The 576,716-nt window shown below is 47.3% G+C and overlaps 7 protein-coding genes, 6 long non-coding RNA genes and 1 other non-coding gene across 31 annotated transcripts; 7 read left to right on the top strand and 7 right to left on the bottom strand.

Moving 5' to 3' along the window:
* Positions 1–1,757: 1,757 nt before the first annotated feature.
* On the top strand, positions 1,758–5,969 carry LOC128083054 (uncharacterized). 2 transcript variants are annotated; one of them, XR_008207940.1, is made up of 3 exons: positions 1,758–1,859; positions 2,766–2,874; positions 3,375–5,969. It is a non-coding gene; the product is annotated as an uncharacterized LOC128083054 (long non-coding RNA). The 2 variants fall into 2 exon arrangements; XR_008207939.1 differs by having other exon boundaries at positions 1,764–2,115.
* A 16,941-nt stretch (positions 5,970–22,910) lies between these two features.
* Positions 22,911–26,017, top strand: LOC128083147 (uncharacterized). The gene is made up of 3 exons (XR_008207967.1): positions 22,911–23,245; positions 25,241–25,289; positions 25,873–26,017. It is a non-coding gene; the product is annotated as an uncharacterized LOC128083147 (long non-coding RNA).
* Positions 23,345–23,513, top strand: LOC128083310 (small Cajal body-specific RNA 16). The gene has a single exon (XR_008208031.1). It is a non-coding gene; the product is annotated as a small Cajal body-specific RNA 16 (non-coding RNA).
* An 11,161-nt stretch (positions 26,018–37,178) lies between the features above and the next one.
* Positions 37,179–74,002, top strand: SEC14L1 (SEC14 like lipid binding 1). 2 transcript variants are annotated; one of them, XM_052687935.1, is made up of 16 exons: positions 37,179–37,308; positions 38,241–38,331; positions 57,861–58,010; positions 58,095–58,226; positions 59,676–59,804; positions 60,057–60,291; positions 60,952–61,061; positions 61,511–61,700; positions 64,289–64,377; positions 65,281–65,351; positions 66,013–66,184; positions 66,451–66,585; positions 68,682–68,816; positions 69,255–69,506; positions 70,505–70,683; positions 71,212–74,002. In XM_052687935.1, exons 2-16 carry the CDS (start codon positions 38,269–38,271, stop codon positions 71,315–71,317), a joined length of 2,148 nt encoding a protein of 715 aa, XP_052543895.1. In that variant the 5' UTR covers positions 37,179–37,308; positions 38,241–38,268; the 3' UTR covers positions 71,318–74,002. The 2 variants fall into 2 exon arrangements, with proteins under 2 accessions (XP_052543895.1, XP_052543896.1); XM_052687936.1 differs by lacking the exon at positions 37,179–37,308 and adding an exon at positions 52,101–52,190 and having other exon boundaries at positions 38,274–38,331.
* A 9,018-nt stretch (positions 74,003–83,020) lies between these two features.
* LOC128083055 (GTP-binding protein Rhes-like) lies at positions 83,021–84,827 on the top strand. Its single transcript, XM_052687934.1, has one exon. It carries the CDS (start codon positions 83,719–83,721, stop codon positions 84,343–84,345), a length of 627 nt encoding a protein of 208 aa, XP_052543894.1. The 5' UTR covers positions 83,021–83,718; the 3' UTR covers positions 84,346–84,827.
* A 4,899-nt stretch (positions 84,828–89,726) lies between these two features.
* Positions 89,727–178,301, bottom strand: TNRC6C (trinucleotide repeat containing adaptor 6C). Of its 9 annotated transcripts, none has more exons than XM_052687747.1 (23): positions 177,284–178,300; positions 163,026–163,125; positions 162,218–162,239; positions 140,624–140,947; positions 122,869–125,460; positions 116,651–116,860; positions 115,258–115,424; positions 114,281–114,361; positions 113,509–113,566; positions 113,157–113,302; positions 108,448–108,621; positions 107,053–107,199; positions 106,510–106,629; positions 105,184–105,267; positions 104,634–104,865; positions 102,866–103,033; positions 101,478–101,669; positions 101,186–101,329; positions 98,453–98,569; positions 96,285–96,479; positions 95,527–95,597; positions 94,711–94,850; positions 89,727–93,080 (listed from the first exon to the last, which is right to left on the bottom strand). In XM_052687747.1, the coding sequence occupies exons 2-23, from the start codon at positions 163,086–163,088 to the stop codon at positions 92,723–92,725; spliced, it is 5,805 nt and encodes a 1,934-aa protein (XP_052543707.1). In that variant the 5' UTR covers positions 163,089–163,125; positions 177,284–178,300; the 3' UTR covers positions 89,727–92,722. The 9 variants fall into 9 exon arrangements, with proteins under 9 accessions (XP_052543707.1, XP_052543709.1, XP_052543708.1 ...); XM_052687749.1 differs by having other exon boundaries at positions 108,448–108,597; XM_052687748.1 differs by having other exon boundaries at positions 116,651–116,857.
* A 100,928-nt stretch (positions 178,302–279,229) lies between these two features.
* Positions 279,230–302,163, bottom strand: LOC128082973 (uncharacterized). Its single transcript, XR_008207913.1, has 3 exons — positions 302,094–302,163; positions 286,278–286,340; positions 279,230–279,842 (listed from the first exon to the last, which is right to left on the bottom strand). It is a non-coding gene; the product is annotated as an uncharacterized LOC128082973 (long non-coding RNA).
* Positions 302,164–316,906: 14,743 nt separating this feature from the next.
* Positions 316,907–412,027, bottom strand: SEPTIN9 (septin 9). 5 transcript variants are annotated; one of them, XM_052687715.1, is made up of 12 exons: positions 411,612–412,027; positions 393,428–393,484; positions 352,404–353,063; positions 328,454–328,645; positions 326,927–327,055; positions 326,519–326,600; positions 325,885–326,022; positions 321,348–321,465; positions 320,474–320,569; positions 320,194–320,290; positions 319,292–319,343; positions 316,907–318,925 (listed from the first exon to the last, which is right to left on the bottom strand). In XM_052687715.1, exons 1-12 carry the CDS (start codon positions 411,631–411,633, stop codon positions 318,790–318,792), a joined length of 1,779 nt encoding a protein of 592 aa, XP_052543675.1. In that variant the 5' UTR covers positions 411,634–412,027; the 3' UTR covers positions 316,907–318,789. The 5 variants fall into 5 exon arrangements, with proteins under 5 accessions (XP_052543675.1, XP_052543677.1, XP_052543679.1 ...); XM_052687717.1 differs by lacking the exon at positions 393,428–393,484; XM_052687719.1 differs by lacking the exons at positions 393,428–393,484; positions 411,612–412,027 and adding an exon at positions 384,267–384,922.
* Positions 372,117–573,477, top strand: LOC128082974 (uncharacterized). Its single transcript, XR_008207914.1, has 2 exons — positions 372,117–373,066; positions 573,336–573,477. It is a non-coding gene; the product is annotated as an uncharacterized LOC128082974 (long non-coding RNA).
* LOC128082972 (uncharacterized) lies at positions 423,168–435,092 on the bottom strand. Of its 2 annotated transcripts, XR_008207912.1 has the most exons (3): positions 435,023–435,068; positions 424,033–424,149; positions 423,168–423,902 (listed from the first exon to the last, which is right to left on the bottom strand). It is a non-coding gene; the product is annotated as an uncharacterized LOC128082972 (long non-coding RNA). The 2 variants fall into 2 exon arrangements; XR_008207911.1 differs by lacking the exon at positions 424,033–424,149 and having other exon boundaries at positions 435,023–435,092.
* CD7 (CD7 molecule) lies at positions 435,975–443,695 on the bottom strand. The gene is made up of 5 exons (XM_052687725.1): positions 443,244–443,695; positions 440,991–441,338; positions 439,465–439,809; positions 438,627–438,739; positions 435,975–437,760 (listed from the first exon to the last, which is right to left on the bottom strand). Exons 1-5 carry the CDS (start codon positions 443,302–443,304, stop codon positions 437,647–437,649), a joined length of 981 nt encoding a protein of 326 aa, XP_052543685.1. The 5' UTR covers positions 443,305–443,695; the 3' UTR covers positions 435,975–437,646.
* LOC128082968 (uncharacterized) lies at positions 444,409–478,548 on the bottom strand. Of its 3 annotated transcripts, none has more exons than XM_052687724.1 (7): positions 478,468–478,548; positions 449,191–449,324; positions 448,089–448,400; positions 447,847–447,972; positions 446,987–447,118; positions 446,665–446,697; positions 444,409–446,154 (listed from the first exon to the last, which is right to left on the bottom strand). In XM_052687724.1, exons 2-7 carry the CDS (start codon positions 449,252–449,254, stop codon positions 446,129–446,131), a joined length of 693 nt encoding a protein of 230 aa, XP_052543684.1. In that variant the 5' UTR covers positions 449,255–449,324; positions 478,468–478,548; the 3' UTR covers positions 444,409–446,128. The 3 variants fall into 3 exon arrangements, with proteins under 3 accessions (XP_052543684.1, XP_052543683.1, XP_052543682.1); XM_052687723.1 differs by lacking the exon at positions 478,468–478,548 and adding an exon at positions 456,195–456,322; XM_052687722.1 differs by lacking the exon at positions 478,468–478,548 and adding an exon at positions 452,401–452,571.
* Positions 486,420–490,783, top strand: LOC128082967 (urotensin-2 receptor-like). Its single transcript, XM_052687721.1, has 2 exons — positions 486,420–486,633; positions 489,071–490,783. The coding sequence occupies exon 2, from the start codon at positions 489,215–489,217 to the stop codon at positions 490,361–490,363; it is 1,149 nt and encodes a 382-aa protein (XP_052543681.1). The 5' UTR covers positions 486,420–486,633; positions 489,071–489,214; the 3' UTR covers positions 490,364–490,783.
* Positions 569,573–574,112, bottom strand: LOC128082970 (uncharacterized). The gene is made up of 4 exons (XR_008207910.1): positions 573,974–574,112; positions 573,778–573,845; positions 573,219–573,472; positions 569,573–571,895 (listed from the first exon to the last, which is right to left on the bottom strand). It is a non-coding gene; the product is annotated as an uncharacterized LOC128082970 (long non-coding RNA).
* Between the last annotated feature and the right edge of the window lie 2,604 nt (positions 574,113–576,716).

Here is a 576,716-nt window from a genome sequence, read left to right as displayed (position 1 = left end):
ATGCTGCCTGGATCAGCTCTGCCCTTTGTCATCAGAAAATCATGATAAAAAGTTCCAAATCGAAAGCAATAGGGTTGTGTGAGTGCACAGCAGGGTGCTCATGTGCAAGGTGGATTCTTTTATTCCCCATCTTCTGCTCTTTTGTATCTTTGGATGGGTTTTGAAAGCAAGCTGGTAGATTCAGGCACTGGGTTTCCTAATGGGAAATGTTATTGTGTGGTGGTGCCAAACTTACTCCTGCTGCCTGGGACAAGCCACAGGACACTGAAATCCATGTCCTAGGGTTCTGCTTTTTAGAATTGTAGAACACCTTGTGTTGGAAGGGACCCAAAAGGAGCATCAGGTCCAGCCCCTGGCCCCACACAGCAGCACCCAAACCCTATGGTTGGGAGCAGGGTCCCAGCACTCCCTCAGCTCCAGCAGCTCAGAGCTGTGCCTGCTGCCTTGGTCTGTGCCTGCTGCCCTTGGGGCAGAGCCCTTCCCAGATGCAGCTTCATGCGTTCCCTCATTGTTAGCTTTGTACGTCCAGGACATGCAGCACAGAACAATGATGGGATGGCAGAGCTTCCTGCTTCCTTGCAGCTCAGTTCTCACCTCTCACTGCGGAGGTCTGGGGGGAGACCCACAGTGGGTGGGAAAACAAAATAGTGGTGATGTCAAAAGCAAAAGTTGAGTCTGCTGTGCTGATTTCCCAGGTGAGATCTCTGCCAACATTTAGGAAGGATAAATGGGGCGAATGCATTAATTAGAGGCATGCCAGCTCCAGCTGGATCCTGAGTGGAATGATGGAGGGGCTGAGGTGGGAATTGAGTAATGAAGGATTAAAAAGGAATCAGATCAGTAAATAAAAGCAAAGGCATGAATATCTGCCAACAGGTCTAAAGACAGCAGATCTCACAAAAAGAGTTATTTGCTGGCTGCTTTGGAGAGATGTCCAGGTACCCGTAGCTCCAACACATCCCATTACCCATGGGGGTGCTGCTGGCTCAATTCAAGCCCATCTGTAAGAAAAAGCCAGGAAACCCAGTTATAAGGTGGCAGGAGAAAAGCAGACCCCACATATGTGTGGCTCTGCCCTATTCATCACATTGTCACCTGTCCCCTGGCTTCTCCTGGACTCCAGCAGCCGGGCAGAGGTGTAATGTCCGTGCAGGATCCGGCCCTGAGCTGGCTGCCGTGCTGCCTCTCTTTCCAGTTGCCATAGGAACAGACAAAGGCCTCTAAAGCATCACGGTGGGGTGCACGTCTAGGTCATGCTGTGGAGCAGGCAACCATTTTATAGTGATAATAAATTCAGGGAATTGGGAATTTGGCCGAAGTAGCGCGTGAGAAAAGGACTTGAAAAGGCAGAATGGAGATAAATGAACGAAAATAATTTTATGACAAATGACCATAGTATGTGCCAGACCTAGACGAAATCCCTCTCTGGAGTACAGTCAAGAGGGTGTGGGAACACAGACTGTAAGGAATGATTTGTCCTCAAAGCATGAAGATAGAAAGGCAAAGGCAGTGCCTTAAAGTGTTTAGGGACTGTTGGATTTCAAAACCCTCATTACCTTCAGTCCCTGTGACACCTGGATGAGAATTGTTGCTAGCCAAAAATTTACTGTCCTGCTATTTGCATGCTGGAGTTGGCCGAGAGAGGCAGCCTGCTGAAGGTCTGGGTGCTCTCTGTGAGTTCTGGGCATATTTTGGGTGGGCTGGTGCTGGGCAGGGCTGGCGGAAGGCTGCTTTCAGGAGCACTCATCCACGTGTTCGTGTTCTCCTGCACGGTGTGGAGATGTTCCTCATCAGCACAGGTGGTCTTCATTCATTGCCAAACCTATGCAGCAACTTCCCTGCTTGGTTTCCTACATCAGGTGAAGCAAAAGCAAACTGTTTGCTGAAATGTTCTTCACCACCAGCTCAGAGCATCACCCTTCTGGACTCCCTCTGCTCCAACAGCAGCTTCCTTGGGTTTCTTTAGCAAGAGTTTGCAAGCAGGAGAACATGCTGGCAGCAGTGTGGGAGCTGATGGCAGTGGTTCTCCAGCGCTGGCATCCCTTCGCTGCAGTGTCCTTGCATGCCCTAATGTCTTTTTAGGGCATGAAAAATGGGTGAAACCATGCACATTAGGTAATCTTTGTGTTTTCCCAACCCTGGGAGTGCTAATGAGGGTGGCTGGGCTGTGGATCCATTCAGATTCACTGCTGGCACGGCACAGCACGATTAACAAAGCCTGCCTGTCTCCCTCCCGAAACCCCGTTCTGTCCTTCCTCTAATTGCAGCGGGGGTTTGCAGCGTGCTTTAAATCGCCGTGTCCTGTTGGCTCCGAGAAGCAGAATTTCTCACGCTGATTTAATCACCTCATTATGTCAAACAAGTTAGAGTTATTTTGAGGCTGGCTAATAGGTGCCAATTTATACCCCTTGGCAGCATGGGGCTGCACTTAGCCTTAGCACTTGTTTATTGTCGAGACAAAGGAAGCCTGGAGCTGGCTGCTTTCTGGTGTAGACAAAGCTCACCCGGGACCCAGGACATCTGTTGCTGGTGCTTTGCAAACACGCTTCTGCTACGGCTTTCTTTCTGATCGTTCCCTATTTGGTTTAACAAGGAGATGGTGGAAATAGCTGAGCACTGAGTGTGGGCATCGCAGGCTGCTGGGACGTGAGGTGATACCTCTGCTGGGAGCAGGAGGATGGTGGTGTCTGAGGCGGAGGATGAAGGGCTGGCTTGCAGAAGGCTGGGATAATCTCCTTGCTGCTAGCTTGTGCAATGCTTTTTAGGTTGAGCCATCTTCCAAGGCTTTGGGCTCATAGGAAAGAAGGATTTTTACCTCAGCATCCTTGGTTTCACCCATTTTCCCACTGAAGCATCACTCCACAGGCTGCTGAGGTTGGTTGAGTTTGATCCCAGTCCTTTTCTTTCCTCCCTTCTTCCTCCCAGCTCAGATTTGGGCATTTTTCTCAAGCAACAAACTGGAAAGGGCAAATGTGGCAAACCCCCAGCAGGGCTGCTTTCCTCCAACTAACTGTGCAGTGGAGAGGTTTCAAGCAACTGAGACCCAGCAATCACCCTTGAGCTAATCCTATCCTGGGGATTCCCTCTGCATGAGCTGCAGATCCCCAGGCATCATCCTGCTCCATCCAAAAGGACAATTGCTGGGGGCAGCTCAAAAGTTGGAGGAAGAGTTCGAGGTGCTGCTGCTCAGGGCTGGGTGGGATGCTGTTGCAGCACTGCCTCCATCATTGCACTGAGGGATGGGAGGTTTGGATGGGATGATATTTGGACCAGACGATCTTAGAGGTCTCTTCCTACATTAATGATTCTGTGATTCTGCAGTTCTATGACCCTGAGCTGATGCTTTGTTTTTCTGCCATGGTCCAAATGGAAAGGAATGCTGACCATCATAAGGTTTGTGGGAATGCAATGCTGGGGAACCCGATGATGGGGCACCAAGGCAGGGCTGTGGCAGTAGCAGAGATGCGCCCTCCCCTCAGCTGCCAAACAGAGCCAGCAGCAGCCGGACCTGTCAGCCACCAGCAGCAGATGTTTTCCTCCCACAGCCAGGCTAATGATTGGCAGATGTTGCTCCCAGAGGAAACAAGGATATTTTCAGCATCTCTCTCTAACAAGGGCTCAGATGGAGCCCCTGGGCAGCAGAGACTGCCTCTTGCTCAGACCCAGCACTCTGCAAATTCCCTTTTCCATCTCGCTCCATCAGCTCTTGGAGGGTTCAAAGCCACCGGGGCTGGGAACTTTGTGCAATGCCTTGCAGCACTTCCTTTCCATGGGATGGGGAAGGAATGAGTCTGCTCTGCTCCAGGTTTTGCTTTGTTCTTGACAGCATCTCCAGCTGCACATGAAGTCCGCTGCTATTTCGAGGTCCCTCTCCTTCCCCTCCATCCCCAGGGGCTTCGAGCTGAGCAGCAGAATAGAAAACGACAGATTATTGCTGCATCTCGCTGAGCCTCTGTCTTGCACGTAAAAGATGGTCCGTTCTGCTCACAAGCATTTTGAAAGGGAGTCAGCACAGGAAGGAACTGCACTTTTTCCAACCCTTTGTGCTTTTTGCTGCCCTGGTATCTCCCCAGGATGCCGCCTTGGCTGCAGTGCCCCAGGTCCCACTCAAGTCCCACACATCCCCCTGGACATTTCCTATCTATTCCCCGGAGCCTGAGAGCAGCACAAAGAGCTGTGAGCCCTGGTAGCATCCTGCTTGGTCTGCTTACCAGCTCTAATCTTGCTTCTCATTCATACGTCTTATTTGTTCCTCTTGGGTGACAACCATTAATCTGCAGCTGTACTTCTTTTACCCTACACTTGGCAACCTTTTTTTGGCTGAACGGGTGCAAGTTTACTTAGGCAGTTACGCTGCTGGATGTGTATTTACAGGGATTCTTCATTTCTACATTTGATTATGTTGTGTTATAGGGAATGATGCATTTCTTTTTTGTGAGAGTCTTATTAATTTTAGACTCGCAACTCGCGTCGTGGTCCATTTGGACTGAAATTGGTTTTCAATTTAAAACAGCTAAAAACCAGCATCAAAGATGGCTTTTATTAGTTAAATAAAACCATTTAAAACGCGCTAACTACGGAGGAAAATAGAATCCTATCTGAGCAAGCATTTGGAACTGATTTCCTAAACAAGATAAGTGCTCTCTGCAATGAGGGAGCTGAGTTCCTTGTACCAAACTTTCATATTCTGTATGTTTTCAAATGAATGTATTACAGTGGTTTTATTCGCGGGTAGGGAAAGGAGAATGAGGCTTTCCAGTTTTGGCTGGTGGGGCTGAGGTGGTGGGGAATGCCAGTGCAGGTTTTGCACCCAAACATCCCTTTTGCAGGGAGGATCCTGGCAGAAGAGCTGCACACGTAGCACAGCTGCTCTTTGCTTTGTGCAGTGGATTTTCCCTTCCAACCACACAAGCAGAAACCCAACATTACGGTGCAACAGCCACAGCTGGCAGCAGGCAGCCCATCATCTCTCTCAACGTAGAAATTGTTATTATTTGCCTTGCCACAGCACCGAATCCAGTCCATAACTTGTCTCTCTCCCTCCTAGCAAGGGTAATTTTTTCCTATTTGCAGGTCCTATCTGACAGTAATTGGCCACCGCTGCCTGGCTGCTGTTTTCACTTTAACAATACGGCACCAAATAAATGGCCCCGTGTTGCTATCAGTGGTTTTCTGCACGCTGAGTCCGGTGTGGGTCACGTTATCTCGTGAAAATGAATTCTGCAGGCTGCACATAAAGAGGGACAATGCTGCCCTAATAAGAAATGGGAATCATTAGCACCACGCTAATGAAAACGTCCTATCGGTGGGGAAGCTCTCAGCCTTTTTGGAGAGCTTGGGCACATCGAGCTGCGTTCCTAGAAGGCAGCAATGCTGGAGCAGAGTGGGGGAATTATGTGGGTTTTCTAGGGGCTGCAGACCCTCCGAGCTTGGGGACCAAAGGCACCAACGATGCATACCTGTGTGCTTTCAATTCTCTGGCAACTGGCAGCAGTTTAATGTGCATACATCACCAGCGCAATTTTATGAGCTCCGGTCCCACTGGCATCATTTTATTTTTCTTTTTTAAATCCCTTTTCCAGTGTAATTGCTGTTTGTTTTGTCATTTCTCAGTGGACAATTACAGTTCAAAAACAAGAGAGCTTTTGAAGATGGCAAGCGGAGGCTGTGGGCTTCATTAATGTGCCTTTAATACACTATGGAAACACACTTGAACTCACCTGCCCGAGGCCTCAGACGTGGGAATCTGGCTCTGCAAAGCACTGATTATTTGATCTATTTAAAATACTTCCAGTATTAGCCTGGTCTCCTGGATACATTTCAACGTCAGCAGTTTGGGAGGCTGTCATACCTCCTCCAGGCCATTCTGCCATTCTCTAATTTGTAGGAAATGGAGCCTCAGTGTTGGAAATGCCACTGTTTGAACCACCTGGCCTCTTTTTGACACCTACTTGTGACCGATTTGGGAATAAAGCAATAGGAAGACTAGAAAGTTGTTTGATTCAAGCTGCTTCCTCAGGCAAGCAGTTGGGACTGCACTACTGAGCCTGCCAGGCACTTTTTAAATGCTAAATTTGATACCAAAAACAAAAAGCGAGAGAGAGAGGAAAAAAGCCAGTTTCCCAGATAGTTTAGTTTTACTATTTCTACTGTAAGAGAGCATTTGGCCTGATAAATCAAGGGAGCTGTGGTACTCACCACGTGGCCACCCATCCATCCTTGTATTCATCCATCCATCCACCCATTCGTTCATCCATTCATCTGTCTATCAATCCATCCATCCTTCTATCCATCAATCCATCCATGCACTAACCTCTGAGGAGTGGAAACGCCTCCTATCACAGCCCTTCTATTTGTGTTTGGAGTTTGGGCAGGGGACACCCAGTGGACAGTTGCAGCTGAGCTGCAAGACCACCAGGATGGGCAGCACTGCTTTGTTCCTATCGTTGGTTAGGACAAATACGTACATCTGAGGCACGGTTATGTGTTTCATTGCTCATCAAGATGATGTTCCTTCAGCTCATCGTTAGTCAGTATGCGCTATCTATTCAGAGCTGGGAAGCACCTGTGGGCAGCTGGCCTCTGCTGCATCGCATCCTGCTGCATCTGATTGCATTGAACCCACCCTGCTCCATCCCATCCCACTGTGCAGGCTGCTGGGGGCCCGGTGTAGAAGCTCTGAGGCTCGGAGGAAGATGAGATAGCTGGAGCTGAGCGTGCAGCAGCAGCTCCACAGGGCATTGGATTGTCTTGTTTTTCATTCCTTCAGGCTGAAGCCTTTAAAAATGCAGGAGACGCCCCAGGCAAGCTGAACTCTGCATCAACAGTTTTAGCCCTGAATATACCACTTGTTGTTGCTGTTTTCTTTAATAAAGAAGAAATAGACTTTTGGAGAGTAAATCTCCTGCAGTGATTGCACAGGTTTGTGAGCAGAGGAGCTGCAGGTGCTCATTAGCAGGGAGATGCCTCCAGGTCCACCCCAATACTTCCAGGTGTGCAGTCTCCCCTTGGCCTCTCATCCCTGTATTTGGAGATGCTGAGAGTTCCAGATCCCTTTGCAAAATGTGGGTGTTTTTCCTTAGACTTTACAGCAGTAATTTCTCATATCCGCAGTGTTTCCCTTGAACCCTTTCTTATGGATGAGGCTGTTGCTCAGGAGCCCTTGAGCCCTGTGGGGCAGACACTGGCTTTGGGCAATCTGTGCTCAGAGCTTGGGCAAGGTTTAATTGCTCCCAGGTCTCAGAGCAGCTTTCCAGGAAAGGCAGCAGTTTCTGTGTTCGTGTTGAACAAGCACCTTGTGCTTTTGTAATGCTCTTTTTAAAAGAGGGAATTGAGCATGATTTGGGAACCTTTTGTTCAAGCAGCTCTAAATGTGGCCTCCACTATCACCCACCACTCCTCTGAGAACTTGGAAATGTCAGGATGCTCTAAATACACCAGTAATAACTGAAAAAACCTGCTCACGTTGCCACACTGACCTCCAGCCCCAGTGGAGTGCTTGGAGGATTAAAATCTGTATTAATGCTGCAAACGTGGCTCTTGACCTCTGTCCCAAGGCAAAGGGCTTTTTCCCAACGAAAAGAACATTTTCTTCCTCCTCTGCAGAAAGGAGCAATGCCCTGGCGCTGCAGGGAACGTGCCCAAGTCCTGAGACCAACAGGGACCAGGGGATGATGCACACAGGGCAGCCTAGGAGGGAGCTGCTGCAGCCCTAAACCTAAAATCCTTCCTCCAGTCAACCTGGTGAGGCTCGAGAGGCTGTGTCTAACAGGGAGGCAAGCAGCCCTGGAATTACAGCACAGTAATTGCTTGGTACTTAAAGTCCAGGTCTAGAAGATCTCCAAGTAATAACTCATTGGAAAGATATTGAGCTCTCATCACAAAGAGGAAATATGGTCTCTAAACAGGCAGCTAATGGCATGCCATTTATCTGATGGCAAATCAGCCACATTCATTACTCTCTGCAGCGCAGCCAGAAAGAGAAATACAGAATTAGCTGCACTGGAGGGGAGCAGGATGGGGGGAGGACGTGGTTCCTTACAGCACTGCTCCAAGGGCACCTCCTGCAGCCTGTGCCAGGGGCGATGGCAGCTTCCTTCCTGCCTGCAGGCACAGAAACAATCCCCATTATCATTTTTGCACTGATCAGGGCTCTTCCTGAGCAAACCCCTAATGTTATTCAAGGAAAAGCTAAGACCGGTGGAATCTTTATTGTTTTTGCCCACCTCTGCCAGAACAGCAGCTCTGGGAGCCAACAAATGTGCTTTTATTCCTTTCCAACCTCTGTACTGAGGCTTTGAATGCTTAGTGCTTCCTCTGCTTTATACCTTCCTTCCTCCCCACTCCTTTTGCTCTCTTCCAGGTATTTCTGGTTGGGAAATGCCTTCCTGGCTGTATGCAATGAGCAGCAATGGGGACCCAGGGATGGGCAGACTGTGGACACATCCCTGCTACCTCGCAGTGATGCTCAGAGCTCAGCGCAGCAGATTTGGAACATCCTCCATTCATGCACAGCTGCTGCTGGAGCATCTGAAGGACTGAACCTGCTCCCCCTACCCACATACCCCCAGTGCAGCCTCCCAGAGGCTTCTGAGTATTTTCAGGTTGTGTGCACTCAAAGGAAAAAGCCTTGCTAATTGTAGACTGCATTTCTGTGTAGTAGAGCGAGTGCTTCCACAGAAAGAGGCCCCTTCATCAATTAATAATCCTTCATCCCGGAGTTTTGGAGAAGGGTTTCCTTTGAGCATTACAGAAAACAATACAGAAACAAAGCGAAATGGTCTTTCCTCTTTGTCATCTACAGATTACGTCTGAGTCAGTGCTCAGTTTTGACCGTGGCTGGAAATATTTCTCATCTTAATGGGATTTGGGATCTGGCTGAGGTGCTGAGCTGCCACCAGCAGGGCTGGGGCTGGTCCCCATGGGACATCCCTATGTCTGTGTTTTACCCCAAGCTCAAGGCTCTCCAGGGCAGGTGGGCCATGCTCACCCCAGGAGCAGTCCTTTGCACAGTGTGTACCAAGGCAGGAGCATCACATAAATCACTCATCGCTGGGAAGATGGTAATAACAGGAGCCTCCGGGGAAATCTGCAGTACTGAATAGTGGATTCTCTTTTTTTTCTTCCTTTTCACTTGAAGTCACTTAACGAACCCTCATGAAATCTTCAGAAAGACTCACCTTAGGGGGTATTGGAAAATATTGGTAAATACACTTGGCACTTCTGAGGCTCTCAGCAAGTGGTACAGATGCTGTTGCAGCAGTCGAACTGGAGGTGTAGGAATAGAGCAGGGGAGTTCAGCATCCCCTATGCATCCTCTGCTCTTGTTTCCTGCCTGTCCCTACAGTCTGACTCCAGGGAAGGTACTGCCATCCCCACAGAACCACGTCTTTAATCCCAAACTTTCCCAAGAAGCAATCTATTAGCTGTAAAGCAGTTTCTTCACTTTATTTGCTGGTAATTTACAGCCCACACTGTGAGACTGTGTAATATTTGCAAGCAATTAAACAGAGGATGACTCAACAACAGCCACCTCGGGTCAGATTTTCAAGTGTTCATCGTTCATAATTAAGATGGAGCTTTCGACAGCAGCGGGGCCTGGGGCTGCCGTGCCACCTTCCCCTGCTCCAGCAGTGGGCTCAGTGTTGGAGGCGAAGGAGATTTGTTGAAGGGAGGGGAAAATCCTCCAGGAGCTGTGCACAGGGCTTGGAGCCGCTGCACAGCGCTGCTCCTGCCCTCCCTCTAGGTATGGGTTTGCTGTCAGCCCTAATTAGCATCTGATCTTCCCAGGAGAGGGAAAGAAGAAATGTTTGACTTGGATTTACACCTCTCTGCAGACAGCCTCGCTGCGCTGTGGATGTCTGACATGGAACTGCCGCTGCTGTTGGAGAATTAGGTTAGATACGGCACGTGCGTGGGGAAACTAAGGCACAGCACATCACCAACCAGAGCTCTGTAGCCACTGCAGCATCCCAGACTGGATGTCACCAGAGCTGGGTCCCTCCAAAGCTCCCAGCACAGCAGTTTTCCTGCTGATGATAGCTGCTGTATGTAGTGATGAAGAGCTGCCCCATCCCGTGGCACACTGTACCTCCCTCCCCTGCCTGCTGCATCCCCCTGGCTCCCCGATCCTTTTGTAAAACAGGGCCAAACAACAGCAATTCCTTTTGCCTTACCACTTACTTGGGAAAGCATTGCCACTGGTAGCAGACAGAAATGCCCCCAGTAGTGGTAGGAGGGCTGAAAGGGAAAGAAATGGAATAGGACCAACACCTGGGTGACAGCTCTAACACGTGTCCCCTGCATGGGTAGGCAGATATGGACCAGCAGGCAGCAAAGGATTAATGGCCCAGTGCTCAGGTGCTATAAGTAGTGAAACACAAGTGGGTTCCCACCACGTGGGGAAATAGAGTTGGGTGCTTGGGAGCTGTTCCATTCCCAGTGATGCCACCAGAGCTACCGCTGTCCCTGGCACTAAGAGGTACGTGATGGTTGCCCACTGCCACCCCTTGAGGAGACACAGTGCTACTCCCACCCCAACCCTTGCTTGATACCTCCCAATGACTGAACAAAGGCATGGGACTGGGCTTGTTGCAAGCTGCTGAATGATCAGTTTTACCATAAACCACTCTTCATTATCTGTGTTTCGCCAGATAGCCCAGACCCTGCTGAAAAAGTACTGTTTCTTCTGCAGTCAGCTGTATTTTAATAAGTTGTGTTATGGGTAAAATATCCCCCAGAGATAATCCTAGCATCGTTCCATTTATCAGCCATGTAAAGTTCAGAATAAGAATATTCAAGGTGAGGTAATGGACTGTAACATTGTGCAAATTAATTTATGAAAGAATTAACTGTGTTTAGTAGGAGTGAGGAAAGAGCCGCCTTCTCCAGCCAGCGCTGGAGCAGTGCTACAACAAAACGTAAGGAGGAAATGATTTTCTGCAAGTGCTGAGTTCTGTGCAAGTTTGAAGTGCTAAACGTGCAATAAGCAAAACGAGGGATGCAGTGGGACTGAAGCTCCCCGGGTGCAGGAAACTGCTGTGTTTGGCAAATCCCATCAGCTGGAACACAGCCACACTGCCCAAAGTCCTAGTGACCACTGATTAATTGCTGCTAATGAGGGCTCTGGGATGCTAGAAGCTATCGAGCACTTGGTCATGCAATAGCTGTGCTGGTAGCTTTGGATCTGGGTGCATGAAGCACTTTTTGTACCCAGTCCTGCACCTGGAGCTTCCCCTGGTGCCACAGGCTATGATGACAAGGGACCCTACAGGGTTCCAAATGAATGTTTGCAAACAGTTTCTTCCCCTTATCTGGCAACTTTCAAATCTGTTGCGAAAGAAGTGAGGAGTCTATTTAGCAGCTATTTTTTAATATAATGATTTATAATAGACCAAGAAAATTAAACCGCTGGAGCAAGAGCGCAAGTTGGGCGCTCTGATGGCCTAATGGAGTCCCATCAGCGTTTCGTTTGTTGTCAGCTATTAATTCAGCCTCTGATTCAGTCCCCAAATTACTTTGCCTAGAACTGAATCTAAATATGAAAATCAATTAGGAAGGGAACTGGTAGCTCCGTGTGGGAGAGGGGAGAGGAGGGGGATACAATGCCAAACTGAGCTGCTCCCTCCAAGCACGCAAATTAACATTTAGAGTGTGTTGTGAGGAAGGGGAGCTGGGAAGCCCTGCTTCACAGAAACCACCAGATCAATTTTCCAAGCCTGAGTGCTTGAGATTCTTCAAAGTTACCGAAGGCTCTGGCTCAGGATAAAAATATAAAAAAGACAAGAAATCAATGCTGATAATTAATTTAACAGCGTCTATTCGTTCTCTCTTCTTCCAGTCAACGTGAAGAGAAAATCACACAGTAGCTGAATTTTACATTTCCATAGAGGTTGTGCTGGGACAAAATGAATAAGTGGTCATAAATGACTTCAAAAGCTTGTCTGCGTTGTGGGGAGTGGGGTTACTTAATTAATAGGAGGAAGTTGTCATCACTTCCCCCGCTGACAAACCATCACATCAACATCTTTGGGCAGCGCAGCCCTTGGGAGGCAACGCAACCGCAGGTCAGGACCTGGGAGTCGATGGGCCGCGTTGATGGGGAGTTCTTTGGGGGCTGATTTCCAATGGGGCTGATTTCCAATGAGGCTGATTTCCAATGGGGCTGATTTCTTTTGGGGCTGATTTCCCATGGGGGTGGTTTCATTTGGGGGTGCTTTCTTTTTTTAGCGCTCTTTTCACCAGGTGCTCATTTTGATGTGCATCTCTTGAGCATTATGCCAAGAGGAGGAGCTGGGTGGGTTTTGCAGCGTTCCCAAAGAGCTCAGGTCCTGCAGGGTCACTGAGCAGCACTGAGCTCAGCCCTCGCTTTGGCCACAGGCAGCGCACAGAGAGGAGCCGCCTTTAATTATTCAGAGCTCATCTTTCCCTCCTGTTAAAAACAAATGGGAAGCGGATGGATTTTAGTAATGAATCCCCAGAAGGGTACTTAGGTTTAGAGCAAAATCTGTCCAGTTAAATGTATCCTGTGGAAACTGATTTGATTGCTCTCATCTTCCAACTTCAATTTGGTGGCAGCGTTAGCATATTGCCAGACATACGGGCTGTGCGGGGAATATGAAAGATAGAAAATAGGAAAGAAAAATGATTTGGGGTGGGAGACTCCCTCCATGCCTGGAGGCTGGGCTGGAACGGGCGGGGAAGCACCATGGGGGATGTGTTAATGTGCTTCTAGGAGGGAAATGGGATTCCAATAGATCCTGTGCAGACAGAACTTCTGTTTGTTGCAAGCAGGACGATTTATTCCCCCCAGGGCAAAATCCTAACGCTTCCTGCAGCAGTTTAGGGATGCTGGGTTGTTCCTCCGGATCCTGGCTCATTGGTTAACTTGCTAATACACAGGAATGGATAACATGCAATATCAGCATCTGGAGCCCAGTCTATAGGATGCAACTTGAAGGCACGAAGAAACTTTTTAAATGCCTCCAAACAGTGCTTGGAGCAGTTCAGCATTTAGCTGAGTGATGAGCAGCAGTCTGCCTGCCCTGTGTGCTCACAAGTTCCCCTCCCTCCACAAAAAGAAAAAAAGAGAAAAAAAAAAGAAAGCAAAAAGAAAAAACAACCTCCTTTGTAAGGATCCTGACTGCAGAGAGCTGCTGACATCAGAGCCAGACACTTTGCACTGTGCTGGAAGCAGCAATGTGCTGAGAAGGAGAGAAAACTCACCCAGTGCTCAGGAGTAACAGCAGGCTGCTGGAGCAGGAAGAGCAGCAAGGAAGGGTTGCATTTGTTATCCTTGCTGTGCCTTTCATTAATGAAATTACAGAGCGGGCATTTTTCTCCCCTTCTCACTGTTTCCCTGTATGAGACCTCATGTTTCTCTTTGCTGTGGGGCTTGGCCAGCCCCAGCGGAGCCCACTATGTGGTATCAAAGGGGGAAATCGTGTTAATTATCCAAAACTGATGGTTTTGGTGATGCGTGGAGTGATGGGTGCTGCATGGAGAGCTGAAAAGGGACAGTGACCATGTTCAGCCCCTTCTGTCCTAGGGCTGTCCCCAGTGTGTGGTGTGGCCTGGCTGCTCTCCATAGTCTCCCCACTCCCAGCAGAGCTGAGCTGGGCACCGGCTCCTCTTCCCCTGTGAACAAATAAATCTCTTGGCAGATGATGCTTCTGTGATGGATATTGGCCGTGATCCGAGTAGGGCAGGCGATCATGTTCAATTATTTCATTAGCAAGCTGTGGTTCATCACCAGGGCTCAGGTCGGTGTTGTCACTGCTCTCGGCCTGTGGATGGGCTTGGGGCTGGGCTGGGTGCCTGCTGCTGGCCATGGCCACCTGGCAGCTGCTTACAATGAGGCAATTTCTTCTTTTCTTTATGTTAAACACAATGTAAATGCTACAGTCGAAACACATAAATTGAAGGTTATGCATTTGTTGGGAAGTTGCTCTCCCTGCATTTGGAGTTTTTGCCAAGTTCCTGCCCCCAATTTTATTAGCAGCACCCCCTGCACATTTGTCACAGGGAAGGAAAGAGAACACAAGTGACATTTTTAGGCCAGGGCCAAGGATCTCACTTGTCAGACAGCTCCACCGCTGCCTCCTTGCATTTGCTGCAGAGGAGCTCGGGGGGCAGAGCCTCCTACATGTGCTAAGTGGGGGGAGAACCCCAGAACCATCAGTCACTGCCTTTCTGCCCTGTTTGTCTGATCACCTCTCTCCCAGACAACCTGCAGCAGCCTGCAGGGCTCTCAGACACAAATTCCTCCATCCCGGTGGTGTTCACTCCGTCCCTCAGGAGGTGCTGCAGGGCAATGCAGGAGCAAAGTGTTTGCCAAAGAGCTCGGAGGCTGTGCATGCTCTGCAGCCCGAGCAGTGATGGAAACACATCTGCAGGCACAGTGAGATCATGTTCTGCTTGCTTTGCACACAAAGCCAAGGGATAAGGGAATCCATGTGGGGCTGGGGCTGGCAGGACCCACTGGGACCTTATATGGGGGGTAGCGGGCTCCCCACCCAGCCCTGCTCCATCTGTTCATCCTGCAGTGTGCAGCCCAGGGGCTCACACAAAGCACTTCTGGTTTCCTGCCACCCTTAAATGAAGCTGGGACAGAGCTGAGCATCTTCCAAGGGAGCAATTGAAGTGGGGAAGGGAGCATGTAGAGGTCCTTAATGCTGCCCAAAGACAAGCAGCTCGGAGGAGAAGATGAAATCCACACCATTAGCAGAGTGGGTGCTACACATCAGGCAGCACAGTACCCTGAAAGAGGGTTTTAAATTAAAAAGGCATGTGTCAGGCTCAATAGCATCAGATGGAGAGGCACCCACATAGACAGTTCATGGTGATGGTGTGGAGCAGGGAGAGTGTTTTGCAGGCAAGGAAGCTTCTAAAATAAGAGATGTGGAGAGATGTGGTGAGAGTGAAGGCCTGAGGACCCTCTACTCCCTGTAGCTGCAAGGAGGAGGAATCCCTCTGCCAAACCCTGGGGGTGGCCACTGCAGTCCCCAAGTGAGACTGGGGCTGTCCCAGTGCCAGGGTGCCCACAGCGATCACTGCTCTGCCACCTCCACCCCAGCTCCACAGCCCTCTCCTTCTGCACACGCTGGGATTGAAATTGCTCAGCCCTCCTCCATCTCCAGGCTGCAGAAGAGAAAAATTGTCTGCTGGCTGAAGTGGCCCAGCACTAATAGAGTAAGCGATTCTCTGTGCCATCAGGACACGGGGTCAGGTGGGAGCGCTGGCCGTGCAGATCATTATCGGAGCACAACGATGCCACGTGCATGACCTCCCTGCTGGCAGGGCTCCGCACGTCCCTCTCTTTCTGCTCCATTTGAGTGTTGCTCTTCACTCTCCCAGTGCCTGATGTCCACTTACGGCCATGGAAGGCTGCAGCACTGCCCCCGATGCCCCACGGGGTGCCCAGCAGCTCAGCTTCATGCATCCAGCACAGCCCATGCTAGGCGCCTTCGCTCTGCACTGAGGCTTCAGCAGGGCGGTATGGAGGGGAGAGGCTGGAGCAGTGCCTGGGGTCTCTCAGGTAGAGCTCTGCTGCCGAGGGCAGAGGATGTGCTCATTAAGCCAAGCTAATCTTTATTTCCAAGACTATTTGCTGTGATTGGGCAGTTTATTCTCCGCTCCAGCTCATCTCCTTTGTCAGGTGCAGCGTGAGTCCAACTGTGCTGTGTGAGCTGCGCGGATACGGGGGGAGAACTTCCTTATTTGCTGGGTACATTTCTTTGTCCAATATCATTCGGGGAAAAAAAAAGGAAAGATTTTTCTCCAAATGAAATCTGCATGGGCTCTCGTGGGGATAGAAGAGCCGGTGTGAATGGGGAGCTGAGACTGGGGGTTTTGTTCTGCTTTCTGCTTCTTCCTTTATTTCCATGAGGGGTAAAGCAGCAGCGTCGCAGCCACAAAGGCAGCGGTTTCCTGGAGCAGAGCCAGGCTGGTTTGACACTGTGTTCCCCTGAATGAGGAGAATCAAAATGGTAAAAAAAAAAAAAAGAAAAAAGAAAAATTCCAGCAGCCACCACTCCTGCTCCAGCATCGCTAATCCAACAGCTGAGGGTTTATTTGTACTGAGTAAGCTGAAGCGAGCAACTTAATTCTCCTCTAATTCTCTTCTGAAGGCCTCAGAAAAGCTTAATAGCTGTTTTCCTGCATTAAATTAACTCTGACTCAGCCTCCAGCTTTCCTGGGCTCTGTGGGTTTGGGGGGGCCACGTCCCATTTCTCCTTCCCTGTAATAGGGTCACCCCACCTGGGACAGCCAGCACTCACCCACAAGGTTCTTTGGAGCCTCTCAGAGCCCCTGCAGCTCTGTGTGGTTCAACACACCACAAACCCATCCATTATTTACGGCAGCAATGTGAGTTATCCCACCCCATCCCTGCCCTGCTGGGTGCAGGCTGGCTCTTCCCAGCTGATGAAATGAAATATCTTTTAATCAGTGGGGACCTCGGGGTTGATTTATGGGTGTCAGCACCGCAGAGCTCTTCTACATTTCAGACACTGTTCATTAGGATAGAAATGGGCTGGGAATGGCGCTGGTTGTGCGTGAGGAATGGAGCACAACGTGGCTGGGGTTGTGAGAAAAGGAAGACCCAAATTCCGTTGAGGTTGTTTGGCAGGAGAATGGTGTTTTAACCCTCCTCTAATTAGTATATCTCACGTGGACCTCCAACCCTACAGCTAGTGGCATTTGATTGGTAATTTGACATAAAGTGCCATTATTATTAACTAAGAAATGGCAGCTATAGGAGTTATTTGCAGGGAAAACAGCTGGTCTTGATGGGTTTTGGTGAGAGAAGTTGGGGAGTCAATTCGAGCCGGGGCCCTAGGGAGCTGGGGGTGGGGGGGTGGGGGTGGTTATCTCTCCAAGGCAGCAGCAGCCTCCACTGACACCTAGCGGCTGCTCAGGGGACGAGGAATTCGTGTTTGGTCTTCTTAGCCCTGCGATTTGGAAATACAGAGGCACACCTTCGGTGGCTGCGGGGTATCGCTCCTCTCCCTGTCTCCCTGCTCCTCCAGCAGCACACCTGCACAGCAGAGGCTGTGGTTCACAGGCCTGGGGCTGTTCGGGTTTCTCTACCGAAATGACCAAACGTGGTTCGCTTTGTCACTGCTGAGCCCTGGTTCTGTCTCTTTTTGTTTGGCTTTTCTTTCTCAGTCGACACATTTCTGAACTTTCCTCTTGGAGTGACACAAGACCTGACGCAGACGCCATGCTGCTGAACATTATTTATGCTGTAAGATGCTATTTAACAGGAATCTTGCTGATTTTTTTCTTCCCACTGAGTGCTCTTAACATTGCCCAGGGTGATGTGTGTGTGCTCCTTTGCTCCCATCTCCAGCACCTGCTGGACGTGAGATCAACCCATGGACCCCAGAGGCTCTCACTGCTTCTAGTTGTGTTGGGATTACAAAAGGTGAAGCTCCCCGAGGAGCTGACACCTGCCCAGGCAGCCCAGGAGCTCCTGCCCCATATCCCCATGTCTCCATTTCAGGGGTTGGCCATCCCCCAAAGACCACAACCCCTCTTTCTGCGTCTGCTCTGGCACTTGGAATTCAGCTCTCCACCATCAACCACACAGCAGATGACAAACCCCTGATCTACAGGGCTGATTTTCAAGCAGATTAACTCTGGAGTGGGTCTGAAGCCAAGTGCTAAAAGATTTCTGCACTCACAGAAGAGGGAAGAGTTTGCCAAGGAAGTTGGAGCCAGCAGCAACTGGCAGGCGTGTTCCCATCGCTCATTGTGTCAGAGCCTGGCACCCTAGTGCCCAAGGTGACCAAAGCTTGAAGACAAATGCTGTTTTCATGGGATAACACAGCTGTGGTATTGATCTGGGTCTTGTGCTTTCCAGGGGCTGTTTTTATTCCTAGTTCTCTTTTTCTCCTTACCACTGGGATGAAGAAAATAAATCTTCAGCTGATGGTAGCAGGAGAGAGAACCTCAGTGCCTCCCAAGTTCTGATGGGGCAATTCCCTTTTCTCAGCTCATCTCTACCTCCAGGTCCCATTATGGGATATGGGAGGCACAGAGCACTGCTGTCCCATTCCTCCCAGTGCCCAAGGGCACGCTGTCCTGAGCAGTGTCACATGCTAAACCTCATCCTGCCCCACAAGGCATGGATGGCTACTGCCATAACCCATCCTGGCACAAGCACTGCTGGAAAGGCTGAGCATGAAGAAAGCGATATTCCCCATCTCTTCAGGTGTCGTCGTAGCTTTCAGTGCTAATTACTGCATGCTTTAATTCATCCGTAATTGATATAATCTTCAAAGCTTCAATATATCTTGATCTGATGCTTCTGCTGTTGTTCCCTTTTCCTTTGAACTGCTGTGAGGAGCCTCCGGGACCCCCCAGCTATTGCTGTATGTTTGCTTTTCATCCGCTCGCTTCTCTTCCCAGAAACAAACAATACCTCAACATTTTCTTCTTGAAAATTCTGAGAAGAGAAGGGGAAAGGGTTATTTGTCAAAGGCCAAATTCCTCAGTGTCTTTCTTCCTTTTGATCTTCTCAGAGTGATGCCAGGGATGTCAGTGCAATGCCCCTACAGGTGTTGGCCATGCCAGGCGATGCTGCAGTGGCACAGCACCAACCCCATGCCCCGCACCTGTAGGGAAAAGCAGTGACTTTGGGATCATTTTTTTGCTTCTCATCTTTGCTCCCTGCTGGAGCTGATTTATCCCTGCAGCTTGTGCAGTTACATCCGAGCAGGGCATGTCTCGCTGTTGTATTACAGCAGATTGCTGTAAATTATCAGCTTCTTGGTGTCAGCCCAAGCCCAACACAGCCCATAAAGCTTCCTGGCCGTGATACTGCACCACAGCACGGCAAGGCCAATGGGAGAGGCTTTCAGCTCAAGGGGGATTTAACCCAGAGTGCCCCATCCGTGTCCCTGGGACCCCCAATGGGCCCTGAGCATATCTGTCCAACAAGACATGGCCATGAGGGGACAGATCCATCCCAGCTGCCACCATCCTCAAGCCAGCTCCAACACCCATGGGTGGGCAAAGTGCCCTGCAGTGTGCTTGGTGCCTGAGGCTAGAAGGATTATTACCAGTATTATTATTTAGTAATGATTATCCCCGAGCATAAAATCAGCAAGATGAAAATTCAGAGGTCTCGGGGCGAAAGCACGGCCTGTTCCATATATAATCTGTAAGTGATGTGTGCACCAGTGTGGAGCGCGAGCAGAAGGGGATCTCACGAGAGCCACAAACACCGGACTTTTAATTTAAAACTATCCTTCACTGACTCGAGCCTCTCTCCCACCAGCCCATTTTTTATCTCCCCCTGTGCAACAGTAATCAGGAGGTAACAAGGGAGAAGGGGAACGGATCGTCTTCCAGCGCTATCTGGCTGATTCCAGGGCTGTAAATTATAGATATATATGGTACAAAGGAGTACTGGGATATTAATTTCTGTTGTTGAAAATCACAGCTCCTCTGCTTTAATTTACTGCTAAATAATAAATGACATTGTGAGATACTCAGCAAAGATAAAGACGCCGAAGTAAATCAAAGAGCTCATAAGCACTTACGGATTGGTCTATCGGTGTCGTTAAGTGGCTTATATTGTTCTCACCAAGCAGGCGTTTAACCGATGTTATCTGCCACAGTAAAGGATGAACCCGTGAATCAAATGGTTTCCTGCAAATGGCCATTTGCATCGGCAGGATTAGATGAAGATGGGTGTTATCCCCAACATTTGTAAGCATACTTGGTGCTTGCTGTCAGCCTGCAATGATTGCAGGACAGGGTGAGTAAGGGCTGGTGCTGTCATCCTGCCCTGCAGGCACACCTACAGCCAAGAGCCGTCAGCTCTGTATCCAGCTGTGCTGCTGGGAGGCATTGGCACCTGTAGCATGCTGTGGAGCTGTGCCCCTGCAGGTGGGCTGGTTGAGCAGTGGGTGGGGGACCCATTGTGCTTTGGGGTCGGTGTCAGCTCCTGAAGGTGTCTTCGTGCTGGGTATCCTGATGATGTGAGCTATCACGATGCCCACCAGCACCCTCTCCCCACAGCGCATGCTGGCACTGGGATCTGTGCTGGACACATCTTCCAAATGAGAGATGGGTGAGGGCATCTCTGAGCATGGCTCCTGCCCCAGGTCATGTTGAGGGTGGAAGATGTACCTGGAGTGAGCATCTCTGAGGGCCTGGCAGAGCTGTGCACTGACAGCCTTGGAGAACATAGGAGAGGCCAAAAGGAATTTTAAGGCATGCTTCTGTACTGAAATGTTCCTCCCCTTCACAAATCATCTGGAAAAGCCCCAGTAGCAGCAAACCCCATGGCAGCTTTTTCCCAGTGCCTGCTGACCTACAGATAAGCTTCAAACCCCTTCAAACAGATGGTGGTTTCCAAGTGCTCGAAATCTGCTCCTAAAGAGGCCAGAAAGCAGCGAGTCCCTATTTGCAGGCACCCCATGCTCCTCGTCATGGAGCTGACAATCACGTGTCCCAAGGTACATCTTGCACTGGGATGAGAGACGGTCCCCATCCTTGGGAGTCACAGTGCTGTGTCCCATCTCTATTTGCTGTGCTGCAAACTAGGAGGACTTGACCCAGGCTCCTGCTGTTTCTCTTTGCTAACATTGTTGAAAGACAAGGCAGCTCCAATTTGCCTGAAGCCATTCCGTTACAACATAGCACTGCAGGGAAGGTCTGTACAGAAAACCATGTTTGACAGTGAAAGCATTTTGCTGGAGTACAGCATGTGAAAAACAAATTACTGTGGCATAAACGAGCAAATCTATCATCAGAAGGAAGAGGAAGAGAGAATTACTTTAAGGATCCACGTACAAGACTGTGACAGTAATCATATAAAGGCCCTTTGAATGTCAAGGGGGATGAACATGGTTTAATAGTAACCGAAATGCTGCCAAGCTGGGAGACGTGTAACAGAGCAGATGGATGGATAGATCTACCTATTGTCTGCTCCCTGGAAGAAAAGGAGGGGGAGATAATTCAGCTTTATGCTTGATCTAGTGTGTAAATCTCAGAGAGGTAATGTTTTCTTTTACCAAAGGGAAAAACAAAACAAACAAACAAACAAAACCAGAAAGAATGTTTGTTTTCAGAACCAGACAACACTGGTTCAGATATACAAGGAGATGTATAACATTTTGAGGAGGCTGCAGCCCTAGTGGTGTTACATTGAGGGATAGTGGCCTTTATCTAAAAGGTAGCAATAAGAAAAAAACAGATGGACCCTTCAGCAGGGTCTATTGTGATAGGACAAGGGGAAATGGTTTCAAACGTAAAGAGGGGAGACATAGATTGGATATAAGGAAGGAGTTTTTACACTACAAGCAGTGAGGCAGTGGCACAGGTTGCTCATAGAGGAGGTGGTGCCCCATCCCTGCAGACAGCCAAGGTCAGGGGATGGGCTGTGAGCACTGATGGAGCTGTGGGTGTCCCTGCTCAGGGCAGGGGTGGCACCAGATGGCCTTTAGGGTCCATTCCAACTTAAACTGTCCTACGATTCCAAAATTCTATGAAAATGAAAGCACAGGGCGAGGAAGCTGTCACTCAGAGCCAGGCAGCAGTGGGCTTCATTCAGCAGCAAAGAGAAAAGGTGAGGAGGTGTGCCCTGCTCTCAGCTTTGACCAGACGTGGGTTGGGCAATGGAGGTTCTGTCTGTATGGAGCAGTGTCCAACCAGTGCACCTCGCTGCCAGCACCGGGCGTTTGCCTCTGCCGAAAACCAAAGGTGCATTTTTGAGTAATTAAAATGAAATCAGCTGAACAGACCATTTGTTCCTGCCTTCACCCCCCTTCACATTGCTGCAGGTGTAACAGAATGCGGTCAGTCCTGGTGGTGAAGCTCAGAGCCCTTTGACGCGGCTGGAAAAGCCCATCCATGCAGCGAGGATGCCAGGCTGTGAGTAAATGGCATGATTGAGGAACCTCAAGCTGTGCTGGAAGGCTGCTCTCATTCAGCCCCGATTGGAGCTGTCAGAGCCACTGAAAGGGAAGCACAACTCACCATAAACAGGGCCTCACAAGCCATAAGCACGAAATCAGATCTAAATATTGATTTACTCCACACAAATATATGTGCAATTCCAGCTTCTGAGCACAAGGAGATTTAATGCTTTTTCAGAAGCCCAAGACTGAAACCAAAGCCGTGTTGCAATGCTGATCACATCCTATGCTTTGTGTTTACCTGAGCAAGTCCCCCCTTTTGGAGCTCTCCTCCTTCACCCTGTGGGGCAGGTTGGAGCTCCCTGCGCTCCCTCTGCGTTGGTTTCCCCCTCCCGTGTTTTTCGAGCCCACCCTTAGGCCTCACTCAGGCCTGCATCGGGCCTGCGCGTTGCCATAGCGACGAGGAGCTGGCTGCCTACCCCTTTAAGAGCGTTCCTGGAGGCCGGAAGTGGCTCCGTGCGGCGCTCTGGTTTTCACTTCGTCTCTCTGGTTTTCCTGCCTTTCTGTTTCCGGTGGCGGGCATTGCGAGGGGCGGCGTGGCAGGGGTCCGGGCCTGGGGTGGTCATAGGCGGAGCTGGGGGTCATATTGAGGGCTGGGCATGAGAATATGGGAGCTGGATTAGTCACTGTGGGGATGAGGGTGTAAAGGTTTGGGAAGGAGGGGTCATATAGGGGCATGGGGTTAGGGTATGGGTATGGGAGGAGGAGGAGGGAGAAGGCGGAGGGGTTGTATTGCGGTCTGGGGTCAGGGTATGGGGCGGTGGAGAGTCGTATTTTGGGCTGGAGATGAAGATACAGGGGTTTGAGATGGTCGTGCGGTGAGCTCGAGTTAAGGGTGGAGGTAAGGGCTGGAGTAGAACTAGAGAGTTCAAATTGGGGTCTGCCAGTCAGGGTAGGGGATGTTCAGAGGGTCATATTGGGGCTTGGGGTCACGGAATGGGGGCCTGGGGTAATACTGGGGCCTACAGGTGAAGGTGCAGGGGCTGAGGGGGTTTGTGTTGGGCTGAGGGGCAGGGCGTGAAGTGGGGAGAGGAAGGCTTGAGCAGGGCTGGGGTATCATTTTGCAGGCTGGGGATCAGGGTTCATGAGGCTGGAAGGGAGCACAGTGGGCACTGAGGGGCAGCAGGGCACTGTGAGTAGCGGGGCTGAGGGGAGTAGGGACTATGAGGGGAGGTTATGGGATGCAAATGGACAGGGAGCGTCCCTTGAGTGTCATGTGTCATGGGATCTGTGGTGGAGGTTGTTTCCAGAAGAAATACAGCTCCAACTCATGGCAGAAGATCACTAGGTCTTCTTGGGAAGCCAGCATTCATCAGGTGAGTGCGACTGAGGCAAGGCCAGTGACTCATGCACTCTCCCTGGGTGGGCAGCAGCCACTCAGGAGCCTTTCATGCCCACTGGTGCCACGTAGGCTGAGGGCCTGGGGATGGCTGTTGGCGGCTGTGTCTCAGCCTAGTGCCTGCTGGCCTCACCCGTGGCCCAGATCAACCCCCAGAGGTTCCCCTGCTGGGTTCCTCCTATGCAGTAACAGGTGTGAGCATCCATGCAGCATTCTGATGGTCATGTATGATACTGCACACAATGAGTTGCTGTCTTCAGCTAAAGGAAAGTTCTCTTTACAGCTTGAGGATTAATTTTGTGATGTGTACTGCATCTTTTAAAAGCTGTCTTGTGCTATTAAGCTGTCATTGCTCTTCCTTTACAGGCAGGTTTTACATGTGGAAGGTAGAATTTAGGTACATGGGTGATCATTATTTTCCCCTTGATTTATCACAGGTACTATCTAATTCCCAAACTTTATTTCATGTAATAGGGAGTACCGATAGGCTGGGTCTTTATTTGAACAAACCAAGGTTCTGTTGAAAGCTGTGTACTTTGCCCTCCTGTTGCATCTGTGCTTTTCTTTAGTGTTGACTTTTTTTTCTACAGCCAAGGAGTTCAGCTGAGGTCCCAGCTAAGGCCCTTGTGTGCTCTCGCAGGTGTGGGGCAGGCCTGGATTGGCAACTGGCACCCAAACAGCCCAGACTGCTGGGGTTAAAAAAAAAAATCATTCGCCACCACTAAAAAGGCACTTAATTGTTAATTTTTGGTGTCTGGCAGCTGTGTGTGGTCAGAATGCTATAGGAAAGGATTTTAAAACAAGCAGGGGGTGGGGTGCTGTTTTTATGGATTGTTTTGGTTGATGCTGGTGCACAGAAGACAGGTCTGTGTGGGGCAGTGGTCTCCAGCTTTAGCTGGCTTTCTTGCTAAAACCCTGACTGGGTAATGGGCTCTGTTTGAAAAACACTGCACAGCGCTTAGGAAATCTCCATTTTAATTTGCTTTCGTGTGGCAGTAAAGCAGTGCTAAGGGGTTTCTCTGAGGCTTACTGTGTATGAGCTGGAGCCTTTTGGGCTTTTGCAGGAAGCTTGCCTGGGGTCACGAGAGGAGCTGAAGTGTAGCTGTCATTGCTATTACCAGCCAACAGCAGGGAGGGCCAAGTTCAGCACGACTGAGATGATAAAAGTCTAATGCTCATCTCATTTTTCTTTAAGGGATTTGAACAGAGCTGCCAGATGTTTAGCAGGGCTCAGGCAAAGGGAACAGCAGACATTACTGGGTGCCTGCAGACGTGGGGCACTTCCAGTTAAATCTGCCCAGTTGCCAGCAGCTATTTGAACACATGGGGCTATCCTTATTGGCCATGCCCAGGGGAAGGTCCTACTTCAAGATGGAGACAGACATCAGGTCCTCTGGTCCTCCTCCACAGCAGGGTTGAAATCAAAGCTTGTATAGATTTGTGAGGTGATAAAGTAACTGCCTTCTTAAATGACACCTTTGGCAAAGTGTTTGTTTCATCATTGTCAGGCAGACACGTGTTCAGAATAACCTTGCTTCAGAGTGAGCCAGGCTGCCTGCAGCTTGCAAGGTACTTGTAGATAAAGCATGGTGCTTCCCAGTACCGCATTCAGCTGATGGGCTGAATGCTTATTGCTTTTTCTCACCTATGTCAACTCTGTTTTTCTTGCAGCCCTCACCTAACATAGCAAGTATTGTACCTGATGTAAAACTGTAGCAGTGATGCAGTTTAACGTCACCCTTCTGGTCCTCTGTGGACTGTAAGGTGAATTTTGCTGCCTTTTGACTTCAGCCAACAGTGACAGTTGTGCTTGGATTCAAGTCCATGGTGGCTCAATGAGGATGGGGTTTCTTTTGGGAGGGAGGCTGGCACCTGAGCTGCTGCCTGGGCTCTTGTTTGAGGCTTAGAAGCAGCAGCTTGCAGTGTACACATCACTAATTACTGTGCTTAATGCTTGCTGCTCTTTATGTAGGTGTTCCTGCTGACCATGGAGTGGCTGCTGAATCTGCACCCTCGCCAAGGTAACTGAGCTAAGCTGTGCTCTCTGCACACCAGATGCAAACTGTGTGCTTGGAATTTGAAGCCAATCCTCCCTTTGTCTTCTAATGTTAAATTCACCTGGGCAGAACTGTCTGGCAGTGTCAGGCTGCAGTTAGAAAACATTTCACTTTTGTGCTGCTGCAGACTGACACCCTTTGTTCAGCTTATTACTGGAACAAGCATTTCCATTTCCCTTTCCCTTCACTAATGCCACTCTTGCCTGGGTTACAAATTGGTATTTTCTATCACCTGGGCTTCAGGACAAAGCACGTGGGACCCTAGGTAGAGTGATTGCAAATAACCTGATCTCTGTTGCACCTGGGAAAAGTTATTTGTCTGAGTGAGGATTTTCCTGTCAAGCAACTTTTAAATGACAGAGTATTTCCTCATTTCAATGAATGTGCAGCATAACCATTTGCAAGAGGGCTCTGGGTTGCAGGCTGCTCGTGGAACACTTATTTGCTCTGGTGCCTTGGCTCGCACGCTGAGCAGCCCTGACATCTGTGTGCAGCTTTCCCTGCAGTATGCTTGTTCTGCTTGAATGTCCTGGTCATTTCTTTTCAGGTGGCTGAACCGAAGATCTGTCTGCGTTATGGTGAGAGTTCTGCCCCTGCAGTTCCATTTGTTTATACCTGTGTGGTCTCTTTAGGCTGTAGAAGGTACTTTTGCCAAAGTAGATGGTAAATGTGAATAAATTCCAATTCTTCAAGCTGACTGTTTTTCTTTCTTATTTAATCCCTGCTACTGTGAATAATGTAGGAAGGATTTTAACATGCTGGAGGTGTGCATTTAGGCAAGGAGGCACGTAAAGCTTTCTCCTGTGCTGACACCTGTGTCCAGGGCAGCCATGCTGGAGGGTCGTGGTGCTTTCAAGATCTGAAGGAGTGATTCATTCCTGACAGTTGCTAAAGCAATCCTGAAAAACGTGAGAGCATGTTTGCAGTGTGCCAAGCTCTAGTCTCCGCTAGAGGGTGCGAATGTCTGCAAGAACAGTTGTGTTTCATTGAAACTGGGAGACTTTGTTTCATCAGATGTGCAGGCAGTCAGACTGTGGCAGGATTATGTTCCAGTTGAAAAACTGCTCTCTGTGTTGGCAGCAGCCCAAGTTACATCTGCTTTATGTAACCCATCAGCTGCACTGGCTGTGAAGCCCATGTGATGCTCAGCCCTTGCCATCGTGCATCCTGTCATGCTCTTGAGCAATGTGTGTGTGTGTCCGGGGGGAGGCAGCTCTGCTCTGCGTTTGGTGCTGCTTCCAAGTTCCCTTTCCTTTCATCTGAACAGTAACATCTACCCTTGCTAAGCAAGCAGCAAACAGTAAGTTTTCATTTGCACTGCAAAGAGCCTGGCTTTTGGGTTTCTTCTCGTAGGGGGAATTTTCACTGAATTTGCAGTATTCCCAATGCAAATAAAGCCTGAGGCTGGTGTGCTTTGGAACCGTGCTAGCTGCTGAGCTGATACAGCCTGTGTGTGTGCTTCCCCCGTGCTTGGTGCTTATGCAGAGCTCATCTCACAGTGGACACACTGCTCCTTAACTCCTTTTGCTTCTGCAAAAATAGTAACGCTCTCTCTGGAGGTTTTAATTCGGAGTAGGTCAGCAAGAAGTTGGTCAGTGTTTTTTCCCATCTGCTGGGAGCTGCTGTGTCACAGTCAAGTGCACGGACTGCTGAGAATGGCCCCCAGCTCACCCAGGTTCTTGCTGCAAAAGCAGTGCGGGGCTGAAGCTGATGGATTGCACTGAAGTGCTGCTCTGGTAAAAAGCCTCTTTGTGCAGCTTGCACAGGGGTCTCTGCCTCCAATGTGGAGAGTGGATTAGAGATTGCAAACATCCTTAATTTGAGGAAAGCGCAATGGAGTTGGGAGAAGTGGGTCACTTGTGTATTTGGGGCTCTGGAAACTGCAAATCATGCTTAAGGGTCTTAGTTGGTCATCAGCTGAAGTGACTCTCAAACTGCACTGTAAAAGTGGCGTATGGGGGTCAGGAGCAGTGAGTGCTGTAGCCCTGCTGTCTGAAGGCCCACGTGCCCTGGGAGAATGGATGCACCATGTTAGTCACTGTGTGGCTTCCCTCCAGCTGCTGTGAGCTTCCTTGGGAGAAAATGAGGCAGCTCGCACTGTGCAGGTGGAGCACAGGGGCCCCGAATGGGCTGGAGTCCTGCAGATGAGTGAGGGCATTGCACTGAATGCCTGCCACGTTGGCTCTGCAGACAGGGTGTTTTTTTTTCAAGCCAAGACATTCACTTCAGGATCTTGTCAACCCTTCTTCCTGGAGGACCTTAGATTGGGCTGGGCATCCCTTTGGGTGCACCTCTGCCCCTGATCCAAGCACAGCCCCAAAGCAGTACCCCAGCCTGACTCTCCAAGCACACCCTGTTTATTTCTCTTCCCCAGTCATGAAGGAAGCTGTGAGCAAAGTGCTTTGGTCACCCCGTAGCTCAGGGTCTGTAGGCACAGCCCCACCACCTGAGCGTGATGCAGTGTTGGCAGAGCCCTGGCTGCAGCACATGCCCTGTTGAGCCATGCCCTTGCTTGTGCAGACTGCAGGACGTTCCTCCCTGAGCTCAACGTAGGTCTCTGAAGCAATGAGTTATGCTTGGATGTGCTCCTTGCTTGGAAACAGCTCCAAGATCTGCAGCAGCTCTAAGCCCTTGCATATGTGAGTGGTGCAGCGTCCCCCTGAGTCCCCCAGCCCTGGCAGCTCTGCCTGGCTCTGCTCTGCTCCTTCTGTGCCGTTAGGTCCCAGGGCAATGCCAACACATCCAATTATTTTCTCACTGTGCCCTACTGCAGCTCCTCCTGCCACTGCAGGGATTGGAGCTGCTGCATTGCTGGGGCTGCCTCCTCCAGCACTGCTCAGTCCCTCCATGTTTGAGCAGTGAGGTCATGCTCTCCTCATCCCTTGGCTTGAAAAAGCTGTACCATTGTGCATTGTGTTTTTGCATGGAAATTGGGCTCGATTGTCAGCTCTCCTGCAAAGTGAACCCAAGCACAGAGGCTCGTTGCAATCTCCTCTCGTGTTTCTGACCACAGAGCTAGGTTTTCCCATGACTTCTTGGTGGTTCTGAATGCAGGATACCACGTGCTCTCAGCCACGTGGCAGCATCCATAGGGAAGTGCTTGACTTCTCAGCCCATCCAGATAGCAAGCTGCTCTGGGGAAAAGTAAAACTCCAGGATGGGACTCTTGGACTATGTAACTTCTCTACAGTAACTTTTCTTCTGACACAGAAGGAAGAAGGAAAAAAAAGCCCTATCTACTGGAGGGATCTGTCTGTAACAGCAGCCATACCTTTCTGCTGTGCTGGCAGACACCGATAACCGACTGTGCCACAACAGCTCTGCCATCCTCTTGCAGGGCTTGAGGCTTGATAAGGTTTGTGTTGGGTCAAGTCTGTGTGATCTGCTGGACCAGAGCTCCCATGTTCTGGTCCTAGTGGGAGGTATTGGGATCTGTGAAGTGGAAAAGGAGGAAAATGCTGGAGAGCTGGAATGGGCAGTTGGCTTTTCCCAGAGCTGACCGTGAGCCCAGTGGGTTTTGTTGGCTGAAGCAGTCCGCAGGGTTCCCAGCCGTTGGGGTTGGAGATGTCTTCAGAACTGGGAACCCAGCTTGAACTGAGTGAGAGGCAGCCTCCTTCCCTGATGTTCCATACCCAGTCATCCTCCTGGCAGGGCTTTAGGAGGTCGTTCTCATTGTCAGCATGAGTGCTCTCCTCTTAAATGACAAATCCAGGCTGCAGAGCCTGGGACTGACTCCCTCCTGCATCCCTGGGCAGAAGGAAGCTATTTGGGAGCGGCAGGGTTGGGATGTCAAAATACTGAGCGTTCCTTAGCCTTGATTCTGCTTCCAGTGCTCTAGAATTACAGCTCCTTCCTTCTTACAGCGTGCCCAGGTGGTTCTGCTTCCACCTCAGCTGCCACAGGAGCAGGTTAATCCCACTGGTGCGTTACACAAGCAGTTGGACTTTGCATCCTAGAAAAGGAAATGTCTACTTTTTGCTTGGAGCTACAGGAAGTGCACAGAGAGCTAGGGCTGCTCCTTGGGGCAAGCAGCACCACCTGCTTTGCTCCTTTCCTCCCTCTCCATCCCCATTGAGAAGCTTTGGCTGCTCCCTTAAGGTACACATCTGGGAAGAGGGTTAGTAAGTGCTGCCCTGGGCCAGAACTCTTTCCTCTCAATCATTAGCTGAGGTTTCACCTTTGCTGACATCTGTCTGTGCTGTTGCACTGGGCCCTGGGCAGGAACTGGTGCAGCACAAGGATCACAAGCTGGGCTGAGTTCAGTCAGTTTAAAAACTGTTCTCTAAGGTCTGGAGTTAAGAAATCTGCCCTGGCTCCAAATTCTGGACTATCCAGACAGAGGTGATCAGGCTTAATCTGACAGCTATTTCTTAAATATTTTAAAAGCTACCTGGAATAAACTGAATGCTTCCGAGTAGTGACCTAAATTCCACTTGCTGTAAATTTCATTAGAAAGTGGATTTGTGTGCCTGCCAGCAGCAAGCTGCTCTGCAGCTCCATTGATCCGACCAAACCATGTGCTGTGCAAGCGCCTTCCTCAGCAGATTTGTAGGGAGCTCACTGCTGCGTGCTGCCATTCTAAATGTTGCTCCTCGCCGCCTTCTTCCTTTCCTCTCATTTCTGTCTTCCTGGTGCAAATGCATCATCTGTTTATTAATCACTTGCATCGTTAACTGTGCATCCTTCAGCTAGCTCACTGTTGCTGCTTCACATCCCGTAGCAGGCAGGCAGTCCTGTGGGGTGCATGGGCTGCCCAGGGATGCTGCAGGGAGGGCACCTGCAGCTCTGACACCCCTTAGAGAAGCCTCCTCTCCTTCTGCTGCCCCGAAGAGCTGTTTATCCTTGTGCAACCACGACTTGGCGCTTTGCGGGAGGTGTGACGGCAGCACAGATGGCACACAGTGAGAACTGATAAGGAAAAGTGCCTGGGGACACCTGGTGCTGCCAGAGCTGCAAGCTCGTGTCCCCAGGCAGGGGCACACAACTCATTGCAGCCCACATGCCCTGACCCCAAGGGGCCCTGCTGCCTCTCCCACCTCTGTGCTGCTGTGGGAGATGCTCAGGACCTAGCTGTCCTCTTCCCAGCCCGTGCACCAGCAAGAGGTGCTGCTTTGCCACAGCAGTGACTGATTTTTCAGAAGTGAAACCTAAGGCTGGAGTCGAGGGGCCGATGTCCCTGAGCACGGACCTTCATAGTGCGGCACTGCTGCCCCCGTGAAGGCCCTGTGGAAGGGCTGTGGCAGAGCAGTGTGTTTTTCAGTGCTGGGCACATCACCACGGCAGCACTTGTCCTCTGCAGCCGACGAGGGGGTTAAGCAAAAGATGAAATTTTTCTCTGTCTCCTCCTTGTTCTTTCTGATCTCCGCCAACAGAGCTAAAGATGAGGGAGGATTTTTTATCTATATTTAGGTTTGGAGAAATTGCTATAACTAATCGGCTTTAGGATATAGGGCTCTCTCTTCTATTTTATCTCTTTTTTTGTCAGTAGGACCTTGTCGTGTGGCTGTGGGCTGCTCAGAGTTTTCCGGGCTCCTTTTTTTTTCGGTGGAGTCAATGAGTAACCCACCAAAATAACACCTCCAGCTGTTCCTCCTGCAGCTGCTGGGCTGAAGACTAATTACCAGGTCCTGCTCCAAATGCTGCTTTGCATACAGAAGTGCCAGTGAATGGCAACAGGGGGAGGAGGTGGCAAAGCAAGAAAAAGAGTGTGGTTTGGGGAGCTGTTTTTAGTCTTTGCAAGCCAAATGTAAAAGGACCCTTAGGCTGCTGGTGTCCTGCTGAATCTGATCATATGCACAGTGTTGTTCCCATGGCACACTGCAGCACCACTGTGGGCTGGGCAGCTTTTTCTTGGCTGTTCATTTGCCTATGTTTAAAATCTCTGATGTTTGAGCAAAGCTGTGGTGATGTGTCTTACATCCATGTACTGATGGGTTTGGGAGCTGCCTGTGTCTCTGTGTTGCTGGATGTGCCCATGCTGCATGTTTGCTTGGAGTGGTGGCATAGGGCTGCCCAAAATGTCCTTCCCCACTGATTGAGAGACAAAGTGGGTTTGCCAGTCCATGTTTTGCAGCACTGGGAAGGGGGGCTTTGTTGCTGGGCTCTGCTCATGGAGCTGCACTGTGACATATGGACCCTTTTGTTTGATTCAGACACAGGCTGGTTGTGACCAGAAGCAAAGAAAAGGGCAGCTGTTCATTAGCGAATTTGAAATACTTAGTGGTCACACATCAGTCTGCAGCTACCAGCTTGAAACCACGACTGCAAACAGGCTTTGTGTGCTGGAGACCATTGCCCTTCATTAAACCAGGTTATTTTGAGGCTGTTGTTGGGAAGCTGCCCCAGAAAAAACTCCACATCTCACTGCAGTTCCACCTCTTCCCTCCCTGCTGGGGCTCCCCTGCCCAATGCTGACAGCTACAGCCACAGTGAAGCAGAGCAGTGTGCTGCTCCCTGGGATGGAAATCTCTGGGGCCAGTGGCACAGAGCAATGGGAAGGCACAGCTCCAAATCCCACTCCCCATCCAGGCTCTCTCTGCTGCAGGAGGGTGATGTTTTATGTGTCTCCTTGCTTTCTCCCAAGCACAGGCACGCTGTGGAGCACAGGAAGGTTCCTCCCCCATGACAAGGAAAAAGAAATTAGCAAGCAGATTGAGCGTGGATAGCAAATAATGAGATTGCCTTGGATACAGGGCTGGAATTCATGCAAAGAATTCTGCTGATCGGAGGAGATAAGCAGCATTTCTATGGGCTGTGAGCAGTGCTGTGAAGCTCTTTTCTCAAGTGTTTTCTTCTCAGTGTGCTTGGATGAAGGCTGCCAGCAGAGGATCGATCCATGCATAGGCTGTGCTGCTTTAGCTTTTACACTCAGGAGCGTGGTCTAAAACAACCCAAACCCTGGAATAGCCATCCAGGTAGGTATTTTGGTGTGGAAGTGCTTCATAATGACACACCTCGTTTTCCTCAGGCATGGAAATAAACTTTACAGATATAAGCACCTTCATACCAGCAGTGCAGCATCCACAAAGCAGGCTTGTGCTGACCCTGACCCTGTGAAAGGGCTCAGTGTTCACACACAGGGAGCAGACCGTGCTCTGGTGCAGTGCATGCTTTGAAAGGAGCTGGGTTTGCAGAGAACTTTTAATAACGAGTAATTGTTTCTTATTACTCCTCTGGTGTTATTAAAATAAATACGTAATAATCAGAGCATTTTACAGGCAAAGAAAGACAGCGTGTAGCTAGTGAACAACCAGTAACTTTACACTGTGAGACTCATTTGAAGGAGGGATATTACTTTGTTTTTATCTGTGTAGGAAATTTGCATTTGCTGTGCCTCTTAGTCAAGATTGATATTTTGTGAGTACGGAGAAGTGTCATTAATGAATGGATCAGATCCAGGTGGCCCTGCAAGTCACTTGAGGAGATGACTCCTAGCGGGAGTCCCAGCAGGCGTCAGGGCAGCGGCAGATGGGCTCAAGTGGCATTTCCAAAGGCTCTTAGGAAAGCTAAGCGTTCCCAAAAGCCCACTAAACCCTTCCTTGCTTGCAGTTCCAGCTTCCTGTGCCGCAAACACGACTGCATCTCTGCCAATAGTAAATAAATTATCATCCAAGTGTTTTTACGCTGACAAAAAGGGGAGCGTGTTCCCTTTGGCAGTGTGGCCCTCCCATGGCACCTCATGTCTCGGGGATAAAATCATCTTGGGGGTCCCAAAGGCTGCCTCCCCCTCCCCACATTCCCTAAGAGGTCTGTGCTGTCAGCCTCCTGATGTTACAAACATCCAGCACAGGCATTGAGATAAGCACTGGGTCTGATGCTTCACTTGGTACACACGCTCTGCTAGCTCTCCTCAAGCTTTAATTATCCCTTACCAGCAGCCCCCACCCCTGCACACCCGCTCACTGCTCTAACAGTGCTTACAGGCAGCAGAACCACGCAGGAAGCACTGTATGGTTACAGGCTTCGCGAGAGAGGATGTGAATAAGGGCTGGGATGCTTTCACATGCTCACCCCGATTCATATATCTGATGAATCACAACTCAGTCCTATTTGCTGATGCTTGTCTACGTAGCTTTTAATGTCATTGGCAGCCATGCTCTGATGTCAGCTGCTGCAGCCCAAGTTTTGGCAGCTGGTGTTTCTGACAGCTCCTAGCCTAGAATTCAATTTTTTATCAGTCCCTTCAGAAGAAAGGGAAAGAAAAACAACCAACAAACCATGTTTCTGCCTGTTCGTGGCATCAAAACATAAAGGGCTGCAGGGTACAAGTTCATTTATGGCTGTTCTGCACTGTGACACTTGGGAAAGCTCAGATAAATGGAATAACAGTGTAAAGCTACATCCTCATTTATACTGCACCGCACTACTGCTCACTCAAGCCAGCTCAACCCTAAGTGAACATCACTGCACAGGTTTCACATCTCTTAGGTTTTGTACATTAACAGCATCCTCCTGGACACAGAGATGTTTTACTCCATTCCTAATTTTGTCAAGGGTGGAAAAGTACCACAGGCTAAAAGGCAGCAGCATGTGGGAATGAAGGCATCACCGTGGAGCACAGAGCTCTGGTCTGCTTCGACGCTGACTCACTGCATTACTTTCTGTGGGGCATTTTCTGAGCCTCTGCTTACGTCTGTATGTTGGGATGGATAATATATTCCCTAACATTGCAAAGGGTGTGAAGATCTCCAGAGATACGTGAGCGTTATCCTCTTCCTGTGCAGTGTTTCCACAGCACGTGCCGTGCAGGGAGCTTTCAAACACACATCAGCTGTTACACAGATGAGCACATCCAGATATGTCTGGAGGACCCAACTTGGATGTCACAGCTGCTTTGGTTATAAGAGTGAAGGGCTGAAGGGATTCAGAGTAGCTGATAGCCTAGAAAGGGAAGAAAGAATTGTGACACCCAGCTAAGTACACGTAATGTGCTTAATAAGAAGTGTGTGTAAGGCAGAATCGTATGTCTGCGGGGCACTGTTCTGCCCTACCAACTGCCTGCCAGTTATCTTGCTTGTTTTATGTGCAAACACGACTGTTTAGAAGCTTTTTCGTGGTTTCAGATGTTTAGGAAGCAGCAGGCATTTATTTCAATTTAGCCAGGGGTACATAAAATTCCACTGAGTCAGGCATAACTGATTTATTAGGGAATTACTCTGGAAGAACTTCATTATATCTGAACTCAAAATCTTACCCCTTCTGGAACATTTAACGTGCTTAGTGCTTAGCAGCAAGAACTTGAATGAAGGCATTCCTGGTTTGTCGCCAGCTCCTAACAATCTCCTCAGTACAAAAGCTATGAAGATGAGACCAGCTGGACAGAAAGAAGCAATGACAGCTTCACCTTTACCAGCACTCCTTGGGATGCAAACAGAAGAGAGCAAGACGAGTTCCTGCCTGCTGGATGCCACAGCCCTGCACCCACTCACAGCAAGGCCAGGAGGCATTCTGTGTGCGTGTGCATCAGCCCCATACTGCTCCCAGGCAATTGCACTTTGATTTAGCTGATATTAATAATAAAGGATTGGCCGCCAATCGCTCTCATTTCCATGGGAATATTGCCCCAAAACAGGAAAAATGTCCGGGCTTTGAGTTGTGTAACCAGAATGACCAGAATTCATAATGGGAAGGAAGGAAGGCCAGAAAAAAACGCTCACGTGCTGGGCAGTGACTGGCCTTGCATGACCTCCGTCAGGCCTGCTTCCCTCCCTGTCTGGCGTTCCTCATGCCTTATTTTCTGAAAATATCAGTCTGTACTTGCAGCCTTTGCCCCTTGGGCTTCAAATCTCAGCGCCTCTCACTGCATTCCTTGAGCTTTTCACCCACTCCTTCATTAATTCATATTCTACTTAGTGATGCCACGCTGGAGCTTCCATAGGAGAAGATGTAACAGGAATGCAAACAATAGAAAAATTTAAGAGCGTTCTACTTTCCTCTGCTGCGTCTATCTTGTTAAGATTATTTCTACAGCAAAAAGCCAAGACATCTCCTGCGACCCATTTGGACATTAAATCATGCACCGATAACGCCCTCACTTTATCCATACATTTCTGAGCCTTCACAGAGCTTTTCTGGCCTGGCTATCTGGTTAAATGCAGCAGTGGCAGCTAATCAGATTTCCCAGTCTCAAAATGGAGAAGTGTTATGAACAAAGAGGAATCTGAGTGGGCGTACATTCCTCACCCCTGCTACGTCGGTAGGATTATATCTCAGGCTTTCAGAGCAGGAAAAGGATGTTGCAGGCGTAATGGCAGGCAATATCAATCAGATAACTCCATCTAATTACAAAGGTACTAGATTAACTAGTTAACCTCGCTTACATGAGTGCAACTGGCCAAATACCACCACAGAAAACCGATTTAGAGGAACAATTGCTCAACACGTTAAACAACGTCTTGTAAGGACAGGTTTCGGATCAGACAACAGACTTTTATTGACTAAGACAAGTGGTTTGTGTAAGAGAGAGCTGCTGCTGAATCACTAATTACTAGTAACCACAAATTTAGCCTTCCTAGAAACAGAATTGCACCAAAAGGTCTGGGTAATGACTCTAAATTTCAGTGGATTTATTTTTCGGAGCCAGCAATCAAACACATTTAGGGTGAAAGAATTGCTTTAATGGAGTCTCTGGAGAGAACAGAGGCATTTGCCCCTAATTTTCAAGTCCTTATTTTAACACAGACTGCTGCATGAAGCATGGTTGTACTTCTTGCTTCCAGCACATCGTGGTGTGACTGTGTAGCAGGAAAGAATGCTTTTGGACACCTGTGAGCACCCTGGTTGAGGGCTGTGTGCGTTCCCCTCAGGTGAGTAACCCAGCTGGGGTTGTGACTGAAACACTTCAGTACTCTCACTCAGAAGATACCATCAGTTACATCAGGCTTCAGCCTTCCACCTTTCATGCCCCAGGCAGGCTTCTGGGGCAGTTCCTTGTCCTCACTTGTCTCCTCCTGCCCAGCGGTCCTCCTGAGGCATCCCGTGATGCTATCAGGGCTGCTGCTGATGCTCTCAGCATGGACCTATGCTGCGTACCCAGAACAGAAGTGCCTCTGGAGCTCAGCACCATCACTGAGCTTGGACCTCTTGGACCACCACATCCAACCCCACCGTGCCCACTGACCACATCCCTCAGTGCCACATCTCCATAACTCCTGATCACCTCCAGGGATGGTGACTCCACCATCTCCATGGGCAGCTGTGCCACTGCATCACAACCCTTAGGAAGAAGAAATTTTTCCTGATATCCAACCTGACCCTTCCCTAGTGCAACTTGAGTCCATCACCTCTCATCTTATCGCTGTTACTGGGAGTAGAGCCTGATCCCCACCTCACCACAACCTCCTGCCATGGAGATGCAGTGATGAGGAATCCCCTGAGCCTACTCTTCTCCAGGTTGACCCGTCCCACAGTCCTTTCATCCACTGCCTTGAGGATGTGTGCCTGAGACCCGGCACAGGTCTCACACTCAGGTGTCCCACCATCATGCCTCACACCCAACCTCTCCATCTAACCTTACAACCCACACTTTGAACCCTGAGGAGCTGCAGAGATACAGCTTTGCCTCCTATGAGTAACACAGGCCCCACGTTGAGAGGAGTGACGGAGGACTTAAGACCAGCTGGAAGAAACTGGGCGAACAGAGCCCACAGCTCCACGAGGAGCAGCCCCCCCAAACCGACACACAAAGCCATGGACCGCACTGCGCATGCGCACCCCCGCACCAGCGAGCCGCAACGCGCAGGCGCAACAACAACAGCGCGAAGCGAAGGCTCCCGCCCCTCCCTTCCTCCTCCGCCGTTGCGCCATCACGCATGCGTCGAGCTGGCCGGCGGCCAAGCTCCGCCCCCCCGCCCCGTCACCACTAACAACGGGCGGCGCTGCGCTCCTCCTCCTCCTGTGCCGGAACCGGCGGCGGCGCTGCCCCGCACCGACATGAGGAGAGCGGAGAGCGGCCGGGCGGCGTGACGGCGGGCTGTAATAAGCGGTAAGCGGCTGTCCTGCGCGCGGCCCCACGCACCCAGCCCGCTTCACCCTCAGCTCCTCTCCTCGTTGCGTTGGCGGGGAGCCCTCGGCCCCGCGATCCCCAACAGGTGCCCGGTGCGGGGCGGCAGCGCCGCTTTGTTGCGCGGCTCTTTTGTTCGCGGTGCCGCCGCTCCGTGAGCCGGGCTGAGCTCTGCTCGAAGGGCTGCGGGATCGCGCTGAGAGACCAAAGTGCCGCGAAGTTGTTGTGTGAAAGCCGTTTCTCGTTCAGATGAGCCTGGCGGTGTGTTGCTGTACAGCCAGTCGAAGCGATCGCGTTGGGGTGAGGTTGGGTCCGGTGCCGGTGGGTTCCTCTTTGGCTGTGCGTTGGAATGTCTGGGGAGGAAATGAACCTTAGGGAGGAACTACAGACGGACATTGTTGAAGTTTTTTTTTTTTCTGAGGAGCGCTGGTTCTGCTCGTTTGGAAGCAATATCTGAAGGCGTTGTGTCTGTTTGCAGTGATCTCGTTTTTGCTTTCATTCCGAAAGCGAAGGGTTTTCACGTTGGGGATGCTTTTACTTCTCCCGTTCCTCTTGACGCCGGTCCCAAACGGCTCCAAGCAGCCCCGTGCTGGCAGCCCAGCAGCGCTCCGCCCTGAGGTGCTCCCGCTGTCCCAGCAGCGGCGCAGGGGATGAGCAGCAGCCACAACGTGTGCTGAAACTTTGTCACTAAAACCGGGCAGAAATCGTGGTATTTGGTGCCTTTTTTTAGAACGGCAGCTCGTTTCTAACAAAAACACTCACAGTTCTTCAGGGGCTCATTGAGAAGTCTTGGTGGAGCTGTGAAAGGAGAACTGCAAGTAATGCTGTTACATTATGCTGGAGTTGCTGTCTGAGGAGGAGTCTAAAACTGGCTTCTTGCATCTGACAAATGGTTTTGAATGTTTCTTTTTCAGGTTGGAGCTGCCCTTCATAACCGCAGCCATGGTGCAGAAGTATCAGTCACCCATACGGGTGTATAAGCACCCCTTTGAGTTGATTATGGCTGTAAGTATCAATTTTTTGCTTAAATTCTCTTACTTGGTAGCTCCGTGTGTTGCTCAGTACGAGCTGGGCACCACTGATAGGTGCTGAGGAACACGCAAGTCTGAGCTGATGTACCAAATATGGGAGATGTGTGTTTTGACTGTTTCCTTTTTCCTCAGAGTATTTTTATATAACACATCCTCTTCCCTACGCGTTTCAATACAGCTCACAGACTGTTCTGTTTTAAACTTACAGCACAAGTTGCTTTGAAGTGTGCTTTCATGTTGATTATGTTCTTCATAGAGAGAGTGGTGAGGTGCTGGAACAGCTGCTCAGAGAGGCTGTGGATGCCCTGTCCATCCCTGAGGGTGTTCAGGGTCAGATTGGATGGGGCCCTGGGCTGTCTGGTCTAGCATTAAAAGTGGAGGTTGGTGGCCCTGCATGTGATGGGGGCTTGGAGCTTCATGATCCTTGAAGTCCTTTCCAACCCAAATCATTCTATGATCTTTGGGACCAATCTATTCCAGGCTGGGCGAAAGCATCAAGTGCACTGATGAAAGGCTTATTGTGGTGGCTTCTTTGTTCATTTGGGCTGTAACAGAATAGAAAACACAGAAGAAGCCATGAAAGCAGGGTTAAGTGTGAACAGAGAGGAAGAAGCACTGGGAGCAGGGGCACTACCATGTGGGGAGGGGAAAAAAAATAGGCTAGAGAGATAGCCAAAAGCTTCTTGGCTGTGTGACTGCTGGTTTGTATGCTAGTATTAAAACTAACAAAAAAAAAAGCTTGGGTTCTCTCTTTCTCTGCCTCTTCCCCTTTCTTTTTTTTTTCCTTTTAGAAAATGAAGAGGAAGTCAGTCTTTGACATTTTAAAGTCTATTCAGCCAAAACCACAACTGTGGTTCTTGTGAGTTAGGAAGGGCACTTGTGGGGGAGCAGTCAGGTCAGCATCTACCAGATAAGAACAGTTAAAATGTAAATAGTCTAAAATAACTCCTATTGCTTCACTTGCTGAAAAAGCTGTGTTTAATGGCTCTGGGGGAGAGTTTTAATGGTGCTCGTTGTGTAAATATTTAGATAGATCGCATGGGCTGAGGTGCAGAGCTCCTTGTGGAAGTGATCCTTTGCAGTCACAGGGCAAAAAATGGATTAAATCACGCCAGGTGAAATCCTTCAATTTCTATCATATTCCTGAAACTGCCCCCACTGTACACCTGCAGGTTTTGCTCTTGCAAACAGTTCAAGTCAGGGGGTGGTTATTTTCATAAGAATCTGTGCTACGTTGAAGATGTTTGAATACCTTGTATATCTAAGCTAAGTGGCTTTGTAGAATTTAAATCTGTGTACGCAGCTCTTTATCCTTCAGTAAAGTAAACTGGCCTTAGTTCTAAAAACACTGAACAGAGTTAAATGTCTTGAACACAGTTCTGCAGGTTTTGCTGCACTGAGGAGCCTTTACCTGGCTGCTGAGAGGGAGGCACAGTTTCTTCTTTTAAGAAAGCTTCCAGGATATTTTAAGCTGAAGCACTGAGCTGACCTCAGGATTGTTCACAGTGCTTAATTGGGTGTAATTGGGAACACTTCAGACTATTGAGTTCTCAAGCTGTTCTGTATCTGGGGGATTACAAAGCTTCCAGGATAATTTTTAGCAAATATTTAGCCTTTTTTTACATAGAAGATTTTTTTTCTTCTCCTGTAAAGGGAAGGAAGCTATACTGCATATGCAGCTTTAGGGAAAAGAACCATCAGTGAAAGATTAAAACAGTGAACACAGAGGAGAAGAATGTTTATAAAGAAGAAGGTCAGTTGGATTGATACTTGCTGAGCCCGGAAGTCAGGATTAGTGATAATACTTATTTTATTTATGTTGGGCCGCAAGTTCCTATTTGAGCTTGTTCAGAATGTGTTCACTGGGTGACCATCCTTCTGCCATGTTGCTTCTGTTACCTTTTTGGTTTGTAGTGGATGTGGTAATCTACCCAAACTGCTAATGTATCTCCTGAAGAGTGCAAAAGAGTCTCCGTGAGCCCAGTTATTCCAAGAATATGAACAGTATCTGATAGTTGGATGCTTTTTGGTACTGTTTCCCTTTGGTTCAGGATCAGTAAGCCTCCTACTTGCCTACTTTGCCCATCACGGATTTCGAAGAGGTTCTTGAGGGGAGAATGAAGTACAGTTAGCACTCAGTTCACATTGCTCTCATGTGGGGAGCTTTCTTCTCTCTCTGAAGGATGAGCCCAGTTACATTAAGACCAAAAACTGGATTGAATTCCCCTTGGACCTAGACAAAGATTGACAAGTGTTTTGCAGACAGTTATGATAGGAAGGCTTCAAAATGTGGGCATCCTTTCCCTTTCTTAATTCTTTATGACAGTGTTTCTCTTCTGCTCCTCCGCTGAAATCCAAGAATCAGCTACTGAACCTAATGTCTGTCTGGCAGTGTTCTTCAAGGCACAGATCCTCATCTCTCCAGTCTGGAATTGGTGAAGCACAGTTGTAGGAAATGACTGGGGAGATGCATTACTTTGAGCTTCTTGCCTTCCTTTAACATTAAAGGCAAGCCACGTAAAATTTAACATGAGCCACTTCCGTGAAGACGACTTATTTTTACTGATGAGCTGCGTGGTTTTGGATAATATCTAAGCTGCTTTGAAAACGGTAACAACAGGATGCAAATCTTTTAATGAAGCATCTCCTGGGCTTGGAAAGCTTCTAGAATCACCGACCAGAAGTTACCATGTTGTCTGACATGCCTGGTGCTGGCAGCACAACTTCACCAGTGGTTCTGCGTTGTGACGTGATGGTTTTGGCAGCTCTGTGGCATATGTCATAATCAGTGCCTTGAACACTGCGTGTGTATAGATGTGTATTTCTCTATATGAACACTTGCACAGATGTTTATAGAATCTAAGCTTATTTGTCCCTGTTTAAATTTACTTAGTACTGAAAGCAGCTGAAATGTGGAAAAATGACAGTTTAAATTTACAGTTTCCAACTTTGGTAACTTGACAAAAGTTTGATGTTGTCTTAAAGGAGTTTGCATTTAATAATGTAGTGCCTTCAGCCAATAAGTTCATGTTAAAAGCCAGTTAAGAGGTTGAATGTTGAAGACCTCTTAACTCACACAAGGCTGAAATTAACCTTGGAGATTCACAGCTTGTTTTTGGTCAGGCACGCATTAAGTAATTCTCCTTGAGTTTAATTACCGTAGTAAATTCAAGTAACAAATTATCTGCTATCATGGGGTTTCATGCAAATAGAAAATAAGATTATTGAGAAAATAACACCAAAAAAAACAAAAAAAACCCACAACAAAACAACTCACACTGAATGTCCTGAGAGCTGCAGGCTTTTCTGAGAGGTTCTGGAAGCCCCATGGAAAATATCTTGCTCTTACAGCCCACTTAGAAAACGTCTTATTTGCAGCCCCAAATTACTTAGTTTCAGATGCAAGTGTGACTAGCACCATGACTGAACACAGCAAGTGTGCATTAAACTATTAAATAATAAGTGTTATGTTTAGTCAAATTAATGTGCATTGTAAGAGCTTGTTGCTTTGTGATAGCTGAGGTTTCCAGATCTGCCTGTGGCAGGGACAAACTTTAGAATCATAGGATAATAGAAGGGCCTGGGTTGCAAAGGAGCACAGTGCTCACCCAGCTCCAACCCTGCTGTGTGCAGGTCTCCAACCAGCAGCCCAGGCTGCCCAGAGCCACATCCAGCCTGGCCTTGGATGCCTGCAGGGATGGGGCACCCACAGCCTCCTTGGGCAACCTGTGCCAGTGCCTCACCACCTTCTGGGTGAAAAACTTCCTCCTAATATCCAACCTAAACCTCCTCATCTCAGTTTAAAACCATTCCCCCTTGTCTTATCACTACCCACCTTTGTAAACAGCCATTCCCCCTCCTGTTTATATGCTCCCTTCAAGTATTGGAAGAACACAGTGAGGTCTTCCCTGAACCTTCTTTTCTCCAGAAGGTGATTTCAGAGGTGGTCTTCAGAGGTGGTGATTTCAGTTGCTGTCTTTTGAATACCTAAAATGATGTTTCCACTCTGTTAAAATACCTGGTGTTGGAGCCACACAAGGGAGTTAGGAATGCGGTCTGGACTTTACCATTGTCAAGTAATTTCTTTAATTTTAGGATTAGGCTCAGCTCTTTTCCCTTCCTTTGTAAGACTCCCAGGCCCTCATTTGCTTTGCTTCCTGGCTTTGTTGAAAATTCAGCCCTATTTGCTGTTGGAAATGCATCAGTGAGAGAGCTGTGGAACAGCACCTTGTATGGATGTACTGAGTTTGGAATCATTGTCTGCAGCTCAACTGCTGTTTGATGCCATTGCTGATGGTCTCTTGTGTTTGCAATGTGCTGTATGAACAAATTAGGTTTTGGCCACTTATTTGGAATGAGCTGTAGTTAATAAACATAAGAGTTAACCAAAGCACTAGGGAAAAATATTGACTTAGCAGCCTGCTTACTGTGCAATTTACATATTATTTCATGGCATGCCTAGATATTTCCATGGCTAGCAGTTTCCTGTTCTCTGTGGGCAAGCACATGACCCAGCTGTAGCTGACAGCTGCACTTTTCTCCACCCATTGCTTTTAGTCAGGTTTTCTTGGCAGTTCTTTTATGCCTTAAAAGCTAAAACACTGCTACTGTCAAACTCTGAAAGGTGTCAATGGAAGAAAAATCAGTGTCAGTCCTGGTCTTGTTCTGAAAGCACTCAATTCCACACTTTGCAGCCATTCTGTGTCTGAACTGCTGTGAAGTGCTGCTCTACGTCTAATGATCAACCAAGGAACGTTTGGAGTTGAAAATATGTTGAATGCATGGGAGAAAGGAAATGGTTGGTATGTTCTGCAGAGTCCTGGGCGCTCCTGGTACCACGGTTAGGATCTGTATGTTTGTAATTCAATCTGCAATGAGCCTTAAGAAGCACGCGTACAAGCTTTTAAAATCCTGTGGATCAAAGATATGGTGTATTTGTAGGTTCTAAAATCACATCCAGTGAGCAGACGGGTTAATTTAGAGATCACAAACATCAACTGCAGACGTGGGCTGAGGTATTTCCATATGGTGTGCCCTGTTATGTGCACCTCCAGCTTCAATGATCTGCATTTCCTCTTCCTGCTGCGAGTTGAAGGAGCTGCAGACAGATCTGAGCTCACATGCTCAGAAGAAACAAGTACACAATGAAAGATGGGATAGGAGAGCCTCAGGGGCTGGAAGCAGTCCCTCGGGACTTTCAACAAGTCACATTAAATCAGAGTCCAGATCTTGGAACACAGAATTTAGGGGTACGTTGTGATTTTTCATAACCAGGATTGATGTTTTTGCTTTGCACTCACTTGAAATTCAGTATGTTTCTGAAAGGAGGAAGGCGACGTGATCTTAAAGCTCTTGTGTTCTGAATATAGAATGAATCTTCTGGGGAATTTACAGGGAAATCTGTTAATTAGCTTAAGTAAAAATTAATTACAGGTTAGTCTTAAATGGTCTGTTTTCTCCCAAGTGAGCTCCTCTTCATTTTTTATCATGCAGTTTGAAATTACTTTGTGTATATTTTAAATGAGGAATTAGGCTGTTAAGCTGAATTACTCTTTTCATCTGATTTTTATGATGTAGTTAAGACAGGTAACATTAGCAGCCCAGGTAAAACATTAAGTGGGACTTATTACAAGGAATTTAATCATTCTGCTTTCTCATAATCTGCGTGCTGCTTGTTGCAGTTGTCATCAATATACTTGAGGTGTGTTGTGCCTAGAAGCATGCAGAGGCAACATGGTCCAAAGTCTGCATTGCAAGGGCTGTCTGACACCACCTGAATCTGCTGCAGTGTGGAGCAGGGTTCCTACAAAGCTATAAGCAAGCACAGGCCTTCAAAATCTGAGATCAGGTGCTAAGCTTTTTCTTCTCTCTGCACCCCTTTTGCTCAGTAATGGTGATTTCACCCCAATCCACAGAGGTTATCAGTTTGTGGTTCATGGGCTTTCTCTTCTAGGGGTCAGAGATAGAAGAAACATGTGGTTTCTCGTTACAGCCAAGTCAGCATACCAGGTTGTTCTCAATACTTTCTTGCAAACGATGCTGCAGTTCATCCGCAAGCCAGTTTGGGGTGATAAGCTGCTCAAAATGCCATCTTGGAACAAAGAGTCAATGATTTTGTCTGCCTGGCTGCCACAACAGGCGCACTTGAGGCTGGTGGGCACCCTGTGGGAGCAGCTGCTCTTTCCCTCCTGTGCTGTTGCTGAGATGATGGCAGCTGCCATGAGAAAGCACAAGTCAGCATGGCATTGTGAGGGAGCCCTGATTCCGTGGGGAATCATTAGGGATCTGCAGCCTGAAACGTGCAGAAGTGAGGAGTCTATGTATCAGCAAACTTGAAAATAGAAGTCTCAGAAGGCATTGCTGCATGCCAGCTTCAGTTCTGGTGATAGCACGGGAACTGTGGGAAGGGGCAAGGAAAAGCTTGTTGTATCCAATTGGGTTCTTTAAAATCAGTACATCAAGACTTTGTCATGGTCAGACTTCTAAAGTTAAGCCCTAAATTATCATTATTTTTTGTAGCTACAGCAGTGTTTTCATTCTGATATTATGTGTAGTCTCACCACGTAAGTATAGGTGGTTTGGTGCAGATCATTCTGTGTAACATTTGGAAGTTATACTGCAGAATTCCCTTACCACCTCGGTCTCTCTGGCTAGGAACCTTCTGCCTTGCTTACTGCTGCTGTAATCCTTCATATTGCAGTGGTACCAAGGGACCTCACTGTGTGGAACAAGAACATTTCTGCAGTGATGGTGAGGATGGTGATGGGTCCTATTTATATTTGTTCATGCCACAGTAGAAGGGGAACCATTTGTTTCCTGATGAAAGCACTTCCTTCCTTGAGTGTACCGTGCTTTTTTGTTTATAAATGTGAATGCTATAAATGTTGTTCCGGTTCAGGAGCATCAATCAGTGCAGTACTTTCCAGAGGATGTTATGGCTATTCCATACAGCGTACAAATTCTGCTTCTTAATTAGCAAAACTCTCTCTTTGCTGTACAATGCATTGGTCTGTGGATAAATTCTTCGTTACTGAACTCGTGGCTCTGTGAAATTACTTACTGAAGTGTTTCATGGTCTGCGTGGTGCAGCTACTGACGCTGCAGTGAACAGGGCTTAATGCAATTTCACTTGAACTTTTGTTCTGTTTCAACTAAACTGATTCCACCTTTAGTCTGCCTTTCCTTGCTCTGAAGGAGGGTGAGGAACAAAGCAGTGATTATGATCTATGATTTTAATTCTTTTTTTTAGGAAATGAATGGAAGGGATCTCGATTGTTCTTTAGCTGCTTTGCCTTTTGAAGCTGGTGGCATCTCTCTCATTTTATTGGTGAGCAGATGTGGGGTGCAGAGGCTGCACCACCCCCACTGCCAGAGATGGCACCTAGCAGTGGTATTAGCTGGTTATTGGCAGGCATGGCACCTAGCAGTGGTGTTTTGATGAGCAGCTTAAGTCCTACTTAGGTAGTGCAGCATCCCTCTAGAGAAGAGGATAGGGATGAGAGAAACAAGTGCTAATGCTGTCTCTGATACATTTTCAATCTACAGCTGTGTCTTGACAGCCCTTCTAGTCCAGAAAGTGCCTGTTGTGTGTAATAGCACCATATGTGGTTGGCTTCCTGTGCTCACCCAATTCTTTTCTGGAACAAAGCGAGCTCTCTATCATGACACCCTCCAGCAGGTGGCTGTGCTTCATGACACATTCTGTCAAGAGAGATATCCTTTATCTGGAGCCTGGCTCGGCTGCACACCACCTGCTCTGTGCTCACATTCATCATGCTCCTTGCTCGTTAGATAGCTGCGTGTTACCTCCCTCAGACCTCAAGTTCTTATTGTGGTGATGAGTCCCACTCTATTCCATATGAGACATAGCTGTTCCATACTGTTATCTTCCATCTTTGAACATTTCTGAGCCTTTTCCTGGGAAGTCAGATGTGTAAGGTTAGAATACATGTTTGCAATGTTGCATTTAACTTTCTAGCTTGAGGTAACTTTTTTTTCTTCATGCAGGTCCCAGACCCTATCATACTGTGTTCTGGTGACATTACTTTGACATTAGTGAGTGGCTACGATGTAATTGATGCAGTTAATAGTTTTATTGGTTTGCTTAACGGAGTATATCTGACTTGTTTTACCTAGAAGCTGATATTTTGGTCCAAAAACCAGATCCAGACAGCTGATCTACACTGCTCACCTTGAATTCTGCCTTCTTGCCAAAGGTTACTGTAGTGGTTGCACTCCTGGTAGAGCAGTCAGTGTTGCTGGGAGGCCAAAAGGAAACCTGGTGGGTGCAGTCTGACAATGAAGCCAAACCTGTTTGGCTGAACCTCTGCAAGGGGTGGCAAGGAACTGGGGCTGATCAGCATGCAGATCAGCAGACTTGGGTCTCTGTGGCAGTAAGAGGCTCTGGCCCTTCTGTTAATATTTCACAGAGAAATTCTGGGCCTGTAGCAACACTGCAGCCATCTTCCCTCTCCCACCATTAAACTAGATTTTTGTCTAAATAGTAATAATTTTATAAAGGAGATATATATATATATTCCATATGTTCAGTGTGTCTTAATAGGGCTGCTTGGTGAAAGTGTCTGTGATTCTAAGACAAAAACAACCCTGCTGAATAGCAATTCTGGCATCCAGGAGAGTAAGCCTGAAATATGGAAGAAGCACTCGGTAAGGATGTGTGGCAGTTCCAAAAATAAACCCTCAGTGGACACATTAGAATTGCAGTGGAATTCTCAAGTAAAACTGACTGCGGAGGATCCAGACAAATTCTGTTAATGGGAGGAATGGGGAAATTAAATCCTGAAATCAGCATATCAGTGTGGCTGTCTGCTGTACATGAGGGGATGCCTGTTGGCATCGCTGAACAAACGGAGTTGTCACTGTTCAGCTGCTGTAAGACATACTGTGGTTATTTGCAAGCAATAGAAAGACAAGGTTTTAATGGCTTGCAGTCCTTCCATGTGTGTTTCTTAATCTCAAAGATATGTTTCTGGGCTGTGGAAAGGCTTAGATATTGCCACTGCTGCGGAGAAGTAGGAAGTGCTTGAGAATAGCTGACATTCCCCGGTAATCGCGGCGGTCTCAGAGCATTTCAGCTTTCACTGGCCTGTGGCCAGCTTTCCTGTGATGCTTTTTTGGAGGTCAGCCTCTTTGCCAGAGCACTCTAACCTTGAACCAGAGCAGCCGTGTCCTGTGCAATTGGGGTCAGAAGCCAAGTTTCCTCTCCCAGCAGCTAGTGAGGCTGATGCTAATTGCAAGGCGCATTCTGTCAAACCGAGTGCTGTGCTCAGAGCTACGTGGCTTCTGAGCCAGAACTGATTTCCATCTGTCTTGCCTGGAACACGGACAGAGCAAACACTCATTTTCTCTGTAGAATGGTTTTGCACATTTAATACAAACATGTTAAAGTGGAATTGCAAGTCAATCTCACACTATTACCCCCACTAGGGCAATGAAGGTCGGTGTGTAATAGTGACATATATCAGTGTCACTGTATTTGCTGTCCTTGATGTTCCATATTAACTCAGACCACAACTATGTCAGGTTTTTTTTTTCTTTGGTGTTTTTTTTTCTTTCTTCCTTTCCAACCAGCATTTTACTGTTGGTCTCCCAGTCACCAGCCAGCCTAACCTGAGTGAGCAGGCTCTCCTTGCTTACTCCAAAGGACAATGGAAATGGCTTGATTTATATTCAGCCTCTTGGGGTTTTCTGTCCTCAGTCTTTTTTCCTAGAGGAAGAAACTTGCAAACTTGCCCAGTGTTTGTTTTTTTTTTTTTTAAACTTCTTGTTTTAGAGATTCATGTCTTGAGACTGCAGTAGCTCTAATGAAGTTGTAAGCTGTTAGAGTTGCTGTTTAGTGGAGTAGTGCTGTGCCCTGGGCTCTTTCAGGCTCTCCAGACTTCTCAAAGGGAGGGAAAGAATGAACGCTCTCCTTGTAAGTATCTCTGAGGCAAGCAGGTGTAATTCTGAATTTCTCTCAGCGGCCACCCACTTTCTCCTCAGATCTGCCCTATTCATTCATGTGTTCTCTGGAGGTGGACATTCAGGTTCTCACAGGTAGGAACGTGTATTACACAGTTTCAGGTGTGCAAATTTATTCAAGCGAACCACAAGAGGCTTGTATCTGTTATAAAGAAACCACTCTTCCAATTAGAGCTCCGCTGAGGCATGCCTGTGGTGGTTGGAGATTTTTGCAGATAAAAGACAACGTTAGTCCTTGTGTCAAGGTCAGACTCTCTATTTTTTTTATTATTATTATTTTTTTTTCTTGCTTGCTAAATCTTGAGTTTTTAGAGCTGGAATAAAGGTGCAAGTTATGGAAGAGCTGGAATAAAGGGCAAGTTTATTTTTTTTTCTATCTGGAAGGAAAGTGTGTTTGCATGTGGCAAAATGTTTTAGGTAGTTATGCGACAGTTCCCTTTCAGTTTCATTATATGCATCCATATGGAGCAATCACACCACTATTCTTCTGCTGGTAAAGCTTCTCAGATTAGTTTTCTGAAATGGAAACGACCAACTGATGAACAGCACCCATGCAGGAGGGGATCAGGAGTTATCCATGCATGTACCGAGGGGCTAAAGCACAGTGCTGTACTGAAAGAGCTTGTGTTGGTGATGCGACTTCTCCTTAGAACAGAGCTTTTCTGTGCCTGCCCGTCTCTTCCAGTGCTGCCAGCTGGTAAGTTGGTTACCACAGTTGTGTAACTCAGCAGCGAGTTACCAGGAAAATTCCACTAATCCAGACGATTGCTTCATAGCCTCTTTTGATTCTCTTGCTTTATTTATAAGGTCTAAATAATATTAATGAGATATTAAAATATTAAAGTAACCCTGGTTTCTGAAACTGGTTCAATGCCTCTCTAGCCTTCACATCACTGCACATTCTGATACAGAGGAAGCTTTCTGCAGTTTCCCTTCAGTTTCCTGCAGTTTTTCCTTCTATTCCCCACCTTGCTTTTGCTTTGGGATGGTCTTAAGCAAATATGCAATGTTTTTTTAGTATAATTCAGATTTATCAAGAATGCTTTATGAGTTTGAGCAAATAATAAGCGCAGAGTCCTTTAAAACCTTTGGATTTCTGGCTCAAGGTAAAGAACTGAGTACTTCAGTGATGATTCCTCACTGATCTGCTCAGCTTTGGTGATTGCTTTTACAAACGATCGGGGTGATACAATAAGCAGTATGCTTGGTAACTTCTCAGGAGTGAACACAACGTGCTATTTAAGTGCATTATGCCTTAGACTCTGGGCTGGCTCACAAGAGCTGGCCTGCAGGGTAGTTATTAGGGCTGTTTAAAATGCCAAGCTGTGCATTTGATCTATATTTGGAATGTATTTAAAGCCAGTAGTGATCAACACTGTAACCATGGAAATGCTGCTTGAAGGAAGGTGACCAGAAACACCACTGCTGGTCAGTGCTATTGCTTTCATTTGGGAGTGCTTTGTAGCAGTGTTAACACGTGAAAAGGTCCTGTTGTCAGAAATCCAGGTGGTGTGGGACGTGTTGTGTCAGCAGCTCTAATGGCAAGCTATTGCAATTATTTCTAATACCACCTCAGTTGTGTTTCCTGATAGCTGATGGCAGTGTATAAACTGTTGTTGTACCTGAAAGCCTGCAGAAGACATCTGAGACATTAAGTGGGTGGTGAAGTAGCCTGGACTGTGTCTACAGAGGTGTGTAAAGTGTTGGTGCTTCCTGGTATGTGTAATGGAGCTTTGTTCCTTGTGCAAAAGCCACAGTGCCTCTGTCTGTGAAGGTTCCTCTGCTTTCACTGCATGCATCCCACGTGTTTTAGGTAAGCGCTGTTTGGGGTGATGGTGATCTAAAAGCAAGCAGGCAATTACCTCTAGACAGCAGCAACAAAATGTGATGGGATGTTGGTGGGAAGCTGGAACCTCTGCCTCCGTGCTACCGCCATCACCTCTGAAGCTGAGGGCACTGTAAGAAAATAGGAGATATTACTTCAGTGCAGTCCTCATGGTATTGCACAGCAGCTGCTGAATCTGTGTGCTGGGTTACTTTGTCCTGTCTTCTTTGTTTCCAGATACTTTCAGCTTTCTATTTCAGGAATTTCTGGAATGGATGTGAAAATCCAAAGCTTTCTCACTGTCTTTTCAATTGAAGCAGAGAATTTCGGTGCCAGTTTTTCATGTGACGGGCCTCTTAAATCTACTGAGTAGAACAAATACACAGTGTTTATTCTTTGGTGACATCAACAAGATTGCTTTAATAGCTTTTCGGTGGCTGTGTTCATGTTGCCTAGGAGTAGGATATATTTGAGACCTGCAAGAAACAGAGCTGGGTAGTTATTTAAAATACGACAGTCTTCTGAAGCAGCTGAATGTGAAAATGGACAGAACAGTTCTGTTGTCTTCAAACGCAGCAATGAAACTAAAGGCTTTACACAGTTGGACTAAGGTGTGAATTTAAATGTACTGGAATAAATCTCCCCTCTCCTCCGTCGTATTTCAGTGTGGATGTTTGCACAGGTCTAAGTGGGTCATTCATAGCCATGTAGGATTTTAGATCCTTTTCAGTTGAACCTGATTAAATCAGAAGGGCTCCTTTAAACAACTATCAGAGCATCAGAAGAAGACAAGGTGTGTTAGGGATTACACTCTTTTGTACATATAATAAAAACTTTTCTTCCATACCCAGCTCCCAAGTGACAAGAGGAGCTGTCAGCAGTGAGAATGTAATGGTTTGATGTGTGCCAGGAAAAGAAACATTTTCTCGTCCAGCTCTGCTTATAGCAGGCATCAATTCCCTCAGCTCTCTGTTTCCTGGAGAATGTCTCAGTAATTCCTATTCCTCTGAAGGAGATGGGAGCTAACAAAGCTCAGTTTATTGGCTTGGCTGTTTTCAACACTTCTCCAGAGACAAGAGGACTGCAAATAAGAGGGCATCTTAGCACTTCCTACTCTAACAAGTGAATCCCTGGTGTTGCTAATGAAATGAGTGTGAAATGCAGTGCTGTTCAGTGTAGGTAGGGGCATACAGGCTGTGAGGAGTGCAGGTTGCTCCATGCCTGTGGGTGTTGGGAGCACAGTTACAGTTTGTAATGCTATAAGCATCACAGCACCCTTTATGAACATTTTAGACTGACTCCATCTCAGAACTTCAATACTGGGATGCACATCAGTGAAATAGATGGCAGCTGGGCTGTCTGCATTACGTAGGGAATGCTTTGCTTTGGTGCATGGTCTGGGAGCAGTGCAATTACTGCTTGCTCCAGTGGTGTGGGCTTCCTCTCTACATACACTAATGAGCATTTAATCAGGAAGTCCCAGGTCAATAATGCTCTGTACTTGTGTGTAATAAACAAGAAGTTTTTAGCCTCTTAAAATAAGCAGAATGCTTGTTTGATTGATATCAACTTGTCTTACTGATTTTACTGTGTAACTTATAGGAGAGTTATTTTATCTCAGATACACTTAATAGCTATCATTAATACCTAAAGGCCAAATTTCATCTGGTACGAAGGAACAGTGCATGAATACAGTGTTCCTATTCCTCAGTAACAGGGCAGAATGAACTGGGCTGGGGGGAGGATGGAAGAGGGATGAAGAAGGAAAGGACGAGATGCAGCTGCCACTTTAGTAAGGCATGATGGAGTTACTGGGCAATGCCTTGTGCCTGCAGGTTGGAGTTTGGGGCTTTTCAGGTACCCACATGTGCCAGGTGAATGTCAGCCAGTTCTTGTTAGAAGAAATACACCAAAATACATCCCACCTTCCTTTGCAGCTGTGGGTCATTGCAGCAGTACGTTAAAAACCTGACTGGTTGTGTTGGTGGTGAAGACTGGGCTAAGACTTAAAACAAGTGAAAAATAAGGTTGGTTCAACTACCTCCTATTTGTCAGGGACTAGAAGCATGCGCATGGATAACTTCAGTTTAAATGCTATTCCCTAATTCATTCTTTGGTCTGAATTTGCCTCTTTCATGCTCAGTGGGTTGTCTGTAGTCCTGTAGAAACCTCATTTGTAGTCTTGTGTAATTAAAGCCTTCCTGGTCTTTTCCAAAGAAAGTGAGTTCTGAGTATTGAGTCACTGCCAAGCTGCCTTTGTTTCTCAGAAAGAAGAAAATCACTTTTGGTAAATGAGTGCATTTAATGAACTAAAAATGCAACGAGGAAGGAAAAAACACTTAAACTTGCTTTTTTTTTTTTTTTACGAGTGGGGGGCCATGTTGATCAGAAAAGCTAACTGCCCAAAGTTTAGCAGTGCTGCTTGCGTGATATCAGGGTCTGACTTGCAGGAGGGGAATTTTGGAGCTCTGTTTGTCCTTACCGAGCTTGCTTCACAGCAGGGCTCTTTTCTAAAGGGCTGGCTACTGCGTTAAAGATTTTGCTTCCCAAGCTGCACTCTAGTTCTGCTGACTGGAATACTAACTTAGCTTGAAGCCATTTCTGGACCTTCTTGAGGTATATATATTCTTTTCTTCCCATCCACTTTCTTCCTCTCAACTCCAATTGAAAACTGATGTATGAACTAGCGTGCATGAAATACACTGGTGCTGAGATATGCACCATGTTTGTAGAAGTATGATGATTTTTAAATTCATGTTTGACGTACAGAGAGGTATGAACAGCAGTGCATTCTGGATGAGAAGGCATTTGCTGATTTGTGACAGCTAATCCAAAGTTGTTTCGTTTCAAATGCAGCTGCCAGGAATTTGCAGCCTCTTGGTTGGCCTCCAACAAGCCGGCGTTTTTTCTATTGATCTGCAGGGGAGGAAGGGGGCCTGGTGATACCAGGAGTGATGGAGCTGCTGGAATGCAGGCTGTCAGGCTGGTGCTCCAGTGACCCTTCTTACGTGTTTATAAACAACTCGCATTCCACACGCTTGCAGCGGGTAGAAGAGCGTGGTGGATGTTGGTGCGCGTCTGCAGATTAGCAGCCAAACATGGTCAGGTATTTATTGCAGGAAGAATGTTTGTGTGTGGCACACTCATAGCAGAGGAGAGGGTTCAGTTAGCAGCATGAGCCGGCCTCTCTTGGGATGCCCTTGTGGAATGCTGTGCTACTTTTAAAGGGCCGCTTCTCTTGTCGTTTTGAACAGTGACCAAAGAGAAATGCAGCATCTTTGCCTGTTCCATTTAATTAGCTCTGAAGAAAATAATCAGCATGCTTAATTTCCTGAGTGATGTCTAAAATTCCTACTTATTTATCAGATTTACATTTTTATTTGGAGGGATTGGGTACTATAAGAATAACGGGATAGCAAAAGGTTGCTTGCAAGCTCTTGACAGATTTTCTTCTTTGTGTGTGTGTAGAAGTATTTTTGATCCATTTAATGAACAAACTGAATGATCTGTATCCTTTAAGACAGGAGACCAGGACCTGGGTATGGGAGGCTAATATATTCAACAGGGAATATTAATCTGGCCGGAGAAGCTGAGTAACTTGTATATAAATAACTGATGTTTCCCAGAGGGCTGAGCACATTCCTGTTCTCAGATGGTCAGGACCTCTTTGTTAGCCTCAGGTGTGCTTTGAGAAGCAAAAAGTCAAAGCACCGTCTTCAGTCTTCCTGAAAACTGGGTTGGGATCATCCCTAACTGATCTGAGGTTGATATTTTGGGAGCATCCTGCTATTGCTAACACTGCAATCCTGAAATGTAAGGCTAGCAGGAGCAAGTGCAGTTTGCTTGGGTGTGAGGTTTAAAACAGTGTCACTTCTGAATTGCCTTCATGTCATTAAGCACAGCTAAATGATGAAAGTAAGCTGTTATTTCGACTCTGAAGAGGAGTTGCTAAGGGAAGCAGTTGGAGAACAGGCTTTCAATACGGTGCTATTTTGGTGGAAATTATGCTTGTCAATTTTCTTACTGTTACACGCATAAAGAAAGTAGGAGTTTATATAATGGGCCCATGAAATCTGAAGTTTGGGCAGTATATTTCTGAATACACCATGCTGCCTTTTAGTAAATAGGAGCATACAAATGTTTGAGGCTGCTGGGAAATCTTAATTTTGGGATGATTTAGGAACAGCAGCATTGCAGGCTTGAAAGCTCTGCCCATCCACCTCTGCCCTGCCCAGAGGGCGTTTGTGTCCCGCACCAATTGCAGACCATGTGCTCCCCTGCTCTCCTTACTTCTGCTACGTGCAGAGATTTCCACTTAACCTCTCTGTTAAAGGTGACAGAACAGAAGGGTACGATGCATGCATTTAGTCCCAGAGCAGACTGCAAGCACAGTGCAGCAATATTGCCTCAGCTGCTTTGCTTTTGAGGAAATAATTGGCTTTTGTGATTGAATCTGTACAGTGCAGTTGCAGTGCTGAGGGGAAGGTGTGTAGCACCTAATGATTTTCTTTGTAAAGAGAGGCCTGTCATTGAGGGAAAACTCATGTGGCATCCTATAATGTACACCCTGCTTTATCAGGCTGCTAAAGAAGTATTGGATGACACAATTTGGTTATTTCCTGCCCACAAAGCTGGACTTGAGATCATTTCTTTTTTAAAACAAATCAGTTCTATTACAAGCAGAGAAGCAGCATTTGGTATATTTTATGTTCTCTTGCTCTTCTAATAGCTCCAGTTCTGGCAATGCACGTGCTGCTTTGACCAACGTCTCTTATTGGTTGCTGTGCCATTCTTACACTGCAGGTTTTCTTCTCATGCAGTGTTGGTCTGTGGTGCAAAGGAAGATCCTTCAGTATCCCATAGTCTGTACAGCTTTTCCTGTCTGCTCTGCACTGTGAAAGAACTGTTTGCCACGTGTGGAAGGGAGACAGTGCTTAAATCAGATAGAAAACGTTGATGTGGCTGCAGTTTGCTGTAATTGCACATGTAATCACACTGTAATCATTCTCAAACGATGCTGTGCTGAGGAATGATGCATTACAAGAGCTGGTACTCTGGTGGCACACAGCTCGAATAGAACCAGCCTGACTTCAGAGCCCAATGGAACCGACTGTGAGCAGTTCTCAATACTGTGTGCATTCTTTAGGGGAGAGAGGCTCTGGGCTTGCTGTCAGTCTCTTTGAAACTTTCAAGTGCTTTGTTGCTGTAAGCACCGAGCTTGCCAACTTCTGACGTTAATTATTTTGTTCTCTTCCAAACTGAATGCGTTCAGCTCAGTCCTGCCTTTCAGAACAACAAATTCTTGGGCTTTTTTTTTTCTTTTTTTTTTCTTGCAGTTCAATAAACCCTTCCAGCGGGTAATGTTGCAATTTGCAAGTGTTCACAGGGCAAATGAGCTTTCTGAGGACTGAGATGAGAAATGCATCAATATGTGCAATCAATGAGACAGCAAAGGCTTATAGGGGCTCCTCAGTGGGGATGTTTCATTGTCTTATATAGTAGCAACAAACAAAAATAGAGAGAAATGCTAGATATTTCATAAGCTGAGGAAGAAGTGCCTAATTGTTGTTACCGAGTCCTCAAATAGGATCACAGAACAGAATCATGGCCTGGGTTGCAAAGGACCACGATGCTCATCCAGTTCCAACCCCCTGCTGTGTGCAGGTCGCCAACCAGCAGCCCAGGCTGCCCAGAGCCACATCCAGCCTGGCCTAGAAAATAATCTACAAATCCATGTAGTTGCAGTAGTGATTAAATTAATTCTGAATGTTGGGGCTTTGTTATTCAGTGAGAGGGCTGAGGCGTTCCTGTGCGACTGCAGAAACACCCGGGCTTTGCTCAGAACAGCACCTTCATCACACACACAAGCAAACTCTTGTGTTTGAACAGGACCAGTCCTCCCTTACAACTGTACAAGGTTTTTGCTCCATGCTGTAGCTGCTGTGTTGCAGCATTCACCCTCTGCCACTTCTGTCACGCGCGTCTCTGAGCTCAGGAGTTATTTCTCTTCCTTAAGCAAAACCAGCTGTGCACAAATGAGAGGTTGGAAGAAAGGCGTGTGTGTGTGTGTGTGTGTGTGTGTGTGTGTATTCATTCTGGTTGCATTTAGAGTAAGTTACAGAGGAGCTTTATGAACTCGGGGCGGTCTTACTGCAAAAATGGTTTACAAAATATTAATGAAGAGGAGAAAAGCTGGCATTGTTTCAGTGCATTGCACTGCTGTCACCACAGCAACGCTGCTACAGTTGAACTCTGGTAGCAAACTAAGCATTTTTATTCTTATAAAAGGAGAATTAAGAGACCTTTTCTCTGCCAGGGCCGTGGCTGCATGCTTTCTGCAGCTGCTGCTTGTTTTCTTCCACACCCTCTCCCTGCTGATGCTGTTCCTGTGCTGCTGTGCAGCTATATTAAGAGCAGTTAAGAAGCTTTAGAAGGACAAAGTGCATATTTTAGCTCTTTTTAAAGGCTTTTGTTTCACGTTTGGCTCTCAGATTTCTGCACTGGGGCACCTTGCACATCCTACCTATTTACCAGAGCCAAGGTTTTGAGTCTAATGGCAAAGAGATGGAAAGAACTCAGTGTTTGGAAAAGAGGGTAAAACATTGGTGATATCACTGCCCTTCACGAGAGGGAAGCAGAGAGATAGCAGTGACTGTGAAAAGGAGAAGATAACAGTGATGTTGTATCGTCCAGTCATGGTTGACTCTAAAACTAAAATTCAGCAGCGTTCTTAATGCAGATAACTCCTTTTTTTTTAAACCTGTGTTACTGATTCTAGATATTAAACTATATCTGAACGTGCCTAATTTAGTTCTGTCTTCTGTATGTGTGAGAAGTATTTAAGGGATCAACTCATCTATATGACTCTGTCCTGTAACTGGAGGCACAGCTATTGCTGTCTGGCATGGTGACAAAAAGTTCCAATTGCCGAAAGTGTGACGTGGCCTTGTCTTATTGGAAAGGCTCATCATATGTTGTAACATAACTGCAAGCTGATAAACAAATCAGCATTTTGCCCAGAGAGGCTGTGATGCCCCGTCCATCCCTGCAGGTGCTCAAGGCCAGGTTGGATGGGGCGCTGGGCAGCCTGGGCTGCTGTGAAATGTGGAGGTTGGTGGCCCTGCATTGGTGGGGGGTTGGAGCTTCGTGATCCTTGAGGTCCCTTCCAACCCAATCCAGTCTGTGATCGTGAATACGCCATGCGTAGGGAACTTGAGAGCTCCATTAGCTTAAGAAATAGGCTCTGAAATGCTTTTATTAGACCTTTGGGAGCTGTGTGGAAAACCCTGTAGACAGCTTGGTGAAACACCAATAATTAACATGTGGGGTTTTCTAATCCAACATGTAATTGTTCTTGTCTTGTGGTATTTTAGAACTAGAGAGTCTCATTTTCCTGTTATTGCTGACAAGTGGGCTGTCGTTATGTGCAACAGGCAGTTTCCTTTTGGGGGGAAGGCTGGGGAAGGGCTATGTTTTTGTGTTGTTCTACTCAAGGAGGGCTACGTTAAGAACATCTTAAATGCTTTGCTTGGAATGAACTCTTTCAACTATAACACATATATATATGCCAGGAAGGATCCCTTCTGCAAAAGGAATCAGTGGTCTTTTGCCTTCAGATGCTGGTGATGTCAGCGAAGGAACCCTGTCCACTCCCTCAAGACTTAGCTGTGATGACAGCTTTTCTTTTTCTGTTGCAGGCTTATGAGAGGAGGTTTCCTACATGCCCCCTGATTCCTATGTTTGTAGCCAGCGACACTGTGAGTGAGTATAAGAGTGAGGATGGAGCCATCCACGTGATCGAACGGCGCTGTAAGCTGGATATCGATGCGCCACGGCTGTTGAAAAAGGTGATTTGAAGTGCCTGTCCTGACAATATTCATGTGAAATTATATCATAAAGCACATTGACAGAATCTGTGGCATCTTCCTCAGATCGCAGGAGTGGATTACGTCTACTTTGTCCAGAAGAATTCTCTGAACAGGCGGGAAAGGACTTTGCATATAGAAGCCTACAATGAAACCTTCTCTAACAGAGTCATTATTAATGAGCACTGCTCTTACACAGTGAGTAACAGGCTCTTGGTGGGGCTGCAGATGGAACTAAGTCAGTGTTTAGATTTCAGAACTCAAACAGGAGTTAGGTTGTTCTTGGCTTTTGCCTTGCAAAAAGAAATAACCAACGTACCAGCATGAGTGATAATTGTTGTTAGTGTTAAATGTAACATGCTTGCTTGAAGAACCGAAACAAGTTTGGCACCCTCTTGCTTGAGCATCTTCTCAGTAGCAGAACACAACATAATTTGCTGTGTTTGACAGCTCTGTTTAGGCAGATCTGTGGTCTGTAATAGCAGTGTGAGCCTTGTCAAGGCTGTTGATACCCTGACAGAACTGCTAAAGGAAACTTCAACATAGCTTCATTTGCCTTCTGCTCAGCTCAAATGTTCATCATCAGCAGTGTTTTCACCTAACTCCTTCACTAGTGCCTGGCTTTGGTCTTCAGTGCAGATGTTTTCTGATACAGAGCAGTGTGGTGGCTTCCTTGCTGCTGTTCTGCTCATGTTTTTTCTTAGCAGCTTAGGAAGTACTCATAGGCTGATACAGCACATATTCATAGAAGTAAAACTTCAAATAGACTTTAAAGGTTAAATGCAAGCTAGCAAATGTAACCCTCTTATTTGCACTGTAGTTTTTTTAATGTGCAGCTAATATTTTTTCAGTTTTTTACAGAAATGGAGTTGAAATGTCACTAGAATTCAAAACCACTTGCCACCATTACTTTATTATTATTACTATTACTGTGTTGTTAGTTCTCCATTGTTTCCATTAAAAATACTCCTCAGTCTGCAGTTTTTGCTGTGGAAGATGCTCAAAATTTTAAAAGGCAAGATGGTAGCAAAAGCCTCCCTGATGGTTTGCTCAGCCAAATGAGAAGCTTACATTTTCTGTAGCATTACCATAGGAGAACAAAGTAAAATATTTCTCTACCTTGGTACTTTGTAGGTCAAGGAAGGAGCAACCTTGCACTTGTGTCTGTTGCAAACATGTCTAGATGGCAGTGCTGGGCACTGCTTACCCTGTGCTTGCTGCAGTCCTTAAGCTGCCTGGCCTGGTCTGTCAGCCCAGCCTGCAGGAACAGAAAGTTCACTGTGGAGTATTTTACTTTGTTCCACGGCTACACTGCAGTCTCAACTCACATCTGCAGTGAGATATTGTTAATTATTTAAACCTGCTGCTCTCTTGTACCTTGGCTCGTGCACTAGGATTTCTCCACCCTTCCCTTTGTCGTTAGGAACACGTTCTGTTCCAGCAGTGGGGCTTACAGGAGGGCTTCTCAGCCAATTGTTCTTTAGTGTTGTCTTTTCCTGTCTGTATTTTGCAAATGAAGCAAAAGGCTGCAGATTCCTCTTGTGTATTTTTGACTCTGTGAACCTGATGAAGAGTCATCTGAAGCACTGTGAGGAAAAAGAATACCAAATATATAACTAGATTGTATGACCTCCTTTTAAATATTAGGTTCATCCTGACAATGAAGACTGGACCTGTTTTGAACAGTCAGCAAGTCTGGATATAAAATCTTTTTTTGGTTTTGAAAGCACAGTGGAAAAGATTGCCATGAAGCAGTACACCAGCAATATCAAAAAGGTGAGCTTGCAGCCATGAATTTGGTGCCTGGCTCTAAGTTATGGAAAGATAGTGTAACTGCTGCTAAGTCACAGGCTGCTGTGGTCAGAAAGCTGGGCCGTTTGCTCTGTAGCCTAGGGCAGGGTGTGTGTGTAGGTCTGTATTTGGAAGTGGAATCCTTAGAGAGGTCTGGCCGCATAAAAAGTTTCCAGACCAATCCTTTTTGTGTCTAAAGGTATTTTTAGTAGCTGAAGTAAAGTCTCCTTTTTAAAGGGAAAGGAAATAATAGAGTACTACCTGAAGCAGCTGGAGGAAGAAGGAATAACCTTTGTTCCTCGTTGGACTCCTCCTGTTGCATGTAAATTGGAGAGCAGCACATCCCACACCAGACGACCAGTTTCACCTGCTATTAATGTGCCAGATTCTGCCACAAAGGAGGGCTTGAACAATAAGGAGATCCTCAACACCTCAAGCAGCCCCTCAGAGCTTACAGCAGGAACACCTGATGGTATGGTGGTTTGACTTGTTTTAGTGGGATTCTTTGTACTTAGAGGCTCTTGGCAGCACTGTGCTACTTATCCAGGGTAGCTGAAAACTTGAACATCAGCTTGAAGAGCTGTTATCAGCTTGTCTGTTTAGTGAATGAAGATCAGAAGAGTGGAGAAGCTTTTCTCTTTGTTCATTAGGTTGCAGATCAGTAGCTGGCATTTTGCCCAGAAATTCTGGGACGGGTTTTAACTGCAGCAGTAATGAGGAGGAAAGTTCCCTGGTCACTGTATTCTGTTCTGTCTTTCTGCTGTCAGTAATGGAATTTGGGAAAATTTTTGCACTGGAAGGTTTAGGTCAGAGCTTCTCTAGTATTTCCAGAAGAATCGAGCCCTATGATTGCTGACTGACATGTCTGAATATACTGTGGGGGAAAAAAAACCTTTTATAAATGCCTATTTTCACTTCTTTCTTAGTTGCAGAAGAGTGAGTCTTCTCAGTTTAACATGAAGATAACTCTCATTTCTTTGCTCATCTTTTCATTGACTCGGGCAAATTTCATTCAGCTCCACAGAGAACACAAAGCCACCACTTCTGTCTCAGATATCAGCACATAAGATCAGTTGCTGTTTAGGTTAGGTCAGTTCAGGACCACTTTAATCGCATGTACATCTCTCTTTAGACAAGCTGGATGCAGACTACATCAAACGTTATCTGGGCGACTTGACACCCATGCAGGAAAGCTGCCTCATTCGGCTTAGGCAGTGGCTCCAAGAGACACACAAGGGCAAAGTAAGTTCCTGTTTATTTCTTGTGAGAAAACCTCACAGGAGGAAATCTCTTGTGAGAGAAAACCTGAGGGTTTTCCAGTTGCTTCTGACTTGCTTATCTGTCTCGGTTTCCAGGCCTTCCTGTTAACTTAGCAATGAGATGCAGTCTGTGTTTTGCCGCTACGTTCATTTAAATTGGACTAACTTATGGTCACACAGATGTAAACCACTGTAAGAGTTCATGAAATGTTTATATCCTTCAAATGATAGCAATTGCAATATCTGACAGGGCTTAGGTTTAGTTGCAAAAGAGTCTCATTTCCTGGATTAACTTTGTGTGTTCTATACCATCCTCTTGCCTTGGTGCTAGGCTTTTTCAGCTCCTCTTGTTCATCCTTCTGTTCTGCTAGTTTCAAACCTCGAGTACAAAGTTGTGGTGTTTGGTTTTGTTGTTTGTGTCCTTTGTAACAGATCCCAAAGGATGAGCACATCTTAAGATTCCTCCGTGCGCGGGATTTCAACATTGATAAAGCAAGAGAGATCCTCTGCCAGTCTCTGACGTGGCGTAAGCAGCACCAGGTGGACTATATTCTAGATACCTGGAATCCTCCTCAAGTACTCCAGGATTACTATGCAGGAGGCTGGCATCATCATGACAAAGGTATGATGATCTCTGCTGTGGTTGTAGACCAGCCTTTTTATGTTCTGTGTGAAAGGTTGCAATGGTTCCTCTGTTAGCTAGAGGTGGCTAGAAAGCTGGATAGGTTTTCTCCATTACTTTGTACTGAACGTATTTAAATTCGTGTTGCCAGCCTGTTAGGTGCTGGGAGCAGATTCCTAGGTCTTAATCTTTGACTAACACCAACATGTTTAACTCTGCTAATGTCATTACCTTCAAAAAACAATGTCATTGCACTTCTCTGCTGCTCCGAGTTGCTTAGAATGGTGTTATGCAAATGCTGAGTGTTCTATTGTGGTGATTAAGAGATGTTTGTAAATAAATGTTTTTTCTAATCAACTCATTTCTGATGTTGGGTGAGGCTGCTCATGGCATAAATGCTTATTTGGCATTACAGTCAGCTTAATGAAGAGAAGTGGGATGTTGCAGAAACACCAGATAGAGCGGATTTATTTAAGATGGGAGGAAACTCAGGTTGAATTTGTATTTGTATGTATGTATTTGGCATGGGCAAATGGAGGACAATACATGATATGCTCCCTTGCCCCTCGGCTGCCTTTATTGTGCACTGGTCTTGTTGCCAGTACATGCACAGTAATGAAATGTTTTGGAACTCATTGCTTGAGGCATGCTGGGCTCTGTAGATAAGGAAATGGCTCTTACTGGAGCTATCTCTGTCCTTCTGCTGTACTCCTTTCCCCATTAGGCACCATTGTTTCTGCCAATTCTTCCTGCTACAGAGAAGATAACAGGAAGCTGTCTGCAGTCCTGGCCAGGAGGACACAGCAGAAGCTTTATTGCTGTAAAGAGCCTGAATGGCTCTGCCCTGCTGCTCTGGGTTGGGCAGACTCGAACTTAGAAAGTGGAAATTGAGAATACGATCGTAAAGATTGTAGGAAAAAGAATTGTGAATCCATTCCCCCTTTCTGTCACTCCTTGTCCTTGCTCTCCAGACGTAACAGGCTGCTGCCAGTGAGCAGGAAGCTGCAAAACACACCTGAGTTGTTACTGTTCTTCTAAACGGATCTTCAGCATTGTGAACTTTGTGTGCTTCTCCCTTTCTCCTCACATTCTTTGTCCTTTTCTGGCCGTTCCCTTAAATGTACCAGGGCTGTCAATATTGGAAACAGACTTTGTAAACCGAGCAATTCTCTACAATTTAAAACTTTAATGGGCAGCTTTTAAAAAAATCCTCTTTTCCAGTATTGCTCCTTCCCTCCCACATGAGCAAGATGTGCCAAACTTAAGCTAGCAGAATTCTGCATAGTTCTTAGTGCTAAAACAGAGGCAACAGAGGTATAAAGTGTGCAAAGTCTGTCTCCAAGAAGCTGTCAGTGCAAAAGTTACTATCTTGGCTTTCAGTTAGCACAGTGTTTCTTTACATGAGTGGCTTTTAGAGTGTCAAGAGTGCTTCAGTCAAATGTTTATTTAAATGATTAGGCTTGAATTAAACATCCAGCACTGTCAATCGAATTCATGTGTCATTTGGGTGGAGCAGGGTTAGTAAGCTGTTTAGTTTTGCATGCGTGTGCATCTGTGCGGAGGGGCACCTACCAGGAAGCTCAGCTGCTGCTTGGTGTGGCGTTTCAAACACCAACCAAGATCAGCGTGTGCTGGGTTAAAGCAATATTGTTTTTCAGACCATCTGATTGAATATCAGCTGACCCTGTGAACTGTCCTGCAGCAGTGTCCTTGCTAAAGCAGCAACGTGCTTTGGCTCTGCAATTTGTTTTTAGTATTGCATATCCTGATGGTTTCTTTCCTCGACTCCCGAAGGACTTCATGATAATTTGCTCTTCTGTTTGCAGTTGTTGAGCGATAGAAACACACATACAGACTTGAGGGAGATTTTTACGGAGAAAGCTGCCTTTTATTGCTGATTTCCTTTTTTTTCTTAATAGCATATTTAGTTCTATAAGTTGGTGGTTATTAGCTTGTGTACTAGAATAGGTGGAGCAAAGCTGAACAAATACATCAGGTCTTTGGAGGAGGATGGAAAGTAGTTCGGACAACCAGCTCCTATTATAAAGAACCAGCAACCTTTCTTAAGTTCAGATAATGCAGCTGTTAAACTTAGTGCCACTGCATCCTGGGACAGAGCAGCATGCTGTGGCAAGAGGACTGTGAAAAGGCAACCTCTTGCATACAGAGAATCACCTGAAGCTGATCCCTGGATCGAAGTCTGTGTTCTCCAGGCTCAGAATGCATAAAGGGAGGCTGTGTGCCAGTTCCACACAATGTCGTGATACAGCTGAGAGGTGTGACTTCAGCAAACACTCAGAAAGCAAAACTGGAGGCTAACATTTTGTTTCTTTAGTTCTTAGCACTTAGTGCAGTGTCTGTCCAAAGTGATTGCTGTAAGCAGATCATTGACTGGTGATCTTGTGGTATAACTGGGCAGGGTTAAGCTCTTATTGCCATCTATTCCAGGTACTCCTCCTTCCACTTGTACAACAAAGTTAGAACTGAACATGGCTCGTTTCCATTTGGATTTTTAGCATAAAGCTGCCTCGCTCTTGTATTTCTTACTGTAAAAATGTTATGTTGATGTGATTGTCCTTGCTGTTCAGATGGCCGCCCGCTGTACGTGCTGAGGCTGGGACAGATGGACACCAAAGGCTTAGTGAGGGCCCTTGGGGAAGAGGCCTTGCTTCGATACGTAAGTATTTTTGGAGCCAGCCAGTTGCTAACAATGTGATATTTTCATTCAGAAACTTCCTTTTCTGCCAGAACATCCATCACACTGGGTGTTCTGATGTACTCCCTGTCCGTCTGTTTTCAGTTTGAATGCATCTGAAAGCTCCTGGTCTTCTGCATTCTTTCCAACTGCAATCTGATGGTGGACAGGCGTAGTTCTTGGCAGCTCCTGCAGGCTCTGGTTAGCACTCTTGTAGATTCTTCTGCAGTTTGTGTGCTGCTTCGAACTGAAGTCTCTGCATTTGTGCAGAAGAGAAAAAATAACATGCTCAGACTTGCAGGCTTTATCACTTGGATTAGAATAAGCTATTTTTAAAGGCAGAATACTTTTAATGTTACCTTTCCTAAAGGCAGCACTCGTACTGTTAGTGTGGATTTTCTGTTCCTAGGCAGAAAGCTTGCAGAATTCCAGGTTTTCAATAGTAATGACAGTCATAGCCATAGTAACCTCTAGGTACAGGGGTTGGATTTCATTTTTCTTCTCCAGCAGCTTTTCCGGGCACATTGTTCACCTGTTCCTGGTTTTAAGGAAAGGCACTTTTATTTTAGCAAGATCAACCAGTGAAGTGAACACAGTAATCACTAGTTCACTCACTGGAGTTAGGTGGGCAGTTGGACTGGCTGACCTTAGAGCTCTTTTCCAACCTTGGTGTTCTTTGATTCTTTGGAGGGGAAAAAATGATGCCAAGTTAAGTACTACATGTTTGTGTAATTTTTCAGGAAAATCAATCATGTTATAATTTTTTCACTTAAGTTTGTGCTGGTTTGAGCTTGTAGTTTTAATTAGACATTTTTTTCTTTATCCTACCTACTGAGTGTTCTCAGTGTCTCCTGACTGCCTTCTCATGGCAATTTTCTTGTGCAGGTTCTCTCCATAAATGAAGAAGGTCTGAGGCGATGTGAGGAGAATACAAAAGTGTTTGGCAGACCAATAAGGTAAAAGGCATCCATTATAGATCTGCTTTTCAGGAATTACCAGTGTCACTGTGGGGGCGAGGAGGGTGGGATGACATTGTGCATTGCAGTGCTACTGAGTTCCATTTATTAAATGGGCCAAGCAAAGGGCAGTCTGTGTTTCACACACAGATATAAGCACAGCTACTGTTTACTGAGACCTGCCCTCATTACCACTTGAGTGACTTCCAAGCCTGATGGAAGCACAGCACTTGCTGAAGGGCTACATGTGAAACAGCAAATGCTTCTTTCATTCTAACATGGCACATGGTTTCGTGGGTGCGAGCTGGTACAGCACAGCTGTACGTCTTGAGTCTGTGCCCAGGGTGAGACCAGAGCTTGGAAAATAAACAAAGCATATGCTAAAGCTCAGTATTTTGTCTGAAGAACACATTTAATCCTATACAAAAGCTTCTCTTCCTGAGATCTCATAGCAGAACTAGCTTTGAGCTGCAGTCACGCTTTTACATGCAGTGGAGTCCAGGGTACTGGATGTGTGTGTAGGACACGTGAAATAGGTATAAATCAGTGCATCTCATCTGCCCCTGTGCAGGCTGAAATCTGTCTTCCCACCTGAACCAACAAGTAGAATATTTTTTCTTCCATGCGAGATTTATTTTCCCTTTCTGTCTCTAAAATTCAGCTCTTGGACCTGCCTGGTAGATCTAGAAGGCTTAAACATGCGGCATTTATGGAGGCCTGGTGTCAAAGCATTGCTAAGAATCATTGAGGTGGTAGAAGCGAATTACCCTGAGACTTTGGGTCGTCTTCTTATCCTGAGAGCACCTCGAGTATTCCCAGTTCTTTGGACACTGGTATGTTTTTAATTCAAGATCTTTCTCAACGCTCTCAGTACTCTGCTCTGCATTTTGTAAAAGCACTTTTGGGCTTTATAGGCAGTAAATGTTTCCTTTGGATGTGTCTCTTTCATAGGATTCTCGGGATGGATTTAGAACTCCAACCTAAAAACTTTATTATATAGCCAGTGAATTGAGCTGAACAGCTGTGGTGTGAATTTTCATAACGAAGGTGGTAATGCTTTCTTGGGAACCTGATCTATTCTATTTTTCTTCATTTATAGGTTAGTCCATTCATTGATGACAACACTAGAAAGAAATTCCTTATTTATGCTGGAAATGACTACCAGGGTCCTGGGGGATTGCTGGATTACATCGATAAGGAAATTATTCCTGACTTTCTTGGTGGAGAGTGCATGGTAAGAATTTAAACCAGTGCATATGGAGGCTTGGGTTGGGTTGGGTTGGGTTTTTTCCCCTCACTCTAAACAAAGAAGCCTGTTGGTTTTGGTCAGAATTCAAAAGGAAGCCTTTGAAGAGCAGAACTGAATTGCAAGCTGTGGAGCCACGGTGGCTGACTGTGGCCATTGTGTGACCACAGTTCTTGACCTTAGCATTTGTTGTGTGCAATATAGGTGCCTGGAGCTGTGCGTGGTTCTGTTGTTTGCATCTTTGTGAGGGCATAAGATGCAGTGTAAGGTCTTTTATTTCCTCGTTGTGGCAGCAAGATGAAAGGTTAGCTATAGCCAGTGTGCTACACCATGCCATTTTATGGTCTGCCATCACGCCAAGATTTCAGATGTTCTGGAGATTCAGAAATATCCTTACCAGTCTGCTAGAGGAGCAAAAGCTCCATTGTCACCATCGGTAGCCAAATCATACCACGGATTAAACATGCCAAAATGATTCTGTGCCCATCTAGGAGTTGTTCATTTCTTTTCTCACTTAACAGTGTATCAATAGTGGTCTCAACTGTCCAAGAAAAGTTGATGGTCAGGGAAGATTCTGACATGCATGGGTCCAATTGAAAACATTTCATTGTAACTACCAGATCTCACTGGCTGTGTCACTGCCAACTCATCAGAAAAGCCTGCATCCTCTGAACAAACTGATACCATAAGGAGCACCAGGAGGTGGCCCAGCTGCTAGCAGGGTTTAGCAAACAGCTGAGTCTCATATGTGCAATATGTTGGGATCTGTGCTGACCACACCAAACCAAAAACAGTGTTTTGCTGGAGTGTAGTGCAATTTCTCAGTCTCATGTCACGTGCCTTAACAGCTGCTTCCTGCCTGGGCTGTAGGTGTCAGTCAGATCCACCAACAGAACATGCAACATAGAACAGTGCTGTAAGATTTTTTTTGCTCCATGATGTTTCTGACTGCCAACTTGTTTGTTTCACTGCAACTCAGGCACTTTCTGAAGCTTCCATCACCATAACATTTTGGTTAGCTTTTTGTACTCAGCTGTGTTGAAACATGATAATTCCAGGCTTGCTTATTAAGCCCCTGCTAACATTTTCTAGATTCATTTCTGTACTGTTCTGGAGAATGCATCTAGTTCTTTTCAGTTGCAGTCTCATACTGCAGTGGAGCACTGCTAGATGTTTTACAGTAGCTCATATGTTTATGTTCAGTGGGCTGCCTTTTATAGCAGCAGTAGCTTTCAGTGCAGAGTTTGTACCGTGTAATTCAGAGCTCGGGAAGTGGGTAAAATCTACTGCCTGAGTAAACAGAAGTGAAGGTTACCAGAAAGCAAATTGCTGCAATACTTCCTGCTGGTGGCAGGCAATCACAGGGTCTTTTTCTTCTTTACTTTGGACGTTTGGACGAAAATGACTTCTCGAAGGTTCTTCCAATTCTCTCCTGTAATTCAGTTATGGAATATTTCTGCTGCCCCAAACACTTCTATGGAACCTGTTCCTGAGCAGAGTGTTGTCAAACTTTGTTGCTGGAGGCTTCTTAATAAAGAACTGTGCTTCAGGATGTTGTGTAATCAGTTCCAGTACTCAACTGTCAAGACTGTAACTTGAAAACTGTTACCTTCACTGCAATATCTTTCTTGCCTTGTTTGGAAACTTGCTGTATCTCTCCTCCATCTTTAGTTCTTGGATTCAGCTGCATCAGTTCCTTCAGGACTCTGGGCTCAATTTTTTCAATTCTGAGTTGCTGTAACTGTGATTTTTAAGTGGCTCCTGCATGTCTTCAGCATAGGGCAGCCTAAGTGATGACAATGCCATTTGCACAGTCATTTTCTGTAAAGGCAGCTCTTGTGTATAAAGTAAAGCTGCTCCTCTGGCATTGGATTCTGCAAATTTATGCAAGCTAGATATTTATTTTAGTGGCTTGTGCAAAATGTAGATGCATACGATGTGCAAACTCTGACATTCCTTTTAAATTCTGTTCATCTCATTCTTCAAACACTTGCTGGCTGCGAGTCGTTTCTGAAACCAGCAGGCAGAGAGAGCAAGGTGGGCGTGCAGAGGGGGTGCTGCCTAATGGCTATCTGTATTTTCAGTGTGAAGTACCAGAGGGTGGGCTGGTTCCCAAGTCCCTCTACCGGACAGCAGAAGAGCTGGAAAATGAAGACATAAAGCTCTGGACTGAAACAATCTACCAGTCTGCAAGTGTCTTCAAAGGAGCTCCCCATGAGGTATGGCTGCAGCCTGCGCTTCCATCTCAGCTCTCTGCTTTGGAGTCTGTCTCCTGAATTGAAAGTGGTCCAGAATGAGATTATTTAGTTGTCCTGCATTCACCTTGTTGTTCTGTAGCTCTGATATGTTGTAATACTTAGCACCTGAAGTTTGTGGCCATTTCTGGTATCATCTTGTTGCCATTTAGAAGATATCACTGCTTAGAAGGACACGGCTCTGGATGGAATGAGCAGCAAAGGCAAATAATGTTCTCAGAAGCTACTCAAGAGTTTCTGAAGGTTGTGTGTTAAAATAAGGACACTCCAGCAGAAGGAAACTTCTATTTAGAATGCCTTCTGACAGTCTAAATTAAGCCCAGCAATAAAAAGCTCTCTTCTGGTAAGAGTTTCTTACCAACCAAACTGCTAGTGTCTAATACGACTCTTCTCCTGTCCCAGGTTCTCATTCAGATTGTGGATGCCTCATCTGTGATCACATGGGATTTTGATGTGTGTAAAGGCGACATTGTTTTTAACATCTTCCATTCCAAGAGGGCTCCACAGCCTCCTAAAAAAGACTCTCTGGGAGCTCACAGTATCACATCTCCTGGTGGGAACAACGTCCAATTGATAGACAAAGTCTGGCAGCTGGGCCGCGATTACAGCATGGTGGAATCTCCTCTTATCTGCAAGGAAGGGGAAAGCGTGCAGGTGAGGCTACTGAATTGTTGTGTGGAAACAGATTGAAGTAGCTCCAAACCTGCATGTTCTCATTCCCAGGCATTATGATGGCTGAGTGGTGATTCAGCTCCAGACTGTCTGCTCGATTTTGGCTGACATTTCAGCTTCTGTTCTGAGCTGCACGCTTCGTGGAAGGGAGGGTAGTATTTACATGGGATCTGATGGAAGGGCAGCTTGCATCAGTCTGATAGTGATCGAGACTGATCAGCAAGGAGCAGAGGAAAGTTACCCAGAACAGTGCATGTGCAGAGCATACCCAGGTGTGCTTTGTGCTGTAAAACTATGAGGCAAACATTCTGAAGGATACGCTGGTGTCTTCTCTCAGAGATGAGAGAAGCCTGGAAAAAGAAGACTGAGTTGTGTGTTTGTTTCTGTAACGACAGAACAGGGAGGAGCCTGTGGCCAAGGTCCCCAAAAGGCTCCGTTACTTCTTTTAATGGCATTTGCAGCCTTATTTATGAAACATGCTTCCACATGAGGCATGTTTACAGTCATCCTCTGCCACCGCTACTCCTTACGGCTTGAAATGAGAGTTGAACAGCCTTACTGCAATCGAAGGTGTTGCACCCTTGGAAGTATGGACAGTGACTTCTTGAACTACGCTTTCCCGTTCTGTGAGGCAGAACCTTTTGCTCTTTGCACAGCCTCCAAAGGACAGCCACTGATGAAAATAAATGGGGGGGGAAAAGATTGCTTTAACCAAGGAGTTTGTACTTTCAAGTGAATATAAACCCTTGTCGCTGTAAGGAGGGGGTGTGTGTGAAAAAAGGCACCTCTGATATTCTGTTATAAATGTATTCCATGTTCAGAGATCCCAGCTGACCACTGCTGGTTGGGTGAGCAGCTGAAATACTGGCACTGGGGGAACAAAATAAGGGCGTATTATGGGCAGTCTTTCTAAGCTGGGAAAACAAATTGCAAATGTACAGATCTGTGTGTTAACCAAGTTTGGCTGTGGCTGCTTCTAGGGATCGCATGTGACCAGGTGGCCTGGCTTCTATATTCTCCAGTGGAAATTCCATAGCATGCCTGCCTGTGCTGCAACCAACCTGCCTCGTGTGGACGATGTGCTGGCATCTCTGCAGGTCTCCTCTCACAAATGCAAAGTGATGTACTATACTGAAGTGATAGGATCTGAAGATTTCAGGTACGTCTGGCCAGGGATCGTGAAGGGCAGCCCATGTCAAACCCTTTTGGTGCTACTATCAAGTCCACTGAAGTAGAAATAAATTGTAAGGGCTTGTATTTCTTAATGGAGCGTCGTTAGTGTCATAAAGCTAAATAACCTTTAGTTGGCATTGGGGGAAAAAAAAGGTTAGCAATAGGAGCACAAAAAAGGGACCAATCAGTTATCTTTCTAATCATCATTTGTTACTTTGCTCTTCTTGGAAGTACTGTGAGCTGCAGGGCTTGGCAGGTTGTCGTGCTGACACAGATGCAGCTCAGCATGGAGCTGAGTTGGTTCAGTTGTCTGCCTGTTGAGGTACCTGCTGAAACTCAGCCTTTTTAAGCAGCATCTCTTCTTTGCAAGGCTTTCTGCCATTACATGGTAAAGCAGGAAAGCTTTTAAGCCCCTGCACCAAAATGATTTTTATTCAGCGTGCAAAGAAATACAATGCAGGAAACCAAATCTTGTATGTTCAGAAGCATACAACTACTTGGGTTTTCATTGCAGAGGATCTATGACCAGCCTTGAATCAAGCCACAGCGGATTCTCTCAGCTCAGTGCTGCCACCACCTCTTCCAGCCAGTCCCACTCCAGCTCCATGATTTCCAGGTAGTGCCACAACAGACGAAAATGATGATGGCCGGACCTTCGCCTGTGGCAGCTGACTGCAATACAACTGGCAATTGTGCAAAAAACAACCACCCCTACCCCCACAGAAGCCTTTTGTAGATAGTAAAGTAGCTGTTTGAATTTTAAACTTAGTGGGTTTTGGTCCTTGTAAGATCCAGCCTCCTGTCTCTTAACCCGAACCTTTTTCCTAACTCAGCCATAAATATTTTTAAGCGTGCTTGCACGAATCCTAACTCTCAACATAAGGGCTCTCCTGGAAGGAAAAATGATCAGTGCATCAGTTAAGATTATTTTTTTAAATTGTATAAATGTTAAAGAGAAAAAAAAAAAAAAGAGGATAACCCTACCAAAAACGCTCCATAATGCATTAGAAATTAACTGCGAATCTCCTGTCAGGACATCTCTTGCCATCTTAAATCCCCCGTGATCTTCCAGTGCTGCAAACTGTTCTCCATTGCCACTAAGTGATGTCCGAGACAAAGGAAAGCAGTTGCTGGATACTTGACTTTGTGAGTCCATTTTTTTCAGGGCATGCCCACAGTGCTGCGGGCAGGCAGGGAACACTAATAATGCCTTTTGTATGAGCTCTTCTGGGGGAATCTGAGCTCTGGGTGTCGATGGGCTAAAGCAGTTCATTCTTTCCTCGGATTTGTGCTTGAAGCACTACAGTGAGAGGCAGAGAGCAGGCTCTCCCTTGCTGATCTAGAATTGGCCTGAGGATTTGTTTCCAGTTCTGTGCTGGAGCCTCACCCCGCTTCCTTCGTACGCTCCCCACGAACTCATCTTACTGCAGCTTTGCTATTGTGAGGAATTCATGCAGAGTTTGTTTGCTGCTTAAATCAGCCGAGAGGAGGTATGGGTTACATCCTTCCCCGTGCACTTCCCTCTCTCTCCTGCCTCCCCTCCTTTTTGGAGTACGTCAGAAGCAGAGCACTTTAGTTCTAAGCAGCAGAAGCCCTAAAGCAGGCAGGGAGCACAGGGACCTTCGTGCTGTGTTACAGTGGCAGACACTCCGATCGGGGCCTGCTCAACCATCCTCGCTGCTGCTGCTGCCAGCAATGAATTGCCATGTTGGATTCTGCCCCTGTTCTACCCGCACCCCAGCAATCCTACCTGAACTCTTGTGGCTCAAGTTGGTTCAGGTGTTCTCCAACTTTGGGCTGTGTGTCCCAAGCACAGTGAAAGGCACAGAAGTGCTGAGCAAAGGGCTGTCAGCAGGTGGCTACAGACCACAGCTGGCAGATTTTTGCATGGAACACAGCAGCGTTTACTTGCTCAGACCCTGCCTGGTCTGTCTGTTTGAGAGCTAAACTATTCATCCAGGCAAAAAGGAGCTTCTGTGCTGCTGAAGTCCTTGCTAGGAGGCTGGGTTGGCTCTATTAAGTCTTGGGGAGTCGAGGGCATGTGGTAGAGGAGCGTACTGAAAACTTGCACTTTGAAAACAGAACTCAAGATAAGAATTCACTGAAGATACTGAATGCCCTGCCTGAGGAAAACTGGTTCTGAGCTGAGTATAAATGTTTTTATCCTTTTATTATTATTTTTAATATATATAACTCAGAACTTCTGAGAGGTGGCTCCTGATCTGTAACGAGGAGCACCTTTCCTGCAGAGCAGTTCTGGCAGTGCAACCCATCGGAGCTAGCCTATGTATTTTACTAATGAATTTTGATGTGTTGAGGTGCTGGTCTCCTTACAAGGAACCAAACTGCTCCAGTTTGTCTTTTTATGAACTCAGAAGTTGAGGATGGAGGTTAGACTCGTCGCTTAAGCTGCCGGAGCTGCTGCTGTGTGAGATGGACACCGCTGTGTTGTCACACCGCTCACAGCCTGGGCCTGCACACAGCCTCTCCCGCGGCTCTCACCCCGCTGTGTGATGTGAGCAGCCTGCCTGCAAGGAGCCCAGCTTCCCGCAGAGGTGGTTTGATTTGTGATGTGCAGGACCCAGAATTCCCAGTGCAGCAGTGAGGTCAACTTCATGGCTCTTTGCAAATGCCACTTCCCATCTGCCAGGCTGTAAGGGTAACGATGGTCCCCTTCCTTCCTCCTTCCTTCCTTCTTTCCTTCCTCTTCCCCTCTTTCTCCCTCTCAGATGATGGTTTTGCTGACAACTGTAAGGAAACTGCTCCATTAACACTCCCCATGTCTCCAGAGGTGTCTGGCTTTGCGGACCCTTTTTGAGTTGCAGTCACTTTTCAAGTCTGAAGATCTGTTCTGTTTTTCACTTGAGCTGGCTCAAAAGTGACACTCTGGGTTTTTCCTGCTGTAAATCTTAACACTTCTTTTAGAGCTCAAAGCACACAGCAGCACAAAGAGCTGGAGGGGATAAAATGCCAGGCAGACCATAGTTAATCCTCCTCTAAGCAAAGTGCTGTGGCAATATGACTTGATCATCGCAGTCTGACTAATTAATTTCCCATCCCCTGCTCTTTTCTTGTGTGATATTGTTGTTTTACTTCCTCCTCTCAGCCAATGGCTCTTCTGTTGTCTTTTTTCTCTGTTACCTGTGTCCATCTGCACTTACCTGTCCATACTCATGAACTGCATATCAAATTCTGTAAATGTTTTGTATACATAATACCTCATTCTTGGTAATAAAATACAGATAGTCTTTAAAAGATTTTTTTTTTAATTGTTACCAATAATAAATGTGAACTGTTTGGAAGAAGGGGGGCCTGAGCTCTTTTATTTTGTTCCTCTGCCTGCAACGATTCCAGGGCATTAAAGGGAAAGCAAAGCTGTGTTGCTGGGGGAGGCAGGAGGCATAAAGTCTTTGCTGGAAATGGAGACCTGAGCAGGTACAAGGGCTGAGGAAATGCAGGGCTGGAGGGAAAGCTATCCCTGCTGGCACCATGTAACAACATCTCATCAGCCCTGTGCACAGGTGCAAGTTTGTTTTCTTTGCTAGCAGCACAGAATTGCTCAGGTTGGAAAAGAACTTCAAGATCATCACATCTAACTGCACCCTAACCGTCCTACACTAACAACCCTCTGCTCATTCATGTTCCTGAGCACCACATCCAAATGGGCTTTAAACACGTTCAGGTGACTCAGCCACCTCCCTGCGGAGCCCAAACAGCCCTGTCTGTAAAGAAATTTTTCCTCATCCAACCTAAACCTCCCTTGGCACAACTTGAGGCCGTTTCCCCTCGTCCTGTCACCAGTGAGAAGAGCGCAGCCCTGCCCTGCTGTAACCACCTTCCAGGTGCTGTAAGAGAGCAATCAGGACTCCCCTCAGCCTCCTCTTCCCCAGGCTAAACAGCCCCAGTTCCTTCAATCTCTCCTCATAGGCCATACTCTCCAAGCCCTTCCCCAGCACTGCTGCCCTTCTTTGGGCCTGCTCCAGCACCTCCATGTCCTTTCTGTACTGAGGTGCCCCAAACTGAACGCAGCACTTGAGGTGGGGCTTCACCAGTGCCAGTACAGGGGCACGATGACTTCCCTGCTCCTGCTCACCTCCCCTGATCCAAGCCAGGATGCCACTGGCCAGCCGGGCGCACTGCTGGCTCATATGGCTGCTCTGACCGCCCACTGCCCCCTGCTCGGCTGGGAGGCTGCGGCTCACACGTGGAGCTCTGCTCTCCGACCCGCAGCCAAAGCTGCGCTGCTTTTAAAGCAGCAGCCGGTAAAATGTCAGCCTGCGGGTTTTACAACGGCAGCAGTGGGAGCGGCGCCGGAACACCCATTTACAGCTGCTTTTATCCGAGCTGTAAGGCTGCTAAAAGAGAACCCTGAGCCGGTTGGGGTGCAGGCACTGAGAAATAAAAGCTTGGCGTTTTCCACATTCAGCCGCTTTCTCTCCATCCCCCACCCCGGAAAAGAGAAACGAACAAAACGCACCACAGCTTCCAACTCACCCCCCCCCCCCTTTTCCCGCCCCTCGTTTCCCGCCGCCTTTTGCACCCGGCCCGCTGCCGAGCGCCGCGGCCAGATCCTGCGCAGCCGCAGTAGAGCGGGGCGGAGCCAGTGGGCGCCGTGCGGACCGGCTCAGCGCGGTACCGCGCCACGCCGCAAGGGGGCGCCAAAAGCCTGCGTACTGCGCCGGCCCGGCGGTGAGCGCGGAGCAGCGAGGCGGGGACGCAGCACGAGGTCACTGCGAGAGCGGGGCTGCGGCCGCTGCTGCGCCCTGTAGGAACCTGCGGCGAGCCGTGTGCGCCCGGCCCAGGGGGTCTTTCCGTCGGAGGCCGAAAAGTAGCACTGCACGGCACGGAATGGCTGCAGTACCTTCTGGTTCCCCAACTTAATGCCCCGACTCTGATTTTTGGGAAGCGTTTGGCAAATGAGACACGAGCGGGTGGATGAATGCGGATGTGGCCACGCTGGGTAAAGCCGCCCGGGGCACGCAGGGTGTTCTGTTGGTCAGTCCCTGCAGTAATACAGCCTCGCAGCTCCCTGGGGCTGGCTGAGCTGGAAGGGGGCAGCAGCTCCTGTCCGCCCTCAGCCCCGCACGGAGGTGCCCGCAGGCAGCGGCGCCATTCGGCACCCCGGCTCCGCTTCATTAGCGCTGTTGATTCTTTTCTTTTTGCATAGAGAGCCGCAGCCTGTGCAGAAAGGCAAACGGCGGTTCCCATGGTGAGGCCCCAGTCTGGGTGACAGAGCACACCCTTAAATGAGCCTGGAAAGGATGCAAGATAAGCTGCTTTTCCATATTTCTCTTTCTGCTTTGGGGCTTTTATGGCTATGATGCAGCGGCTCTTCCTGGAGAAGAACAGCAAGGAGGTGAGCGCTGGGCACAGCGAGGCCATCAGGGACCCCTGGGAAATGATTTGGGAGCAGGGCGCTGTGGTTGCTGCCCGCTGGGTGCTGCTGAGGCCCAGCACCCCAAAACAAAGCCAGTGTGAGTTGAAGGTGGCACTCAGGACAGTGGCCCCCGTCCCATGACAGGCTACAAAGCCACCACCGGGAATCTTTGAGCTGCAGACCGGCTGTGGGGTGAGAGCTGGGGCAGCCCCAGCCCTGCAGTGGGGCTGCACTTGAGGTCCCCAGCACAGCCTTCATACAAAGCCACGTGTTCCCAGCAAGGCACCATCCCCTCCGCAGCAATCTGGCTGCGTGCCGTGCCGCTCTTTGTTTCTGAAGATCAAATAGGACACATTGCATGCTAGCACTGATGCCGTGAGCCAGCTCCGGGCGGCCGCCTGCCTCTGTTTGTCCTTCACGAGAACCAAAAGCAGCAGCAGAAGATGGCTGTGAGCCCCGGGGCTGCTCTGTCCGCTGGCCGCATTGGGACAAGGCGGTGGGGCTGGGAAGCTGCTCTGCACCACCACCACCGTCATCATCCTCCTTTCCGAGCGCAGAGCTCCCCATGCCAGCAGCTGCAATCAGCAAGTCTCTTTGAAGATATTTCATGCTCTGCTGTGCCACAGAGAGAAATAAGCCTGTTTTCTGCCCGCCTCTCTCCCGAGACCCTGAATGCTGTTCAGCCTCCAAGGAACTGCACAGGGAAGCAGGAGAGCGGCAGAATCTCACATGCTGGGACGAGCAGGAGCTTTCCTCCCCCTGGGATGCTGCTGCTGCTGCTGCCCGTAGGGCTCATGCAGGGTAATCCCAGCTCTGAGCAGTGTCAGCTGCAGCACTGCAGGAGATCGGGACAGCACCCACAAATGGCCCCAGAAGCTCAGTGGGTGCAGGGCAGCTCAGCGCATTGCCCTCAATGGCTCGAGATGCAGCCTCCTGCTTCAGGGAGGGCAAACCTGCCTACCATTGCGCAGCAAATACTGCCAGAAACATGCTGAGGGCAGGGAGGGCACAAACCTGCAGCCAGCACGGCCCAGAGGAGCCTTCCACCTCTTCATCACCTCCGCCCCTCCATCCCACTCTGTCCCAGCCGTGCTGGGGTGCAGAGGACAGAGCCGATGTCCCTTTGCAAAGTGCCTCATGGTGCCTGGGTCCGTGCCAGGTCACCCCGCACCTCTGGCACTCCATAAACAGACACAGGACAAACCTCCTCCACGCCTTTGTTTTCTCTTCTTTGGCACCACGAGCGGTCTGGGTTTGTAGGGCAGCAGCTTGGGAACACGAACTCACCGTAGGGTGATTTTGTCTTCATGCTGAACTCTTCCTGGAGATGTCAGCTGCCAGAACGCGTCGTTTCTGCTTCATGGGACTGCCTGAGTGCTCCGTGGGCACAACACAGTGACAAGGAGGGAAGGGACACTGGGAGGAATGCTTCGTTCTGAACAGCTCTGCTGACAGCTGCTGGGCTGAGCTGCTCCTTGTGAGGCCCTGAGTGATGGAGGACAGCGTGGGGTGGCTGTGGGGGGCAGAGCCACCGCTAGGTGATGGCTCACATGGACACAGATATGGGAGAGGATCCTGGGACCCTGCAGCCATACACAGCTCGAGGCAGAGGGATTTGGCAGCTATTGGCCCCCTTCTGTTCTGACATTCACATATACGGTAGGGATGGCTGTCTCCTCCGCTGCCTGTGCTAAGCTGGGGGTGTCTGAGAGGCAGGAGGGCTGATGTGTGCCATGCAGCCATGAGGAGTGACTTTCAGAAGCTGCATCGTGGCCTTACCCAGGGCTCTGCCCCCAGCTGGGGGCTGCTTTCTGCCCAGGGGGTCTGAGCTCAGTGTTTTCCACCTGTTCCTTTGGAATCCCTGTGCATGCACAGAAGGGATGCGATGCTGGGGATGACTCTTTTGCCTGTAAGGAGGTGCAGGGAGTGCACAGCTGCTTTGGTTTCTGGCACATTGTTGCCTTGCCTTGGTTTACTTGGTAAAACCCATTGGTTTATCCCCTTGCAGCTGCTCCAAGGGAGGTTCTCGGCAGCAGGGAGCAGAGCCCGGGCTGTGGGCTGAGACCTTCCTCTTTCCCACGTCCCTGTGGTGCAACAAGCAGGAACCGAGCCCCATCCATCAGCCCACAGACAATGGCTTCAAACGCTGTTGGAAGGGCTATGAATCACATTGCACACACACACACACACACACGGGTCACTGCACACTCGAAACAAAGGCAGTGCACCTGGCACAGGTGGCTGTGACCCTGTCTGCTCCAATAGCGCCGCTGGGGTCACCATCCCAGGGGGTGAGCCAGAACCGTGGGGATACGGCACTGCGGGGTGGGCAGTGGGACGGTGGGGGTGGGATTGAGGTCTTTTCCAAGCCGAGTGACTCTGTGAGCTGAGCACAGCGCTCCACACACTGGCTTTGGCTCAGCACCCCCTCCCACTGCTGCTGGGCGGAGATGAGACCTGACCTTCCCCAAACCCAGCGCAGGGCCGTGGTGCAGCTCCCCGCAAAGCAAAGCCGGAGGCAGAGGTTGGGTGGCAGCCGTTGGATGAGTGCTGCTGCCAGCACTGCGGGGTCACACGCTGCTGCTGCTGCTGCTGCTGCTGCTGCTGCTGCTCACCGACAGAACGCATTTTGGGGACGTGGGGATGAGGCGCTCTGACAGGCGGCAGTGCCCCGGCGTGCACGGAGCCGGCAGATCTCCTGCAGCGCTGTCAGCAGCACTCAGGGTGATCTGCTTGGCTCGGGGTTAAAGCTCCCCCTGCGCACGCCTGCAGCAGGAAGGAGTTTGCTCACAGACATGGCAGCAGAAGCAAGGAGCGAGGCATATGGGCCAACGCTGACGTCGTTTTTTTGTTGCGGTGATGCAAAGGGTTTTTGGCTTCTGAAGGACAAGGGGATGTTGAGGCCGTGGTGGCCCAAGGAATTGTGGCTGTATGGTCAGAGGGACTGCGGGTAATGGCAGCGTCACCGGGGGGTGTTTACAGTGTGACATTTCCATGCAGTCTGAAAAAAGAAAGCGCTCGGCTTTCAGGGCAAGAGCAGCACATCTCCCTGCTGCTGGAGGGGGCACGGAGCAGAGCGCTGCGATGGGGCAAGGCACAGTGGGATGGGAGCCTGGAGGTCAGGGGGACACATCCTGCACCTGCATCCTGACCGGGACAGCAAAAACTTCTTTGGGGTGTTAGTGTCAGCCATGGCATCAGCCATACAGCCGCCTCACCTCTGGGCTGCAGCCCCTGCGTGGGGGAGAATCTCAGCCCATGAGGATGCTCAGCTCCAAGATGGAGCCCTGTGCTTCTGGCTAGAGGGATCACATCATGCTCCAGTGCTTTGTGTCCTTCCCCAGTGCCACTGCAGTGGGCAAAGCTAAGCAGAGGTGGCTGCTGGGAGCACTGGGATCATTGGGAGCACTGGCAGCCTGCAGCACATTCCCTGTCTGCACAGAGCATGGGAAGGGGCCAGGCTGCACCCCTGCACACAAGGGACATGGATCCCAGGACACCCAGTGCCACAGCTGTCACCTGCTGATGACCCCATAGCACTGCTGCACAGCCTCACCCGGCATCACCTTAGGAAATGCCGTGTCGGTGGCCCAGAGAGAGGCAAGCTTCTCTCTGCCGCTGCTAATCCTGGCTGGAGCGAGATAAGAGATGCTATAGAAACTCCTCTGAGCCTGAGAACAGCTGTGCTAAATCCCTTTAGTCCTAACAAGAGGTGTTTCCAGGCAGCCCGGCTCCCATTACCCCGCTGGTACATGCTGTCCGCACCTCTTCTGTCCTGCACATGGCTCCCACTGGATCAGCAGGTGCTGTGTGGGGCTGAGCAGGGAGGATGCCCTCGAGCAGTGCCCTCAAAGCAGTTGGTGCCCCCAGCAGTGATGTCCACACCAGGGCATCTCATTCCCATCTCCATTCCCATCCTAACCCATCCTCATACCTTTCCCACATCTACATCCCCATTTCCATCTTGATCCCTGTCCCCACCCAACCCATGCTCATCTCCGTCCCCATCACCATTTTCCATTCTCATCTCCATCCCCATCCCCATCTCCATCCTCATCCCAACCCATCCTCATCCCTGTCCCCACCCCCATCCCCATTCTCATCTCCATCCCTGTCCTTATTCTCATTCCCATTCCCATCTCCATCCCATCTCCAACCCCATCCTCTTCTCAACCCCAGCCCCATAACCTTCCCATCCCCACCCCATAACCTTCCCATCCCCATCCCCACCCCCATCCCCACACAGTACTCGCTCCACTGATGCCTGGCCAGGAACACAGGCAAGCCCCAGCCCTGGTGCCACCCCGCAATTAGAGCCTTTAATTAATCACCAACCCCATCCGGCTGTGGGGTCACCGTACGGCCGAGCCCTCCCCGTCGGGGCAGCACGTACCCAAGAACAGGGAACAGGATCCTCCACAACACGCTGTTCCAGACGGTGACACGGAGCACATATAGCGTCGGTACATCTATGCATCAGGGGCTGCAGAAAATGTATGGAGTTTCAGATTTCTCCTCTCACCTGTTGCTAAAGCAAAGGCCATTCGGATTTAATCTCCTGCTGGGGAACGGGTGGCTTTAACCCCCTCCTGTGTGGCTGTGGGTCGTGCTGGGGGTGCTGGCTGCCTGCTGGGGGCACTGGGAGCACTGGGGGCAATGGGTGCAATGGAAGCACTGGAGTCATTGGGAGAACTGAGGGCAGTGGGGTCACTGGGGGCACTGGGGGTGCAGGGAGCACTGAGGCCACTGGGAACACTGGGGGCAGTGGGGTCACTGGGGGCAGTGGGGGCAATGGGAGCACTGGAGCCATGGCACCACTAAGACTGCAGCTGCAGCGCATCCACTGCCCATTCCCCATCCCTCACCCTGCTGATGCCTGGTCGACCTCAGCCCTTGTACCACCTTGCAATTAGAGCCTTTAATTAATTCCAGCCCCATTCAGATGCCTGATCTTCTCCTGTTTTTGCCACATCTCCAACTCAGGACTCAGTTCCAGAGGGAGAAATAATGCCTCTCACCCCAGACCCCCACCAGACTTCTGCCTGCAGAAATGGGAGCTCAGGATGCTCTCGCTGGGGTTTCTCATTGCCACCCCGCTCCTGTCTCGGTTGGAACAGCAGCACACGCAGCTGCCCTCACGTACACCATGAATTTATCCATGGGCAGAAACAGGAGGCAAAGCAGGCAGTGTGGGGTGGGAGCTGGGTTGTCTGGCAGGTGACAGCCTCCGCTGTCCAAATGCTGCCACGGAGCACATGCTGAAGCCAGAAGAGATGGGCAGCAGAGCAAGCTCAGCATGAAGGCACTGCTAGTTGTTCCCATACCTGACCCATCCGAGCTAAAATGTCACATTTAGGCTGGACACAAAAGGCTGCAATGGCAGCAGAGCTGCTCTCCCCCCTCCCTTGATGCAGGGTCCCCCCGCTCTCCTGCCAGCAGCCATCAGCTAAAGCGTAGAATCGTGCAAAGGGCCTTTGGAAATATTCATTGCTCATCTCTTAACGAGATTACTTCCGAAATCCTCCGTTGCTTTGAGGGAGATTTAGAACCTTTCAGGCTCTTGGTAACCATGGCAGCGCAGATGTGAAAACGCACAGTAGACAGCTGATGTGAGAAGTGATGGGAGATGCAAAGAAGCACGAACAGAATTCCTTCCTGATGAAAAGAAATGTATCTATTTTTGGCTTCAAACTGTTCACAAAGCTGGGCTAAGGTTACGCGTTGTGCCCTGCTGACATACCATCTTTGGTTCAGCTGATGGCACCAAGATGTGGTCACTGTGTCAGCTACATGCACCCTTTGCCCAAAGCTGGCACTCCCCGTGGTTCCATCCCTCCTCCCAGGTTTTGACTCACCGAGCTCCTATGGTGTCTGCTGCACCTCAGCTTCACTGTGGGTGAATCCTGGGTGTCGCCTTTGGGACATTATCTGGGCAGAGCACAGCGTGAGCAAAGTGCTGAGTGCCAGAGAGTCGGGCACCAGGGCCTCCCTTGGGGACCCAACGCTCCCCTTGCCCAGAACAGACTGCTGAGGAGGGCTGCTCACCTCAGTGAAGCTCTTGGCTGTTGCCACAATGGATAGGGTGAGGCATGAAGAGGAGGGAGAGGAGGGAGACCCTTCCTTCTTGTGGAAGGGACTTTCCAAATCAGCAGACAAATTCAGCCAAAACTGAAGGGCAATTTGCAGTGGAAAGAAAATCGATTGCATTAATATTACAAAAGCTAAGTCCAAAGCTAAGGAAAGAACCCACGAACACAAAATCATGCTTGTCCTGCCTTTTCAACAGGTGTCCTCTGGACTTCCATCTTTCAGAAACCAACTTCATGATTTATGACTCTACCTTGAAAAGAAGAAGTGACCACCGAGACCATGCACTCAATCCATGTGCTGATGAACAACCCTCATCCTCCCAACACAGTGAACACAGGATCTTGGAACCACAGCATTGGTTGGATTGGGTTGGGTTGGGTTGGTTGGAAGGGACCTCAATGTCCACCTACTGCCACCCCTGCTGTGGGTTGGCTGCCCCCAGCTCAGGCTGCCCAGGGTCCTCGAGCACCTCGAGGGATGGGGTACAAACACTGAGCACCCTCTCCTCCACTGTTTGCCCAGGACAGCAGCGAGCTTCACAACCATTTCCCAGTGCTGAAGGTCTGTGCCCATCGCCCTGGCACTGCTCCAGCTCTGACCCAGTTTTTCTGTGCCACTGCCTAAGAACGTGGCCCACATCCAAACTTTCTCTCCACAGCTGATGCCAGGAACACGCAGTGCTGCCCATGGTCGCTGTGTTCACAGCTGTGTGCCGTGCCCCAGTGCTCCAGGTACCAGCAGGGACGCGGGTCACAGCGTGGCTGTGGTCAGGGCAGCATTTGCAACGCACCACCCAGCATTGGCTCGCAGAGGTGACAGGGTGCTGTTTGTGGGCAGATTTTGTTTTTCCCTCAGGATAAATATTTTATGAAACCACCACATAACTGACAGTTGGACATGAAGGCTCCGACGTGTGGTTTTCAGCAAGCTCTCACCATTCCCCTCCGGTCAATTATCTCAGCGCAGCACAGAGCGGTTGAGCCCATCCACAGCGATTTGATGTGCAACCGAGCTCCAGGACGCACACAGGGACGAGAAAAGCTACAGATGCCAGCGGGCATCCCCTGCCACGTCTGCCCATGAGCCACCCAAGCGGAGGCTGAGCCCCCATGGCTCCCTGCCCAGCAGCCCATGCCAAGAAGCCAGAGCAGATCTCCCAGCGCAGCGATGCTGCCAGCTCCCGGCGCTGCCGGCAGCGGTGAGAGTTACACACGCATTGCGCAACGCAGCGCGGTGCTCTCCAGGGCCGCAGTAGCTTTCCTGGACTGCGCGGCGCGGATTGGCCCGCAGCACCCTGCTCTCCTCCCTCCCTGCCCTCCCTTTCTTCAGCACCCTAAACACACAGAGATTGGACAGCCGGGTGCCACATGGCAGATTGGAACCAGGATAAAAGATGAACAGCGTCTGCGGGGAGTTTGCAAAGAGGTGGCACCAAACTTTGCAGAACGGGGAGCAGAGACGGACAGACAGACGGACAGCAGAGCTGCAGCCGCCCAGGGACGCTCAAACATTGAGCGGCAGTTGTAGAGCAGCCAGTGCCCTCTGCTCCCAGTCATGTCCCTGGTAGGGAAGGAGAAGAGCCACGTGCGCTTGGTCTTCTTAGGTGCGGCCGGCGTGGGCAAGACGGCCCTGATCCGCCGCTTCCTGCTGGACACCTTCGAGCCCAAGCACCGGCGCACGGTGGAGGAGCTGCACAGCAAGGAGTACGAGGTGAGCGGGGCCACCGTGACGCTGGAGATCCTGGACACCAGCGGCAGTTACTCCTTCCCAGCCATGAGGAAGCTCTCCATCCAGAACAGCGACGCCTTCGCTTTGGTCTATGCCGTCGACAACGCCGAATCCTTTGAGAGCGTCAAGAGTCTGCGGGAGGAGATCCTGGAGGTGAAGGAGGACAAATTCCCTCCCATCGTGGTGGTGGGCAACAAGGCGGAGAGCGGCGGTGAGCGGCAGGTGCCTGCAGAGGATGCGCTGTCACTGGTGGAGCTGGACTGGAACAGCCGCTTCGTGGAGACGTCAGCCAAGGACAACGAAAACGTGCTGGAGGTCTTCAGGGAGCTGCTGCAGCAAGCCCGGCTGCCTGGGCGGCTCGGCCCCGCGCTCTGCAGGAGGAGGGAGACCTTCCCCAACGAGCACGGGCTGCGGCCCCCCATGAACAAAACCAACAGCTGCTCCGTGTGCTGAGCCCAGCGGGATGCAGGTGGGCTGCCGGCCAGGACCCCGCTCCTCCCCACCCTTCCCTCCTCTCCCGGCACTGTGGGGTCAGCGGAGCGCGGGGAGGGAGGCGGATGGGATGGTGCCGCTTTGGTTTGGTTGGGAAGGTGTGGGGAGAGGGCAGGATCCCAAAAAAGGGGGGTGCCCATCTGGGATGCAGAAGGCACTCAGCTGTGCTTGCAAGAAGGGGACAGACAGTAGGACGTGGGCTGCATGCAGCCGAATGCATCTCTGTGGGCACTGTGCCACCAGCACCACTGCGTCCCCTCCGGGTTCTGTGCCCCAATGCCCACACATGCAGTGTCCTGGTGCAGTTTGTGGTTATGATGAGTGTCTGAGGTAGCTGTGTTTGGATAGGTGCGTAGAGCATGTGATAGGGCAGCCTATGCATCTCTTCAGTTTTCTGTTTGTTTTTTTAAGCATACCCAATAAACACGGTGATTCAAAACGGAGCTGGAAAACGTGTGGGTTTCTTCCTAACTGTACAGATAGGTTTGTGCTCAGACCCTTATCGCTGCCTCTGCTTTCCCTGCTCTGGTCTCTGCCCTTATCTCAGTGTCCTGGCACTGCCCTACTCGCAGCCCCAGCAGCATCGCTGCACTCTGTGGGGCCACTGTCCCCATAACCCCCCCAGGACAGCTTTTACCAAGCAGTGAGCAACGGAAAATACAACAGCTCATCCCACATCTGAGTACAGAAATAACAACAGCCCTTAAAAGGCACCATAATAAAAATCATAAACACCGTCATGGGGCTGCTGGTACCTTGCGCTCACACAGCCCTGGCTCCAGCACTGCAAAAAGCACTCGAGCCTTTGCATTCTTACACTCAAATCAAGAGGATGGGAGGCCCCCTGATGGCCCCCTCTACTCATAATGTTAAGTAACCCCAACCCCTTGGCTGTCCCATGCTTGGCACAGCACCCAGCGCCATTGTCCAACCCCAGCTCTGGGCCCCCCTGGGCAGCAGGAAGGGGTCGTGGCCCAGTGCAAGGCTTGGGGTTGTGGTGCTGAGATGCAATCCTGAAGTGTGAGTCGTGTCAATGGGGTTGGGCACAGCCACAGCCCCTGGGAATTGGAGTTTGCAGTGGTGGCCGCGCAGGGTGAGGTTACAGACCAGGATGTCCCACATCTGTTTGGCTCTTTGTTTTAGGAGAAAAATGTGCTTGCAGTGCAATGAGGTGAAGAAGCAAAGCTCATGTTCTTCCCCCAGCAGCAACAAGGGATGTGGATTTTCCTTCCCTACTGCTGAGTGCAGCTGTGGGATCCAGCACAGGGATCCCCGTGTGTTCACTTCATTAAGTGGCTGTGGCTTAAGTTAGATCTGGGCTTTCATAGGCAGTCTGTTACAGAGTCCCTGAGGTTGAGGAAGTCCTCTAAGGTCACCAAATCCACCCCTACTGTGCCTGCTGCCTACCTACCTCCCCCAGTGCCACACCTTATAGGAGTCGTCCTGAACCATGGGGGTGGCACGAAGAATCACAGATGCTCTGGGTTGAAAAGGACCACAATACTCATCCAGCTCCAACCCCCTGCTGTGTGCAGGTCGCCAACCAGCAGCCCAGGCTGCCCAGAGCCACATCCAGCCTGGCCTTGGATGCCTGCAGGGATGGGGCATCCACAGCCTCCTTGGACAACCTGTGCCAGTGCCTCACCACCTTCTGGGTGAAAAACTTCCTCCTAATATCCAACCTAAACCTCCCGTCTCAGTTTAAAACCATTCCCCTTGTCCTATCACCACCCACCCTGGTAAACAGCCGATCCCCCTCCTGTTCACATGCTCCCTTCAAGCACTTCCCTTCAAGAATGAAGGCTGCTCTCCCCATCCCCAAAACATCGCCATGACCCTGAGCATCTCTCCATGGAAACTCTCCGTCCCCACCTGGTCCAGTGACCCCAGAGCATTCCCAGCCCCTTCCATCCTCCCCCGCAGCGCAGCGTGCCGTTCCACATGACGAAGCACATCCCACAGAGATGCTCCGCTCCATTTACAGACACAAACAACCAGGGACCATCACAGCACTGCCTGCGAGAGCTGCACGGCACTGGGAGGGGCTCAGCTGCGGCAGCGCTGCGCCCAATGGGTGCTGCTGTGATGGATGGAGGGACGCAGAGCATGCACTGAAACCGGGGGCACCCAGCCAGAAAGCCAAACAGTGTAAAAGGGAGAAGCAATACGTGCTTGTGGAGGGTGTAATTAGCAGTGTTTGTCTATGGGGCCAATGCTCAGGGTGAGCACCCTGCAAAGGGCCGAGCAGCACTGCGCCTTCCACTCGAAATCAGAGGAAATAATGCCTGCTCTGATTTCTCCTATCCCGGGGCACAGGCAGTGAAACGCAACCATGAGCGCTGCACCCAAATTCACAACACTGCAAACAGAACCAGAACTGCTCCTTTCCACTGCTGTTGGTACACGCCATGTTTTCTCCAATATAAATGTAGATTGAGCAAAGAATGGGAGAGGTGGGACCACAGAGAGGTAAGGGTCTGCTCTGGATCTGACCATTTCCTTCCCCCTGAGCAAAAGGGACAATGGAAGAGTTAACATGCAACTTCCAACATTGGGTAGAGGAGGCGTCGGGCAGAGGGGGGTCTCAGCATCACCAGCAGCACCATGGCAAGCCACCTTTACTAGCAATAGTACTTATGAAAGGCAAAGGAACCTTCTGGCTCATTGTAACATTTTAATAGCCTTGACATCATGGCTGCTCTGGGACCACGTTCCCATCAGTGTACAAGCAACTTGTTTTCAATGCATCAGTCAGTAAAAAACGAGCAGCGGCAGCACCATCATCACTTCCAACCTCCATCGGAGAGAGCGGTGGCAGTGCAGAAGTTAAGAGGGTCAGTTCTGCTGTCTGCAAGGGCTGGATGGGCCGTAATGCAGCTGGGCAGTTTGCAACATGAGCTGCTGACCTGAGGTTGGTGTGTAGCAGACGCCATGCGGGCAGTCAGTCTGTGCTCCCTCAGGAAAGCTACAGTGGATGGGCAGGCAGTGCAGGTGCCTCCCCCAACCCCAAGAGCACAACACGGCTGGAAGAGACCCTGGGGATAAGGGAGAGGGCAGAGGCTGCTCCCAGGGCCATCAGGGTTTTGTGGGTACGCCATCACTGCAAAGCCACCTGTGGGTACAGCAGCCCGTGTCCTATGGGATCTGCACATGGGCACAGGCTCTGCTGTGAGACCTCAGGGCAGAGCACAGCGTCTCCCCCTCGCCAGCACCGTGCAGGGCTGGGCTGCCGTTACCTGGGGCTGCGCGCCATCCACGCTCACGCTTTGCTGTGCATCCAACGTTCAGAACTCCCTTTCCCCGAAGCTGGCTGTGCAGATCATCATCTGCATCATACAGAGCATTCGTTCAGCATCGTACAGACGTACAGCCGGTGCAGCTAACGGACACTTGGCAGCAGCTCATGCACAAGGGCGCTGGGCGACCCACAGCTCATACAGCAATCTGCGGCCTGGGGCCACCACAGCTGCCCACAACCCCTACCTCAAGGTACGTCACGTCCACATTCCTCCAGCTCCAATAACTCTTACCATATACAGATGTCCATATACATTTTTAATTAAAACGCTCCTTCACATACACAATCATATACTGAATTATCAAGAACAATAATAATATATATATATTTGGAGCAGAAGTAGCAAAACAATCTGCTCTGCCAGTGCCACCCACAAACTAGACATGAACTAAAGGGGGGATTGACAGATTTGGAGCACAGAGGGAATGCTCTTGGCCTAAAAATGGGGCAGCCATGCAGCAACAGTGCGATGGAAGGTACAGCCAAAGCAACACGGGAAAAACAGCAGTTTGTGAAAAGGTCCTTTCGTAAAGATTCTTGAGACCTAAGGCCCATCCTCAGCATCAGCAGCAACCTTCATTTCATTAACGGTTGACCTCACCAAAGCAGAAAAAGAGCACGAAGCAGAAAATGTAAGTTATACAAAACACCAACAGGTGGATTTTGGCCAAAAGCTCAATTTCTCTCTGCACACCAGGGAGGATGCTAAGTTTTAAGTGTATCAGATACACAAAAAGGTGTTTTTGCTCAACTGTAGGGATGACAAAAGCTCGCATTAGCTCAAGATGAAAGGGATGCTGAGGTCTGGGCAAAGAGAACTCGAGAAGGCTGACACTGAAAACCTCTTTATAAAAGAGAAGGCAGCTCTGTTCCAAGAGTTTCAACATCATACCCAAAGAGGAAAAAGAAACAGAGGAAAGGGGAAGCAGTTCCAAGTAAGAAACAACTGAGATGATAACTGGGCAGTATTGTGGCAGTGCTGGCCCTGAAATCCAACAGGCTGCAGACTGGAAATTGTAGCTCTGTAACAGAATGCACCCCAAAATCCAGGTCTGAGCTCTTGTGACCACATTCACCTGCCAGCAAATGCACTCCTATGGGCAGCCTGGCTTGCCCACTGGCCAGGGCTTGCTGTGACACACGTGCAATCTCTGGCAATGCAGTTAAAGCCTTGAGGGCAGAAACCCAACTGCAGAGCACTGCCCGGGTGTTTGATGCTCTGCTCCAGCTCTTTGCATTGGTCTCTCTCAATGAAGCACAGTTGCCCTGCACACTCAGCCACTATGGATCTCAGATAAACCCATGCTGTGGGCATCCATCACCAGAATGGCCCCAGAAAGGGAAGAGCTGGCGTTACGGAGGTGGGAGGACATAAGGCTCACCTACGCAAGAGGCCATAGAATCACAGCATCACCAAGGTTGGAAAAGACCTACAAGATGACCCAGCCCACCTGTCACCAACAGCTCTCACTGCCACGTCCCTCAACACAGCGCCTGAATGCTCCTTGAACGCCTGCAAGCTCGGTGACTGCGCCGCCTCCCTGCCAGCCCACCCCCCATCACCACACAGCGGGCTGCCATCCTTCCCACCTGCTGCTATGGGCATCCTTACCTCCCTCACTTCAAAGCCTGAAAGGCCAAACACAAACCCATCGGTGCTCCTGTCTCGGGGCTGCTGGCTCACCTCTTGCAACTCAGCGCCATCAGCAATCTTTATCTAGAGCACCCAGGTCCCAACGTGGGGACGGATGGGCAGAGCTGGAGGAGCCCTCGGCCTCTGAGCCCAAAAGTGCATTCAGAACTCATCACAGCCCTGCTGGAGTCACAGATACAGGTGGGGGGCAGCTCTCCAACAGCCACCACAGCCGCCCCCTGCATCCGCCGGCATGCAACACGCGCTCACTGCACTTACAGGAACCTGCTCCCTCCACGCATCAAACTCTGCTTTTTATTTTCTCCTTTAGCATCCCCTGCACAAAAGAAAAACGCACGTTATTTCAACAGCCAAGGAGGAGGAAAAAAAAAGAAAAAAAAAAAAAAAAACCCAAAAAACCAACTGCGATTTATTTAGTTTTCAAAGAATCTTCGTACTCTTGAAAGCAACTTTCGGTGCATGTTCTTCAACAATCACATTCTATGAGGAGATAACATTGAAAGCCATGTGTTTTGTTGTTTTGTTTCTTAAGTTTTTTTTTGTTTTCCTTTTTTTCTCATTTAATCTCAGTTACAGACATCTTTAACCCGAAAGGAAAGGCCAAAAAAAAAAAAAACAACCAACAAAAACCAAACAACAAAACCAAAAGCCCCCAAATCAAAGCCCCACAGCCCCCCCACCCCCGCCAACAGAAACATTCCTTCCCCGTTTCAAAATACCACGAGTTCTACAACTCAATGCTAAATTCAGCATGGAAAGTCGTACGTCAGCGCGCACAGACACACAGACATCTCTTATATGAGCGTGGACAGAGATATAAAATAGCTGTGCATGGCGCGGGCGCGCGGTGGCAATGAGATGCAATGACTCTGAGGAAAGGTAACAGAGCTAAATACACTACGGAACCTCGAGAACGAAAGAACAAGTCTTGAACCCAGTTTGTGCATAGTTCGTGATCCGCTATAAAACCAGCTTTTGTTAATTTTGCAATCTCGCAGGACCCCTTTTAACATCGGATAAAACCATTCAAAAGCTCAGCTTCCAAAATAAAAATCGAAATAAAAATAAACCAAAAAGAAAGGGAAAGGAAATTGAATGTAATGCACAAGTTTCCTGACCCAAGCAGGCAGGAGCACAACGTCCGTGCCACTCGGGACACGCCAGCCGGATGCCGCTCATTGTCTTTCTTCCTTTCAAAACAATCAAAAACATCTTTTTTTTTTTCTTTTTTTTTTTGTTAAACATAAAGCAATTTGTTTTTGTTTTTGTTTTTAATATATAAAGCACTCTTCAAACATCTATTTCTTTTTTGAGTCCATTATTTGGTAAATATGTAACTGCTACACATTAGATTAGGTATTTTTTTCTTTCTTACTGTCTTTTTTTTTTTTTTTTTAATTTTTTTTTAATTATTTTTTTTTTAATTATTTTTTAATAATATCTTCAGTGCTAGGAGTTGGGTTTTAAAAATACATGAAATGGTGTGGAGTTGCTCCTCGGGAAACCCGGCTTTCCTGAGACATCTTCCACCATGTGCAAGAGAGTGACCACAACGCCTCGCCGCGCCGACGGAGAGGAGGAAAACAACAACAAGAACAGTACACAGCAATGGCCAAAGAAAAGAATCATACAACAACACTGTTCAATCCCAGAGCTCTGAAGTAGCATATCTTCATTCTGAAAATAAGTTTTCTTTACGATGGAAGTCTCTTTTTTTTTTTTAAAGTTCCTTTTTTTTTTTTTAATTTTTTTTTAATTTTTTTTTTATTATTATTATTTTTAAAGTTTGAAGGAGGAAAAAAAAAAAAAAAAAAAAAGAAAAAAGAAAAAAAAAAAAAAGGTCTGTAAACAGGTGAGAGCCGAACGCCGGCTCCTCCAAAAGCAGTCAAACCCCATGTCCAAGTGCTTGTTTCTGTTCCTGCTTGCAAGGGAACCATCCGCTCTTTACAATTATCTATGGCCACAGTTCAAGGAGAGGATTTTTTCTTCAGCTTTAGATCCCAAATGGAACAACGGTGCAATACTCCGGGAATCGTTTCCTTGCATTAGTCCACAATAAAAAGCCGCCCAAGGTAGATATACATATTATTCTCCAGAGATACACACTGTCATTTTTAAAACGCGATAAGAGTCCTTGAGTAAACATTTACACGTGAATTGTCGCCGGCCCCTTCTATCAGTTTCTTTCTTTTTTTTTTTTCTTTTTTTTTTTTCTTTACATTATAGGATGAGCTACAAGAAGGGCTGCGGACACTCAGTGCAAAGTTAGAAGCTAATAACAATTAAACATTTGACCAATGAGCAACTCAAAAGCATATACTGGATAAAAGGAGAACACGCTTTTAGTTCAGCCACGCGCGGGCACTCACTCTCACTCTCACTCACACACTCACACTCACATCTCAAACAAAAACAGAACGTCCGAACCTTGAAAAACAAATCCTTAGAGCCTGTTGTCTCGGTGTACTGATGCCAACCTGGAAGTGTAATCATCAGATGTAGCGAGTGTTCACATTTTGTTATTGGCCTGCTGGATTCAAGTATTTGCATGTTTGATATGTTCTTTTTTTTTCGTTTTGTTTTGTTTTTGTTTTTTTTTTTTTTAAACATTTTCTGTTTTGTCCTTTTTTTTTTTTTTCCTTTTTTTTTTTTTTTCCTTTTTTTTTTTGGAGGGGGGGGGAGAGGTTAACAAAAACGACATGAAAAAGTAATGAAACGAGGGTAATGTGCATAGGCAGATCCATGGGAGTAGTGGACACAGATACCCCAGCCCGCCCCCCTCCCCATTCAACCTGTACAGTCCATAGTTACCATTCAGATTCATCTCTTGTCTGTACCAATGGTAAATATCACACTTCACCCTTTCTGATTATTGGGTCCGCCTCTGGTAATGTGCATAATAGTCACAGGCTCATTTTAAATAGGCTTTCATTTCCCCTTCCCCCCCCCCCCCCGCCCCCCCCCCCCCCAAGCTGATAAAATAACCCTTTCCAGCCCAAATTCTGAAAAGTGCCCTTCATGATAGACCTATTCTAAGCAGCTTTTATAGTTTGTTTTTTAAAATCACCATACAAACATAAAAAGACGACATAAAACAAAAAGCCATGAAAAAAAAAAAATATAACCTGTCGTTAGCATGTGACACTGACCAAAAGGAGCCCATACTGTTGCATTAACAGTTCACAAGGACTTCTGCAGTTTCATAGTCGATATTGGACAGAGGTACTAAAAAAAATAAAAATTCAAAACAATAAAATAAAATAAGGGCTGCCAGTCTGATCGGTTAAAGCTGGATTCTTCATCAAGCCCGGGACTGGAAAGGGTTACAACTTTATATTTCCTTTAGTGCTGATGATTGTGATTTCCACTCGGTTCCTCTCCGCTTCCTAGATGGACTCCCCGCTGAGAAGATCCCCCGGAAGAAGAGTATTCAGAGGCGTGGGGCTCCCGATCACTCGCCCGTCGTCGGCGCTGGGGGGTCCCCAGAGGCTGCTGGAGTACTGGGGCACGCCGCCCCACAGCAGCTCGCTGCTGCCCTTGCCCCCCAGGCAGGGGCTGTTCCAGTGCCCAGCGTCGCCCCTCACCAGCCCGTGGGAGCCGGCTGAGCCCAGGCGCGGCTGCGAGCTGCCGGCGTTGGATTGCCAGCTGGAGGTGGGAGGCAGCGGCTGGCCCTGCGCCAGGAAGCGGTTCACCTCCTCCTCGCCGGCGAACTCGGCCAGGATGGTAGTGTTACCCAGGACACACCTAGGGAGGAGAACAGAAGGCGGGGTGATGTGAGACTCGGAATGGTGGAGTATCGCGGTGGGGACTCGTGAGGATCAACCACTGAATGGACCAGCGCGGGTTTCTGGAAATATCTCAGGTTTCTGTAAATCACCGAATCGCAGAGGTTGGACAGGAGCTCAAGAGATCACTGAGTGCAGCCCCCTGCTTACAGAGGGCTCCCTGCAGTCACACAGGTCAGCATCCAGACGGGCCTTGAAGATCTCCAAAGGAGACTCCGCCACCTCTCTGGGCGACCTGTCCCAGTGCTCCATCACCCCTACCATAAAGAGTACAGAACTGCTTCTGTTCAAGTTGGAGGCCATTGCTCCTTGTCCCGTCGCTACGCCATCTTCTCTCTCCTGTCTCCTATTTAGCTGTCTAACCCAGGCAAACGCATGTGGATGCTCCATCCCTGAAGGTGTGCGAGGCCAGGTTGGATGGGGCCCTGGGCAGCCTGGTCTAATATAAAAAGTGGAGGTTGGTGGCCCTGAATGGGGCAGGGGGTTGGAGCTTGATGACCTCTGAGGTCCCTTCCAACCCAAGCCATTCTATGACTCTATGAAACACAAAGCCAGCTGTGCGGTGCCCACCTCAGTTATCCAACATCCTCCACAGGAGGCAGTCTGCACTCTACTTAAGGAATGATTTTTCACAGAATTTAAAATCCGTTTTGAAGAAGTATTTATTCACTGCTGATCCTCACTTCAAAAACAAAGCTAAGCACATAACTGGGGATGGAGTGAGCAAACCGTCCCATGTCTAATCCAATGGCAGAGATCAATCTGAGCCTGCCCACCCTGTGATGGACCTTCCAGCCCACAGCAGGGGTTGGAACAAGATAATCTTTAAGGCCCCTTCCAATCCAACAATTCTATATTTCTATAATTCTATGGCACCTTTTGGCACCCCAATACCGACTTGCTGGCTTCCAAAAATCCCACTGTATTTTGCCACTGTCACCCTGACAGCAAACCAACTGCACAGACTGCTAAGCCCCTGTCACTCAGAAAGGGCAGGCCTGTCCTTGCCAGCAGGATAACCATAGGTATGCCATAGCCTATTAGAAACACAATTACATGGAAGTCTTCCAAATCACTGATAATATAAGGACCTTACTGTATGTATTTTTAATATAAGCACTCATCTTCAAAATCAGCTATCAATTTTGCCACTGGCATCATTTCTCTTACCTGATGCACACATCTAAACTGATAGAACTAAGATGGGGTGATGTTACTTCTCTGATTACGGAATGCAGCTTCGTAACATTTCATTAAGGAAAAGGTCATCCCTTATCATTTGGTCATGGAGCAAATGATATTTCCTCTACAATCAGTGCTTTTAATCAAACTTGTGCTACAAACTGTTGATAAAGAAAATTCCCTTCTAACTCTAAGCACATAAGTGTTCTTTTGAAACATCAGTCTTTGTATTCTTCCTATTTTTAATCCTCCTTAATGCCACTGATTATATCACTCAAATTCTCCAACTCTTGCATCCTGTATCTATTAGTCCCATACCGCTAAAGAAGCCCGTTTTCTTGCTTAAAAAAGTGGGTTCCTAGATAAAACAGGCTTTGTAACAGAAGAAAAACAGAACAGAAACATACATATGCAGAGACTTTTGGGCCTTGGCTGCTTCTTCCTTGGAACTGTATCGGACCACAGCATTCCCTTGTGTCAGGTTCAGGTGGAATGTTATCAGAGGGCCATGCTGCAAACACAGCGTCCGCAGTGTGGAACCATCAATCTGGTCAGAGAGAAGGGGAAAAGGTTACCTGTGGTTTTGTGATCTCACTTTAAATGCCTGCTGGCTGAACAAGTTTGTAAGCTAAGAGTAAGCAGATGTGAAAGGAAGTTTGTCCTCCGTAAGAAGAATTTCACGAGAGACTTCTCACTTCTGAAGACTTGCCTGAAGTCCAGTGCACAGCACTTCCCCATTCGTGTGATACAAACTATAGCTATCATTAGAAGTCTACCAGTGAGTTAAAGGAAAAACCACACGGCTCATAAATTAAACCAATTTTCCCCAAGATCATTTTGGATGCTTTGTAGCTCACGTCCTTCCTTGTGAATGATACCATGGGGAAGACCGGAGGGTTTGACTGATTCAGAAGAAAGACGAAACCCCACAGGAGATGCAGATTTCACACCTCTGAATCTGCCTTAAGACATCATTCACCCCCAAACTTACACATACAGAGACGGTGCACGCTGAACGGCTAATTGCAGAGCTTAAAGCTCTTACTTCATTTGACAGCACTTTAAAAACCTAACAGACTCCCTACAGAAGACAGGAAATTGTAACATACACAGAATAATTATTTTCCCTTCAAATGAACCAAATCAGCCCAAGTGATAAACCTTATTGTCTCCTGCACACGGCAAGTTGCTTTGCACATCTCACTGCATGCAGTTCCATTCACCTGAGGCGTGAGGTTACGAAGAACCAGCCAGCTGCTTGTCCTCCCTGAGCTGTCAGTACTCCATGCAGAACCTGCAACACAAATTCCACAACAAAACATTTCACCACCATGCAGTAAGCATATACAGCAAGGAAACTGATGGTGAATCACAACAAGCACTGGTTGTGCTCCAATTGAAGATACAAGAGCATAACCAGCAGCAAAATCTGCTCTCCCAGCTTCAGCATGGTGTGTTCTACAGTGAGAAACTGGACAAGCTGGATGTTTATTGGTGGCGTTTGGGAAACTGCAGTACTTGTGTAGCCACATGGGTGAGCAGTGTTCAGAGGGAGCTGTGGCACTAACAGTGCCTGACCACCAGGTGGGGTTTTGGCGAAGAAAATGGGCAAAATAAATGGTAAGAAGAGGGAAGAACATTTAATTTCCAGCTTACTGGAAACAGATCAATAAAATAGTCAGCTAGATATATTAGGTGCAACACTTACTTTTGAAGCTGTCAATATTTCACTAATAAACATGATGTGCATGCTTCTATCGCTAAGATCACTGTTTCTCATTGTATTTAAGCAAGACAATAAAAAAAAGTCTGCACAAAATACTACAGCTCCTTGAGGGCTCTGCAATGCCATCAGGCCCTACACGGCTCACACGTGCCATGCACCACCCATGGGGCATTTCACCACAGTGAGACAGAAAACCAACCAACAATTACAAAAGGAAGCTGCCGTGGTGCTATGAAAGACAGAAGCCAGGAGTACCAGAGGAGTAAGAGCTGGTCCAGCCCAGGGGACTGGCACCCCACGTCGACGATGGCTTGGTGTTGGTTAAGCCCGGAGGTGGTCTGGTAGGAGCAGTAGTGTTTCTGGGTACCTTCCATAGTTCATGGGACAGAGAGGCTTGTGTGTGGGAGATTGGGCCGGAGGACCACGTAGACTTGATGTCTGACAGTTTACCTGCAACAGAAAATAAGAGATTTGTGTGTTTTCAATTAGCATCAATGAATGGTTAAACCAAACAGTAATCAAGCTTCTGCACTGCTGTATTACTCCCACTTTCCAAGAGATGAAACAGCACTCTGTTGCCAACTCACTGCTACAAATCCTGCACACATATAACCTCCTTACACTGGGATTTACATTTTCAAAGAATTTTCTATTTGCTGATTTAACATCACCTATGTGCACAATTCCCCTTTTAAGAATACCTGTCTTGCTTTTCAGTAAAAGATGACGTGACTAAAAAAAAAGAACCCCAAAAACAGAAAATGGGCTTAAGTATCTGAAATCTCATTTCATCAAAATTACAATGAAAGCCTTAAAGATTATCTTTCAAAGGTTTAACAGAACGTAACCACTTTCTTTTTCTGTGCAACTCATTTTATATACTGTAAAACAGCATTTCCATACGTTCTTCTCATATGCTATGAACATTTCAAAGATCAAAGACCAATACAAATTGTGTCTCTGAACATTCAAATAACATACATAATGTGAAAGCCTCCAGGAGAGTGGAGCAGATCACAATCTGTAACTTCTCACTGCTTAGTTTACATCTCCTATCAGTTTTTAAACTACTTCAGTACCATTCCTGTCCCATCAGAGCTTTATAAAGTCATTAAAACAAAGCTAAGAATAAGCAGTCGTGTTCAGCAGTGAGTTGCACAAACCTGACTGAAGATGAAGATGCTGAACCAAAATCCCTTATTCACCTGTGTGGCAGGTAGTTGTAGAAGCTTTTGTGTTAGGAGCCCTAGCACCAATTTACCAGTCACCAAATCACAGCCTCTGTTACATACAATCTCAAAACTGCCTCTGTTTATCATCCAGCTCCATGATTTCATATTGAATCACAGGAATTCAAGTGGAAGAGTAAGCACACTCCCACTTCTTGCGAGTTGTAGCGACAAAAATAATTGAACCATGCTGATGGTGACATTAACAAGGGGGGAAAAATGTGGTGGTTAAGGAGGAAAGTCTGAGTTTTAGAACTCAGAGCAGCTCAGCCTGCAACACAGCACACGATGCATGCACAGGTTAGATGTTGCTATGTCACTAATTCTCATAGGGTTAACACAAAGATTAGATGAGACTGCAAAAAATACAAGTAAACAGAGCAGGAATGCATGGCACATACAAGAAAGCAAGCCATCCCTTTTCCTTTCAGTGAAGCAAAGCATTTCAAACAGAACTTTCCTTGCTTTGCAACCTGCATGATGCCTTGGGAGGCTGCGGCTTCGTTTGCTCAAAGGAGATTCTTCACTAATTAGACATGAAAATGGTAATACCATCCATGCAATGGACCCTACACGGTTTTATAATGGAACAAATAGGATATTTACATAGCCAGTTTTCTATTATTTGCATGGAGAAAAAGCTCAGAATGTATTACTTGTTTATTTCTCCTTAAGGAAGAGAACACATTAAGAGCATTTACTCTTGAGGAAGCTTTCCTCGACAGACAGAGCCCCAACTCCAACCCCCATTCCCAGGCAGAGCATCCTCCTTGAGGTACAACCAAACATTCTCCCGAGCTGAAGATATTTTACAGTTAGCAGCAATTTTGTGAACAAAAAAATCACGTCAGCTCTCACTGAAGGGTGTAGGACCTTGGCAGTAACTCTGTTGCTGGAGAACAGAATGTTTCTCTGCAAAGTTGCAATGGAAATAGATTAAGACACCTGAATGCCAACACAGAGCAATGGCATTTGGCATCAAGTGGAACAAATACATTTTCCTTAGCACACCTCCAGGCATACCATACAGTGCCCCCCATCTGAGCCTCCAGAAATGCTGCCTACCTCGCGCGGGACTACAAAGCGTGCTTCTGCCTATAGCAGCACTACTGTAATACCACAGACAGCACTTTCTAGGGCCTTTTTTTTCTCAGAATGCAGAGAAATGTGAAAGTAGAAAGGCCATTTTCGTACCTGCAATGCTAGGTGCGGATGCAATGCTGCTGAAAGAGCTACTGTAGCCGGAGGCACTAAGCGGCCAGGCACTCGATGAAGGCAGCGTGGCATTCTGAGATGATGTTGGGGATGACCCTGCAGAACCAGCAGAGAAGCAACTAAGAAAGATGGGCATAATGGTGTTTGGTGTGACATAAGCAAATCTATTATGTGCAAATACAAACCATGCAAGGCATTTTCCTTAATCAGCCTGGTCTCTGAAGTCTAGGAATGAAATGTTACAGAAAGCATGAGAAAGGGAAGCAGAAGTCTTTAGTAGAAGAGAAAAGAAAGCTGGCACGGCAGTACACGTATTAGTGCCTGTGCAGAAGATAAATTCTGCATTTCCTTTAAGACACACAACTAAAAAGAAAATCAGCATTAAAATGTTCAGACTCGAGGAACAGGCTCCATTTATGAGGGTGCTTCACTGGCTGACTTGAGCAATGACAACTACAGATGAACATAAATGTACATGATAAACTAACCTCTTACCACGGGTGATTCGTCCTAAATTACTTGAGGTAAGCACTTCTCCTATATTCTAATGCCCACAAACATCTTTAGATTTTTGCAGACTTTCAGTAAAGCAAGGATATATTTTAGCAAACTCTTCTCAAACTAATAACATTAAACAAAATAGCCTGAAACCATCTTGGTAAATCATTTACAATCTGAGCAGCTATCTAAGCATACACACAATTTCCTTCCTGGCAGTAAATGAAAGAAACTGAACATAAAATAAAATATGTTCATTATAAAGACCAGAAGAAGTGCAGATATTCTCTCTAGCCAGCAACAAAATTAAGTATGTATCCCAGGTGACTTATCATTCCTGACATATGCAGGTGCACTGTGAAACTGAAACATCTTTACCTGACTAAGAAAGACAGGAGAGCTCTTTGGAAGAAGACAAAGTGGTCCACTGGGGCACAACAGAGGAAATTAAAGGGCAATCTTGACCCTCACAGATCAACCAAAGTCCAAAGGGCTACGAATACTCAACTGGAACAGAAACCAATGCAACCTCACCTTATCCAGACTCACTGTGCTCCTTGAGATGGACATACAGACATCAGACTCATGCAAAATGACTCCCTGTTAAGACCCTCTCTGGAAATAATCTACTCCCCACACAGACATCCCTGAGGAAGGCTGGGGGTCAAGAAATTACACTACATTCAGAGCCCCATATGCCCAAAGAGCTGAAAGCAGCCCTGGCTGCCCATGACTAAAGCATCATTAAAAACCAGGGCAAAACAACCACCAAACCCAACACTTTGGTGTTGCCTAACTGTTCAGTGTAGCAGCCACAGTCTAACCCTGTGTAGGGATTTCAGCTCTATTCATACAAGCTGTGAACGCCACATCCAAGATGCAGAACTCCAAGAGCCTTTTCCTGGCAGGATGTCATGAAAATCCTCATTTTGTTTGAAGGAGTACCAGCAAGGGCAGAAACAAACACCCAGGTTACGTGAGCATAAAGAAACAAACTCAGCAATTACACTTTGCATTAAAATTATATTATTCATTATTTAGCAAGATAAAAACCAACAGGGTAAGGAAGCATATTATGGACCCCCAGCAGCTACTGCTTTTCATGGGGTTTTGTCTCCCAACAGACTGTTATTCTGCAAAGACCATCTATATTGACCCTCTACAAGTGGAGCAACTATTTCTTCATTCCACAGACAGATTATATACAGACTTATATACTTATATACAGACAGAGGTGATGTACACCTACATTCTGTAAAGACGACCTGCATAAGGAACATCTCAGAGGCAACACAAAATCACTCAAGGCCGTGGAAAACCCTCCTCCCTCGTATTTCACATCCCTTCACTTGAGCTAACACATTCCAGAGCTGGAAACCAGTTTCTGACTGAATTCTGACTTAGGAGCTTTGCAGGTATCACAGACCTAGCTATCCACCATAACCAAATCCTGACAGCTCCTTCTTGACAGCCTGATTATAATACTCCTGTCCATAATAGTGTTTATTTTAATAGAGCATACAGAACTTGCCTATTAAGGCACACTGATCACAATTAAACCGAGCCATCTTTCCTACAATCCCCTTCCAGTACATCCAGCTAGTAAGTTGCATAGTCCCAGTGGTTTATTGTTCTCTTACAGAATACTTCTAGTTCTGTCTGCCAAGACAAAGCGAATGGAAATAGCACTGAGAAATTGTAGTTTACAAGTTAATCCTGTTGGTTTCTTTTTTCCCCTTCTCTTTGTCTTTGATGGTTTTGGGGATAGAACAGCTCTAATTTATGTTCCCGAGCGATCTCCTAACAAAGCCACAATTACATGTGACAGAAGCCTGCTGCCTCCACAGCTGTGGAACTTTTTTATTGTGACTTCTTAAGTGTTTCCTGAAGTGCAGGGGCTTGGTCAGAAGGGAGAGAAGAATCTTGTTCAAAACAAATTGGTAGGAATTATATATGTTATAAAAACTTCCAGTGACCACAAAAGTTTATGTTACATCTTGCAGCCCTTCTCAACATAAAAATATTTGCATTCCCAAGGAAAAGCAGGAACGTCACATTCCCATACAGTGTGTTTGTGGATTGTGAGTGAAAGTTCAGAGCAGAGGCTTCTGTAGATAAGGATTACATGCAAAAAACATCCTACACTCATATTATAGTCAACTTTGTTGGAAAGAAGAAAGTAAATACAGATGTGAAAGTAATGCGTGTGTTTACCTCCACTCTTGAGAAGATAGCGATTAACATCCTGTATCGTGGTGTTTATGGTAGGCCCTGTTGGAACACTTCCAGGAGTAACATCAGGGTCATTTTCAGGATCAATATTCTGTAGTCCTTTCCATGGCACTCCTGGATGAAATTCTGTTCCAAATATAATAAAAACAAGACATAAAGTCACAGTTCTCCCAAGTTTAATTCTTCCTATCAGCAGGCACAGGGATTCAATAAATGCAATGCAGAATGCACTTCATTGACATCAGATGAACACAAACGCTCTGCATTTTGTTACCTGGTGGCCAGTTTATGCTGGAGCCATTGGAGATCTTATCACTATCAGTTTTGGCACGTGACCAGCTGTGAGGAACAGCTACAGGTGGGCTGGCAGGCGACTCACTGTTCTGAATCAGATCGTAGCGGCCATAAGAGTCATCAATGGAGGACTTTCCCGGAGGACCAATGCTCAAACCTCCAGGAATAGCACCTGTAGTGAATGAAATGGAAAGGCTTTGGTTAGGAGTTGGACTAATTTGGGGGACAGGATTTCACCAGTAAGTAATAAAATATAAACACAATAAGCAACAGCCTCTGAAACCTAAGCATTATACCTATGAAGTACACGGCTGGTAAGATCCAGACTCTCAAGCTAGCCAAGGGAACTCGGGTTACTGCCAGAAGGAGAGTAAGTAATTCAAATAATCATAGTGATGGTAAATAGGAATTTGCTGAGGCAGCATGTTACAGAATATCACTGCAGGCACGTCCCCTTCTTGTCACTTTCCAGGTGTTTGCTACTGACAGCACAGCAGAGCAATGCCCTGCTGGTCAAACCAAGGGATAAGGAGAAGTACAGGCAGTTGAAGCAGGGATGGGTTGATGGTCATCACAGAGCTCTGGTCAACAGCTCTGTGTCCAAGTGGAGGCCAGCCACAAGTGGGGACCCGCAGGGAACCATCTTGAGACTGCTGCTCTTCAACATCTCTGTGGGATCAAGTGCACCCTCAGCACTTTGCTGATGACACCAAGCTGAGTGGTGTGGCTGACACAATAGAAAGGAAGAGTTACCACTCAGAGGGACCTGAGCAGGCTTGGAAAGTGGGCATATGAGAACCTAATGAGGTTCAACAAGGCCATGTGCAAAGGTGCTGCTGCACTTGGCTCGGGGCAATCCCAGATGTGCCGACAGTGGGAGAAGAACTAGAAGATCTTTAGGGCCCATTCAAACCTAAGCCATTCCATGTTTCTGTGATTTGAAATATCGACAACTGGGCATAAGCAGTAGAGTATCTACAGTTTATTTTTTGCAAAAGAAGAAACTGCTGTGAAAGAGCAATAATTCACACTGCTTATAATAAAAAACAGGATACGAGAGAGTTAACAGAGCATCGTGTTCTAACATAATACTTGCACATGCTGCAAACACTAATGGCTTGTTTTATTCGAACTCCAAGTTCCCAGCAATAAAATTCCCTGAATGAAAGAACCAGAAAGGTCTGCCTGTAAGAAGTTCTATGTGCAAAAATTTCAACGTGGCTACAGAAATCTTAAAAATGTCTTAAAGGGTGCTCTGTACCACATACCAGCACTCAAAGAAATGAGCAAAATGGGAAAAGATTGATAATTGCAGTGTGACTCAAATCCCAAAAAGCCAAACCGACCTAGGAACTGAACGGGACATACCGTGCTTGCTGGAGTTCTGGTCAAGAGAAGAAGCAGCACTAGACAGATTATCCATTGAGTTGGGATGTGTCCACTGAGGAAGGCGAGACTGGGACTGAGAAGTGTCCTTCACTGACAAACCACCAGTAATGTCCATGTTATTTACATTCATGTTCGGGTTCAGTCCAGCTGAAGGAAAACAGGTCGTTAGACATCCCTGATACACTGGAGGATTTAAGGTCTCTCTGCTTACCAATCCAGCTAAAGGAATTATTAAATATGTCTTTTTAGACATTTATACAGAGATTCAATATTCATGTTTTTAATCTGCTCCCAGAACATTAATTTAGAATAACATCCCTAAGAATTCAGAAAATATTAAAGTATTGCTAAAAAGAAAAAAAACCAAAAAGGTAGGGATATATTTTCTATCTGTTGGTATTTCTACTTGCAGTCTCTCTCCTTGTCCCACAAAAGGCATTCTCAAAGAATGCACTGGAATGCTAAGTTTAAACCAGTGAAGAATTTGCAACATTCCACTGCTGAGCCAAAGTATCCGAATGTCTCACCAGCGTCCTCCTGTGATGTCTGCTGCTCTGTTTTGCTAGCAACGTTTAAAAGATCTTCAAGTAATTGACTCAAAGGTAACACAGAGGGCTGCTACTTGACGGAGCAGGTATTCACATATTCACAGAAGTAGATTGAAAAAAACCAGCCCAATGGTTTTCAGAAGGTATATGTGTAATGTATAAGTAGGGAATCATTTTAATCTGTTTCAGTGACACAGATCTGGACCCTTTTTGATACACAATCCTGCATGCTAGCAGATCTCAGGAAGCTGATACGGTAAGAACCTCTCACACTCTGCAAATTCTTCTGCCTTCTGATGCTCCCTGCTGTAACAGCTCCCCATAGTGGTACTAACCACCTTCTTAACTTCTGAATGGAAGATAAAGCTTGGCAATTCTACCATATACAGCATAAACAGAGGCACAAAGAGATTATTACATTAATTCCCCTACTTCATAAAGTCCATGGCATGCACAAACAGTCATGAAGAACAGGTCTTGGGTTTTTCTGTCACCACCTCAAGGCTCTGAGTACATTTCTTTTGACACAGATCTGTGTATCACCTACCACAAAATGCCCAGTGAAGATTTCACAAACCTCCTGGACAATTTTCTTCCAGTATCCTACTTCCCATGGAGCAAATAAATGATTCTTAATGTTTAAGGATCTCTTTTCATCCAACACAAGTTGATTATTTCTTGCATTAACAACGTGCACATACCACTTCGTGGAAGCTAGCTGTTATATTTTTGAAGATGTCTCTTGAATCATGCCTTTAAATTGGCCAAACAATTGCATTTTAAACTCAGCAGCCATGTTTTCAAAACACCCAATCATCTCCACAACACTGCATTCCATCAAACCCATCTGGATCTGTCTTGAAATACACTGACCAAAGCTGATGATTCACCAGTGCTGATTAGAGTGGAAAGGAGATTTCAAGTGACTGTTCGTAGATAATATTTGTTCATTTTAGATTTTAGTATTAAATTCACATTCAGGGCTATGTACCTAGATAAGTAATTAGCAAATCTTCTGTTCTGCAAAGCATACAGATCACTGGTATCAAAGCCACAATTTTGTGTAGGCATTTCAACAATATTTAATACACATTTATTTTGTATTTATTATACTGTAGAGCTCATGCTGGAGGATAAAATAATGACAAACACTCCCTCTGCCTTCTGCATACGGAACTGCTTTGAGGAGTAACACATACCAAGGGGGTAAGGAGCAAAGGTGTTCGGTGAAGACTGTTGCTCTTTGGTCTGCAGGTCAGGAAGGCCGGGAGCCTGGGGATGGGGTGAAAAGCTATCCATGGCTGATTTGCCTGCAGAGGGGTGCAAAGATAGATGTGGAGGGGGAGGCTGCTGCTTCATAAGCAGGGCCTGGGCCAGCTGGCGCTGGTGCTGCTGGATCTGCTGCTGCATGTTATTGATTGTACGTGCAACCTGGCAACAAAAGAGAACAGATCAGTAACTGCTCAATTCGCAATGACTTAAGATTTCTTATGCCTTTCTCTACCCTTAGATAGATCTCTTTACAAATAAAAATTGACTGAATTAAGTGCTGAAGAGCTTTCCTCCAACAATTGAGTGCTGTGAAGTAAGTAGCTTTATCCCCCCAGCACTCTTCACCTCCCAGTACTCAAACCATGCACTATATTACTGTTCCTAAGGAAGCTCTAACTGGTTTGGTATCATGTTCAATCTCTTTAAGCTTTTCAAGCCAAACTCTGATGATGGAATTGAATTGGCAGTCAAACCTACTTGCTGCTCCTGTTGTCTCATGGGTCCGGAAACATTACGCTGAGCCTGTAACATCTGCTGCTGGATTTGTAAACGTTGGTACGCCTACGGGACGGAAACCAGAGGTCAGAGACTCCAACATATACAAGAACCCTAACAACCTTGCCTGAGCTGATCTGGTATGACACACAGTAGGGAAGAAGCATTGGAGTTTTCTGAAAACACACAACGAAGCAAATGTAACGATCTTGTTAAGAATGTTTTACACAATGCATTTAAGTTCAGCACTGTTTCTCTTTAAATCAAACAGGCTACTCAGTAAGTTCACCAGCAATATGGATTCATTCAACATAGGAACGTGCTTTCCTTCTGAAAAATGTGCCAAACAAAGGACAAAATAAAAGATTCTAAAGTTATCCAAATTGGGTAAATATCAACAGTTATTTTGTATTAGTCTTTTTATTCTGATAGCACACTGCATTTCATCAGCTGTGTGACTTTACTCCAGAAAAATCCCATAACTTTAATGGCATTCACTGGGCAAGGTATAATTTCCCTGAATCATCTGAATTCGAAATCCAAAGGAGTTCTGTACAGGTATTTCCCAGGTAGCTTTGTACTGTCCAACCCACGTCATGGCATGAGATCAGAGCTGTGCTTCTCAAAACTGGGACATATGGTCAGACATGAAATACCAAATCTTGTTACTAAGAGAAGAGTTAGACTAGCACATGACATCAGCAATGAAGGTGGTCTGTCAACCACAATTTTATATATTTAATACAAGCAAACACTAACGAACTGCTGGCACAGAATATAAATTTTAAAGAGACCTATAATACGTGATTAAATAAAACATATATTTGCAAATGTAGCAAAGATACACAACTTTCCAAAAGCAAGCAGTCCTTGCAGCGTGATCAACGTTCATACCATTAATAACAAGAAATGCACCACGCACTTTATTGTTTACTGAGGTAATGAATGCAGTTCTTACATAACTCAGGTGACTGGCACTGCCAAGCTTTCTGTCTTGTTATGCTGTGACACTAATTTCCCAGTTGGTCAATGAGTTGCACATGTTTGACTGTAACAGGCAGATTTAGTGCTGTTTGATAATATACAGTTGCAACAAGACACTTTAGTTCCCCTGATATGCTGTAAAGGATAATTATTCCACAAAGCCTGAGGCAAAAACCATGGTTTTGTTTCTTTTCCAAGGAAATCACTATCTAATTGCTTTAAATATCTGCCATGTCCATTTAAAGATTTAGTTGCTATTCTCCCATTTTACCTTCATGCCTTCCATTCACATTTAGAGCTTACTTGCCAGGTTTTCACACTTACCAGCTGCAGCTGATAGAGCTGGTTCAACATCGTCATATGCTGAGGATTAATTGGCGAGGTTAATAGTGCAGGGTTGAGACCAATGTTTTTTGCTGCAAACTGCAAAAGCTGTGCTTGAACCTAAAGAAGAGCAGTGTATTAAGCACTGTATATTCACTTTTAACACTGGTAGCTGTGTAAGATGTAAGAAAGTGTCACAAGGCATCAGGTGAATAATATTACTATTGTATAATTGTGTAATAAATCATTAAAAAAATTACCAATAGGCTCTAAGTAGGTTTTAGTAACAACACTCACACGTGCATTTACAGAAAGTAAAAGAAAAAAGAGAATGAAGTCCTCAGCTTTCTAGGAACACTGCCTTTTGCAAAAAGGAGCGAGAGAATCTGCATACACAGATAACAGAGCACCCAGGGAAGAACATTTCACCATGTAACGTGCTTAATGGCTGCAGAGCCTCAGGATCACCACAGAGTGTGCAGGGGAGAAAGCACGCAGAATTCCAGGAAAAGGGAGAACATAAGACTGGAAGTTCCATCTCACCTGAGGGGATAGAAACTGAGGCACTTGAGCACGAAGACTAGGCTGGGATGAATTAAGAGGTTGCACTGGCGGTTGCTGCGGCTGTTGCATGGTCCTGGCTTGTGCTGCTCCGCTATTGCCAAACATACCCAGATTGCCACTCGGTATCTGAACGGGACAAGAAAGACATCGGCCCTGAAACGCTTCACTCAACACAGAAGCTCAGAGTTCCTTATCCGTGCAGCCTTTATCCCCAGCGGCTGTGACTGGCACAGATAAAGAATCCAGGACTGTTCTGGGAGAAGCCTTGCTGATAATAAGGCTCAGGATCAGGCAGTGAAAGCACTGCCATACATCCAACAACACCCCAAACCTGCCAGAACTTTGTACAGGTGTCAGAACAAAAGGCAGCTGAAGGTGAAGATCTCTTTTATAAGGATGCATAAGGCTGGAGGTCACAAGATGAAGAGTGAAAAGTACTCACAAAAATATTTGTATTTATGCAAGAAAACAGGATAATGAAGTAATTGAACTCACATTCTAACCATTACGTTATCCAGAAGTTTTTATACATATTCATTTTACAAACCCACTGATAATAGATGTGCTATTAGAGCTGCCTCCTCTTCCGATATGCGTAATGGGTTGTAAGTGCTGAACAAGTACTGCCTTTAGAAAACTAACTTAGAATATGCATAATAGAAGCCACAACAGAACAATATATGTATATATATATATTTTTTTCCTTATTGTAACTAGTACTTCAATTTATATGGCAAAATTAACTTCCACACAAACAAGAGCAGTCCATGACCTCTCCATCTCGTTGTGTTTACGAATCTTCCCCTTCACCTCCTCTCCCTTCTCCTGTCCTTTCAGTTCTATCCAGGGGCCAAAACTTCCCTCCTGCACGATGCTGCATTTGACCAGAGAAAGCTCGGCTCCTTTCCTACCACCTGTCAAAGCTGTGAGCTGCCTTGACATTTATGACATGAATAAATAAAACCGCATCACTTCTCACCCATCTCATCACTGAATAATTACTCCAGCCAGGAGGGATGAATCAGAGCAATGTCTCTGTCTTAAAGTCTGTGACAATTAGCAGTGCCTCAAAAAAGAAACCTCACATCAATCAAGGCTGAGCTACATCAGGGTTTGCTGGTATAAATCCATAACACTACAGCGTCTTCTCAATGCATGCGTGTAATTAGTAGGCTAATTACAACCAAGCAGTTGTTTTATGTCCAATAACATGAAATGTTTACACAGCAGGTAGCTTCTTCACTGGTATTTCAAGTGAACAAAGAGTTTGTGTGCATTTTCAGTTCAAAGCCCCATTTCCAAGGGGAAGGGACAGGTGCAAGCTGCGAGTCTGAGCGCTGCAACTCAAGCTGTGACCTCTCTGAACAGCCTTACCTGTCGAGAAGAATTCAAGTTTTGCATGCCCAGCCCTGAGGCAATCCCGCCCAGGGTCTGATTAGGGAGTGCACTGTTTGAAAGGGGGAGCTTCAGGCTTGGTGAAGGCAAAAATGGTGAAGTAGTGGGCTCTTCCACTAGGCCGCCATCCTGATTGGAGAAAGAAAGGGTGAGCTGCGTGCAGTGCCCAGGAGTGAGCAGCACACAGAACAGTTGCCCATGAGAATATAAAGGGGCGTGGATGAGTAAAAAAAAACAAAAATGGGTGTATATTAAAAAAAAAAAAAAAAGAGGTATGAATGATGGGAATGAAAAGCATGGGGTGAAGGAAGAAGAGAAAGAGAAACAGCATTAAGGTACTGTTTTTCTTTACTTTGTCGCACTTAATCCACAAATGCACAACCACCCTCTTCCACCTCCCAGCAGGAAAGGAGGCTCGAGCCATCCAGAGCCCCAGGCAGCCCCTCGCTAGCGCTGGGATGGGGAGAGACCTCACAGGATTTGGGGAGGTCTGCATTAAAAGCAGAGCACAGACAGGCAGTGCAATGCTCCTGCTAACCCTGATAGGCTCAGTACGTGAATCTGACACCAGCCTGCATTTGGTTCCACATCACAGCTCTGCTTGTAAGAAAACATTTTTGCATTAATCCCCTTTCCTAACTCAGACACATGAGCCTCTTTTAATATTCTCAGAGCGGTGACTTATTAATATCCACTCTGAAACTCTACCGCACCCACAGAGCACAGATACTTAAAACCAATGCTGACAATGTTGTCTGTGTGGCCGTGCTGGGAAAGCCATGAAGGCACTGCCCAAACCCCCTGGAGGAGGCACATAAGGAGCCCCTTTCCTAACGGGGCTGCAGGGAACCAGGGCTGAACACGGGTGTGATGCACATAAAGCAGCCCCCGTGGGGGGCAGACAGCACAGCAGAAAATACAGCACATCCCATCACCCCCAGTCTAGCGGGTAGCACTGTGGGCAGCACTGTGGTGGGGCACTCAGCTCTCTCTCATGCTGGGCTTTGATGTGTGGGCAGCCTGCAGCAGGCACCATCAAACAGTGCTGGTGTACAAAGCACGGCTCCAAAAGCAGGCAGAGGGCAAAGCCCTTTCATTTGCAGTGTACCAGACTGGTGTTTTTCAAGCAATGTTTTCAGTGCAAAGAAAGGCCTTTGTACAGGTGGGGAGTTAGGTTAGATCAGTCGTTAAATCCAATCCTCCTTTGTTAGCAAAGCAGCCCTGTCCTCATAGCAGATACCCAAACAAACGACCTCATGCAGCACAGATCTCAGGAAATTTCACTTCCTAAGATAATCTTGAGAAATGCATTTTCAACAGTTCTCCTTTGATGCAAAGAAAGTTTCTCTGCTATCAGGCACACTGACACTTGACATGCTATCTGACTGTCCTAGGGGGACACTGATATTTTCTAATGATATCCCCAAGGCCTTTCAGCTCAAGATATTTTACATTCTACTGGACATCAGTCACACTCTACAAACAACTGCAGCCTGCATGACAGTAACAGGTTCAAGGATTTCTGCTCTGATCACAGACATGTGTTTCCAATTCTGCCCCTCTCTCTTTAAAGTGAAAACCTTTTCAAGCTCTGTGTGCACTCTCTTCCAGGTGCCATTGTTTCCTTTGTGAACAGAACTACTGACCAAAAGAGACCAATGCAATCCCTTCCCATGCCCCAGATTACTCAAATATTGTCCCACTGATATTCTTTTTCCTCCTTCTGGAATGAGGCACTGCTCGGGGAGGTGGAGAACAGCCATGCTAGAGATTTGGGCATCTGATTTCTGCTCTGTTCTGCTCTAGACCACCGTCACCTTGAGCGTGTTCTCTGGCTGACCTACAGCTCGTGTCTTTGGTTTTGTTTCTAACACACTGTTTGCATTCACTCGGGTTTGATTTTCTGAATTTAACTTAATGCAAGAGGCAGACTGCTGCACAACTCTGTGCCCTACAGCTGGGGCCGAAATCAATTCATTTCACATCAAGTATTCAGCCACTCTCAATCCAGACCAGGTGATACCTTCACTGCATTTAGCTTCATGGAAAGGACTTGACACAGCTGCACAATGCTACCAGAGGCAGTATTTCCTTCTACATTTATTGAACAAAATGCACCATCCTTATGCCCAACAAAACACTACTTTCAGGACACTGGAAGGTCTCTCACAACAGTTCCATGTACTAGATATGACAGAATGCAAGCACTGTTAAGACATTTTGGTGCTACGAGCCATGGACAATTTAGCAGAGGATTCCTGGGTCCCTGGGCAGTAATGTGCCTACAATAACTGTCACCTCATGAATGAAGGACCTCAAAAAGCAGTCCTGTGTAAGGATGAAGTACCTCATCTGTTATCCCAAAGGCAAAAAAACTGACTTTTGGGAACGGCAAGCGGGACCAGAATGTGAGGAACTGGCTGGAAAAAAATCCAACACTATATTTGTATTAGAAACAAGAGAACAGTGCAGGCAAGTAGAGTGTTTGTGGAAAACCATGATGGCAGTGAACAACCACCAAGACTTTTACACCTCAACAGCAGAGAATAAAAGCAGACTGAAGACCAAAACAACAGTGGAAGAGGGGCTTAATTTTTAAGGAGAGGATTTCCTACATGCTCAAGAATTTGGGAGGATATTTGCAAGCAGCATCAGGCCAAGGAAGACGGGATTTTATGCTGGTGATATGTGGGAAAGCATAAAAAAAAAAAAGAAGGTAGAGGATCAAAGTAAATGACAAAATAAAACACACCAAACTTGAGTTCTAGTGCTCCAGAGCAGTACCTGAGCCCAGACAGTTTCAGAAAAGAGCCAATGAAACACACGAGGCTCATTTCTGCTGTCCTCCAGGATGCTGCCAGGAACACCTTACATGCATTTCTTACAAATCTGATGTCTCCAGAAGACATCACACAACATCTTCAAGCAAACCTGATGCCTAAGCACAGCATGCTTGCCACCAAGTATAAGGTAATACGGTTGAGATCACGTATCGGGGTACTGCTAGGCTGGATGTTTGTTTTCTCAAAGCCACTGGATTTTCTCCTTTCTCTTTTTATGGTGTTACAGAGCAAGATAAGATAATATCCTGAAAAAGCAATGCAATTAACAAAGCACTGTGTGCCAAAGACTGACACAGAATAAAGAATACATGAGTTAAGTGCTGACACAATCAGCTGACTGAGGCAGCAGTGAGCACAGTAACCTAGCTTACAACTTCCTGAAGAAGAACCCTGCATAACTCATGGAAGACTAAAGCTGAGGAAAAGGATAAGGGCAAGACAATAGGTAAAATGAGGAATGTCAGCCAGATTGCTTTGTGCAGCTGTGGCACCAACCACGGAAACGATGACCTGATCAGAAAGAGAGGCAGCTCCAGGTTTGTGCTCTGAAGCATTAACCTGAAGGACAAAAAGGCTCTGGAGAAGAGCTACTCCAATGTCATGAGATGTAAATACAGAGAGAATATCATAGGGAAAAAAATCTGTTCTTAGTGAAGAAGCCGTTATTTGTTTAATTCACTTAGCAAGTTGCTCAACACTAACAAATACAGTTTGGGATTATTTCCTCTGTCATATTGAAGTACTGTGACAGATTATGCCTAGACTGACAGATTTTACTTGCTGTATGAATACTAATCATTCTAGTACTCCCTTCTCAATACCTGTGTTTAACATATGTTTCCATAATTATGTGTTACACTGCACATAACACACCCCTCCCTTCTGCAATAAATTTACTGCACAAGACATTGCTATTCAAGAGAAGAAAAGGCTAGCTGGCATGCATGCACTAATTCTGTGACCTCCATGATGAGAGGGATCTTTCAATTAACACATTCATTGAGGCTGGACACAAACAAATGGTTATTGTTAAGGATGAATTTCAAGTGGCAGGAAGAGAAGAAGAGCCAGGTAAAGCCTGATGTTAGGGAGCAAGGCTATGATGGACACACAGTGATGCCTAGTGTCCTAGTGCACTGCTGTGCTGATTTTCTTAATACAGTACATGGGATCTGTCACAGCCCACATCTTAACTTCAACCATAATGCTATACTTAAGACTGTAAGAAGGGTGGACAATTGGAAAGAATGATTATTCCTGGTCAATAAAGTTTTTAATAGAGTCTGTTAACAAGAGTAGGTATCATTCCTGTCTCACATCCTCTAAATAGCTTATGTAAAATGAGCTGCTTTCAGCACAGCTCGTAAAAAAGGCACTGCTTTCTGCAACTGAAAAATAAAATAATATAAACTTCTACAGACATTTCAAATAACTCATGAAATAAAGACTGGCAGCACAGAATGCTCACTCCTGATGAACAGTTTTGGGTGGGAGGTGTTTTGGTGAGTTATTCGCAGGGCATTGCGTCAGGCTGTCACTCCCATTTCCTACTGAAGATCTGGCTGCACTTTTCCCTACATTCTGTTCTTTAGGCACTTTGAATCTTGGACACCACTAACGCCTGAACCTCCTCATTCATTGCACAGTGCTGGAAAATTTGTATGTGACCACAGGAAAGGAAGCTCATCTGAGAAGCTGTTTACGACTGTCTGCTCTTTGACTTAAAAATACCTCAGCTCCTCATTGCTGACTTCTCTAAAACCCTGCAGCATTCAGTAGCACTCAATGGTATTTCTCCAGTGTACAGCCTTAACCTGTGTACCACACTCACACTTCTGAACCTACCTTGTCAAGGAAGGTGGGGCGGTCCATGGAAGACTCTTTGGAGATTGGTGGTGGGCGGCAGCCAAGGGGTTTGGTGACCATTCCATTATAGTCGGTCACTCCCATTCCACGCTTGTCCATTTCCACCTTCTTTTCCAGCAGAGCACCTTCAGAGAAAAGGAAAACGGATTCAAGAAGGTGGCACAAAGGCAGTGAATTTGCCAGCATCAGTGCTTCCTTTTACAAAAGCAAAAACCCTCAGTAAAAACACGTCATCGAGCTGAACTGGACAAGATCAAATTCTCAGAATCATGAATTTGGGGTATTTTTTTTCATTAAAGGGAAAAAAAAAATCAGTTGCAGAGACACTTACTCATGGCCTGATCGAGATTCATATTGTTGCTCTTCAAGGCCTCTTCCGCTGGTTCTCTCTGTCAAAAATACAGGTCACGTTAAGGCAAGAACTCATCGTGCTTATAAGATTTCAAAGAAAACTGAGAAAACACATCATAGTTCTGGATTTAGTATTTACTCAGTGACACAAACGTCTGCATGTATTTTTCTTCTGCTTTGACCAATTCTCACAGCAGTTCAGTTTGTTAGCTGTGTACCATGAAGCCATGGTCTTCTGTTATTCCAATTTCTTCCTGTTTTCTATGGTTAACTTCAACATTACTACTCTGTGCCCATCCTTAAAAATACAGCTTTACTCTCGTTTCATCTATTTAATAAGGAATTATCACCAAATTTCAAAGTAACACCATAAAACTCTCGGTTTCCTAAGTTCTATAAATATCATCAAGCAATCTCAGAGAGCACTCTGCTGGCTTATGGCAGATTCCTGAAATTGAAGTAAATTTCTAATTGTGTAACAGAACTGCTTCCCAGTCTGAACACGGCATCATCTTTCTGTAGTTACAGTTTGAAACACTGAAAAACAAGGAGTTCAAGCTCCCCATCCCTGCAGGCATTCAAGGCCAGGCTGGATGTGGCTCTGGGCAGCCTGGGCTGCTGGTTGGTGACCCTGCACACAGCAGGGGGTTGAAAGCAGATGATCATTGTGCTCCTTTTCAAACCAGGCCATTCCATGACTCTACCATTCTAACAACAGCTCAGCTCCGTGCTGAGCTGTGAGCACTACTCACAGGGAAGCCCATATCTGTGAGCTGTTTTATCAGGCGGTTCATGATCCAGGCCTCATCTTGCTTGCTAGATGTCTTCATGCCCTTGGTAAACAAGCAGAAGATTCCATTAACGGTTGGCTTCCCATACCCGTACCAATGAGATGTAAATCAAGTACACAAGCAGTTTTTCTTGTTAATAATGCATACTATTGCAAGATATATCAGTACATTAATTTAAGAAGTATTCAGAACCCTACAATCATTGCAACTTTTTTTTTCCCTTCCCCTACAAATTATCCAAACTCTACAATCATCATCAAACTCCACCTCTGTTCAACAGGTGCTCCATGTGCCACTTCCTATTTGACTGGATGACCACTGAATTAAAGCCACCTTTGAATTTAAGTATTTCATGGTAATCTTTGGCAGAGAACCACAATGAAATAAAAAATCTGACAAGCTTGACTAAATCATTACGCTGATCACATCTGTGTTGGGTAATGGAGTAGTAAGCAGACTGATTAAATGCATCCCCCATTTCTGCAAGTTCCAGGCTTCCCTTGTCCTGGAATGAGGTACACACAACAGAAGACATTCTAATGTAACTGGGTATGGCCTTGCTTAAGCGTGCCATCAGTACAGAACTGCTTCCTTCTCATACCTATACAAACCTTAAAGTTATCTACTTGTTTCTCCATACAGAAAATAGTTATTTTTTGCTGGACTACTCCATCACAAACTACTGTTTGTTTTCTAGCACCACACAAAGTGGCTGAAGGCCTCATAACAGTTTTCCCATTGGCACATCACCATTTCTTCAGACTTGCCCTGGAAACAAGGTAAGCTGTACTCCAATATGGAAGCAGTGAGCTGCGTTGGTGTTCTGGTGCAGGGGTGTATTTATTGCCAGATGTAATGCAAGAGAACATTTCTAACAACGAATTCCAGAAATGCTGCACTTCTACTCATTCCCAGAGACCATCTTTATTTTTTCTCACCTTTTGAAGTCCTTTCTTTGGGGCATTCCCCCAGGAATTACAGGAGGAGCTGCTTTCTTGTGAAGCAGTATTATTCCACATATCTCCTTCTTCATCTTCCCACTGACTAGTACTGAGATTCACTTCATCCCCACCACTGCCCCAGCCTTCTTGCATAGATTTTGAAGCTGGAGGGAAAGAGGGAGAAAAAAATCAGACTCAATTTTATGCAAATTTTACAGAAATAGACTTTTATACCATAGCCTACATGCTAACGTTTAAGTATTTTCAAGAGATATAGAGGTTCATCAAATAGCTTAATTGGCATTAAATGATAAGGACTCCTCCTTTGAAGCTAACAAAAAAGAGAAGTGCTCTAAATAGAGCTACAGAAGGAAAAAGTCCAGCAATGGCAAATCTTCCTTTCTCCTAAGCAAGAGAGATCTGCGACCCTTCCCGCCTCCTAGGAACAAGGAGCCAGAAGTATGACCACACACTTGTGTACAATTTTGCTTTCACTGAATCTCACAATTTCAGCCACCACATTCTTCCACTGAACAAAACCAAACTGCAAGGTTACTAATGGCCAGAAATGCATTCACATCATAGAAGAATGAGGTCTGAAAGGAGCAAGCAGGCTGCAAGGAACACTGTACAGTAAATGACAAGGCTGCGTCAGCTCAATCTGTTTTATTGTTTCTTCTGCTTAAAGTAGGGATTACTCATTCTAAGACCTCTCGTTCTTCTTTTCAGGTTTTCTGGGACTTTTAACTGTCTCTCACTGCAGCATTTAGCAGCAGTAAGACTTAAAGATTACCACAACCTGAACGTTAGTTTAAAGCCAGACCTGCAGCCTTCAGGGCAGTTGGAGACTTAAGATTTTTATCAAATAACTTTTGTTAGAAATCAAGAACCAGAAAGCAGCTCATGGTGCTCCTGAGCCTGTGAGCAGCCATAACAGCTGAAGCACATATCCAGTCTTTCAGTTTAATGGATGAGTAACATCATGGCCAGTCACTTTCATGTGCTTCTTCCCTTACCAAAGTTGATCCTATCTCGACTGAGCTCAGTTTCTTCTCTCCCTAGTACAGGTTTCCTTCAGTCCTGCAGTTTCCTTTTTTCCTATGCCTGTTATTTACACTGTACTGTCCTTAAAGAATGCATAAAATACCCTTAAGGAACGCACTTAAATTTATTGGACGAGTTTGTTAAATTCATGCTTTTAAATGAATCTGGTATCTGGTATCAGAATCCGATATCAGAATGTTTCGAGAGACCTACAAGAGTTCCGAAAATGAAATTAGGAAATTCCGAATTAAACACACAAGAGAACGAGAAGCCCTGCCTGCCGATGCCGGCAGCAGCAAACACCTTTGCCTTCTTTTATCCCCAGCCCCTGATGCCCACCACGTACCTGGTTTGCACAGTGCCGGGGCAGCAGCTGGAGCGGCTGTTCTGCCGTAGGTCCCCGCTGGCTCTGCAGGGCTCTCTCCCCACCCCGTCCCACTGCTGGGGGGTTTCCCCCACGCCGACGTGCCGTTATCGACTGCAGCAGAAGGGGAGGATGGCTCTCCCCAAGAAGCTTCGCTCTTCGTGTGGACGTTAGGCATTTCTCCCCAGCCTGCTGGAACGAGGCAAGGAGGAAAAGTGATGAGGTTTCTTTTGTCAGTCATTACAAAGTCGGACATTTTATTCGAGCCTTTAACTGGAAAGAGCATGAAACTAATAGGGTAACTACAACTAGTTACTCTAACTATAATTAGTAACTCTCCTATGAAGAAAGGCTGAGGGAACTGGGATTGTTTAGCTTGGAAAAGAGAAGGCTCCGGGGAGACCTCATTGTGGCCTTCTAATACTTGAATAAATAGGGGGAACGGCTGTTTACCAGGGTGGGTGGTGATAGGACAAGGGGGAATGGTTTTAAACTGAGACAGGGGAGGTTTAGGTTGGATATTAGGAGGAAGTTTTTCACACAGGATGGTGACGCACTGGCACAGGTTGCCCAAGGAGGCTGTGGATGCCCCATCCCTGCAGGCATTCAAGGCCAGGCTGGATGTGGCTCTGGGCAGCCTGGGCTGCTGGTTGGTGACCCTGCACAAAGCAGGGGGTTGGAGCTGGATGAGCACTGTTGGTCCTTTTCAACCCAGGCCATTCTATGAGTCTATAATAAAATAGATTTTAAAATCTCCTTGGTTTAGTCTCGAAAGTCCCTTCTCTTTTCTCACACTTGTATGCAAGACATTATTTACTTGCTAACACTTTCAACAGAGATTACATATGTAGATAACATTCCCTAAAGCTCTTATTACAGCTTGTGGCTGACTGTGTTCACTGCCAGCCCCTTCTCTGAGGCTCTGTGCAATAATCAATTTTATATATATATATACATATATATACATATATATATATATTTTTTTTTTTTTTTTTTAAATATTTTTATTTTTATTTTTTTACAGCAGAACTAGACAAGACTGCAATTAGAATGAGGACTGGCAGGTAGCAGCCCCTGCCTTCCTGCAGAGTATTACTTTAACTCATTAAAGCCACTATAAAGAAGCTACCATATACACACAAGCTGCTATAAAGAAGCTGCCTCAGTCTGCCTTGAACGTAATGCGCTTAAATCCATGTGCCACTGAGCTTAGTGCTGGAGCTGTGTGTGCCAGGAACTGCTTCTGCAACCTACAGAGTGACACACAGCAATGCAACAGAATTGGAATTGGAATTTAATGCGTCCCTTACCTCTTACAAAAAGGGGTTTTTTGTCCCAACGTTTTGTGTTCTGTTTTTTTTTAACCTTTCTTTTGTTGCACTCGGGAGTTCAGTGGTTTTGTTGAACAGCAGCACTTGAGAAAAGCGTTTTTGGAGCTGAATGTTATTTAAGTGCGTGTGTTTTATTCCAATGAATGAAGGCCCTGCCCATCTGTAGCTTCTGGCTCACAAAATGGAAACAGGACTCGTTAAGAAGGAAACACTTCAGCTCCCAAAATCAGCCTTAAACCAGAACTCATGTATGAGAAAGGCAAAGTGTAATAAGCTGTAGACTGTAAATCCCAAAGAATTGGTCCTGCTGCTGCTCTTTAATCTACTGAATTTCGAGTGCAGACCATGGCCATGCAATGTCCAAGTTAAGTTCTTTAAATGCACTGAGAAGTAATATGGGATTACAAACACCGAGGGAGCCAGGCTTCATTGAAAGATCATGCTTGAAGGCACCCAACACCAAACAAAATGTATTAAATGGAAGTTTTCAGTGTCACACCAAATCAAGTTCAGTGCAGGAACTAAACAAATACAAGCTGAAGGATGCTGAGTGCTGCAAAGACGTGCCAATTCCAGCTCCATTTTCCCCTCTGAGGTAAGGACCCCTCTGCTCACATCACTGTCTGCGTTGCCTTTGTATGGCTCTGCTTTACAAACTTAACAAGGAAGGTAAGGTTACATATTCAAGCAGATGCTAAATCCTGAAGTGGAAAGAAGATACTTGCTTTGCAGCCTCCAGAAGAGTGATTTGTTAATGAGGTTTTTCCTGGATTTTTACAACATCTAGCATGAGTTGTATCTGAAACAGACATAAGTTCAAAGAGCCTGCGGTCCCAGTGCAGCAGATCCCAAATGTTATTGCAGAGGGCTGAAGCAACACACAAAGCTACTTCTAAGCTCCCTTACACAGCCCTAGGGAAGCAAAACACCTTCGTAACTGTCTCAAATCTGAGCTAGTCTTCCACTTTCAAAAATTCTTACTATTTTCCTCTCTGAAAACAACACACATGTAGGCTTTTCTAAGAAAAAGCCCCATGCTTTTAAAACAAAAAATAAAACTACAAACAAATGTCTCTGCATGAATGCTGTTTTGCAACAGCATAACCTCTGCTGAAGGGCTCCTTGGCAAGAAAGTGAAGCATTAATACTGCACTTTTTCAACTGTTAGAATTGCAAGAAACAAAGAGATCACAGTGAGTAATGAATACGGCCACATTGGCAGAGTTTTGTTTTATAGAAATAAAAACATAATTAACATTGGGCCTCAGCCAGCAGGAAATCCTCAAGGGAAAGTGAAATGTTAACTGAGTTATGGCAGGATGCAGTTGTTTTCCCTCAAAATAACCCTATAGCCATTTAGATGATAGAAACTGTTCTCCTTGAAGTCGTTTGGTCTGTGATACATAGCAGAGCGTATGACTACAGTGAGGCAAACTGAAGTATGAGAGCCTTATGCAGATGGAGATGGAGGAGATTTAGGAGAAAAAAAGATAGTGTATCATTAGTCTCACGCAGCGAATAAACAAGCTGCAGCACTGTACACCCATGTGTGCAGCCACAGGAAGGTTCCTGCACCCTTTAACCTCAGGTCCCATCTCCTGCTAGCTTCATGCAGTGGGGCTCAGTGCCTTCTTGCATGGCTCGGCACTGGGGAAGCTCTTAGTTGGCTCTCAGCAAAGTCATGGCTGCAAGAAAGCAGAGGTCAGGTTTCTCAGCAACACCTGGCCATCTCCCAGAACAGAACTGTCAGGGAGCTGAGTACCCACAACTGGATTTTAGGTTCTAAATGAGCGCCCTGAAGGAGTGGATGGAAGTTCAAAGGATGATGCACTGCTCCCATCTTTTGCTCCATGGAAATCACAGACTGTAAGTGGCACTGGAGCTGCTCCCAGCAGAACAGCAGGAGATTGCAGAAGCAGCAGAAGAATTCAGACTTCATTTAGATTTTTCCAAAGTTGAGCTGCTCGTTCTCTAGGCTCTGATTTTCAACATGAAATCTCTATAGCAAAGCCTGTGTTATCTTCGACTGGCTTCCTTGCTCAGATGGAGGCCTGGCTGCTGGAATCCTGTCAGTCTGCCTACCCAGTATCTCCCCTCTCACAGGGGAGCATCCAGCCCTTCCTAGCATTTGCAGGAAAGATCTCTCACTGCTTGGGATCCAAAAATCTCTTTCTCACTCATCCCTGTTTTGTCACTTTGTCTTTCTAAACAACCCACCGCTGGCTTGGGAGGGAGCTCCTACAACCAGAAAGGAGTACATCTATCACATTTATCTATCCTGGTTTTTGTGTGCATTTATCTACAACACAAAAAGAAACTTCTCTCAGAGCACAATGCGTTTCATGAAGTGAGTACCAACATCTGCTTCCCATCAACAGCTTTTAAGCTCTGCAAAGAATGTTGAGAATTTCTGAGGATGGGTGACAACTCGAATAACAAGGCTGTAACTTGGCCTGCATTTCTGAGCTAACACAGCATAAACTTCTATTTCAAAAGGAACTGCTACTCTTTTATGAATCATTACCTAGTTCTGTACAGCAAAATCACGAGCCACCTCTTGGTTGTCAGCGTGTGACTGCGCCATCCTACAGCTACACAATGGGCTTCCCTACTGAGACAGGAACAGAACGGGGATTCCTTATTCCCTGAGCCATTCCCTGCAATAAATGATAACCATGACTGGCAAAGCACATCACGATCCGTGTGGAAGACCAAATTCCAGTGGTAACTACTCAGTTCAAATGCTGGAAGATCTCAGATGAGCACTTACCTATGCCCTAAGGCACAGCCTTTAATTATACAATCAAGCTCTGCACAGAAATAATGGACATGTTGGAAAAATGTGCCTTTGGTTCACAGAAGTGTCCTGGCTACAGGACTTGTTTCCCCTGCTGCACAGGTTGGAAAGGGATATTCCTCATCAATTGGAAGGGTAATTGGGGTTAAAAAAAATAGCATTACATGGTATGACAGCACCCTGCATCTCACTGCTGTCTGTGAGGAAGGAAAATCACTCATTACTTACTTCTTTTTTTTCTTTTTAATCCTTTTTTCTTGCATTCTATCTTCATTACATTCTGAAAGTTGCTCTGGCTTAGTATCTTAGAACACCTTATTTCTAATGAAAATCTTTGCAAGATGCAAAATGCGGTCACTTTAACCAAGTCGTGTGGCATCCTGAGTGGGTGGCTTCAAATTAATATGCATTTCTGACTGCACAACCACACTGCTTCCAAGAAACCCTTCCTTTGCTACCATCTCTGAGAGGCACCGCTGCACAGCAAGAGTTTTAGAAACACATGGAATCATCCAAAAATCAGCTTATGGGGGGAGAACCAACCAACCAACCAACCCACGCTAAGAAAGGACACCTGCGCTATAATGCATAAATGGTAGATCTCAGTTTCATGGCTGAAGGTCTCAATACAGATGAAATAAGTTTAAGGTAAATGGTGAATGGAGCGTGGCCACGTACAAACCTCTTACGAGATTCCTCTTTCTGGAGCCCATTATTTGACAAAAACAGACATCCTCAACTGTTAAAATATTTGACCGGAGTAAGGAACATGAGACTACTTTTATAGAGACATTACATTAAGTTGGAATTATTTCACAACATCAAAGACAAAAAAAATGATGGCAATAAAAGGAGGAGAACAAATCTCACTTGGAGAGAAACACAGTTAGAAAGCCAATATTTAGGCATGGCCAAGACAAAACAAAAACTTGGACACAAAATCAAACGAGAAATATTAAAGAGCACTGCAAGATTGGATTTGAGATGTCTGTGGTTGAGACACAGAGCAGGGCTTCCAGTGACATTTATTTAAATACCTGTCCTCTAAACAATTTTTTCTCTGTACCTCCCCCCTACTTTTATTCTTTGCTGCTCGTCTACAACAGCACCTTCTCTTCCATTAGAAAAAATCCCAAGCTCTTTTCAGACAAACAACACTTAAAACCTTGTCTCTGGAACAGAACTGGAGTGGAATGGCTTTTTTCAGCCACCCTGAATATTAACATCTTTAACCAATCCAGCTTTACGAGAACCTCATAAAAGCCCAGGCTACAGTCCATGCTTGAGACCTGAAGGATGGAAGAGAACCATTTCTCCACAAATGACAGCAAACAGAAGAAACAGCACCAGGCTGGATTCATGCAACAGCCAAAAAAACATCTGCTGCCAAGAGATAGGGTTTGTGGAAAAGAAACAGATGCTCAGCGTCTAAACAAGAATAAAGACTGAGTAATAGTAAGAGAAGACAAATAACAGAAGAGAGGTTAGCAAAAAGACATCCAGCTCTCCAAGAGCAGACTGTGCTAATGAATGGTGAAAGACCTTACAATGAAAATATGGACCAACGTGCCAAGGACCCAGAGCTTCAGTGGCCTGATACTGGCTAGAGCTGCTCTGACTTTCCCTGCACAGCCAGCCAGCCTTCTCTCTGGTGCTACTCCTCCAAAAAAATCTCTACAGCACAAAGGTAAAGCCAGCGGGTTCACCCAGACACACAGCTCAGGAAATGGCTCACCAGGACGGGCTGCAAGCACACTGCAACTATTCTCAGATTCATCGGAGCAGCGCTGCCAAAAAGATGACGGCAGGCAGTAGAAATTGGCAGAAACACAAAATACCATGCCTGTGTCTAGAAAGAACTGGAAATAAGGAGTTTGGACTTTGGAAACGTGTCTGCCAGGTTCTATGGGTTCTGTACTCAAGGCAAGCAGCTCATACCGCTGCTTCAGAGTACATACAAACATTTATGCTATGATACGAACAGAGCATTCCTATCTTTACCACTCAGTTACGCAGGGAGCATTCAGTAACGCTGGTACCAGTAAATGGAGCTTACAAAAGTGCTGTCATACCTGGGCCAAGCAGCGGGGACCGGTTCGGCTGGGCACTTGACTGGTGCGATGGCTGAGGTTCAACCATGTTTGTGTTGATAATGGTGCTAGTGGTGGTGGTATTGGTTGTGGTACTGCTCTGAATGATAGGATTATTTCTATCCCACATGTTTACAGTCTTGTTGTTGTTGTAATTTGGGTCGCCCCAAGCCGAGGTACCATCATCGATCTCCATCTTGCGGCGAATGGACGGTGGAGATGGCTCTTCCCAGCCAGTTGCCTCACAGTTCTCTTTTTGTTTGGCTGGCACTGGCCCACCAACCCACCCCGACCCCGTCTGTTTTACAGAAGCAGCTCCACCCCAGTTACTCACACTGTTGTCCTGGGGTTTATTAGCCCAATTTTGTTGGGGGCCTGGCTTTAAAGATTCCCCCCAACTTGTACCTGTATTAGCCTTGCTGTTTGTGCCATTTCCCCACCCACTGGTCCCAGACCTCGTGGAATCATTCCATCCAGACCCTGACCTATTGTCAGAATCCCACCCAGATCCATTCTTCTTCCCATCACCCAAGTGTCCAGGAACAGACGATGAATCTGTCCAATCTCCACCTCCTGAAGTCCAGCTCGGATTTGATTTCTGTCCGTCTCCCCAGTTTTGAGATTTGGGTTTCTGAGGTTCACCCCAGGTAGGTGATTTGTCCTCCTGATTTGCGGTCCCACTCCAAGTGTGGCCGCTTTTGGCAGCAGCAGCATTATTAACAGTAGTAGAGCTTGCTGACTCTCCCCACCCCCCTGGGCCATTTGGTGCTTTGTTGTTATTGTCTCCCCAACCTGTATTTGTTGGAACAGCTGCAGGTGGAGAGTTGACCCACCCAGATACTGAAGAGGTATTTGTACTGTTCATGATGGACCCATCGTTCTTCCCCCCTGAGTTTGAAGATTGAGTAGCTGCACAACCCCAGGCCTCCGTTCCATTGTCATTCTTTCGTTCAGACCTCGGGGACTCTTCAAATTCCCAGGCAGTGTTTTGCTTTACAGGGGTCTGTCCCCACCCTGTATTGGACAGGACCCTGGGGTCAAGGTCATTTCTTGGCAACTGAACTTGCCCTTGGTCTATCATCCCTTTGTCTCTCCTCCTGCCTTCTGCAGCCCCCTCCCTCCCAGTACTGCCTTCATTTTGACTTCCACCGCTGTCATTGCTTCCTTCGCTAGCTGTGGTGCCAGATGCTGCAGCTTTGGCCCAAGAGTTTATTTGTTCGTTGCCCTGCTGCATGGCAGGATTCGGACTGGTAACACTAGAGCTATCCCACCCCGTTGATCCTTTCCCATTGATGTCGCTATTGGAATGCTGGTTTGGGGGCTTGACCCATTCACCATTGACACCGTTACTGGCGTTACGGTTGGGGTGGCCCCAAGCTCCAGAATGCACACTACCAACACCGCTGTTGCCGCTGCTCCTGCCCCACGCCAGTACCCCAGGACCAGACGGAGGCCCTGAATCCCAAGCGCTCGCTCCGTTTCCTTCCTTTTGCACAGCACTGCTGGATCCATTTTGTTTAGCACTTAATGCTGAGTTCACAGTGTCTCCATTCCCCTGACTGAACCCAGAATTGCTGTTTCCTGCGGCAGGATTACCCGGGGACATCCCCCAAACTGAACTGCCCATTCCTTCACCACTGCCCCCACTGACTTGAGAAACTGATGTTCCATTAGCACCAGGAAGGCCTTGCAGGTGGGGCGGGATGATGGCCCCCATACCAACAGCCATCCCCCAGTTCGGCAGTCCATTTGTCTGCATTGCATTGATAGGGTTTGGTGAAGAGTTCATGGGGTTAGTGTTATTTGGTCCATCAGTGTTAAGGTTCTGAGGTTGTACGCTGAAAGACACATTCTGAGAAGTGGACGTTTGTGGTTCTGTGCTCTCTTGCGGCAGCAAGTTTCCCCAAGCACCTAAGGTGCCTGTCGGGTTCCCATTCTGGTTGCCCATGTTCTGACCTATGGCACTGACCGGACTGCAAATACTGGAAGGGTTGCCTGCTCCCACAGTTCCCTCATGTCCAAGTACAGGCCAGGCAGCTGGATTGGCATTAGGGTTAAGGTTAAGATTAATGCCAGCATTTGAGTTGGAAGCACCCCAGCAGTTTTGACTTCTACCATCTCCAATCATGTTGTCCATCTTGCCATCCCCACCGCTGGCAGAGCAGTGAGCTAGGCCAGAGCCAGAGCCTGCAGCCATGCCCCACACTCTGGCCGAGCTGCCGTTACCATTGGCTCCACCAGCTCCAAGGGCACTCTGGTTAGAAGTGCTTTGGACGAGTGCTCCGTTGGCGCCATTATTGCCATTAGTTTTCTTTGTATGTCCAGTGAAGTTGCCTTGGGCACTCCCTGTAGCCATGCTACTGTTCTCTGAGCCACAGTTGGAGGCAGAGTCAGTGTCTGTAGTACATTCTGAGGCAGATTCAGTCTCAGCTCCTGTGATGGAAGGCCACGCTTCCTTGTCAGTCCTGTCTATTATCACTTTATCCCAGCTGCAGTTGCCTTCACTCCTGAAAGTGGGCTGCTGTCCCCAGTGGGAATTTTCATAATGGTCTCCCAATCCACTGTGACTGAGATCTGAAAGGATCCAAAAAGGTTGAAAATGAGTGCATGGTTCAAGCACCACAAAAACACAGTTATCTACAGTTTTACATCACTAGCTATAGTGCTGTGCTCCGCACTGAGATGTAACGTGTCCTAAGATTCCAAGCGTGTCTTCTAACATGATACAGCAATTTTCTTCAGTACAACTAAATACTAAGTTCATGTTTCGACTTTTTGTGTTGTTGCTGTTTGTTTTTTTGTTGTTTTTTTTTAAATTAAAATTCTCAATTAAAATGGAATAATTCCATTCTAGAAGACACAAAAACATTTCACATTAAAATAATAATACACACCATAAATAAAGACAGCAAACACAATGACCTCCATGAAAAAAATCTAAGAAGCAAATTTGTGAAAAATGCAGAAGATGATCTGTGAAATTTATTTTTTGACTCAGTTCTCAGAGCACCCAGTAGAAAAATGTAAAACGTCCTCCTGCCATTACACACATTGCAGCCTCAACAGCATCCACACGCTCCATTCACACTTCATTTACATTCTCAGCCCTTCCTGTAAATAAAGGAACAAACACTGACAGCCATCTTCACTACACAGCATCAATTATGCATTCCAACACTGCTACTGTAACTTTTACATTATAGCAGAGAACACATAGGCGTTTCACAGTAACAGTTTGGTCAAGAAAATCAGCTCTTAAAGGATTTACAAGGGATTTAGATGTGCTTTTTAGCTGCACATATCATCCAAAGTACGTCCAAAGTCCACCCCCCACCCAATGAAACTAATGCTGCATTGCACAGATATTCAGAAGGCAGTCTTCAGAGCACGTACCTCATGTAATACACACCTCATACCTATGCTCAAACAAAGATGCTAATCAAACAATTTCTAAAGAAGCTCTTGAACCTCCAATTGCTTGCTAGGGTGCAAAATGACACTGAAAGACACAACCATTTTCACACTAAGGACTCCAGCTTAGTCCAGTTTTTGCTTTCACTTTCCATCCCAATCGCTTTGGTAGAGATTTCTCCTTTTAGTTTCTTTTAATGGGAACCTCACAGCAAGTAATTCAGTCCCATCCTGGGGATACATGGTGGAGGCCACCTGCACAACACTTCTTCCAACTGCTGATCTAAAGAAAGCAGCTATATGTTACACATTTTGGATGCCAATTATTTTTACTTGTCGTAAATCTGTACTAACACAACTTTGATTTTTACAACCAATTAATCTACATCAGATTTGAGTAAGAAGTGCAAGACTGTTCTGAGGGTAAGATGTATACAACAAACCTCCCAAATAAGCTGTTTAACAGTGGATGACTAATATGCATTGATTTGAATCACAAATATTTTGGTGTGATTAGCTCCTCCAACTGCTTCCAATTAAAGGTACTCCTCCAACACTGTGAAAAAATTATTCCAAGAATAGAAAAAGCTCTCCTGAACAGAGTCTCATTATTCACACATTTCACCTGTGGCTTTGCAAGCGAGAGCTGTGATTATTAAGCTGCCTCACGCAGGTTATCGGGATACAGAACGAACACACTAACCCAGGACAGACTGCATCTCATCTCAAAACCAACTGGAGACACTTTAAAGCAAGGATGGGAACACAGCCTCAGCTCACTGCCTGTCTGCTCACAATGCCACGACATGCCTGGTGTTCTCAGAAAGACCCAAACAACGGGCATTTACAGGACAAACTGACAAGAGAATATGAAGCAGCTGGTTAGACAATGCGGATTATTGCCCCCACATGCAATGGCCAGCAAGAAGGAAAGCATCACGTTACACCTGCACGAAACTGACCGCTTACAGAGCTGAGGAAGAAGGCAGAAAATTTACCTGATAATCTACGAAGGTGTTAAACAGAGCCCAGAATCCCAGATAAGGCAGGGAAGGAGAAAGGAAGCTTGCAAAATGACCCAAACTGGGTTGACGGGGTCAAAAATATGAGCCAAGCAGCATTCGGAGCAGAGCAGAAACAAACAAAGGAAAAAAGCTGCAGCAGCCAAGGCCAGCAGATAAGAAGTTGAGGTAACCAAGGAATCAGATAAGAGGAGTTGTGTGTGATTTTTTTTCAGCACAGTGGGTGGTGAGCTTCAGCAGTGTGTTTCTGGCATGTCAAGAAGATTTAAAAGCAGCTAGAAATACAGCTTCAATAAAAAGGTCTCACAAAAGCTGAACCTGAAGCTCCACCTGCGAGTGCAGGAGCAGAGCGGCGCTGCGCAGGGCAGGCTGAGCGAAAGGGCACAGCACCTGCAGGGCTCCCCGTGCACACGGATGGCAGGAAGAACAAGAAAACAGCTGCCAAAGATTCCTCAGCAGGGAGCAAAATGGTTCATTGCATGAGTAGTGGGATTTGGAAGAGCAGCCAGAGAAACAGACAAACCAAAGAAGGGGGAGAATTACACAGAGTAAGAGCTGACCATTCCAGAACGGTCAGGTACTGCAGCTGGGCTGAGCACACTGCTGGGGCAGCATCACACGCCTGGCTCCAGAAAGCAGCACGCATGCAGCTCAGAAACATTCCACTTTCAGAGGGCTTGCAAATCAGTATTTGCTCCTTTCCAAAAGCGTGGTTGCCAGGATTCAGATTATGGCCTCAACAACAGCAACCACTGACTAATCTGAAAGAGGTTCCTTCGATAAGGATTGTGCTAATTCCAGTGCACAGCACACAGTGCTCCCACTAACAGCAGCTCTAACGCTACCCTCCGCTGCTCGCTCCCTGCTCTGGATTCGGCAGGGATTCAGGCTGGCAGCTCTCACAAGGAACATGCTCAAAAAACAAAGTGGTCAAATCTAAATCCAGCCCTTCCCAGTGTGACGTGTGCTGCAGCAGGGTTATCAAATTAAAAACAACAACAACAAAACAATGACAGAAAAATGCACTCAGGGATGGTTCCTTGCAGATTCCAGACAGAAGCTGCTCCCAAAAGCTATGAGCAACAAGCTCTGCCTGCTTCCCTTCAGCTTCTGGGGTCTGAACCTCTGCTTTCACATCTGTTACAACACGAGGGCAGCTAGCAGAGACCTGACGACCTGCCTTAACAAACGAGCTGCAGGAGCTGCTGGGAAGTTACAGCTTTCTTCCAGCCCCAGACAGGCAACATTTTCCAGAGACAGCAGCTTCACAGCCTCCCAAAAGGTACTGCAGCAATTGCTTTTAACGCCGAGCGCTGCTATAAAAACAGTAAGAAAGGGACAGATTAAAAACCCACAAAATAAACAGCAAGTTGCAAGAGCTGTTACTTTGCTGCTAAACAAAGATAACGCACTTCCAGCACAGAACAAGCTCCCAAAAAAGTGTTCTTATACAAGGCTTCCAGAAGCAAACATCCAAAGGACGTTTTTCCATTTTCTCTAACCTAAAAGCAGTTCAATCCTACAAAGCAAATAACCCGAGAGCAGCAAAGTTACACTTAGCCCACAAGGATTTTACACCAACAGGAAAAATAATGAAAGGAAAATATTTTTATACGATTAAATCTTGGGGTAACTTTTTTGTTGTTTGTTCGGGGTTTCCTTTGAACACAAAAATCTCCTCTGACTCTCTAGGAAACCACGTCTCCACAAAAACTGCCATGGCTTTATTTTATAAGCTGTTAAGGCTGGAATGGGAAAACCAATAAAACGCCAGTACTTAAAAAGCAGTTCCTCTTTACTCCTGCAAAGCTCTGAAGTAAAGCACCCAGCCTGCCAGGAGCATCACCATCCTTCCTGGGAGCTGCCATTGCGAGCAGAGCAGTAGGAGATGGGAAGCACACACTTCATGTCAGCACTGCTGCTGCACCGCCAGGTCCAACCCCTGTTACCACCAATACTTTGTGCCTGGAAATCTTCACTACACGTCCTTTGTGAAATACAGTTCTCTTGGCTAACAAAACCTCCAGTAATCAGGAAAGAAAACTAACATAACGCTGAGATTAACAGCACTTCTTGTTAATTAAAAACTGAAACAACAACAAAATACGCAAAACACAACCAAAACTCACAACAAATTGAGTCAAACTCCTGGCATGCTGGCTACCAGAAAATCGCACGGCTATTTCTATTAATATATATATTAATAGAATATATATTGGTAGCACAATATTAGAATAGCATTGGTAGCACAAATTAATAGAATATTCTATATTGGTAGCACAGGGCTACCAGTAAGCAGCAGGTGACTGAGTTTTGTTTTTGCAATGTAACAGGGCAGGAAGAGATCCCTGCTATTAAGCACTGCAGCTGGCTGGGTTTCACACACTGCAGTTCAGAAAATGTTTCTCCTTATGTTAACATAAACACAATAACTCCAAAATCAGGTAACTGCTTACATAGTCTGCAAATGTAAAGTGCGAGCAGAGCAAAAGGTGAGGAGCTGTTGCATGCATTTCTCTAAAAGCAAAGTGCACGGCTTGCAGGAAGGCAAACACTTTTATCTGAAAACACTGTTTGCAATCATATTCCTCGCTGCTGTTTTGTTGCTGTTTTTAGCTCTATCTTTATAACTTCCATCGCAGTAATTACTTTGAACAACACGCAACACAATTACACACCTTCAACTATAATTTAACATTCAGCTGATTTATGAACCGAAGTAAGAGGGAGGTGCAAAATGGCACCACCTCGGATAAATTTTTAATGAGAATCTTATTAATAAGAACAGATTTGATTTAAAGCAGAACAAACAAAACAGATTCCCCTCTTCTTACTCCTGGCTGTATTTCTCAATGCACGTTAGTCAGCACAATAGCCCTGGGTTCACAGGCTCCCGGTTACCTGCCACATCCAGCCCTGCCATTCCCTGCCCGGGGCTGAGGGCAGATCTGGAAGCTGTCCTCTACCTGACGCACCTTGCTGTCCCCTAAATGCCAACAAGCTGAACTCCTGAGACCCATACATCATGTGTTAAGGCAGACAAAAGATGGAAGCACCAAACACAACAGCTTGACTTTAAAACGAAGCCCAGCTACGCACACAAGTGGGAAAGCCCGACAGCACGTTCCAATTCTCTGCACTACGACACAAACACGTCGCTCATTTCCTCTGATGCCAGACCCTTTCAAACACATTCACGACAACAAGCACGAAACACGCAGCGCTGTGCGCAGGATGGCACAGCACACGGCTCAGCTCGGAGCTCTGCCCGGCGCACGGCTCGCTGCGGAGACGCCATTTTATCAAACCTGAAACGCAGCCAAGAGCTGAGCACGCCGCGCTGCTGCTGCTGCCTCCCTGAAACGTTATGTAATAAATTGATTTAACAGCAGCAGATGCTGTTTTCTCAGGGTTAGGGTTCCGTTTTTTTGTTGTTGTTTTGTTTTCCTCTCCCCCTTTGGCTCTAAGAAGGGCTGACGGGTAACGAAATACCTGAAGCAAGGAGCCGCCCAACCATCCTAGGAGTCGCTACATTGCGTGCAGAGCTGCTCCTGATCTACGTCCTGCGCTGCAATATGTCGGCTGTGTGCAGCCTGAGCCTCATCCTGTAGCGCTGCCAGGAGTCGCGCCGCGCTGGGCCTGCCTGCAGGTTGGGCCCGGCCCCAGCCGAACGGTGCTTCTGAGCTTTGATTATCTAATTGCAGCTGACACTAAACCGATCTTCCTTCCTCTTTAAATTCTTGCAACTGTCACAAAACATTTTCACTTCAGGATCCGGCTACAATTAGCGCTCCGGCCGCTTTTCTTCTGGTTTTTTGAAAGTCAGCCAAAAGCGCGGGCGTGCGGTGCCAGCGCTGCCTCCCGCCTTCCTCCTCCTCCTCCTCCTCCATTCCTCCTCCCGCTCAGAACAAGTCCCATATGTGTATTGGCCCGCCGCCAGGCTCTTAATTACTTCCCTGCCTCTATCTCGCAGCGATGCAGGCAGCAAACAGCAGGGCATATTAATCACAGCCCCGGCTGTTTGTACGCTGCCCAGACAATGCAGCTCGGCCGCGGGAGGGGAACGGCAGCAGCCGCCCTGCTCGTCTTTGCCCATATGAACGCAGCACATAAAGGGGAGGGCGCAGCCAACATAACATCACACGTTATATAAGAGCAGCGTGGAGATCTTCTGCACAAAAATCCACACGGCTCATTTACACACAGCGTTCCAGCGCACTTCACCATTATTCCCCCTCCCTGTTTCCCTTCTCTTCCTCCGCTCTGTCCCAAATCCATACTAATTGCACAGCACGCTGTAAATCTGCCGCTTCCATTCCTGTCAGGTGTTTGTCAGAAGGCTCTCGGTTCGCGCTGGGTCGCACACAACCGATGGCTCTTTAAGGGTTTGGCTCTGCGCTCTGAATTGCTGCCACTTCACCACCACAGCACAATCGCTGCTGCTATTCCTGGCTGCAGAGCTGCTCCGCTGAAGCACTCCTGAAAATAGCCAGGCTCCCCATGAAGACATTTGCTCCCTGCTTCTGTGCAGCGCTGTCTGAATGCTGGATGGGTTCGACTTCATTTTAAAAACAACTGATGAACACCAATGAAATCTCTCTGCTTCACCCAGAAACGCTCTCAAATGGAATGGGAAGAGAAGCCTAAGAGTCAATCTTGCAACCACCTTAAAGGTCAAAATTCTGTGGTGAATGGTTATATTCTCTTAACAGCAGCAGCTACACCTGCTAGAAATTTTCCTTAGTTAAAATATTTTACACCTGAGGAGAACGTAAGGCACATTTTTGTAGGCCTTGTAATTTTCCTCAAAAATATAGCGAATCTTTTCCTACAATCTCCTTCAAGTGATGGAGGCAGTCCTTATCAATGGTACCAACTCATGGGGCAGGGAGCAGTAAGGCCATGCAGAACCCAAGGACACCCCTGTGTCCCAACTCCCAACACATCCTGTAGCGCCAGGAGTCACTATGGGCACCCAAAGGAAAAACTGAAGATGTGAGAGGTTATGACCTCCTATAACTGAGCTAAGCAACGATTCCCACAGACATCAAATGATGTCTCTTCAACCTACCAGTGAAGCCCATGAACATCAGACTGCAGAACCCCAGCTATTCCATCTCACTTTTTGAGACAGCTTTTGCACTGGCCGGTTTTTCCTAATGTGTATCCCTAATCTTCCTTGCTGAAATCTAAGCCCGTTATTTCTCATCTGATGGTCCACAGCCATACAGAACATACCATTTTTGTCCTTGCAGCGGTCAGTTAGGAATTCCTGCATTCTTAACTCCACTGCTTTCTCTAGGCTTAGCCGTCCCAGTTGCCTCACTGCTTGCAAATCTTGTTCCCGAGCTCTTCTCACTCCTACTGCATTCCTCTACTCTTTCTCCAGCGGGTTCACCTCCGACTGCACAGCATCCCAGCCTGGACTCGCTGTCCCACTCCTCAAGGCTGAGCACACGTGCCTCCTGGAGCCAGACCTCAGCACGCTGCGTCTTCCCTTCAGTCTGTGATACTCTCCGTCAGGTTCACCTCCTGTGACCAACTCCAGATCTATTTCTGCAGCACATTTCTCACGTAATCGTATTTCCGTACCCAGCTGTTCCTGTGAAAATAAAGAACCTTCCCCTTTTCTTTGCTTCTTATTTGATTGCACAATTTTGTCACCGCTGTTTTGTCTTCCGGTTGTCTCACATTCTTCTCCGGTTTGGCATCATTCAAAAACTTAATGAAGGCTGTTGTTCACAGCCAAATGACTGATGCAAATACCAGAGAGGACAAATTTTCTATCTCAAAACTTAATTTTGTCAGTTTAGGGCTGATAGCTACTCTGTGCCTGCACCCTTCTGAGCAGCTATCACCGATCTTACAGTAATTTAATCTTATACTTCTCACTTATTTACAACAGCACACATCCATCATGCCAAAGCCTTCTGAGGCACTGTCAAAAGCCAGACACAGACTTTATGACATTATTCCCTCCTGTTTTGCAACGCCTGTTGCTCGGCTCTGACAGCGAACTGCTCTCCTCTGACATGATTTGCTCTCAATAAACCCATGCTGGCTCTGCTCTTGCTTCTCTGTGATGTTCTACATGTATTGAAATAGCTGCTTTGGTTATTTTTTCTAGTTCTGTCCTAGAGGACTGCACCGACATCTCTATAATTCCTCTTTTTGTGCTTTTAAAAAGTGTTTATTTCATTTTTCTGTTCTGTAGTCCTCAAACACTCAAAGAGCCAGTGAGACAACACTGCTCCAACACATCCTCACTGTATTCTCAGCGATTGATTTCATCTGTTCCATACAATCTGAAGCACTTAGTAAGCATTCTAACTCACTACAGCCTTAGTTTTAAGCCACATATCACCTTACAGATGAGGGAGAAGACACAAAGTATTCTTGATGCCCTCTATTAACGGGTCTCCCTATTGAACATCACACCAGTTCCTTAGCCTTCCTTGTATTATTTAATAAAATGCTGTCTTTTTGTCCATTTTTTCCCCCAATACCCACAAACTGCTTTGCTAAGTTTGTTTCTTGCAGTATTTTTTCCTGAGCTGCACGAATTCACCTCTCCATCACTTTCCACATGACGTTACTTTCTCCCTGCTCCTTCCCCAGGACCACATTCCCATTCCCTGCTCAGTCTGACCTCAGTAGTTGCTTTCTGCCCTTTGCTTATCCTGCAGCTCGGTCTCTCGACATGCTTTGTCAGGAAACTGCCATCTGCACATTACAGAAACCTGCCAGACTCTTTGTCTCTCCATGTTCTTTCCCAACAGACACTTGGACAGTTTATTTATCTGACTACCACTAAATCACAGCTTTCTACAAGAAAACTACAGATAGGGTACAGACCTACTGATTTAAAGCGAATGTGTTGGCCTTTTGATTCATGATGTTTTTGCACAGCCGTGTTCTTTGAAAAGGAGGGCAGCAAAACATAAAGGTGTTTCAGTTATTCATCCCTTTTACAGATTTCTATTTCTCCTTCTCCCGGTGAAAAATTCCAATCACTGTCAATTGATTTGAAACAGCAGATTTATTTTTCATGCTCTGCTGCCCGGTGTCAGAGAACATACACAACACAGAAAAATTCATTCCAAAGATTAGTTTGCTGATGAGTTTTAGCCATCATTTTTCATTCATAAGGCCCATATTTATGCTACACTAAGCCTGCTGCTTTTCCATTGGCACTGAAGGCATTGTATGGATTTTAGGAAAATTTACATGGGAGACAAAAACCTTTGCTAGCTGTGACTCAGTCCCCACAGACCTTCCCATCACTGTATTTCAGAAGATATTAACCACTTGGGACTAAATCCCAGACAGCACCTACTGGCTGGATCCCACCTCCATGTCAACTGCGTGTTTTCCTCTTGCACCATGTTTTTAAGCTTCCTTTGGCCTAAACATACACCTGACACAAGTGAGCTTGGACAACATGGAGTGAAGCACTGCTGAATGCTGAACGCCTTGAGGAGCAAAACTAGAAGGAAGCACAGCCACCATTCCTGCAGCCTGCTCAGGTACCTGTGCATCCTTTTACCATGCTAACTAAATGACATTACCAACAAAAGGATTAATTAAAAAAAAAAAAAAAGGTGGTTTCTGTTTTCTCAACTAACATCAGAACATAAAATTTCACCACTCTAATAGAAAAACTTTTAACTGTAGTGTGATTAACTTGTGAATGAGTTGCACAAGGAACTGTTCTGCAAATTACAACCAACACCTCATCAAGTGATGCAAAACCAAAAGTATTTGTAAATAAGCATCACGTATTTGCTATACACAGTTGTCTTTCACAGAAATAAGGATGAAGAAAGAAGAAACAGCCAAATGTGGAGCTTACATCCTCTGAGTAAACTTCTTCCTCACATCTCACCTACACCTCCCCTTTCTGTTTAAACCCATCACCCCTGCTCTGTCACCACACACTGCAGCCAAGACTCCCTCCCCAGCTCTCCTGCAGGCCTTTATCTGATCCTTTACAAAGGATCCAGAAAAAGAAAACCAATTTTTGAAAAATGTTTATTTTTATTCCAGTAACTTGCCAACGAGAAGCAAAGACAGTTTTGCCAACAGAGGTATTCTGCTAACAAAATTACAGAATGTGGGTCCATAAAGTTCAGCTAATCATTTCCATAGAGGCAGTTTTCACATGTGCACTTTTCATTAAAAACCAAACTCTTTGCCAAGCCTCCCGGAAACCAAGCTGAATCTAATTTCAAACTTGAAATGATCCTTTCTTCACATGCTCCAAAACTAGTGCACACACGCCTTACCTGCAGTGAGCACCAAGTACAAAAAGCTGAACTGAGCTCAAACTCATGCTTAGTTTGAAGGTCCCTATTGCTTTGCCTGATCTGATGATACAGCTGTATACCAAAGCTTATCTGTGTTTCCCAGCTACACAGACTGCTTTTAGGCAGGATGGTACCTTTCCCTAAAACACCTCTCCAAATTTCATGTGACTGCCTTACATGATCGCTGTTAGAAGGAATTCTGGAGCAACCCACAGTTAAAGCACAGGATGTCACATCAGGGCAGGATGGAAGTGGATCCATCAGACCTGGATCTGCACAGTAATAGTTGGTTCTTTCCTCCTGCTTCCTCAAAGTTACATAAAGGCAAAGCTAACACCAACATGCCAACAAGAAGAATTACCCTGCCTCGTGACGGCATCTGGCAGCTCCCAGCTGCCCACAGTACTTACTGGACATGCACACACCGTGCTACAGGAAGGAATACACAAACTGCAGCTAAAGAAATGTTAGAACAGGAAATAAGTCTTCTCTCTTCAGAGGAGAAAAAAGAAAAGAAGAAAAAACTTTAATGTAGAATCCAGCATCAGATCCTGCTAGGAAAATACATTAACAGCTCTCAAATTCTCACCTCCCAGAAAACAACAGAGCACAACTCTTCAGCTTTCACAATGCTTCTTGTGGGTTGCATCTCATTTTGACTGCTCTATGAATTACTTGCTTTCATTTCTTTTAAGACTCTGCAAACACATGTTATGGATCAGTTCCACAAATCCTCTGCTTGCCAGCACAAAAGCAGTGCAGAAGTTTCACTGCAGCTCCCAACTCCTGCAGGACACAGCATTTTTCTCTGGAGGAGATGGATGTTGGTCTAATGCTGCTGAACTGCAGAAAAGTGAAAGGCATCTTCAAGAGAACCTGATTACTTCTTTTGATCTTTGCTCTTACCACCATCAAATGCACAGGGGATGCCTGGAGATTCCTTTACAAACTTCATCACTTGCAAAGAAACAAAGGAGGGTGCATCACTTGTTGTTTTCATTCTCCTGTGACAGCTTCCAGAAATTACCTTAACTTCATTAGGTAACATGGCAGAAGGGCCGTTCCAGTGATGGCTCGTACCTTCACAAGGGAGATGGCTGCTCAGCACATACAGAGCTAGCTGCCCGAGTGGGGAGGGAAGAGATAAAAAGCAGCAGCACCTTTAAGTAGAAATAGCAGAGCGGATATTAGAATACTGCCCGTAAATTGCACCAATAGCTTTCCCTGCTGTAATCTTGGAAAGGATTACAGAAGCAGTATGAGGAGAACAGGCTTTGTTGCTTCAGATAAAAGTTCTGGAAGAATTACTACGCTACAGAAAATGCTCTTACCGAACACAGTTTCATAATAGTTAACAATGAATTAAAGACTGTTTCAAAGGATAAGATATCTCAAATATTTTATGTCATTTGAAATGTTTCAGTATCTTCTCCTAGCAGTTTGCTTAGTTAATGTTTCACAGATTACCTTAAAAGGGAAACAAAAAATCAGCACTCTCATCCACTTTACTGATATTTCCAAATGATAAATCTGACAAAGAATATATTAGTGGTCATTAATTTCCACTTCCCTTACATTGGCAGAACATCCTTTTTAATTCACGACGTTGCAGTTAGAGTTCTGATAAGTGTCTTGGATAGGCCAAGGCAGCAGATAACAGAGACTGATGATAAGAGAATAAAGAGATAAAATAGGGCAATTTTCACAGAGAAGAGGCTGGCAGTGCCTCTCTAACAGCTTTCCCTGTATCTCCATAGCTATAAATAGGTCCTGGAAAGAACGTGGTTGCATAATTTCAAGTTAACTCTGAAGGAATACGACGCTGTAAAAATAAAAACTACAGGCATGAATTTATATTCAGCATCTTTTGGATACAAGATGCTAGCTTACAGCAGTCCTGGCTCTCTGATTAATACCAGGTCATCCGTCAAAAGATATCCACTACTGCTCAGTGTAAGCATAAAAAAGCCACATACAGAGACTTGCTTGGACTGAATCCAGCCCGTGTCTAACCAGCTCTGCTCAGGCAATCAGGCTCTGAGGGCCCTCAGCAATGGATGTTCCACTGACTGCCTCTCAGAGAAGCAGCAACGCTTGTGAAGCGCCCTCCCTGCTACAATGCAGGTGATACTCAGGTAGACCAAATCCCCATTCCCAGTGCATCAGACATCTGTGCTCACCTGCACCTTGCATTATGTTGTTCCTTCCCTTCCTCTGAAAACTTTTACTTCCAAAGCCTTCAGTAAATGAAACATCCCAGTTTCATTTACACAGACAGACAAAGGAACACAGTCCTCAGTGACAACAAAACATGCAGGAAAGCTTCCAGCTGACAAACGCACTCAAGAATGCTCACTTTAAAAAATCTTTACTTTCATATTCACAAAAATGTGAGCCAGTTTTAATTGAATTTCATGCAAAACTCGTAGTTAACAGCTGGAGTTTTTCACAATATCAAATCCTAAAATATTTCCAATCCTAACAGCTGAAATGAAAAGGTTTAGGCCTTCCCTGAATACTCCTCACTTCTTTTGTCTTTGTGTTCATCTCAGCATGGAGAAGCAGCCATTCAGACAGACCAGGTTTGAATAAGACAGTCAAGATGCAAAGAATTTCGTGGCTACAAAGGTCTCTTGGGAATGAGACACTACTCCTATCCCAGCCTTGCAAAGAAGCCAGGTGCACAGCTGCTGGTGCTATGAACTGAGCTGCATTTTTCCCTCCTGTAACTGCTCCCAGTGGATGAACTGATGCTCCACCTGCTGGAAAGAGACATAAACGAGCTCTGAATTCAGCAAGTGTTTTCTGAGAGGAAGATGGAGCCATTTATATCTCACAACATGAAACCCTGCTGTCAGCAGAGGGAAAAAGACCCAACAAAACAAAAGTGAGCCAAGCACGTAGCTTTTGTGAGAATTCCTTCCCTGCTCCAGGAACTGCTGCAGAACTTCTCCGGTGCCCTGTAAAGCTTTTGGTTTGACTTAACATAGAAAACAACCTGACAGTTCTGCCCTGTGCACTCATCACAGCCTGCTGACAACAGATCAGCGTTTCCCAGTCATACTTCTGCAAAGAATTTGATGTCAATGAACACATTTAGTGCAATATGAAATATAACAGGATGCAGAAATGCTACTGCATTCCTCCCCTTGTACTACTTGTTACTGCTGAACTGACCCAAAAGTTGACGCAGAAGTAGCAGAAACACAAGAAAACAAACTAATTCAACAGTATAAACATCTGCTGACAGTTGCCAGGCTGAGAAACAGCAGAATTAAATGTTCATTTTATACAGCAAGTTGAAATAGGAGCCAGGAAAAGAAGTCTAAAACCTCACAGAGCAAATGCATCTGGCAAGATCAAAGGCAGAGAGCAAGCATTGCCCTCCTACCAGGCAAGTTCTTTCATGGATTACGTTGTGATTTAGAGTGGACTTTGTTCCGTCAGACGTGGTGTGCTCCTTCAAGATCAAAGAAAGAAATTTGGGATACATCTCTGCTGATGCTCGGAGCGGAACCACCGAGCCAGCACTGATCCTCAGCCAGCCTGAGCCACTCGGGTTCCTCACCCTGTCTCCACCGCATCAACAGCTACACCTCCAAAAAACACAACAAACAGGTACATATCAAACTAACACAGAAGATGAGTGTGGCAGTTAGGAAACATCTCCATTTCGAACAGAAGCCATGAACGCCTGCCAGCTTCCCTGCTGAATGTGACTTGTACAGAGGATGAGAACGCTGCTGGAAGTTGTAGGAACCGACCACCTTTTGTGTCACTAAAGCCAAATAGTCCAGCATTCAGGAACAGAACCTCTTCCTCACTCTAAAAATTAAATATTTGCAACCACTTTATGTAAATACACAGTTGTTTTGTTTTTGGTTTGTGCTTCCAGGGAGTAGTGGAATCATATTTTCAAGTGCATCCATAAAGCTGCATTTCTGAAAGAGATTATTTCTTTATCTGACCAAAACTTCTAAGGACAATACTGAATCATTTTCACTGCTGGAGTTCAGCATCACAGGCAGCAAAACTTGTGAAACATTCCCTAATGCCCAGAGGGGAAAACTGCAGACAGCTCAGATCAAAATTTTGTGATGTCTGACACCATTAGTGAGTGATAATGAGCAGCTCTCGAGATCATGCAGAAATTACTAATATTCAATTCTAAAAACAAAAAACACAAAACAAAACAAAAACCTCCTTGTGGCTTAGTCCAGCTAAGTTTCTCTATGCCATGGACAACTGCAGCTCAGAGTGCTCCTGCTTTGCCTAACACTGCACACACAGCAGTGATGACAAATCCGTACCACCTTCTGACAGAGCTCCTCTCCATCTGGCAGCTACCTGGTCCCCAGCACAGAGGGACAATTGAGCAGAAGGTGCCTCTTGTTTCCTTGTCAGCAGCTGCAGAGAAGAGAAAGGCAGCTGAGAGCCTTGCTTACAGTGCTCCAGTCAATGGCCAAAAGGAGGTTGAGACATCTGCCAGAGGAGAGAACCAAGTGGCAGAAAAGGCCTGGGACACTGAACTACCTTTCCCAAAAAGCTACTCTCCCTACATGAAAATAACATTGAGAGCATAAGCATATAGAGGCACCGAAGTGTCCCAGCACAACACATAAGCAAAGTTCCCAATTTTTATTTACATACGCAAAACTCTTTAAAGATCATTAGAATTGCCAAGAGGATATTCAAAAGCTTGGAAAAACCCAAATTAACAGTGCTTGTGAGGGTCGGTCACCAGAAATATTGTCATGTTGTGGAGAACACAGCCAGTACAAGGACCAAAAACAAATCTGGAAAAAGACCCCATAGGTCTGAGCATCCAAAGTAAACCTACAGAACCGGGTATGAGGGATGAGAACATTCATTCGTAACTGCGAAAGAAAGAAGAGGATCAGCACACGCTTCACTTCAAACCCTGATCTTCTCAGACACATCGCGCACCCTTCAGCTCCCACGTCACAGTGATGGCGGGTCCCGGCTCTCGGCTCTTACCTGCTTGGGTCTTACTGGGATGATGCTGTCCTCCCGCCCCTGGCTGTGGGGGAGGACTCGCCCCTGCTGGCCCAGTGCCTTGCGCCGGGCTGCTGCTCAGAGTCCCGGTGGGCAGCGGCTGCCCTCTCTTTAAGAGCTGCTTCTGTTCTTGCTGGCGGAAGCGTGGAGGCACCTCGCGGGGCAGGTAGCGGGACGCGGCTGGCTGCTGCCCGTTAGCAGATGCACGCTTGCCATTGCTGCTGTTGGTGATAGTGCTGGTGGAAGTACTGGTACCGGTACCGGCAGGTTGGGGCTGGCTTAAACTGGTCTTAATAGGTTCTGGCACTGTGGAAGAAAATAATAATAATATCATCATTTAACATCGGGGAAAAATAGTTTTTCTAAGATTTGGGATGACCTCATGGCAGCCCTTCAGTACTTAAAGGGAGCCTGCAAACAGGAGGGGAATCAACTCTTTGAAAGGGTTGATAACTGCAGGGCAAGGGGAAATGGTTTGAAGTTGAGAAAGGGAAGATTGAGGTTGGATGTCAGGGGGAAGTTCTGTCCTGTGTGAGCGGTGAGGTGCTGGAACAGCTGCCCAGAGAGGCTGTGGATGCCCCATCTGTGGAGGTGTTTGAGGCCAGACTGGATGGGGCCCTGGGCAGCCTGGTCTAGCATTAAATGTGGAGGTTGGTGGCCCTGCATGTGGCAGGGGTTGGAGATTCATGATCCTTGAGGCTCCTTCCAACCCAAAGCATTCTGTGATTTCTAAGGTGTCTAACAGTACTTACCCCAAAAGAGGAAATAGGAACCCAACAAACAAGAGGATGATAGAAAAGGCTGCTGCTGCTCTCAAGCCACGTAAGGAAAATCAATTATTGAATGAGATCTGGGCTCACAGGGCTCTTTTTTTTAAAGCTGAGAGGGATGGAGATGGTGAAGCAGCAGCACACTGGGAAATGCGAAGTTTAGAACGTGAATTGAAAAGAAGCGTGCACTACAGCAGGGGGAATTCTAGGTAGTAAAAGCCAAGATTGATCTTCAGGATTAATTTTCTTTACTTCTGCTTTACTCCATGTAGATTCAGACAGATGTGCACATACTCTGTGACTATACTGATGCGTCAATCTGTTCTATTCAAGAATTATAATGGCAAGTACAAAATATGTCATCATACTTAAAGATGCGGGGTGCATGTTTTCAAAAGGTACGATTAAAAATCTGATCATAATTATTTCCTTTAATTAGAAAGAGTGACTAAGCAGCACAACTCCCATGCTACAACAGCTCTATTTCTGGAGGATCCTCCCTCATCCTGTCTCACAGAAGACCATCAGGGTCTGCACCACCCTGAGGAGCAGGAGCATCACCCCTGTGTGCTGCTATGCAGCACAACACCTGCTTCTCTGCAACAACACTTCCCATTTCTAACCTGATACTGACAAATCCAACCACATCTCAGCACTTTATTCGAGCTGCACACGTGCACCAATGCAGGTGACTGTGCACAAGGACAAGCACCCTGCAGCATCGCTTCCCCACGTATCACAAGTGACCAAAGGCAGGCCATCTCATCTACACTGAGCAACGCTCAGCTTATGTTTGCAAAATGGATTCAGAAGTGTCAAACATGAATGTTATTTCTAACAGTCAGCACTACTTCTCCAAGACAAATTCTTTCCCATCGTTACTTGCAGTGCCAACTCCTCGTGGTGCAACCACAGGCTGAGCAGTGCAGGGGGCAGGCTGAAATGAGGCACTCGTGAGCCAGGTTTACATTGCAGAGAAATAAATGTATGCAGCTGTCTGTAGGTACTTCAGCACAAGATTAACGCAAGCTTTTCTGCAATCTTTTAAGCTTTAAACCTCTAAACATGCTACATACTGTCTTAACTACTCCATTTCCACAGTTTTAACCTCTACTTTACTACCAGGGCAACATACAATGTCCAATAAGCACCACTGGAACTAAAACAGCATTTAGTTTTAAAAACGAGGATAAATCCTGGTTATTCTCTACTTGTGCAAGGCACGTTGCCTGTTGCAGTGCTGGAACCTTTTACTCCTTGCTGTAACAAATTTCTGGGTGGGTTAAAGCAGGTGGAGAAGGGCAGAGATGCAACAAGTACTGATGGAGCAGAGCTCCTTTAACACATCACCTCTGCAGCACCCACTGCCCTTTGGTTTTACACTTTGAGCTGCCAGGTTGCAAACATTAACCCTCTGAAGTACCTATGGGCACTATGAACTCTATGAAGCATCACTGCCTGCCAGCACAGCCGGCCCTCAGACAACTGTGCCAGGAACCAAAGCTGGCGTGTGGTTCAGGACCCAAATCCCTGCTTCCCCAATGCCCGCTCCTGCTTTGTTTGCCTTGCTTTGATGAATCAAAGGGATCACTGATAGAGAACTGCTTTTTATGTCGGTGAACAAAGCAACATCCCCGTTTCATTTGGGAGATGGAGAACGCAAACAGAGAAATGAGAGCTGGGGGCTATTTGTTTATGTATTCTGAGACATCAGTGTTTACCAACACCGAAATCTCACGTGCTCAGTCCTCCTGAAAGACAAATGTGTGCTCCCAGGATGCTGGGGAGAAAACAGCCCCACGGCAAAGGTGGGAGAGCGGTGCCTGCTCTGCCCTTTAGTCAGCGGAATTAAAACCATTACGTGACACAACGCCAACAGCAGAGCCCGAATTCGCCTGGCCGTGGATTTTCTTAAGGGATATTAATGAATTGGATACGCATTTGGAAGATGGAGAAGGACTGGTTTTTATGAAGTATTATATTCTTAGTGCCATAGGGAGAAATGCCAGCTGATAACTCCAAATAGCCGCATATATAAAACACATCTCCAATCCAAGCCACAGAAGACGTGCCAATTTTTGTTTTAACATGAACTGAAGTTGTTTCACCACAGAGGTGTGGCCAGAGAAACCCAGTTTCAGCCTCACAATGTTTCCCTCTCAATATCTGAATGGAGATGAGAGAACAAAGACAATCCAAGTACCAAGCAAGCCCTACGCTACAGAACGACATCCCTGCCTGTTAATGGCACTGGCTTTTCTAAGCAGCTCAGCAAAGTGCTTTTGCTCCATGCACCAAAATCCCTGTCAGCCTGGTGAGTTGGAAGGCACCCCTGCAAGAACCCCATGCACACAATGGTGGTCGCTGGAAAGGAACTGCTGGATGACCCCAGCAGCAGGAAATAAAGCACCAACAATGCAGAAAAGGCTCTGTTCCATATTCCTGCTTCAGATCAGCCTGTTCACATGATATAATATATGAAGAGTATCTGTTACAAAGACAATGCAATGACTGTACTCCTCCAAAAAACTCTGTGCGTATTTATAAGCCATCTCTCCAGCAATGTTTAAGCAGCAATTTCCATTCGACATGCATTGAGAAACACCGACTGCTCAAAGCACCCATACAGATTTACTAATTATTAATTGCCACGAGGCGTTTGCTGCTCTGAGAGCTCCCCTACAAACACAGACACCTCCCTTCCTGCAGGCTGTGCTGAGGAGGGCTGCCCCGCACCCAACACAGCCCCATGCACACAGTGCTGTGCATGCAGGCATCTCGGCACCCTGCAGGGCCGCCCCTCTGCTGCTCACCTGGCAGCAATGCACTGCAACCACTGGTGTGACGGGCAGCTGCTGGGAAGCTGGGAACTGCAAGGCTGGGTTGGTCGGAAGGCTAAAAATGTTATTTTGAGGAGATGGCAGAAAGGAGTGAAAGCAAAGTGACTTTTTTTTCCCGCCCCCATTAGAAGCACACAGTCAAAGAGCCAAAAGACCGAGCTGTAGAAACAATCTTGCCAAAATACAGTGAAAGGCATCAAATGAAAGCCTCCGAACCGCTTGCTGTCCCCATGTTTGTGATGGCTATCTGCTCATTCTGCAGCCGGAGAGCTGTACATACGCTAAACAATGGGCTTGCTTGTAATAATTATCAGTACTTAATGGTATCTAAACTTCTTAATCCAATTTTACCCAAACAAATCCAATAATTACTCCGCATGCTTTCTGATGATTACAATCTCGGGAATCCCGACCGCATAAAAAATTGTTATGTGCAATTGTAGGTGGATTTTATTAATATAATGAATAGGATCAGTCTAACAGATTTCAATTACAACAATAGCTTTTAAGTACGTTTCTGTGACATAAGAAAAGAACATGCATAAATGAAAGAAACTGGTTAAGCCACATAATACTGATTTACGGCAGCTTTTTCCTTTCATTCCCCTCATTAACATCTCTCTGCATTTCTGAATCCCGCTCTCCAGCTCCATCAAACTTGCATTTCTAAGGGCTTCCAGGAGCAGACATTCCAGAAGAGAAACGGTTAAGCCAGAAATGCATTCTTGGCTGCTACTGTGACAGGATTTATTTACAGCTTCTATTAAACACAGCAGCTCCATTACAAAGTGCTGCATGTGAGAAGAATTTTTGATTATACAATGCCAATGCCTCACTGCGTTAAACATATCATGCCAGCGTATTATTTTTTTTTTTTCCTTCAGCAATTCGTTCAGGTCATTGTTTGATGGGTTTATGAATTCATTACAGGAAACAGATGGATCCCATAATTCAGAGCTATTCTCCCAGCCAATCATGTGGGCAATTTTTTTTTCCTCATCTCGCTCCCCCCTCCAAATCAACCTTAATGAAGCCACTTCCTCCATGCCCCATTCCCTGCACACAGCCGCTGCTGTGAGCTCTGCTGCTTCTTGGAGCAGCACCCAGACAGAGATGCACGGAGCACAGCGTCGAGCAGCAGAGCAGGCAGCCCTGCTCAAGTCAGACAGAAAGGCACAACTTACCCAACTGGGGGGGAGGCAAACAGAAAGCACTGAATGGTGCTGGGCAGAAACGGGCGTCCGACTGGTGAGAAATCCATTTTTACCTGATTCAAAAGGTCTTTTTGTTGTTGTTTTCAGAAGGAAAAAAAACAAAAAAAAATGTTGCCCCCCAATCTACTTTCAAAGGATGAATTTTCATTTAGCAAATTACCTCCTTTGTCTACTAAGCACTGGCATTTTTCATCCACAGTGACATCTACTGGCAAAAGCAAAGGTATTTCAGAAAACTTGCAGAAAACCTAATGCTTCTTAACATTTCTACACAAAAGTGGGCCCTTTCATGCTGTGCTCTTCCCCTCCCCCAGCATACAAACTTCTGGGAAAAAAAAGAAACAAGACAAACTGCAGAGCACGGCCCAATGCCAAAAGAAGCAGCAGAACCTGCAGAAAGGCCAGAAGCAGAAGCTGCAGTCTGACAACCGAGCTCACAGCTGGGGTAAAAGGAAAAAGGTGCCGCCTTATTAAGGCTCAGAACTTTAAGATTATTTCAGTTTAGAACTACTTCCTGAACACAACACTTATTACATGCTAAGGAGAAATGAATGAAGTCTTTCAGGTGTAATTTCACCCCCCTCCCATTTTGTCTCCCTGCTGAGTGTTGCACACCTCCTCCCACTTCACAGCATTCCTTCTCCCCTTCCTTCTGGGTTTAGCAGTGCTCCATTCCTCCCTTCTTATTCCTTCATCAGATTTTTTGTTTAAAACAGGAAATTCTAGAGTCAGGATGGAAATTAACATGGAGAACATCTCTACCAACTGTTAGGGTTTCATCCTCAGTAACTCAGTTGTGCTCAGCATGCTGGTAGCATGTTACCAAGGAAGCTCCATAGAGAGAACAGCTGTCCCATCCCTCGCCCTGCTTTAGGCAGAGGAACACCAGGCTGGGTATCAGGAAACGTTTCTTCCCAAGGATGCACTGCCAGGGTGTTCCAGAACCATGGAGATGTGGCACAGCAGGCTGGGGATCTTAAAGGTCTTTTCCAACCTTGGTTATTCCATGACGCAGCGGTGCTGAGCATCCAGAAAGCAGCTGCAGCTCTACCATAGCTTGTATAATAAGCGCAACGGAACAAAAATGACTGTGAAGTTACCCAAGTCCCTCTTGCACACAGCGTGCTTTACTAGAACAGACAGAGCTTACAATCCTGGAAAAGACAAAGAAATCAAAGCTCTGAACACACTGCTGACGGAGCTCTCCAGCCTTAAGGAACGGCGTTTGGCTTTGCTGAGGTCTCTGCTTTGGATGAATTCAAAAGCTCTGCAGCTCCGATTCTTTGCAGCTGATCTGTTCATCTGAGCGCATTTCACAGGCTCCATCAAGATAGGAGCATAATTTATTCTAAAGCTATATTCAGACACAGAATCGTTGCGTCAAGTTAGCAGATAACTACCCACCATAAATTGATAGATATTAAATGCTGAAATGTATTTGTTATCTATTCAGTGGATTTCAATTCAGTCAAAAATTAATTCCTAATATAGATGCTGGAAAACCTCCTTTGAAAATATGTCATCCAGAAAGATTTTACAACCATCTGTGGGAAATCAATATTTTATGAGGGAATCATAATAACTTATAGGGCCCACAGTGACAAGCCGGTCGCAAATCACCTTCCCAAGAGTGAACTTCCATATTACTTCTTATAAATTAAAGGTTTTATTTTAATCTTCATTCCTGGATCAGCTAGAACCATATAAATATTAAAGCAAGCTGGAAAGCATATTCCATTTGGTTGTATTTTGTGAGTTTTGAAGAACTAAACAGTCTTTTCTTAAAGATATATTGGCATTAGCAGTACTGTGGTTTGTTCCACACCTCCGGCACGCAGGGCAACCTGCACAGATCCACTGTGCTCATGTTAAGGATGTGCTGTGAGGGCTGAGCAGATGGGACAGGGAAGAAATGGCACCCATCAGCCTCTGTCCTGCACCCAGCTGCACATCTCAATGGTGTTTGTGCCTCGTGTGGTCAGAATCCAACACAATTTCTTAAGCTTTAAGTGGGAAGACCAACACGACCCAACCTCATCAGTCTCGTTCCCTTAGGAAACCTGACGAAAAGCACACGCAGCACAATTCAATGAGAGCATTTTTCCCCACAGTTGTACATAAAATGCCTCCAAAAAGATGAATTTCTGCTGTTTTTGTAGAAGTTAATATTGATAAACTTCATACCGGTGAAGAGTGGGGCAATCTTTTTGGAAACTAAACTCTAACCATTAAATAAATGATGGCTTCAACCTTCCTTCTGGTGCGTCACCATCAACCCCAACTGCACGTCTCAACTTTGTAATGGCTTCTGACATGGAATTATTATGTGATGCTGTCATAAGCAAATTGGAGAAATGTGAGCTAAATGCAAAATTGGCTGAAATATTCTCTGGGAGAATCAATGGTTTGCTGTCAAAACGAAAGCGTATTTCAGACAAGATTCCATCGGGACTTGATCTGAGCCTACGCTGCTCAACATTTCCATTAACAACGGCATGATGGACTAGAGAATATCCTTATTAAATCTGCAAATGGCACTAAGCTAGGGAGAAACAACATGGGGGTGATGAGATTGCTGTGGGACAGGATCAGAATTCTGATAAACTGCCGAGAAATCAGTGATAAACTGGAGAAGTGCTGTGAAAGAAAGCAGCTGCAATTTGGTAAGGAGAGCCACATTATCAAGCAGGAAGATTTAAATGCAGAACAGCGGGCATCTGACCCGTAGCAGATCTGCAGAAAAATACATTTAGGCAGATCACAGACTAAACTGAAGTTAAAAGGTCAGGCTTGTAGGAAAACAAGCACTGTAACTGCATAAATACCAAGCTACAAGGCTCAAAGTAACCCCTCCACATCTGTGGCACGTTACAGCCCTCACTAAGCAGTGCCAGTACTCGTGGTCAACCATCTCCATTCAAAGGAGAGCTCCAAGGTCTGGAAGTGGCACAAAGAAACAGTCTGAAACCTGGAGACACCGACTGCCATGGCACTGCATGAGGGCAGCTGCTCAGTTTAGCAGACACTGTGCACACACTGCAAAAAATAAATACAGAGGAAGAAATAACTTGTTTCATCACATGGTGAATAGGACAAGACTTGCTGGGTTTTAATTGCAGCCACAAAGGGTAAGGATTACATTGCTATCAACAAGGATCATGAAGGATACCTGCAGACTTGCTGCAGGCGCGGTGCAGGAAGCTCCTAATAAAAGCATGCATCCTTGCAAACCTCTGCACTCCAATACCAAACTTTGTTTCACTTCCTTACTCAGCACCTACACACTTTGCTTTCATATCAGTATGCAGAGCGTGCCAAATATTTCTCTCAAGATACAAAATCTATTTGTTTTATTGCTAGAAACGTGCATTTTTTAAAGCCTTTTTTTCCAACCCCACTCTACACTATTCTGGTTTGGCTGTGCATGCAGCACTCTTAGGAAGAATACTCACACTTTTAAGAGCTCCCAAGACTTCCCTTACTGCTCTCCTCCACGTTAGCACTGATTACAATTTTAATTTTAAATTCATGATTAATTAGCCGTGCCATTAAAAACGGTACAGCTAATTAGGTTGATACACTGTCACCAACAATAGATTGATAATCCAAAGCAAATACAATGCTATTTAGCATCAGATTCTTTCATGGCAAGACAAATCCTCGAGTGTTTATTGTAGGTTCTGAGTGCACACGCATGGTTTACCATGGCCTGGCTGATGAATGGATATTGGATCATATACATCAAGCCTCAAATTTAGAAGTCCAAGCCATGAATCAAAACCGAGTAATGGAACAGTTAAATTATCACAGCTACATTTCTTCAGGATGTGAACTGATAACAGATGGTAACTTTCAAGGCTTAACACTTGGTCTGCTTTCTTTCAAACAATATTTCTCCAATTTGCAGGCGACGTTAAGCAGTATTTATGGATTCACATAACTCCCAATTCCAGTACTCATCATGTCCATCTCTCTACTCTTGGATTTGCTCACGGGAAAGCAAAGACAAATCAGTAAACAGATGCAGGGTGCCAGAAGCTGCTTCCCAGCCTGCTGTTCATCCCAAAGAGCAAGCCCCCAGCACAAGCATGCTTCACCCAGCACATCAGCATGCACTGACCTGGAATTCAGACTGCTGCAAACTCAATGCCCACCCAGAGATCAGCACCATGTACGCTCTTCTCTCCCAACAACACACTGACTTTACAAAGCCAGCTCGTCTACCTGGCTCTGTCTGTCCATCTCATCCATCTATGGCACTGCAGCCCCATCCGTAATGGCAGTCATGGGCAGCCATCAGCTCAAAGATGAATGACACAGTGCTAACCCCACTGCCAGTGCTGCTGGGAGAATCCCAGCCTTGTAATAACACATTAAATAGCTCCATACAGAGCTGCATAAGAATTCTGGGCACAAGTGGGAACTCGATCCTTCAATTTTAAGCTGTGTGCATTTAATCTTATTAGACAATGTTTTACATACAGTTTTCATATTTAAAGGATTTTTAAAAAGCAAATTTACAAAAGGTGCAAAGTCATCACACCAGTAACATTCTTCCTTAATTCAATCACAGCCACTCCCAGACTGAATGGTAAATATCTTTTGCAGGAGCAATCTGCTCGTGGTTGTATCATTTGTACTAATAGATAACTAGGACAATTTATAGTAACTGGTATATTTCTAAGTAATTAACAGCTGGAATAATCTCCAAATTGATCAGTTCTCTGTACACAGGAGCCTAAAATTTCATTTCTATCTACAGTTCCCATGACCAAACCCTGAGTCCTGCTAAAAGCCAAGCAGAAAGCAGGGCAACGTGGTGGGCTGCCTGCTGCAAGTCAACATGTAGTCTGTGAACTAAGTAAGCTGAGGCAAAAATCTTCAAATTAAATTAAATTTGGATGCTCATGTTGTGTCACAAAGGCTGGATACGTTATAATATGTTATATTATCCATAAAGACAAGCTTGTATCAAATCTGGTGTGTCTTTCACAGCACAGGCCACTATACGCATGCACACACTTCTGTTTTGCAAACTAGGAGTACAACTTCTCCAACGACTTATACTTTAGAGGCTGGAAGCATGAGGAAGGAGCTGCACTGGCATTTAGCTCCTTTTACAGAATCACAGAATCACAGAATCACCTGGGTTGGAAGGGACCTCAAGGATCATGTAGTTCCAACCCCCCTGCCCAGCAGGGCCACCAAACTTTTAGGCATTTCCATGTAGGCAGTTATCAACAGCTGCAGATCAGGTATCTGAGGATGAGAGTTCAGCATGGCCAGGACATGACGTGTCGTTTTTATTGACACTGGCTGTGCTGCTGGAATCATGGGACTCTGCACACATGTCAGCCTGACTGTGTAAACACAAAGCTTTGGCTCTGCTGTCATGGACATTTATGGTACCAAATAAATATCTTAAGAGCTATACTAAAATAGTAACAAATTCGTGGGCGAGAGCAGTGTTTTAAATAAACCAGTAAAAAGACTCTGTAAGTTTGGCATAACCCTTTAAGTCCGTGTTTTATCACAAGAGAAGGCTTAAGAATAGCTCATGCTCCAGCCCTGGGGACAGCCAGGACCACCCAAACCATCACAGCACTGCACTGACATCTTCACCAAGGACTGTGTGCAGCCAACACAATGAAAGACCAAAGTGACAGCAATATACTTGACCAAATGTCATGGATTTTATTCCTAGAGAAACATCTGAGGTTCCATATCCTACTTTGGATGCAGTCCCCAGTATTGGAAATGCAAGAGGTCTTGGGGAATTGCTACTCTTGTGGCTTTCCCAAGTGATCAGATGAAAACAACCTGGACCCAAAAATGATTCCTTAGTCAGATAAGCCCAATTTAAAGCCCTGCTCTAAAGAAAAAACCAAACACCTCTGAAGTCAGATTTCCAGCGTACAGACCCAGACACAAAAAACACACTGGCATGAAGTGTGCATTTCAGCTCTTTTGATAGCTCCCCTTCCCAGTCTAAACACGGTTTCAAACACGCAGCTGTGAGCTTCCCAAAGGCAGCCCTGCATGGGAAGCATTCTGCTCCGAACTGAGGGCTCACCCATCTGACTGCAGCAGCTCAGGACACAGAGCAGACCCTACGCTGATGCTGCTCAAGCTGAACAGCTCTTTTGTGTCTTTCCAGGGCCATCGTGCATTAATCTCATATAAGAGAAACTGGATTTAAATTATTGAAAAACAAAGAAAGTAGTTTTCAGACTTTTTTTTTTCCCCCCAAAATCTACAGGAAAATGCCCTAAATAAAAGCCAACCAAGTTCTGATTGGGATTCTGCTGTCATTTTACAGCAGCCAAGACGAAGCCAAGAAAAGCTCCGTTCAATTTGTTGAACACAGTGAGACAGAAAACCTCCTTTGTGAGAAGGCTGCAGCAGGGCCAGTAATGACCAGGCATTCCCAAGGAAGCTTTTCAGTCCTTGCAATGCAAGTTGGGCGTCTCTAAAGATGGAAGCAGCCAAGTTCACTGAAAGGGCTACGAGCAGAAGGAAGCAGGGAGCAGTGCTGCTCCATCTGGCAGTGTTTACCTCCCACAGCAGCGGTGTCACTGCACAAAGTGCTGCGTTGGTTGGGGCAGATGACAGCTCGGGTGATGGGGCTGTCACCATAGCAACTTCCAGCAAGAACTCACAATGCACCCAAACGAACTTGGAGCTAAATTAACTTATTGCATGTCACCAGTGAGAAATGACTGTTCAGAGGTAATTTTCTGTACTAATATGTAATAGAGTTAACTCTCTAAATTGAATTAAATTAATTAAATGCCACTCCCAGTAAATCAGATTCTATTACATGAATGTTAAAAGAAATTAAAGATGTTTTAATAAAGATTACTAATAATAATTTTATATTATTACTTCAATTCAAAATTTTCGCTCAGTTTATTTTAGGCACATGTCTTCCTCTCACCAGGAAGGAGCACCTAATTACTCCACTTTCACTGCACATATTTATATCAGGTAGAACAGATGTAGCCAAAGGAAACCACAGCAGCATTGTAAGGGCTGCTCATCAGTGAAATACTGCTTGGTTTAACATGTGAAAGCCCAAGATTTTCTTTCACCACACACGCTTTGGTGATGTCAGTAACTTTGGACCATTTCCCAAGCCTTCTAAGATTGTGCCCAGCTTCCACTGCAGAGGAAGAGGAAAATCCCAGAGCTGCCTAAGCAGACTGCAAAAATAACAACTTCATAATGGCTTTACAGAGACCTAACTTAGTAACTTTGGGTTTTAATACAGCATTCCTTGCACATCAGAGCAAGACAGCCAGCTGGGAGATGCACCTAAGCCGCCTACATTGTCCAGCGCCAATAGGGGCAGGCTGCCATTGCCAGCTAACAGCACTGCATCACCCTGACTTCACAGCTCATATTAAACTCAGCCAACACTTCAGGCCCAAGTGGGCCCCACCTCACCCCCATCATCCCCTGGAGTTATCATCCACCTCTGAGATGAGGCGGTGACAGCAGGGAGAGCACACAGCCACTGCAGTGACAGCAGCACCAGCCGTGGGTGACCCAAAGAAGGAACACTGTGCCACAAACACTGCGTATTTCAAAACATGCCCTGAATCACAAAAAACAGGCCTACATCAAATGTGCAAAGCACAGGTGCAGTAATGCAGTGAGGATGTAATGGACTGGAATGTCGTAACCTTCAGCTGCCTAGATCCCAGCTAGCAGTGAGATGAGATTGTGGTTTGAAGTTTTCGTTGCTGTTATGTATCTGATTGATTATCCAGAAATTCTATGGTAGAATTACATATTTTTCAAGTCCTCGTAGCCATAATGAGTTATCAGATAATAACGTCTCACCACTCAAAAGCATATTTCAGTATTCAAGAAACAATCTGAAGAAATACTGCATTATTTCCTTCCTGTCTCATCCAGAAGACTTCCTCCTGTAGAGGAAAGAGCCCCTGGTGGGTGCCAGCCAGGAAGGAGTCGGGTCTGCCCCACACCTACACAGAAAAGAACTGGAGTGGAGGGGATTTGGGGGTCGGGGGTCAGCCTCACCTCCTGCACCACCAGGAGGTTTTCTCATCTTCTGCCAATCAGATGCAAACAACTGCAGCGGAAACTGGTAAGGAATTAAAGCAAACGTTATATCTAAACGTCTGCTTCAGAGGACTCCCAGCAGAGAGAAAATGGTTAGTGAATGAAAAGGAGAAAGGGGGAAAGGAGAGTTAGAAGAAGAAACGCTGCACGATCAATTCAGGGGGTTTGTGGCATTGGAGAAGAGCCCATCTGAAACTGGGAAGCTCCTTAAAGCAAGCTGCATTCAGAGAGAAATAAATGAGCTAACATAACCAAATTAGAAGAATCAGCAGCAGCACTGCTATGAGCACATTGCAGAGCTGTACACTGGACTCAGCCTGAAAGACACAAAAAAGCCTCAGACTGTACTTACAAACAGCAATAGTAAAATTACACAGGTTAACTCAAAACATTACTTAATAATCATTACATTACTGGAAGGATTTCTACAGGAGAGAAACAAAAACTATGGTTTGGAAAACGGTTTGAAAGCAGCAGCACGAAGTCAGACAGATGGAGCTGCTAAGTAAAGAAGATCAACAAAGTGCTGCTGCAGAGAAGGGCAGCTCTCCACATATCAGACAAGAACGGGCTTAAATTACAGGAAGGACTGCTCAGGCTGAGTAGGAGACTGCTCTCCAACAACAAACAAAATGCCTTTCACGAATATCTGTTGGATCCGTCTGACAGCTTGGAGATGGACACGACAATCTCCTCTCGTTAGCCAAAAGGGCTACGTGCAATGTCCTGAGCCCAGAGCTTCAGTGTGGCATCCAGAGCTTTTAAAGGAGTTGAGGTCTTGTTGATTCTGGAGCTCAGTGACTTGTCAGCTTCACATCACACATCCTGGAGAGGCCAAAGGTCTGGCTCCATGAAGACTGCTGGAAAAAGAGACAGCAAAGCAGCCAAATCCAAAGCGATGCCAGAAGTGCTAAGGGCATCCTGATACAGGAGGGGAATCTTCAGGAAGCTCTGTGTGACAGAGGAAAATGACTACTGCCAACAAGGGAAGAGGCAATCAAGAGACTGAGCTGCACCTCGGGTACAGATGTTCCTCCTGGGCAAACAGGGATGGATGCTGACATGCCCCGTGCAGCTGAGAAGTGCCAGAAGTATTCTGTGTAGCTGTTAAACGCACGTCCCACAACTGTGCTTAGCATGAGCCACTGCAGCCAGACCACAAAAGCTGGGACAGGATGCTTACAAGGAACATCACCTCCTGTCCTAGTGATTCTGGCCCTGCAATCAGCCCTGTGAGTAACCATCCTTAGGAAGCAAACACACTGCACTGCCTCAACCAGGTCAGGGAGAACCAGAAGGGTCGGTCAGCTGCATGCTGCCATCACAGCCAGCAGCTCAGAGAGCGAGCTAGTTAACTCGCACTGCAAGTATGCCTGCAGAATTTGCTGTCATTAAGTACAGGCTACCATCTTTAACAACTCAGGAAAAGCATTAACTTAATCTTACAAAGGAAGTAAGGAGGCTGACCAGATTCTCAAAGCAGAGGAATGCCAACAGCAGGTCCCAACACAAGGTCCCTCAAGCAAAGGCTCCACACTGTGTCAGGACATCAGAACGCTTTTTCATTTCCTTTGTTTCCCCAAAATAACACTCCACAATCTGTAGAGTCACTACCTGAGGAATGTGCAGAGTGTCACTCCAAGGAACGGGTCAAGCAATGCTACAAAGCTGGCATGCACCTCAAACCCACCCAGCATCCCATGCTCCAAACCAAGCCTATGTTTGTCCCTTGCCCAATGAACCTCTCCTTCAAGCTTATGGTTTGCAGCTCTTACAGACATCATATTTACATGGGATACAAGCCTCCTGCAGGCAGTAACACAATAACCTACCAATGGAGAGCATTCATCACAAGGCAGGTAAAAGAAAGCTGAGAGCTTCTAACGGAGACGGCATCACAGCAGCAGTGTTTCCCATAAAAGGATGACCTCATAAGGCAGTCCTTAAGTTAGACAGAAATGTACATGTAAGGCCAACGACAACCAGAAACAAAGCTCAGAACGTAAAGGAGAACCAAACTGATGGAATCAGTTAGCTGTGCATAATGCCATGTGCAACAAAAGCAACCTGCTGGGAGGGTTAAACTCCAAGCTGAGGGTCCCAGTCCATCCTTCTCAGCAAATACAGAACACTGTGATGGCAAGCTAGCAAAGAAAGCCTTCTCTGCTCTATAGCACGAGAACACCTATCTCAGGTGGACAGGAAATATCAGACAACATTCCATTTCTCACTGGTAAGTAGTTATTAGATAAGTGGACTGAAGAACAGGACACACGCTACTGTCCAAACTGCTGTGACACCAGAAGAGGCAGCAGTTTGACCATTTCAGTCCACACGTTTAAACACACTGCGTTAGGCAATGCCTGTTACTGAGAAAGAGACCTATTGCTGAGTATGAAAGCACACACTGTGGGCAGATAAATAACCATAAAACAGCATGCAGTCTGATCTTAACAGCCACTATTATCATTGTGTAGCTGTGCTAAAATTTATATTCTATAATATACAGTTGTCAACAACTGTATTGGCAGTTGTTGTGTTTCCAGAATGCAAGTCGGGGATTTTTATCCGAGAGGCATCAGCACCAAGGGGCACACAGAGAATTAGGGCTAGAAAAGCCAAACTGGTGTTATCTCATCTGTTCTTATTCTCCTCACCGAGTGCTCCTGTAGAGATAATGTCAGGACGTATTTATTAGACAGTGGACAATGTAAAGAGACACCTGATGGAAGCATGCAGTCTGACTGCCTTCAAACAGGACAACATTTAAAGCATTTGACAAATACTTCTCATTGTTTCTCGTACAGGAAAGCTCACGTTTTCACCCTGTTTTAAAAATAAATACACTTGGAGCTGTTACCATCCTAAATCTGGAAAGCCCAGATCACCTCCCAACTGAGGAGACTGAACAAGGCAAGCTACGAGGAAGAGCAGAGCAATATTCTCTGTGCACTTACAAGTACACATCTAAACTTCCATGATGGGCAGCTACTGCAAGCTGTCACTAAGGGCTTCGTGAAAGGAATGAAGAGGAACTCAAAAACTTTAACGAGGCACAGAGGGAACAGAATTGGAGGTGCCTGCATGAGCTGTAAGGAAAAACAGCACCTCTGTGCAAAGAAGCTGAAGCATTTTTCTACTTCTTTAAGGATCAGCTGCCCTGTAAACCCTGCTCAGGACAGGAGCACATCAAGAATATTGTTTCTGTTCCATTCTCAAATAATCCTGGAGTGAAATGTTTCTATGTGCTGTTGTTTTGTTGTTGTTGCTGTTTTTTTAAGACAAATATTTTTATCAACAACAAAAAAACCATCTACAGTACTTGTTTTGATGCCTAATTATCTGAAAACGTTCATCTGAAGGCTCAGGTGTCCACAGCTTCACAAGAGCTACGGAAGACTTCAATCTTCAAAACCAGCAGCCCCCACTTGCAGGGCTCAGGATGCCCAGCTCTCTTCTGCCAAAATCCACCAATGCTTACACACAATTGGCCTCTCAATGGACTGTGATTAGAAAACCAACAGGACCCAAACAAAAGAACACAGAACAGGAGTTGTAGGAAAAGATATCCGTACACTTACTTGCCACCCTAATTTTTTCTCCTTCACTTCAGTATGAGAGGGTTGAACTGAAGATACTCATAATGTTGCCTACACTTGTGAGAAGAAAAGGTGTATTAAGCAGCACTGAGCTGTGGTCACTAGAAACTCCAGTTGGGTTGTCACAGCCATCCCACATTTGACAGCATGCAGGAAACCAAAGTGTCTCTACCAGTTAACTCCAAGCAACCTGGGCTCATCTGTCATCTTCCACATCCAAATTTCTCCTCTACGTGTGCTGTCCCACCTTTATGCCACCTTCTTCTCTTTCTGACCAATGTTACGGATGGAATCTATGAAATATCTTCACATTCTATTCTTTTAGATTACAAAATTGTAATTACTTCTCCTGTTAGAGAAGTGATGTATCAGCCAGCTGTGAATGAAACACATGCAACTTGTTTAAAGACTCTTGTAATAGCAAAACAACACGAAGATAAGGTTTGTCAGAAAGAAAACATTTGTGTTACAAAGCCTTCACACATGGCAGTGGGTTATCACTAGGTTATCACATGACTACATATTATGACCTAATTGAAGAACTTAGCACAGCATTTGCCTTCCTCCTGCAATGATGATTTGTGGCACATTTTGTCACCACACTGTTGAACTGCTCTGTGCAAACACAGCACTGAACTAATAGCAGGGGGGCTGGAACTAGGTGATATTAAAGGTCTCTACCAACCCAAACCACTCTAGGATGTTATGGTTTCTCCTACTTGGGGCCCTGGGGAAGACCACAGAATTCTAAGTTTATGTCTGCAATCAGAAACCAAGAGAGCCTACTCCAGTTTGGAGGTCACAGTGAGACACATAAACTGGATTAACGGTAATCCATCAGTAGTAAAGAGATACCAGAACCCAAATACCAGCCAGTGTCTCTTACTTCCTCCAACTGAAATGTAAGAATCTTCTCCACTCTACATCTGCAGAACCACAAGGGCAGGAAGCGACCTCTGGAGATCATCATATCCAACCCCCTGTGCCAGCAGGGCACAGAAGAAAGCATCCAGGTGGCTTTTGATTGTCCCCAGACAAGGAGAGTCCCAAAACATCTACGAGCAGCCTGTTCCAGTGCTCTGTAATCCCCACAGCAAGGAAGTTCTTCCTCATGCCCCAGTGGAACTCACTGTGCTCTTATTTATGCCCACTGCCCTTTGTCCTGCTGTTGGGCACAACTAAAAAGAGCCTGGCATCATCTCTAAAGTGACAGTTGAACAGTTCACATTTGTAACCTCTCAGTCTGCAGATATGCAACCTTCCTGCCTCTGCAAGCTGCACATTAACATCATGATGTTACGATAGGGATTCCTAAGAGACACGGCACAGACAGCCAGGGGGAGCAGAAAGCTCCAGAAGCAGACAACAAGCAGAGGGGAATGATGCTGCCCCACCACCCCATCATAGGGCAGTGCTGACAGGCTGCTGGGTCCCACATTCACTGCAGCTGTTCCAGCCATTGTAACCTTGCCTCATCCTGCAAGCTGAGAGCTGAAGGTCCCGTTTTTCCATTTGACAGCCATCATCCCTTTTCCTGGTCATATGCCAGGAATACACAACCCTGCACACATCATGAAGTAAAAGGGACAGATTGGCCCCCTATGCTTTACAGTGAAGGAAAAAAATGTTCTGCAGACTACCTCAATCAAAGAGTTAGGAAAGAATGTTCTATGGCCAACTAAAAATGGTAGTTAACTCTTTTCACCTGTGCATTTGGAGATTCAACAATTACCTTCACTGTAGATGATGCTGGAGAATGGGGTACCTACATTGCAAGGGTAGATGCTTCAGTAACAGTATTATCACTTCAGCTACTTTATATTTAGCACCTGAGCTTCAATTTAGACAAAGCAAGTAGAATTCAGCTGGGATGGGAGCAAAGCTGTTGGAGCCAGGGACTTGGGCACCTCTGTGCTCCCTGTATCTGCAGTGAGACAGCTGGACAAACAGCAGCAGCAAAATGCCTTCACCTCACAGCGTTTGTCACAAGCACAGCTCTCCACAAAGTCTCCTGTAGTTATGAAGTAACAGCCGCTTCCTGCGGTGGGAACTGCGTACTGTGCAGCACCAAGCTCTTCCTGGTAGTTACAGCTAAATGCTTTCATTACAAAAGCCTTTATGTATATGTAAAGTTTCTTCATCAAGCGCACAGAAAGCAGCCAGAGTTTACACATCTGAAATAAACACTAATGGGCTGTGCTCAATGGTGCTGCTCTCAAAAAATTACCATAAGGCAGCAACATGGGAGCACAGCGTGCGATGGGAACGTGTTCATTTCCCACCTCATCTCATTCTGCAGCGCTTCTCTCCGGCTTAACAGGAAGACTAATTTGTTTTCAAGTAATTGAGAAACAGCTCCTTATCAGTTCTTCAAATGTCTTTTTTCCTTTCACACATAGCCCAGAACTGTTGCCAACAGCGTACTCGTAAGAGATTCAGCCTAGAAGAAAAATGCCAAACAATGCTGCAGAAAAAAATTACAAACTGAAGAAGCTGCTAAGCAGACAAGACTTAAAAGAGCTGGTTCTTCATTTAAACAACAAAAATAATTTGTTTAAATAGACACGAGAGCAACACGAGGGAGCACTTCCTACCCCTGCACCAGTGACTTCAGAGGCAGCCACATGCCTTCCCTCTATTGGTGGAAGCACATGTTTATTTTGGAAGGCTTTGTGCTGCACACACAAATGCAAACACCCAGCCTGCTCCGAGCTGACAGCACACCATGCTCACACCCACAGGAAACCTCTTTCCTCCTTCCTGAGGCCTCACCAGAGACCAAACATGAAACAGCTTCCAACGAGCCACAACCACACACACGGAGCTAAGAATTAATTGCTAATGGAACAGCATCCGCTTTTTTTTTTTTGACTGCTCTAAGAAAAAGTGAGAAATGCAATATTTATGAAAATTTTAGAAGCCTCTTTCTCACAGCATTGGTTTCCAGCACACAATAAGCCAACCAGAAAAGAAACCCTTCTCCACTGCTCCAGTCCTGCAGCTTCTCCCATTCCAGTTACTTCCAAGAACTGCCTTCTCCTTCACAAATATAGCCAGGAGTTAATAAGAAACAGCATAAACATGTTGTCCCAACCAGCTGAAAAACAGAAACTGAAAACTGTCTCCCTATGCCATCTTTGTATGATTTTCTTCAGCCTTCTCCAACAGAACCCAAGTGGTGGGAATACCTCCCACTGCCACAGCCACCCACAGCTGCACAACAGAGCCATGCCTGCACCAACAAAAGGAATCTGTGCTCCCCTGCCAAGCTGGCACCTTCTGACACAGCTTCCCCTGCACACCCAGGCTGGTCTCAGTCATTGGAAAGATCACAGCAGAGAAAGTAACATCTATGCTGCAAGCAGCTCTGCTACGTCACACCTTACCTGCCCCAAATCCAGATGCAGTCATGCTCTGCAGAAGGTTCAGCCCCCATTTGGCTTTAATCTTTGATTTAAAACACCCTGTATATGCAGTATATGCTGGTGCAGGCAGCTCACCCAGCTACAGTGTCATTCTGCCTTTACAATGAATTTAATTGCTTTCTCCCAGATATGAAATAAAATAATTTGGTGTTAATCCCTGTGTCACCTTTAGTTCTAGGGGCTGTTGTCATTCAACCTTGGAAACAAAATAAAGTATGGGCACCAAAGAGACGAAGATAAGGGACAAGTACTGAACTCACAGAAACGCAGTCCCTACATTTAAAAGAAATTAACTCAGGTGCTCGTGAACAAAACCTGGATCCATACCACCACCCTCATAAAACCTTACGTCACACCTGATGGTATCAAACACACATACAAAGTTATCACAGCAAAGACAAAAACCACGCTGTGCCACACAGAAAAGGAGATGGCACTGTGGCTCCGTGCTATCAGGAATCAAGGCCCATTAGTTATGTAAAAACGAACATAATTAGTTACTCTGACAAGAAAAACATCTGCTACTGAGATAGGATATTAAAGTCATTGTAGCACTGAATCCTTTTCGCACAGAAATGAGTTGACAAAAAGTATTACATATTTTGGAAACTAAACTAATTCTTAGATAGAAATCGTACCTTAATTCCAAATGTCTCACATGCTTAAGATTCTGAGAGGAAAGGTCCCAGCTATTGCTACCTTCCTCACTGCTATGAACCACAGGGCAGATGCAACACAATTCAGATTGAAGCTTTCTGATTTCACACGTTTCTCATGGGAAAAAAATTGGGGGGAAAAAAGTGTACTGATCAATTTATCCTAGTTTCCCCACTGTGTACTTAGAAGATTGTTTTTCAGAATTCAGTATTACTGAAGAGAGAATTAATTCCTGCTATATAAATACATAAAAAGCATTTGAAACATAAGTTGTTTTGTCAATCCCATATGCTAGACTTGGCTCTTTTCTAATTCCCAGCCTTTGGAATTTGAGAAGCTGTACTTGCCAGTCTGCCACCTAATTACACAGCAATAAACGTGCATTAACCAGTTCAACACCAAGCTGCAGCCCTGACTGCTGTGTGGTGACAAACAACCCAAGGCACAGAGCAGGTGGCAAAAGGCAGCAGCTGCAAAGAAAGGCATCACACCTGTCTCACTTCCACACCTTCGGTGAGGCCGCAGCTTCACCACCATTTCCTCCATCCAGGCTTCTCATGAGCTCAAGGAACTGAATTTACTCACTACACTGAGTTGATTTGGGGGTGAAGGAAGCAGAGATGTACATTTTTTGGTGGCAATTAAATTTTCTTTGAAATAATAACAGCTAGAAACTAAATTGAAAACATCTGTCCTGATATGAGGGGAAAATGATAACATACAGTGTGTTACGTTCCAGTTATTTCATCTATGCATTCCTACCAAAAAGGAGCCACGTGACACCCAACGTAGAAACTTACTCTGAGAATCCAGCGTGAACAGTCGGCTCCTGCAGCAAGGATTCAGGAACACGAGATATTGCCCCCTCATTAGAAAGGAACATGAAGAACAGGACACACACACACACACACACACACACACACACACTTTTAAACAAACTTAAAACACCACGTGTTTCACCAAATGAATAAACATAAATTTACCTTTGGTTTTTTGTTCAGCAGCCTGAAAGAAGAACAGAACAACAGAAAAAAGAAATCAACTATTTGTCAATCTTCAAAGGGATACCTAATAATTGCAGAGCTGCAGCCCTGACCTTTTGCAGACAACGCTTACATAAAGCGGGCATTAGGTCTAATTAATGATAGGAACATTTTAATTCAACTCCGTGTACAGGGAACATAAGAATGGCTATCTTTGTCTGACAACAGCCCAAAGCTGCTGCTTAACCACAGTAAGAAGCACAGCAAGCACCAGCCCCCACCCAGCCTTCCACACCCAGGACTCAGAGATGCCCTGAACCAAGCAGGTCTACAAAACACTCAACAAGTTCAGTTCCATCAATTTGCCCTGTTTCAGTTCTACCCACTTTTCTTTTTATTTGAGGTAGCTTTTGTAACTACCAAGCAAGAGAGCAGTTCCTACCTACACCCTCAAGCCCACATACGATTAAAACTAACTTCATACACAGACAGTAACAGTAATAATAAAAAGGCAAGAAAATGCAAACCACAGAAAAGATGAAGTGGCCTTGGAATCCACAGCCACTCCAGCATCAATTTAGGGTAAGTGCACTGATGCTGACAAGGAGCATGCACACCACGCAGCACTGGAAGCAGTCACCACCACCCATGGATGGCCAGCAGCTCAGGGCTTGCTAATGAACTGTCACAACTGCTTCACTGAGACCACAGCCTCTGATGGGGCTGCTGACTTGTGTCAGAATTAGTCAAAGTGAAGGTTACAGAGCTGTATCTGTATGATGCAAATAAATGAATACAAAAAGCAAACCTTTTTCTGAGCACCTTCCTTCTTTTTCTTTTCTTCCTGCTTTTTCTTTTTCTTTTCTTCCATCAAATGTTCCTCTTCTTGTGTTTCTTCCTCTTTCTCCCTGAGGGAATAAAGGCCGGAGAGAGCTTTTCAGTAAGATCAATTTTACCTGGGAAGGCAAATAATCCTTACTAATGTTGTTAGCTTTCTAATTCGCATGTCTAAAAGGGCTGCTTCTAATGCTGGAAAGAAAACATTACAAAAAAAAGCACTTCAAACCAAAATGAGCAACAACTGAAACAGTCGGGGATGGAAACTCTGAAATAACAGATTTGGAACCTCTCCTTCATTACTACTTAATACTACAACGCTGTATGGAAAGAAGACTTAAAGCAAGGAAATAAAAGAACCAAACCAACTAATTAACGCTGACTTCCTAATGCTGATTCACAATGTACCTTAAAGATTATGCCCGGGTACATTACTTCTGAAGTATTTTGTTTCATTTTGTTTTTTGTTTTTTAAATCAGATGCTTGTTTTCCTCAGATGCATCAATTTTGCTCTCCAGAGGAAAAAAAAAGAATCATAAAGTCTGGATTAATTCAAACTATCCTATTTTCTGTTTATCCTATAAATTCAAGCTGAAGGATTTGCATAGCTGTACACCACTTTTCCACAGGCACCTTGGTTAAAGATGCCAACTTCAGCCAAGCCTGAACCTCCCCCTCTGTGCCCTCTTTGTCCATCACTGCACTGAACAGCCCTAACAAGGAATCCCCCGCAACGCCCTGCCAAGCAAATACCAACAAGCAGTAAAAGAATTATTTGCACTAACTGTTTTATCTTCCTTGTCAGCTCTTCAAAGCCCGATCATTTATCAGCCTTACAGATCTTCTGAAAAGACTCCGTTTCTGATCGGCTGAAACTATTGCTGCTATTATTGGATTAGAGCTTCTGAGGCATGATTTGATTTTCAGCTTTTCCAGTTGCCTGACAATACAGGCTGTGGCCATTGCAGACATGAAGTGCTTGCAGAGCTGCACAGCGCTCCCAACATCCAGAAGCAGCTTTCCTATCCGCATCACCCCAACACCAAGCATCCCAGCGCCAGTTCCCAGCTCTGAGCACACCTCTCACACACAGCAGGGCACTCCAAGCACTTCCAGGAAGGACAGGTACGGCCACAGCACAGCAGTGAGGTCAGCACAGCTGGAGGCAGGACCTGAAGCACCTCAAACCACATCTCACGTCACCACAAACTCGGTGCCCATATTTACACCAGCTCCCAAGGGCCACGTTCCAAACACTGCACAGTCCATGCTTCAGAACACTTGCAAGAGCTGCAGCTAGGAATCAGCACGGCGCATTCAGCATCGCGCCTGAGATGGGTATTTGAAATGGCAGCTTTAAACAGACTCTCATAGGACTTTGCAAAAAATGACGACTTACACCGCCAAAAGAAACACAGTTGAAACAGTAACGGCTGTGACTTTCTTCCTGTTGGTTCAGTAGAACAGAAGTCCCCCGGATTTCAGTGACTACAAAGCAGCTGCATCCACTCCCTGCACTTCCAGCGCTCCCTAACGAAGTCCTACCACACTCTACAAAGCCCACACCTCCAAGTGATCAATGCCAGGCTTCCACCAAGGGAAGTTCCAGCCCTTCTCCTGTGTTAAAGCAGGTGACTGAAGCAAGCCAAGCGGGAAACAGTTTGGTCTCCTGCTAGTACTTAAGCAAACCAGTGATGTGATAGCAACTCCAGAAAACCACAATTACAGTTAAATCCCTTCTAATAATCAGTGCAGTGTTTGAAAAGGCAGGAAAAAATAATCAAAAAAACAACCTTAATTTCGAGTTCCCTTCCAACTATGAAATTACATGCTTCCCAACTTTACTGTTAGGTCTTTTTCCCCCATTAAGTTCCTTGAGTCAGGCTGCACTCAGTGGCACCTCTCTGCTCCCACCCTGCTGCTCTGAGCCTCCCAAGCACCACAGTGTGCCATTCCCTCCCCTCCACCCCTAATACACCATATCAGAGGATTTTCTAAATCAAAGGACAGCAAACATGTTGCTTCATTAAAAATACAGTGTATTTTATTACCGTATTATCATATCAATTACAACATAAGAGGTAGAAGTGCCACTCCTAGCAGAAACCTGTTTTTTTATTTCATTTCTGAGTTTCAAATAGCCTCAAATTAACTCGGAAAACGATACCATAATTTTTAATGGAGTTCAATTTTCAGAACTGATTTACATAATGACACTTCTGAATACATATGCTTTAAATATGCTTAAAATAGAAATAAAGCTCCAAGTGGCCTCTGGGATGGCAACGCTCGCTGTCACTTCTAGGCAGAAATTAGTCATCCCCGAGCAAAACAACAGGAAAACAATAAAAACATTGCTATATAAAGTTTGATTACATTGTCAAAAGCCATGTGCTGTAGTTTTACTTCCCGAGTGACGATTCAATCTTTATTACAGGAAGTATGCTAAAGAAAAGGGAATACAGAGCTCATGATTTAAAGCAGAAGCATCTCAGGGTGTATTTGCACGAGCTTGCCTTTTTCATAGCAACAGATCCAAAATATCAAAGCCAAGGAAGATTTTTTATGAGCAAAACTCAGTTTTACTTTGGTGCTGTTTTTAAAGAATGCAATTATCTCATTAAATCTGAGCCTAAATCCAGGCTTTCAGCAAAGCATTCAAGCTGAGGAGGCTGTCCTGCAGTAGGAAGGTGAGCTGGCAGGTCAGTGTCAGTACAGCCTGGAAGAACTGCGGTTACTTTCTGTCAGTCTGTGCCCATTACAAAAGTCTTCTTTTTCCCTTAAAAAAAAAAAGGAAACCAATCTAGGTTGATTTTTTTTAAGCCCAATGAAAACAATTTTCTAGTTGGCATCAGGCACCGGATCGCTTTCATGTCTGAAAGCACAGCTGGCATTCTGCATTGCTCCAACCTGACATCCTAACGGGATTCTGCAAGAAGCCTTTTGGGAATACAGCATTCTGATGCAAACTTCAAGGGCTGATCCGTGTCACTGCATGTAAGCTTATACCCATCCTATGCCTCATCCAGAAGCACTGCAATGGCCAGCCATGGGACAGAGGTACATCCCTGTCTGTGCCTCCATGTGCCACAGCTCCAGTCTGAGGGGTTTGGGCAGCACAGACACAAAACACAAAATAACCATTCAGAAGGTTCTCTAAGATCTGGTTCCAAATGGCAGCGATGAAACAGGGAAAGAATACATAAAATAAGCAGCAACGAGTACTGGAAAGGCAGAATGCAACAATTCAGGACAACTGAGAAATGCTGCTGCAGAAGAAAAGAGCCAGGTGCTGTTTCTTGGAAATGACAAATCCAACAGAGAATGCAGACACCCCAGGCCAGAGGAGGAATGCTGCCAGAGCCCCACGCCACCAGCAGCCCTGGTTTCAGAGGGATAAAGCAAGGCTCCTATCAGCCCCTTGCTCACGCTGCTTCCTCCCTCCTCCTCGCTCTGCCCAGCCCTCTGTGACCTGTCTGCAGCTGATCCCAGCAGAAGGCATAGAGCTGGCAAGAGCTTAACCAGCAGCAGGCCTCCTTGATACCAAGGCTCAGTCATTAAGTGGGAAGTCAGACCGGTCCCAATGACCAGCTCTCCAATCACCTCAAAGAAGAAAGAAATCCATAAAACCAGGCCAATTGAGAATGAACACAAAACCAGAACAAACACAGGTTAAAAAAATGAAAGTCAATAATCAATTAGCAGTGACAACAAAGCTAAGCGCTTTGGGAGCAAGCAAGAGGAAGAATTTGTTTCAGTGCTTCATGGCACAGCTTGCCCAGGGACAGGTAAAGAGCAGGCAGCATCTGGGCACATGCTATGTGGTGCCAGCAGCATCCCCTGCTGCTTTCCTGGCCATTCATAGCCAGAGAACACAGCCCCAAGCAAGGATCCCACAGCCTGGTCCTTCAGTGCCTGCTTCCCAGTCCTGGGGAGACAGCTCACTTCTGAAGCGAGCTCCCACAGACTGGCAGAAGGTGGAAATACATGGGGCAGCAAAAGTAAGAACAGCTTTAAACGTCTTTCAGAGAAATCAGATGGCTTTCCCCGCTCTCTGGGCCTGATGTAACTTAGCACAGGACAACTGCATCCAAGTCATCCTGATTACCTGGAAGGATCTGCAGAAGGGCAGCACCCCAGAAGACTTGCAAAGAGGCAAAGATTGCACCTACACCTTAAAAGGGGAAGGGACAGCAACATCACTAACCAGGATTTGTAAAGAGAAGCTACATCAAATCAGCTTGTTGTTTTCCCTATGGCACAGCTACAAGCACTTTTAACAGGGAAGAAAGAAGATGCAACAGATGTAATTTATTGACTTTTCAAGCAAAATGTACAGGTTTTTTTTTTTAAAAAAAGAAAGAAAAAACACTGTGCTTTAGTCGTTGTCTAAGAACAGGGTAGGGAAACACAAGCTGAGTGACACTACGGCACAGTCAGCACTTCCCCTTCCAAGCAGGCAGAGATCCCATGGATTTGGTTGCAGTACATCACCCATATCCAGCAGCATTCAGTACTTCTATTAATCACTTCATTGCTGGAAGAATGTGTGCACTGAGCTTCCAGAACACATCAAGTCATGAGGCTGCAAAACTCAGCCAGACAGAATTCAGGAGAAGCAGATACACCCAGGATGTGGTCTGAATAACAGCAGAGTGCAATTCAGCAACAGCACAGGGTACCATGTTCAGCATCAGTGCTGCAGGAATTAACTGGGAAACCATCCTCAGCTACACCACTGAGGGCAAGGTAAGCTGATCAGTGTGTTTTATGCACAGGTATGAACATTCAGCTTGAAACTAAACCCTGTAATTTGAAAGTCTGGGTGCAAAACGTGTCCCTACAGGGAATCATAAATGAAGCTTGAGGAGCATTTGTTTGACCTCAATTTATGATTTATTAATCCCATGCTTTGGGGCTTCTGACTGTTAAATTATGTCCCTGTCCTGCATTTGTCACTACTTAGTACATAATTTGACTTGACAGGATTTCTCCCTTCATGTGAAACATCAAAATATCATCCTCTGCTAACTGTGGGTCTGGTACTTTGCTTTTCCCTGTATCTGGTCAACCAATCTCGAAGCATGCAAGACAAAACCAATCATTACCAGCAACAGGACCCTGGCTTCTGAAGCCACAGAAACCCCATCAAGAACCCTGTACATAAACCACGACAGCCCTTGGTCTTCCATGGGCCGCGCAATGCAGCTTCAGCTCTAAGGCATCCTGGTGTGCATTTGGTTTTGTCTGCTGATTTGTGTGCAAGGTACTGGTGGGTGTCTCCAGGCCCCTGCTGCTCTCTGGAGCCTCCTCAACAGCTGCCAAAAATTGTGAGGGGTTACACTCGATTCCTACACATCTGACTTGGGGCTTTCTTGAAATCACAGCCCACTTTACTAAGGTGGCCAGACAGGCACAGACAACCAACTTCACTGCTGAAATTTAAGCAGAACGGAGCTGCCATTTAAAGACAACAAACACTACAGGTTTAGATGAGAACAGGATGTGAAAAGCATCACATTCAATTAAAATATCTTACTGAAACTATGGGAGATTATTGGTCGCCCAAGAGACTGAGTTAATAATCCTGCTCTTAAAACCTTTACAATAGAAATCCCATCATCAGGTGAAAAAAAAAGAAAGCTTGCCTAAGACATGTCAACCTCCAGCAGCTGGTGTCCCCAGCAGTGCCATTTTGGATCATTGGTTAAAGAGCATCTCCACTGCGACAGCACCTCGAGGACAGTGCCAAGTGCTATTTACTGCAAGACCCTTTCAGTTTCCAGTTCACTCAACAATAACTTTTGGTGACCCTACTTCATACACACATAATAGAAGCAACCATCACAGCAAATTAAATTTGAATAAAAATAATGTGGACTCAACAGAAATTACCCTTCAATTAGAGATTAAAAACAAAGTAACAGAACAAACCATGGAGCAACCTGGCCCTGTTTTAGCTTCTACTAGCCAGCACAGGGGAAATCTCAAAGAGGAAGGCTTTCCTGACCAAGAATGCAGACTGACCACAAGGAGCAGGTCAGATGCCTGAGGTCTGACCACCATCAGCACTGCTCAGTCCCAGTGCACAGCTGTGGGCTTTGGGGTTTTGCTTTTCATTCACAGGCTGCCTTTCTCACTTTCTTGAGGATCATTGCCAGAGTTCTAATGAGAATGTTCCAACAGACGTGTTAGGTCTTTATTACTGAGGATTGCACAGAAACACTAGTGAAGTTGTACAGCGTAACTGTGGTGCAGAGGACATGGCAGCAACACATCCAACCTAAACTAAGGCTCGCTCACACTGCATTCACCACCCAAAGCAGGTGATCAGCAGCTGAAAACATGTTGGAACAGTTCCTCTTGCCCAGCAAACGACAGAAACTCACTTCTTGAAAAATTAAGCTCTAGACTGCGCAGCGAGGTTGACTAGATTTAGCCTCACAGCGCTGCCTCCCAGCCAGGCCTGCTACCTACCAGCAGACCAAGCACATCATGGGGCAGAGCTGCCCTCCCTACCGCCCCCCCCCCCCCCCCCCCCCCCCCCATTCTCCTGGGCCGTAATGCACAATGGAGAACAGCTTGGCAATCCAGCAGCAGAGCAGCATGTGCTCATCTCTTCAGGTACTGTGTTTGTCTTCTGCAAACACTTGAGAAGAGCTCAGTGACAAGAGACAAAGCCCCCACAGCAGCCAGCTGCTCAAATAAACATCACCCATCAACTGGCCAAGCAGCAGAGGCAACCCGTGGACAAGCTGCTGCTCAGATGTTTGGCAGGACCTGAAGAACACATCAGAGCAGCGCACTTCCAGCATAGCACACATGGACACAGCTGAGCAGAGGTCAGGGAACGGAACAGGAGCAGCAGATCTCCTGCTCCAGGCTCTGTGAGCTGATCTCTGCCTAGCAGGGCTGGAGCAGCCAGGCAGCACGTCACTGCATCACCAGGCTTCGGTGACAGAGTGAAGGGGACCATAAACAGTCAGAAAGAAGCTTCTATGCAGGACTCCCTCATGCAAACACAGCTAAAAGAGATGACAGGTAAGCTTGCACAGCTAACACGATGCATCATTTTGCCCGTAAGGTTTCCAGTGCCCTCAGCTCTCCTTTCCATCACAGCCACACAGCAGCACTCAGCTATGTACCCATGTCACCTGACTCAGCTGTTGCCCATCTGTGATCCCCAGAGGCCCTTTCCACTCCTGTGACATTAAAACCACTGCACAGATGAGCCACAGGAGCCTACAGAAGGCAGCCCTGGGAGACGGCATCCTGCACCTCTGCCTTGCCCAGTTGAAAGAAGAGACAGAGCTGGCATGTGGCACCAGGACAGCAGGCAGGGCTGATGGGGGACCACGAAGACAGAGCACACTCAGGACCTCAAGATCTGGGGTTCAGAAATAAACAACTATGCCACCCTGCATGCAGTAGGGCTCCAAATGGTACAACAACACAAGGATCACCAGCACGAGATGAGATGAAAAAAGGAAAACGGGCATCAACAGCACCCCTTCTTGTAGAAGCCAAGACCAAAGGGAACACAAAGACAGAGCTCTATGCTCTCATAACATGTTTATTCCTCTAAAAGATTTCAGACTGCAAGCCCTCAATTTCCTCCTTCTGCATTTTCACACTTGTTGGGAGAGCTCATTGAACATTCAAGTTGTTGTCTCCGAGTTTTCCAAATACCATTCTATTTAAAGGCTCTGTGAATAGGGAATTCAATTTATCAAGTGAATGAAAGAAGAATTCTTAGCAGGAACCCTGGTGAGCTAATCAAGAGTCACAATAAAATGTCAGGGGTCCTGGAATTCTCCGCAGGAGGTTAACACCAAATCTGATCTGAGCAGAGGAAGACAAAACACACTACAGGCTAATGAACTGTGCTCAAAAACTGCACGCTGCAAATACGTGGGATCACAAATGAAAAAAAATTACTTGTTTTTGCATTAATACAACCCTAGCATTTAACTACAAAAAACCAAAACATTGCCCTCCGTCACTGTTTTGCTCAACTTAAATACATTTTGAATCAGTTTAGCTGCTGTTCCACTGCATCTTCAGTTGCAGCACGTTGCTGAGCAAGTAATCCTTCTTGCCATTAAGCTTAGAAGTTCTCTGTTCCACCACTTTCCACAATAAAAGCATCCGGATACCAATTCCTGCCAGTGATAAATCTATCAAGTACTCAATTAACAGCTGAACTCTGCATTTTTATTATATACTGGAATATCAGACCCATCATCAGAACGGATTATCACCATGCTTCAACCAGCAAATGAACGGCCTCTCCACTGGGGAACCAAACTGTTCCCAGTTGCAGTAAACACCACTTTGGAAATCAATTTATAGTGAATCATCATCTCTGCAATGACCATTTCGTGCCTTCAGCTAGTCTATAAAATGCCCAAGGGAACAAATATTCTCAGAAACGCATAGGTTGCTCCAAAAGTAATGCTCCCTATTTATTTCCATGGAAACTGTAGCAGATCCAAAGAACACGAAAGCAGTATTTGGCAGAGCAAATTCTCAGCTACTGTTTTGCAACACCATCACCACCATCAGCTGTGTGCTTTCACCAATGATGAATAAGAGCCTGCATGCCACACTCAGGGGAGGTGACCACTGTCACCACTGCCAAAATGCATCACTGCCTGGCTGTGCTCACACCCACTCCATTCATCAAGCTCAATGGCAGTGGGTGCCATTTTTTCTTCACAGAAGAATTCCACGTTTGCTTCACATGCTTCCATGTTAGATGGTAGATTGCTCCTCCACTGCCATCTGTCACACAGCAGTAAAACATAATGGGTTACAGGTGGGAAGGTTCAACTTCTACTGTCCTACCACCAACATGTGCTTCCAACAGCGTGGGCCAACATCAAGCAGTAGGAGGCATTACTTTCAGAGCAGCCCTCCCATAAGGTCTGTATATTACCTGATCAGTAGACAGAACTCCAGAAAGATGAGCTGCTGCTTGTTTGGATGCTGACAGAGGGGACAATTTCAGTGCAGCTGGACTGTCAGAGCATCAGATCACCAGGTAGCACAGACCAACAGCTATCACCTATCTCACCTGCTTCCAAACACACGGGGTTTTGTCACCTTAATAGTTCTTCCACCAGTGTGTGGAAAACGTTTTATAAATGTAATTAGGAATAAAAAGATGATTTTATTAAGCAAATTGCAATGGATCCACCCAGTAATACAGCCATTGCTTTATTCAAATATAATGCTTCAGTGTAGCAGTATAATATGAAAAGCAACGTGCTCTTGGTGTCCAGTGAGACGAGACTTAGGATTGCTGTTTTCAAAAGCAAAGGACTTCAAAAAGTTTGACTAAAGAAGAACTACTGGAGAAGTAATTACATCATACTTTCAGTAAGCTCTTCTATTCTGCTATTTATACAGAGCCTTCTCTTGACTGCAGCAACCACAGACCACATCTAGTTCTACACCTGGACTGGACACCCACACCTGATGATCAGCATACTACAAAATATTCAGCAGCATTTAGATTGCCACAAGTAGGCTCTTCTCCTGTATCACAACATGCTATAGCTTTTAAATGGCTTAAGACAACAAACCTCTTCGCTAAATATATCAGCTAACACCACAAAGAGAAACCAAACTGTTTCACAAGCAGGAAAATGAAGAGGTACATTATAGACAGATGTGATGAGCATTCTTAGGCCAGGGGGTTATTTTGAATTAACAGGAAGTTTCTGCAGCATCACAGATCAAGACCAGGACAGAACACAGCGGAAGACAGAGACAAGAAGGACTAAACATGCAGACATGGGGTACTTTGCAGCCTGGGTAGAAAAGAAGCTGTCGAGTGAAACATCCATTCCAAAGCTGAAAATGGGGCAGAAAGCAAGCTATGCCTTTTAGAAACAATTCTCCTGCATCAGGCAAGCTTGTAACTCATTAGAAATACCGAGAGAAGAGGAAAGTTGAGACCTGCAGGTGGACAGAATGACAGCAGAGGAAGGCTAAGAAGGCATCCTGCAGGCTGGCCTTTCCAACATGCGGCACCTGCAGGGTTACAAAGCTTTCCAACACCTCCTAACTTCATACCAACACGTACACCAAGAAGAACATCTACTCTTAGTTACTCTTCAAACACATCCTGAGCTCTACCAGAAGCACTACAAGCAACACCAAAAACCTGCTCTGGTTTTCTGTCAATGGCACAGGAACAGGGCACAGCAAAACGGCAGGCAGCACTGACCATCCTGCAGCTGCTCTTCTCAGCACTACTGAGCTGCTTCCTGTTCCTGCAGTGGTTTGCAACGAAGCACCGCACTGCTGCTCTGCTGTTCACCAATAACCACTGCTTGAAAACATCCCCGCTGTCAGCATCTGAAATTAGCATCAGCCATAGAAACCTTTTGGGATTCTGAGGAACTAAGAGCCCCAGTCAGACCACGCACAGCATCAGGCTGAGCTTAAAATAGAGCAGGCAGTTTGAACTCATTATTGATAGGAGCACACGCTGACCATACAGAGCAGCATCCAGGGCACAGCCAGCACTACGTCCATCCCAGATAGAAGTTCTGCCTCTCTGCTGCACTGCTGAAAAAGCGTGAATTTCCAGCAGAAACAGGCAGGCTGAACACATGAAGGGGAAGAGGAGAAGGGCAGTGCAGCTAAGGAGAACCAGACATGCCATTTGGGGGGGGAATTTCCTTGACCAGATCCTAACAAAGCCGCTCCCTGCGATGCCTTTGGAAAGTCACTATGGGAAAATACACACAAACCTCACTAACAAGAAACCAAGGAAAATTCAGGATGGCTCTGCCTGCAGAAGATGCCTGTGGGCACACACTAAGCACTCCATAGCCCAAGGTGGTTTTTCTTCCCTTGGGGTGAGGGCTCTCTTCCTCCAGCTGGTAGTCGCATGATAACTATTTTGAGACCTATAAACACATTTTTATCTGGGGCTTAATTATACAAAGAGATGCCAACCGACTTGACAAGTCCATCTCCCTCCCAAATGAAAGAAAAGTCTCCATCAATTCAGTGCTTACTACTAAGAAGGCAAACACACACTGCCATGGATAAAAATCAGCTATTTTAACGCAAGGCAAAAAAGCAACCATTCCCATTTCATAGAATCACAGAACGGCTTGGGTTAAAAAGAACCATAAAGACAGTTTAATTTCAACCCCCTGCTGTGTGCAGGGTCATCAACCACCAGACCAGGCTGCCTAGAGCCACATCCAGCCTGGCCTTGAATGCCTCCAGGGATGGGGCATCCACAAAAGTGAATTCTCATAAGCGAGCTTCTGAAACAGAATCTCCTGATTGAAATCTAAGTCAATGCGAATGTAGCTCTCAATCCTTTAAACGAATGTGCGTTTCAGAAGCAAACTGCAGAGAGCTGTTTATTACAAACGACTTCCACCTCCACAGCCCTCAAAGGCAAACCATAAAGCTGTGTGCAAAGCTAGACAATCTGGGCACCCAGCCATAAGCCAGCACTGCTGCAGCACAGATAACTGTTCTCACTCTCGAGCCATCCTTGGCTGCAAACCCATGGGGAAGACATCCAGAACGCAGCCCTCGCTGCCGCCAAAGCTTCTAATGTTTTATGAGCTTGAATTGCAACTACGGCTGGGAATACAGCACTGAGAAATTACGATGCTGGTTCACGTCCAGAGCTAAGAGCAAAACCAACTCCGATGTCGATTGCCGCTGCTCTGAAGGGAAGACTGAAAGCACATCGAGCCATCTCACAGATGTCTGCGGTGAAATTTAGTGCCCCTGCACGAAGAAAGTGATGTCACACTTCAGAAAACGACAAAAGAATCAGCAGCGCGTTCTGAACTGCCGCTGCACTCTCAGCAAATGATACCATCTTTGATATAGTCTGAACCTGCCCTGTAAGCACTCTGTGCACGAGAAGGCAGTTTGTTACTGTGACCAAACTCAGACATTCTTATCCCGTGCAGCAGACATTAAAATGCAGTAGTGCCAAAGCAGGCAACTGCACACCGAGGTTTCTCAAAACGCAGAGCTGTTCGTTGGAATGCAAGTGATGTTAACCACAATTAAGCAGTGATAACAGAAGCAAAGGTCTATCTACATCCAGTAATTAAGATGTAAAACTAAGCTGCGTCTTTGGTAGACGTTTTTCATAAATAGCTCAGAATCCTAAAGCAAGATCAAATAATACTTTGATTCCTCTGCTTTCACACATTAAGAACCATCTTTCATTGTACCACCAGCACTGCCCAATGAAGAGACCGTGCAAAGCACACAGACGCTATTTACTGTCACTTCTAGATCACCTTCCCATTCAATAAAGTGTATTTCTCTTCTAAACACTATTTGCTGTGGCTGATATCTTCATAACACAGCTGAACACCCCAAGCCATTATCACTAGAAGGCATCAGCTGATGCTAAATTGGCTCGACTGCAGCGTCACAGGCATTTAAGAGGTTTCCTTATCATTCATCTTTAATACCAAAGGATCGACAGGCTCCTACCTGCAGCTTCTAGGCCAAAGGGAAACCTTCTAATGGTATTACCATTATCTTGTCATCTGAATTTTAAACAATTAAAACAATAGCCCTTGTGTTGCGCATCTCCACTGTAACCAAAGATGATAAATGTTTAATCACTCACTTCTCATGTTCAAAGTCTTACATACTGCACTGATTATTTAACAAAACAGGCAACGTGAATTCTACCTTCAAGCTGCTATACCTTCCAACAGCAGCAGCACATGCATTAAGAGATGAGTAACAGACTGCTTCACTTCGTCAAGGTTTGAGCGTTTTATTTTTAAAGCTGCAGCTCTGCTAGCCAACACTATCCAGCAATTCTTTCCAAATGAAAGCCTCTTTTTACTAAAGCAAAGGATGGCTCCACCCCTGACCTCCTCCTTCAGCTTGTTTTGGAAAAGGGCCAGATGACAGCATTTGGAAAAGCGCTTGTTTATCTCGGCGAGGCCAGCTGCTAGGAGGAAATAAATGTAAGTTAACATATTACCCGTTCCCACATACACGGCTCTTGGTTAAGGCTTCGCAGCTCAAACCGAAACCAAACCCTTCTGCTGGGTTTTAATACCAAATGGCCACTGAGGAGAGGAGCTGCACCTCGCTGTGAACCAACAGGGAATCGTAGGTCAGCCCGAGCTGACAGCAGGCAGCAAATCCCTACCGGGATGAAGAGTCCTTTCTGAAAGGAACCAAAAGCATAAATAAAATCCTTCTTTCCTATCCTTCTAGTCTGCTGTAACTCTACGCTTTCTGTAAGGTCAAGGCTAACCAACAGTTTGAGACACGGGAAGATGCTCTGCCTGGCAAAGCCTTCAGCCTAACCCCGGTTCGCTGCTACTGCCTGACAAAGTACGGAACTTGGAAGCTCCGGGTCTCCACCTTAGAAGCACTTCTGTGCCCAATTACGCTTTCACGCTTAGGCAATGTCAAAGTCTTTGAAGGCCCAAGTACAAAACGCCAGGATTGCTTCCTTTAAGGATAAACAAAAGACGATGGAAGCCAGGAAAAGCACAAGTTGTTTCATTAATAGGAAAGACCCATCGCAGAAGTGAATAAAACCTAAAATGAAGACAAACGGCAGGTTTTCCAACGACCATTCCACCCGGCAGGCTCCGGGCAGCCCCATCCCAGCCGGGGCCGAACGTTCCTCCTCGGGGCCGGGCCGGGAGCGTCCGCGTGGTGCGCAGCTCCGCACCGCGGCGAAGCGATGCCCGGGGCTGCACCGCAGCACAGCGCTACGCGGGCGGCGTAACCGCGCTACGCGGATGGCGTAAATCCGTCCGTACGCGCAGTGCTACGCGCCCGGCGTAACCCCTCCGAGGCGGACGGCTGCGGGAGGGAGGGAGAATTCCGCAGCAGAAAGGCCATGACGTAATAAGGATTACGGCTAAATTTAAACAGGCCGTGGTGCTGCGGGACGAGCGGCCTCGCAGCCGCACGCTGATCAAGTAGCCAGGAAGTACGACTAGCAGCGTATGCAGAGAAAAACACAGCACTCTAAGGTTAGCAATTAATTCCCATAACCAGCCCTGCAACACATCAGGGGATCAGCCTGCGATACAAGCCAACGCGACGATCGCAACCCCCGGGGCTCCGTCACCGAGCCCAGGATTCGAACCCGCGGCCCCCAAGCCGCACACAGCGCACCGCAACAACGCTCCGTCCGCCGCAGTCAGAGCGCTGAGCCCCGCGGGTCCCGCACAGCCCGGCGCCCTCACCTTGTAGTCTGCTCTGTGCGGGGCTCTTTGGCAGCTTTCGGTTCGGTCTCGCTGTGAGGAAAAGAGCAGGGATGTCGTCTATGGTGGAGGGGTCTCACTGACGCGTTCCTTTCTTATTTTAAACGTTGTTTGTTGTGTTGGTGGTGGTTGGTTTGTTGTTTGTCTTTTTTTCCCTCTCTTTCTGTAATTGTACCCGTAATTTCACGAATCGATGCGAAAAAAATCTCACACGGCCAAAAATAATAATTAAAAAAAATTAAGTTTTTTTGTTGTTGTTGTTGTCGTCGCCGTTTGTCGACACCCCCTCAAAGAAAAAAAAGTAAAAGAAAAAACAACGGCACAGAGGAGGACGCGCACAGAGACGCAGGGCAGCGGCGGTTCCCGGCGGAGCGCAGCGCGGCTCAGTCCGTGCCTGGCGCGCACGGTCCGCGCTGCAGCGAAGATCCGAACCGGGTCGGGAGGGGCTCTGCCGCGTCCCGGTGGGTTCAGTCCGCGTGGACGGGCATCTGAGGAGGCGAAAAGTGCAAATCAAAAAAAATAAACCAGGAGAATCAAATCAGCGAAATAAAGCGCGGCCCGCCGGGGCACGGTCCCGCAAAAGGACCCCCCCCCGCACAACGCCCGGAGCGGCGTTCGCTGCGCCCTCCCGGGACAATCCGCACCGCGGGGCCGCCCCGCAGGAAGCAGCGGGAGGGGAGGATCCGGCGGAGTCCCTCCGGAGGGGGGGGGGGGGGGGGGGGGGGCGAACGCAGCGGAGGTGCCCCCGGGGCGGGGGTTCGGGCCGGGCTGCAGCAGCGGGTGGGGGCCGCTCTCCGCCGCTCGCTCTCGGTGTCCGCTCAGTGCTGTTGAGCCGGGCCCCCGCTGCTCCTCCGCGCCGCCGATTCGGACGCCACCTCCGCTGCTGCCGCCGCCGTCCTCGGGAGCACAGCTGCTGCCGCCGCGGCCATTTTGTTGCTAACTGACAAGAGCCGCGCCGGGCAGCGCGAGAGCGCGGGGAGGCTCCGCCGCGCTCCCCGCCCCGCCCAGCGCCGCTCTCAAACAGGAAGTGCGCCCCCCTCCCGCTCCCCTCAGCGGGCCCCGATCCTCCGCCCCGCGCGCAGCCACGTGACAGGGGAGCCCCCGCCACATGCAAATGAGCGCCGCGGCCGCAGCCAAAGAGCGGCGCGAGCGGATGGCTTCGCCCCACCCCTCCCCCCCCGCGCTCAGCTCCTGCCCGTGGGGTGGGGGGAGGGGGGCAGGAGCCGCGCGGTCCGTGCGAGCGGCGGCGGTGCGATGTGCGCAGCTTCTTGCACCCCCCCGCCCCGCAGTACAAACGGCTCTCGGTACGTGCACAGCCCCCGCCGTGCAAATTAAGGTTGGTGTTGCACGGCAGGCCACACCCCTCCCCCCCCCCCCCCCGTTCAAACAGACATCGGGACAAGTGGGTAGCAGTGCTTTTATAGCACCCCCTTCTCTCCCCCCACCTCCCCCTCACCCCCTCCTCCACCGTGCAGAGGCAGTGGTGCGTTCGCGTACCTCTCCCCGTGCAAACAGCGGCTGTGCCAACGGGTACAGCGCATTCATAACAACCAGCGGTCTGTGCATTCATCCCCTCTCCTCCCACCCCGGTGCATTAACGCTCCATGCAAATTGGCTTTTGTGCCCATTTATATATTAAAAATATAAATATTTCAAGCAGGCATTGGTGCAACACACACCCCCCAACAAGCAGCACGTTGGAAAAAGTGGGAGGGTTGCACCGAGTGCTGTTTGGGGTGGGGGTGGTGGGAGGGGTGATGCTTGGGCCCGTTGCACCCCGGAGCTGCAGGGAGCGACACGCACACAGCTGGCACTGAGCAGCTGGAGCCGTGTGTGCACGGATCTGCATGCATCTGCAGCTCCGTTCCATACATGCACAGCATAGCTGTTACATACACATACATGCACTTTAAGCATATGTGCACCGTGCACCGGCCATGCACCGCACACACCTATGCATGCACAGCACTGCTCGGGGCTGTTCTGCACTCCCTCAGCCCCTCTCTCTGCACGGTCCCTACAGGGCTGGCACCGGGCACCCCGGGGCTGTCCCACGGCCGCTGGAGGGAGCCCACATGGTGCCAGCAGCAGCGCCAGCACCGAGCAGCATTGCACAGTGGGCTCATGCTGCTCACATGCACCGGTATCTCCCAGCACAAGAGAATGCAGACCCTGCATCGGCAGAGCAGAGCAAACCTGAGAGTGATTTATGCACCAATACATTTGCGTGGCTCTGGCACAATCACCAGAAGTGTGACATGACCTCACCTGCTGACACAGCACCCACTGGTCCCAATGCACCATGGCCCCAAAATACTATCTGTAAAAGTTCTCTCTAGTAATACAGTTACCTTACTAAACACAGAGCTCTGTGCTACATTTCCCTGCTTTGCTCTCCTGGCAGTGCTTTCACCCGTTTTTGCAATCTGGGCACATTTACATGGGTGCCCATTGGCAACGTGCCCTGTGCTGAGCCCTGAAAACCTGCTGCCCCAAAACAAGGGGCATCAGTCTGAGCAAAAATCCCATAGGCTGATACACATTTTTTTGTAAGGTTTACATGGCTGAAGCAGTTTACTTCACCACACGCTTTTGATTTCTGTATTCTTCTGTTGAAATTTGGAGTTGGTCTGTATTTTGGGGTAAGAGATAAAAGCATAACAAACACAAACACGCACCTACATTTTCTCTATGCACCTGGACGTGAAGGTACCTACGTACACTACCACTTCTGCACAAAAACCCATTGCTGCCCAGCAGTGCAACATCTGGATTCAATCCCTCCCCCCTCAACCCCAGAGGCTCCAACCTGCATTTCCCATGGGGAGATGTAGCACGATGCTAAACAGCATCTGGGAAGGGGAAAACAAGGTATGTTTTATTCCTGCTCTTGGAGCAGAGCTATTGTATAAACAAGAACATGAATGTCCCCAGGCCAAGCAGCGAGCAAGGAGAGCACAGCTCTCCCCTTCTTGCTGTGGCACACAGCAGCTGTGATAACACGTTCTGCCTGTTATCCATCACTGCTTAACATCACACACAGCGTGCTCTGAATGGAGGGGCAGAGCCCCAGCTCTAGAGAGTGCTCTGGAGGAAAGGAACCTCCTTCAGATAACTGGGTTCTGTCTCTGTCCCATAGAACCTCATGTGTGCACAGGGAGCACAGGAGATTTTTCCTGATGTGTTCATTGCTCTCCTTAGGGCAGATGCTGCTTTGCAATGGGATTTTACAGCAGGGCCCCATCAATGACCTGGATAACTGACCTCAGAAGGCAGCAATGAACCAGCCCATTCATCCACCCCCGTGCTCTGCTCCTTTTTACACCAGGTGCTGAAAGGTGCCAAAGTGGCAGTGCTCAATGCTGAGCAATTGTTGGGTCCCTGCATTCATGTCCAGGGCAAACAGGAGTTAGTATGGCCTAATGACTTGGGGGAGACAAAAAATAAGATCATTCGACCATTTGAGTTGGAAGGGACCTTTGGAGGTCATCAGATGAACTCTCCAACAACTCCCTGCATTTTCAGCTGCCCATAACACCCATTTCTTCCCTTCTTTGATTAAATTAGAGACAGAGTTTGCTTTGCTGGCAAAGGACATTTGGGGGGGTGATACCAATACAATGATTCTGTGGTTCTAGTGTCCACTTTTGGCATGCCTTGGGATCTCAGGGTGAAAATACTCTACTATTGGGATGACTGTGCTGCACAGATTTCCCAGTATTTGGGGTAGGATTGCACCTGGGGTGTCTTCTGCCTTTCTGATAGGATATCTTCCTGGGGTAGAAGTGAGACAGAGAGAACTGTGTGAGACAGACACTAGCTGTATTGTTTAACAAAGCTCTATAGGGTGCTCAAGGAAATGGGATGGGGTCACACCAGGGAAGGTCGCAGTGCTGATAGGCACAGCCCTAAGCCAGGACTCAGCTGCTCCTTGGAATCCATCTCTGCTCCCTACACCACTCACAGAGCCACTGGGATGGCAAAGAATTTATCACCACCCACCCACCATCCCTAAAGTTTTATGGCAGTGTAGATCCATTAGAAATCCATTTTACAGAGGTATTAAAATAATGAAGGTGAGAATTAAGAGAGCAGCATGTTCCTTTGAAAACCTGCTGATCATAATATACGGCTTTAAAGAAAGTTATCATGCAGTCCCCTTAAAGAAAGTTATCAATTAGTCACCGTATCCGACATTGGAAAATTGTTCCCTGAAGAGGATTTTAGGAGAAAAGCCATTGCCTAAGTGATGAATTCATCACTGGAGGTGCCATAGCTAAGATGGCATGGAGAGAAATCAGAATCTTGGTAGCTCCTGGTAGGACTGGAACTGGGATTGGGACTGGAAAGGCTCCTCATCCTGTATGGTCACAGAAAGGCTGGGGATGTTTCTCAAACCTGGAGAAAGCCCGAAATTGGGATAAACCTGCAAAATACTTTGTTTTGACCCAAAAGTGCCTTTTTTGCTGCAGCACAAGGAGGCTGCGTGGCCAGGGGATTGTTATAGGCCATGGGGCTGACATAGCTGTGGGGCTGCATGGCCGCAGGTCTGTATGGCCATGGGGTTGGTATGGCCATAGAGTTGTTGTGGCCATGGTGTTGTTATGGCCATGGGATTAGCATGACCATAGAGTTGGTATTGCCATGGGGTTGTTATGGCCACAGAGTCGTTATGGCCTTGGTTGGCATGACCATGGGGTTGGTATGGCCATGGGGTTGATATGGCCATGGAGTTGGTATGGCCATGGGGCTGCATGGCTGCAGGGCACCCACTTGTCTCAGCTGGGATGCACAGTGCAGCCCTGACACATTGCTGGGCTCTCCTGAGATCAACCAAACAAAAATATTTGTGTTTACTTTGGGGATTTGTCTGTGCATAATTATGCATTAGTCATTACGAGGACTACAGGAGACTTTTACACATGTAAATATGTTCCACTAATTAGACAGGGCTGGCGTGGGTTGGGTTCTCTCTGCAGCCCGATCCCAAACTCTGCAGAGCAGAGCTGCCTGAGCCCGGACTGTGCTGAGAAACATTAAACCAACCCTTGTGGCTTTGTGCTGGGGCCCCACTGCGCTCAGTGCACAAGGCAGCAAGGCAGCCTTCGGCTGCTCCCTCCTGCACCTGCCCCTGTGGGCAGAGATTCTCTGCAGATCACATTCATAAGGCATTATTTCCTCCCAAAACATTTGAAGTGCAGCAGCTTTCAGTAATCTTCCAGCATCTTCTCCTAGTGTGACAGCCTATTAATGCCATTTGCATGAGAAGTACACAATAAATCATCCAAGCACGGTTTAGGACAGGTTATGTGTAGCAGCCTCACGGTGATGGCTGGAAGGAAACACAGTGGCTCTTCGCTGGATGGAAATCTGCAGCCCTCCATCACAGCTATCCAAATGGGTGCAAGGGAAAGCACTGAGCACCAAATCCATCACCCCCATGCCAGCTGCATGGGGTGCAGTCAGCCCAGGGCTGAAGCTGCATGGCTCTGCTGGTTGCAGAGGTGCTCTGTGCCCTCTGAACTACCATTGAGTAGCTCTGGTTACTCAGAAATCAGTCTGAAATCCAAGCTGCTGTGTCCAGAACCTCTGCTTTTCTGCAGGAGTGGCTGTGCATGGAACCAGCACAAATGATTTCCTTGTTCCTGATTTACCAGACATCTCAGGCTCCTGTGCCCTTAACACCTTCTTCCCGCTGACCTTCACTTGGTTTGGGAAACAACATTTACCATAGCAGGATGCAAAGCTCCTGCAGGATCTGCACATACTGGGAAAGAAGACAGGAGTGTTCTGCAATGCACGGCACCACCAGGCAGCACCGGGCTGCTCTGCACGGCCCCATCACCACCACTGCTCACCCAAATGCCACGGCCGTGCAGAAGGACAGCTTCTCATGTGCTCATCTCCAGTGTGACAGCTGAGATCCGTGCTTGTTGCTCACCTGTGTGTGATCTCTGTGGGGGAGCACCTTCTGAGAGCTGATCACGCCAAAGTCACACATTCCCAGGCTGCTGTTTGATGCTCGTAACGAACGTCATTCTGAATGCGCTGCCTAAACAAGAATTAATTGTGTTCAAAATTCAGGTTAACGAATGCTGTAAGAAGCTGTCTTGAGGGAAATAAAAGAAAAAAAGCTAACACGGGCGCGCTAATGATCAGAGCAAAGCCCCGACGTTGGGAGGACTGGGTCTCTGTGGAAGCAGGTTACTCATCATTTCCAGCAGATACATGCCCGCATTGCAAAATGTTTATTTTGTACTCTCTGAAGTGGTTAATCTACATGTGGAGCAATGGAAAGGTGGCTTATTAGGCTAATTGCTAATAATAATAATAATAATAATAATAATAATAATAATAATAATAAACCCTAACCTGAACTACTGTGAGCAAATATTTAAAAACAGGCACAGAGGGCGGTGAAAACAAACAGCATCTCAGTTTTGCATGGGGTTTTCCCACCAGAAATCAGGCGGTTCGAATGGTTCACAGGGCACCTCTGGGCGCCGGGCTGTTCATTACCACCACGTAGCTCCACCATGCAGAACTGGATGGATGGAAAGGTGACTGGGAAGGTGCCCAGGGACGTGCTAATGATCCACAGAGATGTCCCTTCCACCAGGACCCGGTGCCACGTTGTCACTGGGAAACGCTTTGCAGAGGGGAAGGAGATGTCATTGCCGAGCGGTGCCGCAATGGCGAAGCCCGAGATGGAAAAATAATTGCATGCATGTTTTTTAATACAACAGGATTCCCCCAAGCTCATTAAAGCAGATGGAAGTTTTCGAACCTGTATTACTTTAAAAATTAATTTACAGCTGTGGGGCTCGGTGGCCCAGAGAACATTAAAATGATAAATCCGGAAAGGTGATGTGAGCAGAAGGGAGGATTGCGTCGGTCACGACATGGCTCGGTGTGAGGCACGGAGATGTCAGGTTTTGTTTGAGCCCCTCCACAGTTCCCTCCGTGCTGTTGTTTCCAGGCTTAACCCAGATTCCAAACCACTGTAGCAAATTATTAAGATTTCCTCCCTAATGACGTGTGATCTCAAAACCGTGCTGGTGGCTCTGCTGTATCTGAGCCGGGCTACAGGACAAGGGGATGCGATGCTGAACGTCCGTGGGGCAGCAGCAGGATGTGCTCTGGGCAGGTCCGTGCCGTGGGGCTGCAGCTGGACACTGAGCAAAGTGAGCCCAGCCCTAGGGATGCACCTGCTCTTCTTCCTGCAGCTCTGCTCGTACATTTACTGCCATGTACAGCTGGTTTCCTCCCCATACCCACCAAATTAACTTCCCCACCAAATTAACACCATTCCTTTACTGCCCTGCCCGGAGCAAAGCGCACTCTCTGTGGTGTGTGGGGCTGCAGGCTCCCATTGAGGACTCAGGGCAAACAAAGCCCCCATTCAGTGCCTGGCCCCTCTGCCATCCCTTTGAGCCCGGGCTGCTTTCTTTTTATTCTTTTCCCCAACATTGTTGGTTAATTTCATTGACAAAATTCATAACTCAGGGCTGGAGAGCTCGCTGCTATTCAGCTGCTGGGGGTTTTGTTTCGCTTTTCCACGCTCCCATCCCACCCTGCTCCCACCTCCCCCCCAGTGCCATGCAGGGGATGGAGCCCTGCACGCAGCGTTTGGAGGTTTTCAGCTTTTGAATGGAGAAGGAAAAGCAATCAGGCAGAATGGGAACCCAAACCGTGAGTGCAGGAGGGCTGGAATCACACACCACAACCAAGTGTTACAGGTACCGAACTCAGGAGCTTTTCGGGCACCACTGAAGGACCTGCAACACTTTTATATATGCACATAGTTGCATTTGTAGCCATCAAAGCAGCGCACTCAGCTGGCACCTAAAGCAAGGCTCATAATGGTGTGTGAGGCAGCAATTCCTGCATTTTCTTTGCACAGCCCCTGCATGGAGTTGGCAGTGCTGGTTTGCAGGCTCAAGGCAGGATCCGGGTGCTTTGCAATGATGCTGAAACAGAGAGAAATCCCTCCCAGTGCTTCAAACACTGGGAGCATCTCAGCTGTGGGGTCAGCGTGTTTGTGGTGCTCCCAGCACAGAATGGGGCCACATCCCAATATGTGGGGACTCTGCAGCTCTGATCCCACAACCACCCAAAGGCTGCAGTCCCCACACTGAACCAACTGAATCCCTACTCCAGAACCAACAAGAGGCATGTGCTTATCCCCAAAGGGCAGTTTACCGCGTAACCTACTTTTGAGACCTCCTTCTCCTTTCATACAAAAGATTGGAAAAGACCTCTAAGATCATCTAGATCATCAACCCACCCCAGCCATGACCACTGAATCATGTCTCCTTGCTCAGTGTCACTTCCACAATCTGCTCTGCCACTGCTACCCCAAACATTGGTCCCCTCCAATGGCACTGAGCCACCTCCTGCTCTCAGGGCTCAATGAATGACCCAAAGGGTGCTCTCCCAGATGCCCTTCACTGCCTGGGTGCCCCATAGATGGGACCAGCACCTCCCTGCTTTCTGTGGCCACATCCCTAAGCACCGCCAGCCCCTTCTGCCACATACAGATTGCACTGCATTGAGTCTTATTATATACCAGAATACTTTCCTCCCTCATCAAAGGTCAAACTTAGATCCAATTTCAGCCAGGAGGGAGACGTCTGTCAGACAAGCACTAATCACTGTTTAGTATTCATATTCACCTATTAGAAGCTCTGTGCTGTAAACATGTCTATGAATTAACAAGGCATCTGGCCTCTCTTGTACAATATGAGCAGCTTGGAGCATGAAGTGTCTGCAGAAAAGAAGAAGTGCCTTCCATCTGTCTCTCCCAAATATCTCTGCCATCACCAAAGCAAACAGAGCCACCTCCCAGCACATGCTGCTGGGGGGAAGGCAGAAGGAGGAATGGAAAATGTGGGGTTGGTTTTCTGCAAATGGTTCAGGTTTGTCCCACTGGGGGCACCCGTGACCAAAGGGAGGTGTCAGTGCCACCATTCAGGCTCCTTCTGCTGCAGAAAAGCTGTTGGAAAGCAGTTTTGGGTTCCTTGCTGGGGGTTTGGCCTGGGCAAAATCAATGGGGAGCACTGTCCTCATCCCCAGGGGGATTGGGTGGGGGGGGGGGGTCAGTGGGCTCTGCATGCACCAGGAAACCCTTCAAGCATGAAAGCTCATTTACCAGGATCTCATCTCCTTGTGTTCGGAGATACAGAGCACAGAAAAAGCAGGACAGATTTGGGTGTATTTTGACCGAATAACGGCCCATCAGGGGCTAGGCAAAGACCACAGACTTTCCCTTCCCATTGAGGCCAAGGGATGGAGCTGGGTTTCACAGGATGGCTCCCATCTGCATCTTCCCATCTTCCCTCCCTCGGTGGAGGTGCACACGGAGCCCAAACAAAAGCTGTGTCCGTTTGCTCGGTTGGCAGTGAGTGCAGCAGAGCCGCAGCCGCGCACAGCAAAACGCAGCTCCGTTCTCTGTTCAAAATATGCTGTTTAATTGATTTTTTTAAAAAATCTATTATGCTGCTCTCGGCTCGGCTATTGATCCGCAGCGCTGGAGAAGTAATGAAGAAGCCTTCAAATCAATAAGGCCAAAGTATATCTCAAACTGTATCTGCTCCAGCAGCACAGCGGGGACGTGGCTGGGCAAATTCCCCAGACGGGGCCACGGGAGTGAGCAAAACCTCCTGATGGCGGCCGAGATTTATTTCTATTGGCATAAACATAACTAATGAAACCCCGACGACTCTTCCCTTCCGTGAAAGCTGATAATATATCGCAGTGCTCACAATGAAACGAGCAAGAACACATTTGCAAAGCAAAAAAAAAAAAAAAAAAAAGAAAGAAAGAAAGAAAGAAAAAAAGAAAGAAAAAAGAAAAAAAACCTCCATCAACCAATTTTCTTCCTGCTGCCCTTGGCTCTCCTCCAGCCCTTCCCCACCAGGATAATATTTCTCCTTGGAGCTGCCCGTGGCTTTCTGTGAGGCTTTCAGAACTCTCTGAAGCTGAGTTTGAGTTCTTCTTTCATCCCTTGCTGTCAGCACAGGGCGGGTTGGCAGCTAAACTTAACTGTTAGTATTGTTTGGGGCTAACAGCCTTATCTTATCTTGGTTGTATTATTCATATTACCTTCGATAAGCCACCTGGGGCTGCACACAAGCAAGGCTCAAGGCAGTGCCCTCGTTTAAGTTCAACACCTATCTGCTGTAATGAGAGCAGCACTGAGCTGTGAGCGCGGCTGGCACCTTGCATCTGGGACCTCTCAGCAGCAGCATTAAACACTACCATCACTTCCCCCCCTAAACTCACAGTCCTACAGCAGCATTCTGGTTTGTGGAACTCTGCTGCTCCTGCTGAAGATCACAGAATCATTATGGCTGGAAAAAAGCTCCCAGTCCCAACTGCAGCCCACCGCTGTGCCCACTGCCCACGTCCCTCAGTGCCACATCTCCACATCTCTTGGACACCCCCAGGGATGGTGACCCCACCACCCCCCTGTGCAGCTGTGCCAACGACGACCCCAAATGCAGGAGAGCAGCAACCAGCAGCCAGCACTGCAATTCCTACTGCAGTTCCTGCTGAGCGCTGCTGGTTGTGCTTTCCTAACCCAGAAGGCCCCCAGCACCACACAGACCCTGTGCTGGAGCCTCTGAGCACTTCATGCACTCCAAGCCAGCAAATTAATCTCCTTTATTTTTTTTTTCTTTTTTTCTTTTCTTTTTTTGAAAAAAAAAAAAAAAAAAGAAGAACCTCCGAAGTTTAAAAATATGGTAATGCAATTAGTGGCTTTGGCAGGCTAATGAAGCCACTTTAAGCCCCTGCAAAAATACCATTAAAAGAGAATGCTTAAGAGCCTCTTCAAACTTTCCAACATGAGAGGTACGTTCATATGCAGAAGATGCCAATCTAGTCTCCTTTCTCCAAGGTTCGAGATTAATTAGGGACTTGTTTAGTGCATGAATGAGGAAACAAATGAACTCTTGGATGGCAGAGCACTGGAACCAATTTTTTAATCTTTTTTTTTTTTCTTTACAATTACATTCCTATCAAGAAGATCTTCATTTGACTTTCTGTCACAGGGCCACATCATGCCAGGTAACCACTACGAGTGCTCGGCTTTCACCCAGAGACTGAACAATACACTTACTTAACACAGCACTAATGCATTAAAATGCTGCTGTGTTTTCATAATAACCACACATAACCCTTTCTTCGAGACTCCCTCAAAACAAACGACTTAGAAACGACCAACAGTATCTTCCCCAGCACAAAGCCAGGCTGGGTATTTAAAGATTACCTTCGAGAAATGTATTAATGCCTGAGAGAAGAAGCGCCATACAATGGCATGAGATTACCAAGGTAAGCAATAATAGATAGGAAGAGAGCGAATATGTTTGAGACTAATTGTTAAAGAATGGGTTTTGCATGTTTAATGGAGGAGAAAGGAGAAAGGAAGCTGCTCTGCGTGGTCGATGAGGGCTGGGTTTGGCTCAGTTTTGGCTGCAGACCATCCCCATCTCAGCCCTGTGCTGGGGAAGGGATGGGAAACACATAACGATGACTGGCAGCTCTGCTCACTCCTTCACATTAGCACCCATTTATCATTAGGCAGACCTCTGCCAGGGCGAACTGATAATGTTTTCCTAAGTGGGAAGGCAAGGGTATAATTTTCATAGCTGATTTGTTCGTTTCTCTCTCTCCCGTGTCCTCTGAGCAATTGTGAATCAGACCTGTGCTTCCCAGGACACATTTCTGTGGGCATTTATGAATAAAGGATCACGTCACCTCTTGACCACACTCCCTAACCTTGGCAGCGTAATAAAGTCCCCGCAATGGATACTCCTGATGGAGAGGGCAGGCCGAGCAGTGATTGTGCTCATTACTTCCTTTGCATTAGCAAAATTGTAAGATAGATGGGGAGGAGGGGGTTTTACTCCAATCCACATCCCAACGGCTTGCCGGTCGCTATAGGAGCTCGTTGGGCATGCATAAAGCAATGCCACCTCTGTCATAAAGCCTGGCATGTCAGGAGGAACAGGGAACGATGGTGCTGCAATAATGACACTTCATTAGCCAGGAGAGGCCACGTTTTCAAAGGAGCAGAAGAATACAGAGAAACGCCTACAGCTGGACTCTAAATAACCAGGTTAACTGCTGGCTGCACACACAAACCCCGCTGCCCTGAACCCTGCTGCTCTGATGGAGTTTTAATAGCTCCTGCAATAAAAAGCAGTGAGTCCCAGCGGAGGGCTCTCCATTTACTCAGAAGGATGGTGGGCAATTCCTGCACGCAATGCTTCTGCTGCAACGTGTGCTGCTCCTTCCTGCAGCTGGGGAAAGGCAGGGCACAGCATCACCCGTGTTCAGATGTGCAGTGCAATGGCACAGGAGCTGCAGTGCACAGAGCAGGGTTAAACCACACGCAGGTCCCTGCACACACTGTGCCTTCTGTTCAGCATCTCAGTGCTGCTCTCAGCCCTGGTGGTCATTCTTCCTTTTCCCCTTTCACTTCTCACCTCCCCTTTCCATGACATTTCCATGAATTAATGCAGCACTGTGTTTTTTCTGCTTTGCAAATGCAGGCTGGAAAAAAAAACCACCAACCTTTCCTATTTAAATAGAGCCGCGTGGCAGCTGACATGCCTTGAAAACACTTTGAATCACACGAAGCTTTGTAGATCCTCTCGTTTTCTTCACAGAGTGGTTAAAAGTGTGCGTGCTGCACCAGCCTGGGGACAAAAGGGGACAGAGGGACATTGGTGGCTTCAGGCTCTGTCCCAAGCGTGCCACAACCACAGCAACACAGCAACAGGTCTCGTTGCTTCTAACCAACGTGGGGGCTGGGAGAGCAGAGCAGCAGGAAGAGCGGAGCGAAGCAGTGAACCGTGCAAAGGATTTCTTTTTGTTTGCTGCCTGCACTCAGCTGCAATCTGTGCCTCTGCGCCAGCAGCAGGCACTGCTCCGTGGGCTGTGCTTTGTGCAGGTGATGGTGGCAGCGAGGGTAGGTGGGTGTTGTCCTGTTGTACCTGCACACACAATGAAAATATCACTGCTGATCCAAACCTATCCATGTTGCACATGGCCGAGCTCGCTCGACAAGTGAAAGAAATACAGCATTGCACGCACTGGGTTTCCTAAATTGCCTCCCACTGCTATCACGGGGACCTACTGCGTGGGGGCAGACTCTGGTTCCCCCCAGTGCCCTGCTTTGCTCCCAGTTTCTGAAGAACATCCCACCATTTGCCATTTGGGTGTGTGTGGATGGCACCAGGAGGGCAGATATTTGTTTCCTTTTGGTTGCCTGCCTAGGTCACCCCTTCCCAGGATAAAAGCTGTGTTCACAAACAAGGTGGTGGGGATGAGTCCCAGACAGGGCAATGCAGCGGGCACCAGGAACAGTGAGAAGTGGTAGGATCCTGTTCCATATCCTTCCAAGATGTATGTGGGGGCTCTTCTGATCCTGAGGCAGGCTGGGGTGCAGCACAGAGCTCTGACACCCTCCCAAGAGATCTGGCTGCAGAGGAGGGGGCCAGCAATGTGACTCCTAAAATGCAGCCCCCAGGCTGGGTATCACAGCTGGCAGCAGACATGGTGCAGTGGGGTGAGGGATGCTGCTCTGCCGCTTTGCTGCAAACTCCCTCCTTCTACAGGAGCACTTCTTGCACTACAGTGCTGTGCAGCCCCATGCAAGGCTAAGGTACACCTTCCCATGTTCTTCTTCCAGTGGACAAATCATCCCTCCCCATCACTGCACCTATTGCACCACACAATTTGTGGCATCTCTGCCAGCATCACACCCACTGTAGGCTAAAATCTCTTTGCATGATGCCAGCCTAGCAGGGGCAGACCAAGGCAGCCCCAGCTCCCTGCATGCCTAGTGCCTGGTGCTGGCATCAATGGCAGCACTACATGGACATAGCTTCAAACCCAGTTTTCCAATGGGAGCCAATTACAAATAAAAGCATCAGCAAAACTGTTCAACAGGTGGTGAAAAATCATCGTGCAATGACCTTCCAAGCAAAGATGTCACCTTCCTGTGTGACAGCCAACTTCGGTGGGCATCAGAGAGGAATACACAATTGGCATTGGACTGGGAGTGGGCTGCTAAAGAAGCAAGCTGCAGCAGGGCTGCCCCACTGAGCAGCCAGCGCAGTTCAGCAGGGACCAATGGGGACCTGTGGGGTTTCATCTCCCCAGCAGAGCTCTGTGTACACAGGGCTGAAGCAGTGAAGATGTTCCTGCTCCCATTCAACTGAGCCAGAACCGTGCGTTGGGCATTGGAGAACTGGGACAGGGTGGGAAGAAGCACAATGAGCTCCTTGCAGCTCCTCACAGGATGTCTGGGGACAAAGGTGTGCCCTGGCAAGTGTAGGGTGGGTGGGAGGAGCAGGTGTTAGAACAGGGAGCAGCCAGCATCCAATCTGCCACCACGTCACCTCCCACCCACAGAATCCCAGTGACAGCACCATATCCCCAGGTGAACCCAGAGCTGCTCCCAAGGAGGCAACTGATGGAGAAAAAGGCATTTTAACAGAGCTAAAGGGCTTCCAGCCACTTAAAATCTCTTGGCTTGGAAGAGCTGCACGGGCACAGCCTGACCCCTCCATCTTCTGTGCAAAATCACATCTGACAAATCTAAAGCAAGAGAAAACCGAGGCCTGACTATGAAGGACAACATCAGGCCGAGCCTGTTAAATTATCTCCCCACTTCCTGTCATGTCTTGTTTGCTCCTGAGCTATCAGATCCCACCCCTCATTGCCGGCTCCATCGCCCTGCGCTCCATCTTCCACCTCCTGCTGTCTCCCTACCCATCAGCAGGGTTCCCCATGCATATCCCAATATCTCCCACCCTGCCCAAATGCCACATCCCAGCTGCAGAGGCTGCAGACTACAAACGTTGCTCAGGGTTGGCAGTCTGAGCAGACCAATGCCCCAGTGAGCTTCTGCTCCAAATCAGTTGAGCACTGCTTGTTCTGAATCTTCCACACAGGAAAATGGGTTGCGGACCGTTTCAGAAGCAAACCGTCTGCATGCGATAGCAATCACGTTTCCTAATGTTAATTTCTTATCTCACCTCTCCAAAGCACTTTGCAAGGTTTTATCCTGTTGGAGGGAGAAAATCCATCCCCCTGATTTTCCCAGGCTTACAGAGAGGCAAAGAGAAGTATTGATCCTAATGAGAAAACGCCTACAAGAAAACATCAAGAGCCGCTCCTGTTTAGCTTGCACTCTGCATTCATCTGGTGGGAAAACCAGATGGTTATCAATTACGCATGCAAATGGGAGATGTCCAGTGATACCCATGGTGGCCTCCTAGTTCCAGCCACGTCTGGGTTCACATCCCATTTTGCTCTTTCAAGTAAATAAGGCAGAAATCTGTCTCTTACTCAACCTGCATCATAGAACCACCACCACTTTCATATCAAGAGAACGTCTGGTGGCATTTTAATCTCGAGAGGTAATGTGGACATTTGTCCCCCCCCATCTCCCCTTTCTGCTACTCTCCATGGTGCCAGGAGCCGTGAAATTGCTGCTGCTGGGGAGCACACCGGGGCCAGGTTGGGTTTGGAACACAGTTAGAGGGCAGTACTGGTGGTAAGGGGACTGGTGATCTTAGAGGTCTTTTCCTTAATGATTCTATGATTTGAGGCTGACACTACAGCCCCGTGTTAGCAGGTGGCAAAACCCACATGCGAGCAGATTGCTTCTCATTTACTTTGCCTTTCATGCTGCTTTCTCATCTATAAAAGGGGAACCGGGGGGAAAAGAAAGGGAAGAAAAAGGCACACGAACACCTGAACGTCTTTTTCATATACCTGCCACTGCTGCCACTCAGTGCTGGATCTGAATAGAAGCGGATGGGAGGGAGGTGGGGAAGAATGAATAGCATTTCATGCCCTGTAGTCAAACATCATTGCAGGTGGGAGCTGAGCAGAGCTGGGCGGCACATCCTGCTGGAGCTGTGCTTTGAAGGCTGGGCTCTAATTTCTAGGCTGCAATTACTGCACTGGAAATAGTCTATCAGGAAATGGGGTCACCCAATGAGAGCGCGATGGAAGGGCTGTCCTGGGGTCCCAGTAGGGGATGGTCTGGGGGCTCATGGTTGGGTCTGGCTGGGGTTGTCCCACTGCCATTGCCACCAGTCTGTGACAGCAACAGGGCCTGAGGGAACAGCATGGAGCTGCGTCAGGGGAGGGTCAGGTAGGGCTGAGGAAAGGGCTCTGCCTCCGAGGGCAATGGGCATGGAGCAGCTCCCCAGGGCAATGGGCACAGTCCCAAGCTGCTGGAGCTCAGGGAGCTCTAGGACACTGCTCTCTGACACGGTTTGTGTGGTACTGTGTGGGGCAGGAGTTGGACTCAGTGATCCTTGTGGGTCCTTTCCAACTTGGGATATCCTGTGATTCAATGACTTGGACCTCTGGTAACATGAAGCAATGATTGTTACGGGAAAGATTCCCGAGAAGCACAGCACAGCAGTCTCTTTTGAAAGTCTGCTGATGCTATCCAACAGAACCATGATCACGGCTTGGGGAAGAATTGGGACCCCTCTTTCTACCTCCCCCATGGCTGTTGTGTTCTGAGAATGGGTGACATACAACCCATACCACTGCCTCCAGGTGGGATGTGCTGTACTTCTAAACCTGCACACAGGCAGCCAGCAAGAGCTGCAAAAGCAAACCTGTTTAGGTGCTTTGGGAAATTCCTTTGGGGATTTAATTGAATTTGAAACTTCCTACAACAAGTGAGTGTTGCAGCTGCAGAGGAGTGGCTGATGGCAGAAGCCTACAAGCCAAGGTAGGGGAGCACATGTGGGAGCTACTCTACGTGCCACGGGAGCCTGAGGAGGGGGAACCCCACCTCTCCACCTCTTTATTCCCATTTTCCTTGGTCAGGGCTCTCTGTGCCCTCCAGCCCAGCTCCTTTCCTCTCACCTCGCTGCGCTGCCATATCCATAGCAAATTCATCCTTCTCCACTCCGAGAGCTGCCCGCACTTCATTAAATATCTTAAAGGTGCTAATGACTTTTTAAAAAAGACCCAAACTGTCTGATGTTTTTCCAGCTCATTTCCTGCTGCTATCTCCCCAAATCCAGTGGACAGTAATGACACGTCTGAGGCAGAAAATGGGATTATGATGAACAGAGCGAACACCGCTGATATGTGGACAGCATTAAACATTTGCAGCCTTTCTTCTCTACCTTCCTTTCTGCAGGTACGAGTGATCCCACTGCATCCTCTTGCATTGACTCTGCTGAGCTGTGGCTCATAAGGAAGGGATGCAAAGCTTTTTGGCACTGTGTAGGAGTGGGATTTTCACCAGGGAAGCACTGTTTATCTGTCCAGAAGCAAACTGGTAGATAAAGCCACGTTATTTTTCCTCTCTGTAAAATGCTGTTGGGATGCTTGTAGCTTGCCTTGGGACAGACATTACCAACTCTCATAAGAGAGAGGAACCACCTGGGCCTGGTACTTCAGACCCACAGGTTTGGTGTTTCTGTAAGGAAATGCAGCATGGAGATGGGAGAAGAATATTGGGAAGAAACGAAGTGCTTGGGTGACTTGCATAAACCTACCCAGCTGAAAGGGAATTCAACCAAGATCTTCCAGTTGATGGAAACAAATTTCACACTGTGCAACTTTTGCTCCAAATCTCAGAAAAACAGTGCTTTTCAGAGAGGAAGAACAGGCAACAAGTTCATTTAGTGAGCAGGTACTTTTGCTGCCTATGAGTGGCTATGATGGAAGAGGAGGATTTTTCTGGACTTCTCCTTTCCCCTGTGATTGTGTCTGTGTAGGGAGGGATCGAGAAAACAGAGGGAAGTTCAGATCAGAGAATATCCTGAGCACAGTAAGCATGTGACTGTCAGAGGTCCATGGTACAGCCAAATCAAACCTGATTTCTTACAGAGCAATGAGAAGCATTTCCAAGTGAAGGCTCTTCCCAGCCCAAGATTTGTCTTTGGAAAATAAAGCAATAAAAGAAAATAACTTCTTTTGTTGTCCTTGGTAATGCCAGACAGTGATCTTACACAAATCTTCCAATGATTCAGTGCTGTACCCAAATCTCAGCCCAACACTGCTCCAGGACATCAGCATGGGCAAGGTGTCCATCGCCCTGCCTGGGGCCAGCCATGCCTGCAGCCTACCTGGTTTTAGCAGTGATTCCCAGCTCACTGCATGCCCAGCTCATGGCAGAGACCTAAATCCACGCCAGAGCTGGAGGAAACCTGGTCATGAATCCCAACAAGGAGAAGCCACCAGGTTTCCCATCACTGTGGGAGTCAAGGTCCTTTCAAATGCATAAACCATGGGAAACTGGGAAAGTCCCTTCCAACTCAAATAATTCTACGATTCCATGATTCTATGATTCTACAATTCCATGATCCTATGATCCTATGATTCTACGATTCCATGATCCCATGATTCCATGATCCTATGATTCTATAATTCCGTGATTCTATCATTCTCTGATTCTGTAGTTCCATGATCCTACAATTCAGTGCAGGGTGTGCCACAAGATGCCTCAAAACCAAAAGCATGAAAAGGACTACGAGATGCCCCAAAACCCAAAGCCATGAAAAGGACTACAGAGAGCTCAGCTGAGGTATGCACATGGCAACCTGCTCGTGCTCCTAGAGCTGGTACATGCTCAGGAGATGAGTATTTCTGCTAAAAACTGGATGTGAGCCCTATGCTGTGATGACACCCACAGTCCCCCACCACCACCATTGCCAAGCCATTCCTTGGGGGAAAATGGAACCAATGCCCCCAGTTTTGCCATGGTGGGCAAATGAGTTGGAGTTAAACTAAAGGCTGCTTCTACCCTGCTGCTCGCTCCCCTCCCCGCAGATCCCACCAAGATTGCTGTTCTAAAAAGCACTCACTTAAATGTGGGAGGAAGATTGCCTGAGCTTTCATGCGTTCACTGCTGGATTGTATTGTTGCTGCTTTTAACATGTTTCGCTCAGTTAAATAGCAACTGATGACAGCTCCGCGCTGAAATCCTTTGGTGTTTTTATCGTGGATTTTTTATATATATCTCTTATAAAGAACAGCACACTGCAAGGCCTCTTACCATATCAAAAACAACAAAAGAAAGCCCCCTATTTTTGTGTAAAGTATCAAAGCAGTAACGTGTGCCCGTGCAGCGCAGGCAGCCTATCAGAGGTTGATCGGGTTTTATTGGCCTTGGGCAACTCTGCGCACGACGGTCTTTAGAGTGACATGGAATTTATTAAACTTTTCCACAGCCTGACAGTCTTCTCCCAGCTTGCCCCCACCCCCAAGCTCTTTTCTTTTGAAAAATGATTTCTGCCAATCTTGTGCTTTTAACGTTTGGTTGGGTTTGGGTTGTGGTTTTTTGTTTTTTTTTCCTCCTCTCTTTTTTCTTTCTTCTTTTTAATCGCTGGACGCTGAGTGCGGCTCTTTAACGTCTGTTTAAAGCGGCCCATTAAGATCCCACTGCAACAACAACAACAAGACACCAGAGAGAGAAGCAAAAAAAAGCAGCCACGCAGCCCATTACTGCCTGGTTCAGCCTTATTGCACTACATTACCCGATATGACAAGCTCTGCATACATAAAACACACACCAAGGGTTTGGTTTTTTTTTTTCCCTTCTCCTGGATAGCCTAATTTGGGCTTTGCACAGTGCCCTGCAATAAATTTCCTCTTGCAGACAATAGCCTGTCGCTGTCAGCTGTTTGCCCTGCTCATAACCCAGTGCTGCTCAAAGCATCGCTCCGCTTGCACCCACTGCGCCTTCAGGGGATGCCAGCCTTGCTGTGTGCACCTCATGCATGCACGCTCATTAGCACAAGCATCCAGCTCTATGGTCAGCAGAGGGAACAGCCATGCTTTTGTTGTGTTTCCTAGGTGTGAGCTACACTTGTGTAGCAGCTCAGGGATGCGGCACAGCCACTGGACCTATGATCAGAGAACGCAGCATGGTTGGGGTTGGAAGAGACCTGAAAGATCATAGAACTGTAGAATGGTTTGGGTTGCAAAAGACCTTAAAAATCATTGAATTGTACAATGGTTTGGGCTGGAAGAAACCTCTAAGACCACCGAGTCCAACCCCAACCCACCCCCACCACGTCCACTAACCACGTCCCTCAGTGCCACATCTCCACACCTCCTCCACGGGTGGTGACCCCACCAATTCCCTGTCTGATGATCTTGTTCCCACCCCCTGCCATGGCAGGGGTGCTCATGCAATGCGTTAAGCTCAAACAGCACTGAAATCAGGGTGTGGGGCTCTTCAGATGAATTGCTTCACACAAAACACACAAATCTGGCTTTTCTGCACAATTTTCCCATCTGCTGATACAGAAATTTGGGATCTGAGATTGAAACCTGCCAAATTAAGATGCATTTGCTTATAATGACATTCACTGACATGGGTATCTTCAAAATTATTCCATTTCCCTTCTTCTTTCCTAAGGAAAAAGAAGAAAGGATTGCCTCTCTTAGCTGGTAATTAGGATTAAAATAGTTCCACAAGCTGTGTAGAAACAGCAGAAATCATCCCAAATCTTTTGAAGCAGATAAACATGGGTTATGGGACCATGGATGTAGGGAGGTACTCAGTGGCTGCAGGATTGGGTGAGGGTGGGAGCCTGGAGTTGGGGGGCACAGTGCTCTGCCACCCCCCCCAGCACCTCCTTCACTGAAGGCAAAGATGAACGACAAAGCTCTCCATAAAGGTTGGCCAAAGGAATGGGAGAAGGGGAACAAACGATGATAACCATCACTGTTCATCACCAGCGTGCTCACAACGCCAGTGTGATGCCATAGGTGAGTTCACTCCCAGAATGGGGATCCATTCTCACAATGGGGATCCCAAGCCCCTTCGGTTGGTTATTCCCAAATAAATATTACAAGTACAAAGCCCCAGTTCCCTTTGAATCAAAAAGCAAATGGAGAAATGACAGTGATGCTGAAGAATTTGCACAAAACCATAAAGCAGAGGGTACTCCTGAGGGCTCATCTTCCTGCAGAAGAAAACATATGGTGCTCAGATGGGTAGCCAGGCAAAAAAGAAAAAGAAAAAAAAAAAAAGAAAAAAAGAAAGTGGCATCATTAGGATATAAATAAGGTGAAGGAGTCAGTGCATAGCCGCCTAGGAGCAGCTTTGAGTGAAGATCACACATTTTTCACCAACCTCCAAAACAAAATTTATTAATTAATTAATGGAAGGATGGAAGGAAGGAAGGGAGGGAGGGGGGGAGAGAGGAAGGAAAGCAATCATAAAATAAAGCCCCCATGTGTGTGCCATTGAAGGCACGCAGCAGCATCCCACTGCCAGGCACACTGTTCACTGGGTGAGGGGACATACCCCTACAGCCTCCATCCACCTTCCCATGCTTGGTTGGGCTCTAGGGCAGGATGGAGCCCTATAAAGCTGAGCACTCGTGCTGGGTAGGACGAGGAACCCCTGGGGAGGGGCAGTGCTGGTGGAAGGACCCTCGGGTCCCCACGGATCCCAGTCCTACCCATCCCACAGTGTCCCTTCCCAGAACCAGTGCCACCGAGCTGTCTCCATGTCTCACAGATCTTCTCTGCTATGCTTCTCTTTATTAAATAAAGAAAAAATCCGGCATCTCTTTGCCCTGGAGAAGCTTTCAATAAGATGGATAAATATATATAATTAGCCAAGGAGAGAGCAAACTCCATGAATACAATACACCCTGCAAGACAACCCTCCATTAAAAGCCTCCTTGTTTAGACTTCAATATTTTAGCAACAGTGACAGAGAAACACGGAGGAAAGCATTTATACTTCACTTTCCCTTCCAACAGGTTCATCGGATAATTCCCTGCCAACCTCACGCCTTGCCTGTCCTGCTCCTTCCCCAAAATATATGCTTTCTCAGCGTTCCTTTCAAGCCCCAAATGCCTGCTAATTTAAACCTATGAGCTCCTGCTCAGTTCTGCATGCTAGAAAATAGCCTTTGCCTTTTTGACCAGCACGAAATGCAGATATGTGACAGTGCTGTGGTTCTGGGGTCTGTCACGGCTCACGGGTGCAATGCCTCCCTGCACCTCTCCCATCTTCTGCTGCCCCATTTGGGAACTGCTGTGCGTGGAAAAAGGGAATGCTTGGCCATTCTGGATCTCAAAGTAGGTTGCAGTGGCCACAGTGAAGCAGAAGGCTGAGCACTGAGGTTGGTCCCAGCTCACAGTCAGCGCCTCCTCTCTTTTGTCTTATTCTTCACTTGGGAGAAGTGAACCCAGCGAGGCACAGCACACCTCACCAGCCCTCCATCAGATGGTTTTCCCGTTTAGTTCAGCTTCCATTCTGAAGGGTTTTCACTAAGTTGCACTGCAACTGCTGCTGTTCCCACCGTGGTTTATTGCTGTTACACCGCTGTCGCAATTACCTGCCATTACACTCAAATTTATATCAGAACAGGAAAAAAATGGTTCCTTAGAAATTAAACAGCACTCCCTGGTGGGATAATTCCTTCCCCCAAACTTCCCAGTAATGAAAGCTGTAATTAATTTGCCGTAATTCAGGGTACAGAGGACCATCTACCATTAAACCAAAGTCTAATGCTCGTAATAGGACAACACCTCGACGTTCAGGAGGAAATTCCCATGGGGCTCTGAAGCTCTGAGTGGGTTCCTACACGCTGTTAAAACATCTCCTGGCACCTGGCAGATGAGGAACTTCCATAAATTCCTCCAAAGCTTAGAATCATAATATGGCTTGGGTTGGAAAGGACCTGAAAGATCAGTCAATCCAACTCCATCTGCAGGCTGGGTGCCCCCAGCTCAGGCTGCCCAGGGCCCATCCATGGCCTCGGGCACCTCCAGGGGAAGGCAATCAGCAGCTTTTTGTAGGTTATAAATGCTTCTGACAAAGTGACACCTGTGGCCAATGGTGCTGATACCCGGGGGAACCTTTGTGCCTTTTGGTGCCATCAACATCCCCCTGGCTCCCTTCCCACAGGACAGGGTGGCTGTCAGCCCCTGATTTACCTCCCCTGCACAATTTACTGCTGACTTCTTTATGTGCACGGATCATATCCCCTCGTATTTATCTCATCTTTAAAATAAATGTTCCCCCAACCCCTGCAGCCTCCCCTCCTGTGGAAGCCTTTCTGTGTCTCCAATCATTTTTGTTGCCTATCTCCTGACCCCTTCTGTTCCTGCTATATCATTTTGAAGAGGATTGACCAGAGGGGAGCACACCATTCCAGGCAAGTCTGCAGCACTGATTTATGTGCTGGCACTATAATGCTCTCAGCAATATTTTTAATGTCATTCTTCCCCGAATTTTTGTCAGATATCTGCTGGTGGTTATTCAAAACCAGCAGAGTTTTGCTCACTGTCGGTGCTGCTGTCCCCTTTTCAAGTGGTCCCAATCCATTTAGAACCAGCACTGTGCTCCCATTGCTCCTTTTTCGTACAGCACAGGGCTTTGCCTCCCTGCCCACCCGTATCCAGGCAAAGTTTTCCACCTCTTTCCTTGACCAGCCCAAGGAAATCTATGGCACTTGCAATTTTTGCTACTGTTTATTCTCAGATCAATAAAGAGTGCCCTACACGGGACCAGGTCCATACGCATCCCTGTAATCTCAGGAAACACTTGAAGGCTTTTCTGTCCTCTCCAGGATAAAGTAGTTGAGGCAAAGCAACTGCACAGGATGAGATGCTGGGAATACCATGCAGGGAGCTGGGCTGGAGCTCCAGTTTCCCCAGACAGTAAGACCACAGCAAGAGGGCAGAATGGTATGGATAGGAAATAAGATTGCAGCCACCTGGGGCCAAATAAACTCTCTGTTTTTGAGAAGAACCCTTCAGCACAACCCATAAGGACATCATGCTGCTCCACACCAAATGCAGTCCCCAAATGTCCTGGGTGAAGAGATGGGTGCAGACGGGGAGGCGTCTCTGAGCCAAACCCTCTGCATCTCAGCACTGGGGCTGCTCTCCCTCTCACCATCTTCCTATTCAAATCACTATCAGCCATTCTGCAAGATATTTGCCTTCCTGCATTCATTTTCCAATAACAAAGCTGTCCTCTGCTCTTTAGAGCCGGTATTTTTATTTTATTTAGTTAATATTTTTAAACATTACTACCACTGTAATAAATGTTAACTATTTCCGCAGAGCTCCCGGTGCCTTGGCAGGGGCCTTTATACGTGCAAAATAACAGCAAATCATAATAAATAATAAATTATTATGGTTGATTACAGGGGAAGGCGCTACATTTTTATAAGCTCCAGACCACCTACAGCTCACAAAATATAATGGGAAACATTAAGCCTTTAACTGGTTTTATCCATTCCCTTCCCCCGCTTCCACTCCCTGTGTTCTGTAATAGATTTACAAACAGTGTAAAGAGAGAGAGAAAAAAAATCTTCCCTTATAAGAATAGCATCAAAATTCTCCTCAGCTTTCCAGCTGCTGAGTGTTTCTGAAGCCTTCAGTGAAATGCAATTAGTATCTTTTACCGCCTGCCTTCTGGGGATACTGACATTATTATCTTATTGCAGGTTCACCTTGACATGCAGATCACAAGGCAGAGAGCTGGGTTGTGTCTGGAGCAGCCTGGAATGGGGGCATTGCCACAGATGGCTCGGGGACGTGGGGAGGAGGCAGAGCCCTTGGCTCACCTCTGGAACTCAGCTCTCAGAAAGCATGAGAAATAAAGGGACACGGGAGGGGACAGCCCCATGTAGGGTGTGTGCCTCCATCCCTGCAGTTTGCTGGGGGGACAGCTGGAGTCATAGAATCACTGAAGCAGGAAAAGAGCTCTAAGGTCGCCGACCTCAAGCTCACCCACCAAACCCACTGACCACGTCCCTCAGTGCCACATTTCCATGGTTCTTGGGCACCTCCAGGGATGCTGACTCGCCCACCTCCCTGTGCAGTGCATCACCCCTTAGGGGTCTTCTCCAGCATTCATGATTCTGTGAACCTAAAAGGCTGCACTGTTGCAAGCCTTCTTTTGGGAAGGGGACGTCCGTCCAACCAGAGCGGGAACCCCATGGTGACACTGTCACAGCACATGGCCACGGCGTCCCAGCACAGAGCCATCCCCAAGGGCAGCATTCCCTGCAGCCCTGCTCCTGCTGCCAGCACGTGGATGTGCCACGCTGCAGAAGGACCCAGCTGCTACCAGAGACTGTTACTTTCAAGATTCTAGAAGAGGATCAAATGAAGGAGAAAATTAAATTAAACAAGCAGCACTTAATTACGTAGGCTGCTTTTGTACTCTCCCCTTCCTCTGTGTAGTAGTTTTCACCTGAAAGTCCTGAAGTGCATTAGAGGCAGTAATTAAATCTCAGAACTACTGCAGAGCAGGATGCGGGGGGAAGCGCCCGCCACCTGCTTGATCTCCTCAGTGTGATTATGCATTAACTTTGCATCTCTGCAGCCCTCTGCTCTGCCAGGACACTCCTGGTGAGTGAACCCAAGGACTGCAGGTGCTCGTTATCGTGTAATTGCATTCTTGCAGCAAGGAGTCCACTGAACGGAGCCCCGGGGGATCTCTCTGGGCACACTGCCACATCAACACCTACTGTGCTCCATGGGTACCCAACCATTATGTGTGCCAAACCTGACATGGTAATGTCAGCTTCGGAAGCCATACCCCCTCTGATACTCTATTTGGGATGTTTGAAACCAACAACATAAATGTGGGGGCCACCAAGAGCCAACTCCATCCTCCCCAAGCAATCCTTGTAGGACAACACCCAGGAATAGCCATGGCCATGCTGGTTGGGTGCACCATTCAGCAAACCTGAGCAGTTCAGCACAGCGTGGTTTCACAAATCCAATTTCTGCAGTGTCTGGGCTCCCATTGCTCTGTGACTCCCAAACCTGGTTCATTTATGATGCACGCAGTTCAGGTCAGCCTCCCGTGCCTTGGTGACATTTGCATGATTTTGGTTTTGGTTGATAAGACCTTTGATTTTAAGCACTCGTGACTGTGAGCAAATATGGGAAGCAGAGAGCTCTTATTTGCCAGGGCATTTATTGTGGTGTGGATGGACGTCACTTTTCCTCCACGCAAGGTACCCAGCAACAGAACCATACATAGCAAAGATTTAATCACTCCCATCCAAAAGACATTCCTCTCTTTAACATCCAGCAGTGCCACCCGGGAGATATTTCAGCACAATCGCAGCTCTCATCCTGCACCTCCACTACAGACGTCCCAAAGTCCCCCCTTGCCCTTCCTTTCCTGAGGAGCACATCCGACTCGCACAAATCCCCCAGCGACCCCAAGCCCTGCTGTTCCCCAGGAGTCTCCTGCTATGCTGAGCGCAATGGATGAAAACAACCCAATTTTTCTTCAATTTATGCCCCCAAATCCAGCAGCAGAGGGCTGCCAGTCCCTGGCAGTGCCCGTTCCCCATTTCTTGTCCTGCTCCAGGAGACCGGGATGGGCCAGAGGAAACGGTGCTGATGGGAGATAAGGAGGTTTTTCCTATGCAAAACAGCAGCCCAGCTGGCGGAGATGGAGGCTCATTTCAGCCTTTGTGTTTCCAATGCCAGGCAAACCCATGACAATGCGTGGAGCCACCCCTGACCTGCGGTGTGAATGGGGAAGAGCCCCAAGTACGGCTTCCAGAGCACGGGTCTTCAGCTGGGAGATGAATAGGAAATGCCCGGTGCTTGCCAGAGAGAAAGGGAAGCGATGGGGCTGGAAACAGGTGTGAAGCAGCCCGCATCCAAAGGCCATCAGAAGAGCCACAGTCTTGCAAATCCTAAGATCTGTAAGATAATGGGGCTCATCGGGGAGATAAGATCTGCATCCCTCCGCACCGCGGCTGCGGGAGCAGCGCTCGTTGCCCAGCACAGCTTTGCGAAATGCATCACAAAGGGACAGCCGAGCAGCAGCTCTCGTTTCCAACACGGCAACGTGTGTTCAGCCGACACGAACACCGCTCCGAATGCAGTTAGGAGCTCTGCTCGTTTGCTCTGAAATCAGCCCTTCGCTCCGGCACGCTGATTACCTGCCTTTCTGAGTTTGGTCGTGAGCTTTTTTTCCCCTTTGCAGGAAGATCTGTTCATCTTAAAGCCAAATAAATGCCAAGGAACTCACACCACCCACCGTATTTAAGACCATAATCACCATTTCTTTTGATAAGTTCGAGCGGTGACAATGGCCTGGAGATCACTCAGTGCCAAGTGCCTTCTGTGATTCCTTCCTCAAAAAAAACCGTGCTTTTTTTTCTTTTTTTTTTCCTTTATAAGTAGGTACTTCTCAATGGAGGTAATTTGGACTACAAACTCCTGAAAACACATTTTTTTAAAAATTATTTTTATTTTATTTTATTTTTGCACCTGTACATACGGTTCCTTAAGCTCAAGTTCTGAAACACCAACAGGTAAGAACGCCTTTGGTGGTTTGATTTCTGTAGAGCACACGGGCTTCCTCACATCCATGCGCAGGCAGTGCTCTACTTTAGCAGACAGGGTTGAATGATACAGAGCCTGAAGCGTGGGATCACCAGACCCTGAAGTTCCTAAGGTTTGCCAGAACTCCTCATTGGAGGGTGAGTCTATCTGAGCTATTTGCTGTAAAGTATCAGAGGGAAAACACCTTCTGTCACCTTGCCAGCTTCCCCCTAAGAATTGAAGCCATCTGCTGGGCCCTTGTTGTTCAGGTTCCAGGACTGTGATCTCTTCATTCTCTAAATGAACTGAGATGTGATCACCCGTTATTTTGACTTTACTGGGGGAAATCTCCTCTGGTGAAAATGCCATCTGTATACTGACACACTTTCACCCTTTGCTCTGGTGGAACTTGTTCTAATTCATCCTCCAGAGCCTGATGTGACAACGCAGGGCGATGTTTGAATTCCTGGGGTAACCAGTGTACTGCATTCTGCCCAGATAAAAGCAAATCTCCATCCTCAGCTGGGAGTGGGACCATGAAAAATAGACTCTCCTTGTCCATGGCAACCATCCACAGATACACAGCTTCTTCTTCTACTGCAAAAATAAGATTTGTAAGAGAGGAAAAAGCGATATGTAAGGGTCTGCTATTTTTCATTGCCAAGTCATTCCACAAAGGGCAAGGAGACCCAGACTGACATTACCCCAAATGCTGGCTCTGTAGGCTCCAGGTTACACAGATCGTTCTGTATAGGAAAACTAAGATAACGTTCATCCTAAGGAGTCCATCCCAACTGGGGATGGGGCCCGGCCCTAACAAGTACCTCACCTCCTTGTCTTCTGAAACAGTGGGGAGGTCGGTGATGGAGTCGGACCCTGTAGGGTTAGGGAGAAGCAGTTTGGGATCACCCAAGCACAGGGTGGTAAAGCCATACCCACGGGCCCAGCTCTGACAACCAAAATAGGTGTTTTCCCCCATTAGGCACCCATCTGTGTCAGCCAGCTCTAATTAAGCATCTGCTCTCCAAGAGGCTAACAAGTCCTTTTGCTGATAATCCCGACCAGCTTGGCAGCATTATTTATAATGCAGCACAGTGAGCCCCGGCTCTGCTCAGAGTCACTTCATTGTTAGAATAAGATGTAACTATATCATTATTTTAGGAGACATCTAAAATATAATCCAATTATATGGTGGATACGTGGAATTCCCAATGATTTGAGAGCACGCCACTGTACTCAGGGTGGGGGAAAAGATTTAAAGAGACAGATTGTCACCGAGCATCAAAGGATTTGGAATGATATTTAGGATAACAGTTTATAGACACGGAGCAAATCCTATTATAATGCCACATGGCCGTCAGGCTGTCACGGAGGCAGGTATGCTGTGTGTCTGAGCAGGGATGCCAGCCCAGAGCACGGTCAGATGGGAGCTGTTGTGAGCTGCAGCAGGGATATGGGATGTTCTATGTGCTGGCAGCCAAAGCACAAAGCCAGTGTCTGGGCTTTCCCAGTAAAGGGTCAGGGAAAGGCATGCAAATGCAACCAGATGTGAGGAAATGGGGTTTTCCCAAAGCATTTTCTCTGGGTCCCAGTGTTGTGACCCCTTGGCATGGCCCTGAACTTCCTTTGCAGTGGGGCTGATGCAAGCCAGTGGACAATGAGCCCTCCTGTGCACTGAGCTCTGGCAAAAATCTGCAGTGTCCTCGGCTGGGTGACTCCTGGGGCTGATTCTCTACCAGTGGCTGTTCCTCCTGCAAGTGGCTCTGCAAAGGGAGATGTGGGCGAGCCCAGTGCATCCAAACACAGAAACAACCCTGCACAGATCCACAGAGAGTGCACAGGGCTGCAGTGCAGGCGGGTGGAGCGCAGCTGCCGGATGGGCCCAATAAAAGGCTCATTACACCTCCATTTCAGATCACTGGGTGAAACCCCTTGGTAAGTATCATTGTTATGGTGCTCTCAATCAAATCGAGCAGCTTTATGACAAAATCAAAAGTTGTGATCCAAGGAGGAAAAGGATGGGGCGAGCAGCCTGTTCATTGTGCTTTGGGTTCACAGTGGGGACCCGGCGAGCTTGGAAATCATTGCAGCCCTCTGCCCTCAGAGCTCAAAGCATCTCGGAACCCACAGTGAGGTTATACCAGTTCACAGCTCAGAAATATCCATTGTTACTGCAGGTAACCCAAACAGCTAATGGGTGCATGGCTACTGCATGTAACCCGACCAAGTAATAGGTGCATGGTTACTGTAAGTAACTCAGCATTGAGGTCATCCTGTCCTCCATCTCCATCGCATGGCTCTGGGTCACTCACATCAGCCCTTCCCCCCAGATAGGAGCTGTGGCTTTGGAGAGGACCAGCTCTCCTTCCTCGTGTGCATCTCCATCACTGCTGGCATCACCTTGGAGTTGGAGAGTTGTGGCAGGGGGCTGCTGGCTGGCAGGGAGGGAAGGAGATCAGAAGATTGCTCTCTGAAGAATTAAGATCTTAATCTGCCTTAAGCTGCTGAGCGAGGGCTGGGCCCTCCTGAGCAGCATCTTATCATCCAGGGTGAGTAGCGAGGTGCAGGCATGGGGCACCCAGCCACAGAACTGCCTCACAAAGACAAGATCAAGCTGTAATTAGACTTTGTCCTTCATTACCTAAGGTTACTGCTGCCCTCGCTCAAGAAAAGCCAGTGGAAAGGAGCTGCGGGTAGGAGACAACATCAGAGGGATTATACAAAGCAGAGCTGTGCGAGGACCAGGCATCCCTCTGCAGCATCAGGCACAAGGGACAAAGTCTCTTCCTGCCACCAGACCCACAGTGCTCTTCCCTTTGCACAGCATCCGCAGCCCCAGCAGAACAGCACAACCCAGGGGAGTCCTTAGCCCTGGGGGACTTGGAATTTCCCTTTTGCTTACAAGCATGAGGGGGAACAACTTTTTAGACAGTGATGGTGAGAGGACAAGGGGGAATGGCTTTACACTGAAAGAGAGGAGATTTAGATAAGATGTAAGGAGGAGCTCCTTTGCTCAGGGCAGTGAGGCTGCTCAGAGCTGTGGGTGCCCCATCCCTGGAGGTGTCTGAGGGCCCTGGGCAACCTGAGATGGGGGCACACAGCCCATGGCAGGGGGTGGAACTGAATGGTCTTAAAGTGCCCTCCAACCTGAGCCATTCTATGATTCCATGAATATTGCAGCATTGCTGAGTTTCCTCACTTGTTCCCACATCCCAGGCAGCAGCTGGGAATGTTCCAAAGGTTTTGGTTTGTCCCAGCCCTGAGAAATATGAATAGTTACAAATGCATCTGCTCCTCCTGCTAGGCAGCAGCAGGGGATGCAGATGAATTCTCCAGTGCAACAGAGAGGAGGAATATCCCAGCTCTTTTCCCAGGGCATCTCTGGGAGAGCCTGCTTGCATTCTGCCCCATTAACCAGGGAAAAACAATGAGTGTATTTGCAGTTTCCCTCTTGTGCAGAGGCACACACACACACAAATCTCTGTGCCTGATGAGCTCCTGCTGGCACTGCAAGGCTGGCACAAGCACCGGGACCACAAAGCAGCAACGCTCCAACCAGGTCTGTGAAACCGAGGGGGGAAAGAAGCCTAAACCCCATCCTCAGTGTGAAACACTGCAATCCATTGCAGGTGGGACGAAACCAACCCTGTACAACACTGTCCAGTGCAGCTGGCGGCCCTGCATTATTCCCAGCTTGCATTAAGTAGCTCTGTAGTGTTAGCGCTGTTCTGGAAAGATAACTTCACCTTTCACCCCTTAAGCTCTGAGATACTCCTAAAAGTACCAGCACGTTATTATGAACAGGAGAGCGGTGTTAATGCTGAAATGCTCTATCCTTTTCTCCTCCCTTCTTGTCACTGCTGGATATTAAAACACGGCGTTATTAGCAGGAAAATGTATGCTGGGAATGGCGCATCCCGCTCTGCATAGCCACTGCCATCCCCAGACAGCAAAGCCTTTGGGGGCAGGAACACGCTGTAATCTGTGTTTGTCAAGTGCCATGTAAATGGTGAGCTAAATGTGTTTGTTTTCAACTGCTTATTTGTTTTCCAAAGAGGTTGTTACAGGGGAGCGTGCAGCTGAATAAGCAAGTGTGTGCACAGAGCCTGGTGGAAGGCAGCGATGGTTGGTTGGGTGAAGGCAGTGATGGATGGGTGAAGGCACTCTGTGCAGGTGCCACCAGATGGTGTACCCTCCTGTCCCCAGCTTTACATTTGGGATGGGCTGGGGTTAGCCTCAAGGACAATGTCACTGCCCCAAAGTCATCTCCCAGCTCCTAAAGACAACCCCACAACCCCAAAGTCAGTTCCACTGCATCAAAGTACAAAGTACAACCCAAAGACAACTCCACACCCCAAAGATAACCCCAAAGTCAACGCTACAGCTCCAAATTCAACCCCACAGCCCCAAAGACAACCCTACAGCCCCAAAGTCAATTCTACAGCTCCACAGTCAATCCCACTACCCCAAAGACAACCCCATAACCCCAAAGACAACCCCACAGCTCCAAAGACAACCCTATAGCTCCAAAGACAGTCCTACAGCCCAAAGACAGCCCCACTATCTCAAAGACAACCCCCAATTCATCAGCAGCAGATCCCTGGTGCGTGTCCAGGCACTGGCTTCCATGGGGGATTTGCTCCTGCAATGTCACCATTGTCACTGCTTTTCATCATAGCTTTACACTCTCCCTGTTTTTTTTGTTTTCTCCCTGATAGTTCCATGCACGATGCTGAATCGGGCCCCTCCTGTGGCTCTTCCTCTCCCACCCAGCTCTTAAGGTAATGAAATTGTAATCACTGCCATAGGGGCATCTGCAGTGCGTCGAGTGCAGAACTGAGCTGGTCCATCAGAAAACAGCCTGATTAAAATGGAGTTTGGGGAGGGGGCAGTTTGCCTGAGGCTGACACCGTCTCTTACACTTGAAATGAAATGTGTCTGTGTTGAAGAGCAGCAAAGAAAACAGAAAGATCTTCAGCCCCTCCAGAGGTTCATAAGCCCTTAGGCTGTTGGCCACTGGGTTCATGTATCAGTTTCAAATGGAAGTGCCTAAAAAAGCAAGGAACTGCTGTGTGGTGGACTGGAAAATCTCCCCTCACCTGCCATGCACCGACAAGGATATCATGTCATAGAGTGAGCAGCAGTATCGTGCAAGGTAAAGATGCTTCTTTGCATATATTAAAGGCAGCCTGAGCCTTAAATGCACCCTAAAGAAGATGGATCTCCTTAGGAGGCTGAGATCTATTCATCACAATCTGATTTATAAGTGTCAATTAATCTTACTGCTCCTGTGTTGTTCCCCAGCCCTGACACATCCCTCACTGTCCCTGACTTGGAAGAGTAATGGGAGACAGTGGTTGAGTATATAAAAGATAATTAATAGAAAATATCCTGCCTTTAAAGAACAACAACCGAACCAACCCTTTGGAATAATAGGTCTTTCTTCTGACACCCTTTCCCACAGACACAATTGGCCTTTGAGGAATGTTAACTGCCCAACAAGAAACTTGGGTAGTTTTAAAAGGGAGAGAGTCATCCTGCAAAACTATGCAACCAATACAAAAGAAGTGGTGATTTTTTAAGCATCTATTGTTCTCCTCCCCAACTCTTCCAGGGCTCTTGCTCTGAGACTGCAAAAAGCCCTTTGTTTGGCAAGATGCATCTTCAGCTTCTAAGACCACAGCAAATTAGTATAGATGTGAGGCTTAGGAACACCTGATCCAGAAAAGTAATTGACCCATAGAAAAACGTGTTCCTAGACATCTTCACTGAGTCATTAAATCACAGAATCAGTAAGGTTGAAAAGACCTCTAAGATCATCTAGTCCAACCGTCCACCTACCACCAACACTGCTCACTGACCATGTCCCTAAGTACTGCATCTACCCTTTCATTAAACACATCCAGGGATGGGGACTCCACCAGCTCTCTGGGCAGCTTGTGCCAATGCCTCACTGTTCTTCCTGAGAATAAATTCTTCCTAATATACAACCTGAGTCTTTTGGGTTCCTGTGCTGGATCTCTCCTGGCTTCATTCGGGTTTGCCAAGTGTCACCAATCTGTGAAAACAGGTTGTGAGTTCTGGCATTTCAGGTTTCTCCTAGGATTCCATCATCTCTGCTCCAAACCCCACCCGACAGTGCAGAAAATGCAGAAGTGAAACCTAATTAAGTCTAAATATTAACTTCCATGTTCTGAGGCTTAGTGAAGGTTTGATTTACATTTCTGGCAAAGGTTCATGCAAGCAATGCCTTGTATTGGTGCAGGTACTCCTGTAAATACTCTGTAGGGCGCTATCAACAGAGCAACTATGGCAGAGGAAGAAGTGTAAGAGTTCTGAGCCAACTGCTGGGAGAAGCTTTTGCCCAATGCTCCTGCAAGGTCTGCAGCTCAGTCACATTGAGGATACTGCCAAAATTAAAACCTTCTCTACAGGCAAAATGGGAGGATGGATCCCATTTGCAGCTCTTTTCCTGCAGGATGGCTGTGTCCCCTCCCCTTCCTTCACCTCTTCTGCTCTGTTGCCAGTTCCCAACAACCCATCAGAAAGTCATTGACTCAAAGGGCAAGATCTTGCTCCCCTTCAGACAGTGGGCAGAATGCTGAGAGCAGCGCAGAGCTGAGTTAATAAATACTGTTGTAACAATCCTCTTAAAATATCCCAAGGATTATTTCATTACGCCATCACACCGCAGGAGTGCACTGTGCAGAGGCTCTCACACAGGGACTCCCCCAGAGCTGAGAATGCACCAGAGAACCAGGGACACAGGCTGTGTTCAGCCCAGTGCTATGGGAAGACCAAACCTCTGAGTCTGCCCCTGGAAACACTCTCCAATTTCCCACTGGGCAGCTCAGTCACCCCAGAACCTGATGGCTCCATGAGCCGTATTTCCAGAAGCGGGGCAAGCAATGGTATTTTACCATCTAACCTCATATCATTGTTGGCTCAACTTTTATTCTGGCTTTCTTACACAGCGAGAAATTCTGCGTATCCTTTCAGCAGCTCAGGCAATCACTCACTGCTCACAGTGCTGAGAGTGCGGGGCTGTGAGCACTTGGTAAGGATTATGACATTTAGAATGGAGTAAATAGCAAGCACCTCCACTCAGGCAGGGATTAACTCCACATTCCTCTGCTCTGAAAATAAATATTTTGACTCGATGAGAACAAACTAATGAACTCTTCCATGCCGGCATTCCTACACCAGGGAAACACAGCCCACATATGGCCATGACCAGAGAAGAAAGTCTATGAAAAGCAGTCTGATCTGCTTAACAACTCAATATAAATGAAAGACGGGAAAAAGAGAGTCCAGTCACTTAGACCAGATCAGAATCATAGAATCACAGTATCTTTAAGGTTGGAAAAGACCACAAGGATCATCCAGTCCAACCATCAACCCACCATGCTTGCTAAACGGATGCAAATCTATGTGAAAAATCAAAAGTTTAATGAAAATAAACTTAGGAGGTAGAATCACAGAATGGCCAGGGTTGGAACGGACCTCAAGGATCATGAATCTCCAGCCCCCCCTGCCACATGCAGGGCCACCAACCTCCTCATTTAATACCAGCCCAGGCTGCCCAGGGCCCCATCCAACCTAGCCTTGAACACCTCCAGGGATGGACAGGGCATCCACAACCTCTCTGGGCAGCTGTTCCAGCACCTCACCACTCTCTCTGGAACAAACCTGATGGATAGAAGATAGAGTAGATTCTGAAGTGTTGGCATGGCGTATTTTTATGAAGATATCTCATAACTTCAGCAGAAGCTGTGGATTTGGCAGAGGTGTTTTGGACAGTGCTTGGGGTCAGGTGAGCCTGTGCAGCGCACATGCTCCCATGGTGCTCCCTACATTGGTCCCATTGCTGCTTTAGGACCTTTAGCATCCCATGGGAAAGGGATGCTTTAGTGCTAAGGCAGAGAATCAAGAACTGGGATAAGACAGAAAATAGTAATAATAATAAAAACATACATCGGATCCTTCCTTCCTCTTTGTCACCACATCTGGGACGCTGGCACTGCTGCACAGAGCCCCACGTCCAACCAGCTGCAGACTGATGCGACCTCGGATATTTATGCAAACCAGGAGGCACGGCAGGATCTCACAGCAGGAGGACAAATTCATTTTGTAAAAGGTATTTATATAGTTCAATAGGTGTGTGCACTGCTTTAGAGGTATAAAACACGAGATCCCTGCCCTGAGGGGCTTATAATCTAATAACATATACTAGGTAAATTAAAACATACATCACGGCCGCGCCGCATGCCCGCCCCAGCCCAGGCGGAGGGCAGTTGAGCCATATGACAAGGCAGAACTCAATTTTCATTTTAGATTTGTAGTTTGCCTTTAAACAGGCAGCGCTCCCTAACCCCCAAGCGAGGGAGAAATTTATCAGCATTACATCTGGGGGTAGGGAGGGCTCCGGTGCGGGATCATTTATTAATTGTTATTTATTATCTGTTAAACAAGGACAGCGTGTGCAGCAATAGCATTCCTTTTTCTGGATTAATTGTCGCCGCGCGATTCCAAGGTTTTATATTTTTAGCAGCCCTGTTCTGGTGTAACCCACTGAAAGGGGGGGGAAACGGAACAGGCACTCACACAATTAGTGTAATGAGAGTAATTAATTTGAAAATAATACCCAGGGGGTGGGAGGGTTAAGGCTTTCTTTTTAAGGAAATAAAAGTCGAACCAAAGCTCCCACGTCCCCCAGGACTCCCCGCTACACTGACTGCACTCGTTATGTGCGCATTTGAATACTCATTCGAGCACATTTCTCATGCTGTTATTTCACCACTTCCTCAGCCTTGCATAATAGATGTAGTCATTGCCACTAAAGAGCCAACATTTACCCACAGAGGTAAGGAAGAACGCCATAAAGCAGGCGGGAGATGGAAATAAAACTCTATACATCAGGGCTCTCCTTGGGGCTCGCGAGGAAAAATAAATAAAATCGGAAAGCAAACAGCTCAAACTCCAGGCAATGAGCTCTCGGGATCCTCGCCTGTGCCCATCCTGGAGGAGAGAAGCAAATCTGCTTCTCATGCAGCACCCAAAAGCATGGGAGGGATGGATGGAAACCAACCTCAACTTGCCCAGAGAGGCGGTGCTGCCCCATCCCTGCAGACAGCCAAAGTCAGATGGGCTGTGAGCACTGATGGAGCTGTGGGTGTCCCTGCTCAGTGCAGGGGTGGCACCAGATGGCCTTTAAGGCTCCCCTGCAATTCCAACCATTTGCATGTACTATGATAAACCTGGCACCCAAATCTCTGAGCCTCCACCCAGTGCAATTATTGCTGAAAGCTCAACATTTGGCAAAGATGCAGCTTTTGGTTTGGGATGTTGGTGAGGTTGTGCTATGCTGCACCTGAGCTGTGACAAATATCTGAAACATATTCTGAATGCACATCGAGTGAAGTCAAATAATAAAGCCAAAGTCCCTGAAGGTTTTGCTGCATGTAAGCACTTCCAGGAGCAAAAGAAATAAATTTTCATTGAATATACAGTAATCACATTGGTCATACTGCCTCGGTGTAAGAGAGAGGGATTTCTGTCTTCATTTAGAGCTGTTGTAGAAGAGAACCAGGGGTGTGCAGTGCCCCAAGGAGCCCGGCTCTGCACTGAGATCTGGATGGAGGAATGAGGAGTTAAGGGGCCATGGAAGATGCTTCAAGATGGGATGCAGATGATTTGCCCTGAGTCCACCACAGACTGAATGCGTGCTTTCATGGAATCACAGAATCATTAGAGTTGGAAAATAACTCTAAAATCTTCCAGCCCAACCCCAACCCACCCCTACCGTGCCCACTGACCATATCCCCCAGTGCCACATCTCCACGGTTCTTGAACACCCCCAGGGACGATGACTCCACCACCTCCCTGCACCGACACGTCACCCCTCTTCAAGGGCAGAAATCTTTCCTAATCTTCAGCCGCAAGGATGATGAGCCCTGGGGGATGCACCAGGTGGGCCCCGTACGTCTTCCCTTTCCTTTACCAGCACAGCAGCTCGGTGGTGCATTTTGTTCAGGCTTTAACTTTGTTGCTTTTTTTTTTTTGCTTTTTTTTTTTTCCTTTGCCTTTCCCTGGCGTTCGTTAGCAGAAGTGACATTTCTGCGGACGGGCAGGCGATGACGGCAGCTAATGGCTCCCGGGCCCTCTCTGCAGTTTCCTTAGCAACTGCGTGAAGGGAAAACAGAACCTGTCAGATGGAAAATGTCAATTACGGCAGATGCGGAGGGGAGCGATGCTGCGAGCCGGGGAGGCGCGTGGCGGCGGGGGGAGCACCCAGCAGAGTGGCCCCGATGGGCAGCATCATGGTGACAATGTGTGGCAGCAGATGAGGGCTGTGGGGCAGCGACTGCACTGTTTCAGGAATGATTTTGCTATGCTGAGCCCATGGCCAACCGGGATCATCCTCCATGGCCAACCGGGATCAGCCTTTATGGCCAATTGGGATTGACCTTTGTGGTCAACTCTGGTTACCTCCCCAGCCAGAGGAGATGCCCTGCAGTGGAAGGAAGTGTATGGAAGATATAAATGGGATAAATAAATGAGGGGGAGGGATAAAGGAAAGGTGAGCTGTGCCCACATTTTGCCTGTTGATCTGCCTCCCTTGGTGGACTCAATGCTGGAGAAGAAGCTTTGTGTTGATTGTGGGCAGGGAGGTGGCAACTCAGTGTTGATGCTCACCAACACGGGCAGCACCTGGGGGGCACAGACCCCAGCCTGATCCCTGCAGCATCACCAAAGAGTGATACCTGAGCCACCAGCCACGGTGCATCCCTCACCTTGGTTAATGGCTTGCACAGACCGAGTGCTTTCTCTTAATGCAATTCCCCATCTCCACCTTGCCCACAACTCCAAAAATAAATCTATTTGAAAAACTAAAAGGGAAAAAAGAAAAGTAGCCCGTGATGCGCACATCCATGGCTCTTGCTGCAGCAGCAAGTGCAGCTCGAGGACTGATGCCTGCTTGCCTGTTCCATGCCTCGTTCCCACCAAGGGCACCGGATAAGTCTGAGCTCTCTCTCCTAAACCACTGCCTGAAGCAGGAGGGATTCAGACCCCTTGTCCTGGCTGACATCTGTGTCCCAGTGGGAGGGAACCAGATGGTGGCTCAAGGACCAAGAAGGAGAAAGTGAGGAGAATGAAGGACAGTCATTGCCTTGGGAAAGCACTCACCTCTCTTCAGCTAGGAGAATGAGTTTTATTCAGGTGCCTGTGTTGTTTAGTCGGATGGGCAGCCTCATACTCCAGAGCTCTGCTTACTGTTCTCCCATGGCACAGCTCTCGCATGCTGGCCGCCCGGCCCCTCCCTCTACCAAATAGGAAACCCTCTGGCCCCACTGCTATAAAGCAAACTTCCACCCACTGCCCTACAATCCCCAAAGGGCCTCACTTTGTAGGGCTGTTCTTCTACCCCCCAAAGCCCACTGTCTCCCCCATTTGCTTTGCATTCTGGGCTCAAAACCCCTCCAAAGCAGAACATAACTAACACCACAGGCAGTTCTCCCTGCTCTATTTGCTTTATTCCCTTCTGTTTCCCACCCCTTTCGAGTCCACACAATTGCACCATTAGGCTCCCATAATCTGCAATGAGCACCCACTGGGAGTTCCCCAGCACAGACTGGGACGCACTGGGATCCTACTGGAGCAGCAGCGGCCGCACACACCCGTTCCTCCCACACTTCCCTTCTCCTGGGTTATTTTTACACTTTCCCTTACATAACCAGGTCAGGCTGTGCCCTGCTTTCTGCTTCTGGCTGAATCCAAAGAAATAAAACCCACCACGAATTCAAGCAACAACCTTCAGCGCATCTCCCGCTGCCCCTGCTCCGTACCCCCGCCCGGACTGCAGCAGGGCTGTAAATATCAATTGCTCTAACCCCTTTAGAGCCTAATGGGCTCAGCAATATCTACTGAGGAAAGGGCCTGACCCCGCTCGTCAGCAGTCATGACATGCAGCGGCTACAGCATGTTCGGGGTATGCAAAAGGCTTAAATGCACATCTAATGGTTGTCAGGGAGCAGCTCCTATTAATATAAAGACAGCCACGTCCCAGGGCTATGGAAAAGAGCTGAAAAGCCCAGATGAAAAATGAATTTATTTCAATGGATGCTTGCAGGATCGAGAAATGATTCAAAAGCCCAAGCCTTTCTGCTGGTGGAGGAGACTGCGAGATTGAGGGTTTGATAATGAGTGCAAAAGTTTCCTTGTCCATGTGACTCAGCTCTTCAATTACTGACATTTTAGTTCGTTACCGTGTATGCACATTATTTATGTTTTGCCCAGGAAAAAGCAGCACAACTCCAGCAGAACATTTGTTGTTGTTTCCCATATCTGTTTCCCATCATTAAACTGTGTATCTTCTCCATACAAACCCAACCAAACCCCCAGCACCCTCCCACCATCATGAATACCATCACCACCAGACACCAAAAAATCACTCCCTATACCCACAGCTCCTCCCTTCCCCAAATTTTAACCAAAGCAGCTCCCACAGAGTGGAATCCTTCCCTAGCTGGACTGATTTTGGTGAGGGATCAGTAGTGGGGGTGAATGGGGAGAACAGCTCCCAGACTCAGCTTTTAAACCACTGGGAGCAAAGCACCAGCTGATTCCAGCTGAAGATGGCCACGGAGAGAAAGCAGTTGGCTTGAGCAGTGTGTCCTGCTCACCATGGGTACAGGATGAGAGCCTGGATTCCCAGCTCCCCTGGCTGCCCCTTCTGGAGCTGAAGGTGCCCTGTCCCTTTCTTGCCTGCCAAGCAGTGGAACATGGAGCCATAGAACCATTAAGGTTGGAAAGACCATTAAGATCAGATAGTCCAACCATTTACCCATCCCCACCACACAGAGAACACCCCAACAGCTCCCACCCAGCCCTTGGGAGCAGCCCTGAGAGTGCACATCAGGAGATTTCCTTCCATTTCTTTAATTACCCCTCTCTCCACATCATCCAGCTCCCTCCTTCCTCATCACGCTCTTAGCTGCACGTTGTCTGCTTAGCAGAACAAATGGCCGTGCCCCCAGCACGCAGCCCTGCCAATGCCCTCCCATTGCAGTGCAGCAGACGTGGGGTTAAGCACATCCCACCCGCTGCACTGCTGCAGGCAGTGCTCAAGCAGTGACTGCACGGCTGCACAGTGGGGATGTCTCCAGCCTAGAAAGCTTCCCCGGCAGTGATCTCTTCGTACTCTGAACCCATCTGCAAGCTACTCAAAGTGCAAATTCACACTGAGGTATCCTGGGGTGCAGCCCCATCCCTGCCTGCTGGGCACCGCAACAGAGCCGTGGCACCCCTGGTGCCAGCTCACAGGGTGAGGGTGATAACAGCTTCCTGAGCACAAGGGGGCTGTAAGGATTAATTAAAGTTGAAAAGCACTCCAAGCACTTCAGCAAGAGCTGTTTTAAATAAGGGATGCTTTAATAACAAGTCGGTTGCGGCACAGAGGAGCCTTGTGGAGCTGGTGATGGCAACTAGGGGCACTGGGGTGGCAGACAGAGGGCACCAGGACTGTCCACAGCACTGAGGTGACATTGCCCTGTCTGTGCCAGCCGAGGCACCTCTCACCTCACCACTCCATGCCAATTCTCTGCATCCAGTCTGGGCTCCTATCATCCACACCTCTGTCCTGCAGTGCTGCTCTTCAGGTCCCAGCCACGGGATGCTGCTATCTGTGCTCTCCTCCTGTATCCTTAAGATAAACATGTCCTTCACTCTAGTCACCTACTCCATCATACACTCCTATCAAATGAGCCTTGCTAGCTCGTAAATTACTGTGCAAACCATTCCAAACAATAAAGGCAATTTTACTTACTGAACCATTAAATTTACATACTTAAATTAGACTCAACCAGACGTTGAGAGGGGACGTCTTGCAGCCAGACAAACAATGAATTTAGGAAAGCGCTGCCGTGTACTTCCCCACCTCTCACATGAAATTAATGAGGTGCTTCAATTTAATCATCATTAAAATTACATCTTTATTTAGTTACTTAGCAGAGTTTGACTCACCGCGTTGTATGGAGCAAGAATGCCTCCAGCACCAACCCACAGGCAGAGGGAAGACATTGAGGAGCTTTATGTCCCCAAAATGTCCCTTGCACCCCTATGCAGCCAGAATGGGTCTGAGGAACAAACTATCACTAAGGCAAAAAAACAAGGGAAAAGAAAGTGGAGGTACATTGGGAAAATGGGGTTTGGGATTACTGTAAGACATTTTTGAGATGCGCAGACAGAGAAGCACAGCTGCCATCAGTGGCCCCACCAAATGGGAGGACGATCAGCGTGGAAGTTCCACACACGTGGAACAGAGAGGCTCATTAGAAAAGCAAAGAGTTGGAAATAAAAGCATGCAGTGATACAGAGACAAAGAGACGAGACATGCCTGGTCTCACGTGCGTCTGCAGTTTGTTTTGCATTTGCTCCCACATGCACATAATTTATTCATCTCAAGATGCTCCAGTGTGGTCGCAGGGGAGGTGGTGGGAGAGGCCGTGGGGAGCAGAAGACAGAAAGCAGAAGGCATTCCTGAGATTGTGGAAGTGGCATAAAGGAAATCAGTCCCTACAGCGTCAGGCAGAACATCTGCAAGTACTAAGAGAGGGAGTGGTAAAAAGTTCTGCTGACGGTCAGGTGAATGGGAGCAGTGCCCTGCGACAGAGGTGCTTCTGGTGCACCTGAGGTGATGCCAATGGGCTGCAGAAACACAGACCTTTTTGTTGGTCTGAAACCATTTTCATCCCAACAGCCCAATTCTCTGCTCCTGCTACCCAGCCACCTTGGTGCCCTTCCTCCTGTTTGATGAGCATATGCAGGACTAAGCATTAATAAGTTAAGTGTCCAGGCATGAAATGCAGGGAATCCCTCTTCCCCCATGGATATGCATGGGTTTGTATGGACACAGTACATCCATTTTTCCACTGGAAAGTCTTCACTGCCCTTAGGCTCATTTAATTCGTTCTTGCTCCAGCAGCAAACACATTGCACACACATGCATGCCACCTCCAAATGCATTGCACACACGTGCATGTCATCTCCAAACACATTGCATGCACACACATACTGCCTAGTGCATTCCACATGCATATGTGCTGCCTCAAAATGCACTGCACATACAGAAGGTAAATTGAAATACACTTTGGAAGTAAAAGCTTCCAAATCATAGCACGCAATATGCAATCAAGACATGAAGAGTGGAGATGGCAGTAGAGGGGAGGACCAGAGCCAGAGCTACAGTTTGTCTACATTAAAAATGCAACATCAGCAGAGGTGTCTGAAAGAGTCATTTATCAACTCCTGGATTAGAGAAACATCTTAAAGTAAGTGCACCATTTATACACACACATGCACAAAGTGTCTGCTGGGGAAGGGGAGGGAACAGCAGCGTTGTGCCTTGGAAGTTTCTCCCTGTTCCTCTGGCTAAATGTGGGGCCAGAAGGACATCAAGCATTGAAATAGGAACCTTGCTCAATGTAACAGGGTACAATTCATGTGAGCAGCAGGGATGGAAAGTAATCTAATGCTGCAATTTTCAGAGAAACAATATAGAGTCACTCACATACATCATGATTAATGGCTGGATACCATGGTGTGAAAACCATTTAAAAAATGGCATTTTTGTCACTGACAATGTTACACATATAGTAAAGGTCATACATGATAAGAGCATTATCCATATTTCTTCTGCAAACATGCTTAACCTTGTAGAGCACCATTCCCTGGAAGATTGGTGATCCATCTCCAGCTGCAGACCGCGCTCCTCAGAACGCATGAAGGCCGACTTTGCATTTCAATTGCTCACACCCACACTGGGGGGCTCTGGGCAACCCGCACTGCTCCGAACCAGAGAGGAGCAGAGCTGTTTGAGCCTTTTTCCCCTCACCATGCTGTCACCTCGCACTGCTACCTGCAGACAGCACCCACCAGGGGATGATCACCTTGCAGAGAGAGCTTGGCCGAGTCCAGAAGCCGGACTTCTGCTTTTTGAGAGCTGCATTGAAATCGCTCCCATCCCTTCCAAAGGGTCTGTTCTGTGCACAACAGAGCTCTCTGTTGTTTCAAGTCAAAGCCCATCACCACTTGCCTGACCATCCGATCTTGCTGAAAACCCGTGGGCACTGGTGCCACTCTGCTGGGAACTTGGGCATGTTGGCTGAGATCTGGAGGAGCAACAAGCTTCACACTCCTTTGCAGCAGGTTATGTGACTAGAATTTAAAAAATTCTAGAATTTTTTCAGTACACAATCACATCCACCCACAATTGTGCAAGTGTTTGCTGCTTGGCCACACCATGCTCTGCCCATCTCAGGTCCTATTTTCTGTTGGCACTGAACTCTCTGGATTAACCTCAGATGTTCAGCTGCAGCTCCAACCCATCCCATCATGTCCACTGACCACATCCCTCAGTGCCACATCTCCATGGTCCCTAAAAACTTCCAGGGATGGTGACTCCTCACCTCCCTGGGCAGCTGTGCATCACTGCTCTTTCTGAGAATAAATTGTTCCTGATATTCAACCTGATGTGACAGACCACCTAAGCAGCTCATGATGCTCGCCTGCTGCATTCACCAAGCCACCATCAGCAGCAGTGCAGCCCCCCACTTCTCCCTGCTGAGTGCTGGCTAACAAACACGCGTCACAATGGAATGTGCAGAGATTCTGCTGTGCTTTGCAAGAGCTGGGGCTGCAGGAGCTCTGCGGGCAGGGGCTCTGCATGTGATCTCACTCAGAAGGAATTTCCTCTCTGGTAGACGCTGTGCAGTGATGGGACCTCAGCGCCTCTCTCCTGGAGCACCCTGCATTGCCACCCAAAGGGGCTGCAGGTGACTCCAGACCCCCCTGAGAGTCTCCATGTGCCCCCAGTCTGTTGGTGTGAAGATGCAGGAAGCCTGAGGCTGCATGCAGGGACATTTCCAGGCTGGTGCTCACAGCTTGTCAGTTTGGCTTGTGCTTTCCTATATGAGTAGCACAGCGAGAGCTTCCTGCTGCACGCGGGTGGGAAGCTTTTCCCCAGAGTGGTTTGCAAAGGCTGCCTGGACCACATTATTCTTCTCATCATGAATGCTTCTGTCTGAGCCACCTTACCCATGCAAATACTCCAGTGCTATTAATATGAATGAATGCATCTTGTCTCGGGGTGCCTCATGGCAGGAGCTGTTTCAGAAGCGCTGTGGGAGGGCGGAGGGGACGGGGAAAGGCAATTGAGCAGCCCTACCTGCATCCATCCTATCCCTCAGCAGACAATTTCTCTCTCCCAGGAGTGCCACAGACCAGAGGCACTCGTAGATTATACATCAGCTTCACAAAATTAGCTTTCTTAGGAAGGAAACAAAGGATGTGCTGTGTTGGATCAGGACACTGATACATCTGCTGGCTGCCAAGCTCCGTCCAGCTCTTCAGCAGGACACGGTGCTCCTCCATCACATGGGCCGTGTCCCCACGTGCACAGCCAGAGATTGCTTCCAGATTGCCACAGAAATTCATCTTCTGGGTAGCAGGGAGTTTAACTTCTCCCCTAATTTTGTCATCTTCTGTACTCGACGTTATCGAGTCCTTTTAAAAACTCAACAAAAGCATTTATCTCAATAAGCACCTTCAGTGCTGCTCTCCATACAGTCAACTGCACGCCACATGAAAAGATGGTTTCTTTTGACCGGTTCAGGATTTATTACCCTGGATGCTTTCCTTCACTTAACACAACGAGCTTTTTGCATGGTGCTGGGGATCAGGAGCTGGCAGAAGGCAGAGATACCAGGCTGATGCGGGGGTGATGGGAAGGCCAGGGCTGGGGGCATGCTTCATGGCAGGGATGAGCAGCTGGGGAACTGAAGTATCCCCAGGATACACTCCCCTTGACCCCACCTCAGCACCAGCACCTTGTAATCCTGCCCCTCTTATGCACACTGAGATGGGGATGAAGGAGGCTACGTGGCTGGGCAAAGCCCAGCTCCTCATAGACCCAATGCAAAGGAATTGTAGCTGCAAATTAGTCTTAGTTTGGAGAAGACCTCCAAGATCATCCAGTTAAAACCCAACCCATCCTCATCATGGCCACTGACCACGTCCCTCAGTGTCACATCTCCACAGCTCTTGAACACCCCCAGGGATGGTGATTCCACCACTTCTCTGGGCAGCTGTGCCACTGCAACACCACTCTTCTTGAGAAGAAGTAGTTCCTAGCTTTCAACCTGAATCTCTCTCGCTGCGACACAAAGCCAGTGAAAACTCCAAAGCAAAGCAAAGCCCCATGTCTGCAAACAGAGGCATCTAAGAGGGCATTTAGGATGTGGTAAGGGTATTCGTGTCCCCATGCTGTGTACACATCCAGTCATGCACCTCTACACAGATTCATATGGGAACATCACCGTGTTGCTGGGCTACAGCTGTGCTCACACAGCACTGAGGGCATGCCTTGGTTTAGGGGTGCATGGACAAACACGTTTCCATCAGCCCTGGCCCCCATAAGACCCCAGGTTGCTGACGAACGCTCCCTGCCATCTTCTGAGCTGGGAACACTGCACACATCATTATTGTTGCTAATTACCAGGAAACATCAAACAAGACAAGCGCTTTACTCTTCATCACTGAATTTTGTTATGCTAATTAAAGTTGTATAAGCTGTTGCTATTAAACCTGGAGAGTCAGAAAAACATTTGCATTAATACTCTCAAAGCTGCATCAAAACCTGGTTATTAGTATTTCAATGAGGTTCGAGTTACAGGGAAGCTGCTGCCATTTCAGGGGCTGGTTTGTTGTTTTTAAGTCCCGTTGCGAGCGAAAATATAAATAAATGCAGGGTGAGGCCTCATGCAGACAGTGCTTCTTTTAAGGGGGGAATGAAAAACCAAAGGGAACTTTGATCAGGAGCAGATCTGTAGGAGCAGGGAGCGCAGCACACGGAGCTCTGCAGTTGCAGAGGGCTCAGAGCCCAACACAGACACTTTGCTTGGAGGATTCCTGAGCTGCCCCTGCAACACGAGGCACAGAACTCCCTTTGCCTGGTGTTTACGTCTCACTACAGTGCAGACCCTATTTGCAGCTGGCTGCGGTTTAAATAGTACATCCCCAGCTCTCTCCATAACCCACAGGGCTGCTCTGCTGGTGGGGCTCCAGGTTATCTGTTTGTAACAGACCATTTGTCACCGATTCCTGGAGCAGGAGAGCCGTTCTCTCGCTAACTACATTTCTGAAAAGGAAAGGGATTTGTTTCACTTTCTTCATGCAGTGGAGACATGCGGTGAGTGTGCAGGAAGAGGTGTTCCTATAGGTGGGTGATGGCAGTGATATCACGTGCTGCATCGTGTCAGGAGAAGATTCTCCTCTGGAAGAGCAGTGATGCATTGGCACAGACTGCCCGGGGGGGTGGGATTACTGTCCCTGGAGGTGGTCCAGAACCACGGAGCTGTGGCACTGTGGGATGCGGTCAGTGGGCATGGTGCAGATGGGCTGGGGTTGGGCTTGCTTATCCAAGAGGTCTTTTCCAACCTTGGTGATTCCATGACTCCGCAATTTGGGCACGTGCAACCCCCAGCCTGGACCACGGAGCCGTGGCTCACTGTGCATCCCCACCCTCCATTTCAGAACCTCAGAGCATCGTTGCCTCCATAATCCAACATTAAGGTCTCAGCCCTCTGCCTTCATAGAGATGCCACCCAACAGGGGCTGCTCTGTTGCTCCCTCCTCCCTAATCACTGCAGATTAAAAAAAATCCCCATCAGCCACGCTCTGGTAAGGAGAACTCTAAGAAGGATGAGGGAAATGAAGACACTGTGAAATGCAATAGATGTCAACTTCTACTTATTTTTTAATTTCATCTCTTACAAGCTTTTTGGAGGCTAACATGATTAAGTTCTTCACACAATTTATTAGCATCGTGTTGGAAATCCAGCAGTATATTACACTGTCTGAGTAATCCAATTAGTAAAATGTATTTATTTAACCAGAATATTAGCTGCACACAATCCCAAATGAAGCAAAGTCCCTGATCCTGCGGTTCCTTGCACTTCTCGGAATTCATTTACCAGCTACAGAAAGGTTTAGTCTAATGAAATAAATAGCAGAGAGATGTTTTTGGACTAATACAAGAAAAGCAATCTCTGCGCACAGCTAACAGCCTTCTGGATGGTTTTGTTTTTCCTCTTTTGCAGCAGACACGGATGGTACAACGTTTCACAGCACTGCAGCACACAACGCCTTCTGGCTTTGCCATCTTCCTCTCCACCAAAGCCCCCAAATTTGCCATTGCTACCGGGATTCCCACTCTTTAAAACCACTGAACAGTTCCCCAAATTATGAACGTTTTTCCCCTCGTTTCGCAACCCAAAAGCAAAACCAACCTTCGCATCCACTCTCCCCTGATTTGCAACAGCTTTGAAATGAAATCGCTGTGGGAAGCGGAGGCTCCCAAGCACTTTTTTCCTCCTAATGAAGGAGCTGAGTGACAGCCCCTGAGGCTGCCAGCGGCCCGCCACGCTCACACCAGAAGTACATATTGCTGCGCTGGAATTTGGGGAGAATCTGGTGGGGGGGGGGGGGGGGGATTATTTATTGATGCTTTAAATCGTAAGCGCACACACAGCAGTGAGGACAGGAGAGCGCTGCGGGGGCAGAGCACTGCGCCCACCCCAGGGAGCAGCTCGCTGTTGACCGATGGTATTTTTCCAAAGCTGCTACTCTAATTTATCTTCATTAGCGAGATTAATGCATTATTTTCCCCTGTGAATGGTGGCGGGAGCTTTGGATGAGAGCAGCAGCAAGCACAGGCTGCTGCTGGGAACCAATGGGGCATTTCCTCTGGGTTTGGGGTCTGGACATGAGGAGAGCTGTGGACTTAGGGCAGGCAGCCTCAGCCATTTGTTTTGACATTTGTCTTCTCCCATCCGGACAGGCTGCTGCAGTGAGGAACCTGCAGTGCTTCAGTGAAGCACAGGAACAGGCTGTCAGAGAGGTGGGCAATCCCCTCATCCCTGGAAACACTCAAGGTCAGACTGAGCACTGATGGAGCTGTGGGTGTCTCTGCTGATTGCTGGGAGGTTGGATCAATGGACACTAAGGGTCCCTTCCAATTCCAACCATTCTGTGATTCTGTAACATGGCATCCTGGGATACGCACTGCAGGAATGCAAAATGGGGGATTTTGGGAAGCACGTGTGTGCCACATGCCAGCAAGCAGATGCACAGCAGGGATGGCTTTGCCTTACTTGCTCAGAATCCATTTTTCTCCTCCTCTAGGAGCAGGATCACATTTTCCACCTCCCTCCCTGTGCTGCAGCAACAACACTTGTAACCCCGCACCTTGCTGCTGGACCCACAGTGACAAACCAAAGGAGGAAGGGACTAATGGGCAGAGGTGACAACAGGCAGCAGTGCAGTGGGCCCCTCCCAGATATGGAGAAAAAATGGAACATCCCGAGGGAAAGGGTCTATTTTGTGTTTTCTTTTTGATCTTCTGTTGAGCACCATTGCTGCTGGAGAGCTTGGAGTACAAGTGATGCCCATTAACATACAGACAATTTGAGAGATCCTCCCATTAAAACAAAGAGGAATTATCTGTGTAATCCAGGGGTTAGCAGAGCCCTCAAAATTATTTACATTTCCCAAATGAGGGAAACTGCAGCAAGTGGGTAAGTCAGAGATAGGGAGCCGAGATGTGGGAGGGGGACTGCTGCAGGAAACCACTGGGAACATCAGGAAGGGCTGTCAGAGTTGGCACAAGGTATGAGGGGGCCTCATCCACCAAAAGCAGCAGCACTGGGACCCTTGCAGTGCCATCACCCCCCAAAACTCCCCACGTATCACCGCCAGCTGCCTCCGCCCCTTGCACTGCAGTTGGTGTTGAGTCAAACTCCATTTCCAAACTAAGACATCTCACGCGCTGTTCTCCCTCCCCTCCAGACTAATAGCTGACAATGTATGCCTTCCACATTAATGATAAGGGTTCAAGGGGAAAGAGACTGCTCTCCCGTTTCGCTGACATTACACTCTCCTATGTACCCACCAACATACCCTAAGGCAACAGAACTAGTAATAGGTTCCTCTAACTGCCTCCTGCATCAAATTTGACACCGGGTGCTTTCTTCTCCTTTCCCATCGCTCACCTTATAACTCTGTCATCATCATTGATTTTGACTTAAGGAAAAAGAAAGGAAGAAAGAAAAAAAAAAAGCCCTCGCCCCCTGTTAGCGGGGTGGGAAGGCTCAGCTGCAGGGGGACTTGGGGCAGGGTGGATGCAGGCTTTATTTTGTGCCTCAGTTGGGGAGGGATGCAGGCAGCTCTTGCAGCCCTGGGACATTCCTGAGAGTGGAGGGATGCTTAGTTGGAGAACAGGAGGTTTGGTCATTAATATATTGTATTGATCACTATTGCTAAGCCAGCCTACAGCAATGGTACCAGTTGGGTGGTTTTTTGTGCTGGGCTCATCCCTTTGAGGCAGCAGTCCTTTCTCCTCCCTCTTCCAAAGAGCTGCAACCATCTTTACCTCCCTCTAGACATCACTCTATGCGCCAGAAAACCCATTACCTCCCACTTCCCCACATCACCATCTGCCCTGGAGGTGATGTCCAGTTCCCCAGCAATCCTTGGTAGCAGCACTGTGTCCAGCACAGAAACAGCCAGCTCCTGTTCCCCACACCTCAGCACAGCCCTGGCAGCCAGCCCTCTGCTGACCCTCAGCTGGTGTTTGCTTTGATTTATGTCAGAGCCTATTTATGTCCTCCACTTAAAACAATCCAGTTTGTGTCAGCGGTAAATGAAACCAGGTGCCATCCAGCAGCTGTTGGGCTGCTACTTGAAATGAGCTTCGCTCCAGTTCTTATCAAGAAGCAATTCTTTTATCATCCAAACTGCCACCAGCACATTGGAGCCACAATGGCACGGAGCTGTAATGGGGAGAGGTGAGCTGTGTGCCTGGGGTGTGATGCCCCATCTCTGGAGGCATTCAAAACCCAGTTGGATGGGGCCTTGGGAAGTCTGCTCTGGTGGCTGGCAATCAGCACAGGGCAGAGGGTTGGAACTGGACGATCTCTAAGGTCCCCTCCAACCCAAGCCATTCTGCAATTCCATGATTCTATGACATGGCCACGCTTAACATGCTGCCTGCAAGCCAAGAGCAATCTGAGGGAATTATATGGAAATAATTCTAAATAATGAATGAACGTAGAAAACTGCAAGCTGTTTACAGATAACTCACCAGCCAAAAAGAGCTGAATGTGCCGAGTAGATGATTCACTATTGATTATTTCTCCAGCTCTAGCTGCAACCTTATTTAAAGCATTAATTAAGACAAGCCTCCATAGTTCAGCATATTCTAATCCATTGCATGGGGAGCTCCTAAGAGCTCAGTGCTGTCCTCTGGGGGGGAAGCAGGAGAGCCCAGAACCCAGCCATGACTCTGGCAACCGATGCAACACTGCAGTGGGTCTGGGAGCACTGGGTGCACTGGGGAGGAGCAGACTCACCTGGCTGTGGGCTGCATTCCCAGCAGCCAGCTGACTCCTGAGATAAACCCCTTAAAGGCAGCTGAGGCAATCTGCCTGCCCTCAGGTGACCCCGAGCCAGGTCTGCTCCCACCACAATACCCAGACACATGCACTAAAACACTCTCTGGAGTGATGCTCTCTGGACCTAGCCCATCTTTGACAGCCCCAATGCCAGCTCATGTAACCCACAGGATGTCCTCATTTACACAGGTCTGGTTTGCCAGAGGAACCATTGGGATCCCTATTAGCACTGTTCGATGTGGGGCTCCTTCGGCATCATGTTGTGGGCAAGCTGTCATCAGCTGCTGGCCTACACGGCTCTTATTTGTCCCCATTTATCCAGAGATTAAAGCAAGATCCAGTGTGAGCCCCTTCCTCCCCATCAGCCGCAATCAGCCACACGCTGTTTGTCGCAGGGCTGAGCCTGGAGGTGAGGTTGAATTGACCACTAACCAAGGAAAAGCTGGCGGGAGATGAATTAAAAATTCAAATACAATGGGCACAATCACTTGAATTTCAGCAGCGTGTTCAGGTCTATTTTTTTTGTTGTCGTTAACAATGTCACTGCTTCCGCAGACTGTTTTGTGCACATAATGAAAATTGCTTCAGATCGTCATGGCAAGAAAGCCTTGCCAGGACTGCAAACATTTGGGAAACCATTTGCACAACACATGGCACAGCATTCCATTTCTCCTAATGCAAGTGCAGCCTTAATCCTTCAATGTTACCACACTTCTACACTGCTCACAGCACCACGAGTGTTGCATACAACACCATGGGACAAAACATATTTCCCTGTCCACTGTCTGCATCACAAACATGCAAAAAGAAGAAAAGCAGAATCCCTATTTGCTCTTGACTCCTTCAAAGGCTGCTTTCTGCAAAAGACTTATCTGATGGTTCACTCTTTGCTGAAAGACAGAAGAAAAGGACAGAAAGAACAAAAGATTGTCAAGCAGCAGTTTGGGGAGGAAGGATGAAGTGTTCCTACGTAGGGAGAAAAGATGCATTTCGTAGTAACTTTTGTTACTTTCCATTTCTTGCCACTCACTTACAAACTCACATAATGCTCTGTCAGTTTGTTTTTCCATTCAGTAAACACTTCTTTCACCATGAGCAAGCATACTGCTAATTAGCTCTGAGAAACAGATTAAGTTAAAGTAAGCAGCTCTCCTCGTCTCTCTCCAAGCTCAGAGTCCCACTAACAAAGACAGCTACAAACAACGCCAGGCAATGAAACCATTGCACATGGGTTTTCTGCACGGGAGCAGCCCAGAGAAAGCTGCTCTGGCTTCTGGTTGAGGACCATCCCCACCATCCCCAGTGCCACACGACGCCCCAGGTCAGCACAACTGCATCGTTTGGGGCCTAAAAGCCCCAGTGAAACAAATACTTTGGCAAGGGAGTGAGCTTTTTGCACCAGATGGACCCCCTGGTATTTTTGAAAATCCTGTTCTTAGGCTTTGCCACAAAGAGGCTTAAAATTAATTAGCAAGGTTTTTTGTGTTTTTTTTTTTGTGTGTGGGGTTTTTTTTTTTTTTTTTTTTTTTTTTTTTTTGTTCTGTTTGTTTGTTTTTTAGAAAGAGAGAGAGAGGAGAGTTATGCATACAAGGAGTATGGGAGAAAGGACATTCATTAAGAGCTTTTCAGTACGTATAGACCTAGGCAAGGAATTACAGTTTGTGAGAGAGTTGCTTTCCTAATGATCAAGTCCAAATTGCTGCAGGTTACAGAGATGCTTTGAAAGATGAAAACATTTTCCCCGCCAGGTGGGCAGGAAGGGGAGCTCCCAGACCTTCTGAAGTGATCACTTTTACCAAAAACCATCTTTCTCCTTTCACCTCCATTTTCAGAGACCAAAGCTGCATTGGCTGTGCCACTATTGAGCAAGCCTCCACCACTTCAGGCTTGGCTTGAGTTAGGGAATTTAAATCTTGCTTTTACATCGTTAGAGAGATAAACCATGTCTTCCAGACTTGGCATTTGGAAAGCCATCTACCTGTTGGCATGGCCAAGCTGGTTCCTGGGATGGAAATGGAGCTCTGCCTACCGCCAAGCCCTAGGAAAAATTCTGGGGAACGCTTACAGCGATGTGCAGCATCAAAACCACTCCACTGACCCAGTTCTTATTCTTGATTTTCTGTTCTATCCTAATAAAGGTGGATTTCATGTACAATAATCTGAGGATAGCAGAGGTGAGGTATTTGCTATAAGGAAAGCGTAAGAAAAATAACATTACCAGCTTAGACTGCGTACAATTTTAACTGCTCAAGTATTAAACCCATTTTTCACCATCAAGGGTGATGTCTAACAGTGCGAGAAACACGAGGCGGGAGTAAATAGTCTCAAGTGAAGGAACTGATGGTCAAAGCCTGAAAGTTTGGTAAAATGCTTTTCCACTTCATGTCCTGGTAGCTGTCAGCACTACGATGGAAGACTGCAGATGGGTAATTGCAAAGGACACTTCTTTCTTATGCTGTCTCTGTCTGTAAGGCAGGAGGATGGCAAGTTAATTAATTATCTCCAGCATCAGTTTACTTGAAGATCTTTTCTTTCCAGCAGCGAGCACATCAAAGGAGACTGATAGAAGCCTTGATTAGAGGGATAATGAAGGAAATCTCTAATAGATTATATAATTTCTTGCCCTTCTGCAGCCATTCTTAAACTGGTTGCTTCACCGTGCTGGGACTCACAACTGGAAAATATCACAAGCATGTAAATCTAGCTCAAATGCAAAATTTATGGGAAAATTCATATAACTGCATGCTTACCCTATTTCTGTCAATGGTCGGAAAAAAGATACCAGACCATTTGAATGCTATAGAACTGAGGTTTCTCAGGTGTCCTCTTAGTTTCTCTCAGTCCACAGAGATAATCCATATTTTGGACTGAGAAGAAACCTGTCAGGTCAGGAAGAGAGCACCCATGGGCGTAGGGCGAGATGGGCAATTGATGTCTCCCTTGTCACCTGCCCCATGAAGCCTCTTTGCTGACAGTGCCCATTCACAGAGGCCATAGATGAGGACCCCTCAGAGAGCAAACTTTGTTCCCATCTCTCCTGGCCCTGTCACAGCAGAGCCCCATGACTTGCCTCCATACAGGAAGTCCCTTGGGGATTTTAATGCCATTTCCCTCTTACCCAGCCCGTGAGTGTGCTGCCAAAGCTAATAGCAAGGAGAAATGAAGTGTCAGGTTCTGATACACCAACGCACAGTGCTGATTTCTATCTCACTCAGATAAACCCCCAAGCCATTCCAATAAGTCCCGGTGGCACATTTAAGTAATCTATTTCTTTTAAGATGAGACTCAAGATTCTGCTCTTCTGGGATTTGGTCCTTAATAAACTTATTGGTGGCACCGGCTGTGCTGATTCCGGGGTGATGGGGCAACCTGATGCCAGCATTTGGAGTGAGAGTTTGAAAACGTACTAACGAAGGAGTGATTAGTGTCCTAAATGAAGCACCCATCCCCACTTGCCCATCCTGCCCTTGTCCACCGATGGGTGGCACAAGGTGAGGCTCTGTCCCTGCTGTCCTTCATAGCCACTGAGGACAAAAGCAGAAGGAAGGGAGCACAAGTAGAGGTAGAGGGGAGCAAGAAGTGTTTTATGGGGTTAAACGTCCCAGTCTGAAGTAAAGCAATTTCCTTCGGTCTCCTGCCATTTCCTCGTGGAGGCTTATCATCTCCAGCTGGGACAATATAAAGGCCCATTTAATCGAGATCCATTTAACACTGAATCACGCTAACAAGATTACTTAGCCAGGGCTAATTCTGCATTTGCTGAAGTGCAGTATCCAGGGTGAGTAATCTCTGTGTGCTGGTGGCAGGTTCAGAGACAGGTTAGCCACAGCCTTTGCACCCCAGACAAAACATGGAAAGTGCTTGGAAGAGCACAGCAATGAAATCACAGCCAGTTTGGCCCATTGGGCTATTTCCTTCCCCTTTCTCAGTGTTAAGTGAGATCAGTACCAAGGGTTTCCTCATTACCCCCATAGAATCCTAAAAGAGGAATTATTTTCTTTGTCCTCACAAGCAGCTGAGCAGGCAATACAGCAAAATCCTCTTCAGTCATTATCTGTTAAGTGCATGGCATCCTTTTGTGAGTTAAATGACACAGTATTTCTTGCATGGGACTGAATTCAAAAGGTTTTGCCTTCCATCAGGAGATAACTCAAGATTTGAGTGCTAATTGAATACATTTATATGCATACAAGTGATAGGCATTCATACAGTTTCTTAAAGTAGATTCTCACCATTCAGTCATTTAAAAATACAGCACTAAAGGCTCCATTATTTATGATTATTAAATCACAAATCTGAGTAGCAAAATACTTCACTCAGGGAAAGTGTGAAGAGGCGGTTTCAGAGGGAGATCTTTTCAGAACACACCAAACACCATAGCATCACATGATGACACTGATAGCTAACACTGTTTTACATCTATAGATCTCAACGTTGTTTACCCAGGTAAAAGGGTTCATCTCAATAACAGAGTCACAGAATTGCTCAGGTTGGAAAAGACCTTCAAGATCATCGAGTCCAACCACAACCTAACCATACTATCCTAACTCTAACAGCCCTCTGCTAAATCATGCCCCTGAGCACCACATCCAAACAGCTTTTAAACACATCCAGGGACGGTGGCTCAACCACCTCCCTGGGGAGCCTATTCCAAAAGGAATGAAATAGGAAGGAATATCTCCCCTTCCAATGTTCCCAAATCCTCCAAGCAGACAGAGGTTGAAGTGTTCTGGTGCTCAGGGTGCTGGTGGGGACAGGAGCCAGCAGCCAGCCCTTCAGATCTGAGGGCAGGTTTTGAGCTCTGGGGAGGTTTTGAGATATATTAATAATAAGAAAAAAAACAAAACAAAACCATAGGTGCTTGTAGGACACGACAGGAGCTGGGTGAAAGCCATCAGTTGGATAATTCGCATACAGATTTCTAAGCCCACTTGAAGCTAGCCTACATTCCATTCTCAAAGAGTGACTGACGTGCTCAGGAAAGTGACCATGGCTCAGACATAAAAAGCATGCAAGTATGTAATGCCACTTATTGTGCCCAATATATCCAGAACTCAGGACAAGATCACGTGCATACATCAGAGCTGGAACCAAACCGTGTGTGATTCTGGCCAAGTGCTGAGATCACTTATAAAAGAAGGATTTCTGCTGAGATTTTTTTCTCACAGTCTGAACTCAAACAAGCACATCTGTACCCTTCTCCCACTAAACTCAGGTACTGAAACTGTGACCGTGGTGTCTGTGCACTAGGAAGGCAGCTTGCTGCTCAACTTTACACAACTTACGTGTATGTTTGATGCCCAGCACCATTACCAAGGTGCCTAGAAATCAGCCAGCAGATTTTGCAGTTTGTCAGGGAAGCAGGGGGTACACTCATGGAACACAACCACGTGAGTCTTGTCACATGGGGAATCTCTGCTCTGACAAAACTCTCAGTACATTTTTCAGCTGCCCTTAAGACTTCATCCACAATGTGAAAGCGTGAAAGTCTTTAACTGTGAAAGGGGAGTCAAAATCAGCATAAAAATAGATCATTTCACACTGGGAATTTGAGGGACTCCATTAAGCAAGTGTACAAGGGTCTGCAACCACACAATCCCTGTCTCATTTGTATTTCTTCAAGCAGTGGCTGCCCAACCAAGGAGTGTGTGCCAACAGCAGTGCCTGTGCCTTGGGCACTGTGGAGCTGGAAGTCCTGCGCTGCATTTTTGATGAGATGGTGTATGATCTCAACAATCTCCTTGTCATCTGGTTTTGATGTAATAACATTGTCTTTAATTGATGGGGTATAAGGGCTTCCAAGACACCAAGCCCTGCCCATGTTTGTGGCTGCACAATGGCCATTGTGGCCAGGACAGAGCACGGCACCTTGTCCTAAGCAGTGGGACCACCATGGGAGCTGTTATTAACTTAGCTCTAATTAAAAACTTGTTTTCTCCTGTATAGCCAGCAATTTCAGTGCTCAGTGCAAACCATAAGGAATCACAGACTGATGGAATCATTTGAGTTGGAAGGGACTCTTAAAGGTCGCTTCTGGGGACCTGCAGTGAAAAAGAACATATCGTGGCCAGAGCAAAAGAAGCATCAGCAAATAGACAAAACTCAGAGTTTCAAAAGAGAGTAGTAGTTTTAAATGCCTCAAATACAAACAATCTGAGAAATTCTTTTCAAGCTTAACATCCTCGTTTACTTTCCAACTAAATATTCTATATTAAGGCTGATCTAATTTTACCAAGTTACAGGGAAGACCTAGCAGGTCTTTATAATAGGAACTGGTTGCACCTAACATATGCAAAGGCTCCCACCTCTCCATAAGCTGGAGGTTGCTCATTGGTTCGGGCGCTGCTGAAGCCGTATTTAGCAGCTGACGGATTGCAGCGGGAACTGGGGGAGCATGAAGGCTTATTAGCAGCAAGGTTTTCCCAGCTGAGGCTTAGACACGCACTGATTGGCAATTCAGATCACGGAGCCTATCCCGGCGGAGCCTCCATATGCTTCTTCCCCTGGAGGAGCGATGAATGTCAATTCACCCCTTGGGGTGCGTCATGTGAAAACCCTCCCGAGGGTGAAACGAGAGCTGACAGCAACCAGCCACAGGTGCCTGGTCAAACTTCTCAGCCTCGGCCAGTTTTGTGACAAGCCAGGAGGAGCAAAGTTTGTTGCATTGGCGGCGGTATGCACTTCCCTTTCAAAATTAGCTGTGTGGAAACAGAAGAGTAACACAAGCTCGGCTACAATACCATAAGAAAGTACAGTTTATGCTGGTAGCCCGTCAGCACGCTCAGAGTTCCTCAGCTCATGGCTGTCACCCAAAGCCATGACCCAGTGACCCAGTGCCAGCACAGAGGACTGCAGCTCCACCTGGCCAATCCCACGCAGTGCATCCCGCTGCTCATGGCGGCCATGGAGCCCAAATCTCCATCACAGTGCTCTGCCAGTGGCTCCTGACAGCCTTGCCAGACCTTAATTAAGCTTCAAGATAACTCTGTGAAGTTGACTAATATAATTGAGTCTTCCAGATGGATAAGGTAAGGAGGGACGAGATCAAGCAGCAAGATGATGGAGGCAAAGGAGTTTACAGGGCTCAGAGACCCCACTCTGTTGTGTTACAGAAGTCACTGCCTTCTGCCCACACATCTGTAGTTTATCATGTCCAATATACTCCTGCAAAGGCTGCTTTGGACCCTTGTCTTAAACAGAAAATGCAACTTTTGTCAAGGGGACATCAAGGTAGAGCTACCATCTTTATCAGTGTGACCCAGGGATGTTAATTTCAAGTACCAAGAACAGTTGTGCAGGTAGGTGCAACAGTATTTATCATGTTTAATTAGAGAGAGAGGAAGCTGTAGTCCAGTGACTTATTTCAAATACACTTTCCAGTGGTTTCTTTCAGACATATTTTCTGAATTTATGGTAGTTACATGGATACACTGAAATAATTCAATGACTGTATCTCCTAAAACTGATCTCCTACAAAATTTTTTAAATTCCAAAGTGAACTGGAAGAATGATTCAAAAGAACAGCAGTCTAGGGTCTGAGTCTTGCTAAGATGTGAAGCCTGTCTTGTCTTATAACTTTAAAAGAATTACCATGGACTAAAAGATGAATGTGTACCCAAATCTTCCCCTGGCTAGGACCTTACTTAAGAAGAATCATAGAATTGTTTGGAAGGGAACCTTAAAGGTCATCTGGTCCAACTCCCTGGCAATGAGCAGAGACATCCACAACCCCATCAGTGCTCAGAGCCTCATCCAGTCTGACCTTGGGTGTCTGCAGGGACATTTGCTCGTGCTGCTTTCCTGGACATGGATGTTTAGAATTAAATTATAAAATATTAGGGTGCAACAGGTAAAAAAAAATGCAAGATTCCGCACTTGGAGTTGGGATGGATCTGTGAGGTGTCACCCTTTTCTCCTTCAAAGGAGCATTTCTCAAGCAGCTCAGCAGCTTCTCAGTGCTTAAAGAGCTCTTGCAAAGCGCTCGCTTCCTTAAGCATCTGCATCAAGATGAGATTGTGCTGCTACACCCAGAGCACTTTGGCCACCCGTCGCTTAGGAGCCTCAACCTTTGGAGGCACAGATTCCAACATCAGCTTCATCCAACATCACCTTCAATTCCAAAGTTCAGCAGCAGCAGCACTCAAGCAATCACACGCTTGCCGATTAGCCTGGAATCCGTGCAGGGCTGATGCAAGGCTCCTGTCATGAGCCTTATGGTTGCCAGGGAGCAATGGGACCACTCATCCCAGCTCCTCACCCTGCCAGCTTCTTCTTTTCCCACCTGGGAGCTGGTGACAGCATCACCCAGCACCTTGCTGAGCCTGCTGGAGGGGACAGCACCGTGCAGCCGTGCAAAACTCCAGGTGACACCACTTCTCCTTGCAGCTGCTGCTCCCTGGGGCTGGGGCTCCGCGTTGTGGGAAGCGATAAAGTGATGGCAGCTCCTGGGACTCGAGCCACGCTGAGGTTTTTTGTTTTGCTTCATCTGTTTCTTTATACTTCTCCACGTCCCAGGTGACTCCGACATAGGAATTCCTGCTTTTCATTTTTCTGCTGTACAAGATGTCAGCGGATAACAATCCATGCTTCATTGGTGCCGTTCCGTAATTGAAAGAGCCAGCAATATATCAGGCTTGCAGGCTGCAGACCTCATCAATAAGAACTCTATTACTGGGGCATAATTTTCCACCACCCCTCAGATGAGACTTAGGGTTATATCACCGAACCCACACTTTAGTGCACGCTGTTGAAGGTAATGTCTGCTAAACTATTGCCTATTGTCACAAATTAGTTTCTCAGACAACCAGAGTCTAGCAAAAATGTACTTAATATGCAAAGCTGCCTGTTCACATCTACCTGCCTCCCAGTAAACCTACCTCAGGGAAAAGAGAACGGTACTCCAAAATAACTGCACAGGTTTCTTTCCAAGTCAACATACACAGATCGACACTTTACTCCAAAAAGGAATTTTTCCTGTGTCACAAAAGTTGTTTTTTGTTTGACTTCTCCTGCCCTTTTGGCACACAGCAAAGACCTTAATGGCTTCTGCAGCACTCAGCACTCCTGCTGTGGGAAGGCAGCAGGAAACTTGCCTGGCCTCTCTTTTTAGATTTAATTCTCTGAGCTTCCCCATCACACACTAAGAATCAGCTTCCTGGTCCATTTCAACAAAATTCTATCAAGTCCCAAGAGCTTCCCCTTTCGATAAATACCAGAGGTTTGAGTTTTAATTACTTTCTGCAGAATCCCCTTATCAGCAGCAGCCTTGGCAGGTGCAGGCTATCTGCTATCTGGAAGCAGAACTAAGATCTCCAACTATTTCCATGCCTTTGGATTCTTGAAGCTTGTCTCATCCCCTTTGCACATCACACCTAGCACTGCTGCCAGAGCATGGGCTCAGATGGACGGGTGACTCCTTCCCTCCACAACTTATCATCCAAGATGGCCCTCCCTTCTCTTCTTACTTGCACAAATAAATTGTCAATAATTCCATCATACATATGCCTATCTGCATATCAGACATATCCAAAACAAAGTGTTACTTGTTGCATAGAATCACATTTGTATTCACTTTTCATCCGTCAGCTTTGGGGCTCTACAAACTTCCCTGAAATCTGCAGCTCCAAGGAAGCAACCCACACAAACAGACTGACCACCCACTACTCCAGGAACTCCCTCTCAAAACCTAGAGGGAACACATTTCACCCCAAATCCTCTCAAATCTCAGTCTCCTGTATAACAGGCATCACATCTATCCACTATATCACAAGGCTATCACAAGGATATTACAGAGTTATTTCTCTCGAGTGTGATGTGTTGCACATCTCACTGAGAAGCCATGTTTGGGTTTTCCATCTCACTATAGCCAGAAGCATGTATATTCCTAATTTGCTATTTTCAAAGGCTCAGAGAACTCAGTTCCTGATCATGTTGATACCTGAACTCTGACCACAGTTCATGGTTGCTGCATTTCTGCATAGCAGAGTGTTGCCTTCCATGGAGGTCATGCACCTCCTGCCCTTCTGCCACATTAGTAGCTCTGAGCAGCTTCAATTTGCCTTCATGCCAGGAACCAGGCAGGCAGCCTTCATACCAGTGAGAACAAAAGCAGGCAGCAGAGCAGCCTGAGTGCAAAAGGAAACATAAAAGCATGTTAAACCTCACGGTTCAACACATAAACGTTCAATGCAGAACGTAGGGAGGACCTCCCAGAGCCCCACGCCTGAATCCAATAACCATCCATAACCACCCCTAAGGATAGTTTCTAAAGAGGGTAGAGCAATAAACAGCATTTCCCCTCTTCATTACACAACTCCAGCAATAACTATGATGAATGACAATGAACAACTAGGTTTCATTGCTGGATTTCCAGGCTGTGGTGTCCAACAATAGGAGCATAATAAAGATAGATGGCTCTGGATTAACTCCTCTTGCAATGCAGCTCAATGCACTCATCCCAACCCAAGAGCAGGCACAGCCTCTTTGCAGCCATGAGACACATCCAGAGGTTTTGATTCAGACCACAGAGCAGTGCTGAGCAATATGTGCTGATTCTGGGTTTTGTTTTGAAGCATGGCATTAAAATACACAGAAAACTCAGAAGAAACTGGATTTTCCACAGAGCATTTAGCTTAAATTGATTGCCTTTTTAATTCAGAATTCTCGAAGGGAAAAAAACACTGGAATCATTGCTGCTTTCATGCAAAAAAGATTGCTTTTTTAAAGGTATTACAATTTCCTTTCTGGTTTTGCCCAGTTAGCACAAATAATGATTATTTTGCATTCTGTTTTGGTAGGTTTAATGCGGCCCTAGCAGGTGCACACTTGCCATCATGTTAACCTTACAAGGAAGTCTGAGGTCAGCTCAAACAGCAGAAAGAAATAGGGCCTGGAAGTTGAAGAAATAGGACTGGGGAGGGAGAAGAGCTATGCTGTGCACACAGCTCTGGCTCTCCTTTGTTGCATGCTAATACAAGGAATTACTGTAAGCATCAAACTGGTGCATACGCTGCCAAAATTACAGATCTCACCCCAAGCAACTGGGTTTGCAAAGTGTTTGGAGACCTTCGGATGGATGTTGCTAAACCAAGTGTGTTACTTTTGCATAAGCGAAACTGCCAAGCAAAGATTCTTCCATCAGGTCATTGCAAATTCAGGTCTTCTGCTTGCAAGTCCACCGTAACAGAGCCTAATTTCTGCATATGCAAGAGCATTTATTTGCCTGTTTGAGTAACCTCCAGGCGGAGTTTTTGGGCAGCATGTTTGACTTGCCTATTCATTAGCTGTTATTCCGGATGTGCGACGGGCTACATGAGGCTGCATGCTGCTGCTTCCACTTGCTGACTGGCAGAAAGTTTGCTAGGCAGGAGAATAATGAATAACCAATCATGAATACTCTTGTTTTCATGTGAAAACAGATGAGCATGTGAAAAGCTGTGGCTCTCCTCATTTCTCACCATTTCTCCTTTTCTCAATGATATTCTCTACTGGGAAAAAGCACGTGAATGCTTGATTCACTCCAATACCTGGTGATGCACAAGTTTCAGTTTTCCTGTCTTACCAAAACTACCTCCACATCTGTTTGAAATACAGATTTTGCCATTGGGGGTTGAGTCGCTGTCAAAGAGGGGACAATAATAATAGTAATAATAATAATGTCCTCATGTCTACATTGAGTGTTGACCAGCTACATAGTACTTTGGTTTTCTTGGTCTTTTCTGGTCACTGGCAATTCCTCCTTGCAAGGCAGGATCCCTTCTTCTCTTCTGGGTGCTTCCCTCATCCTGTTGTACTGGTTTGGTCAGTGGGACTTCTGCAGACCCCCGCTGCTCTGTCCCATCTCTGCTCTGGAGCAAACGCCAAAGGCTGATCTCATCAACCACAGTAGAATCATAGAATCATTATGGTTGGAAAAGACCATTAAGGTCATCAAGTCCAACCACCATGCCCTCTAAACATCTCCCTCACCAACAACATCTCCATGTGGTTCTTGAACACTTCCAGGGATGGGGACTCTACTACTTCTCTGCGCAGCCTGTTCCAGAAACTCTCATCACTCCTTCAGAGACCATATTCTTCTTAATATCCAATCTGACCCTCCCCATGAAGCCATATCCCCAAAACCCTCCTCCCTGTTGAATGGCAGTAAGCACAGATTTACACTGAACTCTTTCCTCGTTCCTGTTTTTGCTGATTGTGTGGCTCCCAGTTGCATGTAATTATTTTGGTATGCTGGTGTTAATGATGTGTCCAGTTCACTTAGCCTGTTCATCAGTATTGCTGGCCATTTGCTGGTTCTTTGTTTCTTGCCTCCCCAAAGGTCACCACATCATCAGCAAAAGCAAGCACAACTCATCCATTATTTAGCAGGGCGAGTTTACTGCTCACCTGTCCCTGATTTCAAGGCCGTGCTCCATCCTACTTCTAAAACCTGCATGCACCTCCAACTCATGCTCATGGCATGAAGCCCCTACTGCCTAAAGCATTTATTAAGCAGAAATTATTGTCTGCTGTGTTGCATAGAGGGATTTTGTAGCATTTTAAACATCCTGCATTTCTCAGCCTCAGCTCTCAGGTCCCTCTCCTGCTTTGCCTCCTATTAACTGAGCAAATACTTGTAAGTAAATCTAAGCAATGGAAGACCTGCCTTCAGCTATTTGGCCCAAAGTACGGCCTTTTTTAACCCTCTGTCAGCAATGGTAGCCTCCATCTGCTATTTTCTTTCCCTAACCAGTCTCTGAGTGCTCATTGGGGTTCCCTCCAGGCAGCCCAATTGCATTATTGACTATCTTCCTCTGGAGCAGTATCATTGAAAAATGCTCCTGGGGGAAAACACCCTGATGCTGCTGAACACTTTGTGCAAACCAAGGATCAGCACACTCCCTGCCTCCCAATTGCATCCATCATGGCCTCAGAACAAGAGGAAACATCCCATTGAGCTGCAGAAGAGCTGTAATCAATGTCTTCACAGATCCTGGTTATTCTAAGAATAGCCAAGTTCATCCCAGTTCCTTCACTCCCCTTCAGGGCTTGGCTGTGGGCATTTCTCCCATCCATGGCTCACAACTAGGCTGGGGAGCACCCACACATAGGGAAGAAGGGCAGGGAGCAGCCACCTCTATTTGTCCTGGCTATCCACTGGAAAAGACCAATTACCCACTTTCCAACCACCAGCTCCTGCCAACAAAGGATGAGAAGCACATTTATTTCTTTTAAGTGAGATCTTTTTGTGACACATAAGGACCCTTGTATACATGACAATTACTTGTAAAAAATGTCTCTCTGTCTACTGCACATCTGTAAATGGATTTAAGCCCATATAAAGAATGTAAAAATGGCTATAACCGTCCCAGTGCAGCTCCCTGGAAGCTCTCAGTGGTGTTTTTTCCACATATATAAAAGCCCACACAGAACAAAAAAGCCTGTCAGCAAAGAAAGGTAGGCTGCTTTCCCTCACCTAACTAGGGAAACTTAATTTTATTTATTTTTATTGACAATTCCAACAACTGTTTCTCAATCATAAAAGTAAAAAGCCTGGGCTCGGCTAGTCAGCCCATCATTCCTATTTAGCTTTTTATTTGTGCTAGGAACTCTTCGGAGACGCAATATCTTGTTTGCAGAGACACCCTAGTGGCAACACAACATCACTCACAACACCCACTGCTGCTTCATGCTGCGGCTCTCACAACATCCCCCTGTGGCCACAGGTTTCCAACTTTGACACTCAAGGGAGAGCGAGCAAAGCTTCGTGTAAAAAGCAATGCTGTCATTGTCTGGTGGGTAATTATTGACTGCTGCATCTTGTTATTATGATTTTTTATGGTTTATTTTTCGCCCGCTGCTCCCTGGGGTTCTGACATTGGCCACAGACAGCACTACACGGGCAGCAGGATCAATCACCGCCCCAGTCGCTGTCACGTTGCTGATCCTCATTTCTAAGGGCACAAGCCACAGGGAGCCAAAGGATGCACAGAGCAAAGGAAGGAAGGCAGTGGGTTTTACCAGCAGAGCAGTCTGGATCCCGAATCCCAGTGCTGTTATGGGGAGCTGGCACCAACTTGCAGACCTGGTGGGAGATTCCATCTCTAGATGGGCAGAGCAAGCCTCACCACAGGGGTCAAATCCTCTGACTCCAACAGCAACGGGAAGCAGAGGCTTGCAGAGCTGTATTGCTTGGGGGCAAAGCTGCTCCAAATTTCCTTGCTAAGTCCACCTGGCCACATCCCGCACGGCAGATAACAAATCAGCGCTGTGCCATCCGGCATCTGTGCTCCCACACAGAAGCAAGAAGGGCTCTTTGCACTATTACCCTAACAGCAGCCGGGTGTCAGGTGGCTGCGAGCTGAAGGCTTCCCTGTCTGTGCCACGATATTAAAAGCATATGCAATGAGCCTGCACCTTCTGTTCACACTCTGTCAGTAATCCCGCGCAGGCAGGTTTGCTGTTAACCTTCCTAATGGAAAGTCTGTTCGGTGGCTTGCTGGCTCTGCCTCAGCTAAGTATTATCTGCAAAGATGCAGACTGTTGATTTGTGGGCATCTCCTAAAGTGAGCTGCAGAGGCTCAAAGGAAATGGATGCAGCCAGCAACACAAGATGATTTTTGCCCAAATACCTTCTTATTTTTTATAAAATAGAACAACTGCAAGAACCTTACAAATACATGTATATATATACACACACACACACACACTATATATATATAACTCCTATAGAAGAAATAACTTGCTTTAACTGTGTTGAAAAGAAAGGGAAAAAAGAACTTCACTTAATTACAAAAGTACTTATTTCTCTTTCCCTTTTCTTTCTCTTTTCCCACCCCTGCCCCTCACCCCCCATAGAATGAGGGTAAAAAGCCCTGCAAATGGCAATATCCAATATTCATTAGTGGCTTGTGAGAGAGTCAGAGAGACACAACTCATTACTGGGTTCTTCACCTTTACCCTTGACAATGGTTATTTACATAATAACCTGACCCTTAGGTTACTCTTCATTAACAAACACATGTGCAAACATAGAAGCAGCTGGCTACAACTCATAAATATATATTGTTAACCTTGGTTTAGAAGACTTACTTTCACTTACTAAAGAAAAAAAAAGAAGAAAGAAAAGAGAAACTGTTTTGCACAGCCATTGTTACAGCTGAGAGAAAGGCCAGGACTCAGCCCTGTTCTGCTGCTTACTGGAGCTCATGGTGACCACCGTGGGTCAACCTCATTCATTTGAGCCTGTGGGCAATAGCTTCCCAAACATTCAGCAGGAGGTTCCCTGAGACTTTGGTTCATTCTTAAGGTTGTTTTTTTTTTTCTCCCCAGTATTTGCTGAATGCCTCAGACATCACCAGGAAAATGAGGTGCTACCAAGACCTCAAAGCAAAGAGCTTTCGTGTTAGCCATGGCTTCATACACGTCCACCCAGAGGAGGCCATGCAGAGCGTTTCAATAAAATAAATATTTTCATCAAAGTTTTGATTTTTTTTCCCCTCAAAATAACAGAGGTTGTTGGAAGAACCTCATCTTCCCCACCCTCCAGTACCCATAGAAGGGGCAGGGCAGGGCTGGAGGTAGGTAGGTGCCCCCCCCCCCCCCATCTTCTCCCAGGTTTATGATTGCCCCATGTTGGAAGGGTATTGGTCATCTGAGAGCATTACAGCTCCTTTAGGCTGGATTTCTCTTTTCCAGGTTTTGTCCCCTTCCAGCCCAGATGCTATCTTAGTGGAGTCGGAGTTAGAATAGTAGCAAGGGTCTGACATTTGGGAAACAAAGGCATTCCTTAACGGGAACTGTAATGATGATAAGGCGCAGTTGAAATAGAATTAGAATCTAGTGTTTGCAGAGTATAAATGTTAATTGTGTTTACTTATCAAAACCCAAAATTAACAACTCATGCTGCAAAACCCTGCAAGAAAGCCAAATTCCGTTCCAGGCAGACTGTATTATCCAGCACAGATCGCTCAGAAGCCCTTTTACCTATTCACTCTGTATTTCCAAACCAATTACTAGCTTACCGATTGCAAAGCAGGCTGACACCTGGGGTTTCAGGCAGGGACTTCCTTCAGTCCCACTACCAATCCAACTATGTTTTAATTTAGTGAAGAGGGAAAGCATATAATTTTTTAGCTCCAGGGAAGCCAGAGGCAATCACAAATATCCCTTGAGCTGAGTCAAGTTCTTCAGTTTAAAGAAGCAGCCCATTCTATTGCAATAATTGGACTTTAGTGTCCCTTTCATTTAAAGAAACAATAGCTGATCTGGAAAGCTGATCGCTTGGACACAGGGCTTTTCACCTCTGGGACCCCAGTCACAGACCTAACTATAATTGGATGAACCCAGAATGGTGAGTGCCTCACTCGCATGGCAGCAATAATAATAATAAAAGAGCAAGCAGACCGGCGCACCAGAGACCTTCCTTTTGGGATCTTTTTGGCATTCATCATATGGAGGGTGTTACACCAAGACAGAGATGGGAGAAACATGGTAAAGGGGCGAAGGAGATGGGCTGCAGGTGGAGCTTTGGGATAGGGCAAGAGCTGCTGTGGCCACTGGCAAAGCTTGATGATGCATCCAGGCCTGGGTCCCCAGCACAAGAAGAATGTGGAGCTGTTGGTCCAGAGGAGCTAACGAAGATGGGCAGATTTTTGGAGCACACCAGGATGTACCCCAGCGGGGTGGCCTTGCCTGGTGGTCCCCAGCAACCCTGCTTCCCCCAGCAAATGTCAGCCCAAAATTAGATAGCCCAGCAGTACTTATAAATCCAAGTTAGAAAATGCCATCATGTATTTTTAATCCGACCGCCTCGTCACCGCATAATAAAACGAAAGGATTGCTGAGTTTGACTGGCATTTGTAAGTAGCATGTGAAAGGGGCTAATAGAGGGAGAAAATTAGCTGCATTTATCATCTTAACTACATTCATATTGCACTCACGATCCAATTGTTTAAAAATTGGGCTTTTAGAGCAGGTCCTTTTGAAAGTTTAAGCATTCCAAACAACTGCGATTTATTCTCAGAACAAACATCACCTTAAAAAGATTGATTCTGGAGCTGCTGTGAATGGTGAAAGAAATGGACTTTACCACTCAGGCTCCTGGTAAGTGCGGTCAATGAGCACAGCCATCACAACAGACCGCCTTACACCTGGTGCTGAAAAAGTGGAATCAGAACCCATTGATGCTTGAGAAATACCCACAGAAATATGCCCTCTGAAAAACCCTTCCTTTAACCAAAATTCCAAAATGTTTACGTTCCGAGGTGCCATTTTCCCAGTATGTTTTGGTCTTCTTTTATAATAATTTCACTTGATTGAGTAGTGTTGATGTAACAGAGGTGAGCGGCATGTTTTAATGACATATTCCAATATAGGATTTATAGTGTATATTTTTAAATGGTCAGATCAGATGCTACCAGCCCTGGCTGAAAACCCATCAGTTCACAGGGATCCCCATTTACAGTGCAATGAAAACTTGCCAGTGAAAGAAAACATGAAATTCAAGCAAACGAAGGGATGCACCAACACCACCATGGCACAACAGAGAAAAACTCATCTAGAGAAGCAGATCTCTCCAGCAGTACTACATTCCAGCGTCCAATAAATGACTGGACAATAACATGAACAAAATACCCAGGTCTCAGTTCAAAACACCCACAACATATGGGTACCAACCCTAGGGAGCCTCTGCCACTGCTTCATTGAATAGCCCTACAGAAAACACCCTGCAATAGGAAGCATCCACATGAGATTTCCACTTCTGGAGCCCTGCCTGCCATTTCCCCCAACCTGTCCCTGGGGCAGCTTCCTCCCCAATTAGTTTTCATCATTCCTTTTGATCCCAGAATGACCTGAGAATTTATTCTGCTGCTGAGATACCTCCTGTGCAGGAGATGGAGGTGGAACTGAAGTTTCCCTGCCTGCTCACTAATATGAACTCTGGGGAGGTGGGGGTTGGTTTTCTCCAGGAGAGAACAACAATCTGCAATTTCAATCAGCCGTGGACAGTGCACCTTGACACTGCCAGGATGCTCAGGAGCAGGTCAGGGGTGCTGATATTAGAGCCAGGGCTCCATCAGCACAGTGACCTATTGGTGTCTGGGCACTCTGGGGGGGAAAATATCACCAGCATCATGGTGGGGCACCTCCAGTGAGACTGCTGCAATTTGGGAAATACATTACTGCAGGCAAGATCAAAGCCCTACAGACATCCTGAGACATCCTGAGGTTTTCTGGCCAAGCAGGGATGGTGCAATCTGCCTGTGATGGTGGTAAGGAGCCTTTTGGTTCCCCATGCTCACTGCTGGGGGACAGCACAGCTTGGCAACATCCCCCTTCACCCTGTCCCAACCATCCCAATCACAGCTCCACATTCATGCTTTGAGGGACCAACGTAGTTTCTAATTAAGCCCACAGCACACACCCCTGCGATACTGAAGGAGCACAATTAGCCCTGAGTCATCGTTTGCATTCATTTCCTGGCTGCAGGATAGAGATGTTGTGCTGGGCACTGCGCTTCGTGGGGCTGCCAGGGAGGAGCTGCTGACCCATGCACTAATTACTCATGCTAACAGCTTAACTAACATGCAAATTCCTGCACTGACTGACAGGTAAACAGCACCCGGGCCTTCCGTGAGCTGGGGGGTGGGTAGCAAGGGGGAGAAAGTGAGGGGATGGGTAACAGGGGTGTAGGAACTTGTGATGGCTCCAGATCCAATGTGGTGATGCATTTGCTTGTTTTATGGCCATTCAGGCTGAGCTTCTCCACTGGTATGGACATTGCACCATGGGGATGTTGGAAACTTCATGGGGCACCTGGCCAGGCACCTCCCTGCCACTTTTGCTGTGCCAAACCTGAGCTGCTCACGGGAGCTTGGAGCTGCTCCTCTGCAGCATCCCATCCTGCAGGCAAACTACCCTGCAGGACAGGGTAGTCCCCTGTCCTGCAAAACACACCATCCCCGCTCTCTGCATCCTGTGTTTTGCTGTTCAAGCCATGTGAAAGCAGCAAAGAAAGGAGGCTGGAAAAGGTTCCCAACTTTGCTCACTCTGACCCTTGCAGCTGTGCACGACCCCATGCCCACAGCTCTTCCTACCAGCATCCCATGTGCTGTGTCTGGTGCTTCTGAACCAGAGCCATCTCTGCTCTGACCAAGCAGCCAGAGATGCACGGTGTGGGGACCACTGCTCCCTGCATCCCCTCCCCACGTATTTACGTCTTTTAACATAATATCATGTCACAGCCACCTGCTGGGTGAGGGGACAGGGAAGGGCTGGGGCTGTCCTGCTCGTTGCAATAGCCATCTTCATCACCACGTTATTTATTTATTTTGGTGAAAACCTCCGGCGTCAGCGCTCTGCACAGAGCCCGCCCACAGCTCCAAAAAGCGCCTCTATTATTCTCAGGCCATTTGGTAGCGGTTGCCATGGAGATCAAAAGCAAAATGGCATGCAAATCAACACAAGCCCCGGCGTTCAATAACAACGCTAAAAGGGCAGCCAGATAAGACGAGAAAAAAACACTTGAAATGCTTCAACCTGCATTGCTGGCTGTGATTAGATCTTGAAGGCAAGAAAAATACCCTAATGGATTACGGCGAGCAGGGGGAAAGGACATGAAAACACAACTCTGCCACGGCCTGCGGGGTGGTTTCAGCATCACCCCCCCATGCACACGCATGTCCACATACACATACCGAAGCGGAGCAAATAATTTAGAGTGAATAATTGATGTTGTGATCCCCCCTCTCTCCTTTTGCTCTTTGCAGAGTGTCCACCAGCGGCCACCATGTCCCGATGCTCCCTATAGCAGGCAGCAGTGCTGCGCTGGAGCCACACATCACCCAGCTCTGCCCCAGGTATGTCCCATTCTTTCTTACAGCCCTCCTTCAGATACTGAGGGCCGCCCTCAGCTCTCACCAGAGCCCTCCCTTCTCCAGGCTGCACAGCCCCAGCCCTCAAGCTTGTCCTCATAGGGCTGTTCCATCCCTGGGAGCATTTCTGGGCTCCTCTTCTCAACAGGTCTGTATCTCTCCTGAGATATCTCTATATCTCTGTGCTGAGAACTCCACATCTGGATGCAGTGCTCCAGGCAAGGTCTCACAGAGCAGAGCAGAGGGGTGAATCCCCTTCCTGGCCTGCTGGTCACACTGCTTTGGGTGCAGTCCAGGATCTCTTTTCGCTCTGCGTTTTGTTTTCCTCTTGCTGCTAACAGCAGCACCTCAGCCCTGCCCGGAAGGCAGAGTTACTCATTTTTCACAGCCCTGCCCACAGCTTCCAGTGCTTCAGAAACATGAATGAGTGCAATATACAATATATATATACAATGCAATATACACCACAGCAGACAATAGTAATACTGCAGACCTCATCTCCAAGCAGCAGGCAGTGATGCCCCATGCCCAAGAGTCTTTGGGTGAGCCATGTGTATGGTCATTATTTCAAAGGTGTCAAACTCAGCCTAGCAAAAGCCAATGTTCTTCTGTAAGAGCCAGCTCCTGCCAAATTCCAGGAAGCCCATCCAAAATATTTTGGCCATGTGAATGCACAAGGACCCCAGGGGGTGCTGGATGTGATGGGCTGCAATTTAGCCCTGCAAAGAAGGGCCTAATTTCTCCTCTTTGGCTGAAAGCCTTTCTGAAAGAAAACAGTGCAAAGGACAGGGAAGGATTAAGGACAAATGAATCCTGAGGACAGGGGGCTGACATCCAAGTCCTGGGTGCTGCTGGGTGTCATCGTGACACCACTGAATGCATCTGGGGGAGGGCTGTGCCCTGGTTGCCTGCACACATCCATTGGCTCTGGAAACTGAGCTCAACAGAGAAAAACTCGGTCTCAAGCTATGCTAAACTTTCCCTCCATTCTGAGATTGGGACATACGTTTTAAAGCTGCCAAAGCTTTTAAGCTTTCATTGTGCTTCCCTCTGCACTGAAGACTCCCAGTATTGCACTTCCCTCACGCCCCACCACAGCACCTCTCTGCCTCTTTGGGGATGTCTGGAATCTCAGCCCATGCCTCACTCATCACACCTCCATAGTCCACAGGAGCTAATTGGGATCCGGCTCCTTCGCCTCTCCACCACTGCAGCCCCTTGCTGAAGCACACACCTTCCTAATTACATTTATTCACAGAAATCAAAAGGAGAGGGAAGCAGTTGAGTAAAGGTCACATTAATAATACAGTCTGGAAGTCGGTGGGCATATATTTTTCATTAAAGACACATTTGACTGAAGGGGACGGTTCGTTTTTGGATTGACAGTGTTTCCCTGGGAGGCCATCAATACAGCTGGGGAGATTTAGCTATTTTTCTTGTCACAGCTCGCTGTCTGCTGGAAATCTGCCTCCTTATGAAGAAATGCCAATGCCTCTGCATGCACTCCGCCTCTTCCACTGCCAAGGAAGGAGGCATTTCTGCTGCATTCATAGCTGGGAAATTCAGGCCAACCTCTGCCTCTGCAACATCCCCATACCCAGCTCCAGCACCCGTGCTGGGTATGGTTGGACAAGGTGATCTTACAGCTCTTTTCCATCCTCAACAATGCTCTGATTCTGTACAGCCAGCACTGAGCTGGATGTCTGCCACCGGGATGGGCACCTGCTGCAGGAGCTCTGGCAGGGAAAGCAGGACACCGTGTATCCAGTTGCCAGGTCCATGCCCAAACCTTGAGTCTATCAGCTTTGTTGCCATCTTTGCAATCAACCAATCCTAAAACTAGAGGGAACTGAGAGAACCAAGGAGACCTGAGCTACAAGAGGTCACTCCAGGTCCCTTTTCTAAGCACAAGATGGCCATTAGCTGAGATATAAGAACCTAATTGTTGGATTTGGGTGGTGGGTACTCATTATTGCCAATGGGAACCTGGTGGTCAGCTCCGGCCCAACTGCCTGTGCTGTCCATGCATTTCAAACATACTTAGTACTCCCTTACCTCCTTCCTTTTCTGCTTGATCCCTTATTGCTCAAAGCAATTTCCCCTCAGGACCACTCCACGTGCAATCCTGAGCTGCTGGGAGGCTCTCAGCCATTGCAGTGCTGGCAGCTTGCAGGAGCCACGCACCCCAGCACACACCATCAGCTCTGCCACAGCTGTCTGAGTAATGCATTTGCCAATGAAGTTAATACAATCCAAATCCCTCGCATTCACCAGAAAGGGCAGAGCAAATCCAGGTGAAAGGGAGTGGGATGGTACCAGTCTCCTAATGCATCATCTAGCAGAAGAACAAAGGAAAAGGGAAAAACAGGGAAATCCACAACTAATTTCCACCAGTTATTGGGGAACTCCTTGTACCTGGGTGTGCAGCTCTGCCATGGAGCAGCGCCAGCTCAGTGGCATTTTGGGCAGGGAAGGGGGTGAGCAGTGCTGAGCTCAGGGCATCCCAGGGTGCAGCACAGGGCTGTGAATTTGAGGCTGTTTGATCCTTAGGGATAAAGCCTGCTCCTGAAGCCCCCAAAAAGGGAATTAATAGAGGGAAATTTCTCCTCTAAAGTGAAATGCTTCTGGAGGAGACTGGAGGAGCAGTCCTTCAACCCTCACTTGCTTTTTCCAACTACACCAGTTAATATAAAAATAAATGTGTTTGTCCTTCTCACACACCCCACGTCTGTCCTGGTCTGTATTAGGATTAGGTGCAACCTCACTGTCTGGCATTAAGCATGTCTGAAACAAATATAAATAAAAACAACTGTCCACCTCCAGTGCGCAGGGAGGGCTGGGGCAGGGGATGTCCTCTTTTCCATATCAGAGCACTCTGAATAGAATGCAGGCCCCTCTCCCTCTCCCTCTCCCCTCCCCTCCCCTCCCCTCCCCTCCCCTCCTCTCCTCTCCTCTCCTCTCCTCTCCTCTCCTCTCCTCTCCTCTCCTCTCCTCTCCTCTCCTCTCCTCTCCTCTCCTCTCCTCTCCTCTCCTCTCCTCTCCTCTCCTCTCCTCTCTTCTCCTCTCCTCTCCTCCCCTCCCCTCCCCTCCCCTCCCCTCCATTAAGGTTTGGTATGTAAGATGCTGAGGGGATGGATAACCCAGGCTGCTGTAATGAACCATAGATTCATAGAATATCCAAAGCTGTGAGGCACCTATAAGGATCATCTAGATCCTTGCTCCATGTGGACCACACTGTGACAGACAACAGTTTCCTGTGTTCCTCGAGGCATCACGAAGCCATCAGCGCAAACAAAGGAGGACATAGGGGAAAAATGCATATACTGAACTAATTTTCACCTGTATTCTAATTATATTTAGTATATGTAATGCACTTTCACATGTACATTATCGATATAATTAATATATATAATTAATAAATGCAAAATACTTTTTGATATCTAGGTACGAACAATGAATACGGTGCTGAGAGCATCTCTAGAGGATGAGATTTATGCTAACACAAAGCAGAAAGCTCTGCCCTGTCCCAACCCAGGCCCTGCTCCTGCCTCCCTGTTTTTTCATTTCTTGCCATGCCACCTGTGCATCAACCCCAGGTGCAAAGAGTGAAGATGCAGGAAGCAGGGTGAAATTACACAGGTTGGGGCAAACCAGAGCTCAAGCACTGAGGTGAAGTTTGCCACCTGCTGCTGCTGAGCAGCAGTGGAGATGTTCCCTTCCCTGGAACAAGGTACAGTAAGGAATGGAGGCAGAACGCTCAGGGAGGGGGAACGTTTTGATAAAATCTCACCAACCAAATGGAAAACTGAAATTAAATGATTGAGGAGGACCAAAGCGTAGGATGTGTCTATAAGAGCATAAGGGCTTTTCCCAGCAGGGTTTAGCACAGCCCTGCCCCAGCTCCCTGAGCTCTGTGCTTGTCCTCCAGCACTCCTCATTACTACCAGTGAGTTCTGATTGTACGCTGAAGGCCTTTAACAACAGCCATCTCCTCTGCCACAAACTGAGAGCAAACCTCTCAAACAAGATTCACGCCACAGAGTTTCACTTCTGCCTGCAAGGTGCAGCTTTCTCAAGCTTCATCAACATTTCCCACAACGCTTTATGCAAATGCTGCACAGCCCAGCACCACTTTGCAATCTGTGCCTTGCACCTCCCCGGCTGCTTCTGTGCACACTGCTTGGCATGAAGGTTCTCATACTGCAATTTATGTGGCTCTGTCCCTCACAGCCTGCATTGAGAGTCCCAGCATTGTCACCTTCCTGTGCAGGGCTGCAGGATGACAGCAGCAGAACCCCACAGAGACGCAAATAGGGGCAAAGGGAACTTTGTTTCCCAGTTGCAGAGCAGGATGAAGCCACCATCAACTGCTGCATCAGGTGGTGTTGGCAGCTGGGCTGGGGCTGCTGTAGATCTCCCCAAACCCACCCCGTGTTTGTGCCACCTTTTAGAAGCAGCTCTCCCACACCCTCAACAAATATCACGCTCACACCAGCAATATCAAATTAATTCAATTGGATTAATAACAGTAATTAATTCATGCATATTAGCATAACGCTGTGCATCATAGACGGAGGCTAATAAATGCAATACTGATTTTCTTAATTGACTTCTTCAGCTGCCATGCATCTTAGTCAAAGGGACTAAGTCATAAGGCCTTCCCCTATTTTCTGTACACAGTTAAAGAAAATAGAAAAACACTAAAGGGTCCCATTCCTCATCCCTGTCCTTCTGCAACGACACCAGTGGGCTGTGAGCAAGGGACCTGGGCAGGTTATGCCCATGTAACAGGGATACTGACCTGAAAGCAGGAACAGGAGTGACCATGGGCACCAACCATGCTAATGATCACATATCTGGGCGTTATTTTCTCCCCTCACAGCTGGTTATTAAGAGCTGATGCAGGTCTTAAAGCTAGAACCTTTTGCTCTGGGAAAATTACATGTGACACTTTACATACGGATTAGATAATTAATGTATGTCCTGATTTCTTCCACCATAACATAAAAAGGGAGAAGGCAGTGCTGTAATTTCAGATAATTGAAGAGCGATGGAGTTACAGAGCTTCCACCATGCTGGGAGTGCTGCACCAGAGCACACTCCCCATCCTCCACACCTCACTGCTCCCTGGGGCCACCAGCACCACAGCTCTATCACTGCCTGGTCCCTAAAGCTGTGATGGGTTTGAGGACTTGGGGAAGTGGAGGGGCTGGAACATGCCACTGCCCTATGGGATCACAGTGCAGCTGTGTTCCAGCACAGGGCAGCAGATTGAGGCCATAGAGATGCAGCAGAGCAAGATAGATCCCTGTTAGCAGCAAGAGGTATCCAATGCTTGCACCCAACCACAGCTGCAATGAAGCCAAAAGCCAGTGAAGCTGCACAGAAGGTAAATTTTTGTTTCCAGCAAGGCAGTGAGATGTGTTCATTCATTGCAGCCCTTTCTGATCACAGGATTCCCACAAACTGCAGCTCTTCACAAGCTGCTCTAATGTGGGTCCATACGACAAAGGGTAATGGTTGTAATTTTAAAAGGGGAGATTTAGGTTAGATATTAGGAAAAAGTCTTTGCTCCGAGGACAGTGAGGCACTGAAAGAGGTCATATAGAGAAATTGTGGATGCCCCATCCTTGGAAGTGTTCAAGGCCAGGTTGGACAGGGCTTATGGCAATATGGCCTTGTGGAAGGTATCCCAGCTCACACAAGTAGGGCTGGAACAAGATGATCTTTAAGGTCTCTTCCTAACCAAGTCTATGTAAGAAAAACATGTCAGTGCATGGGCACAGAGCATCATCTGAAACCCATGCAGGACCTGGTCCTCTGCCTGCTGCCATCAAATATTAACACCTAGAACTGGGCCAAACAGATCCCAAACGATGCGTTCCCATTGGTGCAGCATGCTGCACTCAGCTTGAGCCCCCACAGCATGGTGCTTCCCATTCGCTCAGCACAAGGCCTGCTGTTAGCCTGGTGCAGCCTTTTGCAGGTCTGGACACTTTAAGGGCTTTCCCACAAGAGGGGGAAAACCCAAGCAAAGACACAGTGCAGCCCCATGCACACTGTGTGGGCTGCAGGACAGCGTCTCTGGGTCAGACCTCCCCTTCCTGTGCAGCTGAGCTGCATTCCCAGAACAAACAGCAAAACAAAAAGACAAAAAAAAAAAACAAAACCACACAAAGCCAACCACCACAACAAAACACTCCCACAGCAGAAGAGCTCTCAGGCGTACTCAGCTCATCTGCTGTGAGCACAAGCTGTGGAGAGAAAAGTGCAGGTGAATGCTTTCCTCTCCAGGCTCTGCGCTATGGCACCGTGCTGCTTTCTGCAGCTTTTGTTGCCCAGTGGGGTCTTCTCCAGCACATCCCAGCCCCTCTGCAGCCCCACATCTCAGCTATTTTGCGTTTGAGGTACAATCCTTCAGAAGCAGCCACGTTATTGTTCCTCCTGCTGGCTCTCCCAAGGCTGCAGAGGTCTCGCACGTCTGACCGCGAGGCTGACAGATAAATGCTCGCCTTCAGCTGTGCACTTCCTTGTACCACCTTTGAAATATGTATGCACATGTTATGCAGTGCGGACGCATATCAATGCCATATCTACCTTTGCATATTAAATCATCGCCACATCTTCTCTGGCAGTAAAATATGCAGAGCATATGCTAAGGAAAGAGCTGCCCTCCCCCAGCGCTGCCCACCCCAGGTAGCTCAGCCCCTGTCCTTTGTTCTTCTTGAAAAGCCTTTTCTTTTTTTTTTTTCCTTCCTGCACACTGCTTTTGTGCTTCTGAGGACCTCACCTCACATCTCACAGATCACCAGGGCTGATGCCCTAACTTCTCTCCCCTGTCAGAGAAGGGGGAGGATATTGGGGTACTTCAGTAGCAAGGCAGCAGCACTGTGGTGTGGCATTGCACAGCTCTGGGGGAAATGCAGCTGTAGGTTTCAGATGGCCTAAAGCCTGGCCAACACAACGCCCCATCTCCTGTTAGAGCTGAGCAGTCAGACCTGACCAGTCTGAGAGTCAGGTCACAAAGCAGGGAGTGGGGTGTTTCTGCTGACCAGTGGGATAAAGGCTAGAAATTGGAATAAACCATTTGGGGCACCAGCCCAAGCAGTGAAGCTGGGCATCCCCAAGGACAGGATACAGCTTTTGCATGCCTGTCCATGGTAGAGCTCTCCTGGTGCATCAGCAGCAGCAAGGTGCACCCCTGCCCCCACAGAGCATCCTTTGCCTCCTTCTCTCTCAACAAACAAGGCCAAGGTTCCCCATTCTCAACACATTGCCAGTATTTTGCCATCACGCAGCCAAGCTTGCTAACTACTAACCCTTACACTTTCTCATCTGCTGACTCTCCTCTCCTACCTGTAGGTTTCTATGTTTTTCAGGCATTTCTCTCCAAGCCTTGCTTTCTATTTCCTCCCCCCACTTTTTGCTCACTCTAATTTTGCAGACTTCAGAAAAGCAGTGAGGAAAGCTGTCACTCTCAGAGGCATCTCTCACAGCACGAGTCCTTCATTTCTCAGCGAGGTGTTAGAAGAAACAGGGTGAGCAAAAAGTGCTTTCTCCCAGGGGGCTGCATCCTCCTGTGGATACCAACCTGCCCACTCCACGGCAGGATGCAAAGTCCTCCAGGAGCTTTGCAAGAGGACATGCAGAGCCTTAAGTCTCACCCCCAGCTCTCCAATGGCACTGTCAGCTCCAGAAAGCAGAGCAGGGCCCTTGGGATATGCCCTAGCCCTCTGGCTATGACCATCCAACCGATTCTTCATCCACAACAATAATAATAATAAAACACGACCAATTGGGAAAATTAGGGGAGAAGAAAATCTGTGCCCAGTGATCTTGCTACGCCCACATGGTCCCCATGCTTCCCCTCGACAGGGCACAGCCCCCTGTGCCCCCCTGCTCCGGCTTCCCTCGATCAGGTCCCTTGCCCCCCAGTGGGCTTTTTTTTGCCTATTTTTTAGGGGTGGGATTTTCCATGAGCACTTGTGTTCCTCTCCGTCTTTCCGGATGAATCGTTGCTGTTTTAAGCACACAGCAAAAGATTTATGCGGTAATAGATGTGGGGAATAGCTGTGGCTCGGGGGTCTCAGAACAATAATACATAATTCAGAAATTAATACAGGGTAGCAAAGACAATGGGATTTGAAATGAACATTATCGGCCAAAGCAAAAGGAAAACTCCACAGGCTCATCATGTGCAGATGTCTCTGCTATCCACACACCCAATTATAACTTTAGCTCTTACAAAGGGAACTGACTTAAACCGTTAAATCTTTATTATTTTTTTTTCCCCACGGTGGGAGGGGGAGTGGGAGTGCAGATTCCTTAAAGATAGAGAGTTTAAATTAAGCTTTAAAACTGTGACTGAGCAAGATTTAATACTGACAATTAGCCTGGACAAACAGTTAATCGTCCTGCAGGCATAATTTATATATTCTCTGTGCAACAGGGAGAGAATGTCAGCACATCGCACTGCAAATTAGTGCAATAAAAGAATCTCATAACCTCTAACAGCTCGGCTGTCTGACAAAGAGGGATCATTCCTTGGCTCCCTGCACGGTTGCCTGGCCACGCTCCCATCGTGCTGTGCCCACTGCCTGGCCCCGAGCCCTGCCAGGTGCCTGGGATGCGGCTGCAGGTTTGAAGAGAAAATGCTAAAAAAAATAACGAGCACATTGCAGGACGTGGTGATAAATCAGGTGTGGAATGAGCAGATGCACGAGGTTGGTGGTAAGGATGGGTTTGGGGCTGCACTCTGTGGTCAGACACTGGTTTTCCAAGCTGGGCAGCAGCAAGTTCCAATGTGAGCTTTATTTCATATGAAACATGCAATCCAGGTCAATGGCAGTGCAGACATTACAATTTGCCTGATGGTGATTTGAAGAACGCTGCCAAAGCTCACACATGTGTGCCAGATTCTGTGCTGAGTGACAAAACTCACCCACAACGATCTGCTTTTATTTGGCAGTGACACAAACAAGAGTGCTCCACCGCAGCCCATTGCCGTGTCATAGAATCATAGAGCCATGGAATCATTCAGGTTGGGAAAGACCTTCAAGACCATCCAGTCCAACCATCAACCCACCCCACCATGCCCACTGACCACGTCCCTCAGTGCCACATCCCACAGTTCTTGGACACCCCCAGGGACTGTGACTCTCCCACCCCAGGGCAGCTGTGCCACTGCATCACTGCTCTTTCCAAGAAGAAATCATTCTAATATCCAACCTCTCTCTCATTCTTCATCTTCTGATACCCAATAAGAAATTCAGATATATATTCCATCTTCTCTGTTTGTTCTAATGCTATCATTACAACCTTTATGTTTTATCGCGACAGAAAAAGCCCACAACACGAAGAGGAGGAAGAAATCTGATCCTGAAAAATATGTTCCATACCCAATATCATTATTTCTATAATATTTCAGTAGATGCTTTTGTAATGACTTACAGACCTACACTCAAGGATCTTGACCCACCCTTGAAGGCATTGTCCCATCCCCTGAGGTACCCAAGGCCATGTTTGGATCCTGGGCAGCCTGAGCTGGTGGGGAGCAGCCAGCCAAAGGCAGGGGATTGGAACCAGATCATCTTTAAGGTCCTTTCCAACCCAACATATTCTATGATTCTATGATGAAACACCACTGCCGTGACTCCAGTGGAACAGATGAAGTACTCCAGCAGTGGCTGCAAATCACTGGTACATATATTAAACGCTCTGCAAATTTGTTGAGGAACTTTTACAAGACGGCTGCAGAAAATTAAATTAATTATTAATAGCAACCGGCAATATCTTTTCCCTCCTTGCCTACCAATGCCTTCCAGGAGGCCTGCACTGCCAGACTTCTATGCAGAATTCTTTTTTGTCACTGAAATGCATTGCCTTTCTGAGCTAAAGGAGCCTGTGGGAGGCTGCTGTATGCAAAGAATTTGTTTTAAGAAAGGCGTGATGTTAGATCCCTCAGAATTTGCTACTAGCCAGTGGGAGACACTGAGATACTGGCAAAAAAAAAATAAAAATCCTCTTATTCTTAATAATATTCTTATTTCCTGTGAAATTAAATTTGCATTTCTTTTGGGGTAGGAGAGAAAGGAAGTGGGGAATTAAAGTCCAGAGAAAGCAGCGTAGGGATAAAATACAAAACTCTACTGGGACTTCCAGCTCTTAGCACAGCAGGAAACTCAATACAGATTTACTTAAAATAGGTTAACAAGGCGGTTTGCCATCATCTCCTCTTAGCACTAGAGGACTCTGCTTTCGAAGGACACAATTAAAGGAAAGGAAGAGGAATCAGAGCTCAGCAGCGCTCCTTTGCCATGCACACAGTAAAGGACTTTTCTGCTTCATTTCCTCTCTTAAAAAACAAGAAGATAAGAGGGCACCAGGGCAAAGCAGCACGGCCCTGGGCTCCTATATCTGCTCTGACATCCGCCTGCAGAACTCAGGGCATGGGCAGGATCTGCTTGCCATGCTCCCAGCAGAACCATGCCAGGAGGCAAAGGGCAAAGACCTCAGACCTCAACGCTGCCTTCAGCACAGCCTGATGTCATATCACCCTGTTCTCTCCCGGTGCATTTGCCAGGGCTGAGCAGCAAAAAAGATGCAGCACTGAACACCAGACTCTTCCCAGGATGGGTTTTAAGAGATGCAGACGACGCAGACTAATTACCTGGCATCAGGATGCATTAGGAGTGAGGAGCCACACAAATGCTGCCTTCCTGCAGATTTATGCTACGTGACATGCTATTCAGTGCAAGACAATGTGTTTGCATAAAATGCTGAAAACACAACAGGTTTCCAATGCCACTGCTCTAAAGACAGCAATAGCTCACTCCAAAGCACATCTGCACAAACCCAAATGCGCACACACACATACAACCTGTGTTGGCTCAGGTCTGTCTGTCCTTAAAAACATGTTGAAATGCATACTTTAAAATGAAATATTTAAAAGTAATTAGGGGGAAGAGAAACAAAAAGCACTTTTCAGGAGGTTCTTTGTATATCCTAATGTCATAGAATCATTTGGGTTGGAAGGGACCCTAAAGGCCATCTGGTGCCACCCCTGCATTGAGCAGAGGCACCCACAGCTCCATCAGTGCTCACAGCCCATCCCCTGACCTTGGCTGTCTGCAGGGATGGGCATCACCATGTCCCTGGGCAACCTGCACCACTGCTTTGCTGCCCTTATTATGATGGCATTGATTTTATGTTTTTATTTTTTGCAACCAAAATGGTAGATTTGCTGTAAGCTTGATCCAAAGCACTTCAACCTCTGTACTGAGAACTTATTGAAGCCAATTTGAGAAAAGGAATTCAGTTTGCTTTTTTACTCATCTCTTGGCCTTCCCCTCAAGCACCAAGAGCTTCACAGGAGTACATTGCCCATACAAGAGCTCAACTTCAGCATCTACCCAGAGGAACTCTCATTTTGCTTCCAACATCAAAACAGCCACTTCCACACAGAGCTCGTACAATATAACCAAGCACAAGGTGGTTCTGAGAGTTTCCCAACCCACAGTTTGTTGGCTGCTGCATGCCCACAGAAGATGGGTGAACAGCCCTTGCAGTCACAGCAGCTCCATAGCAGAAGGAGACTGGCTGTGGGGTGTGCAGAGCCCTGGGGTCACAGTGCAGTGCAGATTTCTTTGCTGGAGGCACAAGCAGTGAGTTGCCTGCCTGTCCCATTGATGCTGGGGACACCAAGCAGGGACTCAGCCAGGAGCTGCTCCGAGTAACACCAATGCTGGAGCCCACGCTGTTGGGTCTGTAACATGTTTGGGCAACCCCACACACAGCACTTCAGCCTCCTTTTTGCTAAAAATAAGCAGGTCTGGTGCATGAACAGAACAGCAGAACCCAACTTTAACAAACAGCTCCGCAGCAACAGCCAGCTTCTGGGGGCAGAAGGGGGAGCAGCTCTGCTCTGCCCTCCAGACCGCACTGCAGACTGCCTCTAGGATTGCAGGAGGAGAAAAGACAGGAAGGAAAGCAATCACTGAAAAATATTACTGACAAATTTCACATGAAATTACGGCATTTTGCAAAGCCTTCTGTGTAAGAACAATCTGAAATGTCAATGCAACAAGCCCTGCATTCTCATATTTATGATAATTGTGCACTACTTTGTCTATTGTGACTAGTGTTAACCTACCAAAATACGAAGCGAAGCACTACTTCTTATTTGCTATTTTTTAAAGTAATGCAACCTACTGAACACCGATCAAAACATCTTATCTTCTGGGAGGAATAGTACCTGCTGCAAGACATCTGCTGATTTGACACTGCATGAAAGAGAGCAATGGGAGATCATAATAAAAGCATAAAGCAATCAACAGGAATGTTCACAGGATTCCAAAATTTCATTTCTGTTTTTAAAACAGAAATTTCTCAGAATTGAGGTTTCCCGAGGAACTTTGGGGAAAAAAAAAAAATACTTTTCAGCAAGCGGGTAAATTAATGAATAAATAGAACGACGTTTGGAAACAGCTCGATTTCTAGTGAGAAGGACGGTCGTAGCTTCAGAGCAACAAGACTTGGAAGATCTCTCAATCCTACTTTGTCGCCATGAATGACCAACTCCTTTCACAGCCCTTTGCTGCTCCTCATGGACCAAAGCCGGCACCCGTCCCTCAAAGCACCTGATCAACACCTGCCAGCACGCAGAGCATGGATGTGGCTCTGCTAATGAAGCCCAGAAGCACAGCCTGGATGTGCACAGCACAGAGGCAGCGCCTTTCACACCTCGTCAGCCGGCGTTTTTTCCGACAAAATTAGCCCCTAATCGCCCGTTTTGGTGAACGAGGTTTCATATTAGTCATCCCCAGAATAGAAGTCAGTGAATGGTCTTTATCCTCTTAACGAGGGTGGCAATCGCTTTATCCCGAAGGGTACAGTCTGCAGCCCACAAACACACTTTGTGGCATTTATTCACGTTCTAACTTCCAGCTTGGTTTAACGAGCTCCAAGAGTAACTTTTGTAGAGGGACAGAGCTGGTTTAACCACCTTTACTTCACTTAACGTATGCTGTAATTCTGTTCAAATCTAAAACTAAAATCGGTTGCACAAACACTTCCTGCCCCTTGTAGCTGCTGCTGGTTTGCTGCTATTTGACATATCTGGAAAAATTGCATTTTGCTGGTCCCAAATCACAACACTAAATGGCAGGCAAAGCTGGGGGAAAGGCCGTGCTCATTTACCACCCATTTTGTGAAATCATTCATAGAATCTTTAAGGTAGGAAAAGACCACTAAGATCATCAAGTCCAACTGACAACCTATCCCCACCATGCCCGCTAACCATGCCCCCACGGTGCCATATCTACCCTTTTTCTTTGTTAATAAATCAAAGGTTTCTTGATTTTGCTTTGTCTGTGATACAGCATTGGACCCATTTTAGGGCAGCTTCTTTCTTTTGCTCATGTAGCCATGATTTTTGAGGGGGTACACACAGATTAATGACAAGGAATTTGTAAGAAAACATAACAAAGTGGGGTCTTATTGGCCATGTTTTAGGCTTACTAGAGGTGCCCCTTTAAGAAGTTAGTGCTAACGAGCCAGAAAATCATTGTGATTGAACCAAGAGTAGCCCCTCGGTTCTGCAGATCCAGAGAGCCAATCTGGGAGTGCCCAAGTGGAAAATGATGCTGTTGGTGGAGGTCAGTGCTTCAGGTCGGTGTTTGCAAGGGCCGCCCATGACCTCCAGCACTTCCCACAAATCCATCGCTGCACCACAGGGTGCAACCCTTGCAGATTGAAATTGCAGGGAGATGGGCTGGTGATGGCAGAGAACTTTGCACAGGGCTCTGTTGGGATCCTGCTAACAACCGTTAACCTATCTGGATGCAATGTGCAGCGGAGATCCAACCAACCCCAGCAAATGCACAGGAAAAGGCAAAAAAGATTTTGCATGAATTTCCCAATGAGTGCCTCTAAAGGGAGAGCTGGGAATGGAGCCGTCTGCTAACGCACAGTGCTGGTCTCTGCACTGCTTTGCTCCACTCTGATTTGCTGCTCATTAGAGCATATCCATCACAGTGTTTTTACTCATTAGTGTTTCACACCCCTCTGAAAATCCATATTTTGTGCTGGCTGTCTCACTGTTTTGTCTCTTGCGTTTTCCAGACTGAGTTTTCTGCTCGCTGCCCATCTTGTTAGCTCTCCTCTATTTCTCCATCTGCCCCAGCTTACAAAGAACCTCTGAACCCAGACACAGCCCCCAGGAAGGAGGAGGGCTGGCGGGAGCACGGCAACAGTTAGCACAGATGCAACCCAATGAGTGACATGGGAGGAAATGACTTCTGGCTGAAGGATCGATGCCTATAGCCTGAGCTGTGGGCAGCTCTGTGAGTTCCACCACCAGCTCCCCAGCACATCAGAGGTGCCTTAGGAAAAAAGGAGCAAAGAGAAACTCCTTTCCAAAGCGCAGGAGGCCATGGAACATTTGCATTATTTCTCACCACAAGAAAGGAGGAAGTGTTATAATGCGAACTGAGATACAATAAATTACCTGCTAACTGAAAACAAAAGACCTTCTGCTCCCAATATCCAGCCTTGTTTAATTATAGGTGTCTGGAGCTGGGAAGGCTGCGTGTTGGCTGAGGGGAAGGAGGTGGTAACAGGCAGCTCGCTGCAATCCTGCCTCCAGCCTCCCCATACCTGTGTCTGTTATGTGCACGGAGCATGAAGAAGGGCTCTGGATTACAAAGAGAGACCTCCCCCTCACCTTGTAATTACCAAATTAACACATTCTAATGGGTGAAGTACTCCAGCAGCAGACTATGATTAATGCACAAGTCCAATTAGCTGCAGATTCTTTCCCTCTAATTTTAGCCCACTTAAATAGCATGAGACAATCTGTAATGTCTCTGGGGTGAACCTCCCCTCCGCACAAGCTCCCTCCTCTGCCATTTAATGAAATCTCTGGTGCTTAATGTGAGAGGCAGCTCCACTCTGCCACCACTGGAAACCCTGCTCCAGTATAGGCACAGGCAGGGAAAGCCATCGGAGACAAAGAAGCTCAAAGCCATCAACTGCTACTGGCTCATGTGCCATCACATCAGATGGGAGGCATGGGTGGTGACAGCAAAACCATGTGAGCTTCCTAAGGAGGCTGCTCACATCTCCAAACCATGCATCCATACCAGCTAGCAGCAACCAGAATGTTTCTGAAAACGACAGATCAGCCATGAGGGCTTCCAGCCTGGCCCTAGAATTTAAACACAAGTCCATTACTCTAATAGCTCCGTAGCTACACCAGTCATTAAGGCACTCATTTCTGTCATTTCTTTAACAAGAATACATGGTTACATTTACATTGAAAGAGAAGCTGGACAGATTCCACAAAAATACCCTTTTTGAGTCCCCAGTGTAACTGGCCCCATATTGATTCCCTTGTTTGGTACTCAAAGATCCAACGGAGAGCAGATGCCAGGTTCCCCCTCCCCTCAGTGCCCACCTCTCATCTTATCACTGTTATGTGGGAGCAGAGGCCGACCCCCCTCTCACCACCACCTCTTGTCAGGGAGATGTAGAGAGGAATAAGGTCTCCTCTGAGCCTCCCCTTCTCCAGACCAACTCATCCCCTTCCCTCAGCCACTCCCATAAGATTTGTGCCCCAGACCCCCCACAGCTCCACTGCCCATCTCTGGACACACTCCAAAGCCTCAATGCCTTTCTTCTAGTGAGAGGCCCAACACTGAACACAGCACTTGAGGTGCAGAGCACGGAGGCACAGTCACCTCCTGCTCTGCTATCTGCACTGTTCCTGATACAAGCCAGAACCACCCTCTTTTATGTTTATTTTTTGCTATCGCTTTCTTTTTGTAAGATGTAAAGAAACATAGCGAAGCTTTCTAAGCAGGAGATGTTGTGTACAAAATGTTAATGCTGCTTATCCCTAAATTGATATTTCTTTGAAGACTTCTAATAAAGCCCAGTTCCTCCAGAGCCCTAACCATGACAAACGTCAATAAATGTTATGAGTCCCTGAGGCTGAATTTTAAAGGAGCATTAAAGATTAAAGAATGCACAGGTCAATTACTGAAACAAGCAAATGACTTTAGGAGTAATTACATATAATTTTGCCTTGTTTATTTTGCATTAGTTATAAGTGTCCATAATCCCATGTCCCCCCCCGGGGTCTCTTATGGTTTGGGTTGAAAAATTCCTTCATCTCATTTGATTTTATGCACAGTTGCTAAGGCCAAAAAGTGGCTTTAGAAATGATGTTACGGTATGTCCTAGATAGATATCTCATGGATGTGGTTTGTATTTGTGTGTCTGCTTGCTCACCTATATCTCTCTTGGCACAACTCATCCCGATGCACGTCTCTTACCTATGGGAATGGCCAACCATGCTCAACCATTGGCCAAACCAAGGAGAACACCAAGTCCAGACCCAGCACAGCGACTCTGGAGGGGCAGACGCTGCCAAACAGGGCCAGAAGGGCTCGTGTTGGGCTTCTTCCCACTCCTCATGTCTTTGTGTTCTCACACGGTACGAGATGAGCAGACTATTTACATACCCCTTATGAAGTGCATTTGATGTTCAGGGCAGACTCAGCATCTCTCATGTGGCTGTTCTGCCTCTAATGTCATTTTACAGCGTGCCTGCTTATAACAAGGGTAATAAAATAAAGTTTGGGGCGGGGGGCTGAAGAACACATTATGCAGGAATCCGGACCTCTCTGCACCCAGCAGTGAGAAGAAGCTCAGTAATGGACATGTCATAATCTTTCTGTGCCAGTTAATATACGTCCAGCCTTACACTGATGTTTTATTGCACTCCACACATTCAGCAGAAGCCCATTTCTTTTAAGTGATTTTGATAAGCTGATTGATGCAGCGCCTGTTTTTCTCATACGTGTGTGTTTGTAAGAACCCGTCTGCCTGATGCCATGGGCTTCTATCTAATAAAGGACCTATAATGTACTTATTTTCCTCGACCATGACTTTCCTCCACTTTCCCCTGCAATTTACTACTTTAGAGAAATTTAATCTGCTGCTGAAATTCACTGTATTATTAATGGAGAGTCAGTGCACAGCCTCACTGTAATTAAACTACACACCAAGAAAAAAAAATCCCAACCCACCCAGCGTTCAGAGAGCACCAAGGGTCTGCAGCCAAGAACTGCAAAGCTGGGTGGAACAGCTCTGTCCCTGAAGTGCTGACACACGTACCAGCCTTACAAACCTAAAAAAAAGGTTTGAAATCACCAGGAAAAGAAATCATTAAAAAATAATAATAATAATAATAAAAAAACATATATATATATAAATAGAAAGATACTCTCCTGCCTCATTTGGTGCCACTTGCGAGGCAAGCTCCATGCACCTCAAAAATTGGAAGGGTGAAAGTAGCATCTTCCAAGTAAAGCTAGACCAAGATTGGCAGCAACAGAGCCAGCCATGCATCACTCTCAGAAGCACAAACACTCTCCTGAGTACTCAGAGGACACTGAAACAACGCCAAAACATGGCACCAAACTCAAGCAGGTGAAAGCTGAAAGGGTTACTGCTATAAATGGCCAGTTGTCTCAATTTGGCTTGACAAAGGAAGATGTTGCACCTCTGAAAGCAGCCTCCTGGCTGTGCAGTGGCTTCCTCTCCCTATTTATTCACCAGGCTCCATCCCTGTGCTTCTCTCACTCATTGGGAAGATTTTGTAGAGCGTATTTGTGCGGGATGATTGACTACAGGGAGTCTTTGTTGTACTATCTGCTGTAATTATTTTAATTCAAACACATTCCCTTATAGGACTGACATCATAAACGCTGTTTTCTATAACAAATAGCTGTCAAGGCTGTCAAGCAGATCTGCTTACTGTTTTATATCATTACGATATTTAATTTCAACTCGGTGTTCTTTGTCAAATGTTCTCAAGATTTCCTTTCCCTGGGAGCAGCTCAGGCAGACGCCTTCAGTTTCCAGCAGCTCACGTTGGAGGCTGAGGTCAGGGAGAGATGGGAGGAACTGACTGCAGGGCATGCATATCCCAGTGGGAACTTGGGGCCATTCCCAGCTTCCCAAGGCCAGGTTGGATGGGCAGCCTGGTCTGGTGCCTGATGGAGTGGTTGCCATCCCTGCCTGTGGCTGAGGCTTGCAATGGGATGGTCTTTGAGGTCCCTTCCAAACCAAACCACTCTAGGATTCTGAGATCCCTGCAGCACATTGCTGTGTGAATAGGTGTTATTAACTGCCAGGCTGCCTTGGTTTTGCAACATGTTCAGACTCAACCCTTCTTAGCAGTAAGATCACTGAGAAGCCTGTCTTATATTGGGCTTTAAACAGGACCAGGAACTGATGGAAATAGGCAGCACTTAATTCCCAGCTCCTTCCTGCATTTCTCATTTATCTGACTTCCAGCCTTCCTCAGTCAATGAAAAGCCATGGTTCAGAAACAAACACTTCAACATCCCCAAAGGAGAAAGGCTGTGGCACAGCCTGGAGCACCATCACAGCTGAATTACGAGGGCATTTGAAGGCTCTGCCTTCGAATGCAGCGTGTTTTGCTCAGAAAAAGGCAATTTCCCATCTCTTTTTCCTGTCTGTTCTCCTTCCTGACCCACAGGCCTGGAAAGCACACTGCTAGGAGCTCCCCAAAAGCCATTCCCCTGCTCCTCCTATGGGGCAGAGCCCCAGTGGCAGTGAGCTGTGGGACACGCAGGGACCCCACATCCATCAAAAGGCCGAGGTGAGCCACGTCCTCACCCTGCCCTGCACTAAGAATGGGAATTTGAGGCAGCAGGTAAGGGAATGAGGAAGAGGAAGACAACCTCCCAAAGGAGGAATGTAGCAGCATCCTCCTGGCGCGCTGCACCAGCACAGACAGAGATGGTGCTTCTCCTCCTCCCCTCTCCCCCATCCTCTGTGCCTGACGTGCTCTGCTCTACAATACTGTAACCTTGCTTTCCAGCACAAAAAAAAATATGATATAACCATCAATAAATTTTACTGACTTTCCAGTGACCTTCACGAGGATGGGAAGAGCCACATCTCCCACCAAAGATGGAGCTGTAAATATTTTATCTGTGCAGTAAACACAGTGCCGACAGCAGCAGCTCACTCATGTCCCAGGGATGGCTCTGTGAGCGTCGTCACAGCGCTGTGCTGGAGATTTATCTGCTGCTTTGGGACGAACCTGGCCATGGAGGCAGAGCACCTTAAAGAAGCTGTCTTATTTCATGCAGCTTCATGTCACCCAGCAGGGGCTGTCACCTGGTCACAGAGCCATTCCCAGCCCTGCAGAACAGGCACAAGGTCTGGTACCCCAATGCAGAGGATGGGGTTTGGCACGGAGATGTTCCCTGGATGCTGTAGTTTATGGCACCCAGGGATTGGCTTCTACAAAGCCCAAGAACAGCTGAAAGTGAGGATAGCAGCAAACCCTTCCCTGACTGACCTCCCTGCAAGGGTGAGGGGCATCTCACAGGGTCAACCCAGCTCTGTGACTTCAGAGAGGGCTCAGGGTTTCATCCTGTCCCAGGAAATAGGGCTTCTTATGGCCTTACCACCTCTCTGAAGGACGGCGCTCGAGCAGAGAAGTGCTGAGAGCACAGGACCCCTCAGGGATCCCAAATTCAATCTGTATCTTCGCTATTCCCCACCACCACTCTGACCCAAAGCCCTCTCACCAACCATCCCACACGCAATGCACAACCCAGCCACGTTGTTGTTCCATAATATTCCTTAAGGCAAAAACACTTCTTCCAGAAAATCCCCAAGGATACACCCCTTTGTTTTCCAGCGCCCGCTGCCAGGAAACTCTCACGTGAGATGCCTGCTGTGATAATTGCACTCAGAACCAGCAAACCTCCCAGGGCGCAGCCAACCGCCTGCACAGCTTCTCCAGCTCCATCACCCGCTGCCAGGCTGGGAGCACTGGGAAGCATCCCAAGGGATGTTGGGGGAAGAGGGGCTGCCCCCACCTCCTGTCCTCAGATGTCCTTCCTTATTTTGCTGGCTGCTCCATAGTAACCCAGCTTGCCCTGGCATGGCCCTGCTGCTTAGGATCATCCTTCCCATCTACCCTGGGGAAAGATCCCAGCTCTCCCTCCTATTAAATACGCCTCCAGCAGCATCAGAGATCAGGGCCAGCCCAATCTTCCACCTCATGAAGCCTTTGCTTGGCAAGCATCAGCAAATAGTCCTGAGCCATTCCCCCGTGGACACAAAGCCCCAATGCTCCCATAGATGTGCTCACTGCAGTTGATAAAGGGTTAGCTCCATTTGCAAAGGGTTAGTTTTGTCTGGCAAATGCTCCCAACCACCACCCCCATCCCGATTTATTTCTGCAATTGTAATTAAGGCCCTGACAAAGTGGTTTAGCTGCCTGAGTCTTTTGTTCAATTTATTGATTAGCTATTTCTCAGAAGTTCATTACCATCCAGAGGCTGGGAATTGGGAATTGGGTCTATGTGGTTTTTCAAGGCTTCATCTCTGCTTCAGATGATTAAATGCAGCCACAACACATCCATCCTGCATTGAACAGCTCTGCCCAAGGTCAAACATTCATGCAAAACAGGAGTGCATATCTGCATGTCTAAATATCATCTGCATGAATTTCCAAGAGGATGTTTTTAAAGCCTTCTCAGCAAGAAAAAAAAAATGGAAGTAATGGAGGTAAGGCAGGTCATATCTTAATGCTCTCAATACAGAATCCTTTAATTATAAACTAATACATAAAAGAAGAAAAAAATCACAAGACCAACTCTCGGCAAGCAGGAACGGGGGAGGTAGGAAATGGGGATTGACATAACCTGGCAGCTTCTGCTGGGGAGGGTGGGCTGAACGCTGCAGTGGAGGGCCCTGCAAAGCAGGAGGTATGATGCTGGGACACCAGGAAGCACTGGGAGCCACCACCCAGGTTGTGTTGGGAGAAACAAAGGGTTGCAGTGTGCTGAGGTGTCCATCAGCAGCCTTCATTACGCTCAGTATTTATCACAAGGACAACCTCCCCCTCCAAACCCCATCTCTTTCCAAGAAGCACAACCTGCTGTCTGAGAGATTTTTCAGGCAAATGAGATGCAGCAGGTTTCACTCAGATTCCCATAGAGCATTTGTCACAAGCTATAAGCTAGAGGAGACAGGATTCAACAGGGGCACAGCACTGGGGGGAAGGAAATCCCTGATGAAGATCCCTAAGAATTCATCTCATTTTGAGGGAGTTGACCACAACATAAGAAAAGCAAAGCCTTGCCATGGCAGCAGGGAGCAGGAGATGGCACAGAATGAATGAGAAGAACTCAGGGCTGGGGTGGGAAGCTGGCTCAAAGCTCCACTGGAGACAAGCTTGGGTGTTGGACGTGGGATGCACTGCACAAAACCCAACAATTTCTGATGGTAATTTTGCCTCTTGGAAGTGGCAGAAGGTGTGAAAGACTGCCGTGATGCCTGAAAGGCATCAGGTATTTCCAGCAGAGCCATGTGGCCCCGCTGCTCATGGGGAATATCCCAACGATCCTCACATCTTGTGTCCAGTAAAATCACACTAACTTTCAAGGCTACAAAGAGAGCAGAAATTGAGACAAAGGAGAAGAACAGAAGATATAATTTCTGTTTATAAATATATGCATCAGGGACGAAGGTTTATAACCAGTTCGTATGCACAGCACTGCCCTGCTCCTCAAAGGACTGCCATAGGATTTTTCCCCTGCCCAGTAAGAAGACCAGGCTCCAGCTTTGCTCACACTGAATACCCGAGCTGCCTTCCACAGCCCAGCAATGAAACACATTGAAGCAATGAAGCAAGGAGCAAGCCCAGCCCTGGAGCCAGCAATGCATCCTCAGCAGCCATACTGACCAACAGCGTTCAGCCATGGGTGCCAAGAGAGAAGGAGAAATAACAAACCCCACAAAAGTCATATGAATTTCTAGAGAAACAGCTTCTCATCTCAGCGCGCTGCTCTCTGATGTTGTGCTTTTCAAACTTGCCCAGGTGCAAAAGCCTCTCTGAACAAAATACAATCATTTTCACCTCAAGGATGGGAGATGAGCACTTGACTCATTTCAGTTTCTTTTCAACCAGATGCATTGTTTCCCTCTCCAGTTTAAAACAAAACCAAATGCCACCTATATGCAGACAATACCATTTCCTGCTCCCCTTTTGAGTCACAGTTTGCAGCACTACAATTGCTTCAGCAGTGTGATCTCCACTGCCCCTGTGATGGGTGGGATCCCAGCTGGAGCACAGAGGAACCACACAGACCTTCATGTAGGGATAAAGTGCTGCTTATTGGTAACGAGGAAGGTGAAATAGAGGCAGCAGTGCTTTTCCCCTCCACCTCATGAGTCTTCCTTTCTGAAGATTTTGTCTCCAATTTCCTCCCCTTGCCTTGGGGTCCCTTTCAAGGGATGTAATTGATATAGTCACTGAAAATAATGGAATTTATAGCCCAGACTCAACACTATAAATTTAGCTATTACGTTCCTGATGGGAAAATGAAGAACAAAATGAATTGAGACAGAATATTTGTCTTAATAATTGTCTCTTCTCTATGCTGTATGTGTTTAATACGTCTGTGTGTATATACTTATGAACACAGACATACATATAAACCATATTTAGCAAAGAGGGTTATTTTTTTCCCTCCCCCTCTCTTCTTAAATGACCACATCAGCAGGAGCGTGTGGCCATGCAGACAGCATTAAGAACCCATCTGCAGCAAAGCAACAAGGCAAATTTCCAATCCCGGAGCTCTTTGACGGGGGAAAGCCAAACCCTGCACAACCCAAGCGTGCTCCCAGCACAGTGCTCCACATTGCAAGGAGTAGGTGGTGGCTGCTCGAGGCTGTTTTTCAGATTTATTTCATTTTTAGCCAGCAACGCAAGAGCTGAGCCAGCATTGCTCTGCTCAGAGCCATTGCCTTGAGCCTCCAATGAGGCTGATGGTTGGACTACATGATCTCAGTGGTCTTTTGCAACCTTAATGATTCCCACTGAAGCTTTCCCTTTTTCCCCTCTCCTCCTTTTCCACTCACTCCAACGTGTGCTGTTTTGGGTTGGATCATAGTCATCTCCATCCCACCACAAAACAAGGTACGTGTCCAGGCTGCTATCATTTGTCATTTAGATAGGCTCTATGATATGAACCATGGCAAACACTGTAATGACTAATTTCAAACATTTATTACAATACTTGAGAGACTTGAAAGCTCTCCCTGCTCTTGATTTTAATAAATGCAGTCTTGAAGCAGCCGCTTATCAAAGTGACACAAATTGTGTGGTAAATAGATTATGGCACAGCTGAAATACTGGAAAATGAGATCAGAAATGCTACTATCTTCCATTTAAGGCTTTGCAAGATGCTGCGATCAAGCAGATTCCAGAAAAGTGGCACGAGCAGAGCTGGCGGGATGGGAAGCAGCCAAAATGCCAGGGGACAAACGCAGGGCCAACCTGGCTGCTTATCGCTGCCTGTCTGTCAATGTGCCATTCCCTGCAGCAAAGGACTGGGGAGAGATACCAATAAAGCCTTCAGTACCAAATGGAGACAGAGGAAAGGCCCCAGTGGGAAGAAGGTATCACAGCAGCACCAAGGCTCTCCTGTGCTGTTCTGTGCCCCTCCATCACTGTCCTCATGGAATAAAACCAACGCTAATCAAAACTCACCAACAGCACCAGAAAGGGAGATAAGGCTGCTCATCAGCAGCAATTTCAATATGCAGATACTTTAAAGCAGATTTCCCCTCCAAGTTCTAAAGGTTAAGGTATGAGATGGAGAGGAGATGTACCACAATCCCTGTTTTTCAGCCAGTCCCACAAGGGCTTTCTAGGTCAGCTGGTAAGGAAACTTAAATGTGGAAGACTGGAAAAATAGACGGGGGCAGTGAGAACCTTTCACCACGTGGGGATTCTCTTCACAACAGCTAGTTTTTCTAAGGTACCAAGAGAAAAGTATCAAGTATCTGGCAATACAGGATTTTTCCATCAGTATGGTAAACACTGCGGGTCATATCACAGCTGTATTTACAGCCCTCTCTTCCTACTGAAGGCACTGCATCACAGTGACACACGAAGCAAGCACTTCCAGCTCCAGCAGAATGGGAAGGGTGAGAACACAGGGTTCAACTCGGGGAATAAGAACTGTCTGTAGAGGCTCCATCAGCCACAGCAGATGCCTAAATTTGGAGCACAGGCACCTAACCTAGATGATTTAAATCTGATGAAGAAAACAACCCCCACTGTGCTAATTTTGGAAGATCTCTGCCTAAATCCCCCAGGCAAAAAATATATAATTTTTTTTACCTCTTTACGGTCCATCCCTTTGAATAGACGCTGCCTAAGAATAAGGCTGTGAGTTTTGAATATGCAAAGCAGGAATATTCCCCATCAGATATTCCTTTGCTTTATTCAAATGATTGAAACTCCTGCTATGGTTCTTGCAAATCCAAGGAAATGTGTTTACAGTCTCATCAGCTGAAAAGAATTGGATTCCCACGTTGTGGCTCAGGGGATTTTCTGGGGTTACTATCAAACACAGTAACTCTGGCAGCAAAAGGCCACTTTAATAAGCACCTATATTGCAGTTTCATGTTAGAATATGCCATTAAAAGAGGAAAGAATACACATATTCCTAATCTCCCTTTAGGAAAACCTCCAGAAATCTGTGAGGAAAGCAAACAGATTCCTCCCAGTCACCCTAAGAGCACTGCTGTCTTGTGTCCTGTTTGGGAACAGTACAGGTGAGGTAAGGATGGCACAGGACCAGGCAGCTGAGCCCATTTAACATTTGGCCTTCTGGCAAAGTCCTCCCTTCCTAACTGATCAGTGAGCATGAGAACAGGACCACATACACAGGATGTGCTCACCCTGAGCACTGGATAGGCCTGAAGGACCAAGGTTGAACCGGGCACACCAAGAGATGGCACACAGCCCAGTGCAGTGGCTGGGCTCGTTCTCAGTCACTTTCCCCAAAAGAACCTGCGTTCAGTGGGAATGACTGGAAAAAAGATGAACCTTAGAACAAAACAGGGACCCATCTGATGCTGCAAGCATCCCACGGGATGCCAATGGGGTTTTAAAGCTGAGCTTTGCTCCAGTTGTCCTCCTGCAGAGTTCTGGCAGCCCCATCCCCTCTTCCCAACCCAGCACAAAGGCTGTTGCCATTTCCAGCTGTGCCATACTGAGATTTTCACCCCACGTTATAGGGTTTACAGAGGACTGGTAGTGAGCTTGGGCACACTGGTTGGTACATCTCCCCAGACACACCTTGCTGCTTTGGGAACTCTCCTCTCAGGGTCAGGCTGGATGGGGCTCTGGACACCACAGGAGCTGTGGTTATCCCTGCTCATTGCAGGGGACTTGGATCGGATGGCCTTCAAGGCTCCCTTCCAAATCAAACGATCCTATGATTCTTTCATTCTGCTTTACAGCCTGTAAACAGAGCAGGCATCCGGGGGGACACAACAACAGCTATTACCATGTTCATTCCCCTCTCTCTCCCCTCTTCTATTTTTCTATTTAAGGCACCTTTGGCAGCAGCTCCCTACCAAGCAGCTCGCTGGCTGCTTGCTGCCATGCAGGGCTGCAGCCCGGGGCCGCCCACATGCAGGCAGCGACCCTGGCAGCAGCAATGGCTTTGGGATATGGAGAGATGCTCGCACTGAGACGTAGCCATGGCAACGTGCTTGTGCAGAGCAGGAGGCATATCTGCCAAGGCTCAGAGATTTGCCATTTGATCGCACGGATTTCCATGCTCTGGATGCGATCACATCACACAAAATCCAGGTCAGGCTTGATGCCTTGAATAATTCTTTACCCTCAGGGGCACAGAACTGATGTAGGAAGCTGCGTCTCATAGAGGATGTGGTAGGATTAAGCAGATTACCTTTCTGGCCAAAAATAAAGGTGAGCTGTGCAAATGGAGAGACACTCACTTGGGTTTTTACAGCAGGGGAGGCTGCAGAGCCCCCGAGGTGTGTGCTGCCATCCATGTCTCCTAACAGGAGATGCAGGAGAAGGCCCCAGAAGCAGGGTATGAGCCTTGAAATAAAAATCCCTTCCTGTCATCCTTGTCACCATTATCTGCAGGTGGGGTAACAATGCTCCCAAAATCACAGCAGCGGTTCTGAGCTTTTTGCACAATGTGGTCATACGATTGCAGCCCCACACTGCCCTCATCCCATGGGGCAGCCCCTTCTGCTAACCGCACAGAAACTGGGACCAACACAGAGCACAGAGAGATGACAGAGGGATAGCAAGGAGAACACGATGTCCTAAGAGAAAAAGGCAAAGAGAGAGGAAAAACCTCAAACTCTTCGGGGCATTTATAGCAAAGCCTGGGACAAAAGAGTTCTGACTGGGTTCTGCCCCTGGACCAGCTCTGCTCACTCTGAGAGCTGCATTTGCTCTGAGTCTGGCAAGAACATAAGGCTGAAGAACAAACAGCACGGAGCAAGTAAAGGATGTGCCAAGCACTTGAATTCAGGGCTTGCAAAAAAACGTCTGCAAACTCTACGCTCTTCAACTGGGAGAAAGGAGGGAAGGATGCAGGCACAACTCAGCCTTCCTCTCCCCACAGTGCTGTCACGCAGGGCAGGGCAGTGCCAGTGGAAACCACTGCCCTGCAGCAGAGCTTCACTGCGGCTGCTGTCACCTGTGCACTCAGCTCTGCAACACAGAGAGAAAGTCTATGGGAGAACACCAAACCTGAGCAGAAATAGAAGCCTCCGAACTAGAGCTCATCTATGTTAGAAAAATACATTTTTTAAAGTGATGAGACCAGTGGCTGATTTCACATTTTGAAGGTTTTTTCCCCTCCCTTTTATGTTTGCCAGCTTGAATCTGCTAGAAATCTTAAAACATTCTCCACCAGTGCCTTTTAACAGTGTCCCCATCCCTCAGTAGCTCCTAGGCTTTAACCTTTTGAAAACAACAGGTCCTGAGACCTTGAAAAGAAAGGGCAGCGAGGCAGAGATCACCTCCATTAGAGCAAGGACGGGGAGGGAGGGGGGTGTACCCAAATAACACAGACCTTTCAGGGAGGTTTAATTCACTCCTGTGTCAGGTCCTTCCCTGCCCACCCCGCTCTCTCTGAACCAGTCTCTTGCTTTTCACCTCTGTAGGTCTGAGCATGTGATAAACATGCCCTAATTATTTCCATCTTGCACAGCTGAGCCCTGCAGCCCTTCATTTCCTTACCTGAATGCTCTCGCTTCTAGTGGGTTATATACGACAAAGGCTTTCGAGTAGATTTGTTGTGCAGCGGAACTCGGGTGTCACACAGGCAGCTCAAAGCTCTCTTTCCTTGGCACAGACTAATAAGGGATGGGAATTACTGAGACTTCTCACAGTCCAGAGGGCTGAAAGACTGAGGTAGGGAAGGAATAGGGTCGCAGAACCTCTCTCCTCTCCACAGATTGCATGGGTACCACACCAGTCTGCAGAAATTAGAATTTGCCTACAGCTGGCGCTGGGAGATGAAAGGCTTGGCTGCATTGTGACTGACTGCACAACCACAACATCCTGCACCTCGGCAGTGCTGCTCTGCTCAGGGCAAGGAGCAGCAGGAGCAGCCATGTCCCATGTCACCATGACATTCTGCTGCCCCATGGGTGCCCCAGCAAAGCCTGGCTTTGCTCTGGGCCAAGCAAGTCCCACAGAGCTGGGCAGTGCAAGGAACAGTGGTGCTTTGTGTTGTTTCTCATGTTGTTCTCAGTGTGCTTTTCCAAGCGATGAGTTGCAAAGCGTTCAACCACAGCTGCTGCCTCACTGTACAAGCAGCACAAAGACCCACCAGCTAACACCATCCCTACTTGCACATGCAAATACCAAAGGCAGCACAAGACAGGAAGAAGTGGCGAAGGTCAGACATCAATACCTCACTCCTTGCTGATAAAATATATCAGGGAAGACCTTCACGTAGAATATCAAGGTCTTTTAATCAGCGCTCTATCTGTATTATACATACAGAATACACTAAGACCAGATTGCTGGTCAACACAACCCCTTCAAAATTCACAGTGCTCCTCAAAACCAGCTCCATCTGCCTCGCCTGCTTGCACTGGGTGAGAACACAAAAATCTTCCACAGCAACTCCCTGAGCCCTCCCATCTCCTCACGGAGATCTGTTTCCAAATCACATCATCTGCTGAGGTGTCTGGGGATGGTGCACCAAGGACCTGGGTGGGAGCAGGGAGGTCCCATCCATACCTCAGGACAGGGACAGCAGTACGTGGGAATGGCCATGCCTGGCCTTATCCAGCTCTCCCACAGCTCCTGTAGGGATCTTCTGAACTGTTCAGCTTTCAGGCTTTTTTTTAAACCCATCACCCTCAGCTCTGCTTCCAGATCACCCCCCTCCCCTCCCCCACCAATGTCCCATTTCTCCCAACATTAGGGAGATTCTGCTGCATGGCTTGTAAGATCAAAAAGGTTGGCCAGGCTCTGGCTCAGCTCCATCTCCGCTTTGAAGCTCTAATTACTTTGCTAATTCTGAGCCTGGCATTAAGATGCTCTGAGCACACCTAAAGCCTTCCTCACAAAAATCAAGCTGCAAAATGTCTCCACGGATCAAATCCCTAGTGAGAAACGCTCTAACCTCTCTCAGTAACCAAGAGTAGAGCTTGTCTAGTCATTTGCAATTAAGTTCCTGAGTTAATGAAGCTGCTTTAAAAAAAGAAAAAGAAAAAAACCCTCAACAACCTCAGGTCAGTCTAATTAAGAAATGTTGTACCTTGCAGTCCCAGTGTATCTTGTGGCAAACAGCTGTACATGCTTTCAGCTTTGACAGCAGAATAAGTGTGATTATTTATTTATTATGTGGATGTGAGGAAGCTTCAGGAGTATCAGCATTGTGCTGCAAGAGAGCTGGGACTACAGGAGAAAAGAGACGACATTCAGTAATGAGAAGGGGGATACTGACCATATAAAACACAATTCTGTAATGAATACTTAAGCACTGCCTTTTCTTTGGGATTAAAAGTATGCAATTGAATCAAGGCCAAAGCAGAGCTTGCCCTCAAGGAGAGACAGTTTGGAAGACAAATGCAATTACACCTTTGCTATTTGCAATGCTGTGGGAAGTGGTGAGGAAATCTCATGCAAAAAAGTTTGGAAACAATCATGCACTTGGACTTGAATCACCCTCAGCTCTTTGGGACCCCACCTGCTTGCACAGAGCTGGGATCTCAGATCCCAAGTGCCCACTGAGCCACAGGCACGTCACCAGTGGCCGGGATGCTGACCCCTGAGCTCACTGCCTCTTACCCAACAAGCAGGCAGTGACAAGGTGTTAAGCAAAAGAAGTCATATTTCTGCCTCGTTTTCCTTTTTTAGCCAATTAGATCAATTTCACTATCTGCAGAGATGCCGAGGTTAGGGGGCAGCTGCCAGCACTGCTCAGGCACCACTCATCTCAAGCAGTTATTAAAATTCTGCTCGTTAGCTGGGGAGGAGAGACACATCAGAGTGACCCCACACTGCCAAGAACCCATCGCATCACTTCCATGTACAGAATCTCCCCACCAAAAAGAAAAACAAAACAGATCGTTCACAGCTGCACTTAATGGAGGGGCACCTTGGGTTCCTGGTTAGAGCTTTCTGTGAACAAACACAAGGATGCTGGGTTTGCAGCAAAGACGCACAGCAGTGCTCTATCATCAGAGCCATGAGCATCGACTGTGGACACTGGCTGGAGCCATTGGGCGATGCTGGTGACAAATCACTGTGCTGCACTCAGATGGGGAGAAAACAGCCCCACACCACACCTCTGGCCATCATAACCTTCAGCCTGAGTTGTCCTACAACCTGAGAGCTCAGGAGAAACCCTAGAACATACGATCTGTTTGCACAAAGGGGCTGGCGGGGGAGAAGGGAGGAATTGCAGGCAGAGGACGGGCTCCTAAAACCATGGGGGCTGGGAGAGAGGAGAAAAAATAGAGGTTAGAGAGAGAGGAGAAGCAGCTAAACGTGGGAAACAGGAGGGAAGAGGGGGAAAAAGCTTTCAAGAGTATCCACTTGAGCTCTGAATTGCCTGGCTTTGTCTCTGCTCTGCACAATGGAAACGTACAGTAGCAACAGACAGATGCTGAGAGCTGGTTTGCTTCTCATCTGCAATTCCAAACACCCTGTCAGGAACAAATATTTGAAAAGACATCTTATCCAACCATTAACGGATCTAGTGGGGCATTTTTTTCCCCTTTTCTTTACAAAAGAAAAATAACACTGCATTCACCAGAGATGTTCACACACAGCAATGCCAGCAGAGACACCCAGGGATGGGCAAAGGGCTGAGGACAGCTATTGAGCCAAGAAGGTGCAGCTGGTGAACTATGAGCTGTGCAGGGAAAGGAGGAGGGGAAAAAAAAAAACAGACAGCTGTATTTTTAACTGATCATGTGCTTGCTTCTGTTTCGTGAGATTTATTCCCTCATTAATCACTGCCCTCCCTTCATTCATGTTAAATATAAAAATGATTAGGAAAGATCCTCATCATGGTTAAAAAAATAATTAGCTGCTACATCATGTTGCACACATTCAGACAGAAAGGAGTGATTAAATTAGGAATATTAAAACCCCATTAATCTGTGCTCAACTTAAGCTCTGCTTGTTCATCTCACTGTGGCACTTATTATTTCTGACACTGAAAGATACTTGAATTACTCGCTGAAACAAGGTCACTATCAGAAAGATGTCAGGTCAGCAATTAGTCAAAGGTGGGAGAAGCAACCAGAGCTGAGCTGTGTTTGACATGGCACAACCGTGTCACCAAGTGTCCCATTCCCAGTGGCACTTGGATGAGTGGGTCAATGCCAGGAGCGCAGTGAGTGTGGGTCAGGAGCAGGGACACCCAGCGCACACTGCGCCAGCAGAAGTGCAGGCTGGATATTAGGAAGAAATTGCCACAGGTGGAGCCAGGGGCTCCATGGTAGAGAGCTTTGATGCACTTGCTGCATTCGCCCTCGTTTAGAGGAAAGCAAACAAATTCTCATCCGCAGATCTCCTAAAGCTTTTCTTAAGCACGACGTTGCAGTATGCAAACTATTTACTGTGTATTTCTTCCAGCACTGACAGACCTACCTCTGAGCCTCTATAAAAAGGAAACAGATAATAAAACAGCTAACAAGCCAGCACTCTAATTGACAACACAGAAAGGAGGGGAAAGTGCTGCAACTGCCAGCAGAACTTTGGGGAAGCAGTGTATAATTAATCGAGGTGGGATTTCACCAAGATCCCCCGGTCTTACAAACAATACTGCAAGACATTTAATGACCACAGGTGAGGAGAGTCTTGGCTTTATTGCTCATTTGAAACTAAGCATGGAGAATACAAAGTGATCCAAAAAGCCGCAACAAAACAAACCTCAAAACCCCACAAATACAAACAAATTGCCCCAAAAACGCTCCTTCCACTTTGCCTTTGGACACCCTGCAGCTCCATGTGCTGCAGAGCCTTCTGGAGCAGGAAGAGCAGAACTGCACCATGCAAACCCTCCAGGAACTACTTGGGGAAAATTAGACAATATATCCCTCCACCATTTCATTCTTACATCTCTATGGAGGAATGCAGCTGGGATGGGAAGAAATGTCATCAAAGCAACCAAAAGATCTTTGCTAAAATATTTATTTCCTATCCATACTTCAGACCAGGCTTTGTTTAGGCAACAGGCACAATGCACCTGCAAAGCATCCGGGTGCATCACACTGTGGGGGGGGGTTTAGCTGCACACAACAGCAGCTCATTGTGAGCCCTGGAGGCAGGCTGAGGTTTGTCACTGACTTCACCAAGAGAAAAGCTGAGCCAGCAGAGCCGTGTTGGAAAATCCTCCCTCCTCGTAGTGGTGTAGGCACCATGGGGTTGTGGAGTATTTAGTGGGCAAGACCCACTGTGTTGGAAATTAGTAGTCACCTGTGTGAAAAACATCATACACAGCTCCTGCAGACCTGCAGCAATCCTGAATTATCTCCATCAGGGAACTCTACTTTTAAGGAAAAAAGGAGCAAACTCAGGAACTCTGCTGGAACACAGGGGATGGGAAGTTGGGTGGCCAGAAGTAGAGGCTGAATGCTGTGACTGAACTCTCTTGGCAAGTGCCCCTGCCCTTCATCCACTCATGGCTGCACTTAAAAACCTTTTTGTACCAAAACACTGCTCTCAGGTCAGAGTGGGACAGAGCAAATCCACCAATTTAGGCATCCATTTACTCAAGGCCTCTGTAGTTGGTAGCTTGGTACTACATTGTGTCCACTTCGTTGTTCCTATTGCACCATTAAAGCTTAAAAAAACAAATACCAATACCCATGAAATACCAATAGCTGGGAAGATTTTAAGAACGCTCCCAAATAATAGCAGTGCTACTGTGGACACCAAGAGGTGAGCAAGCCCTCCCCGGCCCCAAGCTCTTTTAAGACACTCTTAAATCCCTGTCCTGCAGAAATAAAAGAGGCTTTAAATATAACCTGCCCTAGCACTTCATATAGCAGCAGAACAGTGGAGAAAAGGACAAACATGATTGCTGAAGTCAAACAGAGAAAATTGCAGGTAAATACCAGCTAGGTGCTGCTCCAAAACCTCCCAAAGGTTGTGATGGCTCAGTGGGTAACGCCCAGGGAAGGAGTTGATGCATGCATAGGTCAAACAGAGGAGGAAAAGGCACAGCTAAATGCACAGTAACTCGTTAGTCAGAGCCTTGCTGTTAGGACTGTGTGGCTGGGTGAGTTTTTGTACAGCTTTGGCACTTTAAATGGTGTTAGGAAATGAAGAGTGTGCCAGCTCTGTGGGAGCTCAGCCAGCACAATGAGTGGCAGTTGTAGCGCCTCTTCCAGCATCCTGGAGCAACAGCCCACTATGCATTCACACCATCACCCCCTAGCAGGGATGTGGAGGCAGAAACCTGCAGGAGAAGGGGTTCAAAATGCCAGATCTGGTGAGAAGGAAACCAGGCAGAGATGGGTTCAGAAGATGGGAAAAAAATATGAATTGAAAATATCCTTAAAAGACCACACCAATGTTCCTCTCTGCCTTCCAGCCCAGCTCTGTTTGATGTCAAACATCCCCACTGCCACCACGCAGCCCTACAAGCAGAGCAGCTCACAGGGGTACCTCTGGGAAGGGTGATCCTGGAGCAGTCGCACTGTGAGAACTTGGTGTTGCCAGGGAAACAGCTTACTGGGTGATGGAAGGAGCGTTCTGGAGTTGTTGTTTTTCTCCTTGTGGGTGCTGTGTACCCTCACAGCATCAGCTAACAGCCCAGCACCAGCCGTGGGATATGGGGTAACACGCTGCAGAGTCTGGCACAGGGCGAGCAGGGAAGGGAAGAGTGCACACCAGCACTGGAGGCAGCGAGCTTTTATCTTTAATAAGTAAAGAGCTGCCTAATACTATCAAATGAATCCTCATTAATCAATAATATGAAATCGGGCAGTATTCTTAATGACCAAATCAGCTCTTAAGTCCAGCTCCTCACAACCAAACACGTTCCACACCCTGCTCTCCTATCCCAAAGAAAGGAAAAGTTTTGGCATCCTTCTCCCAGCACCTGTCCATCCTGTTTGCTTCACACTAATAGAGATGCCAGCACATTCACACTGCTCTGAATGCATTACTCATGTTTAATCACGATGCTCAGCCTAAGCCTCAACAAAGTGCAAGTCCTCCATGGGGAGCTACCAGGGCTGGGAGCTGCACCAGCATGAGGAAACAGCAGCATCTTCATCTGAGCAAGGGGAGCCACCAGCAGCCTACTCCACTAGAAGTGCCTAAGAAAGTGCTAAGTCTGATTTCTCAGTCACATCCCAGTCTGATCCCTGCAAAGCTCCCCATTCTGTAGGCTCAAAGGGGCTCCTCATGGAGATGCTCGTGTGAGCATCCAGGCACCCTGCAGCGCAGCAACCAGCTGGCGCACAGGTGGCCCTTTGATAAATACCATCTGAGAAGGTAAAAAGAGAGAATGGGGAAAATTCACCCGTGTTTTCTGATGTCTTCCTCACTGCAGAAAATCTCCCAGTTTTAAGACTCGGGATTTGCTATTCTGGGGGTTGGTTGAAGCGAGTACTTTTTCGCAGGAGGCCACATTCAAGGGGATTTCCAGAGTATTTCAGCTGGGGCCTCTCAAAGCAAGGGACAGGAAGCTCTCCATGCTCCTTCAGCCCTCCCAGATAAAGAAGTATAGAGCAGCAACCCTCCGCCCTTCCCCCCCCACTCACACACACACATGCACCCAGCACACAAGTGGCTCATCATGAGGCCCTAGGAAGGAGGTGACCACATCCTGGCAGCATGATGCAGACACTACAACAACAGGAAGGGACTGGGGGTGCAGGGTGAATCCCTCAGCACAGCAGGATGGGGCAGGGAGGGGTGGGAGGGCAAGGAGCAGCACAGAGCCCCTCCAAAGAAATGCAGCTCTGGGGGGGGGGGGAGGTCCTCCCAGCCGCAGTGGAAGCAGAATGCAGAGCAGCATCACCAGCTCTATGTCATTTCACTATCAAACATGTGAAGTCTGTGCCACTGACTTTGCTTATGTTCCCATGGGCTCCTGCCCCCCAGAAACACCAAACAGCACAGATCTGCACTTCCACTGAAGCAAGGCAGCTTTCCTCCCTCATCTGCTTTATTCCCCAACCGGAAGAGCTCCATACTTTGGGGGAATCGAATTCCGCTTTCTGGATTATTAACAGGAAAAAAAAAAAGTCACTCCTCTCCTTCAGCCGCATGAACAACAGCTGTTGTTTTACAGCTTACGGGGAGGGAGCAAGCTGAATTTTCTTGCGGTGACTTTCATTCCTTAAGACCTTCTCACCATAGAGGAAAGCCCCAGGCAGGGGGACCTGCAGCACGTGGGGAGGGTCGGGTACTCAGAGAATGGAAGCACAACACCATATTGCCACCAAACCACTGGGAGTAAATAAAACAGCACTGAAGAATGAAGCATCCTAACCCGAATCACCTTCTAGAGTATCAGTAGCATAGAACCGCGGGATGGTTGGATTGGAAGGGACCCTAAAGGCCACCTGGTGCCACCCCTGCCCTGAGCAGGGACACCCACAGCTCCATCAGTGCTCACAGCCCATCCCTGCCCTTGGCTGTCTGCAGGGATGGGGCACCACCGCCGCTCTGGGCAACCTGTGTTGCAGAGCCTCAGTGCAGCTCTCGCGGCTCTGCGGAACGGAGGAGATGACTCCCCACCTCTCACCCAGGCGGAGGTCCCGACACGTTATTTATTTCTCTTCCTCAGGCCCAAATTTCTGAAATCACGACTTTTATTAAAGCCCAGCGCGGTGCGGATCACAGCCATAATTCTTCTTCCCCCCACCTTCCCACCACAAATCCATTCAAAGTGAGTGACATTTGCAAAGTGTATTTTCACGGCCCTCCGTAATCCCTTCAGAATATTAAGACTGCATTACTTTGTCTTTGGTTACATTAACTTCAATTTTCCTTATGAGTAAGTATTTGGCTAAAAATTAATATAGTGAAGTTGAAAAGAATCTTATGATAGGAAAAAGACTAATTTCATCTCTGGCTGCTCAGATACCAGAGTACACTGGGGTTAATGTAATTAACTTACAATTTTAGCCTAGGTTGTGTACATACACTGAATCTCCCTGCTGGAAACAAGATTAGATTTTATTACACTATATATCCTGGTTATCTTCACCATGCCTCCAATATTACTTCCCTCAATGACTTCAAGGCTCTCTGCTGCAATGAAAATGCAGAACCATCTGGTTTTGAGCCCATGCAGTTTATTTAAGGATTTAATTAAATGCTCTAAATGGAGAGCTTCTTTGAATTAACATTTTAAATGTGACTTATTGCAGGTTTAATATTGTCTTAATGCCAACCTGGGAAACTCCATAGCCAAGTTGTTGACGTTTAAATTGAATTCATTTGGGTGGCTCCAGGGGGACTCATTAATTAATCTAAACAACTAATGGGGATTGGTTCTGACTTTTGATGAAGATTATTTACAGAGACAATTTGCAGTGAATAAAGAGTCACAGTAGGCAAATGTTTAATTGAATTTAAAAAAAAAAAAAAAAAAAAAAAAAGGACATCTCATTGTGTTCAATATCAAGGATGCATCTTGTAAGAAAGCTTTGAAATACCAAGAAAGGGCCGATAGCTCGGAGCTTCCTAGCTGCACACTAATAACAAAGAGAATGGGTAATTACATTTGCCTGCGTAATTTAAAGCCTGTAAGAGGACAACAGGTCTGTCTGGTTTACAGTACACACAGAGACTCCAACATAAAATATTCTGTTTTGATGACAAAGTTACCCCACTCACTTTTACTTACGTAGCAGAAAATGCCATTTTCCAGCCAATCACCAGCTGGAAAAATAGAGTCAAGCCCTCCCTGTTGCATTTGCAAACACCTGGGGTAACTGCAAGGAGCTCAGCAGAGCTGCTTCAATTTATAACAGCTTAATTTCTAACATCCAGTCTTCCCTTATTCTTTGATTATATTCACTTTGGTAGCAGTTTTTTGTCCTCTGAGCATCCCATGAGCCCAACAGCAGCACTGAGATACGTGGCTTGTTCCCTGTAAGCCACAGCAAAACACGACCTGCCTCTCTGTGCTTCTGTGCTCATCAAGGCAACTCATCCCTCAGCGTTTTTCCACTGTTATCATCATTATCACAGCTTATCCCAAAGCCTGCAGTAACACCAAAGGTTGCCACCAACATAAGGCACTGTGGTGCTGAGGCTCCATTGCCCAGTGCTTCTCCCAGGTGACTTCTGCTCATAAAAAGTTCCTTAAACTGTAGCCTGGGAATGCCATCAGATCAGACAAAACCACAGTGGCATCGCCTCATCCCAGAGCCATGGCCAGGCCTGCAGTGCTGAACCCAGCCCAGCCATGATTTTAGTTTCAGATAATATCACAAACCTCGCCTGAAATGAAGAGCCTCCAAACTTCGTTTCTTTCTAGGCTGGACACATCCTGAATGCTAATTTAAGAGCCAATTGAGGGGGAGGGTACATTAAGAAAATGCACATAACCATTAAGCCAGGGAGACTAAAGCATCCTGCCTGGCTCAGCACTGCTGGATACTGTCTAGAGCATCGCCAGCTGCTCTCAGATACCTATAGTGGAGCTCTTTTATGCAAACACCTCCAGTAACAGCTTTTGTGGATCTGACAGCCAGAGTGGTTAAAAATTAGGCATTCAGTGGGTATCCAGTGGAGAGACATTGTACAGCACATCTGAAGAGGGGAGGCACACTCGGAGAGGAAATTCTGAATTGCCTGCAGGGGGAAGGGCTGCTCGAGCAGGCAGGACAGAGCCCAGCAGTGGGCAAAGCTGTGCTGTGAGTGCTGAGCATCACTGGGGCATTGATCCTACAGCCCACGGTCCCTGGGGGCTGCAGCTCCAGGGAATGGGGTGGGCAGACAAGAAGGGGGTCGCATCCCAAAAGCAGCAGCAAAGATGGGCGTTCTGCAGGAGTTGGTGTTTTCCTCATCATATCCCAGGATTTCCTAAAGAACCCTACCTGCCTGAGTTTGACATGCATAGGATGCAGATGCAAGAACTTCTCTTTCCAAGGCTGTTAAACAAAGCCAAACTTCAATAGATTCAATAGATTGGGCAACAACCACTGAAAGCATCTGACCAGGAACATGGGCTGGAGAGCTGGCAGGTGTGGGGCTGCCACTTAGGTTATGACAACATAAAATTCTGGCCAAAATGCACATATATGTGTGTATATACATATGCAAACGCACACACAAGATGTTATAACAGTACATATGCATGTAAACAGAACTAAATCTGGAAGCGGGCTGATAGAACACACATTTTTATCTGCTGGTTCCTCTCTCATTCTCATTTCCACTGTTTGGATTAAAATGCATCATTTCCCCATCCCACATGCAAATGGAATATAAACTGTAAAAGCGGAACATTTAAACAAATATTTGCAGGGCGGGTTTGTTTGTTTTTGAACACTTGCCCTACTCCAGAAGGAATCTGCAGATCACACCAAGTGTCATAGAACGCCTCCCCTTTGTTCCCCACAAAAAGGCAGTGGGGTCAGAGATCTGGACGAGTGCAGGATCTCCTGCAGGATTTGCACCCTCAGGCTCACACAAACCAATCTGCCTTGATCTGCCTCCATATCTGACACCAAATTGCTTCACACAGAGCTCGTGCCCATCCTGAAACTGAGTTCCAAGTCAAAAACATCAGCCTGGTCTGGTACCTTTTCCATAACACATCTCAGCAACGATAAGGATTCATTTTTGCAAAACAGGGCGTGCAGAAGGTGTGGACACAATCAGTGTGAGCAGCACAATTTAGTTATTCATTTAAAAAACAATTAAATCCAAGAGACTGACCTGTCTGTCACTGACATCTCGACTGTCTTCAGGTTTAAATTCAGAGCCAGAAGCTTCCATGTCCTGAGAAAACAAAAACATTGAATTTGTGTTATTCTCAAATCTCACTCCTGTGCTTGTACCATTGGTTGTTGTAGGATAGAGCACAGATGGCTTCAGCTCTTTGTGCTATAGGAAATCCTTCAGGCCCAGTGGCCCAAGTCCCAAAGGCAGCAGCAGGAATGAAAAGACGCTGAGGAATTGATACTTCCCTAACAGTACCACCTCCAGCAGAGAGTCAGGATGGTGCTAAAGCCAGAGTTTCACATCATTACCTAGAACAAGAAATAACATCCCTACGGCAGGCTGCAGGCTAGTGAGGTGTAACAAAGAGTCATGAATGGGACATCCAACACTACCCAGATGTGTTTCAATAAGGCTGAGCAATACGTGGATGGACACTGATGTCACAGATGGGGCTGTATGCCTGCACGCACACAGGGTTTATGCATGGGATTTCCCCTTGCTTTCCTGACAAATACTAATTAATAGGACAGCAGATATTCACTGGCTATTTAAATCTAAGATGTACAACAGCAAGAGAATCTCTACACGACAAGCAAGCAATCTATGTCCCACTTTGGCATGCAAACAACAAAACCTCTGCGTTCAATACTGGGATGCAAGGAACAGGGCTGGCTCAGAGCAGCCTGGGCCAGCAGCTGGGAAAACCCAACTAGAAAGTCCTGTTCCATGCACACACAGGATCTCATCACAGGTTCATGGTGATGTTTGGTAACCAGGTTGCTGCAGGCTGCCTTTGCAGCCTTCCACACTGAGCTTTGCAGGGCAGCAGGTGAAAAAGAAACAACAAAGCAGCAAAGCGTGTTTGTGGAGAAGCAAACTGAAAGGCAGGGAGGCGGAATTTGAAAGATGCAGTTCTAAGAAACAAAGCATGCCTGTTATCCAGCAGAGTGCTCTACTTTCCAAGCTGCACACATCACTTAGATTCATTTTCTGAAAGAAAACAGGCTGTCTCAACAGCAGCCTTATGGTCTCAGCAATTCGCTTCACAATTAGTCACTAAACTACCTTGATTTAATTATTCGAGAAGAATCTCACCGCTACTGATAACTGCTTAATTAAAAACACAACTTCAGAGCAATAAAAGAGTCACGTTATGTTGGAGTTGAAAGAGCTTTCAGGCTGCAAGCAGTTGCTGTTCATTTTACCCAGCTCAATGCCCAACGTATGCAGAATCCCAAGGATTTTAAGAGTGACTCAAACAACAAACAGCGCTCCTACGTTGGTTGTTCTTCAGAGCCAACACAATTCCAGCAAAACCTAATTAAAAGAAGCATCACCACAGTGGAGCTAGAGGAAGAGCAGCCATCCCATATGCATGGAGGGAAACACCTCAGCTGCTCCAGGCTGGAGACTTTTGCCTGAGGACAGTGGCCCAAGAGCCACTCCTTTGGGAGAGCCTCCAAACTGCCAGCACGCCATTGCCTATGTGGTCATTCCAAACCCCTCTCCTTTGCTGGTGCCAACTCCTTTGGTTTTAATGTGCTTTTGGGATAGCTGAAACTATACATCTATTTATATACCAAAAAAAAAAAAAAGAAGAATTAAATGACTGCCTTCTTGACTATTATCTTCCTGGTTTATTGTGTGCCCTCTCTCCCCTTCTCTTCCCAGAGAGAGCAACCATCACATGAAAATGCTTTTCATCATCTGTAAAATTTGATGCCCAAAATAGCCCCACGGTTGCCCTAGCAACTAGCATTTATTCCCCCTCCCCCAGCAGCCCCCCCTTTGCATATTGCTGCATATTTCTATCATCTCTTTCCAGGCACAGTTCATAAACACGGCTGCATAATAAAGAATGTTATCACCAATGACTTACAGCCCAGCTGCTGCAAATAAGATATGAAGTGGCAGGGAAATACAATTTCATGCAGCTAGGACAACAGATTGATTGGGTGCCCTTCAAATTTGATGCCACTTCTTTAAGTCTGTCCAAATTCAAAAAAAAAAAAAAAAAAAAAAAAAAAGTTAGTTTCCCCACCTCCCCATCTTTCCATGGTAGCAACAGACAATAAAAGTGGGAGATAATTCACTAGGACACTCATTATGTCTGCAGCAACCTTGCCCTGAGAGATTGACAATTTAAAGAGATGCGCTGCTTTTCCCTGCCACCTCCTCTACTTTTTCCCAAGCCACTCTCCTTCATCAGAAGTCTTATTCCTGCAGTTTTGTTGCCTGTTTAATTCAATCATCTTCCCCTTTGAGTTATTATTTCTATTCAGATTGCTAGCCAGAAGGTTGGTATAGGCAGAGACAAAAAAAAAAATCCTTGGTTTCATTGCCACCACCTCCAAAATTTTATCCTTACTTGTATTTAGATATGAAAAACCTCCCATAGCATTTCTATCAAAGATCATCCCAGCAAGGACAGGAGGCGTGCTTCTAAATTCTTCTTCCCCCTTGTCACTTCTGACAGCTCGACCTTCAACGACCGAGAGCTGTGCTCTGGGAGCTGATCTGACCCTGCAGAGATCACCTGGTGGCACGGAGGTGCAACGCAGCACGTCGAGGACCAGAGGGGCTGTGCTGTTGCACACATTGTGCTTCTGCTTGCTCAGGAGAGAAGTGGGTGCACACAGAGGCAATCCCTGCACATCGTTGTAGTTTCCCCTCCCCACCCCCTCTGCTGCTACAGGGGCTCACTGGATTTTTCTTCTGTTCAGGGAAGGCTTGCATCCCTGAGACACTGCTCCTCCCTCTCTCAGCTGCAAACTACTTTCCCCATGGGTTGTTCCTTAGCATAAAAAGGATCCTTGGAGGGCTGGCAAGAATGAGGTTTGTTTTGCACTGGGGATGCTGGCATTTGGCCTTGGACACTGTGACTGGTAGAGGGTCTGGAGCACAAGTCTTATGAGCAGTGACTGAGGGAACTGGGATGGCTCAGTCTGGACAAGATGAGGAGGAGCAGGAGAGACTTTATTGCTCTCTACAACTCTCTGAAAAGGGGTTGTGATGAGGTGGAGGTTGGCATCTGCTCCCAAAAAACAGCAATAGGAGGAGAGGGAATGGCCTAGAGTTGCACAAAGGGAGGTTCAAGTTGGATTTCCTCTCAGAAAGAGCAGTGATGCACTGGCACAGGCTGCCCAGGGAGGTGGCAGTCACTGTCCCTGGAGATGCACAAGAAAAGGGTGGATGTTGTATTAAGTGACACGGTTTAGTGGTATGGTGATGGAGGACTGGACTTGATGACAGCAGTCTTTCCAACCTTAACGATTCAAGAGTCAAGATGTGCTACAGGTGCACTGGTTGGAAATTTGCAGAGAAGAAAAATCTAGTTTGGTTCCTCTTAACAAGAAGATAGAGACCCATTGTAAGTGGCTTCTGGTTCCAACTCTTACCTAGGGTTACATAGCAGCAGTCAACCACATCAGAGGGGAGAAATCAATCCTTGCAGAAGCTGTTCTCAAGTGTGGGTGGTAGGGAAACCCTTCCCTCCTGCCTTCATATTTTTCCAACACTAAGATCATTTGGAAGAAGAATCTTTGAGTGCTTATCTGCTGCATTAACCAACAAAGCACTGCCCAGCAGGCAGAGCAGAGAAGCTGAAGGTGTGAGGATGAGCATCTCTTTCATATTCATTGTGATCCCCTGCATCCCCCCTCTCCCCTCAGCTTCCCTTTTCCCACCCCAAATTGCAACACTGGATCTCCAATGAGGTTTCAAAGCTTGGATCCATGCAATATTTAAGAACTGGATCTGAGTTCCAGCAGTTTTTACTCATTGACCTCGTGATGTTGTGATGTTTAAATGCACAAGACGTTTGCCAAGCAAAGCAGTTCAGAGCAGAATTACCGTTATTAAGATGAGAAATGAGGTTTTAAACTCCAAACTGCAGATTGGGAAAGTTAGAGCTGCTTTCAGCATCCATCTTAAAATATGTTCAGCGATGAAAAATTGAAGTCAGCTTTGAAGCAGCACCCATAGGTCACAAAAGGAGTGTTTAAGAGTAGAAGACACCAAAGAAAAATTGTTTCGTTTCTTATTTTCTTTGAGGTACCTTTAGTGAGAAAAATATAGAGTTAAGGAGAAGAGGAAAATACAAAAGGAGGAAACGGTTTCTTTTCACAGACTGATTTCTACCACCTCCTTCAAGGCATGAGCAGGTCTTTAATCTAAGGAGGGTCATTTCTGTGTCATTTCTCTGCCCTAAGTGGAGGCCAAGCTCAAGAGGACTCTACTCCTTTTAATTTCCTCTGGATAAAAACACGAGGATACAGAACCCCATTTATCTTTCTTGTCCCAAGCAAATAAATTTTAAAAAAACTTAGTGTGTGCTATAAATACTCCATAATATAGAGAATCCAACACCATTTTTTTTTTTCCCCCACCTAAAACCTTAAACCCTACTGACACCATAAAACACCGGTGTTCCGCATCCTGTGATTGTTTCCCATAATCTAGGGGCGCATTAAAGGGAGAAAAACTGTGCTGAAAAATGACATCTTATCTATTTCCTTCCTCCCTACCACCACTTCACGTTGTTGTCATCGCAGGTCAGACACCTGCTCCCCACGTTCTAATCTGTGGAAGTGATAAATGCTCACAGGCAGTGATTACGAGTGGCCACATTCACTCGGTGTCAATCTGGAAGCCATTCTTTGTCCTGCCAACAGGGCAAGGAAAAAGGGAGAAAAAAGAGTATCTAATAATAGGAATTTTGCTCTTACCTCCTCCTGTTTGGAGGAGAGCTATTACCAGGTCTGGGCTCTATCCAAACCCCATATTGGAGAGGGGATGTTGCAGCCACGAGCATTCTTACAATCTCTTGAGACACTGTGGGGTAATCATGGAATCATTATGGTTGGAAAAGACCTCTGAGATCATCCAGTCCAACCATCCACCTACCACCAATATTGCCCACTAAACCACGTCCAAAGGTTTAATATAAGGAAGATAATTTACATGATCTGGAATCTCCTGGATTTGACCATGACCTCCAGGAGGCTCTGGATATATTTGCAGAGGCAAGAGAGATGGGTAGCAAGCCAGATCTCAACATAACACAACAAAACCTGACAAAGAACAGTGGAGTTCTCATCACTCCAGCCACAGGGCAGCCCCCATGGCCCCATCTTGTTGAGAGGCAGAATCGTGTCCTCCTCTTGGCAGAACTTGGGTCACCTGGTGGGGTGAAACTGATGAAGGAAGAGGAGCTCGGGTCCTCACATGTTGCATTCCAACCAAGAATTGCTATTTTTCCAAGATTTGGGGAAAATCTTGGGAGTCACCACTCATGCAGGTAGAGAGGACACAGGCTTTGGAGTCCTCAATTACACTGTGGCTGCACACCACAATTATTCATGAGCATTTATACACACACACGTGCACCCTTTGTTCTGCCTGTGTGACAAAGAGGAGAAGTTGGACTCTGTTCTCTCCCTCACCTGGATTTGCTCTGCCCTTTCTGCTGGCTACATGGGATTTGATTGAATTAACTTAATTGGCAAATGTATTCTTCAGACAGCTGTGACAGAAGTGACTTTGTGCATTAGTCAGAATCGTGGCAGCTCCCAACACCTTTCTTTGCTTCTAGACACCCCAATACCAACCAAATCATCTCATCTTCTGGACAGACATTTGTACACCATCCAGGACGTCCCTTTTCCAGCACCACAGGCACTTGAAAAATAGAACTGAATCTCATTCTTTGCGTGCACAGGCACAGAGAGAGGAAATTTTCATAACCATTTTGATTCCTTCTAACTGAAACCAGCATAAATCTCTGTCTTTTATGAATCTCACTTACATTTCGTGCCTGACTTGTGCATAAAACTTCCCCAGATTTACACAAGCTAACTCCATAAGTCATCCCCTTCCCAATCGGGCCCTATATCTTGATGACCTTTTAGAAACCAATGACTGCTTTCCTGTTGTTATCCATAATTGGAAAAGCACTGGAGATAAGAAAATTTATAGCAATGAGTGATCTACCTGCAAGAGACAATAAAGAACGCCAGGGGGTGAAAGCAGGGGGAAACAAAATCCCACACAGAGAGAAGCACACAGCCACACACTGCTCAGGCTGAACATCCCCTGCCCATACTAAATCTCTCTGCCCTCTCCCTGGACAGGATGATATCAGTGGTCTTTTCCAACCTTAACGATCCTATGACATGAATCACCCTGTTATCAATCACAGCAAATGACACAGGAATCATCATACGTGATGGGATCGTTGAAGTGCTCCTGGATATCACTGGACTCCTTCCCAGGAGGTCCTTACAACCCAAGCCATTCTGTGATTCTAGGATTCTATGCACCTCTCCCAGTTTCAGGAGATGGGAGCTTTCTCTAAGGCAGAAGCCTTGATCCTTCTCATACCCAAAAAATATAGGATGTGAACAGAAATGGTTTCACTCACAATGTTAATCAGCATGATCCGGATGGTATTCTAGTCTGTAGGAGCCAAAGAGGTCCCAAAAGTGACAGAGGAGAAGCATTTCCTTGTCCAAGTGTTAGAAAGCACTCCAGCAGTATCAATAAGACTGGATGAGGAGGGGATGCCTGAGCCTTGCATGTCTACATGCACAACACATCCAGCCTTACAGCAGGGATGGCTCACACCTTCGCCAGGAGAGGAGCAACCAGAACCCTCGAGCACCACAGGGAACAGAAGCAGGGACCCCTGTTCCAGATGGAGCTCTTTGTTGGGGTCTCCTCCAGCTTCCCTGCTCCAGTTCTGCTGAGTTCACTCAGTGCAAAGGAAGTCTCCTTCAGATATCTGTATTTTCAGGTTATTCATTATGAATTGATTAGTTCATCTCACAGTCACCCTGATCATATTCTTCCTATGTACTAACATCTCAATGAATGAGCAGTCAAGTAGAAAATGAATGCATTAGTGCCTGATTGTGTTACTAAGCTCTTGTAAATGCTAACGAGGGCAGCGGTGTTTAATTCATCCAAATAACAAACAGGTAGTTACAGAGTTAAACAGCACAGGCTTTCCAAACAGGAGTAAAACATCTAGAAAATCTGAATATCTTTCACGTTTAGCACTGAAATTAGCTATGGATGTGAGTGCTTGAGAATCCTTTTGTCTGAGTACAGAGACATTTCCCTGCTTGTATTTTCTCATTTCTGACACTGAACTGGCTGTTTTCATGCCCACTACGGTAGAACTGATTATAAACCACCAGGTAATTAACAACCAGGTAACAACTTGCATTCAAACTTGCTCTTTAGCAGAAACTAAGCTTAGAAAAAAAACCACAAAACCTCCATTGGATTTGCTATTTGCAACTCCATATGCAAGATACAGTTTCCAGTTCTGATAATTCCCCATCTCCAACCTCAAGCAACCATGATGGTATGTATGAAAAACAGAAGCCCTGAGCTTCTATTTTTGGTAGGCATGCTACCCTCTTAAAAGCAATGGGTGCATTTTCCAGGCAGGTAGGCCACTCAAGAACTTTGTTCTCATTACACAGGCTGACTGCATGATCCAGAGAATAGCAGCTCTCTGGATCACAATGCATTCATCAAATCTTTATGAGCAATAGATTAAAAAGACTGGGAAATTTCCATGCAGACCAAGCCTCAGGCTTGCCTTATTTCTCTGCCATGGAGCAGCTCTACTGCAAACAGGAGAGCCAGGCAGTCTGGGCACACACTGTTGCCGTGCCCAGACCTACCCATGCTCCTCACATTTTCAGGATATTTATTCACTCAGCTTCTCGTAAGGATGAGCAGACAGGTGTGGGTTATAGAGGCAGCCAGCACCCTTGTGGGTCCAGGTTATACCACTCACCAGCTGGTTGCCATTAAAATATAATACAGCATTAGAAAAGCATTGCACTTTGTTCTCAGCAAGAATCAGCTGCAACACCAAAGATGCTGCGACAGCTGTCAGTGCATGCCTGGGCATCATCCCCCTCCACAGAACTGAACCTCTAGAGCGTGGGGAGGGTGACCCAGAAGATCATCCACAACCAAAATCCTATGACTGAGAGCAGTGTCCCAACACTCCCTGGCAGCTCAGGGCTGTGCCTTCTGGGGAGCTGCTCCATGCCCACCACCCTCTGAGGCAGAACCTTTTCCTGATACCCAGGCTGACCATCCCCTGATGCAGCTCCATGCAGTTCCTTCTGCTTGCAAACCCAAACCCAGCTGAGCCATAGTGCTGCAAACCACAGCTGAGCCAGCAGGTGTACATCCTTGTGCACCTTGACCCCTGCAGGAGAAGCCAAGTGTTGTACAAATCACATAGGCACGATGTTCCTCTGCTACTGATCCAATACTGGATCAGTTTTTTGAGCAAAAGCTTCCAAGAATTGCCTGCCTTTGACTCAGAGATGGGCAGTTCTCCCAGAGGCTGAAGAGATTTTAATTTCCCATGTCTGCTAAGTATCTAAGACTGGACTTGCTGGGTAAAGATGGCCAGACCCTGTAGCTACAGAGCTGTACTACCACAAACAGCAAGACAACTTGGTTCCAAGTACTCAGATCCACTAAGAAGAGTCCATATCAGAGTCTGCAAGAGGTGCCTGGAACAACCTGAGCAGAGAAGACTGAATCATCCAATTGTTTTCCTCCAGCACAGACTGTATCTGTTTGGCAATAGACCAGGAAAAAAGACAGTATAAACTACCAGATCCCAGCAAATCTCTTCCTTGACTGCCCCTGCTGTTCATTTCCAAGAGACAGAGCTGATTGTGCTGGTATCCCATAGGACAAGGCTCACTCTTTGGTCTAGATCTGCTTCCCTCATCTTCTAGAAAGGCAACGTGACAGAGGAGCTGGACTTGCACAACATTATAAAACTTCTCAATCAGAGAGCCTCTTTTAGGGTCTCCTCAATCAGTAGAAAGCCAAACAGGGCTCCAGAGATGCCACCTTCCAAGTATCTGGGGCACAACTAGTCTTGGAAATGGGGCGTTAACACAGAGCAGCAGTCAAAAATTCCCCCTCAGCAGCATGTTAGCCCTGATGTAAGGCTTGGTTTTGCACTTTGGGAATGTTTGCACTAAGAACCACAGTGAGAGCGTTACTCTTCTTACACAGCCCACAGAAGAGCCATTTAGTGATAATGACCCAACTTGGCTTTCTCCTGGAAACCTTTAGTAGACTCCTGTATATTTCTGAGGTTTTAATGGATCTGGAGAAAGTAGCACGTGGTACAAAGAAGCTGGGTTTGGTTTTCTGTACACACAATAAACCACCATTAGGAATTTCTCCTCAGTATTTTCTATGCTTCCTCTCTCACTGAGAGAAGTTCCAATTTTTCTCTCAATGAGAGAAATTTTTCTCCATCTTTTCTCTTTCCCTTTGTTTTTCTCCTTTTGATTAGCTCGTTCGCCTTCCCTTGCCTTTTTCCTTCCTGATGGAGGAGGGCAACAAGATCTTCAAGACTGTGTGAGCACTAACAGACCCCAAGGAAAGGAGGAGCCTTGCAAGTAAGCACATGAAGACAGCAGCAGTGCATTAGCTATCCAAGAAATATTTGTCTTGCACAGAAACAAAAAACAGTGCCTACCTGGTAATTCTATAGTCCCAAGACTTACCCTGTACACAGGATAAGCCTCTCCATAGAAATTATCTTCTGCACATTAGGGAGGTATTCCTGAGCCAGAGGAACAAATTCCCCCAAGAACAGAGGTAAGACCTCTCCTACAGCTGGCAACAACCAGGTTATCAAATATTTATGGTAATCAAAAGAGCAGGTGAATGCATTCAACCCTGATGGGTTAGCATGAATATCAAACAACATGGGCCCAAATACTGATTATTATGAGTACCTGGCTTAATAAAACAGATTAGGTACAAATAGGGGTATCAGTAGCAAATGTAACTAGGAGGTGTGCTCTCAAACACAACTCTACCCATTGAGTGAACTTAACCTGAAAGTTGGAAGAAGCAGAACTGCTTCAGAGGAGAAATGTGTTTGGGAAACATGTGGTTTACTCAGCACATCCCAATACGTGCAGCTGAAAGTCTCCACTTTCACACTGTGTGTGGAGAAGGGGAAGCCATGACTTTTGCTCATGCACAATGCTAAGTTTGGGAGGCCAGCTGCCTGAGAGGAAACCCTCACAGCAATGAGAAACCAGGTTTTGTATACTGGAAAGCAAAGTTACATGAAATGCTTGTAACATAAGGAAAGTCTTGCCCTGTTTCACTGGAGAGCAAGGCACAGGTGAAAGACACCTTGTAAAATCTGCAGGATTTACCCAAAGCAGCTCCAAAAAGGAGTTCAGGGCTGGTCAAAATCAACAGAATAAAAGGTCTCAGCATTAACAGACTTCACAGACTTACAGAGAAAGACAGTGTGGGATGGGAAACAAGAGTCTCCAACACCACTGGGATTAACCTGTACAAATAATCTCTGCAAGTGTCTACACCTGTGTCTAGCTTTCAAGAAGCAATGGATACTTGAGAGCTTTCTGCTCTGCTGCCTAAGCTTTCTAGTCCCTACATGTTTCAGGTTTGTTTTGGTTAGTTAGTGAGTTCTTAAATCAGATGAGAAGTCCTCCTGATGGCCATCAGACCAAAAACCGCTTCTGCCTTGTCTATGAGTCGCTCAAAGTAGAAGCTAAGGAACATTAGTCAAAGCAAAGTGCTGCATTTTCTTTGAAAGGAGTAAATGCCTTTAACTGATTCGGTGCTTTGTTAGCAGTTACATCCAATCTCCAGAGCTACTTCTCACTAACTGCAGGAACTCATACACGTGAGAGAACTACCAAAAAGCAGGAGAGAAATAGGTGGTCAGCTCTGGAGATTGAGCCAGCACTCTTGGAGGAAAATACTGCACCGAGGGAGAAGTAGAGACAAAGCAGGAAGATGAGCAGGAAATCCATCCAACAAGAGCTACTCATGGCCACCAGAAGATAGCAGATGGACAAGACAAAAACAAATTAAGCCCTGTTGCTATGGGCAGCAAGCAGGGTTAACTTCACGTAGACCCTTCTAGAGAGGTGCTCCTCATTGAGCCACCACCAAACAAGACCACACAACTCCAAGAAACACACAGCCAGCATCTCCCCACAGCAGTACGAGCCTTCAGCAGAAGCCTTGGGGTGAGGTCATGGGTCCACAGCCCCTACTGCAGGCAGCACAGAAGCTCCATAGGGATGGCCAGGATACCAGAAAACCCTCAGTGAGATAACTGCTCTTGTCATGTGCATGGTGGTGGGAGTCTCTACAGCACAGTACTCACTGCTCCTCCCTGCACAAAAAGATGCTCAGACATCCCATAAGAGCACCACAGGAGCTGGAAAAAGGGGACAACATGTTGTCTCTCTCTCTTTTTTTTTTTTTTAAAGGAGCTGTGGTGTCATCTTGCTTTGTTTTTTAACATTGCAGCCTGCAGGCAGGAGGACTCTGTTGCCAGGGAAACTGCTGCAAAGGTGCACAGGGCTGCTGCCCACAGCAAGGCAGGGAAGTGCCTGCTGGCATCAGGAGAACCCACAGAAGCTGCCCCAGGCCAGGATGCAATGCAAGCAGCAGTGAGACAAGCAGCTGCTCCACCTCCCCCAGGTTCACCCCTTACTCTCTTGCCCACAGAGGAGGACGAGGTGGAACAGCACCTATTTATTTGTCTTATTATAAAGGAGGCTCTACTCTTTTTAAAATTTTCTTTTTAGATGGCTGCCATCAGTAGAATTATGGTTGCAATTTACAATAATCTATTTGAAACAAGGGTTTGATTAGTTAATGCACTTGTTGTTGTTCTCTTCTAATTTGATCAGGAGGGAAGTGGGAGGGCTCCGTTTGCAGGCTGCAGCTCTCATGCTGTGTGCAAACAGCAAACCCATCCCTGCTCCTCACCTGTTTCCACCAGGCTGCATGCACACCCTGTTGCATTCCAGCAGTAGAACCAAGCAGAAATTTCAAACTTGCTACAGCCAGGAGGATCCCAAGTCTCTCTGATCCATAGCCAGCCCCATAACTTTCCAGGGGTCAGCTGAAGACATCGCAGGGATGGAGGAATAAAACAGCACTGGGGCGCCCTTAGCTGACCCCTTGGGGGTTACGGGGCTGGCTATGGATCTCTTGTAGTCTTTCTGCATCCTTTTTCCCTTCCTGCTCATTCTATCCCCATTCCTTCTCCACCCACCTTTCCCCATCCCCGAAGTTCCATGCTGTAATTCTCAGCACCGTGTACCAAAGAAACCCTAGACAGAAAGGCTGTGGCACCCTCCTCTGCTGCTCAAAGTGGGCAAGCTTGCACACACTGTATTAAAGGGAGAGGGGGAAAAAAAAAACTTTACAAATCCATCTTTTTAAGGACTTTGTACATCCCACCTGCTCGCAAGGCATTCTTGGGAGAAATCTGGATATTGCAATTGACATTACCTGGTGCAATAATTAGGAGCTGTATTTACAGCCATGATACCATTTTAATGCTGTTTTGCATCTGCTGTGCCTCCACTTAGAGAGCAAATGTAGTGGGGAACATCTGTTTTCCACTGCTATCTGATGTGACAATCCCCGGCCAGTGATTTTACCTCCATTACAATGGGCTTTAATTATTGCAATTACTGTCACAGAGCGATGTCCCTGCAGCAACAGGTACAAGGCCTGGCCCAGCTTTCCAAGCAGATGACATTGCCTAGCTCTGCTTTTTATTTCACTCACTGCAATAACACATGGAAGAAAGGAAAGTTCTGAAGCAGATGTTGCTTCTGCTTTGCATGGAGGTGCCATCATCAGCCCAGGAAGCACACCTGGGACTTTGTTCCCCACAGCCAAGGTGTTTCTACATTCACTGACACACCAGGAGATTTGAGGCAGTTTATGTTTTTCTCAGGAGACCCAGCAGGATGCAAGGATCTTGAGGGTGCCATCAGATCTCCAGACCACACTGCACAATAGATCTGTTACTTCCTGCAAGGCACCTTCCTTAGCTCCAATTATTTGCCCTTGTACTCGCATAACCACTAATTAGAGGTTACATTAAGTCCTGCCATAAGACTACAACTGAAGAACAGCCCAGAGCTCCATCTGAACAAAGTTGGCACCCCAGGCCAACCCTGACATCAGTGCTCTCTCTCCCAGTACCTTCAAGAATACTAAAAAAGCAGCAGCAGTGACCAAGGAAAGTCATCCTCAGTCTCCTGGCTGAGCATCTTGCAGCCCAGCACCTCCCTTCCTATTCTCTGCTTATAGAAATTATTATTGCAGAAGAGTTTCCCACCCAAACCAAAGCCGAGATCACTCTGATGGTTCCCAATATCCCCTTGCTCCGACACCAGTTTGTCAAAGGAAGAGCAACTGACGTTGTCTATGTGGAATTTTACAAGGCTTTTAACATGGTCTTGCACCACATCCTTATCTCTAAATTGGGAAAACATGGATGCGAAGGCTGGAGTATTTGCTGGTTAAGGAATTGGTTGGATGGCTGCAGCCAGAGGGCTGTGCTTAACAGCTCTGCAACCAGGTGGAGGGGGGGGTCACAAGTGGTGTCCCCCAGGGGTTTATGTTGGATTGATGCTGTTCTGCAATGACACAGATAGTGGCATTGAGTGCACCCTCAGTGGTTTACTGATGGCACCAAGTAGAGTGGTGCAGAAACAGAAAAGATAGCATTCCGAGAGATCTGGACAGGCTTGGAGAGTAGGCACGTGAGAATCTGCTAGTGTTCAAGAAAACCAAATGCCATTCCATGATTCCCCTGCAAAACACCTCCACACCCAACACAGAGGGACTCGTCCTCCTGCTGAGCTGCTCTGCCATCTCCTTCTGAGCAGATTTTGGTGACATGTCAGCACTGGGCTAACACGCCAGGGAAGTCACTTCAAACCAGGTTTAGAAGTACATTAGCAATTCTCCACCTGCTGATTCACTCGAGGAAGGGCAAATGCTGTGTCATCTGACACACAGCAGGGGTTTGGAAACAGGAAGCCGCTGGTCATTCCTAGACACATCCATATGAATATATATAGTACAGAAGTGTACATGTGCATTTAGTTCAGTTTTATCTTCCCTAACACACACCAAGAAATCTTCACCACCAGAGGGCTCCCACACCTCCTCCCACCCCTGGCTCCTACTGATTTCTCAGTCAAACCTCTCGTTGGGCAAAGTGTTCTTATTTGGCACACCCCGACGCTCTTGTGTACTGGATCTAAGCATGTGATTCCCCTCTTACTGCATCACTGAGAGTCGAGCATCCTTCAGCCTAGTACAGGGATGGTGGTCTAGAAAAATGGCATCAGTGCAAAGAGACCTTTGAGTCACCACAGTGACTGGCTATGAGGACACGGCCCCACTCATTTCAGAACGACAGAAACAGTGCTATGCCACAAAAGCTGTTAGTAAACAGGAGCAGCTTGAACTATGAAAACCATTCTGGCTGAGGAGAGTTAGGGTCATGTAGGTTTCTCCACCCATAAAGCCAACAGAAGGCTCTTAGTTTATTTAGGTCAATTAACTTCAGCTTTCAAATTAAGTTCTCATCTCATTTTACAGACAAGCTGTGAGCAAAGCATGGGGGGGGAAAAAATAGGGGGGAGGGGGGTCAGCTGAGGAGAACACAGTCCAGGATTTCCAGACTTAATTTAAACCCAAAGGGTAAAAAGAAAATTGAGATCAGAGAAGAGCACAGAGCACCTCACAAGTGCTTCCATCCTTGCTTCTTCTCTGCTCTGTTCATTGAGCTCACAGGCCAGGAAAAGGCAGAAAGGAGCGGTGCAGAGGAAGCCATTTGTGGTACACAACAACACATTTTATTGCTCTCACGCACCCGAGAATGATGCTTCACATTCTTGAGTGCCATCTACTGGCATTTTTATCTCTTTGCTATATATTAAACCCAACCCCAGTGCTGAAAGAGCAGTCAGGTTGCAGTCAAGCACTTGGAAGTAGAAAAATGCCAAAATCTGGGCTGTGCACCCAATCCTGACCCCATCCCCTCTCATAGATCCATCAGAACACATTGCCTAACAATGGCCACGCACCACTTCCTGCATGAAAAAGCCCCATCCGCACACCAGATGGATAGTGCTCTCCTAATGAGCAGCTATTCAATATTTTTCTTTATCCTCATCACTCAACACGTAGCTCCACGTCCTGTGCATGGCATGCAATTGAAGTCCTGCTCTAAATAATGAGCTATTAATTTTCTCCTGGGCTTTCCCAGCATTTATTATTGTAGCATCCGAGTGGTTTGCAAACATTAATTTGCCTCACAACAGCCCCGTGAGGAAGGGTGGAATTATTCTCCTGCAGATGGGAGACCGAGGGATGGCCACAGTGAAGCCAGAAGGGTTCAACACACCCCAAAGTTTGGGGTGCAGTTTTTCCAATAGGGAAAAGGCTTGAATCCCATTCCAGGGCTGGTGCAGCCATTCATTCTGCCCTAATGGGAAACTGATCACTATTGCCATTCTGCTTCATACATCCAGCAGAACTGCAAGACCATTTCAAGGTTCAAAAATCATTATTTTTTGTATTCAGAGACAGCAGTACTGCTCGTTTGCATCATGACAATATTACATTTCCTCATTACTTTCCATCTCTTCCACCTCTTCAGATCTTATTTGCATTTTTGATCAGACCCGAGCACCGAGGAGATGCCTGCAGGGAGATGGCTGTAACAGTGCCCAGGTCTTTTTCCTGGGCTGAATCAATTAATTTGCACCTCTAGGAATAAAATTATTTTTTTCCCCTGCAATGTGTACTATCCCTCCCAGTTTTCTTTGGTAAGAGAGGGGGAGAACCAGGCTTTGAAGTGCAAAGTCATATGTGTAAATCATCATCATCATCTGCAGCAAGAGCTGTATGCTGCCATCCCAGGTGGGCACACCTTACCTGGGCAGGAGGGGCCACGGCACCAATCTGCTCTGCTCATCCTCCCTGTGGGTCCACAGTGCTCAGCCCTGTAGAATATTCAATGGAATGCTCAGTGAGACCAAACCACTCCATGTCTGAGCATCAGGCCAGCCCCACCACCCAGCATCTGTCCATGTTTTAAGCTTCTATCTCACAGCTGGAGGCTGCAAGATGCTTCACAACACCCCACTGTGAGGTGAAACTCAGGGCAGGGGCTGCCTGCAGGTCTGGGAGGCATTTTATTGAGTCAAGGATCTCCAGCCCAACTTCTCCCTGCACTGCTGCAACACTCAGAGTTGTGTTTTATCCTCTGTTAAGCATCATACTATAGCAACCTGCATGGGAGTCCTTTCATTGACTGAAAGTGTTCAGCTGGCTATGCCAGCCACACATTTTCTTTCTCATATCATAGAAACATTACTGTCAACCAACCCCAGTCCACCCCCACCATGCCCACACCCCTCAGTGCCTCATCTCCTGAACACCTCCTAGGATGGCGACTCCACCATCTCCCTGTGCAGCTGTGCTGAAGTCTCATTACACCTTCTGAAGAGAAATTTCTCCCAGTATCCCATCTGAACCTCGCCCAGCACAACTTAAGGTCCAACTCCATTACCCAGGAGCAGAGATCAACCCTCACCTCACCACAATCTCCTTCAGGGAGTTATAGAGAGCAGTGAGGTCTCCCCTTCTCCAAAACACGGCTTCTCTTAACAAGAGATTAAAATAAAAAAAAACCACACAAACCAAGAACACAAAACCAACATACCCCAGTTCCTCCTTCTAGGAGCAATCAGTCCTCACCTAACACAAACACTGAGTGGCTCCCCTCTACCTACAGCCAACAGTGACTCTTGTAGTGACCAAATTAGTACCGAGCATTATGGGCTGGATGACTTTCAGCTGTGAACACTGCTTGTTAACCTCACATGCTGACCATTCCCTTTTTGCTATTGCCTTTTTCCACCCCGTGCCATGCTTCCTACATCACATCACAACCCCCATCTCCCAGCTGTGTCCCAGGGGGCGTGGATCCCCAATCCAAGGGACTTGGCTTCCCGATCTGTGCTTTCACAGAGATCCCTACAAACACATCCCACTTATTTGCACAGCCTTTCTCCTGCAGATCCCTGCACGGTGTTCTGCAGTTTCCCAGTTGGTTTTGGCTCGTCGACCTGGCACCATCCTCCTGGTGGACAACAGAGGTGCTGGGAGCTGGGACTGTGTGCCTCAGTATCCCTCCCACAAAACAGCACAGCCACACTTTGGAGGGGCTGTGACACCTCTGGATGCAGCACAGCCTCCGACCTCAAGCAGAGCAAATCAAAAGGGAAGTTCCCCTTCTCAGACAAGGTCAGGGCACACCACCTAGATTGAACTCTGTAGAAAATAGTTAATTAATCTCTCTTGCCGTGGCCTAATTCTCTTTTCAACATGTGGCTGTCACTTCCCTGTCATCACAGCTGATTTACAATGGGGTTTAATTAAATCCTCTGTACATTATTCAGCATTCTCTGAAGACAACACCAAAGCAGCCAAGGGTATTTAAAATGTCACCTGCTGAGACGTATCATCTTCTTCTAAATAAATATGACAGTGATCAAACTTTGGCTAATTACGGTGACTTCGTTATTTGTTTGTATGTTTTAATATTTAATTGCTTTCGTGTTCATCCAATTACAAAGCAACAGCAAATAGAAATTAACTTTTTATCAGCGTGTTCCCAGCCCAGCTAATCAGCACTTCAAAGGCCAGGCACAATAGGAGGCCATCCAACCTGAGAGTGCTTTACAATATATTCTCTGCTGAATGGACCGTTCGATTAAATTAAGGCAGAATTGTGTTTGTCAGTGTATTCCCAGCTCCCACCCAGATTCCCTTTATGCGGTCGTTTATGGGCCTCGCTGTGGCATCCTTGCAGCAGGGCAGTAAATTGTTTGCATTGCTCCTGCCCTCATTCAAGCAGTGCCAGTTGCAGCCTGAGGTATTGGTGTTAGCTCTGCATCAGCAGAGGAATATCCCACTGCTATTGTGCTTGGACGTGCAATGGGTGCACCTGCACTGGCTCCTGTTGCTTCCCTGGGAGGTCAGCATCCATTCTAGCAACGAGCAAGGGAAAGCAGCAAAAAAACCCCAAACCTCGAGGGTGCATAACCATGACAGGGTGATTTTTGCCAGAGCAACCATTAAGGTTGGATAGACTGCTAAGGTCATCCATTCCAACTGTCAACCCATCTCTTCGTACCACTAATCACATCCCTCACTGTGATATCCACCCTTTTCTTGAGCATCTTCAGGGACTGTGACTCCACCACCTCCGTTGGCAGCCTGTGCCAATGCCTGACCAGTCTGACCACTGACCAGTAAACTACTTACATTGTCAGAAATATGATGTGGAAACAGAGAGGTTAAGCAAAGCTGGTTTGCCTCTGCATACCTCCTGTGAAGTGGAAACTTGCAGCAAAGAGTGATTTAGGGTCAAAGAAAACAGATAAATGGCACATCTGCCTAACATCAGGGAAGAAATACAGCCAGACAAGCACATGCATAAATGACCCACATTAAAGAGAATTGATCTGTGTTGTATCAGTCCTGCCTGCACTGCCTCATTATTATTGCTGCAAACAGCCAAGCCTTTTAGTTACCACAATAAAGGTCTGGACAAGAGACTGGGGGTTGTGCCACAAACAAACATGGCTTTCTAAGTAGCCTATGTAATAATGATAATAACAAAGTGTAATCTCCTCGTTTTAAAAATGAAACCGAACAAATGATGCACACATAAACCCAGGCCATGGTTAGAGGCATTCACAAATTCCAACATGATCTTCCAAACCTTGCCTCGCTGTCCCCTGGAGTTCATAGGAGATCTCTCAATGTAAGCATGAGGGATAGGGAAATCATGCGTTTGCACAACAGAAGACTGGAGCAGTTGTTAGGCTCCTTGTTGCGTGGGCCAACGTCCCTTAAGCAAGTAGTATGAGAAATGAAAGACTCAAAGAGCCATGGGCAACTACAGGTCCTCAGGGCAACAGGAGGTGCTGCAGCAATCACCATGCCTTGGTCTAATTTATTTATCCAGCACTACTGCAGTAAGAGCACTGGAAAAGAAAAGGATGACATAGACCTATTTCTCTAGGGAGGAAAGGGGTGGTTCATATTGGATATCTGGGACAATTTCTTCTCCAAAAGAGTGATGATGCAGTGGCACAGCTGCCCAGGGAGTGATGGAGTCCCCATTCCTGGTGGTGTTCCGGAACCATGGAGATGGGGCACTGAGGGATGGTCAGTGGGCATGGTGGGTTGGGTTGGGGATCTTACAGGTCTTCTCCAACATCAATGATTCGATGATTCTATTCTATGATTCTCTGTATCGCAGAAAGAACTCATCTTTATCCCTACAGCACTGGGGATCAGCGCCAGGGAGGCACCACCTCTATGAGAAGGCTGTGACACAGCTTTGCATAGGAATTCTCAGTGTGGGGAAAAATTATGCTGGGAAAAGGAATAAGAAAGTACTTTTATCAGATGTTTTTTATTAAAAAAACCCACCAAAACACAACATTTTCCCCACTGAGAAACAACTTTGCGGTTAATTTTAGGCTTATCTCATGAAATATTCAATGAACAAAGAAATGTGTTGGAAATACTTTGATTTTATTGAAATAAAATATTTAATTTGACCCAAAATGCTTTTTCAGTTTTATTGGATCTCCGAGACTGGTTTCATTTGAGAAATCAAACATTTCAGAGCTTTTCATGCAAACAGCAGATCTAAATCCAGCCCGGCTTCGATACCAACTTCTTCACCAAAGTGACTTTCAATGGCTTTTGTTGTCATAATTTTTCTCCTGCAAAGTGATAGCATTCATTAAAAGACAGGCAAACCAGGCTCACCCCAAAGAGGAAGCTGAATTACTTTGATGGGTCCTTTGAAAGAGCTGAGTGATGAGCACACTGGCAGCAATGCAGAGGTTTGGGCTGGGAGGAGAGGAGCCCAGAAGAAATGCAGAAATATGCGTATGAAGAAAAACAGAAACTTTCTGCTTTGATGAAAAAATCCAAGCATTTTGAAGTCTATGCACAAAGACTACAGCAAAATTTACTGCCAGTGACATGAGAAGGGGCAGCTAAGGAAAAATAAACTTCCAGCTGGAAAGACATGTTCGGCATCACAGAAAAGTCACATTTTTCTCAATAGAAAGAGGATGGGAAAAACCAGTTGAAAGGCTTCAAAATGTTTAATTCCAAACAGATTCTTGAGATACAGAGCTTTCAATCAGGAAACTGAAAAGCAAAAATATCCCATTTTTTCCTGGCTAGGACTAGGGCCATATTCACCATGGCTAGAAGCCATCACTGCGAAGGCCATAGGGAAACACGAAGAGCTGTTCTCATCCTACAGGACAGATGGGGACAGTGGCTTCACAGCACTGCTGGTCCCTACCTGACATGGCCATGACATGGCCATACATAAAAACACGCCACACCACTTCAGTTAATTCCCAGCAAAATCCTGTTTTGAATCACTTCAGTATCACTTGACAAAGAAACCGCTGGAGAAAGCTCTGAAGTCACCACGTATCGTCTTCCAGCACAGAGTTCTCCCATATACACACAGCTTGGAGGGAATCCATGTCCTCAGGCTTAAGCTAACTGCAAACCGAAACACAAAACCCCAGGCTCAGCCACCAAAGCCAGCTTGGACCAAACCAAAGGCTTCGGCTGGCGCAGCCCCTTCCCTCTGTGACTCGCTGGAATTTCAAATTATGATTTAACATCCCCATCTGGGCCAAGGACAGTACCGATATTATTATTATTGCTGTAGCTCAATCTTGAATGTTTTCCAGGGTGGCAAAGATTTCTCTCACTCAGTTTTATCGCTTAGTTCCTGCATTTTTCAGCTCTAATAAATAAGGTGACCAAGTCAAGGGCATATATCCGGATTTCTGAAGCTGCCATGTCATTGAAACCTACGAGATAATAACACGTATACTGGGGATAGCATGAGAACTGTTCCCCTTGGCTCTCCATTTCTTCATTCTTGGGCCTTTGATCCAACTTCTGAATTGGGTCCTGGATCCCAGAGCGAGAAGATGACAGGAGAATCTCAGCTCTCGTTCACTTAGAACCAAATTTCTAACCTTTGTGCTGCAGAGAAAGATAAGGCTTCAGACTTCAGGAAGAAAAAAATCAGTTGGGATGGTTTAGAAGAGATCCATTGGTGAAGTCCATAACTTGGAAGAGCCCCAGGGACACGAGGGCTGTGACCTCCTGCACTGGGCTCCAGCAGTGCTCTGTGCCAAAGCTTTTTCAGAAAGAAAAGCTGCCAGGAAAACCAGAATCCGTGACACAGAAAGGGACGGATCGCCCTCCAACACACAAAAAGAAATCAAAGCGAGTGCTTTGCATACAAGCCTTGCATTTGCAATTCTGATGCTCTAATAGGAAATGGCTCCCAGCTGGGGGAGGGGTAGACAGGAAATATTACAACTATGTTATTTTGTTACACTAATTACCAATAATGGCACATACTAGGGTACCAACCACAGTCAATTCATTTTGAAAGCTATATAATAATGTTTAGGATAAAGGAATTAATTTTTATAGCCACTGAAGCAGATTTACTTGTACTGTAATGCAGATTTATTACAAATTAAATTTCCTAACTCAAAGTTGGAGAGGCTCAGCAGGACCTGAGGGGACGTGCACCCTGTTGTATGAAGGAGCTTCTGCTGCTTCAGGGCTCGTGTCTGCGGGCCATTTGTTAGCACAAGGGTTTGGATGTACCCTACAGCATGAACACGAGCAGGCAAGAGAGCATGACCACACTGCCATTCAGACAACTGCTTGTGAAAGTTGTTATTATTATTTTTTTTTTTAATACATATTGTATTAGCTTGAAAAGGTAAAATTTCAGTGCTACAGGCTTTCTGTGTAAAAGAAATTCCATAAAAAATTCATAAAGTGGAAACTTTGAAGTAAAGCCAAGAAGATGCAGTCATTATTTTACAGAAATATTTCTGGTGTCAATCATTGACTATGGCACATTTCAGATCACTCAGGATTGGGATGTAAGTGGAACCAAAAGCAGAACTGGGCATGGATGAGGGAGCTGGACAGGGCAGGGAAGGGCCCTCATGCAGTCCCAATAGGAACATCACCATTCCTGATTGTCAATTCCATTTCTAGTTATGATGGTGATGGGTTGATGGTTGGACTAGATGATCTCAGTGGTCTTTTCCAACCAAAATGATTCTGTGATTCTAACACCAATATCCAATATGCTGAAATGTGGTTTTGTTATAATCAATACTTGTGATGGGTGACCACCAGGGTGCCTTTCAGGGTGCAGGACATGGGCTGGGCATGCTGCTCATCTACAGCTTGGGAAAGGGATCCCAGCTTGCCAGCTGAACACTTGGCATTATTATGCCCTTAAAGAAATAAAAGCTTGTTCAGCCCAAGCTTTGCAATAGCTTCAGTGCCAAGTGGCAGTGCAGCAGCTGAGAAGGGCGAGAGGGGTTCACAGCAGTGCTTACACATCAGCCCTGAACCAGCAGATGAATGAAGGCACCAAACAAAACCTGCCCAAGTTCCTCGGGAGGCACAGACAGAGCTGGAGCTGCTCCAAACCTGTCTCAGAGATAATCCCTATGCACAATGCTGCAGAGATCTGGAATGGTCCTGCTCACATGTTGGCTCTTAATGGCAGCCACAGAGATCCCATCACATTAAGCTTCATCATGGGAGAGGGATGCGGAGGGAGGAGAGTCATTAGCTCAGCTCAGGTGCCATGCAAGGAGGAGGGGGAGTGGTTTCCTGTGATAATACTGCACAGGCTGAGCTCCCACCAATACTTTCCTGTGCTCCAGGATAAATGAGACTTCCCTAATTCTTTCCCCACTGCAAATAAACAGACGGGGAGCCTACACCATGCAGCTTGTAGTGCCCTATTCATCACAGCATCCGACTATAGGTAGCAGTGATTACAGCTAATTATTGGCAATTACTGCCACTGAGCTGGTAGGTGTGTTTCCCCAATAACTTTCAGCAGCTCCCAAAGCTCTTTGAGGGCTTCTCCATGCGAGAAGGACTGCAGCGACTCCTCCTCTGCACAGCAGCCAGATTCTCCTCCCAGATCTCTCCCCACTGAGCATCATGGTGTCATCGGAGATAAAACAGGAAAAATACTCAGTCCCATGAGACCACGGCATCAGCGACACACCGACAGGTTGGTGGGACCCCTCCTGCCTGGAATGACTCTTTATGCCTTTTGCTCCTTCGATCAAGCCTGGATCCCCCCACCCCTTCTCCAGCATATCATGCAATTCATACAAAAACACAACAGAGGAGCGCATGTACAGCCGGCGCTTTCCCCGCATATAAAGTAACACGGCAGCGGGTGAGGGATGGATCCTTTGAGAAATTCGTATGCCAGCCTTCCCACTATAGTAATTTCATTCTGTCTTTGTAATTGTCTGATATTACATTGTTCCCTGCTGGAAGATTAATTAGCTAGTCTTACCCTCCAACACACCATCCCTCTGCAACCCTCAAGGAAGCTGGAGTGGTGCCAAGCCGTGTGGATTTGCTATTCGGGATAGCAGCTGCTACCGCCGCCACGAAAGCCTCCTTTTGTCCCTGAGTAGCAGTTGCTGTGCCAACTGACCCCCACGTCCCTGGCCCTCCCAAAGCCACTGCCGAAGGTCTGGCCAAGGTTCAGCAACGCGGGGTAAGGGTTGGAAGAGAAGGGTGGGGGGAGAAAAGAAAAAAAAATCACACAATCAGAGAAAATGCAAAAAAACAACAACAAAAAAAAGAAAACAACACATAAAACACACACAACTCTGACCGCCCCCCACACCCCAGCCCTTCACATGGCATAATTACTCACGCTTGTTAAGCATGGCTGCATTGCGTATGCGAGTCACGCGGGCCGGGCGCATGTTGGTGATGCTGCAGTGCTGGCTGGCAGTGGGAAGGGCACGGCGGCACCGCGGGGACACCAAGCCATGGGGGTCCCAACAGAGAGTCTGCAGCTTCTGTTCCTGTCCTTTCTCCCTCCCTTCCACCTTCCCCAGGCATGGGTTTGAGTGGATCTGCCTTAGCTCAATGGTGGCGCGCAGTGGATGAGGTTTGGATGTGTCCCCATCCAACAGTGGGGGGAAACTCCCTAAAAAATAGGGAGATGTCTCCATAGCCCAGTGCACATCACAGAGCCATGCTGCCATTGCATGCAGTCCTCCTTAAGTCATGTTGGTTCAGTATGCTATAGGACATATGCAGACACATTCGCCTGGTGCTCCATTTTGCCCCCAGAAGCACTAGGGTAGCTCACACATTCTGTTTTCCTGGCTGCTCTGCCCCAGCCCCGCTGCTCAGCCACCCTGGATACTTCCTTGGCCACCGTCCCTGTCAGGGCCACAGTGCAGGGCACCAAAGGTGCCTACAGGTTGTGCTTAAGGCACAAAAAGAAAGGAGATCTCTGTGTTGCACACAGAGGAAGCTGTGAGCACAGAGGGCTGCAGTCCACCTCCTGCTCTGAGATCCCCAGATCACAGTGGGGATGTGAGGCTTTCTCAGTACAGGCTCTGCACCAGCACATGGAAAACCAGCTTGGATTGAATTGTTATGGGGCTGCAGGGAACGGTCCCAAAATGTGCTGGGGGCTCATTGAGATCTGCAGGGAGGAGATGTGGGCACCTCAGCGCCCGCTTCACCAGCAGCCCCCCTCCCCGGGTGCTACGGAAACGGGAATTAAGTGATGATGAATGCGGTATTAATTAATTAAAAGAAAATGCGCACGAAGGGGGGCGGGGGTCCTGGTGCCAAGGAGGGGTCACCCTACCCCTCATTGCTCGTTGGCTTTGCTCAGCAGGAAGCATCGGGGCGAGTGGCAGCAGTGGGAGACGGGGACCTGGCAGGAACAGCTCCGTGCCGCCATCTTCTCTTGGCACAGAGACTGAATAGAAAATCGATTTTGCACACCCCGAAATGGCCGCTCGGGAGGGGTCAGCGGAGGAGCTCAGAGCAGATGGCACCGCGGGGACTCCGCTGCTTGGCTTTGAGGATGGAGGCTGTTCACACGTGTGATGAGCTACAACGTTCAGCTTAAATAAAATGATGAAGAAGGCAAAGCGCGGCGCATTGCTTTGATTTGCATTCTGCACCCACCTCTACCACGTGCCCATCGCCTCCTCCTATTGCAGGCACACGGACGCAGCAGTTCCAAATTCAATGGCTCTTCCAACTCACGCCATCCTTCCCTCTGCCATTGTGTTAAACCGTTCTTTTCTCCCACTGCAGTGATAATCCCCCATAGCTGAGCACCAGGGCAGTTCGTGGCTCTTCTCCCAACTCTCACTCAAGGTATGTTATTTATACATCTTTCAACGCTGACTTTTTCAACACTTTTTTTTCCTTTTCTTTAATTACTTGCATTTAAAATAAAAATGCCAACCTGTGTGAGTGAGTGCCCTCATTACAGTCCCAGTCCTCCGGCTAATTAATGCCTGTTAGCTTTGGCGTACACACTAGGATGCCTAAATCCAAAATACACAAGGCTGCCAAGTTACTTTGCAAACAATGCTTGCCTTGAAGAAACGTGTGAGTTGGGTAATGCAGCTGTGTGCAATCTGACAATAATCCTTGGTTTCAAGGTGTCTTCAGAGGGGGAAAGCTACAGCTTGGCCACCCCCAGGGAGATGGTTGGAAAACCAAAGAGCAAAGCAGAAGGAAAGTAAAGAGAAAGAAGGCATCTCCAGCAGAAGGGAGGCATTTCCAAAAGAAAAGAGGCATCTAAAAGAAAGAGAAGCACCTAAAGGTCTAAGGACTGCTTGTTTAGCAAGGTCACAAATAAAGGACAAAGGAACAAGCAGAGTGGGAAGGTTGGTTCAGTCCTGGCAGCATCCAAGAGTCAGCACTGCTGAAGGCTGCAGGTTTAAATCTGATTAAAAAAAGAAAAAGCCTTATGTAAACTTAATGCATAATTAACCTGAGAAAAGCACTCGCAGAAGATATCATTGAGGTTGTGAGAGCAGTAGAGCCACAAAAACAACTCTGTCGCTCTATGAAGAATGAGAACATTCCCAGTGAAATTATTTCAATGCTCATCTAATGAAAAGCGTGAAACCTGCTGCATCCCAACCAGGGTGGGTTGCAGGTTTCTTACATCTCTCTCCAGAGTTAAAAGTCCTTGCAAAGATGCCCTCAGGTTTCATCCTCCCGTAGCCCCCTGTGTAAGCCATGCATTTTCTGTGCTCCCCCCTTCATTTCACACCTTCCTCAGAGTCTCATGACACAGACATCGCCCAGACCCACCCATCTCCCCATGCTGTGTTTGGGTCCCAAGCTCCTGAAGCTCCTTCTGATGCCATTGGTAGAAAAAGCCAAGTCTCCCGTTTGCCAACGCCTGTAACTGAACCTCCCGCAGGCCCTGCCCTCCGCTCAGCTCCTGGCCTGCTTACAACCAGAGCAGCTGTTTCACATTTCCCAGTTTAAAACCTCACGTTACATCAATGTCCCTCTTGCCAAAAATCCAGCGAGAGGTCGGCCCTGCGATCCAGGTCAGATCCTGCCCCTCCTCCCAGCAGGATCCCGACCCAAATGTTTGAGGCTCCCTTTGGAGAAAGCTCTGCTCAGCACCCCAACACCTCACACACCGCATGTGTTTGGGGTTACTGCAACACCCAGCATGATCCCAGGGCTGTCTGCACACCCTGCAGAGCTCCAGTGCTCTGCCCTTGCTTGCAGCTTTGTTGCTCCCCATGCATGCATCACCAGGCTCTGCCAGCAGCACCGCAGGCGCTTGGCAGGGCAGTGCCAGCACTCCAAAACAATAACACATCGTTTCCAAATGCCTAATTTTACAGCTAATTTCATGGTATTTTGATGTTGTAAGCTTGAGATGCGTTTGCCGAAAGCGAGTATTTTAATGTGTGGCTATGAAGACCCCACGAGCAATAAGAACACTGTCACAGAGCTCCCATTAAATACAACTGCAATGCAGAGCGTGCTCAGGGCCGGGTGAGATCTCAGGGCCGGGCAAAATCCACCTATGAACAAAAAAAAAAAGGGGCAGAGAGCACAACGCAACACTTCTGCAGCTCACAGAGGCGCTGCCATTCACACTGTGCTTTTGCAACGTGCGTTAGCAGCGCTCACAAAGCCGTTGGCTGTGCAGAGGGTGGCCTCCATGCCAAACCCAACCTGCCCAGATCCCAGCACAGGGACTCACTGGGATCAAGGTCTTTCTCATTACTGTGCGCAGAGCCAGGAGGATGCTGCAGATATACTACGAGCACTTAGGAGGAAAAACATTACAGCGTCTAAAGGCACTTTAAATGATTTAGATACAAACTTGCCTGTAATAAGACATCTATTTTGGTTAATCTCTTAGTTGCAAATCTTGAAACTCTTGAACCTGCCTCAGGCTACTGTCAGCAGCACTTCATTTAACACTGCTTATTGGGAATAACTGCTATTTCCCACTGTAACCTCCAAACCTCTTAAAGTCTCTCTTATTGCTTTGCCCAAACACACTTGCCTTGAGGATACAGCAGGTTTCTCTCACCAAGAGCTGTTACACTGATCTGAACACGCTGAATCAGAGCAGACCGGGCTCAGAGCATCGTCCCCATAGTGTTTGGGGAGCAGCTCTCCTTTGAGTGCTCACTGGGGTTATGGGAGCTGTCTGATCACACATCACACACGCATTGCAGGCGGTGGGGATGTGCCTGGAGACAGCCTGACCTCGTCACTGTGCTTGGAACCCCTTGTGGGCTCAGCATCATGGCTGCAGGGCTCAGCATCACATCTGTAGGGCTCACACTTCGATCTCTTCTATGTTTCTCTTTGAAGAGGATCCAGAGTTGTGTGGGTGCACATCCAGTGCCTGGTGGACACCCAGATGTGATGACAAAGTGACCACACATTGGTCTCCCAGGTGAGCACATGTATGAGAATCCTCCAAGTACATCCTATAGACAGAGTACTTATAGCCATAGCATACGGCTTTCCAGACATGAATATGGGGAAATGGGTATCTCTGCAGCCCCTACAGCAAGTGCTGCAGGCACAGCCCTCTGCTTGGGGGAAAGGTAATAGAATGGCTTAGGTTGAAATGGACTTTAAAGATCGTCTACTTCCAACCCCCTGCCATGGGCTGGTTGCCCACACCAAGTCAGGCTGCCTTGAACCCTGTCTTGGGCACCTCCAGGGATGGGGCAGCCACATTCCTCTGGGCAAGTTTTGATCTGTGGTGGAGGATGTGAGGAAATGAGGAAAAGTAAAGGGAAATGCCAAAGAAAAGGGAAGGGGCTCACACAATGCACGCAGCAGCACCAGTTGCTGTTCCCAAGGCATGCAGCCTGCAGGCTGCAATGCTCAGAGCTGTGTCCTTGAGCCAATGCTGAGCCCCTCCTGTATCTGCATCCCTCCAGTCTGCTCCCGTCCTGGAGATGAGCCTTGGTCTGAGCTCAGGTTGGGAATTAAGCATCCATCAGACAGATTTCTCCCCTGCTAGATGGGATCCCTCCTGTTCCATGCAGATCTGGGGTGGCCCCAGGCCATGCTCTTTGGAGCTGGCCAGGAACCATATGGGTTTTCCATCTCTCTGCAGCAGTCCCACACCTTTTGCTGCTGAGGGTTTGGGGGACAGATACGTGCACAAAAGATGGTTTCAGTAGGTATAAGAAGAGGGAATTTGGCTCATTACTGCGTGCTGTGAGGTATGTCTTTAAGCTTCAGTAAACTTTTGGAGTCCCTGGGCAGCTGGTAATGTGCCTTTGATGGAAGCATGACTTTTGAAATGGCAGTTTTTAGCTTAGCTGGGTAATGTTAATGAGAAAATACTGTGGGCTGTGGGTGGAAGGCTCCTGAATCCCAGACGTTCGAAATGAATTATTCTGTTTTCCTAAATGAAGCAACGCAGCACAGTGGTGAGAATCAGGAGTTGGCAGCCAAACGTGGAGCAGGGAGCTGCAGCCTCAGACATGCCATGTGCAGGGAGCAAACCCTGCTGCTCCAGTTCTCAGAGCTGTGTGGGTTGGGGCAGTGCAGGTGGGGACGGATGGACAAATTCTCCCTTCTGTTGCAGCCAGAGGGCTGATCAAAGCCCCAGGCTGCTGACTGCAGCTCTGCAGTTCCTCAGCATTTAGAGCTCAGAAAGCCAACGCTGTGCCTGCTGCTGTACAGCACAGTGCACATCAAAAGGAGCTCCCACGAGGATGGGTCCCACGTGGCTGCGTGCAGGTTATGATGAGCACGAGGGGTTGGTGTAGGAGATACAGCCCTGATATCCATCAGCACTGTTTGCACTGTGCAGGTGGTGCAACTCGTGGGACAGTGAATCCTAAAGGCTGATCCTAAATGCCCATCCCCTGAGCAGTGCTGCTGGCTTCTGGGCTCCTAGACACAAGGTGCTGGTGATTACCCTCCAAGTAATTAGTTTTTAAATCAGGCAGACGGTTCAGGAACCACTCGCTATGAGCTGCTTTAATTATTGATGCTCCCTTTTATTCATATTATTTATAGCAGCTGGGCCGGGCGCGATGCTCGTGGGGCCAGGAGCAGCCCCAGCTCTTCCCTGGGTTTCCATCCCCTCTGGTTTCACCCCCAAACCCCCCAGTGCTCAGGGACTCCCCCTTTGCAGCAAAGCAAACAGGAGCGGGTGCCCATCACTGCGGTAATTAAACTCTCACTCATCTTCATTTCCTTCAGTTGCTGAAGTGAGGCCACTCAATAAGCCATTAGCACAAGGCTCTTTCTATCACTACAGCATCGTTAAGCACATGTACCCCAGAGACCACTGGGGACTGAAACGTGGTCACGTAGTGCCTCCCACTCCCCCCCAACGGCCCCTCGTGGGAGACTCAGGGAAATTTCACTGCATAAACCCTTCCTGAGCTGAGGTCTTGCAGGAGCCATCTCCACCTCCCCTTTCCTGCAGCAAGAACTCATTCCTGTCCAGCACCAGCACAGGGCACAGCATCTGCCCCAGAGCAGCCCCTGCCCCAACCCAAGAAAGCTGTAAAAAGCAGCACCAGCACAAGAGAAAAAAAATGCCGTAGGGGAAAAGCTGCTGCAGATGCTTTGCCAGAAGCAAAGCCCACGGCCCATGTTTGTAATTACAACTGTATGTTGATTTTCCCCCCCAAAGAGGTTGTGCTTGGGGTCTGGCTGTGGTTCCAGCAGCGAGGACCCATGGGGCAGCAGAACTGGGGGTGAGTGGTGCCTGAGCCAAAGCAACCACAAAATCACAGCACACTGCTTGGAAATCCCCTGAAAGGCATCAGGCTGGGCTTTGCAATGGGGCTGGGAGCCAACTGACAGCACACTGCTGGATGCCGTGCACAGAATCACAGAATCACAGAATGGTTTGGGTTGGAAGGGACCTTTAAGGACACCTAGTTCCAACCCCCTGCTACAGGCAGGGACGTCTCCCTTGGCAACCCAGGTACCAGTAGAAAACCAGGTCCCTGAAGATGCCCTGCACCCCACACGCCTGTAGGGAACCCAAACCCAACCCAAAGCAAGGTGCTTTCTGCCCTGTTGGTTTGCATGCAGCTCAGGCACCTTGGGGAGAAAAAATACAGCACACAAGTAGGATACCTACATGGGAGGTGCTGGCATGGGACCCCGCTGCAGTCCTATGGTGTTCAGGGGTCAGCAATGCATTGAGCCACCCCCCCAAAATGGGCACAGCCCCATTCAAAAGCCGGTTGGATCCATGCATTAAGTCCATCCCTGCCCCCAAGGAACAGCCAATTCCAAACAAGCCACCTCCCGTCTGCATTCAAAACATTTATTTTGGGAAATACATATTAAACACTATTATTTATACAAATTAAAAAAAAAAAAAAAAAAAAAAAAAAAAAAAAAAAGACTAAATTTCTTGTAATGCTTATAACCCCCGAAAGGCCATTGTAATACATCTGGATGAAGTTCGTTTTTTTTATTATTGTATTTTCATTTCCTTCCCCCCCAAAAGAAAGAGAAAGATCCCAGGTTATAAGGGAGATAGCAGCGTGCCTCGCCTGGCCCAGCTTGAGAGATCGACTGGAGAGAAAAGAATTTAAGATGACATTTGCAGAAGTGCCTCGCGCAGGAGATTTTCTCCCCTTGAAGTCTTTGTAACAATTGAAATGCACCTTTTTTTTTTTCAGTAAATACATTTTGTTTTTGCTAAAATATAGCAAGTCAGTATGTAAATGGTTGTGCTTCCTCAGCAGCTCAGCGAGTGCTGCTGCAGAGGGGGAAATGTGAGCTATGGGGAGGGCACGTCCTCCTTGCACTGCACCCCAGGGTGTGCAGGAGCACCTCCTAACCTTTCACTGAGTATGTGGGCATCCTGAGCAGGGTGAGAGCTGCCTCTGCTCCTCTGCCCCACAGAGAATGCAGGGTGGGCCACGCTGCCATTATTACACGCCAAAAAAAAAGGGCCATTTGCATGAGGTTTCATCCCATAGAGGAGAGCAGAGATGGATGGAACTGACAGCGGGAGAGGGGCAGGGGGATGCGGGGCTCCTGGGCCACGCAGTGTTCCCCAGCAGAACCCACACAAGGTCCTTCTTCCTGCAGGTCCACAGAAACACAAAGTGTGGGGCAGAGCCATAGGGCCAGGCTGCTCTCATGCATGTGGGCATGCAGGGCTCAGGCGGTGTGGGCACAGCCCTGTGCACAGGGCCATTCACATGGAGGAGTGCGTTACGGAGACATCACACACGGGATGCAAAGGAGTATGCATAGAAAAATAACACCCAACAGCCTCCTCTGACTTAGGGAAAAGCCCACTATGACAAAGGTCAGACAGGACAAACCTCCACTTCCCAGCACCGCTTTGCAGAGACATTCCACTCTCAGCCCCTTCAAACACACTCTGAGCTGTCCATGGAATAAAACACCCTACAGATGGAAAACAAATACATGCGGGTCCACAGGAACCCAGTCATACCTATGGGCCAAGCCACGAGTGAGAGGGACGAGGAGTCTCTGCAAAGCACTGCAAGCATTTTCCGGACACAACCCCCCGCCCCCATTCTGCACTATTGCAAGGTAACAGTCCTAAAGGCACTTTTCCCAGAGCCGGGCTGCTGCAAGGCGAGGTAACGCCCCAATGCTCCCAGCTTATTGCATGTAGGCAGGGAAGAGGGGCAGGGTCAGGGCTGGTGCTGCAGGGCTGCTGAGGAGGAGGCAGGAGACAAGGATGGCACTGTCTTGCTGTCTTCACACCATCGTACCTTGCTTTGCTTCTGGAGGGTACAATGACACAGAGCAGCCCTTGCCTCCAATGGACGGAGAGGAAAAATGGCACAGACGTGGGACAGAGGTACTCAGCCTTTGGCAAACTGCCCTGGGTGCACGGCCACAGAGATGGCAGGACACTCAACTGCACCCTGAGACCCCGCAGCCCCTGCTGCCCTACAGCCCAAATCCATACAGCCCTATGGCAGGAGGATCCTCCATCCCCTCCCAGGGCTGGGGAGCAACGGGGGACGGGAACTCACCCCTCCTCTGTACAACATACGGCATCTGGTTATTTGGTCAGTTAACATTGGTGGGGGGTTTTGGGGGAAGAGGGACAGTGGCAGAGGATTTATATAAAAATAAAGGGAGAAGGGGGGTAGAAATAGCGAGCGTGAGCGAGCAAGGTCCTGGCTACACAGCGAGACGGTTACATTTCGTTAGCCACCAGCTCTTTGTCGGTCACGCCGTTGGAGAGCGAGCTCTGGCCCTCGTTCAGCCTCTTCACCCTGTAGGCTTCGAAGTGGATATTGCTGGTAATATCCTTTATGTTTTGCATGTGTGTCCTATGGGAAACAGAAACACGGGGTGGTCACATCTCATATAGGGCATAACACCCACTGTGCCAACCCTGGCTGCCACCTCACCTTTTGCTTTCCTGCCCTCTCTCCAGTCTTGTCCCCACTTACACCCCTGGTTAATGGTACATCTTTAGGATGCAGGAGGGAAGCAAAGGCAGTTATGGGCAGCTGGGTCCAGAAGCCCCCTGCAGCCACATCCCACGGCATGGGGCCATCCCACCGAGGGCTGGGAGGGAAGCACGGAGGGATGGAGGAGCAAAGCAAAGCAGGGCTGCATCTGGTGGGCTCAGCTCTGCCCTTTGGATGCCAACTGGTGACCAAAGCTATGGGACTCGGCGCAGTCCTACCAACCTGATGAGGAGGTCCCGCAGGTAGGCGAACTCACAGTGTGTCGTGTTCTCCACTGGGAGGGAGAGAGAGAAACCCATCAGTGCACAGCCATGGCATGAATGTGGCAGCTGCCTGGGGCAGGAGGGTGTGATGGGGCTTCACCAGCATGTGGGGAATGGGGACAGAGACCTAGTCCAAGGGTAGAGTGCTTGCAAGAGGGAGGGGGGAAAAGCAAATGGTGTTGCACCAGCACAATGAACACAACAGCTCTCAGTTTACCAGGCAGTTGAATTTAGAGCATCAACTCCCTTTTTTCATTGTTTTTCCATGCAAACCTTGAAGAGAACTCAGAAATGGCAGGACAACAAGTAACACTGCTCTGCAAGGTGCCCATGCCCTCGTGTGGCATCTGCCTTCTGCATGGGAGACCCACGCTCGACCACTCCAAAACCCATTAAACTCAGAGCTTCCAAGGATAGAGCACAAGAGGGCAGCAGAGATTTAAAATACACCAATTTTTCTGGCAGCTCTGCTAAGCAATCCCTCAACACAGGAATCCTATAAAAAAGAATCATAAATGAGAGCATTCTCTGAAATAAAAGGGAGGAAGGCAGAAGGGTGGCATTGGAGATGTGTCAGCTGGCTGCCAGAAGGCAGGAGCAGGGAAATGTGATGATGGATTGGAGCCAGGAGCCTTCAAACTATAATTTAAAATGGGAGAGGGGAAAAAAAAAAGGATGGGATGAAGATGGAAGAATGATGAGATCCCACTGCTAAATGCATGGAGGATTCACAGAATCATTATCATAGAATTATTAAGGTTGGAAAAGACTAAGATCATCCAGTCCAACCATAAGGAAGGACCTTATCACCTGTCAAGGCAGGAGATGGGCTCAGGAGGGAGGGAAGCAAGGACAAGCTACCTTCAATGGTGCCCCATTTGGTCTTCCTTCCAAGGATTCTCCTTCCATTAACCTGGTATTCCTGGTCACTGCCCACCACTGCAAATGGGATCATTTCCTGAAGGCAGACAAACGCAAGGTTACGTTTTCCTTCTGAAAAAACAGTCAGGAAACCAGGCTGCTCAGCAAAGTCCTGAGCCATGCTGCTTTCCTTTTTTGCAAGAGGATCCCTGGGCATCATGGTAACATGGAGCTGCATACCCTCAGCCACAGACATCCAGCTGCAATGCCATGCACTCACCCTGAATTTCTCATTCACGAGCCGATCTTCAGAATCTTCATCAAACTCCTTCTGAGGGTACACATCAATCCCATTGGCAAGGAGATCAGCCGTGATCTGGGAGGGGAAGAGTAGAGCATGAAAAGACATGAAAGCTCGGGCAAAGGAGCTGCTCCCATCCCATCCCATCCCATCCCATCCCATCCCATCCCATCCCATCCCATCCCATCCCATCCCATCCCATCCTATCCCATCCCATCCCATCCCATCCCATCCCATCCCAACCCATCGGCTCAGCTCATACCAAGTCACAGCAATGCCCAGCAGTCAAACACTGATATTTTGGCTGGTTCTCCAGACCCAGCAATTGCCTCTGTGCCCTACAGCCCTCAGCCATCCCCTGCACTACACCAGGATATTTGGGCCATGTGCAGTTCCGTATGCACGCAGAGGAAAGCACGCATGCTGCTCCTGTGCACTCAGACAGTCCCTCCTCAGCTCCCCACCAACAGAATCAAGGGGATTTCATGCCTTGCTTCCCCACAGATGTGGCCCAGCTGAGCTGAGCAGACGCACACATTTGTGCCCAGTTGCTGCTGAGCGCATGGTGCCGCCCAGGAAGGCTTTTACAGCCTCTACATGCACCACCGTCAGCATCCCAAAATACAACAAACCAGCCTGAAAATAACAACAGCAGCAACAAAGGAGGCAGGAGAAACTGGCCCCGAGGCCACGAGCTCAGAACTTATCCCGCACTGACAAAATTCCAAGAGAAACACAAGGAAGAGTGAAGGCCGTTCCCTGCGCACCGGATCGCTCAGCGCTTCGGCTAAGGAATGCTGGGCTGGCAGCCCAGTGCTCAGCTCCCAACCTGCGCAGCCTCCTGGCCCCTCACCCGCTGCTTGAAGTAGTCCCTCTCCTCCAGTGTCAGCGTGTCGGCTTTGGCGATCACGGGGACGATGTTGACCACTTTGCTCAGGCGTTTCATGAACTCGATGTCCAGCGGTCGGAGCCTGAAAAACACAGTGGAGGGATGAGGGACTCAACATGGGGCCATGCAAACTCCCAGCAGAGAGAAAAAGTTTCTACGGTGGAAGTGTCAGAAGAGCAAAGTCGAAGTATTGCATCACCTCAGCACTCCTTGGGAAATGCATCCCTCATGGGTGTGTAATTGGTGCCACGCAGGCACCCGGCCCTGACCCTGCCTCTGCTCCTCACTCCTCCCAGGAGATGTTCTTATCACTGGGGGTTGGATGCAGCTGTACAGCTCAGGGACACCTCTGTTTGCTCTGGGACAAATGCCACAGCTTGATCTCACGAGGTACAATAGAATCATCTAATCGTTAAGGTTGGAAATGACCTCTCAGAGCACCATGTCCAACCCCAGTCCACCTCCACCATGCCCACTGACCACATCTCTCAGTGCCACATCACCACAGTTCTTGAACACCTCCAGGGACAGTGACTCCACCAGCTCCCTGGGCAGCTGTGCCACTGCATCACCTCTCTTTCTGAGAGGAAATTCTTCCTGACATCCAACCTGAATTTCCCCTGGTGAAACTTGAGGCCATCACCTCTCATCCTACCACAGCTACCTGGGAGCAGAGGCCAACCCCCACCTCACCACAACCTCCTGTCAGGGAGTTGTAGAGAGCAGAGAGGTTTCCCCTGAGCCTCTTCTTTTCCAGGTTGAACCAGCCCAGTTCCCTCAGCTGCTGCCCATAGGAAATGTGCTCCACACCGTTCACAGCTCTGCTGCCCTTCTCTGGATGTGCTCTGGCTCCTCAATGTCTTTCCAGCACCTGACCTCAGCAGCAGCAAGACATCCCAATGCTCACATCCTCACAGCCCCATGGTGACACAGCCTCAGCCTGGCAGGCCTTGCTGAAGCCCTGTTCCACAGACCAGAGGCCCACATAACCAGGAACCCACAAGAGCAGGATGGAGCCCTGTGTGGGGCAACATGGAGCCAAGCCAAGCACCCAGAGATAGGGAGAACACTGTCAAGACAGCAGCTACTGCCAACACACCCAAACAAGTATCTGTGAGCCCTACGAAGGGCTCAGAACCCTCCAATGCCCCTGCATGGCTCCTGCAAACCCAGCAAAAGCCTTGCAAGCACGCAGGGAAAGAAACCGATGATGCCCTACCTCCACCCCTCGAGGCCACCCAGCAGCATCACACAGTCCATAGAGAGCTGCTCAGCTGCACCATGCCACTCCTGTGATCCTAAAACCACAGCTCAGGGCTGCCCTCATGCATAGATCCCAGCTGCACCCTGCCCAAACCCCTTCTCCTCCCAGGAAGGTCTGGTCACACCCTGCATGGAGCTGCTCCCCAACCCCAACACAGCTCAGTACCAGCAGTGTGAATACAAACCAGTTCCCAGCATAAGCTCAGGAGCCACAGATCACTATGGGCCCCAGAAAAGAAAAGAGTTTGGCTATTTTGAAAAAAAAAAAGAAAGGAAGAAAGAAAAAAACACAAGGAAACCCCCATGGACACATCTAAGCAGACTGCTGCTGGCAAACATTGTTTGGAGCTCTGCATAATGTATTTCCCAGACCTCCAAGGAAGCAATGCGCTTACGTTCCTTTCCCAGCAGAATGCTTTCCCCTCCTTTCTCTTTGCTGTTTTTCAAACAGTTTTTCCCCTTTAAAAGCCTCTTCCCCACTGAGGCTGCGTTCCTGCCTCTTTCATCAGAGCACAGCCTGGATGCGCACGCAGCCGATGGATTCACAGCCCACCAGACGTGTGAGATTCAGCCCAGCAGACCACTCAGCCCTCCCCGGTACCAGATGAGGAGCTGAGGCTGTTCCCAAGGCACAGCTCACACGCAGAGCAGTGATGCTAAATGGAAGCAGAGGGGACAGCTGTGGCACCATGGGGCAGCTCCCAGGACGCAGTAGAGCAAAGTTCCCCAGTGTTTCCTCTGTGCACATCACATCCATGGGCTGAGCTGCTGCAAACCCCCCCAGCCACAATTTTTAGGGAACACTCAAACCTCAAATATTTAAAAGCAAGTGATGCTGGAAGTCACTGTTACTCATCTGAAGACAACAAAGGAGAATGAAGGGCTTAAGGGGGTGATGAAAGAAGAGAACCTGATTTGAACATCTACTAATTAATGCTGCACAGGCCCACGAAGACAAGGGCAAGGTCACGATGGGGCAAGCCCAGATCTAATTCCTGCCAAACTCCTGCTGCACAGCACCACCCAGCAATGCTGGCTGTCCCCCACCCCCTCTTGCTACGGTGCCGGAGACAGCAGAGTGCCTCTAAATACCTTTATGGTAAAAACAACCCACTGAGAGCCGCAGCCATTTCCTTTCTGTTGTGCCCCAGATCAAACCACCAGCAGGAAGCTGAGCTGTGCATGTAGCCATCCCACAGCACCCAGCACCCCGATGAGGGGCCCAGTCGTGGCTGCAGGGTGTCTATCTCTCAACACGTGGCTCTGGTACACACACAGAGCAGGGCTGCTGGGGCTGGGCAGTGGTTCAGAGCTACGTTTCCAAGCCGGGTGGTGCTTCACAGGGGTCACAGCTGAGAAATTTATTGGGTGGCAAAGATTGCGGCTTGTGCGGCTGCAGCCAGAAGCTCTGCCAGCAGGTTACTTAGCCTGTGCTAACATGGTTTTACGGGAGTGTTACAAGAAGGACAGGGTGTGTGCGAGCTAGATGGGTTGCAAATCCTGCCCTGACCTCCCTAGGAAGGGAAAATTCTCCCTGGATTAACCCTTGAGCAGAATGGTAGGAGGCATGAGCCTGTGCTAAGCGTGGTGTGAGCCCCTGCACTGCACACTGAGCACAGAGCCCTGATGCCAGCGCTGCAGCGTGGGCACAGTGGGGTACCAGGCACCACAACTTGGACTTCAAAGGGGAGCAGAAGGGAAACCCAATGCTTGCTCATTGCTTTCTCCAAAAGCTTATTTCCCACAGCCTTCTTGCACTCCATGGGGTTTGCCCCCCTTTCTGCAGGCAACAGCTTCAATCGCTCTCAGCCTTGCTGTCCCCAGGCAGGAGGGGATGTGAGCCGATGCTGGGGGTGGCACAGGGCAGGGCTGTTAGCACCGCAGCAAGGGCTGTGCACAGCTCAGCAACACCATCCTCCAACGGCCGGGCTAGCTGATATTGGAAACACATGTTTGCTGGAGAGAAAGAAGAAAGGCAGCTGAACTTCCAGCAATTATTGCTAGCCAGCAGTGAGAGAAACCAGAACACGCCGAGGGGCTCCGGCAGGGGACGGGGTGAAGCAAGCTCCACGGGGTGCTGCATGGGAAGCAGAGCCCACAGCAGCCCCAAATCTCCCATCCACATCTGCTGCATGCTGTGCTCCCATGTTCACAGATGTGCAAGGGTTAAAATGCCCAAAGTGATGAGAAAAAGACAAAGCACAGCTCATGCTGCAATACCCCGACCCAGTTTGCTAATAGGTCCAAAGATGAGCAGCACCCACAGCCAAATGGCCCAACACATCATCCCCTCCTACATTTCCACTTCATCAGGGTGTAAAGGAAGAGTCCAAGCCCAGAGGGAGGCTCCTGCTCCCTCTCAGAGGCTGTGAGGTCCCTGCACACGCTGTGCCTATTATACAAGAAGAGCATAGCTGCCCCATGCAGTCATTGTATTCCACTGAAAAGTGCATTTTTTGTCTGCCCACCAACAGAAGCAAAACAAAACCTTTTTTTTCTTTTTCTGTTGGAATACATCTCTCCGTGATGAAGAGGAAAAGGCTGACATGAATATAGTGCTGGTGGTTTGAGTTTACTTCTGAAATCAGACACAAAAATTCCCCATGCAGACAAAGCCAGAAGTGGAAGGAATTGACTCAAATCAAAAGGAAGCCCGGGTCTCACTTCATGCTGAGACACTTCGAGTTGTGGCTTTCAGAACACCACAAGTGCCCCAGATTCTCAGTAAAGGCTCTGTGTCTTTAAAACAGAAAAGCAGGAGTTGGAGATGGAGCCCTTTGATGCTGTTATTTGAGAAGTGCCAGAGACAGGAGAGCTCTGCACAGAGTAAACTGCATCCCATGTGCAGACTAATCAAACAACCACAGAATGCCCTAAAAGGGTTATGATGTTGGCTCCCTCGGTAAGGCAGCACTTACAAAGGTGGGGGAGCAGAAAAGCAAGTTCTCCTGTTTGCAGAGGCAATCATCCCATCCAAAAGCTCGCTGCCTGATGCCCACCCTCAGCTGAGCAAAGGTGATCAAAGCAAACCTGAATGAAAGCTTTCATGGCCTCGGGAGAACACACCCCATCCTCCTTGGCTAAAGCAACTCCAGGTGCTCATGGATGACTCTGAGCTCCTCCAAACCCTTTGTCAGACCTCCATCTTTGGGGATGGGCTGCCCTAAGCACTTGAGACGTGGGACCAGAGGCACAGAGGGGAGCACAGAGGGGCTGGAGCCCAGGGGTGTGTACGTACGAGTGGCCGGTGGCGGGGATGAAGTATATACAGCAGTGCACCCTGGTGTCAGGGATCCTCTTCTTGCGGTTGATGTTGATCTCCTCCTGCAGGTACTTCTCATACTGGTCGTTGATGAACTTCATGATGGGCTGCCAGCTGCAGAGGCACAGACAGGTGAGGTTGGGGTGTGAGAGGGACCCTGAGCCCTCCTGCTTCCTGAAAGCACCATCTATAAGGAGAGGGAGCGCAGGACAGCAGAGGTGTCCAAAAAGCCTCCATCCTCCCCATTCTAGTGGCACCACACAGGGACTCAGGCACTCTGCATGCACACAACTCTGCCCAGCCAGCACCACATCCCACACAGACCCCAGCTGTCCCAAGGACATGTGGCAGGGCTCTGGGCCACATGAGCAGGGTCTGGGGACCGGCTGTGCTGGCATACAGCTGCTCCTGGCACCAAACAAAGCCTGTTTCATGCCACAATCAGCAGGATGTTTATGGGTCCACTTCGGTGCCAGGGAGCACCCACTCTGCTCTGCTCTTCATAGGGCACGGGGAGCACAGAACCACAGCCCAGCCCCCAGCACCAAAGCAGGGTGCCCCAGCATCAGGTGCCTTCTCCCTGAAGCAGCCTCGTGCCCAGGCAGCTCACCAGTTCTCGTTGTTGATGTGGTCTCCAAAGCCAGGGGTGTCAATGACCGTCAGCTTCATGCGAACCCCTTTCTCTTCAATCTCTGAAATGGAGAGGAAAGCGGACAGGGTGAGCCAAGCATGCTCAGCTTCCTGTTACAGCTTCCAGCAGGCACAAACCAGCCCTCCGAGGGGATGCAGCACTGCATTTGCCCTGTATGCAGTCCCCCCAGCTGCCACCTTGCTTGTTCCCTTCTATCATAATTAAGTCAGTGCTGGAGGATAAGAGGAAAAGATGTGCTTTCCCAGCTCACTGAGCATCTCTGGATGCTCCACACCCTTTTGGGCAGATGAGAGCAGAGATTCAGCAGGACGCAAGACACAGTAGGACCGAAAGCCAAAGCACCAGCTGGGATATGTGGAGCCTCACCATGAGTGATGGATTTGATCTCAATGGTCTTGGGGATCCGCTCTTCAGAAGTTGGCTGTACAGATTTCCGGCTGATTTTGGATTTGAAGAGGGTGTTGATTAATGTGGATTTCCCCAAGCCGCTCTGACCTGGAAAGCAGCAGGACAAACCATCGTCAGCACTCTGACATTTCCGGGTTATTTTTGCAGGGGACAGCAGACGAGAAGCTGCCAGGACACAGCCTGCACAGAGCTTGTGACAGGGCAGTGTTACTGGGGCAAAGCACTTCCTTGCACCGCTGTGTGTAGGGGAAAGCAGGGGGAGGACAGCAGTGTGGTCACATACAAAGGAGCTCCTTCCTCTGCACGTGGCTTCTTGAACCACCACACACTCCCACATCCTCCCCCAGCAGCTCTGTGAGCCTTTAGCAGGACTGGAATCCCAGCAGTAGCAACGCCAACACCTCAGGCTTCTGCATCCACTGTGAGCTGCAAGGCAGTACAGCACAGCACACACTGCTCACCAGCAGCCAACACCACTGGGTTGCAGAGAGGACATGTGATAGTCTGGTCCAGGCGCTCCTGCACCAGCTTCAGCCAAGCACCCCTGGGCCTCCCATGGGCACAGCTCCTCCTGCACCCCTCCCCATGTCTGTAGGGAGGGATGCAGCTCAGTTTATTCATGCTGCTATGAAATCCCCAGCCTATAAACAGCTCTCTGGAGCCTGCCAAGGGAGGAACAATGTTTTCCAGCCACGCTACAGCAAAGGTTTCCCTACCACACACAGAGTGCTGCCAAAGCAGAGCCCTTTTGATGAGCCCCCGGCATCTGCTGGGAGTGCAGGGGGAAGCCTGGAGCCACTCAGCTAGGTTCACACAGAAAAACGTCACAAGAACCTGCACCAACTGGTTCTGAAGTGAGAGTGTTTGCAGTGACCTCCCAGCCCACATCCCAGGCTGCCCTGAGAAGCTGTGGGTGTCTCATCCCTGGAGGTGCTCAAGCCACATTGGGTCAAGCAATTCTGCTCATGCTATGAGGGTTTGAGACTAGATGATCTTTGAGGTCACACTATCACAGAAACACAGATAGGAATTGAAAGGGACCGTTGGGGACCATCTAATTCAACCCCCTGCTAAAGCAAGTTCTCTAAAGTAGGTTGCAAACAACCCAACAGTACGTCCCTTGCAACCAAGCCGTTCTATGATTCTTTCTATGATTCTGTGTTTTGCTGCCAAACCAGTGCAGGGCTGTCACTCTCTGCAAGGCTATAGAAACACCTGACGCCTCTGAGGTGCACCCAGGGGGAGTGATGCACCCCAACACAGCACTGGGATCCTGGCAATTGCTAGGCTGTGTCCCATCCTGGCCATAATGACTGCTGAATGTGACCAGCACTTTGCAAACAGCACTCTTCCGTGTCAGAGACAGCGACATGGAGCTGAACTGCTGTTCCCAAGGGGTGGACAGAAAGGACAAACATTGTCACAGAATAAAACAAACAGCCCGTGGAGCACGCTGCAGGCAGCTGGCCCGCAGGGAGCACTCACCCACAACCATGATGTTGAACTCGAAGCCTTGCTTCATGGCTTTCCGTCTCATCTGCTCCAGGATGGCATCGATCCCCACGTAGCCAAAGTCTGCAGCTGGTCTGTCCGGCCGTGCCGGTGCCGCCTGCTTGGGGCCAGCATCACGCACAGCGTCCGTCATGCCGGGCACAGGGCTGGGAATGGCCTCTGGACCTGGGGGGCAAAGGGAGAATGGTCAGAAGGGCATTTTGGGGGCTGAGAGTGCAGCGCGCAGCATCTTTGCCTGGAATCACCTCGAATTTGGGCTTGCATTTCTTAACCTACTGCACGCACTTCAATCCCTGCCCACATTACCAAGCCTATGAAGCACAGCACAAGGATGCAGCCCAACTCTCTGGAACCTGCTCCACGGGCAGAGCCCTGCCAGGTCCCACCAGATCCCAGTGCAATGCTTTGAGCCAAACCCAGCACTGAGGAAGCCCTCAGCACAAGTGCAGAGCCAGCCCACTGACAGGTGGAGAACAACACATCCATATCTAAATGGGTCGCACCAGAGAGCACCCACACAGTAACAGGGCTGTCACAGTACTGCTCTAGTTCTTTTGTTATCTGTCACAGGAAAAGCAAAGCCTTCGACTTGCCCAAAAAGCAGGGCACTTAGCTCAGTGCAGAGCATGCACATTACCAAAGCACATCAGCACCGCACTGCAAAGAAGGCATATGTCTCTGGAAGATGACAGAGAAACAAATATAAATCCATAGTCTCATTTAACATCCTCATACAAAAAGTCAGAGCCCATCTCCTCTGGGATCCACAGATGGGAAGCAGAACCACCAGGAAGGCACTACGAGGTGATGCATCCCCAGCACAAAGTGTGCACAAGCAGGATGAGCACCCATATCCCTGCATCCGAGCCAAATTGATTTACTTTCTTTAAGCTTTTTGCAAAGGTCCTCATCCTCACTCATTAAAACAGGAATAGGGACCTCAGCTTCTATCCTCACGTAGGCCTCAGCCCACTGTTATTTCTGGCTCTGATGAGGAGCTGCATGCTTTCCTCTGCAGCTGGGACAGAGGGGCTTCCTCCAAACCAACCCCCAGCCCTTTGGGGCAGTAGTATTCATGTCTTGCAAGCACTCCACTCCTTTAACACTAAGCATGAATAAAAAATAAAAACAAACCCAACACCAATCGCCAACACTACTGTGCTCTGAGCACTTTTTTTCCACCTACAGCCCCGCAGGAGAACAACAAAGCAGCTGACACACATGGCAACAATCTGCTCCTCCATCCAGCCCTGCACCAGGCAGTTGGGCTCCAGCACAGCTGGCAACACACTGCAGGCTGCTCCCGGAACAGATTGCGAGTCCAGCATGCCAAAGGTCCTTCCATAGGTCCTGAGTTGGCATTGTTTCAAAGTGGTAAGACCAAAAGTGGAAAAAATCCCTACATACCACTAAAAAATAAATCACGTGGAAAGTATGCTGCCACCAGAAGCACAGGGTTGTGCAACTGCTCGGCACTGTGCTCCAGGAGCAGAACGGTAGGATAATACACAGAGAGCCTGGAGTGCTCTGGTCCTGCAGGACAGGATGCAGCCTGGGGGCTGGCAGAGGAATTAAGCGACTCATAGAATCATTAAGGTTGGAAAAGACCTCTCATCTCACCAACTGCAACCATCAGCCCAACCCCACCGTGCACACTGAGCACATCCCTCAGTGCCACATCTCCACGGTTCTGGAACACTTCGGATGACCCACCCTACCCTCCAGGCAGCTGTGCCAATGCATCACTGCTCTTTCTGTGGAGCATCCTACAGCCACGGGTGTGCACAGAGCCTTGCTACCATGCAGTTTGCAGAAGGTGCTGCGCCCTCCCCGAGAGCACAGCTGGGACGTGCACACAAACCTTGCCCCAACCCCATGCAGGCGCTACGTGCTGCCTGCAGCGCTCTGCTCCAATGCACCGCAGAGGGCTCGTGACTCACCAGCTCACAGTGAGACAAAAGCCACAAAAGGATGCACATCACGTGTGCCTGTTTGCCACGCTGCCACCACCAAGGTGCACGCGGCCCACGCTGTTGCAGCTGGCCAAAAGGAAAAAGTAAGTGAAAGGCCAAGCTATCCCAGCATCTGGTTCCCGTTTGGGGAGAAGATAAATAAACATGTTGCAACTCGGAGGCTCTGCAGGACAACAGGGATGCACAGACACGAACTGCCTGGAGAATTCCCCCGGGGGAATGTTGCAACCCACGCTCTCGCTTTCTTTCCTTTCAGCTTCCCACCGAGGCAAAGCTCCTGGGAAGAGCAGATCTGTTCCTAACAAGAACCTGAGCATCCAGTCAGCTCCAAAGGGGCTGCGCCAGACCCACCCGAAGTGTTCAGAAACATGCAGTGCTATCAGGAACGCCTGAGTGCCACCATTGCAGCCCAGCAGCAGACTTCAACCACCGCTTCTCTGTAGCACAGCTGCCTCCTGGGGAAGCATGGGTCCTGCTCGCTCTGCTGATGCCCATGGGTAAACAAACATGAGGTGCATGGGAACTTCTGCACAAATGTCCTCTCTGCTGGGGAAATCCCCTCCACGTGGGTACTGGAGATGCAGAGTGTGCAGAACACCAGCACAAACCAGCCCACAGCTCCAGGGTGACTTCGGACAGCTGCTCTCAAGTCTATTTTGCCAAAGGCTCTGGGCTGTTGCACCATAATTAACGCGCATCAGATGCGAGCCAAATCCAACATCTGCGCAGCAGCCGCTGAGAAGCACCCCCAGGGCAAAGGGCTGCAGTGAGAGGGTCCCTCTGCAAAAAGCCTTCGGGGAAGCAATGCTGGGAACTGCCAGTGAGGATGAGAGAGGGCATCCAACTGCTCTGGGCTGCAGATGTTGTTCCAGGCATCCCAAGCAGCAGCACCCAGCAAACAAGGATGCTGCACAGAGGTTTCTAGACTGGGGATAGCTCCCTTTCCTCCGTGCTATGCTGGAAACACCGCAGGCTGCCAGGTCAGTTGGATGGGTTAGCATAGCCAGTTGGATAGCCAACGGCTGTATATCAGTCAGCTGAGGGCGTGAAAACATCACAGCTTCCAGGCAGCTGAGCATCCACAGATGTTTAAAGAGAGTCGTGCAGCCCAACCAACCTTCCAGTGATGTGGAGCAACAGTCCTCCAGAATTATGGCTGCTGGGTGTAACAGAGACATTTTTAGAAGCAAGGAGTGAATTTATAGCTCCCAGCCAGTTCCAGCAGATGGGCAGGACCGCAGCACTCACTGCCCAGGGGGCTTTTCTACCTCACACGCCAAACTCCCAATGCTTTGGCAACTTTGGAGCACTGGGGAACAGCAGTTCTGTAGGAGCCACGGAGCAAGGCAACACTTCCCCTGACTTGCCCTAGGCACCATGCTCTCTCAAGCCAAGGTGAGTGCATCCACTTGGCTCAAGCTACCATGATGAGGATGAGGGGAAGCCAAGCCCACCTGGGCAAGGCAAACCTGCTGTCCCTCTGCATCCCTGACACGATACACAGAGGCGAATGCAGCCTATGCAGCACGCTGCAAAACCATTTTGTTTTTGGAGAGAACAGCAGGAGGCAGGCAGCAGAGACAGGCTGGACGCAGAGTTGCAGACCTATCATGGCATAGGGATTGCCCACAGCCCATCTGTGGTGGCTCAGGCACACAGCTACAGGATCACAAGGCACAGCATTCCCCACAGCCCCCAAAATTCAGTCCCCACGTGCACAGCTCTCACAAATACATCTCGCACAGCAGAGGCAGGCGGTGCCCAGGGGACACTGCTGATATTTGATCGCAGCCACCCGAGCTGAGCTGTCACAGCCATGCCTTGAGCTGTGGCCATCTGCTCTGTGCCCTGGGCACCTGGTGGCAGCATCAGGCTCAGCACCAGCCTAGGGACATCAGTGCTGGATGCCAGTTCCAGCCCTGGGCAGGAGCTGGGTAATGCTGCGGCTCAGCCACGCGCTCGACCTGGCAGCACAGTGCAGCACAGCCTTGTTTCTCCCACCACGTGAGGCCCACGCTGGGCTGACAGACAGGAAACCGTTCACAGAGACCTGCAGGGAGGAGCTGCAAGCTGGTGTCCTTTTTCCGTTCACGGGACAAACATAAAAAGGAAAGAAAAGGTCAGAAAGACCCCCAAGGCTTGCTCCAGCGGTCTCACCAAATTGAATGTAGGGCTATGGATTGGGAACCCCAGGCTCTATTGGGGTCCTGGAGGGGCACATCCTGTGTGCAGGGGGCATCCCGAGGCAGGCAAGCTCTGCAGGATGCTCACATTTCCAACAGCCCCGTGGAAGCACACTGTGTGGGTCAGCACCAGCAGAAGGAGTTTTGGTGGTACGCAAAGCTGCTGCGCCATGGCACCGGGGAGGGGACACCCCACAAGCCCCCTCGAGGTGATGCTGCTCAGGGACACAGAGCCCTTTAGACCCCCAGGGTGAAAAAAGGGATTTCTGGGTCCCCACATCCCCCTCGCTGAGTTCTGAGCTCTGTGCCCTGTAACGGAGCAGAAGCACAGAGCTGCCCGACCCACCGGCCAGGAGCGCTGCGGGATGCTCCCGGCTGCAGCCACGCAGCAACGAGTTCTCATGGGGAAATTTACGCCCTGGTCGGCCTTTTTTTCTTTCTTTCTTTTCTTTTTTTTCTTTTCTTTCTTTTTTTTTTTTTTTTTCCTTTTTTTCTCCTTTTCTTTCCTTCTTTTTCACAAAGACCGATTGTATTCGGACGCCCCAGAGCACCGCGTTTCGAGACCAGGCTGAGCACGGCGGGTGCGGACTTTCCCCTCCCACTCGCAGCCCGGCTCCCGCCGCTCTCCATCCCGAACAATGCCAGCAGCACCGGCACGGGGAGGGTGGGAAGATGTCGAACAGCCGCTCTGCTCCCTCATGGAGCGAACCGGGGGCGGGCAGAGCCCTCCGGCCAACCTGGGCTGCCTGCCCCCCTCCATGACCACACCAGCGGTCCCCGGGGCCGCCCCGTTGGCAGCAGCGACTTCCTGGGGTCGCACCCCAAAAGGGGACCCGACCCCACCCCATCTCAGCCCAGCCCCGGCCCGCTCCCCCCGCCCGGTCACCGGCGACTCACCCGCGGCGGCGGCGGCGGCGGCTCCGGCAACGCGCGGTTCCCCGCCTCCTCCTCCTCCTCTTCCTCCTCCCCCTGCCCTCCTCCTCCTCCTTACCCTGCCCTCCTGCTGCTTCCTCCTCCCCCATCACCCTTCCTCCCCCGTTCCCCCTCCCCCACATCAACCTTCCTCCCCCATCACCCTTCCTCCTCCTCCCTCTCCCTCCACCGCCTCCCCTCGCCCTGGCCCCAACCATCCCTTAAAGGCTCCCACCTCCCTCTTCCCACCGAGTTCCGCCGGCTGCTCCCCATCGCTCAATCCCCCGTTATCCCAAATCACGGTCCCTACTCAGCCCCATGCACTGTGGGCTCAGACCCGCACCACCCAGCAGAGCCCCGCTCCTCTCAGACGCTTCGCTGCTCACCAAAACTTTATCTTTTGCTCTCGGGTATCCTGCAACTATCTCAGCAGATCCCAAACCCCATCATGCAGTGGGAGTAACGCTGCTTGCTTTGCAGCCAGGGAGCCAGAGAGCTTTCAGCCACTACCACAAGGCCAGCGTGGGGCCAATGTGGTGACAATCAGAGGACAAGGCGGTTGCAAGATGCCCGACTCAGGGCAGCCCCAGCTCAGGCATCTACACCCTCAGGCTCAGTTGCTTTTTTAAGATCATGTCAGTGGAGCTCAACAAAGATGTTATCTGTCTCTGTGAGCTCTTCCTGCCCTTACACATATCTTACACATCTCCCATCTTACAGCAGCTCCAGCACCTCTCTAGCAGCAGTGCTGGAGCTGTGTTGCAGAAGGCAGTGAGGGGCACACACTCCCCTATAAACTGGGGTTCTGATACCCTGTGGTTTTAGGATGCGTGTCCAGAGGAGGGCCCAAAGATGGTTAAAGTGTCAAGTAGGGTCACACTTGCACTCCTAGTATGTAAAAGGGCCCCATTTCACAGCACAGCCTCCCTGGGCCATCTATTGCCCATGAGCACCTGGTATGCTCTCATCCTTTCTTTTCCACCCCTAAAAGCATGCAGCAGCAACATCATCAGATGCACCCCCCACCCTCCATGTCCAGAGACCTGCTACCAGCATCACGCCATCAGCATCCATGTCACCATCTGTGTCACCCCACCACCATTCCTCAAAGCCACCAGTGCTGGCCCCTCTTCACCCCATCCTGCCCCAAACCCACAGGTTCTGCAGCCACTGGGCCTGGCTGGTGCTGCTCTGCTCCAGCAAAGTGCCACAAATAACAGCTTTGGAGAAACCTCCACCCTAACACCAAGGCAGGAAATCCAGCTTCAATCTGCTTACACTGCAGCTGTGCACAGCTTTCTGCTGGATTACACCACCTTTTTTTTTTTTTTTATGACTTAAAAAAGCTTTAACCCCTATCAATGGGCATTAGGGTTTTAATCTCCCTAATCTCCAGGAAAATCCAATGTGGGATGCCAGGGGAGGGCTTGCCCAAGGAGCAGCTGGGGCTGTATGCAGGTCCCTGCAGCCTTGCAAAGACAGGAACGGGATGCATGGCTGCAAACCACTCTGCTTCCAGGAGGATGCGCTCAGATACACGTGGGTTTTGCACAATGGCCACCCCCAGGATTTGTTATTCTAGGGGCACCTCTCCACTCCTGCACCAGGAGCTGGGTGTGCAGAACAGGCCCATGAGGAAGGAAGCAGCCTTATCCCTGCGCTGCAGATGAAGAGAGGAGGACCGCCCAGGGTCACATACAGCAGAGCCAAGAACTGCAGCCAAACCCCCGGCTCAGCTTCTAACCACAAAGTCATTGTTCCTCTCTTAAATAAAAAATTCTGGGTTAGGAGCAGTGCTGGTGAGGCCCTCTTGGTGTTGCAAGCGCTACCAAGGGATCTGAACAAACTGCAGCAAGTTTTGGGGCAAATCCCAACCATTGTCCTTCATCCTGCAGCAGAGAACCACCAGGACTGAATGGCTCCATCCCACAGCCCCACTGGGCAGCAGACACCAAACCAACGGAGCACAGGGCGCAGCAATGTCCTTCCCTGCAGAAATGATGATGAAACATTTCCAGTTTCACCGCACCGATTCCCAGTTTGAAGCGCCGCAGCGTAAGGGCTTAGGGAATTGTTTTTATGGCCCTAATAGTGCAGCAGTGCTGTCCACCCACATGGTCCCCGTGACTCGGATGGATGCTGCAGGCTCTCAACCACCTGGAAGTGCTGCCAGCTGTATTTATTCTAATCACAGATCAATAGCAGTGGGAAAAGCACAGCCAGTAACCTTGAGGAGCACCAGCAAACTCATTGTGACTGAGAAGGGACATGGCCACCCAGACCAGAAAACCAAAGTTGAGGTTATTAATGCTGAAAGAGCCCACAGTGCCCAGTCTCCTGCGTGTGGCAATGCAGCTCTCCAGTCCCAAGGAAGAAAAGAAGGAAGGAAGGAAGGAAGGAAGGATCATTTTGCAGGCGTGCAGCTGGCACCACGTCCTTGCCATGAGTCACCCCATGCTCCCAGTATCACCCCCAGCAGTGCCCTTCCCTCCTGCAGCTCGCCCACAGGCTGTGCTTGGGCAATCCATCATTTCCCAGTGGGGAATGGACTTTGCTAGAAGGTCGCTCCAGGGTCAGGAATGTTTGGAAAAAGCAGGAAAAAGAGATTTCTCCCAACATCCTCCTGCTTGCAGGGGGGCAATGGTTTGGCCATCAGTGTGCCAAGTGGGACAGAGTGCACTCAGCATCTTCAAGGACACTCTTCCCAGCCATGTGCTGTGTGACCAGGGATAAGTTCCCTTGCCAGGCTGTGTGCTTCCCCTTTTATTTCCCTTCAGAGGTAAATAAGAAAGAATTTGGGGCACTCAAACCATGGAAAGAAGGAAACCTTTGCTCCGGCTCCGTGGGGCTGGGGTCAGAAGGATAATTGGGTGCAGCTGCCTGCGACAGGAGGGCTGCATCTCTTTGCCATGGGGCAATTGCATCTTCACATTTAACAGAGCAGTGGGAAAATGCAGGAGGCATCCACCACAGCCTGGCTGTCAGGAGCCTGCGAGCTGCTCTGGTGCCAATTTGACTCAGTCCAGAGCTCCGATGGGGAAATCCCTGCTGTGCTCTTATCAGAGCTGCCTGATAACCGGTACTGGGTCCCCCACAGCACGGAGCTGCCCCAGCCACCTCTGCCTGTGCCAGAACAGGATGGGCCCTGCTGCTATTTGTCTTTCACAGAGATGTATATAAGCAGACCTGAGAGGAGCAATGCAGTTGGATTGTCTTCCAAGCACTGCCTAAAAAAAATACCAATCCAACAGACACAAGCCCTGGGTGTGCAGCAGGAGATGCTGATGGACAGCCCACTATCTGTTCTTGGGGTCGGCCACCTCCACCACAGCCCAGCCTGGAGACACACAGCCAGCACCTAACTTCCTCAACTGCCTTCTGCCATCACACACCCCAGGAGAAGTCCCTGCTGCTTAGCAAACCACCATTCATCCCTAGCTTTGTGTTGCCCCAGGATCACAAAGGGTTAATGCACTGCAGCTGGGCCAGCAATGCCCAGGACAAAGAAAGGCTTCATGCCACGGAGTCCCCAGCGCAGAACAAGGGGCCTTAATCCGATTCCCAAAGAAAATGTGGCTTTTACAGACCTGCTTTTTTTGAATCCATGGCAAGTGGAAGCTGGGCGGGGGTGGGAAGGGGACTCACTTCTGCATGGGTTTGAGGAGAAGGTGAGTTGGAGGAGGGCAGCAGTCCCCAAGCAGCGCCTGCACTGGGGGCACAGAGACACAGCCATCTTGGCCTGGCCATGGCCCCGAGCACCCCCAGACCTCAGCATCATTTTCACATTATTTACCATGGAGCATCACTCCTGATGATGCATGCACACAGGCTGCTGGACCACAGCAGTGACCAACAGAGGAGCATTTCCAGCATCACCCAGCCTTCTCACCAAGACACCGCCAGGAGCAGACGATGCTCCCATCCCAGAGATGCAAATCAGCCACCTCTACATTCACCCCAGCACAGCAGGGCCAGCCACATCCCTGCAGTGAGCAGCACCTGCAGCCCAACCCCGCTGCCAGGGCTCACTGCTCCATGCTGCGCTGCTGCAGGGAGATGCTGTGTGCCACATGGTTTGGGCAGGCAGCCCTCAGGCTGCACTTCCAACATTAACTCTTTCAGCTGAATTGTTATGTTTCATAGCTGTGAGGTTCCATGTACCACTCACAAGCCCCGCAGCCACAAAGGTATTTTGCTCTCAATACAAAAAGCCATGCAACATATCTACAAAAGCATCCACAGTTCCAGAGTTACTGGCTGCATAGTGTGCCATGTGCTCCAGGTGTATTTTTCTTTTCCTGCCATGGAGCTGTGAGCAAGGCACACATCCTGCACGGCTTCATGCCTGGATGCTGTGTCCCACAGCCTGGAATCATGTCTGCATGGGGTAATAGCACTTGTTGGTTCACATAACCACATGGAGCAGCTCGCTCACAATCAGGACACAGGAGCCAAAACTTGCCATGTGCTGTAAGAGGATGCTCCTTCCCTCCTCTGCTCTGCACAAAACCTTCCCTGAGGCAGTAATAGCAAATCCAGCACAACAGTGCTCACTGGGGGCTGGATGTCTGCAGGCTCCAAAGAGGGGCGAGCTGCAATGACCTCCGTGTGGGGAAAGGCAGCCACAGGCTGTCAGTGCCCTCTGGCCCCGACCAGCTGCACACAGGGTTCAGTGTGCTGCAAAGGCTGTGCACACAGTGACAATGGCCCTGTTGGAGGCAGCTGGGGCAGGCAGCGCCTTCACAGATCCAGGGATGGAATCAGCCCCAGTGTGTCCAGCCCGGATGCTTCCTCCCTGGTGCTGTATGGATTTAGACAAGGGATGGGTTTAGAAAGGAAGCACAAAGCACTTCCCATCTTAGGGCACAGTAAAACCCCAAACTGCTGCATGTGAAGATGCTGGGTGACAACATGTCCTTGGGGTACAGCAGAAAAGGAGCAATTCCTGTGGGCACTCAGCACACAGCTTCAGTTAGAAGCCTGCTGTGCCCAGCCCCCTGCCCAGAAATCTGAGCCTGAGCACTCCCCTTGTGCAGCTCCAACAAGCGGAGCAAGCTGCTGCTCTCCCACGACCATTGTGCAAGCAGCTGTCCCGAGTGGCAGGAGAAGAATAAGGAGCTGTTGTTAAAATATTAACAAACAAAAACAGAAAGGAGGAAAAGCATCCCCTCCTCCCTGGCTCTGACAATTCTCATCACCACAGCACTCTCAAAAGGCAGAGCACAAGGCATTGATGAGCTCCACAGAGCCAGCAGCAATTCCAACCCCAGCAGGCGATGCAGCATCAGCTCCTTCCTTCCCACTGCCCACACGGACACAGATCTGACTCACCCGGGCTGGGGCAGGGCTCTCAACCTTAGCACAGACCCTTCTGTTGGGAGCCCAGCTTGGCACCACCAGCACCTTTGTGCTGCGGGGCCGTGGGATCCCGGGCACAGCATGAGGTCTCAGCCAACTTGGAGTTGGGACCTAGAGGTATTGGTGCTGCAAAAGGAGCCCCCACTGGGCTGGTATCCCTTGCACCATGCCAGACTGCTACAGACCCACGTCGCCCCTATTGCCCCGCTGTGATTCCCTTATGCTGCCTCCCGTCCCCATGGCAAAACCCAAGCAGGGAGCACAGCTCCAAAACACGGGCAGGAGCAGCCTGGTGCCCACACGGAGCACACGCAGCCTTCCACCCTGAAAAGCCTCAATGCAGGCCCTGACAAAGCTCTTTCCCATGCTGCTGCCTGCGTTATGCCCATGGTATTTTCCCTCACTTCCCACCCCCGCTCAGCACAGCACTGCTCTCTCCATGCCCTTTCACTTTGCTCTCCCCTTATCCCAAGGGGATGCACAATCCCCATGTGCCGTGGATCCCTCAGCACAGCCCCTGGCTGCAGATTTCTGTTCCCTGAGGCTGGGACAGCTCAGGCATAGACTTACCCAGAAGGACCAGGGGGGGAGGACACGCACAGCCCAGGATGCTGCAATGTGGCTCCCAGCTGCCTTCCGCCTCCGGAGCACGTGGGCCCAATGCCCCCGCAGCTTCTCCAAAGTTTTGCCTGACTCTCCCCAAGAAGGACGCACAGCTCAGCTCCCCCCCATCCCAGCCACACACAAAAAGCAGTTGGCTTTCTCTCAGGGTAGCTAGTGTGGGGAAATCCTCCGACATCAAAGGCGGCAGCTGCCCCTCCCGCCCCGTGCAGCCTCCCCCCAAAGCAGCCCCTGGTTAAGGTGCTTGAGACATCATTTTCATCTTTTTCTGTCTTATGTTTTGTTTTTCCAACTCTGCCACACACTTTTTGGGATACGTGGGGCAAAGCTGAGCCATGCTCCCATTTCGGGTCATGGAGACAGCACTGTCAGTGGCTGCTCCAGAGGAATTTAGGGCTAAAAATGCTGCCCGTGCCCTAACTTGAAAAGAAACCATGGCATGTCCTGGAGCACAGGGAGCAAACCTAAGTTACCCCAATAGTGAGCAGACTCACAGTAGCGTCAGCACAAACAGGCTTTGCAGCTCTGCCTCCAGCTGCCAAACAGCAACAACAGCATCTCCCCTTTATGCAGCACTGTGATAGCAGCAAGAAGGGCAAGGGAGGGCTGTGTGCCTCCTCCTGTAAGCAGCCAGTAGGATCCATCCAGCACCGAGCAGCCTGCATGGCACAGAGCACTGGGAAATAGCTGCAACCTTTGGTTAACGGGGGGGAGGTGGGAGGGCTCTGCTGCTCAGCACTTGGCTGTGTTTATGCTGTGATTAATATCACCCCATGCACAGATACCAGATGTTCTCAGGGCAGGCTGGAGCGTATCCTACGTTACACCAAGATGGAATTTTTGGGCAACTTTCAGGGAGTGCTGAGGGCAGGAGCTAATGGAGCACAGATTTTAGCAGATCCATATGAAGCCGTGCTTATCACACAGGCCAGCATCCTGAGCTGGTTGCGATACCACAAGCTACACTTGCTGCAGTCAAAGCTTCATTACTTTTTTTGTCAATTACTCCAATTCCAACTGGGAAAGTCTCAAATCCCAGTGCGTGGGCTGTGAGCACAGGGCTGGCTTCAGCTCTGCCTCCTGCCGCTCCCCACTGCTCAGCACCAGGGAGGAACTGCTCACATGGAGCAGCCCTGTGGGCTCCCCATGGCCAAAGGGACACCAGTGGACAAGGGTGATCAGGGGGAGCAGCTCCCAAAGCCCCCACTTCAGCTCCACAAAGCAGCTTCCCCATGCCTGGCTGTGACCAGGAGCACCGGGGTCACCGATGTGGGCGTCCTAATTAGTTGCAGAGGGGTTTGGGCTTGGAAATAACGCAGAAGCCAAGCCTGACTGCATTGGAAGTGGCCATCCCAGCTCCTTGCAGGCCACACACTGCCCTACATGCAGCTGACTTCAATCAGGGAGGTTTCATCTGGCCAGATGCTGGGTACAAAGAGGTGGGATGCATCCGTCCATGCTCAGGAGCAGAGGATCGTGCCCATCCCACCCAGCATTCCCCATACATAATGCCAAACTGATTATGTGACTGTGGACAGCTGCTATTACCATCAAGGCTCATGGCAAACAAGTCAAACCAGAGGATAAGACAGTAACCAGGGCAGAAAACTACAGGAGAAGCTGTGCCTTCTGCCATTCCCCAAAGGTCCTCTGTGCCCTGAAAATCCCAAATGCGGGAATCCCAAGGAGGCAGAACCTCGTAGCATTCAGCTACAGAAGACAGCAATGACAAAGAGCATTCCTCCTCCCTCCAACCTCACTCACCACCTCCAACGCAGAGTCGGATGCTCACTGCAGCCGGGCAGAGCAGAGCGGGGTGCAGCGCAGTGACCGCAGGCACTGGGGATACCAAACCCCACGCCGTCACCCTTCTACTTGTGCTGAAGCTGTGAGAGCTGTCTGACACCTCACACTGCTCTGGCAGACGCTGCCAGAGCAGGAAGGAAGAGTGATGTGGGCAGGCTGCCGGAAAGCCCTTGTTATAAAGGAACCCCTGAGTGATGCTCGCTCTGTCTCTCCTCCAGCTTTTCTCACAATGGCATTGTGCTGTGTGTACAAAACCATCGCTGAATCGTAAATTAACACCCAGAAACCAAAAGTAAAAGACCTTTGTTACTCACTTCTTCGAGCAAAGGTTAAACCCAGCTAAATACATCAGTTTTTGTGGAAAGGAGGAGGGTTTGGCAGGCAGTGCAAGGAACAGGAACGTGGGAATTCCTCCTACGGTTTGGCAAAGCGCTCTTCCTTCTGCATGGGAGCCCTGTGGGGTCTGTTCAGCCTCCCTCCAAAAAAGCTCCTCGCCAGTGGCCACAGGACCTGCTGCTGCCCCTGGGCTGGCAGAGAGGCAGGACCAAGGCACACTGCCCAGAACTCTGCCAACCACAGTTGGCTGCTTGTGGAACATGTGATGGGCTCAATCACAACGTGAGCCCCACAGGGACATTTCCCAGTCCCTCTTTTTTATCTAGGGGCTTTAAGAAGAGCAGGGAAGAGCATGTGATGGGGGTCTTAAAATGCATGCCTAGCTTGTGTTCTGATTTTGGGGTATCTTTGCAGGTGCTTGGCACTGCTACAGCTAACCCCCAGCTTTACAGCACCCACAAACCCAAGAGCAGCCTCTTCTTTCCGATCCAGTGGAAAGAGATCCTTTCACAGGGTTTGTTCAGAACAGCTCTCCTACACACAAACCCACTGGACACCAAAGGTCCCCTCGAGCTCCATCTCTCTTTCACACACAGACCGGTGGTGGACACTTGCTACAGACATGGAGTCGGGGATGATCCACACTTGCAGCCCCCAGGCTCTCTTACAAGCACCTAATAAACAAAAGTAGCGCCCACTGCCTCGTGGCCCTCTCCCATAAGATCCCCACACCTCACCTCCCCAAGGCCAGCCCCAAGCCTATGAAGCTCACCATCCTGCTGAGCCCCACAGCAACCTCCTATTCTTTCCTGGGACCCAGACCCTGCTGACCCTTCACATCCCTGCAGCACCAGCAGTACTCAGCCACCACTCAGCCACAGGGCGAAGCTGGACCGTTTATGGCCCAAAGGCAAAGCATCGTGGAGGGGCCCAAGAACAGACCCAGATCTGGAATTCGGGAGCGTTCAGGCATGCCTGGCGAGCAGCTCTGCCTCCCTGCAGCGAGGAGGGATGAGTGCTGCCCTCTGGCCCCTGTGCTGACTCTGCAGAGCATCTCCATGTGCTGCGTCCAAACCTTTCCCAGATGCTCCTGAGCCCCTTGCAGCACTGCAGCCCTGTGGAGCCATGGGAAGGGGGGCATGGAGGGGAAAGCCCTGGGGGAACTCCAGGGGTCAGCCAGAAAGAAGAAAAATAAATCAACGGTGCAGCAATTTACATAGCAATATTTCCTCCTTCCGGCAGCCCCGCATTCTCGCCGCAGCTGCTCAGCAGAATGCAGCAATGCCAAAGTGCCTCAATAGCTCCAAGAGTCTCCCATGGAAGGACATTTCCTCTCCTTTCAGTTCCCTACGGGAATCAACCCGGGGCTGCGGTGTGGGGAACTGCTTCAACTTCTTCCTCGAGGTTTTACTTTGCATTATGCAAGAGTAGCAGACACTGCTGCTTTTGGCCCTGCCCTGGGCTGTGCACACAGCTTTCAGCCATCTGACTGCTTTCAGAATTAAACACAGCCTCAAATTCCCCTCCTCCAGGCGGCCAAAACGCTCCCCACCAGACTTGTGCTTCAGACCCCTCACAGCTTCACTGCCCATCTTTGGACATGCTCCAGGGTCTCAATGTCTTTCCTGTGGTGAGGGGTCCAATGCTGAACACAGCACTCGAGGTGTGGCCTCATTAGTGTGTGGCCCATACAGAGGGACAGTCACCTCCAGCTCTGCTGGCTGCACTGTTTCTGATGCATGCCAGGATGCTGTCAGCCTTCTTGGCCACCTGGGCACAGAGCTGGCTCACGTTCAGCCAGCTGTCAGCTCATACACCCAGATTCTTTTCCTCCCTGCAGCTTTCCAGTCACTCTGCCCTAAGTCTGTAATGATGCATGGGGCTGTTGAGACCGAAGTGCAGGACCTGGCACTTGTCTTGTTCAAGCTCATACAATTGGGCTCAGCCCATTGATCAGCCTGTCCAGATCACCCAGGGATGCACACCCAGCATGGACTGCTGCCCTCGTTGCTCACAACCTCTCCCATTTCTTCTCCATCTCCGCACATCCCTGCACGCAGAACCAGTCAGCTGCTGTTCCCTGCCTGGCCAGATAGATGGTGCTCAGCCACACCAAGTGGGGAATCGCTGCGCTGGAAGCAGTCACCACCTCTACCGCAGTAACTCAGCCTTGGTTCTGCTGACAGATGCAGGAGGTCCCACTGCAGCCCCAGAGTGACTCAGATCCCCACCATCCTTCCCCTTTCACTTCAAGATGGAAGATCAGCAAACATCAGCAGCAAACATTTCATCAAAAATCAGCACCTTCCCATTCTCATGCAAAACCCTTCCATGTTCTGATGGAACATCATTTTTCTTCCCACAAAAGCCAAACCCAGTGGAGCAGGGCACAGTTTGCCCACTTTTCCCTGCATGGCCCTCAGGTCCATTCTCCAGATGTGGGACGTCCTGCATCACCCCATGCTGTCCCAACCCTCACACCGCTTTGGAGCCGGAAACTACGGCCATTTCCTGCAGGCACAGCTTTGCCCCGCAAACATTTGGGCCTCTGCAAATTGTTTGAAAATCAGACCTGGCAGCTGGAGCTGTGAAAGCAGAGGAGGGGCTTTTCTAGGGAGAATTCAGCCTGTGAAAACTACCCAATGCCCTTTGCTACAGAGCAGCAACAGCAGTAATAAAAGAGAAAAATCACTTTTGCATGTCTAAAAATGAGAAGGAAAAACAAACTGAATGTTCTCTGCCTGTCTGTGCCCCGAGGGACAGAGCAATGTTCTCCAGCACAGTCACAGCACCATTCCCCCTGTCTCTGCAGCCACGACTGGAGGCTTCCCCAGCTCTGTTCCTCCAGTGAATCCCAAGCAATGGCTTTGGTTTTGCTCATTGTGGTAGCGAGCAACAGACCCCCTGCCCCCACCCAGCCAGGAGGCTGAGATAACCCCAAAGTTGCTCCTCCTGCTCCCCCAGGTGGAGGCAGGGCAAAGCCCTAGGTCCTGATCCACCCTGCTTGGCCTCTGCAAGACATTTCAGCCCAGGAAATGAAGCAACAAGCAGAGAGGAAATCCCAGTGCTCCCTCGGTGCTGTGCAGGAACCCTTCGCCTCCCAGCCCCAGGGCGTGCGCTCCTACGCTGCTAATTAACTTCCATTTGCTACCCAAAATAGGGCAGGGAGGATGGCTTCCCGTAGGAACACCAGCAGTAGGGCAAGAGCTCACATTTCGTCCCACTCCACAACATGGAGACCCCAACATGAGCACCCACATTGCCTCTCCCATGGCCACATCCCAGCCTGTGCCCACAGATGTCCCAGTCATCCTCTTGGCTCCTCCAAGGCCACGAGAAGGGGCACACGGGGACCTCAGGGTGGGGGTTGATGATCCCAAGGAAGGGCTCAGCAGCAGCTGAACTCGGTCTCCCACTTCCACCCCCATTTTATCAGCGCGTTGGGCCGCAGGAGGAAGTGAGTTCAGCCAGAGTTTGTCTAAACAATTATATTTTATCAGAAATGCTTCTCAGATAGACTCCATTTTTCTCAGGGCAGATCTGGATAACTGCAAGGTAATCTCAATTCTCTTTCGTATCTGAACAGGATGGAAAAGGGAGGACATGGGGCACAGCATCCCAAACTGCTCACCAACGCCTGCACCAGCAGCACCCGGTGCTCACAAACCAGGAGCCAGCACTCATCCCTCCCATTTACACACTTCCAAAGGTTACCTTCCAAATCTCATTTTCTCACTTCCAGATTACGTGAATTCTTTTTTTCTGCTTTGATTTTTCAGCTTTCTTGAGTGCACCTGGGTTCCTCTCCCAGGCTTTTTTGCTACAAGTTGAGAATTTACTTTCCTTTCTGCTGCAAACCTCAATGAGTCACATAACTCCAGAGTGCTGGAGGAAAACAGCCTGGGGCTCTGGGGGACAGCATGGTTTCTACACAGGGACATGGTGTGACCACAAAGGACTTACCGTCAGCCCTGAGCAGCTTTCTATTGCCCAAGGATATCCAGGGAAAAGGAAAACAAATGACTAGACACATAGGCTTCTGGAGAGCACCAGCTGATATTTAAATTTAGGAGAAAGCAGACCGAAGAGTAGAGTGGACTGGAGGGGGCTTTGATAAAGAAACCATCCGATATCCTCACTTTCCTCCTGGACAGCTGCAGGAGATTTCTGCAAAACCAGCCCATAATCTGTGCAGAGCAGCTGCCCTCCTCCTGCCTGCACAAGAAGGGCTCAGCCCAATGCCACTTGTTGCATGGAGAAAGGACTCCTTGCAAGGACTGAATCCAAGCCCTCTTGCCACATTCACCTGCTTGTTATTATAAAAGATGAAACTGGAACATGTAGAGAGATTCACCCAATGTGACGAGCAAGCAAACAGCAAAGGTAGGATCTTGACAATCCAGCCTCAAGCCATCTTCTCAACATTTTCCAGGCTCCCAGTTCCCAAACTTACTTCTGCTACTGAAAGAAGTGAGTTGCCAAAGCTCCCAGCCTCAAAGGAGCTGGTTATAGGGATCCACCCTGAATTCATTTCCATGCAGCAGACCTATGGAGAAGGGTTCAGAGGACACCACCACTTTGGTACAACAGCAAGAAGCAATTTAAGAGCCGTGAGCTGTAAGACAGCTGTAACTGAGAAAGCTGCTTTAAAGAGCTTATGTACTATTCACTTTTATCACAGCCCTCCCCTCCTAGGCACCATATCCTCTGGGATTCCCATCTAATCTCCATTGGCTGAGGTCTCCCCAAATTAAACTTCTCTTTGAGGAAGGAATGTCTGTCCCACTCTGTGCACAGCAACAGAGGAGCAAAGGGGAGAAGACAGAGCCTTCATAAAAAGTTAAAGCACCACAGATAAGCATCACAGACAGCCTGACCCACGCACTTAAGTAAAAGGGCACAGCAAGAGGTTTGCAGAACAACCAGACCCAAGGGGAGCAGGTCTGCTGGGGCTGCAAAGCACAGCTGGAAACAAGGGAATGGGGCACAGCCCTATTTCTCCTCGATCACTTTCTCTCTGGAAATAATATACCAGGGGAAAATTCATCTTGCCAACATGGGTGCTCAGCACGTATGGACAGAACCACGTGCACCACTGAGAGCACTCCCTGCACAGCTCTCTCTCACCCACAAAGAGGCAGAAGGAGTTCGGATCTCAGCTCCCACTAAATATTTCTGCACCCCTTGTGAACTCAAGCCAGGGGCCGTGCTGGAGTTGCACCATGGGAAGCCTCATCCAGACCTCTGAGAACATTCAGGGGCTGCAGGGACCACCCAGCTCGCACACAACCTGGACGCAGCCTCTTGGGCTGCACAGCCAGAGCATAAATCCAAGGTTCTGCTTGTATGTGCTAAAGAATCAACAGTCTTTGAACTTCAAGGTGTTGAAAGATGCTTTGTTTTAGTAATTTTTGAGCCCTGCTGTACAAATTGCCTTTGCTATGCAAAGAATAACCCACTGCTTCGACAGAAGAAACTGCAGGCAGCAGAAGTCAAGGAGGAGACAGCAAGCAAAAAGCCCCGTGCTGTCACTGCTGAGCTGGCACAGCAGCCTCGTACAGCTTGTTAACACTGTTTGCTTTTCACAAATACATAAACATCTGCAAACTTCTGCTGTTTGTGAGATGCTCTGGAGTCGTCCTTTTGGTCCAGCCTCATCTTTCAATATGTCTCTCCTACTGCCTTCATGCAACAATATGGTGAAACAAGACAACCAAGTGAAACATCTGCGCGTGACCCTACAGAAATCCAGGTAACTTCTATTCCCAGGTCTGTTCAGAAGACAAATGAAACAAAGGCCTACAAACCTGATGGAAAGCAGCCCTCTCCCCAAGTCCCTCCTCTAAAAGCTGTAACAGATGGAAGAAAAACTGGGTCCAGTGGAGTCTGAGCACAGGCTGCAATCCAAGAAGAGCTGCTTCTTCCATTTATAGCCACATTCACTTCGACTCCATTGCAACATCTTGGACAATGCAAAAGTGTTTGCGGCTCTTTGTTTGCTGGAGGAATAGAGAACACAACTGGCTTGCTGTCAAGTTATCTGCTTTGGACACGACAGTGTTTGATCTTCTCAAAACAAAGTAATCTCCATATAATCTCCATTCAGTTCCTCAATTCCTCTCACAGAGTTTACAGTGCTGGCACCGTACCCAGCTTACGGTGTCCTCCCAGCCACTGGCCAACAGAAACATCTCAGGCTGGGACACAGATCTAGAAATAGCATAGAAGAAAAGCTATTCCTTGCAGAAGGTTCATCGCCACTGCTGCCACCACCTCCCCCAGCCAACAGGGAGAAGCCACACAACCAGCGGCCAGCCCTTACTGTAAGAGATCAAAGCAAACTCTTTGTTTTATCTTGGTCAAGATAACGGATTTTATTTGCCTTATCAGCCTGTGGGATGATTAACCCAAATGTGAGAAAGCTGGAGGATGCCAAAGGAGTCGTAGGGCGGGGAGTGTGTTCCAGAGCACAACCACTATGGGCTCCAGAGACACAGATACCACAAGATAAACACAGCAACCCCTCAGTCTGCTCTGTGCATGACACCCACTGCTCACAGACAGAGCTGCACATCCGGCAGAAGGTTGGGTACAGCAGGAAGGGCCCTGCAGATGCATGGGGCTCACAGCCCAGACCCCACCAGGTTGTGGGACCAGCACTGCAGCAGCATGTCGCCAGGCACACCTGGTTGTTTCTCCCAGGCCAGGAAGCTCAGCCTTTATGCAGTTCCTGCAAGCTTCTGGGAGTAAGCACATGGATGCATGGCCTCGTGCACAGAGCCAGCGGAGAAGGGGAAGGGCCATGATTTCTCTGATGCTCAGCAACCACAGTTTCACCCTCATCCGGCTTCAAAGAAGACAGGGCAGGGCAGGGAAGGGGGAAGAGTCCTATTTCCGATGGGAATCCACTACTTCGCACGATGAACCCCCACTGGTGAGATCACTGCTTTTCCTACAGGCCCTCAGGGACTTCCATAGAGACAGTGAATTCTCCGTTTGTTTGCCATTTGTCTCCAAAGAAAATCCTACATCCCCAATGTGTCTCGCATAGCAATGACCTGAGCTGAACAGCAGCCCACACGTTTGGGAGCAACATCCTGATGGTCAAGGATGGACAGCAATGCGGCACAACCACATCACCCAGCCTCCTTCCTGCTCCAAATACAGCCCAAAATGAGACCAGATGAGCTACCCCAGCTGCTCACACATGGGCATGCACTGCTGCCATCCCCATGCAGACACCCAGCACGTGACCACACATCCCTGTGATGGGACACAAGCATCCCCTCCGCACGCAGGCTCCTCACATGCTCTCCTTCCAAGTCCCTGCTCCTCCAGGACTCCATTTTTCCAGATTATCTCATTTTTGGCACCTGCCCTGAGCACGCGGATTTGGACTCTGTGTTTCTCATTCAGCCTCTCCATTTGGTATCTCAGGCTGTAGGCGCTTTTCCTGTTAAAAATAATAACAACAGCAGCAAAAGAAGAAGAAGAGAAAAAAAAAAGACTACTCATAATCTAGCCCAAATGTGTCAGCTGGTTTTAAGGAAACGTTTCCCTGCAGCTTTAATCTCCTCATACAGTTAAATGGCTGTGCAGCTCAGGGAGCTGGAAATGATTACTCACTGTTGATCCGCACAAGCCTGACCCCTTTATTGTGGCAGGGCTGCTGTGCGAGCGGCCCCTGGGTCCCTCTGAACCCCTCCTCTGTGCTCAGCATTGTCCCTACAGATCTACACCAAATGCAAGGCTCCCTAATGACCCATGCAGGACAACTGGGGCTGTGCCCCCAGCAGTGCCCCCAGCAGTGGGTCCCTGTTTTTTGGAGATGTCCTTCACCAGTTCTGTGGATTGGAAAGTTCTTTCTCTCTCTCTCTTTTTTTTTTTTTAGCTAACTGTAATGGAGCTTTTATATGAAAAATAAAGTTCTAAGGACAAAGCTTGCCTTAGGGGTCCAGGCTGGAGAAAAAAAAAAGAATGGAAAAGTTGAATTGTTTCATTCTTCTGAAGTCCTTGTGCTTTTCCTGCAGCAGCAGAAGGGAGCTTGCTGCTATCTCAGGGATCCTGGCACCCACACAGATGTCCCAGAGGGGGAGAAAACTCCATAAGAGCTGCACTCCTGTGCACATTTCAGACTGCTTTACCCATCACTGTGCAACAGCACAGAGATGTGCTTCATCCAGATGTGGCTGTAGCACAAGTCAAGCTTCTGCTTCGGGTGACAGCTCCAAGCACTCATATGATCCACCCCCATCTACCTTTCTAGCTACAGCAATGGGAGACGTGGGCAGCGAGGCCATGGGCAGAGACCAGAAAGACCATCAGGTCAGGAGGGCTTCCACTTCTCACTCAGGATCCTTTTAACCCATTGCTGCAATCCCAGAGCCCCAGATACAAACAGGTCCACATCTTGGGGAAGCAGAGACAGAACAGAAAGCTGGCATGAAAAGCATGAACTTCTCTGCTCTTCCCTCCCAATCACCACAGACTTGCAAGATGCAAAGAACAACATGCTTTCCCAGATGAATAAGCCAACATCGAAAGCAACACTCACTCAATTCACAAGCCCTCAAACAATAACAGTAAAGTTGTGAATTTTCCAACGCGCCTCTGAAAACATGTTTCTGTGCCCAGCAGAGCATGGAGCACAGCCAGCCCCACGTCGGGCTGCTTGTGTTCGTCATCAGCTCCCCAAACTCAACGTTAAGCCCCACAAGAGAACGGGGGATGCACCTCAGGGAGCACGGGAGGAAGAGATAGAGAGTGCAGCAGACAGAGGTGGGAACAAATATTTCTTGCTCCTGTGCCCCACCAGAGCTCCTCCTGCAGTCTTCTCACACTGAGAACCACTGCTTCCACCCGAATGAAGCTCAGAGTTGCAACCACTGCTTTCCTTCAGGGTCTGGTCAGGGAGATGGCCCTCCTCCAGCCACCTCTTCTGGGACACAGGGTTCAGCACCAGAGAGCACAGCTGAGCCCAGCAGCTGGGGGCTGCGTGTCCTGGCATGGGGCTGGGGGCAGCTGGCACATCCCCGGTGCAGCTGCTTGTGCCAGAGCTGCAAGGCATGAGGTGCCAGGGTGTCTGTGCTATGGGAGCATCCCATGGGTCAGAGTGGGAACAGGACTTCAATCCTTTGCCATGCACAACATGTTTTTCACCTGACAGGTTGTTCTGGGGCCAGAGTCACATCAGCAATGAGCCTGCATTCACCTGCTGGGCACCCTGAGGAGATGCCACCCCTGCCTGGTGAGCAATGGCCACAAGGTCTGGGAGTGTGCCTGAGCTGACCAGCAGGCAGAAGGAGCCAGAGCCCTTCCTGCTCCTTTAGCCTCTCTTCCTGGCTCTTTTCGGATGTACCCAGACTGAAAGCCCCTTTTGTACCAGCACCAGCCTGTCCTGCTCTGTAAGGCAGACCCCAGACAGCCGGGCTCTTTGCTAAAACCCATCCCCAGCAGCTGTCCTGAGTTTCTGGAGTCCTTTTTGATGCAGAGAGCCCTCCCTTTCCCCCCTGTGCAGCTGGGGCGTTCAGCAGCTCAGATTCTTCTGCTCTTAAAGTGCCCAGCTGCCTGACATTCAGAGCTTGAGGAGCTCACAGCAGCCCAAACTCAGCAGGGTGAGGTCAGGCACAGGGCACAACAGAGCCCTTGGCAACTTCCTCATTGCTTCTGGGGATAAAACCCAGCAGAGAGGCCCCGGCTGAGCCCATGGTCAAAGCCCACTGCTGATCCCCAGCCATGCCCAGATGGAGCTGCACCAGCCTGCTGCCTACTGGAGCCTTTCATTCTCTCCATCCGTGCTCACAGTCAGAGAAAACCACCCCTGTCTTACAGATCTAACATCAGCTTCAGCGTGAACACCTCGTTTGCTTCCAGACTGCACATACATACCAAAACCCCAAACCCCAGCAGCAGGGCCCATTTGAACCTTGCAGCATTTTCTGGGTAGGACCAATCTGAGACCGGCTGCATGCAGCAGCAATAGAGCTGGGGCACATGGCAGGGCAAGGCTTGGGATGGGATCCAAGAACACAGGAGCTGGACCCCAGGGCAGACATGGAGCTCGCAGGGTCTCACCCTGGCACTACTCCCCACCAAAGCTCCGCAGAGCAAAGAGCAAAGCACGTGATGAGGAATGGAAACATAATTAAAGGCTAAAAGAGAAAAATCTCTAAAACATTAAGGAGGGTAAATGACGGCCAGTGGGGGAGGGAAGCTGGCTTTCATGTCTAATACGGGATTAATCGAAAACAAGATGCAGCTAATAGAAGGCAGGGCTCCAGTTTAATACTGGCTCTGATCCATGATGTTATTAGACTTTGGCTCCAGCAACCAGCAGGAAAAAAGAAAAACCCTGACTCCTGCTAATGAAGAGGCTGTTTCTGCCCCACAACTATAAACAACAACATTAAACAACAACCCATCACAACAACACCTCCACAACCATCACATTTTCCAGCATGTCAGAGGCTTTCTGAGATGCTGCACAGGCAGGCGAGTCTGTGCTGGCAGAAGCGTCTTCTTCCGCAGGCACCCAAGCTTTTGGCATTTGCTCATTTTATTTCTTACAAGCTTGATAACACGTCTCATTCCAACTGACAGCTCTTTCAGCCAACATAAAACCAAGTCTAACAGCCATGTATGTAGACACATGAGACAAGATGCAAGCTCAGCCCCGAAAGCCATCACTGCTCGAGCTGGAAGCTCCAAGCTCCCAACCCACATTGCGGTACTCACCTTCTTCTCTCTTTGGTGGGCTCTCCATCAGCACTGGCTGCGGCTTTGGCTCTGCCTGGGCAGGCTGTGGGGCTGGCACGTGCTCCATGCTCTCTACTTGCCGTGCCAGCGGGGCTGGCACCTCGGCAGCCTTGGCTACCTGGATTTCCACGCGCTTGGTGGCCACATCTGGCATGGGAGCGCTGGGCGGCTCCGCTCTGCGCTGGGGCATCTCGGGGATCTTCGATGCCGGGGCGTCCGCCCGCCGCAGTCCCGGCTCCTGAGGTTTGCCGAGCGTGATCTCAGTCCTGCGCGGGGTTGGCTCCGGGGCTTTGTGCCCCAGCACATCTGCTCTTTTGAGGCCAAACCTCGACAACCCCGAAGTGGAGTTCTCCACCTGCTTGGATGAGATGTCAATGGAGATTTCTGTTCTTCTGGACACCGGCTCTGGCAGTTTGGGTCCGGAGTGCTCCACTCTCCTCAGAGGGGCCTTGGGGGATCGCTGGGCTGTGGGGTCTGCATGTCTGGCAGATGGCTCCGAGTTCCTGGCACCGAGTTCCTGAAACTTCTGTGTGGAGCTGGACACGGTGGACCTGAGGAGAGGGTTCGGGGTCCGTCTTTGTGGGGTGGAGGAATTTGAAGACTGATCTACCTCCTCGACCTCAAAAGATCTTTTCAGAGCTGAAAGAAATTAAGAGGAATTCAGAATTTAGTTACCATCCACCTGAGCATCTCAAGAGACGCTTCCAGAAACCTCCGGTAATGTGACCCCATTACCGCTCTGCCATGAGGACTCACAATCCCATTTAACACATGGGGGACAGAGGAACAGAGAAACAACAAACCCAGAAATGAAGCTGGAACATGAAGCAGGAAATGCAGCCCCAGAAAGCCGGAGCAGCACCCAGCCCAGTGGTGTACAGTGCCAAACACTCCAAACGCTTCCCTTCGCCTCTCCCACCCAAAGGATAAACACCAGCTGCCCACTGACTGCTGCCATCCAAATCCAAATCTGAAAGGTGAAAATCTCAGAAGAGAGAACCCAAATAACACTACAAAAAAAACCAAAGGTGACAGTCACAAAAGCTCATATCCTTAAAAACGGTTCTTAGAGATCATTCAAGCCAAAGTGCTGAAAAACAATAACATGAGACCCCCCCAGTGCAGGAAACAGCAAGCTGGGAGGCCTGGATTCTACAGCCAGGAATCTTTCCAAGGAAATCTGATGGACAACAGTGTCAGCTTGCTGGCTCCAAGCCACAGCCTGACAAAGGGGACGGAGCATCACCAAGGGCAGCCTCCATCCACCAGGCAACGCTCCCTGCCCCACTGTACACCCCCCTGGAAGGCTGAGCTGGGTTGCGCCACTCAACACAATGAGCCCACCCATCCTTTCCTCTAACAGCACACTGCGGGCGAGCTCCAGTCTTTGAAAGCCACACTGAGATCACACAAGACACCAGAAATGTCAGGGAGACTTGAGCACAGCCTTTCCTCCAGGCACCCCTGGCTACCCCTTGTCCTGCAGCCAAGAGCCCCTGGCACACACCGGGGTGCTGCAGAGCAGCTCCTGTGCTCAGCAATGGGAACCATCTGCTGCAGCTGCCGGCAGGGAAGGGCAGGGAAGCGTCCACGTGGCAGCCGCTGCGGCTCAGCCTCACCAGCAGATCATGATCACAGCTGCTGACACAAGCAGCTCAGGGCTGTTTTGCCTTTTTAGGGGGAATACCCAAAAACACTGTTCAGTCTCCAGCAGAAGTGTTGGGGAGCAACGGTGTGCCTGGGACAGGCTGTGTCAGGGACACGACGTGCAGGCAAGCTGAGCGTGAAAACCCCGTGCTGCCACTGGGGAATGGCACCCAGCAAACTCATTTATATCTCCCTGGTGAGCAACACCTGGGCACAGAGTCCCAGTCCAACTGTTGACCCAATCCCCACCACAACCTCTAAACCATGTCCCTAAGTACCACATTTCTATGGTTCTTGAACACCTCCAGGGACGGTGACTCCACCACCTCCCTGGGCAGCCTGTGCCAATGCCTCGTCCTGCACTTCCATGTATTCAGGAGGAAGCAGAGATCTGCATCTAACTCTCAATTATCACACTCCAAGAACAATGAATCAATTTTAAATAGTTCCCAAGCTGAGATTTAATCTGGCAGGTCCACAGCTCTCCAGCACCAAGCTCGGGCTCACCAGAAGAGTTCTCCACCACTTCCTTTCTCTGTCACATCCCTAATAACACTTCAACCATTCTTCTCCCCAGTCCCAGCTTCCAAACAACGTGGAAGGCCAGCCTAGGCTGAGCTTTGCAGGAAGGGGACATTGACAGGGGATGGAGCACAGCCACACACCACCAGCTCCCTGATGGCTGCGATCACAGTTCTGTCCATGGTGGGCAATTAAAGCCTGCTCATCACTCCTCCTGCCAGCCTATTCAGTTCCTTTTTATTTCCTTCAATAAAGAAGCCTAATTACCTAATGACAGATGTGTCTGCAGGAACAGACAGTTAAAGTAAATGCTCTCAAGGAACCTGAGAGCAAAGGAAATATTGGCGAGCTTCTTTTCTTTGCAAGTGCCTCTCTGGAAATGTCCCTATGCCATGTGTTTTGGGGATTTCTTTTTGTACCAAAAGCTTGTTACCAAGTCAAACAGCTGCTTCTCTGTGAATCGCCCCTGCCATGTCAGCTCCTTTCTGTCCATTTGCTATCACCAAAAGCAAAGATGGCACTAGTGATCGTCACTGGGGGACACACAGTCTCTTCTGTTGACATCAAGCCCCTAAAAGTGCCCCAACTCCAAGGCAATCTTGCCCACGGCCCTCAGCACAGCTCCTGGAATACAGCCATCCCCTGCCTTTATCGGAGGGCTGGGCTGCATGCAACACCCAGAAATGGCTTTTCTCCAAGTCTTTCTGGGCCCCACTGCAAAAATGAAAAGAAGGTCAAAGCCCAGACACAAAAAGGGTTCAGAAAGTCTAAGGAAGAGCTGCAAAGCTGTGATTAGGGTCACAGAAGGCTGCCCAGTGAAGTCACCATCCCTGGAGGTGTTCAACAACCATGGAGATGTGGTACTGAGGGACATGGCTAGTGGCCACAGTGGGGATGGCTAGGGTCAGACTCGATGATCTTAGAGGTCTTTTCCAACTTTAATGATTCTATGATAAGCCATCAAATATCATTTCCTATGCCCACACTGCATGGCAATGGAGTACTGGGGTGCTGGGAAAGCAACCACTCCTCATTAGGGCTGGAAATGGCTTGGACAACCTCTGAGAGCAAAATGAGCCCTGGGCCCCTGTGGTGTTCCTTCTGCAAAGGAGACACTGACCTGCCTGAGGACAGCATGAAAGCTTGCCCATCTGCAGCTCTTGGGATGGGACATCCAATCTCCTGCTGCTGGTTGCATAGGGATGTTGGTGCCTGGGTTGACCTCCAGCAAGTTTGGTCACTGCTCTGTGTCCAGCCTGACCCAGAGGGCTGTGCTCCCATTTCCGAGCACAGGTGACCCTCAACGAACAGCTGGTTCTGGGATACCATCTCCACAACAGTCCCCAGCGTGGCCAGGGCTGTCCTGCTCAGCATCACCTCACTCCTGCTCCTTACGCAGAAATGAGAAATGGACCTCAGGAAGCAAAACAGCTCTCGAAAAAAGAGAAAAGCTTAAAAATAGCCCGTCCTGCTCAGAGCTAAGAAAGGAAAGCAAACAACCTCTGCTCCACAGGACCCTCCTCCCGGCTTCCTGCATGGAACGGGCCTATTAATGAAAACAACAGGAGCCCAAGGCCAGCACCGTGCAGTGCTGGGGCCCGTTGGCAGTGCCCAGATCTCTCTGAGGCTCCATTGCCACATCTCCATAGCCGGGGCAGAGCAGGGAGCTGGACTGCAGGGCCCTGTCCCTGCTAAGGCCCCTTCCAGGGGACTTTTGGTGCTTGCAGGGTCTCCCCAGCCCCACCATCCTCCTGCCAGCTGGTGCTGGAGGCAGCGGAGGTGGAAGCAGTCAGCGCACAGCATCGCCCTTCCTCCTCTTCCTCTCGGGGTGCCTGCACTGCGGGGAGTACGCACACAGAGGTGTTGCCATTTCCACGCATTTCCTTTTAACCAATTCCAACCCAATTCAGGCAACTCATGACTCAATCCACTGGAAGGCAGCAGCTCTACGAGCCAAAAATCCCCTAAAATGAGGTGTCTGAGACGTTAGGAGGAAGTTTCTCACACGGAGGTGGTAACGCACTGGAACAGGTTGCCCAGGGAGGCTGTGGGTGCCCCATCCCTGGAGGCATTCAAGGCCAGGCTGGATGTGGCTCTGGGCAGCCTGGTCTGGTGGCTGGTGACCTGCACACAGCAGGGGGTTGGAACTGGATGAGCATTGTTGTCCTTTTCAATCCAGGCCATTCTATGATTCTATGATTCCTTTTGGATGCAAACCCAACCCTACCCATGACCCCATGCCCTGGTTGCAAAGCACTTGCTGCCAACCCCTTTGTGAGGAAGCAGCATGCTACAGGGACAGCTGGCAGCTCAGATCCAAGCAGCCCCAGCACTAATCCTTGCATGCGGGGTGGTGTGGGCAGCACCTGCTGTGGGGCTCTGCTGGCAACTGCAGAAGCTCTGTGTCCCTGGCCCCAAACTCAGCCGCCAAGTCCTTACCAAAGCGAATGCCAACACATGCATGTGCAGAGGCCTTCAGTGCTTTGGAAAGTAATTTTATCCTCAGAAAATGTTTTGACACATGTAAGAAAGCAAATCTGTATTTCCAAAGTCAGGATTTCCTTTTGCTGCCTGCGCTTTCTCCTCACTCAAAGCTCCTTTCTGGAAAAAGCACAGCCACGTCCCAGCCCTGAGCAGCGCCTCGACCTGCTGCTGGGATGCTCATGGGCAAGAAATACCCAAACTCACACCCTCGCCCTGGGCTTGAGCGCTCCTTGAGCAAGCTCAGGGTCAGGGAAGCAGCAAAGTTCTTGTCTGTCAGTCTGTGCACTGTGCTGCAGCACTGGGGATGCTCACACTGTGCCCTCCTGGTCACGCTGTGGTCAGGCACCAGCAGTCAGAGCTGCTCTTTGGGGATCTTGCAGACTAGGACAGAGGTCTGGTTCAAGTCCCAGCAGCGCATGCAGCAGCCAAGATGTTCCCGAGGAGGCACAGACACATCTTTAATTCTTCTCCAGGGGGAAAGATCCTGGACACAGGGCTCCCAAGGGACACAACGGGCTGCACAGCTCCTGCACATAAGCTCTTCATGTCCCTACAGGCACTGGGAACCAGAAATGACACAGCTCCAGGCAGCACGTGGGAAGGGGCAGCCAGCAGAGCAACATCTGCTCCTTCTTTCTTCCCTCTTCCTTTTAAACAGAACACCCCAAGTAACAGGCGAGGGGATGCTTTACACAAGGAAACCTCTATGCACAGAGCTCTGGAGGAGACCAAAATAAACAGAGAGGGATGCTGGTTTCTCTAGGACCTGTGCTAGCTGCTCTGCAACGTGAGCCCCGGGCTCGCTGCTTCCCATTAAACATCCTCTGCCCCTCACATGGTTTCTGTAACCCAGGGGTTACATTTGCTTGCTTGCTTAAGCACTGAAAGCTTTCCTTGCGTTTTTAGACACATAAGAGCCTTATGGGAATAGGGCAGCCAGTCGTCCCGGCATTTCACACGATACAATGGTATCGTTTCAGAGCGCTGACTTTCTCTAAACTGCTACCAGATGGCGACCTCCTGTTCCCGGGGAGGAAAAAGGGGGAGGCAGCGGCCGCAGGTGTCAGCTTTCAGCAGTCCCCCCACTGAAACCCACATATTAACTGTTCAGGGCCAGCAGAGCTGCCCATAGCCCTGTCCTGGGCAGCAGGATGCTCCCTATGTAGACTGAGCCCCAGCTCGGACGGTTCCCTGTGTTATCACGGGAACATCTGGGGGATGCACTGCAGTGCTGCTTACCTGAAAGCACCATCTTTGATGCCGATGGATGCCAGCATCCAAAGCAAAGATGGATGCCCTATAGAATCATTGAATGGTTTGAGTTGGAAGGGACCCTTAAAGCTCATTCGGCCACAACCCCCCTGCAATGAAGGGGGTCATACAATCACAGAATCATTAAGCTTGGGAAATACTTCTCGTATCACCAAGCCCAACCCCAGCCCACCCCCACCACGCACACTGACCACGTCCCTCAATGCCAGATCTCCACAGTTCCTGAACACCTCCAGGAACAACGACTCTCCCACCTCCCCACTGCATCACCACTCTTTCTGAGAAGGAATTCTTCCTAATACCCAACCTAAGATCCTCACATCCAGCCTATCCACCATCTACAGCTCCATCAGGTGCTAGGAGCCCTGTGCAGCCTGACCTTCAGTGCTTCCAGGGATGGGACGTTCACCATTGCTCTGGGCAAATGAAAGGCATGAGACGCTGCAGCTTGCAGGAACAAGCACAATATTCCTCATGTACCCACAGGCCGTATGGATGCTGTGTATAAACCCTAAAGCTCCTGTAGCAAGAAGGGAAGGGAGCTGTGCAATGTATATGGAATGGTGATCTGCTGTTGTGAATGGTTTGTGCGCACGCAGTTCCTTTTTCCAACTTCACAAGAGCATCAGTAAGAAGCTTTTTAACAGATTTCATGGTCTGACACAGAGATTGCATGTAGGATAATGCTGGCACCACGCTGTCACCACGCAGTGCTTTGTGAACTGTGCAACCCCTAACAAGAGCTGAATTATGGAGGAAATTTGTGGCTAAATGCAAGTCAGAGCCCTGACATGAGCAAAGCTGTTCAAGCAGCATTTTGCTCCTATTCAGCAGATTACAAAGAGAGCCTCAGACCGATGCAGCAAACCCAGCCATCCAGCAGCAATGGAAGCATAACTGCAAAGTTGGAAGCAAGAATAGAAAAAAAAAAATAATAATATCCACGCACAGATTAAGTCAAAATCTCAGATTTCCAGTCCCTATAATGGAGCTCTAGAAAGGTTTTAGCTTTGATTCTCTGCTACACTTTGGCTTATATAACCACTAACTCTCAGCAAAACACTTCCAGATCACACCAGTATATTTTACATCCCTTATATTCATTGTGTGTCCATACAGACAACCCCATGCAGCACAGGGTGTACCCCGTACCCCACAGGCTGCATTACTGGCTGTGAACTGCTCTCTGCACAGCTTTTGCCTCCGGTCTGTGCTCCAGTTTCCTTTCATAAAGGGAGAGAGAAGCAGGAAATAAATCTTCTCTGCCTCCCAGGGGACAGAGCAGATTTGGTTTAGTTCACTAATGTTTCCAAAATGCTTTACAATTACTGCCTAGAAGGCAAAATGATGACGCAGATGGACTTGCAGACCCCATATCAGCCTCAGTGCTGATTTGCAGGGTACCACAGCTATGAAGGGTTAAGAGCAAGCATGAGCCCTGCACAGCTGGGTTTAGGAAACTATAGCACTGAGCTGCTGGGCCAGACACCTCCAGAGATGAGTCACAGGTCCCAGCTCCAGGCACTCAAATGGATGTCAGAGCGACTCTGGCAGGTGAAGAGCCTTGGTGGCAGGGGATTGGGTGATAAAAGTGATTCAATCATTAAGTGATTCAATCTCAGCTTGATAATCTGATGGGTGGAGTTGCAACATGCTGGTACTGAGAATAAAACTGAGATAAATGAGTAGAAGTGGTGAGAGGAGGGGGTCATCTGCGTGGGCAGTGCCCTGTGTGTCACACAACTGCCACCTCCTGCAGTGGGAGGACGGTTGCACAGTGTGGATACTAGGAAAAATTTCCACTCAGAAAGAGCGGGGAGGCATTGGCACAGCTGCCCATGGAGGTGGTGGGGTCACCATCCCTGGAGGTGTTCCAGAGCCACAGACACATGGCACTGGTGGACACAGTCAGTGGGGCACGGTGGGGGCGGGTTGGGTTTGGACTTAGTGATCTTAGTGGTCTTTTCCAGCCTTAATGATTCTATGGAAAGAGAACTTCTCAATACGGATCAGCTCTGAGTGCTGGCCAATGCCTGCAGCCAGCCAAGGAACAGCAGCACTTATGGAGATGTCCCCAACTTGTCACCTAACTCTGGTGCAGGAGCCAGTGCCTCACCTTGGGGCATGCAAAGAGTCGATAGCCAGCCTGGATGTCCCCAGGAGCCCCAAGGGCTGAGCTCTGGCCAGCAGCCTCGCAAAGCAATCATGGTAAAAGCCTGAGTCACAGTGCCAGCAGACAAGAGCTCTCATCAATCTGGGGCAGCTTTTTGGAATAAGTTGAGGATAGCAGTAAGCCTCCTAGCTGCCCGAGGGCTGCTCCTAACCATGGCCTTTGTGTAAGGAGGGAGCAGAGGCGCTGCTATAGCAATGGGTGGGAGCTGCCAGTGCTCTGTAAGTCTCCAAATAAGCTTACTCCCAGTTTGGCATCATTGCTGTCTTCCTGTCCCGCTGTATCAGTGAGGAAGATGCATTGCAGAGTTTACTGCGGCACAGGGAAGGAGGTCAGGAAAGGAAACAAGCCTTGCAATGGTACTGGTTAGAGACATTGCCTTAAATATCAAATATCAGAGTTAGAAACATGAATATCTGGAGTGATTATGGGCTTTCCATTATTGCCTTTGGATTTCTGACAAGTCCCAGCACGGGCTATTCGTGGAGCTGCCTGGGCTCTGGCTCCTGGGAAAAGGCACAGAGCAGCACCCCACAAAGCAGGAATGAAAGCAGCACCCAACTGTGAGGCTGCAGGACAAGGGAGGCAGCAGTGCTCTGACACTGCAGTGAGCATTTGTTAGCCAAGAGATGTAGGCATGGACTCTCAAATGCAATGAGCACTTGGAAGAGGATGCTGCATGCGTTCCAAGACCTGGAGGAACCCAGGCACCAGCATAATGCTGGCACAGCCAAAGCTGTATCCTGGCCCAGGTGCAAAGACTCACCCACGGTCTGATCATAAGGGAACCTTTCAAAGGGAAGGGACAGTGTGACACTGTGTCCAAGATGGCTCTCAAAAGCACACTGAGAGCTCGCCAGTAACACCAGCACTGGAAGATGACGCAGAGCCAAGGACACTCTGCTCTGTGCTGCAGTGGTTGCCCATCCCTAAGGACACATAGCCCAGCCCTCCCTGCACCTGATGGCTGTAAACTCCGCTATCTGGGCAACCCTACGTTCTACCATGGGCCAAAGACTGTCCCCACAGACCAGCTCACGTGAACAGAGAGATCCGCATCCTGTGCTTCCCCTTTCCCACTCCCTCCTAACCTCTGTATTCCCAAGGAACTAAATATACACAGGAAAAAAAACAACCCACAACTGCAGATCCCTGCTGCTGGATCCAGGCAGAGACAATTTTTCCGTTTGGCACAAGAAAGAGCACTTGTGCTGGAGACAACACAGCTCCTGCCTTCCACTGGTACTTTCTGAACCTCTGCATGAAATGGGAGGGTTGGCGGGGAGCTCCCAGCCTGATCTGGGCTCAGAAATGCAGATCAGAAGAAGAGAAAAGAGTGAAAACTCTCAGCAAAGCTTAGCCCACCACATCCCAGAGCTGCAAGGAGCAACGCAGCCATGAGCAGACGGAGATGAAGGAGGGTCAGATGGGATTGGCCACAGCATGATGTTTTAGGGACAGCCCAGGAAACGCAACAATTGGAGTCCAGGAGCTTCGTTTCACTCCGAGGGCTGCGATGATCCGAGATACAATCTGAAAAGGCTTTCTGCCTTTCCTTTTCCAGGCATTGAGCCTCGCACACCATTCGTCACACAGCCCCGCGAGAGCTCGCCATGCAAACCCACAGACCAGGAAGGACACACAGGGAAACACGAGCCATTCCCTCCCTGGGCTCCACACAGGACTGCACTCAGGGCACATTATGCACACAGTGCTGTGACCGTCGCTCTGCTGCTGCTAATATTAGCAGTGGGGCAGCAGCTGTGCAGCAGGGCCATCCCACAAGGCTGCCTGGTGCTGTCAGAGCTGCTCCTACCCAGGCTCCAGCCATGGAAGATGCCTCCAAGCCCACTGCGCTACTCTGTGATTTTGGCAGTTACAGCCCCACAGGACTACTGTTAGCAGATTGTATCCGCTAGGAAATGTTGTGTTTCAACATTGTTACAAGGAAACAGATTTGGTGTTAACTGACAGCACTGGCGAAGAGCTCAGCATTGCTTGCTGTGAGCCATTTCCAGCACAAGGAGTCTCAGCACCCCCACAAGGGATGGGCTCTTCTCCCTCTCCAGGAACTACACAGCAAGCCCTGTATGGACACCATGGGATGCAGGAAAACCACAGCAACCAAAAGGTATGAGCAGGATGCACTTCCCCTTTGCACAGTCCCACCAGGAGGGCTGCAGCCAGACAGAACCACATTGCAGCACCTCTCAGTCCGACAGGGATAAGGATGGTTTGGGCTTCATTCAGCATTCACACACCACACACGGTTTGCCACAGCCCAGACAATTGACTGCTGCAGGTCCTCATTCCCACTGCTCACAGGGACAGGGTTCAGGCAGAATTGAACTGGCAATGCTGCTGAAGATCTGCCAAAATCCATAAACCCACAACGGCGACGTTCTGCAAACACTGGCAAACTGCAAGACCTCGTGCTGCTCTCCTCCAGATAAAGCAAGGAAACTCTTGCCAGGCAAAGAAACAGCTTCAGTTCCTGTGCTGAGGAACCTGGTGAGCATGTAGGTGCCTGGACGTGGCCATCTCCATCATGCGCAGGACACAGCCTGCTGTGCTATGTTCCCCGTTCATACATTGCTTTGATTTGGAAGCTGAGCTACAGCTGAATGTTTGTGAGCCCTTCCTACTCCAAAAAGGGCCCCTGCACCCTTCATAGAGCTGAGGGTAACAGCTCCAGCCCACAGCCCAGCCCCTAAACCACTGCCTGCTGTAATCTAACAGCGACAGGCACTTGTGGGGTGGAGATGCTGGGAGGAAAGCAGGCAGGGACAAGGACAAGGTGTTCAGGACAAGGTGGTTCAGGAGCACAGAGGATTCTGGCTGCCAGCAATCCAGTGTTGCTGCCGCATGGTACTTCTGGCTGATTGGCCAAGGTTACGATACCCGGCAGACACGAATACTGCATCTACAGCCCTACAGGCCAAAAACTAATTGCCATGCTCTTGGGAAGCTGCTGTGCAACCCAGAGAACTAATTAAATTGAGAAACACAGCCTGGATCCCCGCTGAAGGGCAAGGCTCTCGAAGCGTCTCCATGGGGAAGGGAGCACACAGCCTCAGGGGCTGAGGAAGAGCACCACAGTGCCACTGAAGGACATGTACAGCCCAGAGCAAGCAGCCTTGGGGCTCCCTGGGGTTCCTCATTCCTCAGGGATTTAAATGCAATGGAGGCAGGCTGTGACCAAACCAGCACTGGGGAAGCTCCCAAGCCCCTGAAGGGCACTCATAGACTCACCTGTGAGCCCAGTTCCACAAACCCACAGCGTGTTGGGGCTGCTCCATGCCCCAATTCCCTTCGCCCCAGCCCTGCTGCAGGATGTGGCTTCCCTCGGCCTCCTGCTCACCCTCCACCCCCGCTTCGGCTGCAGAAGGGAGCCCAGGGGGCTGCACAGAGGGGACACAGATGGGGGCTGCAGCTCGGGGTGACGGCACTGCAGAGCCCAGGACAGCCCACCGAGCCCCCAGCCCTGCCACCCATTTCCTGCCCGACCTGGAAGAGGAACCGAGGGGCTTTCGGCTTCCCAGCAGGAAAAACAATACTTTGCTCCTTCGCAGAATGCAAGAATGAGTTCACCAGGAGGCGGTGAAGTTCTCTCAGCCTATAGCAGCACACACGGCCGCTGGATAAGCTTTCATCACAGCCCCCAGATCTCTACTATTTTTTTTTTTTCCCCCTTCTAAAAACCGCTGCACAGAGCCGAGTTTGGGGCACTGCCAGGACGCTGAGTGCGGGGACGTTGCCGCTTTTCCAAAGCTTTGCTTTTGAGATGAGCTCCCCCGAAACCACCCTCTCAATGGCTGCAGAAGAGACATCCCCAAAGCCTATCTGGAACCACAGATGGGCAGCAGCACACTTCCCTCTTGCTTCTGTTCTCCTCCCTTCCCCGGAAAGCCAGCGGGCACCCAGGAGAAGGCATCCATCCATCCATCCTTCCAAACACGGGCTGCAAGGGGACCCCCGGCACCGAGCCGCGCAGTGCCGTCGGGCAGTTGGAGCTCTGCCACGCGACAAACGCAAAGCTTTCTAAGGCAGCTCCCGCTAAGGATATTTTTGAAACTCGGGTTCATTATCCACTTCGCGGCTACTTTGAGGCTGTGCTCGTATCCAAAATCTGGGAATCCACACAAGGGCCGGTGCCCGGGGATTCACAAACTTTTCGCTGCGTCACAGCCGTGTTTTCAGCTGAAAAAGCGAGTAAACCAACTCGGAAAAAGCAGCAGAGAAAAGCGTCCCGTACGATCCTGCGCTAACAGATAGGGACTGGGCGAGTCCGCTCCAAACAAAAGAGCAGGGGCAGCGCCTCACCCACCTCTGCCCCGCACAGCTGGGGCGGTGGGGGCGGATGCGGGTGGCGCCGGGGATCCTCCAGGCTCACTTCGCTTTTAGGGTCGCCCGACAGCCCCTCGACATCCATCCCTGAGCCCCCCCCACCGCTCCGAGCAGCCCCGCAGTCCCCCTGCCCACCTTCGAAGTCGGAGATGATGCCCTCCAGGTGCGCGTTGACGGCCGGGTCGGCCATAGCGAGGCCGGGCGCCGAGCGCTGCCGCCGCCGATGCGGCCGAATGAATGGCGGAGGGCGAGCGGCAGCCGCCGCCTCCCGCGGCCCCGGGCCCGCAGCAGCGCCCCGGCCCCGCCCGGCCCGGCCCCGCCCGCCCCCGCCGCACACTGGCTGCCGCCCGCGCCCGTCACCGCGCCGCGCCCCGAGCGGAGCCGAGCCGGGTTGTGGGTACGGAGCGCAGCGGTAAGCGGGGTCCCGGCCGGCCGCCTTCCAACTTCACATTCTCGGTGCGGATGGGATAAAACCATCAGCGTGACGCCCCTGAGCAACCCGAAGTAATGCGCTGCGCCGCTGATGCTCTCAAGGATCAGCGAGCTCAAGTCGATCGCATTCTTGCAACCCTTCTCGTATTTAAGGAGGAAATCCTTTACGCAGAGGCGGTGAGGCCCCAGCACTGCCCACAGCTGTGCTGCCCCATTCCTGGAGGTGCCTGAAGACGTGGAAGGGGAGCTGAGCTGCCGTCGGCCCATGGCAGGGGCTGGCACTGGGTGGTCTTTAAGGTCCCCAACAAGCCATCACTTCTTGAACCATAAAGAAAAGTTATGCAAAACAGCGGTACTGCTGCTGTCTATTTCTGCAGAAAGTGTGTGTTTCATCACTTCTGCCGTACTTTGAATTGTACAGCCTTCCCACTGCCAGTCTGCAAACACCACAGGCTTCCCAATAGCACATGTGACCCAGAGCACAAAACCAATGGCACCGATTTCCCAGACTCCAAAAACTGCAGACTAAAAATAATAATAATAAAGCTGAGCAGAAAGCTCTCCTGACCTAGATTTTACATACAGTTAATAGCTTGAGGTTTTAATATATTATTTTAAAACACAAAAACTGCTTAGCTAGTCCGGAGAATGCATCTTTAATACATAAGTATTGAGTTCTAAAGGTAGGGGCAGTGGTTTTCCTCCTGCTCTTCACAAAAAGCACTCTGCTCACACAGCAACAGCAGAAACCAACACACCACAACAGTGCAGAGCAGTTTGCACCTCCGTGCACGGAAATATCAATGCCTCGTCGTGTGATGCAGTGTCTGTACAAACAGCAGCTCTGGGCTTCCTAAAGGAGAGCACAAGACCCAGCCTGGGCTGAGCCTGCAGCTCTCATGGTGCCAGATCTGTGCTGGTCCCACGGTGCCCATTGCTGGCTGAGCCACAGCATTGATTTTCAGCAGAAAGAGGTTTTCTTTCTCTCTTGTCAAGTGCAAGGTCACACCCGCAACCCATTCCAAGCAAGTAGAGATGCAGATGTCAATACTTCACCTTAGTTACTCTGCAGAGCAAAAAGCTGCTGTGGTAGAAATGGGTGATGAGTCCCTTTGCTGGAGCTGAACTATTGAGATCGGGTTATTAAGGATCATTGATCCCCGGTTCACTGTCATTCAGAGTGTAAAATAGGGGGAAAAAAAAGGCAAAATAAGAAAGACAAACTAAAAATCAATATGGTAAGCAAGAAAAAACAGTTTCTATGTCAACTTTAAGAAGAATCAAGCAGCACATTTGCGATTTCAGAGTCTGCCCACCTCCATAGCTCCCATGAGGTTCAGCAGTAGACCCAGTGCTGGAGGTTGGTGGGCCTCCCTGCACTGCATCATGTAGGGAACAGTGAGGGTCTGTGATGGAGTCCACCAGAGGCAATGAGAAGTGAACTGCTGGAAGAAGAAATGATTGTGTGGTTGATTTGGAGCAGTGAGTGTCCCAGTGCCAGGGGTTGGACTTGGAAAGATGTGAAGAAACTCAGAGCTTCTACAGAAGAGTTTGGGCATTTTGCATTAGTGGATGCGTCCCTCTGTGTATCCTAAGGATGGATGATGCCATCACCATGGATCTAACCTGTGCTGTTAATGAAGGCTTTGTGAATCAACAGACCTGGAGAAGAGTCCCAAGAAGCAAGAAATCCTGACCATAAGAGTCCATGTTCATTAAAAACAGCTGCCAGGAGGGGATGTGTTGCACCCACATGCACGTAAGGCACGGAAAGAGGGGAGTGAGATGGAAAAGTACAGCAACGAATAACAAGAATATCCAGAGTTCTTGCAGTAAATATTTGAAGCAGGAAGGTATGTAAACAGCTTACCCCAGTGCACAGCTCCCCTTGGGGAGCTCAGCATACCCTTCTCTCTCCTTTCTGCACCTTCACCTGGCTCAGACACTGGCACAGATTTTATGGAACCGAAAAATCACTCTCCTATCCAGGCCACAGCTAAGAACCAAATGCCAAGTCACTGAGTTTGCTAGCTACATCCAGAACCCAAGAGCTTGTGTTTAGCTGCAGTGCTGCTCCCAGAAAGGCAGACACCCAGCCCAGATGGATGGAGCACCACCGGTTCCCTGCACTTTGTGTCTGGAGCTCCTCATCAGGCTGGATATTAGCAAAAATTTCTTCTTGAGAAGAGTGATGAGTGGGCTGTCCAGGGAGGTGGTGGGGTCACTGTTCCTGGAGGCATACCCAGAGAAGGGTAGATGTCACACTGAGTGGTGTGATTTAGTGGTACGGTGGTGATGGGCTGATAGCTGGACAAGATGCTGCTGTACAAACCATTGGTTGCAGGAGGATGAAAAAAATGGCTTTGCTCACAGTGTGTGACAGCAACCTGTGTCCTATACAGCCCACATCACTGCAGGCACCGACTGCCCAGCCCTTCTCTCCACCATCTCTGCCCTTCTGATGAGCAGTCAGCTTCCTGCAAAGTTGCTTTGCTGGCCCCCAAGTGGTTTCCTGTCCCTGAAAATGCAGCTGATGAGATCACTGGCTTGTAGACACCCAGCTAAAAGTGGCACAATGCCATAAGAGCTGGAAGAAACCTGGGCTCTTGTCACCACCACTGTCCTGATGCTGGGTCTGAGGGACCACAATGTTCATCAATGCAGAAAAGACCTACAAAATCACCTCAAGGAGAAAAAGCCTCAAGACAGAGAACATCCTAAGGAGACAGAAGGCATCAGCATTAGAAGGACCCTCACCAAGACAGGCTGAGGCAGAAAGGGGACTTTCCTATCCACTCATATTAACTAGCACTGTGCAGTCTGCTTGCAGGCTGCTACAAAAGCATTCTTTCTGGCAGATTTTCTTCCTCCTACAAGTCAGGGTTTTTCTGAGCAGCTCTTATCAGACCCACAATCTGCTGCAGTCATGAGCGTCAGACCCGGTGAGACGAGGTGCCATGAGTCACTGTGGCTGCGAGAACCAAATGATCCAGCTCACAATAGCAAGTCATTCATCCCAGCATCTTCCTCTTCCACCTCCTCCTTTAATTAGCAAACAGAACTCTTTATGAGTCTGGCTGCTTCTAATGAAATGCTTTGAGACTTACTGACCGAAAGTACAGCATACGTGGTTCCTAATAGTATTTAGCTGCTCCCAATGTCTCTATTGAAAACCCAATGCCTTTTCTTGCTGCCCATGGTGGATGTACCCCCTGCCCAGCATGTGGCTGCTGGCACACATGCAGCACCAGTGCGGGATAACTGCCAATGTGCAGAAATAAAGGCACAGCAACCCATACAAAGCACGTTTTGAAGGTGAGGGAAACGAGAAGTCACATTGTTCTAAGAAAGGGAATGTTTAAAAAAGAGAGAAAAAAGGAGAAAAAAAGAAAACAAACAGAAAGCAGAAAAAGAAGATAAAAGAAACAAAGCAGAAGGCTGTTGCAATGACCTTCCTTTCCACTCGTGCTCCTTGCAGCTTCTGAGATTCTACACCTCTGCCCCAACACACTTTTGTTCCAAATCCACCAGGAAAAGCCGTAACAATCCTTATGGGTCCCTTCCAACTCGGGATAGTCTGTGATTCTCTGAACACCATTTCAGAGGTGGAGAAACAGAGGCACACAGCATCCACCTCGGTGAGAAGGCTGCAGGAGGACATGGCCAGGCTGTGGTGCTGCTTGGGTGGTGGCAGTGTGATGGGACTGTGGGGATGGACAGGAAACACAGACGCCGTTCCCATCACCTCTGCCTGTGCTTTCATGGGGATGACGCGTGAACTCAGCCCTGCTGATGACGCAGGAAGTGTCATGAAAAATGCTCTTTCCCAGATTCAGACCCTTCCTGCTTCCAATGCAGTAGGAAGCAGAGTGAGGACGGCCGTATTTCAGTGCTGGTCACACATCTCTTCCTCTGTAAGGAAACCTGCTTCGTGGGAAAGGCTTAAAACCGTAGCGCAGGTTTGCTGATTTGAGGCTGCTGGACAATTGGCTGGTTTGCTGGGTGAAGGAAATGCAGCCAGACATCATCCTCTGGTGCACAAGAAGAGCTGAGAGACACTGAAGGCTGAAAAACAGGAATGGGTGAAACCTGGAAGGAGGGACTGAAGGACAGTGACTAAAGGCTTTTAACGCTATTTGCTCACGAGAGGAGCGAAGCCACAGGAAGGACATCAGTGCACTGTGGGTCCCAGCATGGCCACAAGCCACCAATGTGATGCAGTAAGAGCACTCCTGAGATGAAACAAATTAGGTACTTTCAGCAGCAAAGGGGAAATCACTAATCTCAGGTCATCCTGGGCACCCAGCCTGCAGTGGAAACGAGCAGACGGGGGGGTGGGGGGGGTTGTCAGAACATGGGGTGTCACTGCTGGAAACATCACTGGCGGATGCACCACAGGCAGAGATTGCTGTTGCCAGGGGAACAAATACACTGAATCCAAAGCCAACCCCTGGTGATGGTGTAAGCAGGTCAGTAAGAGCTGCAGGCTGGAAATGAGAAGGTATTAACAGGCAGTGATGGGAGCAATGATGGGACTTCCATGATATGAAGGGGCAAAAAGCCATGCAGGTATCAAGGTGGGGCACAGCTGCTCCTTGGAGAATGCAGTGTGATGCAGCAGGGCAGTGAGGGGCTCTGGGCTGTCCCCAATGCAGCAGACAGGGAAAGGAAGGGAAACATGGCTCATGTTGGTTAAAGGAAAGTGAATGCCTTCATGGGAATCATGTTCTGTCATTGGAGACACCCACGGTCAGTCTGGACAGAGCTCTGAGCACCTGATCAGGTGTCCCTGTTCACTGCAGGGAGTGGGATCAGATGGCCCTTAAGGCTCCCTTCCAACTCAAACCATTCTATGAATTGCATCTGATTGAACCTCAGGCAGCCACAACAGCCCCAACCCAACGCCTTTGCTCTTGTCGTTCATTTTCAAGTCAGACCATCTGAAGAAAATGGGAAGTGCAGTCGTTCAGGATCCAAGCAGGATCCTACGTAACCTATGTCATTCAGTTAAGTATGGGCTTAATTCTTGTAGCACAGCATGTTTCCAACTGCAGAGCCCTCCTGCAGGGGGCTGCAGGGGAAATCACAGTGCTCACTCCCAGGCCTGGGCAGTCCCCAGCCACTTCTACCACATGGTGGTTACATGGGATAAGGGGGAGATGAGCATCAGCTGGGACCTCAAATCCTTATGCCTGAAAATTTCCCATTAATCCCTAATTAGGAACTCAGCACCCAGGACATCAATCCTGTGCGTTGCAGCCAGGCTCTCCTGTAACCATGGCAGAGAGAGGTGTGTGAGCGCACACACCTCTGCTTCTTTCAGCTGCCTGCTCACAACCTTTTCAACCCCAAACTTCCCAGCCATAAATACACCAGCTAATGGCAGGAAACTTGCTTTTCTTAATACTTCTCCCTTGCTTCCCAGTGGGCCGTTTCCAGCAGCTCTCACTCCCTGCACCAGCCCCCGGTTACTTCTCCTGGCTCTGAGATATTTCAAGCACGCAGTGAAATCTGCAGCAGCACAAAAGCCCTAAAAACCCAAAGCAATGGTCCAGGAAGCACCACGGATTGGGCTGCAGGGTAACGGTGGCCCCTCTTCTCCCTTTTTACCATCAAAGATTTCATTATTATTATTCTTTGTGGACAGAAAACAGCTCGATAAGAACAATTCCCACAGCAGCTGCAGCCCCACACCCACTCAGCTTCCTCCGGGAGCTCCCGCACGGCACTGAGACAGGGAAGGAAACGAGGGCAGGCGGAGGGGAGCGAAGGGAAAACCAACATCACTTTCCTTTGAAAATGATGTGGAACAGCCGCTGAGCCCCCCTGGGAGCACACAGCACCAGCAGCCCCAAAGCTGTAGTGCAGATGCAGTGATCCACATCCACACCACACGGAGCACTGCCAGAGGTTCTCCTGTTCTTCCAGCCAGCAGCCATGGACGTAGGGCACAAGGACCCCTGCAAAACCACTACAAAACCTCCTCCCTCTCCACAGGGATGAGAATTATTGCTGATAATGCCTCTCCTGTGTCATCGCTGCAGCTGATGCTACTGAATGGCTGGGGGACCCGCATCTCCACACTGCAAGAATTGCTCAGCACAGACAGCTCAGCCAGGGGCACACACAAAATTAGGTAAGGTCAGCCCATAACAAGCTCCTGGGCTACGGGAGTGCAAATGGGAAAGAGAGGACTCACCTATCCCAGAGTACCCAAAGCTGCCTGCAGCGAGACCATGCATGTGGGCAGAGTCTGTCTTTGCTTTAATTCTAATTGCCCTCCCTTCTGCCTGGGGACCCAGAGATAGTCAGCGTGGAGCTGTGGCCAGGGCAGGACACCTGGTGCTTCCTCAATGGTGCCAGCCCCAGCGCTGCATCCCCAAGCCCCCTGGCAGCTAGCACACACAGGTGGGAGAAATGGGGCATTTCAGCCTCCATGAGGAAGGATTCAAAAACAGTGCAGAGATCTGCTGCAGGCAGGCCAAAAGCAGCCTTCTGTCCTCTCAGCGTTTGCCCTAGATGGAAAGGGGCCTGGGGGCTGAGCACCAGCTCAGCGAGGCGGCACGCAGCCAGCCAGGAGTGGAGAGGGGAACAGCTCTGCTTCAGAGCAAGGGAGGAGGGGGGAAGTTCCCTGCAGGGAGACCCCAGCAGAGGGATGGGGAAATTCTGGGGAGGTACTGAGCTGGGGGCCCAGGGTTGGGGCAGGCTGGAGGCTCTCCAAGCAGCACATTGCCATCCGGACATGCACCTGGGCAGGATGGGATGGCTGTGGGTGTCAGCTGCCATTTGGCTTCACGAGGTGTTGTCACAATGTGAACTCTGGACAGGAAAAGGCTCTGTTCATCCGCTGCGAGGTCCAGTCCTGCCCCGGGCTGGGCAGGCTCCCATGCAGTGACACTGCAGGGCTGTGTTATCTCTACCTGCACACTGTCCAAACTCTGCTCACACCCCTGACACCAGCAGGGAAAAGGGAGGGTCCAAATGCTGCCATCACACCCAGAAATGAATCAAAGCGAGTTCTTAGGATACTTGCACACTGCATTTGCTCTGTCTGTAAGCTGAAGGGATGCTGTTATTCCCAGACATTTAATAATGGGGCAGACCAGTCACAGAACCACAGAAACATCAAGGTTGGAAAAGACCTACAAGATCATCCAGTCCAACCATCCACCTATCACCAATAGTTCTCACTAAACCACGTCCCTCAACACAAAATCCAAACGTTCCTTGAACACCTCTAGGGTCGGTGAATCCACCTCCTCCCTGGGCAGCCCATTCCAGTACCTGACCACTCTTTCAGAGAAGCAGTATTTCCTAACGTCCAGCCTAAATCTCCCCTGGCGCAGTTTGAAGCCATAAGATGACATATATTAAAACAAGAGAATAAATGGCCAGAACTGAGCTGAGCTTCTGCATACCTTCTAAAAATGCTTCAAGGGATGGAATACCTCTGCTACAAGGGCAGGCTGAGGAAGATGGGGCTGTGCAGCCTGGAGAAGGGAGGGCTCTGGGGAGACCTGGCCTCTCACTATCTCAAAGGCAGCAATAAGAGAGAAGGGGACACACTCTTTAGCAGAGTCTGTTGTGATAGGACAAGGGGAAATGGTTTCCAACTAAAAGAGGGCAAACTCAGACAGGATGTAAGGAAGAAGCTTTTATACCACGGGCAGTGAGGCAGTGGCACAGGTTGCCCAGAGAGGAGATGGTGCCCCATCCCTGCAGACAGCCACGGTCAGGAGATGGGCTGTGAGCACTGATGGAGCTGTGGGTGTCCTTGCTCAGTGCAGGGGTGGCCTTTAGGGATTCCTTCCAACTCCAGCCATTCTGTGGTTCTATGACCATTGGGACAAAAAGGTACCCAGTTGGTCGCCATCAGTCTGCAGGCAGAGTTAAGGCACACAGGAATCAGAGCTCTGGGCCAGGGATGGCTCCGGCCACACAGGATACCTCCTTCACCACCTGAGGAGAGCTTCTGGCAGCGCAGCAAAAGAAGCATTTAGTAAAGCTACAGACTCACTTGGAAAATCTTGAGGATGATGAGCTATTTTGCAGCCAAGCTTCATATAAACACGTTGATAACGATGTCAGCATTGGGGCTGGTGATGAATATGGCTGCACGGCAACAACAGCCCTCTCTGTCTGCTCCAAGAAAGCCTCTTTCTTGCCACGCACATGTTTAATCCATGATCGGTGTCCGCTGCCAGCCACATTCACACCTCCATCTGCTCACCTCATATATCTGCTACATATCCCAAGATTTAGTTGGAGCACAGGCAGAAACGCACAGCTCGCTTGCAAATTCTACTCTGTTATGTGCTGCCTGCACTTTGCAGAAGCCCCCAACCTGACTACACCTGGACATGATGATGATGCTAACATAGCCTGAGGTCGTGACAGCATCCCAGGTCAGACATGAGCAATAGCTTTGGTATTTGCAGCTTTGGGAGCCTCATCTGACTTTAAGACCTATTTCTGCACCTGATGTGGGGGATGCAGCTGCACCCTGCAGCCAGTTTGGGCAGACAGCCCAGGGGACATCCCACCACCAAAGCCAATGTCACCTCTTGCTCGCAGAAACCCCACTGTACCCCTCTCCCTGCACCACGTCCTGACACCAACACCATTCTAGCAGAGGAGATGCCAGCAGAAAATGAACTCCTGATAAACACGCTTGGGAAGATGCTTTGCTAAGTTCAAAGAAACAGCCATTGCTGCTCAGTTGCAGCCACCACCCTCGACCCTGCAGACACGCTGGTCAGCTTCAACCTACCACGGTTCTCATGGTCATCCCTGTGTAACAATTAACTTTTTATTAAAACCACGGAGCAAGCACTCCAAAGCATAATGAGTGCTCATGCTGCTTTCCACAGCTGGGATCTGTACAAGCCCTGCAAAGCCTCCCCTACCCGCTTGCAAGGCACAAAAGCGTGGGAGTCGAACAAGGATCAGTATTATCCACTAAACCACAGGATGAGCTTGCAGGAACTGGCAGCCTGGATGGCTTCCAGCAGCTAAAGAAGGCAATAGTCCAGCCCCGTTCTCGCACGCCAGCAATGCCGAGTATCTGTGTTCTTAAGAATGTGAAGACAAGCCGTCCCCATCCCCATCCCATCCCCATCCCATCCCCAGCCATCTCCCCCAGCACGCCCCTCACAGCGCTAGCAAACAATTCTCTCAATTTTCCTGAATTAGGCATTTAAAAGGGACGTTACATGCAGTGCTTTCCTTCTATGTCTAGCAGCCTTTAGCTAATAAGGAGAAGAGCTGGCAAAACTCAAGGAAGGCTGGCAAGGAATAAAGCAAAATAAAAATCTCATCTTGTAAGGAGACAGCAAGTGGAACTGGGCACAAGCACTAAGGAGAGGCACAGACAGGGTCTGTTGGGAAGGTCTCAGTGCTCTGTGTGTAAGAAGGATGAGTAACGGGGTGAATAGGGCTTCTTGCAGCCAGAATCGTTCCAGACCAGACACAGTGAAGGTGTCCATGCTGGCTGGGGCTTCCTGCTCAGCTCCCAGAGCTGGGGACCTTTTTGTATGTCTCATACTTTACAAGACTGTAACTGTCTTTCAGCCACGTTGAAAGCCAGACAGGATTGCCTATCTTCTTCCCATCACCAGGGCTCCCCCAGCCCACACCAGCACCGGAGGATGAATTTCCTGCCCCAGCAGTCAGACCTGTTAGGCACTGAAGGCGTGCTTGGACTGCATTCCCCTTGGGTGCCTCTCACTGCCAGGTCACTGGGACAGCCAGGCATCGCCCAGCAGCTTCACAGAGCCAAGGGTCACATAGTGGACAACAAAATCTCCAAGCCTGGCAATAAAAACACCCCTCGATGCATTATCTGTGCCGTGCTGCCTTTCCCTTCCGATCTTCACACCCAGATCTGGGAGTTCCTCACAGCCAAGCCTGCTCAGAGCCAGAGCTTTCTCAACTTGAGAGCCAAGAAGAGCCCCCTAGGATTACAGCTTGTTGCTCTATTCGTTGTCAGAAAAGCACAGTGTGTCAAAAATCCCTAGAAGGGCAAGGGGCCATTATTTATGAACCAGATTTATTGTCACCCTCCTTCCCCAGGGCCCCTGGAAACACATTCCATGTCTCAGAGTGCCCTGGCTTTGAGGCAAGCCCACGGAACGCAGCTCCTCAAAGCCCATGTCCTGCTTCCCTGCTCCACCCAGCCCTGGGAGCTCCCAGAGGTGGGGCATCCTTCTCTGCCTGCCAGCATGGAGATAAACACCACTCCTACGCTTCCATGGAGAGGAAAAACCTGAGCATGGTGCCTTTGGTCCATGCAAAATGAATGGAGAGGGCCGTGATGGGGGTATTTTTGGTGGCTGAAGTGATGGACAGGCTTGCTTGAAAACACTCCTACCCACATATCAGCCACAGCCTCAGCCACCAGTGGATTTATTTCTATTTCTTTGCGTCTAGGCAGAGAGATGCTAAACTGGTAGTTGTTTAAAATACACTAGTTTGGAGGAGCAGTGCTCTGAAGTTCAACTCAGCACACAATGTGAACTCCTCCTTGAGTTCAGACAGCTTCTGCCCCCTGAAGCTATCCCTAGTTTTACACCACTGTGCCCCAAGGGTTTTAAGCCAGAAACTGTAAGATGTGATGGTAAAAAGCTTTCACTTCAGATACACTTGTGCATCAGCAGGCAGCACTTTTTATTTCATGGGAAATTCTATCAGCCAGGGACTTCTGACACAGAACCGGATTTCCCATTACTGGCACTACCCAATGCTTGCTGCTGTCAGGGCACAGAGGGTCTCCAACCAGAACCAGAGCACCAGAGGCTGTCCAGAGAGCTGCAGCCTTGCATGAAGGAATCCCTGGAGGAAAAGGGGTGAGTTGCTGGGTTTGGGTGGTTACTTAGTGCTGCTGAGGGCTGTGCTGTCTGCACATTGCTCATGCTCCCCGAGTATCTGCATCACCCTAAAAGCAGAGCAAACCTCCCCCCTGCAGGGGCACCTTGTAGAGCTGGGGAGCAGAGCTCTGCCAGCAATAGATCGGGGTCTGAGCTCTGCTGGGAGGAAACGAGAGGAGTGGGAGGAAGGCAACAAGCCAAAAAAGGGAGAGTTCAGCGTGAGCCCCACTCCTACTGCTGCAAAGCACTCTGATGTTCCTCCTGCCTCTCACATCTGGTTTTCCCAATAAACGTGCTTCATCTTTCCATCCCCCAGCTCAGAGCAGCCCACAGCTCTCCAGCCATGCAGCTCCTCGCTCCACTTCAGCCATTATGACCCACATTGCCCACTCTCAGTTGTCCCCTTCCCCCGCACCCGTGCCTGCTCAGCTCCTCATTAGTGCAGGCAAGATTAGGTTTCTTCTCCAGCTGCAGGCAAACGGCCCCATTTCTGAGCTGTCTCCAGACCCTGCAAGCAGGGAAGTTTCCCTTCTTCCAAAATACAGCCATTGTCTCAATGGCAGGGACACAGCCCTGTGTTGGTGTGGCTGGCAATGGCACAGCCACAGCAGCTGCCATGGATCTACACATAGCTCCTAGGCAAGAAAGCAGCAACAGAAGCAAGCACAGAACACCAGAAGTGGATCTTACCCAGTTTGGGGACTGACTATGGGATAAAAGGCCATGGGTGTCCCCAGGGGCAAAGGGACACAAGCTGGGCTCCAGCACAGCCCTTCTGCAGAAATCCAGGCACTGCTGCAGTGCTCAGCCCCTGTGTGTGGGGCAGTGTGGAGGGAAGGGTTTCCTGGTCTGTGGCCAACACTGCTGTTCCTCCTGTGAAGGATATTGCCCTCCCCAGGGTGCGTTTCATTTCAGAGCACGAGACACACAATTAATTTCCATAGTTCACTTTCCCTCTCCACCCACTGGGGATTTTTAAAGTTTTCTGGAAAACAAAATATCCCAAACACAACCAACTATCTGCTCCCCAACCTGACAGTTTCCAGGAGGGCCCTTCCCTGGAAAGCAGATGCCAACATGGATGGCAACAAATCCCTTTTAGGCAGCCAAATTTGAGTCTAAGCAGTTCTCTTCTTGAATTGTGCAAAATAGTAAAAAAAAAACCTTAAATATTTTATATACTGAATACTTCCTGCCTCAGTGCCCAGCAGTTCATCTGCTCTAAGGATCTCTGCTTTGCCCCTACTCCCATACACCACTAAACACAAGCCCTCCTGATGAGTATTCCTACAAGCTTTGCTCGCTCCAGTTCCCTTTGACCTCATGGAAGCAAGAGAAGGCACAGGGAAAAGGACAGCAAGAAAGCAAAGCTGTGATGCTGTAGGGTCAGGGGAAGGAGACTCAGGGTAAGAAATTCAATGGGCGCTCTGCCTGCTTCTCCTTTGTCCATTAGATGGATTTCAAGTTCAACAGGAATAAATCCCACATCCTTGCTCCTCCTCAGCATGGATGAAAAGATGGGCCCACAGGGAAGGATTCAGGTCTCCAGCCCAATGCACAGCTACTGCCGAGCCCCACAGCTCAGATCAGCCCCAGCCACTGCCCCCACACCACGGGGAGTTCCATCCTTGCCCCAGATAGGTGTGCCAGCTCCTCAAATCCCCAGCTCCACAGGGACAAACCCCTCAGAGCTGTTTAGCAGAGGATCACAAAGTGCTGGTCTGCCTCACGTTCCACACGGGAAGCTGGAGCCCACGTGTTAAAGGATTTACACGAAGACACAAAACCATCTAGCAGACGAGAAGGACCCCAAACCCAGCTCCGAGCTGCAGCACCATCACTGCCTCCTGCTTCAGCTTTCATCCTGACCCATTCCGGGCTCTGCCGGTCCCCGGTCACCGCCGTGCAGCGCACACCGCCACCTAACGGCCCCGCACGGGGCACAGCGGATGGCTGCCACCAGCCCTGCGTGTCCCGGCCACACGGACATCCCGAAAAACGAGAGCCGTGGGGATGGGGATAGAGCGATGGAGTCCCTGGAGTGAAAGGGTTGTGCCAAGGGGGGAGCTGGGGCTAGAGGCTCTGGAAGTGGCAATGGAGCTGTGAAAGGTCTGGAGCACATTTCTTATATGCAGTGGCTGAGTGAATGAGTTGTAGGGAGGGATAAGGTTTCCCCTTCTCAGTCTGGAGAAGTGGAGGCTCAGGGGAAACCTCCTTACAACTCCCTGACAGGAGGTTGTGGTGAAGTGGGGGTTGGCCTCTGCTCCCTGGAAACAGCGGTAAGATGAGATGTGATGGCCTCAAGTTGCACCAGGGGAGGATCAGGTTGGATAGCAGGAAAAAATTCTCAGAAAGAGTGGTGATGCATTGGCACAGCTGCCCAGGGAGTGGTGGAGCCACTGTTCCTGGAGATGTCCAAGAACCTGGAGATGTGGGCTGAAGGACGTGGTCAGTGGGCATGGTGGGGGTGGGCTGGGGTTGGTTGTGGTGTTCTGAGAGGTCTTTTCCAGCCTTAGTGAGCCTACGATTCTATGATCCATCCTTATCCTGTCGGGAATTAGTGAGCAATCCTGCTGCCACACAGCTGCAGAGCCCACTGGGACATGGGTAACCTGGCTGGGAGCAGTCCTGCAGTCAACACAAGGCTCCCAGGCCCTGAGCCCAGCCACTCTTCAGAGCAATGCAGGTGCGAAGTGAAGCCAACCCAGGGGCTTCTGCAGGCAGCCCTTTTGCTCAGGTGCCAGAAGCAGCAGGGATTTTCTGGGGAGCTCTTTACAGAGTCCAGTTTTGCCAAGACCAACCGAAGCTATTAAATGGCCTCTTCTCTAAGGAAAACATAGCCAAATGGGTCTCTGCACTGGGAAGTGGGAGACGCATGCAGCCCTCAGCAATTCCCTTCATCTCAGTGCAGAGCATCAGGACCTTGTCTCCAGGTCGGCACCCGAAGAACTCTGATCAGAGCAGGGCTCCCTCCAGCAGTGCTGCAGCAACACTGGGAACTGAGCCGTTCTCACAGAACACTCCCAGCTCAGCACTGCCCAGCCCCAACATCCCGCCCGTGCCAGCCACTGCACCAGCATCAGGACTCAGAACCCACAGTGTGTAACCCTGGGCAGAAGGAGAATCTGAAACCAGCAAAAAGCATGCCCTGCACTTACGGAAAGGAAATCCCACAAATCTCACATCCCAGGAACCACGCTTATCTCTCCAAACATCCGTTTCCCTGGGACCCAGAATTCACTCCAAGCACTACTGCTTTCGTTTATGAGGTATCTGGCAATGATGTAATCACAAAAATGACACAGAGCTGTTTATGTAGCACCAACTTCACATGGACATGGATCAGGCTTAGCAAAAAATAAAATCAAATCCACTTATACTGCATGATTATTGCTTGTAAAACTAATTCATTTTCTTCACCTGCAAAGCCATTTCCATTCACCCCCAGCCACAAGGCAGACACCCCAAGATCCTTCCCCAAATTCCCAGGGCAGTGGGAGCACAAGTGTGTTTTCCAATGGATACTGGGAGGAAGCAGAGCAAGTTGGACTCCATGACTCCCGTGGGTCCCTTCCAACTCAGGATATTCCATGAAGCTATGAAATCCAACTGTATGAAATCTTAACCTGAGTTTTCTCAGGTCTCAGACCAGCCCTGTAATGGGGCTGCAGTGCTCACAGCAGGAGGTATCACTGCTCCCTAACAAGCAATTCTATGCGTTAGTTACACGGCTCAAGCACCACGCGGAGAAGCCAACAGGACAAAGATATTGTGCTTCTGAGCTCATTAAGGCAACAGAAGACATGTGTTGACCCAGACATACTTCCCTAACTACGTACTCGCTTCTACTCAGCATTGTGGTATGCTGGACCTTGGAAGAGCCCTGACTTGCATGAGAACCGTCCTCCCTCGGCCTGGCAGCATGGGAATCGTGCTGCTGGAGGCTGTGAGCCATGCTGGGGAGCACGGGGCAGGGCAGCTCTTGCACAGGGTCAGGCACACTCAGCAGTGCACGCTGTTACTGCACAGCCAGGCAGGAAGCGTGCCACAGCGGGCTTATATTTAACGAGGATGAGCAGTGATTCCAGCAAATGTAAAGCAGATATCAGGAAATGGATAATGCTTCATACCTTGACATGCCTCAGACAACAGCGGGAATGCACGCACCGGCCAGGATGGAGCAGGCAGCCAGGAGCAGGCTGGGAGCAGCACAGAGCGTGCTGCAAACACAGCAGTGGCAATGCTGGAGCTTGGAGGAACCCAGTGCCTTCCCCAGAGAAGGCCCTGTTTGAGGTCACAACAGGTGACAGCACCTGGGAGTGGAGGAAGGTGGGTGCTTGAAGAAGAATGCTGATGAATAAAGCTGCAGGTGGTTCACAGAATCACAGAATGGCCAGGGTTGGAAGGGACCTCAAGGATCATGAATCTCCAACCCCTCTGCCACACACAGGGTCACCAACCTCCCCATTTAATAAATGTGGTTTTAGGAGCACATAGCAGTTGGGGACAGCATCACACACCACACACAGCAAACTACACGCGTTGGTGCTAGGCAGGAATAGGAGCAGCACCAAAAATCTTGAAGCAGAAAAGATAGCTGAAATGATCAGAAGCAACTCCAACCCTGCTGTCCCGCTTCTCACTTTGTAAAGATTCACACTGTTAAAAGATGATAAAACAGCATGCTGTCTCCTAATGGCCATTGCATTGGACCTCTCCTCTCCTTCTGCCCAGGCACACGGTACATCCCACGTGGCTCTGAAGACCACTGAAGGTGCTCTGTCCTCGTGCACTTGGTCTGAGAGCTGCTGTCTGCCTTGCTGCTCTGACCAACTATATGCAGCAACATACGCACCATGTTACACAAAAGCAGGTATGTGCACACACAAACATGCATAGCACCCACAGGTGGTACTTTGCTTAATCAAAACGATCACCAGCGGGCTACACAGCACTTCACTTGTTCTGGAGTTGAACAGATTTCTCACAGCATGCACAATTCTCCCAGCCTGCTTCAAGCCCTTCCTAGGACATCATTGCAATCAGGTGTTGCAATCACTGCTAGTCACTTCTACGTGCAATTATAAAGGTGGCTTTAATAGTTTACCTACGAGATGGCACTTCCTTTCCCATGCACCCATCCTATATCAACACAGCAACCAGACTCTTCCTTTCCTTTTAAGAAGAAGAAAAGAGCCCCGTGGCACTAACAATTAAGGCTTTGTAGAAAGTTGTGGGCTAATGAAAACAGCCATCTGTTGGGGAAAGCTGCCCCCAGCCGAGCAGCACCCCGCTGCCACCAGAGCCATCTGGAAAGGCAGAGAGTAGGATCAGATGTGAGCGGGACTGTGGCCCCTGAGCACAGCTGTCCGGCCCCAAACCATGGGAGCAGGATGTCTGGAAACTCATTTTTGTCTTTTTAAGCAGTACTAGTTTGTGGAAATGTGTCTGAGGGGGGGCGAACCATATTGAAAGGAAAGATCAGGTTATACAAGATGTGTTTCCTATACCTGCACTCAAAGGAACCACTGGAGCCTGGTGCCTTGTTACAGGGACAGGGAAACCTCGCTGCCATGGAGCAGCTCCAGCATCACCCTGTGCACTCAGTGCCTTTACCCCAAGCGCTTGTTGTCAGCATGGGATGCTGGACCAGGGACACTGCTCCCCTCCAGGAAAGCCTGAGCTGTCCTTGTGCAGAGGAGACCCTGTGGGACGTGCTGAGCTCTTGCAGCTGTGGGAAAACAGCCCTCAAAGAGGAGAAAGGCCCAATTCCCACCCGCCCCGAGGTGCCCTCACCCCATCCGGCAGCAATACAGTCAGCCCAAGTCAGCTCTTCCCACCCACAGCAGAGTACTAATTAAAAGCATGCTCAGAGCCAGAGCAGTGACGAACGCAGCCCCCAGCACTGCACAAATCTGCTTTCATCTGAGTCATGTTTCAGTTTAGTCACTGAGGCCGGAGTGCTGCTGCACTGGGGGCAGTGCTGGCCTGGCCATGTAGTGCAAGGAGCACCTTCTGAACAGGGCGAGCTGCAGCCTGTTCCTCTTCTCCCCAGTGACAGTGAACATTTTGCACAAAGAACCTCACTAAAGCTGATTTCCTACTCCCCCATGCATGGGTTTCACATTCTTAGCAGCCCCTCTGCTGTTGCCATGCTGAGGGTCTTCCTCCACACGTCTCCCTCAGCCCCTCCAGATCAGGATAGACAGGAACAGCTCTTCTTCCCCCATCCCCATATCCCGTATTTCATGCTGAGCCACACATCAGGAATGGTGCTGAGACAGCTGGCACATCTCTCCCATCCCGCAGGGCACGACAGCCATGTGCCCATCCCATGCCAAGCCCTATGGGCACTGTGCCTTAGCATAAGGGCTCAGCTGTGCCTGCCCACAGCCCTGGTGGTGCCACACCTGCACCACTCACAGAAAAGCTGTTTTCAGCAAGGGACAGAGAAACACGTATGCACTTGGATATAGGCAATTTGCAAACATCACTCGTGATCCCAGAGGTGAGCATAAGCATCTTTGCACATACATGCTCACCTCAGGTCTTCCTACCGTCTACTGCTGCACTCCTGGGAGTAGTGACAGCCAGCCCAGGCACGAGGGCTCATGCTGCATGCAGCAGCTGAAGGGTGGGAGAGACCCACCTTCACCACTCCTCTGGAACAAAGAATCCCAGACCACATCATCACCCCAGAGATCAGTCTTTCTTTAAAGCCCACGTAGGGGAACCAGGGCTGCAGGGAGAACACAGCAGGAGGCGTGTGAGGCCAAACTGCAATGGGACCAAAACCACCCTGCTGTCCCTAGACCCCCCACATCCCTGCACACAGCAGCAGAGGACTTCCCAGCCTGCAGCATTGCCTCTGCCCCAGGAGCAGCTCTCAGGAATGCTTTGAAGTGGCTCAAACCAGAGGAGAAAGAATGAACAAGAAAGATGAGGGACAAGGAGGCATCACCCACACTATGCAGAAATGGTGAGGAGCAGTGGGTGCTCCAACAGGTAAAGCGCCCTTCCTGGGACCCTCCACATACACCCAGAATGGGGCCCTGCAGCTCTGCCTGGGGGTTGGCCATGGCAGCAGCTTTCTCTGGCCGCAGTTTCACTCCACCCTGGATGAGCGTTTCCTCTCATCCCTGTGGTTTCCCTTTAGCAGCGATGCCCAGCAACTGGCTGGGAACGCCCAGCAGCAGGCTGGTGCCCGTCAGCCGTGCACGGAGCATGGACACCCACGGTGACGTCCCGCTGGAGCTCCCAGCACCAATCCCTGCCCTTTGCCTTCCCTCCTTGGTCCCTGCATGGAGCCTTGCAGTGCAGCCTGCCTTATGTCCCTGCTGCTAAGAGGAAAAGGTCACGGTCACAGCCACCCTGTGCAGAAGCAGCTTGCTGAGACGCTGATGCACCCAGGAGCGCATTTTGGAAGCGCTCAGACATGCACCAGGATTTGCACGGGAGTGACTCACTCCTCTTTCAGTTCCCTCCATCCATGCCCACCCCAGCGCCTCAGGCTCCACCAGGTGAGCAGCAGCATCAGCAGCAGGATGCCTGGCGGCAGCTGGGGCCACATCCATCCCAGCCGGGCAGGCGGCAGCACAGGGCAGGCAGAGAGCTCAACCACAGCACACAGCCACACACACGCACTCAGGAGCCAACCTTCAGGGCAGAAATTCGTCTCCATGCCAAGAGCTCGGCGCTTTTCCTCCCTCTTCCCGACTGGCAGCTCGGAGCTAACAGGCTCAGCATTCATCCCCCCGCGCCGCGCGGCACATGGGAACAGAGGGGGGGGGGGGAGAGAGAAACTCAAATGAGATCCAGACTCGGAGAGCAGTTTCTTTTTTCCCCCACTCGCTCCCCCCCTGGTTTCTGTTGGAACCACCTTCTGTCTGGAGGGCTCAGGAGGAAGGGAAAAGGGGGAAGAAGAAAAAAAAAAAAAAAAAAAAAAAAAAGAGGCAAAAAGGAAATGTTGCAAAAAATAAATAAATAATGGAATGTGCTGAACGCGCGCTGGAGCAGGGCTGCTGCTCCTCCTGAAGTGCAGAAGCTGCTGGAAAGGTAGGAGGGCAGAGGCAGAATAGAACGTTTTAAAGATCAATAGCCTACCTGAAATCCGGTCCCTCTCCATTACTACAGGATATATTTAGCATCCGCGTGTCACGGCCGTCCCTTTTTTCGGTGGCGTCCCCTTCTTTCACCCACTCTCCCTCCCTCCTTGCCTTGCCTCCTCCTCCTCCAAAAAAAGCTCTTTGTCTGGTCTAATTTCTTCAATCTGTTGCAATCATGAATGCATCCAAATTACCACATTTCCATGTGCTGATCATATGTTTGTGCTCCAAACTGAAGTAGCTTTGTCTCTTTGAAATGAAAAGAAAGAGGAAGGGAGGAAGAGAAAGGAGGAAGAAGGAGGAAAAAGGGGGTGCATGACCCCAAAATCCTGGAACTCCCTGAAATACTCCACCAGGCACAGGAAGAATGGAAATCCCAAGTCCTCTGTGAAACAGTCTTAAAGCCACAGCTCGTGAGTGTCCGGGGGAGCACTCCGCTCTCCGCAGCTCTCTGTTAATATCCACCAGGAGATGCTTAGGGAACTTGGCTCCTCTCAATAACAGCGCCAAAAACTCATCCAGCGTCTCCAACCTCTCCCCGCTTCCCCAGCTTGATTTTGCTGCTATTTCCTCTATCCCCTCCTCCTTCCTTGGCGAGAACGTTTGCGAAGAGCAAAGCTCCTGCGCGTTCCCTCCACCCTGCCAGGTCTGAAGTTTCGATTCATGCATAAACTATTCTGCTGATGAAGGCTGACTTCATTCCCGGCGCAGCACCGCGGGCTGCTGCTGCTCTCTGCACATGTTGACCCTCCCCTGTAGCCACCGGAGAGCTTCACGCCTGCTCCTGGCGAGGATTCCCTGCTCTGCCTTGGCAGTCCCCTCTGCACAGCCTCGACGGAGGGATGCGATGGGCCGGCCTTGCGGAAACTTCCACTTGGCCATCGGCCAGGGCAGGCAGCAGGACTGTGGCTGTAACATGGGGCTGCCCTGTGCTCCCTGTCTCCAGCCTTTGGGCGCGCAGGGGGGATGCCCCCCGATTCAGCCTTGGGGGTCACCGCTGCTCCTTCGTGGCCCCAAAACACAGGGATGCAGCAGATGTCCCCCTAAACGCAACACAGAACTGCTGTGGAAGATGGGGAGCACTGAGCCATGGAGCTGACTGCCTACAGCCACCCCCCCGTGCCACCCACCGCAAGTGCCTATTGACATCCTGTAGCCTGAGTCACCCGGCCAGATGCGAGGGCACAGCCTCTGTCCCCAGGGCCAGCCAGCAGACAAGCCAGCTGCAGCCCTCAGTTCCTTGTTGGGACATTGGAGCTCAAAGCCTGCACCTACTTTGCACTGCTTTCCAGTGGCAACGTGAGAAATCCCAGCAATCATGTGTGTTTCCCCATGGAGCAACTGATGGAGCATCGCTGTCAACAGAAGGAGGAACAAAGCACATGCTGCATGGCATCTGGCAAGCAGCATAGTCAAGCCAGCAGCAACCCTACAGATAGAAAAAGCTTAAATGGAGGCAGCACCAGGAAGCTCCATGCCTTAGGAAAGTTCTAATCCCCAGTGGTCAGAGCTTGAGTTATTTGCTAGGCAGGAAAGCTTAGATTCCTTCCCAAATTCTTGTTCTTTCCCTATTAATGCTTTGCATGTTTCTGCCACCAGTGCCTAAGGCACTAAAGAGGGGACAATGAGCAAAACTTTCCCATGCACAGCCCAAAACCACGCTTCCTGCCCAAAATTGCAAAGGTGCCCAACACAAAGCAGGAGCCCAGAGGAGCTGCTGACCTGTGCAGCACAAAACCCAGACCTCTGCAATCACCACCATCCACAGCCCTCATGGCCGCGTGCCTTATGCCATAAGCAGGCTGACGCTGCAGAGGAAGGGAAAAACTCAGGAAGTACCAAGAAAGGAAGAAGGCGAATGGAAAGGAAGAAGGGATGGGCAGCAGGCGTGCTTCAGCCTGGGGATTTTAACCCATCGAGAACCAGGTGAGCAGGAGCAGCAGAGTGAAAGGATCATTCCTGTAGATTGGCACAAGACAGCCAGTGAAGTGGATCCCAGTGATGATTAATGAACCTCAACTTTAATCTCATAAAACCTCAGGGTGGATGCTCTCATGCAGACTCAAGTCCTCAAGGGAATTTTGCAGATTCCCTTTAAAGGTGCAGCCATGCCGCTCTACAGCGTGGAGCTTGGAGCTGGTAGGAGCTGCAGGCTCTGGCAGCAGCCAGGCAGCAGCGTGTAACCCAGCCCTCCTGCTGAGTGAGCTGGGAAGGCCTAGTGCTGCAAGTCGGTGCAGGGAGCAGAGCCTCAAAGTGCTCTGACAGTGGTGCCAGAGAGCTGCAGGGCCTGGAGGGGCAGGGAAACGTGGTGCGAGAGGTTCCTCACCACTCAGATTCCATTCAGTGACTAGGCAACACAGGCCTGAGCTCAAACAGCGCACACATCTTGTCCCATCCCATGCATACTAGGGAGGAGTATATCTTTAAGAGGAGCCCTGCTCTGGCTCTCCTCTGTGCTGGCTCTCAACTTCTTTGCCTGAAAGCTTCAAACTGCCGGAAATCCCGAGCATATCCTCCCTGGGCTCTCTGCTTGTGCTTTAACACTCATGTGCTGAAGTATTAATAGCAGCTGGCAGCGCAGAGTGAAAGGCGAGGCGAGGCAGGAGGACTGCTTGCTCCCTCCTGATGCACGTTAACTCTTCCAGGATCCTCAACAGATGCCGACCTGCCTGGACTGCTTGCTGCCATTGGCCCAGCCCCAGAGAGCACTCGCTTCATAGAACCATAGCATGGTTGGAGTTGGAAGGGATCCCTAAAGGCCATCCGGTCCCACCCCTGCACTGAGCAGGAGCACCCACAGCTCCATCAGTGCTCACAGCCCATCCCCTGACCTTGGCTGTCTGCAGGGATGGGGCACCACCGCCTCTCTGGGCAGCCTGTGCCTCACCACCTGTGGTCTAAAAACTTCTTCCTTACATCCAGTCTAAATCTGCCTTCTTTTAGTTTGCAGTCATTTCCCCTTGTCCTATCACACAGATCCTGATAAAGACTCTGTCCCACTCTCTCTTACAGCCCTCCTTGAGATACCGAAGGCTGCTTTCAGCTCTCCCCAGAGCCCACCCTTCTCCAGGCTGCACAGCCCCAGCCCTCAGCCAGTCCTCCTAGGGCTGTTTCATCCCTGGGAGCATTTCTGGGGCCCTCCTCTGGATGTTCTCCAACAGGTCCAAGTCTCTTTTGTGCTGAGGACTCCATGTCTGGATGCAGTGCTCCAGGTGAGGTCTCACAGCACAGAGCAGAGGTGCAGATACCTTTCCTGACCTGCTGACCACACTGCTTTGAGTGCAGCCCAGGGTACGGTTGGCTCTCTGTGCTCCATACTTTCGTCTCCAAGCTTGTATGGATAGCGGAGGTTGCTGCGACCCAGAGAAGGGCTGTGCTCCTGTCCTGCACACGGGATAAATATAGCAAGGATCAAATTGGTGCTCTCTGCCCAAGGCACAATTAGGGGTTTTGGGAAATGCCAGACACCGCCGGATGTGTGGCTGAGGAGGCTCACAGCACGCCTGTGGTGCACAGCCAGGGCTGGGGAATTTGCCTCTGCCCACGTGACGAGGGACACCGCGATGGAGGGGAAGAGGGAAAGTGGAGCAGCCATGAGCTCTGCCAACATGCCCAAGGGCAATTTGCAAATTGACATTTCAGCAACAAAAAAGATGAGGAAGAAAAACACCACAAGAAGATGCACATATCCGATGGAGAGAAATGTGACCACACAGCACAGTAGGTAGCCAGGAGTTAGCACACCCCAACCAAGCCAAGGCACACCAGTTCTCCTTCAGTTCCAGTAATTAAGGAATCACTATACCTTAATTCTCAGCTTGCACACAACAGCCTGCGTTCCCTCCTGCATTCCAACTAATGCATATCTCTACTTGAAGCACGTGGCATCCCCACAGGACCACCCCAGGCAGCTCCACATGTCTGCATTATGCAAGCACAGGATGTGTGTCTGTGCAGCAAACCAAGCACCTGAGCCCAGAGCAGCTTTCCCACTTTAACTTCTTGCTGCCTAGGGTTTGGCTTTCCTGCAGAGACACATTCATGGAGCTGCACTATTGTAGGAGGGATTCTCCAGGCTGACCTGGCTTCACCCTTTGCTGCTTGCTCAGGATGAGGAGGACAGAGAGGACACATGTCACCAGGCTTGTCACCAGGAGCCTGAGGAAACGAGCAGTGTGAGTGTATGGGGACGCTGGCACGGAGAGCTGCGCAGCTGGTGTGCCCAGTGTGGGGCAAGGAACAAAGGGGAACAGAGACCGCCTGAAGAAATGTGTATGATCTCATGTAGGGACACGTCCAACACAACCAGGCTGCAGCCACAAGTCCTGGGTTAACCCTTGTGCAGATCTACCAAGGTGAAAGGCACAGTCTGTGTTGAAAATATTACAGCACAGAGATGTGTGCTCCCCCAGCTCATTGCACTCACAGCTTGGTAGTGAGTGACACATGGCACATGGCAGCAGGAAACCAAGGCAGGATTCAGCAAGACTGGGATAAGATGAAGGTCTGGGATGAAACCTAGTGCAGGAGCTCTCAGCTCGACTTGCTCAGGCATCAGAGTATCACAAAATAGCTCAGACTGAAAAAGACCTCAACAACCATCTAGTTCCAACTCCCTGCCATAGGCAGGGCTGCCAGCCACTAGATCAGGCACCAGATCAGGTTGCCCAAGACCCCAGCCAACCTGGCCTTGGACACCTCCAGGGATGGGGAACCATGGCTGCACACAGAGGGCTGTGCTATGCTCACTCCTGAGCTTCAGGAGGGATTTGTCAGTTCTGACAGTATTTCCCTGGGGAAAAACAACTCAGGAGACCTAATGGTTTTTATAGCACTCTGAATTAGCTTACATAACTGTAATCATGCACGCTTGGCTAGGGAGCCGCTGGCTTTTGGTATTACTTTTATTGTCACTATTTTGGTTCACCTTCTAAAGCTGCTCTCTTGAACAATGAGCACAGAGAGATCGTCCTCAGGCCAAAGGACTAAACCAAGAGATGGAAACAGCACAACCTATTGCCTTATTTACCTTAAACTCATTACAAGCATTTGAGATCCTCACTGCAACATCTGACTTCATCAGGGTTCACTAATTTGGGATGCCCAATTGAATCTAGTGCCCACAGCCCCCCACTACGACACACAGCTTCTCATTTCAGTGCCTCAGAAGGACTCCCAGTCTCATAGGCAATGCAAACAGTGCTATTTTCAGCATTTCTGCTGCTGTCTTCCTCTGTGAAATGGGAATGTCAATTCCTGTCAAAGGGAAACCACCAGACTTAAGCAGGGAAAAGCAAAATGAGAAAAAAAATATTATCTGTGCAACAGCTCTGATAAGGAGTCACACAGAGACACTGCCCCAGGCTGACTGATAATGAAGGAAGCATGGCTCTTTTCTGGCACTGCTGAAGCATTTTTCACAAGGAGATGAGTGTGTCATCAGCCATGGAACCCTTCAGCAAGTGCCTGTTTAATTACATAGCCCTGAAATTAGAGCCGTGCTAGAGCTTGGCACCACTTAAAGGGTGGACGAGGGACTCAAGATGACCCAAAATCCAAGCAGCCTGATACGGCTGTAAGGCCTGGAGGGAGTCCCAACAGAAGTATTTAAACAACATTAAACCAACCGCTTCGATGATGGGTTTCATGACATCAATGAGTGCCCCTTTATAATGCAACCCAGATAGCTGGCCTCGAGCTTTATGCCTCTCTAAATTATGCTTCCAAAAAGCCCCGAGACAAGCTGTGGTTGACTTCCAGCCAGCTGCTGACACTGCAGGACAGGGCTGCACCGCCTGCCCGGGATGGGAGCAGCTGCCTGCTCCACACAGCCCAGCAGAGAGACAAAGGCTGAAACAGGAAAGCAGAAGCACCTGTCCCCCTCCTCTCCCTTTGGGGTATCTCACAAACAAAGCACCTGACCTGAAATAGCAGCAGTGCAAGAGCAGCACAACGGGATGGCATCCCACTCCCTCCTATACCTACGTGCCCAGGAGGGATGTGCTGGTTCAGTTAAACCAGTAAATATACCATTCTTTGGATCCTCTTATATTGCCTCCACAATGGGGAGTTCCTTCCTCATAGCAAACTCAAACTGCAGCCTGGAAGAAAATCAAAGTCCGAGTGCAGCTGACAACCGGGAGGAACCCGATGCTGATACCTTCCACTCCAGCTGCTCTGGGGCTGTTCTCTGCTACTTGGGAACACAGCTCTGCTCCGGATGGCAAATGTCAGCAAATATTTTCTTTCAAATCCATCACGTACAGCTATAGGAAAATGAAGTGGGAGTAACTTCCCTAGTACATAGTTCTTATCCTTGCAGAAATATTACCCTAAGCTACCAAAAATCAGGTGACGGTGGCATTTTAGAGGCCAACACTGCACTCTGACAGAGTCCTTCATAAAGGGCTTCCCATTTCCCTCTCTCTGCCTGTTTCCAATTGCACACTGAACAGAGCCTCCAAACCACTCACAAAACTCAGCCTCATCCAGGCTCTCATGTCTCAATTGGGGGGTGAGGGCGCCAAACCCCATCACTTTCCCAACCCAGGTCTGGCTGAAGGCTGCACCCCAGGACAGAGCTGGAGCCCCACGGCCAGACCACCCCAAAGAAATTATAGTTCCCTGTAATCCCATGGGGACATGGCTTCCTTCAAGAAGCCTGTTTCTTGTCCTAAAATAGGTGCTCTCAGACACTCTGATAGCCACCAGCTCTCTCCACTGGCCATCAAGAAGCCCAGATGTGTCCCACCACAATGGCTTACCCAGAGCTACACAGAAGTCCTGCACGAAACAAAAACTGAAGCTCTAAACTCTCAGCATTGCTGCTGAGCTGGTTGCCAAACCACACAGCTGCCTTCAAAGTTACAAGAAAAACCAAGAGGAGTCATGGAATAAGGTTCCCAAAAAGAAGCCAATGCCAGATTTGGGGTCCCAATGTCACTGCGTGTCCCAGGGATACGATGGTCTGTGGATGACTGTGCAGCTATCTGAATCCCAAGAGCCAGTGGCTATGGAAATGCATGTCATCCCTTTCTTTGTTTAGGGTGGCAAAGAGCCCAAAACAGCCCCCTTCTGTGACGCTTCATTTACAGCCACTGCTCAGTCATCCCAGTCCCAATTTATCTTGCATAGGAATAAAAGCTTCTGGGTACAGGGCCAGATGTGCGGAGGGGAAAATTTGGATCTGAAACAAGGGGAAATTGAGTTGCAGTTATATAGAGTCATAAATATTTACTGCAATGTAAAATGGAGCACTGAGTTGCTCATTTGATTTTAACTTAGAAAAAAAATATTTAAAAGATCTCTCACCGAAAAAGTGGAAAAGTATATAATTAGAGTCTAAAGAAAACAAGATTGAACAAATGTGCTGTGTCTTCCAATTTAGATTCTCCACACTCCAGTTACCTTTGGAGCTGTACCAGTTCCCCTTTCTGTCCTTGGACATATGTATAGGAAAACATGCTACACGAGGGCTACAACTGCAGTTTTGTTGTTGCACACACAGCAGACAAACATGCAGTTCAGTTCAAAATTTGCAGCTTCTGCACCAGTGGCCATGTTTTGAGGCAGTTTTTTGCCACTGCATTGCAGCTCAGCTCCCTGCTCCTGCTGCCATCAGCACCCAGACCAGTACTGACTCCGTGCTGATTTATTACACAGTGCATTTTTCCAGCTATCCAATGTCAGTTTGTGGCCACAATCCTGTTAGAGCACATTTACATCCACTGATACATCACAGCATCTCAGTGCTTTACAACTGCTAAGCTCCAGAGCTGCGAGTGGCCATGGTCCCTGTCACCATGTCTGTACCGTACCTGCAATACCTCTGGGCCTGTCCCTACTTCTGATGAAGGCGAGCCAGACAGTGTCATAGCTTCCAAAGCCCTTAAGAGCACCCTAAACCAGATGCCTGTGACTAATCCCCATCCCACATGTGCTCATGCCCAGATACAGCAGAATGTTGAGGTCAGTGCTCCAGGAAGGCTTCCGAGGGTGGCTTTCTCCTCCCCACAGCACAAAGGGAAAAGCTGACAACAACTGTTTGGATAAATCCATCTGGGAGCTGAGACAGGATATGAGGGCTGAGAAGATGAATTGAAATAGCAAACAGAGCCCACAGGGAGCAACTGTTGGTGACAAAGATCGAGGGAGTGGGAGCGGGTGGAAGCTCCAACCTCAACGTGGGCAGTGCTGGGTATGGAGCAGGCAAGCGGGGTTCTCTTCAAGCAGAGGTGAGCAGCAGCATCCCAGGGAAAATGATGGGGTGATGCTAAAGGTGAGGCTGTACCTCAGGTTGGATATTAGGAACAATTTCTTTCTGAAAAGAGTGGTGAGGCATCAGCACACACTGACCAGGGGCGTGGTGGAGTCACTGTCCCTGGAGGTGATCAAGAGCCATGGAGATGTGGCACTGGGAGACGTGGTCAGTGGGCATGGTGGGGGTGGGCTGATGGCTGCAGTTGGTGAGCTGAGAGGTCTTTTCCAACTTTAGTGATTCCATGTATGCTGTGCAGCTCAATCAGCACACGAACTGCAGAGCCAATGGACTCAGGTGCTCCCAAGCTCTACTGCATTCCCAGAGGCTACAAACACCTTCCAGAAGGAACCCCTCCCACCTGCTTCCTTCTGAATCAGAAACAGCTTCAGAAACATTACGCTGCAATTAGGAGTGTAAATTTAGTCATAAGCACATATAATCCATAAATCTCCACATCCAATAAAAAATAATAGCTAAAGAGAGTAAGAACGAGACGCTAATTACTAAAGCTGTATTTCAACCTCGGGCCATTCCTGCTTTCCGTTACCTGCTGTCAGACCCCTGGAATTGAGATGGGCTTTTCTAATTATTCTCTCTGGATCCATTATTCAGTAAGTAATTAATCTTTTATTTTACACCGCTCTCTCTTTTCACGGTTATTTTATATATACTGCTCTCTTTTATATGAATGCTGCTCTGCTGCTACTGCATGGAGAACTCTGCATCTATCAGCAGCCTGCACTGAATAGAAGGCAGAAGCTGCATTTTCCAGGAGTTACTCCTTCCATTGTCCCAACTCATTTGTTGTCAACTGGTTGGTTGGCTGCATTTGTTGTTGATTGGTTTTGTTTTTTATTGGATGAGGATGTTTCAAAAATTAAAGAGGCCATGCAACTCACTGGGGCTGGTCTGGTCACTGAGCCTGCGCAGTCTCCCACTGGAGGTCCGGGTGATTCCTGCAGCAAGAAGAAGATTTACATGAGCCAAGGGATGCAGGTGAACATGGCACGTGCCTCGGTTTCTCTTTCTTAAGCACAACAAAAGTGGGCAGGAAAGGAATACTTGCTCTGAGCCCTCAATGTGGGATGCTGCGTTCTGGAATGACCCCAAACACTGTAATTTCCCCACACAGAGATTTCGTTCTGGGGGCTCTGCAGGAGGAGAAGGGGCTCCAGGCTCTTTCCATCATCTCAGCGCAGGGATGTGAGCTGGTAGCCTCCAGAATGCAGTAGCAGTGTGGGTTCCTACCTCAGCCCTAACTCTGCCAGGTCACACTAATGTTTTTAGTAGGAATTTCCATTCTGCAAATTGCTAAAAGTCTCCCAAATCTTCTCAGTGATGGTGTTATTTAATTGCAAGTGGTAGACTTCAAATAAGTATCTTCTCACCAATCTGTTGGACAAGGATTAAAATAGCATTAAAATAAGCTGCAACACATCCCCCCGTTGCAGTATGGAACATAGCCTCAACCTTACAAACCTTGTCAGCTGCAGAAGTTTGCATCATACACAAAAGAGGGAAAAAAAGTATAAAAGGCAGGAAAACGTCCATAGCAATGAGCCTGGGATGGAGGGAGGGAAGGAAAAAGCACTGCCTGGCAGCTTGACATGGAAAAAACGTCTCATGCTCAGAAACTTCTGCTTGTGTGTATGCATGTGTGTGTGTATTTTCTCTCTGCCTTCCTCTGTTAACATAAAAAGCTTCTGTGCCTACGAAGCCACGCAGCTGAACCACAGGGCTGCTCCTGGGGAGCTGTGGTGGCACAGGGCAGCCCCGGGTGCTGTGCTGCTCTGCACATCACTCAGCCCACACTGCCCATTACTGACGCAGAGACAAGGGCTCATGAGCTATAATCAGCATTAAAGTTTTTAACCAGTGTCATATTTTTTCTTTTAACCACAGTCCCTGATTTTTTTCTTAATTATTCTGTCCTCAAATGCCTATTGCTGCCCTGGCAAAGAAGGAAAAGGCACAATTCCTGTGCTCAGCAGGGCTCTGAGTGCCCCTTCTCCAGGCACGGAGCACTCAGGTCCTGGCACAGAGAGCCCCATACACGCACATTCAAGATGCTGCACTGAAATCCCGCTTTAGAAATCGCTCAAAACCCAGAGAAAAACATCCCTGACTGGTGACACACTGGGGAAAGCAGATATGCAACCATGGCGAGCTGGTTAAATACATCTTTTCATGTTCAAAGGCTTCATCCAGTCTGCGGCAAAGCAGGATGGAAGCGGAGCGAGGAGCTTACAAGCTTGGACAGGATCACACATAGGAAATGGGCTTCATTCCCTTCAGCAGTGGAAAAACACACACACGGGTTGGAGCGTCCACGCGGCACCACTGCAGCATCCATGCATGGCTGAGCAGTACCTCTGGGCAAACACTTCTGAGAGGCCTGTTGTCTACCCTGCCAGTGCTATCTGCGGTATTTAAATACATAAGCAAAAAGGTGGGCAAGATAAACTGGTCTGTATTGGAGATGGGATTAGGAGGAAGTTTTTCCGACAGCTGTTGCTCCAACCTTTGCGTCACACAGTATTAATAATTCATAATAATGCATAATAATCCCCTTTCAGTGGAAGGGGAGCAAAGCAACAATTCATCCAGCCTGTCCAACATCTCAACAACGGATCTGGAAAGAGGAAGCAGCACCATGCTGCCCCAGACTACAATGCCTCACGGCCCCTCCACCAAGAGAGCATCCAGACAGCTCTGGAAAGCCAATAATAAGCAACATGGAATGCTGGCAGGCCAGCAAGACAGAAGAGAACTTCTGTCAAAAAACAAGAAAGCAATAGCTAAAAATATGCTGCTCTGAGCAGGCTTCCAGGAAGCCAGTGATGTGGGCAGAACTGGAGCATCAGCACACCAGCAGCATTCCAAGGTTATCTCTATAGTGTGGGAGCAGCAGGCTGAGCCCCACTTTGGCCCATGGAGCTATGAAACGAAAATCAATGCTTTCCACCCCAGACATGGTGTCTATGAGCCCTCCCTCTTAACACAGCTCAAGTGCCCTCAGGCCATCCTATAAATTTAACATAGTGCACTGGACTAAGAAACATAATGAAATGTGCTTTATTTGGTTGAAATTTGGAATGCTTTCCCGCACTCCAGTGGAATGACTTCAAATTAGAAGAGTCGGCAGCTAAAACAGGTCCATCCAAGAACAGTTCATTCAGCCCAGCAGATGTGTGGCAGCAGCACAGCACCATAACTTTCTCAGAGCTCAGCCTCACCTTGGCTCAGAGGCTGAGCAGTAGGTTTCCACATTTATCATCAAGGACCAATCCCCTCCAGACCTGCAGGCTGGGACCATCAGGCACACCTGGCACACAGCAGCACTGCAGGCACACTGGGTTGAGCTGGGTGCTCCAACACAGCTACTGAAACCAAAAGTGCTCCAACAGGGCCATGTCAGTGCAAGTGAGGTCTCAGGCAGGCTCGTGGGGAAATCATAGAATCTCTAAGGTTGGAAAAGATGACTAAGATCATCTAGGCCAGCCATCAACCCATCACCAGCATGCCCCCTAAATCACTGCCACCAGCATGCATGGAGCTGAGCGTTCTACTACTTCGTGCTCCTTGCAGCTGCTGATTTAACTCACCGTGGGTGTAAAGCATTCCAGTATGAGGAGACTGAAGCTGATGTATCTGGGCAAACTGTCCATACTACAGTGCAACCTTCCCAGTTGACTTGGTTGAACCTGAGACCAGCACTTAGAAGATGTCAGCTGTGTCAGAGATGTACAACAGCAATACAGTCAACACACGCATCCTCCAAAATAAATCAGAGCTTTTTCATGATAAATCTCAAACTTTCCAACTCTTCCAACTAACTTTCCCAATTATTCCCAACTTTTTCACCTATTCCTAATGAAATGTAATAGTAACAAGGCAGGCCACCTGAAATTTATTTTCTCCTCACAGTAAGTGATCCATGCCTCTACACTCGTACCATGTAGAAATCAAAGAGCAAGAGACTAATTTCCATCATCAAGAGAAACCATGGGGCGAGGACAAAGAGCGGAGGATGTAATCCAGAATATAATAAATGAACCCAGACCAAACAAGGGTTGTGTTAGAAACAGATGGGCCAAAACCAGCAGAAGGCACCCCAAAGCTGTCCCAGCTCCTCCAAACAGTCAGCATGACCTTGTTCTGTTCAGTTGCTGGTGGGTCTGAGCTGACATCACATAGGTTCCTTCTTCACCCAGAATAAAGGCAGTACAGTGTCAGATTTACTCTCAGGACCATCTGTTTTGGACCATATCGAGAGTAAACTCCCTCTCATTTTACCTGTATCTCAGGTACTATCCCAATAGTGAGAGAACTGTCTTTACCAGCAGCTGTATCCCTTCCTGCTCCACACAAACAAGATCTATAAGCTCTTTCCATACAACAGCTGGGGAAGACTTCATCAACAAGGAGGATGGAAGCTGTTAACAGAGACAGTTGTGCATAGCACAGCCTCAGCAGATCCTCCAGTGTCAGAGCTGGAGACCAAACTGCAAACTGACAGTGCTGATATTAGACATCACAGCCCAGTGTTGGAAATTACAACCCAATGTTGGACATCACAGCCCTGTGTTGGACATCACAGCTCAATGTGAAACATCATGGCCCGACACTGGACATCGCAGTTGATGTTGGACATCACAGCCCAGTGTCAGCATTGCATACAGCCTGGAGTGACTGGAGCAGCAGGTGACAGAGAGGCTGCAGAGGAGCTGGGGACCATTAGGGAAGGACAATCTGTTAGCAGAGACCAAATACCTCTGTTGCTTCAAATCCAGCTCCAGTGAACCACGCAATTACAGCCTCAGTTCCATTAGCTCAAAATCCACTTGCAACATTAACCTCAAAAGGAGTGTGTAAAAAAAGAAAGAAAAATTCAAGCTTATATCCAACACTAATCAGAACACTAGTCACCAAAGAATAAAAGTCACCTTGCTAGACAAAGACTTCATCCCCAGTGCATGGATTCATTCTGAATCACATATTTTCAGCAACAATTTGAGCTTCACAGGGATGGAGCATAGCTTGCACCCAGGGGTGAAGGTTACACACAGGGAGGGGATCAAACCCTTCTCCAGCACAGCTACCAGGACCTGGGTGCACCAAGGCTGAGCACTGCTAAATGGCCTGCGCCATCACCAACCTGCTGTGGGAGCTGGACAGAGCTGGGCTTGGTAAGCCAGCAGTGCTAATTGGCACAGCGTCATTAACACAAGTAGAGTGGTGAATTCACACACAGAGAGAATCTGGCCCAAGGATTACAGATAATCCTCAAAGAAACCACAGGAAAATTGACATTAGCAAGATATTCCTACCACAACATTATACTCCTAGCAGAAGCCAAATACATTCTAACACTAAAAAAATGCTCCAAAATCTTGTTCTAATGATAAGAGGCAGCAGCAATTAAGCCTCATTTTTTCCAAAGTCGGAATGGTTTCCCCAAGCCAATGAGTGGCCAGCCCAGAGCTCAGCAAGGGTCAGAGGGAAAGGTCCTGCATGCAGTGGGAGTTAGCACACGAGCCTTTGATCAAACTCAGGCATGGATTCAAGTTTTATCTCCAACCACGGTAGTTCCCAGGAAATCAGTTAATGCATCCATAGAGATCAAGGTTGGAAAAGGAGAGTTTAAAATCACCTTGAATGACCCACAAAACCCACAGCATATCTTCCCATCTTGAATCGTGCCCAGCTGACCTTGATTCAGCCAAGGGTTGGCTGTTCAGAGATATTCAGCCTGTATTCAGCAAGGTTGAAACACTGGGACAACCCAAGCTGCTTTGGTTGCTCAATGGTTCAAAGCCTTCCAACAGCACATGGTCCATGGGTCTTCATTCTGAGGTGAGCAATCTCATCTCTGAGCACCCAGTTGATAGAAATATCGAGATCATTTCACTGCTGTGTGTGATGGCCTTCACTGCCCACAAATTCCTAAACAGCTGATAGTCGTTGAGAGATATGCTGGACAACCATGAAAGCACAGAAAAATTAGCACAAGCAGTTTTTTTTCTTATGAAAAAAGCATGTTAGTCATCATCTGTGGTCCTTCTGGCTGGAGTGTTCCAGTAATCCAACGGGGCAGCGGAAAGGACGCCACGTCACCACGCTGACATATCAGATGATTTGCACAAATGCATATTTATAATGCAAGAACCCACACATTGGAAGGGACAGGCAAAAATGGGTCAGCTGTGTGTGCTGTCCGTTTTGCTGGTTTATGCAGTTATTTTCTGTAGAAGAAGGAAGGAACAGAAAAGCGTTCTTGTGAAGCCATGCTGACTGGGAAGGGACCTTATATCCACTGACAAGTCTCAAATCACTTCCACTTCACTGTTGAGGTTAACCAGATTTCCAAAGAGATGTTCCTCTAAATTTAACCCGTCTTCACCAGTATCCTCGTGTGCAAACAGCATTAAGCTTCTGAAACCCAACAGAGCAGAGCAGCAGGACCTACGGAGAACCACAGGCCCTCATGGTCTTTTTGCTAAATGAGTGGGTTTTGCAAGGCTGGCTCAGGGCTTGCAAAGCAATCACAAGAGCAGCTTGGATCTGGTCCCATTCATTTCTGTAAAACCTGCAGCATTCCTGTAGAGAAAGGAAAGGGGGAAGGTACCACGGCTCATCCAAGCTGTAGCTTTGCTCAAAGAAGGAAATAATCAAACTCTTACATTAACCAGCTGCCACCAGAGCTTCTGCAAGCTCAAAATGTGTTAGTTAATGATTAGCATTAATAGCACAAGAGTACCCAAGTGCCTGAATGGGCGAGGGATAGGGCATGGCATGCAAAGCACTATGCAAACAGAGAATAAAACAAATGATCGCTGCTCAGCCCTTTCCCTTTGCGTTCCAAAAAACCCCAAGCATTTGCAGCATTCAGACCCACGCGTGCACCAAACCTTCCCAGGTTCATCTGGCAATAGCCACGGATTAGCTAGAGAAAACCACTGTCAGATTTAAAAGAGGGGAAAGGAATTTTAAAACTGCAATGTGGTATTTCCATATGGAACAAATACTCCCCAGACGCCCCGCTGCTCTCCTCCCCACTCCCACAGGCTCTGACCACGCAGGACTCCTGGTGCAAGCTTCCCAACCCAGCATCTGGCTCTCTGCTGTGCTCTGACACTCTGCTTTATCACATCAAGCAGCATTATGTTATTTCAGAGGGAGGGGAGAAGGAAATCATCCTGACTTAGATTTTAAATCCCTTTCTTGCCACCTCTTTGCAGCCTCAGTGCAACATAAATTTTATTTTTCAGTGTGCACACTGCTTTCCTTCGCTTATTTTAGACACTCAGAAATCAGAAGGTTCTGCTTCACAGGGTTCTCCTGCAACAAGCATCCCTAGATTCATCATCTCAGCCCTGAAAGCCCAGGGCTGCCATCAGGATGCAATACAGACCCCTTCTGTTTGCCAGACTCTGAAAGGCAAATGTTGATTTTTCCCAGAGAGTGATGGGACCGCATTAAGGGGAAAAGGCAAGAACAAAGACATGGCAGCTCACCAAAATGCTGCTGCCAACATGGTGCAGAGGTGACCCACCAGGCTGCTTGGCCATTGGGACACCCAGAGCAGCGCTGTGCATTACCCAACCTTAACCAACGTCTGCTGGATCACAGATGCAGGAGATGAGGGACAGCCTCTGTAACACCCTGACAAAAGAAACCAGCTTCCAAGACAGCTCTGGGTAAGAAGTTTAAGCTTAGATTAAGCTCGGAACATCAAGCATGTATATGCTTCCAATGATCCTGCCCCTTTGCAAGGAGTTGCCCCTGGAAGCACCAGCACCACGAGGAGCCAGGGACCCCTGGGCCATGACTTGCTGCACGTAACTTTCCTCCTCCGCATATCCTTCTCTGTGCCTGGAAACGAGGTGTCAAACACATTCCTCTGCTCACAGGAGCAGGAAGGATACATTATATAATGGTTTTACATTTTAGTGCTTGAGTCATTCTTCACGGTACAGCTATCTATAGCCTGCAGAAGTAATGTCCACTGTCCTTAAATGTCTGGGAAAGAGGGAAATTACAATTTGAGACTACCATGGAGCCCTACATCCATATAATTGAGGTTTTTTCCCCCCTATAAAATCCATCCAGAAGTAGCCAAGGCAATCCAATTTCATAAGCTAGTAACATTCTTTGAATGTTTTCCCTTGTATCTTACAATTATATTTAATAGTGTCTATAGTGGGGAAATTGGACTAGAAGAGAACTTCGGCCAATTTTTAGGAAGTATTGGAGCGCCTAATATCGTGGATCAGCTTACACTGGAGTTTGCAAAAGTTCCTTTACAAACTGTATTGCGACTCCATCTCTATCCTGAGTACATCCTAAAACACTGATGCTGCATTTGCAGCTCCCTTTTCCAAGTCAGAGGGACTTGTGGAAGGACAGAGCAGCCTTGAAGTCAGCTCTCAAGCAGCTCAGGGCTCTGTGGGTTCCTGCAGCTGCCAGCAAGGAGCAGGATTCTATAGGGAAAGGCAGAGCACCTGCCACCTCAGCGTGGCTCAGCGCTGGTGAGAGGCAGTGAAATCACTCCTGGCACAGGTGGAAGCCATTTCAAGGCATGGAGCACTGCCTGCAGCCTCCAAGGAAGCTTTTCTCTCACACAAGAGGGCTCACACAAAGAGGCACAAAGCCCATTCTGTGGGTCTTGCTGAAAGGCAGCATTGTGCAGGGCAGGCTCGGTGCATCGGAGCCAGGCGGCAGAGGTCAGGGCAGGAACCAAAATTCCTTCCACGAGTCGCTCACCGCAGAGATACAAATTTTCAGCCTCCGCTGTGAAATCCTTCACCAAAAATGCAAATGCTGCTATCTGTGTAACACAGATACATGTGTACATACACCCAGGATGGAGACGGACTCTGGGTTGTGGTGAGTTCTCTCCAGGCCCATCTGCAACCATGGAACATCCCAGCCCATGCACACGCCATAGCATCATGACTTGGGCACTTGCCAGGCCCCCCAGCAGCACCAGGGAGGCTTCCAGGCATGGTGAGGCATGCGGACTTGCACCATGAGTCACTAAACACGCTGTGTAACCTGCCATGGATCAAGTTGGACAGTTTTCAGGCATTTTGAGACACTGGGTAGGGTTGGAGAGGAGATACAGATTAAACTGAAGGAATTGAATGATCCAGCCTGAACCCCCTTCACCTTTAAGGACAGGAAAATATACCTCATTTTCCTCTCCTTTGCCTGACAACTGTGGAGATGACTCCAGGAGCCCCTCTTTGCTGGGTCTGTGTGGCACAGCCCCATCCATCCTGCCCAGAGCTGCCCCAGCTCGCTGCTCACTGCCAGGTGGGACCTCCTTACCAGCCATGGCTGAGGAACCAACATGAGTCCAAGGAGGATGCTCAGTGGTTGGAATTCCACCCTTATCTTCAGGGGTCGAGATCATGGGTGGAAAATATTTCTGCGTTGTTTCAGCCTGTTTCCTGCTGGCATCCCTCTCCACAAAAGCACCTCTTTGTGAAGAGTTCTGGAGCCAGAGAATAATGTTCGTTGGTACAGACTAAACATATTGACCACTTTTGAGGCACTGGCTCTGTAATGGTGCTTATCTTTAATGCGACACAGCTGTTCCCCAAACAGCTCCATCACAACCAGGTCCATGGGAGCAGCCCCAGCACCCAGCCCTGAGGGATGCCGCCCCAGGTGACACAAAGCTGTCACCTCCCACACGGTTTGCAGCCACCTGCTTTGAGCTGGGGATTGCCTATGCAGGAAGGATGTCTGCTAAGATTAGCATGACAAGCAGAGGTTTCAAGGCCAGGATCTGAGCTTCAGGCAGCATCTGCTGAGCACTTAGACAAAACACATTCAAGAACCCCAGACATCCCTCCTAGGAAGAATGAGGCGCTGTAGTGGTTGATTCACCTCTGTCCCAAAACGCTTTGGAAGATGGGGTGGTTTATCTAACAGTCCCCCGCTCAGCTCTGCTTTTAGATACTTCTTTGAACTAAGGCAAAACTTAATTCCACCTTGGATTTTCTTGGCCTCAGTCCTCTATAATATGGGATATTATGTCTTTTCTAGCTTTAAATCAATATATGAAAGACTGAGGGCTTGCATTTACAGTAATAAGCACACCTTGGGTTCTCTGCACAGTCGTTAGACAAGAAGCAGGAGGCAGGAGATCTGATTATGCCCGAATGTGACCCCACAAACCGAATGAAACAACATATTTCTCTGCAGCTCATTTTTCTTAGCAACAGAGCGGGTATAATCATATTTCTTACCCAGAATCTGCAAGGTGCCTCTCCTAGCCTGGGGAGCCCAGGGAAAAGGCAATGTTCAGCCACACTGCTCCAGCCCCAGTGAGTACAACCTCTGCCAGCACAGCCCCATCCCTGCCTTGGGGGCAACGTCACCAATCAGATCCCAACTTTCCATCTGTAACCTCCAGGGCAATGGGCATCTGCCACCAGCAGCTTATTCTATAAGAAGTGGAATTAAAAACAAACAGAAAACCAGCTGAACCAGTGTTTAATCTTGCAAAGATTATTATTACATGATTTGAAAAGCAGAGCTTCCAGAACATAGAGCTTTGTTTGGTTGTCTTATTTTGCCCGTAATCTATAGGCATCAGGGCTTGGAAGCTTCCAGGATGCTCCGTGGGACTCTGCCAAGGCAGTTTTTAATCTAAAGCTTGATGTCCCAGCTGTGTTTTGACCTAGGGATACAACATTCATTCACCATCTGAAATGTGAATTGCAGTGCTATAAAGGATGATCCCACATTGGGATGAAATGCCACTATATTAGACAATATTAGAATTCAACTTAATCCCAACACACTCAATTGTTCCCATCAGATGATGCTTCCAGAGCCTTCACCATCCCTTAGCACAGGGCTTATAAGCAAGCATTCCCCATTCCCCAAGGCTAGAATGCAGAGGGGCTGGGGTCAGGCTGAGAAGCACAAAGAGCCCTATGTCCTCTACCTGTGCTCTGACCATACAAGGGAAGCTCTGAGGACAACCCTACAAACCGTTCATGTCACCTCTGCTATGTGTGGGAAAGGTGAATTCCTGGGCAGATGTTTAACCCCTCAGTTCAAAGAGCAGAAATCAACAAACGCCTCGCTGCTCCAGAGAACTCAAACTACCTCACCAGCACATCTGTAACACTTGTAATAAGAAAGGAAAACTGTAAAATGATTTAAAATGATTCAGGTGCTACTTGAATAGCTTTTAGAATCATAGAATCATTAAGGTTGGAAAGGACAACGAAGATCGAGTCCAGCTGCCAACCCAACCTTCTCAGAATGCATCCCAGCACCATTCCTGCTTTCACTCAGTACAACCCAGTACAACTTTTGGCTATTCTCATTCATTCTAGCACACCTCTCTGCAGATACTGTTTGCCCTTGCTGTTGATGCTTTTTCCTGCACTCTTATTGAATTTCATGCTTTCTCCTCTTCCTGCCCCAGAGCTGACCAGGTTTGGCCCAGGAGCCCCCAGAATGCATGATTCAGTTCCTGACCTCATCTCCTCCATCTCCAGTGCATGTTGAGAGCACACTGCAGAAATAACAGATGGAGGGGCTTCACACAAACATTTACACAGGGCAGGGAATGAGGACATTTCACTTTCACCCAGGACTAAGGTTGGGTTTTCTTCCTGGGGCTGTGGCTACATCTCAGATCAACCTTCCAGCTCCTCTCCTCCCAGCATGCTGCTATAGCTGTGTTACAAACCATGCCAAGAGCAGCCCACAAACTTTCTACCAGGGAATGGGAGCGGTTTGTAGAAGAGTCTAATGCACATGCTTGTCATAATAAGCACCTGAGCTTTGCCATAGGCCACGGCACTCCTGTGTTTATAATCACAACCCAAAGGGCATAAAAGGCTCAGTAAGATCTGAGCATTAATCCAGGCTCCAGACAGATTATGAAACAACTTTTTACCATTGTTTTCTACCACCAAGAAAGCACAGGGGCTCTTGTTTTCCCATGATTATCTTTATAAATTTAACAAAACCAAACAAAAAAACAACCATAGTTCTGTCTGTCATCCTCCTCTCTCCCTGCCTGCCCACACTGCCCCCAAAGCATTACTTGTCTCCAAAAGCATTACATATATCAAAGCCTGACTGTCTGATGCCACCATCCAGGACAGCAGCTGGCACGTGCTGGAGCCCATGGTGAGGGCTGGAGCCTTTGCAGATGCACTGAACACGCAATGGCTGAGCTCATCCCTCACCACATTAGCTGCAAAAATCAGCTGTCAGTTTATTTCACATCACTGTTCAGGGGTTTATCTGACAAAAATCCACTCCAGGAAATAAATCACAGCCTTGTGCTGCAGCTGCCAAGCAGGAAGGGAAAGACCACCCAAGCCATGACATCCCCCTGCAACCGCACCGCACCAGCAACCTTCCCCTGCTCAGATGTGGGAGCTGCCAACAAAGCATCTCACTTGTCAGTGCAGCAATTTGAGAAATTGTTTACAGATGCACACGTAGCTGAATGACAATTAGCATCAAGGGACAATTAGCTCCAGTAACGTCAGCCCTTCAGGCTGCGTGAGCCTGAACTATACAGTCAATAGTCAGCAGTTCTGAGAGTTGTAAGCCATCAGCTGGAAGAAATATAAAAAATAGGTGTTTGAAATCCAAGGGCAGAATGCAGAGGGCTTGGTGCTGCTTGGGCACAACTCAACCTTACATGGCAGCATTACACCCACCTTGATAAAACTTGCTCTCTTAAACACATGGAGGGAGGACACCAAAGATAAAACCCCTTCATGTGGCAAACAGAGCTGTAAGAGCACACAGAGGTCTGGTTTTAAAGATTTTCTGGTGCTTCTAGCAGCTGAGCTTAGATAAAAGCAATGCATCACATGTGATTCCTTTTATTGTCAGAGCACTGAAGATCAGTGAGGACAGAAAGATTCCCCAAAGCAAAGCAGAGAGTAGGGAAGATGATGGCTATTCAGGACTGTCACATTTCCAAGCTGCAAGTGAATTTCTATGAGAGCAATGAGTAATAAGTCGTCCTCACTTGAGCTGAAAATAATAAAAAACGTTGCTTTTAATTTAAAAAGTAGGAAGTCATTTCAGAAGGAAAACTGAAATGGAGCATCAGGAAGCAAAACCCCAGAGCATGGCAGCCTAGGGACAGCACTGCACGCCGTGCTGGTGAAGGGCACCCACTGTGCTCATGGGACACTGACTCTGCATGCCCACACGTGCTCTGCACACCCACATCTACAGCTCTCCTGCAGGCAAACCAAAGCCTGCAGCCATGCTAGCTTTTCAACAGCCTCAAACCCACCTAAATAAATCTCCGCAACCTCCCATGGTCTACAACATGTGCAGGTCCCTTGTCCTGACTTGTAACCCCCCCGAGATCTGTTATTCTTCTCTATCTGTACGTGTCCAGGCATTGCAGCTCAGCCACTGAGTCATTCAACAGTAATGGCTGAGGGCACCTTGTACTCATTTCCTTTGTTTATTCTGTGCATTTTATAAAGCTATAGGCAATCCCCATTTCCCTTGATAACATCAAAAACAAACTCACACCCAGGGGCTGCTCAGGAGGACAGGACTCCCACTTGCTCCCCACAAGCACTCAGCGTTCTTTGGCATCACTGCTGCAGCCTGCAAGGCGACGTGGCTGTGGGCACAGTGAGGAGACAGCAGCCTCCAGCACCCATTGAGATCAGCCTTGTTCCCACTGGGAACCAGAGGAACAAATCTGTTTTACTGTGTCCCCAGTCTCCAGAATAGCAGTACTCCCACACCAGGAAATTATGGACTTTCTGCAGCACTACTGTGACCTTTTTTATTTCCATTATGCTTTTGACTCCTCCTTCTACACTCCTTCTCTAAACAAATCTCCAAGCTGCACAAACTGTTTCCTGTAAATAATACTCATCTGACATGGACAAGGAAAAAACATAATAAGAAAAATCTTTTGCTACTGATTCCAGCTTGCAACAGCTCCACAGCTCAACTTCCACCTGGGAGCCCTGAAGGCAGCACAGTACTCAAGGGAAACAGAGGGAACAGCTGCATGCAGTACTGACATGGGCTGCCCAGGGAGGTGGTGGGATCACCATCCCAGGAGACGTTCAGGAAAAGGGCAGATGTGACACTGAGCCATGTGGTTTGGTGCTATGGTGGGGAAGGTTGATGGTTGGATTAGATGACCTCAGTGGTCTTTCCAACCTTAATGATTCTATGATTTTATGCTCTAGGCATCAGATTTGAACCTGCCCTCCCCAAAATTAAAAGCAGCCACAGAGGATGTTTGTGCCACACATCGGACTGCTGTAACACAATGATCGATGTTAAAGGATGAACAGTAACTTCCAAGTGAGCCCCATCTTAGCCTTCAGTCACCACTGGACAAAGGTACCTTCCCCTGCTCCTGGTGCCATCACACACACCAATGCTGTCCTCTGCTCTAGAAGCATCTCTGGATGTCTGGACCCCCACTGAGCTCTGGAAGAGGTTACTTCACATACGTGAGCATGAAAATTGCACTGTAAGCACAAAGCCAGGCATCTCTTTTGGGTTTGTGCAGGATCCAGATGCCCCATGCACCACTGATCCCCTCTCTGTAACATAACGTCTTTAAAGAGTGCTTTGAGCCATCATCATTGCAAAACCACTGCAGTGTGGGAACAGGCTGACTCAACAGAGCAGCACTACCTCCCTCCCACTGCACCACTGCTCTCAGCACACAGCTGCTGTAGGGAAAGAGGTGGCACAGACAGAGCTGGGACCCCAGTGCCAGCAAGAGATAACATCCAAGTTGTGCTTGAAGTGGATGGGGAGTTGGGGAGTGCAAGGTTTCCTCACTCTGCACTGCACATCTTGGCCTTGCTTACTCCAATTGGGAATGGGAAGGTTTCCTATCAGGCATGAGGATGTTTTGCTACCTGAAGCAACACTCCACCACTGCCCACACATGCCAGCCAGATCTGACAGTGGCAGAGCACCCAACCCAACCTGTCCTGCCCATCCTGCCACCCCCCACAACACGGCGCTGCCACTGGAGAACCTCCCTGACAGCATTACATCAGCATCAGGGGCCATCAGAAACGTGACTGCCACACAGCAAAGTGACTCAGCAGGGACAGTGCAGCCACTGGTGTGATGTGATGGATTGAGTGGCAAAAAAATAAGGGAAGGATCCTGGGGAAGAAATCCAGCAGGCAGAATGTGTAAACATGACTGAGACCAGGACTGTTGTTTACTGGTTGGAAAATGTGAGTGTGAGGCATGGGCTACTTGGTGATGCAGTTCCTGAAACAATAAGCAAGTGTTTGCCATACACAAACTGGATCGTGCCTGTTTTCTCTTTTGTTTGGGGATTTATATAAGGATGGGAGGCTGTGGCCATTGGATATCAACTGGCTTTCATGCAGGTCACATTTATGGCTTCTGAGCAGCTGAAGCAAGCCAACCTGCATCCTGAAATAGGGTACAAAGCCTTTTGTGCACCAGCCTCCTGCTATTCTTGGGTTACCAATAAACAAGTTCATTCTGTAATCCTTATTTTCCTTCCTGTTACTTCAGTAACACAAGGTATCACAATGCCCTCACAAAACCAAGTAACGCAGAGCTTGCAGAACCTCAGGAGAGCCTCTGAGCTGGTAGAGGCAACTCTTGCACTGAATTCAGGTTTTGAACACTAAGTTTGAACGGGCACAGCCTGAGGATCCAGTTCCAGTGGCCGACTGGGAGTCCTTGAGACAATCATTTATTTTAATGATGGTTTCTTGGCCCAGCAATACAGGTTTTGAGGATCAGGAGCTATCTATAGTTAAGCTCAAGGAAATGGCCTTTTTATTTTTCCATACCTCAAAACAAAATACTTCGTATTTCTGTTAAAAATGACAATTTTAATTAAAAGAAAGCTTTTGTTGGATCCAAACCCTATCCTTTTCCTCTCGATGTTTTACTGGTGTGCTAAGGAAAAACTGCCTGAACAACCCTGCATGTTGCCCCACGGGTCAGCCTGACAGAGTGCCAGGTAGATCAGCAGGTCCAGCTCAGGGAGAACACTGTGTCATCAACTGCCACACCTCACAGCTTTTATGACAGTGGGGTTAAAAGCCACTGATGGAATTTCACAGGGCTTCTCTCAATGGGTGTCAGCCTGGAAAAGATCCTAACCCTAAAGCAATGATCAGGTCACCATTCTGATACTCTTGAGTTTCTTCCCTATAACCCCAGCTCAATATGAGGAGTCATTTCTCTGCACGTGCCTTAGCACTACATGAGGATTCTACAGCTGAGATGAGACACAACCACACAGGATGGTTCTGGAGGTGCCCTAATTAGTGTAATCCCCATTTCAATGCATGCCAACAACTTACAAACCTGAAACTGCAAGCAGCCCTTGGCCAAAAAAATTTGTATCATCCTTGAAAGCAACTATAAAATCATTTGTCATGAATCCTGACTGTTTCTTCTCTGGCATTGTTCTAGTACTTAAGAAATGGAAAATGAGAATCCAAAAACCCTTTTAACCTTCATATTTCAACCCTTGTGTTTCTCCTCCTTAAGAAGCTGAAATAATAGACATTCAAGAAGAAAACATTTAAGAGTTGGCTTCAACAGTGGTTATTTCTCAGTTTCAACTTGCTATGTAAAATCTTTTTGCCCTCCTTCCAGGAAGTTCCAGGCAAACAGCACTGCTGGGCTGAGCTGCAATGCCTGCAGCTATGGCACCAAGATCTGAACCTCCCTTTACCGGTAAGAGGTAAAGCATCTGCAGGCAAGCTGCAGCCCAACCATGCCTATGTGGCATGTGCAGAAAAGTTGTAGCAGATGGGTAATGATTTCCTCTGAAGGGCTTCAGAAAACTTGCCTGGAGTGAGGAACAACCTGGTAACAGAATGATGATGTGCTAACAGAGGGCAGAGCTGGAGCTTCAGCCTTGAGAAGTGAAGCCTTCCATTTGGGTTCAGTGGCACCTGGTCCACCATACTTTGCCCAGAGAGCTGGTGGTGCCCCATCCCTGCAGACACCCAAGGTCAGGCCATTCAGGGCTCAGAGCTCAAACTGTGGGTGTCCCTGCTCATTGCAGGGGGGTTGGACCACATGGCCTTTAAGGGGCCCTTCCATTTCAAGCCATTCTATGATTCTATATTAAATCGGAATGTATGGAAGATGTGAAAGAAGTGCTCCCTAACCTCAAAAAGGGTTCAGAAGCAGCTAATTATCCCAACTTCAGCAAAAAAGCAAAACACTGTATTTCCAACCTGTCAAGGGCTGTCAGCACTGCAGGCTTTAACTGACTAGTTACTTGTCTGTCATCTCCAGGATCTCTCTATCAGTAGGAAGCCTAGAGGCTCAGCAGCACTTTACGCTCATCTCTTTGAAAAGTAGCTTGGATTCCAATGACATTTCCTGTAGGAAGTCACCACTGCTGATCCCCCATGTATGAACCCATCAGATGTGCAGGACGATCAGGGCTGCCTCTGCCCAGCACACTGCTGGCTGCTCTCCAAGGCCTTCCCAGCATGGTAAATGACTCACCCAGGGCCTTCCTTCCCTGTGAGTCAGGAGAGGTGAGAGCCCAGTTCACCACTGCTGAAGGCAGAGCCTTCATAGCACTCACAAGGGCTGCGTGTGCTTTTTCCAAAGATCAGTGGTGGCCGCAGTGCAATGATGTAATTCTTCCCTTCTTTTTTCCATAAGTGGCTGCTACATACCAGTCAAAACCCCACACAAACAGTTTTTCCAAAATATAACTGCAGTCCTTTTTGAATTAAAGGTGTTGATCAGGTGTTGATTGATCTTAATTTTACAACACTGTACTGACATGGAGGCGAACACTGATCAGAGTTGCATCACTCATACCAGGGGCTTTGCAGGACCACAGCTTCACCCCAGCAGTCAGCCCAAAGCAAACAGAATGCTTCAGGATCATGCAGCCTCTTCTGCAAGGAGCCTTAATTTCAGGTCCTTAGAGTCCACAGTTGTCCCCCTCCAGGGCCTCTTAGCCACTACATGCACTTTAGGATGTAGGTGCCAGCAACAGGCTTCCCTACATGCAATTCTATTAATACCAACTGTAATCAATAAACACCGTTGTTAACATGTTGTAAAGTCTTCTGTTGTTCTTGGCATACACACCTTAACAAAACCTCCCTGGCAGTCCATTCAGTGATTCTAATAAGAGAAATGTACACATGAGAGATGTCCCCGATCCAGTTAGCAGCAACCAGGCTGCATTGCGGGGGGATTCTCCGAGCACAGAAAACCACCAGGTCCCAGGGAGCCCTACTGGCTGCTGCATGGCTGCAGGGGCTCTTAGCACAGAGGCTGCCCAGACACATGACTCAGGACAGAGGCCAGCATGGACTGTGCCCCCAAAGCCACCTTGGTGAAGCCAGGACAGAAGCAGACCTACAGAGCAGCGCAGGAAGCTGGAGCTGAACAGCACAGCCATATCCTGCACCTGGAGGAGCCACTGGTGGGCACCACAGTGCACGAGGTGGTGGATCTGTGGCATGGATTCACACCATTCACAGCCATCTCTCAGTCTGCCAGCAAAGTTTCAGAAGAAGCTTAGAGAAAAGCTGTCGGCTGTGGCTACCTGCTCTCCAGCAGCCAGGGAGGAAGGAGCCTGACTGAGCCTGCAGAAGCCAAAGGCCAAGAGCCCTTACCCTGCAGGACACGGCTGCAAAGCTGGAACAAGGAGCAGGGAGAAAACTGCACAGTGTTTGGGCCGCAACTCTCCTACATGGGAGTTTGCACTGAAGGCAGCTGGTGTCACAAGCAGTGCCACTGTCCTGTTTTAATTCCAAGCTGCAGCTCAGCACTGAGTCTGCCCTGTGCTGGCAAAGGTGTCCTCCAAACAAGCTGCATGCCACCAAGGCTGGCACAAGCTGCCACCCTGGATTTGTTCTACTCTTTAAGCCTTTTCCATCAGTCAGCAAGTTCTGTTTATACACAGCAAACTCGTTCCATTCTCCACCACAGAACCACTCGGAGGGAGAGGGGCTGATTCAAGTTGTACCTCTGTTTTGAAACCTTTTTCTTTTCCCAGTCCAGACACAAAAGGAGAGAGCCGAGAGAGAGGAGAGAGCCGCAGCTCACCTGAGTACGTCGATTTCCTCATGCTGTCCCTTCGGGCTGCTCATAGGAACGTCGTGTGGTCACAGCTCAGTCCTTCTGTCAGTGTGGGCACAGACAGGGAGGGGACACACGAAGTGCCACATCCACACGTGCAGGCGCAGCCGAGGGGCAGCGCAGCGCTCCCATTAATTAGCGCACACCTTTCCTCATCTCGCACACAGTTCTGGGCTGTTCCAACTCTCCTGGCATGGACAGGGGTAGAGCAGGACGCAGCCTCCCTGGTGGTCGCACGTTATCACCTCGGAAAGCAAACGGGAGCTGTGGGTTATTGCTGCCAACCTCCAGCCTTGGAAAAGCCGCTGCTGTCAGTCACAGTGGCAGTGGAAGGGAAGGGAATTTCGTGCCTTCAGCCCTGCACACCCCACGGCTTTGACTCGGCCCTTTGCTGCCAAAACAGCTCTGATCAGTGCTGCTCTGCAGCTCGGCTGATTCTAGTTCAAAGTGCATTATTGGCCCGGCAGCACCCGGCAGTGTAAACATCTCTTTCCTCTTTCTGTCCAGTCGTAAAGGGCCCATTCAAGGCTGCAAGCTGAGTGAAATTCTTGTTCAAGCTCATGCCTTGGGGAGAGATATATATGGGAGCCCCATATGGAACAAGCAGTTCCCAAGGGATCTGGCATACCCCTGTCACCTGGCTGTTACTGGGAAGGGGACTCAGCATGCAGCTCTGTCACAGCAGGAATGTGCCGGGTCACTCCCTTCTGAAATGCCCCTCAGACAATTAGTTACATAAATGCAATAAAGCTGGGGGCACTATGAACACAGACAGCAAGAGAAAGCAAAGACTTACTGCAACTAAAGGCAGACTGAACTGCTGAAGGAAGGGCTGAGCAATTGCTACCGAGATTTCCACCGCCTGCTGGATGACTCACCCACACAAAGGACAGAGCACGGGTGCATCCACATGAGAAACTTCACCAGACTCAGACAGGACAGACAAAGAGATTTCTTCATGCTTTTGGTGTTTTGGACTTCTCTGGAAAGTCCAGAGTAGTAGAAAGTAGGGAAAAAAAACAATGCCCCGGCAATAATGCTGGCATCCCACTGGAACAGAGCAGGTGAGCAGGACTGTGAGGCTTAAGTAAACATACATCCAAGCCAATAGTAACAATATACGATTCTCTTCACAAGTTCTTTTGAAACTGCTAGTCACAATCCATGCAGGAGAAACAATGCACAATGGCTTGCCCTGCCTCACACACCAAGCAAGGGCAGAGCCAGGAGCAGAACCCATTCCCAGCACTCATCCTGTTGCTCTGTTCTTGCCCACATCTCCCTGATGACCACGATTACCTTTAACACTCAGCACTCATGGGGATATATTTTTGTAAAATGTCAAAAGACAGCATTTCTGCTCCTCTCTCATATGGGTGTACGTGCATGTGTGTCTGATTAAGTGTGCAATTACGTGTGCAACTCAGTGCACGGTCACACGTGTGCCTACTGCTGACAAGACTATCAGAGCTGCAATGTGGGCACAGCCTTCTGATCAGCCCGGCTGCACAAACACAAACCACAGATTGTGCAGCCGGCCCTTCTGCTGCGGGGCCAAACAAACATGATGAGACAGAAAATGGCTGAAAGGATTTTGCCTGAAATATAGCCCAACAAAGGATCCTTTTCTTTGACTGCCTGGGCCTCAGAGTTACCGAGAGAGTCAGTACTTCAGCTCAGAAAGGCAGGTTAATGTTTAATACAATGCAGAGCCCACAGGCCTCAAGTAGGTAAGGCATTTGTAGCTTTTTTTTTCTGCTTCTAAGATTAGTGAGGGAATTTATTGTTCCTGAAAGCGAGGGATTCAGGCTGCTGGCTCAGCCCAGCCGCAGCACAGACAGGCACTGCTGAGCCTCCTGCACCAGCCCTGCAGGACAACCCCACTCTCAGCTGGCATACAGGCCAACTCACACTCTGTCCTGCTCCAGCCTCTGTGGGAACCCTTCTGCATCACACATCCCACTGTGGCACTCCTGCATAAGCACAGTGCTGGTTGTCAGAGGCTGCACCAGCCCCATTCTTGTCTGTCTGGCAATGCCCTGCTCCATGCACATGTGCTACCCGCACGCACTCAAGCTGCATCTGCTGAGCCTACCCCAGCTGTGATGCTCTCCCCAGCTATACATCTCATGACTGTGCCTGTAGCACACACGTTGTAGCTTCACAGCAGGCACAAAAAGCATTTTCTGTGAGCAGAATGTGCTCTCTCTCTCTCTCTCTCCCAGTAGCATCCTCCAGGCAAGCACGTTCCCCAGCATGTGGGGGTCCTGCACTGAGATATGCAATCTCCCAAGCTAAACATCATGCAGTGAGCAGAGGAGGGAGAGCCGAGCACCACCAGCTCCGGCCGGTGGGGCTGGGGCAACAAGCCAGGAACTCAGCCAAGGGTCAGAGAGAAAGAGGGAGAGACCAGGGGAGACAGCAGCAGCAAACAATGCATAATGCAACCAGGACACAGAAAGAAGGAAAGGGTGGGCACCTGGGGAAAAAAAAATAGAATCCTGTGGACTAGAACAAAGTTGGACATAAGGGCATGCTGAGCTGTGCAATGCCTCTACTACTGATTCATTCAATTGAGTTTCCCATCTTGCAAAAGGGGAGGAAAGCTGAGTTTTCTCAGGGTGTGGGGAGGCTGAGTGTTGCTCAGTGCTGCCCTGGGGCTCCCAGGCATTGCTGGTAGGCAAAAGGCACTGCTGTAGCAGAGCAGAGCAGAGCTCCCCAGGTGATCAGCAACGAGAAGGCAGAATTTATGCTGCAGAGACCTGCGGTCAGCATAGAGCAGGGCTGAGGCCTCTATTTGGGGAACAGTATCTGAGTGATTTAGAGGTGGAAACTCAGGTGCTGGGGCTATAAACCACCCACATCTCCTCCAGCTCTGTTTGTTTTATATATGATCCTCCCAGCAACGTTCTCCTGCCCAATTGCTCTTTTCTGGCTGCATTACTAGGAGAGAGAATGCAAAGTTTTCCACCCTGCTCTCTGCCAGCATCCCATCCTCCCCAGCACAGGGAGGCAGCAGCACAGCATCCAGGTTATCTAAGCAGAAGTTACAGCCCAGGGCTGACTTGTTATTATTTAGCATTGCAGCTGGAGGAAAATGAGGCCTGTCAGCTCCGAACTTTGAGTTGGTCTCTTTCAACAGCACACCTCCCCTGATCTTTGAGGGGGTGATAGAAATCAGCTCCACAAGCAAAGTTTCTGATAGCGTTCCTGGAAAATACGGGCTTCTCAGAGTACAGTGCTTGGAATGTCTCACAGAGTGATGGGCAGTGACCTGGAACTGCCTTGCCCACTTCTCCTACACCTGGGGATAATCCAACACAGTTTACATCCACAGAGCCTCTGAGCCCTGACTTTGAGCACAGGCACACTCAAATCCAGTGCCTGCTCCATTCAAAAGCCTGGTTCTCAGGCTTGCAAGGAGGAAATTAGGGAAAAGAGTTATGAAGTACATTTGGAGTGATGAATAATGGGGATAGGGCAGCAAGATTTGTCTGAGAAGAGCTCAGGTCCACACAGATGGAGAATCTCTCACTTAAAATTATGTCTGGCATTTTGAATCCATGTAACTGAAGAAGCAAACAAAGCCCATCTACCTGTCCCATGGTACAAAGTATGTGTACAAACCCAGTCTGGGGAGAATAAACACAAAGAACAGGAGGGACACGAGCCATTGGCAGGGAGCACAGCTCAGATTTTGTCATTTTGCAGTTCTGAGCCACTTTGACCTGGATTTAATGCAGCTTCCTTTCTGCCTGCTCCTCAGTAAGAGGACACAACTGCTCAGCTCCTAAACATCAATTCGCAGACAAAGGAAGCAAGGCAGGTTTGCTATCTAAAGCCTCACGCATTAGCTCTCTGCTGTTCCCAAGGACTGATTCACTCCTTTAGGACACATCCAGACTCTCTCTGCAGTCTTAAATGCACAGGGCTGAGAGGTAAATAACTTAGCAAGGTGTTTCCCAACTCCTTTGCCTGTGATTCCATCTGACAAAACAGCACAAAGCCCCAGTGCCACAGTACAGTCATATACAGTCCAGTGGGCATGCTGTTCTCTTCTTTGGGCTGATGGTTATGGTGAGGAAGCAAATAACTTAATGAAGCAATTACTCATATCAAATCAGCAGGTTTTGTTCTTTTCTCCTGCCTTAATTATGAGGAACCAGGAAGAACATCCAATTACTTAGTAATGAAATTCTGCCTTGACTGAGATAACATCTGCTCAACCACAAGGTACTTCAGATGGTTATTTCATAGAACAGCCCCTCCCATGGGTAGGGAAGGGAACACTCCAGGCTCACATTAAAGCTGAAGGGCCCATTAACAGACAAAAAGGGGCAGAAGTCAGAGCCCGTACAGTGGAAGAAAAGCTTTCTGGTAGCCTGAGTGAGAGGTCATAAGAATTTTGCATTCTGAATGGCAGCCACCTCCGAAAATAAAGCTCCTGAAAGTGCTTCACAAGTTGACCTACAGGAATATCCCCCCTAATCTTTGAAATCCCTCAGCTGCTTTCAGAAATGCCAACCGAGCACTTTTAGAACAAGCTGGAAGTCTGAAAAACAAAACCAGGTCAAAGTCAAACTCTCAAACCCCTCAAAGCTTAATCCATTTGTCACCAATGTACAACCCAGTTATATGGCTATTATGCTCTGTGTTCTAGTGAAACTACAGGAATGAAGCAGGAACAAAGCTTTGCATCAGCTGTGCCCATAGGAGATCTGGATCTTGTCACCAAGTGAGAACAGTGGTTTTTCTCAAAGCATGAGCTCTGCCCAAGGGCAGGGGCTCAGCCCAGTGCCTGCACTGGGTCAGGCTGAGTTATCAGCTCTGTTTGCACAAGTGCACTTTACAAAAGTGAGCCTATGTCCTTAGGGAAGGAGAAGAAGTGGAGTGGAGGCAGAGTGCTGAGCTCTGAACAGTTGGGCTGACTGTTCCTGCTGTGCTGCAGGGAGGCACAAAGCATGGAGCAAATCTGCTGCAGGGGAAGGGGACCACACAGCACCCACTGCAACCTGCCCTCAGAGCAGTATCCAACCTGAGCGTGTGCTAAGCAAACAGGCACGATCATTTTGCTGTTATCATAACTGCTTTTGCTTAGAGACACCCATAGGTATTTAGAGAACAGCACAATCATGCTTAAAGCTGTGCTTAATTGTCTGCTTGCCATCATTTATAAATCCATCCCTAAATGCAGCCCCCAGTATGATTCGCAGCATATTCTTCGACGCGTGAACTTACACATTTGTTTTCCACATTTGCAAAGGCACAAGGTGCCCCTTCCCCTGCTTTGGAGAGGCAGATGGACCCTGCCTGTCTCTTGGAGGGAAGCACTTAACCAGAGCCATGGGGCCTGCTAGAACTGGAAGAGGGGAGAAAAGGAGCTAGAAAAGAGAATCAACAATAAAAGCCCACAGAAAATGTGGATAAGGGAGAACCGCAGAAGGATCAACAAGAGCCTGCCTATAATCGCTACCAAAGCAATTACAGAATTAGGGAAGATTTATAACAGACTGAAGAGCGGGATACTTGGCACACGACATGGAAAAGCTGTAAGGAGGGAATTCTGTATGCTGGCACCGAGTTCGAGAGCTGCAAGTGATGCAGCCTCAGCAGTTCTGTCCCATACAGAGCAAGCTGTGCGTTTTGGATGTCTTTCCTCGTACCTCTCAGCTTCCAACTCTAATTTGGTCCAGGCATCGATTCCAAGTTTTAAAAACCAAAACAAACAAATATTATTTATGCAGAATGCTGAAAAAATATAAGGAGTGATTAATAATAGCCACCGTTTCCTTGATGCCATAACACACTGCAACTTCTAGCTAGTGTTTGCGGCTCTTCTGGGAGGAAATTACTATTATCCAACTTCACAGGTGGGAAAACAGAGGCAGAAAAGAGCTACAGAAAGCAGTTTGCTTAGCCCAGACCTATGGTTATGGTCCTGGACTGTTATATCAGATATTATGCTCTCTATATCTGTTATATCAGATATGCTCTCTATAACTTCCTGAAGGGAGGCTGTAGTGAGCTGGGGGTCGGCCTCTTCTCTCGTGTCATTAGTGATAGGACCAGGGGGAATGGCTTCAAGCTACGGCAGGGGAGATTCAGGCTGGACATGAGGAAGTATTACTTTTCAGAAAGGGTGGTCAGGCACTGGAACGGACTGCCCAGGGAGGTGGTGGAGTCACCGACCCTGGGGGTGTTCAAGGAAAGACTGGATGTTGTGTTGAGGGACATGGTTTAGTGGGAGCTATTGGGAATAGGTGAACGGTTGGACTGGATGAGCTTTTAGGTCTTTTCCAACCTTGGTGATTCTATGATTCTATGATTCTATGATTACTCCAGGTATTCCTGAAAACTGGTGCAGGCTTATCTGTGACGCAGTCACCCAGCATTATCTATCACTTATGTCTTTTCTCCTCCATGTTTGCTAAGGACTATTTCCCTGTTGTTTTTTTGTTCTTACATTGACATTGCTTTCTTTTCCATGGCTCTTTATCTTCCATCTATGTCTTTTAGTTCAGTATTCAAAAGGACAATTTTGATTTTGTAATCAGTGACTCAAATACCCACACAAGACTTCAGGCAGTGGACAGACCAACCTCTCAAAACCAGTTCACTCATTTCCAGTCATACATGAACAAGCCCTAAGCTCATGCTCAGTCCGAGATTTCTAAACTAGCAGGGTACAAAGACCCATGGAAAGCTCCAGAAGGGCCTAAGGGATTTTCCCCATTCACAGTGTCAGGAACAAATCTAAAAGGCAGAGGAACTACAACATTCAGTATCTTTCAGGGCAAAAATCAGCTTTACTCAAAGCACAGTGGTGCCAGTTCTGGAGCAGCCAGGGCTGCCTGCACGCCTGACTCTGCACTGATCAATCAAAGTGAATCATCACTGTGAGAGACAAACTGAGAAATAATTTAGCACTGAAACAAGCCTGTTGCTGCTCAGCAGGTAACAGCATGACTGGGATAACGTATCCTCCTCAAAGGGACTCATAAACAGACTTGAGAAGGAGGGAACACATGCTGGGGCTGTGGCTACAGGAGGCTTATCATGCACCAGGTCCTCCAAGTCCCACAACTGGCAGTTCCAGCCCTGTTGTTGCAGGAGATCCCCTTGGAGCCTAAGTATCTATTTTCATCTTCTACATTTTTGGAAGATATCCTAACCTTTACAAACCAGCTTTTTATTTTATTTTTTTGTAGCACTGAAGCTTGTAATTTGCAGGCAATTCTTATATTTCAGAGCTGTACGGCAACATTAGCAATGAAGTGAATAAGCACAGCATTAAGGGTAACAAAGAAAACAGAGCTGGAGTTTGCTTCCAGTTCTGTACTCAGCAGTAAGAAGTACAGGCGAGTGCAGGGAAACCACTGCCTGAGCACAGCAGAGGGCTCTGCTCTCACTGCAGTCTTCACCCTAAACCCTGAGCCCGCAGCCAGGCAGCAGCTCCTGACCACCACCAGCATTTCAGTGCATTTCGGGCTTTAAAGAGTCACCTAGGGCTCCATCCAGCTACAGCATGAATGGTTTCCTAATAGAGATGATTTCAGAGTCTGGAGCGGTTTCAGGAGGAGCTCGGAGCTGGCTGCTGCCAGGAACTACGTGAATGTAGCAGCAAGGAATGCTGCTCCCTCCTCTCCCCCTGCGCCTCCATCAGCTCTGAGCAAAGCTGTGCTGAACAGGGTCGGAAAAAGTCAGTTGTCATCCAGGAACCCCGTGGGGCTCCAGCCTCCATTTCCACCCAGGCTGCAAAAATAAATGGTCACCTGCTGGCAGGGTCGTGGCACCAGCAAACTCGCATCTCACCCAGGGGCTAAGGAAAGCAGCTCTGCTCCAAGGAGGGGAAAAGAGCAGGAACTATAAAAGGAATATTGTATAAGTGCTAGTGCAAAAGCCTTCCTGCTGTTGTTACATTTTAATAACTCATACTTCCGAGCGGAGCAGACTGGAGGCTGCCTGCTGTGACTGCCAACAATGGCACCAGCCAGACCCGCAGAGAGCTCTTCATGGTGTGCCCAGCCAGCTCAGCCTGGCTGCAGCTCCATACTGCTCCCAGCCTTGGCAGTGGGCACAGCACTGTCTCCTACTATCATTTCCTTGCCCAAAGGATTCAGCTTTTGCTCAGGTTTTCATTAGCATCTTGCCTTCTCCAGGCTGCTTCACAGATCAGAAGGTCCCCCAGTGGGAAATGCACTAACACAGCCACCACTGGACTCTTGGGTCTCTGTAATGAGGTAATAATGCCCTGTCCCTGGAGACACACAAGGTCAGGCTGGCCGGGGCTCTGAGCACCTGACTGAGCTGCGTTCATTGCAGGGAATTGGACCAAAAGGTTTTTAAGGGTCCCTTCCAAGTCAAATCATTCTATGACTCTAACTGGGTTCAGATCCCTGATCCTCACGTATCCACCTCAACTTAGAAATGCTACTTTCTTGCTTTCACTTTTCTTTCTCCATAAAGATAGAGAGTACAGAAAGTAACAAGAGAGATATGCAACAAACTTCAGCAGTCACCTTTCAGGACAGAGTGCAGCTGAATTCTAAGAGAAGCAGACTGGGTTGAAGAAAAGCAGTGGAAGGAACTGAGGTGCAGCTTCAAGAGTTCCCTACCTGCTCGCTGATCAGAACCCCACGTGCATTCAGTTCTTCCCTGCCCTCCCACACTGCAACCCACGAGTACCAAACCCAATTTCAGATCTGTTAGATGAATCATTCTGAAACATTCAGCAAATTCTGGTTTTATCATCTCTTCATCCAGCTGCGGCAAACTCTGCAGCCTGACCTGTGGTGGCCGGGCTTTATGGCCACCTGGTTCCTCCCGAGGCACCAGACCTCGGATCTTTCGCTCTGATCTACAACACAGGCATCAGTGCAAAGTTTTTAGCGGTCGCCAGATGGAGCTATTGCTGGTAATACCCACCTCTAAAGGCGTGAAGAAACACGGAGAAGGCAGCCAGCAGCGAGGTGCCTGTCTTCACAGGGGCTGAGCATAAATCAGCCCAATCACTGCCTACAAATCTGAATTCAATGCACCCAACGCTCAGGTGCTGAGCAAGCTATGCACAAGCAAAATAAAATAAAATAAAATAAAATACAACAACCCAACCATAAAATGAAAATATTGCTTCTTCCATTTACACCAAAACTTCTTTATTATTAATGATGTATGACCAGAGCCTCACCGTGCTGATTTAGAGGCTACTAATACCTGTGGCCTTTCAGCAGCGTGATAGCAATCCATTCCTGTAGGTTTTCAAGCAGCACATTTGTCTTGCTGCTGAACCATGCCCATTTCATTGACACTTCTACTTCTCTAACCACAAAAGCAGCTTTCCCCGTGACAAATTACACCACATATACACCCAGCAGTTCTGGAAGGGCATGCCTCTTCCAAGAAGCCACGAGCACTTGCAAACCTGTCTTATTAAATAGAGGAAGAAAGCAGCGTGTGCAGCTGCCAGTTATAATTGAAATCATTTTAATAATTCATACCTCATTACCTTGCCACATGGCAGTTCAAAGACCATCTCCTACTCCTTTAACCCTTTTCTCCCGCATCCTTCAGTTTGATTTCAGAGTTTAATCAGAGAAGAAACAAGATGGAGAACACTCATCAGCACTTGCCCTTGGGAACAAAATCCAGGAGACACAGTGAGGCTGGGATCTTAGTGCCCTTTCCCCTGCCTTTATTTTCCCTGTTTCAGTCCATCGCTGCCAGATGAAACAGAAAATAAGTTAGTAAGTTGTTATATGCCCCAAACTACTGGCTGAAGCTGGAATTGCATTATGGTATGCCTAGGTTACTGCACCACAAAGAGCTGGGGGAGTTTTGTTACTTAGCATTGTTGATCTGTTCTTATAAGACCGTTATGGTTTTAAGGTTTTGAAAGTTCCTTGTTGCTCCCTTGGCTATTTGGGGAGATACTGTATGATATCAGCTTACCACTTCTATCCAACACAGTGAGATTGCAAGCAAAGTGAGGTCTAAAATTATTTATGGCTGCAAGCATGGTCCTGTTCGCTTATGAAAGGGAAATAACCCTGTAAAAACACATTCATTGAAACACAGTGTGTATTTACACAGGAGGTGTCCCTCCCTCAGAAGTTAAACTTGTGCATATGAGGGAGACCAAACCACATACGTGAACGTGCATCAACATGAGCAAAATAGCACTAGCATAAGATTTCAACACAAGAAATGCCAACATCAGCAAAGTCTATCATTTGTAACTGGTTGCTCAATGCGTCCCAGCAGGCAGATAAATTCAGCTATAGATAAATCGGCTGATAGCCTAACGAAAGCTGTAACATAAGGAGCATTGCAATCTCTGCTGTTACCACCACCTACAGCACACTTGACCCAGCCTACTGCAGGCTGCCAGCGTGCTGAGCCACGTGCCTACAGCACAGCACAGATCCACCCCATGGATCAGCACACAGCATCCTCTGTGCCCCAGGGCTGATCTCTGCAAAAGCACGGGGAGGAGCTGGCAGCACAGATGTGACAGAGCCCTCAGAACCCAGCATACATGCACATTGATTGAGACAGCACAAGCTCCTCCAACACAGGTCTCAGTCAGCTGGCAGCAGAGCCAGAGCAGGGTCACCTTGGGGAACTTTGCAGGTGGACACAGAACTCAAGGCGAACGAAGCCTGAACCGCTCTAGTGACACGGCAAGATTTACACCATCTGACCCATGGTATTTTAGTACCATCCCCATGGTTTGTCTGTTGAGCACACACAGCTGCTTCCACGTTCTCACTGCTCTCAGCAAAGCATGATTTACTGCTTACTGTCTATAAGGGTTTAGCTGTGCCTATGGACAGTATGGCTTTCAGTGGGTGGGTGACCCAGGGGCCTTTTTCCAGGACACACAGCAAGCACAGCCCAGAAGTGCATGTTGGAGTTGAGCAAAGGTATCTTTACAGGGAACACAGTAAGTAGTCTGAGCAGTGCTCTAGAAGCTGCACTTTACCTTTGAAGCCCTAAAATAAGGTCTGTTGACATACCCTCTCTACCTACAGGGTGAGGACAAACATGATCAAACACTTCTTTCTTTCATGAACAAGCTCTGAGCCAAAGCACTCTCTCTTCATTTAGCAAGAGAAAGACATGTACAGCCAGCATGATTCATCAAAGAAATGTTTTCCAGGTTGAACATTGGGAAAAACTTCTCCACAAATGTTGAAGCACTGGCACAGGCTGCCCAGGGAAGTGATGGAGTTGCTGTTCCTGGAGGTGTTCAAGAAATGCAGAGATGTGGCTCTGTGGGAACAGTTAGTTGGCACGGTGGGGGGGAGGTTGGACTTGGTAAGCTTAGAAGTCCCTCCCAGCTGTAACAATTCCGTGATTCTAATGTGCTGTGCATGGGCAGGGTGCTCAGCTGGAAAAGCCACTTCAACCTTGAGACCCAACATGGCATGCACATATACAACTCTGCAGAACCAAAACGTTCAGATGGGCATTTGTTTTAAAAATACCAACAAGAACTCTTAGGTTCTCCTTTCTTTTTTAAAAAAATCATGACTGACCATTAACAGAACTGACAAAAATTCACGATTCTCCAGTGACATTGGGTTAGATTTTCCAGTTTGTGGAAGAGTAAAAGAAAACTTCAGTCAAATACAGCCATCCCCTTATTCAAAGCAGAACATTTTAGAGAACAGTTTGGCTCCACTTCCAGTCTGCATTCAGTATTGAAGAGCCTGGGGCTCCTCTGGTCTGGGCAAACGGCCAGAAAGTGATTCTGAACAGAAAAAGTAAGCAAAGTCATTTCTGATTCCTGAGCAAGCCAGGTGAAACACAAAAGTCAGTCAATTAAAATACAAAGGTCCAAGTCAGTTTTAAAGTATTCTTTCCACTGTAACAACATTAGCAATTAGTTACAGTCAGAAAGGCAAGGCAACTGATCTTTATTTTGGTTGTGTTCTTTTAAGGACACGGACTGCTGCCAACACGCAGCGTAACTCATACAAAGGATCACAAGTGAACTGTGATCACGGAATGGGTCACAGCAGAAGTCCGTCTCCCCCAGGTCATCTGGAGGTGCCAAATCCCCTTTCTGAGTTGCTATGAAAGAATCTGCTCTCAAATTCATCTTCTCTGATCAAAGCTGGCTGCTGATCCTGTCTCACAATTCCCAGGCACGTTGCACCCTTCTGCCTCCATCCAGCTTTTTATGGCTGAATCTCCTCCAGCTCTTCCTTTCCAAAACCATGTTAAAGTCTTTTAAAGGACTCTGAGCATCATCCACTGCAACAGAAAGAGAAAGCTGAGCATTTCCCTCCTCCTCCCCTGGCTACCCCAGGCAGCTACGCTGCCAACTTTCAACACATCCTGAACATATATTTAGTCTGCAGTAATTTGCTTTGCACAGGCTCACACGGGTTCCAAGTGCAGGGATTACATATCCAGAGAGGCATCCAGCAGTTTGAAGCTTCAGAGATTCAGCTCATCATGATGCTGGTGTCAGAGGAGGAACCGCTGGTCCCAGGCACAACTGTGGGACAGAGGAGGCAAAGAGCAAACAGGAGACAACCCCAAATCCGTATCTGCCTGTGCTGTTGTAGCTGGGTGAGAGTTAGCATTACCCTGGTTCACACACAGAGGAACAACACCGTGGGCACCTGGAAGTCCTCCTCTGTGCTCCTGAACAGGGCACAACCAGAGGAATCCCATCCCTTCCTTTGTTCATACCCATAAGGTCCAGAACCCAGCTGTAACTGAACATATCACAGTTATTCCTGGAGTTCCTTTTATTTTTTGCCCCTAGACCAAGCAAGGTCTCCAATCTACGCACAGAGATAGACCTGAGGGACCAAAGCAAAACAGTCTTGAAGGATCACCTGCAGTGACACAGCACAGAGATGTGCTCCAAGGCTTGAGAACAGGTCAGCAAGAGTTGGGTGAGTGGCAGCAGTGCTTGTCATTTGCTTCCTATATGCTTCATGGCAGCAGATGGAATTTATACGCACTTCCAAAGCTGAACATAAGTCCTCTTTCCAAGTTAGGCTTACAAGCAGGCTAGAGTTGAGCAGCAGAGCCTTCACTACCCTCAGCCCCACACTTACATCCCCAAAACAGCAGACTGCAAGTGAGGCTGGATTTGCAGGAACAGGATGTGCTCATCCTGAAGACAACTTTTCTCTCAACACTGCTCCTTTTGCAATCAGAAACCATAATTCCTGCCTGGGGCAGAAAGAGTTTATTTTGCACTGTTCTGCCTCAAGATGTGAGAAGCAGTCAGCTGTGAGCAGCCAGGCTCTTGTGTGCCTTATTTGCAGTGCACAAGGTGAGAATGGCTACAATCCACAGACACATCACTACAGCTCTGAAAATACGCAAAGGAAGGAGAGCTCAGCAGGGACTCTGTCACATGAGGAAAACCTGGAAAAACTGCCATCAGATTCAATGGCTTTGCAGCACCCCAGGCACATTCTCTCAGACAGCAAGTCCTAGTGCCCACCAACTGCAGCACCCACCAGTGCTGCACCACAGCTCTGCTACAGATCACAAATGTCAAACAAGGCTAGCCACCACTTACAAATATAAATCAATTAGGTTATTTTCTCTCTGGAACACATTTTCCAAGAAGAATGCACACCTCTCAGCAGATGAATTCTTAAAGAAATATCACCCTCTTGTGTCCAAGCTGAAATTAGCAAGGAATGCTGCACAAAGTTGGAAATAAAGCAAGCAGCCTATGCTGCAAAACTGCACAGCAGCCATTTGGCTCAATATTCTTGTAGTTTGGAAAAGTGGCTTTCAGGATATGGACAAGGAGCTTAGAGGCCAATGTAGAGGACATGCCCTGCAGTGAGTTACAAAAACTGAGAAGCACTGATTCTGCAAACACATCTGATGTGTTTGCACAGAAATTAACCTTGCATGTTGGCCTAGCACTGAGATCTTCAGCCTTGGCTCCTGGCATCTCCATCCAGCATACATCATTGATGTTTGTCAGGGCATAGAAGTGAAATAGTGATATATGTTGTTACCAGTGCTTTTCTATACAGCTAAACTCTCACAGAAACCTGTTAGCTCAGTGTGCTCCCCACCTGTGACAGCTCTACGCTTCTCTTCCAGCACTGCCTGTGACACTGTGCAAGCTGCATGAGCTGCAAAATCATATTTACCAAGGTGCAGCCTTCGGTGTGTTTTTTTGCTTTAAGTTTTGCTTTCACTTTTAATTGAAACATCAGTCTGGCATGCCTCTCACTTCAGAAATGAGCTGTCATCACTACCTACAGTTTCACGTTCTCATTCTTGTGCCATGCTTATTTAACCCTTCACTTAACCCTTAGCAAAAATAATCTGTCTACTGGAGTGCCTTGAGTAAGGGAAACCCGATTTCCTCAGGTAAAGCCCCCCCAAGTGCACTCAGAGTTGTTTCTCTCTAGCAACCACTGCAGTCCCAGTGGGACACCTTGTGCTGGTCCTTGCAAACCTTGGGCCTGCTACACACATGCATATTTTTAGAAGCTACAGAGATGAGACATGGACTTGTTCGCATGCTTGCTTGATCATAAAGAGCACTAAGACACCTGGGGAGAGTTACCACTTCTTCCAGTCTGTTTGGCTGCTCCATTTGGTTTTGCCTGCTCACTAGCAGCCAGCACAGAAATGCTTCCTGCTGCCCCAGCCAGGATGACATCTTGCACACTTCCAGAATGAGGGAGCTTGTTCACTCCCCCCTTTCATGTTTCTGTCCATCTCCTACAACTACTTCCAAAGCACCCAACACAAGCAGTTCAGCTTGGGGGAAGAAAAAAAAAAAAAAAAAAAAAGTGATAAACAGCAATAAAACAATCTACCAGAAGCAAGATCTCCAACGTGTGTCATTTAGATTGAATTGGAATGCTAATAAGCATTAAATGCTATTCTAGAATTTCAGATGTGTTTAATGCAGGGGATTTGCATATCTACCACTGCATTTTTAATCCTTGATAAATGTGTAGAATAATCAATTACTCAATGAACATACAAGAGCTGGCTGATTAAATCTCAATTATAAAGGCAAGTCTTACCCACTCTATTTATTATGACTATTCTCCCAGCATTGCCTAATTAAGCCATAGTTGATTATGGGGTGGAAAAACATTTATTGCAGATATTGTGGTTCTGTAACTGATGCATATCTGCGGCCTGGCTGTTAAGCCTTAATAAATACATTTTAAGCAGCTAATTGTTTAATTAACAACAGTCTCTTCCAATCTCAGCGTAAAGCATAGTGAAGTCCTTTCATGAGCAAGCTAATAGGAATAAAGCCATTGGAAGCTGCTGTGCTCTTTTCACCCCCTCCCACACTTGCCAGTGTTGCTGGGGAGCTTCCAGCTCCTCCAACAATGCTTTGGAAAGGGACTGCTGCCCAGGCAAGGGGTGCTGTGCTGTTCCATAGCCAACTCCAGCTCCTAGGGATTGGAAGCAAGCACCCTGCTGCTTCTGTGAACTCCAAAAGCAATCTGGCTCAAAGAACGTGGACAGAACCTCACTGCATACACACAGTCATAACACCATCTTCCAAATCTGCTTGCAAGTACACAGGTTGAGTAGGAACATTGTAAGGGGAGATTTAATGACAGCCACTCGAGCTCTGGCATCCGGTGCTTGTCCACAAGTTGTGTAGTTCAGCCTACAAAGCCGCTATCTTTTGGCTGTGGTTTGAAAACAAACATTGCTCTAATAATCTTCTGTTTTCTTCACATCAAAAAACTCAACCCACGTTATCTACTGAGTGGTAAAAGCACTGAAATAGCTCAGACTTTTTTAACGCTTTTGATAAATGAGTGTAAGATTTGATAATGCAAAACCAGTAGGACACATCCACAGCAGAATCCAACATAAGCAGACAGAGCAAGAACAGTTTTGCTAAGCACTAACAAAATAACCTGAGAGCTCCTCAGGGCAGCCTGCAAAGGGAGCCTGCCTGCCTTTCCCAGGGTGCTCCTCAAAGCAAGAGAGCCTTGAAAATGCAGTAACTTCATTATCCATCTGTTTCCTATCAGATGACGATGTGCTATGGATTTTTTTCCCCTAGAAGGCTGTAGACGTCCCTGTTCATTGCAGAGGAGTTGGACCTGATCACCTTTAAAGATCCCTTCCTACTCAAGGAGTTCTATTCTAAGAGTGGAAGTTTCATCACTTCGTTCTGTAAATTTGAGGCCGTCTATCTTCTCACCCCAAATCAGAATTCAAGCTCCATAGCAGCAAAAGGCACACACCTGCCCTTCAGAGGAAGGGAAGCATCCTCGATCTCTAAGCAAGAGCTCAGATGCTTTGTGTCCTCTGAAAAAATATCAGGCACCATAATACCTAAATCAAAGTTTTGCACATAGAAACAAGTGCTGAGGTCAAACTGGCTCAATATTCTGTTTGTTACTCAAAGGAGAGCCCTCATATTCTGATCCTGGGGGAGCACACAGAAGCAGCATGCTCCCATTGCACAGTGGGGTTAAAATGCAGCCCCCACAGGATAAAGCAACTGTTGGAAAGAAATACAGCTACCTGCATTATCTACCCGTGGCTGATGGTAGAACTGCAGAGATCTCTCTGGAGTGGCTTCATCTGTTTTCTGCTGTGGGCATTATTTTCCTGGGAGGAAGACTCCAAGTTTCAGATCCATCGTGAAGATGAATCTTCAGTAGAATTTTAATGAAGCGTGTAGAAGCAATGTAGAAAATTAAAGAAACTTCTGTTTTATCCCTGGTATCTAAATCCTGTAGGCAACATGAAAGCCACTGAAATACTTCTGAGCCTGAATAATGCAAAATGTGCAGATGAAAATCTTCCTCTGATGAATATTTGATAGGAAGAGGAGCAGGATGGAAGGTGAAGAGCATGCCTCACATCCAAGTGTGTCTATATGTGCATCAGGAAAGCTCCAGAGATTTAAACGCTGTCACTGACATGGCAAAGCACAAATGTCAGCTTCTGTTTGTCACTGTCCAACCACGGGAGCACATCCTCCTCACTGTAACGTCCCCTACAGGTGGATGTGTCTGCCCCCAGCCCTGTTTGCTTATCAAGCCCCCCCTCCACAATGCACTTACCTGCTTGATGCTGGATTCTTTCAGGAATTATGCTTCCTTATTTAATTAGAGATGTGCAGCTTTCATTTAACTCTTACAACTCTTGCATTCCTACCAACTCTACACAAGTTTTGTTACAAGCGTGTCTCTTCTCAGGCAGCAGCTCCTGCAAGGTGCCCTGTTCTGCACCAAATGGTACCAATGACACTGCAGAATAGCTGCACTGCCTGTCACAACCAACCACACTACATTTTCAGCACAGAGTCAGGTCAGACAAGTAACAGGGAAGATTCAGCTCTAAAACAGACTGTATGGATTACACCAGCAACTGGAGACTGCAGGAACAGGTTAGGCAAGCACTAGTTTCAGGTATCTTCAGTTATTTCCATAACAGATAATTGATCCAAACATATCTGATTCATTCTAGTCCTGCATTTTAAAATAAACTTTATGCTATTTCTTGCTGGTCCTAGTCTATTGCTACTGCTTTAGCACCCTTGAAAATGCCTTTGGTGATGTTCCAATGTCTTTATCCATTTCTTCATAGATCAGAAAGTTCCTTCCCTCATTAATTAGGAAGCCAAGAGGAGGGGCAAGCAGTGTTTCAAGGCAAACATGGGAGCTGATACAATAAAAACATGTATAACCTTACACAATCAAACACCAGCATGTGAACAGGGCTTTTCCTGTTAAATAGCAATGCCAGCTACTGTAGCATTCCTCATTTAAAATCTTTTAAACTGTCTTGCTTTTTTTCTCCTATTTGCGAAAGCAGTTAAACCATTTGAGACCACAGAGTATTAAGTACAGATTTCCTTCTAATAGCCTCTGGTATTCCCTTTTCCTCCAGCTGCGAGGGATCTGACAATAACAACCCCCCTTCCCTTTCTCCCCAGCAGGCCAGGCTTTTTGGTAGCACTCAAGGCAGATCTGCCTTCAGTTCCAAGTAGCAAACCAAAGCACCTCAGAGATAACATTTGTTGCTGTGGTTCCTGATGACAGCTCTTCTGTTGCAAAGGAAATGGGTAACAGAAAAGCAAGCAGATGAAAACTAAGAAGAAAGATGCAACCCTTGACTCTCACAAAACCACCTTGCTGCTAAGATAAGCTTCATGGAACACTTTATTCTACAGTGTTTAATTGTCTCAGTGCTGCATCTACCTGCCTTCTTGAACCCAGGCTTTGCAGTATAATTGAAAAGGATGAAATGACCTTCGGGGCTAATTCACACACTGTTCAACCTTGGGATGCTCAGGCAGTTGGTCCTCCTCACAGCAGCAGAGCATGACCATCACATCACAGCTCAGAGTGCCTGGTGTGCTCTCAGATAAGAAGCCTAGGGCCAGCAGGCAGAACGCACAGCAGAACCATGCATGAAAGTGGCTTCAAGAAGTAAAAGCACAGCTTTTAAATGAACTGAGCATTTGAAAACCTTTTTCATTTCAGACTGTCATGGGCTCATACCTGAAGTACCCAGTACTGCAACAAATATCCTTCCTTTTCCCCATCTGAACAACATACTACAAACACGACTATTAAACCTCCTTGAACCCAGCAGGTAGAGAACAATATATAGAAACATGATTTTTCCCACCCAGCTACCAGTTTTCAATTACTAAAACAGGCACTAGTGTAATTTCCTGTACCTTCTGTCTCTAAAGAAGCTTCATTTTCAGTACTCCAGGCTGTGGTGTTTCCCTCTCTGTACTTTTTCCTGTCAGGCTGGGAGCTCAGAACTTTAAGTTACACAGGTGCACCCATTTGATAGTTAGCACACCTGGTTTTAAGCAACCTCAGGCACAGATAACTTAACAGAGGTGTGCTGGTGCTCAGTGTGGGGCAGATGCCTCTGGGTTTACTCAGGATCTGGGCAGATGCATAGCCCTGTGAAAGGTTGCAATGCTGCATCAGTATTTGAGCAATGCTCATTCACGTACTTCTCTGAACTCAGTGCTGAGATACCCTTCAATACCTTGCTCACGATACACAGACCAGACCGAAGCATAATGACACCTAAGCAGTGGTCTAACTGTGGTCAGGGTGCACGAGCTCAGGAAGCAGTTAAAGCTGCCACAGCCATCCAGCAATGTGCAGAGGAAAGACATGCAGGTGTATTGTAGAAATGCCCATATAAAGTGCTGCAGCCTGTGCAATGAAATACTCTTCCTCTGAACAGAGGGGTAACAAGTGGTGATAATCATACACAAAATCCCTGCTCTAATATCAAAGGTTCCAATTTTGTTACAAAAAAATCACAGCAAAAGAGAAAACCTCAGATCATCCTTCGTGAACCAAAAAAAGCTTGCCTTGTCTTAATGTTTCAGTTACAGAAATGTTCCTGTCGCCATCCATAGAGAACAGAGCCCCGCCACTCACAACACGCCAGTGGCATGTGTCAGAAGTTCTGCTGCACAGACAAGAAGGCACAGTGTAAATTCAGCAGATTTTTCTCTTATGTCACGTCCTAGGAGGTAGATGAACAACCTAGAAATCCAGACTTATTCTCATAAAGGACTTAAAGTGATGCCAACCTACAGCTGAAACATTTGATTGCCATATCACACCGGCCCTGTTTAATATCTTTATTGATAATCCAGACAAGGGGATTGAGTGCAACTCAGTAAGTTTGCAGGTGACACCAAACTGGGAGGAGGCATCAATCTGCCTGAGGGTGGGAAGGTCCTACAGAGGGACCTGGACAGGCTGATCACTGAGTTGAGGCCAATAGGATGAAGATTAACAAGACCAGGTGCTGGACCCTGCACTTAGATCACAACAACCCCGTGCATCGCTGCAGGCTTGGGGCAGAGCGTGTTGCTGGCCTGCAATACCTTGGCCTCCCAAGGGGCTTTTTCCACCAACAAGCCTAATGGCTGCAGCCAGCTGTACTGCAGAGCAGAATGTAGACAGCAGCAGCACTGATGCAAGTTCAGAGAAGAGTAAGGCAGCTTTTTCAGAGAAGGGTCACTGAGGCAGTTTTTCCACTCTACAGCAGCAGTATGGGAGACCTTTCTAATACACAGGAACCACAATGTCCTGTCAGAACATTACCATCAGTCTCTCTGTCTGGATGGTTATAAGCCAGACCGCTGAGAGCCCACCCAGCAGCAGTGATAAGCAGCAGATATAACATCTTAAGCATCTCTGCAGCACCCAGACTTCTGTATTTTTACCACAAAGACCACAACATTTATCTCGAGGCATTAAGTTGTTTAAGAGACTCTAGCTGAAGACAATAAGTTACTATTGAATATAATTAATTATAACCAGTTATGCCTCTCTTTTTGTTCCATGAAAGTTGTGCCCTCAGGTCCAAGTGTTAGAGCTTGACACTGAATAATAGCACTGGGAGAACAGCCCATCTCTGCCTCCAGCCACATGAACAAAGACATCTTGTTAACTTGCCATGATCATAATGGTAAGATTTACCAACAGATAAGAACCAGGACAAGAGAAAAAATGATTTAAAAAATAAATAAATAAGTAATGCTTTCAAGGATGGATCTCACCAGGCTTGCCTGAGAAGCCTAAGATGCAAAGCCTCAGTTTGGACTGCACATTTAGTTTCTGTGAGCTGAAAATTTCCTGGAAACTCTCCTCTATTTCCTATTCTGGAAAAGAAAGAAATGGCACTATTTCCTATCTATCTCTGCATGCAACATTTCAATTCACAAAGCCACTCATGCAAGAAAGAAACATACAGCCATCAAAGGAAGGCTTCTGGTTTTCATTTTAGCCTTGACAAGTACGAGGAGCTATAGTCCAAAGGCTGTTAAGAGTTTGTTCAATGACTGATCCCACTTCCAGGAGGCTCTCTACAAGAGCTGCACTTCGAGCATACTGGCATACACAAATTAGAGTAGCAGAGGTATCCACAGAGGTGTTACAAACATTTCTTAATATATTTCTTTCGTGGACATTTGGACATGGATCTCACCATCTAGTCTTAAAAAAAAATAAATAAATGCATAAGAACATAACTGTATACTTTAAGTGTCATCTACCTACAGACTAGCTGTCAATCATGGCTCTAATCATAGATAACATATTGCAAGTACAAACCACGACAATCTAGCTTGTCTGAGAGTTGTAAGGCAGTATGTGTACAGAAAGAGCACGTCTGAAAAAAAGAAAAAAAAAAGTTATCCTGCTTCTTTTCTAACAGAAAGTAGCAATAAAGCACAGTGCTGGCCTTTACTTTCCCTCATGGTTGCCTGGAAGTTGCAGGTGCTCCATCAGCTCCCAGCACGGAGCAGGACTCTGGGATGTGGACATTCAGTTCTTTTCTCCATCACAGATCACTTGTTCTGCTTAACAGCCTCCTTGTGCTCTTCCTTGCCGTCAGATTTCAAGCACGTATGAGAGGAACTTCAGTGGAAAGGTTAATATGCTTTCCTAGGTTAAATTTTACTTAACCTATGAACTTCACAAGTGCTAATTCACATATGCTGGCTGCTCTCTCCAGTTTTGTGAATAACCAGAGATTATTTTTGATGGGCCCCCCCACTTCCTGAGAGCTCAGACCAGGCAACTCACAGAATCACAAGGTTGGAAATGACCTGCAAGATCATCCAGTCCAACCACCCTCCCATTCCTATCAGTACCACAAGCTAAACCATCTCTCGTAGCTCCTCATCCAGGCGCCTCTTGAACTCTGCCAGGGACGGCGACTCCACCACCTCCCTGGGCAGCCATTCCAGTGCCTGACCACCCTTTGCGAGAAAAAATTTCTCCTAATATCCAACCTAAACGTCCTCTGGTACAACTTCTGGCCATTTCCTCGGGTCCTACTATTTGCCTGGGAGAAGAGGCCAGACCCTTTTGCACCACAGCCTCCCTTCAGGAAGTTGTACAGTGCAGTGAGGTCTCTCCTGAGCCTCCTCTTCTCCACACTGAACAATCCCAGCTCCCTCAGCCGCTCCTCATAAGACTTGTGCTCCAGACCCCTCACCAGTTTCGTTGCCCTACTCTGGACACGTTCCAGGGCCTCAATGTCTTTCTTATAGTGAGGAGCCCAAAACTGAACACAGTACTCGAGGTGCGGCCTCACCAATACTCCATAACTCCATACTGATGGAGCTCCCTCAGCCACTTCTGACATGACCTGTACGCTGCCTGTCATTTCTTTCTCTGCCCCTCATGTACTGACCTTGCTCAGCTGCCTCTGCTTTATCCATTCCTGTTTGGTAAACTCTGAAACTAGATCTGCAGCTCTCCGCTCTGCCCCTTGGAACTGCTTTGCTCTCAGTTGCATTTTCCATCCTTCAGCCCCAGAAACGTGGCAGAGGAACACACTAATAATCTGATACTGTTCTCAGCCTTGCAGCTACTGGAACAGTCTCGCTGCTCTGCAACACATCTGCTGCATCTCCTTGATAAATATGTACCCCTCCAGTGTAGAGACAAAACACAGAACAACAGTAAAGGCAACAGGATAACCCCAGAATACTGTTCTCTACCTTAGATATGAAAAATTTACTTCTTTGCCTCCCAGGGAACCTTTGAGTCCGTGCTGCACCTCCCCCTCTCCAACAGCCAAACACTCAGCCCTGTCCTCTGACTGCTGCTGAGCTTATTTCCCCAGCAGGTCTTTCTGAGTAGTTCATTCACCAACGCTTGGGTTAATTTTGAGTGTTTTGTTTTTCTACCTCTTTACATGAGTACAATTAAAGAAATGTCACACTGTGTGTCACACTCATTTCCTTCAGCTATGTTTTGCTTAGTTTTATGTACACTAAACCAAAGAAACCACCTCCAATGTTTTCTTTCACAGCTTTTTTTCCCCTCCTCCCCACAACTGCGGTCACGGTTGCACTGCAGCATTGCTACAGAAACCTACTGTTAAATATCACTTTGCTTATCTTGAAACTTCATACAGCACCTTTCTGTAAATGTAGCTCTTTTCTTCTAAACATCTACGCTTCCCCCCTGCCCCCCTAACATCTGAAATCTTTTATTCACACAACGCAAAGATGAGTTCAAAAGACCAGTGGAGTAAGGTGCTGTTATCCCTCCCCAGCAAGCATGCTCTGGAGGAAAGCCTCTGCTACAACCTTAACACTAGCTCCAGCAAAGCCCTGTCAGATCCCATTTCACATACTTGACATTTGAGGTCTTACTGTCCAGACCCTGTGAACATTTTAAAGTATTTCACTGGTGTGACTCTCAGCTGGAGGAAGCAACCCAAATAAACTAGCAGATCTTACAACAAAACACAACAGACCACAGGGACTTTAGTTCCTAGATTAGTATCTGTAGGGAATGGCAATGGCAGATAACCAGTTCTAAATTATCCAAAAAAGGATAATGGTCACAATCCAAATAAATAAAGAAAAATTTGCCTACCTGTCCCAAGAATCAGGGCTCAACAAGTATTCCAGAAGGAGGAATCCTTCTGGAAGTAAGACCTTCCCCTCATGGCAACCAGCTCTTAAATGATGTTAGAAGGGCTGGAAGCTGGTTCCACTCCTTCCAGTCCTGCAGATGAATTGCTTTCACCTGTGCTCCCAAGGCTGGCTGTGTCCCTTCACCAGGTGCTCAACCATTAGTTCAGGCCTTGACTTAGCAATTCCCATACAGTACCTAATTTGTACAGCACCTACACTTATGCATGAGCTGAGCTTGTCAGAGATGGAAGAACCCATTCCTCTCTGACTGACAGCCATGACAGTTCTCTCCATGCAGCTCTGGGGTGCGCAGAGGAGGGTGACAAGATGCTCCTCTCTTTCCTGAAGAGGCCTTGGGGTGCGGGGAACCAGAACCCATAAGGAGACATGGACCCCATGAGGGCTGTGCTGGCCTGGCCACAGGACCCCGCAGCTGTGCCCACCTTGAGAGCAGTGCTGGCAGCCACTGTGCACCCAGACCCCCTCATCCACAGCCATCACTGCCTCATGAAATGGCCCACAAAATGTCCGCCTGTCTCAGCTGCTCAACTGTGGGAACAGGAATAGCAGATTTATTTCCAAACTTTGCCTGTTTTCCTCTGAAATCTCCTTCAGCACTCCTGCAACAAGGAAGGCAAAGACACAATACATACATTAAACAGAGCCCACAGTGGCAGGATGCCATCTCCTGCTCTAGATCTAGCAAGTGCCATGGTTAAAGGGCTGTCCAAGGGAAGAACCAATTCCTCCCCAACACCATTTGACACTTTTGGCATTTTAGGAGCATTGTCTTACCTGCCACTAAAGGTCTGCATGAGTACACAACTTTCAAAGTGTTTTGCTGTGTTTAGTTCAGTGATGAGCAATTTAGTGCTATTCAAAAAATAAACAAACAGAAGAGACTTTGTAGATAAAGAGGAAAATGGTTATCATGCTTTATTTGAAGTGCTGGTAGGTGAAAATTTAAAACAAAAAACAAAAAACCCCTTTGTTCCACTTTATTTTAAATTATAATCTACACGAAACAGTCCATTAATTATCTAGCATTCATTTGCAAAATACATAAAACAGTTCTTAATGCATAAAACAGAAGTAACAGGTAACTGTAAAACCCCGGGGCGCAGATCGGAAGCATCAGTTTATCCACATGACAATTGCAGGATCTGCAGTCAACAGACACTCCTCTGCACCAAGGGAAATCCAGACCCACCAGACATTTGGATGAACAGATTTCCCCCTTGGATCTGGTGCACAGCATTTCACGAGTGACGTTTAAAGGAAATGACCTTTCCCAAGCAGCAGGTTTGTCATGGAAGACATCGTGTGCCTGGTTCAGCACCAGCTAAGCACATTTGTGAATGGCAAACCAACCCTTGTCCCTCAAAAAAGAAACAGACACATCAGTAAAGAAAGACCCTAGTTCTAGCCTGTCCTCAGATGCCACAAGCCACTCCTGTCAATCCTGCCTCTTACTCAGGCAATTTGATATTTTTCTGGGCATGCAAAATTGTAAACTGTCCTTTGCACTGTTGACCCAACTCCCCAAAACCCAACGCTCCTGAGGACAACTGTTACCTTTCCTCAGCTGTGGAGACCTGTGCTTATCCCTAATAAGGGTTCCAAGCCATTACCAGCTAAAATGTACAGCTGATGAAAGTTTTTTGCTAAACTCTCCCTTAAGAGTGATTTTGGATCAGACTCAGCTGTGCCCAGGCTGGGATGCTGGCATTACTTTTATCCCAGATTAGTTAACCCTATATTTTACCATCTAAAGTCACCAGCCTGGAGAATTACAATCTGCTGTGTCATTTTTAAGGCATCTTGATTTGAGCCAACACCAGCAAATCACATATTTCTGCTTTCCTACCAAGACTATCCTTTCCTATCATGCACCAAGTCTAATCACTTCGCATGTCAACACGGTCCATATCTCCAACAAGGCCACTAATTTAATAACTACAATTGAGTGCAATTTTATTGGACCGTTCTGATCTTTGAAGAGCTAAACCCATACATATCCAGCCCTTCACTCCTAATCTACTCTGTTCCCAAGTTTCTGAATTCTCTTCAGAATTCGCTTTAACTTGTGAGTAGTTTTATCTACCAGAGCTCTTGAGCAGACTCACACAGACATTTATGAAAGCCATACTCCATTCATAAGTGAATCTATTGCATATTGTTAGTCAAACCTCTTATGGTCTTATGGTCTTCCTGAGCTCAGAACCAGACTTCTCAAGCCATCACAACTTCCCCATAACGGTTACCTATCAGTCTAAGAAACAATCTCACATATTGCCTATAGCCAAATGCACACTCCAAAAATTCTGCTTCCCACACCGTGCTGCAAATATATGTGCAAATACACGTGTCTGCATCTTTTCTATACATGAAAAAGTAAGAGGTATTTCACAAGCAGTCAAAACAAGTAAAAACAGCTTTGGAAATAAGGCAGATTTTTCCTTCTGCTAAAGAGGGTAGGTAATAGCATTTCTTGTTCAACTACTACATCAAGTTGCTAAGGCAGCTCTTGGAGACACCTGAAAAGGAACAGTCGATCCACGTGTGGTACCAGCTCACAGCAGCTTAATTATCAGCTGAGTAAGTGTTAGTTCTGACTAAGGTGTTGCTTCTAGAACTGAAAGACATGTCTTCATACACTACATTTGTTTTCTTTTTCTGGAAAAATTTCTTCTTCACCTGCAAAACAAAGCAAGCAGCCATTAAGAAGAGAGCTTGAAATGGAGCCAGCTTATCTTCTAGTAGTCCAGTTGCTTGTGAAAAAACATGCTGCTAAACTTCTCTTGGAATACAATGACATCTTAGAGATTTATGTGGAAACATGACCCAATCATTTCACTCTGCATTGTCAGCCTTATGCAATCCTGCTAAAAGTTCCTTCAAGATTTGGATGTAATTGGAGTCCCAACATAAATAATGCTTATCTGTAAATTTTTGTTCATTACCAATGCAACAAAAGATCAGCTCCCACAGCCTTGATTTTTCCACAATGATATAATGCTACCATTTTTCACTGTTCTGAAGCTACAAGTACAACACAAGAGTCTGACCTGGGAATTGACCCTGACAACTGAGTAATGTTTATGGAGTGTAAAAAAACCCCAAAGTGAATTAAAAAAAGAAGAAGAAGAAGAAGAAGGATGTAAAAATATCTTAGTGAAGTTTCTTGTCACGACTGACAACAAATCAACAGAATAGAAAACAGAAAACAGAATAAAGAATTGCACCATTTGGGGAAATAGATAAAATGCATGGTTGTGTTATTGACTACAGAACTTACCCAGGTTTCCCTGTTGAAAAGCAAACACTATCTCATAGTTTACTAAATGCTACAGAAACATAAGAAAACAGTATTTACCTCCAAAAACTTACAGCTAGCAGACATTAAGCAAGGGCAAGGAGGAAAGAAAACAAAACCTTAGGTTTATCAACTGTTTGCTTATTCAATTGCTATTTAACACAATACTTTTGGCTGTAATTGAAAACACACCTATTCACTCAACCTGGATTCAGATTTGCTTTTTGCATGGTAACAGCATACTTACATTGACACTGTTCAAGATGTAGAAAATCACTGCAGATAATAGCAGCACTCCTACCACAATGGTAGGAGTGTAGATGGCCAAGGAACCGATACTGCATTCTGTCTGCTTCCCACCTGCATGTGGAATTGTATTAGTAGTAATATAAAAATGAGGAGAGGTAGAATTTTAATTTTATTATGGAATTTTCAGGCTGCAAATAGATCTTCACAGCTCATAACATCTGTATAAACCTTTGTTTAATTGCTCAAAGATCCCATCAAAGTCCAGTGCATAAACTGCACAGGTAACATCAAAATCAAGCGTTACACTGCTGTTGTCATCTTCATCTTAAAAACAGATACAACACTAACCTGCAGACCTGGCTCTGTAAAATATGCTTACAGGTTGCTCAGTGTATAATAAGAGATCATCTTTGTTATCTTTGTTGCTTTAAGTAAATGCCTGAGGACTTGTTTTGTACTTCCTAGCAGAGACTTGCTACAGTGAATGGTTTCTAAGAGACATGAAGCCCCATTAAGGTGATAGAACTGATGCTCAAAGCACCGATTCATTTTCTTAAACAGACTTTTCACACAGTGGAGAGATTATTGTCTGATTTGGACCTTTTCTTTGTTAAGATAGGTGATGATGGACAGTTTCCCCTTTTAAAATCCCCTTCTGGTTGTTCAGTGGCAGGTAGAAGCATGGTGCTTATTTAGGACTTGGAATACAACAATGCAGGGGAGTCCGAGTGCTTTCCCCAGCCTTTCTACCTGGCTTAACTAAAGTTCTGCAAGCTTTTACTCTGCCTTTTGTTTTCTAGCATGCCTACAGTTATTTATGGTTAAACAAACAGTACCTTTAACCAGCACCATGGTGCCACTTTCATTGACAAAGGGAGAGGAATTTTTCAGCCCTGCAGCACATGCGTATACGTCAGTGTCATTTTCCTGTAGGTTGTGCAGAGTTATCACTAGTTTCTTCTCTTGCTTTGAATACTCCAGGCGATTAGCAAAAGTGGGAAAAATAGTTGTAGTGTTCTGACTCGATACATAGAACACTTTTTCAGGTTGCATGTGAGTCTTGAGCAACACGACCCATTCATCTTCAAACGAGCTTTTCAACACACAGGTAATGCTGATAGACTCTCCTTGTTGAGCACGGACAGACAGTGGTGACTGTTCAATGACCCCATTGGTTTTAGCTACAAAAAAAAAAAAAGAGATTAATGGCTACCACAGAAACACACCACATTTTAACTAAGGAACAAATAGAGAAAAAACAAAGCACAGAAATTTTGATATATATATATATTTTTTAAGGCTAAAACTCTGCACACTTTCAGTATACTCCATACTTTTTGATGTTATCATTAACAATGTAGACAAGGGAATAAAAACAACTCATCACTTTTGTGCAAAGATAACTCTGGAAAGGTTGCAATCATTTCAGAGAAGAGGTTCAGAATCAAAAAGATACAAAAGATAATTTTAAAACATACTTTGGAGAAACTGTACATAGCCAACAAGATGGAATTCATTTGAGAAAACACAGTGAAGAAACCTGAAAAGAGAAGCCTAAGGAAGAATGTGATAAGTAGATTTGAATGCCCATTACTGATCCAGCAGTAAATTAATTCTCGCATTCCTTGCGGACTGGAAAGAAAGAAAGCTGTCATTTTTGGTAAAGATATTTCCAGGTTAGAGGCTCTCACCAGAAATGCAGGTGTGTCTGAGAATAATCTTCTGAAGAACATCTCAACCCGCTTCCAATGAAAATAAAAATTTAAAAAGGGAAAAGGAAAAGAGCAGAAAATAGAAGAAGAAAATGACAGAAGAATTCTTCTCCTAACCAGAAATGACTACGAACAGGGAAGTTTCCTCTAAAAAGAGATAAAACATGAATCCCTGTATCACTGACAACCAACCCACAAACCCTGCCTAGCACCTAGCACCAGCTTCCTCCTTATCACTGCATTCTCATTTATGGTGGAATGGTAAAAACAAAAAAGACTTGCAAAGGCTGCTACCAGAAAAATGGTTCATTGCTTTGCCAGATGTTCATAAAAATTTCTCAGACTGCTGTAAGAACAGCCATGGGTTCTCACTGTTTGCAAACTTCTGCAGTAACACCTCTGACTCACTGTAAATCTGTAGCAAGAATTAAATTAATCATGAATTGATGCTTTAGGGGGTTTATTGATGGTGTTCTAGCTGATGTGTTTTCTGCATCTTTTCAGGGAACAGACGTACACTTCAAACCAAGACATTGCCTGAGCAAGCATGCATAGCGCTCTGTTAGACTCTCTGCTTTCGTCCCAATCTGTTATTCAAAACCAATCCCTGTATTTATTAATTCACAAGACATAGAGTGGAACCACCGTACCTTTCACGACCACAGTGACCGACATCCACTCTCGCATGATGTGACGGTCGTTCTTTGTAATATAGTTGGTGCACAGGTAGGTATTTGAGTCAGATTCCCGTACGTTGTGCACAGTGATGGTGAGATTGGGTCCTTCATTTAAATACGTGATGCGATTAGTAAAATTCGGATGTATAAATGAGGTGTTCCTGCTGGAAATGTATACAATATTGGCTGGCGGTCTGCTAGTCTTCAAGTATGTCCCCACTTCATTTTCTGAACTGTTCTTTGAACAAGTTATGTTAATGGAGTCTCCTTCCCAAACACTGATAATGTCTGCTGGCCATTCAGTAAATACATTTTCTTTACCTACAAATAAGAAATGCAATGGAAATTATAATATCTCGATGTATTTATATTAAGGTAATTTGCAAATATAACTACTTTCGTCAGCAGAACAGCCGTAAGCCTGAACCTCACCCTTCCTATTCCATGCATATAATCTTTTGCCTGTCCTAAACCCTACAGTGCCTTTTGTTCCTATTGACCTGCATGACTCAATATCTTCCCAAAGCTTAAAAGACTTTGGACCCCCTGAAAATGGCTTCTGCCCCTCATGCAAAAAAAATGTAATCTGATCTATGGGTTCCCACTATTTGCTGTTAAAATATAAAGCTCGTTGAACTGATCTCAATAATCGGAGCTGGCTGAGCATCTAAATCTGGAGTTCAAAGGAGTGACAGAATAGCAGAGAATAGAAGAAAATTTTGGATGACAAAGAAAAATTAAGCTTTAGTGGGAAATCAGGAAACTCGATAATGTAGCTTCACAGGAAGAGAGCAGCAGGAGGTGTGATACTACAGCCTGTATTAAGAAACAAAGGTATAAAAATATGTAAGGAGACCATTTGAGTTTCTCTAATGACCTGAAAATAACAAGAAACTGAAAAAAAAAGTGCTTACAGAGTGAACAGAGAAGAATCAAGATCAAATGGCAAAGTGTAAAGGAAATTGCATTCCAAGCAAGAAAAGAAAAATGAAAGAGTCTATTGCATATCTGATAAGAAAACAGTATAGAAAGAGTTGAGTGTTCTGTGTTTATGAGATGATTAAGGTGCCCTACATACTTTAAACAACTCACCTTAATAAGGGAGCAATCACAGAAGTCAAAAACAGGTAGACATCATCGGAATTTAGATACACTAAGTTAATCCAACCTGCCCAGAAAGGAGAACATTCTGCATCCTCCCTCTAGGGAATTAAAGCAATCCACGAGTCGTTGGCAATTACTTTTCAAAGTAAAAGAGAAAGTGGGCAATTGAGAAGGCTAGAGAAGTGCAGAGTGTTCTGATTTAACGAGCTGGGAAAGAAAGCTCAGGAATTCATCCCCATCAGCCTTAAAATCAGCACTCCTAAGCCGAATCCCATTTATGTGGTATAATAAACCAAGTAGTTAATGGCAAGCAGCCACAGCCAGTCAATCAATTTCTCCAAAAGATCAGAGTAAAAAAAAACAAAAAAAGAAGTTCAAGAATTAAATTATATTTGCAGAAATCAATATGAATTCCTTAACAACCAGCAGCAACCACGGCAAAAACACTTCCTACTACCATCAGTTTCAAAGCATCTACATTTCAAATATGCTGATTTTTGGAAAGGTTTTTTTTCCTCAAGTCACCATCCTTCCCAGTTATTATCAGTGAAAACAGACCTGAGATCACGGGGGAAAATAAAGGAGCTACCTGCCTGCTTAGGGCTTCTTTTTTCACTATTCCTTCCCTTTAGACATCCTGATTTCCCCAAGTGTGCCTCCAGCTTGTGTTCTCAGTGGCTACAACAATATACAACATCTGATTTTTCTAGTACACCTTTATTACACTTTCCACGATCACATCCATACAAAGTATCACCATTCATTTCTATCCAGCAGTGGTCTCTCCATGTCAGCCTTGAGAATACAGATACAATTCACACTGAATTACGAGGAGAACATCATCTGCTATTTCTACAGAGGGTTACTTTTGTTTAGAAGAGCGAACTTTTAAGCAGAATGTTTTTCTGCTTTTTTTATGTTTATTTTTTCCTAAAAATGCATTCTAAAATTTCAGTGCATGTTTTTTCAAAGTTCCAACTGCTAATGGTGAATAATCCAGAGGGTAAACTAAGGAGAGAAGGAAAGAAGGAAGGAGGGAAAGAAAGAAAGGAAGAAAAAAGGAAGAAAGGAGAAGAAAATCACTGAGTGAAAAAAATGTAAGAGCAGCTATGTTGTACGTACCATTTTGGCCAGGGAAGAATGGGAGAAGCAGAAGTAAGAGATGCACAAATGGGATCTGCATCTTCAAAGTCTTTTCGACTGATCTTCTCAATTTAACTCAACTGATGAGTTAAAAGTGCTGTGTGCCACAACTTGGCCTGTTACCTTCCAGCTACACCAGCTGTTTACTAAATGAAGGTAGCTCCCTCTCCCCAGCAACTAAGAGAGTGGGGAAAGATTTATAAACAGAGGTTCTGACTTCACACTTTGCTTCATACAACGCCCACAGCTTCTAGAACAACCCCTAACTTGTGAATAGAAGCACCCACATCTGAGTGCAGCCAGCTGTAGGAAGGTGGGCTCAGAGCTGCTCCTCACCCTGCCGTGTCAGGATGTTATCAATGTGGTCACCCTGCTGGAAGCGTGGGCACTCAGCATGGTGGATACAGACAATCAGTGCTCCCACTGCCTTACCTGTGTGACATGGCTCTCAGATGCAGGGTTTAAATTTTGGGTGCTAGCCAGGGTTGCACTTGACAATCCTGTGGGTCTCTTCCATCTGAGGGTATTCTATGCTTCTATGCTGTGTCCTTCCTATGTGGATCTGGCTTCCCACTGAAAGATGTTCTGTACCTGCTAACCATCAGCAAAAGGAAATCCCAGATACTCCTTGCTCCTGATAACAAGGAACAGCTCTTCTTGCAGGACAGTTATCTCTGTGAATGGACAGGGAACAAATGTGTTCCCAAAGAATTCTTGAAAGCTCAAAAGCTGAGAAATTTTCATCAACTATCATGAAGAAATCCAAATTCACATGGGAATGCAAGGAGATAAACAAGCCAAAAGATAACATGATCAACAGGGTTACCAGTGAATAGCCAACTTTTAAGTTGACATTGTATTGCCACGAGCATTTAGCCATAGGAGGTTCAGCTTGCTTCTTCTCTAAAAGGGTGGTCAGGCATTGGCACAGGCTGCCCAGCGAGGTTGGAGTCACTGTCCCCACAGTTGCTCAAGAACCATAGAGATGTGGCACTGAGGGACTATTGGTGGTAGGTGAATGGTTGGACTGGATGATGTAAAGGTCTTCCCCAACCTTAACAATTTTATGAGTATAAGAACACAAAACTCATGAAAACAAAATTCAGTTGTCAAATTATGCCATCTACTGAGTCAAGATGCCTGGTATTTTCAATCAATCTTTATTTAAGAAATGTGTATTTGCATGCATATATTTATTTGTAAAAGCTCACATAAAGCAGCATAAATCATTTGCTCTGAGCAAAAAGCATAAATCACTAAAGCAATTTTTCCCTAAGACACTGGATAATTGGTGTTACCAGGAAAACAGAGCCCAGGAGACACAAAGTAAACGGCTGGTAGTGACAACTCTCAACATCACAGCTGCACAATAGCAGCAGGAAGGCAGAAGAAAAGCAAAGCAAGGTGTCTGGGTGAGCCAGAAGGACCAGCCTGGGACTGCATCTCATGACTGACAGCTGAACAGTTGTCACTGGGCAGAATCATGCTGGTAATCTTCATTCTAAAAACTTGACCAGCTCTCTGGCTCCAACTGGTGTTAAAGATTAGAAATTAAATCTGTTCACTATTGAATCTCTCAAGTTAATACGATGTAAGTTCTCAAATATCTTGTTGTCCCTTTCCCAAAGAACTCAGAACCTGAGGGTGTACAAAAAAAAGCCTACAAAAAAAAGAGCATCAACCATGAATTTGAACACTGCACCTAAGAACATGAAGATACATACGGGAAAAATAAATCTCTCCATATTAGAAGACCACATTAGAGAGCTAAGATTATTTTTGGTCAGCAGGAGCGTAAAGCCCTCACTGCTATGGCTGGGGTTGCGGGAAGCACTAGTCTCCTGCATCTAACAAGAGTGAAATAGAAGAACTTTTCTGTATTTCTGAAGTTAATTTTTAACATATCTTTTGCTGTCATTAGTGATTATTAAGTTTTCAGTTTCGGTTTTGGTCATCAGGCCTCTCTCCCTAACCAAATCAGTCACCGCTCTGAATGCTTTCCTATGTAAATGCAGAGACCACTTGGGAGCTAAAGGATGAAGAGCCACAGCCATGCTGTTGCATTAAGACACAGAGAACACATAGAGAACACCTCAATGCACGCTTCTCCTGAGCACAGATGCAGTTTTCCAAACTGCTGGTTTGCATGGTTGAAACTGTCAGATCATCCATTGAGAGGAGTCAGCTGGTCTAAGCCTGTGCTGCTCATCCTTGTGATGATGGTGGCCCTGAGCCAAGCATCAGGGGAGAACAGGAGCTCCAGGAAGTTTCTGGCATTGCTGATGAAGGCCTGGAGCTGAACATCTTGGGCAAACTCGGTCCTCAGGGAATGCTTGAGAGCGGTGAAGGCACATTTGTGAATGGTACTATGAGATCTTGTCTGGAAGTGTTTCTTCAGTTGGTGGCTGTGCTTCATTGCTGAGGGGCACACGGCTGGCACTTTCTCTTTTGTAGATGGTGTTTCGAGTAACTATGAAGTTTTTGCTTTCAGAAACTTGTTTGATTAATCTAGCAGGTGAGAATTGAAGGAAAAATAGCTGTGAGGTCAAAGGTGCAGATTGATTTCAATGAGAATCATAAGCGAGTATAACACCAGAGGGCAGAACCTCCAGAGAGCCACTAGATGTATATTTTTGCATATCCCAGCAGTATGTTTATTTCCATGTCTTAATCACAACTACAGCGATGCTATCATTGCACTATCCTTACTGAGTTTTGCAAGCACTTGTGTAATTAAAATTCTTCACAGATCAACTTGTGTTTTATCTACCTGCAGAAACTCATTAGTCTCAGCTTGTTATCACTGGCTTCCCTTGTAGTCACCAGAGAGAAACAGGCACCTCCACAGGTAAGACAAATCGCCTTCAAGACAGCTGTGTCTCCCCATTCACTAGAAAGGGAGCACAAGATAAAAGGCTTAGGCTATAGATACTTTCTAACCAAGTTAACCTTAAACAAATTAGATTAGAAATTCAATTCTTAGACTCTGGAAAGAAACAGTGAACCAGCATGGCAAAGCCAATGGGAGGATTTGGTCCTAAAATAGGATGGGGCAGTTGAATAATTGAGAGGAGCCATGTTAACTTCTGGCAGTACATAGGCTCCTGTAAACACTGGAGCCGAGGTGGGTCAAGGATGTAGGTCAGGGTAAAAACGTGCCTTTAGAACTGTGTAAATGATCAACACGAGTTTTAAAACCACTGCAGAGTCTCATCAGAACATAGGGTCAGAGCTACAGGATTAAAATCTACTGACATTGCTTTGATGCAGAGAGGAAACAGGCACCTACTGAATGTGATCCTAGTGAATGCACCTAGTCCTTCTCTGAGCACCCTCTTCCCACTGCACCAATGCGATCTCAACAGCTACCATAACTAAACCAAAAAAAGCCACTGCTTACCTGGAGGAGTCTGCTGGAGCACTATGATATGTCCTAGGAAAACAACAGGAATTAAGTCTCAGCATTAGCAAAGATGTACTTAAAAGAATTAAAACTAACAGAACTAACAAGCCTGCAGTTGTTTTTCCCCTTTTATTAACTATTTTCATGCCACCTGCTGGCCAAGCATCCCCTTCATGATGAACATCATTCAGCAACTTTGTAAACAATTATTTTAAAAATGAGATCCAGAAATAAAACCCTGTATGCTTCCTTTTCCACTCCCAAGGCTGATTGTGAAGGCCTGTTACCCACAGGAACACGATGTTTTGTCAGACCATACCTTGACGTCTCTGGAACTGCCTCTTGCAATAAAATGCAAACAGCAGTGCTCCTCCTGCACAAACTCCCAGAATAAGGAACGTGGCAGTGAGGCCAGCTCGGTTGTTTTCACCGACTGAATACTGGTGATTACCTGCAGAGCAGAAGAAAATGAATCCAAAAGAATCCAACAAGTGTGCCAGGATAGCAGCCTGCCTCATAAGCATCTGGGAGGAACTGTGGGTAGCGCTCCTGCAATGCAGCCCATAAGAGCTGGTATGGGAAATGGAACTGATGAAGGACGGAACAAATGGCCCATGGCTTTGGATACCTTAACGAAGATACTTGTAACAAAAGAATGACTATCAGCATTCAAAACAATTCCTTGACTTCCCCATATATGCCTTATCAGGGCATATATGTCTATCATCCAAAATAACCAAGTATAATAGGTATAAGAGCTCATACACCGAAAATATGAGGAATAGCTTTGTGAAGTCTTCCGGTGATCTTACAGTTAGCCAGTTTTACTTGTTTGGATGGTTGCTGTTTTGCTAAAAAACAGATGTAGAAAGCAAACACTGGAAAAACATTTTTCAAAGCAGTGTGGTTCTGGATAGCGTGCGTTTGAGATACAGGGATTGGATAAAGACAGGATGTTCAGCCACTTCAATGATGAGTTCAAAGGCTGCCACTAAGAACATGACGTTTGATCAGGATTCCAAAGACCTCAGTAGATATGAACCTAAACATACACATTTCTGGAACAGCTGTTTTAATACTGGCCACAGCAAACTGGCTGAGCAAAACTGTCTCAAAACGTAAGGCAGACAAACATGTTATGGAAAGACTGATCTAGATCTCCATAATCAGTGATGTCACCTGTATTCTCATCTGTTGCTCCAATGTAGAACGTCAGGGCATTCTGAGGGTTTACATGATCTGTCTGTGTTTCACAGCAGATTTTTCCAGTCTCTGTTATGCTGTGCCTCCTATCTTCAAAGGAATCTGAAAGGTAAAATTGTTAGTTATAAATATGGATTATTTCTAAGATCTTCAACCAAGGGTTGTAAGTCAAAACCAGGGATTTTTGGTGTACCACAAAGACTTCCAGCTGAGTTTACCTCCAGACTTCAGGAAGCCACACGGTTCTCCTAACCCCTCGTCCTTCTCCCAGAAAATGGTATAAGCTCCATCACGAAACATGTTTTCTTGCTGAAAACACATAGTAATGTGTGTTTCGTTGATCACCAGCTGAATATTTTCATTTGAAAATATCTCATTTTCTGTTTTGCCGATTATTTCGAAGTCTGTGTAATCGGATGGTTTGCATCTTTCTTCCCCACAGTCTTTACAGTAGTAGACTGTCACAGCGGTTCTGACGATGCGAGAGCCATCTGCCCTCTCAGCACGGTTAGCTCTGGGCACAGCAACACCTACAGGAGAAAGCAAAGGGGAAAAAAAACATTTCCTATCAGTTTTCTCCCAGACTCCTAGTGTTAGGAGAATGGGACTTGAGTTCCGGTGGACAAACCCACTTATGGCTTAGAAGGCACTATCTGCCAATGGGAAATTTTTATTAGGTACTGGATCCACTTCCCCAAATAATTTTTGGAGTAGAAATAGGATACTACTCTGTCCTGCTGCCATTAAGGTTTGAACTAGGAAGCTGGTTGCCTGGGAAGTGAGTTGAGAGACATCTCTCTTGAGCTAAGAGATCCTCTGCTCAGACAGGCTCAGATAATTCACCCCTTATTTTCTATGCTTCAGCCAGGTCTATCTCCAGCAGTTATCATTGTCCCAAGACTATGTTGACAGTTGAGCTGGCAGACTCCATGATCAGTGCCCCACGATCAGTGGCACAGTTTCAGTTTGGCATTCCCATAGGCAGCACTACTACAGACAAGCAGCACATCCTGGCTGAAGTGCTGGAGTGCGATGGGCATTGAGAGCAGGAAGAGGAGTTTGAGTCTTTCAGGCTCTCTTGGTAAAGAGCTAGTCCTGTAAGAAAGGACTAATCTCACCTGACTTCAGATGGATTCAAAGAGTCATTCTACCTAAGTGAAGCAGTTGCAACAGTGAACCACCCTCCCCTTCTTCTTATCTCAGTTGTTGCACGATTTCAGTTTCAGCTAGATATAACTGAGTTTCTAACAACAGTTTGCGTGTTTATAACTACTAGCTATTAGTACAGTGAAGGGCAAAGAGTCCAGCAAGGTGACTCACCTGCATGTGGAGTGGGCAGGGCCAGCAGCAGGAGGCACAGCCATAGGATGCAGGCAGAGCCCATTGGGTTGCTGGGCACTGATGGACCTCCGTGATCCCAGCAGGGTCACTCGACCCAGCCCTGGGTTATCTCCCTGTGTGGGCATCAAATAGCAGCTGTTACATCTCTTCCTTATCTTTCCCCAGTCAGAAAAAGAAAACAACCTCCAGACCGAGTGCTGGGAAGCTTCAAGTTGAGAAAGCTGGAGTTCAGCAAAGAAACGCTTGTGCTGCTCAGCTGTTATTGCACCCTGCAAGGAACACTGAGCTGATGCTCATTTCCAGCTCTGGATCCCCTGCAGCAGCAGAAGCCACAAAGTCCTGTTGCAGAAGAGGATAAATCCCTCCCAGCCTTACTGGCCAGGATGTTCCAGATCCATGCACATCACTCAGCAATGCACACAACAAATCACTTCTTGTGACTTGCCACCACTTCCAAAGATACATGCCCAGACAGGTAGGAAAGATGCTGTGCCCTGTGTGACTGCTTTGCATGACCCAACTTGAAATATTTACTGTTACATCGCTTTTATTTTTTATTTGAACAGATATTTCCCATCAGGTTTTCTAAATGAAAATTCAAGCAAATAAAACCCATAGTATTTCTTAATAAAGAGTGAGAAAAACATCCTGGCTCGTCCCAATGACACTGAAAGTGGTTTTAGATGAAACACAACTTACGCTTTCTGAAGGAGAAAAAATAATTCCTCTGGAAAACACCTAGGTTTGCCCACTAGGGGGGCAGTGGCAAACATGAAGTGTTCTGCCCTTCTGAGCTTTTAATTTAAAGTTTTCATTAAGATAATTTTCAATCAGCAGGAATTAATAACTGCTCAACTCCCTCGCCCTGCGCTGGATGAGAGCTGCAAAGTGCCACTGTGACCACAGGAGCAGATGGAGCAGGAGACACCCCAGCCCTATAGAAGTCCCTGCAGCTGCCAGTAGACAAGACAGCCCCACCTGCCCACCCAGTCCCACTCAGCACAACACAAGGGACCAATTCCTCCATGCAACTCAGCACTGCTCCATCTGTGCACCACCTGCAGGGATTTCTCCTGGCCCCACAGATACCCGAAATGTCCAGAGCACCAAACAAGCACAGAGACCAAATCATTCAGTGCTATTTCACACTGCTCTCCCTAAATCCTCTTTCTGCAAAGCATGAGCTGGCTGTGCTGTCTCCTCCTGCTCTGCAGGCACTGAGGGGGGCTGTCACCAACTTCGTCCTTGGAACATTTGCTCAACTAACAGACTGGCAGTAGTTTGCCCACAGATCTGACAGCAAACAACATTGTTTTCCCCGTAGTTTTCAGTCCCTCCCAAAGTTTTCTCTCCCTCTTTGTTGCCTCCTCCTTTCTCCTTTCCTCCTGTCCTGCTTGCAGCACATCTCCCATTCTCTTTCCCTTCATCAAGATTTCTTCCTTCTCCTCCTCCTCTCTTTTTTTCTAAAACAAGCAGCTCTCTCTGCCTCCTCCCCCAGTATCACTTAGGGCAGATAAATGATTTTGCACTTCTGATGCCTCCTGCCATCAATTTTAAACTTCCGTCAGCATTAAAGTGCTCAAATCTAAAACTAAACATTTGCTTGGCACAGAAAACATTTTTCCATCAAGTTTTCTTTCTGCTCCCTTTCATCTTCAAGGCAGTACAAATTTCAGAACTGCTGAAGTTGGCTGCAGAGCTGTAGCAAAGCAATGCCTAACCCTAAATGCAGACCAGCCCAAGCAGCACAGTACCAGTCTTAGCGTCAAGAGCTGAATATCAGCTGTGAGTGGAGCTCCAAAAAAGCATTCTGGCTTTGTTTCAGAGCTATTGGAATACAATGCACTTTCCCTTCTCCCATATGTTCACAGGGCTATGGGTGCTGCTCCAATTGACGACAACACATCATCACACTCTCCTCCAGCAGCAAACACTGCGTCCTTGCCCCTCCTCACTCTCTCACATGGATGTGCAGCTCAAGGTTTTATGGCTTAATGAGCTCTCCAGCATATGATTATGTGGTCAAGTCCAACTGCTCCGGTGATGTAATGCAATACAGAACAGATTCAGATGTTACTGTAAGTTTCAGAAAGAACTTCTGTGTTCTCTTAGTATCCCATGGAAGAGGATTTAAGTTTCCAACAGCTTACAGAAAGCAACAGAGCTCAAAGAAGTAAAGAAACTACAGCAGAAACAGAACTTCCTAAGATGCTATAGACTTTTTCTTTTAACTTGAAGCTGTTTCCTGGAAGAAGAGTGGACTTTACATGAAAGAACTGCAGTACTGTTTTAAGTACCAGCTTCATTGGTTGATCTGCTGAATGCCACTCAACAAACCTTTGCAACACGTTAAAAACAAGAGAAAAATCAGAGAAAGAGGCAAAACAGCTATTGGCAGAGCTAGTCTGCAAACGCAATCTGTCCCCCTCAGCTCCAACAAACAACGGAGATTCTTCTACAGAATCCCTCTTACAAAACTCTTTCACAATTAACCACTGGGAAACACAGCTGAGAATTTCTGCTGTTTGCGGCACGTTGGGGTGAGTAGAAGGAAGTCTTTCCCTGCTTTCATTTCTCTAAATGAAAAAACCAATATCTTTACTGCCTGGTGCTTTCTGTTTCGGTTCTCTGTTTAGCAGCCAAAGCCATCAGGATCCCCACAGGTCCCTTTTGGGGTGCAGAGGCAGCAGCATGCATGGCTGCTTCTCGCTGAAAAGAGGGAGAGTTGCAAAGGTGCCTACTGCAAAACCCACCCATCAAATGGCTTTTATCCATATAAACAACAGGATGGTGATTTTGGAAAAGGGGTATTAGAAAAAAAAAAAAAAATCACTAAGAAGTTATGAGGACAAGAAATAACAGCTACCTACACGTGGGAAAATTATTTGGAGTCCTGTGAAGATGGAAATGCTGTGGGGGATTTATTAACTCCTGCAGTCACTCACACAGATTTGCACTGATTCATGAAGCTGTTATGGTTTCGCAGTGACAAGAACAGGATAGTCACTGATGTCACATGCACTGAATGATGCACAGAGAACACCCAAACCACACTGACTGCTTCCCTCTCACCACAGATGCTTTTAGTGCCTGCTCTGAAATGCCTCCTTAAGAAGAGGAAACCAGCAGTCAGGAAGGGAAAAGAGAAGCTGTAGGACAGGACCTTCGAGAAGAGCACCGTGTAAATACCTTGAAGGATGTGTGAGTCCCAGGAAGCCCTCCTGTGCCTGAGCAGTGTCTGTGTGCTCAGAACATGCAGCTCCACATCCAGAGCCCTGCAGGAGACATCTGACTGCACTGCAGACAGAGGCGTGCTGCTTGTTTTCCCTGCTTTTAAGAGCAACTCGATTTCACTTTCAGTATGACAGGAAGTGGGACACAGAGCCTGGGAGCGATGCCAGCCAGTTTGTGAGATAGAAAACATGGGAAAATCCCTGCAGCAGGGCATAACACTGCCAAAAATCTGCCTGCGAGGTGTGCCCCCTGCACAGGTATCTGCACCAAGTAGTGATGCACAGAGCTGGGCTGGGGCAGGGATCCCTGCCAGGGCTGAAAGGCATCTGCAAAGCTCACCTGATGCGGTGCCAGGCTTGTGGATGTCACACTGTCTGCACTGCAGCCACACTGCTGGGAGCAGAGGGAGGGCAGTGAGCCTGCACAGCCCTCTGTCCATTAGAGAGCTCCCTAATGCCCAGACTCATTCAAACTCAGGTAAAACAAGTCTCATTTCTCTTGGCAAAGCACGAGCTGCTCTTAAATATCAGGAGAATTTTCTTGCTCAGACTGATCCAGACTTCCTCTCATCTGAACCAGTTTAGTTGCTTTCCCATGTCAGATGTAAGCCTCTACCTCATGTCCTTTGCTTTGTCTGCACAGACTGTGCTGTGTTTCCTTAAAGCCTCTCTAGTTCAGACATAGCAAACATTTATTTTTTAATAAGTCCAGTGAATCAATCTGCTGTGTACTGGAAAGGTGGAATGGCATTGGGTCCATAGTGCCTCTGCCACAGCTTCCAAAGAGGAATAAGCAGAAATATGACAATATCCTCCACGTTAGCAGCCTTTCAATAGCTCAAGGGAGAGGGACAAACTGTGATAGGACAAGGAGCAGTGGTTTCAAACTATAAGAATGCAGATTTATATGGGATATAAGGAAGACATTTTTTAAGGAAGAAAAGTAGGAAGAGCATGATTTATTTGTGCTGAACAAGTGTCCAGACAGCATCTTTAAATCACACAATCCCAGTAAAGACAAAAGCAGCAGCTTTCTCTATAGACACTGAAATTATGAGAACCATGTGTAATCCACCAGATTTCTTTAAATTTAAAGGAGAGAATAAATCAACAAAATAACGCTTTACAAATTAGAAATGAGACAAGCAAATCTGAATGACAGCGTCAGTTTTTCCAGGAGTGCTGAGCTAATGCACCCCTTTGCACTGGCATCTTCCTGTTCAAACACACACTGAATGAAAGGTAGCCAGAAACATAGCAGTATTAACAAATGTGATTAATTTTCCAGGTGGCACAAAGGGTCTTGCAGTGATCAGAAAAACCATGTCAGGAATTACTATCTTCTCAGAAAAATATTGTCCTTTATCAAATAGTAATTTCCTACACTCATCAGTTCATAGCCTGCAAGAAGGTAAAAACAACAGACTTCCCTTCACTTGCAGCTTTTGTCATCTGCAGCAGAGAAGAAAAGGAAGCATCACCCTACAAATAGGTGATAATGAGCTAGCAGAAACTGTTCCCAGACATCAGTCACAGGAAATCCTGGGTTCAAAGAGACCGACAAAGTCCAAGCCCTGCATTACTTTATTTCTACACATTTCTTATTTCATTTTCTCCAGGCTAAGACTCTCCATTTTCTTTCTAATAACATTTTTCTCAAAGAAAAACACGTAACACCAGTTGTACCCCATGGTTCCACATGTTCAAACTTTCTTGGCTAGCAGCAGCCAGGTTTATGTGCCAGTCCTGAAGAGCTTTAGCACACACAAGATATCCACCCACTGGCATATGATTTATCCTGGAAGCTGGGATCTTTGCTCTGGCAAACCAAATTTTGCCTCAGGAACCCAGCAAAATTCAACTGAACGTAATGTCAAGGCAAAAGGGCAGAATGGACAGCACAGGAGGAGAACCCATAGAGCTGAGTGAGGAACTGAGAGCCAAACCCATGGCTGCGTCAGTGTAGACAGCTGAGATGAACTAACTGCACAATACTGAAGGGTAAGCAACACCTCTCAGGGCTTCAAAACTGTGGGACTCCATCTCCAAGCCAAGGGACAGCCAGGAGACAGCCAAACCTGCATCCTGCAGTGAAAAGTCTTCTGATCCCAATGGCTTGAGATTGGAGCAGGCAACTGCACAAAGAGTCACAGAATCACAGAATTGTAGGGGTTGGAAGGGACCTCCAGAGATCATCAAGTCCAACCCCCCTGTCAAAGCAGGTTCCCTACAGCAGGTCACACAAGTAGGTATCCAGGTGGATCTTGAACATCTCCAGAGCAGGAGACTCCACCACCTCCCTGGGCAGCCTGTTCCAGTGCTCCGTCACTTCACCATAAAGAAGTTCTTGAGCACATTTGTGCGGAACTTCCTATGCTGCAGTTGCTGGCCGTTTCCCTTTGTCCTGTCACCATCCACCACTGAAAAGAGTCCGGCCTCGCCATTCTGCCCCCCACACCTTACATATTTATAGACCTGGATCAGGTCCCCTCTCAGTCTTCTTTTCTCAAGGCTGAACAGACCCAGTTCACTCAGTCTTTCCTCATAGCAGAGATGCTCCAGGCCCTTCACTGGACTCTTTCCAAGAGAACCCTGCCTTTTTTGTACTGGGGAGCCCAGAACTGGACGCAGTGCTCCAGATGAGGCCTTACCAGGGCAGAGTAGAGGGGGAGGATCACCTCCCTCCACCTGCTGGCCACGCTCTTTGCAATGCACCCAAGGATGCCATTGGCTTTTTTGGCCACGAGGGCACACTGCTGGCTCATGGCCGACCTGTCGTTCACTAGGACACCCAGGTCCCTCTCTGCAGAGCTCCCCTCCAGCAGCTCATCCCCCAACCTGTACCACTGCATACAATTATTCCTCCCTAGATTCAAGACTCTACACTTGCTTCTGTTAAACCTCATCCGGTTTTTTTTTCTGCCCAGCTCTCCAGCCTGTCCAGGTCACACTGAATGGCAGCACAGCCTTCAGGCGTGTCAGCCAATCCTACCAACTTCATATCATCAGCAAACTTGCTGAGGGTAGCCACCATCCCCTCATCAAGGTCATTGATGAAGATGTTGAACAAGACCTGACCCAGCACCGACCCCTGAAGAACACCACTGGTTACAGGTCTCCAAACAGAGTTTGCACCGCCAACGACGACCCTCTGTGCTCTGCCAGTTCTCAACCCACCTCACTGCCCACTCATCCATCCCACAACTCTTGTCAATCACTCGTGCCTTTTGCCCAAACACCCATGTGAATTGATTGAACAACAAGAGGAAATGGTTTGGCTTGTTTCTATGTTAATTTTCAAACAACAAACAATCAAATCACCACTTCTCTGCTCTTCCTAATTTCAGAATACAGAAGAGAACTATCATTTCTCTTATTTCTTACTTTCTCAGAATTGCTTTCTGTCAAAAATATTTCACAGAAAGTGTTCCATGTCATAATGCTCCTACAACTTCCACAGCAGACAGACAGATGACACAAGGCACTCCTTGCCTCATTGGCACACTTCCTCTGCCCAGCCCCTGGTCCAAGCACAGTCATAGCAGAGAAGCTCCAGAACTGGGCACAGATACTTGAGGTGAGACTGGGTGTGCACACATGTGAGGGATGGTCAGAGCTCCTTCAGAACCCCAACAAAGAGGTTTCTGACACTCATGGGCTGCTGCTGGCAGGTTGGAGCTGCTTAGCTCCAAGCCAGCCCATCACACTTTGCACCTGAGACAACCCAGGCCTTATTGAGACGTGGCTTACCTCTGTGGAAGAAAAGCAGACCTGGCAGGACAGCTATCAACTCAATCAGTTCATTGGGAAATTTAAAATAGCCCTCAGCAAGGTGAACTTTGAAACACAAACAGGTTTCAGGACAACTCCAGCCCTCAGCTGACTCAAAGCTGGGCCAGCCTCACACAGCACAGCACGTGACACCTCCATTGGGAGACTGGAGTCCCTTTGGACTCCAGAATTTCACCCTTGCCCCTTTCTCTGCTATATCACCAACTGATTGTGGTCACAGGTGAACAGGCACACAAAAAAGCCAGGAGCATAGGAGGAGCATTCCTCACAGCGAACACTTTCACTTGCTGGACAATCTTTGTAATTTTTATATTATTTTAACTTTTTAAAGCAAGCATCGTGCTTCTTTCCAAATGTCCTTCCTTGGCCAGAGTTAAGATGCAAATAGCACAAGGGAGCAAACTACAGCCAAGGAACAGAGCAGCAAACCCACCTGCTGGGATCTTCCGTACCTCTGCAGAAGAGAACAGAGTGGTGAAGTTGTGGTAGGACCAAACTCTTCACTCAAAGCTAAGCCCATTGACACAGCAGCTGTGTTCAAGTGCTGCTGTAAAAGATAGCAATATTCTGACAATTTGACTCAGAAATTTATGTCTCTTTTGCCTCAATTTTTTTTTTACAGAAAAGAAGTACAAAACATTTGTACTATCTAATTCGAGTGTGGAACAGAAATCTGGGGGAAATATATACTTTCTATACTATAATTTCAGGAACAAAGAACTTCAGTATCCTAGAACTGTTTTGAGAAGTTTATTCCCAGAATGCCCTTCCTGACACTCAGCTCCCTTACAGTCTCTGAGACCTCTGCTCTCTGGGAACAGTTTCACAACCAGTTTCTCAACCACCAAATGGCTCACCCATCACATCCAGATATTTCTAATTTAGAGAGGATTTTATGGGAGACCACAGCAAAAGCTTTACAGGTTCCAGACAGATTACATCAGTGGCTTTTCCACTGTCCATTGTCAGTTACGCCATAATAACTCTTTCTTCATCTTAGAATGTATTTTTTCAGGCAGTGGAAGGAAACAAAACAAATAATTAGCATCCATTTTAAATCCTGACCTGTGCAGTACAAGGTCACAAAAGGGCTGAAGATGACTGAGGAGGAACTGACCTCATTTATTTCCCTTTTCTGCATGTGTAGCTCCACAGAGTCATAAGCCATTGTTCTCAACTTGGCTGTATCTTACGGCAAGAGCAAGTAATTTCCTTAGCTCAAGGCAGAGCTTGCATTTTGTCCCTGCTTCTATTACCTGGTTCATAAAGAGGCACATAAAAAGCCAATTGCATTTGCCAGCTGTATTCTAGGAAAAGGGCACTCTTTCTGGAAGGCCACTTTCAGGAATTTTTTAGCAGGTACCGTTCATAAATGATCAGCCTTCAGCTTGTTTCACAGCCTGCAAAACAACTGCTGCTGTTTAGAGGAGCATCTGTGAGCAATGTAGTTTGCTCTTACAGTCGCATGTCAGGACTGCAGTTCCAACACTGTTCACTGGTCACTGGGTGAAATGTCTATTATCACACTTGTGTTCCAGGCTCAGGGCATTCAACTGGAGTTTTTTCATTTAAAAACTTCCCTTACTACTTCTGGCAGCTGTTCTGGCTCTGGCTGAGAATCCACGATGCACAGAGTTGAATTAATATCTCTTTTCAATTTGTTCTTACGTCTACATTTTCTTTCTTCTTTTTTTTTCCACCAAGTGTTAGCTTTAGTCCAGGACAATTTCCTCTCCAAAATTCCTAGATGCTTTGGATCAGACTTTTCTACTTTATTTTCTTTATGCCCTTTTAAGTCTAAGCACCATCTGATTGCAGATTTGCCCTATAGCTTCCAAATCTGCTAGGACTTATACACAAGCATCCAAGAGCAGCTGTTCCGCCTCTTTGCACAGGCCAATTCTTACTACAGCAGTTACTTAAAATAGTTTTCACCTATTTATAATCTTGAAAACTGTATAGGTGGAGCTTATGCACACACCTTGTTCTACTTGCTCTACAACTTCCCTGCTGCAGGACATGATGTGCTGCTCTGCATGGGAGAGCATGGGAGAGCTGGGTATATGTGAGCAGCCAGGTCTTGGTGTTTGTTCTCCTGGTGGAGAACACAGAGATGAAGACAGATTGCAGGGATTACTCCTCACGGAGCAAAACCAAGGAAACAATCACGAGATCACACACAGATTTCTGCCTGTTCTCTCTGTGATTTTGCCCTAGCCCCAGCACTACAGACCTCTTCTTGGGGCAGCCTGGACAAAAGCTCACAAGCCAAAGCCATCACCTCAGGCAGGCCAGAAGCTCAGCAGATCCAGTCTTCTGAATCCTTCTTTACATGCTCCACTAACTCTGGTCAGAGATTAAGGCTTGCTAGTTGCAGTATGGCCACTTCAGATGCAATTACTGCGGCTTTAGAAGAGCTGTTGCTTCCCAGTATCTTACTTGCCCTGAGAAATCTCTCCAGACGTGGCTGGATGCAGCATTCCCTCCCAATCACTGCCAACAAAAACCATCTGTAACTGTGAAATATGAGTCATACAACAGTCATAACAAGAGTTACAAAGGGCTTACCATATCTAACTACTGCCGCTAATCTGGCCAATTATAAGAAAAGCATTTGCATGACAAGGATGTAACTCTCAGGAAAAGTTATCACAGCCCTGGAACAAGAGATAAACATTTTTATCACTTCTCTGATCTCCCACGTTGTTCTGCAGTCCAGTGACATACAAAGTTCCCATGTTTCTCTAAGATATTGTCACTGCTTCATTCAAGGTATTAAGAACCCTGAGGAGATAGGAGCCATCCACCTCATATAGCCCAAACACCTCAATGGCTATTGCATCCACCAGCATGGGAGGCAAGGAACACCACGCTGCATCTTCATGACACTGTGGGATAAAGAAGGTTGTTGTATTGCCCATGAGTGGAAAAAAGCTCAACAATAACTTGAGCCAGACCTACAAGGCACCTAGGCCTTACATGTTTGCATGGGAAACTTGGTTGCATGGGAAAACTATTGTGTTGCACGGGTATAAAAGGTGGTAAGCACCTAGAATAAAGGTCTTCTGTTCTGTACCAGCAAACGAGTCCGCACCTCATTTGCCCCTCCAGCAAGAGAACCCGGGGCAGCCCTGCAATGTGACACACTAGGGATTTATACATTCTCTCCAGCAGTTACCTTGCAAGAAGGCTCATTGAAGCTCAGATACCTCATTCTAAGTCAGACAGAAAAATTAAAGAAGAAATTCTCTTTGCCCCAGGTTTCTCTCCATGCTGTGCTCTGTGCTCCACTCACCTCTTGCCTGTCCACCCAGGCCAAACTGGTTACTGGGGTCTCTCTTCTAGCTTTAGAGACAGGGAAGCTCACAGCCATTATAATGTCACTTTGCACTGTGTAGGTGTCAACACTGTTTCTAAAACATCAGAGCAGATTTCCATACCATCGGGCTACAAAATGAGATGCCTAGCAAAAGATTGCCCTTGTAGTAAAAAAACAAACAAACAAAACAAAACAACACACACACACACACAAAAAAAAAAAAACCTCAAAAAAACCCACTGAGGCAAGTGGTAACAGCACCTAAAATAAAATCATAAAGATTGGAAAAGACTTCTAAGATCACCAAGTCCAAACCCAACCCACCCCCACTATGCCACTGGCCATGTATGTCCCTCAGTGCCACATCTCCACATTTCTGGAACATCTCCATGGATGATGACTCCACCACCTCACTGGGCAGCCTGTGTCAATGCCTGATCACACATTTGTAGAAGAAATTTTCCAACCTGAATCTCCTCTGTCAACTTGAGGCCATCACCCCTCATCCTACTACTGTCACCTGGGAGCAGAGACCAACCCTCCCACCTTGTCACAATCTCCATTTAGGGAGCTGTAGAGAGCAATAAGGTCTTCTCTGAGCCTCCTCTTCAGACTGAACCATGACATTCCCTCAGCCATTGCCCATAAGACTTGTGCTCACGACCAGTAACCAGCTGGATGCAACTCCACCACTCTCTGGACTTAGCCCTGCTGCCACTTCTTTACCCAGCAAAGAGCACGCCTGTCCAAGCCACGGGCTGCCAGCAACTACAGGAGAGTACTGTGGGAGGCAGAATCAAAGGCTTTACTAAAGTCTAGGTAGATTTCCCTCACTCAACAGAAGGGCCAACTGGTCACAGAAGACCTGCCTTCCATAAACCCATGTCGGCTAGGTCCAGTCCCCTGATTGTCCCATACATGCTGCATGGCCACATTCACGATGATCTGCTCTAACAGCTACATCTCAAGCAAGATCATGGCTTGAAAAGATGGAGTATGGAGACTCTTCTCAGACAAAGGACATTGTGCTCTGAGGCCACACTGGAATAATCACATGAGTTACCATGAAATCCCTTCCAACTCCAATTCTTGTGTGGCTGCCATTAGCAAATTACTTCCCAGAGTGAATCATCACAGTTGTTTATTCCAACAGTGCAGGGAGACATGAGACCGTATACACAAATGCAAGGCACGTGATGAGGTAATTGCACGGCCACCTTGCCTCTGAGGCAAGATTCACTGGAGAACATCAGATATTTATTCCCATAGAAGGGAAACCTTTACATCAACTTATAAATGAGATTCTTGTGCAGATGGTAGGGAAGCTACTCTGCTTTCTATTTCTTATTGCCAAGAAGCTGAGGAAGGAAGCAGTGGGTGAAGCACTTTTGCTAGCTGATGGATCACGTAGCTAGCTGCTTTCAAGAGGATACTGCACACAGAGAAAAATCCCTACAGATTATTTCCTCCATGAACTCCTTCCTCCGATTAATTAGGGAAAAGTATCCTGAAACATGCATTATTCTTTACTATTTTCCCACCCCCATTTGACCTGCAGCTCTCTGAGGACTCACACAACGTCATCTGACTTTTACTTACTGAAGTCTTTCCACCTGTTTCAATCTATGGAGATGTTTCTTTCCCACAAAGCGCAGCTAAATGCTGGCAACCTATGGGTCAGATCCCTCAGGATGGTCATTCACTATGTGTTTTACTTGTTGCTTTCATTGTTGCTACTATTTTTTAGTCAGTCTTGCCATTTACTCTACATGGAAGAGACTCAAGTTTCAAAGAAAAATGTTGCAAATGAGCAACTTCAGGGAACTCATATTCTCAACATTCTCCAAGATTGCTTCCAAGAAGGGACGAAACAAAAATGCAGACTTGCATTTTTCCTTCCTGCTTTAGGAATAGGCACAGATTTCAAGCAGCCACCACTGCCTCCAGCTTTTCATTTATTAAAGTGAAAGAGCTCTATTACCCAAATGCACTCATGTGAAGGCATGATCAGAAGACTTCTGCCAAAAGGGAACAGAAGGGAGGCAGCACGGGCTGTTGACACAGTGTCCAACCATGCTTTTGCACAGCTGTCAGCTCTCAATTCACTATTAACCATTCAAGACAGACACTGAGATTATAATATGTATGCTAAAAATACAACTGCAGGTAGAACTGAGCTACAAAGTGAAACACAACATCAGAAAATACGAGGATAGACATAGACAAGCTAAAATTCAGTGTGTACAGATTTTGTTTACGGAGGAAAGGGCCAATGAGAGCTCATACACTATGGGTCCAATGCACGCTCCAGCCCAGGAAATCTCCAAACTGCTAACTGATACGCACTGATACGCTTCCAAGTCTGATAGCCATCCATATGTAAACTAGATGTCTGGATTCAGCCCAATTCAGTAGAGCAGGCATCAAGAAAAATGATCTTTTTCTCCAACAAAAACTAATTACTAATTAATCAGAGCTATGGTTTCAATCTCATTTCCTTTCCCTGATTGGAAGAGCACACTGGAGAAACAAACACCTAAAAACTGGACAGAAAGATGGAATCAGCAGGAATGAATCCAAACAGCCCAAAGCTTTTGAAAAATGAGAAGGAATGAGGTCAGCCAATTTTGGATTATCCACCAAAAAAAAATCACACACAAATAATTATGCTATTTAATACTTCAGTACATGAGAATAATTAGAAACACTTGTGAAACACCCAAACTATAATACAGGGTTCATTTAATGCAACGTGAAGCTGTTTCAAACCCAGAAATTATTGAAAATCATATCACAAAATGATAGCAAAGCACCCACAACTAAAAGAGACCATCAGTAGTGGGGTCAGGGCCCCCAGAGCCCTCATCTCCTTCAGCTTCATTCCCCAGGAGGTTACGTGCTTCCACATTACACAACAACATCCTATTTTCCTAAGTGCTTCTTCACTGCACCATCCATCCCACCCACATAATATCTGCCTGCGGGTGTCATATGGATAAAATCTCCTTTTCTGCATAGCCCTCTAAAAAGGAAAGATCCAGAAAATAACTCCATCACAGAAAGTTTGCCTTATGTATGCTCAGTGCTCTCATACACTGCCCAGGAACAAATACAGCTTCCTCTCACTACTCAGTGAAGCTGGAAGCACAAACCAAGTCCTTCCCTTATTGTCCCTAGCAAAGGTAAACGAATTCATAGAAACTTGGATACTACAGATCAAGAGATGCACACTGGCACCATGCAGATAATCATGAAATAATCCCATCACAGCTGCTGAGATCAGCTGTAGAGATGAGGATGGCAGACTGGAGCACTGTGAGTTACAAAGGGTGAAAGGCTCCAGGTTAGGAAGCAACAAGTCAGAGCCACCAGGCTCCCATGGGGTGTGCAACCAGGGCTGCCTGCACAGCTGCTCTGCAGTGCTCCAAAGGGGACCTTGCTCTCCTCAGCCCTGTTAGCATCACTTTCTCAAGGACAGTTTTTTGCTGGAGCTGGCAGATGCACATTTTTGTGCAACCAACCAGATCTGTATCATTGGCGTGAAGTTTTAAGGTCATGAAAAGCAATTATACATCTACAGGTCGTGTATTTGCCAAACAAATATTGTTGGTTTTCTTCTGAAAGCTCTTCATCCCTCCTATGGAGCTGGGGGAGTAAATACAGCCAAAACAAATTAATATATTTTATACTCTTACAGTGTAATAAGGTTAAATCCTTAACCCCCACCCCACGGTGAAAGCAGGAGAGGAAACACATCATAGAGTCTTGATCTGAATGAGTTGATAATTAAGCTAAGCATCAGCTGGCACAGCAGCTCGAGATGCAAGCCTGGATTACTGTGGATATGATCATTATATGAAGAAAGGGGATGCTGAACCACCAAGTGACATTTAGGAAATAGGTGGAAAAAAAGGGGGTTGGAGTGACTGTTATGGGATCTACTCGTGTTTTCCCCTAATACTTCATTGCAGCTTTCCTTACGACCAAGTACCTGCATGCTCATTGAGAGCAGCTGCATTCCTACCAGCAGAAGCTTTATTTCAGCTACTGCTCAGTAGTGGTTGTTTCCTCATAAGTCTGCTTAAACCCAGAGGGTAAACCCAAAATTTTAAAAAGAAAAAGAAAAATCCAGATCCAACACTGGCAAAGATGGACTTAATAACACTGCTCCTTTTTCTCATAGAAAAGAATCTAAAATTGAGCAAACCTGGCTCGATGCAGGCTGCTGCCATCCAGCTTTGCCTCTGCAGCCCCCCAACCTGGGTACTTTGCCATCTCACAGCCATCTCCTTACCCACTGCACACCATTTTGCAGAGTGTGAAGAAATCTACAGCACCTGGGGCTAGTGAGAAAACAGACTGAGATGTTCCAGAGTCTTTCTCAACTGGAAACACATGCAGTCCATGTCTTCAGAGCATAGCCTGCTCTAAACACTGCAGCTGGCTCAGCGTTCATCACCCTGAGAGCCAATCAGAATCTAAAGGTGTAATTAACGTGGAGAAAACACCACTCCTTCCATAGGGCTTCATCAGACCTGTGGCTGTCTGCAGTGTTTACACAGCCAGATCACAGAATACAAAGGGCAGCACCAGAGCACAGCTGCCTCCCCTACTCAAACTGTACCCCAGAAACTAAGCCTGTGCTGCCCTGGGACCTCACTGCGCTATCATCTCTTACAGCATGGAGGGAAGAAGCAAAAGCCATGCAGCACTTGAGTTGAGACTTTCTGGAGCTGGGGAAGAAGACTGGGAGGGTCTGGACAGAAACATCAGGACGCAAATGGGGAAGCATCACACATCCTGGGGTAGTGGTGCTGAGATGCTGCCCTGTCCCTGTAGCAACCCAGGGGCTGGGTGCTTCTGGGAAAGCCTCTCTGACCAATTTCACCCAGTACTTTCTTACAGGCAGAAAGACTTTGCCATTGGAGGTTTCTCTGACCACAGTGTTTGAAGAGCAATAAATTTAAGGCGCTCAGACTCAGATTTTTTGCTTTCCTTCTTAGTTCTGGAAGAATTTTAGAACATTAACATGCCATCTCAAAAGCAGCTGCCCAAAAGCTCACTCCTACATACTTGTAGAAGCATGCTTGCAAGGCATCAATCTCTTTCCTCCTTTCTAAAAAGGGACAGAAGACCCAGCTGCCCAGAGCCTATCCATGGCTTTAGGCACCTCCAGGGATGGGGCATCCTCACTTCTCTGGGGAGCAATGCCAGAGCCTCACCATTCTCTGAATAAGCAATTTCTTTCCAAGATCTAATCTAGATTTCCCCTCTTAGTTTACAACCTTCTCCCATCTACCATTGTTAAGGGACTGTAAAAGTCTAGCACACAATCAGGTTGTGCTTATCACTAAGAAAACACACCGTCAGAAGCTTAAGCAGTTATTTCCTAGGCATTCGGAAGTCCCTACAACTTGTTTGGATGGAAACAAAAACATCGGGAAAGAACAATATGCTCTGACTGAAGAATGAGGAACCAAACCTAACCCAAACAGAAGCAGCAGTTCACGGAACACCCAGCCATTTCCAGATAGGAAGGCTAACAATTCAGACAATATATTTTCAATATAAAAAAAATATAGAAGAAAAATACTCCATCAAGGCTTATTCTGTCCCAAAGCACACACGATCCAACAAAGCTTTCTCACTGCAATTTTGCAATGCGGGTGCTGTGCTGCATTTCCACTGAGCGTGCTGCTGACCGGAGGTAAGGCCTGGCATCTCCCACCTTCTGGAACAGGTCGGGCTAAGAAGCTCCTGGGCAGTCCCAGCATCAGCCACTGGATGGCCATCCTGCTTTGCACAGGAGTGGCAGAGCAGACAGCATGAGCCCCCAGGGCTGGGTACCCGCTGGGACTGTGCCAGCAAGGGGGGTCCGAGGGGACCCCAGCACTGCCCGAGGTAACAGCTGACCCGAGAAGGTGGGGGCACGGTCAGGAGACCTGGGGAGAACAAGCACTTCTTATACTAGCAGTGAAATCTCCTCATATTTCCAATTTCACCCAGCAGGGTTTCGCTACAGGTCCATTCCTGCGGATCTGAGTGAGTGAATACATCTGCCACAACACAGGGACATTTGGAACGTGGGAGCACTAAACACCACTTGGCCTCTGATGCTCTGATTACAATCAGTTTGGTCTCTAGAACAAAGGAGCCTGCAGTGCTCTTCCCCTATTCCAAGAAAGCACAGCAGCCAGAGCACATCTTCAGGTACAGCCTCCGCAGTCTCTGCTATCTAATCTCACATTGCCCCTTCCCTGGGGGCTTGTTAGACATGGTTATGTCAGCAGCTCAGGACATCCCATGCCATGCCCTACGCAACATCCACAGCACTGCTTGTGCACAGCTTCCCACTGACAGCAGCTACACCAGTCCCTTGGTGTTAGTCCACCAGCACTTTCCGGGAAGGCACATCAGTTCTGGGAACACCAAGCCTACAGGCAATCCCTGACTGCAAGTGGGTGCAGAGGGCAGATTTAGACTGGCTATAAGGAAGAAAGCCTTACACCAAAGGCAGTGAGTCAGTGGCACAGGTTGCCCAGAGAGGCAGTGGTGCCCCATCCCTGCAGACAGCCAAGGTCAGGGGACGGGCTGTGAGCACTGATGGAGCTGTGGGTGCCCCTGCTCAGTGCAGGGGTGGGATCTGACAGCCTTTAAGAGTCCCTTCCAACTCAAATGATTCTGTGAATTAGTGTTGAGGCGCCCATCTTGGCTCCTATTAGGCAGGTAGGCAAGAATGCTCAAACAAGGCAAATGGAAGAGACCAGTCACATTTAAGTGCACTTTTGTCTAAACTTTCTGCATTACACAACAAAAAAGAAAAGCAAAAACAGCAAAATAAAGAAAAAAAAAAAATGGAAGAGTAATGCTCTATCCTTCTGATATGTTTTGCTTTCATTTACAAAAAGGATCAAGACTTAAAGTCTCCTCAGCCAGGATTGCTCCACAAGCTCTTTTCTTTCACGAGAGCAAAGTGACAGCAGGAGCCATGAGCTCAAAAATTGTTCTCAGAAGCCCAGGGGGAGGAAAACGAGCAGCATTTTCTATGTGCAGCTGATTCCATCTTCATGATCCCAAATAGGATGAGTTTCCCAGGTACCCTACAGTCCGTACAGGAAAGAAATTGAATTATATATCCCTTTTGCAAGGAAAACAAACAAACAAAAAATAAATAAACTTTCAGACTTCCTGTATCATCCATTAAGGAAACTATACTCAGCAAGAACACTTTCCTCCCTTCACTTCCTTTTTACAGTGCTCAGAGGATAGCAGAGGCAGAAAGCTGCAAGTGATGCATTTCTCAGGAGATAAAGAGACAGATCTGTGGTTGAGTTTTAAGACTCTGGAGCTGGAGTACAATCCAGTCAGCCACTGCCACAGCATGCCATGCAATCAGTGGGCACCCAACAGAAGTTTTTGTTGCATTCAGAGAGCAGCCCAACCAGTTCCTGCAATCACAAACCAATGACAGTGTCCTGCTTGAGCCCAAAGCTGCATTGTTACCCCAGCAATTCTACAGTAGAAGAGTAGAAAAGTAACAGTAAATAAAACAAGGGGTAAGAAAGGGCCTAGAGAGATTGTGGATGCCCCATTTCCCTGGAGGTGTTCAAGGCCAGGTTGGATGGGGCTCTGGGCAGCCTGGTCTGGTATTAAATGTGGAGGTTGATGGCCCTGCCTCTGGCGGGGGGGGTGGAGATTCATGATCCTTGAGGTCCCTTCCAACTCAAGCCATTCTGTGATTCTACAACATGCTGGTGGGCAGTATGGGAGTGTACACGTGTTCCTAGGCACAGTTCGTGAACAAGCAACACCTGGTTCCCTAAAATACAAGGTGTTATATATAAATACAAGGAAGGAGTTCATCTGCTGAAGTAATTCTCAGATTGCAGCTGATCACAATATCAGTGAGGCACCTGCATGGAAAAGTGGCATCAACTCCCCACTGTCAAGCTGGTTTTTTGAAACAAATCTTTCTACAGGAGTAATGCTGGAGACAGAAAAGCCACAGCCCGTGCAGCTTTGGGCCTCAGCCTAGGGAAGGGAAGATGGTGGTGTCAGTAATAAAGATAAGTGCAGCTTGACTAAACACAAAGACAGTCGGAGTTAAAAAAACAAACAAACAAACAATGAAGTGCATAAAATCATTAACAGAATGTCTCCAAAATAAGGAAGTAACACCAATAAAGAATTGTTATCTGTAACTGTTTTCATTCCAGGTGTTTTCCCATCGCTTGGCAGTTATTTTATAGATGGTCCTGACCTAGGAGAGGAGCACAGGAAAAAAAGCTGGAAGCTTCTCCCCCCCCTTGTTGGGGCACATCCTCAGCCTGCAGGCCAAAAGGGGTTTGCATCGAAGCATCCTTCAGTGGAGTGCACATTTTGAATTGGGATCTTCTTGATGGGATCTTCTGGGCTGAGCATCACGAGGCAACTAAAAGCCTGTGCAGAAGGTGGCATCACACTAGGGATGCTGAACTCCAAGAGCTCATGTTAGGAGCAATGGTTGCTCCTCGTTCATTCATGCAGCTCATGGAAAGTACCCACAGCTCATGAAAATAAAGACACAGAAGACAAAAGTTTCAGAGCATACGAATTCTCATCCTCACAAGCAAAGGCTGCCTCACCAGAAAGAGCAAGAAAGGAAAAATGAAGGTTTACTTCATCATCTCTTGCATTTACCAACTGCTCACAAAAACATTTCTGAGGTTTTAGAGATTCCCATGGCTTCATGAACCTTTTTCACTGTTTCTCAGTTACAGTGCTTAAGAAAGCACAGCCACGCATTGAGGTCCTTTTCAACCCAAGGCATTCTGTGATTCTCCTCTGTGCACACAGCAGGATGAGACCACTCCATGAGGACAGCCAGTAACAAACTGACATTCTCTTTCGGTACATCCCCCCAAAGGACCAGGTTTGCTGGCCACCAAACAGGTGGCAGAGCGCACAGAGAGATGCAACCACACAAATGTCTTTAAAATACACATCCTTGTGCTGTCTTCCAGGAGGTCAGCATTACATCTACATGGTTTTACTTTTCCCAGAAATGGGAAGTGATTCTGCCTCTCAGATGCCCTGCTCGGGAAGTCCTGCATGGTCTCAATCATTTCCCATTACATTGCTCTGTGCAATCTTCTTTAAGAAGATCCCAATTGCAGCCAGGGACCTGACATGATACTGAAATACAAAAAAAATGCCATGAATCACAAGTCTTACATCCCTATACAAGTTACGCAAAATTACCCTTTAATTCTAAAGCTAATAGGTGCTGAATCCTCAGTCTGCATCCATTTCAGTCACAGCCAGGTGTACAGAACTCCTATCAAAGCAACACACTGCAGCCTCCCCTCAGACTGTGCTGCTTTGGAAACAGAAGGTGCTAAGCGTCACCTCCTAAATATAACAAGCAGGACTGTGGTGACAAACATGAAGAGGGGGATGAGGGTCACAGGCTCTGCTGCCCCATGGTAGAGCCAAAAAATGCTTCCAGAGCTCAGTCAGCATGATGGGCTCCAGTCCTCAGCTGCAGCAGAACAGCCTCTGAGCAACAGTGCTGCTCACATGCCTAGAAGCCAGACAACCGTGAAATGAGAAACCTTCTGGCATTCCCTAAACCTATTATATCCAAGAGAAACAAGACTGTTTGCTTTCCAGGGAAAACAGGAGCAGAAATCAAAGTCAGCCCTCAGTGGAAATACAAGCAGCTCTGCTGCAAGCAGCTTGGATTTATTCCACACCTTCCCAGTTGGAGGGGCCACACTCTGAACCAGAGCATCCTTTTTGGGTAGTAGATATCACTGGGGAAAAACAGCTATTATTTCCATGTTTGTTTTGTTGCCTTGCGTGCTTTCTAAAGGTCTTCCCAGTGGCTTCAACACATAAATAGCTCTTGAGATAGGCTGAATGAGATTCTGTACTTGCTGGTTTGGTCTAAAACTCAAGGCATTCTCCTCACTACCCCCACTCCCTGCAGAAAACTGAACTTTTGGCAGTCACTGGTAGAAAACTCACAGCCTGAGAGCAGGGATGTAACATCAAACCGACCAGCAGGGCTGCCTGGCGCAGGCAGTGATGAGACTCATGGGCTCTGTGCTGGCAGGGACTCACAAAGTTATCCCAGCATACAAGGGGAGCAGCTCCAGCTAACCCAGAGCCAGACCTGCTGGCCAGGACTGGGCCTTCAGACGGCGTTCCTGACCTTGGCAGTCCCCCCCCAGCATTTACTGCAATCTCTGCACCCCCTCTCCAGCAGTATCTTGAAGGATGTGCTCACTGACCGTGGTAATTCCTGAGCTCTGCTGTGTGCTCAGGTTGTTAAACGATGATTGCAGACTGCACTCAGGACAGCAGTACGCAACAAGACTTCTGGAGCAGCAGCACAACCATCTCTATGGTTTGTCACATGGAGCCTCATCCCCTCCTGTCCCAGCCCTCCCCATGGGGCAGCTCAAATCTATCTGCATACTATTCTGGGAGGATTCCTGGTGCTGGGCTCTAGGGGAATACCCCCAGGCAGAGCAATTAGAGACAGCCAGCCTGAGGCCAGTTCCTGGCTTGAAAACTTTTCTAACTTCAGACTTTTTTTTAGAGTAATAATATTAATCTTGAAAACCAGTTTAAATTTTTGTTCCTGAAAACATTACAGTAATGTGAATGAAAGTAATTAGCTCTGTGCTTCCTGAAATTACACATCTTCTCAGACAAGGGCTTTGAAACAACAGGAACAGAGCATTTTTCAAGCCCTAGGAAGGCTTTGTGTGCCCCCAAACCTGCCAATTTCAGAGAACAATATTAACTTCCCATACCAAACCTTGTTTCTTTTCATGGGGCTGATGAGAGAGCTCTGTAACCCCAAGCTCACAGCAGGAGTGACTCTGCCTCCAATACCAGGAGTAACCCCAACTCCATCTCTCTTCTCTCAAGCTGCTCATACATCAGGACACAGCAGCGCAGCAGGCAAAGATGTAAGGCCTCCAGCATCTCTGAACAGCACTGAAGTGCAGGTGGGCACAGGGCAGGAAGGCGACCCTGCTACAGGCAGGGAGCCCCCCAGCATAAGGGATAAGAAAAGCCAGAAACGCTGCCCCTGTTCAGTGTGCCAGGAGAAACTCAGCTCCCAGGACACTGCATTTCAACAGATTTATTTTGCCTTTTTCTAAACCCACGAGTCCAGCCACCACAAAGGCCTTCTGAGCAGCGTGTGCAGAATAAGGAGCATTACAGAAAGAGCCCCACAGCACACCACAGGCCATGTGCAGGAGCACCAACCGTGACTGCTCTGAACCACAAAGGAACGGAGAGATCCACGCAGCCCATTCCCAACCTCAAAGTCCAAACGAATTCCTGGCAAGCTGACTTGAGGAGCAGGCCACATGCCTACAGGAGAGGTCCTGCACACAAGTGGCAGCAAATGAACATGCTGTTCTATACCAAGGTGGGAGCTACAAGGAGGGATCTGTCAACATACATCAGCAGAGACCAATGCTGCTCGCCAGGACCCAGAGCTACTGCTAACAGAAGCTCACAGCACACTGACCCCAGTGCCTGGGAGAGAAGGGTGGAAACCTGACCCCCAGCCCACCCCTCATCCCCCAGAAGAGCCCCAGTTCCTCCACAAGAGAAGGGGAAAAGCAACATGGGGCCACGTCCTGTTTTGCAAACATTGCAGAAAGGTAGGCAGGGTTACACAGGCAGAGGAAGCCAGGAGAAATCAGCCTGAAGGCCAGCTATTTGGTTACGTTCAATTTGATTTAGAAATTTCATTATATCTTTCTCTATTTTGCTTTTGTATGTCCTTCAGCAAAAGGGCTCCATTCAGTATATGCATCATTTGCGTCACCATCCCTCCTCCCCCTGCCAAACAGAAGTAGCAGCCTTCATTTACTTGCTCTGGAAGAAACAAAAGCTGTACCCCACACCCTCTCAGAAACCAGATGTCCAACTACTGTTTGCTCCCAACATCATAAATAAAAAAATAAATAAATAAAATGAGAAAAACCAACAAAACCACCAACAAAACCTGATGCCATGAGCAGGGATCACATCTGGCAGTTCTGGAAGGAACACGGATAGGAAATGCAGCACATCACCACATCACCCTGAGACACAGGGGAGACCCATGTGCGCGCAGTTCTGTCGTGCAGCATTACCGTGTCTGCGCTGAAACACAAGGGGAAAAAAAACACAAATCAGCAAAGAAGTCACAAGAGATCCAAATCACTGCCTTACAACTTCGCAAACATGAATCTTCTGCAAAAAATCAGATAATAGCTACCTCGATAAGAGATTTTTAAAGCTAGCCTTTATTGAATCACTTCCAAAATAAAATCATTGCTTTGGTCCTTTGCAAGCAAACAAACAAAGAACCATGACAACAGCAGACGTGGGCAGAATAGCAGCACCAATTTCTCAGATCCTGCTCCCATCTGTGGGCTTGTTGCAGCTTGACTGTACCCAAATCACAGGGGAAAGCCTTCTTCCATCAGGCTTCCCCTATCTGAGCCCTCCACAGAGCACCTCCTTCCTTCAGCCAGGTCCCTGCACATAGCACAGCCAAGCCCAAACCAGCCCTGAAAGCTTTCATGGCCATAACCAGGCTCAATGCGACTGGCAGCTCCAGCAGAAGCCCAGCAGTGACATAAATGTCATGAAAGACATGAGTGAAGGTGACAGCCCACCCACAGTTACACAAATGAAAATCACAGTGGCTGAAAAGGTGACTGTGGGTGACAACTGCTGTGCCCAACTGTCTGCTTTGGGATAGGCAGCAGTTTTAGGCAGCGTGATTTCTAAGGGGTTCCTCTGGACCAAGGCTGAGGCTTTAAAAGAAGAATTATAGAATCACAGAGGTTGGAAAAGACCTGTAAGATCATCCAGTCCGACCACCTACCTATCACCAATAGTTCTCAGTAGACCACATCCCTCAACACAATATCAAGAAGTGGCTGTATCTATGAAGAACAGCTCATTTTCTGAATTAAAGCAGTTGAAAGGTTTGTTTCATCCAGAAGTCAGAGGCAAGGGAAAGAAGAACAGGGAAACAAGTTATCAACAGTATGACAGGCACAATGCAACACACCTGTGAGGGGCAGGAGAGCAAAAATAATACTTTATGAGACTGTATCAAATGGGAAAGACATTTGAAAGACCAGAAATGGATGGCCTGCTCAGAAGATAGTCGTGAATCCAAGAGTACAACATAAGCCATGTTCTAGGGACAGAGATCCTTGCTGACCACTCAATCCAACATGGTCACCAGGATTTCTAGCAAATGCAGAGATGGATTTGAGCTTGTCAGAACTTAAGCAGCTGACACGAACCTGCGTCATCACGGACATAAAACCACCAAAGGACTGTGCAAACATACACCACTGTGTAAATCTTCTTAGAAATCCTGTCATGGAGGAGGAATGTTATGAGCACTATAATCTCTAGTCCTTAAAAGCATTTCGGCGATTGCATTTGATGCATATTGAACATAAACATCTTTGTCTTTCCCAGACAAGAAGAGCACATTTAACATTACATTAATAAATTTCACTCATTGATCATTAACCAACACAGCACCTGAAGCAGCAAAAAAATCCCAAAACCTTACATAGGCTTTTAGTCACAGTTTTGTGATGCCAACATCATCCTGCTAGCACAGGCACTTATTTTTACAGCAGTGCCACTGAATACCTTTGGGTGACTGGTGCTCCTGGCTATGCATTATCTCACCCGAATGCTAGCACCAGGACTTAGTTGGATCCTGACTAAGTGGTGATGCAGTGCCTGTTCCCACGGACCATTTCATCATCAACGCAACAGCAGCAAGAGATGTGCTCATCTAGTATCTCCTCCACAAGGAGCATGGCCAAATATGACCCCATCAGAATATCCCTCTGAGATGAGCTTTGATGTGCCCCAGGAACCAAAGGGAAAGGGCTGTTGGGTTGGAGGAATGCACTCAGCACCGAGCAAAGGAAAGATGTAGTCACTGCAGAAAGCACAGAAAGGATAGATTTATGAGTAGCCTTCCTTCTAAGAAAGAGCAAAGGAAGAAGATTGCCTTCTTTCTATTCCTGGCCCTGCTCATCTCAGGCCTGCAGAGCAGGTAGGGTGGTTAATAATATCAGGACTCAACATTTGTCTGGAAACTGGCAGCTCTGTGGGAAAGTGATTTGACCACTCGTGCATCCCTTGGGCCACCCACCTGCCATCTCCATTGGGACACTCAGAATCCAGCCATCCATCTCATTAGATGTCATCCAAGAGCAAAAGGCACTGGAGGTGGGACGTCACCACAGCTGAAGTGCAGAGAGAAATCATGAACCACAGCGGAGATCCAATTCCTTTCTCTGGGAAGCAGCAACTACAGGAAGAGCCTCAGGGCTTCTTAGTATAGCCTGGATGTTCGGTTTTTGCTTGTTCATTCCTCTCCTTTCAGCAGCTCTTGGGAAGACAGAAAGCCCATTGGGCTTGCTACAGCCTTCACGTGAAATATCTTGTCCTTGTATCTCTGGGACAGCTGCAGAGGGGACATAAGTTTGCTCCTCCTTCCCCAGGGCACCTCTTGGGAAGAGCAGTACTGCTGGAGGGATTCTTAGCTGGGGGAAGAACCCAGAGGCTTTGGTACCCAAAAGGCCCTTTCTTTGCCTGAGTCAACAGAACTTGCTCCAGGAAGGAGGACAAATCAGCAACCAGCCCCGATCCTTCTTGGGAAAGTGAAAACCTCCACCGTTGTCTGAGCAGATCAGATTTCCTCTCGTTGAGAGGGTCACTGCTTTATTTCAGATCTTGCAGTTCATAGCTCCCACTCAGTTTCGTTGTGAGTGCTCCAACAGAGCTGTGAGACAAGGCAGCTGTCCCACAGCCAGAGACCATCCATGTGCAAGTGAGAGCACCAGAGACACAGCAATGTGGGAACAGCGGATGTGGGAACAGTTGGCTGGAGATGACTTTCATCTGAGATGATGGGGCAGCATTACAAAAATCAAAACATAAATAAGTAAGCATCCCAAAACCTAACAGACCAAATTCATTCTTACAGGATCACGTCTCTCCTTTTCTTGCTTGCTCTGAAGTTTCCTACAGCTGATCTGGAAAGCTCTGTCCCATGCATCCATCAGTGGCAATGGACAGGTGATGATGGACACCATCCTCATCAGCCTTCTGCCCCATGCCTGACCATGGGGCAAAACCTGCCTTGACCCACCACTATTAGAAAACAGACCACAAGGGTGGGCTGCACACGGCAGCCTAAAAGGACACCTACATTCTCCATCCAGCCCTTGGATGGTGCTTGAGGAGCAGTGTTAATTCATGCAACACACATCAGCAAACAGCAGCTCCGTCACATCAATCTACCCCCCAGCCAGGGCATGGGGAGGGCAGGAACTCACAGCAAGGCAGGTGAGAGACAACATGCAGCTCCCCGAAATCTGGGGGATCCCATGCAGCTGCTGCCTCTCATCCTGCAAAAAACATGGCTGATGGAAGAACTGAGATGCAGGTCTGTATCGCAAGCAATGAGAAAGTTAGAGCTTCCCAAGGAGGCACTAAGCATGTGCTGATAGCATAGAAAAGCCTAAAACAATAAAAAAAAAAATAAAAAAGTTACTCCACCTCTATTGAACTTCTCCATGCTGCTGGATTAAAGTTTCCCAGTCAAGGAAGGGAATTACTCAGTAGGACGCGCCAAAATCCACAGAGCCAGAGACGAGCTCCACACAGGAGAGCTTTCCAAGCTCTGTGCTTTGTAGATCAGAGGGTGACTGCGATTGCTCCCTTCCCAGTGGCAGTCTTCCTTTGCAGTGAGAGCCCCAGGTCTGGGTGCTGCCAGCTGGCTCCCTCAGGATGGGGAGCAGTGCACAGTGCGATATGGACGGAGGTGACACCACACTGTGATCACAGAGCTGCCCTCCTCTGCAGCCATTTGGTTCTTCAGAGAAGGAACTTATCTGTACTGGGAAAAGGCATTGAAGTACTGCAGTCCAGCAGCTGCCTGCAGAGCTGAGGAGTTCGCAGCCCCCCAAGTAAGTTCCTGCTCACATCAAGCTGACTCTGGCTGCCTGCAAGAGCAGAGAAGTGCTTGACCCAGACTGAGGCTAGTCTCTTAGATGTGATGCAACAGCAGTATGGGATAGGGCAGATGTCACAGCATCACTTTCATAGATGAAAGTCAACCTTCGTCCTAAGAACTGCTCAGACTTTCACCCCTACAGCCTCCCCTGAGCAATTGCTGTGGTAGGCAGGGTGCCCACAGACTCCCAGCCACCCCCAGAGCACGTCTGTGATCTAACACACTATTTCAGTTCAAGCTTTTCCTCCCCTGCCCTTCTCCACAGAGCAGTATACACCCAAGCTCCCCCGATTCCCACTAGGGAGAGAGCGACGCTTCATCCTTCCGTACCTGACCAACTTCCACAGTCTCTAACAAAATAAAGGCAGTTGCACACTCCTCTTATTTCCCCCAAAGAGGAATAAGGTCGAGGTGCAGCCCACAGCACCTGCAGCTGTATCTCTGGTATATTATTTATAGTTTTGATTGCCTTAAATAAGACTGCTACTCCCTCCTCAAGGATTTGCCCTGGGAGAGGCAAGATGAACAAGAAGGAACATCTTTGGCTCCTTCCCCTAAGAAGGGATCAACTGAGGGCTCATAGAACTCCCACGATTCCACAGGTAGAAAAGGGCTCTGCAGGAGTCCTTCCCTGCCCTGTGGGGCAACACAAAAATTAAGGCAGGATCCACCTTCCCCATTCATCCCCATGAGAGCCATAAACTTAAATCCCAACAGATGGCACCAAAGCTGACTGGAAATACAGAGGAAATTGCTCTTAATCCCACTTTATTCCTTTTTCCTCTGCTGGTAGGAGACAGCAGGGCACAGGCTTTTCTAACCCCTCCACGTTCCCCACAACTGGGATGGCGCCAGGACATTTTCCCTATAGGAGTCAGCCAAAAACTTTCTAGATCATGGGCTCACCCATGCTTCCAAGTGGAGAAGCAGCTGGATGGAGCACAGACAAAAGCAATGAAGCAGTTGGAAAAGAAGCTTTAAAGAATCCCTCATGTCAAGAAATGTTTACTACAGAAAATATCAGTGGAACCTCATTTTTCAAGAGGAAAAGCCTTTGCTCTGACGCCTCCCATCTGTTTTATTATAGGAGCTTTGGAAGAGGCTGAGATTTCAGAGGAGGTGCACGAGTCAATGATTCACTTGGTGGGAGTGCTAAGAGCTTCAGAGCTGGAAAGCACAGAGCAAGCAGGGCAGTCATCATCTTTACGTCATGTGCTGGAGGGAGCAAGGCAAGGAGAGGAGCAAGAGACGCAGGGGGACTGCTCTGCTTCAGGGACTAAGGTGTAAGTGTAGGACTGGGAAGTAACATCAGTGATATGATGGTGGTGGATTGGTATGCAGTAATTTAAAAAAGAAAGCATCCATCCCACTGGTAACAGCTGGCAGCTTTGGTTTGCTATCTTTTGGCTGCTGCATGAGGAACAGAAGAGAATCTGCACAACATGCTGACAGCCAAGCGCCCACATGTCCTGCTCATGGACTGAACTTCGTGCCCATAAGTAATCAGCAGAGTTGTTCATGAAGAATTAGCTGTTACTCCATACGCACACAGCTGAGACCTGCACTCTTGGACCTGAGCAATACAGAATGATTATGGAAGATGCAGTCACAGCTCAATCCCTGCACAGCTGCAGGGGAAGTGGGGCAGGTTATGCTCCCCATGGCTTGGAGCTCACGCTGTTGAGGGTGAGCTTCAGAACAAAGCAAGACTGAACCACAGGTCAGAAGGGCTGGCTGCCTCCAAGCCTACAATGCACAAGCTGCTATTGCCAAAGTATCACATTGCCCAGCTCGGCTATTTTTGCCCTGTGAGCAGCCTGCCCATAGCAGCAGTGTTCTGTGAAATGCTCGCCCTGCTTCAGCCTGCTTCCAATCCAACAGCATCTTACCCCCAGTGAGCCGCTCCCAAAGGCTGCTTTTTTCTCAGTATTCCCCTCCTGTGGGGGGATACTCTGCAACCTTGCCACTCCTTTGCACTCTCACCTTTTACTGTGCTCTCCTACAAGCCACCAGGTCCCCCACAGCAGCTGCTGACAGAAGAATGGAGCAGTGAGAGAGATGAAGAAGTCTGGCACAGTGCAAGGGTTGTGCAAGACAAGATAAGAAGCTGTGTCAGGAGCTGCTGACACGAGAGCTGGAATATTTTTGGAGGATGTGACACCAGCTTTGAGACAGCTCAGAGCAGCAGAGCACCCCTTCTTGTTTTCCCCCCAACCTCATAAGTTCTGAAATCTTGGAAGTTCCCCTGGATGGAAAACCTCAGTGCAGTTCAGCTGTGAATTACAACTCTGGGCAGCAGCCAGCACTGCACTCAGTGCTGGCTCCAGGAGCAGGGTTTTCACAAGTTTACTCATTCTTTTAGCCTCAGCAAAGCTGTTCTCGTAGAACGTTCTTGCAGGAGAGAACCATCAGCATTTGCACACCTCCTGTTCCAGTCCCATCGTGCTGGTAGGGAAGGTCAGCTCTGTCTTCCTGGAAGAAGAGTAGCAGCAATCACCACCAAAAGTTGCCAAAGTAAAATATGCAAGGCAAAAGGATGATTCAAAAGGGGAAAAAAAGAGAGCTGGAGTGCCTTAGCACCATACAGACCATATGCACCATAATGTAGTCACCTGGGAGCAGGTAGGAGCAAGAGAAAGAAAAAGATTGTTCTCTATGCAGAATTGGAGAGCAGAACACTGGGAGGAAACAGAGGACAACTTCACAGCCTGAACTTTGCAGAGAGCTCAAGAACCAACCCCAGTTTCCATACACCATCAGGACTCCTTTGTGGTTTCTGCCACCCCCTGGGCACAAACACAACACGCAGCAAAACCTCCCTTCTGGAATTACAGAGCTTACAGCATCAGCACCTTTCTTGTAACTCCTCTTGCCTCTCAGTCTTCCTGTTTCTCCTTCAGCAGCTTCCTACAACCAGCCCCAAGCCTGGAATTGCTCAGCTAACCCCAATACCACTTTTTCATTGATCAAACCCTGACTGCAGGTGAAGAAGATATACTGAGCTGCCTCTCTCCACAGCTGATGGGCATTGGTCACTCATTGAGCTTAAACACCACCAATTTGCACTGACAGCCTCTGTAAGGAGTTGTTTTCCAGGCTCACATATGTAAAAAAAACAAACAAACAATCAGACAAAAAATAAAACCCAAAAAAATAAAACCCAAACCTCCAAAAATGCTTCTGAGATGGATATGTAAAAGCAGAAACAATCAGATGTACGAGATTTATGATCACAGACTGCAAACAAAGGGCTATCAAACAGGCAGCAGCCGGGAGCAGCGGGGGCTCTGGGCACAACCTGTACTAGCAGGAAAGAGTATTATCTGTACAGTGCAAAATTGGTTGTAATTGTTCTTCCTGCCCATTGTTTCTTTTCTTTCAACCCTCCACGAAACCTCCAGGGGTTCTGTATGCACAGCCACAGGAGTCAAAGAGCACTCTGCTATGTTTAACAGCTCCTTTCCCCCTCCAGAATGGATCTGAGGTCAGCAGCCCAGACCTGACATTTCCATGTTTCCCAACCTGAGTGTTCTTAAATCAGCATAGTGCATCGCATGTCCTTCTGCTTAAAACACAAATGTATGTCTATGAGTTAAAGCTGATGCAACCAATGAAGGAAAATAAATACACCCAACTACGTCCTCCCTCCCTGTCTGAGCCTATTCCAAAGATGCCAGATTTCAAACTGTGTTCACCAAAAAGCCATGAAGAAACCAGAGGATGAAAGAGCTCCAGCATTAACTGTGATGTGTAACAGAGGAAGGAATTATCTAAAAGTTAACAAAGCATTTCGGTGCTTGGGCATCCATAGGTTGGCAGTGAATGTCTCACAGTCAGCAAAATGCCATCCTACCCATCAGATCAGGATGGAAGAACACACAGGAGCTGGAAGCACTGCTGCACTGTGCTATAGGGTCTCTGGGAAGACTTCTTTTGGACACCATAAATAAATGAGATATGCATGACAGAGGGGGTTTGAACTCGAACATCCTGCACCAGTATCTCTTGTTTAGAACTGAGAAATGGGCACAGTGATGGAGAAGCAAGATCCTAAAATGAGGAACCAAACCCAGCCAAGGAGAGTCGGAATTGCTTGGTTGAGATGCAAACAGCATTAGATTCTCCTTATCATCGAGACAGGGCCTTTAGTTCCCTAAAAAACACGTCGCTCTTATATAATTCACAGCGATGTAATTAATTTGAGACAATTAAAGCAGTCAAGCGAGTCCCTGCACTGTGTGCCTCAGGCACAGCCAAGCCAGCTGCAAGGAGCAGCTCATGAGAAGGGCCAGCAAGTGTGAGACAAATGAGTTTGGAAGTGAGCTGCCATCTGGCATGGGAAGCAAAGGCAGAGAGATCCCCCTCTCTGATTAGTGCTGCCAGATCTCACCTATTGCTGGGCACAACTGAGGCATGTGAGGCTCCTGCTCTGCTGCAAGAAGGCACGGCCAGATGTTCAGCAGCACCAATTCCTGCAATGACCTGGGCAGTGTTCCAGCAAAGGTCACCAAAAGCCTTTTTGCAAAACACTATGCAATGCCTGTTGCACTGAATCACACACCACTAAGGCAGGCTGGTAAAACTAGCTGAATCCCACTCAGACCCTCCATCATCCTGTGCAGCAGGTACCCAATATCTCTCACTTGTGTGGGACACAGATGACATGCAAAGCAGAAACTGGCTAAAAGCATCCTGCCAGCCCCAGCCCCATGAGCCCATCTGGATTTCTGACTGCTCAAAGAACAATTGCATTTTAAATAGGTCATGAGAACAGTGCTGGCAACCTGGGAGGAGCTGGACTGTGGGCTAGCGAGAAATCATGGGGTGTTGGGAGTTGGACTGAGAAAGCACTGACCCATTATCAAAGGATATCTCAAGTTGGAAGGGATTCATAAGGATCATCAAATCCAACTTAACAGTGTGAGGCAGGACCCAAAACCTGAGGGCAGCACAGGAGACAGTGTAGGTGTAGCTGTAACAGCCGCCCTTGGCCACGAGAGCTCCATCACGCAGCCAGAAATCACATCCCACATCACCCTGATGGGAACAGGGAAGCAACGTGCTCCAGCTCTGCGGGCACAGAAAGGCACTTCAACCTCCTGTGAGCTCTGCATGGAGTTCTGCATGGAGTGGTTTTGTTTGAATCCTTTTTCTATGGTGGTGTTTGCATACTCTGGCATCTATGCTCTGAAAAACAAGGGATGTGCAAGGGATGCTTCTCCCTTGGACTCAGCCACAGAGCAGCTGTGGTTCTGACATCACAGCCCAAACCTGAGAACACAGCCCCCTCCAGCCATGCACAGCCCCCAGCAGCACATTTCGGAGGCGGTTCCCCAGCCCATAAGGGAACACAGTGTCTCGAACAATAAACATTTCACAATGCCCCCAAATGTGCCGCAAAAGGACAATTAAAATGTTCTGAAGGCACCAGGACACTTAATGCAGCAGTTTGGCAGTGGTAGTTTCGCAATGACTTTTCTGCTGTTGCTGTCCTAAGATTTCCCATGATACGGTGCAGCTGGGCTCAGCCCACACTGGGAAATCAGGAGAGATAAGTGCAGCAGTGAGGCCATCCAGGAAGGATGCTGTCATCAAGCACGCAGAGGTGAGCTGAGGTGAGAGTTGTGCAGCATCAATGGATGCAATGGGGCAGAAATGCATTGCTGAGGCTGCAGCCAGGCAAAATTCCCCCTGCAGAACTTCACTTCAGCTCTGGTCAGTGCTGGGGGCCGTCCTCAGCTATCCCGTCCCCAAGTCCCCAGTGCCTTGGGTTTGCTGCCTCCATTAAGCAGAGTGTTACACTGGATCAAATCTTGGCAGAGAAAAATATTTCAAAGCAATATACACACTCTCCAAGAGTGAAATCAGGCATCTTCCTTTTGCTTTCTGCCTGGGAATTATCTTCATCACCAATGGTACATTTCCAGGAAAACTTCCCTCTGGTGTAAAATGCCTATGGCTAAATAAATGCCACATCCTTCTCACCAAAATGATAACAGACTAAACATGACAGCCCTTCCTGTTGCTGTGTCAGCAGTCACACGGCCACCTCCTTGGTGCTCTGCTGGGTCCATCTCTACCACACATACCCCATTTCAGCAACACACCAGAACCCATATCAAGGGACTGTCTCACTGCAATGGCGACACAAATGCTTTCTGCCCTCAGGAAAATCTCCCCAAATCCTTTCTAGTTCCCAGCTATGAGGAGTGGGGCTGAGAAATATGGACCAGCACCCAGAAGGGAGCAGGGTGGTGGAGGAAGGAAAAGGACACCTGAAAATGCAGAGCCAACCCGCAAAGCAGCAGTGCCAACAGCACGGCCAGCAGGCTGGGACTGGGAGGTGCTGGGCAAGATACAAGTGGTGGTGAACAATGGGAAGAAACTTTTGTTTTTAACATAACATTGGGTTTTGATCCACAGAAGGGCTTTCTCTGAGCATGGCTGACCTCATCAGGGCTTTTCTAGTGATTCCTTCGAGGATTTCCAGAATGCTATTGCAGTTGTTTCCTAATCTTGAGTGCATTCAAACAAAGAGAATAGAGATTCCATGTTCTCCTACCCCAGTGACTCTCAAAATGCTGTTACAATGATGATCAGATTATAATTGGTGCAGAGAGACATGTGAACTGTACGGAGCCCAAACCCTGTTCTGTGCTGCAGAGGTTCTCCCTGAGCTGCTGTGCTCTCCCTGCCTGCCCCACACACCCACCCTCTGTGCAGCTCTGATGAAAAAGCTTAACGAGACTGCCAAGTAAATGACACACGAGCCACACTGCGTAGTGCAAAAGGCTGTCAGAAAAGCTACCAGCTCCTTTCCAGAAGTGGCAGCCAGCAACGAGCACTGCCAAAATTGCTGTAACCCTGCTGAAACAGCTTCAGCGCTGCTAAAACCTCTCCAAGAAGTGACTGAAGCTGAGACCAGCCTACAACTTTGCATGGGCTGTCACAGCAGGATCCATCCCTCCCACCACAGACAGCAGTGTCTGGCCAGGGACACGCTTGGCTGAGACAATCCACAAGCAGCTGTATTAATTACTGATGTGAGATAATAATAATAAAAAAACAACACCGCTGATCACAATTTCCTCTAGTGGTATAAAATGCACACAACCTTATCTCTGTGCTCCGCGTGTCCTGGGTACTTTGTCTTCCTCACAAATCTCAGATCCAGGACGCAGGCAGTTACATGAGAGTTTCTAACAGCGGCAGAAGAGCAAAGAAATGGGAAAAAATACAAAAGGTGGAACAAGTGAGTTACGATGCGTGCATGTAGCTGGAATCAGTTAGGGGGAGATCCCAGAAAGCAGTGCTGGAACTGGTGAAAATCACAGTGCTTGGTATGTCTGTGTGGGCTGCATGTGTAGATACAATGATGGGCAAACATACTTGGCAAAGCAGATTGACAAGGTTAAATATATTGCAAATAGGTTCTTGTTTCCTTTTATACAAGGACTCTTGGTATTATTATCATAAACAAGTACATCAGACATTTGTGAATCGTTGAATCATTAAGGTTGAAAAGACCAAAAAGATCATCAAGTCCAGCCATCAACCCATCACCACCATACCACTAAGCCACGTCACTCAATGCAACATCCACCCTTTTCTTGAACACCTCCACTGATTGTGACTCCACCACCTCCCTGTGCAGCTGTGCCATGCATCACCACATGGGGCAAGCATTACATGCAAAACACCACATCTCTACTTTGCCCCACTGCTGGCAGAAGGTTTTATATCCAGACATTACCAAGTCCCCATCACACACAGCTTCCTCAAACACAGGGACCTGAGGCTTGAGGGAAAACCCACACTGTGGGGAGCAGCCCATGGCCATGTTGTCCTGGGGAGCACTGCAGCCTGGTGTACCCCGTAATGCTCCCCTGTGGGCAGAGGGCAGCTTGCAGCACCCCACAGCAAGCTTCAGACCTCACAGTAGTCCTAAAGCTGTAACTGCTGTGTGAGAACATAGGTGATCTGTGAGATCTTAAAGAGACACCCAGTAGCAAAGGGGTCCTGGGCTGATGGAGCTTAGAGGTGAATGCTCTCCCTGAGCAATGCAGCTCTGAACACGTCTGTGTAAGGGATCCTGGATGAGTGCAAAAAAAACAGTGATTGCAGCCCCCGGAGTCTCACTTTCATGCAGAGCTGCCAAGAGCAAAGCAATACTGACTCTGAAAGTACAACTGAAGTTTCACGTTGCAAAAAAACAAAAACAACAATGAAAACCAGGAATAAAGGAGACCAGTGAAGTCTCAAATGAGACACTGAAAGAACTCAAATGCGTTGGCTAATTTTGAGTGGCTCTTTCACTGGTGGGCACAGACAGGAAGACTGAAAAAAAGCTGTTTGGAGTTCAGCCGGGAATGTGAACATCACATTTACATGTGTCCCAGCCTGTAAGAGTGGGATTTAGATGCAGAGGGATTTAAATGCAGCAAGAAGGGGCTATAAGAAAGAAAGGGACAGACTCTTTAGCAAGGTCTGTTGTGACAGGACAAGGGGAAATGGTTTGAAAGTAAAAAGGGGGGGATTAAAACTGAATATAAGGAAGACATTTTTTACACCACGGGCAGTGAGGCAATGGCACAGGTTGCCCAGAGAGGCGGTGGTGCCCCATCCCTGCAGACAGCCAAGGTCAGGGGATGGGCTGTGAGCACTGATGGAGCTGTGGGTGTCCCTGCTTAGGGCAGGAGATGAGATCAGGTGGGCTTTAGGGTCCCTTCCAATTGAAACCATTCTGTAATTCTATGATTACAAGAGATGCAAGTCCAGTTCGGTCAGATTTGAACCAGTAACAAAACAGAATCAAATTCAGACATCACTGACATAAGCTTTTATGTTGAAGATGAAAATGGATAATTTTTTCCTTGTTATTATTAGAATAATGATGACTACTACCACTGTAGTCATTTTCAAAGGCCCTATGCAGAACTTGAGCCCTGTGGCAGAGGATGCTGTCTGAATGGTTAAACAGACCTGGTCCATATCTCAGAGAGCTGCTACCTCTGTCTGATATTTGCTCTGCAGTTCCTTGCTGTGTTACCAATCCCACTGGCTGGGACTCCTGCCTATAGCTCTAAAAACATCTCACAAATGTGAAAAACCCTGAAACTCAATGCACCGGAAGATGAGAGGACACAACGATCTCTGTTTTACAAATGAGAAAAAGAAGAGGAAGAGGAGAAGCAAAACTCTGATCACAAACAGCCCTCTGAGCCAGGGCTGTGAACCTGACACCAGCACGTCGCTCTCAAACTGCTCTCCAGGCACCTCCTCTGATGACTCCAACAGCACTCAGATGCTTTCCAGCACTGGGGAGCTCTGGTTGCTCTAATGGCAGCCCTGGGGGCACTGATGTTTCTGATAAACCAGTACACCACTGTGATGTTTTAGCAAAGATTTGAACACCAAGAAGAACCTCCAGGTTGGAAATAACAGATCCAGGGGAAAGATGGCTTGGCCAGAAGCTTTCCCCATTGCATTCCCCTCTCTTCTGCCTGGTCAATAATCACCCAACAGGCACCCTGATGACAGAGGAATGCCTCATGAATTATCTTTACACCAGAGATTTTCTAGGAGAGAGTAACTAAGTACAAAGTTAGAGCAAACCTTCAGAGCAAAACTCCCTTATATTGGGCTGTTTCGGGTGAGGATTTAGGGCTCAGACAGCCCTCGTAAGAGTCTCTAGTGTGAAATCTATTTTCACTGCAAACTCAAGTCTCCCCACAAAGATTTGCTCCAAACCCAAGTACTCACGAGGTGTAAAGGCCTGGATTTCAGAGAGGCTCAACACCCTTCCCAGATGCCACCACTGTCACGTGGGCACTCTCCCAGATCAGATTCATGCTACAAGAAGCCAAGAACTTGGACATGAGATGCACCGAGAGCACCCAGACTGGAAAGTGTAAAAGGCGCACAGGTACCAGAGAGAGTCAGAGGAAGAAATGGCTCAGTTTCCAATGCACAATGGGCACAGTGGGCACGTCCCACAGCCACATCCAGCAGCAACCGTCCTGGGAGAGGTGGCAGCTCCTCATGTCCCATACAGAAAGCAGTTCACTGCGATTCACGGGGCTAAATCAGGGAACCAGGAGGAAGAGCAATCCTGTGGCATGCAGGCAGCCAACCTGATACTCAGCTGCTAGCAAAATAATCCCCAGCTTAGCTTCAGCATTCCACAACTCCAGCCCCTTCCTTGCACTGCAGTTTTTGAGGTGTTTGGTTGATCTTGCTCAATCTTCACCTTCCTTGAGGACTGCTGGAGAAAGGCAAGGAGCCTTAAACCACCTGGACAACATTTGTTCTTGCCAGCCTGACATGTCTCAGGCGCTGTTGTGCGTGATACCACCGCGTGGATTCATTTGTGAATACACAGTCCAACCCAAATAAACTTTGGCTTCGTTTTGGAATTGATCTCTGAACAGAGGAGCTCGGCTGTTTCTGTGGGCAGCCGACCCTCCTGCAGGATTTTAACCCTCCCCAGCCCAGCTGCTCTGCACAGGCACACCGGCTTTGCTCATGCAGGGTCAGATGCTTGTGTCCTTCTGTGCAAGGTGAGGAGGAGCGGAGCAGCTCCTCGTGTCCCCAGCCTTGCAACAAACAGCACCGACACCTCGCATCCCCCATGTGGGGGGAGAAATCTCAGCAAGCCCCAGCTATCCAAATGCTGCTGCTTTAAAAAGGCCCTGCTGGCTGCAGTCAAAGCCACGCTATGCCTAACGTCACCAAGTAACAGAAATAGCAGGCGTGAGTGAAGGGAGGAGAATGAGAGTATTAAGAGCGCACAGATTTCAAACATACTTGGAGAGGCAGCACGCTCCCTTCCTGCCACTGCCTTTCCAGATGCGACAGAGCACGGGGATCTGTTGCTGTCTTCCCATGAAGAAGGATTCTCTCTCTTCTTTCTATTTTATTTTTTTTAATGTTCTTTTTAAGTTTCAGCTTTAAGACTACTAGATACGCTTTTGCTTTGTTTCTTGTAGGAAATTTCATCTGCCGGATTTAAAAGCAAGGTTTGAGCAGGAGGAATTCCTTTATCTGTGTAGCTACTGGAACGTGCATGGTGCCTCTGTGTGCTGATAACATAGAAGAAAATGCAGGAATGGCTGAGAAAATTGCTTAGACCGTAAGGTGCTTTGAATGGCTGCTTGGGATAATGAGCTCTTTATTGTGTGTGTCTGCATGTGTGCAAGTGTATGCATGCACGTACGAGTGCAGCAATGGCAGTGACTTTAAAGCGATGCAAGGTTTCCCCAATTTGCTTAATTTTCCTCCTGTAGGAGTGAGGATTTGCCTAGCTGTGGGCTCTGCCTGCAGCCAGCTGGAGTGTCTGAACTGAATTAGTGCTGTAGTGATTTTATGAATGAAGTGAAATGCAGGCTCAGAGGATGAGCAGAGCGAGCAGGCACGGTGCGGGAGCTCTCCCCAGCAGGAGCTGGCACATCAGAGACCTATGCAGAAGAGCACAAACCTGCTACAAGTGCCCAGAACACAAAGTAAGGCAGCTGCAAGAGGCCAGTGCTTAGGTCATGGAAACGTGCACCTGAAAACAAGCTAAAATGAATCCAACCGCATCCAAGAGCTGCGGGTGACTGGTGTTGGGTTCAGCTGGAGCATCCCATGCAGAGCCCTTCACTTCCAACCAAGCATGCTGGTGACCGTGTGGCAGAGCTCCCTAGCATCTGTGCCTCCTTCTTTTGCTGCCAGCACAGATTGTGCATGAGCACTGATGAAGCAGACAATGAGGGGGCAGCTGGTGCATGGACTGGCTGGCTGCATACACCTGAAGCCAAGCAGGAGGGAATGGCACAGCAGTGTGAAGGACTGGGGTTTGCTGGGTCTCAGAAGGCTGGGATGTTGGTGAAACTGACAGAGACTACCTCAGAAAAGCAGCTTTCCAGAGGATAACTGAGCACTGCCTGACCGTGCTTCTTCTCTTCCCTTCCTCTTATCTGCACCCAAGGCATGTGAACAGGAGACAGGCTCTACGTACTGCTGTTTTTCCTTTTTTGCACCCCTCTCCCAACTGTTAAGCAAGAAGAAATCTCTCTGTGCTGGACCGTCCTCTTTTCTGTAGACTTATTTCATGACATCTCCACAGTAGCCATTGACTAGTAATGGGATGAGGAGAAAATCATATAAGACACGAAGAGGATGAACACTGCCCATCCTCAAGTGTTACTGTGGTCACTGGTGGGGGATGTCTATGAACCATGGGCAGCTGCAGGAGGGCCCATGCCTCCAAGGAGCAAGCAGGATGAAGAGCAAAGGAGTTGGAGTGGATGTGGAGGCAAAGGGACACCAAACTCACTTGGAACAGCTGGAGAAGTTTGCAAATTCCCCTGATAAAACAACCCCAGCCTGCCCCAGGGAGCAGGCAGAGGGATGGCTTTGCCTGCAGAGCCCTGCAAGGACAAGGCAGTCCAACAGCTCCTCTGTCCATTTGTTTGGAAAAAAAAAATGCAAATCTGATCTGTGTAAAATTCGTAGCACAAATGTTTCTGTGTGCAGTGACCTTTAGGTCGATGCAGACTTCTCATATGCCGTAAAATCCTGCCATTTCAGGTAATTCCGGTGCTTTTCTCAAGCAGCTTTGATCTCCCTTTGCCTACGCCCAGAGCCAATACAAACTCAAAGCAGCACAGTCAAGATTTGAACAGTACTGGGCTTAAGCTAGCCAAATGCTCCCACATGCAAAGAGTGTCTGCCTTCCGGCAGCAGTCTCTCACTGCACTGCATGGGGCTGTTCAGGCCCATCCACAAACTGGACTGTCCAAAACAGGGCACTATGCATGGGCACACAGACATCTGTGGGCTCATACTTACAGAGCATGTGAAAAGAACTGTAGTTACACACGTAAAACAGTGCAACCCACAACTTGCACTGCAGATGGAAAATGCTTTTCTTCTCCATCACTTAACAATTTGAAACTGCAGGTCACAACAGAGCAGAAGCTCCTCATTCAAGAAAAGCTGTTCTGTGAAAGCACTGCAGAAATACTAGACTTTGAGTTCACTGTATGAAATAGACAACAATCTAGCTGCAAATGGTAAATACAAAGTTTGCCTTCCCTTTTTTGGAGCTTGGACTCCTTCGTGCTCAGAGCTTAGCAAAGAGCTTATCAGCAATTGTGTTGATGAGTGATAAGTTGTCACTATGAACGCAGGGATGGTTTTTTCCCCAGCCCCAAACCAACTTTAAGGATTGCAACAAATGGTTTCCAAAGGTCCACACAATCTCTTTTTCTCCTTTCCAAGCACACTGCAAAATGGCATTCCTCAAAGCTGTGTTCTTGTAACAATGGCATGGGCCTTGCAGGAGTGGCCTCAGTGCAGAAAACTTTTAGTACATGCAGACAGTAAAGGCTCAGTGACAGGTAACTTCTGAATGACAGCCTGTGTTGCTCTGGCAGATTTCTAATTTGCTGATTTCTGATGTCTTTCTTCTAGTGGAGAATGCAGACCTTCCTTACAGGAGACCTCGCTAAAAAATGGTTCGCCATCTTCCTTCGGTCGCATTTCTAAAGACAGAAAGAAGAGCTTCTCAAAAACCCGTGGCATGAACAGACCCTCAGGCATCACAAGGCCAGGAGGATGTCCCTGACTGACGAGCTGGAGAGCCACTTCTCTGCAACCCCCTACATGGTGACAGACACGAATGAGAGCAGCCTATTCCGAATCAGACCCAATGCCTCTGTCAATGCCACTGGGGAAGGTGCACCAGCTGCTGGTTCCATGGAGGACATGATTGCCATCTGCACCATTGGGACGATCCTGTCCCTGATGTGCGTGATTGGGGTGACAGGCAATGTCTACACCTTGCTGGTGATGTGCCATTACTTGAGGTCGTCTGCCTCCATGTACATTTACATCATTAACCTCGCGCTGGCAGACCTGCTCTACCTTCTCACCATCCCTTTTATTGTTGGGACTTACTTCATCCAGAAGTGGTACTTTGGGGACGTTGGCTGTCGCATCCTGTTCAGCCTGGACTTTCTCACTATGCACGCCAGCATCTTCACTCTCACAGTCATGAGCACGGAACGCTACTTTGCTGTGCTGAAGCCCCTGGACACAGTGAAGAGGTCCAAGAGCTACCGAAAGGCCATCGCTGTTGTCATCTGGCTGGTGTCACTGCTGCTCACCCTCCCGATGCTCATCATGATCCAGCTGGTGCAAAGGGACAACAAAAGCATCTGCCTTCCCACCTGGAGCAAGCTGTCCTACAAAGTCTATCTCACCATCCTTTTTGGTACCAGCATCGTGGGCCCAGGGGTGATCATCGGTTACCTCTACATCCGATTAGCAAAGATTTACTGGGTGTCACAAACAGCATCCTTCAAGCAGACCAAGCGGCTGCCGAATCAAAAGGTGCTCTATTTGATCTTCACCATAGTGCTGGTGTTCTGGGCTTGCTTCTTGCCTTTCTGGATATGGCAGCTCCTCTTCCAGTATTATGAATCCTTCACGTTATCCCCCAAGGTGATGAAGAACATTAATTATCTGACAACCTGCCTGACCTACAGCAACAGCTGTATCAACCCCTTCCTCTACACCCTGCTCACCAAAAACTACCGGGAGTACCTGAAGAACAGACAGCGAACCCTCAGCAGCAGCAGTGGGTACTTCCAAAGGAGGAATCGATTTCAGAGGATTTCAGGAAGATCCATGTCCACAAGCAGTCAGCACTGCACAGAGACGTACGTACTTGCTCACGCTCCTTTGGGAAACAGCAGTGCCTGAAGGTAAAAAGCATCTCCACGAACGATCGATATTGATTTCAATGTTGCTGTGATTTAAAGTGTGCGTTGTAAAGGCAGTCTCAGCAGCTCCATGATGTGCACACATTTAGTTCAGAGGCTGTGCCATATTCTGTTTTCATTTCCTCCAGTGCCTGCTGCTGATTTGATGCTAGCAACACTCAGCTGAATATCTCTAAACGGTCTTTCGCTTTCCATCTTTATATTTTATAGTGTGTGTCTCCTCAAGTAGCCATCAGTAATGAAAACCTGTTATAGGGCCGAGTTTTTTAATAGTATCAGCTGTCTCACAGAGTTTAGAATTATGTTATCTCGTGAATGGCTGTCATTTGTTCTTTTTAAAGCAGTGATGCTAGATTGGTACTTGTATGAGAGCTGAAAGTGATGAAATAAAGACAAAGCAGCTGACACTTGTGACATGCAATCCAGTTTGAATCGGCATGGAACTGGACAGTTTGGATGAGGAATGTCCAGGGCTGTTTGTCCTGGTTTTGGTCACATTCATGTTTATTTTGCTCTCTCACACATGCACTGGGCTCACTCCTCCACTCACGGCTGTAGCACAGCAGCAGCACATTGTTAGCAAGACAAGCTTCCCATGACAGTGAAAGTCAGGGGACACTCAGCATCCCTAACACACTGACCCCAAACACAAGCACCCATGGAAGGAGCATCATCCACCCCAGACAAAGTCTTTCTTTCCCAGTATATCTGCCTTTTTCTCCTCCCCAAGGATCAGGAGCCTCAGCTTTTGTTCTTCTCAGGGCACCCACTAACAAACTTCAATACTGAGGGACCAGAGCTCTGTCACTGGGTCTGAAGAGGAAGGACAGAGGGAGAGGTGGGGGATGTGATCTGTAGTGGGCAGAGCTGTGCTAACAGAAGTCTCTCATAACCTCGGTTATAAAAGTGCAAGTTCCCTATTGCCAAGATCACTTGCTCTGTTCACAGAAGATGGCTTTGATTTACTGCTATAAGATGTGAATGCAGCCCTGCCTACACCAAGAACACTTTAACTTTCAGTGGTGACAAAACATCATTAGTACAGATGTTCCCTCTGTGATGTTTGGTGCTGCCAGCACCCACACAGCACTACTCTCCCACATTAGTCATTACCTTATTAGCAAGGACAAAGCTATGCAATGCACAACTCTAACCAAACTATGGGATTAGATGCAGATTAATGCTCAGGAGCAAATTCAGAACCGCAGTGCCATCCTCCAGTGTGCAACAAACTGCTTTTTCTTATACAGGAACTGAATTTAGTCTTTAACTTAAGTTTAGGGAAAGCTCCCATGAGTTGAGTACTAGAAAGCAGAGTGCATCTTTTCTAAAATCAAAGAGTGAGAAACAGAGGATGTTTCAGCTCACTCAGCATTACACACCCATAATGGTGATGCAGAGCAGTTACCAAAAGCTGCAGGAACAGATCTGTCACCAGAGTCAATCAGCCAACCCTTTGCCCCCAGCAGGACTGCTCTGACTGACTTCTCCAAGCCCACCATAACCAAAGCATCCGAAAGGAAACATTTGAAACAAGTCTGCCATTGCTCCATATCTCAGCCAACACCCTAAAAGCAGCAGGAGCAGAGTCCCATTGGAGGTCCTGCTGTGCCCTGGGACACAGCCTCACCCCAGGACACCCATCCCATCCCCAGTGCTCATTCAAGCCCTGAGTTGTGCCCTCAGCTGGGGCTGGCTTGCCAAACCAGCACCACAAAAGAAAGAGAAAGGAAGACACCCACAAGTCAGGGAATGATTGCAGGTGATGTTCCCATTGACACTGGCTCCCCTTTGAAAGATGAGATGTTTCATTCAAGCCTTTCAATTTCCACCCCAGGCTGTTCTTTTCATTTTATTCTGTTCCTCCTTCAAACACTCACATCCATCACCACTCAGTGCAGGCAACAATAAGGAATAGCATTCCAAGTTTGCAGGTAAAGGCAATGCTCCGACAATTCACAAGCAGGCTCTGCATCCCCCGCTAATGTGATGCACCAGCATCACCCAGGCACCAAACAGTCTTGTCCCTAAAACCAAAAGATCTCTGAGTATAAGAGGTCGAACGCGTGCAATAAGTGAAGTCTGAAGGAGGAATTGCTTTCTCCATGAGGCAGATAAATTGCTTGGTTAATGACAGCCATAAAATAATTATTTCTCCTTGCAGAAGACTATTACCAATCGCAGCACCAAGAGCTGATCTTCACCTCATCTTTATATACCCATAGCAATTTGAAACGATGCGTGTGCACCCGCACCCTGCCTGCTCTCTGCTTCTTCACTGGGTGCAACCTGACATCCTGATGTCTCCCACCTCCAAACCCCAAGAGCACTACTCCGTGCCCACCAGCTGAACCGCAGCCACCAAAGGTCAAAATTCTTTTTCTTTTTTTTTTTTGGTCTGTTTAAGCTAGGATGCATTTAGAACCGCCTCGAGACTGCAGGAAAATCCAGCTGTGAGCAAACCATAGCATCGCACCCATAGGGCGGTGCCTGCAGTGCTGTGAAAGGTTGGTACCCAGTCTGGTGGCTGAAACAGGCAGGAGCTGCAGCTGGGCCCAGAGCAGCTCTCAGCTGGGCGCTGCCTTCGCCAGAAAGGGATGACGTGTGCATACTGAATTGTCTCCTTTCAGCCTTTAGGAGGCAAAGCAGCACAATTTCTCACTTCAGGTTGAGGTTTTCACTCCCCTGATTGCTTACGTTTAATGTTGAAACACCTCCTCTTTGTTTTGTCCAAACCACTGTATTCTTACACAAATCCCATGGGCAGCCATGCTCAGTGCCACTCGTCCATCCATCCAAACACGGTTTGCATCCCAGTGCTCCTAATTTGCACTCAACGGTACTGATTTAGGCGTATTAAAAATGTGGTGGAATCAAAATAATTGAGGCGAGAGCACAACAGCAGACAACAAATTGCTCTGCAATAATAGAGATGTATATCTGAAAGCAGGATCCAAAAGGAGAGACACAGCAAATTGGGAGAAGGAGAAATGAGCAGATTTGGTGCTGATTCCAGGCTTCCCAGTGCAGGAAAACTGAGAGGCAAACGTTGCAGAAAAAAATCAGACATGGTTGCATGGATGGGAAGCAGCAGATAAATCCATTGCTGATATTAAGAAAGAAACTCATATGAGGAAAGTGATATTTTTATGCCCACTGATAGACCCTTTCCTAACTTTTATTGCTCAGGAAGATGCTGGAGCTGGAATAGGCAGCAGTTATGTGTTCAGTAGCAATGCAAGAAGCAAACAACAACTGAGCTAAAAGACATCAAGAGCAAAAATTCTTTACTCCATCCCAGCTACTTCTCTCTTAAAACAGACATTTCCCTTCATTTATCACTCCTCATGGTACTGCAGCACATCAGGCTGTCACATGCTGTCACCAAAACGGCTTCACTTCCTGCAGCCTGTGCTTCAAGGAGCCCAAAATGCTGCAGGACAACACATCACCCAGTGGGTGACACTCACCAGCTGAATTCCCCATGCAGCTTTGCCCCCAGGATGCAGCAATTGGCTCATGCAGTGGATGCAATAACCATGTTAAGATTAAGCTAAGTGCTTGGCTTTATTCAACTTTCCCAGGAACAAATTCCCCATCACCATAAGCACTGTTAGAGATCAGGGAGCCCAGCAGTCAAAGAACTCAGAGAGATTTATATGCAAGCTGAAGGCTCGCTTCTAAATCCAGTCTTCCCAAATGTTTATCATCTGGAAAGCCATCTGTCTGCCAGTAGAGCTCACGCTTTTGCCACAGGAGAAAGTGCAAATATCACAAATTTGGTTTCAAGGAGCAAAACGCTCCAGCATTCAACATTTTAACTGTCATTAGATTTAATTACATGACAAGTAGCTGCCATAACTAGCTTAAAGCTGTCTATAAGGATGACAAAATAATGCTGTAACAGCAAATATATACAAAATCAGTGAAAGCAGCTGCTTCAATAATAGAGGTGCCCAAAGCAGAACAGTGTTCAAGGTGCAGCCTCACCAGTGCCCATACAGAGCCATGATCACCTCCTGCTCTGCTGGCTGCACTATTGCTGGTACAAGCCAGGTTCCGTTGGCCTTCTTGGCCACCTGGGCACACAGCAGGTTCATGGTCAGATAAGCATCAACCAACACTCCCAGATCCTTTTCCTCCATGCAGCTTTCCAACCACTCTGCCCCAAGACTGCAGCGATGCCTGCAGCTGTTGTGATCAAAATGCAGGACCCAGCATTTGGTCTTGTTGATGCTTACCCCATTGGCCTCAGCCCAGCTATCCAGCCTTCCTACTCTCGTGCAGATCAGCACTTCCTCCCAGCCTGCTGTCATCTTGCAGGAGAGTGGCAGCAGGCAGCTACGTGCTTTGGGAACCAAACCAGCCAAGGTTGCCTTTTGCAAGGAATTCTGATTGCTTTCAATTATTGACTCCACTGCACAAATCTGAGCACACGTGGGCAGCAGCAGCAGCATGGCTCCAGCTTTTCCTGTGTTTGCATTTATTTGAAATGCTAAGGGAAACACACGCAGCCAACCTCCTCCTGATTACTTGTTTAGTTTATGGTTTATTGCTCAAAAGAGAGTATAACACCATTAATTCATTAACCGCTAGCATTACACAAACAGAATTGCTGCACCCAAAATAGTGATGCGAGTCAGTGAGTCACTGGTACTGTGTGATATCTTTGGAGGGAAATTTGGATTTTGTTTCCAGAAGGAGGGATGGACACACCTCAGCACTGAGGACAACCAGGGCAGGGGCAAGGAGCTGCCCCAGCTGCCCACTGGGGAGAACTCTCTGGGGGTCACACTACAGACAATGCAAAATACATCATAAGATGGAATTTCCAAAGCGTTTCTGTCCTTGAAGCATCTGAAAATGCTACTCTTCCTCCTCTCAGCACCCTGTGCTGAACCTCCCTGTGCTCCCAGCCTTCTCCATGGCCAGTTTTCAGTACATCAGCTTTGACCATCTGGCTTTGCTGAGACATTGCTGCGTCCCCAGCTTTTTTTGACGGATCAAAAACAATAAAAAGCAGTTTCCCATTTAGCAATCCCTCATTAATCAGTGCTAGTTGGCAGGCTGATTACAATTTAGTTCAGCTAATTAAAGAAGAAAACATCTTTATAAGAAGCTAAGACTTGAATCACTGTCTGCTGTCTAAAAATTCTTCCTTCCTTTGAAACATATGTCTGAAAAAGAGCTGTCTGTGCCAGCCTGCGACAGAAAGCCCCTAATACTGCCACACTTCTGCACCATAGCAAGGAGGGAGCTTCCATTTACGCCATAAATGGATTGAGTTAGATATTAAGCAACCTCTAAGACAAAACAAAAGCATGAAGGCACCGCACTGCAGGATCAGCCACAGGATTTTGGACATTCAGTGTTCAGGCTGACTCCAGTGCTGTTGCTTTTTCCGGTTACCCTCACCCAGGGAGGCTTGCTAAGCCCAACCCATCTGTGTAGCTGCTATGCAAGGTAAAGCTAAGATGAAAAATCTAACAAATGCATGATGTGCTCAACAACCACAGACCTAAAAGTTTCCTTTCTCCTATACTACCTGGAACACAAGCCCATTATAATACTTATTTAAGAAGAAAAATCCCTAGGCCTTGATGCATGGGTTTGGAGTGCCTAAGAATTACCTTGGATGTTCTGAGAAACACAGATGCCTGCTTTAGATATTTTTCTTGGGGGGGGAAAAGCTCCTCCAAGCCTTGGTAGTGAAAAGGAAATGCTCAGCCTATATTTCCACACCATTCCTAGAGGCAGGAGGTGGTTCCTCTACCTTCCCCACAGCAGGACATTCTACAGAAGAGAAGGGAGCAATAGGGTTTTACTGAAGACACCTGGCTGAACTTCAATGAATCTTTGCTGAGCTGGCTCCAACACCGAATTTTCATGCAAAATCAGACTAGCTGCTCTGTATTTCTGTGTTTAAGGCTCTTATCTCTGAGCTGCCCTTCCTTCCCCTCAACTTTCCTCTGTCTTACATATTTAAGGTAAAAAGTCCCCAGGGCACTGTGTACCATTTACAAAGCACATGTAGATGCTCAGCAGAGTGAGGTCACAAAGATGACCAATGTCTTCAAAAGCAGCTGTGATACAAGCAATGGATTTCTGCTGCTATGGTTAAGAATAAAAGTGCTTACTACAGAGAGACGGTAGCTACAGGGCTTTAATCCTGCACAGAGCTGGTGTTGTGGGGTCAGGTTCACATGGAGATGATACACAGCATCTTGCTCTTGAGCAAGAAAGTGGCAGGAGATGGCCCTGCGGCAGCAGAGATCTTGCCAGAGATAGCATCACACAGATGCCTCTGAAGTCATTGCACCAAATGTCCTTTCTTTTTCCTTCCAACCAGTAATAAGGCTACATTTCTGCCCTGCTGTGGAAAGAACAAATACCTCTGAAAATCTGCTGATGCTGTGGAAGAGCTGCATTGGGATATTCAGGGCTTCTCTGTCTGGTCAGGCAAATCCATCAGTACCAAGTGAAAACCTTGCCCAACTGGATTAGCTATCACTGCATATCTCAGCTAAAGAAAGCAGGCTAATGCTAGATGACCTAAGAGTTAGTTAAACGTGGATGTTTCTCTTAAGAGACACGAGTTGAATTCTCAGCTTCAGGAGCATGAAGCAGCCACTGCACTACCCAGCACTGCTCTACCACCCATAGCCAGTCCAAGCCTACAAGCTTCACCTGAAGATCAGCTTTGAAACGCTGAGAAACTGCCTTATGTAGAGTTTCTCCATACAAGCCCGCAAGGATCCAGACATGCCACAGTTCAGCAAACTTTAGAAACATCAGACCACAGCAAACCTCCCTGCACTACTGTGAGACAGAGGGGTGAGAGCAAAGGGCTTCTTCAGCTTTGGGTTGCAGATTTTGCCAGCCAGGGATGGAAAATGGCTGTGGATATCTCTCCTCAGAGTTAGCAAACTCCTCCAGAAGGGAATGCATCTCAAACCGCCCAGCTCTAACAGTGCTGGGGTGTCCCTCTGCCTGTCCTGCAAGTAGATGAGCTCCCATCCCATGTCTGGGCCTTGAACAAGGACCATAGTATTTGCTTTCCTTACTGAAGTCTCTTGAGGCTAACACGAGAAACGACAGCACAGTTTACGGAATACTCTTTGCTCTTTGGACCTTCTTTTTAGCATAAACTAACACACCATTCTATGCCTTCTTTCTTCCTGAGTTAAGAAGAGAGAGGATCTGCCAGACCAGTTGGGAGAGAGAATAACTTACATTGGAGTCCAAACAGGGAGACTTGAGAGATCTGCCAAAGCTTGGCATAGTGCAAAGCAGCTGCAGCACAGAGAGATTCAGCGTTTCCCTGCTGCAGGAAGGGTGAGCTTAAGGAGAAACCTTCCCCTGGGAGCCAAGCTGAAATGTGAGCACTGCTCAGCACAGAGGCAGGACAACGCTGAGTTATCCTTGGACGTCTCCCCAGGGCTGAAGGGATGTTTGTAAGGGCACTTTTTTAAGGAAAGAAAAACACACCCAAGCTGAGTTAAATGGCAGATGTTTCTTTAGGCCGAGTTTTGGCGTGGGATGCAGAACAGGATTGTTCTGGCATCACCAGAGGCGGCACTTTTGTGGAGCATCTCTGTCTCCATTTATTTATTTTTGGAGGTCTTTATGAATGTGCAGCTCCCCTGGGGGCTGCGTGGCATAGGGTGGAAGGGTCTCACACTGCCTACAGATGGGGGAACTGAAAACTGTCTACATGTAGCAGAATAACCATGTAGGGGTGCACGTCAGAGAGCACGTGCACATGGCTGTATCAACACAAAAGCATTTGGAAGAGCTACTGCATCATTCTTCTTTGCATGACAGAGGCAGTACGTGGAGTTCAGTGCGTGCACTTGGCCAGGAGAATGAGCAAAGGACAGCATTCCTTCCAGCCTGCCCCAGGCAGCTTTGTTTAACATTCCTAGTGGATCAGCAGCAAAGATAACAGAGTCAAATTTCCATCCTGGCAAAATCAAATGTAGGCTTGGTGTAAGGGGTCACAGAGAGAGAACCAGGAGCTCTTCATAAAGGAATTTTTTAAGACTTTCACAGCTACAGAGATCTGTATCACAGCTGCTTACCATCACTCCCACTGCCTTGAAGCGTCTCCTGCTGCAAGGTGCCAAACCAGCTCAGCAAAGCCAGGGGAATAGATGAGCTTTGAAACAACAGCACCTAAAACCCCCACAGGGAGGAACAATTTGTCCTTCACCATTCCTGTCACAGAAAGCTAAATTGAACTACAGTGAATTTCTATGATTTCTGCATCTGTTACAGTGAAAAAAACTCAACAGGAGCAACATATCCAATGTGCCATAATAACTGGCAAACCCAGCTTAACACATTGCACAGAGCAAGCAGGGAACAAAGGCAAGGGTCTGCGTGTGAAAGAGTGGAGAAAGCATCATTTACAAGCCCTTTACTATAGCTGTCATTGCAGGAACATGCAAACAGATGTGAATATTGCCCAGATCCAACACGGACCAGAAATTTGGTCCATTAACACAAGGGTGAGGCTCTAATCCAGCCTTCTTAAAATCCATGTTATAGGGCTTGTCTGTTCTCTATCCTGGGATGGACTTGCCCTTCTGTAGGGGGTAGACCTGAAGGAGAACGCTGGCACAGTGCAGTCACAGCATCATGCCAGATCCTTCCATTTGATTCCTAAGTTTGGAGATAACACAGAAAACTTGGCTTGTTCTGAAGTCCATTCTAGCAAGAACAGCATGCATCCTCTGTAACTAGCAGAGCCTGAATACCATTAGTAAGTACCTGACAGCAACAGAAAAATCAGTATAATTGACACTGTACGGTGTGTGGTTTTTCTACAGGAAATTGTACCCAGCCACAATAGAAGAGCTTGATATAGCTCCGTAGCTCAATGCACCAGAAACTACAGTAAATCACTGTTATTTGAAGTATAATAAATATGGGACCAATTTAAAGGCCACCATAGATGGTGCCAAGCATCCCACTGATCTCAATAGGCTTTGGATTAACCCCCGTAGGACTGAGCCTTCCTGCTGCCTCCACTCCTTGCCTATGTTCTGCAGCACACGGGTGCATCTCCCAGAGCCCTGCTCATTCCTGCAGAATGAATGCTGCCTACCTATGCAAAATGTGAGACAGGGAAAGCAGGAGACAACACGGGGAGGGAGAAGGTCCTTTATTTCCCCCCTCAAATACTGGTGATTTCTGTGATATCCCCATGGCATTCAGCACATCAGCAATTAAAGAAGCTATTACAGAGAAATAGCAGATGTACATGGGTGGGAAAGACTTAAAATAAGCACTTTTATATCAATTATTAGATAATGATGTTGTATCTGAAGCTCCTTAAGTAATGGCACATTACCAGCTGGCAGGTCTGATGGGGTGCTTGCTCTGCTTGCATGGGAGCACAGCCATGTGTGCTTTATTTCATAGCATGCATTTCTATGAAGATTCTCATTTCCCCTCCAAGCAGTCTGAAAACAAGGAAAGCTGTCTGTCCAATTATACACCCACCTCCTTCATCCTCCTGCTCCCCAGGGCTAGAGTTCAAGCAGAAATGCTTAGTACATCCTCCAAGTACTGCTGGCTTTGCAGTCTCACACACATTCAGTTATTTCCCTAATTCCTGGTGCCTTACTCTTCCCATCAAATCATCATATTTAATGGCATAAGATGGCTTTGAGAGTCTAACAAAAAGATCTAGCCATGCTTAAGATGTGGAAGCCCATCCAGAGTTAGAGACATACATTCTAGCAATACAGATATTGCTGCGGATCAACCTCTAATTTTACAGCCTACGAAATAACACCAAGGCTATTTCAGCAAAGTCCATGAAAGAAAGAAATATTTCCTTATGCTGTGTATACATGAAGAGCGACCTTCAAAACTGTCCCCAGTGAGCCACATCTCAGAAATGGCTTTAAGCTGCTGCATTGAGCCCACACAGCCAGCAGCAGCACTGGGCTAGAGATGCAGGAGGTGAAGTCCTTGCTGCCAGCAGGGACAACCTGACCCCAGGACTGTGGGACGAGGAAAGCATCCAGGTCCTGTTCCTCCTGATGCCTGAGGAGGAACAAATGACCACTGCAAGGCTTGGCATCTAGAGACAGAAATGCTTTGGCTTGTGGTGCTACTACAATGAGAACAGATTAAGTAAGCAGATGTGCAGAAAGGAAGATGATATCAATCAGGCAATAAAGGAATCTGAATCCTTCCCTGGAGGAATGGAGTATCATCGGCACTAATTTTTTAACTAGGAGTCATCCTGGAATGTCAAGTTTTATGGAAATGTTACCTTGGCATTTACCTCAGGCCTTTTCAGAAGAGTTTGGTAGATCAAAGTTTCTCTCAAATTGACTCTTTTCCTCCTTATAAAGTCAGCATCCTTGGTTACTTTCCACCTGAGACAGAGCAAGGAATGAGATCCATGCAGAGCACAAGGAGAGGGCTGGGGCAGCACCGAGGGTGGGGGAAACCCAGCACCCACTTTGCAGAGGGCTCTTGGACCTGTGCTCTAATCTCCCAGGAGCTCTCCAATTTGTTCCAGGTTTTTGTTCTCTCTTTTTTTCTATTTTGTTTTCCCCTGAATGACCATAAGTCTCCAGTGGGACTGCATTTTCTTTTAATCCGATCAACAGCAACAGTAGTGGCTTCTGTGCTGCAAAAAGCAGAGTGAAAAAGCAGACAGCAGTGGGAGAAACAAAACACAGACATCCTAGTGCCAGCACTGAGATCAGATTGAAGAGAGATTTGAAAGAATTTAGTGGCTTGGTATCATTTACTTCCAGAAGCAGCAGCCATCTAAAGCACTCAGGCACGATGCACACTCTGGAATTCTGGTCTCTATGTGCTCAAGTAGAACAAACTGTGTTTTGCATCTCTCTCTGTCCCTTCTCCTCAAGCTGCACAGAGGGGGTGGAATCAAGCATCCTAGACTTCAGAGTCCACTGGCATTACAGCAATGTAAAGGTCTTCCTTATTGATGGCTCTCAAGACTGAAAATCTCAATAAAAATCTCAATCCATGTGAGGTGAGCTGAATTGAGGGGCAGGACTCCGGGGGATAGCACCAAGTGTGACAGTCCTGTCTCCCTGCAGAGGCTCAGAAGACCTGCAGACACATTGCAGGGCTGGAGACAGGTTCCCTGTGGACAATCAGGATCGGACTGTGCCCTGCTCCCATCTCCAGTGCCATTTCCCAGCCCCAGCCCAGTGACAGGAGCCACCGGGAGCCCTTCTGATGGCAGCAGGACCGCATGCTGCAGGTCTTCCTCCAGCAGCAGAGCTATGTTAGCAAGCTCCATCACCTCCAGGGGAACACATGAATTTTCAGCATCAGGTGAGACCAGGGATGCTGGAAGAAAGCATCCTGTGCTATCAGCAAGAGTCCTGCTGCTCCTGTTGTTCCACTGCTGTGCTGGCCTGCCATCCATGTTACTCTCTGCAGGTGAGAGCTGACAGCAGGCAAACAATTCTGTGATTCTGTGAATCACATCCTGCTTCTGCACCACTCAGCAGTAAGAGAATCAAATCATTTACTGCTAATCATTGCTAATTATTTGCCTGACAGACTTCACATTCAAAAATCCTCTCTTTCCAAATGCTTTAAATGATATTTTTTTAAAAAAATCAGTTCCCTAACATGGTTTGCTATTGAGCCATTCTCTTTTTTTCTGCATAGGAAGCCCTCTAATAAGTGTCAAACTGGAAGCAGAGAGGACAGTCTGCTTGTGGAAGAGATCGAGGCTCTCCAGCTTCCTGGAAGTTGAGGGGAGCATTTGAAGTTGAGGGGAGCATTTGAATCCAGTCCCAGTTGACTACTGGCAAATGTTCAGAAGAATATCTGAGTTGGAGCAACAAAGCAGGAGCAGTTCAGATGAGCTCCCAGTTGCTTCTTCTCAGCACCATCTCTTCCGGTGGTCTGAGATGTCTCTCCACATCTACACCTCTGTTCACACTGTCACTGCTCTCCAGTACTGTAATTTTATATATATAGAGAGAGAGAGAGTGCATAATACATTTGTTGTTTCATATATCTTTAAAAGTAAAATCAAACTTTAGAACAGAAAAAAAAACCAACCCTGTCCAGGCTACTTTGGTGTATGTCTGAGAAATCCAGCATCTTCACGCTTGAAAAAGAAGAGCACAACATGTCATGAATTTTAAACCACAGAAATAACTTTGAAGCTGATCGCTCAGGTTCAGAAAGGAGTCTTCTGCCTCCAGGCTGGAGAAAGCCATTTCCTCCCATTGCTTCTGTCCACCCAGCCCCTATCCAGAGGGACAGGGACTCCTCCAGAGCCCAGCACTGATCAGCTGCAATGCAGCACTGGGGAATAGTATGGGAAAGTAATGAAAGCTGTCATAGCAGCAAATGAAAGCCACAAGGGACTGTCTTCGCTGCAGCCTGAAAGTCCCAGGGCTACAACAGAAGTCCTCCAGCTTAAATTAAAGCATCGTGGCAGTAAAGAGACTTTAAATGAGTCTAGGTAGAGAAGTAGATCTCATTCGAAACCTCCTCAACTCAACTTCCCCATTGTTACGATAACAAATTAAGCCCATAGCAGCAGAACAAAGGGCTCTGTACAAAGCATATGCACTGCATGCAAGCTGGCACAGCAGTTCTGCAGGCACACTCCTCCTGTCAGGCTTCCCACCAGTACCACTCATGTCCTGGTCTGGTGCCATGGGTTGGAAACAGGGAAATTGCTGCCATTGTGATCTGAAGGAGAACAGAGGAAAAGCCTCTGGCTGAGACAAAAACCATGAATGAGGGTATCCTGCAGAAGCCTTTGGCAGGATGACAGGGACCCATATTCTGTGTCCACCCCAGCCAAACCCAGACATCAGCCATCCCAAACTAATTCCCTCTTCACCTCACTCTGTGTTCATACTCGACTTAAAAAGCAAACACTGCATAATGTTAACGACTGCAGATAAGAGTTGAGACAACAACAGATACAGCCTGAAGTGTCTGATGAGTGGAAGAAAGATGCTTCTGTGAAACACAGCTGAGCCAGTGCTTCTGATACTGCAGCTATCATAAGAACCTCACGCCACTTTTCAGTACAAGTAGCAGAAGTACATGCACATGCCAATTTACCATCTATTCAGAGGCAACTATATTCCTTTATCAAGCACTTAATAAAGAACAGAGTACTTTTTCCAAGTAATCTTAAGTACACAAGTACTTGTGGATGCTGAGTCCCTGGAGGTGTTCAAGACCAGGTTGGATGGGGCCCTGGGCAGCCTGGTCTGGTATTAAATGGGGAGGTTGGTGGCCCTGTATGTTGCACGGGTTGGAGATTCATGATCCTTGAGGCCTCTTCCAACCCTGGCCATTCTATGTTTCCGTAAAACATTCTGTAAAACAGGCACTATGAAACAAAAGCCAACAAACTCATTAGACTATTGGCACAGTGCACTTGCTCCACCCATAACACTTCTTTCCCCTCAATTAATGAGTATGGGGATGAGGAAAGGACAGACATGGAACAGTTCACTGCCACCACCATGGAGACAGCAGTCACCTTCATGCTCTGGGCAAATGATGTATTAATGGCACATCAGGAGGGACAGGCTCAAAGAATTCAGGCAATGGCAACAGCTCTCATTTACCATAAGTCAGACTGAGAAATCATCCATAGTGATGCTATTAACTGGATCCCAAATCCAATTCTCCATCTAAGGACATGGCTTTTTTTGCAAACAGAAGAGGTATATGAGAACAAAAGTGGTGTAATACAACTACCATCAGCAATGGAAGAGTGAGTGGCTGTAGCCACATCATAGTGAAGCAGACAATTCCCTCAGTGGGTTCATTTCAAGTAGGTATTATCTATTTACAACAGGTAACCTGTGCAACCTATTGTAGGGAACCTGCTTCAGCAGCAGGGTTGGAACTTAATCTCTTGAGGTCCCTTCCAACCTCTGCAATTCTGTGACTTCCTCATAGCACACCTCAACTAAAGAGCCTCATTGTTGTGAAGATTCAGTATGTACCCTGATTTTGTCACTCTGTTTGGACTGGACACCAGCATTAGATGGCAGTGCTATTGGTCCCAGATTGGATGAAGCACTCTTCAGTCCTTAATTTCTCATGAAAATCTTCAAAGATATATTGACATGTTTCCTTCCTGCAAGTGATCTCTCACTTCAGCTCTTCCCAAAGGCATTCCTGCCAGCAAATGCATTAGCTCAAGTATTCGGGGATTTGACCACAAAGAGGATCACAAAAACCAGCAGAAGTCAACGCAACATTTAATTTGACAAATATTTACCAAAAAAAAAAAAAAAAAAAAAGGTTCCCAGTCTCAGTGGCAGACATCACACAGTAATTACACGCCTTGCATCCGTGTCTAATTTAGAAAGCCTGCACGGAAGGGAAATGTCAGAGTGCTTTTGGGGAAAACAAAATTTACCTCGCAGAAAATCAAAGTCATGCAAGCAGGCAGCCAAATTCCAGCACAGCTCACGGATGGGCTCTGCCAGCTGTAAGCTTCAGAACACTGTGCTTCTAAGCATCAACTTGTTAGTAAGTCACCGGGAGCAGTGAGAAAGGGAAGCATGGCTGTCTGTGAAAGGCTCTGGTTTTGGGGAGCTCATGGGTGGCAGTGAGAAATTTTTCATTGGGCACTTTGAGAAAACTGCTTCATGTAATTATAGAGATTAGTGTCTCTTACAGTGCCAGGATGCTCATTGTTCTCCTGGATCCCTCAGCAGAGGGGATTTGAGGGAAGCAAAACATGATTTCCTCCTTGGATGAAGGCTGGATGATCACACCCACGAGGTAAATTAGGAAATCAGTGTTTGGTTGGGTGAGAATAAAGCAACCAGGCTCTTGATGGAGATGAACACTGCAGCAAGAGTCTCCCTACAGCCAACCACCCAGGAATGCAGGAAAAGCATGGAGCTGGCAACCCACAACCATGAACCTCATTATAGTAGGCAACAAGTCTGCCAAGGCTTCTCATTAACAGTGCACAGTTATGTGGTTAGTCTGCTATGATTTTCATGGCTTGAATGTATTAAATGCAGTGTGTTGAGGTCTCGTTTAGGAGCAGGGTGTCTGGAGCAAATGTCTACAGTTGTAAATGGCAAGAGTCCCAGGCATGGCCACGAATACCCCCAGCACTGCATAAAATTACATTTATCATACAGTCAGCACCCCTACTGAGATTTCAGTCAAATATATGAAAAACAGATGCCAAAGTCCACCTATGTTACTGAGCACACACACAGGGCAGAAAGAATGAATCCGTGGAGGTGTAAATGAAGGACTTTTAAAAGCAGACCTCTCACCCTATCAGGATTATCACAGACCATCATGCAACCTTGTGCCACAAGCTCCCAAAGTTTTCTCCTAAGTGTACAATGATTTTTTAAAAAGCTCTGACTCTTGATATGCCCTGTTGGAAAATGCCATATTTATTTAAGAGATATATATGCATACATAGACATACACACATATATATGTACACGTGTACTTATATATATGCATATGTACACACATATTAATAAAATTCCAAGCCTCTAAGATTGCACACATGGAATTAAGAACAATTTGAAGGTAATGCCCACACCCAGCCAAGGCAGCATGGGATGGGAACCTTTGCTCCGACTGCAGGAAGGAGACTGGAAAGGCTTCACATCAGCACACTGGTATGGTTTCTCTAACTGGAAATGTTCCTTCTGTTATTCTGAACAATTTGTCCACACTTGATGGCATAAGCTGCTTTAGAAATTACAGCCCTGGAATGTAGAACAGGGCAGGCTGGCTGCTTGCCCTGGCTTTTCCTTGCAATCCATTTGCCAAAGGGTATCTGGTGTCAGCAACAGAAAGGGGGAGAAGTACAAATAAAGCAAGCACTTCACTACAGCAACCATGCACAGAACCAAGCAGGACCAGGCACTCTGCGTTGCAAGACAGACAGAGCTCTTCTCGGATCAGACTGAGTCCTCCTGCAGTTCTGCTGTAACATACACTCCCATCAAATTCCCACTTTATAGCTGAATTTTAACCCAACACCATATATGAGCCTCTTGAGCTCATTTCTCAATCCATCAGTATTGAGGCGGAAAGCAGATGGGCTGATTGGAGGTGAGAAACATTCTGAGCTGCTGTGGAAAGGCAGAGCAGACCATGAGCTTGACCATAGGAATGAGCAAGATGCAGGTCAGTCTGCCTCAAACTGGGCCAGTGTGTGGGAACACAGCCAGATGAAGCAGCCTGGACCAAGGCCTGGCCTCCAGATGTTGCCACAGAAGATAAAGAGTTTTGCAGAGAGACACAAAGACTCCTAGAGATAGCATTCCTTCCCCCCATCCCATCACCCTGAATTCATCTAGGGTTAAGAAGGCTAAAATGCATTCATTCACTTCAGTAGTATTCAAATGCAGCTATCTACTCCATTCTAAAGCCAAAAAGCATCGCCCAACTACATGTCAGCCTTGCTAGTGGCCCCTCTTCTATGAGCACACCCAGCAGAAAAGAGGTTTTGGCCCCAAATGATGTGCAGTGATTACCTTGTCAGCAGTCCTGGAAGGCCATATCTTCTACATCACTCCCTACGTTTTTTTACATTCAACTTTCTACCAACATATTAAAGGCCAAGAGAGGCTTTACAGGAAAAATGTCAAATATGCTAAAAAGGTTCCTTCACAGAAAATGACACCTTCAGCACCAAAGGGAAGAAATGAGGGATCGGGTGACAGCAGACATCACAGTGATGAAGCTGATACTGGAATTCTGTCCTAGCAGGAAAATGACTGGGTAGCTGCTGCTTTGATGCATAGGAATTAAAGAGTAATTTACACAGTGCCACTTAGTGACAAGTATAATTATGTTCTACTCAGGGTACATATCAGATAATAATTACCACCATCTGAGCTGGAGTTTGTGACTCGCTAAAAAGGACTCAAACGATATAACAAAACACGGATTTCAGCTAGAGAGTTTGTGTTTGACCAGAAGACCACAGGATACTGCTCACAGCTTTTTGAAGAAAACTGCAGTAGCAGTTTCACCACTTCTGTATAAATAATTGCATTGATTTACATACAGATCAATAACAATGATAGGAAGGAACAGAAGAACTTGTGAAATTTCTAGGACAGATCACACAGGAGGTCATTCAATTCGAAGGTTCTGGTGTTTAAAGCTTAAAAACAATAAATAAAACTATAAGCAATTGTGCCAGATACAGTCAATAGCCAGTTTGTTGATGAATACCACTAAATTGGTGAGCATCTTCCAGAAAATCAAGGCACATTAACTAGAACTACCTGGCACATACAGGGACCCTCATTTAGACATTTCAGTCTAATCTGGTCTATGGTCACTCCAAAAAACATCAGCTACCACTCCCAGGATGCTGCTAGAATTAACCTTTACTGATCCCTGTTGAAACAAAGCCCAGAATACTGAAACCAGCTCCATAACCTGCCCCATAACATTTGCATGGAAATTTAAATCTTGTAATAAGCTGTGGGCAGACCTGAGCTCCTCTGTAGAGCCAAATCTCTCCACTTCCACAACAGAAAGATGCTCAGAATGGCTGCAGCTCTGAACCTTTCCCCAGACCTTTTCAGTAGAGAATGCATGGTTGAGCAGATTCTCCACCCCTCCCCATCATGAAAGCAGACAGCCCATTTTTCTATAAGCACACCAACATTAAATCCTTATGGTGTGGGGTGTACCCGTACAGCTGCCAGCTATGTTGCTGCACTGAATAGCAAGAAGCACTAAAATACAGCAGAACAGGTCATAAAACTACAGGTCATAAAAGCTAAGCTCTGTGGCATTTTGTGTTGCCAACTAAGCAGCCATATGGCTTCTGCTAGGTTTTGTCAGCTTGAGCAGGGGAACAGCAGCAGTAACAGAGATGGCTTTGAATGAGTACCATGATGTGACTCAAATAAGTGCAGAAATGCATCAGTGTGGGATGTTAGCTCAATAGAATAACCAGTACCACTTCAAATGAAAGCACAAGGAATCTTATACTTGTCTTCATCCTCCTCTGACACGAGGATGAGAGGCAGAATGAGTCAAATTCTCTCTCCCATTAAATCTGGAGTTTATCTGGAGGATGACTCCCAACAAACTCACTTTACAAGCAAGCAGGTGGCTCGAAGGTTCTCACACCAACTCACTGCCCCCCCTTGCCCCTCTGCCATGGACTGCTATTTAGCACATGAGGAGTCCTGCCAGGACAGTTATCCATCATCACAGCCTCTAGGGGCTGGGTAACTCAATAAGGGTACAGTAGGTACTGCAGCAAGGCAAGAAGCTTCACTACCACTTACGTTTTGCTTTCTACTTGCTCTTCCAAGTAAAGGTCTGCTAAGGTTAGCCCTGAGTGAGGATTTCCTCTGTAGTGGTGATGATTTTAGAAGGAGCGCAGTGACAGCTATCATTAGACACAACTGATTTAGCAAAGGTGACATATTATCCTGTGACTCTTCATACACTGTTCTCACTGTAAAAATAACTTTACGTGTGATAGTTCTTCCAGGAAGCACTCAGAGCTCAGTCCTATACTACAGCTCAGCAGGGCTGAACATCCTGTTCCTGCCTTTCACCATTTCACCTCCTCTCTCTGCTTTCCAGGTCAGTTTTTCCAGCTCAGTTGCTGTTCTCCATTGGCCATCTGCCCAAAGCTGGCTAACTAGGTTGGACAGAGGGATAACCCACCTTCCCATGCACCTCTGGTCTTCCTTTTCACACCTCACTGCCACAGTCAGAACCCATTCACCCCTCAAGTGCAATGATGAAGAGTTTTGTCTTGGTCAGGGACACAGTCGCATGTATTATTCCCAAATTCTGGTTTCAACTAGGAGATGGTAACATTCAAGGTCCCACCACGAGCTCTAGGACTAACGTGTTTGCTCTTATAGGTACATTCAGACAAAGTACCTCATTAATGATGTTTATAATTTACCAAAAGGTGTCCTGTGCGCTCTCCAGACTGTAATTAATGCATTGCATAAGCTTCATCGGAGACGTTTATAATTAGCCTTTTTTTCCTTCTTTTTTTTTTTTTTTTTTTTCCCCTTTTATATAATGCAAAAATTGACTGTTATCCTCACACAAGCCCAGGAATGCACATTGAGCCATCTCAGCCAGAACAGGGCAGAACATTTCAAAGGCAATGCAGGAGAGGTGAAATCCATGCTCCTCATACCAAGTCACCGCACCAAATACAAACACGCCTTGACTCCCAGGCATGACTCAAAAGGCAAGCAGCACACAGAACCCCAACCAGCCCAAAGCACCAGGCAGCAAGGTCTGCATTCAGAGCAGGACGCATGAAATGAAGTGGAAAAATTATCTAGCGCTGACTGTATTGTAATTGCTTGTTTCCAGATTTATAGTGGAAAACCTCACGCTCTCTATGCTTTTCTATTAGCAAAATCATTACATGCTCTCTTGTGAGTCCCGTCCTGCACTTTGGAACACCTGAAGAGTCACAGTGGAATTGCTAGCTTTATGAGCATCATCTCAGTGAGCGGGTGGGTGGAAAGCACTCAGGGTACAGCAGGACAGCTGCTAGGGCTGGAAAAACCTAATGCCAGCCTGCGAAAACAGTGTATGTCAATTAAGCCTGAGTTACACGCTGCAGGCTTTGAGAAGGAATATATGACCTGCTGAACATGCACAGATCCCTTTTCTTTAGGTGAGTGTGGTTGTGTAGCTATTCCCATGGCCAGCAGTGTCCTGAGCCATCACAGGAGGTGAGAGGATGTGCCAGGGCAGAGATCTGCATCTGGCAAGAAAACAGACAGTACCTTCAGAGAAAGCACAGCATAAGAGCATATAGCAGCAGTGGTCAGAGGCAGCATCAATACTGGCTGAAAGTCATGTGGAGAAACCTCCAGAGCAAACCAATATAATCAGCCAGTAAAAGCATTACCATGTGAGATCAAAATAAAACCAGCACACTTCGCAAGCATCTCACTATCAACTATACGAGATTTTATCTCAACCCTGTTTGTTGTACTTGTACAAAGTAAGAATTTAAGCTTTTCCAGTAGTTTTGCTTCTTTTAATTTCTTCTAAATAAAACTGTTTATTTTTAAAGTAAACTGCATGCAGGAGCCAGGCCAACAGTCAGCCACAAGTGAGGGTAAAGCCTGAAAATCCCCCCAGAAAGCCACAGGGCTGTGCTGTGCTTACCCCTTGCTGCCCTCACTGCTGGCACATGCTGATGCTTTCTTGGCCATAGTGTCTGCTTGAAGCATGAAAAGACCCAGCAGCTCCTGGAGATGCGCATCTTCTTCCTTGGTGTCTCACAAAGGTGTTTTAATTCAGAGAATTTATGAGCTGAATGAAACATGAATCTGATATTAAAGCTATTAGTCATAGAGCATAGTGAAAAATACAGGAAAGAAATGTAGAAAATAATCAGAAAGCATGGTTCCTCTGGCTGTCACAGGGAAGAGCTCCCCATCCTGACTCAGAACACAAGCTGTGCTTTGCTGTGCTCCATGCTGCCAAGGGAAACTCAAAGACCTGAACTACCTATAGTCACACAAAGAATAACAAATCCACCACCAATATTTCCTAGATGAGCCCTGTTACACTCCCAACACCAGAGCCATCTCCAGACCCAGCACACAGCCTTGTGGCAGAGCTCTCCATGTTCCATCATAGAACAACCCTTTGCTGTCAATATTTCCCACCAGCCAAAGCAATGTGCAGCAGCTAAAGGCATCCACACAGAAAAGTGAAGCACGTTTTTCAAAGTCATTCAACAGAACAGTGGTGAATCATAGAAGCACTGAGGTTGGAAAGATCACCAAGACCATCTAGTCCAACCATCAAACCACCACTGCTCCACTAAATCACGTCATCCAACACAACATCTTGAACACTTCCAGGGACAGTGACTCCACCACCTCCCTGGGCAGCCACTGCATCACAATTCTATCCAAGAAGAAATTTTTCGTAAGCTGAAATGGGATCCAACCTCTCAAGACCCAGTCCAACAATCAACATGTGGAACCACGTGGGTGACTGGGGACATAGGGCTGATGGAGACAGCAAGCACAGGATTCACTCTGCCTCAAGAGACAGCAGGAGCAAGAGGTAAAGTGTTCAATATTTCATCATCACATCATTCTGGGCAGCTCCCAATATTAAATTAATCACTGTCTGTCCAGATCAGCTAAATACATCCCCCAGATAAATCAGGTCAGCAGTAGCCTGAATTAAGGAAAAAAAGAAAAAGAGGTCTGATTGAGTGTTGAAAGTTTCTGCCATGAGTGATTACTCTATGAATTATTCATCCCAGCAGCAGCTCTGTATTGCTCAACAGGAGCATTCCTACAGTCAGAAAAGCACTTCACCAGCAGGACAGGGCAAATTAGGTCAAATCAGAACTAAACCACTGCTCCCTATGCCCTGGCCCAACCTGCAGCATGGAGTTCAGTTGAAACTACAAGGTCTTCAGTGCCTCCTAACATATTGATGAGGAGATTATCCTTCTACCTAATATAGATGAATTAGAAAATAAAAAAAATAGCTGGGTAGCTCTCTTCTGACAAGCATATGTGTCTCTGTTACAGAGAACTCTGAAAATAAAATGTTCTCTACAATTTAAAAATTGTCTCTTCTAATAATGCAAGTCTGGAGGTCTTAAAGTTATCCAGCTTTAACTGCTAAACCATCCTTCAGAGCCTAAAATACGCAAGATTTAAGACAAAAGATGCTCTCAAAGATTTATTTAACTATCATCAGATGGAAGAGTTAATGATACTGAGAGAAAAATAAGCCTTTATAGAGAGGGGCTGTTGTGCAGTTTTAGAAGATAATAAGTCGTGCCATTGGTCTGCCGCTGGGCCCCGCTCGTAATAGATCACACATTTTCATGAAAGTTCAAGCAACACACAGAAAAACAGCTACAGATTCATCAGGTTGCCAAAACGCATCTTAAATAACACACCAAAAAACAGCCACAAACTGGTCAGGTTGCCAAAATGCATCAAACGCTGAGCAGTCTGTGGTCTTCGGGATGTCAGAGTGAGACAGACTGTTTTATGATGGCTTTTCAAGAGAAATTATAAGGTTTTGCATGCCGTTCCTGAAACAGACATGCTTCTGCAAAAAGAAAACAGCCTTTGGTTAATAGTGGTCGTGATTTGTGGAGCTATTTTACCAAACTCTCTTAAAAATAGGCATCTTGAAAAGGGTATGAATTATGTAAAAATTCAGTTGTTATCTCAATGGCAAAAAATGCAAATGCAAGACTTTGTTCAGCAGGGACTGGCTTGTAGGTAGCTGCTGCCCAGATCTCTGCACAATGGTGAAAAGGGGCACCGGGAGGAAACACTGGGAGAAAAGAAGGATGGGAAGAAAAATAATCATGAAAACTGGTGGAAAAATAGCATCCTGGTGGAAAACTAAAGCAGTTACTGGAGCAGCCATCTGCAGGAGTGTGGAAGGCATGGAGGTGAGGTGGCATTGGGGTCAAGGCAAGGGGATATGGCACTGAAGGATGCAGTGAGAACCTACGCGGACCTGGAGTTTCAACAAAGCAGCAATATACTCAGTGCACCACTTTTGGACCAAAGCAAACCTTTCACTACTGTGTGACAGCAAGGTGGCAAGCAGCTGCTCCAATACATGGCACAGCAGCGGTGCACGTGCATCACCAGCTGTGGCAGCTCCATGCCAACAGCACTCAGCATGCAGCATGCTTGGTGATCCTGCAATCACGAATAAGTGGAAAGGAGCACAGTTGAGCTCTCATCTGAAAGATGACTCAAAGGCAAACTGCGGGATCCAGCTTTGAGCACCACCGGTGAGTCAGTGCTGCCAGGATGCTCCAGGATCCTTGGCTCCGCACACAGACAGCAGTGATGGCCGCAGTGGGGTTGGTACCTCCAAGCTGACCTTTATGAAAACTGTGATGCAGACAGAGAGCCGAGGGAACAGCTCATGCCCTCACCTGCTATTTTCCAGCTATTGCACAGTTCCAGAGAAGGAATTTGGTAGCTAGCCCATGAGTGCATAAGAGGGTTATGCTGTCACTCGGAAGGACTCATGTTACTGTAATTCTTCTGTGTTGAGAAGAGATGGAAAATAAAACCCCATTTTCCTGAAATGATCCTCACTCTTCATACTTGCTTAGTATCCATGGCATGTGGGCACCACACCAGCTCTAATGGGGTCAAGGATAGGGACATTCTGATTCTGGGAGCCTTTCTCTCCTTCTGGTAAAACAATCCCAGCCTGACCCACTGGTAGCAGGCACAAACACACCAAGCACCAAGCGGTGGGGGCTAGTGCAGGCAGAGAGCATAGGCAGCAGATGGCTTCCAGCAGCTTGGATGCACCAGCAAACAACAGATATGGTCCCATCACTTTTCATTTTCATTGCTGTCATAGCTAGAATTTCTCAAGAAGAACCCAAAGGACTGAAGCAGCAGCTGGAGGATCCCAGTGCTGCCTGAACATAGCGCAGCTCACTCCCCTGCATGTCTCTCCTGATAAGAAGTGAGCACTTCCCTTGGAAAAATCAGATTTCACAAAAGGTTGCAAGTAGTTGATTGCACACAATCACCTCTCCTCTTTTAACATGGAAGCCAAATAATAAGTCTGCCAGTTCCATTTTCACTTTTCACCTCCAAGTTTTGAACTCCTTGGAAACGGTAAAGCCAAAATACTCTCCCACCAGATACATCTCGTAGAGAATAGGAACAAGATAATGGACTTGCCTCAGGAACTATTGAGCACCATGGGTTCAGCCAACACAGACCCAAGCACAGCAGTGGCTCTGAGGCTGAGTCAGAGGCAAAACAGGGCAAAATAGTGTCAAGAGAGAAAATAAGTTTATTAAATAGAAAAAAAACAGGGGACTCAGTCTGATGAGAACGGTTAATAGGTTGAAGATGATGCCCTCAGAAGTTACCACAAAACATGGCTCCTACACCCAGTAATCAATACTTGGGACATGTTCCCGAAGCAGCTGCAGGCCCGTAAGGATGAGACACACAGGACAGGGCCCTGGAGCAACTCCGAACTTCAGGAAGGAGTCATCATGAAGTGGCAGTGAGAAGGTGTAAGAATGCTTGTCAGTTTGACAGCTCACAAGCAATTTAAGTTCATCCTCTGCAAGTGCAGAAAAGCCAGAAAGGGAAAATTCGTCCCTGTAGCATCTCCTTGAAGACCCCAGAGATACAGCAGGAATGGTCTTGAACATTTCTAACATCCCTTAAGTTGTATACGGAATTCTCCAATTCCACCAATCCTGCAGGGGACTGGAGGGAACAGCTAAGCTGTAAATTTAACTGCCCACTGCTGAGCTCCATGCAGACATGGCTCCTAAGTGCCAGCACGACCTGAGCTAGGTCTGCTCCAGCTCTGGGACACACCGACATCCAGTCTGACAAAAAAAAAAAAAGAAAAGAGAGAGAGAGAGAAAAGCAAGGAAGGATAATCTAATTCCTACTGGCTGCTTTGTGATTCATTCAGGTCATGGTTAGAGTGCCTCCAAGCAGAAACAGTTTGACAAAATTCATCTCACAGCGTGTCTTTGTAGCCAAGTTACCCAATGAGTTATAACATCAACTCTGGTGCATGGATGCAAATGCCTGAATTTGAGTGTGCCTATCTCCTCCAACAGACATTATCCTCTGAAGGGCAAACAAACCTCCTGGTAGGATTCACAGTTGCATTTAATCCTCTACAACATAAAGCTTAAGCAAAACACTATAAAAACTAGTTCCCACCCCCAGCACAGCCTCCTCACCACCTCCCCTGAACAGCCTGCCCTTCTCCTCCCACCCCAGACTTCCTGAACCACACACCATCAGATAATCTAACAAGTGCACCTCAGACCCCCCCATGATTGCCACATGGGAGGCTGGCCTTGTCCAACAGACAGCACACAGTGATGGTAGGACCTGTGTCACCTTTCTGAGCCTCACTGACAGGACACAAAAAGTCCAGATCTCCTCCAGCTGCCCAGAACCTATCCTCACCCAAGGCATCATCAGACCCCTCCAAAGCTGCTCCAGTACAGGACTGGCCATCTCCCAGCCCAAGTCCTCTGAGATAACGAGGCATCATATTTATTCATAAATGCAAATGCATTTTTCCGAGTGCAGAATAAGCTGAGTATCCTGTTCCTATGGAAACCATTTGGATGCATTTATATGAATGGGAAGTTTAACAAGCTGCAGAACAATCCTTGACATCATCACAGTCAAGGGTAGACTCTGTGACTAAACAAACCAAGTCCTTAAACCTCAGTATCAGCCACACTGGGGAGGTAAATAGATACTCAAAATCCACAGGCAAATACAAAGAATGGAGTCAGGATTTCCACTGATGCTGAGTTTGAGCAGACACATTCAGAGCAGTGGGATACAGCATGCAAAGGTAACACAAGCTCAGAAGGAGAGCTGCATTACTGATTGTCCCTTCTTCAGCTGATACCAAGTTCCAGACCATTATAAATGGAGGGGAAGTGTTGCTCATTACAGAGGTACATTCCCCCACAAAAACATTCTCCATCACTATGAATGCTTGCACAAAGCAATGAGGGAGTCACAGGGTTCATTTCTTCACAGGATTGCAGAGCCAGCAGAGGAGCAAACAGGAGAGTGATCTCAGCAGAGCAGACTCTGTTGATGTCACCCAGCTGTGAAGAGGTGAGCCGCAAAAACAAATGGCTCAGAAATGTGCATCAGTTTCCTGCATCCCATTCTTGTGCACTGAGCTCAGAGGATTCTCATGGTGGAGAGCAAAGTGAAGGTTTTCTTTAGCCAAGGCTGCCAAACACACACACATACCCCTCTGATGTTCTGCTCCAGCACCTCCAGATACTACACACTGCAGCATCCACAGCCACAGTCATCACCAGGTGTCCCCATCAGCTGAGGACAAAGTCACCAAGAAATAGTTCATTAGGTAGATCCCAAGGCTACGCTCCCAGTTCCCAGCTAACTCCTTTCAAAATCCCTCATTTTTTAAAAGCTCCTTAGGAGGAAGGGAGGAGGGGCTGGGAGCCTGGCTGTAAGCAGATCTCAACTCAATCTGCCAGCTGTTTTCCTCCTTTCACTGATATGTTTTACTGGGCAGCGGAATGATGAGGCTGTTACTTCCTTCAAATGGGATTTCAACAGCAATTCTGCAAATGCTATAAGTGCTATCTTATAAAACAGAGAATCTCGAAGCAAGAGATGCCAAGATTATCAGATTCAGACAGCATTCGCCAAAAAACACACAATTCTTGGAGATGTGACTGCTCTAAGTGGCAAAACAGGTTTTAATTCTTCCCTAGGCATAAGAAGTTTTTCCCATTAGAAAGTTTTTGTGTTTTTGTTTTATTTTTCATACCACCTAAGGATCTCTTGACTTTCATTTTAGTGCTGCTCTAGAAAACTGTTTTCTCTGGAAGATTTGAACTGCTCACACTCCAAACTGTGGCTCTGCATTGCCACTCAGGACCAACCAACAGGGATGCAAACTTCAGTTTGTCTGCGTGCCGCTGCACTGCTCACCTCAGTTTAAAAAGCACAAGTTACTTTGTGAACTACCTTAAATCATATACAAGCATCAACATCTTCTAAATTACTTATAGATGATTCACTGCAATGAAGCACGGTTCATCAAGGAAGTTTTCAGGCAAAATTAATTGCACCCATGGGCAATACACAGGAAAGTCATTAAAACTACAGGGCACTCTGAATCAGTACCAGCTTCAGCCATAATATTCTACTGATTGCAGCATGCCACTGGAAATCTCTTATGTAAACAGAGAGCAATGATTTCCTAAATACTTTCGACCTGAGAATTACCCTCAGAATGTCACAAATCACCACACTCTGTAAGCAGCCAACAGATTTGCATCCCTCTTGCTCAGATGTCACAGACCCACAGATTGGAAACGGCTTGTTTGTATCAGAAAAGCTTTTCCCTCCCAAAGTTGAGGGGAGATGAGCAGCTGGGAGCACGCATTTGCTGGGAGCCAAGTTCAGTGCTCAGTCTTATTGCAGGGCATGAAGGGTTAACTGAAGCTGCTCTCTCCCTGGAGCCCTTTGAACCAAGCAAGTGCTGATCCTGACATCAAAATGCTTTCCATCTACATTCTGTGCTGCTGTTGTTTATGACCAGATCAGACTTCAAGGCAAGAAATAGTCCTACTTGTTCAGGGTGGGGAGGTAGCAGAGCTGGGATTAATCAAAAGCTTCAATGCATTATGGTAACAATTACAAAAAAAAATACAGCTAATTAATAGCCCTCCAAAAATGGGTTTGATCTGCAACTCCATAAGAGTTTGCCAACCTACATTTACAAATCTGTACTGATTGGTTTTTGCATACTTCCAGAAACTCTTTCAACTTCTCAGCTGCATAACAATTTCCCATCTCCAGCATTTCTCAGACTCTAGGGTTTTAAGGAGAGAGGGTTTGCAGGGCTTTGTTTGCTTCTTGAAGTTCTCCATGTAACAGACTGCCATCTCTCAGGGAGGAGCAATGGGCTTGCTGCTTGAGGACCATACTTCAAATATAAGTGAATTAAAAATAACAAAGACATCACTTAGTGCAGCTGGAGCTCAAGGAGATGCATTTATGTCCATGATAAATGTAATCTATACATAAATGCATTGAATGCTTCCTTAAGCTTCAGGGCAGATTTCTTTAGCCCATGTCCACTATGTGCTTCTTTCAGACACGAGCTCAGAGGTTGTTTACAGGCTGTTTCCTGTAATCCTGAATGCTGAGCAGTCTCTAGTGTTGCTGCCAGGTTTTATTTCATACAAAGAGGACCCTGATCACTTCACTGCTGACAGCACAAAGCCATAAAGCCTCACAGAGACTCCATAAAGTCCCATAGTGTCCACAGAGGCCCATAGATATCTTTAGCGTTCCCATAGTGACCCACAGAGTCCCATAACATCCCCCCCATCCACCCAGCTCAATGCAGATGATGCCCAGCACCCACACATTGGTATCAGTGGTCCTCTTAGCCAGTAGCATCAAGAACAAAGATTTTGAAGGGTTCACAAAGCAGATTCAACCACCCTCCTCCTCCAACTATTTTATTCAGCAGTGGAAGTTACAGCAGTTACTTCACAGGGCTCAGCTGCTAACCACAGCCTTATTGCAGGCTCAGTGATAAGACAGTCACTAAACTACAGTTCATCTGTTCCAAACAGATGATATGAGTCCTATGATGTGCATAAAAGCTTTTACTATTGGCATTTGTGTAACAGAGTTGTGAGGTCTCATATTCAAACACTGCTCAGTTACACTGACATGGTGACAGCAGCTGCCCTAGGATGCACAGAGGAGAAAGGAAGCCATGGGGTGCCCAGGTGGGAGCTGCAGTGCTGTCATTCACCGGTGGTGGCAAAGGATGCCTGTGGGTGGGGAGAGAGATCATGCTCTCCCATGACCAACATACACTCCATGTTTACAGACCCTTTGATATCAAGTGAGGCAGAGAGAACCCTTTAACATGTTACAGCTGCTGGAAACAGCTGTGCTACCACATTGACTCTTACATTTGCTCCTTGCAAGTTGGAGCTAGTTTACGACCCCAAACCCAACCCAAACCCAAACAGGCATGCAAGAAATCCATGCTGCTTGTCTTTGCTTTTTGCAAGCCTTTGCACTGAGAAATTTGAGATCACAGCAATGTGACCTGAGCAGCCACTTTGCTCCAACTTGGAGACAGTCCCTGAGGAATCCCATGCATGGGCATGAATGCATGCCCATGGCAGGGGGATTGAAACTGGATAATCTTTGAGGTCCTTTTCAACCCAGGCCATCTATGAATCATTCTATCATTCTGTGAATCACTTCCTTGTAGCTCAGATTCATAAATAACTTCGGAGGGGAAGTAGGAGGGAAAAAGCATCTAAAAAGAAAGAAACCAATGCGTATGATGGAACAGCTAATATGGATCAAATCCCAGAACAGTCAAACCTCAGAGAGGAAAGTGTATAGGTTAAAGGGCTTTCCAGTGAAGACAGTACTTACAACAGAGATGATTTCCTTCCAAATCAATTCACTCAACCATTGTTTTCAGACTACTGCTTTGCATCTATTCCACTTGATAGGGCAGCTCTTCCTCTCAATCTCTTCCCTCAGGGAAGTCATAACCCTCTGTCTGCACTTTTGCAGTCTGCTTCTCTAGGAACAATATGAGCTACAAATCCCAATTTATGACTTGGCTAAGAGAAGGGAGCTAAAGAAAACAGACAAGGAATGACTCTGACAAACAAGATATAGCTTGGTCAGTAGAAGTGCCAAGGGAAATGCTGAGTGGATGGCTCCAGGGGATAAAGATTTAAATGGGCTCTTCTCAGAAGCATGTGTTCATCTGTGATGCACTGGAGAGAAACACAAACACACTCAGAAAGCCTCTACCCTGGTCAAATCCAATGGCTTTGAGTGCTATGATGTGAAATCCCAATTCAGGAAGTAATGTGACAGTTTTGGGCAAGCAACCCACATACTTCTGAGAGCACGTATAGACCAAAGCAGTGCTATTTCATGGTGACTCCAAAAGCATGTTTGGAAAGTTTTGCTACCTGTGGTGCTTTCCCTTCATCATTCTGCCTGGTTTGTCTTTTGGAGGTGGGTCCTTGTGGAGACTGATCTGTCCTCTGGAAGTGCTTCTTTCCCTCTCCCTTCCTCAGCTAGATGTGAAGTAGGCATTTCAGATGCCAGAAACTACACATGGGTAAGTCCAGGCTGCCATAGGTGTTTGGGACCTGAATAAAATGAATCAAGCTCCTTCTGGACAATGACTTTGGCTGCCATGCTTCACAAAGTGACAGGGAGAGGAAAACTTTCAGCATTTTCACACAGAGACATCAGAATTCCCGCAGTGGAAAAGGCCATAGGCACAGGCACATTTAATCCTGTTGAGCAGCAAGATTTAAAACTCATATCTTGTTTATGCAAAGTGCCTGGAAATGCTTCCCCGACCCCAGCTGACTTGTCTTGATTAATAGCCTGTGTCATTTTTATTTTGGTTACCATGAATGCAGTTGCTATTCCGTCCCCTGATGCAACGTTACCAAGATCAAAGGCATTAAACCAGCCTGGGTGGGTGCACTAAAAACATTGCCTGTTTAACATTCACCAGATAAAGGATAAAGAGTGGGAACGAGAGGGGAAATAACAGTGCCATAGTTAATGATACAACCAAGACTCCAGACCAGCACCAGCTTACTTAAGGTCCAGTTAAACTTTAACTAAGCATGATGTGATGCGGGCTGGTGCTGGACAAAGAACTGAAAGCCCTGGCAGCTTGTTGTGTTTTTCTCTCAAAATAGCTCCTTACGTGAGAGTTCCCAGACAATATGGGGTTGAGACACAAAGATAAAATGCAGCACTGGACAAGATCCCAGGGATCTTCTTAGCTCTGTGATCACAGGATGAACCCCACAGAATATTTATCACATTGGAAAATGAATTACATCAAAAATTAGTTAAAAGGTTTTCCCTGGGGGATAAAAGCCTCCTCCCCTTCCTATGCTACATAAGGATACAAAAATAGAGCACATCCAGAGCTATTCATTTCAGGCCATTAACTTGTAGACAGCCCACGGGGACATTGACTTTAATAGCTGTCCCAGTAAAAATTGTCTGGACACTTTCGGCAGCCCAGAGGCTGAGCAGACCCACAGCTTCCCTCCGCTGTAGAATGCTCTCCCTCTCCACAGTCCAGATTTGCATAGGGCAGTTTCTTCCTACATGTGCCATTCCTGGCAGAGATGGATGCAGCAGCACGGGAGTCGATCAGGACATTAGAGCAGCAAACAAAGGCAGACGTCAAAATGAAAATAGGAATGACTGGCACTGATCAAATATATTTCAGGCAGAGAGGAGAACACTAGCCAAGATAAATCGTATTCTGCACTGCAGAACAAGTTAGGTACTGGACACTGAGACCAAGAAAAGCTAATAAAAGCTAATTAGCTTGGAGACTGGCAAAAATATAACCACCTGTACCCAAGCTCTAGCTAAGCAGAGCCCTCTGAACTGCAATCTTTGATGGAGCATTAGTGGTTTGGGCTCAGGTCCAATATGTTCTGCCCAAGATCTGATTAAATATGAATCAGACACAGCTCACAACAAAGCCAGCCAACTCCAAAACCTTTCTGGTATGGTACCAGTCCTGCAGGCTGGGAAGAGATGCGGTATATAAAAGGCAGGGTTGGGATTTCAGGAGAATTCTTTCAAATTGCTTAATAATTGGAGGAAGTGATGGAGAGGGGATTCATTTTCACTGAAGCTGCGAGGTTTCAGCAAGCAAGCTATGCTAAAATACCACACAGAGACAGAGCCTGACAAGAAACCTTTCTCGAATTCCCACATCCCACCCTCCCCGCTCTCTGCATTGCTTTTCCTTTGTCCTGAAGCGACTTTTCAAGTGTCTATTTGGCCCTGATTTGTAGCTGAGCTTTAACTTTGTTGTTTCTGCTCTGTCACTGCTCCCTGCATCGCTGCTCCAAGGAATAAGATTATTTCAATGCCATTTAATGCTTCTCAGCACACAAGGCAAAAGCCCATTCCTTGGGGAGATCTCATCTCTGTACATCTCTGTCCTTTAGAACCATATTGCAGAGCATACCTGGGGGTGGTCTGAGAACAGCACAGCCTCACAATGCTCATCTACCCCCAGTGATCACAGACCACAGCCTGCCCACCTCCTCCTCCTCTGCACCTGCAGGCCCTTTGCTATACAGGACTAGATGCATTCTTTGCAACAGTGTGGCCAGCATGCAAAGTCCTCCCCAAAAAAATGCAGGAAGAACCTCAGCACACAGCCTGCACCTCTGCTCAGGCCCTGTCCCAGCAGCCATGGCCTAACCTTGCCCTGCCCCAGGCACCACCCCGCAGCCATTTCCTTTGCAGCCCAGGCTTATTTTTGCAAGCAGCCTCACCCCATGAGTGCACTTCTAGCGGACTGTTTAAGAGCTTGGCATTTTTCCTCTCCAAATGCCTGTTGGTTCACCACCCAGAGCTCAGCTTGGGACCCCTCTTCGCACATGCTGTTAGTGTAACAGTTTGTTTAGCAAATTTTATGATGGTGACCTCAAGCAGACTCATCCCAGCTCCCAGCACTTATCACTCCTTGCTGAGCAAACGACATGAGCCAGCTATGCAGGAGAGCATTTAACCAAGCAACTGGAGCCACAGTTCTCAGCATGGGCAGCATGCAGAGCAGAGTGTGTTTTTCTTGGTCACAAATACCTGGCAGACAAAGCAGTTGCCATCTTACAGCTCTGCCTCACCTCATTCACTGTCAGCAGAATCTGCTCTGTGCAAAACTAGCATCATATGACCCTGTGCCTTTCCTATTCCTCCTCATTTCTTCTCATTTCCATTCAAAACTCACACTGTGCATGGATTTATACTTTTTTGTTATGCTTTACATCTGACAGTGCATCCTCTGTGTCAATGACAGGCTCCATAGGTTTACATCAACTGAACTACATAACCACTTTCATAGCCCATTTCTTGTTAAGCACTGCAAATAAAGTACAGAGAGCATTTCTGAATCTATTTCTACCTGATGTTTTTGCCTACAGTTATCCAAGCACTGTATAAGCCAACAGCACTGAGCAGTCAGGGTGATTTTATGGCTGAGGACACTAAAGAAAAGAGCAGTAAGTTGCAGACTTTCAAGGTCTGACAAGTCCCATGCTCTGCATGCTGCATTAAGAGCTCTGATATCAAATGCTACAATAGTTTGACTACAAAAGCAAAGCACTCCAATTTGCTCCCACAGGCACACACAGCTGGAGCTTTCTGCCCTTACTCTCATCCAGTGTGGCTTTCCCTGATTATTCCCCAGTCTCCTTGCTCTAGATCTCCCCAGTAAAACTACATAGATTTATACGGCTCAGATACCACTCAATTCTTGCAATCCAAATAACTAATAAACACTGTAACATTTCATCAGCATTTAAGACAGTTCTGATCCTCTTCTTCATATGCTGTCTTCTGCAGCACTTCCACAGCCAAAACCTGTTCCATCACCTCACCCCAATCTGCTACACCTGACCTTGGCTGCCTGAGTTGAGGGCTTCTAATTCAGTACTGATGAATTAGCTGATTGTCACACATCCCTTCCTCATCCCTTCATTAATAATTCCCTTGCTTTTTTTGGCCTTGCAAATTTCTGCTCCTTCCTCCTCCCTCCCCCCCCCCCCCTTCCCTTCTTCATTTCACCTCCCTAGAGGCTGATATATTTCTCATAATCCTGAAGCATCTCATTGTAACTCACAGGGCTAATGGTCAAAGAAGTCAAAATGCACCCTTTTTGTTACAGTTCTGTGGACATCACCCAGTATTTATGGCTATTCCTCACTCCTAGGAGACGCGTAAATACAGAGAAGCCAAACATACTGAGCTCTGCAAGGGAGGAAAATGGTCACAGTTCAGAAAAATATAGAAGTGCATCTCTTTCCAGAACTGTTATCCACGTTCCTAATTGGACTTACTGTTTATAATCACTGTGTGTGTTGAAGGGGCCCATTAACACACCAAAGAATAATTGTGCCAAGTCACCTTCATCTTTCTCATGTCTTATAGTCTGAGAGATAGCCAAGCAAATTAGCAATAAAAAAAAAAAGAAGAAAAACAATTACAAAGGATAAGAAGAAAACTGGGGACAGGCGGATGAGCTGATAACGGGCTAAGACTGCAGAAACAGAAGTCTAGAAATGCCACCCTGCCTAGTGAGGCTTGAGAAGGGGCTGAGAGCAGGGCTGAAGGCATCACATCCCACTGCAGTGTGCAGCACAGCTGGTGTGCATGCAACTTAGGGGCATGGGCACTGCTCTTCAGGCACAATTAAAAACTGAATATGATGTTGGTTTGGCCAAACTGGCCCAACTCTGTGCATGCAGAACACGATGCCAGTTCAGCTTAGAATAGTTTACTGAAATTTCATGTAAACAGTTGTGACCTAGTGTGACTTCACAGCAGAAACTGGAGATAAAACTGAGTTAAAAGGCAGAAGTGAGGTATCAAACTTGCCACAGACCAGCAACCTCAAGCTTTCAGATGAAATGTCTGCTACCAGAGGTCTTTCCTGGAAATAGGCCCAGTCCAAAAATCAGAAACAGGCTCCCTTTGTTCCCTCCGTTCTGTTGACATTAGTTCATGACTCGAATCTACATGAGGCTGTGCAGAAGACTGGATCTGCCTATGCTGCCCATCCAGAGAAACTCACAGCTCTTATGCTGCTGCTGTCAGCCCTCTAAACATGAGTTGTTTTGCCTAAATCTCTCCCAAAGAAATCTACAGAGAACAGATGACATTTATAACATCACTGGGTACTACAGGCTTAAGCCTGTAAACTCTTCCTTGCTTTGGCAGCAGGCAAATCTCCAGCAAAACTGGCTTGCTGCTCAAGCCCCAGGTCCTTTATCATGTGATTTCTCCCAGTTGCATATTAGCAGTATCACAAAATGAGATGGTGCTATACATCCTGACACAGACACACTAAATTGCTACATATGCAAAGAGGGATTGATAAGTGAGAACAGTTCAAACAACAGAAAGCTAAAGGTAGATACCGAGAGGGAGATTTGCATTTTGTTGACATAAATGAATACCAATTTGTCCACAAAAAATAAGTCCAAATGGAACATTTTGTGTGCTTCAATTTGTATTAGTATGTCCTAGAAAAAATGGATTGCTGCAGACCTCCTCCCCCCAACGTCATCCACATTATCTCAACTCCCAAGAGGGGCACAAAGAGACAAGAAGAACAGGCAGGTTATCTAAAGCACTGAGATCACCAGCCATTACACAGGATTACAGCACGTACCTGGCAAGCTCAGGTTTCCTGCAGCAGTTGCCAGTGAATTCTTAAGTTCCAACGAGCTGCAATCATCCTGCCTCCCTCTTGTAGCTCATGCATTTTTGGTATCCCTAACTTGAACAGCAGCACTTCTTTGAATAGCTGAGGATACAGTGCCCAAACTGAGCAATATCTCATGATTTAGGAAGGTATCCTGAAAATCGATTTTGTATTTTAACCACTTTAAGATAGAGTCAAAATTTCTGCCCACATAAGGATCCTCTAGCATCACCTAGAGCTGCCTCCTTTTCCACTTATCCCAGTTATCTGGGTCTATTTCTAACTGACAATTCCTTCCATGAGGAATAAATTTCTATCAGCATCACTGAGAACTGCAGTTTTTTTTTCCACACAAGAGAAAGTCACATAGCTCAACTGTTGCTTCCTACACCAGACTCAACATGTCAACAACGCATAAGTGCTGTCAGCAGCACTGTCAAATGTGTTTCTAATCTCAGGGCTCTTAAAATGCAGTAGGAAGAATTTAAACAACAAAAAAAGAAATTGCATCTATCTTTCCTTCTGGTCTTTTTAATTAAAAAAAAAAAAAAAAAAAAGATAAGTGTGAAAGACAACACTGTGGATGCCTATTTCACACATCCTTCTATTTCTTTTAAATACTGAATTCAGAAATTCCTTCAAACCCAGAAGGCTATCTCTGCGAGCAGAAAGCTTCCTCATTAAAACCAAAACAACAACACATTCAATGGATTTTCTTTCTTATCTGTAAATGCATCCCAAACTCTTCTCCATCAAGGCCCTTCACAAGGTGCCACCCTACAACAAATCATATCCTCCCAAACCCTTCCTGCAGGCTCACAGGCTTTGGAGTTGATGTGGGTTTTATTAGAAGATTTCTTATTTGTGAAATCAAAAACGTTGACATCTAGCCTTCAATTTATTTCCTCTTGTGATTAATATCAAACAGTGTTTTGTCTGCATTATAAAAGCAACCATGAAGATAGGCTCATTAATGCACTTACTGACTTCTTTGATTTAAATGGCTTATAAACACCATTCTTAAATTTTGCTTTAGTAAGTTTGATGGATGAACACGGTAAATTACTAAGAAGGAAACAAACCACTGCAGCTCAGCCACAGCCATTATGAGACAAAGTAACTTTCTGAGGTTTGGATAGGAAGGGCACAAAAGCATGGTGACAATCACACAGTGCTTGGCTAACTAACCATCATTACTGTAGCTTACATACAGCCCAGCATCTCTTCCTTTAAAAAGAAAAGAATAAGTCTCAGCACTAGATCATCTTCCTATGCACACTTGTCTCAGTCTGATACGCCAATCATCACAGTATGCTGTGGCCAGATACAAGCAAGAAATTCACCACATATTAGCAACAGATCAAACTCTTTGCTGTATCTCAGCAGTCTCAAGCAGAACCAGAGGAGGTGTGGATGGAACATAAGGAAGAATTTCATCACAGGGAGGGATGTCGCTGCTGCTGAAGGAAGTGATGGAATCTCCATTCCTGGAGGCATTTATGAGACACGTGGATGTGGCACAGAGGGACGTGTTTTAATGATGGAGCTCGGTAGATCCGGTTGGTGGTTGGACTTGGGTTCATCAATGTCCTTTCCAAACAAAATGATTCTACCTTACTTTTTTTCTAGGGACAAGTTTACATGCCTATCTGCAGCATATAATTCCTTCTCTGTGCCCTCTTGGGGCAGTTTAAAGCAGGTAAGTGTTAACAATAATTGCATGCTTTTCCTACCTGCATAACCTCCAGCATTTTGAAGGCTTACAGCTCACCTTGCTCCCTGAGCAGCGTATGAACAGCCTTCATCTCTCAGGTGCCATGACTGTGTTGTTTGTTTAAAACTAGACCTAATCCCACTCGGAAAGCAGAAATGGGGGAACCTGTCTGAAGCAGAATTTTATTTCTATGTAGCCTGAATAGCCACAACAATTCCCAACTATTTTTAGTAAAGGATTAGGAAGGACTCAAGCAAAATAAAAAAAAAACCTCACAAACCCTGCTCCCTGCTCATAGACTGATACCTCCTAGAGCACTCCTAGACAGAGTGCAGTTGGGCTTTTGCTCCCTACATTTCAAAGTTTGGGCAGACACAAGGTCCAGTTTCAAGCCTCTCTGTGGCTCAGGGATGAGACCACAAGCTCTCCTGGGCCACTACTCTCTCTCTTCATTACTGAGATGGCACACTGTGTTTCTGCTCCTCCTCCATCACTGTCAAGAACCAAATGATTTGGCAGTTACATATATTAGATCTTAAAGATCTTAATCTGTGCAATCAAGAGCCTGCTAGCGCCTATTAGTAAAAAATCATACCTCATTAAACACATAAATGAAAGCTGTGAAATTTACTATTTCTGACAAACAACTGAAGAAATTTCATGCTCCAACAAGAAGAGACCAGTGTCCATGATCCAATAGGCTGAAATATGTTTGTAAATGATCACATTTGAGAATGTAGCTTTTCAAAGCACAGAGAAGGTCAGACAACAGCATCAGATCCACCTTTTCACCTTTGGAAAAAGGGGCAGGTAACTTCAGAAGAGTATAAGGATGTTGTTAGAACATGCAGAGAGAAAATTAGAAAGGCAAAAGCCCAGCTAAAGGATATCTAGTCACCATGCTATAAAAAATAAGTGTTTTTAAAAAATACATTAACAATAAAAGAGGGGCCAAGGAGACTCTCCATTCATCATTGTATGTGACAAGGTCAGAACAGCTATCCTTAGGGTTGTCAGCCTCCTAAGCTGGAAGGCAGGAATGGGGAGCAGAATAAAGAATAAAGAAGGAAACAATGACCTGCTACTCCACCTAGACTATCTCAAGTCTACAGGGCTAGATGGGATCCACCCAAGGGCACTGAGGTTTTCAAAAACATCAAGAAATACCCACTTTTTCAGTTCTCAGATCTGAGTTTAGAGCAGCAAGTACATGAGCTTTCACATCAGGTGGTGACAGTGGGCACCCAACAACCCAACTCATCACAGGAAGACCTTCATGGTTCACTTGAATGAGCACTGACAGATGCTGGAGTTTAAACCATAGGCTTAATCTGGCTGGTAGCACATACTCTTCATTGCTATTTTCCAGGTAACACTGCCTCCAATACATTATTATTCGCAGAAAGAACAAACTCTAGTCTGCTCATATAGTCTGACTAAATGCTTCCCTTTTCAAAAGATCATAAATCACCTGAAAGTTTCCAGTTTGAAAGTTACACTTAGCAGGGGGTAGAAAACTATGGCATAAACTGGGAGTTACATATAAAAACACATAAAGATTAAGACCAACATATTCCTCCCTCTAAGCATCATCAGTATTGATAAGCTATTGATCTCAAGAGTAAACGAAAACAGTGCAGAACATAACTGTCTTTGGGCTTGGACATTTTGTAATTATTTCCAAAACCACAACTATAGATTTTACAGTTTCTTGGTTTTCTTAGTGATTTTCCTCAGATCTTGCCAACACTTCCCAGACATCAGCACAGAGACTCTTTCTGCAATCCCATCTCTGCTCCTGGGTGAGAAGGTGCAGGCAGAGAAAGGGCAGCATCACAGCTGGACCTCTCACAAGAGCCACTGAAGCAATGGGCAGACAGGAGAGAACTTTCCACATCCCAAAGCTGCATCAAAAACCAACTCGAGGCACAACACAAGGCACTCCTTACAACCTTCACAAACCGACCCATGAGCCAGGGCTGCTTTCTGTAACAAGGGATGCCCAAAGCCCCCTTTGGATTTGCCCCCTCCTTACACTCCCAGGGACAGCTACAAGTGAATGAGAGAGAGCCTGAACAAAGCTGAACATGGGTCAGTACCCTTATGGGGAGTAGATATTTCCCACAGTGAAAGCTGGCAGCAAGACTTTTTATAGCTGAGATGCTCAGGCAACCAGGGCACAAGAATAATCTCTGCTTGGATGCTTGCTGAATGCTTTTAACCATGTTATTTGCTCAGCCTTTCTGAGCTGAAAGGAGCATCCTGTGCTAGGCTGGTAATGTCACACAGACAGATTCAACAGCAATGTTAGGACTTGGGAAGCAGACGAAGTATTTATGCTGCTGAACTGTGCAATAGGAAGAAAAAAATAACTCTTAAAACTGAGTAATCTGAGCAAGAACCATTTACATGCAGATTCTGTGCTTACCCTCTAGGGATTCAGTAAAGAAAGAAGTTTGCCTCTATTTGCTTGGAAAGGCAAATTTATTAATGGATACAAAAAAAATAAATTAGGAATTGCCAGCACTCCTCCAGATAACAAATGTACTTGTAGCAGAGCAGAGTTAAAGTCTAGTTTAAGGGACAGAGGGCATCTGCATGGTTCAGGGTAAGAAAGGGATGAGTCAGGATTCAGGCTGGCCCTAACTCTGGTTCAAAAGGGCTATAGATCACTGTAGCACATTATCCCCAGTACTAAAGTAGTCGCATTAACTACACAGTTTGCTAGTTTTCTAGCCAAAGTGCACTTGATCTAGTTGTTGATATGAATTTTCAAAGATCTTAAATGGCTCTGAACTCCTCCAGCAGAGGAACGTTTATGCCAGTTCTCCATTTCCCACACATCAAGGGAGATTAGATTTGATCCACAGCTGAGAGTCTGTGCCCCCCAGACCTTTGGGGCAATTGTGCCCTTTTGCTGAAATTGCTGTCTTTATGAATTGCCATACAGTTCCTTATTCCTGGGTCAAAAAGCGCCCAATTTCCCATCCTTTGCTCTCTAACACTTTCCCTGGGTCTGTTTGTCTCATTTCCTAGGGCAGCACCAACTTGCTTTCTCATCTTGCCAGGGCTGCTGCTCGCCCCCCCAGCTGCAACAAAGCAATGCTTGGATACCAGTTCGTATTTGACGGGTGGGAGAAGATGCAGCAGTTTGTGAATACACCACAGTAGAGGTGTGACAGAAAGGGCAACAGCTGCTTCCTGGGAAAATGAGCCCTTCTCCCTCCCCCTGCATTGGATTGTTTAAGAATACTCACAACAAAAGGGAAAAATGAACTCACTCTGCCAGGAAGAGGCGTGATCAGTGTGGGCATCATAGCACAGGCTCAGCTCTCCTTCTTTCCTGGGAGAATTATGAAGGTAAGAACTGGCAGCAAATCTGCAGCCCACACCCAGAGCCACCCTCATCTGGCATTCATTGAGCTTACTGCTAATTGCTTGCTGCATATTACACTTGACAGAAGGAAATGTCATGGCACGTGCCCTCCTCCCCTCACCCAGCAGCCCAACATCTCACCTTCCTCCCACCACAGCTCCTATAAGGCCTTGTCCAAAAGCCCTTCTCCAACAGGGCTGTCTCCACAATATGGAAGCTGTTATCCATGATGGGCTTCCTGCTTATTTTTCCTCCTAACAGTGAAGACTTTCATACAAAGCTTCTCCACAGCAGAGTTTTCAGATGTTGTACACTATGGACAACTGCAGGCGTAAAGCCAACCTGTTAGCTCTCTTGCCTGCATTAAGGAATGTCCAAATAACACCCATAGTTTTCTCCCTCAAATGAGACTTGGGGACAATTTGCTCATTAGTGCTTGTTGTCCACCGGGAAAACAAATATGAGCTATTTGATAAGAAATGCTTCCATTCCATTGTCTCACCATCATCAGCTTGACTAATGGGAGCCTAAATCCTAATTAGAGACTGTGGATGTGGCTTTTGCACATATAACCATAAAATTAATGCTAGTCAAAATGTTATGAAAGTGCTTTCCATCAGAAAGTGTGGATCTCTCAGAAGTTACATCAGTCAGTACTGAACAAGGAAGGGCATCCTTCTGATTTCTCACTCTTCCATTTTCTTCAAAATTGGATGCTACTAAATCTTATGAACGATTTTATTCCTGATCAGAGGAGTTTCCAGCAGTACAATTGCCTGTGAGAAGCCAATAAACATCTTAGCTACAATGCAATTATGAATTTATAGATTAAAGTTTGCTTTGCCCTTGAGTCAGAACAGTTAGCATCACACAACTTCCTTGCAGAGCAGTGATGCGAGATTTCTCAGTAATTGTGAATGCAATCATTAACTTAGAAATCCATCGTGCAGCATAAACAGCACTTTAGACAATCTCAGGCAACAGCCAGCCTGGGTAACATTACAGCTTTGGTTAAGCTAGTCGCTAAATTCTTACAGAAGAATCAACCTGGCATCCTCAAAGACCTGTGAGCAAGGACAGGTTGGGAAATGCAGAACAGCCCATATTCCAGCATTTGCACTGCTCCCTGCAGACTTCAGTTTCCTCCTTCCACATATCTTAATAAAATTGTCTGAAGTATCAGAGTATTCTCTAGCTTGTGCTGTCCCCATACATCATGATCAGCACAAGAACTGACAGAACAAGTTGTCACAGCAGTCTAACATATGAGTTTATAGAGAGATCTGACAACGTCCTCCTCAGTGCCCATCAACAGTTACCAAATAGGCACTCTGTTCAACTCCCACCCAGTCTATTAGCTTTCACTTCGTTCAGAATCTATATATTTCTTCCAGGACAAACAGAGGATCCACCTCTGGGACTTCTGTTATGCTACCATCCATCTAGATTTCCCAGTATGAGGGCAAAGAGGCAAACCAAACACGCCATGTCATAGACTGCAAGACAGGTTCTCAAACTCAAAGAGGAATTACTGCATGGACAAAAATGCTGAGCAACAGGAAATGAAGCACATGTCCTGCCTAAATCAACCTTCAGAATGAACGACATTTGTCAATGGAAACCCTTCAGGAGGCAGAGTAAGAGCATGGAAGGTTTGATAACAACAACTGAGGACAAAAACCAATTAGACCAATTATTAGAAAATGTTATTGAACACCTACAGATCTGAATAGTTAGAAAAAGAAACGGGCTCAATTCCCTACTAGATCACAGCCTTCTTTGATGGTAACTGAGGAGCAGATGACCGGGAAGCACTGCAGGGTTTCCTAATGCCATGGAGTTCAGCCTTGTGCTAGGACCAGGCAAGAGCAGTGCCAATATGTACCTGAAGACAGATTCCATCAGGAACTGAGGTTCACCTTAGGGCTGTTTATAACACCAACAGCCAACACAGGACTAAATACCATTCTGTGCTGCCCTGGGGTTAGAGTCTTAACGGCAATCAGCACTGAATCTATTTTTTTGCAAAAGCAGAAGAAAATGCTGAATACATAAAGTAGCACCTGCAGCAGTTCCAATGGAAGCTGCATTCTCTGCACATACTACATTATGAAGCAGCATTCTGATGAACAGTACAGATAGTGAGATTATTGCATAGAGAAGCAGAAGACCAACTGCTTTACGACCAGAAATACAAGAGTTCCATTTTATCTGATTTTCTGCTACACTTAAAACGACATTTTGACACCTTCTTTCTTAAGATCATTTCCTCAACCCTGCATACCAGGAAAAAACATAGGTCCTTTGTTTTCCTATTCAAAACCCCAAGATGTCATATTCTTCCCACTGCAACATGATTCAGAATATCATTTCAGATGCATCATTTCCCAGGCTTAGCATGACAAAATGACAAAAAGCATTCATCATAATGGCTCCACTGATATAGATAAGACTACCCCCTCCCAGTCAGTCATGATTCTATGATTTCGTACTGCAAGAAGTGCTGTAGTGAAAATGTTTTACCCCTAGAAGTAAATAGAGCATGTAGACTGGGATTTTTCCTGAGAAAGCCATTCCACGGAGACTTACGAGCTTCACGCTGTTACTGGAGCCTGAACTAGTTCATTGCAAAAGCATGTACACAGTCTTAAAAATAAATTCTGGGAGATGAAGAAGGAAAGAAGAAGAAAACCCAGTGTTTGAGACCAGAGAGGCAGGTTGCTGAAGTGCTGAAGCTTTGATTGTTGATCTTTTCCTGGCAGAACCGAGGAGAGAAAAAATAGCTGCAGCACAGCAGTGGTATAGTCATGATTACCATACAACAGTTAGGAATAACTGCAGAGATTCCACACATATTATAACCTTGGGAAATGCTCGTATTGCTATGTTACTTTAAAGCATACTATTTAAAACACTGTTCTCTATCAACCTCACCAGCAGAACTTAAAAGCTGGTTTATCTTCTTCGTGACTGGTTGTTTTATGTCACTCTGAGCATCCTAGAGCTGTCACCCAAAACTCTGTGACTGATGGAGAATTCATAGTTGGGTAAATACAAAGCACATCTTGAAATGTCTTGCAGTTGTTGATCCCCTCCCCACCTCAAGCCAGCAGTGGCCAGAAGCAAACATACATCATCAGCAAGCATATAGTAGTATAATGATTTCAGAATCAGTTCCATGCTCTTTACTGTAGAATCAGAGCACGATTAGAGTGGACACAAAACAGAACTCAGCGACCTTTTATCAGCTCAAATGCTCCAGGGAGCCTCAGCATGAAATAGTCACCAAGAAATATACTTGTAATGACAACTAGCAAATGTAATCTATGTCCAAAAGTGACCTTACCTCCTTTTGAACCCAGAATGTCAAACATTGCTTAAACTACAGTAGCATAGCAATTGCTTCAGAGCTTTCTCTATTTGTTCTGCCCCATCTCACAGCAAAATTATTAGCAATGGCCCACTGGGATACCAGAGCAATTGGTGGATGCTGCCCACTGAACCAGAACCACCTCTGCAAGAGGCCTAGGATCAAGAGGATAAGTCTAAACTAATAAGAGAGGTATGGATTACACAAGTAATCCTCCTCTCAGCTTGCATCAAGCTTATCTCACCTAAGACCAGAGGAGCATCAATATGTAAAGCTGTATTAAATCACCACACAGTTAAGGAAATTGTTCCAACAGAGTATGGAGCCTCTAACTCATTCCTTAAAGAATATCTTCTCCATTTCTTTTCCAGACTTCTCAAGCAATAACTACAGCTTAGGGCCCATATGCCATTAATATACCTATTCTATATAATAGACCAAAGCATTAATTTCATTATTACTGTCTTAAAACTTTTGAAGAAATCTTGCCCATCTGATCTGGTTTGTAAGAGTGTGAAGCTGAAAAGCACTCATTTTCAGCGTGGTGTTTTGACTTTCAAAATAAGATCATTTGTTTAGTTCTCAAAATATCAGTGTACAGCTTCCCATTCACAACAGTCTTTGTAAGGGAGGTTCTTTTGTGCCTTTGCAGCACTGGTTCTTTTTCAACCTCTTAAATAAGAGGTAATAATTAATAATTCTTTTTCAACCTCTTCCACATCTTCTTGAAATAAAAATGAATTGCTCACTTTTTAAGAAGCAAACACTCCCAAGCAGGTGACTTGAGACAACTTTCCTACAACAATGAAATATCACAGGAAACCTAAAGAGATGGGAATAATAAAATCATAGAATGGTTTAGGTTGGAAGGGACCAGGCTCCATTTCTCCTGAGTTTTCATGCCTGGAACAACACGTGTGGATGGGGTTGGACACTTTTCCATTCTTTTTTTTTAAAGTGTATTCCTATGTCTGAAAGTGTTAAGAGTTAGTAATGAGAAAAAATATTCAAGTCTCTGTTTTTTCCCCACCGCTGCTTTTCACCCACACAAGATCTCCAACATGAGCTGGGTAATTGTTGCCCAAAATGGTAACACTTGTTCCACAATTACCATTAGAGTTAATTAAAGCTTCTATGCAGTAGACAGCTTTGAATTGCTGTTTACAGTCAGGTCTCTGAACACGCTGCAGGTAATTGAAGGAGAAGCCTCGGCCTAATGTTGTTCTTTTTTATTGGTAAGGGTTTGATGGTTTGATTTTTGGTTATCACATTTCTAAATATAGACAACAAATTCCCTCAGAAATCCCACTTCTATTTTTCATCACACTTCACAAATAACACATTTCTGTGCCCTTTGCTGTACCAACCCTTGGAAGTTTTTAGAAAATAAGGTCAAAATGAGGACAATATAGCAAAAAGTCTCTTACATTTGTAGCGAGGAGGAAAGCCTTTCTATATTTCATACTGCTCATAGGAGATACCTCAAAGGGTTCCCATCCCAGCACCTCAGTCCCAACAAGAGGGAAGACAGAATTCAGGATTTCACTTGCACAATTCCATTAACCCACCTCAAGAATTCCAAGGCTGCAGGAAAGCAGATAAGCATGCACAACATAGCTCTTCTGCACCTTCCTTGCTGGTAGACACTCTAAGTTATGGTAGCAGCCTTTTACCCCCCTCTTATTCTGTAACCAAGTAGAAGTTATCTAAACTGTCAGTGCTCCACACCTCTTACCATCAAAGTGATGTGTTTATCATGGATATTTAGAAATGTGAGATTTTCCTAGAAGCAGACACCCATAATCTTCACCCCTTAATTGATTCTGACTTTTGTTTCTGATCTGCTCCAAAAAAAAAATAAATAAATAAAAAAATCAGACCTCTCACCTCCCTTCAGCTTACCAGGGCTTGGGCTGAGAACCTTGGCCTATAAAAAATGCTGTTTTGATTCACAGGATGACCCAGTTTGGAGGAGACACAGCAGTCATTTCATTTCTGCCCTGTGTCCGGTCTGTTCACTGCACCGCCTTGGTCCTCGCATCCATGAGCTGAGGATACAGCCATTCTTGTAAAGACACCTCCACAGCCTAGATGTGCCAGCTACCACTTTCAAAAGCCTACAAAACTAAAGAACACTCTCAGGTGGTGTTGACTCAACTTCTAAGCCTGCTCTAGTCACACACAGACAGGTGGGAGGAACAATTTCCAAAGCATCACTTGATAGCACTTTACGTTCATTTTCTCTGGGGCTTCAGCCTCGGTTCACTGTTTTCTATCTTTACCTCCTCTCCTGATATTATCCCCAGAGAAAATGTTTAAAAGCTCAGCAAGAAGACTCTCCTTCAACAGCTCTTCAGAAACACTTTTGCTTCTGAATTAACCCTTCAATACATTCCTAAAAGCTCCATAAGGATGCCACGCTACCTAGATTATTAGTTTTGGACCTTCCTTTCCAAAAGATATACTAATATCTTTCTCATCTCCTGGTAAAGTAGCACAAAGATTACCAGTATGCCAAGTTCTGCTACCAGCACTGGAAACCTGAGCTGGTCCTGCCAAAATATCCAAGGTCAGTCAGCTGGCAATTAGCAAAGCCAGTGGCTTAACTATGTTTTAAAGCACAGTCTTTGAAGACTTATGATTCCAACGTGCTACTGAGCATGCATCTATTTCTGGCGGAAGTGGTCCTGCCAGAAGAGAAGTCATTTTGCATAAGTACACGATCTCTGACTCCATCAGAACTCATCTCTTCTGCACACCCTGCTGTAACAGCCTCACAGTTCAGGCATACGAGTGCACATGCAATGTACAGTACACTGTACACTGTTCGATCTGGAAGTAGAATTGCTGGTAGGTAACAACCTCCTTGTTGTCACCCAAACCTATTATTTCAAAAGCAGTTCTAACCAATTTTGGAGAGTGCAGTAGAGCTGGCTTTACCACCTCACAATGAGATTAAGAGCAGCACCAAAAAAGGGTCTTGGCTTGTGCTTAAAATAACCTCTTGCCTCATCCTGGAGATTTCTATGGCAAACAGCCCACAAAATTAGATCCTCAAAGCACATATGGAGCTGTTAAGAGCTGTTCTCAAAAGAAGGCAGCAGAAAGGAAGGTCAAGATGCTTGGCAGAAGGCTGCCCTCACTGCTAGAGCTCCGGGATTTTGGGCTCAGGCATGAGAAGGGACCAGAAAAGCTTTGCTGGGACAAGAATACCAAAACATGAAGCACCCTGGCCAGAAGTGCTTGACTAAATCAGTCCAGACAATCCCAAGCAGGCAAGCTTCTCTGGGAACATCACAGCCAATACTTGCACTAAGCCCCAGCAGTAACCTGTTGCTCTAGAAATGCACTGATGAGGAGCCAACACACTTTCAGAGCTGAAAAAAGGAAAGCAGAAGTTCTGCTTCAATCACTTAGAGAACAAGAGACTCAAGTGTTCTCTGTGTCTGTGCTCATCTTTTCCCCTGCCACAAAGCTACAGGGAGAGATAAGACATGAATTTGAAAAGAGCTCAGATGAAGCATTACCTGCACACAGGAAAGCATCCCTCCAGTAAGATCAAACTTCATGTATTGCTGAAAACCAAATCTGCTTTAAAGAATGGCAGAACTTAAAACACATAATCAGAGAGATTAGAGAAAAAGTGGTCAGATCAAAGTCCCCTAACATGATCTAGTGAACACCACATCTGGACATGGTCACTGAAACCTGAGGGCTGAATTCTGTTTTAAGAGAAATCTTCTTTTCCATGTGCCTTTAATCAGAGGAGGAAGAAAAGCCGTTTGAAAAGTGCTGTGGCAGATGGGAGGAGGATAAGCTAGAGGCACATCATACAGACAACAGCATGTGAAAAAGAGGAGACCAGGGATTATTACCACAACACTCATAGGCTCCATTCCGAAGAGCAGAACACGTTGTTATTAACAATACTATTTATCCCTCTTATAGCACTTTAGGCTTCCAAAGTGCTGTACAAACACTAATCACTAAGTGAAGGAGTCAAAGAATCCCTTCCACATCCTGCTGATTGCACAGACTGAAAGCACAGTAACTACAACACGTACAAAGACAAAAAGGCATGAACAATCACCACAGTTCATGTTGCTAAAGAGATCATCTTTTAAAGGGCAAGATATCAGCGTGCACTCATTAGGAAGCTATTCCCACCTAACCCTGTGGAGGCAGCACCATGCTTACAGGGAGCAACAGATTATGCTGGGAGGAAGATGAAGCAGATACAAAATGGGACAAAGAGATGAGGTCAAGAACATCCACCAAAGGAAACCTGGGAAAACTCAGCAGATGTGCTGGGGAGCAAAGGGAAGATAGGATAAGGGTTCAAGAGCAAAAGTGATGTCATTAAATCCAAGAAGGAAAATGACTGACCCAAACAGGAGTGGGGAAAACCTAGTAAGCAACTGACAGTCAGGAGGGCTGATCAGAACACAGGCTCATTCCTTGCCAAGAGAAGTGAGAAACAAATTACATTAATTGTAGGTAATGAGGAGAAACAGTCGCCGGATTTGGTGAATACCAGTTAGAAAGTTCCCATGAATTAACCTTGTTAAGTTCTTGAGTAACTAAGCTGTGAGGCAGTGCTTTCTGCAGAAGTACTCAACAGAAAGCACAGGAAGGCAACGTATGCAACAGTGCAAAAATCCCCTTCATTTGGGGATGCAGAGGATAACCAGGATTTTCACTACACAAATGTTAATTGCTGCAGCTGCTGAACTCCTCTAGGAAAGGATGGCAGGATGCCACCCAGCCTGCTTGGGGACACTGTGTGGTTTTAAGTATAGATGCTCTGCGACAAGGCAACTTAGGACTCTTTCCTAAGCACCCATTCATAACAAATGCCATTAAAAAGATAGTGCTTCAATATCTTAGATCATTCCTTCTACTAAGAAAGTACCAAAAAACCAGCTTTCTGACATCAGCTTGTGGTTAAATATAAACAGAAATAAATATGTATCTATTTATTGGCAGATATATCTCCATTTCTGACGCAGTAAGGACACAGAACCACGCTCAGTTCCTAGAACACAATTATAACAGAAGCTAGATGAACTTCCTGAAAGGTGCAGAACAAACTCAAGTGTGCTTTTCACACAAATCCTATAGGGCCCCTTCATTTCCCCTGTTGGATAATAGCTGCATCGTCTCCAAGGCAACTGGATTCTAACTTCCTCAGCTTACAGAGGAGGCAGATCTCAGCACTCTGTTAAATGAAATTATCTCATTAAAGTTCATTCTCGGTTTACATTTCTCTAGTTGATACAGAAAACACTACAGTCACCAGAAAAAGACTCTTTGGTTCACTATAGATTGGGGATTGCATTAAGCAGTGAAGAAGTCCCAAGCTTTCCTACCCTAAAGAGCTGGTGAAGCATCCTGTGAGCATCCTGGCCCACAGTGATAAAAACAAAGAACAAAAAACAAAAGAGAAAACACCACCAAAACCAGTGCAATTCACCATGTGTGACCAGTGTTTTCATACCTGTTTGATGATTCTCAGTATTTTTTAGTTTTAAAATACTCGTACAGTCTAAGTAGCTTGACTTGTCAAATCCATCAGAGATCCAGAGTTTCCAATGAGTCCTACCTGAGGGACACTCAAGGGAGTAAAACTTCATAAGATGCATACATCTGCGGCTCCTTCTGGAAGATTTGAGCTTTTTTTCTTGTCCTCCTCGCCTCAAGAAAATAAGCAAAATCCTCATGAGAGGATAGAGAAAAGAACTGAGGGATGACAGAGACATAACTGGAAATGCTGACACCTCACCCAACTGCCTCTTCCCCCTTCACTCTTTAGGAAACATGGTTGAATGCTGCCATGTTTTACCAAATGAGCATTTCTTATTTTTTCTGTTTCGTTTCCTTGACTCAAGTGTTTAATTGCTGCCTGGGGTGATTCCTTGGTTTTAGTTCTTATTCTTAACTGATATTTCCAACTCCTTTCTCATCAGTCAGCCATCTACGTTTCTTGTTATGCCTCCTCTAGGACTACAGAAATACATTTTCTCCTCTCCAAAATCTAACTACTCCTTCACAACAAACTGTAATATCACCAATTTCCTCCAGTGCACTTGGATGTGTTTTGAATGCTTAAAATTCAGTGAGATTGTAATTGTGCTGTCAGTGCATCCAACAAGAATTAGTGAAATTAGCCTCCAATGAACACAGACTACATAATCTCATAAATCAAAAGAAAAAAAACAGGTTTTCTTATCACATAGAAATGGAGACATGATCTGACATAAGAAACATTCATCTGAAATCAGTGCTGTCCACAAGAGGCTGCGAAGGAAGCGCTTTGCTACAAGCTATGATAAAATAGATATTTAAGATGGACCAGCTGAGGCCAACTGACACCATGGCAGCAGTCAATCATCTCTGGACTTCAGATCATGTGAGGAAAACTTCAGGAAACAACTGTACTGTTGTGATCCTCCCAAGATACTGAAAGTCCCACCAAGGAGGAGCTGGCTTCTAATGAGCCCTTTCTAGATTTCAGGATGTGAAGGGCAGTCACTCCTAAACAATTAGCAATAGTCAAAAGCAAGATGCTCCTGGGAGGTCCCACATCTCCTGTCTTCTTTCATAGAGCCCTGCAGGATTTGGAAAATTGGCATAAAAATAGAGGTGTGAAACCTCCCAGCATGCAAGACATGCCTCTTCTTAACAGTCCTAGCTCTGAGGATAAAGCAGTTCTTGGAGTTTTACTATAGGAGGAAGGGGGGAGATTGCAATAGCCCATGCTCCTGATGGCAGGGATCCTCTAGGATAAAAGCTTTCCATCACATCTAAATGTAGAAGTGCAGCTATCTGAACTACTATACTTCCACCCTGCCTGCTCCAATACACAGTCTTAATTCCCCTAAAACTTCAGAATGAGATTTCAGATACCTAAAGAACCTGCCCATCTATTAAGCTGATAGCTAGGCATCGTTTAACTCTTTTCTCTCTTCTCTGTTCCAAGTTTCCTTCTACAAGGCCCATAAGAGGTGATACCATAAAGCAAAAGGAGTCCAAATCTCTCAAGACTTCAGGACTGATCTCTTGTGCAACCACTTTCAGGATCGATCCTGAAAAGCTGTAACAGAAATGAACAGAGAAGGCCTAGACTCCTCCAACAAGGCAGACAAGGCTCTGAATCATAATGACTGATGCATACGGATCACAGCAACTCCTTAAACAATAAGCAAACGTTTCCTCAGGTTCAAACATGTGATTTACCAGCAGCAATTGGAATAAAAATCAACTTCAATTTTCACATTCTGTAGAAAACTTTAATCTTTTTAGGCAAAAAAAAAAAAAAAAGAGAGAGAAAAGCATAAAAATTTGGAAATTACGTGTGAAATGATTGCATTTGTCCTGTGGATTTTCCAACAGCAACTGTACATAACCAAATGCTCCTGCTGCCCACACAGGAACAAAGCCTTCCATGCCCTAGGCAACTTTCATTCTAATATATTCCTCATTATTTCTCATAATGCAAAGACAGAAATCAAGCCCTAGTTTTGAGATATTAAACAGTCGTTAATCGTGATTTCTGCAGCACTTGTATTGCTTCCCTTCTCACTGAAACAACTAGCCACAAGAAAGATTCTACCCCTCCATCAGAACTAATTAGTAATCAGACAAGAACCATACGGGAGGCTTTGCAAGCTCAATTGAATCCATATTTTTCCCAAGTTGTACAAGGTATCACAAAAACAAAACAGTCTCACACAAGACGTGAACTTTAGATTGGAGAGAAATATCACCTTCTATTGAGGGGCACACATACTGGCCACTCGGACAAGGGGACAAATTGCAAGTTGGACATTGGAGCCAGGTTGAGTAGCAGCAAAGCAAGACAAACTCTCATTCTGCCTAAACATGGCTATAAACTGAACTAATCCAAATTAGTGCTGGGAGGAAGCATTTGTCTTGTAATAATTTCATTTGAGGGGGAGGAATTCTGTATCTGAAAAAAAGGTGGCAATTCCCAGCCAACGACAGAGCTACATGCTGAAAAGCTTGGATTCAGAACAAGGGGCCTTACGCAGTCCAAATGTCACTGCCCTTATTTAGTCAAAACTTTCATCACGTCCAGTGAGTTTTGCTCAGGGCTGGACAGCAAAACTTTAGCTTAATATAAGCAACTTTCATTTCTCACAGTGAAAAGAAAGCTGCTTGCATTATTGAGCAAAGCTGCCTTTCGTTAGGAAGTTGGATTAGAATCCATCTGATTTATTTTATTATTTGCAAAGATGCCTGCACTGGGCTGAAAAGCTGTGGTTTCTCATTGTGGTTTTTGAAAGAAGTCAATGCTTACTGCCAGAAAAAGGGTGAAGAAGAAGGAAAAAAAGAAAACCAAACAATTTTCCAACCACCAATAAGGCAAAGAAACAGAAGGCTGCAAACGAACAGCTGGAAAATGAATAATTAGGTCTTCTCTGCATCTCATGATTTAATCAGCCTAGCTGTTATTGTGTCAGCCTCAGGACCATTTGACAAGCAGTGGTGAGAAGCTGCTTGGCAGGACAAGCTCCTTGGCCCACACCAGCTGTGGAGCTCACAAGCTGATGGCTGTGTTACTACACAGCATAAGTAAGAGGCAGAAGAAGCTATAAAGAAGTCCAGCACATTGTTTTTGCGATTATTTTTTTCCCCTCTAAAAATCTCCATCACCTTCTACCCACATTAAGCCAGGCCCAAAACATGTAACAGCATTCCCATGTAAGTAACCCGGTGATTTATACCCAATTAGTCTTCTCATGACATTCCTGTGCCTGGATCTACTGATGCTGCTCCATGACTACCCTGCTTGGGCCCGCAGAAAGGGAAGGGCACATTTCAGAGTCTTATCTCAAAGAACAGCTCTAGCCAGAGCTACTGACTCTTCACTTCTCTCCTGCTCCTCTTTGAAGGGACGACTTGCCCAACTCCAGCTCACCCCACTGCAGGGGTCCAAAAGTTGCTCCAAGGATGGCAGCTGCTATTCTGCACTGGCATCAGGAAATTGGGATGTACATCATCTAAGTAAAAGATCAGAGCCTCTTAAGCAAATATTTCAGTTGAATTACTAGAAATCTCTTTGCTTCTCCTAAATGTTACAGTTTGATCACAGAACAAGGCCGTTTTTCCTTATTAAAGTTTCATGCAGTACAGCTACAGTGCTCTGCGAAGACGTGGCTCGATGTGATACCATAAGCATTACACTCACAGAACTGCTCTTTTATCAGCTCACTTGTCAATTGCCAGTATCTTCTTCTGCCTTAGGCTTATTTTTTCCTCCTCAAACAGGTCCTTCCATTCAGTAGAAACTCATTTCAAAGAGTTTTGCTATAGCACTTCGCACTTTGAATCTTGAAGAGTGAAAAGTTTTTCATCTTTGCAAGTCTGATCTTTCACCAAAAGTACATTGGAGACAAAAGATAGAAAACAAACTGACAAATGGACAAAATACAAAGAAAATGGATGTGTGGCAGTAGCTTATTCCCAAGTAAGAATTCCTTTAAAGTTTGGCCAGATGAATTACTCTATTGCATTCAACAACTTTCCAGTCATTATTACGCTTTCAGTATGAGTTGGATGTTAGGAAGAACTGTAGTAGGAAAGCACACAGCATTGACTCTCCCGTTTTATTGTCATTTCCAAGGAACAAGAGAGGGAGAGAAAGAGAGACAGGCCAGACAAACTAGGAGGGAAACGCTGCAGAGATGGGTGGGCACAATCCACCCATCCTCAGAGCAAAAGAAAACAAAGAAATAGAATTAAAAAAACAGCTTCCAAGTTCAGAGCAGCATTTACTGATGGTTACACATCACCTGGTTTTCCATTGGCAAGGGGAAAGTCACGTATGGGTCTGGATTCACTCTTAGAGAATTTTACATAGCTTTGAAGCTTATTCTTCTTTCTGGAGCATATTTTTCTAATTTATCTGAGTGTTTCTGCAGAAAATCTGGATTGTTTTGTCTTTTTATGCAATTGTTTCTGTTTTCTTTTCCTCTTCCCTAGCACCATTCAGTATAAATGTCCCTACAGGTGGCATTACAGATTGGAGCCTGCAGTCTTTCGTCCGCACAACTACATGGCCAGGGAAAAAGCAATCTTCAGAAGAATTTATTAGTCCTATCCCTTATCAGGGGAAAGCAGGTGCAAGAAGCATTCATAATCACAGAAGAACTCTCAATCTGGAAAACTATCACCAACAGCACTGTTGGTAACTCTACATAAGAGTTGTTGAAGCCACTTGCATACATTTAGGGTGTTCCAGCAAGATGACAGCCAAAATTGTGTATATGTGTGCCCACACATACATGTGTATGCCTATGCCTATGTGTATACACATGCTTTCCTCTGGAAATCTGTGGGCTGAGCAGCAGATCAATAATCAATACATTTAAATGACACTGTTTACGCTAAGTAAGCCATTGCATAACGTGTTTTAATGACTGCATCAGTTACATACGGAAGATCCTGTAAGAGATGCAGGAACTGAGGCACTATCTTTACTAGTAGTCTTGAAAAAAATCTCACCCTTAGAGCTCCAAAACCTGCTCATAGCAGGCATGCAAGAACTGACTCCTACAGGGACTTTCTCCCATTCCCCATTGGGTAACACAGGGAGGACCTAAAATTTGGATAAGATCCTGCCATTGACTTTCCTGAGACTCAAAGCTACAGACATTTTCTCCCTAAAAGCTCTTTGCCTCTGCAACCTGTAGGGAACACTGACCATGGGAAGTTTTCCTACTTCTGCAGAAGACACCAATCAGGTTAAAAATACATAGCATGTTTTCAAGTCTTCAGAACCTCTTGCTGTCAAAGGAGTCTCGCTTCCCTGTTAATAAAGCTAAAGAATTTTCTTTTCAGGTCAGTCTCTCTTGGCTTTCCTTCTCTCTGGTGAAAGTTTAGAGAAGTTACCACTGGCTGCTGCTGACACCAGTCCTTAACAGGGCAAATCAATTGTACCAACATCTTTCAGTAATACATCTTAATGGTAATGTTCATCAAACATCACTTCAAACACAAGGCCAGTCCTCTGGAGCAAGGAGTCACAATTTATTTGAACCTGAACTCAGAGCAGCCCTTCACCACCACCTCTCACCCAACTCCTCTCCCATTCACACTTTCTCATGGAGCAGTTGTGATGGCACACAAAAAGCCCATGCAGAGGAGATAGACTATACTTTGGCATAAGGAATAAATCACAATATTTAAATCCTCCTCATTTATTACAAAAATACTTTGCCCAGTAGAGGTCTTCTAACTCTAAGTAGGAGCAGAAATCTGCACATGGCAGAATATGAGTGGAAGAGCCATTTGGCCATTGAAACAGCTGAAAAATTAGGGCAAAGATAAAGTGATTATCTTTATGGTTATTTGCCAGCAGCCACACACTGATCTTGCTCTTTAATTAGCAGGTGATTCAACTCCAGCAACAAACACCACAACACTTCAAATACTTGCTTCTTTGTTCTTTCCAGGACCTGCAGATTAAAGTCATGTTTGAAAAGGAGGGGGAAAAAAAAAGTGCAAAGACAAATTAGATAAGATCCAGAAAACAAAGGAAAAGAGACGAAAGACCAAACTTCACAGGAGAACAAATGAGAAGACCTGACAGAGCCAAGGAGGAGGCCTGAAAAGTAAAGTGAAGTGTTTAGATGTTGGCTTAATAGATTAGATGCTCCTTTTGGGAACATCAGCTTCAGCCTGATTTAATAAAGCACATTACCCACAGCTTCGTTAAAGCCAGAATTCAGCCCTCAGAGAATAAAGGAAATCAAAATATTTGTCAACACGAAGCCAGTAAGGCAATGAACTACAAGAAATCCCTGTTTTCCACTCCCAGCTGATTTTCTTTCTAAAGTACCTCCAGAAGCAACTCCTCCTCCTGCCCAAGCCAATAGAAATCCTTCCATACACAGGCAGTAGTGCCCTGCAGGCCCTCAGCTTTGTGGTTCTGCATCATCTCCAGCATAAAAGTCAGTACCACCTGCACCGTGGCAAAGCCTCCATGAGATGTGCCTGATGCACACCTGTTAGCTGGGACTCACTACAGCTGTACACCACCAACTTCAGGGGAATAAGTAAACCTGATTCTGGGAATAAACAGGATTAATCTTGCAGTGATGAGTCTCAGCTGGAAGTATTTTAAGTGTTTTGTTTGGCTGCTTTTTAATGAAATATGTAGAAGATTGCTGCACAACAGAACACCATCAGAGAAAGGCAATAACAAGACAAAAGAAAAGCATCCTTCACACTGACGCTAATTTAAGAGGAAAAGGTTTAGGAAATCGTTACAACATATGCAAAACAAAAGGCTCAGAAGAAAATTCCATTGCAGACTAAGCATCAAGGCACGCAGAGGTACACATCTACAGTGCCATAAACTCCAGCGTTAACCAACGCGGTGAGAATCTGCAAGTTCTTCTAGGGTTAATGACTTTCCACTCAAGGAAGTCTCTGAACTTGAAATAGTTTATACACCATGTGGGATTCAACTAACAGCAGTTTTATACCAAGCACCCCTCGCCCCTGTCCTCCTTCCTAACTTGTTTAGGTAGCCCCCAATGCTCCCCATATATGGCGCACACGATTTTAACATACTAATTAAATAATTATAGACAGAGTGACTTAATCACCATTGAAGTAAACATCTAAACCCCATCAGAAACATCACACAGTTTCCACTTGCTCATTCTCCTCTCTACAGAACACGGAGAAAATAGGAATTTAGAAGTGTACCTCCAGTACTCACAGACTTGGGCTGCTATGGCTGAGATGTAAACATCCAACAAATGGGGTTTTTCACATCCCACTTCCTTGCTACGTGATCCCAATGGAAGTGAACCATGACACCAAAAGAAGGAATCAGGGGAGAACAGGGTTTTGAGAACACTTGAAGAAACAGCAGAGGGATGAGAGAAGCACAGCAGAACAACTCTACAGAGCCCCGGGGCAAACAGCAGCAGCTGTCTGAAACAAGCTAAACTTCTCTTTTTTTGTTCTCCCTCCTTAAAACCAGCTGAGTTAGAGATTGAGACGTGCTCCAGCCTGAAGCTGGTTGTTGCTAATAAATAGGTGAGCACCACCTCTCTGCAGCTGAGCAATGCTGCCTCTGCTCCCCAGCATGTGCAGCTGCTGGTCCCCAGCCTGGCCTCACTAACACCAGCACTGCAGGTGCCTTGCATCATGATTAATTAGGCATACAGCGTTGAACTCCTAATACATGCTAGAGAGATCATTAGTTGGCATTACATGCTATGGTTGGATTTGTCTTCTATCAGAATCTCTTCTGTTCTAAGCAGTCCAGCTGTTAGGAAGCTGGAGATGTAACTAGAGTCCAATCGGCAGGAGATCTATGTGTTCTCAAGCACCTCCCTGAAGGGCCTTTCTGATCATGTTTGATTCACAGAGATCAGCATTGCTAACTGCTTCCCATAAAATAGACAGCACAGGAATTCAGAGCCATCACTTAGTGGATTTTCCTTTAGGGAGCTGATTTCTTCTGTATAGAAGCAGGGGAGAGGGAAAGAAGGGCTTACACTGATGGTGCCTCCAGAGGAGAATCAGCTGGGCAAAGCCAAGAGGTGACTGATGATCTGTCTGCATATGAGAAGCACTGCCCTGAGACCGCATGTCCCACAGCACCCAGAACTTTGGGCACAAAGCATCCAGCCAAACAGCTTTTCATGCTTCTGTTTCACCAGTTAATAAAACAAAGCTACATATAGTTTTCTGCATGTTGTTTTCCTAACTTCCTAAACTTAAAGCTCTACACAGAAGGGGATACATTTCTCCAAGAGGTTTCTTCTCTCACAGGTAGATAAAAGCCATCAGAGACACTTCCTACACTTACAAAAATCATCTCTCTATCTATACAAGGTGCTCCTTAGTAAGACAAGCTCTTGTTCTCTGCCACATCTCCTATTTTTCTATTCATAAAAATAAGACTGTTCTCTGTTTCTGTCTGTTCCTGTTCTCTGACCTGAGGGATGGAGCTTCAGTTATTCTTTTGAATTTCTTCATCTCATTTTACTCTTTGTGTGCTATTCGCAGCTTAAATGCTGGTGATGTTACCTGGATCTTTTAAATTCTCGTCTTCTTCCTCTCCCTCCCCAAACAAGCACCACCCAAATTTGTATTTTCTCATTCTCCCCCAGCACATACAGCATACATATGGACACATACAGCAGCCCCTGTTAATCTGCTCCTATTTCTGTTACCGATGGAAGTGAAAAGTCCACAGGTTCACTTGGACTGTGCTCAAAAGCTGCAGCTGGATCCACTTCTATACGGAGATAATGATGCCCAATGGTTCATCTCCCTGTCATCCATACTGGGACTCACAGTGGATGCTCCTGCTCCTTTTTCCAGCCCTCTCAGAACTGCTTCATGAAAGGTTGTGGACAGGGAGCACCTGAAATTAAGGGCACCTGCCTGTCCTTCACCAATCTGACTACTTTCCACCTGTGAGTTCATTAGCTGAATTTAGAAAATATTTAATTAAATAATTTTTTAAAAAATTAAGAAACTTTCTAAGAATGTATACCATTCTGGACTCATAGGTGTTTTATAGCTGTAAACTACTTCAAGTACCAGCATCACAATAGCCCCTCAAAGAAGTTTAAATCCTGAAAACTGAAGGCAGTAGCAAGAAAAGAAAGAAAAAAGAAAAGAAGGGAAAAGGAGGAAGAAAGGAATAAGAGGAGAAGAGAGTTCAATTTAAGTTATCAGAGCTGCTTTTTCTGGCTCATTATTCAAAGAAGGCTTGGAGGCCCCCGCATCTGTAGTTCTTCACAGACAGATTTCAGGCTCAGAATTCAACACAACTATTAAATTAAAGTACCATGCAGAGACATCCAGGCCTTGGGAGAGAAATGCCTCTGAAAATAAGAATAAAATAATCAGAAATGAAGCACAGAAAGGGAATCTCTCAGGGGAGAATGTCTCCTTGAACTTCAAAGCCAATTTACAGGAAACAAAAGACTGTCTAATTGTTTTCCCCAATTCATGTTTTCATCCTCTGCTGTCACCAGACTCTGACTAATTCTTCTCTCCAACAGCTTGTTAAAAAGATGCCTATTTCTTCTCACAATTATTGTTGTGTATGTTAATAACTATCTCTTAAGCAAATTGGAGGCCCTGAGCTATTCATGCCCTGAAAACTTACAAGCTGCCTGGGAACAGGATGCATTCTTCCACGAACCACACTGAAGTTCTCAGCAAGCAGCACCATGGCAATGGCCAAGAAGAATGCACTCCACACACCCTCCAAAGCAAGCAAGTGGTGCTACTCTCTGCTTCTAATGGTCAGCTGCAAGCTTGGAGGCACAGCCAGAACGCATCAGTAGCTCAGTGGTGTAAATATAAAACTTAGTAAATAAACACAGTTGTTAATCTGTAATTCAGAGATAAGACCTAGCAGCAAAGCGTAGGATGCTAACAGCACCATCTTCAATTTGTTGCAAAGAAATCATAACCAACATGGATTTGGGTCTCTTTGATAGGAAGGAGAAGCCAGGCAGGCTGATCCTTGTCCCACAGCATCCCCTGATCCCAGTGCCATGCATGTTATGCATTCATTCTTGCTGCCCCTCCATCACACCCAGCACCTGCACGTCCCATCATGTCAGAGCACATGCTGCTGTAATGGAATCCATCAGAACTCGGTTCCTCGGGGATGGGTTGGGGCAATGGATGAGTGCCTTCCCACAGTGCTGCCAGCCTGTTTTCAAGCAAATGTTGCCAGTTTTTCACCATGCAGAAACTGCCACACCATTCTCCATGGGCTTCATTGTTCTGCATCTGGAGCGTGCTAAGGAAGGGGACTGGTTAGAAGAATTCGTGCTTTCAGCAGATTATTGAATTACTTGGGCATAGGGATGCCAGCACTGTTGAAATACACTGGAATGCAAAGCTCTCCTACTAAGTTCAGGCCTGGCAGGATTTTGTGCAGCTTTGGAGTCTGAGAGTAGAGCTTTGCCTGGAGAACGGGTCTGATTTAACCAACAGCCTCGCACATCATCAAGGCAATGGAGAGATTTAGGGGATAGCAATGTAGCTGACAGCCCTGATGGTGAAAGCTCCTCCAGTGAAAAGAAACAGTCAGCCAATTAAACATTAAAATAAAAAAAATGTTTTTTAAAAAGTCAACTTCTTTTCATTTCTGTTCATTAAAGAAATGCTACTGCTTCAGAGCAGAACAACACAATGGTAATTGAGGCTGGAGAGCTCTGTGGCATGTAAATGCAGATGGGGGGCTGGGGAGGGGGGGGTAAAGAGCTCCTGTTCCCAGAGCAGCTCCTCTCCATCCCTCTCCCTGCCCCTGGTGAGCAGGGGATGAGGTCCCAGCCCAGCTGGGGGCAGCTGGCGGCCCCAACCCATGTCCCTCCTCCCATGCTGCTCCATTCACTAACTGCCTGCACAGTGAACACAGTGCAGAAATGAAGTTTCACCAATAACAGGGGCTCTTGCTGAGTCCAAACGAAAAGTACGAAAGCTCTCTTGAGAATTAAAGCTGTTAGTTTCGTTGTTGTTGTTGTTGTTTTTATCTTACAAAATATAAATTCTTTCATATGGGAGCAGCAGATGGAATACAGACGTGGGAGGAGATGCAGGGGGTGGAGATACCAGCAAGCACAATTATTTACATTTAATTTTTGCTGTGAAAACCCCAGACATTTCATTTCCCCCATTATTTTTCACCTGCCTTTAAAACGAGACAGGAAAGCAGCCAACAGATCTGACATGCCAATGCCTTTCACCACGGGTAGCCAGTCACTCTCTCTGATTGCATCATCTATTTATTTTGGGTACGTCGCAGCCTCTGTACAGAGCTCACAGTGTTGGTGCGGACACAGCATCACAAAGGATCTAGAAGGTTAAAAGCCTTCAGACCTTGCTAAGCACAGAAGGGTCAGGCACCAATCCCTGACTCCAAATCAGCACCAGCCCTTATTTTAGGTCAAAACAGCAGCAGGATGTGAAATAGCAGAGCCACAGTCAGACATAGATGCAAAAGTAAATGCACAAAGAGAACGTGAGTGCGAGTGGCTGTGGCAGTCATGCTGCGAGGGGAAGAGTGCAGTCAGGGATGCAGAGGGGTCAGAACCTGCCCTAGTAGCTTCAGTTTGTGCTGTGGCTGTGTCACTACACCAGTTTACTCCCCAGATGTAAAAGGAGCCTCTCACCCAGGGAGACTGTCAGGAAGAAGGCAGTAATGCTTACGGTGCTGAATGCTACCACGATAGGAAATGTGTAATTTACTTTTAAAGGGTGTATTTTTTGAGGCTGAAATGGAATTCCAGACGTGGCATGGAAAAGAAAAAAAGCTGTTGGATGCCACTGTCCCAGTCTGCTTCCCAGCAAAGGGCAATTCCAAAGCATTCCCTGCACCACGGCATGTTCTGCACACATCCCCTTCGGTTGCTCTTCGGTTGCCTTTGCCATGTGCATACAAATCGTATTTTTGCTCACAAAAAAACTAGGAAAAGATGAAAATATATGCAAATCTATCACACAGTTGTGTAAACCCATGTGCTAGATTTGCTCACCTCAATGCTTTTTGAAAAAAGCAGAGGAAAAACAGGAGTTTGGGCCCAAGGGAACAAACCATGGCTCAGGTGGGCACTCAACGCCCACAAAGAACCCTTAACAGGATCCAAGGAGAACGGACCACAGACAGCAATGTCTCCCCAGATCTCTGGCAGCAGTGCTGTGGAGAAAGCTGGCCAAGCATCTTGCTGCTGTGCCAGGCCTCCATCGCTGCCATTACCACTCTCAGCCTCACAGACACAAAGGTCACCCAAGCACCAATCCATAGATGGAGCAAAGCACCAAACCCAAAGATGCACAACAATAGAATCACTGAATGTGAATGGTTTGAGATGGAAGGGACCCTAAAGGCCATGTGGTCCCACCTCCTACACTGAGCAGGAGCACCCACAGCTCCATCAGTGCTCACAGCCCATCTCCTGACCTTGGACGTCTGCATGGATGGGGCACCACCGCCTCTCTGGGCAACCTGTGCCTCTGCCTCACTGCCCTTAATGTAAAAAACTTCTTCCTTATAACTAGTCTAAATCTGCCCTCCTTTAGTTTGGGATGTTTGGACTGTCTGCGAGAGAGAATGAGAAAAACTGAAAATTAATGGCAGATACCAGCAGGGAGTTTCCTCGCCCCAGTGCACATTATACTGCCTTCTTTCCAAGCTTCTCTAATTCAAGAAGAATTTCACTAAGAAACCAGCAATCTGCTTCAAAGCGCAACCTGGTCATAAACTGGCACAAGTGCTTCATGTCAGATAAACAGTGACATGATGCATTTTTGCACATTGAAATAAGCTATTTTAAAAGCTCCACAGTGACCACTAATCAGGAAAGAAACTGAACAAGGAGCAAAACAACACGTAAGAGTCTTCTCACCTTGCAGGAGATCCTTGCCTGCCCCATCCGAGGGCACACAGGGAAGATGCTAAAGTGCAGCAGAGTGAAAAACAGAAGACATGTTGTGGCCAGCCAGCCACAGACCCACTATATCCCTGCTGTCTGTGAGCTGAGAGCCTGAAGAAGGGCTCAATCACATCTCACCTAGCTGAGCACTGTGAGTGTGAACACTCTCCCCATCTCACATTCTTCTTAATAAAGTGCCTGTCCAAAAGCAGCACTTCACAGAGAAGGATTACTCTTATTAAAGCATTGCACTGGCACAGTGCTCAATCCCTGGAGGCATTCAAGGCCATGGATGGGCCCATGGGCATCCTGAGCTGATGGGAGGCATCCAGCTCACAGCAGGGGTTGGGACTGGATGGTCTGTAAGGTCCCTTCCAACCTGAGCCATTCAGTGATAGCCACCACTTCTGGCAGACGTGCTATGCAAAGCAGCAGGAGAGCCTTTCAAAAATAAATCCCTGTAGAACAGGATCCTCCATCACCACCCCAAAACTCAGGCTGGACACAAAGCATCAAAGCACACCTCATTCATGCCTTCAGCTGCTGTAGAGCAAGTGGCTTTTGTTTTAGAGCAGAAGTTTCTAGAGAAGATGACATTTAAACACATTTTAGAATGATCCTTATAGGAAACAAGATGTCCAAACATGGAATTGATGCTGGCTTTTATTTCAGATGTTGTAATTTTCTGTCATTCATATTTATTCTCTCTCCAAATAGCTCTCTTTCTATTTTTTCTGGGTGCAAGGGGTCAGCAGACACCAGCAGCACAGTGTCAATAGCCTCATCCATAGAAACAGTGGTGACATTTAAGGACTACAATCGGCTAAATAGGAAAGAAAAAGAAGAAAAATTAATATTTAGAGCAGAGAAAAAATACATTGCTTCCATATTTTTTCAACATGATCTTTATTTCCTTCCCCAGTGTCCCTTCCACTCAGCCTCCATTCAGTGCTTCCCAAACTGCCACGTGGACACGTGGGTGTGATGCTGCCGCTTGCCCAGAATAGATAAGGTCTCTTTGCAGCCTGTGCTGATGAAAGCTGTGCAAGAGACGTTTGAGATAAGTGGTTTTGAATCAAGTGGGCAGGGAACCATTCAGAGAGACGGGCAAAAATACGGCTTCATTCCCAGAGGGCACTGAGTGAACACAGATCAAAGCAGAGCTGCATTACAACCTCACCTACAGAGAAAAGGTGATTTTAAGAAGAAAAAGGAAAAAGAAAGAATGTATGTATTATTTTTTTAAAGAAGAATTTAGAGATTGGTTCAAAAACTCTTTTTTATTGTCTTTTACAGCGAAGCCATTTGAATCGAAAAGCTTCTCTTTCAGCACTCAGGGGCACTTAAAGCTCTGAGCAATGCAACAAAGGGTCCCCCAGAAGCCCCACAGCATGGGAGCGGAAACAACGGCCTCCAACTCCACACAGAAAGCTCTTCCACTGCTGGAACCAACGCCCGCCAAAGGAAAAGTGATTTAGCACAAACTGGAGAGAGCCACCTCAACTTTGGGACTGCGAGGAGCGAAACCACAGCTATGGGGCTACAGAAGGAAAGCAGCAAAGGAAGGAGGTGGTTTCTGGCTCAGCATCAGCCTCTCCTCCACCCCGTTCCTCCCTGCTCTCCACCGAGACGGCGAGACGGGCAGACGGTGGAATTCCTCCTGGCTGCCCCACAGCAGCTGCACTGCCCAGATGGGATTTGCAAAGCCCTTGTCCGGTTTAAGTAGATTTTATAAGGGGAGAAAGGTGTTTTCATGGCAGTGTAACTACCAGGAATAGTGGATCTTGCTGCTAAATCCTGCTGAAGTTAAAGCAGTTGGAGAGGGTTTCATCTCCTGCTTAGTCAGTAAAACACCACCATCTTGTTTCCAATGATATAGGAGCTTTAAGACAGATTTGCCATTCTGCAGAGAAAATACCTTTCTTTTCCTAGAGGTGAAGACAAGCCAGGGAAGCAACTGCTCTACACAAGGCAGTTCTGAGAGGTAAGAGCAAGATGGTATTCAGAAGAAACGTTAAAATGCATTAACTTGGCAACCCACATCACATTCCTTCCTACCTGCAATAGTTTCCTTCTCTGAACCCCAGGCTGATGCCTTCCAGTCACATCCCTTCCTCTCGCCATCACTGCAAGCCAGTGTTATTAACACGAATGCTAATGCAGGGCACATTCTAAGCCCCAAATCCAGAAAACAGAGTCCTTATCTTAGTTCCAACATTGCTGGTGCTGATGATGAAGATGAGTTTATACATCAAATAGTTCATGGTAAGTCATGGGAACTTCAAGGTTCCCAACCAACCCTATGAAAAATACATTCAATAAAAGCATTAATTCACAAGTTTAGATATCAGGAAATTTCATTCTGCTCCTACAATACACATGGCCATAAAGCCACATACTCAGGTAATAAAATTCACTTGCTATTTGAAAACATCTGCACAAACCACTGTTTGAACTACTTTTCTTCAAGTATTTTTCCTTCTATGGAAATAATCTCGCTTCTGATGATGACGGCTCTCTTCTGGACTATTGCATTTCAAGGCTTTGCAAGCTGGAAGAGGACTCTGCATTTGTACAAGGGCACCAGCCCTGCTCTGTCACTGCTGCACAGCAATGACCCATTGCACTACAACAGCACAACAGAGTAGGGAGAAAAGCAGCACTTCTCACTCTGCATAACAGAGATGACTGCAGTGAAGTGGCACAAGCCCCAAGAAAGAGAGCCTGGGGAGACATTAGAAGTGCCACCAGTTTGGATGGATCAAGAGAAGACCAGAAACAAAAGGGAGCAGCAGCCTTAGGTGCCCAGATGTGACAATTCCCAAAATTCGTGGTGTTAACTCAGCCAAGGATCCCACCTTGCTGCTATGCACAGTCACCTATTTTGCAGGTTTGTACCAAACCAAGTTCCCAGCATGCTTGGGAACTTGCAGCAGTCTTTCTTCAAAGACCAACCTTGCCATTCAGCAAACCATGGCAGCTAACTAACTCATCACCTGCCCAAGCTGCCTGCACACATTCCTCTTCCCCAAATAAAGTGATTTCTCCATCACCCCACTTCTCCTGAGTTAACAATGACACTCAGTGGCCAGGAGGATTCCCTGCAGTCTACACTCCTGCTACAGCATCCAACAATTAACACCCATTCTATAGACACCGAACAAATAACTTCCATGAGTTTCAGGATCCTAAGGCAGAGCTCAAATTATACAGAAAGATCACGGAAGGAAAGACTTAAGAAAACAGTGAATAAAAACCACAATCTTTTTTCTTTTTTCTTTTTTCTTTTTTTTTTCAGTTTGTGCAGTGACCTGGGAAATATTTTCCATCTATCCACGTCCAGGCTATAAAAGAGCAGAGGAGGCAAAGGCAGCTCTAGACCAAATCATTAAACAGGCACATTCAGGCACCTGCAGTCAAAGCAAATCACACTGCTGCCATGCGAGTCCAAACCATGAGCTGTGGAGTTGCATATTTATAAGATAAAACTTCTGTTCTTTTATCTTCCCCCATCACCAAGTGAGGTTGCCTCGAGAGCTTTGTCCCCTGCTTCCCTTGCACAACAGAATTTTTATCTGCACTTCAGTTCTGATAAGTTGGAGCCCGATGGATAAGCCAAATAGGATCAAAAGAAAATGCTGTTGTGCATGGACAAATAGGCAATGAATAACTTGAGTCTACTCTCAAGCAGCATTTAATCAGAAGGTTTGAAGGATTCCTATACATCTCTCCAGCAACACCAATCACATGGTATGATCCCTTTCAGCTTTGATCTGAGCCCTACGCTGTTCTTCCAATGAACATAACATTTGATTTACAGCATTCCTGTACTGGCAGAAAGCAAGAAGTAGTTAGATGGCATGATTCAGCTATTGTAACATCAGGTATTTCCTAGAACATGCTTCTCATAGTGTTTCTCCTCCCTGAAGTGCTGTTGTGCTTATTATTTTTCAGGAAATGCTTGGTGGGTTCTTTTTTTCCCCCTCAGTATATCACTTCTGGATTGAGCCTTAGGCAGAAGCAAAAAACAAACAAACAAACAAACAAAAAGCAAGAAGGAATTATTTTTTCAATCTATTTTACAATGTAAAACACGTGCAATTTGGAGTACCTGCATACCCTGACAGAATCTTAAAATGCTTATGTTAACAACTCCTAACAATGACGTTTCTGCCCATATAAAATTGCTTGCTTCTCTCTGAACTAAAATATTAACACAGCACAATGGACTCAATGTTCTTAGAAGCCTTTTCCAACCTTCATGATTCTATGGAAAGGTTTCCACCCTATTTATTTGCAAAGGAATTCATTTAAATGTTATAAGGTGTTGTTAGTTTTTTTCCTTTTCATTGTAGGATAACTGTATTTTTCATCATTCCAGTGAGAACATCAGTAAGGTATACCTTATTATTAAATATTATTACAGCTGTCAAGTCAAGCACCCAAAGGATGGGAAATGCAAGAAATTCAGTTTGCCTCCTAGCAGGCACACATTATAATACTAAGTTTGTAATAGGATCTGTCCTTGAGTGCAGTGAATTTTTTATGCTCGGAATTGCACTCACTGAGCATACATTAGGCACCCTGAGTTCATAGAATCACAGATTTGTTTGAGTTGGAAGGAACCTTTAAAAGTCATCTAATCCAAAAGGGACAAAAATTCAAGGTTCCTCGCTGGCTATGCCTGCATCTCTCCATGGCCTGATCCCACTGCCTGAAGCACATCTTTGGGAATGCCCGCCATGAAATACAGCTGGAGGAACTGCAGTAAATTACCAGAAGAATAAGAAGAGCATTCAAAATAAAGACTGTGTGGCTGATCACCGCTCATGAAACCCATTACTTGAGCAGTTCCTCCAGTATCTCATCTGAAGCCAATTATCATTTGGGGAGGAACTGAACTGGCACAGGACTCCCTGCAATGAAGAACCTTTGTGTCCTCTGAAAAGGTGGCCCACGTGTCACCTAGCCATGGGTGAGAGCTGCAAGACACTCAAATATGCTTAAGGACAGAATTCTAAAGGCATCATAGGATCACTGAATCATTAAGGTTGGAAAAGACCACTAAGATCATCTAGTCCAACCATCAACCCATCACCCACTAAACCATATCACTCAGTGCTACATCAGTCTTATCTGGTTTGCATACATCCAGTATAAACTGACACAGTTTGGTGCTGAAGAGCAAACTGTGTCCTCTCACAGCCACCAGGCCTTTCTCAGAGCTAGAGGTACTTCATAATTAGCACCATCTCTTTCAGATAAATAACAGCCTAGAAAACAGCATCCTTTCCCCCCCTCCTTCCTCCCCATTTACCATTCTAATGATGGAGAAATAAATTGAAATGCTCCAGTGTAAAGAAGCGTGAGAGAAATGGGATTCTACCTCCCATGATACATCAATCAGATTCACTGACCAAAAAAACCATTTCTGATTATTAAACAGACATTTAAATTATAATTCAGAATGTCTCCTGCTGCCAAAACAAGAGAACTCAATTTTGCAAAGCTCCAACACATTAACATAAACCCCCACTAGATTCTTCAACTGAGAAAGAAAGCAAAGTGACCCAACGTCTGACTTCTGCCCACAGTAGTCAGCTTCCATAGGAAGAGTAATATCAGATTTACACCAGGGAGGAATTAAGTTAGTTTTACAGATTTGCAGATGGAAATGTGCTGCACATTAACCTACTGCCTTGGTTACATCGGACACACCAGCCAAGCAGGTCACTTTATTTACATGGAAAGTGCTGAGCATCTAATTGCATAGCAGGACCATGCTATCCAGGTAATTACAGGCTACCTGACAACTAATTATTTCTTCTTTTTCCCCCACCCTCAAGCCTGAAGCTGCTACATAGCACTGATTGCACTCCAGCTTTACTCAAACAACCTGCGATAAAAACTCAGTTAACCAAAAAGTCCATTTAGCAAATAATAGCTGCTATTAATATTAATGGCATATGCCCTTTGCTGGAAAAATTACTGCACATGGTATTTACTTACCAACACACCTGCAAGGCTGCTGGAAAGCAAATGAAGGTCAGGCAGAAGTTAAGCACGCTATTTGAGTCCAGGCCTTGCTTAGCTTAGATAACCCAGCAAGAATGGCTGGCTTGAATTGGGAAGGCTCCTGTACAGGTGCCCCCTGAGTTCTCTTTTAAAAAACGTCAAATACCCACCCTAGTGAGGGTTCCCACATTGGGCTGTTGGGAGGTGCCTCCACCCACCATGCACCAACAGTGCTCAGCTGCTTAGTGGATGGGTTCTACCAGATGGAAACAGCCAAGAAGGAGCTGCTTCCTGACCTTGAGAAGCAAGGAATGCTCCCTCCCAGATCTCACAATCTCTTTCCCCACATGCCTTGATGCACAACACAGCTTTTATCCAGATCTGGACCAGCAACATGGATGGAAACCATCTTTCCTACCTCATCTTTCAGAAGCCCAGCCTGTTTCCTGAAAATATACTGGCTTAGTCCTCTCCCTTCTTAATTCTGCTTGAAAATTGCACCTTGGGGTGTTAGGATAAAAGTACAAACAGAAAATAAAGGGATCATCAAAAGAGGAGCTACAGAGAAGAAAGACACAAGAAAGGCATACTATGTCATAACATAATAAAAATAATTCATTACTGTCATCTTACTCACTGAAATCAAAGCATTTCCTAATAGCAAACATTATAATCTATTTACAACAGAAAGAACTGAGGTACAGCAAAATCTTATCCAAAACCCAGCGAGCTGGTAGGAGGGACAGGAATGGCACCAACCTCCTGCTCTGCATCCAGCTCTGCACCACCCAGGAAAACCACACAGCTGACAGGTAGCCAGGAAAACTGGAACACGGAGGGTGAAGAGCAACAGAAGAGCTGTGTGCTGCTCAGTCACTGTGCATGACATTCGATTTTGCTGGCTTTGAATAACTGCAGTACGTCTTCATCAGACCCAGACAGAACGAGATGGATTGAGCTCAAGAAATGCCTTCCCCCCACCACCCCATCTTCAGTGCAAGTTTTCTGTTCAGTCACACTGGCACTGCACGTGTTTAAACATGACTGGGTGAGGTTTGTGCCAGAGCTCTCTGTATTTTTCTGCACACAGTAATACCAAAATAACGAATACACCTCTGAGAGCCATCCCACTGAGACAAAACTGGGCAAGTATTGAAGTATTTATCCAAGCTGTAACTCCTAAGTGTTCAGATTGGATCCAGCAGGTATCTTTTTCACATGAAGAATTTCAACAGCAAAAAGAGGGATTGCTACAGATTAAAAAAATCTTATCTCTCTGCTTCCTAATGGCCAAAAACTGAATTATTTTTGGAAATAAAGCATTGGAAACAGATATTTTTCAGCCAAACTCCACAAAATCTCAGCTTTGCCCAAGAACAACTTGCTTTCAGTTGTCTGAAAAGAAGCTGAAAGGGTTTGTGCATACCCATTCTTTTGGAATCAAGAATGCAGCGTTCCATCGGGAAGCACCGGCAGCCTTCACTCAGGCAAAGAAGTGCAGTGGGGCAGTTGGGGACAGATCCTGCAGGAGTTGGACCCAGTGATACTCATGGAGCCCTTTCAACTCAGGATATTGCATGGCTCTCTGCCCCAGCAGGACACGCAGCTATCTGACACCCAGAGCATGGCCCCGGGTACAAAGAAAGTCCGCCAGCTTCTCCAAAACCTCCGCCTGTTCTTCAGTCCTTCAGTGCACAAACGCAGCAACGCGGATGTTATAAACAAATACAGCGCTCTTCAAAGCACTAAAGGCTCTTTGTTTCGCAGCATAAATGCACTGCTGTGCAGAGGGCCAACCCCAAAGGATCGTCCCTCAAAGCGCCCTTGGGCACGATGGTGTCACTTGGAGTAGAAATGCTAAGACTGACAAACAAGTGACTCATCTGCTGGGCATCGCCAAGCTGCACTCGCTCCAACATCATCTCTGCAACGGTTGCCAGAATATGCGAATTGACTTGATGTGAAGACATTTCTGAACCAAGTCTGTGCCTGTACGAGGAGCGCAGAGGAAGCTCCGTATCGCTTTTTCTTTGGGCTCACTTTGATTCAAGTGTTATAATCCTATTCAAGGCAAAGAGCCGTGCAGACAAATGGTTCCAGCTGTGAGAACTGCCCGGGCGCTGCTTTCACGTGGCGGTGCCACAGAGGTCACATCCAGACTGGTCCCCATCACAACCACTGCCAGCACCAGCAGTGTCCCCATGCATTCACCAGGGTCAGACCTGGACTGACTGCTCATGAGCACCCTGACCGTATTGTACGAACTTTGTGCCAGATTTAAAACTTATTACATAAATTTTTAGCAGGCTTGAAGCAATTTGAGGCTGGAAATATGATTCCGGTGAAGACTTAGCAGAGATTTCTGACATGGAGAAATAGTGAAGCTCTGGATGGGCTCAGCACTGCTCGGCTGTCTCACTGCCCCCAGCCCCTTAAATAAACAGCAGGCACTGTTGGGCTGCAGCTCCATCCCATTGCCAGCCTGGAGGGAATTCACGTCCATGAGCCCAGCATAAGATGACATGCTTATGTAACAGAACAGTTTATATGGCACTGGAGGCCTCCAGACACTGCTTTAATGCCTCATAAACTTGCCGGCTATGGGGCACTGCACATTTGTGCTCCCTTGATCACTATTTCAAGGTTTCCTGGGATTTTCATGCAGCGCTGATGCATTTTATTTAAAATCAAAGGGTATTTCTATACTACACAACTTCGTTGCTTTGTCATCATGCAAAAAGAAATCAAACATTGCATTCCTGTTCACCACCTTTTTCATGCATATCAACTCTATTTCATTAAATTATGCAGAGAGCTGAAAACAACAGCCATCCAGCACCTGCTGCAGGGCCGGCACCACGGCCACACAGTGTTCCTTCATTGCTCCATGAGGTTTTGTCATCTCATTGATTCAGACAAGCAGAAAGCACCAGGCAGAGCACATTGGGCTGATGAAAACCACAGCACCTTCTGGGCTCACTCCCAGAGCACCGAAATCAACATCCCACAGAGTTCTTTGTTATTAGCCACGGGCTGAAATCAGCAACGACTTGCTTCCAGATGAGCTCATGGCTTATGAAACACGGACTAATAAAGATGACATCCATGATGTGTGATCAGGGCACACATCAGCTTTATCACTGATGGGGCCAAGCTTCAGGGAGCTCAGTCTCTGCCAGCACTCAGGCTTTGACTTCTCTAAGCCTGACCCAGCTCTGTTTACGAATGTACCTCAGTCACTTGGGGAAGGTTCTCCAAGGGCTTAGCCTTGTGATGGAAAGCTAGTTGGTTTCTACCCAAAACCAAACCACTTAGGACACCTCAGCCTTGAATTCACTCCAGGTAAGATCAGCAGCAGATGATAGTGCCACGCTCTATAAATGTCACATAACGAGGCCAGAACTGCTTCTGCTGCCATCAGTTATAAAAGACAAGGACCGCTGCGCTCATCTGCTCCTGAGCCAGGGAGCACAGCAGGAGTACTCCAGGTTGAAGCTGTCATGAATCATCCCTGTGCAGTCTAAAATACACATCTTTAGAAGCCATTTTCCTCTGGAAAAGGACTTTCAAACTAGAGCACACCTGGGAAGGAAGCCAAGTACCAGTGCAGGATGGGCGTTGCAGAAGCACTCAAGGAGCTGTGGTTTTTGGGTACCAGCCTAGGGCTGTGCTGAAGCTGGACACCATACAAACACTGCGCAGAGCCTTCACCTCTCCCCAAGAGCCGAAACAACATTGGAGTTTGGACTCCTGCTGATCCCCATTTTGAAGAGCTTCTTTTGTATTTTCTGGTTTTAAAAGATGGAGTAATAAGGCTGCCCGACAGGAGGAAAGGACCTTTTGGATGGTAGAGCTCTCAATGAATCATGGGAGCATTTGGTAACCAAATGCTGGATGTTTTATTCATACCAATTAAGCATTTTTTTGCATCCCCCTGAAGAGTTTCAAAAAATAGCACTTAAAAATAATTTCCAAAGAGTTGATGGAGGACTGTGGAGAAAAGAGTCAGAAATTTTTGTAATCGTGCCCTGGCTAGATACCCCTAAAAATCAGAGGCATATTCTAGAGTTCAACATCTCTGCAGTTGGAAAAGAGAGGGCTTTATCCAAGTTGTGCTTCTCAAAAAGAAAACCTGTGGTCTATTTGGGAAGCAGGAATGGACAAGGAACCAACCAAGGGGTGCTGCTGGACACCCATCGCAGGAAGGGATGCTCCATTTCCAGACACTGGGACAAACCCAATCAGAATACAGGGAACTGGGATGGGTCAGTCTGGAGAAGAGGAGGCTGAGGGGAGACATTATTGCTCCCTACAAGTCCCTGATAGGAGGTTGTGCTGAGGTGAGAGTTGGCCTCTGCTCCCAGGAAATGGTGATCAGATGAGTGCTAATGGCCTTAAGTTGCACCAACAGAGAATAAGGTTGGATTTTAGGAAGAATTTCTCCTCTGAAAGAGCAGCGATGCAGTGGCACAGCTGCCCAGGGGGTGGTGGAGTCACCATCCCTGGAGGTGTCCAAGAACCGTGGAGATGTGGCACTGATGGATGTGGTGAGCTTGGGTTGGTGGGTTGGTTTCGGCCCTGGAGATCTGAGAGGTCTTTTCCAACCTTAGTGATTCTATGCTAGAAGGGCCACAAAAAATAATTTGCTGGGTTTTTTTTTGTTTGTTTTGATTTCTTAACAAAAGAGAATTAGAGGGAAATTATGAAGTACCTTTTTGTCTTCGTTAGGGTCAGAAACCATCATAATAACATCCTTTACATAAATACACATGATGCATTCAGTCTTTGTTGAAGTGGCAGATTTCTTTCCGGTAATTTAATAGTTGAATGAATTTATCATGCAAAAACCAAGCTGCCATCGCTGATATTCACACTGAGCTACTGGAGAGATTTCACAAAACCTACTTGCATTTGACATGCCTCCCAGCTCCAAGCAGTGAGTACACATTCCATGGGACTGTTTGTTCCTGGAAAATGCAGCCCCGGCTCAACTTCATGTATCAGTGTCTAGAACAAACATTTTGTACTTACAAACAGTATCTTAATTGACTACATGAAAAAAGCAGAATATTTGCTCCAAATATGCATGTATTTTCCACATCTCCTACCATATTGTCAAGCATAGGCATTAGGAAAGAAATAAATACCAGAACACATCAAATAAACACATTATACCCAAACTCTGCAGTGTAGTTATAGGTTTTATGCCTGGATCTCTATCCAGGTACCAATGAAATCTGACATTTTTTTCTGGCATGAAAGAAAGTGTGCGTCTCAAGAGAGGCGTGCTGTGAATCAGTGCTGCCATTTCACTCTGAACCAGGCTGTGACCTACTGTGCACCTTCAACTTCTTGAATACTCCTTAACCCTATAATATCTCCCTCACGCAAACCGCAGGTTGAAGCATATTACTGCATTTTAATACTCCAAATAGCTTCTAGTGCTCTGAGTGTGACTCTTCACATTTTTCTTTAATTCCAAACTTTCAAAGACTAGGAATAAATCTCCAGTGATGAGGGCAAAACGATGGCTTCTCACAACAAGCCCTGAAATTTTATGCAGCTCTTATTTACACCCATCTCCATCAGAAGTCACAGATGCTTGAATTAATTTTGGTTAGGGATTAGTAGAAGATACAAAGCATCGTTATTAAGCAGTAAAACTAATTAAATTTCAACAGCATGGGAAATAATATCAGTACAAAAATCTTAATTCCCAAAGCTGCCACTCTCAGTGCCCAGGGGGCTCCTTTACACCAACAGTGGGAGCATTTATATCAAACACTTCTGAAATGAAAGTAGTGCTGAAGAGATGTTCCAAATAATCAGGTACGTTGACTGAATAGCCCCATTCAAAAGGGGGCACAACACCAGACATACCTCATCCTGCAGGATGTCACACATACGAGCCTAACAGAACCATAGCATGGTTGGAGTTGGAAGGGCCCCATAAAGGCCATCTGGTCCCACCCCCAGCACTGAGCAGGGACACCCACAGCTCCATCAGCGCTCACAGCCCATTCCCCAACCTTGGCTGTCTGCAGGGATGGGGCACCACCGCCTCTCTGGGCAGTAATGACTTACAGCCCTCTCTATTTCAGTTTAAGTCAGTTCAAGGCTAAAAGAACAAATATTCCCACAGTTTGAGTTACGCAACTATTTTGTTCCCAAGAAAGAAACTCCACTGCAATTGGACTTTCTTGCATGCACGTTTTCTGACTGTTGCCTTGCATTTTCATAACCAGATCAGAGGTGGGGGCTGCTGTGGACCCTCCTTGACTGTTCCCTACACATTTAATTATGCTTTTCCTTTCTGCAAAATCCCTAATGCCCAGATTAATTATGGCTTCATTTTTCCTGACATTTCAGTTCAGTTTTATTTATCTGTGTATATGCACATAATCATAGAAACAACCAGGTCATCAAGCCCACACATTAACCCATGCCTTTGACCACTCTAGACCATGCCACTCAGCATGACATCTATCCTTTTCTTGAAAACCTCCAGGGATGGCAACTCCACCACCTCCCTGGACATCCTTCCCCAGCACCTCACCACTCCAACCATTTCCCCACACTTTTATGATGTCAGACTTTCATATAACGCATTACTTAGCTCAGAGTAGAGCATCTAAAATCCATTTTTATATTTATGTTGAAGCACTGAAGCTGCCAAACCCACTGAAGACCGCGGTGTCCAAATCAGAAGTTATTTTGGCAGTGCACAAAGCTACATGTGATGTGTCCGGCACTACAGCAAAAGATCCATCAGCTTTTTCTAACAGGAGGTATTTTTCTTAAGTGCAAAATATTTAACATTGCAACAGCTGCTAAACTCATTAAGCAGCTCAGACAATGATCACACCATTACCATAATTCCATTTAAAGTACTTGCCTCTTTTCAGAGGAAAACGATGCACTCATTAGAACACATGATTAGCATCCTTGTTTGTTGTGAAGGCCAGAAGTGAACCAAAACTTACTCATTTTCCTTTAATCAAGGATTCAATTAGAAAAATCAATGACATACTGAGGTCACAAGATTTCCATGTCCTGATCTTTTCACTAAAGACGACAAATTTCGTTTGACTTCAAAACCTGAGCAAATTAGGCTCCTTTTTTTGTGAATTAGCACCAGTATGAGCTTTGTTAATCATATCATAGAATCATTAAGATCACCAAGTCCAACCATCAACCCATCACTACCATACCACTAACCATGTCCCTGAGCACATGTCAATGGTTCTTGAAAACCTCCAGAGAGGCAGTCTACCCTATTTACAATTACAATTATTTCTCTCATGGCTTGTAGGTGTTTAGAAAATGCACATTTTAAAGCTGCCAGGTAGGAGATATAACCACATACAACATCATGCCCCGCTGGAGCAGCTGCCCAGAGAGGTTGCGGATGCCCCATCTCTGGAGGTGTTCAAGGCCAGGTTGGATGGGGCCCTGGTCAGTGTGGTCTGATATTAAATATGGAGGCTGGTGGCCCTGCCTGTGGCAGGGGGGCTGGAGATTCATGAGGGGTCCCTTCCAACCCTGGCCATTCTGTGATTCTGTTAACCATCTCCTGCAATTCAAAAACTAGAAGACATCACTTGAAATGACAGGGCAAGAGGCTGCAAACAAAGACCAGAAGGTACTTTATGGCAATGATAAGTAATAAAAATGGGGAGTGGGAAGTGTTGGGTTTTATAGTCAAAAGCCAATGAAGAGCCAACATTGCCAAGATCACATCTCCCAGTGTCTGAGGATCAGTGTACACAGGGATTTCTGTTCTCTTACTCTCAAAGATTTGTAAAAGTGCTCAGAAGTTCTTTCCTTAAGATCCCACAGCATTAAGTCTAGGAAGAACATGAATTTCTTCATTAACCCAAGAGCTCCAGTATTCTTTCTTGGAGATTTCTTTCGTGTTAGGGATTTTTCTTTCCTCTCACAGAAGAATCAGGGCAAGAACTGAGGATGACACCCAGAGATAACACAGCTCAAGTCAGCCCACAGCATCACATACAGAAAACATCACCAGGATGTTCATAATGACATCCTACAAGTAGAAGGAATGCATGCAGGCAAACCTGTTCAAATGTAATCTGGAGCAGAAGCAATCCTTTAGTCACCCACACATGCTTGCACATCTTCCATTTCAGGCTACAAAAGCTTGGATTCAGGCTGACAAAAAAGACTGAAGCAATAGAATGGGAAGAAATGCAATTAGTGAGCTGGGCAGGCCCTGGGAGCAGCATGAGGGGGGTGATAAATGTCCCAAAGTAAAGATCAATGGTTAGAAGATAAAAGTATTGGTTTTGGAGTCTAAAAGTGCTGTACAGTTAGAGTAACAAGTATTTCCAAGACTGTCAAAAGTTGTATGTCCTTGTTTGCAGACAAATAGTGTGGCTCCTATCTGACAGCAGACGCACTGGTTGTATATCAGAGAGCTTTTACAAACTGACCTGCTCCAGGAGGATTTCCTATATCTACCTGGGGTTATTCCCCCTTACTTGGAAACTCCCAGTAGCAATTTGGCAGCTCCTAGAAGCATAACAATAGCAATAACATGTTTATTAGCACACAGTCATAAACATAAAACCCAAATAAGTAATAATCAGTACAAAGCATGGATTTGATGCATTTACCAGGTGAGAGCTGCTTTTTTCCTCAGTGCAGCTGTGCATATACATAGCCCACACAACCACACAGCCTGCACTACACTACTATTGCCCAGGGAGGTGCTGGAGTCACTGTGCTCAGGAGGCGTTCAGGAAGGTGTTCAGGAGCCGTAGAGATGTGGCACTGGGGGATGTGGTCAGTAGACTTGGTGGAGGTGGGTTGGACTTAGTGATCTGAGAGGTCTTTTCCAATCTTAATGATCTTAAAACTTAAAAATAACTGCCATTTAAAGAGATAGTTTGCTATTAAATAATCATAACAAAAGAAGTTATACTAAAAGTAACTCAGGGACCAGGGAAACCTGGGAGTTTTTGCCTCATGATGAAGCCAAAAAGCTACAGAGCATCCACAATACATATTGATGAAATCTATTCCTCCACTTACCACAAAGGAGGTTAAAAACAATAATGTTTCAGTGTGATTTCTGTCTTGATTCACCCTTCTAATCTGACCAGTAGAGACAATGTTACACACTTGCTAGGAAGCTATTCTCTCAGAACTGGAACACAAGAGGTCTTCCTGCTTTCTCCAATTGTTGAAGAAGATGCCCATCACAGATGGTCCATTAAGGAGAACTGGATTTAAGAGATTACTAGTGTGTTGGCATATCACACTTGGTTTTACTCCTACTATAATAAGCAACACTATAAATGAATTAATAGTGAGAACTACCTTTGTCATTCAATCATTCTTACAGTGATTGCCAAGCTTTATGCATGGTTAAGGTCATAGCTGCAGCAAAATCACCACCCCCATCCCCATAGGGGCCACCTTGCCCCAACCCCTCTCATGCCATCAGGAGCCTCAGGCTCTGGCCAATCCATACGAATGCCTGACATTTAATTCTTGGCTCTGTCTGCTGGAGAAGAGCTTTCCCACTGCTGCTTTCAGTACACAGCAGCTCTCTTCCTGCAGTGACAGCATATGGCAGGAAGCAATGACTTCTGCCAGGGTGCCAAACACCATTTGTTAGGCTCATACCATAATTTTTGCTGCTGCAGCCACCAGTATGAAGAGGTTTTGCTGACTTTCAGCTGCACACCAAGATGCCCCACTGCCCAATTCCTAACAGATGGGTTTGCACCAACAAACCGTGCTCCTCTTTCCCAACCTGGAATGTTGTAGCCTGCATTCCTGGCCCAGCCCTGAAGTCCTCACCCAATGTCCCTCTGCACCAAGCCAGGGTCACCAGGCACCTTGCACAGATTTGCACACGCTTGGGAAAGAGACATTCTGTCTCACCGGAGGCCACAGACCCTCTATGGCCTCCAATTAGATGCTCCTGCCATGGCTTCCCCACCACCTGCAAGGTTTCCAAACAGTGCAACCCTGCCCTCAGCAAATCCTTCTGGAACCCTTCCTGCTCTCAATAAATAAAGTCAGAAAGTGCTCTTTGCAGGTTGCTATAGAAGCACTGCTGACAGCTCAGAGACATTTCTCTGTCAATTCCTCTCATTGCTCCAGCATGAGAGAAAGAAAAAAGAAAGGACAAAGAGAAATTATGTCTTCATTGTTGTTGTTGCTTCCCCTAATTACTATGATAGTAGCTAGTGTGAAAACATCAAAAACAAATATTTCTAGTCCATCACAATATCTCTGCCTCCTTCACAAAGAAAAAGTCATTTGATAATCCCACTAGATTTCTTGACACTGAAGCCAAGAAATGTAATAGCTAACAGCCACTTCCCAAATATCTGTTTAAATTCCACACAGCGCACGCACACAGTTACTCAGAAACTTCGGAAACAGAGAATATAAAGAAAAAAAAAATAGCAACAACAACAAAAAACCTACAACTCACAATATAAAGACTGTGACATCTTTCAGATGCAGTGGTGGTGATGATGACCAGATAGGGTATGATATCATCCACCTACATGCACTACTGTGCAATTATGGTGCAGAGATCTTTGCAGACCCTGCAGAAAATTAACGAGACTCACCCATGTGTTGGATGGGGACCTGGTGCCTGATCAACTCTGCCTGCAGTAATGGGGTTGGAACTGGATGGTCTTTGAAGTCCCTTCCAACCCAAGCCATTCTGTGATTCTATGACTCAAACAAAAACTCCTAAGGAGTTATTACTTAAATGGATCCCATTTTTACCAACTATCTCCTTCTTCTGATGACAGTGAATACAGTGCCAACATTTTGTTTCTGAAACACGGCTGCTATTGTCAGCACATTTTGACTCACTGGCATGTCACAACTGTAGATGACATTTTTTGATTTCTGCTTGTGCAAACCATGGGCTCATTCCAAACCCACATATCACAGCCTGTGGCAAGGGGGACTGGAACTTGATGATCCTTGAGGTCCCTTCCAACCCAAGCCATTCCATGATCTACCAATGTAACAAGTGAAGTATCATAAAACTAGATTTAATTAAACAAGAAATAAATAAGAAATCCATACTCCCTGCTTCCAAGAGCCATGAATGGTGTGATATGCCTGAATCAAATTCTGACTTGATATTTCTTTCAGCTGGAGGTGTTCCAGAAGCAGAGATATGGCACTGAGGGACATAGTCAGTGGGCATGGTTGGGATGGGTTTGCAATGGAATTAATGATCTTAGTGGTCTTCTCCAACCATAACAATTCTATGACTTTTTTTCCCACACTGAAAGATAAGGAGGAATTAAAAACAGTAATTTGTATTACAAATTCCATTTCATTGCCGTCCTTTTAAGATACGGATTCAGGTTTCTTCTGCCTGCCATATAAAACTTTCCTGTTCAACCTATTGTAGAGAACATGCCTTAGCAGGGTGGTTGGACTGAACAACCTCTAGAGGTCCCTTCCAACCCTATGATTCTATGAAAACTGCTGGGTTTACATGTTTACATGCTGCTACTGATGCAGCCACACTGCAAGTTCTGCGTTTCAATTGCAACAGGAGGAACTGCCCTGAATTCACCAGCCCAGCAGAACTAACTCACAGCGATGGCTGCCAACAGCTTCACAAGGCATTAATCAGGGCTCAACACCATTTCTCCATAAGAGAATGCCAAAGGCTAATTCGTAATACAATTGGCTAAATTGCTAGAAATTCTGTGACAAAAAAAAACACACAGAAAGGACTGATACCTCAAAGCCTGGTCTAATTAGCACAGATGGAGAGCAGGGAGAAGGTCAGGCTGGATAACAACTGCTGGAGAGAAAGAAGGGCTTGTACCAGTGAGATGCTCGAGTTGCTTTTGCACCTCCAGATATGATCGGCTGCACTCCCTATGACTTCAGTAGCCCTCTCAGAGCTGTTAGGCTTTCCTCACTTATAATTTGCCAGGCATGGGTGGCAGGAGAGAGCATGAGATTCGTGCAGAAGAGGCTCTTCAGTTCCAGATTTGTACGTCATGCACCACTTTGTTTGTGGCAAGGTCTGCAAAGGGTACAGTGGAGCAGGAACAACAAGTTAAAGATAGGCAGATGTCTTCATTACCAAGTTGCAAGCTCTAGCCTGGCCTTTGGTGACATGGCCCTGGGATAAAATCCCTTGTTTTCTGTCTCATTATTGTCTTCTGCAAAATGGATGCTGTCAAGGCAGAAGAGGAAACATTCGTGCTCATGTACAAAAAGCAGCACTTTGAGATGAAGGACTTTTCACACCGCCTTGCCAACCACAGCCATGCCTTCAGCTGCTTAGAAACGTCACTCCAACCACTCAGAATGCATTAAGAAGTACCAGCTAATGTTATTCTCAAAGATCTACATGGATCTGGAAAAATCCGGAAGGTTGAGTTTTTAATTGGAATATACACAGGGGGCCTGGGAACAGAGAGAGGTATGATAGGATTACTCCTTTTAAACATTGAGAAAATTAAGATTTCTTCACCATCTCTGGCAGCCTCTCTTAAGAGCTCAAGCAGTTAGAGAGGTAAACTTTACACCCTCAGGGAAGGAAGGAGCAATATTTAATCAGTAACAGCCTTAATCTTTACTGCATATTGAGTCTACCTATTGATTTCCAAAAGTTAAAAATCTATTTCACTGGAGATCTGTGTGCAGCCCAATTAAAACCACTTTCTCCTCCAATTACGTGACACAGGACTGCAATAACACCACCTGGAAGGTCAGCTACCGTGGGCCTGTATTTGCTTTGCTGGATTTACACAATAGCCAGAGACCAGCCATTGTGCTCAAGGAGCAGCACCATAGAGTCATAGGAGATAGAAGGGACATGGGGAAATCACCGAGGTCAACCTTTTTGGGTGATACTTGTTCATGTACATTGAATTATCCAGTTCTCTGGGAGACAGCAGCATGGAGTCCACTCGCACCTCACATTTCAGCTTCACTACATCAGAAGGGAAGGAGCCAGCAGCAAAAGAAATGGGCTACCCTCTGCACTCTTATTTTGCTCCATGAAATCACAGAACCGCTGAAACATTTATGCACAGAAGCTCCCAGACGCTGACTCTTTTAAAGCCTTCTTCCATCAGAAAGATGTGGTTTAAAGTAAAATAAATATTTTTATATGGAAAATACCATTTGACAGCATACTAACAATCGACCTGAACAAACTCCTGTTTTTAATCTGAGAACATAAGTACTCCATCGGGGAAAATGGAAGAAACTTAAAAGGTGAGAGGAAACAAAATCCAGAAAAGGAAAATGGAAAAGTCAATACACGCGCTGCCAAAGCGGCACTGGAAATTTATAGCAAGCGTGCTTTTGTTTGGGAACCACTCCAGGAAGCACGGAAGGTGGAAGCAGCTGGTCCACGTTTACACAGGCACTCAGAGGATCAAAACCCAGGAAGGCTCAGCTCGGAGTGTTTGCAGCTCTCTGGCAGCAGTCACCAGATGGAGAGGCCTCGGAGCAGTGGTTTCTCTGGAGCAGCAGTGGTTTCTCTTGCTCTGCACATGCTTATTTCACATCATAACTCATTGCAGGTTCTGTTGTGGTAAGGGTATCACACACATCCCCCCGCACAGTGCAATGTCTCCTTGGGCTGCATGTCTTCATCACCTCCCATGGGTTCACACTGGTTATGACAAGAGAGCATTACAGACAACCACCTGTCCTTCAGCACTGATATCACTGCAGCAGTTGAATCCCAAGCTGAGTCCTCTCTTGCTCTTTGAGTAATACCTTAAAAAGGATAAGAGAGACGCTTTCCTAAATACACCTTAACCAATTCAGTTTATCCTTGTGAAGTCAAAGTTACTCCCGGGGAGAAGAAAACAGCCACATTCCCTCCTTGGCAAGCCAGGCAATTAGAAGAAGACTCTTGTTTGTACACAAGTGGTTGAGCTACGATCACTCTTTTTAAGGCCAAACCACACTGATTTCTACATGATGATGATGATTCTTCCATTCATGAGAGCTCATTCATCCCTCATGGCAGTGTCAAGAATAGCAGTAAGCCTTGATACTTCTCCCAGAAATGACTACACTTACAAAAGTGCACTGAAGTGAAAGGATATTGCATTTTTTCCCTTCCCCTCCCCCCCCCCCTTTTTTCCCCCCCCCCCTTTTTTTGTTTTTGTTGGGGTTTTTTTTTTTTTAAAGGATTTCTTTCTGGCTCACTCCTTCCAGAACCAATTTTCAACAAATCCAAGAATTTCTGACACTGCAGGAGCTCATATTCTCCCTCTGCCCTCAGTTTCCCAGTGAGGATTTCATTACAACCTCTGTCCTCCCCATCTTCTTTCTCAAGTTTCAAGAACTGGAATGGAAGTGTTTAAACGCACAGCAGTCATCTGCTCTACCATTTTGTTTCATTCAAAGAAGCTTTGCAAGAGATAATGGATGCTGAATATCAGTCAAATTGCATAACCCAGCCACCCACCATCAGGCTGCTTCACTCAAATTTGGCTATATCTTCCCCTTGCCAAACTGTTCTTGCAGCAGGCCCCTCACTTGGCAGAAGTGCTGCTGCTATTCTGGCTGTAGAACACATTTAAGGGGAACGCTTTGTTCCACTGTGTCAAATTCATTCTCAGCAAACCCTTCTTTCCCACTTGCCACACTCCCTACTCCTTTCCGGAAAAAGACACTGACATCAGATCAGCCCCAGCCCCTGTCCTGCCCCATCCAGCAGCCAGCTCCACCACACTGCCATTCCTTGTAAACCCTGAACGAATGTCAGATCCTGCTGCTGGAACCACCTATCCTGATGTAATTCATCCCAATGGGCAGCATGAAAAACACCCAGTAACGGATGCACGGTGACAGGAGGTGTGCTCAGAAGCTGATCTTCAGCCCAGATCTGAGTTTTTATGCAACCATGAAAAGATTGCATGACCATGACATGTTGTATGCCACTCTTATGCCTTGGTTCCTACTATACAAACTGTGCATCATAAAATTCCTAGAAGAGATCAGTGGACAGAATTAGAGGAGAACATTTATCTGGCTGTTTGGTTTTTTTTTTTTAACTTTCTCAGCACAGCTGGAGAGTGCTGTACCAACCTGCTCTGCTCCCTGCCCAAGGCATCACCATCCCAGGTTGTCCAGAGAGGCAATGGTGTCCCTTCCTGCAGACAGCCAAGGTCAGGAGATGGGCTGTGAGCACTGACGGAACTGTAGGTGTCCCTGTTTGGTGCAGGGGTGGCACCAGATGGCCTTTATGGGTCCCTTCCAACTCCAACCATTCAGTCATTCTATAACCTCCATTGGGACTCAGGGGCAAAAAGGACAGTGAGGGCTGCTTTGAACCCAGACCTCTGAACAGGATGGAAAAAATGATTATTTTAATTTACAAGAAGTGCTGCTAATCCCACTAACGAGTCACAGAAGACATTCCTTATTCCATGAACAAATCTAAGAGGCAACTGCTTCAGTACCAAATGGGAGCACCAGGAATTAAAAAGTCATATGGAGAAACACTAGGATGTAATCTGCCCACAACTCCCAAACAAAGTCATGCAGGCACAAACATACACTGAAACATAAGAAACAGATAAGCATCCACCACAGAGAGTGGAATAGCATGACTTACAACATAACCAGCACTTATATCTAAATTTACCTTAAAATCATTCACCCTTTCAGAGTTAGTGGTGCTGCTGAGTGATTTCTATTCCACGTGATGACTTCCTAAATGGAAAAGCACTCTCAAGTTATGACAATAATGAGAGAAGTCTGTGATAGCATTTAAAATCACCCATTTCTCCTTTGAAAAAAAAAAAAAAAAAAAAAAAAAAATCTAAGTATGCTCTACATACCAATTTATAAACTGCTTCAAGTTGGTTCTCTGTGATGAATTTAATCCCAGAGCAGCAACCTCAGCTCCAGCTTACATGGATCTGTACGGTGCTCCGTTGCCCTCTGGGTGTTGGTTTGAGATCCCCCAACAAAACACACCTGAGAGCAATCTGGTAATTAACTGAGATTAACCTCAGCTGAGTTCCCAAAGGGGCAAATGACTCAAAGTTGAAAGGCCTCTTGATACAACCACAGCCTGATAGCCTTTGGACAAGGGTGATTATGGGCTGGAGGACACCTGAGCAATGGGGTCAATTGATGGCCGAGAGAAGGGCGTGCTTGAAGCATAAGAAGATGCACCCCTTTTAGTATGTAATCACTGTGTCCTCTGAGCCTGCCAGAATGCAATCAGCCAAAAAAACTACCAAGGACACAGAATTGTGTTTGGTTTCTTTAATAAACTGTTCTAACATCCATCGTTTCCACATTGCTTGAAGAAAAAGTGCTCTCATGACCTTTGTTGCTGCTCCTGGGTCTGCTGTCCGGGCTGGTTTCTGTGCAGACCTATCAAAACTGAACAGCTGGTGAAATTTTTTTTCTTCTTAATATACAGCAGTAAATGTTGCTGTTAGAGAAAGGAGATTTGCACTTCTCTGTTGGGAAATGACATGATCAGAGGAATAAGCGACACCAAACTGAATATTCATCCTTTGTGTTCCTGGTTCTTAGAATAGAGCTTGAGTAACTTGAAAGGGACAAACAGGGACCTTCCAGAAAACCAGCGCTGCAATGTTAGAATAATTCCTGGCACTCTCTTACCTTACTGATGAAGTCTCAGGTGAGCTTCAGACTTAAATAACCCCACAGCTGCAGCACAGCCTGAACTCAGAGAGACGCCTGAGGAAAACACGTTGAACTTTGTGTTATTACTTAGCACTGATGATGATTTAGGTTGATTGGTTTCTGAATGAAATCATCCATTTAAGATACTGCTATCTCCAGAAAATTAAAGGCAAAGATCCTGAAAATCAGCACACCTATTTCCTAAGGGTGAGGGTGAACAAAGTAAGGAGGGAAGGAGTGTGGGGGCAGTAAACCCCAGCTGTCCTGGCAATGGAATATGTAAAATTAAAGTAAATAAGTAAATAGAGATGCAGGAGAGAATAAAGAAGCAAAGGACCCCAGGGGTAAGAAACTTCTATAGGAGACAAATGTACAGCTGCCTGCTTCCCCCTCTGGCAGCAGCAGCTTTGCATGTTCATCAAATCAGAATCATCAAATGCTGTGGACTTTCAGCACCTTCTACAGAGCTTCTGAGTTCTGCAGATGAAGCGATGCTGTACGCCCTGCCAGGGCCACACAGCCCCAGACTTCACAAACACAACTGGTTTTTGGCGGTGTATCTGAAGGATTAGACCCTATCCCTCATAGGGTAAAGCTTAATGAATGTGTGCCTTATCAGATGGCTGGAACAGCTGGAAGTAGTAATGTGCTATAATGTAAAGAAGCAGTAAAATGCATCCTAATGACTGTCACTCAGCCAGCAGTTGCTGTGCAATGTGCATAAGAAACACTTTGAATCCTTTCTAAATAACTGGCGTTATGTGTTTATGCAGGACTGGAATTGCATATTAAGACACACCTGGTTTATTCTTCAGAAGCAGTGTGTATTTACTATGCCTGTGATAGCTGTATAGACTCAAACCTCATTTTTTTAAATGATTAATCGGGTATTTAATTAGCATGCATTAACATATGAGTTATATACATCCCAGTTGTGAATGCAAATATAATTCTAATAATTACATGATTAGTTATGCGTCCAAGAGTCTAATACATAATGCAGTGCAGGCAGCTTCCCTTGCTGGAGAAAAATAGCACAGAATACACGGAGCGTAACTGAAAAAATGCTTAAATTCCATTTTCAGAGTGGAATTCGATCTACAGCAAGAGTTCTGAGGCTTCTTAGTGGCCCAACCCAATGGAACACCTCCATGCCCCATCCCTGCAGACAGCCACAGTCAGGGGACGGGCTCTGAGCACTGAAGGAGCTGTGGGTGTCCCTGCTCAGTGCAGGAGTGCAAGATGGCCTTTAGGGGTTCCTTCCAACTCCAATCATCCTGTGGTTCTACAATTCTTTCTGGAATATAAGTAAGGCTCTTTTGCAGCACTGCGACTTCCCCTGCTGCTGATAGGTAAAGCTGCTGCTGTTCTTGCGTGCGCTCCCCCAGAGCACTGAAAAAGGCAGAGAAATCCCAGCTCCTCTTCTGGGCTTCAGCAAAATATGCTCCCCTTAATTGGTGTCTGTGAAACAAAACTGTCAGGCCAATTCTCAGCTGCCATGCTGCCTCCTGTCCCTCCTTTCCAACAGTCCCACACCTCATATTCACATGCTTTTGGACCAGCTGTTGCATACTTTAGGTATTTCTATTTCTACCTATAGCCCATGGTATGGGAACTCTGCCCAGAGCTGTGGGTGCCCCATGGCCAGGCTGGATGGGGCCCCGGGCAGTCTGAGCTGGTGAGGACACCCAGGGGTTGGAACTGGATAATTTTTCAGGTCCCTCTCAACCATTCCATGATCCTACAAAAAGGAGATCAGCCTATTTGGCTATGGCTGCACAAATGCAGCTGACTATAAATACTGAGGACTTACTGCTGGAGACGAGCCCTTCACATCAAATCCATCATGGGGGTTAGCATCACCAAAGCATCTCTTCTGAAGATGCCTGGACAAACAGCAATGCCCAGGGCTACCGACCC

The sequence above is a fragment of the Tympanuchus pallidicinctus genome, unplaced genomic scaffold, assembly GCF_026119805.1.
Source record: "Tympanuchus pallidicinctus isolate F22 unplaced genomic scaffold, pur_lepc_1.0 scaffold23, whole genome shotgun sequence".
In the NCBI taxonomy this organism is placed as follows: Eukaryota; Metazoa; Chordata; class Aves; order Galliformes; family Phasianidae; genus Tympanuchus; species Tympanuchus pallidicinctus.
This window is presented reverse-complemented; position numbering and strand designations above follow the sequence as displayed.

Excerpts from the sequence above, each read along its gene's own strand:
- SEC14L1 (XM_052687935.1), top strand. The coding sequence starts at position 38,269 with ATGGTGCAGAAGTATCAGTCACCCATACGGGTGTATAAGCACCCCTTT. Across the intron at positions 58,011-58,094 it reads CGCCACGGCTGTTGAAAAAG|ATCGCAGGAGTGGATTACGT; the intron begins GTGATTTGAAGT and ends CATCTTCCTCAG. Across the intron at positions 58,227-59,675 it reads ATGAGCACTGCTCTTACACA|GTTCATCCTGACAATGAAGA; the intron begins GTGAGTAACAGG and ends TTTAAATATTAG.
- LOC128083055 (XM_052687934.1), top strand. The coding sequence starts at position 83,719 with ATGTCCCTGGTAGGGAAGGAGAAGAGCCACGTGCGCTTGGTCTTCTTA.
- TNRC6C (XM_052687747.1), bottom strand. The coding sequence starts at position 163,088 with ATGGAAGAAAAGAAAAAGAAAAAGCAGGAAGAAAAGAAAAAGAAGGAA. Across the intron at positions 101,670-102,865 it reads CCAGAACTCCAGCAAGCACG|GTGCTATTCCTGGAGGTTTG; the intron begins GTATGTCCCGTT and ends CATTCACTACAG. Across the intron at positions 101,330-101,477 it reads CAGCATAAACTGGCCACCAG|AATTTCATCCAGGAGTGCCA; the intron begins GTAACAAAATGC and ends TATTTGGAACAG.
- SEPTIN9 (XM_052687715.1), bottom strand. The coding sequence starts at position 411,633 with ATGAGGAAATCGACGTACTCAG. Across the intron at positions 353,064-393,427 it reads CAGTGACCAGACCAGCCCCA|CTCTGAAAAGATCTTTTGAG; the intron begins GTGAGTTGCATG and ends AATTTCTTTCAG. Across the intron at positions 320,291-320,473 it reads TCGTGAATGAGAAATTCAGG|GAAATGATCCCATTTGCAGT; the intron begins GTGAGTGCATGG and ends GTCTGCCTTCAG.
- CD7 (XM_052687725.1), bottom strand. The coding sequence starts at position 443,304 with ATGCAGATCCCATTTGTGCATCTCTTACTTCTGCTTCTCCCATTCTTC. Across the intron at positions 439,810-440,990 it reads GGTCACTGTGGTCGTGAAAG|CTAAAACCAATGGGGTCATT; the intron begins GTACGGTGGTTC and ends TTTTTTTTGTAG. Across the intron at positions 437,761-438,626 it reads ACATCTTGAACAGTGTCAAT|GTGAAGAAGAAATTTTTCCA; the intron begins GTAAGTATGCTG and ends TTTGTTTTGCAG.
- LOC128082968 (XM_052687724.1), bottom strand. The coding sequence starts at position 449,254 with ATGGGCTCTGCCTGCATCCTATGGCTGTGCCTCCTGCTGCTGGCCCTG. Across the intron at positions 448,401-449,190 it reads CCTGCCCACTCCACATGCAG|GTGTTGCTGTGCCCAGAGCT; the intron begins GTGAGTCACCTT and ends TTTCTCCTGTAG. Across the intron at positions 446,698-446,986 it reads GCAGTTCCAGAGACGTCAAG|GACATATCATAGTGCTCCAG; the intron begins GTATGGTCTGAC and ends TTGTTTTCCTAG.
- LOC128082967 (XM_052687721.1), top strand. The coding sequence starts at position 489,215 with ATGTCCCTGACTGACGAGCTGGAGAGCCACTTCTCTGCAACCCCCTAC.